General features: G+C 44.0%; 1 protein-coding gene across 3 annotated transcripts; it reads right to left on the bottom strand.

Moving 5' to 3' along the window:
- Positions 1–184761: 184761 nt before the first annotated feature.
- Positions 184762–518182, bottom strand: CACNA1E (calcium voltage-gated channel subunit alpha1 E). Of its 3 annotated transcripts, XM_068985905.1 has the most exons (48): positions 517917–518182; positions 490533–490638; positions 489542–489681; positions 416545–416648; positions 415272–415424; positions 413535–413716; positions 345250–345353; positions 278910–279025; positions 271868–271921; positions 271130–271219; positions 269961–270170; positions 269082–269194; positions 267158–267270; positions 266681–266812; positions 266143–266215; positions 265160–265277; positions 262607–262674; positions 260820–260917; positions 256499–256555; positions 254661–255320; positions 253964–254274; positions 251277–251436; positions 249988–250117; positions 249036–249095; positions 248179–248285; positions 236987–236998; positions 235177–235273; positions 232594–232754; positions 231722–231859; positions 230006–230207; positions 228789–228953; positions 227704–227814; positions 223679–223762; positions 222835–222960; positions 219275–219340; positions 213898–213989; positions 213216–213381; positions 208015–208142; positions 202747–202843; positions 200457–200562; positions 199449–199556; positions 198201–198301; positions 197820–197926; positions 192583–192694; positions 189638–189766; positions 188420–188600; positions 187066–187256; positions 184762–185292 (listed from the first exon to the last, which is right to left on the bottom strand). In XM_068985905.1, the coding sequence occupies exons 1-48, from the start codon at positions 518180–518182 to the stop codon at positions 184762–184764; spliced, it is 6936 nt and encodes a 2311-aa protein (XP_068842006.1). The 3 variants fall into 3 exon arrangements, with proteins under 3 accessions (XP_068842006.1, XP_068842007.1, XP_068842008.1); XM_068985906.1 differs by lacking the exon at positions 189638–189766; XM_068985907.1 differs by lacking the exons at positions 189638–189766; positions 256499–256555.
- Positions 518183–576716: the final 58534 nt, after the last annotated feature.

Genomic DNA, 576716 nt, shown 5'->3' with positions numbered 1-576716 from the left:
TGGCACGTGGGAATCTTCCCAGATCAGAGCTTGAACCCACGTCTTCTACATTAGCAGGCGGATTCTTTACCACTGAACACCCAGGGAAGCCCACCCTATTTTCTGAAGAAGTTCAGAGAAGGTTAAGAAATTACCTAAGATCAAAGCTAGTAGTGGGAAGACACAGGGTCTCAAAGCCCAGGGACTGCTGTGGCTAGAGCTGTGGGATGAGGCATTGACAGAAGCTCCAGAAGTGAATCTCTGAAGATCTGTGCATGGTTACACGATCCAAGTCCTGTAAGTGTTAGATGCGACAGAAAGAATGGAGAGGTAAGGATTTTTTCCTTCAAGTAGAGAGGCCGGAAAGACAAGGATTAGTGACATGATTGTGGGTAAGAGTTGGAGGCACTAGCCTGGGTACCAAGCGTGTGCAGTTTCAAATGTGTGGACACTGCATTTTGACAGAAGTTTGCACAGTAAAAGGTAGTGGTAATAACTTTTAAGAAAAAAAGATCGAAGCTAATGCATGGTAGAGCCAATACTCCCCCCAGGTCCCTCTGACTCCGAAGACTATGCCTTTCATCTTCAGTTTACACTCAGCACATCTTCCATATTCACATGCGTCACTAAATCCTTGCCTCTCATTTTCAAAATTGGCCAGATGTACTATTGTGAAGTATGCAGAACTCTCATCCAGGATCCTTGTATCTTCTGATCATTTGGCAAGCTTTAACAAGACCTTGCGCAATGCTTCTCTTTTCCTACACTCTTTAACACTGCAATGTCCCTTCTCCTACATGAGTCCTAGGCCTCCATTTGGGCTCTCGATCACGCTCCGTTCAGTCTCTTCCGGGATATTCCTCTCTCTCGGATCTCTAGCTTTCATCACTCCCTCCTCCTTTGCTGTATCCTCTCTGCTCACTAACATTCTCTCTTGTAAAACACCTATCCCTTATCCTCCTATCTACCCCTCAAGTCACCACCCAAAGGCCATCTTTCCACCTTTTTATTCCCAGCCATGGACAGGAAAGTGTAGTTTATGGTTGTTCACTCCATTTCCTGAAAGCACTGCAGTCAGACTTTGCCCCCGCCTTCCACTGAAACTGCTCTAAGATTACAAAAGCCTCTTCAATATCAGAGCCAGTGCATATGAGGTCATTATCCTACTCCATTTCTCTGCTGCTTGGACAGTTTTTGTCATACCATTATGCTAAAAACCCTCCCCTCCCTTGGTTTCTGAAATATGGCATTCGTTTACACTCCTTTCTGCCCCACTTATTCTGTCTTCTAACATGGCCCACTGCTTGTCTCTCATTTCATTCTGTCCTGAGAATTCCTCCTCTCTGAAAATTTCAACCAACGCTCTAATGCAGAACTATGCACCAGAACTCTATAGCTGAGCCTGTCCCCATCTGACCTCCTCTTCAATATTTTCAAAGGACTTATTTTCTCTTAAGATGAGTTTGGAAGAAAAAGTAGAAATTTGCTGTCAGACTCACAAAGTAGAGACAGAGTATTCCAGGGAGGCAGCTGCAAAACGATATGCAGAAAGAAGGAAGGGAAACGTTAGTACAGATTGAGAGGACCGTCATCAGTTCAGTCACGATGCAGTGTGCAGGGAACTGCTGGGGACAGGGTTGGGAGGAGAGAAGAGAGGAGGCCCGGTGGGTAGGCAGAGGTCAAACAAAAGGAAGGATCTTATATACCATGCACATTGTTTCAGATTTTGCCCCTGTGGATGGTGAACTGTTGTATTTGGAGCAGAAGAGTTCCATGATTGGCTCTGACTTCTAAAAAGCTCATTTTGTTAGGGGAGTGTAAACAGGATGAGACTAGAGGCAGGAGACCAAAGAAGCTGTGCTAATAATCCAATGAGGGAATATAATGGAGTGAACTAGGGCCACAGAAATATTTTTGAAGAGTTGGGACAATGGTCTTTTCTAAAGTGAAATCAAGAGAATTTAGTTATTAATTAATTAAAAGAGTACCTAGAAGGTAGACTATAGGATAGTGAGGTTTCTAGTTTAGATGAGAAAATATTTATCATGATGGATTATAGAAAGTAAAGTAGATTTATTGGACAGCACTCATGTACCAAACAGATTTATGTTTTCCCCATGCTAGGCACTGTGTGAAGCTCTAGATTGATGTCCATTTTGAATATTTTTGAGATACTTTGAAACATTCAGATTTGGAGTGTCTAGGAAACAGAGAGAAAGACATCTAAAACTCAGGAGGCAGATCTCCGTTGTGTTGCTATTATTAACAGTGTTGTGACATAAGTTCTTGTGGGTGGATTTTTGTCCCGATGCCTAATTAGCTTCTCCAATAGCTCAGTGGGTAAAGAATACACCTGCAGCGCAGGAAACACACGAGATGCAGGTTCAATCCCTGGGTTAGACAGATCCCCTGGGGAAGGAAATGTCAACCCACTCCAGAGTTCTTGCCTGGAAAATCCCATGGACAGAGCAGCCTGGTGAGCTACAGTCCAAAGGGTCACAAAGAGTCGGACATGACTGAGCAACTGAGCATGCATGCCTAATTAGCTATACAGTCTGAAGGATATTAGTGAAATGAGAATTAGTTGAAATCTACCATAATCCTATGCCATTTTATTCATATTACTTGAAAAATAATACCCTGTCAGTTTGCTGTCTTGTCTGTTTAACATAATTTTCCAAGAAACAACATATACAATTGCATAACTGAGCCATGTAGGACTGATTTCTGCCAAACTGATACAGAATCAAAGGTTAAAAACTCCTCTTCATAAGCATTTTTATCACGCTCAAAGAAATTGCTGTCTTCACCATATGTTAGTGGTGTCCTTTGACTTTACAAGAACATTTTATATATGATGACTACATTTATGTTGATGACAACCTTATGAATAAACACAATCCTTTTGGGAAATGGGAAAAATTTAAAAAGAGCTTAAATATATGCATATCTTTTAACCCAGTCATTCAACATTTGGAAAATTATAAGGAAATAGTCCAAGCAATAGAAAAAAGCTATATACATCATGATGTTTGTCACAGCTTTATTTATAATGTTTAAAGAAAAAGAAGCAACCTTGGTGTCCTTGGGAGTAAATTAGTGTTTATTTACATGTGACCATTAAAATTATGCTTAGAAACATGATAGACATTCAAAATGCATATAATAGAATGGTAAAAGGAAAAAAAATTGAGAGAAAAATTTTAAATAAACTATAATTGAAGTGAAGTGAAGTTGCTCAGTTGTGTCCGACTTTTTGCGACCCCATGGACTGTAGCCTACCAGGTTCCTCCCTCCATGGGATTCTCCAGGCAAGAGTACTGGAGTGGGTTGCCATTTCCTTCTCCAGGAGATCTTCCCGACCCAGGGATCGAATCCGGGTCTCCAGCATTCCAGGCAGATGCTTTAACCTTTGAGCCACCAGGGAATGTAAAAAAGACCCAGAAAAAATAATGGGAGTAAATTTGACAAAATACCAACAATAGTTATATTTGAATGAGGAAATTAGGGATTATTATTTCTATTTTACAATTTATCTGTGTATCAGAGATTGATCATTTTTGCTTTCCTAGTAACCACTTGCCCTTTTTCTGGTTCCATGTGCCCTGAATCTTCTCAGGGAATCATTTGTTCCTTCTGAGTTTAAGTGGTTTCAGTGAGATTTCAGTAAGGTTTCAGTGAGGTTTCAGTGAGGTTTCGGTAAGGTTTCAGTAAGGTTTCAATGAGGTTGACGCCACAGGAAAATAGCCCAAGCCAAGATCATCAGAAACAAATAGATTAAATTCTAGAAGGTTTTTTTTTTTTGTTTGTTTGTTTTTTTAAAAACCTTTTGAAAAAGACGCAGGCTCCTTCCATTGCGAATTGCTAAGAGGATAGGAAGTAAGTCTGGAGTTGTGGACAGCTATTTTGTTACCACGAAGTAGAAGAGATCCAGGGAAGGGGGTTCAAATTACCACCCACCTACATGGACTTCCCAGGTGGAGCTGGAGGTAAATAACCCGTTTGCCAATGCAGGAGACTTGAGAGACACGGGTTTGATACCTGGGTCAGGAAGATCCCCTGGAGGAGGACACAGCAACACACTCCAGTATTCCTGCCTGGAGAATCCCATGCACAGAGGAGCCTGGCTGCCTATAGTCCATAGGTTGCAAAGAATTGGACATGACTGATGAGACTTAGTATACACATGGCACAGAGAGGAGGAAGGAAAAAAACCACTAAGAAATGTTTCAGCTAATGACTTTGAACCCAACTTGATTAATAGTAACTTCTCTCTTCGGCAAGGGTAAAGAGCCAAAAAAAAGTAGAAGAAGAGAGACCAGGAGGGTAGACAATCGGCCAGAAGTTGCCTTTTCCCTAATCACATGTGCTGTTGAGCATTTGTAATATGGCTAGGACATCTAAGAAACTGAATTGTTAAATTTATTTAATTTTAATTAATTTAAAATTTAAAGCTATACTGTTTTTCCATGAAACACAGTTTTATTGTTTTGATAGGCTCATATTTCACTTTAAACACTGTGTTGTCTCATATATTATTGTATTTAGAGTGTATCAGGCATGTGCATCATTTAATATACCTAAGCACATCACTGATCTAGTTGGTACTGAACTATTGATTCAGTTTGATTTTTGTTTATGTAGTCGTGTAACATTATAATGCATTTATTTTAATATTTTTATGCAGCTTGACTTCTGGTAGTATATATGTAAATTATTATCATTAACTAAATAGAAATACATATTATTTTCATTATAATGTGACTAAATTATTTTTACAAGTTAAAAAATAAGCATGGGCCGATTTTTAAGTTAAAAATGAAGGCAGAATAGTAATGTAGAGGCAAATGGAAATGTAGAAGCTAAGACTGCATCCAGGATAGTAAGAAAAAATGCTGAAAGAAGGTGTGTTGCAAATTTTACAGTGAATTGCAATTTGCTGAACAAATTAAAAAAATATTTGTTATATAAAAAAATTAAGATAATAAAATGGATATTTTCACCAAGCATATAATAAATTTGATCAATAGTCAAAAGAGATTCAGTGAACTTACTTGCTTAAAATCAAAATTAAATGACCTATGAAAATGTTTTTAATGATTTTTAATAGGACTTGAGCTTGTAGTGTTGGTCAGCTATAAGATAACTTGGCACTACCTGCCCCCAACACACACCTAGATGGAGAGATGGCAGGTAAAGAAGTTATTATTTGTTATGGAAATTTTGTGAGAAAATTATTAATAAAAGAATAAAAAGTATTTTACAAAATAAAATATCTACAGTTAAGCCATCAACAATTTTCCATAAAATATAAAAACTTTCTAACAATATCAAAGATCAATTGATTCAAAGTTGGGAAAATTGCCAGAGAAAAACAGTTAATTGCTCTGTTCCTCTGTGTGATATATATTGAAAATATCTGTAGTTGGTTTTCAGAAGCAAACTATGTAAAGTATCATGAAAAATTAATGTTTTTCAATGTATATGAGCAAATGCTTATGTTTTATTGCTAATTTATGGAATGTTGAAAGAAACAGGAGATAATAAAGGTAATGATTTTTATGTTCTTTACATATTAGTTGAGTAACAGAGAGTTTTATAAAAATTTACGATACCATTGGGCTTCCCAGGTGGTGCAGTGGTAAAGAATCTTCCCGCCAATTCAGGATATGCAAGAGACTTGGTTTCGATGCCTGGGTTAGGAAGACCCTCTGGAATAGGAAATGGCAACACACTCCAGTATTCTTGCCTGGAAATTTCCATGGACAGAGGAGCCTGGTGGGCCACCATCCATGGCGTTGCAAAGAGTCAGACAAAACTGAGCAATGATGTGTGCATGCACATGTGCACACACATGTGCACGCGCAGACACACACACACACACACACACACACAACCATTACTCCAATTTTTCTGGAAACCAAAGGAATGCTTGACAAATCTTCAATAATCGAAGGTAAACATGGCAGTCCATTACTTACAGTTTCTCACATTATGCTTCTCATAGAAACATCTAAATCTGAAGCTCTAGGGAAAAGAGAAACACACATAAGTCCTAGATAGCCAGGTATTGAGGTTGAAATTTAAACTTTTCATAGCACAGATGGATAATAATGACTCTTTAGTCATGATTGGCAGTGTTGTATGTTAGCTACAAAAATTACTGGGAAAATTTGAATAATGGTTTGTTAATATTTATACATATATGCTGCTTTTCAATTTACTTAAAATTTCTTTGAATCTGATACTAATAATACAAGAATTAGTGAGTTTGCTTAACTTGGACAAACAGTTTTGAACCTGAAATACATTTGTTTCAAAGTCAAAGCAATTCTTCATAAAAGGATGAAAAAGTTTTAAAAATATGAATGAAGGTTTGAAAGGGATATGATGTTTTGATACTCGATTCAGTTAGTAGAAGACTTTAAAATATGTTCCAAACATTTTGAGTGTATAAATGGAGTTTCTCAACCATAAATTTTATGAAGTCTAACTATAAACCAAGGATTTGTGATGAAAATTTAGTGTGTGCAATGAGATGTGCTGTAAATGTAAAATGCACATCAGATTTCAAAGACTTCATATGATAAGAAGAATGAAAGATATTTCAATATTTTGAAATATTAATTATGTGTTGACATGGTTATTTGAAATATATTGGCCAAATAAAATATTATTAAAGTTAATTTATACATGTTTATTTCACTCATTTAATGTGACTACTAGAAAGTTTAAAGTTACATTAGTGGATTGCATTAAATTTCTGTTGGGCAGTGCTGGGCTGGAATGTCAGGTGTATGGATGTCTGTGTCTCCCATGGACCGATAGCTCTTTGAGGATGGATACTGCAGCTTGCTGATCCTTTGCTTGCTGCACATTATCTTCATGTAATGCTGTACTTTCATATAGTGAATAATCAGATAAACGTTTGCTAAATTAAATTTCATTTGGAACAAGACACTACATTTTGTTATGACACTACACTACTCTCGTCTTATGGATTTTTAGAACATTACTAGCAATGACTATTAAATTTAGGTTTTATTTTTTCAACCAGAGGGATCTAGCATATTTCACATTTTTCTCTCTTCCGTTATATGCCAGTTCTTTGAAGCATTTTTATTTGCTTCTGAGTTCACCCCAGTGCCAATTACTTGAGGATACCAGATAATTTTGCTCTTTCTATACTCATTACTTCTGTCATCATCAAGATAGACTTGCAAGCTAAAATATCAAGAAAAAACCCTGAGGGAAAAGAGAGGAAAGAAAGTGGGAGGAGAAGAGAGATCTTAAAAACAGAAATGGGGGAGATCTTTGAAAAAAATCTAGTTTATGAAGCGAGAAATGGGATTGAGAGTCTGGTTATAAATCCCAAGTAAGTACCTTGAGGAGAAGGACCTTGACAGAACAAGACAAATACAAAGAGCCAACTGTTAGACACTGTTCCAATCAGTGAACAAGAAATTGAGATTTGGAGGCTAAGATGTGGAATGACTGTGTCTGCTGGTTGTTCAGTCGTGTCCAACTCTTTGTGACCCCATGGACTGTAGCCTGCCAGGCTTCTCTGTCCATGGAATTTTCTAGGCAAGAATACTGGAGTGGGTTGCCATTCCCTTCTCCAGGGATCTTCCTTACTCAGGGATCGAACCTAAGTCTCCTGCATTGCAGCAGATTCTTTACCATCTGAGCCACCAGGGTGGATGTGGAATGATTAGTTCAAATCAATAGTCCAAAGCAGCAGTTATATGTACTTCTGAAGACCTGGGTCTGGAAGGCACCCAGGAAAATATTTTTATTTGTCTTGAGTGAGTTTGACATATGACCATCTTTATGACCTGTTAAGTTCTTTTGATTCTGCTCGATGGAAGGAGGTGCACCAGAGATGCTGCACGCCATCATGGTGCGTGCCATCACCACTCAAGGAAGAACAGGGAAGGGAAAAGAGTTCCCAGTGATGCACTCCTTCCCCTAACTGGTCCCGCATTTTTGACAGAAAGTGAAGAAGCAGGATGGGTTTCTGTGGCTCTTTCAAGATTGGAGGAATGTGTGAAGCATGCTCAGCTGCAGTGTGGGGCAATGAATGCCAACATTTAGAAGGCCACGAGTCAAATGCCACTGGAGAGATCATTGTATGCAAAGAGGCTCCTGAATGCCTGTGGAATATCTCCTTGGCTGGTGTGTGCAGTGCTGTGCTAAGTCGCTCCAGTTGAGTCCCACTCTTTGTAACCCCATGGACTGTAGCCCGCCAGGCTCCTCTGTCCATGGGATTTCCCAGGCAAGAATACTGCAGTGGGTTGCCATTTTCTTCCTCATATGTCTTGCCTTGCAATTAGATGTTAAATTCTCCCTGGACATTCAAGTCAGCTGTGCCTTTAATCTAAGTATGCAAGTGCCTTTTTATAAGGATGAGCTACTGATTCCAGCCTGAATTCAAGGAAATTGCCTGGGAATTCTCAGCCTTTGTGTTTTCCTGACCTTCTGGCACTCTAACCCTGCTCCAGCTCCCAGCTTAGTGGCCTGACCTTCTCTCTGGAGACCTCTCTGTACACATCCTACCAGATAATTGGGTCCCAGCTTGATGCTTTGGATTTCCTCTAGTTCATTCTTTGGCTCCCAAGGCACTGGCGACCCCAGGCTCAGTCCTAAGGAATCTAATCTGGCCACAGCCATTCAGCGGACTGCACTAGCCGTCAGGAGCTAGGGTGTGAAGGCCAGCGTTTTGTCTAAACATTGTGAGGGACTCTCCATGCTCCTCCATCAAAAATTAATTTACCCATTGGCATGTTCCACTTTCAGTTTATGGGAAATGGGATGTATGGGAAAACAGAGTCTTCCAGAAGCAACTGCCCACATCATTGGCTCAATTACCAGAAGTGATGAAGGACTGTGATCACTGCCTACAAGCCTTATGGATTTTACTCAGCCTGTCACTTTCTCTCCGGTGTTCTAAGTAAGCATGCTGCTTTGCGGGAAGTGTTTTTGGTCTGGGCAAGACAATGCTCACCACAAGACCTGAAAGAAATTGCAGATGTACACAGCAGAGCTACAGACTTCAGGACAAGAGCCTCTGTCCCCACCACAGCACACAGTACTTTGCCAAGTGTGGCTGCTGCCCTTCACAGTGCTATCACATGAACTTCCAGAAGGTTCACTTGACCCTCAACTTTCCCCTGGGTGGCGGGGGTGGCGGGGAAGGCATCTTCATCCTAAGAGTTAGGGGGACCATATATAAGTGACCAAGTCTCCTGTGCCAGAGTGTCTTCTTCAGTAATATGGAGACAATGACAGTGTCTACCTGAGAATTGTGAGAATTAAATGAGCGAATGCGTGTAAAGAACTCAGAAGGCAGCTGGCGCATAATAACCACTCAGTCTAACTTATCTCCTGCTGCTGCTCTGCTGCTTCAGGAATAAACAGTTAAAGCCTTTCACCTGTTAACACTTCTCAAGGGGATGATGGGAGACAGTCAGTTTCTGCTCCTGTATCCCCAAGTAGCTTCCTCCAGTGGTCTTAGAGCATGGTACATTTGGATTTTCTATTGCTGGCTTTTCTTTTTTTAAAAATTTTATTTATTTTTGGCTGTGCTTGTCTTCATTGCTGCATATGGGCTTTCTCTATTTGTGGAGAGCATGGGTTACTCTTCGTTGCTGTGCGGGCTTCTCATTGCAGTGGCTCCTCTTGTGCAGCACGGGCTCTAGGCCTGTAGGCTTCCGTAGGTGTAGTACATGGGCTCAGCAGTTGTGGCCCCCCAGCCCCAAGAACACAGGCTCAGTAGTTGTGGTCCGTGGGCTTATTTTCCCCGTGGCTTGTGGCATCTTCCCGGACCAGGGATTGAACCTGTGTCCCCTGCATTTCTTAATCACTGGACCACCAGGAAAGCCCTACTGATGACTTTCCTGTAAAGAAAGATACTGGTGTTCGGTGAAGTGATGTGTAAAGAGACCCCAAAGTGGCATTCCTCCCCTCACCCCACAAGGAAAGTGGATGTTTGTCTCCTTATCAATGGTGAACACTGCATGTTTCTAGGGAAGGGAGGCCGTCACATTTATAAAATCTTCTGAGTGGCTTGCCATGCCATCTTGTGGAAGAAAGGACCCTTCCAGTCAGATTTTAAACCTCATTCTAAAACCCGGAAATTATATTTTACCTTGGAAAAAATCACTGATATATCTATGCCCTTTTTTTTTATCACATGAAAATTGGGCATTAAAATGCATGAGCTTCAAAGTCCTTTCCAGGTCTAACATTCTAAAATTATGTAATTTGTGAATCACCATGGTTTAGAAAAAACTTAAGGAAATAGATCTCTACTTTATGGGGACACACACTCATAATTCCTGAACATTTTATTAAATATTGGATGGAAAAAAACCTAACAGGCCATTTGGCTATTTCAAGGCCCCATTAACAAAGTTTCATGAGACATTTTGATAGCTGACTCTTGTTATAATTCCATAGCTCTAAGTTCAAGAGTGTTTTTATACAGAACTGTGCAGCCCTGAAAAGATACCCCACACACAAGGTAAGAGAAACCCAAGTAAGATGGTAGGTGTTGCAAGAGGGCATCAGAAGGCAGACACACTGAAACCATACTCACAGAAAACTAGTCAATCTAATCACACTAGGACCACAACCTTGTCTAACTCAATGAAGCCAAGCCATGCCTGCAGGGAAACCCAAGACTGGCAGTTCATGGTGGAGAGGTCTGACAGAATGTGGTCCATTGGAGAAGGGAATGGCAAGCCACTTCAGTATTCTTGTCTTGAGAACCCCGTGAACAGTAGGAAAAGGCAAAATGATAGGATACCAAAAGAGGAACTCCCCAGGTCATTAGGTGCCCAATATGCTACTGGAGATCAGTGGAGAAATAACTCCAGAAAGAATGAAGGGATGGAACCAAAGCAAAAACAATACCCAGCTGTGGATGTGACTGGTGATAGAAGCAGGATCTGATGCTGTAAAGAGCAATATTGCATAGGAACCTGGAATGTCAGGTCCATGAATCAAGGCAAATTGGAAGTGGTCAAACAAGAGGTGGCAAGGGTGAACGTCGACATTCTAGGAATCAGCGAACTAAAATGGACTGGAATGGGTGAATTTGACTCAGATGACCGTTATATCTACTACTGTGGGCAGGAATCCCTCAGAAGAAATGGAGTACCCATCATGGTCAACAAAAGAGTCCGAAATGCAGTACTTGGATGCAATCTCAGAAACGAAAGAATGATCTCTGTTCGTCTCCAAGGCAAACCTTTCAATATCACAGTTATCCAAGTCTATGCCCCAACCAGTAACACTGAAGAAACTGAAGTTGAACGGTTTTATGAAGACCTACAAGACCTTTTAGAACTAACACCCAAAAAAGATGTCCTTCTCATTATAGGGGACTGGAATGCAAAAGTAGGAAGTCAAGAAACACCTGGAGTAACAGGCAAATTTGGCCTTGGAATGCGGAATGAAGCAGGGTAAGGACTAATAGAGTTTTGCCAAGAAAATGCACTGGTCATAGCAAACACCCTCTTCCAACATCACAAGAGAAGACTCTACACATGGACATCACCAGATGGTCAACACCGAAATCAAGTTGATTATATTCTTTGCAGCCAAAGATGAAGAAGCTCTATATAGTCAACAAAAACAAGACCTGGAGCTGACTGTGGCTCAGATCATGAACTCCTTATTACCAAATTCAGGCTCAAATTGAAGAAAGTAGGGAAAACCACTAGATCATTCAGGTATGACCTAAATCAAATCCCTTATGATTATAGAGTGGAAGTGAGAAATAGATTTAAGGGCCTAGATCTGATAGATAGAGTGCCTGATGAACATTGGAATGAGGTTCGTGACATTGTACAGGAGACAGAGATCAAGACCATCCCCATGGAAAAGAAATGCAGAAAAGCAAAATGGCTGTCTGGGGAGGCCTTACAAATAGCTGTGAAAAGAAGAGAGGCGAAAAGTGAAGGAGAAAAGGAAAGATATAAGCATCTGAATGCAGAGTTCCAAGGAATAGCAAGAAGAGATAAGAAAGCCTTCTACAGCGATCAATGCAAAGAAACAGAGGGAAACAACAGAATGGGAAAGACTAGAGATCTCTTCAAGAAAATTAGAGATACCAAGGGAACATTTCATGCAAAGATGGGCTCGATAAAGGACAGAAATGGTATGGACCTAAAAGAAGCAGAAGATATTAAGATGAGCTGGCAAGAATACACATAAGAACTGTACAAAAAAGATCTTCACGACCCAGATAATCATGACGATGTGATCACGAATCTAGAGCCAGACATCTTGGAATGTGAAGTCAAGTGGGCCGTAGAAAGCATCAGTACAAACAAAGCTAGTGGAGGTGATGGAATTCCAGTTGAGCTGTTTCAAATCCTGAAAGATGATGCTGTGAAAGTGCTACACTCAATATGCCAGCAAATTTGGAAAACTCAGCAGTGGCCACAGGACTGGAAAAGGTCAGTTTTCATTCCAATTTCAAAGAAAGGCAATCCCAAAATATGCTCAAACTACTGCATAATTGCACTCATCTCACAGGCTAGTAAAGTAATGCTCAAAATTCTCCAAGCCAGGCTTCAGCAATACGTGAACCGTGAACTCCCTGATGTTCAAGCTGGTTTTAGAAAAGGCAGAGGAACCAGAGATCAAATTGCCAACATCCACTGGATCATGGAAAAAGCAAGAGAGTTCCAGAAAAACATCTATTTCTGCTTTATTGACTATGCCAAAGCCTTTGACTGTGTGGATCACAATAAACTGTGGAAAATTCTGAAAGAGATGGGAATCCCAGACCACCTGACCTGCCTCTTGAGAAACCTGTATGCAGGTCAGGAAGCAACAGTTAGAACTGGACATGGAACAACAGACTGGTTCCAAATAGGAAAAGGAGTGCGTCAAGGCTGTATATTGTCACCCTGCTTATTTAACTTATATGCAGAGTACATCATGAGAAACGCTGGACTGGAAGAAACACAAGCTGGAATCAAGATTTTCAGGAGAAATATCAATCACCTCAGATATGCAGATGACACCACCCTTATGGCAGAAAGTAAAGAGGAGCTAAAAAGCCTCTTGATGAAAGTAAATGAGGACAGTGAAAAAGTTGGCTTAAAGCTCAACATTCAGAAAACTAAGATCATGGCATCCGGTCCCATCACTTCATGGGAAATAGATGGGGAAACAGTGGAAACAGTGTCAGACGTTATTTTTTTGGGCTCCAAAATCACTGCAGATGGTGACTGCAGCCATGAAATTAAAAGACACTTACTCCTTGGAAGAAAAGTTATGACCAACCTAGATAGTATATTCAAAAGCAGAGATATTACTTTGCCGACTAAGGTCCGTCTAGTCAAGGCTATGGTTTTTCCTGTGGTCATGTATGGATGTGAGAGTTGGACTATGAAGAAGGCTGAGCGCTGAAGAATTGATGCTTTTGAACTGTGGTGTTGGAGAAGACTCTTGAGAGTCCCTTGGACTGCAAGGAGATCCAACCAGTCCATTCTGAAGGAGATTAACCCTGGGATTTCTTTGGAAGGAATGATGCTAAAGCTGAAGCTCCAGGACTTTGGCCACCTCATGCAAAGAGTTGACTCATTGGAAAAGACTCTGATGGTGGGAGGGATTGGGGGCAGGAGGAGAAGGGGACAACAGAGGAAGAGATGGCTGGATGGCATCACTGACTCGATGGACGTGAGTCTGAGTGAACTCCGGGAGATGGTGATGGACAGGGAGGCCTGGCGTGCTGCGATTCATGGGGTCGCAAAGAGTCGGACATGACTGAGCAACTGAACTGAACTGAACTGTGCTAACCTTTGACAACGGGTGGCTAAGGGAGAAAATGAGTCTATGTCCACATGTCAGTATCTGGTAGAAAACCCTACAGCTACATCGTACATTGTCTAAGATTGAAAGGATGCATTCGACTCACATGAGGACCTTCTCAGCACATTTCCTTCTTGGCCATTAGAAACAACCCAAATGCCTATCAATGGGAAAACAAAAAATAACGGACTATTTATGTTCTATAGAGGAATGACAAGGAATGAAATACTGCCACATGCAACAACATGAATAAATATCACAAACATGAGAGTGATCAAAAGACATCACAAAAAAACACAAATGTGTGAGTCCACTTATCAGTTCATCTCAGTCGCTCAGTCGTGTCCGACTCTTTGTGACCCCATGGACTGCAGCATACCAGGCTTCCCTGTTCATCACCAACTCTGGGAGCTTACTCAAACTCATGTCCATTGAGTCAGTGATGCCATCCAACCATCTCATCCTCTGTTGTCCCCTTCTCCTCCCGTCTTCAATCTTTCCCAGTCTCAGGGTATTTTCCAATGAGTCAGTTCTTTGCATCAGGTGGCCAAAGTATTGGAATTTGATTCAGCATGAGTCCTTCCAGTGAATATTCAGGACTGATTTCCTTTAGGATGAGTCCACTTATATAAAGTTTAAAAAAAGGAGAAAGCTAATGCATGATATTAGATATCATGATAGCAGCTACCTTTGCAGAAGAGGGTGGAAATTATGAAAAGGCATTGTGGGCAGATAAAGTAGGGAGTTCCTGGAGGAAGAGAACCAGATATAACATTTTAAATACAGTTTTTAAAGGCTACAGTCCCTTTTCAGTTATTACAAATATTGGCTATAATCCCTGTGTTGTACAATACATTCTTGTAGCCTGTCTTACACCCAAGTGTTTGTACCTCCCACTCTCCCACCCCTATATTGCTCGCCCCGTCTCCCCCAGTGGCACCCACTAGTTAGTTTTCCATACCAGTGAGTCTACTTCTTGTTATATTAACTAGTTTATTGTATTTTTAAGATTCCACGTGTGACATCATAGATTATTTATCTTTCTCTAGGCATAACTTTCTTGACATAGAGAGGCCATTTTAGGCCTAAGCCAATTTGTGATCTCAAGCTGACCACAGTGCTTGCTCTTGACCAGGTCAGGGAAATGTATCAGTTGTAAAGACTCCCAGCTCTGTTTCAAAGGTAAAGATTAGCCTGAAGCACATTCCTGAGCTACTTTGCAAGATTTAAACCCTCTCAACCACCAGACTAACCAGAACCTAAGGAATGATGAGGCTGACATTTGCTGACCCTCATGACTTCAATCAAGCAGAGCCAAGACTCTGTCAACCTGTGCCCAATGCTATGCTAAATTCTTCTTGGCTCAAGCCCCTTCATGAATATGCATATACCATACCCAAGTCCCTTCTGCTATACGTGCACCCTGAGCTAAAACTTCCCCAATTTTGCTATTTGAGAAGATACTACTTCAGAAAATCTCCATATTGTTCTGCTAACTTGCTGAGAGTAATAAATCCTTCCTTCTTCAATTAGTTTCCTCAGGGTATATGCCCCATAGTGGGGTTGCTGGGTCATATGGTAGTTTTATTCCTAGTTTTTAAGTACTCTCCGTACTGTTCTCCATAGTGGTTGTTATCAATTTGTTTTCCCACCCACAGTGCAAGAGGGTGTCCTTTTCTCCACACCCTCTCCAGCATTTACTGTTTGTAGACTTTTTGATGATGGCCACTCTGACTGGTGTGAGATGATACCTCATTGTAGCTTTGATTTGCAGTTCTCTAATAATGAGCAATCTTATCATGTATTTATTAGCTATCTGTATGCCTTCTTTGGAGAAATATCTGTTTCGGTCTTCTGCTACTTTTTGTATGACTCAGGGAGCTCAAACTGGTGCTCTCTGAAAAAATCTAGATGGGTGGGATGGGGTGAGAGTTGCTAGGGAGGTTCAAGAAGGAGGGGGCAAATGTATACCTATGACTGATTCATGTTGATGTATGGCAGAAACCAACACAAAATTGTAAATCAATTATCCCTCAATCAAAAGTAAGTAAATTAAAAAAAAAACAATCCTTCCTTCTCCTGCTCTCTGGCTCAGTTGTATTTTGGCTAGACACCCACCAAGAGGCAAATCCAGTTTTCAGGTAACAGCTTGAGAGAGGCTACCTGGATATTTATAATATTCTATTTTTTGATCCAGGAGGTATTTACATGAGTGTGTGCACTTCATGAAAATCCATCAAGTTGTACACTTAAAATACATGGCTTGATAACATCAAGGAACATTTTTAAAATTCAAGTTTTAGCCACAACAAATGATAAGATACACTGAAGGAATGGAATACTCACAGTTTCCATAATTTACTGAAATTTGATTTGCATAGAATTTCCATACATTTTGAGACTAAAGTTATGGGTAAGATTTTGGCAAAATGAGGAGAGGCAAGGGATTTCCCTGGCCATCCAGTGGTTAAGATTCCACCTTCCAGTACGGTAGGCGCAGAGTCGATCCCTGGTTGGGGAACTAAGGCCCCATGTGCTGCAGGGTGTGGCCAAAAAGTAAAAAAAAAAAAAAGAAAAAATTGGGAGAGGCTGGTACAAGTAAACAGAGGGACATGAGAACAGCATAAAGGTAAACAAATACAGATGATGTTCAGTGACTAGTGAGAAGGGGGATATCATGGGAAAGGCGAATGGGAAGGGAATTGGGGACCATACTGTGGAAGATTTTGAATACAAGACAGGGTTTGTTCTTAATTTCATAGGCCATAGACAGCCAATAAGAGTTTTGAACCGGGAAAATTCTTTCCCCTAATTCTTTCTACTTTTAATAGAGTGAGGTAGAGAGAAGGTGGGCTTCCCTGGTGGCTCAGTGGTGAAGAATATACCTGCCAATGCAGGAGACATGGGTTCAATTCCCGGGTCAGGAAGATCCCCTGGAGAAGGAAATGGCAACCCACTCCAGTATTCTTGCCTGGGAAATTCTGTGGACAGAGGAACCTGGCTGGCTACAGCCCCATGGGGTTGCAGGGTTGGACATGATTTCGTGACTAAACAACAACAACCATAGGAAAGGTATCTGAATGTATTCAGAAATATTTTGTCCTAGGCTCGCACACACACACAATGTCCTTATGCATAAAATAAATATATCCCCCACAACAATCCAAAGGAAAGTGATTCCTAGAAAGGCTAAGTTGTCTAAGGAAGACAGAAGAGGCCTTCTGCCAGTACTAGAATTTGGAACGTGAGCTGAGGTAACAGAGCCCAGAGGGACACAACAGGGGATTTATTCATTGAGGGTAGGGGGTGGTGAGGAGGGAGAGGAAGCAAAGAAAACTTAAGTAACCTTCTGCAGAGGCCACCATCCAGGGCAAGTTTGGCTGGTATAGTTTCCATGGTGATGGAGGTAGCCACTCCTGTCACAAAACCTCATCCTCCTCTGGGCCAGAGAACCTGATTTGATAATTTCACCCCAGCTGTGGAATCAGAGCCATTCATCCTGTGTCAGCTCAGGGCACTGGCTCTAGAAAAATACTTTTTATTTTAGCAGGTCATTATTAATGATTCTCCTTTCTGGTCTTGGAATTGTTCTCCTGCTTCAGTGATATGCTGAGTGAATGAGTGTTTTCTGAAATTTTCCATCTCCTTTGTAGCTTTCAGATTTGGCTCATGTGAAAAAGAGTTGAAAGGGTGGAAAATTTCCTTTATACTGAAAATCTGCCTCACTGGTTGCTTCTGTATAGGTGAATCTATGATGGGCCATTTTCTCCTTAGTGTCCAATAGTAGTTTTGATGTCAGATGGTGGTTTTGGTTCAATTCCCAGACCTATCCCTTCCTAGTTCTGTGATTTGGGGAAAGTTAATAAACCTCCCAGAGTTTCCGTTTTCTTATCTATATTATTGTATAGGCGACTAGTACCTGTTTTATAATGAGAAAATGGACATAAAGTAAACCCACAGTCAAAAGCCAAGTAAATTATTAATTGCATATTTAGACTATTTTCTGGCTTTTCCACCACTTAATGGAGAATTTCTTAGTAATTTTTAACACTATTATCCTAAGGGCCTGGAAAATGTAGTATTTCAACTAATTTATTACGAGTTACTAAGTTGATATATATATACACACATATACAAACAAAAGTAACATATGAGATCAAGAATAGGGAATAAGAATCACAATTTTATTCAAGAGGCAGTATTACTGAAAGCACTAAAACTTAGGATTTGGATCTAATTGGCTCACTCCAGAATCTCCACTTTCTAAAGATATGATTCTAAATGAGTTCTGTGTGTATCCATTTTACAAGTACATAAGCTGAGGCATTTTGTTTTTATCTACAAATTTATTACACCCGAAAACATGATGCCTCATTTTATAATCATCAGAAAGTCACTTAAACTCTGAAGGTTCATTTTCCTTGAGAAAACGTATGGAGACAGTATTAACTCCTCCCTTTTGGAATTTTTGTGAAATTTAAATAAGACAGTCAGTAAAAAAGAATTTAACGTAAGGTGGCTAGTGGTAAAGGATCCGTTTGCCAATGCAGGAGACATGGGTTCTATTCCTCAGTCAGGAAGATCGCCTGAAGAAGGAAATGGACTCCTCCTCCTGTATTCTTGCTGGGAAATCCCACGGAGAGAGGAGCCTGGCGGGCTATAGTCCTTGGGGTCGCGAAGAGTCAGATAGGACTGGGTGACTGAGGTCTCACGCAGGTATATACCCATTAGATGTTCGTGTAATGGCTTCTCTTTTTTTCCTAGTGCCCCACCTGGATCCTGTTGACAGGCAGCACGCCCATCCTCGGGCTGCTGGTTCTAATGATTGATAACATTTCACAGCTGCCTGTTACCCCTGAAAATAGTCCTCAGCCAAACAGATGTCTCCTTGCCCAGGAGGCAGCGCCCACTCCCACCGGGCAGAGCTCAGCCAATGGAAGCCGACTTGGTGGTACAAAAGGTTGCCTCCCACACCGCCTCACCCTATCCCCCTTCACCTTTTTGTGGTGCAACCTGTTTTCAGCAAGTACCGCACTCCTATTTAAGCTTTCTACTCCCGTCCCACTCTGCTTTTTACCACTCCTCTTACTCTGAGAGCACTTTCTCAATCACTTTTGCTGCTGCTGCTGCTGCTGCTGCTAAGTCGCTTCAGTCGTGTCCGACTCTGTGCGACCCCATTGACGGCAGCCCACCAGACTCCTCCGGCCATGGGATTTTCCAGGCAAGAGTACTGGAGTGGGGTGCCATTGCCTTCTCCGTCTCAATCACTTTTACGAATCTTCATTTCAGCCCCCACTACTCAGGAACCTGATGTGAAGAGCTGACTCATTGGAAAAGACCCTGATGCTGGGGAAGACTGAGGGCAGGAAGAGAAGGGGACGACAGAGGATGAGGTGGCTGGATGGCATCACTGACTCGATGGACATGGATTTGGGTGGACTCCGGGAGTTGGTGATGGACAGGGAGGCCTGGTGTGTGTGGTTCCTGGGGTCGCAAAGAATCAGACACGACTGAGCGACTGAACTGACTGAACTCAGGAACCCACTTTAAGAGCACTGGCTTCAGAGGTGAACTTCAGAAACCCCCCGTGAGGCTGCGATTCTGGAGCTGGCTTGCTTGCCCTAAGGATGGCCGTGAGGTGAGTGGTGAATTGATAATTCCTGCTATGCTGCACAGTGTGACTGCTAAGATTTCCACGTGGAATAAGCTGCAGTGGAATTCAGGTGGAAGGCGATGTGCTAATTGGTGCAGTGAGTCAGCACTTGAGACTTATTTGTGGGAAATTAATGGCTGTAAGGTCTCTACAGTTGGATGAGTAGTTGGAGGGAGAAAATTACAGACTAGGATTTATTGGTCAAAATTTTATAGCAAAATATGAGAGTCAGAAGGCCTTACATCCTGAAGCTGGGGTGGGGGTGGGGCAGAAACAGCTGAAGATCAGGGCACAGGACATAATTGCAATAGTGGGAAGCTCTAAGAAGGCTGAGTTCTCATCCTCCACAAGCCGTTTCAGTCAAAGTTGGTGCCTTAATGGGCAAAGAGTGCGACTTTGAGATAAAGACATCTCTGTGTAGATGTACATTGAACTTTGATTCCCCTGAACTCTGATTCTGAAGAAGCCGTCTATTTCTCTACTGAGGATAGGGCCTCCTACCCCCATCTTTCCTGCAGACTATAAAGAGATTTCAAATAAGGCCTTGTGAAACAGTGCAGAGTTCTCCTCAAGATATGTTTCCATTTCTCCTCCTAGCCACCAGATTCATAACTAGCATCAGATCTAAGCAGAGTTCAATCAGAAAATGCTGGACCAGGCCCAGGGAGTTTCTATTATATACTGAAGGAGCCTCGGGATCTAGAGAGAGTTTATTGGCTGAACCTGGGAGAGTATGTCTGAGAGAGGCCCCTGAGAGTGCTTGACCAAGGAAGAAGAGAGTATAAAGTTTAAGGGTAGGTTTGTGGATATGGGAGCCTTCCTTCAAAGCCATGAGATAACACACTAGCAAAGGCCTAGCAGATGGCTCCAAGTTTTTGCTGGCATACCTCCCAGAAGATGGGAAAAAGCAGTGACCTACCCAGAATAAAGTAAAAATGCAAAATAGCTGTTGAGAATAGTGGAGGAAAGAATCAGGGAGCTCAGAGAAGTGACTTTACTGAATTGGATCTGCTGTATAACACCAGAAAACCCACCAGCTGACAAAATTTTCAGGAGGAACCCAAGGTCACTCTATTTAGCAAGGAAAACAAAATTGTACAAAGGTTCCCTTTTCTCCACATCCTCACCAACGGATTTCTTGTGTGTTGTTTTTTTTTTAATAATATTCATTCTGACAGGTGTGAGGTGATGTCTCATTGTGGTTTTGATTGCTTTAATGACTTAAGATATTGAGCATCTTTTCACATACCTGTTGTCCACCTGTATATCTTCTTTGGAAAATGTCTGTTTGGATCTTGTGACCATTTTTTAAATTGGATTTTTTGCTTCTTTGCTATTGAATTACATGAGTTCCTTGTGTGTTTTAGATATTAATCCCTTATCAGGTATGAGTTGTAAATATTTTCTCCCACTCTATAGATTGCCTTTTAATTTTCTTTTGCTCTGTAGAAGGTTTTTAAATTTTAGTTTCATTTGTTTATTCTTGCTTTCATTGCCAGACCCAAAAGATCATTACTAAGACCAAAATCAAGGAGCTTATCACCTCTATTTTCTACTGGTAGTTTTATAGTTCTTATATTCAAGTCTTTAATCTACCTTGGGTTAATTTTGGGATATGGTATAACATAGTGGGCCAGTTTCATTTTTATGCGTGTGACTGTCCAGTTTTCCCAGCACCAGTTACTGAAGAGACTCCCCTTTCCCCAATTGTATATATATTCTCGGCTTGTCATAAATTAATTGAACATATATGAATATGTTTATTATCTGGGAGCTCTAGTCTGTTCCATTGATCTATGTGTCTGTTTTTATGGCAATGTCATACTGTTTTGATTACTATCGATGTAATATAATTTGAAATCTGGGGCTGTGATGCTTCCAGTTGTACTCCTCTTAAGATTGCTTTGATTATTCAGGGTTTTTTAGGATTGCTTGTTCTAGTTTTGTGAAAAATGCCATTGGGATTTTTGACAGAATATATTTACGTATAAGAATTTGTGGCACAGGAAACATCAATGGGAAAAGAAAACATTCTGTGTAGTAGCAATGCTGGAACTGTCTAAGAATTTGTAAACTGGTGGAAGGCAGGGACTTCTGTTTATGTTGAACCTCCAGCGTGTAGAACATAAGCACACATTGGACTTATAAAAAATTAATCATAGTAAAACAATAAGAAATTAAGTGGTTATCAACTTTCTGCAGAAATATGTGCTTATAAATAATAGATCATCAAGGAAAGAATTAACAGATTTGTTTACATAAAGATTTTTAAATTTTCAGTATATTATTAAACTAAACACAAGTAACTGACAAAAGGTTAATAGAGAGAAGTCCTCTAAAGTAATAAGGAAAGCACTAAATAGATTAACAAACTTTATGGAGAGTTGATTTATTAAAATGAAATTATTATAAATAATTATACAGAAAAATACCTACAAGCCCATTTCCTCGTCCTAAGTTAGCAAAAAATTTTCAGTGAAAATGTACAGTGCTGGTGAGTGTGTGGATAAACATACATGCAGGTGTGCCTGGATGCGTCATGTACTGGTGTGACTGTGGAGGTCAGTTTTGTTTTAATTTCATTGTTTCGGCTGTTTGGCTGTGCGGGGTCTTCACTGCTGTGTGGACTGCTGTCTGGACTGCTGTCTAGCTGTGATGCTCAGGCTTCTCACTGCAGCGGCTTCCCTGGTTGCAGAGCACAGGCTCTAGGGCTCATGGGCTGCAGTACTCGTGGCTCCCGGAATCTCGAGCACAGGCCCAATAGCTGTAGCTCATAAGCTAAGTTACTCCTCGGCATGTGGGATCTTCCTGGATCAGAGATCGATCCAGTGTCTACAGCACTGGCAGGCAGATTCTTTACCATTGAGCCACTAGGGAAGCCTGGAAGTTGATTTTTTTTTTTTTAATCTACCAACAATCATGAAAATATAAATAAGGTTTGCTCTTGCCTTTACAATTTTGGAGATAATCCTAAAGAAATATCCATCCTAGGGAAATAATCCAAATTTAAATTGAAATTTAGACAACTAGATATCCACGACTATCTTATTTATAACAATAGAAGATTGGAAACATAAGTCTGATTGAAAATGTAAGTCTAAGTATAGTGGAAGGGTTAAGTAAAATATGGTATATCTGTTCCATAGGATATTTATAATCACTAAATGTAACAGCCATGAAAATAATACAGTGCCATAGAAATAAAGTTATTGCATAATGTTAAGTGATAAACACAAAACACAACACTGTTGTTGAACGGAGCAGACTCTGAGAGATGCTTGCCAGTTATACCGTTCCCTTTCGTCAAACTAAGTGGTGGCCTTGCTTCTGAGGGGTCTTATTTTACCCACAGTTTGTTGGGCCTTATAAGACTCCTGATCATAGTTTTCCAGCACAGGACTGTGAAGAAAGCTGAGCGCCGAAGAATTGATGCTTTTGAACTGTGGTGTTGGAGAAGACTCTTGAGAGTCCCTTGGACTGCAAGGAGATCCAACCAGTCTATTCTGAAGGAGATCAGCCCTGGGATTTCTTTGGAAGGAATGATGCTAAAGCTGAAACTCCAGGACTTTGGCCACCTCATGAGAAGAGTTGACTCATTGGAAAAGACTCTGATGCCGGGAGGGATTGGGGGCAGGAGAAGAAGGGGATGACAGAGGATGAGATGGCTGGATGGCATCACCGACTTGATGGACGTGAGTCTGAGTGAACTCCAGGAGTTGGTGATGGACAGGGAGGCCTGGTGTGCTGCGATTCATGGGGTCGCAAAGAGTCGGACACGACTGAGCGACTGAACTGAAGATGAATGCCTGTGTCAGTGGGATCTTCTAATCTGTACAGTTGTAGGTTATAGTCTGTGGGTAACTTCTGGTATTACTTCATAGAAAAATTCCTCCCTTTCTTTTTTCTCCATACTCTTGGTGGAGTTCTTAACAATTGGGTGGATTATAGATTTAATTTCTCTGTATGTTACAAAATTATTTCCTGATTTCCTCAACTTTATCCTCTAAATTTTCTGTGGATATACAAATTTTACTATCATATTAATTTTCAAGAGCTGTTTCTTACTCTGGTATTTCTCATTGCAGGGATATTAGACTCAACAAACATTCCGCATGCTTCTATTTCCCAACCTCAGTTAGATTTGGACTAGTTTTGGCCACTGGTCAGCGAGAAGGAGTGACAAACGCCATTCCTGGGCTGAATCCATTAAAATTAAAATCTGGGCCTCAGTCCATCAGTCTTTCTTCCTGCTGTGATATCCTTGTAAGCTACGTGCAAAGATGGTGACATCATGAAATAGTGGGAACCTGGATCTCAGAGTTCCAGATAAAAAAGAACAACTTTTAATTGATTTGGACTTGGCATAAATAAGAAATAAACTTTTGTTGCTCTAAGTCATTGAAAATTGAGTGTTTGTTACTATAGCAGAGCCTGTTATATTTTAACTAACAGTTCTTTTTCCATAGTGCTCTGACTTGTTTCATGAGTGCAATATTTTTCTCTCAGGATACTGTAATTATTCTTCTGTTCTTTGTATAATCTTTGTTTCTCCTCTTATTCATTTTCCCCATTTGTTGTCTATCTTTAATGTTTGAGGCTTTCTTAAAAAGTCTTAGGGCTTTTGAGTATTTAGTTTTAAAATAAGGTACTAAAATCTGATGTGAAACCTTGTATGCATGCACAAGTCTTATAAGTCATGGGATTTCACCATGACGTGGGGTTGGCCAAAAAATTTGTTCAGATATTTTGTAAAATGTTATAGAAAAACCTAAACAAACTTTTTGGTCAATGAAGGAGAGTCAAGGGTTAACTCTTCATTGGGGTACCCACGTATGTCAGTACATGAATGTCTTTCTCTGGGGTTATCTATTATAGTGGAAGAATCCTTCAATATCATGTCTGGGAAATTGGATGGCACATGTGCTTGACTATGTTCTGGGAGCAAGGCTGGGAAAGGAAATGAAAGGTTTTCTTGTTTAAGGTGCAGATTTTCACTAAATTCTCGTTTTCAGTGCCTGGTGTTTTCTCATCTGCAACCCTTTTTTTAATTCAGTTTCACTGGAGAATCAACTTCTGATCTTTTTCAGGGCCTTGTCATGTGGCTGTAATTTTATAAGGGGGATCTGAGAGGATTCAATTCTTTGTTATATAGATTCCAAACAAGCCCTTTATTTCCACTCTTCCACTTCACTTTCGTCTTTGGTACTGCCTCTTAGGCAAGTTCCCTTGGTCTCTGCAGGCATGTAAACTGGCGCTTACTCTGCTGTGCCTGTCTTCATCCAGTATTTTAAACTCGGTAGAAATGAGATCTTCCCAAACTGCTCAATCCTATCTATGGTTTCCTTCTGTGGTCTCCTGTTCCTTGTGCACTTACATACTTTTATTCTTTCCTTTTGCCTTTATTGCATTTATGCACAAAGAAGAAATTCTTTTGAAGCAAATGGTAAACCACCTCATTTGCCTGGAGATACATTGCTTTTGTGATGGAAAAATCTGGAAAAAAATAAAAAAGATAGGAAAATGCCAGCACAGCTAATAACAGAAGTCTGCAAAAGTACAGCAAGGTAACCAGCATGCGTGATTTATTTGACCTTTCTCTACTTTCCTCCATCTAACATCAGCAAAGTTTTCAGAGTTGCATAGGTCCTTGTGCAGTTTTGGAATATTAAAGTTTACTAATTCAATTTCACAAATATTTATTGATGAGGAAATCAGATCATTGGAACTTCTTTTCCCAAATTGTTTTCTTGCAAGTTGACATGAATGAGGCAAGCAGGAATTAATATTTTAGCTTTTTTTTTACCGTTTTGTTCTTTGGTTATTTCTCCGAGCAAAGCTGTAAACATAAAAAAAAATGACTTTTTTTGGAGAAGGGAAAATACAAACATTATCATTTGAATGGAATATATTGTAACATATAATTTCAGACATTTTCCAAATGCCGTTGATTTTCTTTATTGTACTTTAGTTCTATTAAAGTTCATAACTAAGTTCTATTAGTGTTTTATAACATTAATTTTCTTTCCTCTTATCCGACAGTGAATCAGAAGCTGTTTGTTCCTTGAACCATCCTCCATCCATTATAAGGTTATAGGGAACCATCCATTCCCTATAACCATCCATTATACTTCACTGGGGAAGTATAAATAAAGTTGGTCCCCATCATTATACATTTTGGGAATCCATTCTAAGATAAACCCCAAAATTAAAGGCATTAAGATATTCATGACACTCTTATTCATGATAGGAAGAAATGAGGGGGGAAAAACCTGCCATCCATCCCACAAACACACAATTTACCCACCTAATCAGGCATTAACTGCTCACGGGAGAAGATGGCTGGCTTTAGAGAGGTGTGTAAAAAAGCCCACCTTTTATAACAGGATGAAGGCTGTGTTTCTGGATGCAGATGGTTGGAGGTGGTAAATGACGTAGTGGGAGTTTGTGGAATTCTCTTTTGCTTCAATTTTGTGAGGAAAGTAAGAGGCAAGATTGTCAGCTAAGAGTGGTCATGGGGGCAGAGGTGTTGGACTTGGAGGAGAAAGAAGTTGTGAACTAATCATCTCAGAGTGGGAGGGCAAAGACTCTACGGGAATCTGATGTGGCCACTGGGTGGCATCAAGGACCCCCTTGAGGATTGGGGCAGAAAGTTAAAGCACATAAGTCAGCAGAGAGAGAGAGAATATGTGTGTGTGTGTGTGTGTGTGTGTTTCTAGTCACTTGGAGCTGTGTTGAGTTGGTAGGCCAACGTGGCTGGCAGAAAAGCTCAAGTTTGGAGTTTAGCCAAGTGAATACAATGAATCAAGGAATATGGAAAATGATATGCACGTAGAAGTTACTAAGGAATGACTATGGAATACAAGCTGACTAAGGAGGGGAAGGGGGCAGGGACAGTAAAAAGACAGAATCACTGGAATATAAATTCAGGTAAGGTCAGAATTTTTTGGATCTGGGGTGCTAGGGGGAGATAGCTGAAGTTTAGGGGAGAGGGCTCAAGGAGAGCCTACATGGGACTTATATCATAGTTGCAAAGGTTTGTTATGACAAAGTCTAGGACATAATGGCAACCCACTCCAGTGTTCTTGCCTGGAGAATCCCAGGGACGGGGGAGCTTGGTGGGCTGCCATCTATGGGGTCGCACAGAGTCGGACACGACTGAAGTGACTTAGCAGCAGCAGGACGTCACCATGGGGATAGAGAAAGGGTGGAGGGCAAGAGCATCAAGGTAGGCACATTTGTTGAGGTGAGTGGCTGGGATGTGTGATGTTTCACTTTCTTGTATGGTGGCTCAGGTGGTGAAGCATCTGCCTACCATGCAGGAGACCTGGGTTCGATCCCTGGGTCAGGAATATCCCCTGGAGAAGGAAATGGCAACCCACTCCAGTACTCTTGCCTGGAAAATCCCATGGACAGAGGAGCCTGGTAGGCTACGGTCCATGGGGTCGCAAAGAGTCGGATACGACTGAGCAACTTCACTTTCACTTTTCAAAATCACCAAAAATTAAGACAGAAGTGAAGCAAATGTCAGTAAGTTATATCCACAGTGAAGGGTAGTGAGTGGGCTAGTCTGATGACATATGACTCAAAGCTGGGGTGTTTTGGGAGGAGAAAAACAGCAGGGTCTGAAAGTGGCAAAGAAGAGCAAGGAGGACCTCATCCTCTTTCAAACCCAGAGTCAGTGCTGTGGGAGGAAACACAGCCCCTACTCTCCTGGAGGCAGTAACCTCTGGGGAGAGCCTCCTTAGAGCAAGAAAGTGAAAGGACTGTTCGGAGAAGAGATTGGGCCCTAGGGGATGTTTGCTAATGACAGACGTGGATTCCAGAGAGCGCAGTGGGTGGTTGGGGGAGCTTGGAAGGAATGGGATATTGAACAGAATTGGGGTTATATAGAGCCATAAGGGGGCTTCCCGGGTGGGTCAGATGGTAAAGAATCTGCCTGCTATACAGGAGACCTGGATTTGATCCCTGAGTGGGGAAGATCCCCTGGAGGTGGGCATGGGAGCCCACTCCGGTATTCTTGCCTGGAGAACTCCATGGACAGAGGAGCCTGGCAGGCTACAGTCTATGGGGTTGCAAAGAGTCAGACTCACTGAGCGACTAAGCGCGTGCACAGAGCCTTGAGGGATGAGAAGATAGACATGGGGGTTACCTGGGGGTTACCTGGGGGTCTGAGGCTTTGGTGGTGACTGATGGAAACCAGGATAAAAGCCATAATGGACTTTTATCCAAAAGTCCACCTTCAGTGGACTGAAGGCAGAGTTTTAATTTTTTTTAACAACTGTTTTGGAAAGCCTGTACATTAAAATTTTTTATTTTTGGTTGTGCTGGGCCACTGTTGCTGTGCTCGAGCTTCCTCTAATTGCAGGGACTGGGGGCTACTCTTGGCTGTGTTCACAGCTTCTCATTTCACTGGCTTCTCTTGTTGGAGAGCACAGGCTCTAGGTACCCGGGCTTAGTTGCCCCGAGGCATGTGGGATCTTCCCGGATCAAATGGGCATCCTCTGCATTGGCAGATGGACTCTCATCCACTGTACCATCAGGGAAGTTGTATACATGTTAAACATACAATATTAGTAAGTAAAATTTGATGCCTTTTCCAGTTTTATTGAGATACAATTGACCTATAATATTATCTAAGTTTAAGGTATACTATGTGCTGATTTGATCTCTGGTTCTCTGGTTCTTGAGATCAAATCGCTAACATCTGCTGGATCATTGAAAAAGCAAGAGAAGTCTAGAAAAAATCTACTTTTTGCTTTATTGACTACACCAAAGCCTTTGACTATGTGGATCACAACAAACTGTGGAAAATTCTTAAAAAGATGGGACTATCAGACCACCTGACCTGCCTCCTGAGAAATCTGTATACAGCTCAAGAAGCAACAGTTAGAACTGGACATGGAACAACAGACTTGTTCCAAATCAGGAAAGGAGTATGTCAAGGCTGTATATTGTCACCCTGCTTATTTAACTTTTATGCAGAGTACATCATGTGAAATGCTGGGCTGGATGAAACACAAGCTGGAATCAAGATTGCTGGGAGAAATATCAATAACCTCAGATATGCAGGTGACATCACCCTTATGGCAGAAAGCAAAGAAGAACTAAAGAGCCTCTTGATGAAAGTGAAAGAGGAGAATGAAAAAGTTGGCTTAAAACTCAACATTCAGGAAACGAAGATCATGGCATCTGGTCCCATCACTTCATGGCAAATAGATGAGGAAGCAATGGAAACAGTGACAGGCTTTTGGGGGCTCCCAAATCACTGCAGATGGTGACTGCAGCCATGAAATTAAAAGATGCTTGCTGCTTGGAAGAAAAGCTATGACCAACCTAGAGAGCATATTAAAAAGCAGAGCCATTACTTTACCAACAAAGGTCCATCTAGTCAAAGCTATGGTTTTTCCAGTAGACATGTATGGATGTGAGAGTTCGACCATAAAGAAAGCTGAGCACTGAAGAACTGATGCTTTTGAACTGTGGTGTTGAATACTCTTGAGAGTCCCTTGGACTGAAGGAGGTCCGAGTAGTCCATCCTAAAGGAAATCAGTTCTGAATATTCATTGGAAGGACTGATGCTGAAGCTGAAACTCCAGTACTTTGGCCACTTGATATGAAGAACTGACTCATTGGGAAAGACCCTGATGCTGGCAAAGATTGAAGATGGGAGGAGAAGGGGTCGAGAGAGGATGAGATGGTTGGATGGCATCACTGAAGCCATGGACATGAGTCCGAGTAGGCTCTGGGAGTTGGTGATGGACAGGGAGGCCTGGAGTGCTGCAGCCCATGGGGTCACAAAAAGTTGGTCATGACTGAGTGACTGAACTGAACTGATGTGTTGATTTGATATACTTGTTACTGCAAAATGACTGCCACCACAGTGTTAGCTAACACCTATCATGTCACATGATTGCCATGTTCTTTTGGTGAGAACATTTAAGATCTACCCTCTCAGCAACTTTCGAGTATGTAACACAGTATTGTTAACTATAGTCACTGAGCTGTACATTACATTCCCAGAACCTATTTGCCTATTACTGGACATTTGTAACCTTTAACCGACATCTCACTTCCCCACCCTTGCTGTTTTGATGTATGTATATTTAAAAAAGCATTGTGAGAAGATCACCGCAGTCAAGCTCAATAACTTAATCTATCACCTCTACATAGTTAGGGTGTGTTTGTGTGCCGAGATGATTTAAGGTCTATTCTTTTCACACATGTCAAGTATATAGTACAGTTTTGTTAGTTTTTATCACTAAGTTGTACATGGTGACCTCCAGAACTCATTCATCTTGCATAACTGAAACTTTATACTTACTGACTGACTTATCCTTGTTCTGTCTGGATCATTGAAAAAGCAAGTGTCAACCACTTTTCTACTTTCTGCTTCTGTAAGCTCAATTTTTTTAGATTTTGCATACAAGCGAGAGCATTCAGTGTTTCTGTGTCTGCTTTTTTTCACTTAGCATACTGCCCTCAAGTTCCATCAATGTTGTTGCAAATGGCAGCATTTCTCTCTTTCTCATGGCTGGATAATATGCGCTGTATGTATGTACCACACTTTTTAATCCATCCATCTGTCAATGGACATTTAGGTTATTTCTTTATCTGGCTATTATGAATAATACTGCAATAAACATGGGCGTGTACGTATCTCTTGGAGATCCAAATTTCATTTCCTTTGGTTATGTACCAAAAAATGAGCTTGCTGAATCATATAGTAGCTCTGTTTTTAATCTGAGAAATCTCTAAACTTTTCATAATGACTTTTCATAGTGATTGTTATCAATTTACATTCCCAGGAACAGTGCACAAGTATATGTTTTTCTCCACATTGTCATGAACGCTTGTTATATTTTCTTTTTGATAATAGACATCCTAGCAGGTGTGTGGTGATCTCAGTGGTTTTTGATTCACATTTCCCTGATGATTAGTGAGGTTGAGTACCTTTTCATGTACTGTTGGACATGTCTTCTTTTGAGGAATGTTTATTCAGATCCTTTGCCTTTTTCTAAAAATATTAGGTTACTTGGTTTTCTCTTATGAATTGTATACGTTCTCTCTATTTTGGATATTAATCCTTCAAGATAGATATTGATAGCAGGCTTTGAAAGCCAGGCCATAAGCATTTGGGGGTATGAATGTGTGGGTGTCTGGGACTTTCTTGGCACCTGTTGTTGGCAGTTAGGAGGTCTTAGTGCAGGTACTGAACTTAAACTCTCTCTTAGGGAAGGATGACCCTGCTTTGAAATCGTGGGGTTCCCTTTCTTACCCTTCTAATGGAGTTAGGAGTATCTGGGTGAGTTTGTACTTAATTCAAGCATGCAGGACCCTCTTGACATCCCAGGGAGGTGTGTTCCATTCCTGTTCATATCGCTGGTGAAAGTCCTGGCACATAGTAAGCACTCCAGTAAGTGCTTATTGACCTAAAGAGATAGGATTAAAAAAAAAAAAAAAGAATGTAGTGCTTAGGAGAGACCTCTTGCTCAGAGAAATAATTATTTTAAAGTCATTCACATGGGTGGTGGCTAAAGGGTTAGTGGTGAATAAAAATTTCCAGGATAATGTAGAGTATGAATTTTTAAAGGGCACAATGGAACTCTAGGTGGGAGAGGGGGTTACAACATTTAGAAGGCTGTGAAAAGAAACTAACAATGATATTCTATATAGTCTCCACCTCAAAACTATTAGAACTAATAAATAAACTCAGCAAATTTGTAGGATACAAGATTAACATACAGAAATCTGTTGCTTTTCTATACTTGTACACTAATAAAAACTATCAGAAAAAATTCTGTTTAAAATTGTATCAAAGTGAATAAAATACCTAGGACTTAACCAAAGAGGTGAAATACCTATATGCTGAAAACTATAAAGAATTGATCAAACTGAATATAATGCAAAGAAATGGAAAGATATCCCATGCTCTCAGCTCGGAAGAATTAACATTGTTAAAATGGCCATACTCCCCAAAGAAATACCTATCAAAATGTCCATGACATTTTTTCACAGTACTAGGAGAAATAATCCTAAAATTCATATGGAAACACAAAAGACAAAGCTGGAGGCAGTACCCTCCCAGACTTCAGGCTGAAAAGTGACAGTAATCAAAAGGGTGGTACTGTAATAGAAACAGACATGTATATCAATGGAACAGAATAGGGAGCCCAGAAATAAACCCACATGCATATGGTCAATCTGTGGTAAAGGAGGCAAGAATATATAATGGACCAAAGACAGTCTCTTCAAGTGATGCTGGGAAAACTGGGCCATTATATGTAAAATAATCAGAACACTCCTTCACACTATATACAAAAATAAACTCAAAATGATTACACACATGAATTTAAGGCATGAAACCATGAAACTCCTAGAAGAGAACATAGGTAGAAAACTTTGCTGTAAATTGTAGCAATCTGTTTTTTGGATTTGTCTCCTAAGGCAGAAGAAATGAAAGCAAAAATAAATGAAGGGGATCTAATTAAACTTAAGAGCTTTTGCACAGGAAAAGGAAACATTGGTAAAATAAAAAGAAAATCTATGAAATGGGAGAACATGCTTGCAAATGATATGACTGAAAATGGGCTTATACACAAACAGCTCATACAACTGTCAGAAAAACCAACCAAATGGGCAGAAGACCTGAAGAGACATTTTTCCCAAGAAGTTATACAGTTAATAGATACATGGAAAGATGTTTAACTTCACTACTCATCAAGAAAACAAAAATGAGACATCACCTCACACCTGTTAGAATGGTTATCATCAAAAGGAATATAAATAACAAATGTTGGCAAGGATGTGGAGAAAAGGGAACCCTTGTACACTGTTGGTGTGAATGTAAATTGGTGTAGCCACGATGGAAAACAGTATAGAGGTCACTCAGAAAACTAAAAATAGAACCACCATATGATCCAACAATTCCACTCCTGGGTATATACCCAGAAAAAATGCAAACACTAATCCAGAAAAATACACGCACTCAGATGTTCACAGCAGTACTACTTACAATAGCCAAGATATGAAAGCAACCCGAGTGCCCATCAACAGATGAATGACTGAAGATAACGTGGCATGGACACACAATGGAAGATTCCTCAGCCATAAGGAAGAATGGAATTCTGCCATTTGCAGCAACATGGATGCACTTCGTGAGTACTGGGCTTAGTGAAATGTCAAACAGTAAAAGACTCTGTATGACACTGTTTACATGTGGAACCTAAATGATATGGATGAATATACACATAAACAGACTCATGGATGCAGAGAACAAACTAGTGGTTACCAAAGGGGACAGAGAAGAGGGGAGAGGAAAATTAAGGGTATGAGATTAAGAGACACAAACTACTATGCGTGAAACCTATAAGCAACAGTAATATATGGCACAGTGAATTACAGCCATTATCTTGTAATAACTGTTAATGGGGTATATGCTGTAAAAATACTGAATCATTGTGCTGTACACCTAAAACCAGTATAACACTGTAAAATGAACTGTAAATCAATTTTAAAAAGACAGAGGAGGAACAAAATAGTGGCCTAGCAAGCTGAAGGTAGGAGTGGTCCACGTCTCAAAAGGAAGGGGGAGTGATCTTAGTGGCAAATGGCACTGCAGTCGAGTAAAAAGAGGCTGAATGGAATTCTCTGGGTCTGACCATTTTGAAGGTCAAACTAAGGGAAGTTTCATGAATTGGTGGGGCAGAGTCAGAGGGCAGTGAATTGGGGATGCAGGCACTGAGGAAGTAGATGTGACTGAGATGGTTATGTCATGAGTTTTTAGCTTGGAGAAGAGAAGCAGGGAAATAGAAACCACAAGTCTTATAAGAGCAGGGTTTTTTTTTTTTCTTTTTTGGGGGGCTATGCCGCACAAGGTATGTGGGATCTTAGTTCCCTAACCAGGGATCAAACCTGTGCCCCCTGCAGTGGAAGCACAGAGAAGTCCCAAGAGGAAGTTTTAAACATATGTATGTGAAGATACAAAGAGAATAAGAAAATAGAAAAATGATGAATGATTGATGGAACAACCTCAAAGAGAAGATGAAGGAATAGGATCAAGGTGGAAGTTAGGAGGAAGAACTGATATTTACTAAGTGCTTTCTGTGTGCCAAGGACTCTGCAGTTACTTTCATATACAGTCATTTCACATGACTTAGTGACTGAACAGCAGCTGTTTCTCAGTATCTGTGGGGGATTGGTTCCAGGACCTCTGACCCACAGATGCCAAAATCCACAAGTGCTTATGATATCCCTTTCTGTATATCGTATCACTTAAATATAACAACCCCAGAAGTGTTATATTCCTTCTGCTGCAGATGAGAAAGCTGTGACTCGGAGAGGTTGAGCAATTTGCTCAAAGCCACACAGCTAGTAAGGTTGGAGTCGAGATTAAAAAACCAAGTCTACTTGACACTGAGATGCTTCTTTCTCTACCACATCACACTTCTACCTCTTCCTTGAGATGAATGAAGCTGACATTACATAGTTGGAGATATGTTTGTAGAATGGGGGCCAAGTTGAAGACACTCGTGAAGATGCATTTGTTGTTGTTTAATCCAAATACTCATTCATGGGATCCTTTTTGCCCCTCTAAACTGATGTTGCCTAAATATCATTCCAGACCTTGTAAAAGTCTCCAGGCTTCCACAGATCTGTGCAGAGTTCCAGGGGCTGGCATCTCCCCAGGCTCCTCTGATCTCGATCACGGCTTCCCCTGAATTGGCTGAGAGAGCCTCTTGTATCCTCTGGGCACTCTGAGGTCTCTACCTCCAATTCTACAATGTGGCATTCTCACAAAGCACTTCTATTTGTGGTAGACTTTACAGAGGTTTTTTAATCTTTTTATTTGATATTGAAGTATAGCTGATTAGCAATGTTGTGATAGTTTCACATGGACAGCAAAGCGACTCAGCCATACATGTACCTGTATCCATTCTCCCCCAAACTCCCCTCCCATTCAGGCTGCCACATTACGTTGAGCCGAGTTCCCTGTGCTGTACAACAGGTCCTTGTTGGTTATTCTTTTTAAATATAGCAATGTCAAAACAGGGATATTTATCCTAGCAACACAAACAGTTTCCAACTGACCATAACTCAACTCTTGTTCTTAAAATCTTAGTTTTCGCCACTGGAGTTTTTCACTGGCTTCTTCACCAAAGGGTGTCAGTCTGCTTCAGCCATTCCTGTGTTAGCCTTCTTTTTCCTCTCCTTTTCTCTCTCTTCTTTGCCCCTGCTCTCCTGTGATAGCTTTGAGAATGCTAAAATTTTCTCATTCTATTATTCTGAGCAACTGTCCCCAGTCCCTACCCCCCTCTGCTGGTCTAAGCCTTCTCATGCAAATCCAAGTTCATCAAGGTACTCCTCTGATTAAGAGTTCCCATGGAACAAGATCCAGCTGCCTGTTTTTGATTTTTATATTGTCCTGTGTGCAGAGAGAAGCAAGGCCATCTGCTGTGGTGGGAAGCTGGGCGGGGAAGAGCAGGAGTAAGAAACGGTTTGAAAAGGGAGTGAAAATGTCAGGTAGCCACTGAGGGCAGAAAACGCCAGGGATGACAAATGACTCAGCTGAAGCAGAAATCTTTTGGACTTTTCTCTAGTAAATAGCCATCCAAGCAGGGAAAAAAAATGGTGAAAGATGGTTGTCGTTTCTCGGGGCTAGAAATCTGCAGAATGATCACAGGATAAAGACAAAGCACAAAGTTGTATAAAGTGATGGTGAGACAGTCACCGATGAGATAGGCTGTGACTCTGGTTGGGGGAGGGTGGTGTGGAAGTAGGATCAAGAGGAGGAGAAGAGAGAAGAGATAAAAATGAGTTCAACAAGATAGGCAAACAAGGGTTGTGAGAGGAAAGGCGAAACGGGGGAAGGCAGTGGTCAAAGGGGTTCTGAGGTTACATCTTAACAACTGGTTGGTCCTCCTGGCCCTCGGGGATCACCCAGTGTGCTGGGGCTGGCCCTGAGCAGCAGATCACTGCCTCCCGGCTCTCCCATCTTCTCCCTGAGAGGCAAGGCTGCAGTGGCATAAAGCAGCCCACCCCACCGGGCCCTGACATGAAATGAAAAGGGCTAATTGGGAAATCAGGAACCCCCTTTACCCCAGCTCCCTCCGAGTGTCTCCAAGCAGTCGTCCCGTCTAGAAAAAAGCACAGTGGCACAATAGCTGCTGTTTCTCTCTCCCACTCCTCTCCCTGACATCCCACTCTGTTTGTAGGGAACATTGTTCTCTTTTGTCTGCTGCTTCTCGTATAGGGAGGTGGAGGAAACGGGCATTTGGTTTCCCTAGAGTTGAAATTGAGCACATCTCTACTCCTGAAATTCTCTGCAATTTACGTCTGCTCCATTTCACCATCTTGCAGTCCCGTTGTTCATAAGTTGTCTTCCTCCCCTCCACAGCCTCCCACATCTTCATTTACTGTTTTTCCAATCACGTGGCGTTTCTGTTAACGCTGTATCAGAAGATGAGCGGAGATGGCCTGGCTTTGAGCAATTGTTAAAGGAGAGCTCTCATTTAGGAGGTGTTCCGGATGCCGTAGACGAGCCATCTGTCCTCTGTGTACCCTGAGACAGCCTCTTTCCTGCCAGTGTCTTCTCTCTGTACTTCTGCCCCAAGTCGTCTCACTAATAACTTGATATTCTGTACTATTGTGCCTATGGCACAGTCAGGGGCCATTTTAACGTGATAACAAATGTCGTTAGTCATGGAGCCATATGGAGACTCAGTGGGTGGTACCATTAGCTGTAAAGCTTGAGGCAGATTTGGAGTTGCCTTGTCCAGAAGAGAATCCTAAGTCCAAGAAATGTTTTAATAAAACGTACTGGAATAGATTTTAAGCTGCTCTACCATCAAACAGAAGTCTTCCTCTTAATTTAATTGTATTTCCCCCAAATAATTTCAGACGTGACAGGAATGGGCAGAAATTCCTGACTCTTTACATCATCCACAATAACCATTTTGTTATCCTATAATGGCCACACTTAAAGAGATGCAGATTCAATTCCTGTGTCAGGAAGATCCCCTAGAGAAGGGCATGGCAACCCACTCCAGTGTTCTTACCTGGAGAATCCCATGGACAGAGGAGCCTGGTGGGTACAGTCCACGGGATCACAAAGAGTCGAATATGACTGAGGCGTGAGCACACAATTACGGGTTTCCCCATAGCCAGGATGGAGTGCTCTTAGCTCATTGTTCAGGGGATTAGGTAGGAAGCTGGTGACGGTTTTCCATCAATATTTCACTATGAATCTACATCTTTCTAATGAACTGACAAGTAAGCAGCAGTGGACTTAGGGCAAGATCTTTATCAGCCAATGAATTATAAGTAACCTTTGACTTTTGATGGGGAAGGAAATGACAACCCATTCCAATATTCTTGTCTGGAAAATCCCACAGATAGAAGAGCCTGGTCTATGGGACCTGGTCCTGGTCCTGGTCTATGGTCCATGGGACCATAGCAGAGAGTCGGATGTGACTGAGTGACTTTTGCAGCAACATGCTCACCCTTCAAAGTGATGTCATCAGCTTTTCACCAAAAGCAACCTGCTTTTCAATCACATGGACCAAAATAGAGCATGACTGTAAGCAGCTCACAGGCAGGGCCCACGTCTCTCGTCAGTGCACCTAGAACATGTTAGGCAAGAAGTAGGTTCTCCTGGCAGAAATGAGCTGAATGTGGAGCCTACAAGGTCATCCACAAGATCATCTGTTTCAGGATTTCCAAAGATAGTTTCCTTAGAACATTAAGGCTCAATGGATGGAGGTTAAAAGGTTGGCGGGGGCAGAAGGGGTAGGATAAGAGAAGGCTGCCAGGACTGTTTCACAGCCAAGTTAGTTTGAAAACTGTGATTGACAGAATTTTCATTGTCTGTGGAGGTGGCGTGTGTTTATTACAGGACATACCTAGTCTTCAAAGTGCTTCTGAACCTTGTGAAAGACCAGGAAAGGGGTAAAATGGGATTGTATCTTTCCCACTAGAGTACTGTGTATCAGTTTGGGAAAGGATGATCCAGTCCGACTGTCTCATTTTATAGAAAAGAAAATGATGCTGAAAGAGGCAATGACATGCTCAGAAACATTTGACTTACTAGTCACACATCTGGAATTAGGATCTAGACCTCTCTTTACTGTGCATTTTCCACAGTGTGGGAATGATAAGGGGGGTCACCACACAGCCTTCTGCACCCAGGTAATAGGGAAATAAACAAATGAATGAACCAGTCACAGGAATCTGATGTCAAGTGCTTATTTTCAGCCTGACATTTCAAAGCTTGATGCCCTTCGACTGTCAAGAATTCCCCCAGACCTCCCTAGGCCCTTAGAGGAGGAATGCATTTTCCCTCAGGAACTGCACAGTCCCCAAATTTCTGATCTGCGTGAAGAGATGTCATGCCCTGCTTTATATTTTATTCATGTTGGCCCAAGTCATCACTTCACCAAAAAAAAGGGCAAAATGATCCTTACAAAAAGAATCTTATGGACAAATGCAACAAGGCCCTTTGATGAAACTAGATAAAAAAAAATAAAATGCCAAGAAGAACAGCTAAACGTGCATGGAACACTAGACAGAGGGGTGTGCATGTGATGAAGTGGGGGTGTCTTCTGAATCACTTCCCTAAATTTAGCAATGCAGTTAAAAAAAATAAGCCTTTAAGATCTGCTTCCCAGAAATCCTGTTATTTCTTTGCACATGTCTTACGTAAGTCTGTGCCACAGGCTTGCAGAATAATGCGATGGGAAGGGCACAGCCCTATTTTGCAAGAACCAACAAGAGAAATCCAAGGGAATCTGAGAGGATAGGAAACTCAGGAGAATCCACCCTTTGCCTTCTCTAGCCGTGCAGCTGTGAATGGTGCCATCTAAAGCAAGTGATGTCTGTTAAGTTCTTCCCACCTAGATGTTGTGGGGTGATTCAAAGATGCATTCATCTCCTCCAGAACAGAGCTGTCGTTGTTGTCATTCATCATTTCCAAAAGCCTTTGTTATTGTTCTTATTTAATCCCTAAAGGAACATCTCTGCCGCACGCCCTCACTGCCTCATCACATCACTCTGCTCAGCTGCTTTCCTTTCTCAAGTCTCCCGCTGTGAGTGGATCTGGAAAGTCAGGCCTCCAGAGCTCTTAGGAGTTCATTTTTTGGTTCCTCTTCCAGCTAACACCTAGTGGGTTCATATGCACTTTCTCTGAATCTCCTCTTTGCAAGTGGTACATTTGAAGAGAATCCTGAAGGCAGGATTGTGTGCTTCACAGATGATGTCATTGAAAGTCACATTTAAGTGGAAACAAATGCTCTACATGTTTTCCAGTTTCTGTCTGCCTGCCTTTGTAAATGTCACATTTGGGGTCAGCTTTGAGCTGGCAGGCTATAGTTCATGGGGCTGCAAAGAGTTGGTCACGACTGAGCACACACACTCACAGGGGGTGCTCTGAAACCCATGAGAGGTTTGAAATTTATGTAATTGCAATGGGATGCCAGTGAAGGGAGTGAAAGAGGTTACCATGGCAGACTCATCTCTTCTCCAGAAGCCTCCTCAGGTTTTCATCAAAAGCTTTACTTACCTGGACCCTCTTTCAAACCATGCCTCCCCTGTCCTGAGACTGCTTTCTCTGCCTTCCTTGATAAAACCTTTTCACCAATCTGCAATCCAATTTAATCCTCTTTTGTTTCCCCGCTGAGCTGTAAGAGAGTCATGAATCCCTGCTAGCTAGTGCTCTGGAAAGAGGCTGATAAACAAATTCACAATCACCTATAAGTTCACATTATTATTTGCCTAAGATACTTTACATTTTAACAGATGTATGCTTGTGAATTCATAAGGTTATTGGAATGCCTAGAACAAGGTGTAGGGATGAATTCAAGCAAGATTACTGCTTATGCTCAAGCGGGAGAGACAAACAATAAGTAAGTAAACAACCCAGTAAGATGATTTGGGGGGTGGGTAGCAATAAGTTCTATGAGGAAAATAAAGCAAGATAATGGGGAGCTGGAGTGAACAGGGTCTTCATTGAGGAATTGACATTTGAGTCTTCAACTGAATGAAGAAAAGCAGAGAAAGATCTCAGGCAGGATGTTTCAGGCAGGATGTTTCAGGCAAGGGAAAAGGCAGTGTAGAGTTCCTGATGTAGGAGCAACCTGAATGGGAACAGAGAAGGAGAGTGTGTATGTGTAGTGAGTAGGGGCAGAAAGGAGGGGATAGCTCTGAAGGGGTGAGCTGGCGTAGGTCATGGAGCACTTTGGTGGGAAAGACCCCCTGGAATAGTAAATGACACCCCACTCCAGAATTCTTGCCTGGAAAATTCCATGGACGGGATCCTGGAAGGCTATAGTCCATGGGGCTTCAAAGAGTTGGACATGACTGAGCACACACAAGTACACATGGAGAATCTTGAAACCCATACGAAGTTTGGAATTCATGCAATTGCAATGGGATGCCTCTGGAGGGTTTTAAGAAGGGAATTGGTATGATCTAATGTAAATCTTAATAGACCAGCCCCTAACTTAATAGAATCTCTGTATTTGTAAAGAACTTTCAAGCCAGTGGAGGAAGAACTAAAATATGGTAGGTTGAGAAGTGGATTCAGGAGGCATCAGTTGCAGTTCTAATTCTGCCCAAAACGACTGACCCAGCTACTGCACCTCATTGTCTTAGGCTTTCCAATAAGAGAAGATGAGGTTGGGCCAATGAATGTTCCTAGTGCTTTTCACATCAAAACACTCATAGACAATGATAGCTGTGCAGCACCCCTAGAAATAATAAGGCTAGATGATCTTGACGTTTCCTCTAGTTGTGCTGTCTTAAGATTTCATGGCATTTTCCTATGATGGCCCTCAATCCATATCACCCAATTATCTGTTTTAACTAAAGTAAAGACAATACTAATCTAGGTCATAATGACTAGTTTGGCCTGTTGTTTCACATTTGCCACATATCAAAATTGAAAGTGTTAGTTGCTCAGTCATGTCTGACTCTTTTTGACCCTAGAGACTATAGCCCACCAGGCTCCTCTGTCCGTGGGCTCTTCCAGGTAAGAATACTGGGGTGGGTTGCCATTCCCTTCTCCAGGGCATCTTTCCAAGCCAGGGACTGAACCCAGATCTCCTGCATTGCAGGCAGATTCTTTACCATCTGAGCCACCAAGGAAGCCTCCCCCAGTCCCACAAACATCACACTTCATCCTGTTAGGTAGTTAGAATAGGAAAAAGGAGTCTAAGATAGCAGTGGCTAAAAGACAAAGAAAGGAAAAAGCTGGCAAAAATGGAACAAAAGAAATATCCACGGACAGGGAGTAAGAACTTCAGGTGAAACAAACACGCCCCCTTCTTGACTAGCCCAATTTGCATAGGGCAGGCTCAAGGAGGGGAGGAGGAAAACGTATAAAAGGAGGAAGCCAAGACAGACTGGGGCCCCTCCTTTGGGGTCGACTCGCCCTCATGCCTTGAGGGTGTACTTTCTTTTGCTTGTGGAATAAAACTTAGCTGTAACAGAGATGTAACGCTGGTCCACCATTTTGAATTTTTGCTGCGGTGAGACACAACAGAGGAAGTTATACACTCCCCTGAGAATCTTGAATAATCAAGCATTGGCATCTGTGCTTTGTGCTGCCAACCATGCAAATGTCCCAGACACACTGGGTCTCAAGACCTCCTCCTTTGCCACTTGGGTGGTCAATTCCTCCCTGAAGCAATCTGCTCAGCTCAGAACTAGTGGTGTTTCAGAATGTTCTAGCATTCTGAAACAGCTCATCTGGATCTCATGCCAAGTGGCAAGACAGTCTATCACAATCACTTATTGAAGCAGAAATTTGTATTGTTTCCTTTCCTCTTTTCCATACTTCAAAAGAAATTTCTTAAAGCAGGGGTCCCCAGCCTATCGAATCTAATACCTGATGATCTGAGGTGGAGCTGATGTAATGATACTAGAAATAAAGTAAGCAATAAATGTAATGTGCTTGAATCATCCCCAAACCATCCCTCCCTCCACCTCCAGTCCATGGAAAAATTGTTTTCCACAAAACCAGTCCCTGGTGCCAAAAAGGTTGGGGTCCACTGTCTTATAGAATGAAAAAGCAATAGCTACAGTTGATGTAATAGATAAGACATGGAGACTGGAGGTATTTTGCATCAGGGGATCAGAAATCACTCTACTGCAATAAATGGCAAATGTGTAAAGATGGCAGAACTCAACCTCCACCTCAGGGCATGTTATCTGTCTCAGACGTTCAATAGTGCAGATGCACGGGGATATACCCATCTTCATTTTCCTGTATCCTTTGAGGCTTAGCCGAATATATACAAGCTGATTAAACTACACCACTCACATTTATTCCAACTCTATACTTCAGATCCCCTTTAACCTTAAAATTTTTTTAATGTTTTCTACATTTACCTTTGATCTGCACCTCCTCATGACCTCAGTTCTCTGACCACCCTAGTTCTATCAGCGCATCTTTCCTATCCCCAGCCTCACTTATCCCCCTACTCACTGTATACCACGTGTTCACCAGGATCCCTTGCGACCCTGACCTTCTACCTTATCGGTTCTCGAGCATCGTAACTCCCTGAATTCTTCAACATTGCCAGAATTACAGAACCCTGACAACTGGGCATTGATTGTGAAAGGGTCAACTGGGTTGCCTTCTCTGGTTAACGCTGGGCCCCACTTAGCTGGTCACAGGCTCCTCCAGAAGTATCCATGCCTTTGCAGAAGGCTTTCTTTTGTGTTTCATGGAAGCAGTTCCAATGGACTTGAGGAAATAAAAGTGGGCACCTCAAACTCTTATATAACTAACTAGTCTTTTCCTCACATTTCATTTTTCTCTTCTATTGGCTGGAGTCACCCTCTCATGTCCCTGACTTCAAGTAACAGCTAAATCTTTCTTCCTTTGTCCCATTACTGAACACATTCCTTTATGTTCACGTCTCCTCTATTTCTAGATAATGGGCTTCTTTCAACACTAAAAATATTGCACTCCACGCTTATCTCACGGCTTCTATAGAGAACTCCAATATAATACTTATCCGTCTTCCTCTATAAGTAGAATGTTCTCCCTCCTCACTTTTTACAAGACTTTGTCTTTGATTTTCTGTAGTTTGAATATAGTATACATAGGTACAGGTTTCTTAAATTTGTCCTGTTTCGTGTTCTCTAAGCTGCTTCAATCTGTGATTTGGTGTCTGTCATTAATTTTGGGACAGTCTCAGCCATTATTACTTCAACTATTTTATTTCTTTCTACTCTTTCTGGTATTCATGTTATACCTTTTATAATTGTTCCTCAGTTCTTAGAAATACTGTTCAGTTTTTCATTTTTTTCTCTTTGCTTTTCATTTTGAAAAGTTTTTATTTTTAAAATTTTCCCTTGCTGGCTGCATGCCATGCAGGATTTTAGTTCCCTGACCAGGAATCAAACCCATAACCCCTTCAGTAGAAGCACCGAGTCCTAACCACTGTACTGCCACGGTAGTCCACTGAGAAGTTTTTACTGACGTAATTTTAAACTCGCTCATTCTTTCCTTGGCATGTCTAGTTTACTGATGATCAACAGAGGTGTTTTTTATTTCTCATATAGTGCTTTTTATTCCTAGCATTTAAAAATTATTTTGCAGAGTTTTTCTCTCTCTGCTTACCTTACCAATCTGCTCTTGCATGAGGTTAGGGTTTTCCATTTTTTGACACTAATCATGGTTATTTTAAATTTCCAGTTTAATAATTCCAAAATCTCTGCTATATCTGAGTTTGGTTTTGATGGTTCCCTGATGGCTCAGATGCTAAAGAATCTGCCTTCAATGCAGGAGACCTGGGTTTGATCCCCAGGTCGGGAAGATCCCCTGGAGAAGGGAACAGCAACCCACTCCAGTATTCTTGCCTGGAGAATTCCATGGACAGAGGACCCTGGTGGGCTACAGGACTTGGACCAAAGAGTCTGAGGAGCCTGGTGGGGCAAAGAGTTGGACACGACTGAGTGACTAACACTTTCACTTTCACTTATTGCTTCATGCCAGAAGCATGGGAGAATTTTTCTTGAATATTCACCCTCAAACCTGGTGGGACTCCTGGAGGTAAAACTCATGAAAGTATGGGGACTCTCTCCCCTTAAAGCTAGGCTCCTAGGAGTTTTATCTTTCAAGTTAGTCTTAGTTCAGTTTCTAGCAATTAGTGATTTACTCTTAAATGTTCCTAACTGGTTCCTGCAGCAGCTTCTGTTCCAAGCAAGCTATGATTCTTTGTATTTACATGTCTTTTCAGGTGAAAAGGTTGGCAGTGTGCCCTGTGACATCTATTGTGTGATTGTTCTAAGAAGAGTGTTTGATACTCAGTTTTTTTTCCATTTTTTCTTATGAGGTAGGAGCCACCACTTCCGAGATCTTCCTATGTTCAGCTGGCAACTGTGGACTTCTTATTCATCTTTGAGGTCTGTTATAAAGATATGATACCTAGGAAAAACAGCAAATATCTAAATAGTTGCTAGGTCAGAGTTTAAAAGAACTAAAAAGGAGGAACCATCCCTCTAAAGATATAAGGCTTGTTTTTAGCTGTATTGTGAGAGAAGGCGCTTTACTCCTTGTTTTGTTCAGAATTAAGTGCTTGCCCAAACCCTCCAACCCATGATCAGATCCCAGTCCCCAGTTTACTCCTTACTCAGCCTATCTTTACTAGGTACCAGATTCGTGATTCTTACTGACCCTGCCTTATTCTCAGAGTTTCCTAAACCTCAACCTGGATAATCAAGACCTTGCGTTTTACTGTCATCTACTATGAGTGCCCTGAATTCCCTTCCCCCCAATTCTAACATTTATTCTTTTTTTTTTTTTAAGGAGGTAACATTTATTGAGCAGATTAGTTTTCAATTGCTTTTTGAAGATTATCTCATTGACTCCTCATAACAAATATGATGTGTAGTTTCTGTTTTTGGATAGTATGTGAAAGGTGACAAACTGCCTAATTCACATAGCTAGTAGGTGGCACAGTCAGGAGATTTTCAATCTTATCTCTTTGTCCAGTCTCAGTGTATCCATCCATCTATCCTGCAAGCAAATACTGAGCACCTACATGTCACAGGCACAGAACTAGGTGCTTAGCTGAAACAAAGATAAATTACATCTTGCCCTCAAGAGTTACAATACCCTACTTGGAGAAGGGATAGAAGAGGATGAAGAAGTGGCAAAAAGGGTAATAGAAAGGGGAAATGAGAGAGAACTCATTTTTCCATAGACATCTTTATAGCACCTCAATGCAAATAGCTTTTCTTTCTCCCCTTCAATAATAGACAAATCTGGGACTTAGCCCTTTAATTCTTGAGAATTTCAACCCAAGTTAGAATATCAGGAACATCTTTGAAAGATACTAATAAAAATATTTGTTGTTTAGTCAATAAGTCATGTCTGACTCTTTGCAACCCCGTGGACTGCAACATGTCAGGCTTCCTTGTCCTCCACTATATCCCAGAGTTTGCTCAAACTTACATGCATGGAGTCAGTGATGCCATGCAACCATCTCATCTTCTGTCACCCTTTTCTCTTCCTGCCCTCAATCTTCCCCAGCATCAGGGTCTTTTCCAGTGAGTTGGCTCTTGGCATCAGGTAGCCAAAATATTGTAACTTCAACTTCATCATCAGTCCTTCCAGTGAATTCTTACCCCTCAATGTGCCTCCCAAACTAGTCAAAAAACAGAAAGGCCAAAGCTGGAAGAGGATATCTTAGAGCTATAATGCTAATGTACCCCTTTCTACCAGTCTTATCCCCAGAAAGAGTCACCAGCCTATGATCAACTCTGTAAAAGTAACGCCTCAGTTCAGTTCAGTTCAGTTGCTCAGTTGTGTCCGACTCTTTGCGACCCCATGAATTGCAGCACGCCGGGCCTCCCTGTTCATCACCAACTCCCGGAGTTCACTCAGACTCACGTCCATCGAGTCAGTGATGCCATCCAGACATTTCATCCTCTGTTGTCCCCATGCTCCTGCCCCCAGTCCCTCCCAGCATCAGAGTCTTTTCCAATGAGTCAACTCTTCACATGAGGTGGCTAAAGTACCGGAGTTTCAGCTTTAGCATCATTCCTTCCAAAGAAATCCCAGAGTTGATCTCCTTCAGAATAGACTGGTTGATGCCATTTTTGCAGCCTGTGGACCTGCATTAAACTTGGGTTGGGGCAGACCAAGTAAGAGTCCTGCCTGTTTGTGCACTCAATCCAGAAATTGTTATATGCTCTGTCAGTTCTAATATAATATGTATTAGTACAATGCTCTGAAGTTCTACCTGATCTTAGCTTTTTAAAGCTTCACAGATGTCCAGTTCTGAGTTGTGCAGTGATTTTGGTGTGGGAACCATCTCCAGAGATGACTATAAAGGATAGAATAGGTAGATGGATCCAAGAGAACAAATGCAACACGGGAGAAGAAGGAATGATGTGACCTTGAGGCAGGAAGGAAACTTAGAGGTCATTTAGAATCGCAGCCCTCAGTGCTGAGGGGCTGACTGCACTAACAGTTCTCAAGCATTGTCAGGGCACTGGAGCCTTGTTCTGTTCTGCAAGTGTGATAATAAGTAGTGTGCTTATTATACTACTCTGAGAGTGGATGATAAGTGTGATAATAAATAGCAGCTGGCTTTCCGAGCTATTAATCCCTCTGACCAGATGAATCACATGTCCCCCAGGAACAGTTTCTGTCTTTCATTATCTTAAAAAACTGAGCAAATATGACACCTATCAGCTAGTTTTAAAAAAAGTTTCTGTATGAAAATACATCTCATGGAGTATTCTGATATGAGATTCATTTTGTAAGCCCATATATTTTCCTTTTACCTCCCATATACAACTTACTTCCTGTCTTCCTACTTGTAAACTTCTCTCTGCTTCTCTGGATGTCTTTCCCATTTCTTTACAGTCTATTTCCCTTTTCTCTGAAGACTTAGAGCAGACAGACCTTCTCTGATGCCCCTGAGATGTTTAGAATTGGACTTGTTACTTAACCTCTCTAAAACTCAGTGTTCTCCTTTGAAAAATGGGGATAATGGTGGTTATTTCATAGTTGCTGCAAGGTTAAATGAGATACGATAGATAAGGACTGTAGCTCAGGGTCCAGACTGTAATGAGAACATCACTATTGGTCGCTGTTCTCTTTAGCCATTGCTGCTCTTGTTCTCACTTTTTATTCATGTTTCCTCTTCTCCCTATTTCTTTTTTCCTACGTGAGAAAGTCATGTCTGGATTTTCTCAGATTTCCTATGTAAGGAGCTCCTTTAAAAAATCCAGAGGTTTGCTTATGCATCAAAGTGTTTTCAACCCAGCATTTAAATATCGATGATGAAGATATGACTGTCACGTTTAGTCTGGCTGGCAAGGCCTGGGGTTTCCTTTTCAACTTATCCTAGTATGAAATCTGTACACAGTAGCTTCCAGTGAAAAAATCGTGGCCTAAGGACTGAGAGGCATCTTATAGCCCTCTTCTATCCCAGACTCCATGGAAGTATCCTGATGGCTTCAGTTATACAGTGGACTCCAGTTATTACAAAGTTATTAGCTGACAGTGGCAATCCAGAATGGCAGTAGGCAGGCAGAGTCTCTCTCCCCCGCTGACTCATCTTCCCGCCCCCCTCCCTGCCCCATATAAATCTAACCTCTTCTTTCTTTCCTGGGACTCATTTCCCCCTGGTTTCCTGGGGCCACACCCAGAACAGGACCAGAGAACTGGGAAATCTTCCTGCCAAGCCAGGCTCTCAGATGGCCCTGAAGGTGCCTGCTGAAATATGTATAACCTTAGTCACTTAGAAATACATCTCATTAAATGAGATATTTTTTAAAGAATGGGAAATAATTTATAAAGATAAAAATAACTCAGCCTTGCCATGAGAGTGCAGAAATAAATTCTGTACCTTCTCTGCCTGATTTGGGGAGGGAGGGAAGAGAGCGGGGAGTGGGGAGAGAGAATATGAGAGAGAGCGAGCAAGAATATGGTGAGAGAGAATGCATTCTGGCTGAAGCTAAGTGAGAATAAAAGCTTCACCAACCAGCAGTGGTGCTCTGAGGCCCAGGGATCTTGGTCAGGATAGTGGAGTGGAATTGAATTTTTAAAAAATCTATTCCTTAGTTCAGAGCTCCTGAGTCTTTCCCAGCATGGTGCTTTGTTTTAGACAATGGCACACCCCAGGGGTATGCATCCATCCAGCCCCAGTTGTCTCCCTCCCCGACACCTTTTAATTGCAGGGCTCTGAAAGCAGAAACCAGGGAGTTCTCAGAAGGTCCTTTCTTTCAGTGTTTTTAAAATATACTGCTTGGCGTTTGCTTTGGCAGATTCTTTACCAACTGAGCCACCTGAAAAGCCCAACACATAGATCACCTGGAGACAAATTGACTCCTCAACAATGCTGACCATTCTAATTTGTGAATATGGTATATTCCCCTATTTATTTAGGTATTCTTTGATTTTTCTCAGCAATGTTTTGTATTTTTCAGTGCCAATATTTAAAGTGCTATACTTAATCCTCTGAACATCCCTAAGAGACAGGTACTATTATACCTATTCTTGCAGAAAAGAAAACTAAGGCTCATGGACATTAAATGTCTTCTGCAGGGTCATGTAGCTGGGGGAATGACTGTGTGGATAAAATAAAATTATGCAGGGACAAGATATTTATCAGTTGTTAAGTGCCACTCCAATGCCAGCTATGATTATGGCCGCATTCTTTGGAGCACATGGGCCTCATAGTGAGTGAAAGTCAGTCACTCAGTCACATCCTACTCTTTGCGACTCCATTGAATTCTCCAGGCCAGAATACTGGAGTGGGCAGCCTTTCCCTTCTCCAGGGGATCTTCACAACCCAGGGGTCGAACCCAGATCTCCTGCATTGCAGGTGGATTCTTTACCAACTGAGCTATCAGGGAAGCCCAAAGTCATGGTCTTTTGTTAACTCAGTGGCAACTAGGTTACAGAGTTATTACCCTGCAGGGAGTCCAAGAGCCCCAGTTCCTGTACCAGTCAGGCTGCCATGGGATTCTCCAGGCCAGAATACTGGAGTAGGTAGCCTTTCCCTTCTCCAGGGAAGCTTCCCAACCTACGGATTGAACCCAGGTCTCCTGCATTGCAGGCAGATTCTTTACCAGCTGAGCCACAAGAGAAACCCATGGGCCCCATTCTAGCATGCAGTTATTCAGAGCCTTGCTCCTTTGTGAACCCAGGGTCCTTAACATCTCGGCTTGGAGGGTTGTCTTCTAGACTTTAAATTTCCCCTTCTGACTAAAATTTGGTGTCCTGAGAAAAACCGTTGGTGCAAGAGCCATGTCTTTCTCATTCCTCTCACCCTGCATTGTCTGGCATGATGTTTGACACACAGCATGTGCAGTAGGTGTTTGCTGAAATGATGGTCTAGCCATGAGGGTGAATTTTGTTAGCGCTTATCATGCTTTCTCAAAATAATTCCTTGAGCAAAGATCACTGTGGCTCAGTAGAAATTTAGGGACCAGTGGCTGAAATTCAAGAGATAGCTAAGTTGTCTATTCCAGATTTTCAAGGGAAGTAAGAGCTGAGGATGTGGGCAAATGACTAAGCCTCTTCTTCTCTCACATATTTTTGAGTTGCTGCAATACTATATTTCTGCTTTAGTAGTTTAATTTAATCAGTAGAAATGCAACTTAGTAAACACTAGATCATAGATTAGAAGGTAAATCATTTCAAGTCTCTGAACTAAAGACTGTTTTCTATGTTAAAATATCCAAAACATGCAATTATGAGAGACAATTTGCTTCAGAAAATGAACCATAAGACTCAGAGCCAGTAGCTCACGGGGAGAGCTCTTTGTGTATGTTTTTAAGAGGGTAGAAGGGTCAGGGTTTGAAATGAAAAAGAAAAATTTCTACCTCATCTCCACTACTATAAACTGAAAATGCAAAGTGTGAGACACATGATCTTTTACTGTCCTGTCAAAGGCATATCATCTAAACAAGGAAAAGCTACAAAACAGTTGTCACAGTGAGTTTTTCATTATCACATATTCGTGGGTTGACCATATAGAACCTAAGGAAGAAATGTCTAAGATTTTTTAAGGGAAGAAGCCGTCTCAACAGTTCTGACCTTGCATGCAACCAGGGGATACCCCCAAAACATGAGTTATAATTACATCGTATGTTTCACAGGCAGTCTTGGGCTTTGCTGTTTGCCAAAATACAAAATAATATCTAATGATGGGACCAGCAGAGAATCAAATGCAGAAAAAAGTTTTTGTATGATTAGAAACAGCGAGGCACAAAATATAAACATAAAGAAATAACAAATCTCTAATTTAGAAATTTTATTCATAAGAAAATCATTTAAGTATCAAATATCAGCTGTTTTCTTTTTTTTTCTCATTCAAGGGAACAACAAGAAGTATAGGGAAAATGTATCTATTTTATGTTCAAGTGTACAGGTTATGTTCTGCATTAGTCCATATAGATTCTTCTCTGTGACTTTCTCTCATCGGTCCTCTGAAGTTAATAGACTATTGACCTAGAGAAGCACAGAAGAGAATAATAATTATAGTGAAAATTATAGCATTGATAATCCCCCTTGAAGTGAAACAAGGACTTCCTTATATTAAATGCAAGGCATCCCTTGTATCTTCACGTTAGTGCTCACATAAAATTTAGGCAACTTAGCTGAAACAATTAGTGTTTCTACGCTTGGGATTAGGTTCAAATAAATCAGTTATCTTTCATTACAGTATACATAGTTTCTCTGGATGAAATAGGTCGAATAATTCCCAAATCCCTCCTCAAACCTCTTTCAGTACCTTTTTAAAGTATTAATGGAGTATTAATTTGTCCATTAATACTTTTTTCCCCTTTTCCTCACTGACATTATATGAAATTAAGATACTTGTCCTTTCGTATTGCGTTCCCTTTATTATAACTGCAGGGAATTAATAAATGGTGAACAAGTAATAGAAACTAAAATGTGCTGCTGGCATTAAGGTAGTTTGAGTTACAAAAATTTAAAGAAGTAGAAATGCAGCTTTGAGGTCCATTTAACTATTGAAGATTTCAGAATATAATGTAATCACCCAATTTCATTCTTGTTTTATTAGATCCAGGTTTTCTAATGGTGACCCTAAGAGTTATTTGTAAATTTTGGGATGCAAGGTATTTCCTATTTATATACATTTAAAATGATTCCTCCAGTAGAAGTTACAGGTGTGCAAACTATGAATCTCTCTGAAGAAAAGTTATCTAATAGCATCTGGAAGACTCAAAGGATGAACATATATTTGAGGATGATCTATTGCAGGATTTAGATTATTTCAAGATTATCCACCAGCCTCAGAAAGTTAAGAGATATAAAGTCTATGAGTTAAGAGGAAAAAAATCACAAAGGAAGACTAAGCTGAGATGGAAATCATAAAATGAGATTAAAAATGGACATAAGAAAACTTGCAGGGAAATTGCAATACAAATATTACAAAATTTGCTGAATATTGAAAATATTGAATTATTTGAAAATCTAATATTGAATTTTGAATATTGAATATAGAAAATTTGTTGTAACAGACATAAAGAGCAGGCTAAAGATTGTAGAGAATTAAAACAGTGGGGAAAAAAATGGGAAGATATTCAGAATTCAGGCTGAAAGGATATATAGAGGAAAATGCTGATCAGGAAGATGATGTATATGGATGATAGAAGATGGAGAACCCAGTACATGAATATAATAGATATTCTTGGATGAAAGTTCAGAGTAAATGGAACCAACATAATTGTCCAAGAAATATGATAAAAGCATTTCCATTATCTGAAAAACAAAACAAAACCCTGTGTTTGCATTCAGGCTTTAGATAATAACTGTAAGAGGAAACCTATAGCTAGATAGCCTATCAAATATTTTAATTAAAAATCATCCTACAGACATAAAAAATAACCCAGAATTAACAGCAAATAAAAGATATATTTTTTAATCAAGCTGGGCTTACATTTCTAGCCATGGTAATCTGGATTACTTTCTTGATGAGAGTTAGAAAATCTAGAAAATTCATCTGTTTGAAAGCATTGGAGAGCTTTCAAAGCAGGGAGAATCTGTGGGGCTAAGATCTTAAGAATAAAAGAAAGCAAAGGAGAAAAGCCCAGCATTTCATGTACCTGCCAAGGCACTGTCAAGTTCAAAAGCAACTACTGAGAGAAGAAAATGCTGAGCAGAGCTGTAGACATAGAGGAATGGTCCAGGAGGAATGGCCCAGGTTTTCAGCTGGGGCTCGTGGAAGGTTATACCCTAGGAATAAGCATGAATCAAGAATAGATCTGCTCCCCGGGGACAGAAAGCTACCTTCACATCATCTAAATTTCTAGTGGCGTTAAGCAATCGGGTATGGCCAGTGCTCCTAGCCCCGTGGCCCAGGAGAAGAAAGCATAAACTGTCTCTGTAGGAAGAGACTATAATCTAGAGCCTCAACTCTCTGTACAGTTCTGCGTTTCACATCCAGCCCTCTGTCAAACACCCTCAGTCGTATGAAAATGTACGGTTTGACTGCAAACCAAGAAAAAGTTAAAACAGACAATAGAAACAGATTCATGGGAAACTCAGAGAAGAGAGTTAAAAGGAAAGTCATTATGGACTTTAAAATACTTATGATTACTACATTGAAGGAATTAAGCAAGCAGAAAAATTTGGGCAGAAAAGCTAGAAATTCTGAAATTGAGAGAGACAACTGTAATTAAAACTGAATAGGCTTTTAAATTTTTACTGGAGTATAGTTGCTTTACAATGTTGTGTTAATTTTTACTGTACAGCAAAGTGAATCAGCTGTACGTATACATAGATCCCCTTTTTTGGATTTCCTTCCCTTTCAGATCCCCACAGAGCACTGAGGAGAGCTCCCTGTTCTATACAGTAGGTTCTCATTGGTTATCTATTTTATACGTAGGATCAATAGTATATATTTGTCAACCCCAATCTCCCAATTCATCCCACCCTGAATAAGTTTAGATATAGCTGAAATGGAAGATAACATAAAGAAGAAAAGGTAAGAATCAATAAGGGAAGATGGTTAAATCAGAGACAAAACACTGAGATACGTGTTATGGTGAAAAGATCTAAAGTACTTGTGATTTTAAACTCAAGGAGAAGCTAGGGGAAGAGAGAACACACACAGCATTTGAAGATATAATGGCTGATAATTTTCTTAAACTGAGCAGATCTTGAGCCACACATTTAGGGAATACTATGAACTTCAAGCAAGCTAAATACAGGGAAAATTACACCCAGGATCTTTCACTTTTGCCAAAAGTTTACAATAAGAAAATCTTCAACCAGTGTGGGGGAAAATCAGACTGGATCATAGCAAAAAAAAAAAAAAAAGAATAAAGGAAGAAACCAATAGATTTTATTACATTAAAATTGAAAACTATATTATGATCAGAGTATATCAGAATGTCAATGGGAAATTGGAAATCTATTTTTTAACAGAGATGATATAGTATCAGTATCAATACACATTGGTACTTCACACGTACAATAATATTTCAACTCAGTAGAAAATAAAGAACTTATGAAAATGTTCAAACTTGCTAGATAGACATCAAAAATAAACTTTAAAACAATAAGATTTCATTTTTGCCCAGCAGATCTACCATGTAAAAATGATAAAACCAATTTTGGCAAGAACATAGGGGAATATACACTCTCATTTCTGGTCAGGAAAGTAAATTCAGACATTTTCTAGCCAGCAGTTTGACAATGCATATTGAAAGCTTTAAATGTTCCTTTCACTCATTGCTTAATGATCTTTTAGGACTTTTATTTGAAGGAGATGTTTAGACAAGTATAAAAAGGTATATACAAATCCTAATTGTAAGCTTTAAAAAAAAATGGCCAAAAGTCAACTGGTTGTTTATAATCTTTCTCCTGAATGTAATGACATTTTTCTCTTTTGAGATCAAATGCATGTGCAGTTGATATTAAAAGACAGTCTACAGTTGTCAGGTAGAACAATAGATTATGGTGTGGTCGTCAGTGTTTTTCCCAGGGTGAGCTGAACTGCAAAGTGTAATTTACAACTGAAAGGGCAATTCCATGTAGGTATTTGCATCAGTATAACACTATCCATCGCTAGTCCCTTGACCTTTTATCTTGTTTGAGATGCCTGTTTATGGTGACAGGTTTCAGGGCACAGAACCCCGCAATGTGCCATGTTGAGTATTTCAAGCTGAAGGAATTAGTGCAGATGTAGGAAGGATTTTCTCATCTCTGAAGCAGCTCGTAAGACCCCCGTGTGAGGGGTGGCCTCCCCATACCTGGAAGAAAGGACCTTCCGTATTTCCTCAGACAGGAATACAGAGAGGAACATGAACTAACAGGCAGGTCAGCCTGTTTCCCTCAGTTTACTATGCTTAGTTCATACCTTCTTTTTTTTCCTATCACATTTCCCCATGACTTTCTAGTCTTCATCAAACCTAAACATAAAAACACTCAGGATTAACCACTTCTTTGAGACCTCATTTCCTTATGAAGGCTTGTGTTTTCACATAAAACATATTAAATAAATATGTGTGCTTTTCTCTTGTTAATCTCACTTTTGTTACAGGCCAAGAGCTTAGATGGGTTGAGGAAAAGATTTTTTCCTTTTCTATAGTTGTGTAAAATGTCTTAAACAGATATCTAAATGATGACAGCGCTGAAATAAAAAGCTATCATATAAATGGAAGACTGGGTATCGTATACCAGGCAATACAATAAAAATAATACTATAGAATCCCTCCTACTAAATAAAATTTTCAAAACCAGAAGAGTAAGGTATGGGCAATTCATGTACTTGGAAGAACTAGTATCACTTAGGTCCTGTCAAATAATATAATTTTTAAAATGATAAAAATTTCCAAATAGGAAATGTAAACAGAATCCTGGCATTCCTTGACGTGCTTTTAAATTATGCGATCAATCTTAATGGTGCCAAAAAAGACCAATGTTATGAGCATAGGTTTAAAAAGTATAGTCACCATAATTTTATGATTGCTAATAGCTAAAATGTTTTATAACAATTTTTATACCTTAGGTGAGAGGACTTAGATGAAAGCTCTGATTTTAATATCAACATTAAAGTATTATATAATATTTAGGATATTAAAGCAACTTTCATATCCTTTCATATCTTTTCCCCCAAAACTGTTATTAAATTAATGATATATATCACCATCAATGTCACCTGAGAAATAAAAATATCATAGACATAAGAAAATGGTAATATCCAAAGCATTAGGCATGTTTATTGCTGGGTAGTATTTTCGTGTTATCTTATTTCACTTTGCCTTGTAAAACAGATTAATCATTGTGCTTTTTCTTTATAATCATAAATTCTAGAAAATGATGGAACACACCTAGAAAGTTCTGTAATCTGGAATTTTGTATACAGCCAAGCGTTCTTGTATTAATCAGCAAAATAAGAATAGTCTCAGATATTTAGACATTTAGAAAAGGTCCTACACATGTATATTTCTTTTAATAGCAAATTGGGTCTGCCTAAATGAATGACGGAGCAAAACTAAAGTTTAAGTTAGGGAAATCAGGACAGGAATGGAATAGCAATGGCTTCTTAGTCCACAGAACATAGAGCTGTTTAAATGTCTGTTCTACTTCTGATTGTAAAGTTTTACAGAAATGTATAATGATTATTTTTAAAAAACATATAAAATAGCATAACAGTACTATACAAAAAATGCCACAGTTACTGTAACAAAGATTTAGAAGTTGGTGCTGGTTGAAGGATGGGGTGGAGAAAAATAGAGTGAAGTGAGAGGACTTCAAAAATACTATTGAATTCTCTCTAATTTTAAAGAAATATATGTCAACAGAATGCTGTCAAAAAATTTCTTGAACACCAAAGATATAGTTAGGAACTGTTTATATAATTAGGAACTGCTTATATGCTTTAAAAACTGTCATAAATGCAAAGAAAATATATTTTATCAAAGGGCTGAAAACATTTTCTAAAAGTTCAGTTCAGTTCAGTCGCTCAGTCATGTCCGACTGTTTGCAACCCCATGAACTGCAGCATGCCAGGCATCCCTGTCCATCACCAACTCCCAGAGTTTACCCAAACTCATGTCCATTGAGTTGGGAATGCCATCCAACCATCTCATCCTCTGTCGTCCCCTTCTTCTCCTGCCAGGGTCCAGCCCCAGTGGATCCAGGGTAATTCGAAGTGGAGACGGAGTTGGTGTCCTAGGAAAAAGCTATTTAATTAGAAGTATAAAGAGAGATTAGAAAGGAATAGTGTAATAGGAAAATTAGTGGAGAAAAAGAGGCTGAATAACTTGGTTTACGTGGGATACCAATAAAGCTTTGAGACAAGAAGCTTGCACCACCTACGTAGGCCACCAGCACCCACTTGAATAGCAGAGGGTGCCCCTCCTTGGGCTCCCTCTTGCGTGGATCTTAAAAGCCAGGGCAAAATTAGCAGGCTTGGCGAGCACCCACGCTCCAGATGGGAATTCAGCCAGAAAAATGGAGAACAAGAAAGAACGACATGGGGAAATCAGTCTTTCCAGAAACTGATCTGTTTTCTTTATTTTCAGGTTTGCTTATATACCTCTTTTTACACATAGAGACAAATGGAAATTTTAAAGTCACACGGGGGTCAGCAGTCCTGACCTTTATCAAAATCAGATGCTTCATATAAATGTATACAAAAAGGTCTTAGGGGTTTTACATCATCTTCTGGCCAGGGGGCCTGCTAACATTTTATGATCCTTTCTTTCTGATAATGGTCAGTCAACCAAAAAACTTATTTTCCAGGGGTGATTTTTCTTAAACCAGGCACCGCCCTTTGAAGGTACCAGATAAAGTTGCATTCCTATAGGTTGAGGGTGCAGTGGGTTACAATTAAGAAAGGAATTTACTTAGTCTAAGATTTAACATGATTAATCTTAAAGGTTAATACTTATTTCTCCTATATGCTAGTTATATATTCATTAACATGTATAAGGGCAGGGGATTTAGCAGCAAACATTGGCCCAATAAGTGAAAAACCCTTCACCAACATGATTTTTATCTTTAGAAAAACCCAATGCTAACTAAGACTTTCAAAATACTCCAAACTCTCTGTGCTGCTTATGGTTGAGGGGTTGTAAACAATCATGTACGTAGTAGCAAGAGTATGGATAATCCTGTCACACAAGCTAGTCTGCCAGCAGAGAGATTTGACCTGAGACACCCTTGTCACACCCAGGAATTTTTATTAACTGGAGCTGTAGGTTAACTCCTCCTCCGAGAGAGGTGGGGGACAGCCCCCTGTAAAGTCAGAGGTGTAGGGAGAGCATAAAGCAATAAAGTAGGCAGACTCTGGTTTTGGGGGTAGATGCTCGGGAACAGGGAGTTTCCTGAGGCTCGATACCACCTTTGCATATGCTGAAGCCTCCTTCCTCATGACCTTTGCCACAGGCGGAGTTCCTCACGCTGGCTCCCGGCATCAGGGTCTTTTCCAATGAGTCAGCTCTTCACATCAGGTGGACAAAGAATTGGAGTTTCAGCTTCAACATCAGTCCCTCCAATGAACACCCAGGACTAATCTCCTTTAGGATGGACTGGTTGGATCTGCTTGCAGTCCAGGAGACTGTCAAGAGTCTTCTCCAGCACCACAGTTCGAAAGCATCAAGTTTTGTTTTAAATCAGACTGATTTGAAGCTAAGTGGCATTAAAATTTATAATAAGGTATGACAGTATTTTATACAAATGCAACTAACAGGAAGTAATATCAGTACTAGTGGTACTTGCATGCTGTGTGGACAGTGGGGGAACCTGTGCATGACGGGGGCACAGGCTGTGTGCAAACTACTCATATTTTCTGCTCAATTTTGCTGTGAATCTAAAAGTATTCTAAAATATAGTCTATTTGAAAAGCATAAAAGCCCATTACAGTATATTGATGATGAACATTATCAATATTAGTCAAAACTTATTTTTTTTGCAAATATTTTTACACAAAATTTTAGAACAATTTTATTGTCAAAGCTGGAACTGTCTCATAAACCTTTAAGTGGTAACATTACCTCAGTGTATTTAAGGGAAAGGTGAGAGGAGAAGAAGCAGAGATACAATAGCAGTAAAAGATTTTGATACATTTTGAGCCTTTAAAAAACTAATTAAGTAAATAATAAGTAAGGACAAAATTAAATATGTATATAAAAATATATAGTGTTCTCCAGAGAAAACAAACCAGCATGTCTTACAAAAGAACATAGAATTTTTTTTTTTTTTTGCCTCGTGTAATTCAAGGAACACTTTGTTGATCACGCATTAAAATGCAAAGAAAAATCACATTGTAAAATCTGGTCATAATTGCTCTGACCAAAGTGCAATGGCCTCAGCATCATTAGTCACTAGTGAAATGCTAACCAAAACCATGGTGATTCCCTTCATACCCTTCATACCCACTAGGATGACTAAAATTAAAAAAAAGAAAAAAGATGATAAATGTTGATAAAGATAGGAAGAAATGTTGGTGGGGTGGTAGAATTATGCAGCTACTTTAGAACAGACTTTGGCAATGTCTTAAGATGTTAAAAATAGAATTGCAGTATATCACAGCAACTCTACTCGTAATTTATATACCAAACAAAAATGTATTTAAAAATCTACACAAAAACTTATACACAAAGATTCATAGCAGGTTTATTAATAATAACCTCGAAGTGGAAACAACCCAAATGCCCACCAAATAATAGATAAATGTGATGTAGGCACACAGTGGGATATCATTCAGCCATAAGCAGGAATGAAATACTGATCTGTACTGCAACATGGATAAACCTTAGACATTATGCTAAGTGAAAGGAACCTGAGACAAAAGGCCGCCAATTGTATGACTGGTCACATACATGTCCAGTATATATAAGACCAATTGGACATGTATCATGTATGCATGACCAATCTATATGATTCCATTTGTATGAAGTGTCCTCAGTGAGAGACTATAGGGTTAGAAAGCAGGTTAAGGGTTGCTAGAGTTGGGCTGGGCAGGAATGTTGTGGTTTAGGGTGGTGAAATGATATAGTGATTCTTTTCTGGGTGATAAAAATGTTCTTCAATTAGATTGTTGTGATTATTATATAACTCTGAATATACTAAAAACCACTGAACTCTACACTTTAAAAGGGTGAATTTTATGGTATGTGAATTTTATCTCAGTAAAGCTATTCTAAGGGCTTCCCTGGTGGCTCAAACGGTCAAGAATCTGCCCTGGGTTTGATTCCTGGGTCAGGAAGATCCCCTGGAGAAGCAAATGGCTACCCACTCCAGTATTCTTGCCTGGAGATTTCCATGGACAGAGGAGCCTGGCAGGCTACAGTCCATGGGGTCGCAAGGAGTCAGACATAACTGAGCAACTAACACTTTCACTTTCAAAGCTATTATAAGGAACTAGACATTAATAATGAAGTATTTATTTTAAGAAAATAGGGAATTAAAGAGCCTCTCAAACAATTTTTAGATGAAAGAAAACTCCAGTCATAGATGATTTAGAGTTTTCCTAAAATTAAATCATCTTATATAAAAACAGGATATAGCCAAAGCTATGCTTAAAGGGAAAAGTAGTGTTAAATGATTTATTCTTAAAAACTAATAAAATGTTTAAAACAGTCAACCAAGGAAAGCAGTGAACTAGAAAACAGGAAAATAAAAGGCAATAATATTGATCAATAAATCCAGTAATCTAAACTTTGATTGAAAGGTCAATAGCATAGAGCAATGTTTGGAAAAGCATTTTAATTTCAGGCTTGTGTCCTATCGTTACCCCAGGATATACATTATATTTTTCTTATTAGTTAATTCCTTTTATGGACAAGACAAGGTATAAACCACATAAAAGATCATGAAAGATTGCTTCTTTAACTGGAAAGAAAAGGAAGATTTATCTGATTTCTCTATAGTTCCTAGATGGTTCTGAATGACCCTGTATCTACCTCTTCCTTCTTGAAATCACGAATAGATTTGGATGAGAACTCCAAGCCTAGGCTTAATGTCCACTTTCAAATGGTTCCTACCCTTTGTGGAGGCAGACTGTGTCAGATATCTTTGAAACCCAATGAAAGATAAATATCTCCTCCCCAGAAAAATATACCCAGATACGTCGTGCCCTACCATCAGTGAAGTCACGGGTCTCCCCGTGTACCATTCAGCCCAGCAATGGTGACAGTAACATCAGCGATTCTTAAAACTTTTTAGTTAGTGCCCCTCACATTCTTAAAATTATAGAGGACCCCCACAACTTTGGACTTCCCAGGTGGCACCAGCCGTAAAGAACCCGTTTGTCAATGCAGGAGAGTTAAGAGACACAGGTTTGATCCCTGGGTCAGGAAGATCCCATGGAGGAGAGCATGGCAACCCACTGCAGTATTCTTGCCTGGAGAATCCCATGAACAGAGGAAGCTGGATGTCTAAGTCCGTAGGGTTGCAAAGAGTTGGACATGACTGATGCAACTTAGCACATGCATCCAAAAGCTTTTGTTCCTGTGAATAGGTAAGATCTCTCAGTACTTAAACCATTTTCACAATTAAAACAGAAACTTAAAAAAATAATTTAAAATGACAGTAATAAACCCATTATATGTTCATATAAATAACATTTTTTTTAAAGAAAAATAACTTCCAAAACAAAAAAGTGAGATTGCTTTTGTAACTTTGTAACTTTGCAAGTCTCTTTAACGTCTGCCTTAATAACTCAGTTCTAGCTCAATACTCATATCTGCCTCTGCTTGTTGCAGGTCGTATAGCCAGCCCCTGGAAAAATGTATTGTACACACATGAAAGAATAAGAATAAAAAGGCCAAGAAAGTCTTAGTATTACAAAAGTTATCTTCACCTTGCAGAACTCCTAAAAGGCTCTTGAGAATCTATAGTGGTTCCTGGACCACACTTTGAGCTAATTTTTTTCTCCAAGAAATTCTATAAAATATTAATCCTTCAAAAGGTCAACAGATGTTAAACCAAGGGAGAGAAATGTCAGCATATCCAAATGATTTGGGGAAGACATGTTTCTATAATAAGCTGGAACAGGCAGGAGCTGCTGCATTCCACGAGATGGCCACTAGATGGCACTGCTGTCCCACTCAGAAGATGAGCATCTGCCTTAGGAAATGGCCCCTAGCTTTTGGAAGCCTAAAATCCCTGGAAAGCTGAGATTTACACAGTGCTTTCTGTTTTAACTTGTGGCTCAGCTGGTAAAGAATCCGCCTGTAATGTGGGAGACCTGGGTTCCATCTCTAGGTTGGGAAGATCACCTGGAAAAGGGAAAGGCTACCCACTCCAGTATTCTGGCCTAGAGAATTCCATGGACTATATAGTTCATGGGGTCAAAGAGAGTCAGACACGACTGAGCAACTTTGACTTTTCTCTTTTAAAAATTTTAAAAATAAAATAGGGATGAAAAGTTGCCATAAAGGGTCATATAATCTCATTTCTTCTCAGTGCGAAGTACATCTTTCATTTCACCCCAGACTGGAGTCTTCCAGTTTATCAAAATCAGCATGAGGTTTGGGAAGTTACTCCCAAGTTCATGACTGTGAGTGAAGAATCTGAGGGTCTGGGATGTGGAGATGACAGAGTCTCTGACCTCAGAGAGCTCATTTAGAATGTAAGGGAAATCAGGACAATCTTGGCCAATATCCCCATGTCTAGCCAGTGCTGATTTAGCTTTACAGTAGTCCAAAATTAAATGGACTAATTGGGTGTGTCTCCACTGAGAAGGGGTAGGGGCACACTGCAAAAGCTGTCCCGGAGGGCCGACCACTCCGTGGGGTGAGGGGCCCCTGACTGTGCCACTAGGCTCCTTGGGAAGCCGCTGAAGTGAAGGAAGATCCTGATGGTGGTTGAGGGGTGGCATAAGTCCTGGTCCACAGTGACGAACCCACAGAGAGAGCGAGCCTGACTCCACCCACCTTCGCTCTCCTCCAAGCTGCCTCGCGGTGCCTGTGGCCTGCTAGTTGGAGGGGACAAAATGGCCCAGAGCAAAGGTCTGGAGGAGGTCGTTGCCGAGATCTTTTGGCCACCAGAAGTTCCTTTTGCAGACTGGCGTGTAGGATCTGTGGAGGGGAGGGGAGAGGCTTGTGAGGTAGTAGGCAGCTTGGGAATCGGGGTGTTTTCCTGGGCGCCATGGAGCGCTAAGAAGGGTTTGAAGTAGGTGTCCGGCCATGTGCCCTATCCTGCCTGGAGTGCTGCAGTGCAGAGATGGAGATGACAGGGTGGCCGATGGCTGTTACGTAATTGACAGATGTATATAAAAACAGCTAATATTCACTGTGCTAGTCATTAATAGCAACTCACTTAATCCTCGTAACTGTCCTGTAAGGTAGGAACTATTACCACCATTTCTTGCTAGAGGGAAAAAGAGAGGCCCATAGAAGTTAAGGGATTTAGTCCGCAACACACAGCCCATGAGTAGTGGAACCAGCCTCCAGCCACTATTTAACGACCTCGTCATACGTCCTCACTCATGAAAGGGAACAACTGGTCCTAATGTGCTACCGCTACTCTGACAGACAGCGACTGGGTCCAGTGGGAGCCCATAGAGGGGATGCTAAACTCCACTGGGACTGAGAAAGAGAAGCTGGAGGGACTTCCCTGGGAGTCCAGCGGTTGAGACTCCTCACTTCCACTGCTGGGGATGCAGGTTTGATTCCTGGCCAGGGAACTAAGATCCTGCATGTTGTGTGGGGTGACCCATAAAATAAAAATAAGTTGTAGTAAGAAAGAAATGTATAGAGGACTCCAGCCAAATCTGAAGGTTGAGTTTGTGTGGAGTAAGCATGGAAGTGGGAAGGGAGAAGGGAAGGATATTTCAAATAGCAGAAGCAAGGCCAGTTTGCAAAGATACATGTCAAAATGGGAAATTGTTATCTTTGCCCAAGTCTAAGAAACTTGTGGCTACAAGTCAAACTGGGCAGGTAATGTGAATAAATACACCTTGTTCCTATTAAGCCTAGATTCTAAATTCAGTCCATTTTTCAAACATCTCAAGATCATTTAGGAGACTGCCCCTTCCACCCCCAACTATTAATCTACCTTCTCAGGTTATAACATGTAAGAACTTGATTTAAAAAAAAAAAAAAACCCATCCAATCCATAGTTGAAAACATTGGGACAAGAAATGTTTAGGACAAAGATAACTACTCACAGTTTTGACACAGGTCTCCTCTGTGTCTTTGCACTGGCCTTGATTATTCTGAATTCTTAAATGATATACACTCTTGTGTGTAATTAACCAGGCAGTTAAATAGTGACCCCACTGTACTGTCACCTGGCCCACAGGCCTTCTCCACAGGGACAGCAACAAGATCAATATTAATATTTAATTGAAATTAAGAGTCCCTGTGTGCATGGCTTTTTGTTGGTCTTCTCAATCTCGTAACCAGGCTGGATAAAGGTGAGAGATCATTCTGGCATGACTTCCTCAGGAACTCATGTTGATTTCTTATTGTTATTCTTTTCTTTCCGAAAACCGTCTATTTGAAAGTCCATTCTAGAATTTAACCAATGAGCCATTATTCTCTGGTGTCAAACTCCCCTTTTTGGAAATTAGACTCACATTTGTTTGTTTTATGACCCGGGCAGCTCTTCCATTATCCACCGTTCATCAGTCTGAGGCCACATTTCCTCCAGCCCCCTGGGAAGCGTTCTGTCTGGGTTCATGGCAGATAAGGCCCTTCGCGGCCTGGATTCTGCTTCCCTGTCCCACCTCCTAAGTCCCTTCTGCATTTCCGGGCGATTCTCAGTACATCCCACTGCACCACGTGTCTGTGTATTTTATGTAGTATTTCCTCAACCTGGAATATGGCTTCCTCCTCTCCACCCAGAGAACTCTCACTGACACTTTTTTTGTAATTGGAAGATAATTGCTTTACACTATTGTGTTGGCCCCTGCCATACTCACTTATACTTTTTTTTTTAAAAAAAAAGATTCATCTAAGTTATCCATATTTTAAAGTCAAATAGTTATAAACATGATTATAAAAAAACAGCAGTTTTCTGACCTTCCCCTTCTCCATCCTTCATTCCTGCTTCTCCAAGGTAACTGTTAGTGGTTGCTCTTTAGGTATTTACTTTCACATTGCTAAATAACACACTTCTGCTCCCAACCTCTTGATTTTCAATTTTAGGAATTACCTATTGAATTCTAACTCTGAAAGATGAAGATTTAGCTCCCTTTAGCACCTCCCTCACCCACCTCCACTGTTTTCCTCTCCTCGGCCTCCCAAGAGACTTATGTCATCGTTTTGAGTTAGATCAGTAGTCAGTGTTTACATAATTATGACTGTATTCACAGCATGCCCGTGTAGGAAAGCAAAATTGCATTTCCTTTCTTGTACAACTTTTAATTTTCCCTGGAGTTAATAATTGTCTTGTTCCTTCATTCACCTAGTTTTCTGTTCACCTACCACTAATTCCTAGCTAGATGTTCTCCCATTGATGTAAATTTCTCCTTAATATATTCACACAATCAACTGTTTCATCAGGTTCATCTTCTTGGATCTGTTTCTTCCCCAACTTGTACTACCTATACTTCAGGACTGATGAGCGGCGGTCTTCCTGATTCCTCTTCCTCTTCATCCTAGAAATGTTTTTTTCCCTCTCTCCTGTGCTGAGTCCCTTGTTTCATGGATCCCACATCGTCCTGTCTTAGTTTTTATTTTTAAAGATGTAACTTTATTCATTTCCTGGCTGAGCTGCCTCTTCCGTGCCACACGGGCTTCCCCTGTTGCAGAGCCCCGGCACGTGGGCTTGTCTGGGGCTGCCCCAGCTCGCGTTTGCCAGCCTGGTTGCCCTGTGGCTTGTGGGGCCTTAGTTCCCCCGCCAGGTGTGGCACCTGCACCACCTGTGTCGAAAGGTGGCCTCTCAGCCACTGGACCACCAGGAAAGTCTCTGTCTTATCTTAAGTACTCCTTCTCTTTGCCAGACCATTTCCTGAAGTAGCTTCCTAAGAAACCATGCATGGGACGTTAGTATTTTGAAAAGCACACCTGTCTGGAAATGTGTGTGTTCTCTCACATTTGCGCTACAGTTTGGCTGTGTATAGAATTCTGGGCTGGAAATGACTTTCCTTTATTGTTTTGAGGTCATTGCTTCATGTTTTCTAGCTTCCAGTGCTGTTGCGAGTGGATTATGGGTAAACACAAAGAAGAAAACGAGGCAAGTCTTATGCCATTCCGGTTCTTGATCCTTTGTATATGGCTTCCTAAGAACATTTGTGGTCTTCCATCCCTGGTGTTCTGACGTTTCACAATGATGTGCTTTTGGGTGAGTCTGTGTTCTTCCTTTGTGCCAGACAATGGGGTACTTTTATAATACAGACGTTAATGTCCTTCAGGGCTGAGAAATTTTCTTGGATTTATTTGATAATTGCTGTTTTTGTCATTTTCTCTCTTTGGAATTCCTTAGTATGTCTGCGCTATTTCTCTAATTTCATTCTTTTTATCTCGTATCTTTTTATATTTTTGTTCTGTTCTCATGGAGATTTCTTCAGCTTATCTTCCCAATGGTTTTGAGTCTTCATGCTCTTTTTTCTTGTTGTTCAGTTGCTCAGTCATGTCTAACTCTTTGCGATCCCATAGCCCGCAGCATGCCCGGCTTTCCTGTTCTTCACCAGAGCTTGCTCAAACTCATGTCCATTGAATCGGTGATGCCATCCAACCATCTTATCCTCTGTCCTTCCCTTCTCCTGCCTTCAATATTTTCCAGCATCAGGGTCTTTTCTAATGAGTCAGTTCTTCAAATCAGGTGGCCAAAGTATTGGGGCTTCAGCTTCAGTCCTTCCAGTGAATATTCAGGGTTGATTTCCTTTAGGATTGACTGGTTTGATTTCCTTGCAGTCCAAGAGAGTCTCAAGAGTCTTTTCTTGTCTAATACCACAGTTGGAAAGCATCAATTCTTTGGCGCTCAGCCTTCTTTATGGTCAAACTCTCACATCCATACACGACTACTGGAAAAACCATAGCTTTGACTAGATGGGCCTTTGCTGGCAAAGTAATGTCTCTGCTTTTTAATATGCTGTCTATGTTTGTCATAGCTTTTCTCCCAAGGAGCAAACATCTTTTAATTTTATGGCTGAAGTCACCATCCACAGTGATTTTGGAGCCCAAGAAAATAAAGTCTGTCACTGTTTTCTTTGTTTCCCCATCTGTTTGCCATGAAGTGATGGGACCAGATGCCATGATCTTAGTTTTTTGAATGTTGAATTTTAAGCCAGCTTTTAAGTGGGGTTTATTGACCAGAAACAGCTTCACAGTTGGGTGACCTGGCTGAGTTGTTCCACTGTGGAACATTTTCAGTCTTGTCTCTCAGACTAGTCAGTTTTCTTGTTTGTGTTTTCAGAATAAACAGAACACCCTTTCATTCTTTTCTTGGAGGGGAGGAGCCTGATGCTGATGTCCTGGTTGTATTAAGTAGAAGGCTCTCCCAGTTCTGTATGCACACTTCCCTTGAATGCTGCTGCCTTCAGAACAGCCCCTCTGCCTTTAGCTACACCTTGTGTCTCTGATCCAGCATCCCTCCAGCCCACCCTCTCCAGTATCCTGCCAATGGGAAAGGGTGGTGGTGGAAGGTATCTGGGGGTCTTACTGCTTCTTAAAGCAGCCTTCAACCTTTCTGCTGTCACCTCTTCCATCGTCTTCTTTGTTAGCGAGACAACTTTCATGGGTTCTACAGTACAGTTACTTACACTGCCAGCTAAGATTTCAGCCTTCCCATCTCTGTTGAGTCTGTTATCAAATGCCCCATCTGCTTTCCACTTTAAAATTATATGTTTGGTGTTCTTATTCTCTTTGTCCCTAAAGATTTATTCCTTTTAAAAAAATTCCTGTATTACCATTTTTAGTAGAGTTTCAGGAGGTAGTAGAGATAATCTGTGTTCACTCCACCGGTTGTAACAGGCAGCACACAAATATGTTCCCAGTCCTTGTGGTGTAGGACCTCCTGTTAAGATCTTCCCTGACAGCCCCCACACTTACAGAACCAATGCTTCCTTCTTTATAACACTTCTGTGTCTCAACCTTATACACACTTCTTGCATAGATAATATGATTATGTAAAAAGATTGGATCTTCCTACTATAAACTGCTTGAGTGAAAGAGTCCTGTTACCTATTTTTACATCCTCAAGATCTAGCACAGAACCAGGTACCTAGATGCTCAATGAATTTTCCTGAATCGAGTAGAAATTGGATTGCATTTTTTATAAATGAACTCAACTGAGGAGAAATGAATGGCCCAATTGTCCTGGCAACTGAAAGCCCCTAAATGAGGATATTTTTCTAAATCCTATTTCATCATTCCTGGGGATGGTGAGCAATGGAAATGCAGATTAATCTTTCTTAAGGAATTTCCTTCAAACCTGGGACATGCAGTGGGTTTGATTCCCTCCCTCAAGAACAGAGCATCAGGGTCTGGAACTAAGGATGGCCTTGGGATGGGGAATAAGTTGGATTGTTTTTGTCAGTGAGTCAAGGTAAGCATGGTGTCATGGTTCTGGAAGGATGGATGTTTATGACTACCATCTTTTTTTGGGGGGAAGAGATGTGATCAAGAATGAGTGTTGTATCCTCTCAAACCTCTTTCCTTGGCTCTAGAACACATTTTGGAGAAGGCAGTGGCAACCCACTCCAGTACTCTTGCCTGGAAAATCCCATGGATGGAGGAGCCTGGTAGGCTGCAGTCCATGGTGTTGCTAAGAGTCGAACATGACTGAGCGAATTCACTTTCACTTTTCACTTTCATGCACTGGAGAAGGAAATGGCAACCCATTCCAGTGTTCTTGCCTGGAGAATCGCAGGGACAGGGGAGCCTGGTGGGCTGGCATCTCTTGGGTCGCACAGAGTCAGACATGACTGAAATGACTTAGCAGCAGCAGCACATATTTACCTAGCTTGTTCTAATAGAAGCAGAGTCACCCAAAGCTGGGTGGATGGTGGGTCCTCCAGCAGGGCTTGTAGCATCTTCAGGAACATCGAGTTTTGATTCAGATGTCCTGGCTGGGAATCTAGCTAATAGTGATTGTGTAGAACACCCTCCATGTACTGAGTTGGTCAGTAAATCAACCTCTTCCCCACAAGACTGGAAATCAAGTACAACTCATACAGGTGACCAAGAAGCCACCCAGTAGCTGCCTTAATACATTGAAACTGTGATCTTTTTGTTAGAGAAGCTGGACTGTGGAAGGTCAGCCTAGGATAGCAGGCTAACCCACTGGAAGGTCCACTAATTGGAAGGGTCTTTGGAAGCAAAGGAAGGTGGGAGGGACATGAGTTCAGGCAGTGTGAACAGGTCACAGGGTCTGCAGTAGAGTAAAAAGAACAGGTACCAAAATCACCCCTGGGACCAATTATGTGCATCTATTCTGATAGGTGAGATGAGGATGGAATGATTTGGAGTTAAAGGAGCTGGTCTGGACCAAACACCTAGGCTTAGCAGTATTTCTCTCTGCTTGGCTGTTCTGGCTTCAGAAGGGTTGCTTCTTAACATCTCAGGCTCTTGTTAGCAGCTAGAGCCCCCAGCAGCATGATGCTTCACTGTGCATGACGGCTCACAGTGCACTGTGGTGCCAATATTTGGGCAGGACCTGTCCAGGGAAAGAGAGAGAACATACGAGAGAACAAGTGAGGAAAAATGATGCCATTTTCTTAGGAGTGGATGGGGATTATACATCCATCTGAGGCAAATAGACCTGTCAGGAACCTGTTGGCCTATTCGAGCACTGACATGATGTGGAATGCTGACACAGAAGCCAGGCAGCCTTGTGAGCCTGGGTGATTGACTGTTTTGACATCATCAGATATGCACATGTTGGATGGAGGGAACTAGACTCTCATAGCCCCCGAATGGCAACATTGGGATGGAAAAAAACTGCAGCCCTAGAATGAACAGACGCAAATCCTTTCCCTTTTTCTCTTCGGCCTTTGCTTATTTTGCTTCTTATAATAGATTTAAACAATAAGTGAAATTTGGGCATGGGTCTGAATGTCACCAAACTGCAAATACATAGGAACGTCCAAAGACCTTATAGAAAAGGCCAGGAATTTTCCAAGTGACCTGTGCAATGGCCTGAGCTTTTGTTCTCCTTTGGTGAATAAGATCCTTGAAGGTCTTGGAGGAAAACATGGGTGCAGAAGTCAGGCTCACTAGAGTCAAGTCCCAGTTCTGCCTGTTCTTAGTTGTGACCTGGGTGGGTGAATCAACCTCTTGAAGTTTTAGTTAATACACTTGAAATAGGAAAAATAGTCATTTCTCTCTCACAGGCTGGTTGTGAATGTTACTTAAGATCAGTTGACTAGCAAGGTTCACAGAGCCTGGCACTTGAGTGTCCAACACATGCTCCAAAGAGAGTGTTGGTTTTGTTAGCACTTTCGTGGCTATAGGTAGCAGTGGTCCACCTGGGTGGCAGTAAACCTCATAGGCAGACAGTGTTGGCCATTCTTTGGTCACTCCAAGGAGATTATCTAAATTTAGCTGAAGAAATAAGTCTTCCAAAGAGAGTTGATGTTATTGTTCAGTTGCCCAGTCATGTCCGACTCTGCAACCCTGTGGACTGTAGCACGCCAGGCTTCCTTGTCCTTCACTATCTCTTGGATTTTGCTCAAACTCATGTCCATTGAGTTAGTGATGCTATCCAGCCATCTCAGCCTCTGTCGTCCCCTTCTCCTCCTGCCTTCAATCTTTCCCAGTCTTTTCTAATGAGTCAGAGTCTGTTTTAATGAGTCAACTTTTTGCATCAGGTGGCCAAAGTATTGGAGCTTCAGCTTCAGCATCAGTCCTTCCAATGAATATTCAGGACTGATTTCCTTTAGAATTGACTGATTTGATCTCCTTGCAGCCAAAGGGACTCTCAAGGGTCTTCTCCAACACCACAGTTCAAAAGCATCAATTCTTTAATGTTCAGCCTTCTTTATGGTCCAACTCTCACATCCATACATGACTACTGGAAAAACCATAGCTTTGACTAGATGGGCCTTTGTTGACAAAGAAATGTCTCTGCTTTTTAATATGCTCCAAAGAGAGTAGGGAAATAGAAATCGAGTTGTAAGCATCCCAAGAGGTAGTAACTATGAAAGAATTCTATGCATGCTAATGTTAGTGATTAGTGATATTTTATGGGAAGCAAAGGTGTACAAGAACATAGACTTAAGACTCAGACAGATGTGGGCTACAATTCCAGGTCCACTTGATTTTGGATAAATTCTTTAATTCCCTGAAGCACAAGAAAGTCCCCATCTGTTAAAATGGTACTGTCAACATTTTCCTTGCAGGTTGTTACTAGGATTAAAGGAGGCAAAATATATCAAAATATCTTGCTTAATCCCTTATGCATAGAAGGCATTCCCCATTGGCTTCTTTCCTTCCCATGGTTCCTCTTCTATCGCTTCTAGAAGAATCTCTGATGCATAATTCAGAACCCAGATGTCAAAGAAGGAAAAAAAACATTGAGAGATGACAGAATCAAGATTAAATAACATTTCAATATGTTGGAGTATTGAGACTGGAAAAAATGGACAAAAATTATTAAGGATATGTGAAAACTGGCTCTTGTCTCAATATCTCACATGAATGACGGAGTTGGCTTTATGCACATGTGTGTGGGAGAGCACAGCCTACCTCTTGGGCTTCTGTGGTGGAACACCACATGCCAGTTACTGGAAGTGATGGTGGCATTGTGGCCAGCACTGGTCAGACCATTCCGAGAGCATTGTGCCACATCTGGGAGCCACAGGTTTTGAAAAGGAACCCTTATACACCATTACTTCTCTGGGGACATCACCAGTATGGTGAGTGCCCTGAAGCATGGCTTCAGATCGAGGAACTTTGGTGTGAAAAGTAGAAGACCAAGGTAAAGCATGATAGCGATTTAAGACCTTTTTCTTTTTTTAATGAAAGAGAGAATATGTGGGAAAAGTATTGCACAAGAAACATAAAGTTGGAAATTTCAAGAAAACTTTAACTCTTGAAACTTTTACTCACTCACACATTCATTCTCTCATCCAACAAACAATGATAAAGCGGAATGTATACTGGGTGTTAGATGTTTTTCCCCGTAGGCAATGGTATGCTGGTCAGTGTTTATTAATAACGAGCTGCTGCTGCTAAGTCGCTTCAGTCGTGTCCGACTCTGTGCGACCCCATAGACGGCAGCCCACCAGGCTCCGCCACCCCTGGGATTCTCCAGGCAAGAATACTGGAGTGGGTTGCCATTTCCTTCTCCAATGCATGAAAGTGAAATGTGAAAGTGAAGTTGCTCAGTCATGTCCGACTCTTCGCGACCCCATGGACAGGAGCCTACCAGGCTCCTCCGTCCCCCCAAAATCCTGACGTACAGCATGTGCTGCCACCGTGGCCAGTTACAAACAACCAATGTAAGTGTGGAAGTGGGAGGAGATGCACACAACTGACCCTCTCAAGCTGAAGCAAGTTGGCTCCAGCACACACCCCTGCTTGTAGGTTCTGAGGATGCCTAGAGTTTAGTGGAAGGACCCCCTCTGATTCAGCTGCAACTTAGAACTATGCTTGGTTCTGAGTGAGGACCTACACTTGATGAGGATGAGAGTACTTGGGGTTTGTCTAGGGTGAAAACCAGAGAGAAGCACATTCTGACAAAGGAGCCGCAGCTAAAGACCAGCAAGACTGGGAGGGGAGGTGGTTAGCATGGGGTTGTGCAGGTTGTGTGGCTTAACTGCAGTAGAGAGGATAAGATTTGCTCAAGAAGGCTGGCACTGGAGAAATGTAGTAGCTGGAACACAGTAATGAATTTGAGCTTAATTTCAAAGGCAATGAGGAATGGATCAAAAGTTGTTAAGAGGGGAGTGCTGTTGTGATGTTTGCATTTCAGAAAGTTTAATCTCAGGGAAGGATAGAAAAATGGATTGCCTTAGGTCAAGACTGGAAGTCGAGATATCAATTAGGTTTTTGATTCCTAGGTAATTGACAAAGTTTGAAGGTAGTGATATTGACAAATACAAAGCAGGAGATATGCATCTAAGTGATGTCAAAAACATGGAATAGATGGGACAAGATGACAAGGAGAAGGGGGAAACGGGCATGCTTACAACAGATCTGCAAGGTAAGAGGAAGGTTAGGGAGTTAGGGAGGCTGTGCAGGTTCATGGGCCAGTGGTAGTGATATTTATCTTGTTAGGAAATAGGTCTTATAAGAACTAACTTAGAGAACTTTGTAAAATGCTAATTTCTGGACACCATGCCTCCGTGTGTGCATGCTAAGTTGCTTCAGTCATGTCCAACTCTACGCGACCCTATAGACTGTAGCCTGCCAGGCTCCTTTGTCCATGGGATTCTTGAGGCAAAAATACTGGAGTGGGTTGCCATGCCCTCCTCCAGGGGATCTTCCTGACCCAGAGATTGAACCTGTGACTCTTATGTCTCCTGCATTGGCAGGTGGGTTCTTTACCACTTTGCCACCTGGAAAGCCTGGACACCACACCTAGAGATGCTGATTTAGTGGTGAAGCTGGGCCCATGCATCTGCCTTTTCAAGGCACCCCAGGGGACGTTCATTCATTTCCTCAACACATATTTACTATGTACTGGATGTTTTTCTAGGCACTGGAGATGCCTCAGTGAACGAGACCAACTCCCTGCCTTTGTAGAGCCTTTAGGTAGATGGGCTAGAGTGAGGGTAAACCAAAGATATATAATAAACAATGCCTAGGTAGCAATGCAGACGGTGAAGAAAAGTAAGATAAGCAGGTGGCATTTCATGGAAGGTGGCATAGGATTGCTGTTTTAGGTAAAGTAGTTGGAGAACCTTCTCTGAAAAGGTGACATATATGCCAGGATATAACAATAAATGTTAAATTGAGGGAAACACTGAGTTACAAAATACAGGGAAAGTTAAAGAATGTGAGGGAAAAATGGCAGAGATGAAGTGGTGAGTTCTGTCTTAAACCTGCATCAGTCTCTGTTGGCTTCCCAAGTGCCTCAGCGGTAAAGAATCCACCTGCAAAGTAGGAGACACGGGTTCAATCCTCAGGTCAGGAGGATCCCCTGGAGGAGGAAGTGGCAACCCACTCCAGTGTTCTTGCCTGGAAAATCCCATGGACAGAGGAGCCTGGTGGGTTATAACCCATGGAGTTGCAAAGAGTCAGCGACTTAGCAACTAAACAACAGCAAAATCTCTATTAGGCATCGGAGTGGAGATAGCCAATATACCAGATAGAAAAGAGTTTGTGGAGCAGATCTGAGCTCAGAATCCTGATTAGGGAGCCATCAGGACAGGGATAGTGGTTGAAACCATGAGAGTGAGTGGCGTAAGGGTGGAACCTAGGGAAAGAGTGCTCTTTTGAGGCTGATAAAGAGAGGACTTTGGGAAGGAAAATGAGAGGCAGGAGTCAAAGAGATGGGAAGAAAAGCAGTAGGCGCTGTGACTGGAGAAGAAAACAGTATCAAGGAAGGTGATCTGAACAGGTTTAAGAACTGCCCAGAGACCAGGTGAGGTAGGGAGAGAAATGTGTCAGTGGTACTGGGCAACAGAAAATACTTTTCTGTCTTGATGAGAGCAAGTTCAGAAAGATAGCGGTGGGAATGGGGAAGCTGGAATCTAACAAACAGGAGGTGAAAAGTGGAGACGGGTAAGGTAAACCCATTCATTCAAAAAGTTGGTGAAGAGCAGTCCTAGATGGTGAAAGGGCATAGGATTGAGGGAGAATTTTTAAGATGGAGAGACTTGGGCTTGAACAAGTGTTAATGGGAAACAGCCAATGAGGAAAAGAGGAGAGAGAAGAGTCATAGTGATAACTGCTCTCGGTGACTGAGGTCTCTTCCCCTGAGACCAGAAGGAAGGGTGGATGCTTGTGCAGATGCTTCTAGGTGGGTTTGGGAAAGAGAGGATGGCCAACTTCAGGACCTTAATTTTGCTGTAAAGTGGAAGCTAACAGCTTTTGCAAACAGTAGGGTGGCCACGTGGTCACGGTAGAGGTGGGGAAAATGGCAAGGGGGGTTGTAAAATCTGTCCTCGGGTGAGTTAGAAGCCCTGCCTTTGAGGACCACTGGTCTGCCCAGGTGTGTATGTGTTTATCCAGTAGCACTACAGAGTCCAGGGAGGAGCGAACTGGATAAATCTGGGGTTCTGCCTCGTGAGTTGAGAGAGAAGAGTTTAACGAGCTTAGCAACATTATCCAAGGAGGCTCTCAGTGCTGCTGGCGGGGAATCCTCTTGGCATGGGATGGCCATTTTGTCTTGCTCTCCCTCTAAGTGTTGGAGTGGGGTCTGCTTGTGTCAGCATCCCTGTAGAGTTTATAACATCTACAGTGAACTTTTGATGGGCGGCGTCTAGGGATTTGTATTTTCACAACCTTCCTGGATGATCTTAATTATACAGAAGTTTAAAACTCTCTCCTTTCTGAGGCTTAAAATCCCCACTAGCATCCTGATACATCTCTAGCCCCATCAGAATACATCCAAATGGAGCAAGAGGCTGGACCCAGATCATGCTGCCAAGGGGAAGCCTCCTTGCCTGTCTCCCGCCACCAGTGTAGATATGTTGTATCAGACACTCCACTCCACCTAGCAATGGAGAACAGCCTGCAGCGCGACTGTATTGATGATGATCAACAGCAAGAAGAGAAGCCTCAGCCTCTGGCATCCTTCCCCAGGCCTCCCCAGCACGGCAGCAGAAAAGTCAGCCACCCCCCAGCACATTCCCTTTAGGGCCGGGAGGGCTCCAGCTGCCCACCCCTCTCCTGGAGGAGCCCCTTGCTGGCTGCCTGGCCCTTTGCTGGCCCTGGAATGTTCACCTGGAGCTCCAGGCTCCCACACCCCCACCTTCATGGATGAGAGAGCAGGAATTTAAGAGCCAGAATTAATTAGACAAATGTCAGGCAGGCATGAGTCACAGCAGCCCTGAGTATTTTAGTCCATTACAAGCGCGAGCCCTCCCAGCATGGAGGAGCCTGGGGCACCATCCACTGCCCCCAGGGGTGCTGATGTAGGAGCTGCACTAAGGCGAGTCTTTCCTTGACCAGGCAGATTCCAGCCAGGCCTCTGCAAGCCTGTTTGTGTGGGTAGGGGGGTATGTGACCCTAACCCTCTAAGAGAATCCTGATCAGAGTCTGTTCAGTTAACTGGACACTGAATAAACATCCCAAGCCAAATTAAAGGCTGGTATAGGCTGTAAATTGGAGGCATTCTCACTTACAAGAAGGGGCAGAGTGGAAGAAAAAAAATTCTCAGGGGCTTTACGGGAACCAGCAAGCTGTCTGTTCTGAGTGTCCTTTTTTCCAGATCCAGTGGGCCAGTTGCTCGCTCTGTTATTCTCCAAACTGGGGCAACTTAAGGGACGTGGTTGCAGTTTCTTGCGGGATGCTCTGGTTTATAAGAAAAACCTTGGCTGAGTCCTTTTCCCCCATAAATTTGCCCTCTGCTCCTTCCCCTGCCACCAGCTTCATCCCCTAGGTCAGGCAGTGACTGTCCAATACATGTAAAAACTAGAAGTCTTCAAGATCCATTTTCCTCCTTCTTAACGTTTCCTTCATTCAGCAAAATTATTTAAAATGGTATCTTGCTTCATACTGTTGGTAAAAGCATTTACCATGAATCCCACTGCAGGTAGTTTTAATCTATGAGGGGATGTGCACCTCCTGAAATATAATAAAAAGTGGAGAGTGATGAAAAGACCATCACTCTTCCAAGACATCTTCCAAGACATCACTCACCAAGACATCTCTCTTCCCAGAGGAAGTACCACAAGAGGGTGGTGGGGAGATACTATGAAGAAGTGGGGATTAATCAAAAGGGGAGGTCAGGGAAAACTTCTGGGAGGAGGGGGCATTTGAAGCATTTAGGTTTGCAGGCAAGGCTGTCCAGGTAGAGAGGCTGGACCACTTCTGAGTTCGGATAGTCAGTGAGTGTCAGAGTAGAACCACGGGTCCAACTCTGTTCTGAATCTCACCCTGGTGATGTTTAGCCATTGGATGGTGGGTTTTCCCCCATCAGATAATTCATGCTAACATAGTTTATGAGGTGTTTATGACTTGCCCTACCAAGCTGCATCTAATGAGGTGTCTTTTCTTGAAAAAATAGTAACAATAAGCCAGCCAGACTCCTCAGACTTTAGTAGTAATGGCACCATCTTCCCAGCCATGGAAGCGAGGTCTTTGGAGTCCTGAATTCCTCCTTTCCTCCACGCTCCCCATATAGAATTGATCACCAATTCTTGTTGGTTCTGCCTCATTAAAAATTCAATCAATATGTATTTATTAGACATCTCTGTTAGGTTCTGGGAAACAAAGATGAATAAGGCAGTCTCAAGAAACCCATGATTAATGATGGAAACAGCCTTGTAAACCAAATATATGGTGTACTGTGATACATGAACAATATGTTATGCCAGCAGTGCTGTGGGAGTGAAAAAGAGGACAGGAACGCAGCCTGGGGGAGGAGGGTCGTCAGGGTGGGTAATAACCAGGCTTTCTAGTTCCTGCCTCTTGTTCCATCAAGCTCTAAGTGTTAACAACTGGACTCTTATAAAGCCTCTTAATGGTCTCCTTGTCTCCAAACTAGACCTTTACCCATGCATTTTCCATTCTCCTGCTGCTGGCTCTTTTGAAAATGCAAATCAGTTACATACACACTTGACCCCACTTAAAGCTCATCAATGGTTTCCCTCGGGGTGGAATAAAACCTAAACTCCAGGTCTAGCATATAAGGCTTGTAACAATATGGTACCTGCTTAACTTTTCAACCCTTTAACAGATCTTCCCCTTCCCCTAAACAGTCCTATTTACTAACTTATGATTAGCTTTGCACATGTTATTCTCTTGCTCTAGAATCCTTTCCCCATGTGTCTCCCTGAGGAACAACACATTTCTCTCCAGACTCTGTGAAAGCTTACTTCCTGGGCCCTGCCCTCTGATCCCTGGGCACAATGACTGTTCCTATCCTTGGCCTTTGTTTGGTAATTGGAATATCCCATTACCCTCACCTCTGTTCTGGACTGCAGTGGGTAGACACCTAACACCAGGCAGAAAACATCCTCCAGACAGAAAACATCCTGCAGACGGGGGCTATGTCTTATTTGTCTTTGCATCTGTGCTACCCAGAACAGTATCTGACACGTAATAGGCACTTGGTAAACACTGGTCACGTGAATATAAGTAAATAAGCTGAAAGTAGGTGCATTCTCAGAGACAGCAGGTTCAAAGAAACCACATACAACCACATACAAATTGAGAAGGAATTTCTGTTGAAAGCAGTGAGGCAGAGACATATGTAGAGGTGATTTGGTGTTGACATGTGTGCTCAGTGTGTCTAACTCTTGTGACCCCATGGACTGTAGCCCACCAGGCTCCTCCTTCCATGGGGATTCTCCAGGCACAAATACTGGACTGGGTTGCCATGTCCTCCTCCAAGGGATCTTCCTGACCGGGGTATCTAACCTGTGTCTCTGACGTTTCTTGCATTAGCTGGCAGATTCTCTACCACTGAGCCACCTCGGAAGCCCCTTGGTGTTGACGTTTCCTGTGGTTAAAGATGTTTCCTTTGTCTATAGCTAACAGTCAGCACCTAAGTTGGGATACCCCTTCTAGCCTGAGCAGGTAGCTGAGAGTCCTGATGCCTCAGAGCATCCCCAGAGATGTGGCTTGCCAAGTCCTTGCTCACTTCTAGCACTTTAACCACTAGCCCTGTGATTTGGATAATTTAACCTCATGGGACGTCTATGTAGTGAGAATAATATTAACTTGTAATGAGTTCAGTAATGGCCTCTAAAATATGTGTCTACTTGGAACCTCAGAATGTGACTTTATTTGAAGGGTCTTTGCAAATCTAGTAATTAAGGTAAGGATCTCAAGATGATTAGGTGGGCCCTAAATCCGGTGGTGGTTGCCCAATAAGAGATAGTAAAGGAGACATAGAAATAGAGAGGAACCCAGAGAGAAAGGCCGTGTTAAGACAGAAGTAGAGATTGCAACGATACGTGTATCAGCTGAGGAATGCGAAGAGTTGCCAGCAGCTACCAGGAGCTTGGAGAAAAGCATGGAGTAGATTTTCCCTGAGTTCAGATGGATTCAACTCTGCAAACATCTTGATTTCAGACTTCTGGACTCCAGAACTGTGAGAGAATACATTTCTATGAAGACACCCAGTTTGTGGTCATTCATTATGGCAAGCCCTAGGAAATGAATGTACAGCCTTACCACTGGGATTCTGAGAAGGTCAAATGGCACAGTGTCAAAGGAGGTGCTTTGTGAAGCTCTGTGAAAGCACAGGGCTGCAGAGCTGAGGCATGAAGGGGCCGAGCTCCTAGTCCAGCACTGTCAGACAGGCGGTTCACTCCCCGCATCTGAGGGCGTGAACCTGTTTTCAGTTCCAGGTGGACCCTCCTCTGCAGGTGCCACTGTGCAGCCTTGAGAGGTAACTGCTCCTTTCAAAGTACTTCAAAAGCCCCAGGCCACAAGTACCATGAAGACAGAGGTCTGCAGGCTCTAATCTATCAGGTTACTTCTTGAGGTTGTTTCTTTAAAAAAATTTTTTTTTTATTTTGAAATACAGTTGGTGTATGATATTATATGAATTACAGGTATACAATACAGTGATTCACAATTTTTAAAGGTTCTGTTCCATTTATAATTATTACAACGTACTGGCTATATTCCCCATGTCATACAATATATCCTTGTAGCTTATTTTATACGTAAGCTTACACCTCTTAGTCTGTGCTTAGTTGCTCAGTCGTGTCTGACTCTTTGCAACTTCATAGACTGTAGCCCACCAGACTCGTCTGTCCATGGGGATTCTTCTGGCAAGAATATTGGAGTGGGCTGCCATGCCTTCCTTCAGGGGATCTTCCCAATCCAGGGACTGAACCAGGTCTCCTGCATTGCAGGCGGATTCTTTACTCTCTGAGCCACCAGGGAAGCCCACAGCTCTTGGACCTCCGCCCCTATATTCCCTCTCCCCTCTGGGAACCACCTCTTTGTTCTCTGTACCTGTGAGTCTGCTTCTTTTCCTTACATTCACTAGTTTATTGTATTTATTTATTGTTGTATTTTTCAGATTCCACATTCACATGATTTCATACAGTATTTGTCTTTTTCTGACTTAATAAAATTAGTCTAATACCCTGTAACTGCGTCCATGTTGCTGAAAATGGCAACATTTCATTCTTTTTTATTAAGAGTGTTTCTTACATAGTCAATTTCTGGCCCTTGGATGTAGGTTGAATTTATTCACTATTTATCACTTTTTGCCTAGATGCTCATTTGTGCCCATCTGAACACTTTGGTCTGGGATGATAAGGAACCTGGCTGCCTCAATCCCTTGGGCTGATTGAGTTTTCACTGTTACACATAGCATCCCATACTCAGGGAGCAGACAGGCCCTCTATAAATCAGCACAGGTATTTTCTTTAAATTTTATCCGTTTGTTTTTGACTGTGCTGGGCCTTTGTTGATGGGTGGGCTTTTCTCTAGTTGTGAGCAGGGGGCTTCTCTCTATTTGCAGCTCACCAGTTTCTCATCGCGGTAGTGTCTCTCGTTGCAAAGCACAGGTTCGAGAGCTCACGGGCTTCAGTAGTTGCAGCTTCCGGGCTCTAGAGCTCAGGCTCAATAGTTGTGGTGCATGAGCTTAGCTGCTCCCTGGCATGCATGTGGGATCTTCCCAGACCAGGGACTGAACCTGTGTCTCCTGCAGTGGCAGGTGGATTCTTTACCACTGAGCCACCAGGGAAGCCCAGCAGCACAGGTGTTGTGTTGGCTCCCAAAGTCCTGCAAAAGCCTGCCCACCACCTCTGGGCCTGGCCTTGAGGGTCAAACTGGGGAGAACCATTTGCAGAGCCACCACTTCCAGCATCATCCTGTTGAGATGGTATGTCACTACCCTCCTCCAGTAGGGCTTGTAGAGCCTTCTGGCCCATTCACCCTCTGAAGCAGAGAGAGGGCCCATATCAGGAGCAAACCCGAGGATCTGCATTCAGATGAGTAAGGAAGACATACCCATTGCAAAGATCTGAATCCTACCTCTATGGTGCCCAACTTATATGGTTGCTTTGAAGGATTAAATGATGTAATAAATATGATGTGCTTAGTATCCCATGTAGTAAGCACTTTTAGTAAGTGCTCTAGAAAATGTTAGAAATGTTGCTCTTGGGACAGATGGTAGACAGGGCAGGAGCCTAGAGCAGATATCCTAATGAGTAAAGGGAGGCCTGATGAAGTCTAAGGAGGTCAGCTGGGACATTTATTTCTTAGTAACAGGATATGAGCTTCCCTGTGGACTTGGGTGCAGGTCTTGATTCCCCACGAGGGCCTGGCAAGGGGAGGCAGGGCCTGTTGCTCATAGGAGGGTCTGAGGGCGTAGGCAGCTTCCTGGAACAGGAATCTGGGTTGGGGCTGAAGCACTGTGCTATATATCTATTTTATATTTTCCATATGTTATGGTGCTTAGATGTCTTATGAACCTTTCTCCCAAGGCTAATCAATTCTTAGAAACAGCAAAGTGTTCAGCCGAGAGCAGGCCTTTGATTGTAAACTAACTACTCCAGAGCCACACTTGCTCTATCTGATCTGTCCAAGCCAGGGGGCAATATCCCTCTACCTCAATCATCCTAGGGCCAGGCACCAGGCAACTGAAGACCACCCCGATAGCCTCAAGCCTGCCAAAGTGGTTCAAACTAGCCCATCCTAAACTGTTTGCCATCTCTTGCCTTTCCTGCAAGAACTCCAATTCTTGCAGTCGAGAGTCTGGTCTAAGTTCCCTCCTGGCCCTGTCTACTGGCGATGACCCAGCCATGGTTGGCACGTGGCAACCTCCTCTCTAGGACCCGTGGGGATCACACACACTTTGCTTATCTGAGCCTCTCGTATGTTTCCTCTTGTGGCTACTTCTGACTGACAATCTCTTAAAAAAAACACAGAACAAGCATAACCCAGTCATCCAAACTGGGGCCTACAGTATATAGGTTGGGACAGGGATACAGTAGGTCTCGGGACCCCCGCTCTGCGATGGGGGACTGGCACAGAAGGAACAGCACACGGGCCCTGTGCTGAGCACTGACCCCACATCGTGGCTGCCGGAGGAGGGATCTGAAACCCAATGCAGAAGCCCAGAGGCTGCGGTCAGGGTGAGAGTGTTGTCGCCGAGGAGGACAGTTTCTAAGCCATACCAGATGGAGGTAAAACTGACAGTGCTTGAACAGTCAATTCAGCTGATAGTCTGTTATCCAAATGATGTTTTCCCTCAGCATGAATTGTCTAGGGAAAATGGAGAGCCTGCAGAGAGGATGCGGGGAGAACTGTTAGGAGGAAAAATGGCTCTAACTATGATGCTAGCAGTGAAATTGGGATAGAGAGTCATACTTGGGATATTCTTGGAGGGTAGGGGCTGTTGAGATTTGTCGGAGGATTGATTATGGAGCCTGAGAGTAAGAGGGAATGACTCCAAGGGTTTTGGCTTAAGCCCATGGGTGAATGTTGGCCTATTGATTGAGACAAGAGACACTGGGGTAGAGAAGGCAGGCCTGCAGGGAGAGAAGTCAAGAGTTTGGCTTTGTGCATGTTACATGTAAGTTACCTGTTAGACATCAAGGGCAAAGGAACAATAGGCATTATATATATGAGACTGTGTGAGAGAGGGTGAGGACTGACATAAAAACTGGGGAGCCCTTGGTAGACAGATGGGACTGGTGATATAATTTATGAAGTAAGGGTGGGTAGGGAGATCCCAGGACAAGAACTCTTCTACATTTAGAGATCTGGAAGGACAGAGGATCCAGGAAAACAGAGTTTTATGTTATACCTGGCTTTCCCCTTTTTATATCACTTGCCAGGCCCTTTATAGACATTTGGATGGTTAGCATTACCAGCTGTGGAGCCAGACTCATCCAAGTTAGAGTCCTCAGTTCAGTTCAGTCACTCAGTCATGTCCTACTCTTTGAAACCCCACGGACTGCAGCACACCAGGCTTCCCTGTCCATCACCAACTCCCGGAGCTTGCTCAAACTCATGTCCATTGAGTTGGTGATGCCATCCAGCCACCTCATTCTCTGTTATCCCCTTCTCCTCCTGCCTTGAATCTTTCCCAGCATCAGGGTCTTTTCCAATGAGTCAGTACTTTCCATCAGGTGGCCAAGTCCTAGCTTTACCATTTATCAGTGAGAAAAGTTTGCCAGGTTATTAACCTCTCTTCAATTAACTTCCTTTCTTTCCTGTCTTTTCTTTCTTTCTTTCCTCCATCTCTCTCCTGCTCTTTCTTTCCTTCTGTTTTTCCTCTCATTCTTCCTCCTGTCCTCTCTCCCTTTTGAAAGTAGGGATAGTAGCACCTACTTCCATAAGGTTTTGTGAAAATTAAAAGTGAAAATTCATGTAAATCGCTCAACACCAAGCACCTAATAAGCTCTCATTAAAGTTTAGCTGTCATCAACAATGCTATGAAAAAGATGTTTTATAAATCATGATATGTTGAGGGATTACTATTAGGACTATCATTATTTTACAGATCCTCAAGATCATATATACATATTCTAGAAGCATTGAGATCATTGCTCATATATTGCTGTTCTTTCACTAAGTCATGTCTGACTCTGTGACTCCATGAATGCAGCATACTAGGCTTCCCTGTCCTTCACTATCCCCCAGAGTTTGCTCAGACTCATGTCCATTGAGTTATTGATGCCATCCATCTCACCCTCTTTTGCCCCATTCTCCTCTTGCTCTCAATCTCTCTCAGCATCAGTCTTTTCCAGTGAGTTGGCTGTTTGCACCAAATGGTCAAAGTATTGGAGTTTCAGCTTCAGCATCATCCTTCTAATGAATATTCAGGGTGGTTTCCTTTAGGATTGACTGGTTTGATCTCCTTGCTGTCCAAGGGATTCTCAAGAGTCTTCTTCAACACCACAGTTCAAAAGTATCCATTCTTAGGCACTAAGCCACATGCTAGTAAAGTAATGCTCAAAATTCTCCAAGCCAGGCTTCAGCAATACGTGAACTGTGAACTTCCAGATGTTCAAGCTGGTTTTAGAAAAGGCAGAGGAACCAGAGATCAAATTGCCAACATCTTCTGGATCATGGAAAAAGCAAGAGAGTTCCAGAAAAACATTTATTTCTGCTTTATTGACTAGGTCAAAGCCTTTGACTGTGTGGATCACAATAAACTGTGGAAAATTCTGAAAGAGATGGGAATCCCAGACCACCTGACCTGCCTCTTGAGAAACCTGTATGCAGGTCAGGAAGCAACAGTTAGAAGTGGACATGGAACAACAGACTGGTTCCAAATAGGAAAAGGAGTACATCAAGGCTGTATATTGTCACCCTGCTTATTTAATCTTTTATAAAATGAAATGCTGGGCTGGAAGAAGCACAAGCTGGAATCACAATTGCCGGGAGAAATATCAATAACCTCAGATATGCAGATGATACCACCCTTATGGTAGAAAGTGAAGAGCAACTAAAAAGCGTCTTGTTGAAAGTGAAAGAGGAGAGAGAAAAAGTTGGCTTAAAGCTCAACATTCAGAAAACGAAGATCATGGCATCTGGTCCCATCACTTCATGGGAAATAGATGGGGAAACGGTGTCAGACTTTATCTTTTTGGGCTCCCAAATCACTGCAGATGGTGATTGCAGCCATGAAGTTAAAAGATGCTTACTCCTTGGAAGGAAAGTTATGATCAACCTAGATAGTATATTGAAAAGCAGAGATATTACTTTGCCAACAAAGGTCCATCTGGTCAAGGCTATGGTTTTTCCAGTGGTCATGTATGGATGTGAAAGTTGGACTTTGAAGAAAGCTGAGCACTGAAGAATTGATGCTTTTGAACTGTGGTATTGGAGAAGACTCTTGAGAGTTCCTTGGACTGCAAGGAGATCCAACCAGTCCATTCTAAATGAGAGCAGTCCTGGGTGTTCATTGGAAGGACTGAAGCTGAAGCTCCAATACTTTGGCCACCTCATGCGAAGAATTGACTCGTTGGAAAGGTCCCTGATGTTGGGAAGGATTGGAGGCAGGAAGAGAAGAGGACGACAGAGGATGAGATCGCTGGTTGTCATCACCGACTCGAAGGACATGAGTTTGAATGAACTCTGGGAGTTGGTGATGGACAGGGAGGCCTGGTGTGCTGTGATTCATGGGGTCGCAAAGAGTCGGACACGACTGAGTGACTGAACTGAACTGAACTGAAGCCTTCTTTATGGCCCATCTCTCACATCCATACATGACCACTGGAAAAACCATAGCTTTGACTAGGCAGATCTTTGTCGGCTGAATGATGTTTCTGCTTTTTAATATGCTGTCTGTGTTTGTCATAGCTTTTTTCCTAAGGAGCAAGCATCTTTTAATTTCGTGGCTTCAATCACTGTCCAAAGTAGTTTTGGAGCCCAAGAAAATGAAATCTGTCACTCTTTCCACTTTTTATCCTTCTATTTGTTATGAAGTGATGGATCCAAATGCCATGGTCTGAGTTTTTTGAATGTTGAATTTTAAGCCAGCTTTTTCACTCTCCTCTTTCAGTTTCATCAAGAGGGTCTTTAGTTCCTCTTCACTTTTTGCCATTAAGGTGGTATCATCTGCATATCTGAGGTTGTTAATATTTCTCCCAGAAATCTTGATTCCAGCTTGTGATTCATCCAGCCTGGCATTTTGCATGATATACTCTGCACAGAAGTTAAATAAACAGGGTGACAGTATACAGCCTTGATGTACCAGTCTGTTGTTGTGTGTCCAGTTCTAATTGTTGCTTCTTCTGCACACAGATTTCTCAGGAGACTGGTAAGGTGGTCTGGTATTCCGATATCTTAAAGAATTTTCCATAGTTTGGTGTGATCCACACAGTCAAAGGCTTTAGCATAGTCACTGAAGCAGAAGTGGATTTTTTTTTTTAATTCCCTTGCTTTTTCTATGATCCAGCAGATGTTGGCAATTTGATCTTTGGTTTTCTAAATCCAGCTTGTATATCTGGAAGTTTTCAGTTCATGTACTGCTGAGGCCTCACTTGAAGGATTTTTAGTATAATCTTGCTAGCATATGAAACAAGTGCATTGTATGATATTTTGAATATTCTTTGGCATTGCCTTTCTTCTGGATAGTAATGAAAGCTGACCGTTTCCAGTCCTGTGGCCACTGCTAAGTTTTCCAAATTTGCTGGCATACTGAGTGCAGCACTTTAACAGCATCATCTTTTAGGATTTGAAATTGCTCAGCAGGAATTCTATCACCTCTACTGACTTTATTCGTATTAATGCTTTCTAAGGTCGTGAAATTAAAAGATGCTTACTCCTTGGAAGAAAAGTTATGACCACCTAGATAGCATATTCAAAAGCAGAGACATTACTTTGCCGACTAAGGTCCGTCTAGTCAAGGCTATGGTTTTTCCAGTAGTCATGTATGGATGTGAGAGTTGGACTGTGAAGAAGGCTGAGCACCGAAGAATTGATGCTTTTGAACTGTGGTGTTGGAGAAGACTCTTGAGAGTCCCTTGGACTGCAAGGAGATCCAACCAGTCCATTTTGAAGGAGATCAGTCCTGGGATTTCTTTGGAAGGAATGATGCTAAAGCTGAAACCCCAGTTCTTTGGCCACCTCATGCGAAGAGGTGACTCATTGGAAAAGACTCTGATGCTGGGAGGGATTAGGGGCAGGAGGAGAAGGGGATGACAGCAGATGAGATGGCTGGATGGCATCACTGGCTCAATGGACGTGAGTCTGAGTGAACTCTGGGAGTTGGTGATGGACAGGGAGGCCTGGCGTGCTGCGATTCATGGGGTCGCAAAGAGTCGGACACGACTGAGGAACTGAACTGAACTGAACTGAAGGTCCACTTGACTTCACACTCCAGGATGTCTGTCTCTAGGTGAGTGACCACACCATTACGGTTATCTGGGTCATTAAGACCTTTTTTGTACAGATCTTCTGTGTATTCTTGCCACCTCTTTTGCTTCTGTTAGGTCCTTGCCATTTCTGTCCTTTATTGTGCCTGTCTTTGCATGACATGTTCCCTTGGTATCTCCAGTTTTCTTAAAGAGATCTCTAGTCTTCAAGATCTCTAGTCTTTCCCATTCTATTGTTTTCCTCTGTATCTTTGTGTTGTTCACTTAAGCCTTATCTCTCCTTGCTGTTGGCTGGAACTCTGCATTCAGTTGAGTTTATCTTTCCCTTTCTCCTTTACCTTTCACTTTTCTTTCCCCAGCTATTTGTAAGGCCTCCTCAGACAACCACTTTGCCTTCTTGAATTTCTTTTTCTTGGGGATGGTTTTGGTCACCACCTCCTGTACAGTGTTATAAACCTCTGTCCATAGTTCTTCAGGCACTCTATCAGATTTAAACCCTTGAATCTATTCATCACCTCCACTGTAGAGTCGTAAAGTATTTGATTTAGGTCATACCTGAATGGCCTAGTGGTTTTCCCTGCTTTCTTCAATCTGAGCCTGAATTTTGCAATAAGGAGTTCATGATCTGTGCCACAGTGAGCTCTCGATCTTGTTTTTGCTGACTGTATAGAGCTCTCCATCTTTGGCTGCAAAGAATATAATCAGTCGGATTTTGGTATTGACCATCTGGTTATGTCCAAGGGTAGAGTCATCTCTTGTTGGAAGAGTGTGTCTGCTATGACCATACTCATACATGACACCTTATATAAGAGAAGCTGAAGATGGCCTCTCAGTGACACTGAGAAAACCTATTTAGTTCATGCCTGGCTACTTCTGTTTCCTCAGTAAAATGAGTATTTCAGTTTCTTAATCAAGGCAAGAGAAAGCTGCAGTATTCAGAAGGGGGTTGGCATAATAAGTCTCTAAACATCCAGCCAAAATAAGGTTTCACACTGTTTTAATGATGGGATCTCTGAAACAGAAATTCTTAAAGAAAGGTTGGCTAAGACACCTTGACAACCAAGTATAGAGGCCCTTGGACACCATCCTCTCCCTCCCCAAGATTTTATGGAAACCACAAGGGTTCTTGAGGGACCTTCTCTTCTTGGTACTTAAAGAAACACAAACTGCTGCAGGACTGAGCTGGTTTGGGTAAATTGCTCTGCTACTGCTTCTCTCAAAAACTGGAGTACACAGAGCCTTGCCAGGGATGTGGGAAAACAGACATCAAAGGCATCCTGGGCTAAAGTCAGATGCTTCAGTCCCTTCTTGGCATTGCATTCAGACTCCATCAGTAGCTGAGACATGTCTCATGGCTGGAGGGTAGGTCTTCAGTTTCCTACCCAAATGGCAATGGGAAGTAAACACATGCCTCTCGGAATCTACTAGAGCCTCCAATGATCTTTTGTTTTCATAGGGTAAAGGGATAATAGGACCAGTGTTTCTTTCAGTCCAGTCTGGTTAGTCCAACGAGGTGGCACAAGGGGAAAGGTAGACAGAGTTTTTAGAAGCAGGAAAAAATGGATTCTGAGTGCCTGAGACCCATCTCTTTTAGGGCAAGACCTCCAAGTCACAAAATCAAGATGGTTCCAAATTAACCCCAAATTTTAATTTTATAGCATCCATTAGCAAACTATTCTAATGAGCCATTGTCCAGTTGTTTAATAATTCAGTTAGCTATAGAACAACTGGTTTTTCAATACTGGCTGAACATTAGAATCACATTGAGAATTTCTGATGAATATGGTTACCCAGGCTATACCTTCAAAGATTGGATTTAATTAATCTGCTGCAGGGCCCAAATATTGGTAGGTTTTAAAAACTCCCCTGGTGATACTAATTTGCAGCTTGGGCTGAGAGCTACTGTGAAGAATACCTGCCCTTCCCCTCGTTGTTGTAGCTATTGAGGGGACTGGTGTGGATTGGCTGCTGTTGTGTTTGACTGATTTATCAGTCATTGACCCACAATTAGTTGAACCAGTTGGCTATTCATAGCTGACCTTGGGATCCACCACTCCATTTTCAGTAGTTTAGAGAGACTTCCCAATCTTTCTTCGAAAGAGGAAGCTGTGTTTGATCCAGGGAAACCAGCCTCACATACGAAGATGTGTGAATTCCAAATCCACTGCTGAATTTGGATATTTTAATTTTTAGATGCAAATTACAGAAAATGGAGCGTTACCAGGATGAGTCAGAATACCTCTCAATGTGGTAAAAGCCACCTAAGGCAGGACCTTGGAGAGAGGTGACAGAGGAGAGTCTAGCAGCTCCCTTCTGTAAACAGCACATTCGCTAGTTCTGTGTTTCACGCTTTGACATCTTGGGGCCTTGCTGACCCTAGGAGGGACTGTCCTGCCCCAGGTTGTTGTTGTTCAACTGCTGAGTTGTGTCTACCTCTTTTCGACCCCACAGACTGCAGCACGCCAGACTTCCTTGTCCTTCACTATCTCCCAGAGCTTGCTCAGACTCATATCCATCAAGTTGGTGATGCCATCCAACTGTCTCATCCTGTGTCGCCCTCTTCTCTTCCTGCCTTCAATCTTTGCAGCGCCAGGGTCTTTTCCAATGAGTTGGCTCTTTACATCATTGGCTCTTTCCAGTACCGAAGTATTGGAACTTCATCGTCAGTCCTTCCAATGAATATTCAGGGCTAATTTCTTTTAGGATTGACTGGTTGATCTCCTTGCTGTCCAAGGGACTCTCAAGAGTCTTCTCCAGAACCAGTTAGAAAACATCAGTTCTTCAGTTCTCAGCCTTCTTTATGGTTCAACTCTCATATCTGTACATGACTATTGAAAAAAAAAAAAACATAGCTTTGACTATATGGACCTTTGTTTAACCCATATGGCCCCAGGTTAGCCAATTCCAAGAAATAGTAAAAGATTGGCCTATAAGCATGGCTTATATATGCAAATAAACCAATCTGGAGCCCTGACCTCCCAACCACCTCCTCAGTGGGCTCTCATCACTCCCAAACCAGGTACCAGGCAAATAGGTTTATGCTCCAGAACTTGCTGAAATTACTGAAAGTAGCCGATGCTAAACCTGCTTCCCCTGCCTCGCATGCTTATCTCCCTTTGGTTCCCTGTTCCCTCTGCCTTCTCACTTCCCCTGGTGCTTCTCCAAGTGCCCGCGCCCCCACCATGGTGTAGCACGCCCTCTTCTATTGTGGTCTCTGAGTATAACAAACTGCCTTTTCAATGGCAATCACTTTCTGGTCTGTTTGCCTTGATAATGATAAGTAAGTAATGATAAAACTTACCATTTTAAAATACCTTTCTGGGGCTGGGGAAAGAAGGAAAATAGGAGTCAAGTCAGAGGCAACTAAGAAGGAATTAACGTTCTTGTCTCTATTGGAGGAGGGGAGATGTTGAAAAATCCCTTGGGTGTACGTGAGTTTTAAACCCTGAAAACGATTCCAACAGTCAGAATTCGATTTGTGACTCTTTACCTAGCAGAATACTACTTTCTCTTGCAGAAGCTTCAGTGGTCCCTATAGATGGAAGTTAATGAGTCAGTGAGTCAAGAAACCTTTACTTAAACTAAAAGTAGTGTGCCCAGGACCAGGTAGAAAATGGCAACTCATTCCAGTATTCTTGCCCGAGAAATCCCATGGACAGAGGAGCCTGGCATGCTATAGTCCGTGAATGCACGCATGCACGCACGCACATGCACGCACACGTACACACGCGTGCGTGCGCGCGCACACACACACACACACACACCGCCCCCCCCCCCCAGGAAAGGATGTCCAATGAGTGCAAAACACCAGTCATATCAAAGCCCTCCTCAGGGGAATTTGTGGCACTTGGAGTAACTGCTCTTCGTTGATTTCAACGGCTATTAAGGGAAACTCTGAAGGTATGAAAAAGGCAGAAAGTTTCCAAAAGGATGACCACGTGGCGGGGTATATGTGGCAGGAGAGTGGGGTTACACTACCAGAGATTTTCTCCCATTCTCTTGAGAGTCAAGGGCAGCTAAGTGTAGCTATGTGTAAGTCAGATATGCTGCTGCTGCTGCTAAGTCACTTTAGTCGTGTCTGACTGTGCGACCCCATGGACAGCAGCTCACCAGGTTCCCCCATCCCTGGGATTCTCCAGGCAAGAAAACTGGAGTGGGTCGCCATCTCCTTCTCCAAAGCATGAAAGTGAAAAGTGAAAGTGAAGTCGCTCAGTCTTGTCCGACTCTTTGGACTGCAGCCTACCAGGCTCCTCCATCTATGGAATTTTCCCGGCAAGAATACTGGAGTGGGGTGCCACTGCCTTCTCCAAAGTCAGATATAATACCTTGTTTTTCTGGGTTGCTCCCTCTAAACTACTTGATACTTGCAATTAGGGAGTTTTATAGTCACAAGATTTGAAAAATGAGAGTCTTTGCCCAAACTTGGTGCATAACTCTGATTCAGATGATGTGCTGAGAGGTTCCTCATCATTTTTAGAGCTTCTTGTAGCTTAACATATCTGGTTCTGGGTCTTGAAAAGTGGGTCACCATATCTCAGTAAGTAGCTGTGTTCGTACAAGATCAACTGGACTTCTCTGTGCCTCATTCTCCTCATCTATCAAGTGGGGAAGATATCTTATTACCTAAACATGTAGAGGATGAGATGGTTGGATGGCATCACTGACTCAGTGAACATCAGTTTGAGCAAACTCCGGGAGATAGTGAAGGACAGGGGAGCCTGGCATGCTGCAGTTCATGGGGTCGCAAAGAGTCAGAACTTAGCAACTGAAAACAACAAATATATAGAATGAGTTTATATATGTAAAAATTAAGAACAATACTTAGGAAGCACTCAATGGGCTTCCCAGGTGCCGCTAGTGGTAAAGAACCCACCTGCCCGTGCAGGAGACCCGAAAGATGCTTGTCCCTGGGTTGGGAAGATCCCCTGGAGGAGGGCATGGCAATCTACTCCAGTATTCTTGCCTGGAGAACCCCATGGACAGAGGAGTCTCACGGGCTATAGTCACAAAGACTTGGACACTGCTGAAGCAGCTTAGCATGCACACAAGCACTCAGTAAATACTAGCTCTCATCAACCACTAAGAAAACCACCAGATGTTAAGAAGTCACTCATTTGCTTTCGTGAGGAGTAAATTACTCTTGACTCTTCCATGAAAGATAGACATGACTGAATTTCTTTGTCTTAGTTTCAGGGATGCTTAGGATCTGCCCCACAAGTCTCAGAAGCTAAGGAGTAACAATCATCTGCCAATTTAGGAGCGTGGTTAAAACGGGATCATCAGAGCTTCACCTACCTCCTAGAAGGCTGATCCTCCACCCAGACTGGAGCCATCCCCACTCCCTCAGAGACAGACAGGTTCTGGGACTTCAGGAGCCTCTGAGGCTGGGATCCTAGTAGCTGATGGAGCAGATAAAGACAAAGACTTGCCAATCAGAGCCAGGCTCAAATTCCATTCTGAGATGTAGTAGCATAGAACTCTGGAAAATGCTTTTCTTCTCTTTGCCTGGTTAATTTCTTTGCCCTTCAGAACCTGATTCAAGGTCGCTCCCTATGAGAAGCCTTCCACAACTGGTTTGGTCCAAATTCGCTGTTCCGTTGTTTAGTCTTATTTCTGTTGTAACACTGCACTGCCACTCAGATTGAATGAGACTAAAACAATGTTTGCAGAGCAGTATCTTGTAATTTTGCTGCTGATATGTTTGACCCCATGAATTGGGCTGCTTTGATCACGAGTTCCTCAAAACCAGGGACTGTGTCTCATTCATCTTTGTATCCCCAGGGGATGTCAGAGTGCTGACACATAGCAGCTGTTCAGTAAATTAGGGTAAGTGAATGAATTAAGAAAACTCCTTTGAGCATCAGTTTTGAAGTGGGGAGAAAGATGCCTACTTCCCAGTGTTGCACTGTGGATGAGATGACATGGTACCTGTAGCTTGTGCAGGATAATCACAGCTCAGGTTCCTCCCAGTGCTCATTGTCTGGCACAAGTTGGCCGTCAATCAAGTTTTATTTACTTCCTCCCCATAGTACTCCTCATGGAGGTGACTTTCCCATGAGTGTCTCCAAACCTTCCTTCCCAGGTTCCTTGGGAGGTCCACAGCCCAATGACCAAACGCCCAACTGGTCATCTTTCCTCAAGTCCTCCAAGTCTGCAGAGATTAGCCTTCTTTCACCCACGGCACCTTTCTTAGACTCTCCAGCCATTCTTCCCCTGGAATGATTATCTAGGAACTTCACATCCTGTGGTTTTTTGGCAGGGATTCTCTCAGAGTCTGCAAAGCTTATTCTTCCAAAAAGCCGAGTGCCCCTGCTACCTCCTCAAATTCAGTTAAATATTGTGGTGGAAACTTTCGGGATTAGGTGGAAATGTACCAGATATGGGGCCTTGTGAATAGCTCTTGGACTCCAAGACTACTTTCTGGACAGAAAAAGACTTCTTTGTTTCCACTGGAGAAGCTACACCATCACTATTGCAGTCAGTTAGAAATATGGGTCTTATTCCTTTTCCCTCTCCACAAACCCTCTTCCAAGCCGGTAATTTCCACGATATATGCATTCTGGTCACCTACAATCCAGGAAAACAGGTGATGATTCCCTGGCCGTGGGAAACTGTTACTCATTCAGACATCAGTTTTCCCCCCTAGGAGGGAAAATAGGCTCCTGTGAGGGATGGAGGTCTGAGAAACTATTCAGTACTCTGTAATGACCTATATGAAGGACGATTCTAAAAATGAGTGGATATGTGTGTGTGTATAACTGATTCACTTTGCTGTACACTTGAAACCAACACAGCATTGCTAATCAGCTATACTCCAATAAAAATTTAGAAAAAAATAGACAAATAGTGCCCCTGGGCATTTCCAGAGAATCAAGTACATTGCAGATGACACTGAAAACAGGATGCATTCTCCCTTTACGGACCGCCCCACAGCACGGACTACACTTGCCACAGCCTCTGAGGAAACCCCAGGCCGCAGTCACCCTGCAGGGAGACCTTACGTGGAGAGCATTCTGCCTGTAACTCTATGCTGGCTGCTGGCGGGCGGAGATGGTGTTGTTGATTGGCAGTGGCACTCCACCCAGGGCTCTGCACCTCACCACAAGATACTACAAGGCGCTGAGTATGCATTGAGCTTTCCTGTTTGCTTCCAGGGGAGGGTGGAGTGCTTGATTGTAACACGGCCAGGCGTCCCCTGTGCCTGCTAAACCTCTGGGTGCTCCGCAGTGGGGGGCACTGCTGATCGTCCTTGTCATCAGGAGTCTAGTGAAAACACCATCCATGATCCCATGGTGCAGGGGCAGCACACAGCTCCCGAGTTTTCGCTGCACTGGTCCAGTGTGTGCCCGTGGTAACCTGAGAGTTAACACCGTCTAACTCCCTTGATTCTATTAATACCCGGGAACCCCAGCAACAGAGCCTTTGTTCTGCTCCTCCAAGAAACGAATCTATCACACTGCCAACAATGCCCAGTGTGTTACTGAGATGGGCGTCTCAGGATCACTTAAAGTCATCAACACAGATTTCAGGTCAATCTTGGCTGAATGCTTTTAGGAATGCCAAAAAGGGACATGTTTTGGACATGAGTGTTCTGAATACAAGCTAACCTTTTGAATGTCTGTGTTGAGAAGAAAGCAGAGGAGAAAACTGGAAAAAGAAAACCTAAGCAAACAATAAAGCCAATTGGATGTGACAACACTAGCCAGAAATGCTGTTTGGAAACATTTTCATCTCTTCTAGAAAGTGCTTAAATAGCTGTGTGTGTGTGTCCCACAGAATAAAAGCTTTGTAATAATCTCTTTAGAACAAGGCTTGCTAGCTACAGCTGAATTGCTGGCTAATTTTAGTATATCCCTTTTCCTCCCTTATCTCCCACTTCTCTTTATTTTCCCCAGTTTCCTACTTTAAGTTACAGGTTTCTAAAGGTTCAAAATGTCTGGTGTCAAAAGCCTGACCCATAAAATAACAGTGAATTGGACTTCACTAAAATTTAAAAACTGCTCTTTAAAGGACTATTAAGGCCACAAGAAAAGCCATGCATTGAGGAAACGCATTTGCAAAGCACATATCTGAAAATGGACTTGTACTTAGGATATGTAAAGAATTCTGAAAATTCAATAAGAAAATAAATAGCCAAATCCTAAAGAGAAAAGTATTTGCCCAGACACTACCAAAATGTATATACACATGGCACTTAAGCACATGAAAAGATACTGCACATCGTTAATTAGGGAAATGTGAGTTAAAACCGAATAAAATGCCACTGCATAACTTTTCACAGTGGAAAAAATGAATAAGAGTGAGCATATACAGCACTGGTGAAGACATAGAGGAAGTAGAACTCTCAGACACTTCTGATGGCAGTGTAAAATGATATAATCACCCTGAAAAACAATGCAGTTTTTTCTGAAAAAGCCAAACATATACCTATCATATGATCCTACTATTCTGCTCCTGTTTGCCCCAAGAAATAAAAGCATATGTCCATACTGCAGCTTATTCACTGATCACATTTAATTAATTTTCCATAGCCCCAAACTGGGAACAACCCAAGTGTCCATCAGCAGATGAATGGATGAATAAACTGTGGCATATTCATACAATAGAATGCTACTCAGCAATTAAAAGGAGTCAACCATTAACATACATAGCAGCGTGGATGAATCTCAAAATAACTCTGCGGAGTGACAGAAGCCAGGAACAAAGGAGTACATACATACTGTTCGATTCCATTTGTATAAAATTGGAGATAAAGGTGGGGAGAAGGAAATGGAGAAGGGATTACAAAGAGGCAGGAGGAATCTCTGGGGAATGAAACACATGTTTGCTGTCTTGATTGTGGTGATAGCTTCACTTCTTTTCTCTGTTTTCGGTTTATATTGAAGTATAGTTGGTTTACAAAGTTAGGTTAGTATCTGGTATAGAGCAGAGTGATTCACTCATATATGTGTTATGATAAACATACATGATTCAGTTATATATATGAATCAGTTATATATATATGATTCAGTTATATTTATATATACACCTTTTCAGATTCTTTTCTCTTATAGACGATTGCAAGATGTTGAGTATAGCTTCCTGTGCTATATGGTAGGTTTTCATTGGTTATCTTTTGTATATAATAGTGTGTATATAAAAATCCCAAATTCCTAATTTATTCCTCCCTCCTCCCTTTCCTCTTTGGTAATCATAAGTTTGTTTTCTCTGTGAATCTATTTCTGTTTTGTAAATAAGTTTGTGTCATTTGCTTTTAGATTCTACATTTAAGCGATGTCATACTATATTTGTCTTTCTCTGTCTGGCTTACTTTGGTAGTATGATAATCTCTAGGTTCATCATGTTGCTGCAAATGACATTCTTTCATTCTTTTTTATGGCTGAGTAATATTTCATTGTATGTATATGTGTATATATATATGCGCCATATCTTCTTTATTTATTCATCTGTCAGGGGATATTCTTCTGTGTCTTGGCTATTGCAAATAGTGCTGCAGTGAAAATTGGGGTGCACTTATCCTTTTGAATTATGGTTTTCTCTGGATATATGCCAAGAAATGAGATCACTGGACCACGTGGTAAGTATTTTTTAGTTTTTTAAGGAACAGCTGTACCAGTTTACATTTCTTCTGACAGCATAGTAGAGTTCTTTTTTGTCCATACCCTCTTTAGCATTTAATATTTGTAGACTTTTTGGATGATGGTCACTCTGACCAGTGTGAGATGATACCTCATTATAGTTTTAATTTGCATTTCTGTAATAATTAGTGATGTTGAGCATCTTTTCATGTGCCTAATAGATATCTGTATGTCGTCTTTGGAGAAATGTTTATTTAGAGCTCCTGCCCATTTCTTGATTGGATTTTTTTTTTTTTAATATTGAGCTATATGAGCTGTTTGTATATTTTGGAAATTAATCTCTGTGGTCTTGTCATTTGCAGATATTTTCTCCCATTCTGTAGGTGGTCTTTTTGTTTTGTTTATGGTTTCCTTTGCTGTGCAAAACCTTTTAAGTTTAATTGGTTCCATTTGTTTACTTTTGTTTTTATTTCCATTACTCTAGGAGACAGATCCAAAAAAATATTGCTGTGATTTATGTCAAAGAGTGTTTTGCCTAAGTTTTCCTCTAGGAGTGTTAGAGTATCCAGCTTTGTATTTCATTCTTTAATTGAGTTTATTTGTGTTGATGGATTCACTTCTTGATTGTGGTGATGGCTTGTGTAGTGGTACTATTTAAATGTTAAAATATGAAACTATGCCCTGTAAATGTGTATAGTTTATGGTATGTTAATTATATCTCAATGAAACTGTTACAAATGCCTGAGACAGGCATCCCATGGGATACTTTTTCTGTGCACAGTTAGAAATGGTGATGGTCTGAATATTATCCCTGTACTTGAGTCCATGGGGTGATTCATGAACTAGATTCATGAGCTGGATTCATGGAACATCACATGGGGATATGTCCAGACATTCTGAACCTATAGTTTGGGATTGTCTCTGAAGTGAGGAAAACGTCTGTGAGATCATCTATTGACAGGCCCGGACACCTTGACACGTATGTATCTAGCCCTTTGCTCAGTGCTCATTGTTTAAAGTCAGGGATAGTCTAGTCCTTAGAGGAACTTATGAATCTAATGGGAAAAGCCAAGTCATCCTCAGCATATAGTGATTCAACATGAAAATTATATAGCAGGCTTAGGTCTTAGTTCTGTTCTAAAATTATTTCATCATTTATAAAACAGGATGCTAATACTTACCTTGTCCCTTTTGGAGGTGCTGCAAGCATTAAATAATTAAATAATTGTGGGAAATGATTTGATATCTGCTGGAATGTCAGATGTTATTAGATGCACACAAGCAGAGGTAGGAGGTGAAGACTGTATGATTAAGGATTGGTGGGCGTATCAGGCAGAAACTCCCAGAGCAAGAAAGGAACACAGGAAATTAAAGGGGTTCCAGAAGACACATTAGCTGGAGAATTATGCTAGTAATAGCTAAGAACAGAAAATCAGGGGCCAGCTTATCGATGTGGGACCTAATAATTGAGATCAAATAAGTGGTAGTTTTTTATCATTTTTTGACTATCCATAAACTACTCCATCTTCCTAAAAACTCTTGAGTTTTCTTTAGGGGCATCAGTTCTCCCCTACAGTAGATATTCTTGGTGGAAAGGAATCCAGTTGTCTTGAACCCATTTCTAAGGAGCTGAGATTGTTGACCATTGTGTCTGTCCACCAGCTTTTCCTTCTCAGGAGACCATCACATCTCCCCTTACTCTTGGAACTGTTTCTTCTCCAGGTGCTTGTGTGGCTATAAGGAACTTCCATGTGTTCACATCTTCCACATCCACTGTTTCTGGATGGTTGCTTGACAAGTGACTGTTGGCCCAAGCCAAGCCTATCAGGGTACTTTCCCGGTCCTCTTTGATCTACTCCCAAAATGAAAGATGTGGACCTCCTCTGGAAGTAAAACCTATGAAATATGAACCATAGCATCTACACTGTCATGTGGAGGAAATTAAACTGTAGTAAAACAACAGAAAAGGCAGGAGAAGAGAACCCTGATGGCATTTCAGGCTCTCCCTGCCTGATGCATTCTGGTTTGGTTATTCAATTCTTTTTTTGCTTGCATAATTTATTTTGTATTCTCATTAACGGGCTTCCTTGGTGCCTCAGCTGGTGAAGAATCCACCTGCAATGCGGGAGACCTAGTTTCCATCCCTGGGTTGGGAAGATTCCCTGGAGAAGGGAACCGCTACCCACTCCAGTATCCTGGCCTGGAGAATTCCATTGACTGTATAGTCCAACTCACCTTTTTGCCTTGCCATTTCAAATTGGGTTTATGTCACTTGCAACAAAATTTTCTACTTGATAGAAAGAGAGGAAGAGAATATGAATTTTGGAGATTTAGTTAACTGTTGAGCATGTACTATTTGCCTACTGATTTTCCATATCTCTAATGAGATCTTATTAGAATGGTGGAACTATTTTACTTTACAGGTGAGAAAAACTGAAACTAACGAAGATTAATAGAGCCAGTAACAGATAATAGAACTAATATTATAATAATCAGATTCAAGATGCTAATCAAATTTATAAATTCAAAAGGTATCCACACTCTTCCTACTATGCACATTACCTTCCTATAAACATGAGCTTTTATGGGACCAAGTCTTATCTTTGCTGGTATTAACATTTTCAGCACCTTGAACACTTGTTCATGTCCATTGAATAACTGTTAAGTTAAATTAAAATAGTCTGAATTCAAAGAACTAGAAGAATAGAATCAAGCAAGATTTGGTAGTCTCTGCAAATAAGGTGTTTTATATAATTGATGTATTACTCAAAAATGAGTCTAGAATTAAGCTTTCCTATACCTAGTAATATTTTAAATACAGAGAAGAACTTGTTCTCTAAGGAAAACTATGATGAGTCTTTTTAAAACAATAATTATGCTTTCTTTTTAACACCTGCTTAAATCTATATTTTCCCATAATAAGTTTATTTAAAGCAGGAGTTGTGGACCATATTTGGACTCTAGATAAGTTTTGCTTAGTTGGCACAGTGTTAAAAAATTGAAACAATTGCCAACATTTGTAAGCAAGAATTTTTACATAAAATTTGGAGGTTTGGGTTTCTTTTTTAAAATGGGATAATGTGATAACATAGAGCCTTTGTCAACATGTGGCCATAATCAGCTGAACAAAGAATGACTGCCCAATCTGATCAGAAGAAGGGTCCAGAATCCTCTTCTGATACCTTCACGCTACTTACCTTCCTGTGTGCATTCATGTTAGCAGAACTGGTTTAAGATGTTTTGTCTCTCTTTTTAAATTTTATATTGGAGTATAGTTGATATACAATGTGTTAGTTTCAGGTATACAGCAAAGTGATTCAGATATATATATATATGAATGAAAGTGTTAATCTCTCAGTCGTGTCCGACTCTTTGTGATCCGTGGACTGTAGCCCGCCAGGCTCCTCTGTCCATGGGATTCTCCAGGAAAGAATACTGGAGTGGATAACCATTCCAGGGAATGGAATTATACATAATATATGAAATGGAATAATATATGTATATTCTTTTTCAAATTCTTTCCTCATTTGATTATCACAGAAAATTAAGTAGAGTTCCCTGTGCTATATAGTAGGTCCATGTTGGTTATTTACTTTAAATATCAGTTCAGTTCAGTCACTCAGTCATGTCTGACTCTTTACGACCCCATGGACTGCAGCTCACCAGGCTTCCCTGTCCATCACCAGTTCCCAGAGCTTGCTCAAGCTCATGTCCATCAAGTCGGTGATGCCATTCAACCATCTCATCTTCTGTCAGCCCTTTCTCCTCCTGCCTTCAATCTTTCCCAGCATCAGGGTCTTTTCCAATGAGTCAGTTCTTCGCATCAGGTGGCTAAAGTATTGGAGCTTCAGCTTCAGCAGCAGTCCTTCCAGCGAATATTCAGGACTGATTTCCCTTATGATTGACTGGTTGGATCTCCTTGCAGTCCAAGGGACTCTCACGAGTCATCCAGTGCCACAGCTATAGTAGTTTGTATATCCTAACATAGTAGGATATATATATATATATACTATAGTAGCATAGTATGTATATTGTCTATATATATTAGTGTATAGTATATATATAGTAGTATAGTGTAGTATAGAGCATAGTATAGTATATATCCATAGTAGGATATATATATAGTAGTTTGTCAGTCCTAACCTCCTAATTTATCCCTATCCCCCCACCCCACCTTTTCCCTTTGATAACTGTAAGTTTATTTTCTAAGTCTGTGAGTCTGTTCCTGTTTTATAAATAAGTTAATTTGTATCACTTTTTAGGTTCCACCTGTAAGAGATATCATATATTTGTCTTTTGCTGACTTCTTCACTTAGTATGATAATCTCTGGGGGCATCCATGTTGCTGCAAGTGGCATTATTTCATTCTTTTTATGGCCAAGTAATAGTCCATCGTATATATATGGAGCATATCTTCTTTATCCATTCATTGGTCAATGAGCATTTAGGCTGCTTCCATGTCTTGGCTGTTGTAAATGGTGCTGCATGAACATTGGGGTGCATGTAGCTTTTTGAGTTATGGTTTTCTCTGGATATATGCCCGGGAGTGAGATTGCAGAGTTGTTTTTAAGGAACGTCGACACTGTTCTCCATATTGTAAGATTTCTTTTTCTCCACACTCTCTCCAGCATTTATTGTTGGTAGACTTTTTGATTATGGTCATTCTGATCAGTGTGAGGTGATACTTGAAGACTTTTACTCAATACAAACATCTTTGAAAAAAATGAAAAAGTGAGTCACTGAGGATAAAATGTTCAAAAATATAGCAAAAGACTTGTATTCAGAATAATAAAGAATTCCTACGAATGAAAAAAAGGATGCATTTTCTCTCTCTAGGTGAGATGGAGCACGGGAAGAGCACATACAGAGAATGGGGAGATTCTACTCCGTTCTCTTCCCAAAGAAGTCCAAAATTTGGGGGTTAACAGGCATATTTTTAAAGGCATGTGCTTCCCAACTACCTAGAAATCTCTGTCTGGTAAATGCCAATGCATCACTTCCTATACTGATTCCCTTGGTTAAGTAATAAACTTGGCTTTGTCACTGGCATATGTACCAGCAGTGGACTCATCCTCTAAATTATTTTCCAGTAATCTTCCCTAATGGCATTGAAGTGCAAATCAGAATGAATGCAAAACCAAGAGTTTGGAACTCTGGGCAATTAGCAAGCTCATTTGTTGACTTGGCAAAGGAGAAAATGCTGATGTAGACGAGAAAAATACTTTGTCACTTTTATGGTGTCTGGACTGTCTTTTTGCTTTGTTTCATTGCCTTGGTTTGGTTTCTCATGATATAACCCTGATGGAGTAAGCAAAAAAAGAGGGGAAGAATGAAGATTTACTTAAATTCTTCTTTATCCCATTTTTAATCACCTCCTTTAGACCATACAGTGCCTATAAATGATATACAGAAGGATACAGGTGTTCTGAACATGGGGCCAGAGCCAGAATAACCAGGTTCTTACATTACTAGAGCAGGGTCTTATTAGTAGTTATTTAACTCTTCTACTGTCTTACCCTTCTTAGAAAAAAGTTCATAAGTATGTAAACTCTAATATCATATGGCCTGGATTTTCATCCTGACTCTGTGACCTATGACCTGCTGTCTGGGTGTCCTTGGGCAAGTAATTAACTCCTCTGTGTCCCAGTTTCCTCAACTTGATATAGGGATAATGACTATAGCGAATCCTTCACAGGATCGCTAAGAGTACTTTTGTTGTTCAGAAGCTAAGTCACGTCCAACTCTTTGCAACCTCATGGATTTGAGCAGCACGCCAGGCTTCTCTGTCCTCCACTATCTCCTGGAGTTTGCCCAAATTCATGCGCATTGAGTTGGTGATGCTCTCTAACCATCTCACCCTCTGTTTCCCTCTTCTTTTGCCTCAGTCTTTCTTACCATCAGAGTCTTTTCCAGTGAGTCAGCTCTTCATATCAGATGGCCAAAGTATTAGAGCTTCAGCATCTGTCCTTCTGATGACTGTTCAGGGTTGATTTCCTTTAAGATTGACTGGTTTGATCTCCTTACAGTCTAAAGGACTCTCTTGTCAAAGTATAATGTCCAAAAGGTTAAAAACATTCATATATATATATATATATATATGGATTGTATCAAAGGTTTATTTGACATGGAACCAGGAGGATGACAAAACTGGTTTAAAGGAGGATAAATAAACAGATACATAATCATCGGGAGAGAGAATGCTACAATAAGATCACAATATTTGACACAAAACTGGTTAATATTCTATAAGCAAAACTATGGCTTTTGGGGTTATCTTTTCTATCAGACAAAAAAGATTTACAAAAATTTGTAATGTCAATTTCCTAATAGTTAAACACTACCTATGTAAGTAATGGACCTCAGCAGTAGTAAATGGTACGTTGGAGTTACCTCCTCTAGAAAATTATAAGATTTTTAGGCCAGTTGTTAGACACTACTGTGTAAAACTTTGAAAACTCATGATGGAGCCTTTTTGCCTTATTTCCAAGTTTTAGATCATTTTACTTAAAGGGCTTAAATAAAATAAGCCTCATAAAGCCCTTAGAATGGCTCCTACTAACTGTTCAGTAAACGTTATGTGTTTTCATCACTACTTGTGAAATGGGAGAAAGTAAGTTCTTTTTTACTCTATGTTGTTGTTACAATAATTAAGACTATATAAGCTCTTAGCACCACTCGTGCCTGGCACAGAGTAAGCCCTCAGCAAATACGAGCTGTTTTTATTGGTTGCTAGAATGTCAGATAGTATATAAACATATTTTATAACCATATTGAGAATCCACGACAGCATCTTTGCACACGATCACAAAGTCTGTGAATTTTAACATTATTAACGTTTAGAGAATGCAAAACATTCAAGAAGTTTCAATTCCAAATCTGTATATTCTTATCAAGTGGCATTAATTTGTTCTAAGGTATATGAGGAACATCTGAAACCCTTCAGGAGAAAGGCTCTTCTTAGGATAACCAGTTTGTCAATCAACCAGGCAGGTGTCTGTGGAATCACAGTGACCTATCTGGCCATGGAATGAATACATTTTCACAGGGAGCAAGTGTATTATCCACTTCCTTGTAAATAGTGTTGAGTGAGTGTGTCTGTGCCTTAGATGTGACAGATTGTGTGTGTGTGTGTGTGTGTGTGCTCAGTTGCTTCAGTTTTATCTGACCCTTTGCGACCCCGTGGACTATAGGCCACCAGGCTCCTCTGTCCATGGGATTCTCCGGGCAAGAATACTGGAGTGGGTTGTCATGCCCTCCTCCGGGGGATCTTCCCGACCCAGGGATGGAACCCACATCTTCTGCATTGCAGGTGGATTCTTTATCACTGAGCTACCAGGGAAGCCCAGATGTGACAGACTGCTTTTTCTCAACTGTTTCACAAATGAGATTAGCAGTAAAGCTAATGGATCCATTTATGGAGAAGGAAATGGCAACCCACTCCAATGTTCTTGCCTGGAGAATCCCAGGGACGGGGGAGCCTGGTGGGCTGCCGTCTATGGGGTCGCACAGAGTCAGACACGACTGAAGCAACTTAGCAGTAGCAGCTTTACTGCATTGGACTATGCCTACTCTTTGAGATCCTGTCTTCTCCAAAGAATACTCAAGACCTGCGAAGTGTTTTGTGTAAGAGAAGAGTGCCCAGATTAAGAAATGAGAACACATACTTTCTTTCATTGTTTGTATTGGTTTCACTAGCAATGTCTCTGCCTATTGAAAACTACCCAATATTTCGAGGTGGTTCCCAATAATGGTGGCTCAGATGGTAAAGCGTCTGCCTACAATGCAGGAGACCTGGGTTCGATCCCTGGGTCGGGAAGATCCTCTGGAGAAGGAAATGGCAACCCACTCCAGTACTCTTGCCTGGAGAATCCCATGGACAGAGAAGCTTTGTGGGCTACAGTCTGTGGGGTCGCGAAGAGTTGGACACGACTGAGTGACTTCACTTCCTTCCCAGTAATGGAGCCTAAACAAGATAGTCCTTTTCCATTCACCTGCATGCATGCTCAGTTGCTCAGTCACGTCCAACTCTTTGAGACCCCATGGACTGTAGCCCACCAGACTTCTCTGTCCATGGGATTTTCCAGGCAAGAATACAGGAGTGGGTTGCCATTTCCTTCTCCAGAGGATCTTCCCGACCCAGGGATGGAACCTGTACCCCCTGTGTCTCCTGTCTTTCTGCCTGGAAAGCCACTTTCTATTCACACTTGACTTTGGCCACCTGATGTGATGAGCGGACTTATTGGAAAAGACCCTGATGCTGGGAAAGACTGAGGGCAGGAGAAGAAGGGGACAACAGAGGATGAGATCGTTGGATAGCACCATTGACTTGATGGACATGTGTTTGAGCAAGCTCCAGGAGATAGTGAAGGACAGGGAAACCTGGCACACTGCAGTGCATAGGGTCACAAAGAGTCGGACACAAGTGAGTGACTGAACAACAGCAACTCAATGTAATATCGCACTACCTCTGTTATCTCATTTAATTTACCCTAAGGGCAGAAATCATGCTTTGGCTGAACTGTTTCAGACCTAGCACAGTTATAGGACTGAGAATACTGCCAGGATGGGAAATCCTTTCCTCTACCCTCTTAGGTTCAGGCATGTGAATTAAACCAGCAAAAGATAGATTAATAGAAGAAAAGGCACACAGTTTTTATTAATATTTATTTCCACAGGAGTTCACAAAAAATTGAAATTCAAAGAAGTGGTTAGACTCAGGGGCTGATATACCATTTCAACAAAGGAAAAGGGATTTGTTCTCCTAGGAATGATAAATAGTGAGGGAGGAACTAGGAAATATTGGTGGGAACTAATGGGAGAGAAGAGTTATTTTTGTAAGGTCTGCTCATGCAAACTCACTTCATTGTTAACTCTCCATCTTTGATAATAAGAGTACTCTTTTCCTTTGGGAGGTGATGGGGGGCAACTTCCTGAAAGGGAAATGTATGTCATGCTTTTAAGCCGATAAGGAGAGCAGAAAACTCTTTCTTTGCATCTGTTGATGTTCAGCTGCCTTCAGCTCAAAATAATCCTTGTGCCAGAGTGGCATATTTTGGGGCGGTATATTCTGGACCACTTCAATACCCACTGGACATGCAAATGTTGACTCTTAGAGGCATTCAGAAAACTTCACAATGAAAGGAAAGAAGAAATAGGCCATAGGAGCTACTTTGAACAGCTTTACGTAAGCTGGTTATAGCTATCAAGGACCATAAAGCTTGGATTCTCACACCTATTTAGACAGACTAGAAGGTAATTAAACACGCTTGCACGTAATCTACTTTTCCAAAGGAGAGTGGAAAAGCCAAATTGCTCAAACTGGAGAGTCCTCACTTTTCCACCATAGGACTCCAAGGCATTGAGAAAAATGGAAAATCACTATTTAATATATAAAATTATGCAATATTAACAGGAATGGAAAGACCATGTCTAAACTCTGTGACAGTGACAGGAATAAGAAAACCACTCAGTCTTTTTAATAAATAAGCCCCAATCAGTTGATAAAGTCCATAATTAATCAGCAAATATATTTGAGGCCTATTGCTTTTCATCACTCTCTTAGGCATCCCAATTTTAGATTAATAAACCTAACTGTCACAATTGTAGAAACTCTGGATTGGAAGAAATCATCTCTGTTCCAAAGCAGTATTCTTCTCTTCAGCCTTTGGTAGTTTGTTAATTCACATGTGTAGGGGAAGACTTTTCTCTGTCCTCTTAGTTTCTGTATCAGAGGCCTATAAATTAAACAGACAAAAAGATTAGCAGGAGAAAAAGGATACGAATTTTATTTGATGTTAATATTTTTATGTGGCACTGGGTGGGGGAGTCTTCATGGAAAGAAGTGAAAACCCTAAAGAAGCAATTAGATCCAGGGCTTTAGATACCATTTGAACAAAGAGTGATACATTGTGAAGCCCTGCTGCTGCTGCTGCTAAGTCGCTTCAGTCGTGTCCAACTCTGTACGACATGCTAAGACAAAGAAAAAGGTATTTGGGCTAGAGAGGTAGTATATTGTAGGAACATGACTAGAAATTAACTGGGAAATCTAATGGAAGTTAAATGTTATGTTAGTGAAATTGGTACAGACTCAGCTTGGTGTCAACTTCCTATCTCTGTTGACAAGAATATTCTTCTCTTCATGATACAAGAATGACATCTTTTTCATGGAAAATTTATGACTTGCTTTTAGATAGAAGGGGGAGGTCAGAGAACACTTTCTGCACCTGTTATTTCTCAGTTGCCTTCACCTGAAAATCAATTGCCTTCACCTGAAAATAATCAATAGGTCCATGAGGTCAAAAAGAGTCAGACATGACACACAAATGCAAATCAATATGCCAATATGCCACCCCAAAGTGTATTCGGAGTGGTATGTTCTGATGCCCTTTGATTTTGGACACACACAGCAGATGCATACGCAACAGTGAGCAGTAGCTTGAAGCAAGATCTTAACTCCCTGACCGGGGATCAAACCCTGGTCTTTGGTGGTGAGAACCACAAGTCCTAACCACTTGGCCAGTGGCTGGAGTTTGAGTCCTGGGTCCTTGTCTACCTTGAAAAGAAAAAAATCGTCATAAGGAGGTGGAAGGTAGAGAGGAAAGTAGAGCATTTGTTAGAAAAGCAGAGTATGTGTGGACAGAGGCTGGGGTGAACTCAGTGACAGAGCTACACCTTTGGGAAGTTTAAATGTTTTATAAGGGGGCAGTCTTCTGGCTCTTTGTTTTCCGTCTGTCCAATCATCTTGCTTTGACCCCACAGATGATTTGCCTCTGGACCCTCCCCTATGTGCATGCACACCCCTCAGCCAAGATGGATTTTAGCACAGTGGTCTCTGGGGGAGGCTTGACATGACTTATTATGGTCTGGTGTCCCCTTTGTACACCTGGGGAGGCCATCTGCACATGTGTAGTGTCTCCCTTGCTCCATGGATGAGAAATAATGTGACTTCTTGATCTTTTACTCAAACAGGGCTTGCTGACTCTCCGTCCCTGCCCTGTTATCTTAGAGTGTCCACAGAAAACAAAGTCCATCTGTTTACCCTGTTCCTGTTGTTGTTTCTATCTCAAAGTGCAGACTCTGGAGGCTGTTCATAAATATCTAGTCCGGAGCCCACTTACCTCCTGCCCCAAGAAATGTGAACAGGAGCCCAGTTGTAAATGTCTGACCTGTAGCTCATCTGTTTCCTGGCTCACCCTTCACTTGGTTTCAACTTTTAAAGATAAACTATAGGGAATATGATTGAAAGAGAGATGCTTTTCTATATTGGCCTACTTTTAAAATAATGTGTATTTTTAAAAATTGAGATATAATTGACTTATAACATTGTTATTAGTTTTAGGTCTTACAACATAATGATCAATATTTTTCTATTTTATGAAATGATCACTACAGTGTCTGAAAGTGAAAGTTGCTCAGTCTGACTCTTTGCTATCCCATGGACTATACAGTCCATGGAATTCTCCAGGCCAGAATACTGAAGTGGGCAGTCTTTCCCTTCTCCAGGGTATCTTCTCAACCTAGAAATGGAACCCAGGTCTCCCACATTGCAGGCAGATTCTTTACCAGCTGAGCTATCAGGGAAGCCTAGGTAACATTATTAATTTTCACCATACATATTTACCAACTTTTTCTCTTGTTATGAGAATTTGAAAAATTTACTCTTAGCAGTTTTCAAATAAGCAACATAGTTGTGTTAACTATAATCACCATATTCTAATTACATGCCCATGGCTTGTTTATTTTATAAGTGGAAGTTTATACCTTTTGACCCTTTATCCATGTTGCTCACTCCCTATCTCCTACCTCTGACAACCTCCAATCTGTTTGTATCTATGAATTTTGAATTGTTTTTTATTTCACATGTAAATGCGATGATACAGGGCTTCCCAGGTGGTGTTAGTGGTAAAGAACCCATCTGCCAATGCAGGAGACACAGATGTAGGTTCAGTCCCTGGGTTGGGAAGATCCCATGGAGGAGGGCATGGCAAGCCACTCCAGTATCCTTTCCTGGAGAATCCCAAGGGCAGGAGCCTGGCAGGCTATGGTCCATAGGGTCGCAAAGAGTTGGACACTACTGAAGCAATGTTGCACACACACCCACGTGAGATAACACCACATTTGTCTTTCTATGTCTGACTCATTTCACTAACACAGTGCCCTCAAGGTCTAGCCATGTTGCCACAAATGCAAAAAGTTTATGTTTTTAGTAACTGAATAATACTCCATTATATTTATATGCCACATTTTCTTACTGTGTTTATCCATAGGTGGACACTTAGGTTGTTTCCATGACTTGGTTATTATAACTAAAGCTGCAGGGAACATGGGGTTGCATATATTTTTTGAAGTTGATGTTTTCCCTTCTTTTTTTTTTTTGAATAAATACTCAGAAATAAGATTGCTGGATCACACAGCAGCTCTATTTTCAGTTTTTTGAGGAAACTGCTAACAGTTTTGTGTAGCGGTTGCACCGATTTACATTCCCACAAACAGTGTATGAAGTTTACCTTTTCTCCACATCCTCACTCAGTTCAGTTCAGTTCAGCCGCTCAGTCGTGTCTGACTCTTTGCAACCCCATGACTCACAGCATGCCAGGCCTCCCTGTCCATCACCAACTCCCAGAGTTCACCCGAACTCACATCCATCAAGTCAGTGATGCCATCCAGCCATCTCATCCTCTGTCGTCCCCTTCTCCTCCTGCCCCCAATCCCTCCCAGCATTAAAGTCTTTTCCAATGAGTCAACTCTTCGCATGAGGTAGCCAAACTATTGGAGTTTCAGCCTCAGCATCAGTCCTTCCAATGAACACCCAGAACTGGTCTCCTTTAGGATGGACTGGTTGGATCTCCTTGCAGTCCAAGGGACTCTCAAGAGTCTTCTCCAAAAGCATCAATTCTTTGGCTCTCAGCTTTTTCATACTCCAACTGTCACATCCATATATGACCATTGGAAAAACCATAGCCTTGACTAGGTGGACCTTAGTCGGCAAAGTAATGTCTCTGCTTTTGAATATGCTATCTAGGTTGGTCATAACTTTCCTTCCAAGGAGTAAGTGTCTTTTAATTTCATGGCTGCAGTCACCATCTGCAGTGATTTTGGAGCCCCCCCCACAAAAAGTCTGACACTGTTTCCACTGTTTCCCCATCTATTTGCCATGAAGTGATGGGACTGGATGCCATGATCTTCGTTTTCTGAATGTTCAGCTTTAGGCCAACTTTTTCACTCTCCTCTTTCACTTTCATCAAGAGGCTTTTTAGTTCCTCCTCACTTTCTGCCATAAGGGTGGTGTCATCTGCATATCTGAGGTTATTGATATTTCTCCCGACAATCGTGATTCCAGCTTGTGCTTCTTCCAGCCCAGCGTTTCTCATGATGTACTCTGCATATAAGTTAAATAAGCAGGGTGACAATATACAGCCTTGACGTACTCCTTTTCCTATTTGGAACCAGTCTGTTGTTCCATGTCCACTTCTAATTGTTGCTTCCTGACCTGCATACAGGTTTCTCAAGAGGCAGGTCAGGTGGTCTGGTATTCCCATCTCTTTCAGAATTTTCCAGTTTATTGTGATCTACACAGTCAAAGGCTTTGGCATAGTCAATAAAGCAGAAATAGATGTTTTTCTGGAACTCTCTTGCTTTTTCCATGATCCAGTGGATGTTGGCAATTTGATCTCTGGTTCCTCTGCCTTTTCTAAAACCAGCTTGAACATCCACACGTTTGTTATTTCTCGTCTTTTGGATACTAATCTTATAACAGGTGTTAGGTAGTATCCCCCTGTGGTTTCGGTTTTTGTTTTCTTGATGATTAGTGATATTGAGCATCTTTTCATGTACTCGTTTGCCATCTGTATGTCTTCTTTGGAAAAATGTGTATTCAGATCTTCTGCCCATTTTCAATTTGGATTGTTTGCTTTTTTTGCTACTGAGTTATACGAATTTTTAAAAATATATATATTTCAGATATTAATCCCTTACATATATGACTTGCAAATATTTTCTCCCATTCTATTGGTTGCTTTTTCATCCTTTGATGGTTTCCTTTGCTCTGCCAAAGGTTTTCAGTTTGATGTAGTCCCGCTTGTTTATTTTTGCTTTTTTTGCCTTTGCTTTTGATGTCAGATCCAAAAAACCATGGCCAAAAGGAAAGTCAAGGAGTTTACTGCTTATGTTTTCTTCTAGAAGTTTTAGAGTTTCAAGTCTTACATTCAAGTCTTTAATCAATTTTGAGTTAATTTTTGTATGGTATAGAGAGTGGTCTGGTTTTTTTCTTTTGCATATGACTGTCCAGTTTTCCCAACACTGTTTACTGAAGAAACTCTTCTTTTCATATTGTGTATTCTTGGCTCCTTTGTCATAAGTTAACTGACCATGTATACATAGGTTTATTTCTGGACACTATTCTGTGTGTGTGTGTGTATGTTTTTATGTTGATATCATACTGTTTTGATTACGATTACTTTGTAATATAATTTGAAGCCTGGGAATGTGATGCCTTTGTTACTCCAACTTTGTTATTCTTTCTCAAGATTGCTTTGACTCTTAGGGTCTCTGTGATTCCATAGAAATTTTAGAATTTCTTGTTCTATTTTTATGAAAAGTGCCATTGGAATTTTGATAGGGGTTGCCTTGAATCTATAGATTCCTTTGGGTAGCATAGACATTTTAAAAATAGTCTCTCAATCCATGAAAATAAATATCTTTTTGTCTTTAGTTTCTTTCATTGACGTCTTATAGTTTTCCGTGAAGTTTCATCTTTCTAGTTACTTCCTTACTGTCTCCTACTTGTCTTTATCACACCCCAAACCCAGTGTCCAGAAGTGATCACAAAGCTCCAGTTATGATATAATTTGAGTGTAGAAAAGCCATTGCTGCTGCTGCTGCTAAGCTGCCTCAGTCGTGTCCAACTGTGCGACTCCGTAGACGGCAGCCCACCAGGCTCCCCCATCCCTGGGATTCTCCAGGCAGGAACACTGGAGTGGGTTGCCATCTCCTTCTTCAACTCATGGAAGTGAAAAGTGACAGTGAAGTCGCTTAGTTGTGTCTGACTCTTAGCGACCCTATGGACTACAGCCCACCAGGTTCCTCCGTCCATGGGATTTTCCAGGCAAGAGTACTGGAATGGGGTGACATTGCCTTCTCCAAAAGCCATTGCTACCATCTTTCAAATACCATAGTTCATGTAAGTGCTGCCAAAGTTGAATCCGTTTTTTGGCTGCCACGGAGTATTGACTAATCCTTAGCCTTTCACTCACAATTCCTAATCTCTCTCACATGTGCTATTTATTGCTAAGCTCCTTCTCTTTTACCTGGTTTATGCAGATGCTTTTTTGGAATAAGAGCCAATCCTGGCATTTAGATGGGTATTCTTAGGAGTGGACTCTTTCTTAACTTGTTCATTCATCCAAACAATTTTTATGATCTCATGCTATTCTGCAGTCATTCTGGGACTATACATTGATGAATATAGTAGACACAGTCCTTGAATCTTTCAGTTCAATAAGGAATAGGAACGATTAGTCCAGTGAGTACGATTGGGTAAGATAAGCACTCTATCAGGAAGTACGGGATGCTATGACAGTGTCTCTAACTCAGGTTTGGGGAATTAAGAAGGATTTCATGGAGGAAGGGGTATTTTAGCTGAAGAGTGGCAGAGGTGTAGGTGTTGGTTGAGCAAAAAGAAAGGAAGAATAATCTCCTTCCCCAAACCAAACAGCTTAATCAAAGAAGACAGAAGCTGCATGGAGGCATTGAATCAGGTTAGCAGTATAGGATCAGGAAGCAGCAGTAGGGAACAAGGCTATAGAGGTAAGCCAAGTTGGAGTTTAAACATGATCCTAAAAGAAATAAAGAGCTGTTAATATAAATAGGGTAGTGGTGTCGTATCTTTACTTTATACATATCACTCTGGCCCCACAGTTAAGAATGGACTGAAGAGAGAAACGATGTTGAAGGCAGGGAGACCAATTAGGCTGTTGCAGTATTCCGGGTGAGCCATGGTGGTGGTCTGATCGACGTTAGCAGCAGTGGCAATGGAGAGAAGGTGAACGAGATATTTAGAGGTAGAAATATCAGAATCCCTTGAAAGATTAGAGGGGGTAAAGGATAAAGGTGGTAAAACAAAACGCGTGAGATTTTGACTCAAATACCTGGATGAATGACTGGCATATTCACTGAGAAAGAGAGTCTAGGTAGAGGAGCAGGTGTCTCCTTGGCTTTGTTGCTTGTTTAGTTAGGTGCAGGGTGAGTGATACGTTCTGTTTGCACATCATGAGCTTCAATTGACAAGGGAGATGTCAAGTAGGCTGCTGAATACAAGAATGTCAATCCGAATGACAGATTGAAGATCTAGTTAAAGATTTGGAAATCATCAGTGTAATAATGGGCTTCCCTGGTGGCTCAGGTGGTAAAGAATGACAGGAAGGAATTCACCTGCAAGGTGGGAAAGCTGGGTTAGGAAGATCCCCTGGAGAAGGGTGTGGCAACCCACTCCAGTATTCTTGCCTGGGCAATCCCGCAGACAGAGGAGCCTGGCAGACTACAGTCCACGGGGCCGCAGAGTCGGACACGACTGAAATGACCGAGTGCACACACACAAAGTGTACTGATAGGAAGTGAATACAAGGAGGAGTTGAGAGGTTCAGTGGCAAGAAGATGGTAAGAAGAGACAAGAATGTAGGGAACCCAACCATTTAAATTCTGGAAGAGGAAGAGGACTCCACAAAAGGGGAAGAAAGGGGATGCCCAGAGTTACAGATGGAAAACCAGCAAGGAACTCTCAAGGAGGAAGTAGTTATCCATTGTATCACATACTGCTGAGAGGTCATCCAATGTATTTTCATTTGTGTATTGCAGTTCTATTATCCAGTCTTCAAGTATGTCACTACATTCATGCATTAAAGCAGCATTTATTGAGCAATTGCTATATGCCAAGTATTGTTCTAGGCTCTAGAGCTATATAGTTAATAAAACAAAGACTGTATGTAAGGCAGACTAAAATGTTAAGCCAAATTAAGAAAAAGACACAGTCCTGTCTTACTTTCTGTAATTTGGAATCAGCATCCTTGTAGCTCAACTAACTTTACCATCTAATGACATCTAATTTATGTTTTGCTTTCTTCCCCAAAGGGATATCATGAGAGATATTGTCAAGTGGCATATCAAATACCATAATGAAATCCAAATATAGTATGTTTCATGCATTTTCCTGATCCCCTGGTATAGCAATGTGTGTGATTGATTTTTTTTTTTTACTTCCTTGGAAATAGACTTGTCAGAAAATCAAGTTTTGAAATTTGTTAGATGCATGGATTCCAACCAGCTAATTCAGCCCACAGGTTATTAAATATCTACTGAGTACCTGCCTCTGCCAGGCGCTGTTTTACCTGAATATCACAGTGGACAAAATAGACAAGGTCCCCAACTTCTCACAGAAGATGGGGTAGGGTAGTACTTAAAGCATGTGCTTGTTTAGAGCCCTTCTCTGCCACTTAATAGTAATCTTTCTTGCTCCAACTTCATCACTAACTAGGTCCCAGTTTCATCATCAGCAAAATAGGGATAATTACAGTAAACCTATCACCTAGTTGTTAAAAGATAAGCTTGTCAAAGGATTTATTAATAGATGCAAAACTAGTCAACATTAACAGGTTGACAATCAATTGCACTTTACTGAACATGAGAGGTGACATCTGAACCAGGTAGGGATGAACCAGATGATGGCAGGAGAGAGTACAAAGGGAAAAGAGAACTGCATGTAAGTCTGGGACATTTGGGGAATTGAATTTAGCCTAGTCTAATGGACTACAGTCACTAGGACTGCAGTTAAGGGAGAGAATGGTCAGAAAGAGGTTGAAGTGAAAGATCTTAAAACCCTTGAACACCATGCCTAGGAATTTGGATTTTAAGAAAAGGACGAAATGTTGAACAGTTTGGTACAGGGAACTGATAAGAATTGATTTGCATCGTAGTGGGGTCTTATGGCTGCAGTCAAAGTGCTGTGTGGAAAGCAACAAGACTGAAAGAAGGGAAATGAATTAGGCATTTTTATAATAATCCAGGCAAAAGATGGTGGCAGCCTCAACCAGAGAGAAACAGAATCAAAATTATTTATAGAGGACATCTGATTTACTGAATGATGGGTTGTAAAGGGTAAGACGAAGAAACGAAGGTTCAACTCAAGTTATAACTTGAGCTTCTGAAAAGATGGTTCCGTCATTCACTGGGATAGTGAACACAGACAGGAAATGAGTGTTTGAGGCATGCATGTCTAGTTTGAGCAGTCAGTGGGGCATTAAATGGAGACGTTCAAGGTAGTTAGATGTGAACCATAGGGGGTAGATGTGGAGTCATTGAATATAGGAAGGAACTGAAGCTTGGGTTAGGATAAGTCACCCAAGGAAAGTAAGGAGAGAAGACTTAAGAGCCCTGGGAACACCAACCCTTTCAGAATGGGCAGAGAAAGAGCAGCTACCAGGGAGACAAGAGGGAGAAATTAAGTAAGCAGATGGAAAACTGGAGAAGGGCAGAAAGGCAGAAAAGAGTTTCAGGAATATGAGAGGAGGAGGTCAAAAACAGTAACAGGAGACTTCCCTGGTGGTCCAGTGGTTAAGATTCTGTGCTCCCCATGCAGAGGACACAGGCTCGATCCCTGGCTGGGGAACTAAGATCTCGCCTGCCACGTAGCAAGGCCAAAAAGAAAAAAAAAAAAAAAAAAAGTAAGAGTGCTCACCATGTAATAGGCATTGTTCTAAGTGTTACATGTATACAGCTCATCACATCCTCTGAACTGTTCCATCTGGTGAATATTTTTATCCTCATAGATAAGGAAACTGTCAACTGAAAAAAATGTACAATCTAGAAATTGAGTTATGTTTTACTTAATCTGAGAAGTTAAGCCTGGGACATAGCATCTCAGTTCACTCTGAGAGACTGCTCCAAAGAGGCAGTGAAGGAGGAGGAGCAAGGATACATAGGAATTGTTACAACAAAGACTAAGTCGTCAGAATATCTAAAGATGACTGTTAATGAAAGCAAACCGCATTATCTCAAGTTAAGGAATTTAGCACTTTTCTTTATATTGAAAGATGCAAGAGTCTGTGCTCATTGAAATCATTCCTCTCATATGCATGACAGCTCTCAGAGGCCAGCATCCGGTGCTTTCTCATCCTGAGTCTCCTCAGGGTGCACTGGTGGGGGTGGCCACCGCAGTTGACCACTATATAGTGGGCATCCTGTTTCTATCCTGAGGTCCCTCAGGGAGCACTGTCAGCGTGGCTTTAATATGAAGCCTTGATAGCTATAGCATCCTTTGTTTACTGATATGGCAGGCAACATTGTTCACAAAGCCGAACCCAAGAAGTTAGATAACCTGCTCAAAGCTAGTATGAGAAAGAGTTACGATTCAGATTTAGACTCTCATGACCAAACAGTTCATGCTCTTCATCAGTCTACTTAACTGTGTTGTCACACACTACAGAGGTTTGGTCTGCAGAGTCTAAGAAGTGCTCATTAGATTTAACAAGGCAGTTATTAGCAACCTTGGTAAGAGGAGTTTTAGTTGTTGGTGTAGAAAGGCGTATTTGAGTTGAAGAGTGAATAAGAGACTGTTCTTTGAGCAGTTTAATTATGAAGGGGAGATGAGAGGATAGCAGCTTAATGAGAAGCGATAAAGGGAGAGTGTCTTATGTTTGTATGTTAAGATGGAAAAGATTTGGCTTCATTTAAATAAGAACAACAAGAAACTCAATAGAAACGAGTGGTTTAAGATACAGGGGAAGGAAGAAGTAACCAACAGGGGCAAATTTCTGAGAGGGAGGTGACATAGGACCCAGACAACCCTCCCATTGATTATAGCATGAGAAAGGCAGGAAAGGATGAAGAAAGTAGGTCCCCTTGCAAGTCTAGGGGTCAGAATTAAAGGGAGTTCCCATCTGATAGAGATAGACATTTATATATTGTTAGCGGGGTTGTAGGATTTGAAAAGGGCACTTGGGGTTCCAGTTATGGCTGGAGATTCAGATCAGAAGGTCCAGCCAATCCCCATTAGTACAGTCTGGGTGTGGCTGACCAGTCACTTGCCAGGCCTCTCTTTACAGTCTCCTTGGGCCTTCAGCTTCTTGCTCAAGAATTTCACAAAGCCTCAAATATGGTCTCTAGGTTTTCCCCAGTAGAGGCATTCCTGCGACCACTCATCACAGGCTCTTTAGTCACTCCTGAACACACTTCACAAAGATAGGACATTCCTCCTATAATCGTTTTTTGTGGACAACTTACTGGAGGACAAATATTAGTCTTAACTGCTTTGAAAGAAAAAAATGCCTACATCTCTACCATGAGGTGGTTCAACTGTCTTTCTCTTATTTCTACTGAAGAAACAAACAAACCATCTTCATTTCGCTGGAAAATGTGCATGAGGACTGGGAGGATGATGTCTCACCTACCTTATGGTCTTACAGGACTTCCCACAAAATTTTTTTGCAGTTTTGCAATTCTAAATGTGTTGTCATCTGTTCCAGTGGGTATGTTTAGAGGACAGATGATAGCCAGCTAGGTAGCTAAGCAACTGTTCTATGACAGACTAAAATTGGGGAGCTACAAGTGAGATCCTAAGCATGGAAACATTATGCTAAAAAATTACAAGACCAAACAGCATTGCCAGGGGTTCCAGGCAAGGGTATACAGCTAAGCATCAGAGCTGCATTGGAGACAGGACACTGCCAGGCTGCCATTGCAATGTGGCTGTCAAGGGAACTCAGGTCCACTCTCTTGGAGGATCATCATTTCTCCTTTTCCAGCCTTCCCATCTTAAGTTAGTAGTTCTCTCCTCTTGTTTATATAAAATTTAAATATATATCTATATGAATATATATATACACACTATGTTATATACCTGAAACTAATATCATAAATCAACTATAACTTAATATAAAAGAATAAAGTATGTATACCTGGACCTCCATCCCAGAGATTCTCTCTTTTAACAAAACAGTTACTGATACTTAGTTGACATACAGTGAGCTAAACCTACTTAAAATGTACTGTTTGGTAAGTTTTGTCATAAAACCATCACCGCAATAAAGAAAATGAACACATTCATCACCCCTAAGAATTTCCTCCTGCCTCTTGGCAATTCTCTCCCCTTCCACTGCTCTAACCCCTTTATCAGATAACTACAGATATGATTTCTGTCACAACATATTAATCATTTCCTGAAGTTTTGTGTAAATAATATCAGTATGTATTCTTTTTTGTCTTCTATCACTTGCATAATTTTTTGAGATTCAACCATGTTCTTTGATCAATGGTTTATTACTTTTTATCACTGAATAGTGTTTCATTGAATGAATATGCAGCAGTTGGTTTAACCATTCAGCTGTTGATGGACATTTGAGTTGTTTCAAGTTTGGGACAATTACAAATTAGACTTCTATGAAAATTCATGTGTAAGTCATGATATAGACATATGTTTTTCATTTCTCTTGGGTAAATATCCAGTGGTCATGTATGGATGTGAGAGTTGGACTATAAAGAAAGCTGAGTGTCGAAGAATTGATGCTTTTGAACTGTGGTGTTGGAGAAGACTCTTGAGAGTCCCTTGGACAGGAAGGAAATCCAACCAATCCATTCTAAAGGAAATCAGTTCTGAATATTCATGGAAAGACTGATGCTGAAACTGAAACTCGAATACTTTGGCCACCTGAATGCGAAGAACTGACTCATTTGAAAAGACCCTGATGCTGGGAAAGAGTGAAGACAGGAAGAGAAGGGGACAACAGAGAATGAGATGGTTGGATGGCATCACCGACTCAATGGACATGAGTTTGGGTGAACTCCAGGAGTTGGTGATGGACAGGGAGGCCTGGTGTGCTGCAGTCCATGGGGTCACAAGGAGTCAGACATCACTGAGTGACTGGACTGAACTGGGTAAATATCTAACAGTGGAATAGCTTGATCACGGGCTTCCCCTCCGGCTCAGCGGTAAAGAATCCACCTGCAATGCAGGAGACAAAGAAGATCCAGGTTTGATCCCTGGGTCAGGAAGATCCCCTGGAGGAGGGCATGGGAACCCACTCCAGTATTCTTGCCTGGAGAATCCCCATGGACAGAGAAGCCTGGTAGGCTTTGGTCTACAGGGTTGCAAAGAGTTGAACACGGCTGAAGTGACTTAGCATGTACACACATGGCTGTTATATTTTTAGCTTAAGAACCTGCCAAACTGTTTTCCAAAGTGGCTGCACCGTTTAACATTCCCACCAGCAGTCTGTAAGAGTTCCAGATCCTCTACGTCTTTGACTTTTACCTTACTTGCTATGGTAAATCCTTTTTTAAAGCCATTTTAAAAGGTATGTAATGATATCTCATTACAGATTTAGCTTGCGTTTCCCTAATCATTAATGATATGTGTATCTCTGACCTTACTATAATGGGTTGATCATCCAGAACAATGTTGAATACAAGCAATGACAGCAGATATCCTTATCTTGTTATTAATCTTAGGCATTAATATTCATTCATTTTCATCATTAGGAGTAGGTTTTTTGTAGATGCCCTTTATTAGCTTGAGAAAGAATTTCTTGTTTTCTAGTTGTTTTTGTAAGGAATGGATGATGGATTTTATTGATATTTTTGTTTGCATTTATTGAAATAATTATGTAGGTTTTCTTTATTAGTCTGTTAATATGGTGAATGGAGAAATGCACTAATTTTTAAAATAACTGTACTTATTTGTTTTTGGCCCTGCTGGGTCTTCGTTGCTCTGTGGACTTGTCTCTAGTTGCAGCGAGCAGGAGGTACTCTAGTTGCGGTGTGTGGGCTTCTCACTGCAGTAGCTTTTCTTGTGGAGCACAGGCTCGAGGGCACACAGGACTTCGTAGCTGAGAGTCACAGACTCTAGAGCGCAGGCTCAGTAGTTGTGGCACAGAGGTTTAGTTGCTCCCAGCATGTGAGATCTTCCCAGATCAAGGATCAAACCCACGTCTTCTGCACTGGCAGGTGGCTTTAGCACTGAGCCACTAGGGAGGCCCACTGACTAATTTTGAAATGTTAAAATACAACCTTGCATTCCTGGGACATGCCAATTGATCATGAGGTATTGTCTTTTTATGTATCATTGGATTTAATTTGCTAAAATTTTGTTTAGAATTTTTGCATTTGTGTTTATGAAAGATAATCAGTCTTAGTGTTCTTTTCTTGTATTTTCTTTATCTGGTTTTTATTAATATATCAATGGCCTTCTAGAATGAACTGGAAAATATCAGCCCCTCTTCAATTTTCTGGAAGAGTTAGTTTATCATAAGTATTATTTATTCCTTAAATGTTTGAAACAATTCACAAGTGAAGCCATTTGTATGCAGAGCTTTTTCTTCTGTAACTTTATTGAGATGTAGTCAACAGATAAACATAGTATATATTTGATTTGATATACATATACATTGTAAAATAATCATAAAAATCAAGCTAATTAACATATCCATCACCTCACATTGTTACCTTTTTTTTCCTTTTCTTTTCCTTTCTCTTTTTTGTTTCTAAGTGGTAAGAACACTTAAGATCTTCCCTGTTATTGAATCTCAAGTATACGATACAATCACAGTGTCCTAAAGTCATACTGTATACATTAGATCTTCAGAACTTGCTCATCTTACATAACTGAAACTTTGTACCCATTGACCAACATCTCATTTCCACCTCCCTTAGCTCTTGGAAGCCACATTCTGCTCTCTACTTCTATGAAGTTAGCCTATTTTAGATTCCCCATATAAGTGAGACCATGCCGTATTTGTCTTTCTGCGTTTGGCTTCATTCACCTAGTATAATGTCCTCCAGGTTCATTATGTTGTCACAGTGGCAAAATTCCCTTTTTAAGACTGAGTAATCTTCCTTTATGTGGGGGGTGTGTGTGTGTGTGTGTGTATGTTTGTGAACGTGTATGTGTGCGCCTGGACCTATATGTGTTTGATTGATTGATAGGTAGGTAAATGGATGGATGGATGGATGGATAGATAATCACATCTTCTTTATCAGTTCATCTATTGACTGACATTTAACTTGAACTGACATTTCCATATCTGAGTTATTGTAAGCAATGCTGATATGAGTATGTGGAGCACAGATATTTCTTCAGGACATATCTGATTTCATTCCCTTTGGATATATACCCAGAAGTAGTGGGATGACTGAATCATAAGATAGTTCTTATTTTTGGTTTTTAACTTTTTGAGGAACTTTCATACTTTTTTCCATAGTGGCTATACCAATTTACATTCTTCCCAGCAGTGTACAAGGGCTCTTTTTTCTCTACATCCTCATCAACTCTTGATGTCTTCTCTTATTTTTGTTAATAGCCAGGTGTGAGATAGCTCACAGTGGTTTTGATTTGCTGCTGCTGCTGCTGCTGCTAAGTCGCTTCAGTCGTGTCTGACTCTGTGTGACCCCATAGACGGCAGCTCACCAGGCTCCCCGTCCCTGGGATTCTCCAGGCAAGAACACTGGAGTGGGTTCATTTGCTTCTCCAATGCATGAAAGTGAAAAGTGAAAGAGAAGTCGCTTAGTCATGTCCGACTCTTAGCGACCCCCTGGACTGCAGCCTGCCAGGCTCCTCCGCCCATGTGATTTTCCAGGCATTTGCCTGATAATCAGTGAAGTTAAACACCTTTTCATGTACTTGTTGGCCATTTATATGTCTTCTTCTGAGACCTCTATCCAGGTCTTTTGCCCATTTTTTTCCTTTTGGTTATGTGTATTTTTCAGTGCTGTTCTTGCAGATCACCCCACCCTCTTTCTCTCACTGAGTCCAAAAGTCTGTTCTTTATGTCTGCGTCTCCTTTGTTGCCCTGCAGGTAGGATCGTCAGTGCCATCTTACGAGATTCCATATAAATACATTAATGCACAATATTTGTCTTTCTCTTTCTGACTTAACTTCACTCTGTATAATAAGCTCTAGGTTCATCCACCTCATTAGAACTGACTCAAATGTGTTCCTTTCTACAGCTAAGTAATATTCCATTGTGTGTATGTACCACAGCTTCCTTATCCGTTCATCTGCCGATGGACATCTAAGTTGCTTCCATGTTCTAGCTATTGTAAATACTGCTGCAGTGGACATTTGGGTACATGTGTCTTTTTCAGTTCTGGTTTCCTCAGGGTTTATGACTCATAGTGGGATTGCTGGGTCATATGGTTGTTTCACTCCTAGTTTTTTAAGGAATCTCCATACTGTTCTCCATAGTGGTTAGTTTGCATTCCCACCAACAGTATAAGAGCATTCCTGTTTCTCCACACCCTCTCCGGCATTTTTGAATTGAATTATTTGGGTTTGGCTATTGAGTTGTATGAATGCCTTATATATGTTTTGGATATTAACCGCTTATCAGATACAGGGTTGATGTATATTTTCTCCCATTCTATACGTTGCCTTTTGCTCTGTTGATTATTTACTTCACTTTACAGAAACTTTTTGATTTAATGAAGTGGCATCCCCACTTATTTATTTTTTATTTTGTTGCTTATCCTTTTAGTGCTAAATCTAAAATAACCATTGCCTAGACCAAAGTCAAGAAGATTTCCTCCTGTTTTCTTCTAGTAAATTTACAGTTTCCAGTCTTATGTAAGTCTTTACACTATTTTGATTTATTTTGATAAATGGTGTGACATGAGGGTCCTGTTTCATTCTGCATGTGGATATATACTTTTCCCAATACCATTAATTGAAAAACTGTACTTCACCACTGTGTGTTCTTAGCACACATGCCAAAAATCATTTGACTATATAAGAGCTGGTTCTTGGAAAAAGTAAACAAGATTGATAAGCCTTTAGCCAGACACATCAAAAAGAGAGAAAGAGTGCTCAAATTAATAAAATCAGAAATGAAAACAAGTTACAACCAAGGCCACAGGAATAAAAAGAAAAGAGAGATTGCGATGAACAAGTATATACCAATAAAATGGATAGCCTAGAAGAAATGGACAAATTATTAGAAATGTACAATCTCCCAAGACTCAACTAGGAAGAAATAGAAAATGTGAGCAGATCAATTACTACTATTCCCAAACTATTCCAGAAAAATTACAGAGGAAGGAATGTTTCCGCACTCATTCTATGAGTCCAGCAAAATATGTTTCCAAGACGAGACAAAGACATCACAAAAAAGAAAATTACAGGGCAGATTACTGATGAGTATGCAAAACTCCTAAAGAAAATATTAGCAAACTGAACCCAACAACGCATTAAAAAGATCATACACCATGATCAAATGGGATTTATCTTATGAGTGCCAGTGAGTTTAGTCGCTCAGTGGTGTCCAACTCTTTGAGACCCCATGGACTGCAGCACACCAGGCCTCCCTGTCCATCACCGACTCCTGGAGTTTACTTAAACTTGTGTCCGTTGAGTTGGTGATGCCATCCAACCGTTTCATCCTCTGTTGTCTCCTTCTCTTCCTGCCCTCAATCTTTCCCAGAATCAGGAAAGATTCTTCACATCAGGTGGCCAAAGTACTGGAGTCTCAGCTTCAGCATCAGTCTTTCCAATGAATATTCAGAACTGGTTTCCTTTAGGATTGACTGGTTGGATCTCCTTGCAGTCCAAGGGACACTCAAGAGTCTTCTCCAACACCACAGTTCAAAAGCATCGATTTTTTGGTGTTCAGTTTTCTTTATAGTCCAACTCTCACATCCATACATGACTACTGGAAAAACCATAGCTTTGACTAGATGGACCTTTGTTGGCAAAGTAAAGGTCTCTGTTTTTTAATATGCTGTCTAGGTTGGTCATAGCTTTTCTTCCAAGGAGCAAGTGTCATTTAATTTCATGGCTGCAGTCACCATCTCCAGTGATTTTGAAGCCCCCCAAAATAAAGTCTGTTACTGTTTTCATTGTTTCCTCATCTATTTGCAATGAAGTGATGGGACTGGATGCCAAGATCTTAGTTTTTTCAATGTTGAGTTTTAAGGCAGCTTTTTCACTCTCCTCTTTCACTTTCATCAAGAATATCTTTAGTTCCTCTTCACTTTCTGCCATAAGGGTGGTGTCATGTGTGTATCTGAGGTTATTGATATTTCTCCCAGCAATCTTGATTCCAGCTTCCGCTTCATCCAGCCGGGCATTTTGCAAGATGTACTCTTCATATAAATTAAATAAGCAGAGGGACAATATAAAGCCTTGATGTACTCCTTTCCCAATTTGGAACCAGTCTGTTATTCCTTGTCTGGTTCTAACTGTTGCTTGTGCATATGTGTGAGAAACCTGCATAAGATTTCTCAGGAAGCAGATCAGGTGATCTGGTATTCCTTCCCATCTCTTGAAGAATTTTCCACAGTTTATTGTGATCTATACAGTCAAAGGCTTTGGCATAATCAAGAAAGCAGAAGTATATGTTTTTCCAGAATTCTCTTGCTTTTTCTATGATCCAATGGGTGTTGGCAATTTGATCTCTGGTTCCTTTGCCTTTTCTAAATCCAGCTTGAACATCTGGAAGTTCATGGTTCATGTACTGTTGAAGCCTGGTTCGGAGGATTTTGAGCATTACTTTGCTAGCGTGTGAGATGAGTACAATTTTGTGGTAGTTTGAACATTCTTTCACATTGCCCGTTTTTGGGATTGGAATGAAAATTGACTTTTTCCAGTTCTGTGGCCACTGCTGAGTTTTTCAAATTTGCTGGGATATTGAGTGCAGCACTTTCATAGCATCATCTTTCAGGATTAGAAATAGCTCAACTGAAATTGCATCACCTCCACTAGCTTTGTTAGTAGTGATATTTCCTAAGGCCCTTTTGACTTTGCATTCCATGATGTCTGGCTCTAAGTGAGTGTTCACACCATCATGATTATCTGGGTCATGAAGATCTTTTTGGTATAGTTCTGTGTATTCTTGCCACCTCTTCTTAATATCTTCTGCTTCTATTAGGTCCTTACCATTTCTGTCCTTTATTGAGCCCATCTTTGCATGAAATGTTCCCTTGGTATCTTTAATTTTCTTGAAGAGATCTTTAGTCTTTCCCATTCTATCGTATTCCTCTATTTCTTTGCACTGATCACTGAGGAAGACTTTCCTATCTCTCCTTGCTATTCTTTGGAACTCTGCATTCAAATGGGTATATCTTTCCTTCTCTTCTTTGCCTTTAGCTTCTCTTCTTTTCTCAGCTATTTGTAAGGCCTCATCAGACAGCTATTTTGCCTTTTTGCATTTCTTTTTCTTGGGGATGACCTTGATCACTGCCTCCTGTACAATATCACGAACCTATATCCATAGTTCTTCAGGCACTCTATCAGATCTAATCCCTTGAATCTATTTGTCACTTCCACTGTATAGTTATAAGGGATTTGATTTAGGTCATAGCTGAATGGTCTAGTAGCTTTCCCTACTTTCTTCAATTTAAGTCTGAATTTGGCAATAAGGAGTTCATGATCTGAGCTACAGTCAGCTCCCAGTCTTGTTTTTGCTGACTATATAGAGCTTCTCCATCTTTGGCTGCAAAGAATATAATCAACCTGATTTAGGTATTGTCCATCTGGTGATGTCCATGTGTAGAGTTGTCTCTTCTGTTGTTGGAAGAGGGTGTTTGTTATGACCCATGTGTTCTCTTGGCAAAACTCTATTAGTCTTTGCCCTGCTTCATTTTGTACTCCAAGGCCAAATTTGCCTGTTACTCCAGGTATCCCTTGACTTTCTAGTTTTATGTTCCAGTCCCCTATAATGAAAAGGACATCTTTTTTTGGGTGTTAGTTCTAAAAAGTCTTGTAGGTCTTCATAGAACTGTTTGACTTCAGCTTCTTCAGCGTTATTGGTTGGGGCATAGATTTGGTTTACTCTGATATTGAATGGTTTGCCTTGGAAAAGAACAGAGATCATTCTGTCATTTTTGAGATTGCACCCAAGTACTGCAGTTTGGACTCTCTTGTTGACTCTGAGGACTCTTCCATTTCTTCTAAGGGATTCTTGCCCACAGTAGTATATAGAGTGGTCATCTGAATTAAATTAGTCCATTCCAGTCCATTTTAGTTCACTAATTCCTAAAATGTCGATGTCCATTCTTGCCATTTCCTGTTAGTGCCATCTCCACTTCTAATTTACCTTGATTCATGGACCTAACATTTCAGGTTCCTATGTAGTATTGCTCTTTACAGCATCGGACTTTACTTCCATCAACAGTCACATCCACAACTGGGCGTTGTTTTCACTTTGGCTCCATCTCTTCATTCTTTCTGGAGTTATTTCTCCACTCTTCTCTAGTAGCATATTGGGCACCTAACAACCTGGGGTGTTCATCTTTCCGTGTCATAGTTTTTTTGCCTTTTGATACTTTTCATGGGCTTCTCAAGGCAAGAATACTGAAGGGGTTTGCCATTCCCTTCTCCAGTGGACCACATTTTGTCAAAACTCTCCACCATGACCTGTCTGTTTTGGGTGGCCCTACATGGCATGGCTCATGGTTTCACTGAGTTAGACAAGGCTGTGGTCCATGTGATCAGTTTGGTTAGTTTTCTGTGCTTGTGGTTTTCAGTCTGTCTGCCCTCTGATGGAGAAGGATCCAAGGCTTATGGAAGCCTCCTGATGGGAGAGACTGACTGTGGGGGAAATTGCGTCTTGTACTGATAGATGGGACCATGCTCAGTAAATCTTTAATCCAGTTTTCTGTTGATGGGTGGGGCTATGTTCCCTCTCTGTTGTTTGACCTGAGACCAAACAATGGTGGAGGTAATGAATGGTGAACTCCTTCAAAGATCCTGTGCAAACACTGCTGTGCTCAGCATCCCCAACCAAAAATGATGGTCTAATATCTGCAGATCAATCACTCAAATATACTACATTAACAACTGCAAAATAAAAACCATATGATCATCACAATTGGTACAGAAAATGTTTTTGACAAAATTCAATATCAATTTATGATAAAAAGAACTCTGGAAAGTAGGGATAGAAGGAAGATACCTCAACATAATAAAGGCCATATATGACAGGCCCACAGCTAACATCATACTCAACATGAAAAGTTAAAAGCATTTCCTCCAAGATCAAGAACAAGATAAGGATGCTGACTTTAACCACTTTTATTCAACCTAGTATTGGAAGTCCTAGCCCAAGTAATTATTAGAAGAAAAGAAGTAAAAGGAATCTGGATTGGAAAGGAAGACATAAAACTGATGCTATTTGCAGATGACATAATGCTATGTGTAGAAAATCCTAATGATGCCACCAAAAATTACTAGAGCTCATCAGTGAAGTTGGTAAAGTTGCAGGATATAAAATTAACATACAGAAATCCATTGCATATCTATATGCTGACAAAGAACTATCAGAAAGAGAAATTAAATAAACAGTTCCATTTACCATCAGAGTAAAAGGAGTAAGATTATAATACCTGGAAATAAACTTATTGAAGGAGGTAAAAGACCTATACTCAGAAAACTATAAGACACTGATGAAAGATTACACAAATAGAAAGATATACCGTGTTCTTGGATTGGAAGAATTAATATTATTAAAATGGCCATATTAATACTATCCAAAGCAAGCTCAGTAGATTCAATGCAATCCCTATCAAAATACCAATGGAATTTTTCACACAACTAGAACAAGTAATTTTAAAATTTCTATGGGAACACCAAAGACATGAATAGCCAAATCAATCCTGGTTATGAAGAATAGAGCTGGAGGTGTTGGCACGCGCTGACTTTAGACTATACTACAAAGCTACAACAATCAAAACAGTACAGTGCTGGCACAAAAGCAGACACACACACATCAATATAACAGAAAGAAGGAAACCTATGCTCAATTAATCTATGACAAAGGAGTTAAGAATATACAATGGAGAAAAGAATGTCTTCAATAAGTGGTTCTGGGAAACCTGATATATAGAAGAATTAGTTTAGGACATTTTTATCATACCATATACAAAAATAAGCTCAAAGTGGTTGAAGACCATTTAATCATAAATGTAATATTAGAAATCATAAATTTCCCTGAAGAAAACAGGTAGAATACTCTGACATAAACTGAGCAATATTTTTTTGGATCTCCTTCCGAAAGCAAACAAAAGCGAACATAAACATATGGGACCTAATGAAATTTAAAAGCTTTTGGACAACAAAGGAAATCATAAACATAATTAAAGGGCAGTATACTGAATGGGAGAAAATATTTGCAAATGATACAGTTAAGCCTCACGTTTGTACACTCACACATTTTGCCTTTCAGTTGTCTTATTTTGACCATTCCATTTATTGTGATTATTGATATGACTGATTCTGTCTTGTTATTTGTTTAATATTTGTTCCCTGTGCTCTGCTTTTCCTCTTTTTCTGCTTTCTTTTGGGAATACTTGAATGGATTTTATGATTCTGCTTTATTGCTTTTATTAGCTTATTATTTATAACTCTGCTTTGCTATTTTAGTGTTTGCTTAAGAATATATAGTACACTACTTTAACTTATCAAACTCCATATTTGAGTGCTGTTTTACCACTTCATGTACACTAGAGCTGTACAATAGTATATTTCTGCTTACCTCAACTTTGTACTTTGTCAAATATTTTACCTTTACATATGTATAAAACCACAATATACTAAGCACCATATTGTTATCATTTGTGTTTAAAAAGATGATTGTCTTTTTAAGTGATTTAAAGCGTTGGAGAAAATCATAAATATTTATCCATATATTTTCCATTTCTACTGTTCTTCATACATTTTTATAGACCATATTTCCATCTGGTATCACTTTTCTTTTGCCTGAAGGACTTCCTTTAGCATTTATGATAGCATAGATTTGGGGAAAAAAAAAAAGTCTTTCTAGTTTCTTAGTCTGAAAAAGCATTTTGCTTCATTTTTAAAAGATATTTTCTCTGGGCCTAAAATTCTAGGTTGACAGTTGTTTTATTTTAGTCCTTTAAAGTGTGATTCCACTGTCTTCTTACTTGCATTGTTTCCAATGAGACATCTGTTTCATTCCTTATCTTTATTCTTCTGCAAATAATGTCTTTTATTTATTTGACTGCTCTTAAGATTTTCTCCTTATCACTGGTTTTGAAGTTTTATTTAATGTATCTTGATGTAATTTTATTAATGTTTCTGTGATAAGCATTTTATTGAAATCCTTGCATCTCTATTTTTATTGTATTCATCAAATTTGGGGACATCTTAGTCATTATTTCTTCAAATATTTTTTATGACATCCTCTTACACTTTGGATTCTCCAATTAAAAATATATCAGGCAGCTCGAAGGTATTCCACAGCTCATTAATTCTTTGATCATGTTTTAAAATTATCTTTGCATGTTTCATTTTGAATAGTTTGTATTGTTGTGTCTTCATAATTTGCTGATCTTTTATTTTATCATGTATAATCTGCTATTATTCCCAACTAGGGAGTTTTTATCTTAGACATTGTAGTTTTTTAAACTTTTTAAATTTTTTTGGAGGCCAATTACTTTACAGTATCATATTGGTTTTGTCATACATTGACATGAATCCACCCCAGGTATACATGACATTGTAGTTTTTATTTCTGTACATTTTCTTTAGCTCTTTTAAAATATCTTCTGTGTCTCTAATTTTCAAATTGTATAAAATCAGTGTATAAATGCAGTCCTTATCTACTAGTTCTAGTATTTGTGTCAGTTCTGGGTTGTTTTCAATTATTTGATTTATCTCATTATGGATTTCATTTTCTTCCTTCTCTTTATGCCTGGTAGCTTTTTTTTTTTTTTTAAATTAGATGCTTGAACATTTTGAATTTTACCCTTTTGAGTGCTGGATATTTCTGTATGCTTAGGCTTCTGGAACAAGATTAAGTTATCTGGAAACACTTTAATTCTTTCCGATTTGCTCTTAAAATTTGTTAGGCAGGACTGAAGCAGCTATCAGTTAGGGGCTAATTATTCCCTATGACTGAAAACTTCTGTTTAATCTACCCTTGAATCTTAAGGTTTTCCATTCTGGGTGTTGAAAATAGACACTATTCTTGGCCCTGTATGAGTGCTGGACACTGTCACCTTTAATCCTTTCAGATTTTTTTCACCCTAGTTTTAGGTAGTTTTTTTTATATATATGTGAGCGAGTGAGTGAAAGTTGCTCAGCCATGTCTGTCTCTTTGCGACCCCATGAACTATACAGTCCACTGAATTCTCCAGGCCAGAATACTGGAGTGGGTAGCCTTTTCCTTATCCAGGTGATCGTCCCAACCCAGGGATCAAACCCAGGTCTCCCACATTGCAGGCAGAGTATTTACCAGCTGAGCCACAAGGGAAGCGCTGATCAATATTAAGAGGAATACTCAAGGGGTACTCTGCAAATGGGCTTCCCAGGTGGCTTACTGGTAATGAATCTTCTTGCAGTGCAGAAGATGCAGGAGATTCAGGTTCAATCCCTGGGTGGGGAAGATCCCCTGGAGGAGGAAATGGCAACCCACTCCAGTATTCCTCCCTGGAGAATCCCCATAGACAGAGGAGCCTGGCAGGCTACAGTCCATGGGGTCACAAAGGGTCAGACACGACTGAAGCGACTTAGCACATGCACTCTGCAAATATTCAAGGCACACACACACTCTCTATTACATTTTTCTCTCTGATACTTTGTCCTGAGAATTCTACCAACTTAATTTCACCAAAATTTTGGCTTTCCCTCTTCAGTTCAAGCAGTCCACAGTGCTCCAACCTGTACTAGAAACTGGCAACAGCCTGGCTGCAAGCTGGGCTAATCAAAGACTTACTTGTTTCTTTCCTGGGACTCAGAGATCACTGTCCTTTGTCTGCTTATGTCCAAGGTCTTGGAAACTATTGCTTTATATGTTTTGGCCATGTTTTGGCTGTTTCCAGTGGAAGAATAAATATGATCCCTGTTAGTCTTAAGTGGAAGTCCTAGAGATTTTCTCTCAAGCAGTATTGAATTAGGCTTAACAGATGACTCTGAGAAGCAACCAAACTTAAGAGCTTCTGCTCTGGGCTAAAGAATACCATCAGGAAAAAGTAATATCTTTATTTTCCATAGTCAGATAAGTAATACAGTGTAGGAAATCTGTTTTTTCCTTCCTCCATAATCCAAAATTAGAAAGTATTTCTGGGACTTCCTTGGCATTCCAGTGGTTAAGACTTTGCTTTCCAATGCCAGGAGTGTGGGTTTGACCCCTGGTTGGGGAGCTGAGATCCCACATGCCTGTGGCCAAAAAGCCAAAACATAAAAGTTCAATAAAGCCTTTAAAACTGGTTCACGTAAATAATAAACAATAATAAAATGTTTTAAAAAATAAATAATAAGAAACCTTTAATAAAAAGAAGGTATTTCCTTCCCACTGTTATGGCCCTTTGTCTAACCTAGAGAATAGTTAATTTTATATCCTTCTCCTTCAATGTTAAGATTCCAGGAAGTACTTCCTGCAATTGCCCACTCTGTTCTCTGACTATGTTGTCCTCTCCCCTCCCTGATTACTGGTAAAGCTTACCATTAACCTTGGAAGATGATAGGTTGGTTAAATTGTATGTTGTTCTAGTTTGCAGACTGAACAGTTGAGGGCCAGTGAATGGTGTAAGGCACCAACTAACCAGAGGCAGATCTAACAAGGAAATCCCTGGATTTCCTGAGGCGTCCATAGATTTTAACAGAGAAATTAAGGCACCCCTTGGGGGAGGACCCAAGACTGCCAGTCTGCAGCCTGAGTCCTAGAGACTGATGTCCTTTGTAATTTTGCCCAGAAGGGTGCTTCTGCAAATGCTGTTCTTGTTATCAGGACTCTAATTTGGCATGAAAACACAGCAGCTTGTCTTACTATCTCAGTACTTTAGTTATCACTTTCCCATCTAGAATTCCAGTTAGAAACTTTTTCACCTTCACTGAACTTATGGGGAAAATGGATTACCCCTCCCCCCTTCTCCATGACTCCTCATTGCCTCATGGACCCAGATTCAGAAGAATCTACCAGAGAAAACTTCACTTACTCAGCCTCCCAAGGCAAGTAGAAATGATATATTATCCTTATTTTATAAGTGAGAGAGCTCGATCAATTATATGGGCATGGACAAATATAGAGACAAGTCTGGGTTAAGGAAAAATGAGTGAGTACGTAGAACCTTGAAAACACCAAACTTCAGCCGCTGGCTTCACAGTAGAATACAACACAGAGTGAAATAGACACACCTTCTCCTGGGCGTTTCAAGACTATCATGTAATGGCTGGAGTGGTTATCAATCTTTGCCCACTTGTGAAAGGCACTCATCGACTGCTGGTCAGGTCAACTGGAGTGCAGTAAGTTTAGCCAAGCTCAGCAGTGCTGAGGATAACAGCCAATCACAGAGTTGGTAGGTGGTGGTGCTAGTTGTTTTAAACCACCAGGACTTTGATAACAAAGTGAATCTAGTTTTTATTTTAACTTTTAAAAAAAGTTATATATATATATATAAAGTTATTTTTATATAATTCACTTTTTTATTAAGAAAAGTAGAGTATCTATAAGGTAAAGCTTAGTAAAACAACAAGCCTATGTTTATTCCCAAAATGTCTAAAAATAGAAAAAAATGTGACAAGAGCGGAAAATTTTATCTAGTTATACAAAAACTCAAAGAAGGAAAGAGATTCTTTAGAAGATGGTTTTGCGCCCCTGTATGACCTTTGCCTGGGATCATAGGTCACTGCTACTTCAAGTTGCCTCTAATCATGGGAATAGAAAATGTAGAGCCATAATTATCAGGGGGTTTGGCACTTAGCTGGGTGGCTGGCAAATGCGCAAAAGATTAATTAACAAGAGAAGAAATAAAACTCCTTGTCTGGCCTACTCGACTCCTCATGATCTGGCTTCCACCTGTCTCCCAGTCTCCTCACCTGCTATTCTTCTTGTTCTCTCCCCTCCAGTTTCCTTGACTTTCTTGTCCTTTCTGAAGCACAGCCTGCTCATTTTTGCCTTAAGGTCTTTGCGCAAGCTGTTTCCTTCAGCTAATCAGGCTTCTCCAGATCTCACCGTGGTGGACACTCTCTTATAGACATTTCCTGATTCCTGATCTAAAATGAAATAGCTCCTTGGTCATCACGTCACATCCTCCTCCTGACTTTCACCTTAGTGTGACTGCCACCTGTTTGGTGTATCTAATTTCTCTCTCTTCTTCACTAAAATGCGAGGTCTGTAATAAGCAGCATTTATACAGACCGTGTGCCTCGTACCATTCTAGGAGCTTTACCCATGTAATAATGTGTTTAATCGTCATAAGCGCCCTGTGACTTTAGTTTATTATTATTCCCCTTATTTTACAAGGGATGGCACTGAATCTAAGTCTGTAATGAAACTGAGGTGGGGGAGATGAAAGAACTTCCCAATAAGTGGTAAGACCAGTCTCTGACTCCAGAGGGCATGTTCCCTCTGCCCCTTCCTGCAGGGAGCTGGGGACTTTGTTAGTCAGGATTTTCCAAGAAGGAGACACCAAGATGGGATTAAAGAAATAGAGACACAGATGGAGAGAACAAACGTATGGATACCAAGTGGGAAGGAAGATGAACTGGGAGCCTGAGGTTGACACTATTGGTACTATGTATAAAATAGATGACTTTGAGAACCTATTGTATAGCACAGGGAACTCTACTTAATGCACTGTGGCAACCTGAATGGAACAGGAATCCAAAAAAAAAAAAAAAAAAAGAGAGTGGATATATGTATATAAATAGCTGATTTACTTCTCTATACAGCAGAAGCCAACACAACATTGTATATAAAGCAACTATAATCCAATAAAAATTAAAACAAAAACAAAATGGAATTCTCCAGACAAGAATACTGAAGTGTGGGTAGCCATTCTCTTCCTCAGGGGATCTTCCCCACCCAGGGAGTGAACCCGAGTCTGCCAAATTGCAGGCAGATTCTTTACCGTCTGAGCCAGCAGGGGAGCCCCAATAAAAATTATAAACAAAAACCTGAAAAAAACCCATAGGATCAGACATGCAAGAAATTTATTGGGGGATACCCCAGTCAGAGAATATGGGGAAAGAACCAGAGGAAAGTGGTAGAGAGGGGAGACCATGATGGAGTTCTGACCCTGGGGAAGGAGAGGGGGTGGAAGGCAGAAGGAAGGACCCCACAGTTTGCAGTATAACTTTAAGAATGTTTCAAGAAAAAAAATCAGTCAAAGATCATACACCAAAGGAATCGTGTCTTCCAGGACCTGGTCGGCCTTCTTACTTCTGCCAAGTTCAGTCGTTAACTGGGAGGAGTCTTTGGAAGTGTACCCTTAGCAGGAATATAGTGATAGATTTCAGAGCACAGAAGCTGGGGCTGTCAGTAAATGGCATTCCCTGAGATGTGCATTTTCACGGCAGCCACAAGGATGCTGTCTTGTTCCCTACTGAATCCCTGATACCTACAGTGCTGCTGCTAAGTCGCTTCAGTCCGACTCTGTGTGACCCCAGAGACGGCAGCCCACCAGGCTCCCCCGTCCCTGGGATTCTCCAGGCAAGAACACTGGAGTGGGTTGCCATTTCCTTCTCCAATGCATGAAAGTGAAAAGTGAAAGGGAAGTCGCTCAGTCATGTCCAACTCCTAGCGACCCCATGGACTGCAGCCTACCAGGCTCCTCCGCCCATGGGATCTTCCAGGCAAGAGTACTGGAGTAGGGTGCCATTGCCTTCTCCATGGCAGACACTTGATCAATCTTTGTCCACTAAGTACATTACCCCTCAGAACATATAAGGTACTTAATGGTTGACTGTTGAATATGAGCAGGTAAGTGAAAAAGTGAACACACACAGAAAATAAAAAGAAGTCTCATAACTCCTTTACCATTTGCCCTCAACTATTACTACTTTCAGGTGGTGCTAGTGATAAAGAATCTGCCTGCCAACAGATGAGGCATAAGAGACAGGGGTTCGATCCCTGGGCTGGGAAGATCGCCTGGAGAAGGGCATGGCAACTCACTCCGGTATTCTTGCCTGGAGAAAATCACGGACAGTGGAGCCTGGTAGGCAACAGTCCATAGGGTCATAAAGAGTCAGACGCAACTGAACAAGTAACACTGTCACTTTCATTGCTGTTTTGGTGAAAAGGAGAATTGGGAAGGTGGAGAAGGGAATGGCAACCTGCTCCAGTATTCTTGCCTGGGAGATCCCATGGACAGAGGAGCCTGGAGGGCTACAGTCCATGGGGTTGCAAAGAGTCAGACACGACTTGGTGAGTGAACAACGAGGAGAAGAGTAGGAGGAACGGCAAACAGGGTCACAGGATAAAGCGTCTGCTCACCCCTTCCTCTCAGTAATGCGGTGCTCAGGCAATGATTTACAAAGGTAAGTGTACTCCGCCAGGGAAAAGAATGCTACTTGGCTGTTGTTTGGGCAGATGTACTTCCAGACGCTTAAGACTTGCACATTTCCAGAACTTCATCCGCGTGAAGTAGTCATCATTTACTTTCCTGAATCGGTTCCAAGTGGACTAGATAAGGCACACTGTATTTTGTATCACAGACAGACTCTCTCAGGCTCACAGTTTGTTTTTTTCTTCTTTCTTTTCCTCTTTCTTCTCCCCTTTTCTTCTTTCCCTCCCTCCCTCTTCCTTCTGACCTTCCTCTTCCCTCCTCCCTTCCCCTCTCTCCCTCCTTTCCTCTCTTCTTACCTTTCCTTTAGACAACAAAGTTGTATTCTCTCACTGTTCTGAAAGCTAGACATCTGAAATCAAGGTGTGTCAGTAAGACAGAGTTCCCTCTTGGGGCTCTTGGGAGAGTCCTTCCTCGGCTTTTCTTAGCTTCTGGTGTCTCCTGGACACCCTTGGTTTATAGCTGCCTCACTTCAGTTTCTGCCTCTATCATTCTATGATGTCCACCCTGTGCCTCCTGTCTCTATATCTAAAATTCCCTCACCTTTATTTTCATTTTTAATTCTGACCAAATATGCATCTCTTGAAACTTATTTTTAACCATTTTTAAGTGTATAGTTCAGTGACATTCCTTGGTGGCTCAGCTGGTAGAGAATCCGCCCGCAATGCGGTAGACCTGGGTTCAATCCCTGATTGGGAAGATCCCCTGGAGAAGGGAGAGGCTACCCACTCCAGTATTCTGGCCTGCAGAATTCTATGGACTGTACAGTCCATGGGGTTGCAAGAGTTGGACACAACTGAGTGACTTTCACTGTGACATTAAGTACATTCATGTTGCTGCAAACCATCACAAAGAGGTCTCCAGAACTCTTTTCATCTTGTATTACTAAAACTCTGTACCCATTAAATACCAACTCCCCAGTCCCCTCTTTTCCCAGTCCCTGGCCCCCACCATTCTACTTCGTCTCTATAAATTTGACTATTCTAGGTACTTCATATAAGTGGACTCAGGCAGTATTTGCCCTTTTGTGATTGGCTTGTTTCATTTACCGTAGTGCCTTCAAGGTTCATCATGTTCTAGCATGTGGTCAAAATTTTCTCCCTTTTGAAGACTGAATGATACTTCATTGTTCACTGTATTAGTTTTCTAGGGCTGCCGTTATAAAATACTATAGACTAGGTGGCTGAAACAAAAGAAATCTATTTTCACAGAGCTCTGGAAGTGAAAATTCCAAGATCAAGGTGTCAGCAAGTTTAGGCTTTTCTTGAGTCCCCTCTCCTAGGCCTGCAGACAGCTGCTTTCTGACTGTGTCCTGACATAGTCATCTCTCTGCTGCAGTTTGCCAGTCTCCTCTTTCTATAAAGATATCAGTCGTGTGGGACCAGGGCCTACCCACAAGACCTTGTTTTACCTTAATCACCTCTTTAAAAGCCCTGCCTCCAAACTGTCACATTCTGAGATAATGGAGTGAGTACTTCAACACATGACTTTGGGGGGAAGGGCACAATTCAGCCCATAACACCCATGGTACAGTTATCAAAATCAGAAGATTAGCATTGATACCATTATATTATGTATTCTACAGACTTGGTTCAAATTTTGCCAGTTATTCCAGGAGTGTCATTTCTCTGAATGAGGATCTAGTCTAGGATCACACATTGCATCTTTCACCGTTGGTAAAGGTGGTATCTGCCAGGCTCCTTCACTGCATTATTTTTCCTTGTAATGAATAAGTGTCTTAAGGGGAGATACTTTGAGACCATGTAAATAGCTTGTTTCTCATACTTTTGTCTACGAATTTTGGCTTCCACTGATAAGTCTTGACTGAATATTTGTTACTCAGATGTTTACTAAGTGCTGATTTCCTAGTAACATTTCTACGTTATCAATTGGAGTCTAAGCCAAGGAGGATCTTTCCTTTTTCCACCATTTATGTATCTCTTCAATTATTTATATCTCTTTGGACTTACGGATTTTTACTTCACTCTATTTTGCTCAAATTGTTCTGGATTTGTTCGTTGTAGCTTATTCAGTTGGCTTCAATGTCTTTTTGATATGGCTTTATCGTTTTTCAAGCATTTCCTAATCTCTGTCCCCATAAAGTGTTCCGGTTCATCTTATATCCTCCCTGCCCAAACTTTGAACATCTTTACTGGTGGCTCAGACAGTGAAGAATCCGCCTGCCATGCGGGAGACCCAGATTTGATCCCTGGGTTGGGAAGATCCCCTGGAGAAGGGAAAGGCAACCCACTCCTATATTCTTGCCTGGAAATTTTCATGGACAGAGGAGTCTGGTGGGCTACAGTCCATGGGGTCACAGTGAGTCAGACATGACTGAGCGACTAACACACAAAAGCCTTGAGATATGTCCCTGCAAGGAGTCCTGGTTCCTTTTATTAAGAATGACATTTTATTGAAACAGTTACTTTTATTAGAGGATAGGATTCAGGTATGCTTACTAATGTAGAGATATGATTGACTGTAGTCCTCCTCAGTAGACGGAACTATAATGTGTGTGCACACTTGCGCACACACACACACCCCATAACTTTTTATTTCTATTTGTATATATTCTTAAGTACTTGAATTTATATTAATTCCTCCAATTTCAGTTCAGCTCCTCAAGGCTTATTCTAGCCTTCCCCTCCTCCTGATTTGCAACTTTTTTTCTCTGACAAAGAGCAACCTAGCTCTTATTATTCATAATATATATGCTGACTCATACACTATTCACAAAGTAATTTCAGAACTGCTAACCCATAACCCTGTAGAAAACAAACCTACCAACTAAAAGTACGATATTTGTATAGTTTTTTTTCTTTTCTAATTAGTCTTAGGTTATGTAGTCAAACCACTGTTTCTCAAAGTTACATTGGTCGGTTATCTACCACCACCACATCATCAGTGTGGTTTGTCATTGGTAAGAGAGTTTGGCTCATCCTTTTTCTGTTAATATTCCTTTTGGCATCTCCTTCCTCACCATTCATTTTAGTTAAATATCTGTATTTTGATTATGTGAGATATTGAATTGTTCTAAGTTACAAACTGTGTAATTTTTTTACTCAAGGAATGTTATCCCCCAATTCCCACCACATTGCTGTTTTTCATCCTGTTTCTACCCAATATCTGTGGGTAACCAAAATTGTTAGTTTTCAGTTCATCCTATTTTTTAAAATAAGTACCTTTATATATATTTTCTTACTTTTCCTGTCTTATACTCAAAGTAGCATACAGTAGACACTCTGGAATATATTGCTTCTATTCACCTAATATTATACCCTAAAAATTACTCTATATTAGTTCATAGATAATGTCCTCATTGTTTTTACAGACACATGGTAGTATTACATTGTGTGCATGTACTATAATTTATTCAATCACTTTGCTACATTTGTTTCCAATACTGTACTATTACAAACAATTCTGCAATTAATAATCTTGCATGTGTATATATTGATAAGGGTATGTCTTTAAGGTAAATTTCTACAACTACTTATAGCAATTGCTTTAACTCTTTGGCTGGGTCAATAGTATTACTGGACTGGACTTGGATCTGCTTGCCTTTGAGCAGTAAAATCAATCTGCTGACACCAGACTGTGGTGAAGGAAAGTGCAGCATTTATTAGTTGGTGCTGAGCAAGGAGAAAGAGTGGTTCATGTTCAAAAGACTCAACCACCCCCCAAAGGCTTTTGGGGAAATTTTTTTAAAGACAGAGTGGTGAGGGGCGGCGGGGGGCGCTGCAGGTGTGTGGTCAGCTCATGCACATTTCTCAGATGGGTTGGCATCAAAGTGAGGTCTCAAGTATCTCCAGTCTTCTGGTTTCAATCTGCTTGGTGTCTAAGTGCTTGTGGTCAACAGTTTTCATCTGTTTCCTGTAAAAACAACTTAGGAATGGATGTAAGATGTATCTACATCTTCAGGGAACTGGGAGCTCTGTGATTCTGCTATGCAACTGGTTTATAATTTAAATTGCTACCTGTTTCTCAGCCCAGTAAGTATTCTTTGTTTCAACCTCTTCACATTTTGTAATCATTAACTCTGAAGCCAACCTTCTGAAACTCAGGGGAGGCCTGGGAGTCTAAAGCAAACACCTTTTACTGCAAAGGAAAGGACACAGGGGCTTGTAGGCAGTTTCAATATACCCTTTTATTTGATATTTCTCAGTCTTGAGGGAAAGAGGTTCAGGACAAAAAAGGGAATAAAATTTTGAATAGAGAGGTTAATGATAAACTGAGCAGAGGAACTCTGTTTCAACAGGTAACTGCATATGTATTCTTTTAATTATGTAAACCCAAATTCTCCAGAAGACTGGCTCTAGTTTATATTCCCATCAGCAGTGTATGAGAGTGCCTCTTTCTACAGAGCAACACCAACAAAATATCTCTTTTGTTTTGTTTTGTTTTTTACTTTTACACTGGATGAGAGTGATATATTCAGTGTAATTTAATTTTCATTAACTTGTATTTCATAAAACCTAATTATGAGTGAGATTGAGCATCTTTTCGTTTACTTGAGGGTCATTATATATTTTTTGTCAATTGTTTATTCATATCTTGCCAATATTTTAATCAGAGTTTTGTGCCTCTCCTTAATTTGTATAAGTCACTTACACGTTATCAATAGAAATACTAGCTTTAATCTGTTATATATCTGATGTATTCCCTCTTGACTTTGGTTGTTGTGGCTTTTACCATGAAATTTCTGTTTTAAGTACTCAAATTTATCAGAAAGGTAGATGATTTCAAAAGTATGTCTTATAGGATAGTGGAAAGAGTTTCTGGAGAATAAAAGCTTGAGGAAGAACATAATCATTAACTTTCACTTATTTGGATTACTGTCATGAGAAACAGGGAATAGACTTATTCTGTTTCTCCAAGGGAAAGAATTACCTTAAATTACTTAAAGTTGCTGCTGCTGCTAAGTCGTTTCAGTCGTGTCCACCTCTGTGCGACCCCAGAGACGGCAGCCCACCAGGCTCCACCATCCCTGGGATTCTCCAGGCAAGAACACTGGAGAGGGTTGCCAAACTAAGGTTAAAAAAACCAAGGAAGTCAAGAACTATACAAAGCAAACCAGAATGGGTAACAGAAAATGGATCCGTTTTAGAAATGTGAGTTAATATCCTCTATGATTTTTATGAGTTTCTTCTGCATATTTATCAAGGTAAATTAGGTCAACATAAACTATATGAAGAGACATCTTGATAAATTTGCATTTTCAATAAATATTTATTGAGTTATGGCCCTGACACTGTCTAGGTGTTCTAAATATAGCAGAACAAAAAAGACATTTTTCTGATTTTGCAAGGCATGCACTCTTGGCAGTTGCTATTTGCCCTCTGTGAATCTGCTTACTAGAACTTTGTTCCAGGTCATATTATTTCACCTAACACATAAGAATATGAAGAAATATGATCTTGCTGAAATTTGGATGACTTACCTGGCAGGGCTGAACTGAACCAATTATATTGCCCATGCCTTTTATTCTGCATATATACTTAGAGCATCTTGTACATCTTAATCATGACTGTTCCAGGAGAGGGGCTTCCCCAGTGGCTCAGTGTAAAGAATCCACCTGCCAATGCAAGAGATGCGGGTTCGATCCCTGGGTCAGGAAGATCCCCTGGAGAAGGAAATGGCAACCCACTCCAGTATTCTTGCTTAGGAAATCCCATGGACATAGGTGCCTGGTGGACTAGAGTCCATGAGGTCACAAGAGAGTCAGATACAACTTAGCAACTAAACCACAACAATTCTAAGAGAAGCATTTTCAGTACACCCATGAGAGTTCAGAAGGATGAATGGAACTGATAAGGTGGAAATTAATACTCATCTGCACAAGTCAGCAACAGACCCAAAAGCAGGACTGATGACCTCATATTCCCAGGATCTCCACTTCATGACCAGACCACACAGCATGACAATTTGACGTCCTTGTCTTGTGTTGAGACATCCATAAAATTCATGGAATAGTGAAAAATTGCTTGAGACATCAGGCTATGTTTACCCTAAATAGCTGCATGTCTCTCAACCCTTGAATTTAAGCTAGTTAACTTCTGGGACATAGACCAATTAGTTATCACAGACCTTTCAACCTTTGAGCTGGAAGATTCTGTGCAGTCCCTCTCCTTTAACCTCCCATAGCGCAGTGGCCTGGAGAGGTGGAGAGGTCACAGAATCCCAGAGGTCCTGAGATCACAGCTGGTTAGTTACTTCAGTCTTCTACACTGTGGTTCCTAGGCACCTCATCTTCATCTCAGGCCATTTCCCCCTGTTCTCTGTACTCTGGCTGGTTACAGCCTCCCTTTTTTCCATCTACCTATGATGCTTTCCTTTGCCGCTAAGCCTTTGCATGTGCTTTCCCCACGACTTGGATTAATTCCTTGATGGCTCAGATGGTAAAGTGTCTGCCTACAATGTGGGAGACCCGGGTTCAATCCCTGGGTTGGGAAGATCTCCTGGAGAAGGCAAAGGCAACCCACTCCAGTATTCTTGCCTGGAAAATCCCATGGACGAAGGAGCCTGGTAGTCTACTACTGTCCATGGGGTTGCAAAGAGTCGTACACGACTGAGCGACTTCACTTTCACTTTCTTTGGATTAATTCTCCTTTATTTCCCTCTGGACAACTCTCACTTAATTTCCTGATCTCAGCTTATCCCTTAGACTTAGTAAAGTCTTCTCTTCTGTGTCCTCATAGTACCCTTTATATCCCCCTTGGAAATTCTTATCACACTTGGAATTGCGTGTTTAATGCTTATCTTTCCCCCCTTCCTGAGTTAGTAAGCCTTTTCTGTCTTATTCCCCACTATATCCCCAAATCCTAGCCCACCATTTTTGGATGTAGTGATTACTCAATAAATGTTTTTCATTGAATGGAAACTCAAAAGATTGAATAGAAACTTTCTGAATGAAACTCAGATTTAGTTTTCTTGGTTCCCAATGCGACACTATTTCCACATTATAGTCCTGTCTCCTGACTAAACATTCTTTTCCTTTGAAGGTATTAAGGGACACTGACAAGGATCAAGCATTTTCTCTGAGGTCATATGATCATTTGTGTTACTTAAAAAGAACCTGATGGAAGAAAGCTATTTGAGAGATTAGAGTGACTCAAAGTTAGATGGATGAAGCCTCACATGAGATAACAATGTCAGCAGGACAATTTTTCAATTTATAAGACAAAAATACACATTTGGTTTGGTCAAATTCTGTATTGCAGCAAATGTCATCCTAGATTATCCAGCCAGCAAGATCAGCCCATCAATCCTGACATTTACTCGTTTGAGAGTTTACCCTTATAGCCAAAGTTTCTGTGAATTCAAGAATACTTAGGTAAATTCAAAGAAACTTTAATTTGTTTATACAGATGAATAAATAAATAAGTCAGATATTCTTCCCTAAATCTCATAAATGTTTAAACTGGAAAATGAAATTTTAAGTACACTATTTCTTGATATATTTTTCTGTTTGGTTTTACTTTGCATTAAAGTCATAAGTAATGAGAGTTAAAAAGAATGGATCTTAGATATTATTCCATTCTTGAGTGCATTTTAGAGTAAAACAGGTCCTAAAAAATTAAGTGACAGTGCCTATGGTCACATAGATACTGGTAGAATCATGTTATTTGTCTTTCCCCTCAAAATGCTGCTGCTACTGGTGGGATATGTTTGTGTGTGCGTAGGAGCATGCTTGGATTTAGATGTACAGAAAGGCAAAATCTTAAAAAGGAAGGCATAGAATTTATTTATAGGTTCATATAGACTAAAATCACTGCAGATGGTGATTGCAGCCATGAAATTAAAAGATGCTTACTCCTTGGAAAGAAAGTTATGACCAACATAGATAGCATATTAAAAAGCAGAGACATTACTCTGCCAACAAAGGTCCATCTAGTCAAGGCTATGGTTTTTCCAGTGGTCATGTATGGATGTGAGAGTTGGACTGTGAAGAAGGCTGAGTGCCGAAGAATTGATGCTTTTGAAGTGTGGTGTTGGAGAAGACTCTTGAGAGTCCCTTGGACTGCAAGGAGATCCAACCAGTCCATTCTGAAGGAGATCAGTCCTGGGATTTCTTTGGAAGGAATGATGCTAAAGCTGAAACTCCAGTACTTTGGCCACCTCATGCGAAGAATTGATTCATTGGAAAAGAGTCTGATGCTGGGAGGGATTGGGTGCAGGAGGAGAAGAGGACGACAGAGGATGAGATGGCTGGATGGCATCACGGACTCGACGGACATGAGTCTGAGTGAACTCCGGGAGTTGGTGATGGACAGGGAGGCCTGGTGTGTTGCAATTCATGGGGTCTCAAAGAGTCGGACACGACTGAACAACTGAACTGAACTGATATACACATACTCATGAATGGAAAAATAAATAAATTAACAACACCTGTGGCTCCAGACTAACATGAGCCATTTGATCTTGTCAGAAGCATCAGAGAGAAAGCTAAGGTCATGAAGGATGCTTGTAACCCTAGTCTCTTTTGGTGAAATGTTCAGTAAACCGAATCAGGAAAGAGAGAAAACCGAAACATGTCATGTTGGAAATTATCCTATATTTTCTTTAGGAAAAAAATCCACTTCATTTTATTTTCACAAAGTGCTCTGTTAACTTGATTATATTGGGTGGAGGGGTGGGAAGAATTCTGATGGTTATTGTTCAGGCGCCAAGTCATGTCTCATTCTTTGTGACCCCATGAGGTGCAGCACGCCAGGCTTCTCTGTCCTTCACTATCTCATGGAGTTTCCTCAAACTCAAGTCCATAGAGTTGGTGATGCCATACAACCATCTCATCCTCTGCCGCCCCCTTCTCCTCCTGCCCCTAATCTTTCCCAGCATCAGGGACTTTTCCAGTGAGTCAGCTTTTCACATCAGGTGGCCAAAGTATTGGAGCTTCAGTTTCAGCATCAGTCCTTCCAATGAATATTCAGGGTTGACTTCCTTTAGGATTGACTGGTTGGATCTCCTTGCAGTCCAAGGGACTCTCAAGAGTCTTCTCCAGCACCACAATTTGAAAGCATTAATTCTCTGGCACTCAGCCTTCTTTATGGTCCAACTCTTACATCCATACGTGACTACTGAAAAAACCATAGCTTTGACTATTCGGACCTTTGTTGGTAAGATGATGTCTCTGCTTTTAGGCCTACACTGTCTAGGTTTGTCATGAGGAATCTTTCATACAAGCAGCCATTGGCCCTAATCATAATTTAGATAATATTCAATTTTCTAAAAGCACTTTTGCAGTCATCACAGGACTTTATTGATTTGGAATGTGTTTTAGCAAGCCCTGAGCTTTCCCTTTGATTTACAAACTCTTCCTTGGTAGAGAGCATAATTCAAGTGTGGTAATAAGATTTCTGAGGGGATAATCAGTCTAGAAGTCAGGATAATCTGTTGGCTTATTTACGTAGCACTTTGCAAATACGATAAGCAGATAAAGGATACGAACATCTTCAGTGTTGATAACATTGTTATTAAAGCAGCAAACATTATTCTCCTTGTCCCCAGTTATCTGCTGCAGGCATAAATAGGACTGTTTTTATCCACTGGTCACTTGTTTAACTAGAGGTACATTTTCATTCTAATTGAAACTTAAATCTATAAAATTTGTCCTTATCATTATCACCATTCTCCCCATTGTTTGGGCCTCCTGAGCCTTCATCTCATTTAGAAAATGACTGCCAAGGTCACTGCAGCAGGACCCGAGCAGCACTGCTGAATAGAACTTCTGTGATGAAGGAAACATTTGGTATCTGCACCCGCCGGTATGCTACACATCCCACTAGACATGTGGGACGAGCACTTGAAATGTATTGTTGCTGAGAAATTCAACTATTTATTTTATTTAAACTTAAATTTAGTGACCACTTTATTAGATGATACAGGGACTAAGTATGATCATTTCTATCCACATCCCACTGGCCAGAAGCCATTCTTGCTGTTCCAACCTAACTATAAAGTATACTGGGAAATGTAGTCTTTTGTGTCAAGAAGAGGGAAACAGGATTGGTGAGTACCTAGCAAGCCTCTGCCATAGGCTGCCAATCTGACCGTGGAAGTCTTTTTCACTCCTACTTTCACACACAGGACATGCACACCAAGAGGGCCACTCAAAGCCCCACCCAGTCCCTGCTCTCTGCTTAAAGCTCAGGAACCCAATTTTACGTATCCATTTCCATCAAGTCCACATGTTGGTTTTCTTAGCTTGGCAATTGATGAGATAAAGTTATATGCTTTTCCCCATTCCCTATCTCTCTGCACACAAACAGAACACACTGATGGGACTGGACTGGAATAACCACGATAAACAGCCCTTAAGAACCAACAAGGACCTATTGTACAGCACATGGAACTCTGCTCAGTGTTAGTAGCAGCCTGGATGGGAGGGGAGTTTGGGGGGGAGCATGGGCATGTGAATATGTATGGCTAGTCCTTTTGCTGCCTATCTGAAACAGCCACAACTTTGTTAATTGGCTATGAGTTCAGTTCAGCCTCTCAGTTGTGTCTGACTCTTTGCAACCCCATGGACTGAAGCATGCAGGCTTCCTTGTCCATCACCAACTCCTGGAGCTTACTCAAACTCATGTCCATCAAGTCGGTGATGCCATCCAACCATCTCATCCTCTGTTGTCCCCTTCTCCTTCTGCCTTCACTCCCCAATACAAAATTAAAAGTTTTTTTAAAAAGTGGTGGTTGGGGGGAGAGAGTGGAGCAATTCTGAGACATATTGGGTAGGTGTCATTAAGTCACCCGTCCTTGGGGTGGGGTGGTTCCTTTATTATATTGATTTTGGGAACAATTCTTTTATTCATTGTTCTCTGTGGCTCCTAATTCCTTGAGATGGCTCACTGGTCTGTAGTGTTTCTTAATATATAAAATGCTCTTTAGGGGAATTGTGTAGCTTATAAAGCATATTATGTATGTTTATGGAAGTCTTGAAGATTGTTTTTAAGTTTTGAAGAACAATCAAATACTTTTTAAATCCACATTCATGGTTTCTTGCTGCTACTGCTAAGTCGCTTCAGTTGTGTCCGACTCTGTGTGACCCCATAGACGGCAGTCCACCAGGCTCCGCCGTCCCTGGGATTCTCCAGGCAAGAACACTGGAGTGGATTGCCATTTCCTTCTCCAGTGCATGAAAGTGAAAAGTGAAAGCGAAGCCGCTCAGTCATGTCCGACTCTTAGCGACCCCATGGACTGCAGCCTACCAGGCTCCTCCGTCCATGGGATTTTCCAGGCAAGAGTACATGGTTTCTTAGGAAACATAATTCCCTCAAAAACATAGATAGTGGGCTTCTAATCTATTTCAAGTCCACCTCTTTTGTGAGTAAACATACCCAGGTTTCTCCTGAAATATAGTTCTCAGATATGGTTTTGAAAATCATTGTTTGTTTACCTCCATGCTTCTCTGTCTCAACTTAAATATGGATAAAATATGAGTATCATGAAACCACTTGGAACTTTTAATCTGATCTTTTCCCTATTCATCTTTATCAGTTGACAAGTTTTACACGGGTTTTGTCTTCAGAGGCTTCAAAAATCCCATCTCTAACAGTTCAGAGTTAGAAGCAACCAGATTTTACAATCCTGCAAAGCCCTGGATTTCTAGACTTACTATTCATTTTATTTCTGCTTGCAAACAAGCTGATTCTTTTATGAATTCATCCCTTTTTTTTTGGTAATACCTCATCAAAAGCAACCAAGAGTGTCCAATAAATACTGGTAGCATCCTGTTTTCCAAATTCTTCCCTAAAGCTAAGAGGTCGTTAGACACGTGATCTGACATCCAGGTTATAGCACTGTATTTCAAGTCCTAGTGTTTCATCAAGTGTATGACACTTGTTTAATATAATCTTTTTAGCCTCCAACAATGGTTTGCTTGTCACTCAATGCTGATTTTTTAGGGTCTGGCACAAATTCTGGGCTTTTGCTTTTAGTAGCATCCCAATCCAAGATACCAATTTCTGTGTTAGAGGAATTCATGCTATCTGCTCTAAGAACTACAAGATTGATTTCTTCCTTATCCCCTTATCTAATGAAGGTCAATTGGTAAACGAAGTTGGTGAAGAATCTGCCTGCATAGGAGACACAAGAGATGTGGGTTTGATCCCTGGGTCATGAAGATTCCCTGGAGGAGGAAGTGGCAACCCACTTCAGTATTCCTGCCTGGAAAATTCCACTGATAGAGGAGCCTGTGCTACAGTCCTTGGGGTCACAGAAAATCAGACACGACTGAGCACGCATACACCATGAAGATCAGGGGCTCTCTGCTTGGCAGTGACCATAGGGCTCAGGACCTTTGTGTCCCGCCAAACTGCTATTTAAACATGTTGCTTCCAAGAGCACCATAGAAAGAGAAAAGGGTGGGGCAGGCGGGTCACAGATTGTGTATGGACTTTTATAGCCAACATGGAAGGGATGTGCATCACTTATATCCATATCCTATTAACCAGAATCTGGTGCCCTCAGTCTATTTCAGAGGAGGCTGGGAAATGTAACATTTCTCTGTGCATAAAAAGTTGGATTGGTGAGCTCCCAGACTTCCAAACTAATCTGCCACACTAAGGATGTACCAGGTTCTTTATCACTGTTACCTTTTGGTTCTCACAACCACCTTATGTAGAAGGTATTATCCCCATTTTATAGGTAAGAACTAGAAAGAACTTACAATATTAGGCCTCCCACAAATTTGTTTCCTAGAATCAAGAGTTCCCATCACAAGATCAGGTAGCATCAGGGAAGACTAGCTAACTGGCTGCAATTTAACCAGGTGACCTCACCTCAGTCCAGATTTTGGTCATCAGTTTTGGCACCTGAAAATGGTTTGGGGTTTTTGAGAATGAGCTGAATACTCAGGAGTAGCTTTATATTAACTACATCTACAGGAATCACTGTGTACATCAGTATTTGTTAACTTATGAAAAGAAATACAATTGTCCCTTGAACACCATGGGGTTAAACTGCAAGGGTCCCCTTACACGTGGATTCTTTTCAGTAGTGAATAGTGCAGTACTTCACGATCCCTGGTTGGTTGAATCTGCAGATATGGAAGAACCATTGGTACGGAGGGACAACTGTAATTTATATGAATTTTCAACTGTGCAGAGAGTCAGCACCCCTAAATCCCACACTGTTTAGGAGTCAATTGTATAATTGTCACATGGGCTAGAATTTCATGTGGCTGTGATGTGCTCTTTCTTCTAAAGAATGAGTGATGGAGGGATGTCAGGATCATTTGGAGAGCACTTCAACATATATATATGGTTTCTTGCCTTCTCTCTTATTATGTTCCCATACTTCCTGCAAAGCTCCCTAGATGATTTTCAGACAACCTTCCTATTGTCTTTCTTTCTCCGCTTTGACCCCATCCACAATAAATAGGCAAATCTTTAGGAAAACGACATTCTCCATGATCAGGCAAACAGAACAAAGGTATGTATTTAGATGAGATTCTGCTCCCCAGATAGAAATAATAGGAAAATTGCAAAAATTATTTTAAGGCACCAAAGAAATGTGGAAGCAGTAGGGATTCAATAGTGTAAAATTCTGGAGGGAGAAAGACCTATATGAGCTGAGGTTGGCATCATTTTATTTCCTGGAGGCATTTGACACATCTGGAAAAGGACTAGATACCAGACTTGGCCCAGGCAGGCCTGGCTACTGGGGAAAACTGGAATTAGCAGTTCTTATTTTTGTCTTTGGTTTTCAACAGGCTAACTATATGTGCTTTGTTTGATTGGCTTTTTTTTGGTATTCATCCTCTTGGGAGATTGCTGAATATTTTTAATCGTTCAAAAGATTCTGATCCTTTATCTCTTCAGTTGTTAGGTCTACCCTAGTCTCTCTCTCCTCTCCTTCTGGGACTTATATCTATGATGTCTGTGTGTGTGTGTGCGTGCGTGCACGTGCACACACGCTCAGTCATGTCTGACTCTGCAGCTCCATGAACTGTAGCCCATCACTCTTCTTTGTCCATAATTTTCGAGGCAAGAATACCGGAGCAGGTTGCCATTTCCTCCTCCAGGGTATCTTCCTGACTCAGGGATCGAACCTCCGTCTCTTGTGTCTCTTGCATTGGCAGGCAGATTCTTTACCACTACACCACCTGGGAAGCATATCTATGATAGACTATTTATTTTTACTGAGTTCAATACATTATACTTCCCTGGTCGCTCAGATGGTAAAGCGCCTGCCTGCAATGCAGGAGACCTGGGATCGATCCCTGGGTCAGGAAGATCCCCTGGAGAAGGAAATGGCAACCCACTCCAGTACTCTTGCTGGAAAATCCCATGGACAGAGGAGCCTTGTAGGTTATAGTCCATGGGGTTGCAAAGAGTCGGACATGACTGAGTGACTTTACTTTAATGCATGTATTACTCTCTTCTTTTCTTTTTTTAAACTTTTCCATTCTCTTCTTTGATTTTTCAGTTTGAGTATTTTCTCACTATTCTACCTATTTCTCACTATTCCTGTGTCCATTCTGCTGTTGAAATAAAAAAACTCATTGGATAGTTTCAGTGAGGCTGAGGGGAAATCAGAGCGGTCTTTTACAGTTCGGTGGTAAAATACATAAAGTTTACTATGTTGACAATTTTTAAGTTTACACTTGGTGGCATTAAGTACATTCTTATTGTTGTACAACCGCTGATATTAATACTATCCATCTAGAACACTATTTACCTTACAAAACTTAAAGTCTATACCTATTAAACAAGAACTCTCCATTTTTCTTTCCCCCAGACTCTGGCAACCATCATTCTATACTTTCTGTAGCCTCATCTAGGTGAAATCATACAGTATTTCTGTACGTGACTGGCTTATTTCACTTAGGATAATATACTCAAGGTTCATTTATATTGAACTGTATATTAGAATTTCCTTAATTTTTAAGGCTGAATAATATTCTGTTACATGTATATATCCATTCATCTATCAATGGACATTTAGGTTGCTTCTACTTTCTAGCTATTGTGAATAATGTTGTTATAAACATAGTGCACAAATATCTCTTTGAGACTCTGCTTTTAATTCTTTTGAATGTAAACCCAGTGGTGGAATTGCTGAATCTTATGGTAAATCTATTTTTAACTCTTTGAGGTACCACCTTAGTGTTTCCCACAGTGACTGCACCATTTTACATTTCAACAAACAGTCCACAAGTGTTCTAATTCTTCCACGTGGTGTTTTTGTTGTTGCAAAGTCACTTCAGTCATGTCTGTCTCTGCGTGACCTTATGGACTAGCCCACTAGGCTGCTCTGTCTATGGGATTCTCCAGGCAAGAATATTGGAGGGGGTTGCCATGCCCTCCTGCAGGGGATCTTCCTAACCCAGGGGTCGAACCCACATCTCTTATGTCTCCTGCATTGGCAGGACGGTTCTTTATCACTGGTGCTACCTGGAAAGCTTCTGTTTACTATGCATGCCTTTCCTAAAGAGTCTGAGGTGCTATCACATTGTAGTTTTTATTTACATCACCCTTTTACATTATGGCACCCCACTGCAGTACTCCTGCCTGGAAAATCCCATGGACGGAGGAGCCTGGTAGGCTGCAGTCCATGGGGTCGCTAAGAGTAAGGCACGACTGAGCAACTTCACTTTCACTTTTCACTTTCATGCATTGGAGAAGGAAATGGCAACCCACTCCAGTATTCTTGCCTGGAGAATCCCAGGGACAGAGGAGCCTAGTGGGCTGCCGTCTCTGGGGTCGCACAGAGTCGGACACAACTGAAGCGACTTAGCCGCAGCATAGCATAGCTTAATGATTAGTGATGTTGCATATCTTTAATTGTGCTTATTGGTTGTTTATCTTCTTTGGATAAATGCATATTCAAGTAAGTACCTTACCTATTTTTAATTGTTTTTTTAGTTATTATTATTGAGTTTTAGGAATTCTCTATAAATTCTGGATACTGATCCCTTATCAGATATTTGATTCAAATATTTCCTTCCAATCTGTAGATTGCCTTTTTACCCTGTTGATAGTATTTTTTGATGTATAATTAAAAAAAAATTACAATATTGTTTTTTTCTTTTATTGTCTATGTCTTTGTTGTCATATGTTAGATCATTGCTAAATTAGTTTTTTAAGATTCTGTCCTATGTTTTCTTTCAAGAATTTTAGTTTAGGACCTGTGTTTTGTTCATGAATCCATTTTGAATTCATTTGAGTTTATGAAATTAGTTAAGGATTTAACTATATTCTGCATGTGGATATCCAGTTTTTCCAGAACCATTTGTTGAAAAGACTATATTTTCACCCATTGAATGGTCTTGACACCTTTGTTGAAACTCACTTGACCACATTACATATACCAGGATGTCTTTTTCTGGACTCTCTGTTCTATTCCATAAGTCTGTATGTCTGAATTTATGTCAGTACCACACCATATGGTTACTCTAGCTTTGTGATAAGTTGTGAAATCAGGAACTGTGAGTCACTATCTTCTTTGTTCTTCTTCAGGATTGTTTTGGCTCTTTGAGGGTCCCTTAAGTTTCCATATAAATTTTAGGATTTTCTGCAAAAAAGATAATTGGGATTTTAATAGGAATTCCATTAAATCTGTAGATCACTTTGGGTAGTAGTAACATCCCAATTTGGAGAAGGAAATGGCAACCCACTCCAGTATTCTTGCCTGGAGAATCCCAGGGACAGAGGAATCTGGTGGGCTGCCATCTTTAGGGTCACACAGAGTCAGACACGACTGAAGTGACTTAGCAGCAGCAACATCTTAACATTTAGTCTTCCAGTCAACAAACATGGAATGTCTTACCGTTTATTTATATCTTCTTTTAATTTATTTTAGAAATATTTTTCATTGTACACGCCTTTTGATTCCTTAGTTAATTTATATTTTTTGTACCATAGTTATAGTAAATGAAATTGTTTTCTTAATTTCCTTTTCAGATTGTTAGTGTATAGAAATGCAACCGATATTTGTATGTTGACTTTGTGTCCTGCTACTTTGCTGAATTTGTTTATTAGTTCTAAGAGGGTGTTTTTTTTTGGAGGGGAGAATCTGTAGGATTTTCTGTGTCTGAGACTATATTACCTGAACAGAAATTATTTCACTCCTTCCTTTCCAATTTGGATGCATTTTATTTCCTTTTCTCACCTCATTGCTCTGACAAAAACTTTGAGTATTATGTTGAATAGAGTGAAGAAAGTGGGAATCCTTGCCTGATTCCCGATCTTAGAAGAAAAGCTCTTGGTTTTACATCATTCAGTATGAAATTCACTGTGGATTTTTCATATATGCTTCTATTACGTTGAGCTAGGTTCCTTTGGTTCCTAATTTGTGTTTTTTTAAATCATGAAAAACAGTTTTGAATTTGCCAAATGCTTTTTCTACAGCAGTTGAGATGATCATGTAGTTTTTTTCCCTTGATTATGTTAATATGGTGTATTACACTGAGATTTTCTTCTGTTTGAACCATCTTTACATTCCAGAAATAAGTCCCACTTGGTCATGGTGTATAATACTTTTAATATACTGCTGAATTTGATTTGCCTAATAGTTTGTTAAGGAATTTTGCACAAATTTTCAAAAGGAATATTGGTCTATAGTTTTCTTTTTTTTAGTGTGTTTGTCTTGCATTGCTGTCAGGTTAATACTGGCCTTAGTAAAGAAGTCAGGGAGTATTTCTTCCTCTTTAATTTTTTTGGGAAAGCTTGAGAAGTATTGCTGTTAATGCTACCTTAAATATTTTGTGGAATTCATCATTGAAACCATTAGGTTCAGAGGTTGCTTGGTTGGAAAGTTTTGATTCCTGGTTCAGTCCCATTACTAGTGATGGGTATACTATACTAGGATATATACTATTTATATATATATATATGTTCTATATATATTTATTCTAATATATATTCTATTTATATATCTATTCTATTTCTTAGTGATTTATTCTGGATATAATTTGTGTTTCTAGGAATATTCCATTTCATGTATTTATTCAATTAGTTTGCATACAACTGCTCATAGTACTCTCTTATGATTATTTGTATTTCTATAGAATTGGTGGTAATATCCCCACTTGCATTCCAGATTTTAGTAATTTGACTCTTCTCTCTTTTTTTTTTTAATCCTCAGTACATCTAGCTAAAGTTTGTTAACTTTGTTGGTTTTTTTGAAGAGTCAACTTTTGGTTTCATTGATTTTTTTGTCTTTTATTTTTCTATTCTCAACTTAGTTAATCTCCTCTCTCAGTTTCATTATTTGATTCTACCACCTCTGGGTGGTTTTTCCTTCCTTTTCTACTCCCTTGGTTGGAAGGTTAGCTTGTTAGTTTGCGATGCTTCTTGTTTTCTAATGTAAACATTATAAGTATCCCTTTAGTACTGCGCTCATACATTCTGTACCCTTGGTTTGTTGTGCTTTTGTTTTTATTCAATTCTAAGTTCTAACTTCTCTTGTGATTTCTTCTTTCATATGTCGGTTATTTAAAAATGTGCTGTTTGATTTCTACAAGTTTGTGGAGTTTTTTCCTTTGTTATTGATTGCCAGCTTCATCCTGTTGTAGTCAGAAAAGATATTTTGTATGAGTCTATCTTTTCAAATCTATTGAGACTTAACCTGTGGCCTGACCTATGGTCTGTCCTGGAAAATATTCCATGTGCATTCGACAAGAATGTGTATTCTGTTCTTGGATAGAGATGTATATGTTAGATCTAATTGATTTATTGTGTTGTAAAGACCTCTATTTTCTTTCTTCTGTCTGGTTGCTGTATCCATTATTGAGAGTAGGGTGTTGAAGTCTCCAGCCATCATTTGTAGAACTGTCTATTTCTCCCTTTAATTCTGTCAGTTTTTGCATTATGTGTTTGATGACCTGTTATTTATGAACAAAGCTCGTGGAGGTGATGGAATTCCAGCTGAGCTATTTCAAATCCTGAAAGATGATGCTGTGAAAGTGCTGCACTCAATATGCCAGCAAATTTGGAAAACTCAGCAGTGGCCACAGGACTGGAAAAGGTCAGTTTTCATTCCAATCCCAAAGAAAGGCAATGCCAAAGAATGCTCAAACTACCACACAATTGAACTCATCTCACATGCTAGTAAAGTAATGCTCAAAATTCTCCAAGCCAGGCTTCAGCAATATGTGAACCGTGAACTCCCTGATGTTCAAGCTGGTTTTAGAAAAGGCAGAGGAACCAGAGATCAAATTGCCAACATCCGCTGGATCATGGAAAAAGCAAGAGGGTTCCAGAAAAACATCTATTTCTGCTTTATTGACTATGCCAAAGCCTTTGACTGTGTGGATCACAATAAACTGTGGAAAATTCTGAAAGAGATGGGAATCCCAGGCCACCTGAGCTGCCTCTTGAGAAACTTGTATGCAGGTCAGGAAGCAACAGTTAGAAGTGGACATGGAACAACAGACTGGTTCCAAATAGGAAAAGGAGTACGTCAAGGCTGTATATTGTCACCCTGCTGATTTAACTTCTATGCAGAGTGCATCATGAGAAACGCTGGACTGGAAGAAACACAAGCTGGAATCAAGATTGCCGGGAGAAATACCAATCACCTCAGATATGCAGATGACACCACCCTTATGGCAGAAAGTGAAGAGGAACTAAAAAGCCTCTTGATGAAAGTAAAAGTGGAGAGTGAAAAAGTTGGCTTAAAGCTCAACATTCATAAAACGAAGATCATGGCATCTGGTCCCACCACTTCATGGGAAATAGATGGGGGAACAGTGGAAACAGTGTCAGACTTTATCTTTTTGGGCTCCAAAATCATTGCAGATGGTGACTACAGCCATGAAATTAAAAGACGCTTACTCCTTGGAAGAAAAGTTATGACCAACCTAGATAATATATTGAAAAGCAGAGACATTACTTTTCCAACAAAGGTCCGTCTAGTCAAGGCTATGGTTTTTGCTGTGGTCATGTATGGATGTGAGAGTTGAATTGTGAAGACAGCTGAGCTTTCAGGTGCTTTTGAACTGTGGTGTTGGAGAAGACTCTTGAGAGTCCTTTGGACTGCAAGGAGATCCAACCAGTCCATTCTAAAGACCAGCCCTGGGTGTTCTTTGGAAGGATTGATGCTAAAGCTGAAACTTTAGTACTTTGGCCACCTCATGGGAAGAGTTGACTCATTGGAAAAGACTCTGATGCTGGGAGGGATTGGGGGCAGGAGGAGACGGGGACGACAGAGGATGAGATGGCTGGATAGCATCACCGACTCGATGGACGTGAGTTTGAGTGAACTCCGGGAGTTGGTGATGGACAGGGAGGCCTGGTGTGCTGCGATTCATGGGGTCGCAAAGAGTCGGACACGACTGAGTGGCTGAACTGAACTGATTTACTATATAAATGTTTATAATCATTATATGTTTGCTACATTGAAACTTTTATTAATGTATAGCATTCTTTGTCTCTTGTATACTTTTTCCCAAGAGTTATTTATTTGTTTATGGCTATGCTGGGTCTTTGTTGCTGCCCAGGCTTTTCTCTAGTTGCAGCAGGTGGGGGCTACCTCTAGCTGCATATGCGAGCGTCTCATTGCAGTGGCTTCCCTTGTTGTGGAGCGTGGGCTCTAAGGTATGCAGGCTTCAGTAGTTGCAGCCTGTGGGCTCAGTAGTTGCTGCTCACAAGCTCTTGAGTACTGGCTCAGTAGTTGTAGCTCACGGGTTTAGTTGCTGCTTGGAATGTGGAATCTTCCCAAACCAGGGACCAAACTAGTTGCAAGATTTTTAACCACTAAATGATCAGGGAAGCCCTTGTATACGTTTTTTGATTTAAAGTCTATTTTATCTGATATTATTATAACCACTCCTGCTTTCTTTTGACTATAATATTTGCACAGAATATTCTTTTCTAGCCTTTCAAACTATTTGTATCATTTATCTAAAGTAAGTCTATGCTTGGGGCATGTTTTTTATTCACTCTGCTAATCTATGTCTTTTGATAGAGTTTAGTCTATTTACATTTACAGTAATTACCCCTAATATTTTCTAATATGCCTTATAGCTTTTTTTGTCCCCAGTCGCCTGCTTTACTGTGTTCTTTTATTTAGTTGATTTTTTTTTGTAGTGAAACATTTAATTTACTTTTTCATTTTTTTCGTGGTATTGTCTTAGTATATTTTCATTTCAACCTGTAAGACTCCCTTTAACACCTTTTTTTTTTTTTTTTTTCCAGGAAAAAATATGGTGGTCATAAACTCGGTTTTTGTTCATCTGAATGTCTTTATTTCTCCTTCACTTTTGAAAAACAGTTTTGCCAGCTATAAGATTCTTGGTTGATACTTTTAGTGCTTTGACTATATCAGCCCACTGCCTTCTGGCCTCCAAATTTTCAGATGATAACTGTGCTGATAATATAATTGAGGATCCCTTGTATATAACAAGTTGTTCCTTTCCTCTTGCTGCTTTAAAAATTCTGCCTCTGGCTTTTGACAGTTTGATTATATCTTTGTATGGGTCTCTTAAAGTTCATCCTACTTAGAGTTTGTTTCTTGATGGATGTATTCATGTCTTTCATAAAATTTGGGGCCACTATTTCTTCAGATATTCTCTCTGCCCCTTTCTCTGTCTCTTCTCCTCCTGGAATTTCCCCAATGTATATGTTGGTTCATTTCATTTGATGGTGTCTCAAAGGTTTCTCAGGCTCTGTTCACTTTCCTTCTATCTCTTTTCTTTCTGTTCCTCAGATTCAGTAATTTTATAATCTTATAGTCAACTAAGGTTCATTCTTTCTCTAGTCTGCTCAAATCTGCCTTTGAATCCCTCTAGTAAATTTTTCATTTTGGTTATTGTACGTCTCAGTTCTAAGTTATTATTTTTTATTTTTGGGTTAGATTTCGTATCTCTTTATTGATCTTTCCACTTTGCTCATTATTTTATTGACTTTCTTGTCTTAATGTAGTTCTTTGAGTATTTTTAGAACAGTTTTAAAGTTTTTGTCTAGTAGATACAGGATCAGTTCCTTTTCAGAGACAATTCTGTTGGTTTACTTTTTAATTTGAGTGGATTATATTTCCTGTCTCTTTGTATACCTGTGATGTTATAGTTGGAAAGTGGACATTTGAATCTAATAATGCAGTATTTCTCAAAATGATTCTCTGCCTTCCCCATGGTTTGCTGTTTTTGTTGGTTTTGTTCTTTTATTGTTCTAGACTATTTTTGCATGACAAATCACCTTAGATATAAATGCAAGTCTTCTCAGGTCTTTTCTGAGCCTGTGCCCTCCCTGGGAATACACAGTGACTTTCTAATTTCCCCTTAAGTATTGTTGCTTCAATATCTGCCTCACAAAGGGTAAAACAAAGAGAAAGGAAGGAAAAATGGCACTGACTCTTTATAAATCCCACTGAGTTACTTTAGACAGAGAAGGAGGAGCTTGCAAAAATGGGGGGATATACAACAATTTAAGCTATCACTTCTTCATTTGCAAATCTCTGATCAGAATCTGCAGTCAAAAGGGCTACCTCACATTTAGAGGACTGGGTTCTTTTTGCCCACCCTGGCTCCTGCAAACTGTATGCAAGTGACTTCAGGGGAAAAAAAAAATGGCTGCCTGCCATGGGCTGCAGGAGTGGGGAATGGATAGCTGCTACTGTGTCAAGAACTGAAGTTGACTGAAACTAACTGTAATTTACCATCAAAGACTTTTCCTGTAAGTGGCAAGCCTTCAGTCTATACTTCAATGTTCCACAGTAGTTGCAACACACAGATTCTGCCAATGCTGTTGTTGTCTAGGTGAGGTTACAGATTTCTGATGCTTCCTACTCTGCCATCTTCCCAGAATCCTATACTCATTGATTTCTGCATGTTAAACCAACCTCGCATTCCTGGAACACCTCACTTGGCCATGATGTGTTATCTTTTTTTTTTACATATTGTATTTGATTTGTTAAAATTTTGCTTAGAACTTTTGCATCTATGTTTATGAGGGATATTGATAGGTAGTTCACTTCTTATAATTGTTTTGTTTTGGTTTACATTAAATGCTGAACTCATAGAATGACTTGAAGAGTATTCCCTTTTCTTCAATTTTCTGAAAGAATTTGTGTAGACTTTTTCACTCTTTATTTTATATCAGAGTATGGTTGATTAGCAATCAAGTGTGCAGCAAAGTGATTCAGCTATACATATACATGTATCTGTTCTTTTTCAAATTCTTTTCCCATTTAGATTGTTATATAATATTGAGCAGAGTTTCTTGTGCTATACAGCAGTTCCTTGTTGCTTACCCATTTTAAGTTAATCAGTGTATAAATGTCAATTCTAAGCTTCCTAACTATCCCTCCCTCCCATCCTTCTCCTATGGTAACCATAATTTTTTTTTTTTTTTCTCTAAGTTCAGTTCAGTTCAGTTCAGTCGCTCAGTCATGTCCGACTCTTTGCGACCCCATGAATCGCAGCACGCCAGGCCTCCCTGTCCATCACCATCTCCCAGAGTTCACTCAGACTCACGTCCATCGAGTCCATGATGCCATCCAGCCATCTCATCCTCTGTCGTCCCCTTCTCCTCCTGCCCCCAATCCCTCCCAGCATCAGAGTCTTTTCCAGTGAGTCAACTCTTCACATGAGGTGGCCTGTGAATTTTTTTCTGTTTTGTAAATAAGTTCATTTTATCATTAAAAAAGATTCTGTGTATAAGTGATACCATTCAATATTCCTCTTTGTCTAATTTACTTCGCTCAGGATGATAATCTCTGGGTCCATCCATGTGGCCGCAAATGGCCTGATCTCATTCTTTCTAATGGTTGAGTAATATTCCATTATGTAAGTACCAGATCTTCTTCATCCATTCCTCTGTTGATAGACATTAAGGTTGCTTCATATCTTGGCTATTGTAAACAGTACTCTAGTGAACATTGGGAAGCACATATCTTTTCAGACCATGTTTTTCTCTGGATGTGTGCCCAGGCATGGGATTGAATAATCATCTGGCAGCTCTATTTCTAGTTTTTAAAGGGACCTCCAAATTGTTCTCCACAGTGCCTGCACTAATTTACATCTTCATCAGCAGTGTAAGAAAGTTCCCTCTCTCCACACCCTCATCAGCATTTATTTTTTTGTAGATTTTTTGATGATGTCCTTTCTGACTGGTGTGAGGTAATATCTAATTGTAGTTTTGATTTGCATTTCTGTAATAACTGACAATGTTGAACATCTTTTCACGTGCCTCCTGGCCATCTGTATGACTTTGGAGAAATTTCTATTTAGGTCTTCTGTCCATTTTTTGATTGAGCTCTTTGTTTTGATAATATTGAATGTTTTCGTGCCACTACCATGCTATTTTGATGACTATGCTTTGTAGTATAGTCTGAAGTCAAGGAGCCTGATTCCTCTAGCTCCATTTTTCTTTCTTAAGATTGCTTTGGCTATTCAGGGCATTTTGTGTCTCCATACAAATTTTATCTTCTGTCTCACTTATTCTGCTATTGATTGCTTCTAGTATATTTTTCATTTCAGTTACTATGTTGTTCATTTCTTTGTTTGTTCTTTAGTTCTTCCAGACCTGGAAGCATATGCAAGCATATCTTGCATTTTCTTGATTGTTGTCTCCGTCCTTTTTCCAAGACCTTGGATTATCGTCACTGTCATAATTTTGAATTCTTTTTTTCTGATAGATTGACTGTCTCCACTTCACTTAGTTATTCTTCTGGGGTTTCATTTTGTTCCTTCATCTGGGACATATTTCTCTGCCATCTCATTTTTTCTGACTTTGTCGTTGTGATTTCCATTCTTCAGGATTGTAGTTCTTACCTCTGCTGTCTGCCCTCTGGCGTATGAGGTTGTCTATGAGGCTTGTGAAGGCGTTTTGATGGAAGAGGCTGGTTCCTACCCAGGGCTGGTTGGAGCTGGGTCTTGTCTCTCTAGTGGGCAGGGCCATACTCAGTTCAGTTCAGTTCATTTCAGTCACTCAGTCATGTCCGACTCTTTGCAACCCCATGAATCGTAGCATGCCAGGCCTCCCTGTCCATCACCAACTCCTGGAGTTCACTCAAACTCACGTCCATCGAGTTGGTGATGCTATCCAGCCATCTCATCCTCTGTCGTCCCCTTCTCCTCCTGCCCCCAATCCCTCCCAGCATCAGTCTTTTCCAATGAGTCAACACTTCGCATGAGGTGGCCAAAGTACTGGAGCTTCAGCTTTAGCATCATTCCTTCCAAAGAAATCCCAGGGTTGATCTTCTTCAGAATGGACTGGTTGGATCTCCTTGCAATCCAAGGGACTCTCAAGAGTCTTCTCCAACACCACAGTTCAAAAGCATCAATTCTTCAGCACTCAGCCTTCTTCACAGTCCAACTCGCACATCCATACATGGCCACAGGAAAAACCATAGCCTTGACTAGACGGACCTTAGTTGGCAAAGTAATGTCTCTGCTTTTGAATATGCTATCTAGGTTGGTCATAACTTTCCTTCCAAGGAGTAAGCGTCTTTTAATTTCATGGCTGCAATCACCATATGCAGTGATTTTGGAGCCCCCCAAAATAAAGTCTGACACTGTTTCCACTGTTTCCCTATCTATTTCCCATGAAGTGATGGGACCAGATGCCATGATCTTCGTTTTCTGAATGTTGAGCTTTAAGCCAACTTTTTCACTCTCCACTTTCACTTTCATCAAGAGGCTTTTTAGTTCCTCTTCACTTTCTGCATAAGGGTGGTGTCATCTGCATATCTGAGGTGATTGGTATTTCTCCCGGCAGTCTTGATTCCAGCTTGTGTTTCTTCCAGTCCAGCGTTTCTCATGATGTACTCTGCATAGAAGTTAAATCAGCAGGGTGACAATATACAGTCTTGACGTACTCCTTTTCCTATTTGGAACCAGTCTGTTCCATGTCCACTTCTAACTGTTGCTTCCTGACCTGCATACAAGTTTCTCAAGAGGCAGGTCAGGTGGCCTGGGATTCCCATCTCTTTCAGAATTTTCCACAGTTTATTGTGATCCACACAGTCAAAGGCTTTGGCATAGTCAATAAAGCAGAAATAGATGTGTTTCTGGAAGCCTCTTGCTTTTTCCATGATCCAGCAGATGTTGGCAATTTGATCTCTGGTTCCTCTGCCTTTTCTAAAACCAGCTTGAACATCAGGGAGTTCACGATTCACATATTGCTGAAGCCTGGCTTGGAGAATTTTGAGCATTACTTTACTAGCATGTGAGATGAGTTCAATTGTGTGGTAGTTTGAGCATTCTTTGGCATTGCCTTTCTTTGGGATTGGAATGAAAACTGACCTTTTCCAGTCCTGTGGCCACTGCTGAGTTTTCCAAATTTGCTGGCATATTGAGTGCAGCACTTTCACAGCATCATCTTTCAGGATTTGAAACAGCTCCACTGGAATTCCATCACCTCCACTAGCTTTGTTCGTAGTGATGCTTTCTAAGGCCCACCTGACTCCACATTCCAAGATGTCTGGCTCTAGATTAGTGATCACATCATCATGATTATCTGGGTCGTTAAGATCTTTTTTTACAGTTCTTTCATGTTCTACCGCCATACTCAGGGAGACTTTAAGCCACAAGTCTTAAAGGGTGCGGTTGCTGTGTTCCTGCCCTGTTGGTTGGTTGGCCTGAGGTGATCCAGCACTGGAGCCTACAGGCTGTTTGGTGGGACTATTGGCAGCCTCCTGGAGGGTGTAAACCAATGACTGCTTCCCAGAACTGCTGTTGCCAGTGTCTCTGTGCCTGCAGTGAGTGACAACCAACCCCCACCCCACCTGCATCAGAGTCCCTGTGCTACTAGCAGGTAAGTCTGGCCCAGTCTCTTCTGGGGTCACTGCTTTTTTTTCTCCTGAGTTCTGGTGTGCCTGAGACTTTGTGTGTACCCTCCAAGAATGGAGTTTCTGTTTCCCCCAGTAGTATGGAAGTCCTGCAATCAAACTCTGCTGGCTTCCAAAGCCAGGTTCTCTGGGGACTCCTCCTCCTGTTGCTACACTCCTAGACTGCAAAGCCTGATGTAGGGCTCAGCACTTTCACTCCTGTGGGATAACTTCTGGGGTATAATTTTTCTAGTTTGTGGGTTGCCCACCTGGTGGGTATGGGTTTTGACTTTATTGCAGGTGTGCCCCTCCTACTGTCTCATTGAGCTTCCCTGGTGGCTCAAATGGTGAAGAGTTGGTCTGCAATGTGGGAGACCAGGGTTTGAAACCTGGGTTGGGAAGATTCCCTGGAGAAGGAAGTAGAAACCCACTCCAGTATTCTTGCCTGGAAAATCCTATGGTTGGAGGAGCCTGGCAGACTACAGACCATGGGGTCACAAAGAGTTGAACACGACTGAGTGACATCACTTCACTCCTGTCTCATTGTGGCTTCTTTGTACTTGGATCTGGGGTATCTTTTTTTTCTTTGGTAGGTTTCAGTGGGGTTTTTTGGTGGAATTGAGAAGTTAGTTGTGATTTTGGTGTTTACATAAGAAAAGAGTTAGCTCATGTCCTTCTACTCTACCATCTTGAACTAATTTCTCTGCTTACATTTTAAAATTCTCATTTCTCTGTGTGTATGGTTTTTAAAAATTTTCTTTGATTGTATCTTGAAGTTTAATAATTTTCCTTCTAAGCTTAATCTGCTATTCATTTCATACAGTTTATTTTTTTTACCTATTTAATTTTTTGCCTATTTATTTCCACCTCTAGAAGCTCAGTTTTAGTCATTTATATATTTTACATGTCTCTTCTTAAGTTTTGAGCACTTGGTACCCAGGTACAATAATTGCTTTAATGTCCTGGTATGCTAATTCTATTATCTATATCAATTTAGAGTCAATTTCATTTGATTAATTTATTTCCTAACTATGGGTTGCATTTGTCCTGCTTCTTTGCATTCTGGCAATTTCTTACTAGATGTCAGATGTTTTGAATTTTACTTTGTGGGATGCTGGATATTTTTTATAGTCCCATAAACATTCTTGTTTCCCATAAACAAATTATGGGTTGTAGTTATGTTACATGAAAATTGTTTGATCTTTTCAAGTTTTGTTGTTAAGATTTGTAAGGAAAGACTGGAGCAGTTATCAACTCATGGCTAATTATTCCCTATTAATGATGCAAGAGACTTGTGTCTACAAAGCATCCTTAATTTTTGCTTTTTCAGTCTGGTCATTGTGAATAGACATTATTCCAAGCCCTGTCTGATCACCAGACACCTTGATCTCTAATTATTTCAAATAGGTTTTCCCAGCCTTGAGTAGCTTCCTCATATGCATGTGCTAATCAGTATTCAGCTAAATACTCAAGAATAAATCTTTGTGTGTCTCCCAAGTTCTCTCTCTGTGTAGCACTTTCCTTTCTGGTACTCTTTTTTTCACCAAGTTAGTTGCCATGGTTTCCTACAAACTCTCCTTGCCTTCTCCTCAATTCAGGGAGTTCATGATTGCCCTCACATCCCTCCACCCTGCACTATGGCCATCACCTCTCATAGGAATATGATGATTCCTATATGTCAAGGATCACTTTTCTTCATTGTCTGATATGTAGTGTCTTGCAAACCTTTGTTTCATATGTTTAGTTTTTTCTTAATTGTTTCAGATGTAAGGTTAGATATGGTCCCTATTATTCCATCTTACAGGGAAGCCAATGTCCCTATAGCTTCATTTTTCTTTTTTAAAGAGTAGAAACATTTTTGCATTGAAAGGAAGAAGAGGAATGGAATTCTAGAAGTCATACTACCTGTCCTAGAGGAGTTCACATTCCTCTAGCATGTCTCAGCATCAGAAATTAATTTGGTTTCTCTTTTTCTAGTATATTCTTTAGTATCCAGGCTGGATCAGCCATCTGCCTTTATGTAATGCTTCAGCTTTCTGGGACCATTCTTCCTGGGCGTATACTGTAGGTGGAGAGCAAAATGTACCTAATACTGATAACTGATGACATACCAACACAGTATTTCACTATGACATAACTCCCAGAGAAAATACTTAGAAAAATTATTTAGAAACATCTCTTTCTGATATTTCTGGACTACACAGGTCTGAATCATGAATGAAAGATCAGACTATTTTATGAGTGTTTTTTCAGTCCCCAGTCTTTGTTCCCTTCCAAATAATAGTTTATGCAATGATGATAGTATTTAAGATATATGATCAGAGAAATATATTAATCATTTATTTATCCACAGATAAATATTTGAGAACCTATTATGTGCCAGGCACCTTCACTCTCTTGGGTTGTATGTGTGTCACTCCGTAGCAGTTTATACCTTATTATTCTTTGCTTTCTGTTAGAATTACATACATTATGATGATCTCTCTTCTGACTTGTGAACTTACTTCATTCAAAGTCCATGCCTTATTTAGCATCTGTATATCCCTTATAGCACTTAACACAGTTTCCAGAATTTAGAAAAACTCAATAAAGGATTTCCATTTGGAATGAACTTTTAAATATGCATGTACATTTGAGTATTTGAGAATATAGACATATACTCTGTGTATTCCCTACTTACTGACTTGGCAGACTTTCAGACAGCAAACAATTTTGAATAGATAATATGATTCTTTCTAAAAGTCGTTCCTTCTCAGCAGTAACTGCTATGGCTCTGCAAGTTAGATCAAATCAAGGCACGAGTCCCCCAAGAGGCCCTGGTTATTAAATTTAGGAGAAAAAGCATTTTCTTTCTTATGAATACTTGTAAGAAGATTGTGCTTGGGAATGATGGTGCTAATCATTTACATCTGTGGGACATAATCATTCCTATGGATGAGCTACAGCTCCATCTGAGGGGTAGTAAGAGAAGTCCAGATATATATAGATATTACCTGTTTCTCCGAGTAGCTTTAGTTCAGACTAAATGATAACATATGAGGACTTTAAAGAAAATTTTCAGCAGAGGTTATTTTCAGCTTTATTTAGACACTATTGACTTATCTACTTAGTTATTTTATAAATCTTACCAGGGTTGTGAACTTTTGGTTTCTGTCTTTATATACTCTTTTGCACACATTCAGGGATGTATCAATGGATCTTTATTGTCCTGTCAGGCTCACAGGGAAGTCTGGTCTGTATTAAGGTAGAAAGGACTTTGGGAACACCAGGATGGGTTTACTTCTCATAACTAATTTTAAATATATGCAGTTTACAGGTCATATCAGAACCTCGCTCAAGGCACGTAACCCCTTTTGCTTACTAGGTTAGCATAATTATTTTTAGAATAGGTGCTATTTATCTATAGGTCAGTGAGACAAGACTCTTGCTAAAATATTTAATTTTTTATACTTTCAAAGCAGTACTAAAGATGAACAAAGATTTGGGGTAAAAGCTGAGGTGGATGTACAGTGCATAATTTCAGAAAAATGTGAGCAGGGAAAGAACTCCTGAAACCTAAAAAAGGATTCTCATGAGTCTTTGCTGAGCACAAGGTTGCATATTCCATACAAAGCCAGGTAAAGAATACCCAAGAGAATTGTAATCAGAATAATCCCCAGATCTTATACAGGTCAATGAAATGTTTAAGTTGTGATGATGTCTTCAAATTATGTCCGGTCAAATTGGAGAACCATTGGTGATCACACCAGGGTGTTCATGGTGGACCCCACACTTTAGCACTAGGGCTGTGCTATCATAGAGTGAAGACTACTCTAGGCCTGCTCTAGAAAACCTTAAAGACAGACCTTAAAGAGATCAAACTGATCTATAAATTACCTAACTGCCTGACCAACACTTAAGGAAAGACAGCACAATCCAGACACTCAACAACAAGTATTCACAAAGTTCGGCATTCCGTAAAAATTACTGAATGCTCCAAGAAACAGGAAAACAACTCACGATTAGAGAAAAATCAGTCAACAGGAACAGAAATGATAGCATTAGGGGGAAAAAAGATTGTAAAATAGTTGCTGGTAACCATCTTCTAATTTTTAAAGGAAATCAGTGAAGATACAAATCCGTGGAGCTTCAGATAAGAAAAGTAAAATATTTGCAACTAAAATCTCACTGACTGGGATTAACAGAAGATAATAGAGCCTCAGTGTCCTATGGAAAATAATTAGTAGTCTAACATATGTATAAATGGAGAAAGAGTATGTGAGAAGGAAAGATAGAAAAAATACTTGAAAAAATAGATGAATAATCATGTAAATAATTAAACAGCACCTATTCTAAATAATAATATAATTATTATTATACAATAATTATAATTATTGTATATTTGTATGTATACAAATATCTGAACTGAGACACAGAGATTGTCAGATTTGATTTTAAAAAACAAAGCAAGACCCAACTATATGCTTTTTACAAAATATTCAGTTTTAATAAAAAGACATGGATATGTTAAGGAAGAGATGTGAACTCGACACAAAACTTTTCAGAAGACAGTGAAGGCAGGCATGCTTCCTAATTCATTTGATGAGATTTGCGTTAATCTCATTCCAAAATACTACCAAAAGGGCGAGTTTAGGGAGGGTGTGGAAGCTCTATGCCCTTCTTCATACCTCGCCCTACACATCTCTTCCATGTGGCTGTTACTGAGTTAAATCCTTGTATGTGGTCTAGTAAATTAAAAAAAAATTTTTTTTTTAGTTCTGTGAGTCACTCTAGTGAATTAATCAAACCCAAGGAGGAGTTCATGTCCAACTCTTTGCAACACCATGACTACAGCATACCAGGCCTCCCTGTTCATCACCAACTCCCAGAGTCCACCCAAACTCATGTCCATTGAGTCGGTGATGCCATCCAACCATCTCATCCTCTGTCATCCACTTCTCCTCCTGCCCTCAATCTTTCCCAGCATCAGGGTCTTTCCCAATGAGTCAGCTCTTCGCATTACATGGCTAAAAATGTATTGGAGTTTCATCTTCAGCATCAGTCCTTCCAATGAACACCCAGGACTGATCTCCCTTAGAATGGACTGGTCAGATCTCCTCGCAGTCCAAGGGACTCTCAAGAGTCTTCTCCAACACCACAGTTCAAAAGCATCAATTCTTCTGTGCTCAGCTTTCTTTATAGTTCAACTCTCACATCCATACACGACCACTGGAAAAACCATAGCCTTGACTAGACAGACCTTAGTTGGCAAAGTAATGTCTCTGCTTTTGAATATGCTGTCTAGGTCAGTCATAACTTTTCTTCCAAGGAGTAAGCGTCTTTTAATTTCATGGCTGCAGTCACCATCTGCAGTGATTTTGGAGCCCAGAAAAATAAAGTCTGACACTGTGGGGTCTCAGAGTTGGACATGACTGAGTGACTGAACTGAACTGAGGGAGGAGGTCACAGGAATCTTTCATGTAAATTTCTTTGTGTTCAGGTCAGGAAGCAACAGTTAGAACTGGACATGGAACAACAGACTGGTTTCAAATAGGAAAAGAAGTACGTCAAGGCTGTATATTGTCACCCTGCTTATTTAACTTATATGCATCATGAGAAATGCTGGACTGGAAGAAACACAAGCTGGAATCAAGATTGCCGGGAGAAATATCAATAACCTCAGATATGCATATGACACCACCCTTATGGCAGAAAGTGAAGAGGAATTAAAAAGCCTTTTGATGAAAGTGAAAGAGGAGAGGGAAAAAGTTGGCTTCAAGCTCAACATTCAGAAAACGAAGATCATGGCATCTGGTCCCATCACTTCATGGGAAATAGATAGGGAAACAGTGGAAACAGTGTCAGACTTTATTTTTTGGGGCTCCAAAATCACTGCAGATGGTGATTGCAGCCATGAAATTAAAAGACACTTACTCCTTGGAAGGAAAGTTATGACCAACCTAGATAGCATATTCAAAAGCAGAGACATTACTTTGCCAACTAAGGTCCATCTAGTCAAGGCTATGGTTTTTCCTGTGGTCATGTATGAATGTGAGAGTTGGACTATGAAGAAAGCTGAGTGCCGAAGAATTGATGCTTTTGAACTGTGGTGTTGGAGAAGACTCTTGAGAGTCCCTTGGACTGCAAGGAGATCCAACCAGTCCATTCTGAAGGAGATCAGCCCTGGGATTTCTTTGGAAGGAATGATGCTGAAGCTGAAACTCCAGTACTTTGGCCACCTCATGCGAAGAGTTGACTCATTGGAAAAGACCCTGATGCTGGGAGGGATTGAGGGCAGGAGGAGAAGGGGACAACAGAGGATGAGATGGCTGGATGGCATCATGGACTCAATGGACATGGGTTTGAGTGAACTCCAGGAGTTGGTGATGGACAGGGAGGCCTGGCGTGCTGCGATTCATGGGGTCGTGAAAAGTCGAACACGACTGAGTGACTGAAATGAACTGAACTGATGCAGGATAGATTTTGTTCTTTAGAAATTTTTATATTATATTGAAATAAAGTTGATTAATAATGTGTTAGTTTCAGGTGTACAGCAAAGTGATTCAGTTCAGGATAGATTTCTTATCAGTAAAATGAGAGGCTAGAATTAAATTCCTGTTTCTCAAACATGGCCTCTTGGACCATTTTAATCAGAATCATCCAGGATGCTTATAAAATGGCAACATATGGAGCCCACCAAGACGTATTTTATCAGTATTTCTGGAGGTAGCACTCAGGAATCTGCATTTTCGGTAAACAGCCTAGGGGATTCTAATATACACTATGGTTTAGAATTACTAGATCAGATATTCACTAATATCCCTTTCATCTTGAACATTATTTCATACACTGTGTAGGACCTGGAATATCTTTCAAGTAGAGATTTGGCCCTGCATCTTACCCTTTCTGAAGAGCTCTAGACAGACCAATGATTGGTTTACCCAGGATGCAGACCTTTCAGGCAAGCTGAAACAAGTTGATCACCCCATGAGAACCCAACTGGAGTGATTATTTATTCCACTAGAGAGACATGCCAGTCTATCAGGATGCCAGGACCTTCTCTGTGCCAGTCACAAATACACAGCTAGCTGAGATATAATTCCTGGCATTCTGATAGCAGAGGATTAAGAAACTATTGTGCCCCCAGCATGAGGGTCAGTTCAGAAGCCATGGTTGCCCACCTGCAGTCTATTTTCATGGCTTGAAGTAGGGCTGGTGGGAGGGTGGGCTTCAGTCTTGGGGGAGTTGTTAGGGCAGCTTCCATCTGCCGCTCCCAGCCATCTGTGTCGCTTGTAGCAGCAGCGAACCTGAGTCATTTCTGCTGCATCACTGCAAACCACCCTTGGGGAGTTCGACCTCCGCCTATTTCTAGAGAGGCATTTAACGAAGACTGACCTAATTCAAGCAAAAATAGGTCTCGATTAGTATGTGACTAACCCGCTGATAGTTCTAATTACAAAAGAACCTTTTTGCCATGCTTGGTGGCATGGTGATGGTGATGCTTGGTATGGTAAAGTTGTATTTTGGTTGTGTTAATACTTCTTCCTTTTCCTTCCTCTCCTATCCCAGCTTTCTCTCTCCCTGTCTCAAGGGAAGTTAGCAGCTGGTGGCCAATCATGGTGCCTGAAAATCCTCTCCGAGTACCTCTATCTACCATTTTGTCGTGAAATGAATATGGAAGTTAGAAATGAAAAGTAAGCAAATTGGGACTTGTCTTTGAGACAAGAGCGGGAGAATTATTTAAAAATTATTGTTACTGTTGTTTAATCGCTTCAGTCATGTCTGACTCTTTTGAGACCCCATGGACTGTAGCCCACCAGACTCCTCTGTCCGTGGAATTTTCCAGGCAAGAAGACTGGAGTGGGTTGCCATTTCCTCCTCCAGGAGGTCTTCCTGATCCAGGGAACAAATCCATGTCTCCCGTGGGTGGATTGGCAGGCAGATTCTTTACCACTGAGCCACTAAGGAAGCCCTATTTAAAAATAGGTTTACAATAACCTGTAAGGACTGATGCAATTGCAACATTTCTTAGGAGTAAGGGGTTGCCTTCTGAGAGGAGAAGGTACTGTGATGCTCAGAGTGATACATTTTGAAGATGGAGGAGGGGTCCAGACACTAGAAGCAGAAAACGGCAGGCAAGGAATTCTCCCCTAGAGGCTTCAGAAAGAACCAGCCCTGCAAATGTCTTGATTTCAGTCCTGTAAAAGTGATCTTGGACTGTTGACCTCCAGATCTATAAGAGAATAAATTTGCATGGTTTCAGGCCACTCGTTTGCATAATTTGTTGCAGCAGCAACGAGAAACGGGCACATCACCTTAACTAACTTGCTGGCTCCCTCATTGGAAACTACAGACTCGTGCGTCCGTGTGCCACACCAACCAGTCCTCAGATCCTGCCTAATCCTCTCCTGAATGGACTCCTCAGTTCTGTCCACTTCTTTCCATCTCTGCTGTCATTATCCTCGTCCGGGATAGTGGATCTCTCCCCTTTGAACCCAGTTCGTCTCATTTCAGCTGAAGTGTTTTTGTTTTTACAGATCAGACTGTGTCTTTCCTCTGCTTCTAACCACCTCAGTGGCTGCTCACTGACTTCAGGATGAAGTCCTGGGGACAAACAGAGTCAAGGTTGGAGGATGTGTTACACCATGGCTCCCACAGTCTCCTGAGAAACGGGATCCTCTTGGGTTTCTCAGCACTAATCTCAGGGACTGATGAGGGCTGGACTGTGGTAGGCAGGGAGCAGGTAGGGCCCAGTGTGATAAATGGGAACTGCCCTCCAGCCTGGGTGTTCTGCCCTGTACAAGCCTTGCCATCACAGTGCGATTTCAAGACTGATGGGGTGCAGCAGCGGGAGGCATCTCTTGGCACTGCTCCAGATAACCTCCACCGAGGACAGCTTCGGTGTTGTGCTGGGGAATGGAAAACCTGGAGAAGATGGTGAAGCCTCCAAAGGGTTTGATGTGACCCTTGCTCACTCACATTATCGTCTTTAGCTGTGTATTCCCAGAACAGAATGTGGTGGCCAAAAGACTGTGTCTGTGCCTTCATTTCAGTTCAGTTACTCAGTCGTGTCCGACTCTTCGTGACCCCATGGACTGCAGCACACCAGGCTTCCCTGTCCTCACTGTCTTTTGGAATTTGCTCAAACTCATGTCCATTGAGTTAGTGATGCCATCCAGCCATCTCATCCTCTGTCACCCCCTTCTCCTCCTGCCCTCAATCTTTTCCAGCATCAGGGTATTTTTCAATGAGTCAGCTCTTTGCATCAGGAGGCCAAGGATTGGAGCTTCAGCTTCAGCATCAGTCCTTTCAATGAATATTCAGGGTTGATTTCCTTTAGGATTGACTGGTTTGATTTCTTTGCTGTCCAAGGGGCTCTCAAGAGTCTTCTCCAGCACCACAGTTTAAAAGCACCAATTCTTGGGCACTCAGCCTTCTTTATGGTCCAACTCTCACATCTGTACATGACTACTGGAAAAACCATAGCTTTGACTATACAGACATTTGTCGGCCAATTGATGTCTCTGCTTTCTAGGATGCTGTCTAGGTTTGTCTTAGCTTTTCTTTCAAGAAACAAGGGTCTTTTCATTTCATGGCTGCATTCACCATCCACAGTGATTTTGGAGCACAAGAAAGTAAAGTCTGTCACTGTTTCTGCTTTTTCCCCATCTATTTGCCATGAAATGATGGGACTGGATACCATAATCTTAGTTTTTTGAATGTTGAGTTCTAAGTCAGCTTTTTCTCTCCTCTTTCACCTTCATCAAGAAGCTCTTTAGCTCCTCTTCACTTTCTACCATTAGGGTGGTATCATCTGCGTATCTAAGGTTGTTGATATTTCTCCCAGCAATCTTGATTCCAGCTTGTGTTTCATCCAGCCTGGCATTTCACATGATACTCTGCATGTAAGTTAATAAGCAGGGTGAGCATAAGCAGCGCTGATGGACTCCTTTCCCAATTTTGAACCAGTCCATTGTTCCATGTCTGGCTCTAGCAGTTGCTTCTTGACCTTCTTACAATTTCTCTGGAGGCAGGTAAGGTGTTCTGATATTCCCATCTGTTAAAGAATTTTCCACCATTTTTTGTGATTCCCCACTGTCAAAGGCTTTAGTGTAGTTAGTGAAGGAGAAGTACGTATTTTTCTAGAATTCCCTTGCTTTTTCTGTGATCCAGGGGATGTTGGCAATTTGATCTCTGGTTCCTCTGCCTTTTCTAAATCGAACTTGTACATGTGGAAGTTGTCAGTTCATGTACTGTTGAAGCCTAACTTGAAGGATTTTCAGCATTACCTCACTAGGATGTGAAATGAGCACAATTGTACGGTAGTTTAACATTCTTTGGCATTGCCCTTCTTTGGAACTGGAATGAACACTGACCTTTTCCAGTCCTGTGGCCACTGCTGAGTTTTTCAAAGTTGCTGGCATATTGAGTGAAGCACTTTCACAGCATTATCTTTTAGGATTTTAAATAGTTCAGTTGGAATTCCTTCACCTCCACTAACTTTGCTCTTAGTAATGCTTCCTAAGGCCCACTTGGCTTCACACTCCAGGATGTCTGGCTCTAGGTGAGTGACCACACCATCGTGCTTTTATGGTTCATTAAGATCTTTTTTGTACAGTTCTGTGTGTTCTTGCCATGTCTTCTTAATATTTTCTGCTTCTGTTAGCTCCTTACTGTTTCTGTCCTTTCCTGTGCTCATCTTTACATGAAATGTTTCCTTGGTATCTCTCATTTTCTTGAGATCTCTAGTCTCTCCCGTTCTATTGTGTTCATCTATTTCTTTGCATTGTTCACTGAGGAAGGCTTTCTTATCTCTCCTTGCTATTCTTTGGAACTCTGTATTCAGGTGACTATATCTTTCCTTTTCTCTGTTGCCTTTCCTTTTCTCTGTTGCCTTTCCCTTCTCTTCTTTTCTCAGCTATTCATAACCTTTTTACACTGTTGCATTTGTTTTTCTTGAGGCTGGTTTTGGTCACCACCTCCTGTACAATGTTATGAACCTCCATTCGTAGTTTGTTAGGCACTCTGTCTATCATATCTAATCCCTTGAATCTATTTGTCACTTCCATTGCATAATCATTTGATTTAGGTCATACCTGAATGCCCTGGTAGTTTTCCCTATTTTCTTCAAATAGAGTCTGAATTTTGCAAACAGTAGCTCATAATCTGAGCCACAGTCAGCTCCTGATCTTGATTTAGCTGACTGTATAGAGCTTCTCCATCTTTGGCTGGAAAGAATATAATCAATCTGATTTCGGTATTGTCCATCTGGTGATGTTCACTTGCAGAGTCTTCTCTTATGTTGTTGAAGAGGGTGTTTACTATGACCAGTGCATTATCTTGGCAAAACTCTGTTAGCCTGTTCATTTTGTACACCAAGGCCAAATTTGCCTATTACTCCAAGTATCTCTTGACTTCCTACTTTTGCATTCCAGTCCCCTATGATGAAAAGGACATCTTTTTTTGGTGTTAGTTCTAGAAGTTCTTGTAGGTCTTCATATAACCATTCATCTTCTCCGGCATTAGTGGTTGTGGCATAGACTTGGATTACTGTGATGTTGAATGGTTTGCCTTGAAAATGAACTGAGATCATTGTGTCATTTTTCAGATTGCACTCAAGTACTGCATTTTGGACTGTTCTGTTGACTATGAGGACTATTCCATTTCTTCTAAGGGATTCTTGCCCATAGTAGTAGATATAATAGTCATCTGAATTGAATTCACCCATTCCTGTCCATTTTAATTTACTGGTTCCTAAAATGTTGGTGTGGGTCACTCTTGTCATCTCTTGTTTGACTGTTTCCGATTTACCTTGATTCATGGACCTGACATTCCAGGTTCCTATGCAATATTGTTCTTTACATCATCAGACTTTACTTTCACCACCAGACACATCCACAACTGGGTGTCATTTCTGGTTTGGCTCAGCCTCTTCATTCTTTCTGGAGCTATTTCTCTGCTCTTTTCCAGTAGCATATCGGACACCTACTGACTTGGAAGGAGGGGGTTCATCTTTCAGTGTGATATCAAGTATCATGGCTGCAGGGATTATTCGATGTATAACTGGAATTTGGGCCCAGATCTCTTGCTTTGTGTCAGTGTGTTTACTAAGCTGTGTTTACATAAGGCACCCCTTCCCCTCTCAAACCTTTCCCAGCCCACTGTACTCCCATCCACGTCAAGCCATCAGATCTCAGATTCTGAGGGTGAGAAAAGCAGTATTTCCAGTATGCCTGGGAACTGGGCCTGGATTCTATCCTCTATTTCTGGGTCCAAATAGTTGGATGTCACAGCTCTTCCTTTGAATTCCTTTGGCGTGTGTAGTTCTGTTTGTGCTTGGTCTTTCCCTAAGACCTCCTGGGACTGTTGCAGGGGAGTTAGAAACAGGCTCTGGGGTGGGGTTGAGGGATGTGAAGACTCAGGTTTTTTGTGCTTTTATCAAGGAAGATAGTCCATAGCTTCCATTAGATTATCAGAGGAGTCTTCTGGACATGTGAGCAAGAGGGCCTCCTTAGTATTTCTCTGCTGTTTTCTTCTTTTTTGAAAGTTGTGCTAGGGTGGCTGCAGCCTCGTGTGGTTTTCCAGATTCACAGGAGACCTCCTTAATCTCTGGAAAAACCCATGTTAGAGTTTTTCTAAATCTTAGGTTCCTCATGTATGAACTGGCTTGGGCCAGAATTAACACCTAAGCTCCTTCCCGCGTTAACATTCTGGTTCTATGATTTCCATGTGTTATAGAATCATTTAAATATCAGCAGCTTGAGGCTTTAGGTATTTTATGTATATATGTGGTCCAGCATGCAGAAGCAGTTGTTTAGTCTCCAAGTCCTGTCTGACACTCTGCGACCCCATGGATTGCAACATGCCAGGCTTCCCTGTCCTTCACTATCTCCCAGAGTTTGCTCAAACTCATGTCCATTGAGTTGATGATGCCATTTAACCATCTTGTCCTCTGTCACCCCCTTCTGTCTTAACCTTTCCCAGAATCAGGATCTGTTCAATGAGTTTGCTTTTTGATCAGGTGGCCAAAGTATTGGAGCTTCAGCTTCAGAATCAGTCCTTCCAGTGAATATTCAGGGTTGATTTCCTTTATGATAGATTGGTTTGATCTCCTTGCTGTCCATGGGGCTCTCAATAATCTTCTCTAGTATCACAGTTAGAAAACATCAGACCACAGATTTGGAAACAAGGCCCCAAGGCATGAGAATCTCCTTCCTGGATGGACTCAGTTGTTAACACATGTACCATTAATTTGTGAGTTGTTTCTTATTTCAAATTGCCTTGAATATTGCTACGTTTGTGTGTATGCAGTATTTTTAATGTTGCCATTTACTTTATTGCTGCTTTTATACTATTTCCCACTAATGTTTCTCCCATTTTGTTATTAAATGAAAATGGAAATAGAAGTGAAGAATAAGCAAATTAGGGCTTGTTTCTCAAGACTGGAGGCATTATTTAAAAATAGATATGTAATAATGATTTGCTTACTTTTTAAAGTTTAATTTATTCCCTTCTCATTAGAAAGCTGTCTATGGATCAGATAGTCCTCTGTGTTTCACTGACAGAAAGGGAATGCCCACCCAGCATATTCTTCTGCAGGACTTCCCTGGAGCTCAAACGATAAAGAATCTGCCTGCCATGCAGGAGACCAGGGTTCGATCCCTGAGTTGGGAAAATCCTCTGGAGAAGGAAACGGCAACCCACTCCAGTATTCTGGCCTGGAGAATTCCATGGGCAGAGAAGCCTGGAGGCTACAGTCCATGGGGTCGCAAAGAGTCAGACACCACTGAGCGACTAACACACACACTGAAGGGTTAAGTTTCTTGGGTTTAGGGGAGTTGGGGAGTGTACTTTTATGTGACAGTGATGACAGGGATCGTGTTCCCAGACTTTCTTCAAATGCCTATCATGGGGCAGGCCCTGGCTATTCTTTCTTTCCTTTTTTGGGCTGGGAGTGGACGTGAAGGTATGTGGGGTCTTAGTTCCCTGACTAGGGATTGGCCACACACCCTCTTTATTAGAAGCACGGTGTCTTAATGACTAGACTGCCTGGGAAGTCCTGGCTATTCTCTTTATATGCAACAACTAGTCTGGTCTATACCACCACCCTATGAGGTAGTTGTTATATTTTTCCATTTTGTTTTATTAAGAATATTTTTTTTTGATGTGGACCATTTTAAAAGTCTTTATTAAATGTGTTACAATATTGCTTCTGGTTTATGTTTTGGGTTTTTGGACAGAAGGCATGTAAGATTCTAGATCCCTGACCAGGGATCAAACTCGTACCCCCTACACTAGAAGGTGAAGTCTTAACCACTGGACCACTGGGGAGGTTCTTACTGTTCCATTTTAAAGATGAAGAAAGTGTTAGGTTAAGTGGCTTGCTCAAGGGCCCACAGGTCATGAATGGTGGTGCACATATTTGAACTCAGTTGGGTCTGACTCTAGCGCCTGCATTTATAGCCTCTCTTCTTTCTCTCTGTTGATTCATATACTTGAGGTGTTCTAGAGCTGTCTACACCTGTGACTCATCCCAATATTTTGTGTTTAAGGAACTGACATCTTGGTATTTGGTTTGGGAGTTTTCCTAGCTTATCAGCAAAGGAACTTGGTATACAAGTAAAGACACGTTTTTAATATTGTATAAAATTTAGGTTAAAGGTCATGTGTTAGGGTAACCAAGAGACGCTCAGAATCATAACACAGAAGCACCAGAGAGAAGTTCAGAATAGTGTCGTCTTTGTTTATATATGTTCCCTAGTGCCATTACCCTGTGAAATACTACGGACCTAAGGTCTAGATGAGAAGGGAACCAAACAAACCCTGTGGAAATTCCTTACAAACCACCCTTTGCCTGAACAAACCAACTGGTTATTCCATGAAAGAATGTTGGTAAGGAAGACTGTGGCTGACATTCACTCTCCCCAGCGCCCACGGTGATAGAAACCATGGGAAAGACATTGTGACCAGAAAACACACATTTGAGTTGGACAAGAATTTAGAGATTTCCAATCCAGCCTCCAAGGAACTAGGCCATTTTCTCACAGTCAAAACTATACAGAAATGTGGTGCAGTAGTGCTCACTTAACAAAATTATGTTTCTTAGGGCTTCAGAGTTTATTTTTGATGGAACAGCAAAAATGGGGGGCTTACCCTAGAATTCCAGGTTTTATTTAATTGACAAAAGAATTATGCTGATTAAAATAATAAACCCAATACTAGGAGTAAGAGATGATGATGGGGAGAATGAGACAAAAAGTTGTTCTCAGCATGGAAACTCAAAGGGCTCACTGAACCCACGGACTGATTCTTTTTATTAAAGGAGCCATGATGTTAGATGAGGAATGATATGCGTGGAAGGGAAGAATGGGCAGCATTTCCTGAAAATCTTGGAGTGTCTGCTCCCTCCTGAACTTGGCAGGGAGTTGGTATCCCATCATCTTCCCTTCCTTTAGGGGGGCAAGTTGATTATAGTTTTATTCATGAAGCCCTATGTTCCATAAAGAGATTCTCTGCCTTCTTTTAGAGAAGAGTGTGTGTGTGTGTGTGTATGTGTGTGTGTCTGTGTGTCTGTGTATGTCTGTGTCTGTGTGTGTGTGTTATAATTTTATTTGGCTGTGTTGGGTCTTCATTGCTGCACAGGCTTTTCTCTATGTTCATGTGTGTGTGGTGTCTGTGTGTATGTGTGTGTATATGTGTGTGTATATGTGTGTCTGTGTGTGTCTGTGTGTGTGTGTATGTGTGTGTTATAATTTTATTTGGCTGTGTTGGGTCTTCATTGCTGCACAGGCTTTTCTCTATTTTCATGTGTGTATGTGTGTGTATGTGTCTGTGCCTGTGTGTGTCTGTGTCTGTGTCTGTGTGTGTGTTATATAATTTTATTTGGCTGTGTTGGGTCTTCATTGCTGCACAGGCTTTTTCTCCAGTTGCGGTGAGCAGGGCTACTCTAGTTGCGGCACATGGGCTTCTCACTGCAGTGGCCTCTTTTCTGATCTTCTGATCCGTAGTTGGACGCGTTACTCATTGCGCCTCTGGCCCCGTGCAGTGGCTTCTCTTGTGACACACAGGCTCTAGAGTGTCCAGGCTTCTGTAGTCACGGCAGGTGGGCTCAGCTCTTGTGGTGCCCAGGTTCTAGAACACAGACTCAGTAGTTGTGGTGCATGGGCTTAGTTACGCCCATGGGCATTTGGGATCTTCCTGGACCAGGGATCAAACCTGTGTCTCCTGCACTGGCAGGTAAATTCTTTACCATTGACCCACCAGAGAAGCCCTCTGCCTGTTTTTCAATTCTTCCCCCAGAGATGGTATTTTTCTGATCAGAAAAATCTGCCCAACTTTTTCAGCTTCAGGGAACTAGTTTGTCTGGTTATTTATTTTTTTCTTTCCTGTAAGACAAACATTTATAATAGAAGAAAATCTTCTAGGACAGGATGTCCCAGAACTTCAGGAAACCCTGGAATTCCTCATAACCAGATGGGTTGAGAAGACATCCACGTCTGGAAGCTTTTGCCACGCCCATCCCCCGTTTCCCACTGAGCATCCCTGAGAGGAAAGTTTCACTCCCATGATCTTCTTTTTGAGTGGGAGCAGAGAAACACATGGTTTCCCTGGTGGCTTGGACGGTAAAGCGTCTGCCTGCAATGTGGGAGACCCTGGTTTGATCCCTGGGTCGGGAAGATCCCCTGGAGAAGGCAATGGCACCCCACTCCAGTACTCTTGCCTGGAAAATCCCATGGACAGAGAAGCCTGGTAGGTTACAGTCCATGGGGTCGCAAACAGTTGGAGATGACTGAGCGACTTCACTTTCAAAGAAACACATTGAATGCATGAAGGATATCAGGCTGATGAATTCTTTACAACAAGGTTTTATTTATTTTCTTGGACCACATCCCCCCCCAAAGAAACATGAAAGTTGTTCGTCTTTCTTTAATTTTTAATGGTTTTCCTTTTGGATCCAAACGAGCATCTATGTTACAGGATATCCACCTGGTCAACATGCAGTGCTGAACTCTGGCTTTGGGTGAGATGCACCGATACTGTGGGCGGGCCAGCACTGGCTGCCAGTCACACATGGTCACTGAAGGGATGTCAGGCTGGCACGCCACACCGCAATGGATGCTGCCTGTAAGGAAGCGTCTGGAGCGCCTTGACTCGCACGGGTTTTGTAACACAGGTGGCAGCGTTTTAACAGCCTAAGGCAGAGCACCCAGTTTGCCTTTCAATCCCATCTGAAGTGTGCATCCTCTAAGAGCAAACCAAGGGGTGGAATGTCCTGACCTTGGATACCAAAGGGCAGAGGGTATGACCTGGACACCCTGTTGTCCATTTCCTTGCAACATTATCCTCTGAGGCTGTTAGCAGAGTGCCGTGTGGAGTCTGAAATTTGTTCATGATAAAGCTCCTCTCCTATGCCACTTGCCGCCCCTCCCCCCTTTCCCCTCCCCTCCTCCCTCTCCCCTCCCATGACACTTGTGCCACTAGGAAGGTCAATGAAATCTGTCCACTGTTGGCACTACTTTATCGAAGCACAGCTAAAGTCACTGAGGTTGTTTTCAGGCTGCTTGAAAGCAAGAACCTCCTTTCTCTCCATCTCCCAAGTCTGGAAAATTTTTTCCAGGGCTCTATGAATCCTCTGAGGCCTTTAAATCCACTACCTAGGGTGGAAAGAGGCCGTCTCTAGTACCATGCTAACGAGTTGGTCCGTGATCTGGCATAAATGAGGATTTCAGGTCACATGCCTTCCTCTTTCTGGGACCAGCTGGTATTTCCCACCTTAACCTTGTCTTTGTTCTAGAGTTTGTTTTCCTCACCTCTACCCAACTCGTCCCAGCTATGAGATGCTCCGCATGCTAACTTTGTTAGATTTTTCTCCTCCGTTTGTTTTTATGTGTGAGTTCCAAATCATGGAGTCAGTTTGAGTGGAGCTGGCTGGACAGCTCTCTAATGCCACCAAGAGGGAGGTTCCTCTGCAATCAACAGCACTTAGGGTGGCTTTGTATAAATTTGGCTTGGTGACAAAACCCCAAGATAGAAAAACACTGATTGATGTTTGGCCTGCAGGCTAAGTATATATCTCCACTGGTAGCCATTGAAATACAATACCTATGTTTTTACTAAATCTGTTGGAATCTGCTTAACGGTATATAGCTCCATATCAAATGTAACTAAGACCAGACTACAGTAGACTTTAGTTGGCAGTTAGATTACATTGTTTAGCCCTCATTTCCTGTTACCTTTATTTTTTAAAGTTGATTAATGGCACTTTGAGTTTTGGAGTGTTTTTTCCTGCTCATCCCTTATCAAGGTATCTAATAGGCTTGTTTTGAGTGGTGGTTCTTGGTGTGATGCAGGCCATCGCTAGAAGAAATTAGAGTATTGGAAAGAAAACTGAGTCACCAGAGAAGGTCAAAGTTGAATTTGGTAGCTTTGACTTAGTCCCCTCGCAGGTTGGAGGGTCCTCCTCTGAGTGAACCAAGAAAGAAGTGGTACTGCCTGATATACATTCTAGAATCTGGTCCAGAACACGGAGAATAATCCATTCTTATCTCTGACAAACTGGCAGAACATACACATACACACACACGCAGAGAAAGCTCCTTCCAGATTTGCAGTGCTGAGCAGGAGAAGGTGTCTCAGGAGGATCCTACGTGTTGTGAGCATCTGACCTAAGACTGGCTCAGTGTCCACAAAGATGGCACTGGGAATCTCTGAGCATGAATACTCAGCTGCCTTCCTGGATTAAAAACAAGAAAGTCTAGATTTCTGTTGTCATTAAAAGGTAAGAAAAGGAGGAAGGGGAAGATGGGAAAAAATAGAGGGTGAAATTAAAGCAAAATCCTGGATTCAGGTTTCACTAAACATGAAGTTTCTTTAAAAAAAAAAATGCTTAGAGCAATGCCAAGACTAAATGGAATATAGGGAGTGAAGACTTTTCTAAGCTGATTTGTAGAGAATAAGTGCTTTATTAAAATGCTGAGTTATTAACTTACTTCCAAACACTTGACACACCCACGAACTAGCCAAGCATTAGTGCTTTAATTTTACCAATGAGGGAAACCTTACGCTGAAGGCATAAGTTACTACAGAAGGCTGTGGTAGCATTTATTATTTTTGATTCCCAATAATTTTCATTTCCCAAATTACTATGCCCTTAAAAGTTTTTTTAAAATCTTTCCATAAAGACATAAATTTTTTATTAAACATGTCCTATAAAAATCCCACATCCATTTTATTATTTCCTGGGCTTCCCTTATGTTTTCAGTTTTTCAGTATTCTAGATAACATATTAAGTCCCTAAGAGGAAAAGAAATAAGAGACAAAAGCTGACTTAGAAGGAAAAAGAAGATAAAAAGGAAACCAGAGAGAGAAGCTAGATTTGGTACTGTGTAACCTCAGATTTTTGACTTAAGTATCACATCATTAAACTGGACAGAAATTAATTCCTAAAGAGAAGTTAATTTAGAAACACTGCAGAGCACGTATTTATCCCTCCCTGCTGTTCCAGAGTAGGTCTTGTATCAAAAGATGCAACTAGCCAAACCAAACCAAAATCCAAACTAAACACAAATCCCCTTTTCTCTTTTTACCTGATTTACTCAACTCTTTCAAACCCCCAGAAATAAGAATTCAAACTCAGTAATTTACATAATAGCACAGCTTAATATAAAATCCATTCTTGCATTTAGAAGGTCAAGATACTAGCCATGTTTTTGGCATGGGGTGGGGAAGGAATAGAAGGAAACAAGACTATAAAAATAGAAAGGCAGTCTGGGGACACTCCAGCAAAGTGATGAGACTTTAATCTGAGTTCCATTCCTACTTCTTAACTGGTGTGAATTTTAAGGGCAGCGTTCCAGGCCCTTGGGGAGGATGGGAGAATCTATGAATCTGTTCTCTTTGGCTTGGAGTGATCTCTCTAAGATGCATAAGCTTCAGAGGCTCAAAGCAGAACGGAGTCAAGAGAAGAAAAAGACGGCCATCAGACACCAAGGATGGTTCTGTCTTTCCTAGTCTGTCCCCCTGCCCCACAAGAGGTGTGTCTGTGTTCACTGATAGGATGAATGGCAGCACATGGCAGCTGACAATCACCGGGACAGGCTGGAGGTGAGCCTGCCCCTGGAGTCAGCAGAAAACCCCTGGCTGCTGCTCTGTCGGGTTATTAGACCTGGCTACGATGTCCTGGGTGGTTGAGAGAGGAAAAAACAAAAACCAGAATGTCCACACGGCTGACAGGGGCAGTGTTAATTCATGTAGGCTCTCCTCTGATCGCCTCATGGAAAGGTTGGGTCGTAACTCCTGAGTTAATCTCGTTTGGCTTTTGTTAAAATAAGAGCTTCGGACACGACTGAAGCGACTTAGCAGCAGCAGTGTGGATATATAGTTTTCCAAATCTGGACCTGACTCCTCCTGGGTGGCTGGAGTTAAACCATCATGCCCCGACTGTCCGCTTGCAGGGGGCCCGTGCTGTCCTCCTTTCCGACAGCATAAAGTCCCCTCCTGAAACTCCAGAACAGTGCTCAGTGTTCTGGAATTTGGGAGAGAAATATGGACAGGAGAGACGAGAAGCAAGTGAAGAACAACCTACCCCAAGGCATGGACATGTCTCTCCTCACCCTGATTTTTTGCATACACTGGCATTGGGCCTTTAAGGATCACAAGACATTAACAGATGTGAAACTGGTAAGAATAGCAGTGAAAGTTCCTTAATCTTCTGGTCTCATAAAATCCCTGCAAAACAGGTAACTTTCTGCTTCCCTCCTGTGATACCTATGCCCTTTTCCAATACAACCTTATAAGATGAGGTAAGAAATTAAACAATTTCTCAATTTATCCCTGGCATGACCCACTAAAGAAATATTCTGTCCCAAAATGAGACATCCAGAGCAGGCTTTAGAAATAAGAATGTAGTGAAAAAAAAATTGTAAACTTTCTTAAAACAGCAGAATTATTCAATTTGTTTCATTATTCCAGGAGAGACCTCATTTCCCTGCAGTGGGCATTCATCGACTATGTGGACATTTTATACACACCAGCAGCAGTTCTACAGCTTATACTGTTTCGGATCTCATGAATAATCACCAGGTGAGTCCCTGACTGTATTTCATGAGATTCAAGCATGCCCGAAAGGGCAGAGAGCCCAGCAGATAAGCTTGGACTGGGTAAACTTAACATGATCCCCTGGAGAAGGGAATGGCTACCCACTCCAGTTTTCCTGCCTAGAGAATTCCATGGACAGAGGAACCTGGTGGGCTACAGTTCATGGGGTGGCAAAGAGTCTGACATGACCGAGCCAGCTAAGCACACACACAAAACCTTCTCGGGGGCTGCATCACTGCTAGTATGTGGCAAGATGAGGGCTCTGCTGGGAGGGCACCCAGGCTCATCACAAAGCCCACACCAAAGAGGATGGGTATGGAGGGTGCGTGCCGGCCAGGTGGTGGAACATGGGGTGTTCTCCTTGTGGTCCCTGTGTCAAGGGAAGGCAAAACCAGATCTGGAGTTCAGCTTCAGAGAACTGGTGGTATCAGGGATCTCAGAACCTCACAGGAACGCTGAATGGGGAGAAGCAAAACCCAGAATAGAAACAGATTCCTCAGCTAGAAGAGGACACAGCCTCACGTTGAGCATGGGGGACCCTCAAGGGTACCGTCCCTTCACAGTGCAGGTGATTCTATCCTGACCCCAGCTCACAGGACACCTTGGCCTAGAGCTCTACCTGCTTGTCTGAAGGTCTGCTGGCACTTGGCCCCTCACTGACTGAGACTGGCAGAGGGACAAGTAGATATATAGAGAGAATTTCCCACCAGAAGTATGTCTGGAGCCTTAAGTGAAGAGAGGAGTGCCTATATACAAAGCTAGTTAGAATCTCTCTCTGCCTTGGTTTCTTTTCCTTCTCTTTCCTTTTTTTCCCCTTCCTTTCCCCATTGCTTCCCTTCTTATTTTGAGGGGATCCTGAAGACTCATATTAGCAAAGGAAACTGGACATGTAGCCAAAGACTCTTCTGAGGGGACCTACAGTGCTAAGCTTGATCATGCTGTGTGCCTCAAGCAAGGTGGTGGTCCACCTGGAATTTTTCAAGATGCTGCCATACTTTTTAATGCAAAGAGAAGCAGAGGTTTTGTGATTCAGGAAAGAGGCAGAATCTGCTACCCAGGAATGGATCTCCTGGTTGGCTGTGACAGGCAAGGTTTGGGTTCATATTTATTCAGAGGTGGAAGGAAACCATTAGAAGATTATGCTAATGTGTTCTGTGACTTAACAGAAAATTGTGTTTTATTTTCTGGTCTTGATTGATAGAAGGGCAAATGCAGGCTAAAGGAGACGGAACCTGATTTCTCGGTCAGGGGAAGTGGAATAAAAGAGATGAGTTGGTAACTTCATGTGTACTTAAAAAAAAAGCCCAGGGGGCTGGCCAGGGACCTGTATCTACTGTGCATGATACCCCCCCCTCTCTGGGACCAGGTGCTCATGTGGATGTGAGTTGAAGTTCAGGTGTCCAGGAAGGAAGGCTTCCCAGCACAGCACACTGAGTGTCTGTAATGTCATGTGCAGGCAAATCCCACTTCTGCTAATTCTGCCAGCCTCCATGTCTCCTGTCTCCATGGCATAGGGGTCATTTCAACGCCCTTTCTCAAAACACAGAGCGACGGGCTCACTGGGAAAGCTGCATTGCCAAGGTGGAAGCAAGCAGTTTTGTGCAAAGCAGCCCAGAATAGCAGCACTTGGGCAGGAAATGACACTGAGCGGAGGAAACCTTTAAGACAGCACAAGGCCCCGCGTCTTGAGTCTCAGGCCACAACTCCGCCTCTTAGGGTCTGGGTGCTACACGGTCCCAATCCTAATGACCCCCGGGGCACACGGGTGTGCTGAGCCAGAGAGGAAAGGGAAAACAGTGCTTCAGAGCGGTGGCCTATATGTCTGCCTCACTGGTCTCCTGCGGGGAACTACTTTGGTTGGGGGCTGACTGCGGCCAGGAAGCGCCATCCCCATCTAGGGCAGAAGGCCGGGCCATCACAAATGATTTTGCAGCCACAGCGTTGAATCTGGCTTTTCAGAGCTGATACAATGATACCTTCTTCTATTTCAACAACAAAACAAAGCAAAAAAAAAAGCCCCAATTTCATAAGAAAAATAACAGCTGCCGACTGCTCCTACCTAAGAGGTGAAGTCTGCCAGGGCTGGAGAAGGATAAACAGTATTTATCCGCTATAATCTCAGCCCAGGAGCCCCTGAGTCTTCCCAGGGAGAGCCCCAGGAGGCAGGCTCATCCCCTCCTGGCTGGGGGAGGAGGGCCCTGCCTGGTACCCCGCCTCCAGGTAATCCTTCCACCTGATGGTGTGGTGCTGGGAACAGGAGAGGGGTGTAAAGGGATGGTCCCCGAATGGATAATTGACACTGTGAAAGGAGCACTGATCGGCCAAGAAAGGACTCTCTTTCTCAATGCTTCTGAGTTTGGCGGATTAGGAACAATGTCCTGAGGTGGTCTTCTGCTCAGCTCCTGCTCCGGGAAGGGGTCATGCCCAGGGGAGTATTCAGGACCACCGGGGCTCCAGGCCTATCAGTTTGTATTCTGAGGCCCCATGGGAGCCTGCTTTGCTAGAAGCAGCAGCCCAGGTCTAAGCTGAGGTATATTTACTCATCACCTTAAAGAATCCTGACAGACTGATCCTCAATCACAAACCAGCTGCAGAAGCTGCCCGTCCGAGGGCCCCTCCCTCACAGGAACGCCTCAGTAAACTCAGATTCTCTCATCAAAGCGTCTCTGGTTTCGGCCTTTCTCATCTCTATGGAAATCCCTAGCAGGTGAGGTGTAGCCCACCTTGTATAGGTGTGTGCGGCCCTCTTGGGGGATGGCCAGGCCCCTGGCACTGGGGCTCACTGGCCTTGGCACGGCATGGGCCTGGCTTGTGGACCAAAGTCTGGGCTGACACTCAGGCAGTATGTGCGAGACGGTGCCGCCCCACTCCACATACCGAATTACCTCTATACTGGTTGGAAAACGGACTCTTGCTGAGTCCCTGAAGTGCCCCCACCACACTTACCCAACCCCTCACAGGGCTCCCCTGTGCCCGGCATCTCCCAGGCTGAAGCCTGTTGTGGCATGGGGCACCAGCGCTAAGGCTGAACTCTGTTATCATCATCTGGTGTCCTGGCCACACTGATTGTTACATACTCTGCGAATATCACCCTCCCCAGAGTGCCTCAGGCACCTCCCTGGACTAGGGGGGCCTCTTAGCCTATACTAATGAACACAGCACCTCCTGAGCGGGTGACAGGCTCAGACAGGACTGTAGCGTCCAGCACCCCAGCTCTCCGCGTCTCCGCCCCTGCCTCTACAGTGAGGGCTGCCGGACTATGGCTTGGCTCATTCAGACCAGCCCTTGCTGCTGCCACCACGGCACCCCGACCCCTTCCTCTTCGCTGCTCTCCTCCCTCTCTGCCTCCCGCCCTCGACATCCGATGCTCCTGAACTTAGCCTGTGCTCCTTGCGGGGAAGCAAGCCACAGGGAAACGCGTGAGATGCTGTCGCGGAGGCTGTGGTGCTGGCTGAGGAGGAAGAGCTGGTGAGGGAGGCGATTCCTCTCCCGGGGTCTCCACGACTCCCCCGGTGAAGAGCCAGAACGTCTCCCAGGCTTCTCGGGGCAATGGGCACAGACACAGGCCGGCTCGATTCCCCCCAACGGCTGTAGAAACTGGGAAGCGGGCAGGGGAGGCAAAGCCATCCCGTGTCCCTCCTCCCCTGGGAATAACCCTCCGTCGTTCTCGTGTTTTCTTTCCCCAGCAAAGAGGCAGAACTACGGCAGTGCCCATCTTGCAAAGGGAAATACAGCGATTTGGTGGGTTTGAGTGGTTTGCCTTCTGTCCTTCCCTTCCCCTCCTGATAACTGCGCGGTGTCCTTCCAGCTCTTTCCTCCCTCTTCCTCCCCCCCGGGCCGCACTGGCTTCCCAATTCGGGTCTCGGTTTTTCTCCGTGTTGAGAGAAGAGCATGCATCGGAGGGGGGAGCAGCCTCTAGCACTTGTCGTCTTCTTCCGTGTCACTCAGGAGGTCGCTGACAGCTCCGCACGTCATGCCCGGTCCAGGCCCCCCGCGCCTCCGCCGCCGATAGTGCCCGTTGGGCATCTGCCAGCTGTGCCGCAGGGGCGGGGCCGAGCCAATGGTGTTGGACCGGCCCAGGCTGGTGGCCACGGCTGCTTCAAAGGTGAGCGTCTCCTCCTCGCCGCAGTCCGAGGCGTGGGAGTCTTCGTGCAGGGCCAGGTAGGGCTCGGAGATGTAGCGCTGTGGGGAGGGGTGGCCCGGCCGGGGGTTGGAAGACTCGGGCAGGCCGGCATCATTGCTCTCCAGAGCTTGGGAGGTCAGTGGGGAGCCACCCTCGCTCCCATCAGCTGGTGGGGAGATGCTCCCAGCGTGTCTCATCAGAGAGCTGTAGGAAAGGAGGGGCCGAGGCTTGGGAGGGACCGGTGGGAGCTGCCGCCGACTTCGTCGTGGGGTGCTGGAGTCGGAGATGGAGGGGATGGAGCTCTCACTCAGGGACCCCGTCCCCTGTGTGGCAGGAGAAACATGGCTTGTTAGCCTGGGTTTGGCATCCTCCCTACCTGGGACCTGGTTAAGCTTTCTAACCCCTCCTACCGAGAGCCACTGGAACCCCCTCTGTTATCGGGTTGGCCAAGAAGGTCGTCCAGGGTTTTCATTACGATGGAACAGAACACCCAAATGAACTTTTTGGCCGGCCCAATACCAATCACAGCCACTCAGGGATGCAGAGATGAAAGGAGATTGAGGAGCCAGTACTAACTGGGTGTGTCAACTTTCATTATGCTAATGCATCTCTGTGCTTCCCAGATGGTTCAGCAAGCAAAGAATCTGAGACACAGGTTTGATCCCTGGGTCAGGACGATCCCCTGGAGGAGGAAATGGCAACCCACTCCAGTATTCTTGCCTGGGAAATCCCATGGACAGAGGAGCCTGGAGGGCTACAGTCCCTGGGGTTGCAAAGAGTCAGGCACAATTGAGCAATAAGCACACACGCATCTCTGGCATCAGAAGGTCTGGCTGGGGCCTGAGCTCCTTCATTTCTACTAATAACAAGCTCTCAGATGTTTGTTCCATGGAATAAACACACTGAGTAGCAAAGATTCAGAAAGCTCTATCACGTGGCACACTAAAAGAAAGCCTTGAAGTTTTAGGAAAGACAACTCCATGGAAGGTGAATGAATGCCCTCGAGTTGCTCTGTCTGGGATAAGTTCTTGGGAATTGGGTCTCAAGACATGGCAAATACCTTCCCTCACCTTCTCCTTCTGTATCTGTGTTTTCATTGGTATGCTGATGTTAGCTCGGCTTGTACAACCAGCTACTCATCTGCTAGCTCAGGCCTGACTTGACCTGCTCACCTAGTCCCCAAGGTCTCTGAGATGGTAAATGGACCTCCAGGGAGGCATTTCTCAAGGTGTGTGTGACCTAAGAACCACCTGCTCGGGATTTTCTGGGAGATTCTTGGGTCCTTCCAAGTGCAGATTTCTGGGTTCTCCTTTCTGGTGGGTGTCACTGCTGAAGCAGGTCTCAGGAATATGCAGTTATAACAAAGCCCAGGTGATTCCATTCTGCACTGAAACTCGCCACCCCCGCTCTGGAAGCACCCTTCTCAACAGCCTCTAAAAGCTGTCTATGGAAGCCCTTCCTCTTTCCCATTGCCACTGAGTGGGTCTGCCATCTGGCCTCTGACAGCCTTGGAGCGAGGTAAGGCAGGGAGCCAGGGATGGCGGTGGGGAGGGAAACAGGGCCAGGGAATGTTTTCACACAGCTCTGGAACTATTTCTTAGACTGGGCTTTGTTTCAGGAACAGGGCAGAAGGAGAGATGGTCTTCCTCTTGGGATAGCTGGAAGCTAGATAAATTGGGTTGATCTTTCGTATCCTGTGTTGAGAGAGGAATCACCATTCCAACCAATACTAAGGATCATGCAATTAGTCAAAGACTTTTTTTTTTTCTGCCTTAAAAAACCTTCCTTTCCTCTGAAATCCGCCTGAGATATTTATGAACTTATTTGTTGTGACTTTGTAACTCTGATTTCAGAGGACCCAGTTGGACTGACCCCTAGACACCACTGTCTTTCTTGGGGTACGCTCTGATTTTCTGTGAATTTTTATCATTTCTGAATGCGTAAGCACTAAGTAGCTAACCTCTGTGCACAATGGATTCAGCTTCCTGTGAAGGTGAGGTCTGCGTGAGTGCCGGATGCACACATTTCGCATCCAGTGTTAAAAGCCCGCCCTTCCCTGTCTTCCTGCAGAGGCTTGGCTTCCTCTCCACGCTCACCTGTCTGTTGGGGGTCTGTGACCTGCCTTCACTGGGAGACCGGGACTGACGGCGCTCCGGGGACTCCCAGTCAGCCTGGGTCCCTCGCTCCTCGGAGTTGCAGCGGGAGACGTCAGGAGAGAGAAGATGCTTTCGCTCTTTCGATCGTCCCCGCTCTCTGCCCCCGGAGCGGTGGGTGTCAGACTTGTGGCCTATGAAAGATGAAAAAGCAGTGAATCATAACTCTGCCCATCCTGGCTGCTGAACAACTCTTACAGCCTGGGACCGAGCCTCTCAAGGACCCTGACTTCTGCAGGCATGTCAACAGGTGATCTGAAAGGGAGGCAGAAGAGAAAGGCTGGAAAATTAACCTTTTGTGAAGAGGTAAGTGTGCAGGTTGTCACTGGAAAGACTTACAAATCCAAGGATGCAACTGTTCTCTTATGCTTCTGTTTGTGCTAGATATGATTAAGGTGGAAGCTCTGCCAGCAGTGTGGCCCAAGAATCCTCTATGTCCTAAACATGTGTCCTAAAAAGTGTGTAACTTTTTAGGGGGAGAATGGCATTAGGGGAAGGGCATTAAGAAGCTGCTATGAATGAAATGATGGATATAGTTACTGTAATGTCCTGAGACTGAAGTCAAAGGATTTCACTTCTACTCAGGAAGATCCCTGGGAGGAGAAAATGGCAACCCCCTCCAGTATTCTTGCCTGAGAAATCCTATGGACAGAAGAGTCTGGCAGGTTACAGTCCATGGGGTCAAAAAGCTTGAGACACGACTGAGGGGCTGAGCACACACGCTCCTTCTCTGCCACTTACCTGCCCTATGATATGGGGCATGTTATTGGTTTTTTATCTTTCTTTCTTTGTTTGGTAAAATGAAAAAACAGCTTGAATAGTGATTTGGCTGAAGAACAGCTTGAACCAAACTAGTGATTTTCTGGTTTTATCAATATGACCCCTTCCCTTAAGACACAAAACAAAACTCAAATACATAAACTGATTCCAGGTAGCATCGTCTGGGTTGAGGTGGAGTTGGTGGGTGAAACCCAGAGCCTGCCGGGGGGGTGGTCTCTAATACATCCCTAAGGCGGAGGAGTGGTTTGTAGAAGGCCCTTGAGAAACCTCCACTTTCATGATTTCTATAGCCTGGTCTGGCAGAAAGAAATCTCATTAGCCTTTGTGATGACTAGGGAGTTTTGTTGCTGTGTTTCACAATGTGAGTCAGATAGGGAACCCCTTTTATTAAGGAGCGTTCTTCCTTCACTCCTCTAACCCTGTCTTTTGTCTGGATTCTGTTGCCATGATTTTTCAGTTCTTATCAGGATCAGCCCTTCAAGAGCAGGAGCACCGCAGAGAGTGAAGACCTTCTCACCTGAGTCAGAGTTCAGACGGTGGGCTGACAGCCTCAGGGAGGAGTGGTAACTCCGGCGCCGTGACTTGTAGGTGTTTTCGCTGCTTCGCTCCATGGAGAATTCCTCCAGCCACGAGGAATTTGAACGCTTATCACGAATGGTGGAAAATGAACGTCTCATGGAGCTGGGGTCTGTCACCACCTGGAAACGTGAGGCCCCGCCCCACCCAGGAACACAAGGTATGAATTAATTACTGAAATAGTCTAAAAGTAAGGAAGATAGAAGACTGAGATGGTTGAAGATGCCAACTGTCACCTCCCGCGACTCCCTCTCGTTCAGACCTTACGCTGGAGGAGGCTGTTCCAGAAAGCATCTTTACGTTAACATGGTCACTGGGCTGTTGCAGGGCTCCTTGTCATGCTCAGGGGAGCAGGGAGCTAAGTGTCCTCTGCAAGCTGCCCAGAGCCATCTACCCCAGGGACCCAGCCAGGACCTGCCGTGAACTTTGAGCTGCTTTGAAATAAGTGAAGGCTACTGTCAGAAAGTCTCCACGATACAAGAAGCGTGGTTTTGCCTTTTCGTATCTTACCCTCCTCAGAGAAGGCGCTGTTCTACAGCGCTAGAGCTTAGGAGAGCTGGTAACTGAATAGATACTGCAAGGCTCCTGAAAATGCATTGCTCTCTCCATCAGCCCCACCCCAGCTCCACATTAAACTTGGGTAGTTTGATTTGCCATAGATATTAAAACAGATCCACAAAAATTTCTTGTCTCTGTCAAAACCTTGATGTAAGACAGACAGACAGAAAAAAAGAAGCCAGGAAAACAGACAAAGGAATGAGGTATGGTCTGTGCTGGTTAGGACAGACAGTCCTGACACAGAGCTGTGTGTGTAAGTAACTGCATATGTGCTAGAAGAGCCAGGAACAGAGAAAAGGAAGGAAAAACCCATGGGGAACATCCTGGAGAGTATTTCTTGCCTAGCCAGTGGAGTCGTGAGGATGTGGAGCTCATCCAGAGGCCCCACCCTTTTGCTGGCTGGCCTGTTGTGGCTAGACTGTCATTGGAAACACAGTGTGGAGGAGCATGCTCCATAGAGAAGGCCCATAAGCCAGCTCTTAGAGAGGCGTGGCAGCAAGTCAGGGCTCACCTGAAGATGATGTCAGATGTGTTTTCATAACCCACCAGTTCAATACAGCCCAGGATGCTACTGAACACAGTAGTGGTGGTTGCCTTTTACCTGGGGATCCACAGTCAGGCGTGGCATAGAAGATGCCTTCCCAGAGCCCGCATGCTCCTGGGTGTCCGAAGGAAGGTAGATGCCATGGTTAGAGGGCTGCACGCTTTTTAATTCACTAACCTCTGGCTCCTAGAAATAAACACACAGCCAAGCTTGTGGGACTTGGTTCCATCCCATAGCTTCTCACTTTCAGTGGATGATTCTGCTTCCTCCATATGAACAATGGCTTTCAGAAGAGAGACATCCATCTCTAAGGTCTCAGTTGTAGGCATATATAGATTTGTGTTTCTGTGTGCACATATGTGGTATACCAGATGTCCCAAAACAGAAAGTTCTAAATAGAATTGAGGGGTAAAGATCACCTTTTCTAGTTAAGGACCATCTTAATTATTACTAAACAGATGCATCAGATCTTACCACTTTATGAAATTTACTTTCTGTAAGTTGCTAGTGGTGGGTTTATTCTTTTAATCTGAAGAATTTGTCAGTTAAATAGAAAGCAGTGTTTTAAGGAAAGCCACCAATTTCTGAAATCTTAAGACATGCTTTTAAGGGCTTTCTTGTGATTAAAACCAAAAAAGGGTGTGGGGAGCCATCTTTCAAGAATGCTCTAGGCTGGTGCAGTCCAATAGAAATATACTGCAAACCACTTGTGTAATTTAAAATTTCCTAGTAATTACATTTTAAAAAGCAAAAATAAATATGAAACAATAGATTTTGTTTAACCCAGTGTATACAGATATTCTCACGGCAACATATAATCAATACAAAAATAAGGCATTTTACATTTTTTGGCACGAAGCCTTTGACATGGGTGTGTATTTTACACTTATAATGTGATCAGTCCAAACTGAGATATGTAATAAGTGTTCTGTTTCCACATGTGGGCAGTAGCTATTGTACTGGTCTATGAGAGCATCTGAGAGCTTTAAGAAGTTGGATTGGAAATCTCTAGATTCCTGCCCAAATCATTTAATTTTCCTGGTTAAGGAATGTTAGTTTGGCAAATGCACATGCTCTATATAGACAGCTAGTATCGCTGCATAAAGAGTAGAGCTGCTTTAAAAATGTTTATCCTGGCTACCCAACAAAAAGAGCTAGGAATATTTTGGACGTCTGGAGATTATACCAGAAAAAGAGCATTTTATATTTAGGAAATGACACCCTAAGGCAATGGGTGTGTGACTAGGGTACTGTTAAAGGTAAGGGTGTCTAAGACACCCCCTTGCCCTCCATGACCATTTGGCTGAGGGGTCCCTGGTATGAATCGGAAGCACTGCCTTCATAGGACAGGATATGTGCGCTTGAAGTTACGGTGTTTGCAGTGTATGCTTTATATAGCACATGTGTCTGGCCTGAAATGTGATAATGCTGCAGTCTGTGTGGTAACAATACTGCACTCTATGGGTGTCAGAGGTGGTGCAAGACACACACAGATCACAGCCACGCCCCAGGACATGGAGCAGGAGTACACAGCGGTGAGTGTGTAGCACGGGCTGACACCTGAACTGGACTACAGACACTCGGACTGACAATGAGATGAACATAGATCCAGAAAGTCCTGGCACTACAGCTCAGCCCTGGGGAACCTGCAGGAAGGATGATGTAATAAAGCCTCCCTGTGAAAGAAAGAACACATGATTGAGGTTTTTCTTAGCAGACACAGCACCAGGCAAGCCATAAAATGATGAGAAGTCCCTTTAAACTGTCTGTACCAATTAGGCCAGGGCCTTGGTGCTAAGTTCCTCAGAAAGGAAGGCGGGGAATTACTCCAGGTATTTTTACCTACCTTATCAAGAACACTTTCAGGCTGCCACTCACACACTGAGGGGAGGGAGGCTCTGGTCTGGTGGTCTCCCCAGAACAGCCATGCACAATTCCAGGTCTCACAAAATGGAGATTCACGGAATGGAATCATTCATTTGTTGGTGCTACTGAAGTATCTCTTCCCTTCCGAAGGGTACCCATCCCATCAGACATGCCACCCACAAGCAGGCCATATGCACATTCCACCCACACATCCATTTGGGAAGCTCTGGGGTATGCAGAGGCATACCCTGGGAGGGGTCAGAAGAACACAGGGATGAGAGGGGGTGAGAAGAACACAGATGCATCAGAATCTAAGTGACATGGAACTCACTTAAAACAAACTGTCTATATAGACCGTTGCAGAGGTCAGGTTTCACCCCTTTTTCTCTCCAGACCAATCAACACCTGGGCTTTAATTCAAAGCTTGAGGGAACTTGACCTCATGGCTTCTGAACTAATAATAGTAAAGTCTGTCATCTCTGGGAATCCTATTTTAGCTTTGTATTAGTAAAATCCAAAATTCCATCTGCCCTCTTATCTCTAAGTTTAAACTCTATTCAATAGAGTTCTTAGAAATTTTGCCCATTTCTGCTCATGAAAATCTTTAGGTTCACAAGCGTGATCTTAGGGACCTCTTTGAATGTATTTGATCTTGTAGAATTGTGACCACAAGGGCCAATTTTCCTGAACCCACACAGAGCAGAGGCATGAGATTCTCCTGTATCTCCCAGCAGACAGCTAATAACTGCCTGGTTGGTGGCACTCATTCTTATGATGACTCATCCTAAGGCTCCCAATCAAAGGCAAGATTTCATTTGTTACTTCTGTTTCTCCATGTGAAGCCCAGGGACACAAACTAAGAGAGCTTGGCCTGAAGCACTGTAAGTTCCTACAGCAGGTAAGGGGCCTCTGGGGTTTTAAAACCTGAAGAGGGAGCATTTGTCAGAGAACATGAGAAACAGCCAGGAAAGTGGAGATGGCAGGAAACTCCCAGGGTAATTGGTTGGACTATCAGAAAGGTGTTTCTTTTTTTTTTTTTTTCTGATGGATCATGGTTATGGAATAGAACGTGGAAAAAAAAAAAAAAGAGTGGGAGGGATTAGGAAACCAAGGAAGTAATTTTTGAATTCATTCACCAGAGATTGTTGTTCCTGGAACTGTCCATCATCAGCTGGGTCCATACAGGCCAACTGGAATATTTCCTGTGGGGAGAGTGGACTCATCGAAGGGTATGCACTCCGGCCACTCCTGCAAAGCAATGCCACGTTCAGAGGTAAAGTGTGCATGAGAGAGACACAGTCATGACGTAACTGCCATTACTAACTCCCACCCAGACAAGACTTTTTTCCCAGCAAGGGCAATACCCTTTAGCCTTGGCTAGGTTGTAAGCCTGTCAACTTACAGGCGGCTAGCCTTGGGGGGCGGGGGCGGGGGCCGGAACACTGGAAAAGAGAAACCACTGTTTTCAACCTGCATTTGGAATGATTCATCATTTTGCTGGCGACTGGCATATCTGTGACAAATGACATCATTTGTCACACTCAGCCATATGGAAGACCAATGCTAGATTGTAAACCTGTTTCTGCTCAGCTTCTCCATTCGGCGGAAAAATGCCATAGTTTAAACAGTGAACAGTTTGTTTAAATATTAAGCAGTCACGGTCTTTTAAGAAATTTCCTCCACTCTCAGTAAGAGTATGGTTCTATTGTGCCAACATCCATGGCCAAATGAAACAACTGAATGCCCTGAACGTTTACTGAAGAACTGCTCTGTACCAGATACTGTGTCTGTTGGCTTATGGACTGGGTGGAATGATGTCGGAGGTGGTGTTGAAGAGGTGACAACATCCGGGTCGATGGCTATGTAGGAGGATGCTTCAGTGGTGATGAGGTAAAAGGACAGAGACAAAGCTGGCCAGGTGTTTAAGGGCCTCTGAATGAAAAGTGCAGAGACCTGTTGCCGTGTGCCTATGAGTAAACCACCGTTTGGTACCTGCAGACACTGTCAGCCAATAAGATCCACCCAGCTAGTTAGGGGGAAAAAAAAGAGGCAGCCAAGAACCTGTCCTGAGAATATGGCCCGCTGCTGTCACCATTCACTGCTACCCACCCCCTCTGCCCTAAGCAAACACACAGCCTGAGCTTCCTCATCTTGAGAAGGACATGGTCAGTGATGCGGCAGCAGCTTGCAGTGGGGTCAGGAGGGACAGATGAGATGGGAAGAGCTGCTGCAGAGTCTGTTGCTATATGACTCTCAAACCCACTGGAAAATCTGAGGCCTGAGCAAGGACTGCCAATTACTTAAAAGTAATTCATTAGACTGGGAGCACAGGGGAAGATTTGAAGAGCAGGTTTTTCACCTGACCTGTCCCCTTGCCGCCGGTGAGGGCTTCTGCAGAATTTTCACAACATCTAGAGAGCCATCTGCTATTGAAACAACTGCTGAAATGTCAATCCTCCTCCTCGGGCCTCGGCTTGAGAAACACAGGGCACAGATGAGCACAGCTCTACAGGAAATGGGCCCCTTTCTGTCCTACAGAAAACGAGTAACTGCAGGGTCCCTAATGGGTAGCTGCTACTGCTGCTGCTAAGTCACTTCAGTCATGTCCGACTCTGTGCGACCCCATAGACGGCAGCCCACCAGGCTCTACCGTCCCTGGGATTCTCCAGGCAAGAACACTGGAGTGGATTGCCATTTCCTTCTCCAATGCATGAAAGTGAAAGGTGAAAGTGAAGTCGCTTAGTCGTGTCTGACTCTTAGCGACCCCATGGACTGCAGCCTACCAAGCTCCTCCGCCCATGGGATTTTCCAGGCAAGAGTACTGGAGTGGGTTGCCATTGCCTTCTCCGAGAGAGGACCCTTAAAATCACTGAACAACATTCTAGACTTGGCTAATTTGAACGCTGAGTGACCTCTTACTTTGAAAACCCTGTCCAGCTCCTCAGTGTTGGGGAAGACTCTAGAGGCCTGACCATCCTCCTCCTGCATGGTTTAGTTGCTCAGTTGTGCAGCCTTGGCAGGCTTCTCCGTCCATGGGATTCTCCAGGCAAGAATACTGGAGTGGGTTGCCATTTCCTTCTCCAGGGGATCTTCCTGACCCAGGAACTGAACCCAGTCTCCTGTACTGCAGGAAGATTCTTTTTTTCCTTCTGTTGTGAATGTTTCCTTTTTATTTTAAAATTAATTTAATTGGAGGCTAATTACTTCACAATATTGTGGTGGTTTCTGCCATACATTGACATGAATCAGCCACGGGTTGTACATGTGTCCCCCATCCCACCTCTCTCCCCTCCCTCGGGGCTGTCCCAGCACACCGACTTTGAGTGCCCTGTTTCATGCACTGAACTTGGACTGGTGATCTGTTTCACATATGGTAATATACATGTTTCAATGGCAGGTAGATTCTTTACCAATTGAGCTACAAGGGAAGCCCCTCCTCTTGCATAACTTTCCCTTATTCCCTGAAGTCCAACATGCTGGGCTCTCTCAACCACATTTGGTTGAATGTGCCAGAATCCTTTCCTGCCTCAGGACTTTAAGAAGGCTGTTCCCAGCATATACAGCATGCTTCTCAAACACCTAGTCCCTTGCAAGCCGTTTTTTAACTTATCCTTCGAAATTTTTCTTAAAAGTCACTTCCTTGAGGAAATCTTATCTGATAAGCTGGTCAGAGCCCTCTCCCACATGCACTCAGATCATAATGCATTTTTTTCCGTCCTCGTACTTACTAGAATTGTGATTAAATCATCAGAAATGACACGTATTTTCTTTCTGATAATTGTTTCATGTCTTTTTCTACCAGGTGTAAACTCAATGAGAGAGGAGCTCAGGCATGTTCACCACGCTGCCCCCAGAGCAATCACTGCTTGAACCCTACAGGGCTCGAGAAGCACAGCTGGTCCCGAGGAACACGAGCACTGCTCCATGAATGTCTCCATTTCAGGAGATGGACCATCATCTACCTAAAGCCCAAACCCGAAACCCAAAGGTCATCCTTGATTCCTTCCCCTCTTGCATGCCATGTAGCTAATCAGCCACCAAATCTGATCCGTTCTGTGTATGAATTTCCTCTCCAGTCTGGCTCTCTCTCTCCATTTCCTATTAATCCAAGCCACAGTCTTTAATTATTCACACAACTGCAGCCATGTACTAGGTGATGTTCCATCTCTCAAACTGTCTCCCTCCAATCCACTGAGCCCACACCAGACTACAGAAGGACCTTTGGAAAAAGCAGAAACCTGATCACGTCACTCTGGTCATTGTGTCCCCCATTATCCTTGGATGAAAATGAACTTCTGTCTCCCAGCCCTGCCAGATCTGTCACCTGCCCTGACCTCTCTGTGCACCATCCATCAGGACACTTTTTAGGTTCCTTAAACTTAACCCGACTTTTATTTCATCTCTTGAAGTGCTTGCTTCTGAGTCTTACCCAAATGTTGCTTCCTCAGGGAGGCTTCCTCAAATCCTCACACCACGTGTGCTGGTTCCTTCACACAGCATCACAATAGCCGACACCCCCCCCCCCACCCAACCCCCCGCCACACGCACACATTTTTAACTGTTACCACTCTTGTAATTTCTATTTCAAGGACTGTGTCCATGGAAACTGTGATCATGTTGATTGAATCCCTAGTGACTAAACCAGTTTTTGGGTTCCATTGACTCTCAGTAAATATTGGTCGAATCAATGAATCAATAAACATATGGGAGAGAGGCTGGGATGGTCCAATGGTGGGAGTTATAGTTTGCACAGCAAATCGTTGTGGCAAAACAGATCTAGAGGAGGGATGGTTTCCTCTATTTCTAAGCCAAAGACCTTTGAAAAACACCATAAACTCTTCCAAGAAGATAGTACTAGTGCTCTAATCAGACCTCTTGGCCTTTCTGCACAGACTAAAGAGAAACATGAACTTGTTTTCTGTAGACAGGAGAATCCACACCTGCTACTTCAACACATCACATGTTCCTATAAAAATGACCGACGGCCCTGGTCATCTTCACTTTCAAACGTGGATTGTGACCTATGAAAACTGCTTTTCAAAAACAGATCTCCGACACCACAGGGAGAAGGAAATTCATGGTGTGAGAGGTTTCAAATGGTGTTCTGACACAGGTCTCATTCCCAAGCCTGGGATTTCACTCCTCTGATAATTACTGAAGATGTGATGATATTTAGTGATTTATTGGTTCCATATAAGCTAGACTGGAAAAAAAAATTCACTAATAACTCGCTTCAGTGTCCAACTCTGCGACCCTGTGGCGTGTAGCCTGCTAGGCTCCTCTGTCCATGGGATTCTCCGGGCAAGAATATTGGAGTGGGTTGCCATGCCCTCCTCCAGGGTATCTTCCCCACCCAGGGACTGAACCCATGTCTCTTATGTCTCCTGCACTGGCAAGTGGATTCTTTACCACTAGCACAACCAACTACAAAATGCCATTTACGGTGGGAAGATAGATAGACTCATGCCCTTTGAGTACTCACTACATGCTTGTGATGAGAGAGAGTGTTATAATGAGGTGTGTATATAATAATACATCCTTTATGACTCATGGCCACATTGGGGCTAAGGCTTATAACTCAGAAGAACTGGTACATTTCTTAATTAGAGTTTTGTTACTGCTTTCAATATAGAAAATTAAAAAAAAATGTTTTGCCTGATAAAAGGTTCTTTTCAGATAACACAGTGTAAAGGGAAGACTCTGGGCTTGGAAATAACGGACTTAAGGTCCAGTTCAGTGTCCTACCAGCCATGTGGCTTTGGATGACTTAATGAGTCTCTCTGAGCCACAAGTTTCTTCACTGTAAAGCGGCGATACTAATACAGCCCCTTCTTCCTTTGTCCGTGCACAGGGCTCCCTGTCTCTCGAGCTGGCCATGGCACCGATACTGCACTATCTGCTTTTCTGTTACTCCCTGCTGAATAGCCACTTTAAGATACAACACGCTGCACTTCCCTGCTGGTCCAGTGGTTAAGAACCCACCTGACAATGCATGAGTTCGATCCCTGGTCAGAGAAGATTTTGCATGTTGTGAGGCAACTAAGCCCACACTCCCTAGAGCCCATGCTCTGCAACAAGAGAAGGCACCTCAATGAGAAACCTGTGCGCTGCAACTAGAGAAAGCCTGACAACAGCAATGAACACCCAGCTCAACCAAAACTAAGTAAATAAATAAAAATTTTAAAGATATTAAAAGAGCTGCCATAAGAAGTTAAAAAAAAAAGATACAACATGTTGCCTTCTCAGTTTCAGAGAGGGGCGCATCCACTCGTCTCAGAGTTAGTATTATTTCTCGGGCACTTCTAGGTGATGAATCTGTGGGTCTGCCTGATGACACAGGCAGGGGAGCTGCGGGCTTTCTGGTTATACTCACAGGCCTGGCACGGGGTCCTGCTGGAGATAAGGCAGGGCTTTGGCATTAGCAATGATCTCCTGAGGCAGAGACGAGGGCTCCATGCGCTGGAACATGGGTGCATTTTTCTGGGTTAAGAGTGGAAAGGAGGAAAAAGGAACTCAAATGACTCTGGGGGAAATACCAGCGACTTGAGTAAAACAGGAATATGACTGATACTCTGTGTGACTACCTGAACCTCTGCCCACTGGGGTTCTAATCCCCCAATCCTAGGCAGTTCCTGGGCCCTGCAAGGCCTGGCCTCTGCTTCTGTGCACTTGCGGGCACGGTCCCCCAGGGATGCACTGGCCTGCCCCCTCAGGGGCCTGCCCACCCACCGCGCAGTCTGTCCTTGACCTTCACCTGTTCCTCCAGCTGCTGCCTCTGCTTCTTCACCTTGCTCTGTCTGTAGTAGTCCATGATCATCATTGCTGCATAGATTTTGCCCACAGTCAGGTCAGAGGCTGAGGACACCAGTGTGGCATGGAGGGAAACAGAAGACGGGGAGAGAGTGAGGATGCTGGGAAGCAGGTTTGCCCCTTCCACTGCCCCACCATCCAGCATCTATGGAGGGCTCTGTCTGCGCCAGGCACTGAGGACCCAGAGCAAACAGGCCCCCAGAGCTATCCTCAGGGGACTGCCACGGCCACCCAGGGAGGGCCATGTTACTAATGATAAGAAGCACATTCGTAAGCACCACCCCCCACCCCCTGGAATGGTCTTGATTTCCATCTCTTAGTAACAGCACCTTTTCCCCAACCGCTTGAAGGTCTGCGGAACTGTGTTATGTGGGAGGAGGGAGCTGTGCACCCAAGAAGTTTCACCCACAACCACAGTGACCTATCTCAAGAAACTATTTTCCAGGATGGAGCTTCCTCAGGAAACTGACAACAGAACTACCATATGATCCACAATCCCACTCCTGAGCATAAATCCAGACAAAACTATACTTCAAAACTAAAACACGCACCCTATGTTCATAACAGCACTATTCACAGTAGCCAAGACATGGAAATAGCCTAAATGTCCATCCATAGATGAATGGATAAAGAAGCTGTGGTACATTTACACAATGGAATATTACAGAGCCATAAAAAGAATGAAATTATGTCGTTTGCAGCAACATGGATACAACTAGAAATGATCACACTTAAGTCAGTCAGAAAACAAACGACAAATATCATATGATATCACTTTATATGGATTCTAAAAATGGCACAAGTAAACCTATCTATGAAAAAAAAGCAGTACAGACTTGTGGCTGCCAAAGGGGAGCAAAGGATTGGGAGTTTGGGGTTAGTATTGTCTATCTATACACGATAGATAAATAACAAGGTTAGTATAGCACAGGGGTGGAAAAGAATATAAAAAAATATGTATAACTGAATCACTTTTCTATATAGCAGAAATTAGCCATGTAAATCAACTATACTTCAATAAGCAAAAACAAACTGCTTTCAATTAATGACAATTGAGAAGTGAGGGATTTCTGTTTCCTAAGAATAAAAGAGCCCCCTTCCCTTAACTCCTTGATCACTCCATGCTCCCCCCAAAGATGTGGTCTTGGCATTCTGGGCCCACAGTGACAAGGAGAGCCAGGAGACCCCGCACCTTTGGGCATGGGCACGAGCAGATCCAGCATCTTCTGGGACAGGTGAGGCCAGATGGCCAGGGTCTCCTTCTGGAGCTCTGAGTCTAGCTGCTGCCTGTCTGCACCACCTGGGAGAAGATACATTTATTAACAACGAAAACAGAACAGACACAGAAATAACAAGGACGGAGGGAGGAGATGGGGCAGAGGCTGAGTCAGCATGGCGCCTCATACTCTTGGAGGAAATCTTGGCACTTAGTGACTGTGGATCTTGCAATCCGCTGGGTCTTTCTGCTGAAGAAGCGGAACAAATTCTGGCTCCTGTTTTCAGTGACTCAGGGATATCCCGCCACAGAGAGCTGAGGCCCTGGGGACCAAGATCAGCTTCCTCATTCATTTGCAGAGCCTCCCAGCTGCTCAGTGTATCAGAAGGGGAAATGCAGAGTGCCACAAGCCCACCTCCTCTGCCTCATTATACGTGTATCAGTTCTTCCAGTGATCTAACCCCAGAGTCTGAGTGAACCAATTTTAAAAAGGACTTGGATCAGGTAAGAGCAGGAAACCGGAGGCCCTGCTGGAGGTAGCAAAGCCTTCTTTCCTAAATCACTAAATGATAGCACCGGCCACAGAATCCTTCTAAGACGTTAAAAACCCCATGTAAGGAAAAAAAAAAAACAGAACTGAAATTCACTTGTTCATTCAACAAATATTACTTAAATGTCTACCATTAGACATTTTAGATAGTAGATGGTAGATAGTAGACATGTTAGATAGTGCAGACATCGAAGATCATACCCTCTTAAGCTCAAAGGAGCCTTAGTGAACATCAAGTCATTCATTTCTTTAAGAGGAAAGGGCAAAAGTTAAATAGTACAGTAACAGTTACTGTATCTCAGAGGTGAAAACTGGGAGGTGAAAACTACTTGATCTCCAGGTTACTTCATGGTCGGATGAAGTTCAAATATCTCTGTCCTGCATCACTCCAGGTGAGTTGTTCCAGAACCTTCTTCCTTCCTCAGGTTACTGACCTTTGGCGATTTTAATGTCCAGAGCTGTCCGGATTAGAGCCATCAGTGTGGAAGTGAAGTGGACAGTCATGTCCTCGGCCACTGGCATGTTCATCAAGACCAACCTCTGTGTGAAAAAGAGAAAAGAAACAGCAGGAGAAAACATATATCGAAAGAAACCGTGGCAACAAGGGAGGAAAAGTGCAGAGGTCAGATGCAGAGACAAAAAAGAAGGGCAAGGATTCCCCCGTCCCCTGTCCCAGTCCTGTTCTCGCCCTGCTTCTCACTGGAGGCTCATTGGCTGCTGTTTGTTCCCCCCCACCCCCCCCCCCCCCCCGGGGAATGATGCCAAATTCCAAGGGAAGAGGGACTCATCATTCTGTAGGACTCCTCCAGGGTCCTAAGAATGTCTTTAATCAGGATTCCTAAAAACAGTGTCTCAGGGAAAGGAGTCAGCTCAGGGAGGTGGCTCCATTCCCTGCTTCAGGGCTGTTCTACAATCCCACTTGTCCCATGAAGACCCCCAAAAACTCAGGTGAAAAGACAGTGATGGGGGGGTAGATTTTACTTTGCTTATCTGACTTGAAAGATGCATCCTGATGCCCCCTTTTTGAGTCTTTAAATTGCCAGCACATGGTTGAACATGCAGAAGTCCAGCTTATCCAAAGGATGAGGTGGAGCAGAATGGAAAAGTGAGAGAATGCAAACAGGGTCCAGGGGAAGAGGGCTGGGGAGAGCAGAGAAGACAGGAGAGAAGGGTGACTGAGGCAGGAGCAGAGTGGGCAGGCCTTGTCCCCCTCACCCGGAGGAAGGGGATCCAACGGAAATGGCCAAATCCACTTTCCAGAGAGTATCTTGCTTTTGGAATGAACTTTTCCTCTGATTCCCGCAACCCTTAGTGCCCCCGTCCCAAGCTTCACCCCAGAAATTCAAGGAACTCAGGGCCATATAGTCCAACATCTGTTAGATGTGGAATCATGAGCATAAAGGATGTTGGCTCCTAAGCTGCACAGGAGGAGCCATGTAGTGGGGTGGATGAGGGTCCCTAATAGATGCCCCCTGTTCCAATGAGATGCTCTCTGGAGCTTTAAACTTGGAGGGAGCAGCAGGAGAAGGTCCTCCAGCAGAACCACCAGCCTAGCAGGAAGTCAAGCATCTCTTTCCAAGGCAGAGTTTCTAACACTCCATCGAAACATCTCGCCTAATGTGATGCCACAAATATGGCATCTTAGAGTGTAAGGCCAGTTTCCGGTTTGTATCTGAGTTCCACCTCTCTCCCACTGCTTTAGGCTTCCAGAGAAGTGGTGCCATTGCCAGGGCACATTGCTAGGTGAATGAAAGAGCTCCAGAGTTCTGAGTCAGTCTAAATAGCAATGGGGGATTAACAGTAACTATTACTAAATGTGAAGTAGGAAATGGCAACCCGCTCCAGTATTCTTGCCTGGAAAATCCCACGGACAGAGGAGCTTGGCAGGCTATAGTTCATGGAGCTGCAAGAGTCGGACATGACTAAATGACTGAGTACACACATTACTGAATGTGGAGGAAACGTTCAGGCCTCAAGGTGCTGAGCACCCTGATGCCTGGTGACTCCTAATGTACAATGCTGCTCTAAGCAAACTGAGGGGAGTCCATCCATATCTTGGTCATGCCAAGAAGGCAGGCCTAATGCTGAATGCAACCTGTGCCCATCATCACCCTTTCCTTTGATACTGTCAGGAAAAATGGGTAGTTGGACTAATGGGGGAAGGGAGCTGCATTCGTCATCATGTATCAAGGGATGGAGGTCCGTGTTCCTCTTTTTTTTCTAATACCTAGAAGGAACCATACCACTGTTCCTTCCTATGTCATGGAGGAAGAAATTTGTTAAGAGTTTTCCTCTCTCCTAAAAATTTCTTCTTGAACCATGTTTAGTGGAATTTATGCATATTTCCTATTTCTCAGTTTATCTGATGGAAGATGTTTTTATAAGCTCTGACTGCTGTCCTTCTTGCCCAAATATGCTATTCTGCAGGCCACCACTCTGCTTCCTCTTAAAGGAAACATGCTACTTACTTCTTTTCTAGTAACCCACTCACAAGAAGTCACACACTTGTAGAAACAGAACAACACATTTAAAATCTTACAAACCACCTCGTGTATCATCCTTCTGTGAACCTTCCTGACCCTTGCTTCGCATCATTTCTCTTCTCCTTGGTTCCGTCCTCCCACCGTTCCCAGCCCAGCTTCCTCCCCCACGTTCTGACCTCCCCACAGCCGGATCCCATTTCCTGCTGGTCACTAGCCCAGAACAAAGGAAGGGGTGGTCTACCTTATATGCCACCTTGGAGGGACATCTCTTGCCGAGGCCTAGCGGCGGTGACATGAGAGTCAGCATTTCATACATCTCAGTGTAATGGATGCGGCCACTGCTCATGGCGGGGGTGGGGGATGGGGGGCAGGGGGCAGGGCAGGGAGGGTGGCAGGGAAGAATGCAGACAGGGAGGAGAGGAGAACAGGCATTCCCGGGGGGAGCCAAAACAAACAAAAGAGTACAGAAAACGGGAGAAGAGAAACGAAACAAAATGGACAAACAGGAAAAGAACAGGAAACCTGTTAATCAAGGCAAATCATACACGTGATCCATCCTGGTGCGGATTTATATCACGCCCCACACAGACCCGGGAACGTGGCGGCAACCTTAGGTCCCTCCGTGCGCTGTCCTAGGGACTGGTGTTCCCCTCCGGGAGGAGCGTCACCCCATCTCCCTGTTCACACCAGCCATGCCCCCTACAACATAAAGCTGGTCTTCACTTCCCAGGGCTGTGTGCGAGCGGTATAAACCAGATAGACGGTGCTCCAGCCCTGGGTTAGGGGTTTCTGGCCCCCTCTCCCTGGCCTGGAAGTCAGGCCCTTCTCCTGCTCTGAACCCGTAGGCGGGGGCATCGTGTATCCCGCTCTGCGGTGTGAGCGCTGCAGGAGGCGGCGGCTGGCGCTGAAAGTGGTGGGCCGCGGCTGGCGCTCAGTTGGCCCGTTGCTTCCACCTGGCTCTGTGGGTAAGAGTGCTCTTCGTGTGGCGGCATGCCCCGGAGCGGCGGCATGCTGGGGCCAGAAGGAACAAAACCAGGGGGAGGAGGAGCATCTCGCATGCCATGCTGCCCTCCCGGGCTCTCCCACATGCGGCCGCGATGGGTTCACCAGGGTGGAGTTTAAAGAGTCTCTGCAGAGGCAGCTGTTCGGCCTGCCCAAGCATAGGAATCACTTGCCGCCGTCCCTGGCCAGCTCCTCCCCCATCGCCCAGGCTGGCATCTTTCTGGGCCTAAGTCTTCTCCTAGCTGTTGCAATGCGCTGCGCCCCAGGGAGCCTGCGCATCCCTCCTGGCACGCCAGGAAAGGCTTCCTTTTCTCAGGGGGCTTGGCCTTGGCCCCGGGCTGGGTGGAGCCACTGTGTTAGCTGGAGAGGGAAGTCCTCTGTGTGCCCCTGAATCATGTTCCTGGTTTCACAAACAAGCAGTGACTGTGCAGTCACAACAGACCCCTCAAAGATACACAGCAGGACCCTCAGGCAAGAACTCTGCTCTGGAGCTCTCCGTGCTCTACGGAGATTTTCCCAGACCCTCTGAGCTATGAAATTCTCCCACGCCCCATGGACTGTATCCTCTTCACCTTCTTTACATATCCTCACCTCCTGCCCTCAGTTTTTTTTTTTTTTTTTAATTGTTTCTCACCTTTCTGTCCTAGCTTTCATTGGGTTGGCCAAATGTTTTGTTCAGGGTTTTCTGTTAGACCTTATGGAAAAAAATCCGAGCAAACTTTTTGGCTAACCGACCCAAAATAATTGCTTGGGACCAAACTGTCCAGAATAGGGCAGGAGTAAGTGTGGTTAGAATCACACTTTTCTACCTTCTCTATGGGAGGATGCCACTCACGTGTGAGAAGGAGGTGCTCTATCTCTAAGGGAAAGAAACCAGAACTCCTTGCTGAATTAAAAAGATTTCTGCCTTCTCTGGAGGAGGGACAGGTTCCTCTTAATTTAGGTTCCTCTAAATCCACAGAATAAGGCGGAATGAGAAAGAGAGAGAGGAGAATGTGTGTGTGTTCCACACGCACGAATGAGTGTGTGCGTGCGAAGAAAACAGAGGTCAAAGCAGCCTCTGTTATTAAGTCCTCAGCTCTTTTTTTTATCCACGTCCCTCCCCCACCCCCCAAGATGCCCTTCTTCCTTGTGTAACAGCTGCTGGTTCTGGAAGGGTTTGGACCTCTTTAAACTCAAAGGAAAGCAACATGAAGGTTCCCTCATGTGGCGTAGTGGTGGTGGAGCAAAACGGAGAGGTGGGGGTTGGAGGCTGCACCCCGCTGCCGGCCACGGTCATGGTCACGGTCACGGCTGGGGACCGGAGGCAAACCTTGCAAGCCACCCTGTAGGGGCAGTTCTCTCCCAGGCCCAGAGGCGGCGAGATCACCCGCACTAATTTGTACATATCCTTATACGGAATCCTGCCGCTGTAAAGGAAGCACAGGTGGGTTAATAGGACACTCAGAGAAGGGGAGGAGAGACACGACAGCCTAGCCATGAAAGGGCCGGCCGGAAGGGGACGAGTGGCTTCTTTCCTGGGCCCCGGCAAAGCCAGACCAGGAGAGACAGAGGACGGTTAGCATCAGAGAGCCAGCACCTTGCAAACGGTACGAACCATCACTCTGCAAACTACACTGCCTCTGATTTTCCAAGGAAATCAATGCCTAGTGACCATGAGCACCCCACGACGTGTCTGGCCTGTACCTGGCCAGCTGCGGCAAATGGAGTTTGGCTCCAGCTAGCCCTCTAAATACCAAGTCCACCAGTTCACAAATGCCTCCGACCTCCATCAGGAGCAGATGCCAGGCTGCTGTGAAGAGGACTGCAGAGCCCTTTGCTTTGCACAGACACTGCTTACAGGCAGCTACTCAGACCCGCGTGTCAGGTGGTGGGAAGTCAGCATCTTTCTCCGGACTGCGAGAGAGAAATTTCCCATTAGGCTAATTAGCAAGGTGCACAGTTGGCAGGAGGGAACCTGCGAAGGACTTTGCTTCTCTTTGTGGCAGATTTTCCCCCGAGTTCCGCTTGGGCAAACGCTTCTCAATGTGGTAGGAGCTTGCCGGGATGTGTGCCCAAAAGGCAGCCTGCGAGGGAGCCACAGGGCTCTCCCTCCAGTCCTGCCCCGGCCACCCCACCTGCAGACAGCCTGGTCAGATCCAGTCAGAATTCCAGGACCACTGGGGCCTGTCACATCAACCCCCTTTCACAGAGCCTGCTAGAGACTTCTGGCTTCCTGTGGAAAGAAGAGAATCGACAGTTGATTCATTTTCAGAGGCTAAAGCATTTGCTCCGTGAGGGGTCAGAACCAGTCAGCAACGGCCAGAGACCTGTGGGTCTGGACACACCCCGGTTTAGATCCAGGTTTCCACCGCAAACCATAAGCACACACCTCCACCTCCAAGCATCCAGTCCTCACCAGCCATGTCAAGATGACAACTTTGCCCCAGCTCTGCTCTTCCTAATCTTTTCTTGAGTTTGCTGTTGATTCTTTCTCTTCTTCCAAATAGCTCAGCAGTACTTCCAAGTCTCTTGACTCTTGAGAGGAGGTTCATTTCACCATGAGTTCTTTGGTTCCTTATGGTGGTTGAGGCGTGGGTGAATTGGTTCTGTTGTCTATAGGCTGATGTACTTTGCAACCTGTCTATCTCCTTTTTGAAGACACTGGCCCTCTTCACCTTGGTTAGTTTCCCTCTCATCTCCTAGAGAAGGCCAGTGAAACTAACCAGGACAAGTCATGCTGGGAATTTCAAAGCAGATGCAAAAGGTTTCCCTTGGTCTTTCACAGCTCGTGTGTCTGAATCTCACGATTAGTCCTCATGGAACTGGTCTTCCCAGCAGATGGAAGAACTGGGGAGCAGCATGTTTAATGCACAAGGGACTTGGGTCCCCAAATAATGTGGAACCACAGGAAGTTGAGGTTTTTGAGAGCCAAGGGCTCTCACCTGAGTGAGGCTAGGTAAGCAAAGAACACCTTTGCTGGCAAATAGTTTCTTCTCTTTCAGGTGAGGGCTAGAGGTCCCTTCTTGGTGTCCTGATCCTGTGGCCATCCAGCTTTACAGACACCAATGTTACATACTTTCTACTTCCTTTCCCATATGCTTATTAATGATAACAAAAGTTACATACATGATTTAATATAATCCTCACAACCAGCCTTCACAGAGGGAGGATCATTACCACTATTAATCATTACAACATATATGGGAGCTCAGAGTGGTTGAGTGACTTGTCCAAGGCCACACAGCTGACACGATGCAGGCCTGGCTCCCTTTGCCTGTAACACACTGCCCATGGCATTCTAATCATCCTATCCCACTAGAAAGTAGGCCCAGAAAGTAAACACCATTGCTCAGTTACTATAACAATAACAGATTCAGAGAACTCTGTGCTCTAAAGTGTTAATAATTATTGAGGGGATGAGGAATTCCTATGTGTTCTTCCAACCTAAAGAAGTGACCCAAGTGCAACAGGCTCACAGGAGGATAGGTTTGGGGAAGAGTCTCAGACTATGACATGGTTCCAGGTGGAAGCAACGTGGTCTGCTCCTATGAAGGATGGCATTTCTTATAGTATTTTCAGAGTAGGGCCAGAACGGATAGATTGGTGAGATAAGATCCTGAAACTAAAATAAGTTGGGACAAAGGGCCCATGGAATGAGTGCTCACAGCACTCTCACTTTGCCTTCCACTGTGAGGACTAAAAAGGTTGCCTTTGAACTTGAAGCAGGGATTTGCAAACTTTTCCAGTAAAGGGTCAGATAATAAATATATTTTTTAAAATTTGAGGGTAATACTGGCTTTATCACAATATGCAAAAATAGCCATAAATAATAGATAAATGGGCATAGCTGTGCTCCAATAATACTTTATTTCCAGATAAAGTGAGCCACATTGAGCCTATGGGTTATAGTTTTCCAGCCTCTGCTTTAAAGTCCAGAAGGCACAATTTCGCTTGGAAAGTGAAAAAGATCCGGGGAGGTCATCTCTGCAAATTCCTGCCATTTAACTCAGTTCCATGCAATAAAAACCCACATGTGTTTAAACCATCATTTCAAAGAAGAACTTGCTTGGTTGTCTATATAATTTCAGAGTTATATGAAACTGTACTTTTGAGAGGGATGAGAGAGAGAAAGGACTAAGGTGGCCAGATGTCCAGCTGACCCAGAGAACCCTTGTCAACCCCCCCTGTGACTCAGAGGAGTCCACTAACCATTCTGGAAGCTCCTCTGGGGATTGAACTCAAACACTCTGAGTTGCAGACTGTGTATTGAGATTGTCAGAGGAAAATGCCTGTTACAGAAGGAAAGAACAGGGAAAGGAAAACGCAGAAGCTAAGTGGTCCATAGTGTGTTTGATCCCAGAGCCAATCTGAGGATCTGGCCTCTTCCCCGGCCCACAGCCAGGAGGACTCTCCTCTCCTTCTGCAACAGGCAAGAATGGGGTGGCTCCCATCCCACCCTCCTCCTTGAGAACCCCAGAGGCCCTTGATAGGGGCCCCAGAGGGGGTGGCCAAGAGGCCTACACACCATGCTGCTCTGTCATACTCTGCCCAGACACGGACAAACTCGTCCAGGTGGTGAGGCCCCAGGATGGATGAGTCCCGAGTCAGGTACTCAAAGTTGTCCATGATGACAGCCACGAATAGGTTGAGCATCTGGAGGGCGAGAGGGAGAAGGGGAGTTAGGGGAGACCCAGAGCAGAAAAACAAAACTGGGAGGCAAGGAAAGAATTCACAGGTTTGTAAGGCTGAAAGTTCCTAAGCATAGCCCTGCTGATCCTGCTGGAGGCAGCGCATTTTCACAGCTGAGCCACACACCGCACTGTGCAAGTGCGGACTCCACTTTGCTATGCCGCTTTGTATTTGCGAAGCACGCCTCAGTCGCTTCTGCTATCTATTCAGTTTCTTTCTTACTGCAGCAGCAGAGGGAGCAGCAGTAGCAACACATTCTCAAAGGCCAGAGGAAGTCAAGGCCCAGCTCCAAGCCCCTCTTCCAGTCTCCCGTCCCTACGCGCGCTCACCACAGCTGCCTATCAGAGACCTGGTGGGAGGCCTTCCAGCGGATGCAGGGCTTACTGAGCAACAACCTGAAGCTGTTCACGGCTCTCAAGTGCTTCCGAGACCCTGCTCTCCTGCTTATTTGTTCAGCAACATTTATTGTGCACCTACTGTGTTCCAGACAGAGCTCCAGGTGCCAGGAGTGGGAGGTAAGAAAGTTCGGGTCTGAGATATATTTCCATGACTAGCACATTCCTTAAAGCACAGCAGGTGTTCACTAGATGCTGTTACTTGAATATTCTTAAAGACATTTAGTATTCCGCAGAGACTACTGGAAACATACAAATGTTACAGATTTTAAATACATATTTATATATATATCTGGCTGCATGGAGTCTTAGTTGCAGCATGCAGGCTCTCTTTGTTGCCACACTCCAGCTTCTCTCTAGTTATAGCAAGTGGGCTTAGTTGTCCTGTAGCATGCAGGGTTTCAGTTCCCCAACCAGGGATCAAACCCACATGCCCTGCACTGAAGGCAGATTCTTAACCACTGGACCCCAAGGGAAGTTCCTATAGACTGTTTTGAGAGCCATGAAAGAAACATGCACAACAGGTACAGAAAGTGTATGGGTTTGAATTTCATATAATTTTCATGTCAGGATTTATCATTCATCTTTTAAGTTTTTTCTGAACTACTGAACAAGGCAAAAATCATTGCTAGCTCACGGGCCATACAAAAACAGCTGGCAAACTGGATTTAGCCTGTGGTCCACGGCTCGCTGGGCTCTCGTCTAGATTATGCAGGAGGCAACAGGAACCACTAAAGAGGCTGAACTAGGAGAAAGAGAAGAGCTATGTGCATTCAGACAGCATTGGTAGCAGGGTGGACGGTGGCCGGCAGTCCAGGCAGAGAGTTGTGAGGTGCTCCTGAGCCAGGCCAGTGGCAGGACAGCAGCCTGGATACAGAGACCAGGGAGGTGGACTCAACAGGCCTTGGCCACAGCGAACAGCAGCGCCCAGCACTACTTCCACTTGCCCAGGGACACACCCCTTGCCTAGTCTCAGTTAATACAGTTTAGTGGGGCACTACCATGACCCAGGCCTCAACCAGCCATTGAATCCTGTCCCCTGGGCTACAGTGCTGGTGATCCAATTAAGGCCAAGAAAATGGCATTGAATCTTCTGAGCAAGAGGACTTGTTTTCCCTTACTGGCCTTGACTGTGTCAGGATTGAGGTCTAGAGCTGCTGCTCCTGTTGCCATCTTGGAACCACGGGCTGGGGTTGTTGGCGGAAAGAGCTTGTGTGGAGAAGCCTGGGGAAGAGATCCATCAACAGAGAAGGAAACCTGGTCCTGGGGATGATGTCATCTGAGCCCCAGAGCAAGCTCGCTTAAGCCTGTCCTGCTCAACTCTTCATTTATATAAGCCGATAAAATCCCTTTCTATTCATGTCGGATGCAGCTGGACTTTCTGTCACTTGCAAGGGAAAGAATCTTGCCTGACAGAAATGAATTGCCTGTGGGGGGGTGAGCAAATGGAGCCTCTGCTGCTGATTCCCAGGTGAAGCAGCTGGGTGGGTGAAAGTGCCCAGCAGATAGGATATGCAGACAGGATACTCAGGATCAAGAGAAAGTCTGCAGCCAGGGCCTGCTGGGAGTCTCCTCTGCAATACAGAGATGGCTGGTTGTATCCTAATAACCGGTCTCCTCCCTCCCCTCCTTCTCCATTCCACTGCCTAGAATGGAAGTGGATCTCTGGAATCTAGTTGTCTTCTTACCACAAAGCTGAGGGACACTCGGTGGAGGTGAGGAAGGAGAAACAGGAAAAGAGTCTGGGGTACCAGACACTCTGTGAAGTCACCATAACCAGCCTGCACTGCCTTCCTCCAGGCTTCACTGACATGCCAGGAAAATAAACAACATCCCACCCTGGTAAAACCACTGTTATTTGAGGAGTTCCGTTTCAAGCAGCTGAATCTAATCCTAACATGGACTTTTCTTTCTGTCACTGTGACTGGAGCCACAGTGAAATTTATTTAATCACTGTCCAGGTTATAGAGGGTTTTCCATATACAACTGGCTTCCCAGGTGGATCAGTGGCAAAGAATCCACCTGCCAATGCAGGAAATGGAGGAGACACAGGTTCTATCTCTGGGTCAGGAAGATCCCCTTGGAGGAGGAAATGGCAACTCCAGTATTCTTGCCTGGAAAATTCCATGGACAGAGGAGCCTGGTGGGCTATAGTCCATGGGGTTGTAAAAGAGTTGAATATGACTGAGTGACTGAGTACACAGCACCATTATCCCTTGGCATCTGCTGAGAATTAGTTCCAGGACCTTCCCGGATACCAAAATCTGTACATGCTCAAGTCCCTTATGTGAGATGGTAAAGTACAGGAATTCCCTTGTGGTCCAGTGGTTAGGACTTGATGCTTTCAGTGTGGGGCCCGGGTTTGATCCCTGGTCCAGAACTGAGATTCCACAAGCCATGCACAGTGTGGCCAAAAAAGAAAAAAAAAAAAACAACACAAGGTGTAGTATTTGCACATAACCTGTGCACAGCCTTCTGTAACACTTTAAATCATCTCTAAATTGCTTATGATTCCTAACACAATGTAAATGTAATGGATATTTGCTGGTATGTGGCAAATTCAACTTTTGGATTTTGGAACTTTCTGGATTTTTTTTTTTTTAAACATTTTCAGTCTGAGGTTGGTTGAACTCATGGAGGTGGAACCCGCAGATAGGGCCGACTATATCCACACATTTTCTTTACACTCCTTTCCAGATTCTATTATTAATGTTAGCAAAAACTATCTATTTGTATTATTATTGCCTTACGTTTGCACAGTCTTTTATAGCACGGTGTATACAGTCACACCTATCATACGCTTGAATGCTTCTTCTAACCTTTTGTGAGGCAGGTTTAATTACCATCAGCCCTTCAAGGACACAAGCACTTCCTATACACATTTGTATTCTTTAGCCCCAAGCACATAGCCGGGTACATGCCAGCGCATTGGTAAATCTTTCCAGAGTGGTTGGTTTGTCTTGAGGAAGCTGTGTGACTTGCCCAAGGTCATGGAGTCAGTGTAGGGCTGAGATTTGCAAGCCTATCATCTCATACTGAATATAGCCTCTTTAAAAATAACATTAAAGTGAATTATGCAGTAGCCTCTAACTCAAATTTCTAAAAGTACTTTATAGTCTCTCATTAATTTTCCAGTTATATCTTTGGTTTCTTTTAAAATATTTATTATTAAACACTTAAATGATGGAAGATAAAATGGAGATGTCTGCATGGCTTTCTCTGTGTTCCCCTCCCCCCATGATGGGCACTAATACTCCTGGATGACTGTCTCCTTTCAATTCTAGGTGACAGAGGGACTGAATGGCTTCACCCCAGTGCCTAGCTCAATGTGAACCTTTTAATGGCCACTCAGTAAAAATGAGCTGAATACAGGAATGAATAAACAAAAACTAATTTATATCATCATTCTAAATTTCCTTGCAGTTATTTTCATTATACTTTCCTATTTATAAATAATGGTTTTTGTTCTCTTTTTCATTAAAAAACGTTGCACATCCACACGTATCAGTTCACTGCACAGGTACCAGTTTTCTCACCAGGCACTTTTTCTTTCTATTTTACCGAAGCTACAAAAGGGAAGGTGTCTTGGCTAAAGCTAGAAAGCAACATGACCAATGTGGGCTCCCCAAGTCTCCGATTAGTTCATCCCCTGCTACTTCAACCTGCCTGACACCCTTACTAGTCTGTCTCTCGGCCACTTCACACCTGGACGTGTGCCAAGTCCCTTCTGGGTCACCTGAAAGAGGTAGAAACGCCTGGACACCAGACAAGTCACTTTGGGATGCCCAACCATGAAGCTGGCCACTTTTAAATGGCAGCGCTTTAGTTTGAGACATTTTTTTGTGCAGCTGGTGGCATTAGCAGGGGAGCTGAGCTGACATCAGGGTGGCCAGAAACACGGCACTAACCCTCTGAGTGACCTGGTAGCACCTTGCCCGTTATTCTATCACGACTTATCTGATGGTGCAGGGAAGAGATTTCTGGAAGCTGCTGTGCCAAGTCAGGCTTTCTCCCAAAAAAAGAATTCAGAAGGCACCTGGGGCTTCTCACCATTTCCTAGATGGGTGTGCTTCATACATTGCTCAATATTTACCAATGCTAGAGCAATCATATCCTTTCACATCTATCAAGTTGGCCAAGTGCCATCAAACGTAGCAACCTACGAAAGAACCACATCTATTCCATTGTACACTGTCATCATCCTGCTTGATTAATGCTATCCCCTTAGAGCTGCACGGTACATTTTCTCAAAGGGTCCAAAGGTCTCCAAAAGAGAGATGAGACTCTCAGCCCTGCTTGTAAGATAAAACACCAGAAATACAGAAGAGAGAGATTTACTCTGGGTCGCCACCAATTCAATGTGACATTTAATACCATGTTTGCTGAACCCCATCCACTCCCCTCATCACCTCTCCTCACGGAGTCCTACCCTAGAAGGAGCAGAGACGTTTCTCAGCCAACAAAAGCCACCCACCCAGGTGTCCGACAAGCACCCTGGCCTCCAAGAGCTCTCTTGAGGAGGACCTATTTCTCAGCACGGGCTGGAGCATGTGACTGAATGTACACAGGAGGAGACCTCTCATTTATTTATCAGATGGGTGGGCTGGACCCCCTCTTGAGCTGATAGCACACCGTTGCTCACCAGGAAGGAGCAGAAGAAGATGAAGGAGACGAAGTACACATAGGCCAGGTCGGTGCCACAGCGCTCACTCTCGCTCTGCCCCGACGGCGCAGTGGTGTCCGGCTCACAGCCCTTCTCCCCGAGACACGACAGCATTATCTCCTGCCAGGCCTCACCCGTGGCACTCCTGAACCCAAAGACAACTCGATTAGTAGTAGCAGGTCTGCACGGCCCATCCTCTCCCTGGCCATCTTCCCGGTTCCTGCATCCCTTCTTCCCTCCCTAGGTTCCTTTTGTGCCCAGTTAGCCTCTGTCTGTGCTCTCCATCCTGTGATGGAGAGTGCCAGGGAGGGCTGCTGGGGCTCTGCAGCCTCACACAACACTTCTCTGCCTTCTGTTGACAGTGGTAGACAGGGCTGTGGGACTCCAAGACTCCATGTAAACCTGGCCTTCTATGGTTTCGCCTTTAATGGACTCTGTCCTCAGCTTCCCCTTCTTTGAGCCCTAGAGGAGGTGCTGAAGTTGCCATTTGAGTCAAAGATGCGGAGGAAACTTCCTGAAGTCAGCAGGGTGGTTTTCTGGAGGCCCTGCCACCATCCCACCCTCATCTATCCTCACAGGAGCAGAGCAGGCAGAAAAGGTGGGTGACTGTCTCTCTCTCTCTCAGGAGCGCTCCAGCCACCGCAGGGACGGATCCAGGTACCTGAAGAGCAGCATGAGGGACCCAAAGAAACTCCGGAAGTTGTTGTGCCGGTTGATGTGACTCTCCTCATCTAACTTTATGTTTCCAAAGACCTGGATGAGAAAAACAGCAGAAAGCCCTGAGCATCAGTGAGCCGTGGGACCTGCAAGGTCATTGGCGTCATGGTAAAGAAGCCGTCTGCCAGTGCAGGAGACGCAAGAGACGTGGGTTCGATCCCTGGGTCAGGAACATTCTGTGCAGGAAAAAATGGCAAACCCACTCCAATATTCTTGCCTGGGAAATCCCATGGACAGAGGAGCCTGGCAGGTTACAGTCCATGGGGTTGCAAAGAGTCTGACCCAACCGAGCACATACTGGCAGGGGCGGTAGCTTCACCTACACGGCTCCTCCTGACGGCTTAACCCTGAAGCAGATAAGTCAAAACCCAGGAAGGCTGGCAGACCCCACGTTCTTGGCCTGATGTGTGTGAAGAGTTATATTCTCCTGGGAAGCAAAGAGGAGGAATGCTTGCAAGGACCATAGAAGGCAAGATCTCTGGAAATCATTCTGCTTAGATGTAGTTCCTCCCACACCTAATTTGGTCTTTTAATTTCTATGATACCTATTCACCATGGCATTCAAGCTATCTGTCAACAAGATTACCCCATGATAGGCGTGCAGGGAACGCGTTACCCACCTCTCTTCCTGTCTCAGCTGGTAATGATGAGAGCATATGTATTTGCAGAAGATGTGGTTTATTCTTTATAAAAAAGAAATAGGCAGATGCTGCCCTGAAATTCACAAGCAGTGTAAGTCAGAGAGGGGCACCCCTGTCTTCCTGGGATGTGCTCCCATCCAGAGAGTCACACCTTGGAAGTGTGATACATCTATAACCCAGGCCCATCAGATGAAGAAAGTCTGGAAAACTGGATACTTGGGAAAAGAAAACAGGTTTGGGCAAATCTGGTTACAGAGTGAGTTTTCTAATCTGCTGTTGCTTATTGGGCTTAGAATGCGGTTATTGTGCAAATTCATATGGAAATGAGAGGCACACACAAGACCTCTGGGCACAGAGAATAAGGATGAACTCCTAGGACACAGTGCTGCCTGGAGTCAAGGTGTATCCCACATCTCTTTAGATGGAAAGTGAAGTAATGTGAAAGTTGCTCAGTTGTGTCTGACTCTTTGCGACCCCATGGCCTATCCAGCCCATGAAATTCTCCAGGCCAGAATACTGGAATGGGTAGCCCTTCCCTTCTCCAGGGGATCTTTCCAACCCAGGGATTGTAGGCAGATTCTTTACCTGCTGAGCCACAAGGGAACCCCAATACTGGAGTGTGTAGCCTATGCCTTCTCCAGAGGATCTTCCTGATCCAGGAATCTAATTGGGGTCTCCTGCACTGCAGGCGGATTCTTTACCAACTGAACTAGCTATCAAGGAAGCCCTCTCTAGATGGGAAGGGCATCCTTATGCATGGACTGTCCTCTCCAGTCATGATTCAGATCTATCTCAGGATCGACTCTCACAAGGCAATGTTTGTGCAACTGAAGGCTTACAGGTCACTTTTCCAGCCTTTTGAGATAATTTTCAGCCTGTATTTAACATGCTTCAGCTTATCTAATATGTGCTAAATGGAACACACTTTCCTCCTAACAGTGTTTGGAATGTGCAGTTGAGGAACAGTCTCTGCTTTTTTGCTCAAATAACTCCCACTGACACCTGCTTGGGGAATTTGTTCTCATTGCTGATTTTCAAAACCTAAATATTACTTCTCTCTCAGGGAGAATGGAGGTGGCAAGCTAGGTGGCACTGGGGAAGGAGGGAAGAAGGGAGATAAGAAGGCTGAGGGCCCCCAATCAGACAAATAGTAGCACTGAAAAAAAAATCCCAGCCAAACAATCAAACCTAGTTCTGGACACTCCAGGAGGAAACTGTCACATATCCTTACCCATGTTCAGGCCTCCTCTGTCTTTCTTTTCATCCTCTTAAAATAAAATTCATGACTTATCCCTGATTTTCACACACACAACTTAGTGTTTTTTCTCCCTATGACTCTCCTGAAGACTTCCTTAGTTGTCCTCTCTACAATTTTCTCAAACACCTTACCAATCATGAACTGGCCAGAGGGTACACTGTTATTTTATAAAAGTTATGTGTGTAATAGTCAAGGAGCTATTGTTAAGCTGAAAGTGCATATTTATTACAAAGGTGGCCTTTAAACTTTTTCACCTTTTTTTTAAAACTTTTCATTTAGTCCTTGTCATTAACCCAAATCTCCTATATCAAAAGGAAAGGCTATGGAAGAGAAAGAAGGTTTGCTGAGACCCATCTGCACACTTAATGAAATTATAGGCTTAACTCTTGTTTTTATAGGCATTGGGGTTTCCCAGGTGGCACAATGATAAAGAATCCACCTGCCAACACAAGAGATACAGGAGACAAGGTTTCAATCCCTGGATCAGGAAGATGCCCTGGAGTAGGAAATGGAAACTCGCCCCAGTATTCTTGCCTGGAAGATTTCATGAATGAAGAAGCCTGATGGGCTACAGTCCATGGGGTCGCAAACAGTCAACCATGCCTGAGCAACTGAGCACAAACGTACAGAATTTTAGAACTAGAAGGGATCCATAAAGCTATCTATCCAACTCCTCTGCTGCACTGGTGATGATGTTAAGTCCAAGAGAGGTTCAGTGATCTAAGTTTGCACAGCTGGTCAGTGGTGGAGCTGAGGTCTAAAAGCCACACCTCCTAACTACCAGCAGCCCCAGAGTTCTTTCCCAAACCCAGCAACTTACTCCTTGTCATCCTCAGATTTGTCTGCAAAGCTGTCTTCTCCCAAGAAGCCCTTGAGAATTCAGAATAACAATACTTCTCAAAGATACATCCTGTTGCTATCTCCGTCTTTCCAATGCTTCTCTGCTTTTGCTTTTCGGTTGGTATGGATCCCCCTGCTTTGTTACAGCTATACAAGAAACAACCTTTCTAGTAACAAGCTAGGTGTCTGCTTTTTTTCTTTTTTTAGGAGTCTTCTTTATTCATGGTGTGGTGTCTCTATCCGGGGCCATGATGAAGACAGCCAGCTAGCTAAAGGTATGTCAAAATGGGGATGCCATTCCTGTCTCGGTAGAATAGGAACAGCGCTTTTATTTTTTGGAAATAAGTCTACGGGCAATAAATTATTACACATTATGGCTACTGTAAATATCACAATGTCACAACTGAAGAACTTTCCACCTACCACCGAAGAGTCAAAGAAATACTTATGTTTCCTTGTTGGTGGGAGGAGAGACAGCACAGAGAAGGTGCAGACATGGGCTGTGGAGCAGACAGAGCTGAGATTTAAACTCAGCTCTCCTGCTTACTATCTAAGATCTGGAGTGTGTTACAAGTTACTTACCACGCTAAGCAACAATGGAAACAATGAAAGCCACCTGTAAACATTTTCACATCATTACTGAATACATTAGTTATGTATCTTGTGTGTCCTGTATTTATGTGTCTGTGTATAACATACACATTTTAGAAGGGAGGGAGAGAGAGGAAGAGAGAGAGGAAGGAGTAGGTAAGAGCATACGTTTAGCACAGTGTCTAAAGCACTTAGGAATTCAAGTGATAGTAAACAGTATTCATCATTATCAGTAGTATCACTAACAGGTATTAGAGATGGTGTTTTTCTAGTTTATTCTGCTTGAAGATGAAAAGGGATAAGAACTATTTTGAAAGTGTTAGTTGCTCAGTCCTGTCCAGCTGTTTGCAACTCTATGGACTGGGGGCCTCCAGGCTCCTCTATCCATGGAATCCTCCAGGCAGGAATACCAGAGTGGGTTGCCATTCCCTTCTCCAGGGGATCTTCCCCATTAAGTGTGGACCAAAAAAACTAATTTAATCAAGTTTCATTTGGCTATTCAAGAACATTTAAATTCTAGAATCAAATGCTTCAGAGTTACAAAGGACTTAATAAAAGTCAGCAAGACAAGCTTCAGCTTCAGCTGGGATTCAGCTTGCAACACACCCCTGACATCATCATTAAAGCTCTATCGAAATATCCTTCATGAAGAACTCATTACTTTGCAACCAAGTCTCACATTTTCTGACACCTGACATTCTATTGTATTTTTGGAGAACAAAACTCTCCAGTAATGGGATTAAAAGATGAACAAAATTAGGAAGTGCAGGCAAGAGAGAGGAGCAAAAGATGACATTTCAGATAAGCTCTAGAAAGGGCTGCCGACATGGCAAGTCTGGGGGATGTGAGCAGTGGCTCCAGGTGGCAGCCACCACTGAGAAGGCAGCTGGCCGTCCAAAGGCAGCCAGACTGCCTGACTGCAGGAGACAGCCACGTGGCTGAGGTCTTACACCGGGGTGTAGCCTCCGTATCTCCAAGTCAGAAAGTTGGCCTCTCGGAGCCCAGCAGAGCCTGTGTACCCAACCAGACAGTGCTGGGATGTGCTGCAGGGTGTTTACGGCAGGTGTTCACCCACCACAAATTACCAACGCCTTTTGAAAGATCTTTGGGCCCCTTCTGCTCAGTGGGCCTCTGGCTACCTGCATGAGTACCCAGGGTGGGAACTGCATCCACGTCTCAATCTTGAAACCAGAAAGGACGTGCTAACCCAGAGAACCATCCGGCAGGCTGCATGGTCCTTTGAGAGGTATCAGCTGGAATGTGGCCCGTGGGTTTCCCAAGGACTGGGCACACTGCCAGGGATTCTGAGTGGTTCCCAATCTCAGCTGTTTGGGATGTAACTCAGATACATTTTGTGTCTATGTCTATAAGAGAGCAACCACCTGATCTTCTAGGTCTGGCTCAAATATGGAAGGCTCCTGTGATATGGACCATCAGGAGCCTCACCCTCTCCTTAGTTTCAGGGGGTGCCCTCTGGCCAAAAACAATGGCATTATCTTCAGTGGAGCCCAGCTGCTTGTGAGGAAGCACCAGGACCTGACAACCACAGACGAAGCCCCTGTATCAGACCACTCTGACCACCTGGGTAACCTGAGCAGGGAACTGCACGTGTGACTTCCCAAGGTCATACTGCAACAAGATATTAGAGTGAGCCTCTGGGTAAGAGGCTTCTCTGGTGGCTTAGTGGTAAAAGAAAGTGCCTGCAATGAAGGAGATCCAGGTTCAATCCCTGGGTCGGGAAGATCCCTTGGAGAAGGAAATGGCAACCTACTCCAGTATTCTTGTCTGGAGAATCCCATGGACAGAGCAGCCTGGAGGGCTACAGGCCATGGGGTTGCAAAGAGTCGGACACGACTGAGCTACTAACACTTCAACCTCTGGGTAAGAAAGGGTTCTTTAAAGCACCTTCAATCCTGCAAGCTCAGGCTGGAAAGTCAGAGACAACGTGGGCAACAGCTTTCTCCCATCAGGCTCCCAAGGCACCCACTCACCTGCATCCCAATGATGGCATAGATGAAGAAAAGCATGGCGATCAGAAGGCAGACATAGGGAAGGGCCTGGAAGGAAGCAGAGACACGACCGTGAATTTAAATGCAGGCAGCTCCGGGGTCAACAAACTGCACCCCAGGAAGTGCAAGTCTCAGGCTCGCCCTGATGCTGACTTAAACACAGGGCAGCGGCTCTCTGATCCCCTGGGATGTTCTATGTTGGAGTTCCGTGTTTTTGCAGATGTCCACATCGTCTGATAGGTATGCAAGCTGTTGGCCCCAGAGAGGTTCGTAATTTCCTTCCCCACCAAGAATATTCTCAGACCCAGAAAAGTGTGTGGCCGGGTCTCTGAGTGAGAGCTGGGAGAAATTCCTGGGTCTGGGCTTCATCCCACTCTGTATGCAGAATATTAATAACCTCGGCAATTATAATGCCAGTTACACAGGAAGGATTCACCTTTGACTCCCAAATCCCCATATTACCCTTCCCACTCCTTCACTCAACACGAGGCTGCTAATGGAGCATCTGGAAGCAGAATGAATCGGCTGGGGTCTCAGACATTGGTCAGTTTCTAGAAGGCGCCTTTAAGCCTGCTGACCTTTCAGTCTGTTTTGTGCAAAATTCCGAAAAGCCTTTCAAAGTGTGAGTGACCACAAAACCCTGCTGGGAAGCTACGTGGCACAACTTTCCATCTTGTGCAAGCTACCTGCCCTTCAGGGATGACAACACTTTAAAGGTGGAGGTGAAGGGGTGAGTGGAGGAAAAGGAAGGCAGGGAGCTACCCCTGGTGGCTGGAGGAGGGTGAAGACATAGGGCAGTTTGGTTTGGGGGTCAGGGTGGGCACTACAAGTCTAGGGGATCTTGGTGTTGACAATGGAAGCCTCCCTGGCAGTTCCTGCAACTCTGAGTCTTCATTCTCTCAAGTGTGTACACCACGACTCCCAGGAGGGCAATTGAAGGCTTTCAGACTGCACGAGCCAGGCAGAGCTTCTCAACGGTGCTAACTAAATGAAGAGTCCTGGGAGACTTTTTACAATTTGAACCAAGAATAAACATGAAAATGGAATTGAGAGTTGGTGGGAGAACCCCTTCTCCCATGGAGTGCTGATTCTCAAGGTCTGTGAGGAGTGGCTACGTTCCACAGGGGCATGTGGAGACACCTTCTGCTGAAAGGAGAGAGCAGGGAGGCAGGTTTCTGGCCTCTTCCCGTCACCTTCTGTGTTGTGCTTCCTGCCTTTACTCTGCCTTCCCTGTCCCATCATCTCTGGTCCCTGGTACCTCTCTCCCATCCTGATCTCCCTTCTTGTCAAGGTATACATTCCAACTCAAAATAAGGGAAAGAGGGGCTTCCTTGGTGATCCGGCAGTTAAGACTCCACGCTCCCATTGCAGGGGCGTGATTTTGATGCCTGGTCAGGAAACTAAGATCCCACATGTGCAGTGGCACAGCCAAAAATTTTTTTTCAAAAAGGATTGTAAAACACCTGGAGAAAGAAAAGACACAACACATTCACAGAACAAAGAATAACAACGTACTTCCGGTCAGAAAATATGCAAACCGGAAGACAGCCGAGTGTCATCGTTAAATTATGAAAGAAAAAAAATAAGAGAGAGAAGCACTGAGTAGGAGTCAGTGGTGGAAAATGAGGTGATGCTCCGGGGGAGGGAGGGGGAGGCAGAGACGGGGCAATGCTGTCTACACTGTGTGACTCTCTGTTGTGTGTGTGCAGAGGCAGCCTTTGTTAAACCAACTTCAAGAAAACAACTTCTACACTGTGTCCCAGAGTGGCTCCAAAAAGCAAACACCCATCCATCACAGTGTCACCTGGAGACAGATACAACTGTCTCCACTCTTCTCTATTCGCTGGAATAAGCCAACCATTTGGCCTTCAGTTTATGACATGCATTTCTGTGCCCTCAATAGTATACACTTTCACAGAGAATTGGTGATCTCGAGAATATGACAGGCTGACACATATTTCTTAAGACACTAACAACTGTAACTTGTTGGGCAGGCCCGTACAAAGAGGTTTTAAGAGCATCTTGTGTTTCAAATTCTAAATCCAGCTCCACTCAAGACTCAAACGGTTAAACTCTTGCTAAAGGTTTTTGATTTCTCCTCTGTCATTCAGTTTTGGAGAAACAGTTTTCACTGAGGGGAGGCCTCTGTGGGAATGATCACACCAAACAATTATGATGAATACAATAAAGATGTCAAGGTTGCTCATGGGAACCTGAACATCCTTACAACTGGTCTCACATTTCAGATGCACAGGAACTTGATGGAGAAGTAATTTAGTCATGGCGGTGTGGGGTGAAGTCCCTTTCAAATAATGAGAAACCATGAATTCACTGACAAGCTCTCTTCAGTTCAGTTTGGAATTAAAATGTACAAATAATTGGACTCCCTGGTGGTCCGGTGGTTAAGAATCCACTTACCAACACAGGGGACATGAGTTCGAGCCCTGGTCTAGGACGATTCCACGTGCCTTGGAGCAAGCAACCCCGCGCACCAGAATTACTAAGCCTGAGCTCCAGAGCCTGAGAGCATTAATTACTGAAGCCCAAGTGTCTATAGCCTGTGCTTGGCAACAAGAGAATCCACTGCAGTGAGAAGCCCAAGCACCGCAATGAAGAGTAGCCCCTTCTCTCCGCAACTAGAGAAAGCCCATATGCAGCAATGAAGACCCAGTACAGCCAAACATCAAATAATTAAAATGTACAAATAATTAAAGTAAAGAAGGCAATTACTGAATGATTTTTCATCTTTGAAAAACTCTATTTTAGGAAGAAAATAGTAAGTTTTTGAACAGCGTCAGTGCTCCCCAAACTTCAAAAACTAATTATATTTGCTACAGCATGCAAATATTTAAATATGGAAAATTTCTTTTATTGAAAGTCTCTGCCATTTACATGGGTCTCAGGTTTCAATTTTTAACTTCCTTATGACACATACACCACTGTACAACTCCATGAGGTCATTCAAAAGATGCTCACCATAGTAACCTTGCCCAGATGTCCTGTTCATTTGCAGGACGCAGAGGTGGCCATTAGCATGCCATATATTCAGTGGTTCAGGAATTACAAACTAATGATGACATATGTGGGAATGGTATGAATCAGCTTGTTATAAAACACAACTCAAGGAGTCCTTTGAAAAAACTGTTGGGTGAAATAAAGCCATGGACGAATCTCTGAAAATTCAGAGGATATGTGTGACTACAGGTGGCTGGCTCTGCCCCTGGATAGGATTGCTCCGGGCATTCTGGAATACTTGCAAGGGAACACACCTCATAAGACAAGCCCCCTGCCTCTGTGAACAGAGACGATAACTGAGTTTCAAAGTTGGGATGCTTTCTAGAATGAGATCCTAACCAATCAGTCATTAGCTAACCACCTCCTGGCCGAGTTGTATTGTAGCTGAGGACTGCAGTGTTTATCTGATGCTTCTGACAAATACCCATTCCCAGAGGCAAGGGGACCCGCGGAATAATGCTGTGCTCTGTCTGATGTGACAGAGGCCCCTCAGCCCTCAGAGAGGAGGAGCTGGTAAGGTCTTTTACCTTAAAGGACTGCACAAAGGTCCACAGTAAAATGCGGATGGTGTAGCCCTGACGCAGCAGCTTGATGAGGCGGGCCGCCCGGAAGAGCTTCAGAAAGCTCATGTTGAAGCCACTAGTGTTCACCAGCTGGTGGGCCAGAAGGAAACATATCATTAGTGACATTCGGGTCATTTAGAAAAGTTAAGCACTGGCATTTGTGCATTTATCCCTCATTCAGATCATAAAATAGAACACGAATGGTGTCTTTCATTTTTAACCCCGTCTCCAGCTGGTGGGCCAGAGGGGACCATCTCTTTCAGCCTCCCCAGGCCCACCCTCTATTCCCAGGCAGGAAGGTATAGAAATTCCCCAGATGGGTGCCCGGAACACAGTTGGCAAAACTGGCCTCCCCAGTCGTCTCTGGGTGGTCCTAACTCTGCACGTGGGTGTCAGAGAGCAGACCTCATAATCCCTCTAGAACATGGTGGTTTTGTGATAAGCTCTCCAAGTTTTGTTTGGGATGAACCATCTCAGGGAACCGCTTTAGGTCTAACACCTTTGAGGGCAAAGATTCTGTGCCTAGATTCTTGGTATCTTCTGAAGAATCTAGCAGAACACTGTGACATGGCCTCTCCTGGGCCCTCTGTCCCACTCACCTATTTGAGTCATGCAAATGGGACCACACCTTCCATGAAATCCAGTGCCATCCAATGGTCCCATTTTCTGGGGAAAGCTCAGGACTGAGGAAGTGAATAGGGGCCTGCACATTGGGTTTGAGGAGTTAAAAATGGACTGAATGTGCTGAGGATTGTTTTAATGCTACTCCAGGGCCGAGCTTAAAGAGAAAGATTGAAGAGCTATTTACCTTGCTGTCCGTCAGAATAATTTCTGTGATACTGCCAATCACAGTGATGAAGTCAAAGATATTCCAGGTGTCTCGGAAATAGTTCTGCCAAGTGAATTCAGCCATGAGCATTAGAGGGGAAAAAATAAAAGAAAACAAGGGGGGAAAATAAAGAAAAAATATCTTTCATGATATAACTCTTTCACTTGGAATTAAAGCTTTGCAATTCCAAGACAAGTTCATTTTAACTTTGGCTTTAGTTTCCTATTTCTAACCAAAAATGCAGTTTCTCCTTCACTAATTTGAGAATTTCTTATTTGGGAAGCAGTTTCATCACTATTTGAAAACCTTGTTTTTGAAGCTGTCACTAAAAAGCTATATAAAGAACACATAAGATTCTTTAATTTAATACTACATAAAAATATGCAAGAAAGTGATTTGTAGCCTAGAACATGTTGACCTCCAAGAAAAGAAAGATCATCATTGTCACCTACAAGACAATAAAATGATTTACATTATTAGTCTAAGGTTTTCTATAACTACAACTTTTAAATTATTTAAGTAGTGTCATGGAACCCTATAAAGACACCATTCTGACTTTCAACTAACAGTAAAAGTCACAGAGATGAACTAAGTGCCTAAAGATCAAAGATGTATCAAAAATCTCTTCCTAACTTCACTGAACCTTTTCAAGCCAACTTCTGATTGGCAATAGGATGAACGAAATCATCTTTCCCATCTTTCTCGGCTCTGTTACACCTTTCGAGGAGGTGTGAATAAATAAAATATAAGAAAGCAGTAATGAGATGAGAAGGTTAAAGGAGACGAAGGAGTAAAGGACCTGGAAAATGCACCAACCAGAAAACGTTCAGCTCTGGAACGTGAGAGCCAAGTGGGCTCTGCTCTCATCTCCAGGGCTCAGGTGAACACAGACCTTGGACTATATTCCTTAAAAGACAGAGAATGCCTGGGTCTCCAAAACATCACCCACTTGCCCATGGGTGGTCGCTCCTGTAAGTGACCCTTGAGACTGCACAACTATACCCTCTCCCACCCCCAGGGCTGGCATTCAAGCATCCTTACTATACGTGCTGGATTCTGTGCCAGACCCTTGCTCAGCATTCTTTCAGTTCATTTATCCCTCCCATGGATGCTCTTAGTAGGTAGTGATAAATACTTCACAAATTACTGAGTGGTAGGGCTGGCTTGAAGAGGGGGAGGGAAATGTGATAGAAATGGTGCGGGGAGAGAGAGGATACATTTATGAGCACCTACTCAGGACCAGACGTCTTACGTATATTCCCTGATTGTACACACACACACAGGATCTATGGCTGTACATGGCAGTTCTTGTTATCCTCCTTTAATGCACGAGAAAATTGAGGCTTGGAAAGGTCTGTCTGATTCAAAAGTCACAGGCACCTGCCAGGCATGTAGATAAACCAGACATCCAGCCTCACAAACTCACTGCTGTTAAGGGTGCCTACTCCTTCAGGACTGGGGCCAAGTTGAGTCTCTGAGTTCCTCACATCTCAGGGCTCTCCTATTTCCAACCTGGAGTGAGCTTCCTAATTCTTAGATGTGAGTGAGCAATAGTCGCTCAGTCACGTCCGATTCTTTGCAACACCAAAGACTGTAGCCTGCCAGGCTCCTCTGGCCATGGAATTCTCCAGGTAAGAATACTGGAATGGGTTGCCATTTCCTTCTCCAGGGGATCTTCCCGACTCAGGGATTGAACATGGGTCTCCTGCGCTGCATTCTTAGATAGTCCCCATATATGAGCTAGAATATAAATCTAAGTCTTGGGGGACAGAAGCCCCGGATTCCAGTAGAGGAGGCTTTACAATACAGCATGGTAAAGTGCAGAGGGGTATAGTATAGACTAGGAGATATGGAGGACAAAGCGTGGGCTTCCGAAGCCAGATAGACCAGGATCTGAACACAGGCTCTGCCTTTCAGTAAACTTATGTAAAGTACTGAATCTTGCTGAGTCCCAGCTCATCCATATAAGAAGAAAACCATAATGCCCAATCTAATAGAGTTCTTATGGAGGTAAAATTAATAATATATAAAGCTTTTTTCCCTGGTGGCTCAGATGGTAAAGAACCTGCTTGCAATGCAGGTGACCTGAGTTCAATCCCTGGGTCAGGAAGATTCTCTGGAGAAGGGAATGGCTATCTACTCTAGTTTTCTTGCTTGGAGAATCCCATGGACAGAGGAGCCTGGTGGGCTACAGTCCATGGGGTCACAAAAAGTCGAACATGAGTGAGCAAATAACTACTTTCACTTTTCTTTTTCCAGACAACCAATGCATTTTAATTCTCTTCCTTTCTTTCTTCTCCCTTCCTTCCTTTTTCATTCCCATTCCACGATCCAATTCGACTGCCTTTCAGTCTGTAACCTTCAAAAAGCAACATAATTTTTCTGAACTTCAACTTCTTCATTTAAAATAACAACGACAAGGATAGTTTCTGCCATGCCTATTTCAGAGTCACTGCGGAGTTCTGACAAACCAGTGTGTATTACGGAATTCTGAAAACCTACGGCACCATATCAATGGAAAGACTTATTTGGGGCTAGTGGTGCCTTTTATAGTGTTCAGAAGGCTTCTAGACCTTGAATGAAAATATGAGGGTGAGGGTGGGAAGGAGGCAGGCTTTGGGGCTGAATCACCTAGTTAAGCTTATAAGTAGGTATTCAGTATGCCCTATAATTTGACACATAATTGGGGACTTAAGCACAGACAGTATCAATCCAACATGCAAGTAAATCAAGATGTGGAGGAAAACTTTTCCTGTTGTTGTATAAGCTTCCCCCGCCCCTTGCTCCCCCTGCCCAGGGCTAGACTGTATTATAAAGGCATCTTTGTGGCTGGTAGTTTACTTTTTGATTTCTCTAAGACTCAAAAGGGAGTCCGACAACCAACAATACAGCCACCTGCCATGGGTTCCCTTCAACTCTCCTCCCTATACCATCAAATCAATGACTTTGCAAAGAACCACTGGGAAGCCAGAAGCAACCCCCACTGTCAACACTCACAACTACCACGTTGAGGTCAGAGTCCCTGCTCAAGCTGCCAGCAGTCAAACCCACATTCAGATAATAAGCGAAGTTTCTCTTCTTTCAGGGAAGGCCATATACACATATAATTTGAAATGGTAGCTCACACACAAAATAAGTGTGAAACAGCTGTCAGGTGGGTTTATCTGTATCCCACTGATCTTACTGTAAACACTGAGCCAAGGGTCGGGGGTGGGGTGGCAGAGAGAACTGTTTTGTTTATAGGACACTGAAGCAAAGGGCCAGGTTTGCTTAACACGCTTGATGGCAGATGTGAGAATCTGCCAAAACTATAATTAGCAGTTGAAAAAAAGTAAAAGAAGACTCATGCCAGAAAAACTCATCCTAGTGCTCCCCAAACCTATTCCAGAACGCCCACCTCTCTCTCTCTCTCACATACAGACACTTTAAAGGTCACTAGTCTTTGTAAGCTTTAGTACTAAACATTTATTTTTGTTGGCAAAAGTTACTCTTCACATAACTAAAGGGAGGAGGACAATTAGGTATTAATAAAATCTATTAGTTTCTATGTTGGGGGCTAAGAGGGACAGCTATCTTCCCATCTGAGTTCTAAGAGTTTAAACCTTCCATCAGTAAATAAGCACTCGGGTTTACTAGCCCAGTCCTTGCTTGGCTCCTCCTCAACAGGTAAATCTTACTAAGTTCCAGTAAGACCCAATATTGGTGGCCCCTTGAGCATGGATAGAATTTGAGAGAACAGAGCTGAGGTCATTATGAGGGCTCTGGTTCCCTTTGCCCTTTCTCCTAACTCCCTCCCCCCCCCCCCCACCACCACACACACACAGAGCACCTTGTCTCTATGACCGTTTATTGAGCAGTCCAAACAAATTTACAATTAGGTGGGTGGGTGTGTGAACCATTTCCGGAGTAGCAGTGACCACCCCTCCCTTCCAACAGAGGCTGGGAATGTGAACCCAAAGAGAAGGGAAGACAAGCATGAGGCCAGGATAAATCCCACGACATACCAAGAAGCCAAATGCAATGATCTTCAGGACACACTCCAAGGAAAACACCATGGTGAAGGCGATATTTAGGTACTTCAGGGCCAGCTCATAGGTACAGGGAGCAGAGTAGTACTGCCAGGAAGAGAAAACAGGAAAGGTGAGAGGCATATCCAGGTCACAGAGGCTGGCCATCTGGCATCCCTGCCCTAGGGGGACATTCTGGTGCCTGATGTAGAAGGAAAGACGGTCATCTAGGGCCAGAGAGGAGACGTACACATCCTATGCAGCAAAACAAAACAGAGAGGAACACAAATCTTATTAGCAAAATGGCCAGTCTTCCTAAAACTGAAGGCGAGGAGGACAGAAACATTTCCAAAAGTTAATCACTTTACCATTTAGTATTAAATAACATCATGCCTCTTCTGACTCTTAGCACTCCACAATCACCCACACCTGACATTTCCACCCTCATCTGCATCTGACTGCCATCACCAACCTTTGCTTTCAGAGTTCCATGACTGCTGCTATGTTATTTCACTGCATTTTACCCCAAGGACCTAGAGGCTGGGTTGCTGATGGAGACGAGCTCAAAGAGAGATTCCACGATGGAAAAGTAGGTAAGGAGGCAACAGACTGATAAGCCATTTTGGGGGGTTTTTTGGCCATGGCACACAGTTTGGAACTGTGGCATCCCAGTTCCCCGAGCAGGGACTGAACCTGTGCCCCCTGCAATAGAAGTGAGGTGTCCGAACCACTGGACTGCCAGAGAGTTTCCAATCTTGAATTTTTTAAAATGTTTTTTATTGTGGCAAAAGTCACATCATACAAAGCACACTACCTTAGCCATATTTACCTGTAAAGTTCAGAGGCACTAAGCACATTCACACTGTTGTACAAATCTCACCATTACCATCTTCCAAATTTTTCACCTTCCTAAACGGAAACTCTGTTCCCATTAAACACCAAGTTCCCATTCATCCTCCCTACCTCCCTCTCACCCTCCTGGAGGGTTTTCTCAGTGTCTTGGGCACAACACATGTGCCCTGTAAGGGGGCAGTCACCGAGGCTCGGCTTGCCCCAGCGCCTCCCAGCCACCACCCTCTCACCTTCATCATCAGCACGACGGTGTTCAGGGCAATCATGGCCATGATGGTGTACTCAAAGGATGGAGACACCACAAAGTGCCAGACGCGGTACTGGAAGGTGTGCCTGTTCTGGGGCATGTAGCGGGTGAGCGGTTTGGCACTGATGGCGAAGTCGATGCACGCCCTCTGCAGGAGGGTCACACTGGTTAGCCAGGCTCAGATCCCCCAAACCTCGCACCCTCACCCCGGGGGGCTCTCTGTTAGATGCTTAGGAGAAGAGGACAGTGTAGAAGAGGCTAGGACTGGACAAGCAGAGGTGAAAGTAGCAAAAGAAATTATCTGGACAAAGCTACAGGTGGGATGTCATACAGTAAGGACTTAATACTTGCTGTCATACAGTAAGTCCCATACTTAATGTTTTCAGTGATAATAGTGGTCTCTTACACAGCACATGGCTGAGATGACTAGGCAGGAAGCCGTACCTGGTGCCTGCAGTCAGAAGTAAAAATCTATCTCCCCGTGCATTCCCACAGGACTTTCTTTGCATTTGTCTTATAGACTCTTAACGATTTCTAGTGCAGTTCCAGGATAAAAACAATGAACTCGACAATGTGCCAGAACCACACTTGTTACTACAAAGAGCAGTAACAAGTAAGACTTGTTCTCTACCCTTCCAGCATATACACACCACTGAGGGACACTGCCAGGGAAGCAGATGTCTTAATGTTATAATGTTAGCACACGTCTTTCACCCCCAGCCTCTAGACTACGTGCTGCATAAAAGTAAGGACTGCATCTTAAACAGATCCCTTCCAGGTCACTGTGCCTCATGAAAGTGAAAGTGTTAGTCGCTCAGTCATGTCTCTCTGCAACCCCATGGACTACAGCCCGCCAGGCTCCACTGTCCATGGCATTCTCCAGGCAAGAATACTGGAGTGGGTTGCCATGCCCTCCTCCAGGGGGTCTTCCCAACTGAGGGATTGAACTCAGGTCTCCCCCATTACAGGCAGATTCTTTACCATCTAGCCACCAGGGAAGCCCACTCCTATGCTTTATTCTTAGGCTTTAAACACAGCAGATGCTCCAAAGATGTTCATTTGATGACCAACTAAAACATTTCCCCCCAATTCTCTAATTCATCAGAGAGTGGAGAACATTCTGTTTTCCTCCAGCGCTGCTGGTCTGACAGTCCTTTCTGGAGCCCCCGCTGCCTCGTGCTCCAGACCCCCTTGCTTCACCTCGTTCTTCTCCAGGCTGCACTCTTCCATCATCTTGTCCCCTTGCTCCTGGAAGGTGATGATGATGAGAGCCACAAAGATGTTGACAAAGAAGAAAGGGAAGACCACAAAGTAGACCACGTAAAAGATGGACATCTCCATCCGGTTGCTGCGGCTCGGGCCTCGGTCTTCCTCTGTCACATCGACCGAGTGCTGCAAGACTCTGGGGACAGAAAGAGGAGGCGGGCATGGTGGAGGTGGTCTTGGCAGCTGCTCTGACTCAAGGCTTCATTAGCTGATATGCCCCCTATTATATACACATATGATTTTTTTTTTTTTTGGATATGGACCATTTTTAAAGTCTTCATTGAATTCGTGACATACTGTAGAAGCAGTTTTATGTTTTGGTTTTTTGGCCACTACGCTTGCGGGTTCTTAATTCCCCAACCAGGGACTGAGCCCACTCATGCTGCATTGGAAGGAAAACGCTTAACCACTGGATCACCAGGGAAGGCCCCTGCATTTTCTTATTTGACTTTTTTTTTTTTAATTTTTATTTTACTTTACAATACTGTATTGGTCTTGCCATACATTGACATGAATCCGCCACGGGTGTACATGAGTTCCCAAACATGAACCCCCCTCCCACCTCCCACCCCATATCATCTCTCTGGATCATCCCCGTGCACCAGCCCCAAGCATCCTGTATCCTGCATCGAACATAAGACTGGCGATTCGTTTCTTACATGATAGTATACATGTTTCAATGCCATTCTCCCAAATCATCCTTTAAACTTCATGGATCTTCCATGAATTTGGGGCTCCGAAACCAAGTCGGTGGCGATCTGGTGACCCCCAAGCCACTGCTGTTTCTGGCCCCTGTGCCGTCCCGGATCCAACTCCTAAGCACCAGAGTGACATTATTTTATAGTTGAGGTTGTTATGAAATAGCAAGACTCCGCAATTCCCCTTTGGCATTTTGCTGCCAACAGAGTATGCTGCCACCAAAAAGTGGTGTCTTGGCTATTGCCAAGTCTCTCAAAAAAATCAGCCTGCAGCTGTCCTAAGTCACTTCAGTCATGTTTGACTCTTTGCAACCCTATGGACTGTAGCCTGCCAGGCTCCTCTGTCCACGGGATTCTCCAGGCAAGAATACTGGAGTGGGTTGCCATTTCCTCTCCAGGAGATCTTCCCAACCCAGAGATCGAACTAGCATCTCTTACATCTCCTGTATTGGCAGGTGGGTTCTTTACTACTAGCGCCATGAGCAGCATAAAAAAACTGCATTGTTACTTTTGCCATATTAGGTATGATCACAGAAAGTGTCCCTGGGTTCTGCCAGCTCATCCTTAACCCTCAGTCTCTCTCATGTCCAGCGTCAGCCTGGATGATAAATGTGTCTAAAACAGTCCTCAGGGACTCTCCTAAGGCGTGGAGAGCTGTTCAAAGTTCATTTGTTCTGTAAGAGTCAGATGGCTCCATTCAGCTCCTCGATAATCAGCTAAAACATGAAGTGCACCGGATATTCCCCTGACTTCATCAGATCCCGCCTGATTCCTGTCTGAGGGATTTTCATTCTTCCTCTCTCCTGCCTGTCTCACCTACTCAGAACCACTTACCTTCCTTGGTATAATACCCAAGGGTTAGCCTTGTTCATCTTAAATCAGCTTCTCAAAGCAAACACATGGTCCCAGCCCAGCTTACAGACAAGTACGCCAAGTCAAACCCATTACTCACTGAGGCCATCCTTCCCCTGTGGAGACAGTGAAGAGAGTCAGCAGAGCCCAGATGATGTTGTCATAATGGAATTCATGGCGCTTCCACTCTCGGCCTTTCACCTCCATCTTGTTTTTCTCATGATCTACATAGTTGCCTCTAAAACCAGAGCAGAAATGAACCAGAACCTTGTCACTATAGTTCACAGAAGAGCAAAGAAATTCTAGGGACTACAATAACGTACCCTAGTAATTATTGAATTATTGGCATTCAAATGCACTTGGCATTCAAGTGCATATTATCATGGCACAAAAATGAGATGTCGTGCCCAATAGACATGGAAGATTAAATCTTAATCCTTTCACTAGTAGCTGAGTGAAAGTGAAAGTGAAAGCTGCTCAGACATGTCTGACTCTTTGTGACCCCATGGACTATATAGTCCATGGAATTCTCCAGGTCAGAATACTAGAGTGGGTAGGCTTTCCCTTCTCCAGGGGATCTTCTCAATCCAGGGCTCGAACCCAGGTCTCCTGCATTGCAGGCAGATTCTTTACCAGTTAAGCCACAAGGGAAGCCCAGTTAGTTGCTGAGTAATCTTGAGCAACTTAAACTTTCTGTGCCTCAACTTCCACATCTATAATGTGCAAAGAAGACCCATCTCAGAAGGTCATGAGAAAGATTTAAAATTTAAACCTGATGTGAAATGTCCATGCCTGACACAAAAGAGGTACTCAATCAAAATGCAGCAACTTCATATTTTGACTTTTGTTTTCCCCCAAAGTGCAATGGATTTAAGTAAGAGAGAAAGAAATGACCTATCTATAAAGGGAGGAGTGGGCCTTATCGAAACACACTTCAGCAGACAGTGCGTGGTGCGTGCTGGAGGCACTCACATGCACTCCTTCTCTGTGTCCTTGGAACTGTCCGTGCAGTAGAAGAACTTGCCCTTGAAAAGCTGAACTGCGATGACAGCAAAGATGAACATGAAGAGTTTATAGACAATGAGTATGTTGAAGACGTTTTTCAAGGAGGTGACCACACAGTCGAAGACAGCCTGAGAACAGAAAAAAGAGAGCCCTGGTGTGTGAGTCCCTGGAATGGCCTGTGGGCATGCCCGCAGCTGAATGGGACCCACATAACCAGCAGCCGGCGCTCGGAGAAGCTGCCCCAGAAGATACCACCCTACTAAGAAGTGACACTCACAGGATTCAGGCCTGGCCTCTAACCTGGTCATGACTACAGAAACCTGCCACTCGGGAGGGGAACACATGCTCTGAATCTGAAAGGAAACCCGAAGCAGAAGAGACCAGATGGCAGCAGGCAGTGGAGGAAGTCCTCTGTGGAATTCCATTACGTGTACTTCACTTAGTGTGAAACAGAAATGTATTGCAGAAAAGGGATCCTCGAAATCATTTAGCCTGTTTTAGGCATTCAATAGGCTAAATGATTTCAAGGATCCCTTTTCTGCAATACATTAAATAGCTTATCTATAAACCTCATTTATTTGGGGCACATTCTTAGATTTCGTTTGTCTACTGAATACGTATTGCTTTCCCTTTGCTTTCTAAATGGGGTGGGGAGTGATAAACAATCATCTTTGTTCCTTTAAATGATATTCTGTAATAAGTTCATACATTTACCCCCAACTGCATGCCACATTTCAGATAAAGGTTCTCTAGTTTAAAAGCTAACTGTGCCGGGTTTGAAGATTCAACAGGTGATGTGGGAAGGGGTGAGAGAGGCCCTCTTAGAGACAGAAGGACTGAAGGACAGAACCAGAAACTTGCGCTTCAGTCCAAGGCACTGAATCTCCCTCTGGAGAATCCCTTCTAGGCCCTACGCCGTGAAGAGCTACATGGGAATTCAACGTATTTCAAACCATTTTGGGGTTGTTTTCTAGGTTTGTAGGTTTGGCGCACTGGCGAGTCTAGCCCCACAGTGGCCCTGCGTGTGAGCGGTTGCCTCTTCACGGTGCTGGGTGAACACTGCTGATTTAATTAGTTCAGCACCGCAGGGAATGGGAGCCACACGCAGACTCATGGAATTATCAGATCCACCTACATTTCCCTCAGGTTATGGAACTGCAGAGCGAGGCGCCAGCCCTTCCTAATTAATTGGAATTAGCCAAGGTTGGGGGCGCCTTCTCCAGCCTGGTGAGTAACACCATCCGCCCGTCTGAGCTCTTCTCTGGGCCACAGCATAGCTCAGAGATGAGACCAGTGGACCTGGGCTGCGGCTAACGACAGAGGTTGTTGGGCCCCAGGGCTCCTGGCCACATTTTGCTGGGGGTAAGACAGAAAGGAATGCTCACGGGTGCTGAGCCAGGCCAGGCCCTGTGTTGGGCCCATCACCATGAGAGGCGCCTCATCCAGGAGGGGAGGCCGGGCAGTGGAGGAGGGGAGCAGGCGGTGAGGACACTTCCTGTGAGGCATGAGCCTCTCTCCTCAGGAACCCATTCAAATAGCAAGGGCCCTGGGCTCTGAGAGGAAGCTGTGTCTCAGCCAGTTAGGGGTCTTTCAAAAGAGACCTTCCTGTGATCCTAAGCCTCTGATCAACCTGGTTGGCTTACCATCCCCCTGCAGAGCCAGAGGGCTGAAAGGGAAGCAGCTGGGGTGGTGCTGGTAGAGGATGGGTGGGGAATATTAGAGGTGATGTAAACTCAGTGGGACAGAGGGATGGGGAGCATGGGGGTCCCCAGTTCCCTGCCCAGTGGTGACTGGCTCTCATTCGCAGGAATACAGAGAGGAAGAACTTCTATCCCATGAGGCTTCAGCTTCCATAACAGCAGCAGATGTGTGTGGGAGAGGCAGGTTCCACAGGCCAGCAACCTGAGGGCAGGAAGCCTCAGGGAAGGAGTGCAGGATGGGCCATCAGGCCAGGAGGCAGGGGAAGCCAGACTTAGACCTATGCAGACACAGGTCTTGACAATAGGGAGAACTCAGCTGCGGGAGCTCACGTCCCCATTTCTTCTCTGCTGGTGCCAAAAATGACTGTCCTTGGGCAAGTTATTGACCTATTCATGCCACAGAAATATGAAGCATCAAGCCTAGAAGGTCCTTTGTTTCTCTAGAATCACAAGGAAAGAAACCATCCCAAGTTACTTTGTCTGACCAAGTATACAGACCATGACACCCAGAGCTCTTATTGCTTCCATTCTGGTATCTGACCCACCTTAACCACACGGGAGGTCCCAGGACAAAGCCACACAAGGTTCTTCCTATGACTTGTCAGAATGGGTAGAAAATACCTCCTAGATTTGGAGTCAAGGGCTGAAAGCCTCCTTGGAGAGTTCTTGGGATGTTGGTTATTTTCCTTTGAGACTAAGACCCTTAGTTTTAGCAGACAAAAAGAATCCTAGTCCTCATGTGAGCAACAGGAATATTTCCAGAAATAATTCTCCCAAAGCAGGCCAACGGTGGCTAGAGAGGAAAAAATGGACAAAGGGGAGCTGAAGGGAAGAAATTGGCAAACATCACCTTGAGCTTGGGCAGGCGCTTGATGGTCTTCAGCGGCCTCAGGACACGGAGAACCCTCAGGGACTTGATGGTCTTGATATCCCGGCCCTTGTTGGTTCTGCAGAGAAGCCCCAGGGAATCACAGGACAGGGGAGAATTAAAGAGATGGTCACACTACTGCATTAACAGAGCAGGGGGAAGGGGGAGAGAGGTGGTCAAGAGGCTAGAAACTGGGTCAGAGTAGACTCCTTCAGGGAGACCCCCAAGAAACATGCTCCGGGAAAACTTCCCAATCACCCCCCAGGGTGTACACACTCACATGCATGCGTGTACACTCATATACCCATGTATATGCATGCAGAGGGAGACACGGGACACCACAGAGGCACCCATGCACATATGTTTATCAACACTTCTCCCCCTCCCAACCACCAGAGCCACGCAGCTCGTGACCACACTGGCCAAATGGAAATGGGTGATACACGGACTAAGGAACAGGGCCACAGCCCACTGTGGATGGGCACCATGCCCAGCCTAGGGAGTCTTCAGCAGAAGGCTCTCTAACAATATTGGGTTGGCCAGAAAGTTCCTTTGGGTTTTTCCATGACATCTTAACAGAAACACACAAACTTTTTTGGCCAACCTAATATTTGTTGAATTGAATAGGGAGCCCCAGTTGAGAGCAAGTCTTATCCGAAGACTCAACCTAGTCCTTCCTTTTGGTTTATAGGTTGGTCACCTCTGCACAGTTCCAGGGAGAGCAGGGTGAGGAGGGCTGGCAGGGACAGGATGCCCTTGCCATGCCAGGCTGCCTGCTCCAGAGACAGCATGCCATGCAGGCTTCCAGCCAGGACCTTGGCTCACACCCCCATTATCTCTGTGCAGCTGGCTCTTCCTGCAGTCCTTCCCATTTCAAGCCCTCTGTGTCCAGCACAAACTGTGGACAGCCTACAGTTGGGGGAGGCCCAAACTGCAGCCCCCGCCCACCTTTATCCTTGCCTTACAGCTAATGACCCTCCCCCTTCAGCCTCTCAAAAATGTTTGCTCCTAGTAGACAAAATACATCTATTTTCAGGAAGGAAATGAATAAGTCAACCTGCATTTCTCTCTCCACCCCACTCATCCCCTGAGATCTTTGCATTCAAGTCAAACAAGTGCAATTTGTAAAACACACAGATGGTAGGAAATGAGACTCTAAATAGTGAGCTCAGGCTCCAATTCTTCCCTCACACTGGCCCAGATTACCACGATACCGACAATCAGAAGAAATGGGATCCATCTAGAACATGAGATGGAAACTCCAAGGCTTCTACCTGTTTTCCACCCTGCCTTCCCTGCCATACCCATCCTCCCGGACAGGAAGATCAAAGGCCATCTATTCTTTCATACAAGGCAAGGCAGGAAGACATTTAATGGAATACTGACTGGCTAGAATGTATATTTTCAGACCCTCTTAAATGGTTATAATCCATGACCTATAAGTCACTTTTACTCAACTGTAGATCTGAATGTAGATAACCCCAAAGTATCACATTGATATCAATGGCCTTTTGCATCCATGGGTTTTGTCTATTTGATAAAGGTTGGTCAATAGAACTATCTAAGAAGGCATCATAAAAGCCCAAATACACATCCAAACCAGTAAGAATGATCATTTTCCAAGAAAGCTTGGTGACTCCTAGTTTTGGTTTTCTTAGATGTCAATGAGAACACACCACTCACATAAACTCATCACTGCTTTCTCAGTGAGTCAGCTCCTTACCTCCCAATCACACATTCTCCCTCCTCCACCCCACTCCCTTCAAAGAAAACTGAAGAAAAAAATATTTACCCCAAAGCATTCCTATGGAGGATCCAAGCAGAAAGCAGTTAAAAAAAAAAAAAAAAAAAAAGAGGGGAGGGGAATGGAGAGAAGGGAGACAGTCAGTAAACTTCAGGGAGAAAGAATTTAGGGTGATGGGAAATTGGAGAAGTCCAGACCTGGGTGATCCCACTTACAGCCTTGGCACTTGCAGAGTCCACACACTTTGTGAAAGGAAGGGCCAGCTCACCATGGCTCCATACCCACCTCTCTACCCTGGAAAGGCCAAGGCCCTCTGCAGGCATTGGTGATGCTGCCTCTAACCTGATGGCATTCCCCAAGTTGTACATTATTTCATGGAGTCTTGCTGAACTGAAGTTTTCTAAATGCAGGCTTTCACGTCCTCTTCCTTAGTAGTCTTCAGTCAAACTCCGTTTCCAGTGAATGTATAAGATATCAGACTAGCGGAAAAATGCCTACTCTGGGCCAGAAACTATGTGTTGGGAAAGGTGTTTCAAAGCATCGTGGCATATTTATGTTGATGAAGGATTTCATTTGGAGAGGGACACGCAATGTCCAGGAGAGGGGTACTCTGACATCTCTCAAAAGCACAGAAGGGCCACATTACAAATCCAGCTTGAATTATAGGGGAAGGCACTGTCTATCAAGGTCCTGATGTCACACAAAGAGATGCCTTTTGATAAATTAAATGACCACCTCTCCTTTGTGAGCTATTTACTGTGCAGCTGGAAGACCAATCACCCCTGCTCTAGCGGTGGGGTTTAACAATGACACAAATAAAGATGGAGAGCATGAATATAAAACATATGAGATATGAGGACTAACTTTAATATTTATTCTTGGCCAGACTCAGTGTTAAGCACTTTTAGCTCAACTCTTTATTTGGACATCCTAGTCACTTTAGCACAAAGGTATTACCATCTCTGTTTCACAGATGAGATGCTGAGAGGTCGAGTGCTTGGCACTGGCAGGGTGAGCTGGGACTTGAACCCAAGTCTGCATGACGTTCAGAGCTCTCGCTCTGCACCACTAGCTTCTGCACCAGCAGGTTTCCGTTCCAGGCTCTGTCAAATGGCTCACCAAATTCTAGAGCTGGAAGAGATCCCTGAAATCCTCTTAACTGCAAACAAAACTGCAGCCTGGCAAAGATGTGCCTTGCATAAGATCTCAGTGAGTGAGCCCCAGTGCCATGGGTGAACAGGCCTGCTGCTATGGAGAAGTGCCTAGAATTCAGCCTTTGCTTCTTGGTTGACAGTCTGCTGTGAAGGGTGCTTTTTCTTCCTTTAATTTTTTTTATGTACCATAAACCTGTGTTACACCACCATGTGCCACAAGCAAAGACTTCTAGTGATGATTTTATTCAGGGAATGGCCCCATATTGGAAAGTATATTACTGTTCACTGTAAATGTCAAATGAATGGTTGTTTTAGAATTAAATCCCAAGGCCTTATAAACATTAAATCTCTCACGTGATAATCTCCAAATTCTCAGAAGACAGAGGTAATGTCTTCTCCTGAGTTGTAACAGTGTCTTCTCATGCATGAGACTGGACACGTGGTAGGTCAGCCAAATATACCTGCAATCCACTCATTCGACAGCACTGATGGAGTCTTTAATAAATGTCTGGCATTATCCTAAGTACTGGCTACATGGTTGTGAACAAAACAAATGAGGTCCCTACCCTCTTGGAGCTTACCTAATCTAGGAGAGAAAACAGGTTTCAAATAAGCAAGCAAGCAAATGAAGCTAGAGCTGCAAGCTAAATGCTGAGGGAAAAACAGAATCATTTGATTGACAATTCTACCAAAACAACTACTGGGTCACCATCTCTTTCCTAGGCCACATGCATCTTGAGGAGAAGCTAAAGGAGAATCTCCCATACCCTGAAGCGAGAGAAGAGTGGGATCAGTGGATGGGCAGGTGGTCTAGGCTTTCTTCTTCCTCTTAGCTCAGGACTTTAACCCCAAGAACTTGAGATCCAGTAGAGTCTAAATGAGTTCATTCTCACAGATACCCATCGCATGAAGGAAGGTTCAATAATTTTTGTTCCTCTCACACACTCAGATAAAGGGCAGAAATTTGCTGTCTACAATTAATACTATCCCAAGATCTTAGTAAAATATCGTGCTATGGAACAAAGGGGATCTCTGACCAGTGGGCTTGTGTGTCCCTTGTTTCGGGAAGTGGAATTCTTCGACGGTGCACTCTGATTTGAACAGCTGACTGACGGCCCAGGTCCTGGCTGGAGGGCTGTTTGTCCCATCTGACTCCCACAGAGTGGAGCCAGGGCTAGTAATTAGACACAGGCCAAAAGTAAAATGAAGATTAGTCATTGCTCTGCACATCTTTCACACAGGTCTCTCACGGCAGAGCAGCCACTGAAAAGCTATGCTCTTGAGTGGCTGTGAAAAAGCATGCTTGCATTCTCAGTTTTGTTAAGATACATTTCAGTACAGTTTGAAAATTTTCACTGAAATGAAAGGAATACTTGCCAATGAAGCCACAGAGTCAGAAAAAGTGTCAATCAACAATGTAGCCCCCATTAATTAAAATATATCATAAATTTACACAAGAGCCAGGCCAAACTGCCTCTCCCAAATCCTTGCATGGAAGACTCATTTAAGCCATTATCCAACTCAACAAGATTGCAAGGGAAGGCTTTATCAAACTAAGAGGACAACCTCTTCAAGTACTTCAACTGAGGCACATTGTTCTAGAAAAAAAATTCATGAGCTTTTTACAGATCATCTAAATATAATCATTTGATAACACTTTGCTAGTCGTTGCTACTAGATGTATAATCAGAATTTTTTTTTAACACTGCCTAGCTAATTAGTGGAATTTTCTCAGTTTTAAAAATTGACTCTAACGTGAGGATAATTTCATATGTGAGGATGTACTGGCTCCACGCTAATAGGGGCTCAGTTGGGCTCCCCATTTCCCCATTTACTATATTTCCTACTTATTTGTTAAGTTCCTGGCTGCTCTCCAGAAAATAACTGCCACGTTTCTCTTTTGTCTCCATCAGTAAAAGATGAGAATTTTCCAGCTCAACTGGAAAATCTGCCCTCCAGATTTTCCATGTGTAATCACTCATCATTCACCATAATCTTGCTTTCCAGCTTCACCGCCCCACCCCCCACCCCCTGCAACATACTTGCTCAAAAGACTTAAATTGATTTCTGCTAGGAACTGACTCTTCTTTCATAGGAGGGTGCTTGGGGGTGGGGGAGACAGCCAGGACACTGGGTTCTGAAAAGCCCCTCCGTCTTTTAAGTGGAATGGTCCTCTGCCCTCCCCTGAGCCCAGCAGGGAACAGTAATGGGATTTTAAGGAATCTCTTATGTCAGGGGAATGGACAGGGTACTGGAATGTAAGGGGGCAGTGGGGTTATGCTGTGAGAAACCCTGAACCTTCCTAAAGTGTCTGGACTATTATTAAGTAGTCAATAATAATGCCTAACTAATATAATACAAAGTATTTTGTGCTATACTGGACACAATATATTTTACCTTACTTAATTCTCACAAGACCAAAATAGTTATTTTTAATTTCTACTTATAGATGAGTAAGTAGAAGTTCAGAGAGCAAAGGTGGGTTAAAAATTAACAACGCTAAGTTTATTTAACACTTGACTCTGAAACCTAGGCCCTTATTTACGGTGTTATGATTTACGATGTTACAATGCCTTTTCACATAGGAACCAATGGAGGGTTTTAACCAAAGGAGGAAACAGCAAAAGAAACCAGCAGTTCATGAGCTCAAATACTGAGCCATCTATCCTAGTATCCTTCATCAGTCTAGGGCCTGTGAGGGTTCATGGGAAGAAAAAGATACAGATGAAACAGCAAGATGGACAAGGTCAGGAATGCTTTCTCCATCTGGTCCACCAGGTCTTGTCTGTTTCCAGGCAGAGAAAGAGGATCCGTGGGACAAGGAGAAATCCATACCAAGCCACCACTTTGACTTTACAGAGGTTAATGGCTTGGAACGAAGTAGAACTACTTAGAACTATCTTGTAAGAGGGAGAAGGGAGCTTAATGCAATGCAGAAAGCCCTGAACTCAAAATCAAAATTATCAGTTGTTTAAGAACTGATTTTGCTATTATTACTCAAATGAGTCAAACTAGTCAAACCTCAGGCAATCCATTTTTCAACTGTGAAACAGGACTGTAGAATGACAAATGAAATAAAAAGTGTGAAAGCACTTTAAAAATTCTAAAGCCCCATGGAAGTAAGGAAGAAGTTGCCCCTCTGCATTGGCCATGCCTGCCTCTGGAAACAGAACTCTCCAGTACTCAATGTCAAGGCTAGGTCCTCTATGTGAGGCATCTAAATCCAGCACTTTGACCTTGTCACTGACCAGCCGCTGCCATTTGGGGATTATTTTCCCTCTTGACCCATACCTCAGCATCTCTTGGGATCACCCAGGGCTCTAAATCCTTTGGGCCTCTGCCAGCTTTCTTTGTTCTGTGAGCAGAGCACTAGCTCTACGCTAAGTGGTTAGTGCATAACTCTTTTCTTCTGGCATATGGACCTCAGTGAGCTCCCTGTGCACACTGATTATTGCCTTTGCAAACTTTCTCCTTTGCAAAACACCAGCACTATACTCTCAACGGAAGGTATTTCTGTCTAAGCACTGAGACGCAGCAAGAGATAGCAAAGCATCTAACTGTGTGTGTATTAGGTCGTTTCAGACATGTCTGACTCTTGTGACCCCCATGGACTGTAGCCCACCAGACTCCTCTGTCCATGGGATTTTCCAGGCAAGATATTGGAGTGAGTTGCCATGCCCTCCTCCAGGGGATCTTCCCGACCCAGGGATTGACCCCACATCCCTGATGTCTCTTGTATTGGCAGGTGGGTTCCCAAAGGCTTGCCTCGTGATTTTGTTATTCATTCTGATGAACAGTGGCCTGATCTATCTTGCTTCTTAGTCTTCATAATCTGAACATACCCAAAGACCCCTCATCTGTTGATCTTTCTACAAAGGCACTTGTGCCAGCTAAAGTCCAGCCCATACACTCCCTCAGCTGGAGACTAATTCATAATGCTAGGCTGTGCCTCTATGGGTGTGGATGAAGCAGATGGCTGGCAGGTCACATGATCTGAGCTGATACTTTCCAAGTCTCATCATAAAATCTTCTGACTCAAATTACTCGGAAACCTACTTTTAAATATGGAGGGCACTGTGATGACTTTCCACTAATCCTGCAGAAGTGGGCTCATCCCATAGCTGTGAAGCCTCATTTTCTTGTGCTGGGTACTCTGGGACCAGAGTTTGGTTAGTACCATGTGGATTGGACCATTTCATTTTGCTTGGTTCTGTGACCACAAACTGAGATCTTATTCACAAACAACCAACTCTCCAATTTGTGCTTGCTAATAAAGAGAGATATTTAGGTGTTCATGCTCATTGTCTCCATATGATAAAAGTCCCTAAGCACACATTCTACAGAGGGTTCCCCAGCAGCACCAGTGGCATTTGTAACAGACAATGCATTTTCCGGTGTTCATTAAAAAACATGCATGCTGGGGCTTAAAGACAGCAGCAGGTAGACTGGGAACTTATCTCCTTCTTTCAGACACTTCCTCCATGTGCTACCACCATGACACTCCTTTCTCCCTCCCCAACCCAGTAGGCAAGGCGGCCAGGGCACAAAATAGAGCAGTGGGAACCCCAAGAGCCCGTGGTCATTAATCATCTTCAGAGTCCCTGCTGGGGCACAAAGTCAGATAAAGTCACTCTCGAGGTGACTCCTAAAGCTGGAGTCTCAAGCAACGACATCCTTCTATCTGTTCATGGCTGGAAATTTCCAATTCCAGCTCGGCTGACATCCTAAATCCACAGTTAATGGGCTACCTGATGGCTAAATTTAATTCTAATCCTTCATTCTCTTTCACAGAACGCTGGAACTGGATGAACTGTCTGGCTCAGTGGTAAATGGGTCTTCCTGGCATGGAGTAGGACTTTGTTCACCTTTCTCCCTCCTCCAAGATTAATGTGTAGTCATAGCTTCCTGTGGGAGACATCCCTTTCACGGTTATAAGAAGGAGGGCTGTCAAGAAGCAAGCCCAGAAAGCAAAGCTTGAGGTTGGAGAGGACTGCCTTAGACACAGCAGACTGCAAAGGACAGGAGGAAGGGTCAGGCAGGTGTGAGGTGAAATGTCAACTGTATTGTTACCAAGCTCTGCCAAGTGTGAGCACGTGCCAGCATTTCAGTTCTAAATAGTCACTCCTTTCTCATGTGTGCACATTCCCACCTTCACAAACGCAAAACCTCAAATGCAAAACCAGAGCCCGAGTGCCATTTCCAAGTCTAAAATGGTCTGTGCTTGTATATTTCATTGAAAGGATTCAGAATCAGCTCTGCTGCTGTGGCTGATTCTGAATGCATTCAAAAGACCTTATCCATCTGAGAGACTAGGGCAGAGGGTTAAGTGTCAGAAAGTGACATACTTCAGTGAAAAGAATGTAATAAAAGCTAATGTGGGAATTCCGTTCCTTCTGGCATCAAGAGGCAGATTGACTCATGTTTTACTTTCCTGGCTAAGCACTGAATAATGAAAGGCCAAGAGCGGCTGTGATCCAGAGCCTCTGCGTGCCAGGAAGTCCTGACCTTACCTCGTGCCCTGCTATGATGGAAAATGGTAATGGGAAGCCTTCAGCTTCTCAGGAACCTGCATGACTCTGACTGATGTATAGACCTGTATCCAGGAGCAGAATTCCGGTCATTTTTAAACTGTGTTGAGAAGCCATCATAAGCCTCAGACTTACTATTTAGAATCCAACCTGGGACAGCTCGCTTGGTGACTTGACTTGAGCTGGTCAAGCAACATGTTGTAGAGCAATAGCAATGAGGAGGGGGAGGTGCCCGGGCTGGCGTGCAGGATCACAGCCTTCCTGTCCTCCCCTGCGGTCACTCCTGAGAGGCGGCCATGCCCACCGCCTGCCCAGGAAGCCCTTCGCTGAACATGGACGACAGGAATCCTGGGGGCCAGACAGCAGTGCCATCCCTGGACAGGATCCCACAAGGCTCATGAACTCAACCCGCATAGTGGACACAAGACCCCCCTACAAGGAAGCTGACTTTGGGTGTGGTGCCCCAAAGTGAGGGGCCCAATGTGCAGATACCCAGAAATGCCAAGGCTGGAACCATCTCTGCTTTCCCACCCAGCAAGATGGGAAGCAGAAGGGATGGCAACAGGGTGTGAGAACACTGGGAAAAGCGGTTTCCGGTCTTTTGGTGGACAATAACCATCAAACAGGAACAACAACAACAAAACACCACCCTCTTTTTCAAATAGAAAAAGATAAAAAGAGAATGGTTTCAGAGACCTAGTCATTCACCAGACTTTTCTTGAAACCACAGGGAGGAAAAGACACAGTCAGGACATTTATAGGCGGCAAACACTGTCTTCACAGGGCCAAGAAGGCATGGTGCTCTGAGGGCAGTGGGATGAGGGCGCTACCCTCTGCCAGAAGCCCACCCGCCTGTACACAGGTTATCGGGCTTAGGGAGGGAGACCTGAGTGTTCTTAGAAATGCTTTATAATGTAAAAGTGGACGGGGAAGAACGGAAAAGGTGCTATCATAGGTATCTTTCCGTTTATTTTCTTGTCCTCTGCTATGCCCACATGCAGAAAATAAACCCCTGTACCCTCCTCCTCAAAAGTCAATAAAGTCCCCGTGTGGAATTTGTCGAGTTTACATTATAAAGAATCCCTTCACTTGATGTGCATGGCTACAGAGAAGACAGATTCCTTTCGGCCACTGCAGAAATAGCACATATGTTTCCAGAAAACATACATGGCGACAGGTGCAGACCTCTGCCGTGGAAGGGCTCAGCTCTCTCTGAGAATTCAGCTAGGGGCCATTCTCTCCCCTTGGTTTGGGGTGTTGCTCTTGGAACTTGGGCTGGGTTCTGAGAAGGCTCTGGCTGCCAGTGGAAGGGATATCAAGTCACTTCTGACTTCTGAGGAGCCATGGGAAGCTGTTGCCATGGCAATCACCATCGGTTCTGCTCAAATTGAGCCTTAGTATGGCGAGGTTCAATTTCAAGGTTGGGGGGAGAGAGGGCAGGAGTAATGTTATGTGAATGGTGGACATGACTAGGGGAAAAAATACGGGAAGTGACGATGAAAGCTGTATCCACAGGGAGGGAGGTCCTTGACAAGCCTATAGAAAGACTCATATGTTGTTCCTGCTGGCCTGAGTCCCTGACCCCGCCATGCAATGGGACACAGGACTTATTTTGATGTCAGCTTACCCCAGGTGAGGCCCTCACTCTGCTGGCAGGGGAAACTCTGGCTAGCCCTACTGAAATGATGAGATAGCTGAATTCTCTGGGCCCTTAATGAGTAAAGGGAGGGAACAGAATTAGCAAGAGCGAGCACGCAAGCAAGAGACAGCATTACCTGGATCCCAGCAAGCGTGATGAAGGTCAGAGGAGATGGGGAGTGTCCCATAAGCAGGAGGAAGGGGAGAGGAGCTATGCATGGCAAGCTTAGAAGGATGCTAACAAAAGAGAGAGTGTGAGCAAGTTCCATTTATACTTTGGAGAGAAATGAAAAAAAATTTGGGAAGTGACATCACTAAAAGCAAGTGATGGATCAAAACGCTCAATCCATCACATACGTGTGGATTCCAGAAGCAGAGGAATCCTGGGGTCCCCTGCACTGTACCTGGTCTGAGGACCAATAGAGAGGCTTCGGCTCCGGGGCTGTTAAGGCTTCCCCCTGCAGCCAGCACCAAAGCTACCACCACCACGTTTCAAAGAGGCAGAGAGAAAGAACAAGACAGATGACACCCTTCCAGCCCATCGTCACTGCTCTGGGTCAGAGGAGAGACTGCTGCACTGTGGAGACGAGGCTGGCAGGCAGAGAGCCTTCCTTTAACACACACCTCCTCCCCACTGGCACCAACACAGACCAGGTGTGTGTGGACGATAACCAAGTCTTGGAAACCGGACGGTGTTCATCTTCAACTATTTGCATCCATTCTGCATTAACGTATTTTGCTGCGTATTCACACTTGATGACATGAAGGAGAATGGAAGCACAAGGAAGGGAATTCACATTTACTGATCACTTTGGGCCAGGCCCTGGGCTAAGTACTTGAAACACATCTTTCTGTTTCCTTGTCAGAGATGAGAAACAAAAGTTAAACGGGTTAATACCTTGCTATGTTACTCTAGGCCATGAAGCTGGTCAGTGGAGGAGCTGGGCCTTCCTGACTCCACAGCCCACCCTCTTCCTCCCACTCTGCCCTGTGACCCCAGTGAGCTCTGCTCTTCAAGACGGGGTGGCCTCCTTTCTATATGCTTCTCTTTCTTTGTCCCTTAGTTCTTCAAAGCAAAAACTGATTTTTACTGAGATCAAAACAAGAGAGAACAATATGATGAATAATGTACACAAATGAATTGGTAAAATGAGATGGGAGCTTGATATTAAAAACTGAGGGGTAAGATTTATCTCTAACAAAAACAGCAGATCTCCTTAGGACAAAGGTAATCTTTGGTATTTTCTTCCATGAAGGAGAAGGAAGAGGAACTAGAAGTCCCCTTAGCAGAGCCAGAGTTGCCTTTATTTTTATCTTGCTCTGACAGTCCACACAGGGACCAGATTGTTGGGAGAATACTTTCGTGAAATCTCCTTGGGAACAGTTCAGTTCAGTTGCACAATCTTGTCCAACTCTTTGCAACTCCATGGACTGCAGCATGCCAGGCTTCCCTGTCCATCACCAACTCCTGGAGCTAGCTCAAACTCATGGCCATCAAGTTGGTGATGCCATCCAACCATCTCATCCTCTGTCGTCCCCTTTTCCTCCTGTCTTCAATCTTTTGCTTCCTTGTGAAGGGCATGAGTGACCCCACGTGACTCTAATGGGGTTAATACACTGGTGCACATAAGGACAAGGGGCACTGGAGTTGTCCTGATGGCCAGCCCACCTCAGGGTCACAAGTCACATTCAGCCTGGTTCTCCTTTGAAGGGTCCCCTCTGGCTGGGGCAGCAATGGACACAGTCTGCTTCCAGGTTCTGGGAGTTCTCAAATTCTTAGCACACCAGGGGACCTTTCATCTCCCCTACAGACAGAGTGCTCCCCAATTTCAGTCACTTGAGGAACATGCTTAACTCTTCTCCCATTTCTTTCTCTGCCAGAATGCATAGGGATGAAAGCTGGCAGTGTCTGGGGAGAAGGTAGGACAGATGATCCAAACTTGACCATTTGGACCAGGAAGGTCAAGTCTAGGGAGATGCCTTGTTCCTTCCCTTTTGCAGCTGCCATCAACAACAGCAGGCCCCACAGGCTTTTTTTGTGCCCCATCACACTGAGTAGCTCATCTTGCCTAAAAGACTTGGCTTTTTCTTGTACTCAGAGAGGCTGGAGGGAATTCCACTGCCCCCGTGGGAGAGGGTGAAGCTGTTCTGACAGTGGAACAGGTCCAGACAGAGCCCAGAAGGCTGTCATTCATCTTCTGGGGCCCTCTACCCACCAGCTGAGGGAAAAGGCGCTGACAATATGCCTACTTTCTAGCTATACCCTGGAGGGCTAGGAGAGTCCTTTCCTGAATCAGTGTTCAAAAAAAAAAAAAAAAAATCCCCTAATGTAATGAACATAGCTACCTGGATGGTTTAAGACTGTCTTCCTAAGTATGCTACCAAGGAAGGTTTGAAAAGTCTTTCCTTCAGGAGTTTCACATATTAACATGGTCCTTAAGTCCCTGGGATAGCTTTGGGGGACCCCTGCTCATGAGCAGAGAATCTCCTCACGCCCAGGATTTTGTGATCCCCAACTCTGTTCTACCTGCCTAATTTTTCTTTCAGGTGGACCCTTTAATGACAGAATTAAGAAACGCAAGGATACACCAGCTGTCCCTGGTCCCACCCTGAATCCATGGGGGAACACAGGTGACTGCTGTCCAGGCTCACTCATCTCAACGCAAAGGGAGGACCACCAGGGCCTTTGACTTCCCCTAGAGTCTTGCCTTGCTCTCCGTTTGCCAGCGCTCCTCATTCGGGCAGGTTAGCTGAAGCTGTAAGGCTCTCGGGAGCTCTGTCGAGGGGCACCTGGGAAGCAGACGCCCAGGGCAGTATTCGCTGGCACCCCTGAGTGAACCAGCCCTGGAGAAGCCCTTAGATCAGTCAGTCTCAGGAAAGAAGGAGGGAAGGAAAATGGACAGGAAAAAGAGTTCCTTACGCCAGAGCAAAGGCCACCAATGCACCAACCACCACCACGAAGTCCAGGATGTTCCACAGGTCTCGGAAGTAGGAGCCGTCCTGCAGAATCAAGCCCTGGTCTATCATCTGCAGAAGGATGGGAACGGCCACTGATGAGTCCCAAGGTGCTGGTCATTCGGGCCCTGAGCTCTGGGCTCTGCATGGCAGTGTCTCCGTTGCCACTGCCTCTAACACAACCCCAAACGAGGATCCAAAGAACAGGAGGACAGGCCCCCGGGCTCTCTCCACTGAACTGTGAGGCCCTTTTCAGAGTCACCAGGGTTTCCTTACACTCCTTGGCTCCCAGCACCCCACCAGCCCTCCCTTTCATTAGTGGCTCAGAGCACCAGGCATTACTGCATATGCACAGATGGGAACAATCCCAGATGGGTGAGGATGGGAACAAGAGATAAATGCAGGTTGTGAGGGTGGCAGGGAACAGAGTGGAGGGCAGTGAGTATGGCTGGGACTATACAAGGCCAGGAAGATTCATCTCTACCTAAGCCTTGGCCGGGACACTGGCTCAAGCCAGGAAGCGCGATGAGGAGGTGAGAACAGTCCCCAAGCCTGCGGGACTCCCACTGCCTGCCTGGGACGGACCTGACCCCCTCCCTGGGCCATGCCCACAGGTCTGTGCCAGTCTAAGGAGAGCCACGTGGTCACGTCCTCCCACAACAGACCTCGCCAGGATCTGAGGCCGGAGGAGGGGTCAGCAGAGGCCTCCTGAGGTTCTGTCATTGGCCAGGAGGTGACAGCCCTGGGGAAGGCACTGTCCTAGAGGCGCAGACGGGTGACCCCTCCAGCCCCAGAGTCCAGGGGCACTCTAGCTGCTCTTACCTTTATAACCATCTCAAAGGTGAACACGCCAGTGAACACGTAGTCAAAGTACCTCAGCACCTGCAGGACACAGAACACGGAGACCATCAGGCTACATACAGTCCTCAAACACAGGCTCTCCTGCATGCCCACCCTGAGGCCCACTCATTCAACCTCAGACCAGAAGCTTGGAGTTGTAACTGCTAACTGATGCAGGGAGGAGAGGAGCCATGGATGTTGCTGGGCCAGCATGATCTGGTGGCCAGTCCTCGGCCTTTCCCTCCCCGTGGTCAGAACTTAACATCTTGGGTCTGAACTGCCCCACAGATTTCTCCCCTGCTGGGATCCCTGTCAGTTCCAATCCTCCCCACCCCCTCATCCCTCCTGACATCCATCCTGGGCCTCCACAAGTTGTTTTAGCTCCCCATGTAGAGCTGCAGGGCCCCAGCTTCACCCATGCCCCTAGGTCAGACTCCACACCCAGCCCATGGATGGTGGCAGTTGTGGTTGAGTCAATCAGTCGTGCTCAACTCTTTGCAACCCCATGGAGTGTAGCCTGCCAGGCTCCTCCATTCATGGGATTTCCCAGGCAAGAATACTGGAGCAGACTGTCATCTCCTGATCCAGGGGATCTTCCTGACCCAGGGATTGAACCTGCATCTCCTGCACTGGTAGAATTCTTTACCACTGAGCAACCTTGGAAGCCCCTTTCAAAGCCCTGGCTGGCTCCCAGGGTAACGCTCCACTGATGAGCATAACGGTAAGCAGTATGGTTGGGGAGTTAGGGTTGGGGTGGGGGCTGGGCATGAAATGGTTCATACTCTGCCCCGAGGAACAGGACTGGGCAATTTCTTATGCCCTACCCATCCTCCAGGAAGCTTCCTTAGTCCACTCTAATGTTGGAATGGTAGGCTCTGGGAGAGGGGAGCACCAGGGTACCATGCAGGCTGGCAAACAGCCTCCGTGCACGCACTTTGTTGCGCTCCGAGTTGGTCAGGACGGGGTCCTCGGCCGCCAGGGCGATGCTGCTGGCCGCAATCACCAGCAGGATGCACATCTCGAAGTAGCGCAGGTTCACGATGTAGTGGCAGGCCCTGCGGATCCTGCGGGCAGCGGGCGAGCCCACTGAGCCAGCCCCGCCTCCCTCCCACCCCATCCTTCTGCCCCACCCCCATACACATCAGCCTCCTCCAGACAGCCAGGCGTTGGCCAGAGGAAGCCGTGGGGAGAGCAATTTAATTTCTCAGGCACCACCCTTGATTTAAAGCCCCAGTGGGGGAAAGTAATCAGATTGGTTAGAGGCTGCAGTATGCAAGCCAAGATACATTATCTGCGTGCGCATCTGAGCCACCTTGGGGAGCAGCAGCCAGCATCCAAAGACACACGCTTGGGTGGCTACACATTGCCTTCCACTGTGCTTCAGTGTCTACTCCCCCACTGTACAGAGCAAGAAAATCCTAAGAACCCTGAAACATAAAAACAGACCTTGATTCTAAGATTCCTGATGAAAGCACAACTGGTTTTCCCGAGCCACAGGTATTCCGATCAAAGTGACTATTCTATCGACTGACTGCATCCTGGCTTCAGTTGGCCTGACATCTCTTAGCCCAGGTTCCTTCCTTCCCAGGGCCATGCTGGAATATCGCCCACTTGGTCACTGAAAGCCTTCTCGTCTTCCAAGACCCTGAAGCTGGTCTACGTATACACCTTGCTCAGTTTCTGGACAGAAGGCAGCTTCTCTTTCAACATCCCATCTTTTCTGAATCTAACCTTCCAGATTCTTCCTTGCCCACCCCATCTCATGACCATGACACCGGTCTGAGGAACACACCCACTTCAAAACTGATTTGCAGGGCAGCCAGTGGATGATCCAGTTATCCTAGGCCTCCTATTCCCAGCTCTGTCCACCCCTGGAATATTTGGTGACACATCCCACGTAGATGTCCTCCCTTCCCAACTTCCCCCGCAACCTACTAACCAAAGACTAGATGAAGGGTCCTTTCCTCTGACATTGCCCATGTTGTTCTATCCTAAATGACCCTTTAGACTATGGGCACAGAGTTCAGAGGCTGCTCATTAATTCCATGACCCACCTTAACTAGTGAGCACCCTGGAGGCTTTCAGATATCTGGCCATATTCCACCAGGAAGGCTCAGGAGGAAGACTGGACCCTCATCCCTCCTTCCCATCACCCTGCCCTGGCTCAAATCTTGGCTCAAAACCTCCAGCACCAAAGGGAGGTGGCAGTGGAGGGTGTCTTACGGGTTGGTGGTGCTGAAGATGAACATCGAGCTGTGGGGCACCATGGCTTTGCCCGTCTCACGCTTCTCCTTCTTCTGCTGCTGCTTCTCTACCTCCTCTTCATCCTCTCTGATCTCTTCCTCTTTCAAGGGACTGGCTTCTCCATCAGTCTTGTTGCTGACTACAAGAAGAACGTGTGGAACTCTTCAGAAACCTTGCTACCTGCAGAATGGTGCCCTTCATTTTCAACTGGGTGGGAGAGGGAGCTAGGTAACTGCCCAGCAAGGTGCCTTTAAGGTCAGGGTGTCTGTTAAATTGCACTGAGTGAAGCCCAGGCTCTCTTCCTAGCCTTACCCCTGCCCTAATTTCAGGTGGTAGAGCCATTTGTGCCATATAAATAACAATCATGTTTTCCTAGGTAAGAGAGAATGGTTGTTTCTGTTGTAAAATTTACAAACTTCCCTCTATCTAAAATCTGGACTCTCTATATATTTACTTAGGGCATTTTTCACGTTGGTACACCTGAACGACATATATTATTATTCCCCTTCTACAGGTGGGAAAACTGAAGTTCAGGGAATTCAAGGACCTATCCTAAGCTCATACAGCTGGTGCTGTGCTTAATGGCTCAGCCGTGGAGGATTCTTTGTGACCCCATGGACTGTAGGCCACCAGGCTCCTTGTCCATGGGGATTTTCTAGGCAAAAATACTAGAGTGGGTTGCCATGCCCTCTTGCAGAGGATCTTCCTGACCCAGGGATTGAACCCAGGTCTCCTGCATTGCAGGTGGATTCTTTACCATCTGAACCACCAGGGAAGCCCAAGAATATCAGAGTGGGTAGCCTGTCCCTTCTACAGGGAATCTTTCTAACCCAGGAATCGAACCAGGGTCTCCCGCATTGTAGGCAGATTCTTAACCAGCTGAGCTAACAGAGAAGCCCCATACAGCTGGTATACATTCCCACTTCAAAATTCTATCTCCTTTCAATGAAACCACACTGCAGTGGAAGATTTTAAGAAGCCATGACTCTGTCTGGGGCTGCCCTTCTGGCTGTTCTTGTTCCAGTCCTGATTAATGTAGAAATGAGAATGCAATATTCATGGGTAGATGGGTCTATGACTTCTCCCAGGATTGAGAGGATGAAGCAGCAGAGACCAAGTGGGGCTGCTGAGCCTCTGCTCTCAGTTTCCACGTGGAAGGCCCAGTGTGGGGTGAGTGGCAGAGAGGATGAGGCCATCAGAGTGGGGCAGGGGCACCTCTCCCACATTCCCATTCAGTGAATGGTTCTGCCCTGGAGCTTTGTGTAAGAAGCAAACCTCCAAAGTCCTGACCCCTTCCAGGTCCTTCCAAAAGGTAAGTCATCCAAAGTGTCCAAACCCCTTCTAACATGCTCTAACCTATGACCAAGGTCAGGGACTAACCCCAGAATGAGAACAGAAGCGGGTCAAACTTTCTTAATGGTGTGTCTCATAAGAGTGTGTGTCAGTTGCTCAATTGTGTCTGACTCTTTGTGACCCTATGGACTGTAGCTAGCCTGCCAGGCTCCTCTGTCCATGGAATTCTGCAGGCAAGGATACTGGACTGGGCTGCCATCCCCTATCCCAGGGGATCTTCTCGACCCAGGGATGGAACCCAGGTCTCCTGTATTGCAGGCAGATTCTTCCCTGAGTCACCAGGGAAGCCCAACCTTCTTTTATGAGACATATACTACTATGATCCTCATAAAAGAGGGCCTAAAAACTCTTCCTTATTAGCGCACAAAATTAAACAAGACAGAAGGAGTTACTGGACATGTGAGATTAGAAAGTAGTACTGGCATTCTGAAGAATACTTTGAGACGTATTTCACTTTGAGAAGGTGAAGAAATGGAGACAGAGCAGCGAGAAAAAGAAAAGCAGGAGAGAGGACTGTTTCGTGAAAAGAAAAAATACGGGTGGAAAAAAGCAAGAGCGGAATCCTGTGGTCACAGTTCAGTGCCAAGGGGACAGACGGTGGTGCGGTTATGCAGAGATGGGTGTGGGGTTGGGGCAGGGATGGGGATGGGGTAAGTGCTTTTGGGTTGTGTTTCCCTTTAAGGTCTCACAGATGAATATCCGCCACCTCCGGGAACTGTGAGAGAAAGTGTGACTAAAAGCTCCTAGGAGAAAGAGAGTCAATAAGAGTAAAAGATGCAAGAAATGTTAGCACAGAGGAAGGTCTCAGAGGTCATCTGGTTCAATGCTCTCACTTCACAGATGATAAACTGAGGCCTCAAGAGAGACAGGGTTTTTGGAGGCCACGTGCTGAGTAGAACCAGGGCCAACATGGGCCCGCCTGCCAGCAGTGGTCCCCTAACTTACCAGGTGGCCAAGCACCTGGGGGAGGGGTGGCCCAGAGAATAAGCCATCAGATATCCACAAGATAAATTAAGTAGCTGAATAGACAAAGGGGTACAGAATCACATGTGATCTCTCTGAAGACTCAAGGGGGGCCACGGCCAAACAACATTTTATGGGTAAAACTTAAGATTGAGAAAATTCTAGCTTAGTTCTCTTGCAAGCAGGGCTAAAACTGCTGCTATTCTTTCATGTGTTGAAGAAGGATTCCATCCCACTGGTGGGGTTTTCCCTGCAGCTTTCCTGGGATGACTCCAGAACCATGCCTCCCCCAGCCCCGGGTTGGGGGGGGTTGGGGATGGGGGGGAGGGGGGCGGGCCCTGTGTTCTCACTGTGCACCATGGTTGAATCCACCAAGGGGCCCACGTCGGGGATGGTGACAGTGACGCTGGTGCTCTCGGTGGTGGCCTTGTCCGTGTTGGCCGTGACGCAGGAGAGGTCAGGTTCACTCTGGCTGACCCGGCCCATGTCCAGCTTCACGTCCCCCAGCAGAGCCTGCTCGCTGCTGCCCTCCGGCTCCTGCTCCGTCAGGGCTGCATCCTTCCCCACTTCCAGCTCTGGCTGGGGTGGGACAAGGGGCGTGTCAGCCTCATCCAGGGCTCCTGCCAGCCCGGAGCCTCTGGGCACCATCAGACTGTTGGTCCTGTGAGGACAGAGAAGACAGCTGCTGCTCACATCGGGAAGTGATTCTGAAACGGCTGCTGTGCCTGACGAGAGGGAAAGGTGAGGGGAGTCCGCGTGGCCCTGCTGGAGAGCTCGTGGCACCTGCTATCTCCCCCCTCACCAGGCAGAGGAACTGAGGTCCGCCAGAGCGGCATCCATTGGCTTACTCCTGCTCATCATGCCCTCCCCACTCCCAACAGGTTGTGGTTTCCAGGGGAACAGATCTCGCTGCTATTTTATTGACACATACTTCATAAAAGATGCATTATACAAAAGGAGAAACTGAGGTTCAGAAAGGCTTACACTGAAGAACCGCTAACGCGGGCCGCACTACCTGTCTCCAGGGCGCTCCTATGTCGCATTTACCTCCGTAAGTCCTGGCATCGCCCTCGCTCTTCCTCTTGGATCATGGGTTCTTTGCCCCCGTGGCCGGCCCTGGGCTCGCGGTCCCTCTCGCCCTCACTGGGCACAGTTTCGTCCAGACTCCGCTCCTGGCTGGCAGACCTGCTCCTGGAGGTGGAGGAGGGCTCCCTGCCCTCGGTCCTGATGCGGCGGTGCCGGCTGCGCCTCTGGCTCTGCCTGTGCCGGGCCCGGTCCCCGAAGGTCACCACCGTCTCCCCGCCGCCCACCTCCGGCTGGGTCGGGTCACAGTTCCCGTGACAGGGCCGGGCCAGCCAGGGTGGCTCCCGTTTGCCCAGGGCCAGGGGGCTCCTCTGGCTGTCCAGGGCGCTCGCCAAGTCCCCTCCGTCCCCCTTGAGGGACCCCCCGCGGCTGACACGCTCTTCCTCACACTTCTCCAGCCCCAGGCCCAGGGCCAGCCCCTCGATGGCCCGGGGCCTCCGGTAGAGGCTGGGGTGCGCGCTGAGCGGGTTGAGGGGGCTCAGCGGGTTGAGGGGGTTGAGGGGGTTCATGGGCGGGGCCTCCTCCTTGTTGAGGGCCTCCTGGCTGGACATTTGCATGTGCCTCCTCAGCTGGCTGGTTCGCTGCTCCCACACGGACATGTGGTGCCGGCGCCTCCGCTCCCTCCTGCCAAAGGGGAGAAGGCGAGGGCGAGGTCAGAACTGCCGACCAAGGGCCGGGGAGGGCGGCCACGGGGCCCCAGACCAGCCTGCAGCGGCCGGGGCACGGGGTCGGGGGGAAACACACGGTGGGGGAGCAAACGGGAGAGCCCAGGACCTGCAGACAGGAAGCACAGAAAAATGCGAGGGGCCGAGTGGGTGGTTGGACCAGTGCCCCCCAGTTTCATGGGGTCTCCCGCTCTGATCCCTGCCCTGAAGTAGCTGAGGAGGGGTGAGGGCAGCCCAGCACCGAGTCCCGGAGGCCAGGGCCTGCAGACAGTAGTACGAAGGTTGCCAGGTCTTCACTCCCCGCTCCCCTCTGCTTTCAGAGCATCAACCTGTACTCTCTCTGTGCACGCCAATGGCCCTTAGTTCAAGGTCAGAGGCCTTTCTTCCTCCTCCTCTCCCTCTCTTTCCCTCTCCCATGCCAGCCTGGGAGAGCTAAGGCTGAGAAGTACAAGGGCAGGTCCTATTAAAGGGACACTGACGACAGCAGGGAGCAGACCCATATTACAGAAAGTTTGGGCGTGACCCTTGCAGCGATGCGGTGGGATCTTTTCCACAACCACTGATAAAATCCAAGGGTCTCTATGTCCAGGGACCACGAGCAGCTCATACTCAAAACCACCGCTGAACAGTTCAGCTTAGAGGCCTAGCTGACCATTCACGTGGCGGCAGGAACACACAGACGTGACACAGGGTGGGCTTCCACGGGTGGTGGAGGGTGGACGCTTACACCTGCACCCCCATGCACCCATGGGTGCACCTCTAGAGCCCTTGCAGGGGGTGCTCACAGGTGCCCACGCGCATCCTCACTGGGGCCCACACGAGCTGTCCACAAGCGCCTGCATGAAAGGCACCCCACTGGCACAAACAACCCACGCCAACACATGTCCACTCACAGGCCACACGGAAGAGCAAACTGCACACGGGGTCACATACCTGAGACGCACACTGAGAAAGGCACACGGTGGAAGGTGCGGAAGGGCAGATCACAAACCATGTGCACGGAGCACACACGCACACGCCACGGCCCACACGGACATGTGCACACCCGTGCCACTCTGTCCCCGGCAAGGACAAAGACACGGTGTCCCCGCACCCACACGTAACCACTCACAAACACGCAGACCGGTACACACATACAGGTGGCTGCTGCGTGGCTCCCACATCGACATGTGGTGTCTTCTCCTTCTGTCTCTTCTGGGGAAGAAAAAGGGACAGGTTCAGTTCACCCCCACCTCTAGGACCCGCCAGCCCCACGGCCACCAGCCGATCTCCAGGGAGAGGCACAGAATCCCCTAGGTGCCTGCTGCCCTCTGTACACGCCCAACCATCAACGCTCAAAGGGACCGGCCTTGGTTCCTTGCTGTGTGCAAACATACTGATCTAATATATTGAAGCGAACAGGCAGGCACTCACAGGGTTTATCAGGTCATAGAAGCTTTGGACGCTCAGTCATCAAGCCCTGCTGGCACTCAGGTTTCACCTAAGTGTCCTTCAGAGACCTATTCTGGAAACCCTGTAAACTTGGATGAAGTTCATTTCCCCCTGATCATATCTAGGATATTCACAAAGGTATGACTCCCCCGCTCGTCCTTCCCATCTCACACAACATGCAGGGAACAAATGCTTTAGCGTGCACACCACTGGCCCACGGCCAAAGGCAGGGCCATCGCTCAATGGGCTGCCATCCGCATACCTCAGGATGTGAGTGGTGCCCCCTGCACGTGTGCACCGTGGTGGCCCTGGCCGAAGGCCTTGAACACTGTCTATTCAGCTGGGTAAAGCAAGTGTTACCCTTCCTAGCCTTGTGCAGGGAAAAATCTCATCTACACACACACACACACACACACACGTGCTATGTCCTTTCGACCACAAGGTCAATGGAAAGTCAATGGTAGGGTGAGGGCGTCACCCACAAAGGCAAACAGGAAAAATGAAGCTGTCAGCGCAGGCTCAGCACTCAGATGGAGAAAGACATGTCTGGGACAGCTGTGGAATGAGCCTGCCCCAGTCCCTGGGGTGACAAACCCAGTCTGGCCCAACGGACCCTGCCTGGACCTGGGAGATTGGCAAATGTGGCTCCTTCCCTGATGAAACTGACATCCACCCGTGGAAAATACACAGGGAAACTAGGGTCGCTCAGTCACCACGTCCACATCCGCAGAGGAGCCTGGTCCACAGTGGGCAGGGGGAACAGAGGCAGCTGATCTGAGCCTGGAGAGGCACAGGGCACAGGAGCACCCCTGGGCTGGATGTGGCCAATACTGTGGAGATGCCTGTGACTAGGTCCCCAGCATCCCTCAGCATTAGCGGCTGCCATGCACGTGGGGCAGCCGTGCCAAGGGGCGTGGCGGGAGAGAAAGAGAAACATACAGTCTAGACAGGCAGCATGCGTGCCCACCAGGAAAAGCACCTTCCACCAGCCGTGCAGTGATACCTACGCAGTGATAGCTCTACAGCTATGCAGGAGACCTGGGTTTGATCCCTGGGTCAGGAAGATGCCCTGGAGAAAGAAATGGCAACCCACTCCAGTCTTCTTGTCTGGAGAATTCCATGGACAGATGACCCTGGCAGGCTCCAGTCCATGGAGTCGCAAAGAGTCGGACACGACTGAGCAAGTAACACTTAAACAACAGCTATTTGCAAATTCTCAAGTCATCACACACTGATCCTCTAGAAGCACGTGTAGAAGAGGGAAAATATGTGGAAGAATTCTCTGCATGCCCACAAGTGTGCACACACACATACACACGCACACCGAGGCCAGGCCAAAGAGAAAACCAACCTCTCGTTTCCATACAAATCAGATCCACACTTCAAACTTCACTTCTCCACTTACACATACAAAGATCCAGATTCGCTTCCCATCACAACCATTAGTACATTTTCAACATTCCTACAATCACACAGAGAAGCGTCTCCCCAGTTCATACGCATGTGACCTCACACACACCCTGCAAGGACCATGTGGACCAGGACAGGTGGCTTGTTATTCTTCATGTCAAAGACGGAGAAACAGGGACTCTGAGATGCTGAGGTTCTCGCTCTAAGGCCACAGCACTGAGGGACAGAGCTAGGTCTAGCCCTCAGGTTTTTTGGTTTGTAATAATGCTCTAGCCGCCACATTTGCACTCAGTCATACTAGAGTCCGGAAGTCAGGGGTCTTGGCCACCATGTCCAAACACTGTTGTTCAGCCAGCAGCACACTCATCACACCCAAAGCCTGTATCTCTACTCACCTGGGATGGTTACAGCACTCCTCCCACCTCACTGTGCCCGGATACGCGCACAGCTCACTCCCTCCGGCCCTGTGCCTACCAGCATCTCATTCATTCTTTCATTCTATAAATAGTGAGTTTCCACACTGGGCCAAGCATGCTTCCCCCTCATATCTCCAAACCCACTCCTCCTCCAGGTTTCCTCATCTCAGGAAATAGAACCACCCACTCCTAAAGTGGCAGCCAGCTCCACCCACCAGCATGTTTGGATACCTGTGTGTATTTATTTTTAGCCCAAACTCATGAGTGCAGGGAAAGTGGGGTAGAAACTGCTCGAGGCTCAGAGAAGATTCTAGGGAGGAAGGAGTCGTTTTATCTTTATTGATCTTTAACGAATTTTGGAGCGAGTTTTTTTTCTCACTCACAGAGGAGGGGCCCAGAGGCCAGGCCTTCCTTCAGTTTTGAAAGGTGAGAACAAGAGGACAGCCATGCACGGGAGGACCCCCACACAACTCTGGAATGTCCCTACAAGGCGAAGCCGAGGACACTGCGAGCCTTCCACATGAGCTCTGGAGAGGAAAGGGCTCCTCGCTGATCAGTTTCAGGTTAACAGATGACAGGGTCGTCTGGCTCCAGCTGGACACAGGTCCAGCCGCCAGCTGCCTCAGACCCTCCCCAGCCATACCCCAGGGGCCCTCACACAGCCCTCATGTGGGCCCAGAAGCCCCAATAGGAATTCAGTGGTTCTGTGGTCACTTCTCAGCCTCTCCCCCAAAGCCCTGCCCCAGTGCCACGCAGAGGTGAGCCACCCAAAGGGCCCCACGGTCTGCTAATTCTGCCAGCAGCCACCAGGGCCAGGCTGGGTCCTCAAAGAGCGCCTACACTGGCTGCTATAATGTATTAGTCCCCGTTCTCTCTCTAATCCACTCCAACTGGATTTTGTTCCCACTGGGCCACTTAAACGGCTCTCGTGAAGTTCACTAACAGTGTTCATTTTTGCCAAATTCAATGCTCCCTTTTCTGTCCTCATCTCATGTGATCTTTCAGTAGTCCTGAGCTCCTTCGTCCACTTCTTCCTTCCAGAAGCGTGTTCTTCTCCATGTCCCCAGGACACCCTGCTCACCTGCTCTCCTCGTGGGTTTCTCCTTGAACACAGGGTGCTCTCTGGCCTCTGGCCTCAGCCTCTCAGCCCACCTCTCCCTGGGTCAGCTCTCCTGGGATGACTGCCTAAATGCCATCCAAATGCAAAACCCCTCCATCCTTATTTCTAACCCTGACTTCTGAGCTTCAAACTCACGTGGCCAACAGCCCATTCAACAGCTTCACTTGCTCGTCTTATGTGCATCTCAAATTTAATGGCATGAAAAGGAACATTGGATTTCCACCATCTTCAGGCGAGCCATAAATACCACCATCACCTCTCCAGTTACACAGGCATCAAACCATAAAACCTGGGAGAAATGTTTCTGTCTTTTGTTTTTCATCTCCACTTCTATCACATTTATTCCATCAGCTCATCCTATTGGTTCTCCCTCCAAATACAGACTGAATGAGATGAACTCTCATCTCCTCTGTTGCTACTATCATGGTCTAAACCACCACTAACCCTCACTGCTTTACTCGAAGAGCCAATCTCTGTCTTCCTGCCTCCAGTCTGGGCCCCTTCAGTCCATTCTCCATAGAGCAGAGTGACCCTTTCAAGTATAAGTCAAATCCTACCCATCCTTCCCCTCTAGACCCTCCTACAGTTGTAATCAGAACAAAAGCAAAGTCCTTCACTTGAGCCTTTAGGACCTTCCTGGCCATACCTCCTTCTCTTTCCCCTTGCTCCCTCCACACCAGCCACACCGGGGCCTTGCTGGGAATGTTCCATCTTCATAACATCACACAACCATCTCCTACACATTTAGGTCTCTGCTTAAACATCCTCTCTTCAGAGAACTCCTCCCAAATTGCCCAAAGGTACTGCACCCAATTCCTATTCCTCTGTCTTAGTACCCTGTTTTACTTATTTTATAGAAGTTCTACCTAAAATTGTCTCTGTGCATTTATCAGCTATCTTGCTCACTGAAATAAAATTTCGGTGAAAAAAGAGACCCTGACCCTGTCTTGCTCAGTACTGTGTTCACAGGATGCTTCCCGGCACAGAGCAGGCTCCCTCCAAGGGTCAACAGCTGTGGAGCTGAGCACTGGGCTGTCGACACAGGAGCCCAGGGGTCTGTGATGTGGGGACAGCGACTCACTCGATGGAAGGCATGTTGGGTGCAGACATCGGGCTGACCTCCTTGGCCTTCTGCAGGGCATGCTTCTGGTTGAAGGCCTCCTCTTCTTCTTGTTCATCCTAGACACAAAGCAGAGATGGCGTTGTCTGGGATCCCCATGAAGGAGAGTAGCTTCCTCGGCCCTGCCCAGAAGGGCTGAGGGAGCTTCTGGAGACCTGGAGAAGCGAGGAAAGCAGAGCAAGAGGTGAAACAGGCAGAGTGAGGTCAGGCTGGCTCACAGACCTCCAGCAACTAGCAGTCAGGCCTCCTGAGACAGCAGCCTCCACAGCCCTGGCACGGCCAGCTATTCTGGCCCCCCTCCTGCCCCACAGGCCCCCCATGTTTCCTCAGGAGAGACCTGAAGGTCTACCCCAAACCCCAGCCCTCGGTGGAGGTGGCCAGGGCTGTAGAGGTCAGAGGCCAGAACTGATACTTCTCGGATGCTCTGCAGCATCCGGAAGTGATGGAGAAGGACCTCCCAGGCAGAGCCCCTGAGATGAAGGCCACAATCCTCATCATACCCTCTTCCCTGCACAGCTAAGTGACCCCTACCCTGGTGCTCGGGCAGGGACCTCAGCCCCTCACCCATACTCCAACTTATAAATATCTTTCTATGTGATGACGCCATGGAAACCCGGTTCAGGTAAAATGACCAGAGCTACTAATACATATGTTTTCAAAGACTGCTCTCATTTTTACACACGTCCTTTTGCTTGATCCTTGCTGTCCTCCTGAGAGGTATGCAAGGCAGATATAGCATTCCCTTTTTTACAGATGAAGGAAGCAACACTAATAGAGACCAGGGGTCACATCTAAGCTAAAAGGGCCAGTAAGTGACAGATGTATAACTCACAGCTGGTTTTTACACACATCCTTTTGCTTGATCCTCGCTGTCCTCTTGAGAGGTATGCAAGGCAGATATAGCATTCCTTTTTTTACAGATGAAGGAAGCAACACTAATAGAGACCAGGGGTCACATCTAAGCTAAAAGGGCCAGTAAGTGACAGATGTGTGACTCAGCCACCTTTTCAGCTACTAGAGCTTACCCTGTCTGCAGGTAAGAAGATCCTTGAGAATGCAGAGAAGAGCAGGTAACCCTCAAGGAGTACATGGAAAAAGCTCATAAACATCACTAGGATGCTATGGATTTTGCCTTAAACCAAATTTGTATTATTTGGGGAGAAGGTTCACTCATGTCCCTAGACTATCCCACTGCAATTGTATTGCCTCTACCCCTGAAGACATGACTCAGAGGAAAGAAAGGAACTGTTCTTTGAGAAACATGGTGTCTGGCTTCTTTGAAACTCATGGAAACTTCCCCCAAGATGAAGTGAGCACTGGAATCCCCCAACAGCCACAGTCCTGGACCCTCTCACCCTCAAACCCAGAAGGGTGAAGGCACACGATTGAGGTCACACAGCCACAGGTCACAGAAGCAGAGGTGGAACTTAAATCCAAGACTCTGGTGTTTTCTCTATTTTCCAAGTCACAAGCCTGCAAAGGCTATCTTTGAGAGTCTGCAGTGGCTAAGTGATCATCTTCAATATCCACTGGGAGACCCCATCTGGTCCAAGGCTCGGCAAACTCAGTGAAAGTGAACCAGGCCCCCTTCATGGACACGTGTAGCTCTCCAGGTATCCATGAGCTCTCAGAAGGGGCCTTCCCTGCAGGCCTGAACCAGGCAGTGCAGGCTTCTGGAGGTAGCCCCAAAGCCTAGTGGGCACCCAATGGCCCAGAGAACCATTAAATCCCTGGAGAATAAGGCTCACCTTGGTCAGCTCCTGGGCGTTGGCCAGATTGTCCACAGCGATGGCCAAGAACACATTCAGCAGTGTGTCTGGGGACATGAGTTAAGGATGGGCAAGTAAGAAAAGCACAAGGAGCCCCAGCAAGGCTGAGAAGGCATCTCCATGCCTTTCCTGTCTGGAACACCAGCAGGGACAGAGTCAGCCCAGAGAGTCACTTAAGCAGGGACTGTGGCGGTGGTGGGGGGGGGGGAGAGATATTACGCAGCTCTGTTTGAAGGAGAATACGTCTTCTCTCCTTCCACATATCATCTCTTTGCACCAAACAAAGAAATATACCTGAATCAAACCCCCCAGGAAAGGGGGAGATGGAGGGAGGAGGCTTTTGCATAGCTACTGCCTCTAATTACAGCAACATTGAATACAGAACCACTGAACAACAAGACGGGTAGGGAACAAGAGTCTCCTTTCCAGGAGGCTGGAATTGAAGCCCACCTAGATCAGGCATGCTAGTCTGACCTTAAAGATGGAAAAAAAAAAAAAAGAGAGAGAGAGAGATTCTACAGACTCATTACTATCTCTCAGTAATGGTATGCTAACATTTCTCAGTCTTCTTGTCCTGGGAGGCTCGCATATTTCATTTAACAAAATGTCTCAGGGCACACAAGATCATTATGGAGCCCATTTCTATTCCACACTCTAACCTCAGAAGTCCCAATTTTCCAATTATCCTCGAGGCTCATGTGTTATGGAACATACATCTGTTTTAGCACAAAAGTCCAGGTCTGACTACCCTCAGAGTAACAGGAAAATTAAGGTGCCACTATTAAGGCAAACTGGCCTTCCATTTCTGTGACTCATTGCCTAGCTTTCTTTATATGGGTTTCTCGTGTTTGTTTATAGTCTGTTCTGGCCCTTAGAAGTTTTCAGAGCAGAAAACTTAAAGGAACATCTATGCTCCGTGAGACTATGGAAAAGGCAAAAAAATACATCTGCAACACATGGCTGTCTCCCTTTCACTCGAGTGATCTCAATTCAAGACAAGTCCCACTTGCCCAAAACATCATGTAGAAGTTTCTGGTCTGTGGAATATTCAAGTAAACTATCTCATTTTATTATTTACAACTAATGAAGGACATAGATGTTGTTTCCTCTTTTCAGATGTGAAAACTAGAAGCTCAGAGAGGTTAAGTGACTTTCCCAAGGCCACACAGCTGGTAAGCAAAGCTGCTGGGATTAAAACCTAAATCTTCCTTGTCGAGATCCCAAGACCAGTCATGGGTTTGGGAATTAAAGGCACTTATTTTCTAGTCTCCCATTATAATTTAGTAATTGACTTTGATCAACTTATTTCCTCTAAGATTTTTAAGGTAAGGATTAGATGAAATAGTGCTGAAAACCATTTAGTATGAGGTCTTATGAATAGCACAAGTATGATAAATGCTAGCTATGCTCAGCAGTATTAGCATTAATCACAATACTAATATTTTTAAGAACTTATTAGGTGGAAGGCTCTGTTCCCTGTTAACATAGAGAACTACCATATGATCCAGAAATCCCACTCCTGGACATATATCTGGAGAAAACCATAATTTGAAAAGATACATGCACCCTAATGTTCACTGCAGCACTATTTACAATAACCAAGACATGGAAGCAACCAAAACGTCCATCAACAGATGAATGGATAAAGAAGATATCGGACATTTACACAGTGGAATATTAGTCAGCCATAAAAAAATAATGAACTAATGACGTGCAGCAACGTGGATAGACCTACAGAATATCACCCTAAGTGAAGTGAGCCAGACAAAGGCAATGATATCACCTGTATGTGGAATCTTAAAAAAAATAATACCAGTGAAGTTATATACAGAATAAAAATAGACCCACGGACATAGAAAACAAACTTACAGTTACTATTATTAAAAGGGAGAGGGGAAGGGATAAATTAGGAGTTTGGGGATTAACATATACCCATTACTATAAATAAAACAGAAAGCCAACAAAGACCTACTGTTATAGCACCCGCAACTATACTTGATGTTTTGTAATAACCTATAAAGGAAGAGAGTCTGAAAAAGAATATATATATATATATGTATAATTGAAACATTTTTCTGTACACCTAAAATTAATACAACATTGTAAATCTACTATACTTAAAAATAAATGTTTAAGTAAAAGAAAACATAATTAATTCATTAATATTATAATCTGGTTATTACTATTTCAGCTGATAGTGATCTCTCTGCTCCCTTATTTTCCCCAGTTCATAGTCCCTCCAATCATTTACTGTGATACTCATATGATTTTATCTGTGATAATCTGATAACCTGGATGTTATGATATCTGATAACTGGGATGATACTCTATCTTATTTATACTCATCTTTTACCCAAATAGCAAATGTTCCTTAAGAGCGGGATCCTGGTTTCTCTTAGTACCCCTAACACTGTCTGCCCCACTGCTGCCTGCCCTCTCCCTATCACCAGCATCACCACCACCACGGCCACCTCCTCCTCCTCACATCCTGGTCTAGGCCGGCAGCACAGGGAAGCATTTTAAAAAGGATACAGTTTCCAAACAAGGTGAGCACAATGAAATAGATGGCAGACCACATGCCCGAGCTGACCCCACCCTGCGAGCGGATCCCATTGTACATCACCTCATTCCAGTCCTCACCCGTCAGGATCTACACAAAGCACACAACAGGCAGATTAGAGACCCGGGTTGGATGAGAAAATGGGGTCAATGGAAAGGGGAAAATTCTGAGTCTGGGTCTTTTCCATTTACCCTCTTGTCAAGGAGAAAAAAAAAAGTCACACCCATGAATAATCCTCAACTGCCTTCTGATACGTAAGAGAATTTTAGCCATTGAAAATGGAAGAAGAATATCAAAAGGAAAAGTTCTGTTCCTCAAAACGTAGAATCTCCAGTCTCCCATCCCACACCGCAGCTTTGCCAAGCCTACGGGAACCACACAGATCAGGTGGCTCAGGCACTGATGGACTATCTTCTGGAGCTGCCAAGATATAGCTACTGAGACAGCAGCACTGTTGGAAAGAGCCTCAAGGGCTCCAGTTCCAGAAAACTGAGTTCTGGTGCAGTCTCATATTCTGGCTAAATAGAGTTCTCCTTTAGCTCTTAAACAACACCAGATTTGAGTTTTCTCCCATGATTAAAAAAAAAGAAAAAAGGATTGGGTGGGGGTGGAAAAGGTTCTACATTAAATGGACATGTAAGTTAGAAGGTACTTCAAATTTCATAAAGCCAGAAATGTGATGTTACTGAATGTCTTTGACTTATCATCTCTTGCAAACTCACAAGTGTAGGGAGAAGGCCAATGAGGTCATCACAATAGAGCTCTTTTATTATTCGTGAGAAAAGAGCTATAGAAATCCTAGGAATTAACAGTGGTGATGACTACTTAATCAGCAAGAGTACTAAGTACTGCCTGAGAGGAGCCTGGAGAGGAAAGGGAGGATCCTTTTACAACATCATTACCTTGGAGGATGTGCACCAAGGGATCCCAAGCAACATTTTTAACATCCTCGTACCTGGAATACAGTCATGATGGCTGCAGGGAAGGTGTCGAAGTTTGCTGAAGGAGTCCCATCATTAAAGTTGAATCTGAAAAGGAGGTTCAGAGAGAACGAAATGAGAATCTCACACACCAAGTTTCCCTTCCTAAAATTATGCCATTTTCATCACTCCTTTCCCACTTCTTCACATCCCTGTCTCCCCTACTCTCCTTCCATTCCACTAACTTACAAAGATGGTTTCAGTGATTACTACCCGGAACTGTGCACTTGAAGGGCACTGGTGATGGGATCTGGACTTATCTTGACTTACAAGACCCCAAGCTGCACCTTTCAAGGGCAGCTCCAAAGGGAGACGTCCCCTCAATAAGAAGCCTGTATGGTGTGGAAGGATTAAAAACAGACATTTTTTCCACACATAAGGTGCATGGTTGATTTGGGCCATGGACACGAACAAACGCATGGTAACATCGTGAACAAACTGGTGACCCCAGAGCTCACAGGATGAAGATGAGGTTTTGAGGCTGCTTTGGCTGGAACCTTCATCGGTGCTTACCTGCCCCCAAACAGCTGCATTCCTAGCAGAGCAAAGACAACGATGAAGAGGAAAAGGAGGAAGAGTAAACTGATGATAGACTTCATGGAGCTCATCAAGGAGACCACCAAATTCCGGAGGGATGCCCAATACCTGCAAAAACCCAGACAGCGTTATGGCGGTGAACCAGGTACCAGATTGCCCCCAGGCCCAGCTGGGCATCTGCCGGGAGACCTATGAGGTAAGCTGCATCTGGATACTTGTAGGAAGGAGAGATGGAGCAGTAATGTGGCTCCCCTCGGGAAGGTGGCACAGGAGCTGGCACTCAGGCACTTTCACGGGTTTGGTCTTTGGAGATGGAAGAGAAGCTGAAGCGTGGAGTAGAAAGTGGGGTGAGGAAAGGGATCCTGTGGTGAGGATGTAGGGCAATATAATGTGGCAGAGAGGAGCTTCCACGCCCAGAGGTGGCTGGGAGGAGTCTAGATTCTGATCACTTACTTGGTTATTTTAAATATTCTTAGAAGCCGGAGAGCTCGCAGGACACTGATTCCGAAAGATGTACCAGGTCTGAAGATGGCCCAGACTACTTCAAAGATGCTGCCCACTGTGACCTAAAGAGCCAAAGCCAGCCACAGTAAGAAGAAGAAAAGGCCAAGGGGAGAGGAGGGGGAGGAGGGATCCCTCAATCAGCAGTTCTCATTGGGCTATTCTGAAGTTAATAAACCTTTCCCTCCCCACCCTGCCTGCCTCCAATCTTCTTCTTCTTCAAAAGTCACTCAGTCCTGTCTGACTCTTTGCGACCCTGTGAACTATACAGTCCACGGAATTTTCCAGGCCACAGTACTGGAGTGGGTAGCCGTGCCCTTCTCCAGGGGATCTTCCTAACCCAGGGACTGAGCCCAGGTCTCCCACACTGCAGGTGGATTCTTTACCAGCGGAGCCAGCAGGGAAGGCCACCCCCAGCAGGACCACCTATTTGTGAAGGCTGCCAAGGAAAAACGAGACTCTGCCCCTTCTCTCCCTACTGTTCCCCCCTCTCCTCGCTGAACTTCCTCCTTCATCCTGTAGCTTGTTTACCGACTGCTCTTTCCTGAAAACCACAAGTCATTCGCCACTTCTGCACAGATTTGACAGCTGTACTGTTCTTATTAAAACACCTGAACAGACAGACAAAAGAGCAGTCCTCAAATAAGAAAGCAAATTTAAATGAATACAGGTTGCTTTCCAATAGAAAAACTCCTAAGAAGGTCCACATTCTCTCGCTGGCCCAGAATTTAGTGCTAACATGAAATGGCTTTCAGTCACTCAGGCCCCACACACCTGGACGTGATGGTACTAATTAGTGGCATAGACTCTGACTGCTATAGGAAGCAGCAATGTCAAATCAGCCATTCAATTTGTTTTATGTTTTAATTTTATGTTTATTGAGGGTCTAATACATTCCCCACATTGAACTAGGAGAAATAACAGAAATTAATCCTCACAGCAATGCTGAAAAGTATGTACATAAGGGAACTAAGATAAAAATGGTCTTTCACTAGTTCTTATGCCTGAAAATTGCCTCTACCCAGAAGCATATGTTCCAAGTTAAAATGCAGGTTGGCAAGTGCTCAAAATCGTTAGCACCTAACTGGAGGTTTGGCAGAAAAAGAAGAGGGTTTGGCAGAAGGAGAGGTGGTTCAGGAACCCAAAGTTTTGCAGCCTAGTTCTGCTGCTAACTGGCTGTGTGAACTTGCACACGAGGTCCCCTGTTGACTCATGTGTAAACGGGTAGCCTAATTCCCAATACTTCACATCATGGGCAGGACTGAAAGTGGCAGAGGACAAAAATGTATGTGAAAGTACCTTGAAGAGCATTGATCATGCACACTTTTATGTATCATTATTATTTAGGAATGTGGACATTGGGTGAAGTCTATGCGGGGACTTGCTAATATAAGAGGGTGTGTGTGCATAGGAGTATGAATGTTTAAGGGTATATCTAGATAATTTTCTCAATTTTAAACTGAACTAAAAAAATAAATATATTTGTTTCTCAGTTTTGATGAAACCACTTTCCAGAATCAAGTCTTTTGTTCTTCTCTCCCAGGCTTCCTCCAAGGTAATAAGCGGTTCAAAATTCTGGCTATGGGGAGCTTTGTAAAATTTACTGAGCTATAGACAGTGAAGTGTTTACTCTCTGGTGTCCGTGTTACACATTTCAGTAAAAACATTAAAAATAAAAGAGCATTTCAAAAACCCAAACAAATCCTCGTATGGCAAGTATTCACTCATTCCTGACCTCCCTTCGGCTAATCCTATCTATCCTCCTTTAATAAATTCTGATTTCAAGGCTTCATGCTGAGCCCCGGAGCAAGGTGCTTATCTCAAACCACAGCATAGCAACCCCAGGCAGAAAAATGGGCGCCTCCAGAGCACTTACCCCAAAGTCAAAGCAGTTGAAGGAAGAGTGAAAATAAAGGCGAGGCCCCATGCCATACATCTTCAGGGACATCTCTAGAAGGAAGAGCCCCAGAAACAGAAACTCTGCATAGTCTGAAAGCATTAAAGGCAGAAGCATTGGTTCCATGGATGGCACGGGCTCCTGTCCTCCCCAACCCCAATCCCCACCACCTACGGAGGAGCCCTCAAGAGCAGCGGGACCCACACGGGCAGGACAGTCAGTGACCACGGACCAGGTCAGTGCCAGGCAAAACCTCTCCTTGTCTGAGCACGCTCAGGCCCAGACTGAGTCCCAGCACACTCCACAGGTCAGCTCTGCTCTCTTCTGACAGGTGGGTTTGTCACTACCATTTAAGTGGCAGATGGCTTTCAGGAGACAGAAAGGGCTTAAGCATGGCTTTGAAAGAGCTGGATTTACTCTCCATATACCCAGCTGGGAAGCCTCCAGGAGACACACCCTCACCCCAGGGCAGCCTTACCAAGGGCTGACCTATACAGGTTTCCTTTCTGGTCTGCTGAAGGTATCCATTTCTCTAAGAACTTGCCCCTAGGACTTGGGTGACCAAGACTCCCTAATCCCTGAGTCTCCTAAAGGCACGAAGTGAAGGCCTGGGATTATGCAAGGTGTAACACTATGTTGTTGACTCATCACTAAAGATTTATTTACCTGATTCAATAATGAATGACAGCTGAAAATGGATAATCCCGACCCCCTGGGGACAACTCTGGCCTCAGTGGCGGAGAGGCAGAACTCTGGGCGGGCAGAACCACTGCCAAGCCCATGTGACACCTTGCTCTCTTGACATTCACACACCAATCGAGTGGCAGCCGTGAGAGCCAGCAGTCACCGTTCACTCACAGAGGAGGTGGGTGAGCCACTGGGGCTGGTTGTGGTGGACGATGGCCACACAGGCGGTGTTGAGAGCCACAAGGCTCAGCACGATCCAGTAAAACACCTGGGACTTAACCATGTGGCGGATAGAGATACGCAAAAGTCGCTCCTTGTGCCGGAAATAGGAGGCCCCGTCCACCTTTGCGCTCTTGATGCTGGCTCGGGCAAGAGGTGTGCCTAGTTGGGGAGAAGGAAGGAGGAAGAATGAGGCTGCAAAAGAGATCACCCTCCATGACAAAAGGGCATTCAGAAGTCCAGGTGGGCAGCTTTGGTCCCAGAGCCAGGGGACTGCCACGTTGCAGACCCTGGGGCAGCCCCATGTTAGGAGCTAAGAGTTTCCACAGCACAGCAGGGAACTCTGCTTTTCCTCTGGGCACTCTTGGTGCTAGGAAATGGCAGGATTCCCCGGGGCAGGATAGCAGGCATCTAGCTGGTATCTTGAATCCTAATAGGATCCTGTTTATGTTTGTAACAGATTGAGCTTTTCTTTTTGAATATGCTTCAGGCACTGGAATCATATTGCTACATTTGTGATTTTTTTACCCCTGGCAACCTGAAGCAGTGATGAGCTCTGTACACCTCTTCTGCCTTTCAGGATGAAGTCAAGACCCTTCCCTGTTTTTCTGGAGAAGAAAAGTCTGCCGTCGGCCAGCCTCTCTAAGAGAACCTGGGATGGAACAGCAGGCAAGTTAAAGGGTTGTCAGTAGGAATCTGTTTAAGCATCGCATGGAAGCAGGTGATGCAAGTAGGTAGATGTTACTATGATTAAGCAAATGATCACAGTTTCTCATATGGTCCTCCTCAGTGAACAATATCCCAAAGTGGGTGCCCGTTAGCACATCCAGGAGAGACAGGATACACATGCTGAAGAGATACATCTGCCATGCTTGAAGAATCTGGGTTGGATTCTTGGCCCCAAACCCCATGTCTCACATAAACATTATCCCTTGGTCCATTTTTTTTTTCCTTTAAGTCACTGTTGATGAGATTAGATTCCAGTGTCTTTCCCTAATTACATCCCAAAGTTCTGGATTCTTTGGGCTCCCCTCCTCCTTGTGGCGTTTCTCCTGAGATAGGATGCTCCCTTTAACGGGAGGTTCAGAGCAGTGAAAGATGATCCAACAACCTCCACTCACCCACAGAGGAGATGTCCACGCAGTGCTCGTCGCTGGAGTCCCGTGCCATGGCCTCAGTCCGGCTCCTTTTGATGGTTGCCCTCCGAAGCACTACACCAGGGAAGCAAGGGGCAGAGAGAGGACATGAGAATCACTGATCAGGCTGGTCAAAACAGGACTGTAGCCTAGAGGCACCTGTGACACAGATGCCTGCCTTTAAATACCCGAATCAGGGTGAGAGAAGTAACAAACGTCTACAGAAACGTGGCTCCCCTGCTCAGCAGCGCCTCTGACACACGAGGCTCTTGAATCCCATGCAACAAGGCTCCTGACTCCTTGCGGGAGCTCTTTTAAACGCAGTAGGTAAACAGGCACCCTGTATCTATTTGTTCTGGCTCTTACATAAACAATGTCACTTCTTGCCAATGAAAGTGGTCCCAAGATGTCCCCCACAAATTGTCAAAGAAGATCCCTTTCTGAACCACTGGTTGTATGATGGCTTTTTCATTGCCCATTATCAATCACACGCCCTGGAACGAAACAACTCTTGGATTTCATTTTCATCACTTTAAAAAGCATTTAAACCCATGACTCAATTCCCTTCCTTTTAAAGCATGAGGGATTTTATGACAGAGAGACTCGCATTTCAAATCCCAAAGCACCCCTCTTTTCTTTCTTTCTCCTCTTGATCAAGAGACATAGCCGCCACAGATGAGGGGGCAGATGAGAGAGCAATGAGGCCTTGGAGCACTTCCTTACCTTCTAAGGCTGACGTTCCAGCATTTTTGTTTTCTTCAGCAAGCATGACTTCCTCTATATGGAAACAAATGGTTTAGTAAATTATCAGTAAATGCCAAATTATTTTGCGGAATGAAAATCCCTGAGGAACAGCTCTGGCTCCAGGGCAACATGGAGAGAGAGCGGAGTTCAGAGCTGGTTGCAAGCACCAGCATCAGAAAGACATCAAGGGTCACAGACGGAGCATCAGAACAGAAAGGAAGGTCTTTGGTGAAGGGGGCACCGGGGGTGATGGGTTAAGATTCAGCTCTTTGTCTGAAACACCAAAGAATAAACAGCTATTTAGGAGAATAAACAGCTCTGAGAGCGAGAGGTGATCTTTTTAACTAAAATCCTCCTAAATTGCTAAAAACAAAAAATTTCCATTTCTGTTTTCTTGTATCCAGTTTCCTTAAAGCTATCCTAGCAACAGGAGCTTCCTTAATTTTGCTTGCAGTAGCTCCCAGGTCATAACACCTCCCCCTCATTCAGAAGATGAGACCACGTTTATGGGGTCTAGCCTACTTCTTTCAGGAAGGGGCGTAGGAAGATGCTCACCGCCCCTCAAAGAGAGGAGCAGCCTTGTGGCCTTGCTTCTTCTCTCCCCACCATGTCCATCCTGCCTTGTTGAGCAGAGCCTGAGTTGAAGAGGCTTCAGCCCGTCACGAAATTGTCCCTGTGACTTAATAAAATATAAATATTTGGTTTTTGTTCACCATTTAGGCACAGAGCTTCCAAAGCCCGTGGGATGTACTGTCTTTTGTATGCTAATGGGATGACTCACTGAGGGAGAGGCCTACATAGTGTAAGGAGGGGGGACAGTCACTCAAAAAGCCCCACCACATGATTAGAAGGTTGTAGCTTTCAGTCTCATCCCCTTCCCACCTCTCAGGAGGGGAGAGGGGCTTGACACTATCAGTCACCAATGGCCGATGATCCAATCATTCCGGTCTGCATAAGGGAACCTCCATTTAAAACCCTACATGGGACTTCCCTGGTGGTACAGTGGGCAGGAATCTGCCCGCCAATGCAGGAGACACAGGTTCGATCCCTGGTCAGGGAAGATTCCACACATCATGGAGTCACTAAAGCCTGTGTAACACAACTACTGAAGCCCGAGAGACTAGAGCCTGCGCTTCACAGCAAGGGAAGCCCCTGTGGTGAGAAGCCCACACACCACCATGAGAGCAGCCCCCACTCGCCGCAACTAGAAAAGGCCGAACACAGGACCAAAGACCCCGCACAATCAAACACAAATAAATGAATCATTTTTTAAAATCAACCAAAAAATACCCCTACAGGTGGGGCCCAGCTTGCTGACAGGTTGGTGAGCCCATCAGGGTGCTAGGAGGGTGATGTGCCCGGATGTGCTTGTCAGCTCCGGGGTTCACCCATATCCCTACCCCCTATATCTTACCCTGTGTATCTCTTCAATTTGGCTGTTACTGACTTGCATTCTTCATAATAAACTGGTGGTAGTTTTTTCCTGAGTTCTGTAAGTCATTCTAATGAATTAGCAAATCTGGAACCCTTTGAATTTGTCCTCAGCCAGGAAGAAGTATAGGTCACCTGGGGACCCTACTGTGGCTGGTGTGTGAAGGAGAGATAGGCACATGGGGTGGAGCCCTTCGCTTGTGGGGTCTGCACTCACTTTGGGTGGTGTTCAGTGTCAGAACTGAATTGAATGGCTGGATATCCCACGGGTAATAGAGAGGGAAAGAGCTGGTTGGCGTTGGAGGGCATTATTTGGTTGCTGGCATTTGTAAAACCACGACTCAGTTCCCTGGACTCCCCTTGTGACTCCCCAGGAGCAGTCCTGTACTCCACAGAGGTGTCATCATGGGTGAGACACTATTTTCTGCCAAGACTTATTAGAATATGCCTCTCTAAAGAGAAGCAAAAGGCAAAGGAGAAAGGGAAAGATATCCAATTGAATGCAGAGTTCCAGAGAATAGCAAGGAAAGATAAGGAAGCCTTCCTAAGCAAACAATGAGAAGAAATAGAGGATAACAATAGAATGGGAAAGACTAGAAATCTCTTCAAGAAAACTGGAGATACCAAGGGAACATTTCTTGCAAAGACAGGCACAATAAGGACAAAAATTGCAAGGACCTAATAGAAGCAGAAGAGATTAAGAAGAGGTGGCAAGAATACACATAAAAGGTCTTAATGACCTGGATAACCACGATGGTATGGTCACTCATCTAGAGTCAAACATCCTAGAATGTGAAGTGCAGTGGAAGTGCAGGAAGCGTTACTATGAACAAAGCTAGTGGAGGTGATGGAATTCTGGCATGAGTTATTTCAAACCATAAAAGATGATGCTGTTAAAATACTGTACTCAATATGCCAGCAAATTTGGAAAACTCAATGGCAGCCACAAGACTGGAAAAGATCAGCTTTCATCCCAATACCAAAGAAAGGGAATGTCAAAGAATGTTCAAACTACCATACAATTACACTCATTTCACATGTTAGCAAGGTAGTGCTCAAAATCGTTCAAGCTAGGCTTTAGCAGTACTTGAACTGAGAACTTCCAGATGTACACGCTGAATTTAGAAAAGGTAGAGGAACCAGAGATCAGGTTGCCAACATTCATTGGATCACAGAAAAAGGAAGGGAATTCCAGAAAAACAGCTACCTCTGCTTCACTGAATACACTAAAACCTTTCACTGTGTGGATCACAATAAACTGTGGAAAATTTTTAAAGAGAAGGTAATACCAAACCACCTTACTGTCTCCTGAGAAACCTATAGGCAGGACAAAAAGCAACAGTTAAAACTGGACATGGAACAATGAACTGGTTCAAAATTGGGAAAGCAGTACATCAAAGCTGTGTACTGTCACCCTGCTTATTTAACTTATATGCAGAGCACATCATGTGAAATGCCAGGCTGAATAAAGCACAAGCTGAAATCAAGATTGCTAGTTCAGTTCAGTTCAGTCACTCAGTTGTGTCCGACTCTTTGCGACCCCATGAATAGCAGCACGCCAGGCCTCCCTGTCCATCACCAACTCCTGGAGTTCACTGACTCCCGTCCATCAAGTCAGTGATGCCATCCAGCCATCTCATCCTCTGTCGTCCCCTTCTCCTCCTGCCCTCAATCCCTTCCAGCATCAGAGTCTTTTCCAATGAGTCAACTGTTCGCATGAGGTGGCCAAAGTACTGGAGTTTCAGCTTCAGCATCATTCCCTCCAAAGAAAGATGGCTAGGAGAAATATCAATAACCTCAGATATGCAGATAACACCACTCTAATAGCAGAAAGCAAAGATAAACTAAAGAGCCTCTTGAAGAAGGTGAAAGAGGAGAGCAAAATAGCTGGCTTAAAACTCAACATTCAAAAAACTAAGATCACGGTAACTGGTCCCATCAGGATGAATAGATGGGGAAAAATTGGAAACAGTGACAGAATTTATTTTCTTGGGCTCCAAAATCACTGAAGATAGTGACTGCAGCCATGAAATTAAAAAACTCTTGTTCCTTGAAAGAAAAGCTGTGACAAACCTCGACAGTGTATTAAAAAGCAGAGACATCATTTTGCCAACAAAGGTCCACATAGTTAAAGCCATGGTTTTTCCAGTAGTCATGTATGGATGTGAGAGTTGGACCATAATGAAGGCTGAGTGCAGAAGAATTGATGCTTTTGAACTGTGATACTGGAGAAGACTCAAGAGTCCTTTGGATCGCAAGAAGACCAAACCAGTCAATCCTAAAGGAAATCAACCCTGAATATACATTGGAAGGACTAATGCTGAAGCTCCAACACTTTGGCCACCTGATGCAAAGAACTGACTCATTGGAAAAGACCCTCATGCTCGGAAAGATGGAAGGCAGGAGAAAGGGGAGATGAGATGGTTGGATGGTATCACTGACTCAATGGACATGAATTTGAGCAAACTCCGGGAAATAATGGAGGACAGCAAGGCCTGGTGTTCTGCAGTCCATGGGGTCGCAAAGAGTCGGGCAAGACTTAGCAACTGAACAACAACATCCCTCAAATGTATCAACAAAACAGACCTTCTGTCGCACATATAGTGGGATTCTGCACCCCCTATTGAGAGTGGTGTGGATGAGTTTTGATCCCCACTTCTGTCTCAGCCATAAGCGAGGGGACCTGGAAGTGCCAGCAATCATTCCCTAAGATCCCAGCTGCTGGGGATAAGCCTGCAGCAGTTCTATTAAGCAATGGTTTAATTTAAGCACTTCTAACAAGTACAAAGACAAGCATAAAAGGGTAAAGTTATTACCATAATTCCACCTGCATATAAAACTAAGAGTATGTAATGTATTTCCCAGGGAGGGGAACATGTTGAGGCTCGGAATGTACCACGCAGGATGGCCATTATAAAGTCATAACATTTAGTTTTCTTTTTAAAGTACAGCCCTCTGGCAAAACTAAGTTAACAGGCTAAGTGTTATTGGTGGGATGCTCCTTGATGTGCACATAGAAGGTTTGAAGGTCACTGACAGCACTGGCTTTTGGAGGTCATCCTTTTAAAATTAGGTACTTGTTAAATACCTCTTAGCCACATGAATGACCTCAGCCAGAGAGTCTTTTTCACTCTGCGCAGTGTCTGGGGCTTTGGGGTGGGCAGATTCGAGGACCCCTGAGGCAGGAGGAGGGTGGATGGTGCCGTTGAGTACCTCTGGGGAGCGCTCAAGGGCTCCTGATGGGCTGGCACCACCCCCTCCCCCAATGTCTTTTGCCAAGTTCCCTTTGGAACTTGCGAGTGTCTTTCCAGGGAAACGTAACCCATATGTCTCTGAATCACTCACACTCCATTTGTAAAGGGAAGGGCCAGGAAGCACAATTTGACGTCGCAGTGCGTCTTTTTTTCTTAGAAGGAGAAGAGAGCAGGCTTTGCCAACTGGAAGAAAGTAGGAGCCTTGGAATTCTGCATTATTTTGAAAAGCAGAGCCGCAAAGAGCAACATCCTGAGCCCCCTGACCCTGAAGGGGGCCGTGGGAAGGGCGTGGAGGGTTCTCTTTGGAGTTTGCTGCCAGCCTGCTCACTAGGGTGGTCTGTCAGATGGCTCCCTTGCCCAGGAAGCCAGGGGCAGTTGGGAGCTTTAAGCTGCCAGGCTGGCCTGGAGGCAAATCTGTTGAGTTGCTGTTCCAAGAAGAGGGAGGGAAGATTCAAGTCCATGTCCACACAAGAGTCTCAGAGGAGCAAGGATGAAATGGGAATACAATCACCACTCCATGGCTCTTGCTTCCAGAAGCAGCAAAGAAATGCAGATAGTCCCAGATGAGGAGTGGCTTTTACTTGGCTTTGGCATGGCACCTCGCATCATACCTGCTCTGTCACCAGCTAGATGATCAAATGTTGACTCCTGAGCTGAGACAGCCTGCATGTGTTGTGGTCAGAATAGGAGTCATAGCATCCATCATTCCAAAGCTTAGAGAAGAAGGGTCAGGCCACTAAGTACCCCATCCTATTCCAAATTCTTCCCCGAGAGATCTCTTTGTGCTCTGCTTTTCTACCAGGAGCAGAGCAAAGATGCTGACTGTCATGCTTTTATTTTTTATTAAAAAAAATGTACTGTTTGTTCAGTAAGAAAATGAAGACATATAACACCAGTGCAATGCAACCTTTAAAATAACAAGGAAAGCAAATGTATCTCTTCACTGACGGATATGGGGTGATCGACGCCCCTCATAAACAGCAGAGCCACCGTCACTCTTGAGTTTGGAGGCTCTCTGTGGGTTCGTAAAATCAGGATAAACCTGGACCTTTCCTCAGGGCTGGGCAACAATTATTCCCAAGGCTGAGCCATGAGTGAGGAGCTGATGACAGCAAGGAACAGGGAAAACCAGTTCTCAGCACCATCTCTTAGCAGGCCTACTGCAGTAGTCTCACTATCGGTCTCCCTGCTCAGGCCTGGGTCTTCCTACCGTCTGTTCTCAACGCAGCAACCAAGTGCTTCTTTAAATCTTAAACAGAGCATGTCCCTTCTCTGCTCATGACCCCCCGTGGTTCTCACTTGACTCGCAGGAAAGCCCTGAACTTTCTTTACAAGGGCCAGTAAAGGTTCTACAGGCTCTGCCGCCTGCTCCCACCACGAGAATGCCTTCACCCCAGCTCCCGCCCTCCCCTGCTCACTCCTCAGGCAGTTCCTGGCGCCCTCTGGATCTCCTCCCACCTTAGAGCCAGGACACTGGGGTATGCTTCCTTCAGAGCTCCCTGTGGCTCACCCTCTCACCTCCTTCACATCTCTCCCCAAATAGGTCTACCCTGACTCTCCAGCTAAAACTACAACTCACCCTAAACCCCTAACCCTACCTTGATCTGTTTTCATTGTACTTGAAAGTGGACACTTTTGTCACTCAGTGGTATCCAACTCTTGTGACCCCATGGACTGTATGTAGCTGCCAGGTTCCCCTATTCAGGGGATTTCCCAGTCAAGGAGCCTGGAGTGGGTAGCCATTTCCTTCTTCAGGGGATCTTCCCAGCTGAGGGACTGAACCCAGGTCTCCTGCATTGCTGGTGGATTCTTTACCATCTAAGCCACCAGGAAAGCACTTCGTTGTACTTACTACCCTATGAAAAATTACTCCTTATTTTGTTCATCACTGCCTTCCCAGCTATAGGGTAATTGAGCTCCACGAGAGTAGAGCTCTGGCTCACTGCTGTATCACAAATGCCTAGAACAGGACTTGGCACAAAGTACGCTCTCAATAAATATCTATGGATGGAACGGACTATTGTTAGTAGTAACGGTAGTAGTGTGAAATGGCATCAACCCAGACTTAGCTCTTGCACTTGGTTATGTGAACTTTTACTCAGTTCACCTTGCTAAAATGTCTGCCTCCTGAAAGATGTTTGGTAGAAGAACAGGGACAGATCCAAAGGGAGAAAATGGGACCAGTTGGGAACCCCCAAAGCCAACGAGTCATTTCCAGCTTCTCTCTGCTCTGGTCTAGACTGGCCCTTTGAGCAGAAGTACTGGGAATGGGTACTGGGTAGGTTCCAGATATCTGTGCAGCCCATCACCAACCTCCTCCAGCCCCCAGGTCTTACCTGCTTTGTCTATCCAGGCGCGGTACCCGTTCAGCTCACGCTCGATCTGCTGCTGGCGCCGCAGTTTCATGAAGGCTCTCCGGTTCTCCACTCTCTCTCTCTCTTTGGCAAATTCCCTGTGGACAGAGTGGGTAAGATTCACTAGGTTTGGGCAGTGCCATGGTCAAAAGAGAGAGTGAAGCAAGCAGGAGCGCAAGTGTTTGAGCAGGCACCGTGTAGACCCCATTCCCTTTGTCCCCGCCTGCAACTATGATCTTGAAATGTTGCACAGAAATGAACTTCGTTCAGCCTCTTGCAGGAAGTCTTCTTGGATCAGTTTCATTTCAGTCAGCACTAAAACTTTCTGCTTGCTCTGTTTTTTTCTTTTTTTCCCCCCCCAATATAAATTATCTTCTTGAAATAAAATGCAATAAAGCTAGAAATCAATAACAAAAAGACAGCTAGAAAACACTCATATACTTGGAAATGAATGAATACACCATTAAGAAATCCATCAAAGAAAAAAATTAAATAGAAATTAGAAAATAACAATCATACATATAAAACGTGTACTATGAGTATATCAGGTTCTTGGAAAGAAACTTATACTAGAATATTATTTTAAAAAGCTGAAATTAATAACATTTGTATTAATTTCCTTTTTTGTACTTATAAAGGCGAGATTTTTTTTCTTTAATTTTACTGGAGTATGGTTGCTTTACAATATTTTTGCTATATAGCAAAGTGCCTGATCTCATCTGCTTGCTCTGTTCTGAAAGCTACTGACTTAGTAATGGGACGAGCTAGGTTCCAGAATGCTATATATTACGTGGCTCTGGCTACAACAGAAACTCAACCCTCTGAGGGGTCAAACTATCCTTTATGCCTTTAATAACAACAGTGACTACTGTCTATTGATTGATGATTATGTGCCAGCCCTATATGAAGTTTTTCATATCCATTAATTCATTTGATCTTCACAATCACCCTATGATGTAAGCACTATTAAAACCCTATTTAACAGATAGGGAAACCAAGGCTTAGGGGAGGGCAGTCGCTTGTCACTTACTGGGATCTGAACTCTACCCATCAAGCTGGTGGCCTGACCCACTGAGCGTGGTGCTTGGTATGCGCTGCCACTGAAGACCACGACACTGATGCCCTGAAGGGTTGAAATGCTGTTTGAAGATGGTTGGTCAAGGTTGGATAAGAAAGGAAAGGACACAGGAAGGGCACACGGCTCCAGAAGAAAGTGGGAGGGTGGGGTGGGGTGGAGGGGAAAACAAGACAGGGGGATAAAACCAGCATGAGGGTCAGACGGAAGACACAGCCTGTAACAGGGCACAGAGCCACTGCGGCAAAAGACGATTAAAACAAAGCCACCCACTAAAGCCCCGTGGGAAAAGGAAGAGGGGAGAGGAATGAGGACTCCCTGGCAGAGAGGAAGATGGTGAGATTCGACGAGCGAGCAAATGGGGATCAAGAAATATTCACTGGCTAGTAGGCCCCTCCGGACATTTGCACCAATGCCCTTCTCATCATCAAACACCCTTCCAGCCAGAACACCTCTTGCTAGCACAGTGCCTCCCAGCCACGGCTCATGCATTCTCCTACTTCCCTGAAAGCTGTTCCACTTATTCTTGGGCTCTCCATCAACAAAGAGCAGTAACCTGAAGGTAACAGAGTCCAGCACCCACTGAGGGTCCTGCTATCTACTCCCTCATGTCCAGGGAGGAGGAGGGGAACCAGGGGCTAAGGGACATGCCCCATCCCCAGTGCAAGAGAGGGAGGGGTGCCAATCTACCATGAGGCAGGGGGATATCTGGCCCCTCCTTCCAAAACAGAGGGGATTCCTTGGGCACAGGCACCTTACAGAGGTCACAATCCGGGTAAAGGCACCAGGACAAGGCAAACTGGAAGAAATTCCCTTGGACTTGGTGTCAGGTTCAGTGGGTTCTACTAAGGGTGTCTTGGGGGAAGGAAGAGTTGACTAGGAACAGTGAGAGTCAGACTTCCCTGGTGGTTCAGACAGTAAAGCATCTGCCTACAATGCAGGAGACCTGGGTTTGATCCCTGGGTCGGGAAGATCCTCTGGAGGAGGAAATGGCAACCCACTCCAGTACTCTTGCCTGGAATATCCCATGGACGGAGGAGAGTGGTACACTATAGCCCATGGGGTCGCAAAGAGTAGGACATGACTGAGAGACTTCACTTTCTTTTACACTTTCAGTGAGAGTCAGGGTAACAGAATTTAAGCCCTGGAGCACCTCTTTTTTCCACCTCGTCTTCTGGATTTCAGCAGGTAAGAAAGTAACAAGGAGCTATCTTGGTTCATGGTGTTACCATCTACCAAAGCTCTTACCTTTGGTTCTTTGTCTTCCTATCCCTGTCATTGTTCTGTCGGTTCTGTCTTCAAAATGGCACTTGGATCCACCCTCCCTCTTCATTCTTACTGCCTCGGTCTAGGACCTCACCTTTTTCTGCCTGGACTACTGAAATAGCATGTACCTGGTCTCTTGGCCACCTGCCTCTTCTCGCTTCATTTCACCTATTTCACAGCAATTAGAATTATCTTTTTAAAATATGCACTCAATCTTACCATGTCCGAACCTAACATAACAACCACACTGAGTGACGCTGGTGGAGCACTTTCTAATTTCCAAGTTCCTTCATCCATTTTGTACATTTAATCTTTGCAACCAAAATGAGAAGGCAGCAAAACAGATATTTTCAGCCTCAACTTAAAAGTTAAACCACTCATTCAAGTTTAACTAAGAGATGGAGCCAGGTTTGGAACCCTAGGCCTCTCTGTTCTAAGAACCCAGCTTTCCCACATATCTGCCTAGCCCAGTGGCATATTTATAGGCAGCTTTCTACCTTTTCATACGTGTGTGCCTTCATTTTTCAACTATGCTCTAAGGGAATCCAGGAGGGTTTAGCAGGATGCAGTATTTTGAACAAGACCTTGAAACAGGAGAATTTAAGCACAAATTTTTCAACTATGCTCTAAGGGAATCCAGGAGGGTTTAGCAGGATGCAGTATTTTGAACAAGACCTTGAAACAGGAGAATTTAAGCACACTATGGGGCTTTCCAGGTGCCTCAGTGGTAAAGAGTCTGCCTGCAATGCAGGAGACATGGCTTCAGTCCCTGGGTCAGGAAGATCCCCTGGAAGAGGCAATGGCAACCCACTTCAGTATTCCTGCCTGGAGAATCCCATGGACCGAGGAGCCTGATGGGCTACAGTTCACGGGGTCACAAAGAGTCAGACACAACTGAGCACACACATACATAAGTGAGCTATGAGCAGAGAAACACGATAATCCTTTAGCATCTGCCTTATTACCAACATCTCCATTTTCCAGCTCAGAAAACTGAATCTAACGGGAGTTAAGTGGTCATTTGAAACGGCAAGTGTCCTAAGACACAGTGCCACTAAGAGGAACCATGACCCTCAGATCCTATAAATTCCCTCTTCTATCTTCTCTTCCTTCACCTCTCCTCCACCAGCTGCTAAATACCTAACAGACCTTTCAAAGTCCTTCATGGTTAGATCTGGACCTTTCTTTCAAACCTCACTTCCCATCAATCCAATCTACCTCGTGCCTACCTGCAGCCCCACTCTAGCCAAGCTCCAGCCACAGCCCACTTCCCACGGTTCCCGAAAGAGCAGTGAGGGATCTAAAGGTTTAATTATGCTGGCCTAGAACCCAGACTGACCTGCCTGAGTCTGTTAAAACCCTTCAAGGCCAGGTTGAAACGTCACCTCTAATGTTTAGCTCGCCGCTCTCCCTTGCCCCAAGTCTTCTGACCTCTGTTATACCTTCTCTTTGTCTCTTCAAAGCTCGTCTTACAGCCAGACGTCTATGGCAGTGAGCTATACGTGTGACTGTCTCTCTCCCTCTCTGTGAGCTTTTTGTGGAAACATTCTGTCTTACTCAACTTTGCATCCTCCAGGACTAGACTAGGCCTGGTGTGTGGTACTTATTTAATAGATTTTTTTTTTAATTACAATATCTAGGCTAACTTGAAAACCATACTGATAGATCTGCCCTGAATCCCAAAGGCTTAAATGAAGGGACGCAGCATCTCTGCATGGACCCAAGCAGAGCCTGGTGAACGAACAAGAACAGAGCAGTCGCCAGGTAACTCCTGGACACGGCCACCCCTATGTTTCTTTGTTTGGCTCCACTGAAATCTCCGTAGCATTAGTCTAGGCAGTGTGCAGCGTGTCACCTCTACCCAATCCCCAGAATGACCACGTGGCTTCATTTCTGGTAGGAGAGGCAAGTCATCCCGGCCTCATCTCTCTTTATCTTTGGAAGTTTCCTGGCTCCAGTCTCACCAGCTGGTTTCCCTGCTCTCCTCTGCCACTGCAGGCCCCCGTTTCCTCCCACCCTCCCACCTGGCATCCTACAGGCCCAGAGCCCAACAAATCTGGCTTGGACTTTTTAAGAAGCCTCTTGGCTAAAAGAAACAGAGTGTGCACCAACAGGGAAACTTTCTAAGCAGCTTTCTGCACGTCAGTGGAGGGGAAGAAGGGCTGTGTTTGGAGGCCTTCTGTATTATGTTGATCAATCGGCTTGTTTTGTGTTTCAGTTGGGAGCCCAGGGCACAAAGTGTGGCACCATATCGTTCATGACACTTCCCACCTCTCCCTTGCTGTCACAGTGTTTGTGCCAAGGCTTCTCTCTCTGACAGGTCTGAAGGTTCCATGAGGCCAAGTAGAGTCAGAGTCACACCACATTCCAACAAGGACCTGGGAAGTTTAACCCACAGCCAAATATTATAGCAGATACTACATATTACAAAAATAAAGTATTAAGGACAGCTAATGTTCATAAGCCACATTAGTAAAAGTCTCATTTTCTAAATCACTTTCATGTAAATTATTTCATGTAGATTTGCGGAAACCCTGGGAGAATCAGAAAGGTTACTCGCTCAAAATGACCAAGTTAGCAGGAGACAGAGCCGGAATTTAAACGAATGTCTTTTGATTCCAGATCAAGTGCTGTTTCTACAAGGCCTGAGCGGTCTTCCCTGTGTCTAGCAGTCACATTTAAAACCCACAAAAGGGATTTATTCTTCAGCCAGAGGTTGAGGAAAATAAAGACATAGAAACAAATTTTTGTTGTTTTTTGAAAAGGACTATCTTTTAAATTGAGAGAGCAGCATATAATCCATTGTTCTGTGTTGGGTTAATAAGGACCTATTATAAAACTTGTAGCATTAGTCAAGTTAGTGAGGTACTGCTTGAATTTGTGTACCCTACTCACCATTTATATGTATATTGCATTCTGGAGAAAGCAGGGACATACAGGCTTTAGCTCCATTACCTGCCCCAAATAAGTGATTATTCTAACCTTAGATACAACACGCTTGCCAATCTCATGAGCATATATGTAGCCAGACTGAGGAAAGGGACGTGTGTTCCTCCTTCTGGCCCCTCTCTTCCCCTGAGGACCTGAATACTCTCTCCTCTTCATAGAGGATTATCCTGGAGTTATTTCGATGACGATGCTTTTGCAAAGATAAAACATATGGCCGTTACCTTATTTAGCCATCCACTGCCAAACTTCTTAATGAAACGTGCCTCAAGGAATGGCCCTGTGAATATCTTATCCAGTTTCTTTGGATTAAGCCACAGGAAGTTCCAAAGGAGAAAATCTGACACGAGAAGAGTGTTCATGTCCCCTAAGTCCACCTAGCATTAACCTACGGCTCAAGGAAAGAGGATGGGTAATCCGCTCCTTTTCATTTGCTCCATCCAGTGTTTCTACACCCTAGATGTAGCAGAATTCAGACTGGGATGCATCTAGACTTCAGAATTTCAAACCAGGCAAACAAAAATAAACCCCCACGTGATGCAGCATAAATACAACCAAGTCTACTCTTGCAGAGAGGTGCTCCAGTAACCACTGGTGCTGAAAAAACTGAGTAGTAAAGCTCTCTGCCTCAGCTTCCTCTCCAGACAAGGCTGATGTTAGAAAACCACAAAATAAGCTCTGCTCATAACCAGAGTAGGAATGAATCTGTTTTAGTCTGAGAGTCCTGAATGGATTCTTGCAAGAGATTGTAAAATAATAAAAAGTCAATGAGATGGCAAGATACAGAATGAAAAGGCAACCTATGGAAACGAAGAAAACATGTGCAAACCATATATCTGATAAGGGGTTAATAGTCAAAATATATCAAGAACTTACGTAATTCAATAGCATAACAAAAACAAACCCATTCTAAAACACACAGAGGAACTAAATAGACATTTTTTTCCAAAGAAGACATACAAATGACCAACAGGTACATGAAAAAGTACTCAAATTACTAATCATTGGGGAAATGCAAATCAAAACTACACGTGATATAAAAGTTCTTACCAAAAACACGAGAGACAACTATTGGGGAGAATGTGGAGAAAATGGGACCCTTTTGCACTATTGGCCCGAATATAAATTCCTGCAGCCACTATGGAAAACAGCATGAAGGTTCCTCAAAATATTGAAAATAGAATTACCATATGGTTTAGCAATCCCACTTCTTGGTATATATATTCAAAGGAATTGAAATTACTATCTCAAAGAGATTCTGTAGCCCTATGTTCATTGCAGCATTATTTATAATAGCCAGAACAGGGAAACAATCTACATCTCCATCTATGTGCATGTACATACATAGACACACAACAGGGTATTATGCAGCCATAATAAAGAAGGAAATCCTGCCATTTGGGACAATATAGATAGACCTTGAAGGCGTTATGCTAAGTAAAATATGTCAGACAGAGAAAGCCAAGTACTGTAGGATCTCATTTATGTGTGTAACTTAAAAAAAACTGAACTCAGAAACAGAATATTTTGGTTGCCAGAGGTGGGGGTAGGGGCTGGGGGAAATGGGTGAAGGTGGTCAATAGGTACCCATTTCCAGTTACAAGATAAACAAGTTCTGAGGATGTGGCACACAGCATATAGACAATAGTTAACAGTATTGTGCACGTTTCAAAGTTGCTAAGAGAGTAAATCTTGAAAGTTCTCATCATAAGAGAAAAATGTAACCATGTGATGCGATGGACGTTAACTAAACCTATTGTGGTGATCATTTTACAGTACTCACAAATACTGAATCATTTTATATATCTTAAATAAATGCAGTGTTATATGTCAGTTATATCACAATAAAACCGGTGGGGGGGATAACCTATCACATTTCATTGGAATGCTTCTTAACCAATTCTGTTACTCATAATGTTTGGTTGTCTTTTTCCCCCTGGGAAGATAACCTACAGTTACCACACAGAAGGAGGATGATGTGAAGAGGAGCACAGATGAGCCTCTCTTCTGGTTGTCTCATGTGCTTGCAAGGTTTGGCTTTCTAAACTTCAGCTACTGGAACTAGGGAGGAGGCCGATCTCACCATACTGCATGGTTAAGTACACTTTTCTTCTTACATTCAAGTTAGTAACTTTACACTTGTGACTGCTTTTGTTTTTTAGCAGTTTATATGAGAGGCATAATTTGTACAAATAAACTATTCATACATAGCCAATTACATATTATTCCTGATTAAAGTGGAAGAATGATAAAGATAATCTCAGATGAGGTGTGTTTATCATATGTGACTAGGGGGTATGTGAAGTCATATTTAGGTTAATATTCAATTGATTTCTATTTGATGAACTTCTAGACTTACAGAGGAGCCCCAGATAATTCACACAGTGGCTCTTCTGCCTATTAATAAACTAAAGTGATTGGTATGGATCCACAGGGTGATGGGAGGGGCTTTGGCCTTTCACGTTGCTAGAATTCTCTGTGAGATGACTAACTGTTGGGGGTTGGAGTGAGCTTCACTGAAGAGTTGCTCCAACTGGAAATTCCTGCCCACGTTATGTCACCTCAGAGTCTCAGTGTATCTGAACAGGCACCTCTGTATTCACCTAATGGGGAAGATGTTCTGGTAGGTCTGTGTAACAACACTCTACTGGAGGACTACATGGCTCCCAGTTCTGGCTTCTAGCTCCAGACCTCTCCTCCGGGTTCAGTCCAAGCAGGAAGCTTTGTTTACTGATGCAGAGGCCCTTGCTGTTGTCATGGCAACCAAAAGGAAGATAAAGCCTGCCTGGAGGGGCTGGCCCCTGTGACTCAAAGATCTGTTTATCTTCACTTCTGTACACACTTGTACGCTTCATCACACACACACTGGCATGAACAGGCACATGCTCACGCTGGCATGCAGAAGCATATGTGGACGACGGACTCTGCCAAGCTCACATGTGGCCACGTCATATTCCTATTAATATTCAAAGCCCACATTTCTAAAGTGCTTCACTGCATGAGGGGAATCTTGCCAGTCCTCCTGTAACACGTTTGCTTTAGGAAACAGGACTTAGGTTAGACATTAAAAAAAAAAAATCTTTGACCCTACCTGTTTCGAAATTAACAAAGGAGGGGGGTTCAGGATTGGGAACACGTGTACACCTGTGGTGGATTCATGTTGATGTATGGCAAAACCAATACAATATTGTAAAGTAAAAATAAAATAAAATAAAATGATAAAAAAAAAGAAGTTGGGGAAGGTCATACAGGCAATTGTGTGTTGGCAGTATTTTCATTTCAATTTCACTGGAGAATGGCATGAGTGGGGGTTTGAGTGGCATGAGTTTCATGGCCCATAAAACAATTTTTCAGTGTGCTAGGAGCCTGGGGAACATTTTCTCCCATTTTTCAGAGGAGCAAACACAGCCCAGAGAAGGTAAATAGCTTCCTGAAGGTCACACGGTTCAGCTGTATTACAGTTATTTATACCTTATCCCTTGATTTGTTCCAGAAAGGATTTAAGGAGACTTAGGATGTCAATAAATAAAGGCCAAAACAGCAGCCGATCCTCTAAATGCCATCCAGTGTTGACTCTAATAAGCAGAATGGATGGGCATGCTGGAGGGTGAGGAATGCATGAACTGAGGCACTGCATCACACTACATCGCTTCTCCTTAGAGATCAGGGCCTTTCGAAGAGCTCCTCCAATGAGCAGAAGTCCTTCCCTAAATCAGAGAAGGCAAATAAATAGCCTTGCACACAGCACGATGGTCCACCCTGACTCTGCCATACTACTCCCACAGCGATGAAAGAAAGGCCATGAGTCTCACAGGCCAGAATAGCAAGTGGGAGGACCTGACGAATCACATTCCCGAGTCTTGCCTTTTACAGGCAAGGAACTTGAGGTGCAGAGAGGTCAGGGGGCTTGACCCAAGGCCGGCAGTGCATGTGGCTGCTGATCTAGAGCATCACTTTCATCTCCAGGTTCAAAGTCAGTGCCATTCACATCTTCATGATATTGCAATCATGAGACCCCAAGGAGGCAGATGATTTTAAGATGCTGGGGAAATTTTCATGGTCTTTTTTCTTTCCTGTTCTTCTTGACACTGAGATCTCATTTACTTATTTGAGATAAATAAATTTTAAATAAAAATAAAAAAGGCCTGGCAATTAGCATAAAGGAGATCACGAAGGAGCTATGTTTCCCTGTTTTGCTTTTTAACCTTGCAGTTGGTATAATCCAGACCATTATAGCACAATGATGAGAAGTTCTGAAACATGACTGAGCTGGGCTTGAATCGTGGTTCCATCAGGGTGGGACCTGTTCTGAAGCCTGAGTGTTTCCTCATTTGTAAAGTAGCAATAAACACCACACCTCTTTCAAACCATTCTGAGGATTAATTTAAATAAGAAATCCAAAGTGCAAAGTCTAGTGTCTAGCACAGAATCGGTATTGCAAGTGCCTATTTTAAGTATGTCTGACATTCCTAAGAATGTATCACAATTTACACAACCTACTATAAAGGCCCCTATCTATCTATCTATCTATCTGTCTATCTATCGATCTAGGTATGTACTCATTGTGCTTCCAAAATAAAATTTATTGAGTGCCTACTACCTGGTCAGCATTGCTTTAGCACATGGGGATACAGCAGCAAGCATAAAAGCAAAAACCCTTGGCCTCATGAAGCTTACATTCTAGTAAAGGAGACAGACAATAACCAGGATAATAAGCACAAATATAATGTTCAATACTGATAAGATGGAAAAACAAAGCATAGAAGGATAGTAAGTATGCGGAGAGGGTCTGGGGTTTGGGGGTCGAGTGGCTGGGAAAGGCCTCGCTGAGAAGACTTGAGAAGTGAGCCACACAGATGTCTGAGGAACAGTGTTCCAGAAGAGGCGGCCAGGGCAAGCTGTGGGCCAGGAACACCCTGGAGGAGCTTCCGCAGATAGATAGAAAGGAGCCCATATGGCTGGAGTGGATGGAATAAATGAAAAATCTAATAAGGTGAGCTCAGAGCGGGTAACAGGCCACGCGGAGGTAGGGGGCTAGACCATGTAAGACCATGGACAATAATCTGACTTTCATTTGGTGTCATCTGGAAACCATGGGGCGGGGTTTTGCAGCACAGGCGTCACATGATCTGATTCACGGTTTCACAGACTGTCTCTGACTGCCTGTTGAGAACAGACTGATGAAGGCTACAGGTGAAGGCAGGGAGACCTCCCAGGTTATTTCCAGATCATGGCGGCTGCCTCAGCCAGAGTGGCGGGAGTGGCGACATTGAGAAATCTTGGGATTCTGGGTATATTGCGATGTAGAGCTAGGAAAACTCGCTGACAGCTTAAACACAGACTATAAGAGAGACGTGAGTCAAAGAAGACCCACAAGGTTTTCTCCTTGAGCAACTAGAAGCATGGAGTTCAATAGAGTGAGATAGGAAAGATACCGTGAGGAGGTGTTTCTGGAGGGCAGACCAGGAGTTCAGCTGTGTATTAAGTCAGCTGGATATCCTGACACATTTACATTGAACAAAATTGGGCATCAATTCTCTGTTATCTACATGAAATGTGCCAGTCGCTTCAAACGTCATCTGCTGTGACTGAAACAGTCGCTGGAGACTATCTCCACACCCTTATTTCTCCTCCCCTGCCAGCAAGTGTTAGAAAGATGCTAACTAATTTTTCTGCAAGATGGAATCAAGAAATTGTTGCTATTGCTGCAAATACAATTCAAAACAAAACAAAACCCCACAAATACTCTTGAATGCTGCCCTACTTCACACTAATGAGCTTTATCATTTCCTTGTATTAGCAAAGATGACCATGGAACAGCAGGAACTATGAATCCTGGGAAAAGTTTTGAGTTCTCACAAGCTTGTCCTTTACAGACTTTCAGGAAGGGAATTAAGGGATCACCACTTTTTTTTTACCCCCACTTTGCAGATTGGGAAAATAAAGCCCTGAAGATGCAACCCTCTTAGGTATATATTATTCCTATCAATGTTTTCAGATGTGAACATAAACATATTGCCAGAATTTATTTTGAAGAATCTGTTCATTCTTTTTTTTTTTAATTTTATTTTTTTTTTAATTTTTAAAATCTTTAATTCTTACATGTGTTCCCAAACATGAACCCCCCTCCCCTCCCTCCCCATAACATCTCAGTGGGTCATCCCCATGCACCAACCCCAAGCATGCTGTATCCTGCGTCAGACATGGACTGGCGATTCAATTCTTACATGATAGTATACATGATAGAATGCCATTCTCCAAAATCATCCCACCCTCTCCCTCTCCCTCTGAGTCCAAAAGTTCGTTATACACAGCTGTGTCTTTTTTCCTGTCTTGCATACAGGGTCGTCATTGCCATATTTCTAAATTCCATATATATGTGTTAGTATACTGTATTGGTGTTTTTCTTTCTGGCTTACTTCACTCTGTATAATCGGCTCCAGTTTCATCCATCTCATCAGAACTGATTCAAATGAATTCTTTTTAATGGCTGAGTAATACTCCATTGTGTATATGTACCACAGCTTTCGTATCCATTCATCTGCTGATGGACATCTAGGTTGTTTCCATGTCCTGGCTATTATAAACAGTGCTGCGATGAACATTGGGGTACATGTGTCTCTTTCAATTCTGGTTTCCTCGGTGTGTATGCCCAGCAGTGGGATTGCTGGGTCATAAGGCAGTTCTATTTGTAATTTTTTAAGGAATCTCCACACTGTTCTCCATAGTGGCTGTACTAGTTTGCATTCCCACCAACAGTGTAGGAGGGTTCCCTTTTCTCCACACCCTCTCCAGCATTTATTGCTTGCAGATTTTTGGATCGCAGCCATTCTGACTGGTGTGAAGTGGTACCTCATTGTGGTCTTGATTTGCATTTCTCTGATAATGAGTGATGTTGAGCATCTTTTCATGTGTTTGTTAGCCATCTGTACGTCTTCTTTGGAGAAATGTCTATTTAGTTCTTTGGCCCATTTTTTGATTGGGTCATTTATTTTTCTGGAATTGAGCTGCATAAGTTGCTTGTATATTTTTGAGATTAGTTGTTTGTCAGTTGCTTCATTTGCTATTATTTTCTCCCATTCAGAAGGCTGTCTTTTCACCTTGCTTATAGTTTCCTTTGTTGTGCAGAAGCTTTTAATTTTAATTAGATCCCATTTGTTTATTTTTGCTTTTATTGCCAGAATTCTGGGATGTTCATTGTTCTTTAAAACTTAGGATGCAGGCTACATCAGTTCAGTGTGACTCTTGAAGTGACACAAGGTTACAAGGTGGAATTCTGATCTCCCTCCTCTGTCGAATTCTGCCCTGCCCCCACCCCAAGCTGCCCCTCCTCGCTTTAGCACACAGACACTTTGGAGGCACAAACGCAGGGACACACACGTTGCTTTCTCCCTCTCTGTGCACATAACAGTGTGTATTTCGGTCACAGTATTTCAGTGAGTTCAAAGCCCTGCAGTGCAGGAAGAAAAAGCCATGAGGGACGTCAGAGCATTTCATGTTCCTCCTCCTCCCCCATTTCCACCCCTCCACAGCACTCTAATTACAGTATGAAAGAGGCATCTTGACAAGGAACAAACGGCTGTGTTCTTTTCAGAGACACTTTCTGCACTCCTCTGAGAAGCTGCTGCAATCAGTACCCTCCCTGAAAGGTTTTGAGGTGTGTGAGGAGTGGGTGTGGTTGGGTTTGAGGGCATGACTGAGAGTTTATTACCAATTATACACAGAACACTGTGTGGGCACTTGGTTACTCTGTGTAAAAAGCCTTGAATTTCCCAGAATCCTTTGTTCCACTTTCCCAGATTATTTAAACATTAAAGGTTCCTCGTATTGGGTTGACCAAAATGTTTGAGGTTTTCTGTAACATCTTATGGAAAATCATGAATGAAGATTTTGGCCACCCATCTTCCTGGTTCAATATCAAAAGATTCTTCTCTGTTAAAACCGGCCCTTTCTTCTGCTTTGAGACAGACAAATAGAACCAAAGAGAAGGCCCAGGGCAGACAGAATAGGAACAGTGAAGGGTGAGGAGAAGAGCAGACATCTGAAGGAAAAACCAGAGACTTGCTGTAGGCTAACACACGGTGTGCTGATTCACCGCACAGAGACGCTGACCAGGCCTCCCCTCTCACTGACTTTTTAGATGTTCCATGAGGGGCTAGTAGGAGTTTTCATTGGCTCATCCATCCATCACATCCTCAGGGTACATCAGAGAGCCCCTCACACTTAATTCCATTGCCTCAGATGGGAAATTAGGCTTATAAGAGCAATTCTACTAGCTATGACAAACCCAGACAGCATATTAAAAAGCAGACACCTTACTTTGTCTACAAAGGTCCATCTAGTCAAGACTATGGTCTTTCCAGTGGTCATGCATGGATGTGAGAGTTGGGCCATAAAGAAAACTGAGTGCCAAAGAATTGATGCTTTTGAACGGTGTATTGGAGAAGACTCTTGAGAGTCCCTTGAACTGCAAGGAAATCCAACCAGTCCATCCTAAAGGAAATCAGTCCTGAATATTCACTGGAAGGACTGATGCTAAAGCTCCAATACTTTGGCCACCTGATGTGAAGAACTGACTCATCTGAAAAGATCCTGATGCTGGGAAAGATTGAAAGTGGGAGGAGAAGGGGAGGACAGAGGATGAGATGGTTGGATGACATCACCAACTCAAAGGACAAGAGTGTGAGTAAGCTCCGGAGTTGTTGATGGACAAGGAAGCCTGGCATGCTGTGCTCCATAGGGGTGGCAAAGACTTGGACACAACTGAGCGATTGAACTGAACTAAATATTTGGCTGGGTCACACAGTCTATACTAAAACAGCTATACCTCCACCATTTCTGGTCATTGTAATCGTCCACTTGCTGGTGACCCCGAGGGCAGGGACTGTGCCGAACCATTCTTGCTGAGCATTACACCCATGATCTCAGCGCAAATAAGCTGCTCAACAAACGTTTACTAAGTAAACGAAGGGTACCTCACAGGAGGGGCAACCATTGGACATGCAGCAGGCTCGGGTTCTAGAACAAGAGGTGAGACTGGGCCCAGTGGAGTGAGTGGGCCCTGGGCTGTGTCTCAGTCCTGGACCCTGTATGTGCAAGGCCAACAAGGGGCAGGGGGCACATGTGGGTGTGCAACACCAGCTTATTCTTTCAGGAGAAAGAAACTTCCTAGGTTTCTCTGCTTTGCTTCTTCTCTATCTCCTTGGTTCTCCTTAACATATGGGAGTGCTCCAGTGTCCAGGCCTAGGTCTTCTCCACTAGCCGTGTTCCCCTGAGATGATCCCACTGGGCCTACAGAGTCAACATCATCTCTATACCATCAAATCTATGACTCCAGCCCCAATTATCCAATGAGCTCCAAACCCATTTACACAACTGTCTGCTGTGTTCAGCAACCTGGGTGTCCGACAGGCATCTCAAACTCAACATGGCCAAAATTGAATTTCTTTCTCCCCCAAATCACTCCTCCTCTAGACTCTCCCACCTCAGTAAAGAATATCACCCACTCTAGGAGTCATTATCAGAGAAGACAATGGCACCCCACTCCAGTACTCTTGCCTGGAAAGTCCCATGGATGGAGGGGCCTGGTAGACTGCAGTCCATGGGGTCGTGAACAGTCGGACATGACTGAGCGACTTCACTTTCACTTTTCACTTTCATGCATTGGAGAAGGAAATGGCAACCCACTCCAGTGTTCTTTCCTGGAGAATCCCAGGGATGAGCGAGCCTGGTGGGCTGCCATCTCTGGGGTCGCACAGAGTTGGACAGAGTTGGTCGCACACAGTTCTTTCTTTTCTCTCGCTGCAGCCCTAGTCCAGTGAAACAGCAATTCCTGCCCGACTACTGTCTCCCTTAAACTTCTGGCCCCTGAGCCCAAGCAGCCCCAGTTTCTTACTGGACGTTCTCCACCTTCAGTGTCCTGCAGTAACCTCTCTAACTTACTTCCTGTTTCTACCCTTGCCCCAATCCCCCTATTTCCCTCACAAGAGAAAACTAAGGAGCAGCTTTTTAAATACAAGTTAGTCATGTTACCGTCCTGCTTCAGACTCTCCCCTGGCATCCCACAGTTGTCTACAAGACCCCACATGAGTCTGACTCTCTCCTCTGTCTCCTTGACTTCAGGGGACCTTTCCTGATTCAGAGAACTAAAATTAGTAACCCCACTACCTGTTTACACTCTATTACAACCATCTGTTTTGATAACAACATTTGTTGCTAAAAGATTACCTTGTTCAACTATTTGGTTTTCTGTCCTTCTATAAGATTCTCTGGTGGCTTAGACAGTAAAGAATCTGCCCACAACACAGGAGACCTGGGTTCAATCCCTGGGTCAGGAAGACCCATCGGAGAAGGGAATGGCAGCCCACTCCAGTATTCTTGCCTGGAGAATTCCACGAACACAGGAACCATGAGGTCGTAAAGTGTAGGACATGACTGAGTAACTCATATACACACACGCATAAGAATGAACAAGGAGGGGACTTCCCTGGTGGTCCACTGGCTAAGATTCTGAGCTCCTAATGTAGGGGGCCCAGGTTCAAGCCCTGGCCAGGGAACTAGATCCTACAGGCCGCAACTAAGAGTTTGCGTGCCACAACTAAAAAGATCCCACAGGCCGCAACTAAGACCCAGTGCAGTCAAATAAATAAACACACAAAAAAAGAAAGGAATGCAATTGATACTTGTTGAATGAATGAATAAAAGTAACCAAGCATGCAGAATTATATATATTTTTTTTTCTGGAGGTAAGTTACTGTTATGAGTCATGATCAATGCAGATCCTGTTTAACGGTAGTGTGATCAATCCCTTCACCTTCAAGGATTAATTCTCCATCCAATCTAAAAGTAAAATCTGCACTGTGTCTTAGAACATGAACTTTCAAAACCACTCCAAAGATGTAAAGCATTATCAGGGCAGGCAATTCTTTAGTGTATTCTACTTAAATACTTTCTATTGCACTTGAGACCTTATCCTTCTGCAGTCTCATTTATGTTTATGGTATCATCTTTTATTTAGAAATCTTTCTCAAGTTGTGCTGTGTTCTTAGTCTCTCAGTCATGTCCAACCCTCAGACCACATGGACTGAGGGCTGGACTCAGTTGGACTAGACTGTAGCCAGCCAGGTTCCTCTGTACATGGGATTTCCCAGGCAAAAAACCAGACTGGGTATCATTCCCTTTTCCAGGGGATCTTCCCTACCCAGAGATTGCAGGTGGATTCTTTACTGTCTGAGTCACCAGGAATATTTAATAAATCACTACATTTTTCAGCCTGTCTTACAGTTAACTGGAGTTCTTCATGAAAATGTAACTCACTATTACTTTATTGAAAATTTCAATGTCTATTAGAAACAAATGCAGGTGATGTACAAGCAAAGATGTTCTCCTGAAAGGCTGGAATGTGGTGGACATTACTATGTAGGACTACTGTTGGCTACTATACAATTTCCAGTGAGGACTCTGTAGTCAAACCTAACACACCCAAAGAAATAAGATGTTCTGAGAGATAATTAAACATGTACTATAGTATAAAAAACTATATTTGGATGCAGCACACCTAAGTTTGAATCATAGTCCATGGGAATATCATTCAACATTTCGGAGGCTTGATTTTCTAATAAACAGCATTGATAAAACTACAATCTCACTGAGCTGTTGTGTCAGTGAGCTCAAAAGATCAAAAGGGATCCATCGTGGTGCAGAGCATGGTACATCTTAAACATACACAAGCTGAATTTGAATCTGAAGCTCCACAGTAGCTAGTTCACTTAAATTATAAAGTACTGTGACTGGATGACTCTTGCTATTTTATCACCTTGGGATAGGAACTCAAAACAAGTATTTGGGTGAAGGATAATAGAAACCAACACGAGAAAAGAAGGAATATCAGTGAAGTTCAGAGAGGACAAAAGTATATCTTTTGACAAAGTCTATATTACCAAAATATTAGTAAACTATTTGGCTGTTTCTCAATTCTAACTGTTCAGCTCATAAATTTCTAGAGAACCAGTTCTCTTAAAGAAAATTAGAGATACCAAGGGAACACTTCATGCAAAGATGGGCACAATAAAGGACAGAAACAGTAAGGACCTAATAGAAGAAGAAGAGATTAAGAAGAGGTAGCAAGAATACTCAGAAGAACTGTACAAAAAAGGCTTTAATGACTCAGATAACCATGATGATATGGTCACTCACTTAGAGTCAGACATTCTGAAGTGTGAAGTCAAGTGGACCTTAGGAAGCATTACTATGATCAAAGCTAGTGGAGGTGAAGGAATTCCAGCTGAGTTATTCCAAATCCTAAAAGATGATGCTGTGAAAGTGGTGCACTCAACATGACAGCAAATGTGAAAAACTTAGTGGCCACTGGACTGGAAAATGTCAGTTTTCACTCCAACTCCAAAGAAGGGCAATGCTAAAGTATATTTAAACTACTGCACTATTGCACTCATTTCACATGCTAGCAAGGCAATGCTTAAAATCCTTCAAGCTAGGTTTCAACATTATGTGAACTGAGAACTTCTAGATGTACAAGTTGGATTTAGAAAGACAGAAGAACCAGAGATCAAATTGCCAACATCTGCTGGATCATAGAAAAAGCAAGAGAATTCCAGAAAAACAGCTACTTCTGCTTCATTGACTATGCTAAAGCCTTTGACTGTGTGGATCACAACAAACCATGGAAAATTCTTAAAGAGATGAGAGGCACCTTACCTGCCTCCTGAGAAATCTGTATGCAGGTCAAAAAGCAACATTTAGAACCAGACATGGAACAAGGGACTGGTTCCAAATTGGGAAAGGAGTACATCAAGGCTGTATATTGTCACCTTGCTTATGTAACTTATATGCAGAGTACATCATGCAAAATGCTAGGCTGGATGAAGCACAAGCTGGAATCAAGATTGCTGGGAGGAATATCAATAACCTCAGACATGCAGATGACACCATCCTAACAACAGAAAATGAAGAGGAACTGAAGAGCCTCTTGATGAAGGTGAAAGAGGAGAGTGAAAAAGATGGCTTAAAACTCATTCAGAAAACTAAGATCATGGCATCTGGTCCCATCACTTCATGGCAAATAGATGGGTAAAACATGGAAACAGTGATAGAATTTTCTTGGGCTCCAAAATCACTGTGGATGGTGACTGCAGCCATGGGGGTAAAAGACGCTTGCTCCTTGGAAGAAAAGCTATGACAAACCTAGACAGCATGTTAAAAAGCAGAGACATAACTTTGCTGACTAAGGTCCATATAGTCAAAGCTATGGTTTTTCCAGTAGTCATGTATGGATGTCATGTATGGACCATAAAGAAGGCTGAGGGCCAAAGAATTGATGCTTTTGAACTGTAGTGTTGGAGAAGACTCTTGAAAGTTCCTTGGACAGCAAGGAGATCCAACCAGTCAATCCTAAAGGAAATCAGTCCTGAATATTCATTGGAAGGACTGATGCTGAAGCTCCAATACTTTGGCCACCTGATGTGAAAAAACGACTCATTTGAAAAGACCCTGATGCTGGGAAAGATTGAAGGCAGGAGCAGAAAGGGATGACAGAATATGAGATGGCCGGATAGCATCACTGGCTCAATGGGCATGGGTCTGAGCAAATTCCAGGTGATAGTGAAGGACAGGGAAGCCTGGCATGCTGTAGTCCATACGGTTGCAAAGAGTTGTACACTACTTAGTGATTGGACAACAACAACAGGCCACCTGGAGAAGAAATCACTCTTGTATAGGACTTTTTGATGAGAATTTCTAGAGAAAACTTTTCCAGAGTTTGGAACAATGAGGGACATGTGTGCTAATGAATGTATTAGAGGGAATGCTGCCAGCTTAGGCCATAACCCCTCATGCCAACACAGACTTCTAAGAACTTCCAAGCCCTTCTCTTAGCAAAGTTTATCCTTAATGTATATAAAGCCATCATAGGTCTGCTCTTTGCAGAGCAGTGGTACTCAAAGTATATTCCATGGACCAATGCCCATCTGTGCACTGTACACAGCTACTATAACATGATACAATAAATTCAGAAATTAAAAGTGCTTAGGAAGTGGCAACCTACTCCAGTACTCTTGCCTGGAAAATCCCATGGACGGAGGAGCCTGGAAAGCTGAAGTCCATGGGGTCGCTGAGGGTCGGACACGACTGATCGACTTCACTTTCACTTTTCACTTTCATCCATTGGAGAAGGAAATGACATCCTACTCCAGTACTCTTGCCTGGAAAATCCCATGGATGGAGGAGCCTGGAAGGCTGAAGTCCATGGGGTCACTGAGGGTCAGACACGACTGAGCGACTTCACTGTCACTTTCAGTAACTTCTACAATAACTTGATAGATATTTAATGTCAATTTAAGTTTAGAATAAAAGTTGAATGCTTATATTTATGCCCCTGTATTTTCATTTCATTATTGTGGCAATCCATTTTTGTTACAATTGCATTTTACAAAACTGTCAACACACACTAGACTGGGAAGGTTAAAAAGTGATTTGTCACTATAGATAGTTGGAGAAGTATTGTCCAGAGCAGAACTCATTTGTGTGTGTGTGTGTCTAGAAGATGTGGTATGGAGATCATCATACTAATTACCATTTATTTTGTGTTTATGATGTCCCAGAAACTCTGTTAAGTGCTTTAAAAGCACTATATCATTTAGTTTTCATAAAGACACAAAATACATGCTATCATCTCATTTTTAAAGAGGCCAAAGGATGTTAAAAAAACCTGTTTGAAGTCCATAAGGTGAAGCAGTGACAGAACCAAGATTCTTTTGACCACAAATAGCTCTAGAGAGGCAGATTGGCAGCTAGGAGGTCAGTGTCACTTGATGCCCCTATGATTATATTGGTAGCATTCAGTCACATCTTTTCAATGTATCTTTTTCTTTTTTTTTTTTTTGGTGCTGTCCTCCTCTGCTTTTTTCCTTCTTTTTCGTTCTTTCTTCTCTGTCTTTCTGTCTGTCTCTTATCCCTGAGGTCACAAAACCTCCTGGACTCTACTACAGGATATCTTTGCCCTTCCCTGCTCTGTGAAGTTAAATGGTCGAAGCCATAAATAAGGAGACACCAAATTCACATTCTTAGCATGTACAGGGAGTAGTGAATTTACATTACTCTTTTATTATCAAATGATAGTTAAGAGAAATGAATTCTCATTAAAAGCACCAATTTTCAATGGCATAAATCACAGCCATATCCTTTGGTAAGTTAAATATACTCTGCTCATAAACACAAATCATTTGTTTTTTCACATATCTGGCATACAAATATTACCATGGCTTCTAAGTTTAAGTTAAAATATGACTTATTTTCAAATCTTCACTCTTATCTTTTCTGAAAACGTTATCTGTGCATAACTGTGGCTATATCCACAATCATAAAAAGGCACACATATATGATGGGTCGACACAAAACACATGTATAGACAGAGCCCTACTTAAAAGAAAGCTGACACATACGAGGCAGACCGTGTTTCCAGAGGTTAACCTACTGCTTTGCAGTCATGCTTCCTATCTGGGAAGCAGTAAGTACAGGCTTTATGTCTGAAGGGGTAGCCTAATAGGTTTTGACTCAACAATTTTGCAGAAGTGTGAAGTAAGATAGTCACTATCATGCTAGAACTGTATTTCCACCTAAAGCTGCTCAAAAACTGCTGTATCTCATAGGTATTCTGCAGAATCAAAAAACTGACTTCTACTTCAAGCAGAACCATGCACTAATGTTCTGAAATACCTTTTACACAAAATATCCAGATACTGGGTAAATTATAAGATGCATGCTAATTAATACATTCTTAAGCTAACAGGAAAGTAATAGAAATCGCTAAGGTTAAAAAGATAAAAACAGATACACATTATGCAAATATGGTGCCCAGTCTCATCTTTTGTCAGATTAATTCCTAGATGTTTGAATTTTTTTACATTAGAAAATTTTAATTTACTTACATTGAAATGGATCACTACCAGTATATTTAACCCAATTAAATTGTTGTATATGATCTATGTCCTATGATCTTGCTAAGTTTGCTTATTAGCTTAAGTAGTTTGTAGATTCGGAGAAGGCAATGGCACCCCACTCCAGTACAGTACACCCCACCCCACTCCAGCCTGGAAAATCCTATGGACGGAGGAGCCTGGTAGGCTGCAGTCCATGGGGTCGCTAAGAGTTGGGCACTACTGAGTGACTTCACTTTCCCTTTTCACTTTCATGCACTGGAGAAGGAAATGGCAACCCACTCCAGTGTTCTTGCCTGGAGAATCCCAGGGACAGGGGAGCCTGGTGGGCTGCCGTCTATGGGATTGCACAGAGTTGGACACGACTGAAGTGACTTAGCAGCAGCAGCAGCAGTTTGTAGATTCTATTGATAGATTTTCAAAATATGCAATCATACTGTCTGTGAAAAAAGTTAGTTTTACTTCTTCCTTTCTCATTTGTGTGCCCTTTATTTTTGTTTCCTATTGTTATTAAAATAGCTCAGATCTACGGGACAATGTTGAACAGAAAGGTGAAAGTTCTTGTCCATTTCCATATCACAGGGGAAAAAGGAATTAATATTTCACCTTGAACTATGATACCAGCTCAGCTGTAGGCTTCAAGATGCCGTTTAATCAGATTGAGAAAGTTCTGTGAGTTTTTAATCATAAAAGATTATTAGATTTTGTTATCTTTTTTCAGGCATCTATTGAGTTATTACATGTGTTTTTTTTTCCCTTTAATACTGTTAATGTGTTACACTGATTGATACTCAAATGCCAAGCCAACCTCGAGCTCATGGGTTAAATATCATTATCCTTTGTAGTCTGCCAAATTTGACTGATGACGTTTTGTTTAGGAATTTTCCACCTATGTTCATGATAAGTATTATTCTGCAATCTTCTTTTCTAATTGCATGTTTGTCAGATTTAAGGAAATCAACCTTGAATATTCACTGGAAGGACTGATGCTGAAGCTCCAATACTTTCGCCACCTGATGCTGACTCACTGGAAAAGATCCTGATGCTGGGAAAGAATGAGGGTTGGAGGATAAGGAGGAGACAGAGAATGAGATGGCATCACCAACTCAATGGACATGAGTTTGAGCAAACTCCAGGAGATAGTGAAGGACAGGGAAGTCTGGCAAGTTGCAGTCCATGGGACACAACTTAGCAACTGAACAACAATGGATTTATTTAATTTATATGTACAGTATACATGAGAAATGCCAGGCTGGATGAATCACAAGCTGGAATCAAGATGGCCAGGAGAAATATCAACAACCTCGGATATGCAGATGATACTACTTTAAAGGCAGAAAGTGAAGAAGAACTAAAGAGCCTGTTAATGAAGGTGAAAGAGGAGAGTGTAAAAACTGGCTTACAACTCAAGATTCAAAAAACTAAGATCATGGCATCTGATCCTATCACTTCATGGCAAATAGATGGGGAAAATGTGGAAACAGTGTCAGATTTCATTTTCTTTGGCTCCAAAATAATGCAAATGGTGACTGCAGCCACAAAATTATAAGAAGCTTGCTCTTTGGAAAAACAGCTATGTCAAACCTAGACAGTGTTTTAAAAAGCAGAAACACTACTTAGCCGACAAAGGTCCATATAGTCAAAGCCATGGTTTTTCCAGTAGTCATGTATGGATGTGAGAACTGGACCATAAAAATGGCTAAGCACTGAAGAACTGACCTTTTCAAACTGTGGTGTTGGAGAAGACTCTTGAGATCCCCTTGGACAGTAAGGCAATCAAACCAGTCAATCCTAAAGGAAATCAACCCTGAATATTCATTGGAAGGTCTAATTCTGAAGCTCCAACACTTAGGCCACCTGATACGAAGAGCCGACTCATTGGAAAAGACCCTGATGCTTGGAAAGATGGAAGGCAGAAGAAGGGGGCGATGAGACCGTTGGATGGTATCACTGACTCAGTGGACATGAGTTTGAAGAGACTTAGGGAGATAGTGATGGACAGAGAAGCTTGGCATGCTGCAGTTCATGGGGTCGCAAACAGTCAGACACAACTCAGTGACTGAACAACAACAATAACAATTTAAGTATTAGGGTAATGCTGTCCACATTAAATCAGCTGAGACGTTTTCTATCCTCTCTATAGTCTTAAGAGTTCATGAAGGTTTGGTATAATGTTTGACAGAATTTATTGAGGAAGCCATGTGTGCTGGAGTTTTCTTTGTGAGAAAATGTTAAATTCATTAACTTTGAGATACAGGTTTCATTAAAATTTCAATTTCTTGTATAAATTTTGACAAATTATGTTTTCAAGGAACTTACCATTTTCTCTAAGTTGCTGAATTTACTGGTGTAGATTTCCTCATGCTATATCCCTATTTTCTAATATATGTAGGATCTATAGTGATGATCTCATTTTCATTCCTAATGTTGATCATTTGTGTTTTTTCTTTCTTTGAAATTTAATTTCAAAGATAAGCTACACAGCAAAATAGACAGCACTGAAAAAAATATGTCAGTAAACAGTGAGATTTTTTTTTAATGCAGCCCAATAAAATAAAGAGATAGGAAAGACAAAAGGGAGGTTATATACAAATGTTAGATTTGGTAAAGATCTTAAATAGATCAAATCAGAGTTCCATAAAGAGAGGGGAGATGGAAGGAGAGGAAATATTTGAAAAGATACCCGAATTGTCTCTGAATTGATGAAACACTCAAATAAATATAGTAAGCACATCAAAAGTAGGATAAATAAAAAGAAACCCATAATTAGTGCCATTAGACTAAAACCATATAATACCAAAGGCAAAGTCTTTAATGAATCCTGCTGCTGCTGCTGCTGCTAAGTCGCTTCAGTCATGACTGACTCTGTGCGATCCCATAGACGGCAGCCCAGTAGGCTCCTCTGTCCCTGGGATTCTCCAGGCAAGAACACTGGAGTGGGTTGCCATTTCCTTCTCCAATGCATGAAAGTGAAAAGTGAAAGTGAAGTCGCTCAGTCGAGTCTGACTCTTAGCGACCCCATGGACTGCAGCCTACCAGGCTCCTCCGTCCATGGGAGTTTCCAGGCAAGAGTACTGAATCCTAAGAGATTTTTGAATATCATCATTTATTAAGGGATATCATTTAGATCTCATCAGTAATTTTGGAAGCCAAGATACAGGTATTATACCTTTAGAATGCTGAGACAAAATAATTGCCACCTTTGAATTATGAATCCTGACAAACTTTAAGAATGAGGTCAAAATGTAGTCTCAGATAAATAAAAACTGAAGGAACTGCACCAACAGATCTGTGCCAAAGAAAACTCTGAAGGATGTACTTTAGAAAGAAAGAAAACAATTTTTAAAAAAAGTTTCTTCCATTACAATGGAAGAAAGAATGGTAATCGAATAAAGTGGTAGGCATGTTAAGTATTATATACAATAAATATAACAAATATATTTAAAATTGTAATGTTTATTTCTAAATTATTGAGTTAAAAGATTAGAGGGAATTCCCTGGCAATCCAGGGCTCTGGACTCTGTGCTTTCACCTCTGAGGACCCAGGTTCAATCCCTGGTTGGGAAACTAGGATCCAGCAAACCACATGATGCCAGCCAGGAAAAAGAAAAAAAGCAAAACCCTAGAGTTTCACATTGACCAATAATAGCTTCGAAGCCCAAAATTAGGCAACGTAAGTAATTAAGTTTTTATATGACAAAGTAAGAACATTAAGGTATTGACATTACAAAAATTTCATTAATTTGAAATGCATGGAAAAAATTAAAATTAAGCCACTGAAAGAAAATAAACAATGCAAATTCATATCTGATAGAGGGCATAAGTAGACTAAGTGGAAAAAAATAATTAAAAAGCTAGGTGATCTTTGGATAAGACTATACACTGAAAACCTCAAAAAATCTATGTACAATTTAATAGAATTAAGAAAGTATAACAATATTAACAAACACAGATTGTCAATCTCCAAAATCAATGGAAACTGTAGATACCAGAGCAATTACAAAACGAATAATAAAAAGGTACCATTTGTAATAGTAACATGAATCATAAGGTACCTAGGAATAAATCTAATAAAAGATATGTAAGACATTTCTTGAGTTATGAAATTATATTGAAAGACATTAAAGAAGGCACCAACAATGGAGATATTTATATGTTCATGGATAGACTTATTGTAAATACCAGTTTCCCTAAATCATGCTAGAGGATGAGAAGCATTTCAATAAAAATCCTAACAGATATTTTCTTGGAACCTGATAAGGATGCTGAAATTCTTATGCAAAAGAAAAACACCAAGAAGAGTTAGTGGTTTTCCTTTAAGTGGTCCTGGGCAATTCACTGTCTATACGGAAAATAAATGAAAATAGGCCCCTTTTCCAAATCATTCACACACACACACACACAAATCCAAGTAGGTTAAAGACTTACATATAAAAAGCAAATTTTACAGAATTTTTAGAAGAGCATATAAGAATATCTTTATAACTTTGAAGTAGAGAGTGAAAGTTGCTCAGTCATGTCTGACTGTTTGCAACCCCATGGACTATACAGTTCACCAGGCCAGAATACTGGAGTGGGTAGCCGTTCCCTTCTCCAGGGGATCTTCCCAACCCAGGGATTGAACCCATGTCTCCCACATTGCAGGCGGATTCTTTACCAGCTGAGCCACCAGGGAAGCCCTGAAGTAGAGAAGGATTTTTCAAAACAAGATTTAAAAAAACATAAACAATAAAAATAAGATAAACATGAGTAAATTAAAACTTCAAATTTCTGCTCAGTTAGGACACCCTAGAACACAATAATGACATGCTTCTAACTGTGAAGAGTTACTGATAGTTCAAGACAAACACAAACAACAAAAGTAATGTTTACCTAGAGTATATAAAGTACTCAGAAAAAGACCAACAATCCAGAAGAAATAGAGACAAAAAGTAGAGACAAAAGGTAAAATACAAATGGGCAATGAACATTTGAAAGCACAGTCAACCTCATTAGGAATCTAGAAAATGCAAATCAAAACCTCTGAGATGCTGTTTATACACTTCAAATTCACATAAAATCAGAGGCCAAAAGGTTCGTGTTAACAAGGTTGCAGAACAACAGAATCAAATGGGGAACAACAGAATTTCTTATAAACTGCTGGTTAAATTACAAATTGGTACAATCACTTAAAAAAATAATTTGCATTATCTCTAGGAGTTCAATGTGCATATGCCTTATAACTCCAGAAAACTACTTCTAGAATTTTCATGGCAACATATTTGCATCAGCAAAAAAAGTAGAAGGATCCATTGAGGAGAATGGATAAGCAACTCGCAGCACATTTATACAACAGAATTCTACACAGCAATGACCCAAGGTGAATAAAAACATACACGTTATGTTCCAATTCCTATAACCAAACTGATTTATTTCATAAGGAAACAGACATAGGTATTCATAGTGAAACTAATGAAAAGCAAAGGATCAGTAAGTGCTGCCCCTTGAGGGGAGGTGGGAGCGGCAGTTGGAAAAAGGCCACTGGGCTCCACCAGTTCCAGTAATAATGCTCCCTCTCCAGCTTTATTGCGAATAACCAGAGACTCACGGCACTTGTGTTTATAGCACATATATGGTACAAACCTTATACACAATCACATACATATTTGTTCTTTTGTGTATACGAAATATTGCAGACAGAAGGGATTTTGTGAGTCAATGAAACATGAGTCATGAACACACATTGCTTCATGGTTATGAGGGTGTCAAGTTACTCTGAATAATAAGAAAGAAAGCACTAACTAGAAGCCGCAGAGCTGGCTTCAAGCCCTGACTCTGACATGGCCTAGCTATGTGACCCTGGCTAAGTCGCCAGTCAACCTCTATTTCTTACAGGATAGGAATAATAATTCCTCTTGAAGTTATGATGTGAATAAAGGAATAAAATATATATGCAAAGGTGTTCTGGAAAAGGTAATAAGCCATATGTGTGTGTGTGTGTGTGTATATATATATATGTTTATATAGAGAAAGAGACCCTAAAATATAAGCAGGAAATAATTTTTCTTCCAGTTCAAGAAACTGTGCCTGTCAGCTGCATTCTTCTGTAGTTGACCCAATGCCCCCTTTTACAAGAATTTATTAAACTCTCAGAAACCACTTTAATATTTACCCTCACCAAGTTCAGGGGTGAGCTTCTGGGCTCTCAGACTCAGCTGCCTGCGTTCATTTAAACAGACCCTCTGTCATGCCTTCCTCCCAAGCCTGCAGTTAACCACCTTCTCAAAGGGCCAAGCCTCAGGCAACTGAGGGGTGGACTTAACAAGCCAGAGGAGCTATGAGGTACCCCTAGGCCATTTAAGTTCCTAAGTAGCAAACCTGGCTTCTCAGTGTATCACCCTGAGTGACTTTTCAAAGCATATTGTCATTGAATCCAGAGATCATTAAAGGAACGCTAAAGATTAAGACAGAAAAGAAGAAAATCCCAAAAGAAGACTGTGAAGAGCAGTGCAAAAGTGCCATCTGTTCTCCCTGCCCTGGCACCTGCTGCCCTGATAACTCCAGGGTCTCCACTGCCATCTGGCTAGTGGGGCTTAGATGTTATACTTCTTCCTTCAAGAGGGCCCTTTTGTACCTCCAACAACTGCCTCTCTTGAAATCTGTAAATTAATTGGAGCTTGCTAAACCTTCCCCCGTCCCCATCTCATGTTCCCAGTCAAGCCAATCACATTTCCCTTGCCAAGTAAAGTGAGTGAAGTCACTCAGTCGTGTCCGACTCTTTGCGACCCCATGGACTGTAGCCTACCAGGCTTCTCTGTCCATGGGATTCTCCAGGCAAGAGTACTGGAGTGGGTTGCCATTTCCTTCTCCAGGGGATCTTCCCAACCTAGGGATTGAAACCAGGTCTCCCGCATTGCAGGCAGACGCTACCCAACTGTAGCACCAGCAGAGAGAGAGCGCGTGTGTGTTAGTCACTCAATCGAGTCAGACTCTTTGCGACCCCATGGACTGGAGCCTGCCAGGCTCCTCTGTCCATAGAATTCTCCAGGCAAAAAGACTGGAGTGGGTTGCTATTTCCCTTCAGAACAATAAAAATTAGCACTGCAAGGTGCCCAGGATCTCCATTCCTCTTTGAGAGGGGCCAGAGGGAAGTCCACTGGAGAGTCTTCTTAGAATTCTCTTTGTCCCTGTCCCACAAGCCTGCTTCCTAAACACCTCCACACAAGAGAACTTTCCACAGAAAAGCCCTGCTAGTATCCCCATATTGGCCTGTCCTCTGGACATGTCCTCCTTGGGTTCATTTCAGTTCAGCCGCTCAGTCGTGTCCGACTCTTTGCAACCCCATGAATCGCAGCATGCCAGGCCTCCCTGTCCATCACCAACTGCCAGAGTTCACTCAGACTCACGTCCATCGAGTCAGTGATGCCATCCAGCCATTTCATCCTCTGTCGTCCCCTTCTCCTCCTGCCCCTAATCCCTCCCAGCATCAGAGTCTTTTCCAATGAGTCAACTCTTTGCATGAGGTGGCCAAAGTACTGGAGTTTCAGCTTTAGCATCATTCCTTCCAAAGAAATCCCAGGGCTGATCTCCTTCAGAATAGATTATCATTCCTACTAGCTGTAATCCAAGCTGCAGTATCTGGGTAGCAATAAGGACTAAAAGAGGCTCATCAGCTTGGTATAAGCCATAGCACATCAGCCTGAAAGGTCATCACTCAGAGACCTGAAGCCACTGCCTGGAAATGCGAGGTTGTTATTGGCCTCCAAGACTCTGTAATGGATCTAATAAGGGGCAAAAACTGTGGTCCTCAGCACCAAGTCAAGAGCAAGGGATAACAAGGATAGAAGTGAAATAACAAAAAGCTCACTGACAAGGGTAGATAAACAATGAACACTGAATAGGAGTCAAGGGCCCTCGATTCCAGTCTAATACTGCCACCTGCCACCCTGAGGTCTTAGTCAAGACAATTTGCAGAGCAGAGGTGACTCTAGCTCAGCTGTGAAATATTTTCTAAGGCCCTTGCTAGCCTGAGAATTCTTATAACTCAAATGAAGCCCAATGTTAGTCACATCTGATGCACCCAGGAAGAGAAATTTATAGAACTAGGCTGCAAGGGTGAAGCATATGAAGAAATGGTCCATGCTGTACAAAAAGCAAAACAGGGTACAAAACTCTGGACACCAAGGCTAATAAGATGAGGAGATATAGGTGAATTATTCTAAACAGTCCTGGAGACAAAGTTTGAGAGGGTCTCTTAAAAGTAGATGTAGTCATGCTTTTCCCATAGAACTTAACATAGCACCTGGCTCCTAGCAGGAACTACATTTATATATTGAATGAATGAGACTAGGACAGAAAACACCTGCTGGAGAGGGCTTTGCTCATATGATCTTCACAACTGGAAACACCTACCCCTAACAGGGCTCTTTAGAACATAAGGAAAAGACTTGTGATCCTTCTGGAAGTCGGAAAAAAAAAACAAAAACAAAAACAAAAAAAGAGGTAGCCAAGAGACTCTGAGTCAATACGGATCAGGGGACTGACCCCCAAGGAGGAATATGGTGTGGCGGGTTGCTGTTGGTAGAAAGTAGACTGCTTTGATCCTTTATAGTTTGTCGTTTACAGGGTCCAGGTTGGTTCCCCTGGAGACTTGTAAAGGCCGTCAAAACACAGCACTGACTGAGTTGCAGGGTATTGTTTGTGGTTGCAAAACAGCTTGTCACGAGGACAACATGAAATAATAGATATAAAAACAATTTGAAAAGTTAAAAACGAGCTTTGTGCAACCCAGCTAGGTAAGGAAACATTTTCTTTGCAAACACACACTAGAGAAAAAAGGTCTTAGTTTGCTCATCGAATTCTCATTCAGCATCTATTATGTACCAGACATGCTGCTGGATGTTAAGTATAATACTTGTATCATAACACTATGATCCTTTATAGTTTGCAAAAAACCTTCAAGTATCTCAAGAGTAACTAATGTTGTATGGCAGAAACCAACAATATTGTAAAGCAATTAAAAGGGGGAAAAAAAAAGATTAACTCAGCCTTTGCAAAATATTAAACCCCCTAAACAATATAGAGTCGTTTAATTCAGGCTATCAAACTGCAAATTAGAATTAATGTTTATTTCCTGTAACATGATAATAAAATGGAAAAAAAAAAAACAAAAAAAACTCAAAATCTTTTGTTTAAGGAATATATCCATCTACAATGCAAAGCGGTATTATTACCAAATGAGGAACAAAGCAAATCAGCAAACCCTAATGAACAATAGAGGGAAAAAAATCTGACGAGAAACAGCCTCTTATACCCAAGAATAAGAGCATGGAACACAATTTTGTAAGTGACTGAAAAATTAAAGGCTGAATAAAATTCAGTGGAAAGTGGGAACAAGAATCAGGAGTCTTGGGTTTCAGTACCAGCTCTGCCTGTTTGTGTGGTTGAGGGAATTGTTTTTGTTTCCAATCACTCAGACATAGCATCTTATCCAGTAGCACTGGATAAAGTGCTGCCCGCTGGATTGGAAAATACAACAATGTGTGAGATACCATCCTGGTAGTCAAGTAAATCCAATCTTCCCAGACAAGTAAAACAATAAAAAATGGCATATGCTATAAACGAGACACGGATCAAACAGCGGAGATAGAGGCTCCAGTTCTAAGGGAGGAACAAGGGAAGGTGTCCAGGGAAGAAGACGACGTGTTTTGAAAGACAAGTGGAAAATAAATGGTAACGACAGCCACTGAGAAAACACGGGCTGCATGGTGGGATTTGCTGGCAGCGACAATGAGGGCTCAGGATGGACACGCTGAGACTAAGATGCTAGGGAGCTGGAGGTGGGGGGGGTCCTGCCCTTCCTGGTCCTTTGGTTTCCTCATCAGTGATGAGAAGCGACTCAAAGATAGTTCACATCCCTTCTAGTCAGAGCATCTTTGAGGGTTAGTGCTTACTGTAAAGTCCTTGACATACTTGAAACTATTGTGTCCGACCCTCCTTGGAAGAAAGCTAAGGAAAACCCAAGGTTGACCGACTAGTGATCTCAGTGTCAGACCTTGATCAGGTAAGGAGGTGACCCAGAGGGCGAAGGTCTGTGGTGACTGCTTTGGGGTAATGGAGCAGTCATTCATGCTGGTCACATAGTATCTTTGGCTCTCAGCCTTCTCAGCTCCTCAGGCTAGATATGGCCATACAGCCAGTTCTGGCAAATATGTTTGAGGACAAACACTTCACTGCTAGGATTAGAGCCTCCAGAACACTCTTCCCCCTTGTTGTGGTGTGAGTCAGTGGCTGAAATACAGTAGGCAATGGGGAAGGAGGAGGTCAGAGAGAGGCTACTCTATCAGCCCAGGTTCTAGAGGAAGCATAATAATTAGCCCCCAGTCAACTGGATGATGGACACGAACGCAAGGAAAAAAAACAACCCATGAGACAGGTATTATTTTCTTTTTATAGATTAGAAAGTTGAGAGTCAATGAGATTACATAGCTTACTCACAGCTAGTAGGCAGCAGACCAGGATTCAGGTTCTTGTCTGTCTCTGTTCAGATACTACCCCGTTCTCCCCAAGGGGTTGACGTGATTTACTTTATTCTGTGGGTTGGAGGAAATTCTCAAAGGTTTTTATATAAGGGAGCAACACGATTAGATCTATTTTTGAGAAAATTGCTATATTTTTGCCAAAGACTAAAAATGAAGAAGAAACAGTATTTGGTAGATTGCGGTGAGAATCTGGGCCTGGCATGATCAAGGGCATTGACAATGGAAAGGAGGATGAACAGACCAACAGACATCTCACAGAATAAAAAGGAGTTTACAGACCAGATAAGCCAGAAATTTCAAAGGTCCCCAAGATGGCTAAGCGTGTGTGTTAGGAGAGAAAGGAGGTAGTAGGGGATTTTGGTACCAGAAGCTCATTTGGTTTGCAGTATGATGAGCTTGAAGGATTGAAGGTGGGAGGAGAAGGGATGATGGAGGATGAGATGGTTGGATGGTATCACTGACTCAATGGACATGAGTTTGAGCAAACTCCGGGAGTTGGTGATGGACAGGGAGGCCTGGAGTGCTGCAGTCCATGGGGTTGTAAAGAGTCAGACATGACTAAGTGACTGAACTGAACTGATGATGAGCGTAAAGTAATTTATTCAGATCTATCACACAATTGGGGATATGGCTTTGCAGCAGAGGAGAGAAGCAAAAGTCGGGGATGGGGATTCAGAGTCAGAAGGACATGGAAGTCTTACAGCTGTAGGAGTAAATGAGACTTCCCAGGAAGGGCAGGGACATGTGGCTCAGAATGGCTCCCTGTGGGGAACCAGTGTTTCATGAGGACCCAGGGGAAGAGAGGCCAGCAAACAGAATGAGGGAGACATTACTGATAGTTCTCCTCGACTTCTGAGCACACGCAGGACTGCTCTTACCCAACTTTGACATTAGGCAAGGTTAATGACAGGTTCTGACCAATGAAATGTGAGAACTGCTATGTTAGGTGGCACTTCTGTACCAGAATATGGAACTGTCAGCCCTAGTCTCTAAGAGGTATCTATGATATGCAGTTCTGACCTTGCAGTGTGTGTTAAAAATAACATCTATTGCTCTGAGCTACTGAGATAGGGGGTTGTTGCAGTCACATAACTTAATCAACTTGTGCTGTGTGCTCAGTCATTTTGCAACCCCATGGACTGCAGCCCACCAGGCTCTTCTGTCCATGGGATTTCCAGGCAAGAATACTGGAGCAGGTTGCCATTTTCTACTACAGGGGATCTTCCTGCCCCAGGGTTCAGACAGGAGTCTCTTGCATCTCTTGCATTGGCAGGTGGGTTCTTTACCACTGAGCTACCTGGGAAGCCCCTTAATCAATCTACAGTACACAGATACTAAGAGGGAGTGACCAGAAATCAAGAAAGCAAAAAAGAGAAACCTAAGAGAGGAGGAAAGGTCTTCATGAAGTCATCAACATTTTCAAACACTGCAAAGATGTGGAAGAGTTTCAAGACTGAAGAGACTGTTGACTTGGCAACAGGGATTCCCGGGGGATAACTAGAGACAAGTACCAGGTGGGGTGAAGTTTGCCACTGAGTAGACCTATATCTGGAAAATTGTAGAACCCACTGTCAGGGGGTTTTCTTTCCTTTCCTTTTTTTTTTTTTTTTTTGACTCTTCATTGCTTGAGACAGAGAGCCTGAGAGGCAGGATGGCCTGGGCTGGTTTGCATGTGAATTAGAGAACACACAGTTCCTTGACTTGCCTTGGCCCTGCTGGTTGGCAGCCTACACGTTTCTCAGTGTGGCAGCTTTCATTCACTCAAGCCCATTGGGTTGACACATCTTTGGTGTGTGTCTTACATCCCTCCTCCCACACCCCGTCCCCTGCCCCTGGGGTTGGAGTTCCAGTTTTGTACATTACAGCACTTCTGACCTGTCTGCTTACAAAGTGCCCAGCCTGCTTTCACAAGAAGGACAGAGAAACCACACTAAAAGCCCACCTTCTGCCCAGGGATCCTTCCTGGGCCATCTCCCCATCCCATGTCTGTGTTGATTTTCCTTGCTCAATGACTCCTCCTACCCACTGGGTCCTCCAGCCTGTATCCCAATTCCTGTTCTCTCTGTAGCCCCTTAGATGGGGACCCACCTTTAGAACACCAGTCCTCACTCTGACATTGGTCCCCATCTGGGCATGGATGTTTGTCAATTCTATACACTGTTATGCTAAATAACCAATGGCCTGCCTATCCTAAGCTCCCCAGGCCACTGGCAGTCTGGCCTGCTCCTTGCCTAGCCTCTGAGAAGGGACAGATGTTGAGCAGCCCCAACCCTGTTGTGCTGTCCTGACGGGCACTGTGTCTGGGGAGTGTGGTCAGGGGTTCAGTCTGTCTCTCCCAGACCAAGCCAGCCCTAAAGAACAATGGCAGTTGTGAAAGTAGGTCATCCCTCCACTTTTCCCCCACTTCCCTGTTAACATGTGCACTTCTTTCCTATCTCTACCCTGGGCCCTTTGGCCTTACACCCTCAAGGCTCTCCCTGGCCCTCCTAGGGCCTTTGGCCCCCAGAGTTTGCCTTCCTCCAACAGGCATCATTGCTCTGTGCATTTCCCCAGGGCCAACAGAGTAGAGGACAAAACACACAGGCTTGGGATTAAGAGAGCCCTGAGTTCAAATCCTGATCCCTCCATTGATCAGCTGGGAGTCCTCAGGCAAATGATTTCGTCTCCTGTAGTCTCATTACCTCATTTGCAATATAATGAGAACAGCCTATCTTACTGAGTTGACATGAGAATGAAATAAATTATATATAAAACTTTCCTGTCATATTGTGATTACTCAACACGTCTGGTTTTGAACAAGATGTTTTGGCTTTTTCCAGACTCCTTTACCTTTTACAACTCCATTCCTTAGCTATTAACATGATTCTGTCCTGCCTGGGTACCACTCTTCTGAGGCTCTGTTATTCTAAGGTGCTAATAAATGAGTCATGCAAAGGTGTTAAAGGAGCCCGAGGGAGAAAACGTGTAACTCTCGCCATATTTTGCATTTTAGTTATTTAGAGGCTCTTATGAAGCCTCAACTCAAAGATACAGTAGATAATAGAAAAATTATGTTTCCACAGGAAGTTAGTTAAGAACGACCTTAATAATAATAGCTATAGGTTACTGAATATCCACTACGTGCCAGACACTGTGCAAAGTTCACTGCATTCGTTATCTCATTTAACTGACGTCAAGAATATTCTAGGAACTATTACCATTCCCACTTCAAAGAGTGGGGAAATGAAGCTCACTTAGGTTAGAAAATGTGTCTGTAATCATACTGTAGTAAAATGAAGAGTCAGGATTTAAACCTGAACTCTCCAATTCCAAAACCACTATGCTAGACTCTCTCCCACTTTCGGTAAGAGACTCTTCCACAATCTTCACATCTGAGGTTGCCTTTTTTTTGGTCTATATTTATCCCGAGCACTGTAAAATCCTAATGACGGCTTAGTATGTCCTTGTTAAAGACATGTGTTAGAGATGCCCAAACACAGTAAGAAAAGCCCTAACACTCAGCAAACACTTTATAAACAGAGGCTTTATTATTGCTATTGTTATGATGTACAGTCCCTTGCTACTGCTTCTAGATGAGAGTGTTTATAGGGGAATGGTGACTATTATTTCTGATTTTTCACATATCTGAAAAAAGGCCTTTCTTTTGAAACAATGTGCATTCTCATGCCTAACTTCAAACCTCACAGCCATGTTCCCGGTGGAATGAAAGCTCTGTCAGTCCTTTCAGAAGCAGCCTAGCCTACCTTCCATACCAGGCATGTCTGCCACAGTTCAGAGTGACAGAGGGACACAGCCATAGTCCTCATGTAGGGGTAGCTCAGAGCTCCCAGAAGATGAAAGAGTTGTGGAGGCGGCAAAGGAACCAGATAAGCAGGTGCCTTTGCCCACGGACAAGTCTGTGAGTCCACTGCCCTTCCATAACATTGTATGGAAAAACCAAAATGAACTTTTGGGCCAACCCAATAAAATACCATATCCTGCATGGTCATCCTGTATCCTCCATCCAGCAAGATGACTCACCCACCTGCAGGGTCCAGCCAAAGCTCACAAGGCTTCTTTTGTAATCCCTCCCATCATCTGGCCACACTCAATGAAGCCAGCCTTGGTTGTAACACTGTCAAATGCACTGTCCTCTCTATCCCACAAATAAATTAGGGCCTCAAAGGTGTTGTTCATCCTGTTCCTCCAGCCTGCAATGTTCCTCTCCCTTAATCCTATTCCAAGCCATTCCTGGCTTACCTACATCTTAGCCACCCTTCAAAGCCCAGCTCAAACCCTCCTTCTTTCCACAAAGCTGCTCTTCTGCTAGAAGCCACGGTTGATCCCCAGCCACAGAACATCTGTTGCAGTGATGGCCAATATGAAAGAACAGCAGGTTTATGCTTCCTAGGGAAGACACAAGCCCCAAGAGGAAGAACCAGCTCTCAGACTTCTCTTTCATTCTCCTATTTCTGGTGATCAGGTCATACATGAGTGTGGTATGCTATAAATGTAATTTCTGTTTTGTAACTATGCTTTCCTGATTGACCTTCAACATAAATATCTAAGGCATGCACACTAAAATTTCTAGATTCCTTGGATGTGACAGAAATCATACCTGAGATAGTACTGAGTCATTTTAAGTTGCACGTTTAAGGGAAAAAATGACTTTCTAATCAAGCCTAACAGTACTGTGGGGATCAATGTACTACTTTTCCTCCTCCTGATTATAGAACCAACTGAGATAAACAGAATATGCAGGAGTCTGATACAAGAAGACAAAAACATCAGCTTTATTTCTCATCCAGCCCAGTGGAGACCATGGCTCCTCTCCATCCCTTCACCCTATGACTTTTAAGACACCCAGTCATAGGTATGACTTATGAGTCCAGGCCATCACTATTACAGGGCACTCTCCCTAAGCTAAGAGCCAGGAGGTGAAGACCCCTACGCCTGGAGACAGGCCAGCTCTAAAAAGGAGAAAAGAGGCCGAGGGAACCACACTCAGTTCTTCTAAGCTTACCCGATATGAGTCAGGAGGAATGAATGAAGGGTAGGGAAAGAGACGGAGTATTTTCTAGAGGATGTTCCTCCACATGGACACATGAAGCCAGAGAAAAAGAAGCTGCCCTCACTAAAAACTGGGTCTAAAATATAGAAAGTGTAATGCAACACTAACAATGTAATTGCTTAATATCTGAAAGGGAGATTAGTAGATAAGTCTCTGCTGATCCAAAGAACTCACTCAATGATTTGCTAATTTCAGTGGCACTGCTATCCTCCTTAGGAGTATAGGGGCTCACTCATACATCATCTGTAGAGCTTGATGTAGGTTATGGCCAAACAGTCCTTTGTTAGAGTCTGGTCAGAGCACACATAATAAGAAGGGCCTGATGCTTGAACCGGAATCAAGCACTCATTCATTCATTCAACAAGCATGGATCAAGTAATTATTGTGTGCCAGCTACTGTGCTTGGCGGTTGAGATGTAACAGCGTACAGACTAATGGGTATCGATATCAAGCAAGCACAAGGTGGCAGCAGGATCCCCGATTTCACCCAGCTGCGAGAACATGCGTGTTAATTTGTGGATTTGTTCAAAATGCCGTAAGATAAAAGCTGATTGTATGAGGGAAGGATATGTATTGCAATGCTCACAGTTTATTCTGATGAGTAAAAAAATGAATGATCCTTGAAGAAGGACAAGACAGCACCGAGAGATTTCTTCATTAAATATACTTTTTTTTTAAATTGGAGGGTAATTGCTTTACAATAAACCTTTTTAAAGAGTAAACAATTCTAAGATGCTTCAGGTATGTTCCAAACTTGAGAATGGTAGACAGACAAACCATTATTTACAAGTCCTTCTCAGCCCTCACATTTTTGTTTCTCAGTGTTGCCTTCCTTTGTCTGAATCCCACACATTCTGGGGCACTGGGCTGAAGAAAAGAGCCATCTAGTTATGATGAGTGCCCGATGATAAGAGACCTTCTGCGCTGACCTGTCGTGGTGAGAGGGGTAAGCACACACTGCCGTTTGGGTACCAGAGTACCCACTGCAAGCAGGAACGCTGGGGAGGGGGTCGGGGAGGCGAGGAAGGGGCAGGAGAGGAGGAGAGCCTGGCTTTCAGAGGCTTCTCCCCCACAGCACGCTGCACACACAATGCAGTTTCCTTTGTCAGAATCTCTCAGTCTCGCATTGTCCACAGCCCAGGAGGTTGCGAGAAGCATTGTACACAACGCAGCAACCACGCACTCCCTGCCACGGTCAGACAGCAGGAAGCATCTTCCACGGCCCACGGCCCCAGAGAGTGGCGGGACATGCTAACAGCCTCTTCAGAGGTGTCCTTGCCCTCATGATAGCTGCTTTATTATTTGTATTATTTTAATTCTTTCCTTCTGGGCTCCCCTGCCTCCCCATGCAAAACTAGTGCAGAGATGCCACTTTGGGAGCTCATTATGTTGTCATGGCAACCAGAATTCTCAAAGTTTATTTCTCCTCCTCTTCTCCCTTCCGTGAACTCCCTCTCCCATCTCTCGCTACGTATATGTTTTGCACAAGAAACAAAACAGGGAAGAAAATACGATCAATATTTTGTAAATTTTCTCACACACTTTCTACTTAGCACAGCACGTCCCCAGTGGGTATTTGAAATCGCCCCTGTTCTCACAATATCCAATTAAGATTCTTAGGCTTCAAACCCCTGTGGTGGTTGGGAGTAAGGCCTCGGGTAACAGTTATCAGCTTGCCCCTCTCTCCTCTCCTCCTTCTCTCTTCCGGCAGAGAGAGGCTGATATATCCCTTCCTGCTTATATAAACCACGCACATGCTGTGTCTTATTTATCATTTGTTAGCCCTTGAAAACAGCATAAAAAAAAAAAAAAAAAGGCCACAACTACACATGAGGGAAAGCGAAAACACCTTGGATGTACTTCACAGGGGATCTCTGGAGATCAGAGGAGATCCAGTTGCCAAAAGGAAAGGCAGGGAAATCCTCAAAGAAAATTTGCTAAATTGATTGTTTAATTATAACATTAACCTTTGCTATCAAAAACCAGATGCAGACAGAGAGGGAAAAGAAACCAAAACAGAGGAAAGAGCCTGAACTGCCACACTGTGCACAAGCCATCGCGAGAGGCTGGCCCTGCTCCCACGCGCTTCATTCAATCGTTGGGGCAGGAAGCAATGAGCCCCAGAAGGCTGGGGCTTCTGTAGGTGAAATGGTTTTCTGGGCCCCACAGCTGCTAAAGGGGCTGACACCCTAACAATCTCAGCTCTGGTTCTGTGGGCTGGGATCCGAGAGACCCAAGAGAGAGGGTCAGGACAAGCATAACCCCTCCATCCATCCTCCTGACAGCCCCATGTCTCTGCTGGCCTCCCTGCTATGGGGAGGGAAGGTGACTGGGGCAGAGAACATAGGAGTTCTGGGCTGAGGGGGCTGTGGAACTGACAGATGGAGTCCGACCCAGATTACAGGACAGTGTCCTGAGGCTCTAAGACTGGATGACCCTCTGGCTACCGAGGCCCAATATTTTTAATTTACAGACCTACTGAGTTTGAGATTAGACTCTGTGACATCAACCACGATGGATGAGTATTTTGAGACTCTGCTTACTTATTATATCACTCATCATTGCTAACAGAAGGAGATCTCCAATTGCTGAAGTCATAAAAGCTCCAGAATCTAGCACTACTTGCTGCTGCTAAGTCGCTTCAGTTGCGTCCAACTCTGTGCGACCCCATAGACGGCAGCCCACCAGGCTCCCCTGGTCCCTGGGATTCTCCAGGCAAGAACACTGGAGTGGGTTGCCATTTTCTTCTAAACTGGCCCATAACAGGATTAGCTGTGAAGAAGAGGGAACTAAATAATGATAAAGGGAACACTGTACTTCACGGTGAGGGGAGGGTTAAAAGGGCAGGAAGGCTGAGCAGGACAAGTGCACACTGGGATTCTAAGCAGCTCACCTACCCCCGAGCACCTGCCTCCTGGCCCCACTGAAGGATGCTCACATTCTAGGCAGCGGACCAACCGCTCCTCCAGCCCACTCCATGGCTCAGGTTCTACTTCCACTCTGCTTCTTTTAACGAACCTGGGGACACAAATTCCTGGCACATGTAGGTACTCAACAAATCCTGGATGAGTGAAATATTTCTTAAATGGGCAGCAAGCAGTATAATGCGCTGGATGGCCCACCTCACACTCGTTCAGTCACCTCTGAGTTGTCCCGAAGCTGCAGTGGATGGAGCCTGTGCACTTTGACAAACGTGACAGCCCCCACATGTTTCTCTGCCTGAGAGACTTCTCCAGTCCCCTACAGGCTTGATCAGCTCACAAGCAGGGCAGCCCCAAAGTGTCATCACTCAAGGAGGGATGGGAATTAAAGGAGATTTTATGTAAATCTACATTGCCGTGGCTCAGTCCTCAGTGAAGCAATGCTGAAATATATCTTATATGGTTCCTTGGAAGGTTCCCAGTCGGTTAAGCTTCAGCAACCTATACTAGTAACTCTCTCAATTAATACATGTTATTTTGCTTTTCCCCTTCCGTCTCAATTTCCCCCATTCTCTCCCTTTTGCAGCTAGAGATCACTTCCCAAATGCACTACCTAGACCCAATCCCTTTCTTAGGATCTTCTTTCAGGGGAACCCAGTCCAAAACACTATCTGTGAACTAGTCAGTTAAATCGTTTTCCTCCCTGACAAAACGATGTAGGGAAATGGAAGGGGTGCCATTAAACTGGGGAGAGCAAAGGTATGTCATCTGAAGCATCAATGTCTACTTTTCAAATTTTGTGAGGACCAAATCTCGACCAGGATTAAAAAGCTATATTATGGACCAGAAATTCCTAGAAAGAAGGAATGGTTTTTGCTTGTCTGTAAAAATGACCAACCCAGAGACAGCTTTTTGTTACTGCTTCTGAGGACAGTGCTGAGAAAAGGGGCCAGAAACGAGTGACTAAATGAGTAGCATCCCTCCTTTCCAGGGGGCAGACAATCTGGGACACAACTTGGCCTTGACTGTTTTAGACTTTTTCTTTCCTATTCAGTGGTATATGCAGAGGGAATGAAGAGGTGGAGTTATCAATAAATGCATAGTCCTGAATGCCGGTTCATTATCTCTGAAAGGAATATTAAGTTGCTTGATCCCCTGGGGCATCTTTCACTGCTAGTTAACACAAGAGGCATCCTTTTTAACTCCACGAGTATAGAACAGGGGGTACCCCACACAGGTTAATTAACACATTCAAGATACTACTGTTTGGTCATTTTTGTAGCCCCACTGGTTGGGAAGTGACATTTTCAGAATAACAGACACTGTCCATCTAGGGCAAAACACAGATAGTTTTTCTAGTGAGGAGCCCTTGCTTCAGCTCAGGAAAGTACATCCAGAGACTTGACACCTAGCTAACCCATGTTGTTCTCTCCAGTCCGATGTTTTTCATCCTAAGGTGAGAGTTAGAGCTGCTATTTGAAGCCTGTTCATTTTCTTCATAGCAAGTACTATTAATATGGTGCTATCGGCCTGTTCCCTGTCCTAGCCATTAGACTACAGAGTGCAAATGGTACAGATGAACCTATGCAAAGCAGAAATAGAGACACAGACATAGAGAACAAATGTTTGGACATCAAGGCGGTTAAGGGGAGGTGGGATGAATTGGAAGGTTGTGACTGACATGACTACACTATTGATTTTGTTGTCATTGTTCAGTCGCTCAGTCGTGTTTGACTCTTTATGACTCCATGGACTGCAGCACACCAGGCTTCCTTGTCCTTCACTATCTCTCGGAGTTTGCTCAAATTCATGTCCATTGAGTTGGTGACGCTATCCAACCATCTCATTCTCTGCCACCCTCTTTTCCTTTTGCCTTCAATCTTTCCCAGCATCAGGGTCTTTTCAGTGAACACTATTGATACCACATATAAAACAGATAACTAAATGAGAGCCTACTGCATAGCATAGGGAACTCTACTCAATGCTCGTGGTGACCTAAATGGGAAGGAAATCCAAAAAGATGGGATACATGTATACATATGGCTGCTGCACTTTGCTGCACAAAAGAAAATAACACCACATTGTGAAGCGACTGTATTCCAACAAAAATTAGAAAAAAAACAAAAAAGATTATCTCCTTCCCTCAGTTCTGGATCTCAGACATCTACTGGCTGAGGCACTGATGTCCACTAGTGAGATCATTCCTCTCTTGTATGGTAACTGATTATTGGGTATTGATCTAAAGGAAGAGTAAGATGTGAAAAAGTAGGGGTGAGGCGATGGAGGAGGTACTTCTCTGTGCACAGCACACAAGGTTGGGGAGCGTGAAAGAACTGTGTCTTATTTTGCTGCCATTTCTGCCAACCCTGGTGAGGGTTAAGGGCTCTCCTCTCTCTGTTCTGATCAACTTGAGCTTAGGGATCTTTCAGCTGGCAAACAAATTGATTCTCAAGTTTGGTTTAATATGGGTTAGAGTAGTGTGGCCCCTTTAACAAGCTTTGGGGTCCCTCCTGCCCTCTCACTGCTCTCAATGGCTGTTCATTTCCCGGGTCCTCGGTGAAACACGCCATCTCTGTGTTCTCCCTGCATAACAGAGTTTGCTTCTTCACCAGGAAAGAATAATTTCAATATTTTTGCTAAATGAGGAATATTTTGGGATGTGATGATAATTAAGTGTTGAGAATGTAGTGATGCACTTGACACTGAGGGGAAAATAAAGAATTTTTAATTCAGCTACAACTCTAATGGCTTTGCAACCTAACAGCTAGACATGCCAAGCACCCAGTACATAACCAAGTTGTAAAGGCTGTGATTATCAACCGGGGAAATTGGGAGGTATTATTTCAGCCACCTCAGTGTGCACATGTCTGCAAGAGCACAGAAAACATGTCTAATTATAGGGGCTTGACTGTGGGCTATAAGCTCAGAATGAAGTGAGGCTCTGATACTATTATGAATTTCCACATGGCAAAATCAATTACTGTGAGATTCCACAGATCAGAAAAAGAGCCATAGGTTCAAGCAAAAAAAAAATATATATATATATTTCTAATCTTGAAAAGACTAAGATTTTGGCATAAAAGCCACAGTGAAATGAGCATATGGGATAAATTTTGTAAGCAAAAAAAATCCATTAAAACCCCCTCAAACAGCAGTGATTTGATACACTGGCTTATGTCCATCAATCTGATAATGACAAATGTTCCCTCCTTCTCCCTGCAATAGAGAAAGTCTAAGCACAATTTTTAGAGTTGTGCCTTGACGCCAGCAAAATAATGGAGTTCTGCTGTAGTCATCTGTGCTCTGCTCTTCAACTAATGTTAAACTTGGGTTTCAGGGGAATTATACCCATCGAAAACAGTGCCCACAATCTCAGGAAAATTTCTGAAGAATGTAGACATCCCATAAACAGGAAGATGGCCTTTGATTTGTTCACTGGAGGGCATCTACTGGGAGCCCACTGAGTGCCTGTTAAGTTTGCCACGTGCTGGAGAAAGAAGAACTCACTATGGTGCCTCCCATCACAATGCTATGAAAGGGGCAAAAAAGTGTTCATTGCTCAGTCGTGTCTAACTCTTTGTGACCCCATGGACTGTAGCCTGCCAGGCTCCTCTGTCCATGGGATTCTCCAAGCAGGAATACTACAGTAGGTGGCCATTCCCTTCTTCAGGGGGTCTTTCCGACCCAAGGATCGAACTTGGGTCTCCTCATTGCAGGCAGATTCTTTAATATCTAGCCATCAGGGAAGCCCATGAAAGGGGCAAAGGTCTCCACAAATAACTTCAAGACAAGGGCTCTAACAGAGGATTACCTGTAGTGCGAGAAGAGGAAACTTAAGGGGAATTTGACCTTCAAAGATGAGTCAGAGCTCACAAGTCAAACAAGTCAGATATGTGAAAGGGGATGTGGTGGTTCTTTCTAAGTAAAAGGAACAAAGGAATGAAGGTGTGTGTTCCTGGGGAATCCAGGAACAGTGAGTGTGTGGCAGGGCTAACAGAGAGGGAGCATAGCATTGAGGCTGGAAACGTAGGTTGAGCTAAGCTTTGAGAGGTCTTGCAAGACAAGAACCATTTCTCTGGACTTTTAAATAAATTGATGGTTAAAGAAGCTGTGTCTGTGATTGTGTTGTGCTTAGCTGCTCAGTCGTGTCTGACTCTTTGCAGCCCCATGAACTGCAGCCCGCCAGGCTCCTCTGTCCATGGGGATTCTCCAGGCAAGAATACAGGAGTGAGTTGCCATGCCCTCCTGCAGGAGATCTTCCCAATCCAGGGATCGAGCCCAGGTCTCCTGCACTGTGGGCAAATTCTTAACCATCTGAGCCAGTGTTTGTGATTATCCCCTCTTAAAGCCTTTAACTGTTAAAATGAAAAGTTATTAACTCCACATTCATCTTTCCAACCCACGCAGTGTTGGTTTTGTCTTTATCCTTTTTCTGAGAATTTACTAGTCAAAAATGTTTAAAAATGTGATCTACTTAATAATCACTGGTTTACATTATTTATATTACCTTAAAGCTTCCACATTAATTGTGATACTTTTTAGCATTGATTGTAAATTATTATTTAATTTTTAAAACAAGCTGATGAGAACAAGGAATAACGAGAACTCTCACTTTTGCTGGCAGGCACATAACTCTGGAAAGCAGATTGGCAGTTTCTTATGAAACTAATCATGCACTTACCCTATGACCCAGCAATTACACTCTTGGGCATTTATCTCAGAGAAAATAAAACTTATGTTCACACAAAAGCATGTACACAAATGTTCATAACAGCTTTATCTGTAATAGCTCAAAACTCAAAACAACTCAAATGTCTTCCCAAGGGGTGAATGAATAAACAAACTGCGGTACAGCCACACCATGAAAAGCTATTCAGAAACAAACAGGAATAAGTTATTAAATATGTGCAAAGATCTAGATGGATTTCAAGGAAATTATGCTGAGTGAAAAAAAAAAGGTCAATTTAAAAAAGTTATGTACTGTATGATTTCATTTCTATAACATTCTTAAAATGACAAAATTAGAGAGATGGAGAACAAACAACTGATTACCAGGGGATGAGGGGGTAATAGATGGGGAAACAGTGGAAACAGTGTCAGACTTTATCTTTTTGGGCTCCAAAATCACTGCAGATGGTGACTGCAGCCATGAGATTAAAAGACGCTTACTCCTTGGAAGGAAAGCTATGATCAACCTAGATAGCATATTCAAAAGCAGAGACATTACTTTGCCAACTAAGGTCTGTCTAGTCAAGGCTATGGTTTTTCAAGTAGTCACGTATGGATGTGAGAGTTGGACTGTGAAGGCTGAGCGCCAAAGATTTGATGCTTTTGAACTGTGGTGTTGGAGAAGACTCTTGAGAGTCCCTTGAACTGCAAGGAGATCCAACCAGTCCATTCTGAAGGAGATCAACCCTGGGATTTCTTTGGAAGGAATGATGCTAAAGCTGAAACTCCAGTACTTTGGCTACCTTATGCAAAGAGTTGACTCACTGGAAAAGACTCTGATGCTGGGAGGGATTGGGGGCAGGAGGAGAAGGGGACGACCGAGGATGAGATGGCTGGATGGCATCACTGACTTGATGGACGTGAATCTGAGTGAACTCCGGGAGATGGTGATGGACAGGGAGGCCTGGCGTGCTGCGATTCATGGGGTTGCAGAGTCAGACACGACTGCGCGACTGAACTGAACTGAGGGGGTAGTGGGTGGAGGACAGTGGATGTGATTATAAAGGGGTAGCATGAGGAAGTCTCATGGTAATGAAATAGTTCTGTGTCTTGATTACGGTGGTGGTTACGCAAATCTACACTTGATAAAACTGCATGGAAACAGACACATGGACACACACATAAGAATGCACATTAAAAAAACAGTTAAACCTGAATGAACTTTTTGGACTGCACCAAAGTCAGTTTCCTAGTTGTGGTATTACACTACAGTCATGCAAGATGTTATCAAACCAGGTATAGGGGATACAAGTCTTCTACTTTTTTCCCCAACTTTCTGTGACTCTATAATTGTCTCAAAATTTAAAAAAATATCAAACAAACAAAAAAAAACCTATTGAAAAAAGCTAGCCAGGTGCTCCACATTGACAACTTCAAGAGTTATTTTTTAGTCATCTCTGTATCGAGTCACTATGACACATTCAGCACCTGGGATTTTCTCATTCCTTTTAGAAATCCTATATTTCTTCGTCCTCTACAATGTGATGCTTTTGTGATACCCTTTCGACCGATCTTGATATTCTAATACATTAACAGTGTTACTAGAAAGCTCTGTCCTTGATTCTGTTTTCTCTTCTCTACACGCCATCCATGGATAACCTTATCTATTTGTGCCGTTTTCTCTATTATATTCTGATAGTGAGTTGTATCTGTTCTCTCTCTGTTCTTAAAACACAGATATTGGCCGATCCTATCTACCTGTTTGGCCCTCCTGAACCTCAAACACACTGTCTGGAATTGAATGCATCTTCCTGCCAGAACAGAGCTGTTTTTCTTCCTATATTACTCAAGTTAGTAAGTGGAAAACCAATGCTATCCAAGATATTTGCAAGTGAATCTTGGGATGTATGGGCTTCCCTGGGGTCTCAGTGGCAAAGAATCTGCCTGCAACGCACGAGCTGCAGAAGTCTTGGGTTCAATCCCCGAGTTGGGAAGGTCCCCTGGAGAAGGAAATGGCAACCCACTCCAGTATTCTTGCCTGGAGAATCCCAAGACAGAGGGGCCAGTGGGCTACAGCCCATAGGGTTGCAAAGAGTCGGACACGACTGAACTGACGGCACGCCTGGGATGGGCTAGACGATCTTCCCTCACCCATTACAGCCAATCATTCACCTTGTCCTGACTATGTTACCACCTAAATCCTTCACCTCTGTTTTCCCCTTACATTTCAGCCATCAGTGCCTGAGATTCTCACTTTCTATCTACAACCAGAGCTTTCTACAGAATTATTACTAACCGATCATTTTTTTAAACCCCCTTCCCTAATCCTCAACCCAAAATTCAAAAGTAACTCAAAACTAACTCAATCTAAAATTCAAAACTAACTCGTTTTGTTTCTTGATCTTATTAATGAATTGCGATAGTACATTTTAATTTTTACAAATTCAACTTATCAACTGTTTCCTTAATGGCTTACTGATTTGTATCACACTCAGAAAGGCTTTCCTCCTTAAAGATTTTTAGCTGTCCAGATCTTTTTGAATGTTTATAGCTTAATTTTCAAAACATAGATACTTGCTCCACCTGCAATTTATTTTGCTATAAATTATGAGAGATGGGGAGCCAATCAAGCCTTTTCTTTTCAAGTGACTGGCCAGTTATCAACACCATTCACTGAATCATTTCACTAATTTGAAATGTAAATTCATGTATACATATTTGAATCTCTTTTGATCCTCCTATTCCTACATCAGACCACACTGTTTCAATTACTTCAGCTTTAGAATACATTTTACTACTTGGAGAAAACTCCCTGCTCCTCACTATTTTAAGAAATGTCCTGGATATTCTTATATATTTAAGTTCTCATATACATTTCTATTCAGTAAAAATCTTATTTGCATTTATTAACATTCATGTTAATGATGAAATGAGGGGAAATAGACATCTTCGCAATCTGAAGAACTCCTTTACGTGAACAATGTTTGTATTCTCATTTACCTAAATGAGAAAAAAAACTCAGAATCTCCCCGTGTTGGAATTCAAACTTCACAACTGCAAGACTTTCTGTTTGTTTAGTTCTATGCTACATTCCCAGTTTCTAAAACACTTTTTAGCACAGGGGAAGCACAATACCTATTTGTTGAAAAACTGAATAAACATATATTCTATTATTTAGGAAATAGAAACCCACTATAAATAATCACACATAAATCATATAATTAGATGTCTAGCTCAGAAAGGCTGTTTCGATCACAGAGAGCTGGCTGGATTAAAGTAAGGAGAACATTTAAAGAAGCAATTGCTACAGTCCAGGATACAGCTCACTAAAACCTTCAAAGGTGGAATCAGTAGGTTTTGATGAGTAAGCAGATGCAGAGAATAGGTGAAAAGGACAGACCATGGTTAGCTAGTGTTACTACCTTGAAACAAAAGTGATAAAAGATAACAGAGGAAGAGTATGGAAGAGTAACGCGTGTGTTTAGTGTTGGGGTAGGGCAAGGAGGCAATGAAATGAATTTAGTTTAGAACATCCTAAATTTGAGACATGTAAGGGATCTCCCAAGTGAAAACATCTCTTTGGGGGCTTAGTAGCAGATTGGTCAGAGAAGGCAATGGCACCCCACTCCAGTACTCTTGCCTGGAAAATCCCATGGACAGAGGAGCCTGGTAGGCTGCAGTCCATGGGGTCACGAAGAGTCGGACATGACTGAGTGACTTCACTTTCACTTTTCACTGTCATGCATTGGAGAAGGAAATGGCAACCCACTCCAGTGTTCTTGCCTGGAGAATCCCAGGGAAGGGGGAGCCTGGTGGGCTGCCGTCTATGGGGTCGCACAGAGTCGGACATGACTGACGTGACTTAGCAGCAGCAGATTGGTAAATTAAATCTAGGTTGGCCTGGTAATAAAGCCAACTTCTTAAATATTATTTCGTATTATATTTTTACTAAACACAAATTAGCTTCTCCTCTGAAAAACATAACTAAAATGTGGTTTTAGGATGGAAACAAATCTTTAAGGAGGTTTGAATATAGTGTGCAAGAGTGCACACAGTGTACACTATATAAGGCAAATTCAGAGAGTGGTACAGTCACCTACTGGGTTAAGTCTCTCCCTTCATGGAGGGACAGAGACTGGAGTATAACATGTACACAGATTTTAAGCATGAATATAAGCATAATGTACTATGGAAATGTGTGTGTGTTGTGTATACAAATATGTGTGTATATATGTATATGAACAGATGTGGATGCTTGCTCCTTGGAAGGAATGCTATGACAAACCTAGACAGTGTATTAAAAAGCTGAGATGTCACTTTGCCGAGCATGGTCCCTCTAGTCAAAGCTATGGCTTTTCCAGTAGTCATGTACAGATGTGAGAGTTGGACCATAAAGAAGGCTGAACACTGAAGAACTGATGCTTTAAAACTGTGCTGCTGGAGAAGACTCTTGAGAGTCTCTTGGACTTCAAGGAGATCAAAGTAGTCAGTCCTAAAGGAAATCAACGCTGAATATTCATGGAAGGACTGATGCTGAAGCTGAAACTCCAATACCCTGGCCACCTGATGCAAAGAGCCGATTCACTGGAAAAGACTCTGATGCTGGGAAAGATTGAAGGCAAAAGAAGGGGGTAGCAGAGGATGAGATGGTTAGATAGCATCACCAATGCAATCGACATGAATTTGAACAAATTCTGGGAGACAGTGAAGGACAGAGGAGCCTGGTGTACTGCAGTCTATGGGGTCACAAAGAGTCGGACATGACTTAGTGACTGAACAACAACATCAGAGTATTACAGGGTGAATCTACAGTAAGTTATTTAGATTATGGCAGAGGGCATCAGAGGGCAGACAAACTGAAACCATACTCACAGAAAACTAGTCAGTCTGAACACATGGACCACAGCCTTGTCTAACTCAATGAAACTAAGCCATGCCATCTGGGGCCACCCAAGACGGGCGGGTCATGGTGGAGTGATTTGACAGAATGGTCCACTGGAGAAGGGAATGGCAAACCACTTCAGTATTCTTTCCCTGAGAACCCCATGAACAGTATAAGGGCAAAATGATAGGATACTGAAAGAGGAACTCCCCAGGTCAGTAGGTGCCCAATATGCTGCTGGAGATCAGTGGAGAAATAACTCCAGAAAGAATGAAGGGATGGAGTCAAAGCAAAAACAATACCCAGCTGTGGATGTGACTAGTGATAGAAGCAAGGTCCCATGCTGTAAAGAGCAATATTGCATAGGAACCTGGAATCTCAGGTCCATGAATCAAGGCAAATTGGAAGTGGTCAAAGAGGAGATGGTAAGAATGAATGCTGACATTCTAGGAATCAGTGAACTAAAATGGACTGGAATGGGTGAATTTAACTCAGATGACCATTATATCTACCACTGTGGGCAGGAATCCCTTAGAAGAAATGGAGTAGCAATCATGGTCAACAAAAGAGTCTGAAATGCAGTACTTGGATGCAGTACTTGGATGCAATCTCAAAAACAACAGAATGATCTCTGTTTGCTTCCAAGGCAAACCATTCACTATCACAGTAATCCAAGTCTATGCCCCAACCAGTAATGCTGAAGAAGCTGAAGTTGAACAGTTCTATGAAGACCTACAAGACCTTTTAGAACTAACATCCAAAAAAGATATTCTTTTCATTATAGGGGACTGGAATGCAAAAGTAGGAAGTCAAGAAACACCTGGAGTAACAGGCAAATTTGGCCTTGGAATACAGAAAGAAGCAGGGCAAAGGCTAACAGAGTTTTGCCAAGAGAACACACGGGTCATAGCAAACACCATCTTCCAACAACAGGAGAAGACTCTACACATGGACATCACCAGATGGTCAATGCCAAAATCAGATTGATTATATTCTTTGCAGCCAAAGATGGAGAAGCTCTATACAGTCAGCAAAATCAAGACTGGGAGCAGACTGTGATTCAGATCATGAACTCCTTATTGCTAAATTCAGACTCAAATTGAAGAAAGTAGGGAAAACCACTAGACCATTCAGGTATGACCTAAATCAAATCCCTTATGATTATACAGTGGAAGTGAGAAATAGATTTAAGGGACTATATCTGATATACAGAGTGCCTGATGAACTATGGACAGAGGTTCGTGACATTGTACAGGAGACAGGGATCAAGACCATCCCCATGGAAAAGAAATGCAAAAAAGCAAAATGGCTGTCTTGGGAAGCCTTACAAATAGCTGTGAAAAGAAGAGAAGCGAAAACCCAAGGAGAAAAGGAAAGATACAAGCATCTGAATGCAGAGTTCCAAAGAATAGCAAGGAGAGACAAGAAATCCTTCCTCAGAGATCAATGCAAAGAAATAGAGAAAACAACAGAATGGGAAAGACTAGAGATCTCTTCAAGAAAATTAGAGATACCAAGGAAAATTTCATGCAAAGATGGGCTCAATAAAGGACAGAAATGGTATGGACCTAACAGAAGCAGAAGATATTAAGAAGAGGTGGCAAGAACACACGGAAGAACTGTACAAAAAAGATCTTCATGACCAAGATAATCACGATGGTGTGATCACTCACCTAGAGCCAGACATCCTGGAATGTGAAGTCAAGTGGGCCTTAGAAAGCATCACTGCGAACAAAGCTAGTGGAGGTGATGGAATTCCAGTTGAGCTATTTCAAATCTGGAAGATGATGCTGTAAAAGTGCTGCACTCAATATGCCAGCAAATTTGGAAAACTCAGCAGTGGCCACAGGACTGGAAAAGGTCAGTTTTCATTCCAATCCCAAAGAAAGACAATGCCAAAGAATCCTCAAACTACTGCACAATTGCACTCATCTCACATGCTAGTAAAGTAATGCTCAGAATTCTCCAAGCCAGGCTTCAGCAATACGTGAACCATGAACTTCCAGATGTTCAAGCTGGTTTTAGAAAAGGCAGAGGAATCAGAGATTAAATTGCCAACATCCGCTGGATCATCGAAAAAGCAAGGGAGTTCCAGAAAAACATCTATTTCTGCTTTAGTGACTATGCCAAAGCTTTGACTGTGTGGATCACAACAAGCTGTGGAAAATTCTGAAAGAGATGGAAATAACAGACCACCGGAGCTGCCTCTTGAGAAACCTATATGTAGGTCAGGAAGCAACAGTTAGAACTGGACATGGAACAACAGACTGATTCCAAATAGGAAAAGGAGTATGTCAAGGCTGTATATTGTCACCCTGCTTATTTAACTTATATGCAGAGTACATCATGAGAAATGCTGGGCTGGAAGAAACACAAGCTGGAATCAAGATTGCCAGGAGAAATATCAATAACCTCAGATATGCAGGTGACACCACCCTCATGGCAGAAAGTGAAGAGGAACTAAAAAGCCTCTTGATGAAAGTGAAAGAGCAGAGTGAAAAAGTTGGCTTAAAGCTCAATATTCAGAAAATGAAGATCATGGCATCCGGTCCCATCACTTCATGGGAAATAGATGGGGAAACAGTGGAAACAGTGTCAGACTATTTTGGGGGGCTCCAAAATCACTGCAGATGGTGACTGCAGCCAAGAAATTAAAAGACGCTTATTCCTTGGAAGGAAAGTTATGACCAACCTAGACAGCATATTCAAAAGCAGAGACATTACTTTGCTAACAAAGGTCCGTCTAGTCAAGGCTATAGTTTTTCCAGTGGTCATGTATGGATGTGAGAGTTGGCCTGTGAAGAAAGCTGAGTGCCAAAGCATTGATGCTTTTGAACTGTGGTGTTGGAGAAGACTCTTGAGAGTCCCTTGCACTGCAAGGAGATCCAACCAGTCCATCCTAAAGGAGATCAGTCCTGGGTGTTCATTGGAAGGACTGATGCTAAAGCTGAAATTCCAATACTTTGGCCACCTCATGCGAAGAGTTGACTCATTGGAAAAGACTCTGATGCTGTGAGGGATTGGGGGCAGGAGGAGAAGGGGATGACCGAGGATGAGATGGCTAGATGGCATCACTGACTCGATGGACGTGAGTCTGAGTGAACTCCGGGAGTTGGTGATGGACAGGGAGGCCTGCTGTGCTGCGATTCATGGGGTCGCAAAGAGTCAGACACAACTGAGTGACTGAACTGACCGACTGACTGAGAGGAGGTAAGTTTTGTTTCATCAGCTAAGAATGTGGCCAACCAAGGATTTCATGCATGAAAAATCTTTCAACAGAGAGTGGAATCATTTTCACACTTAGCTGTAGTTTTTATCACCAAAAAGGTACGTAATGAATTCCCAGTCCAACTGTTCAAATTTCTCTATAAGGATGAGTCCATGTAAAAGTGCCTTGCTTTGATGATTTATCTTGCCTGTCCTCCTCACCGATTTCTCTATTTCTTTTCCCTTACCACTTTGACCTGCCTCTTGGAGCTGACCTTTTTAGATATGATTACTTGCTTCCACAAGATATGACTTCACCACTCTATCCTCACCACACATCTTCAGACAATGACCCTCCCATCTTGGCCCAGATCCCTAGAACTATCGATTCTAGTATATTCTCTGCTTGATCAGATAAATAACAGAGTGCATTAGAGCTTGATTTTTGAGATGGAACTGAATTTTAAACAATAAAAGAGACCTGGAGTCTTCTTTCCAAAGCATTACATCTCACAGTCACAATCTCAATCCACAAATTGATCGACAAAGGCAATTTCAGGGTATTAGTACCGATCATACTTCTTCCTTGTAGCTCAAATGGTAAAGAATATGTCTGCAACGCAAGAGACCAGGGTTCAATCCCCAAGTCGGGAAGATCTTCTGAAGAAAGCAGTGGTAATCCACTCTAGAAATCTCACCTAGAGAATCCCATGGATGGAGAAGCCTGGCGTGCTAAAGTTCTTGGGGTTGCAAAGAGTCAGACACAACTGAGCAACTAATACACACACACACACAAACACACACTTCTTCCTAACAGTACAACTTGGAATGGGGGGTAATATTCTAGAAAATAAAGATTACATGTGCAACATGGGAATACAAGCTCCATGAGGGGCAGGATTTTTCAATTCCATCTAGGACAGTGGTACAGGGTAAGGGCTCCGTAAATATTTGCTGCCCTAATAACTAAATTCAGAAGAGCATTTTGTTGTGTTAGAGTGTATACATAAATCGCATGTCTCTGCTCTGAATAGAAGCTGAGCAGCAAAGATTTCACTGCAAGCACCCAACTCCATATGGGAAACAGTGCTGTTTGAAACCAGGAACAGTGGACTAAGGGTCAGAACACCACTCCCTTAGGTTTATGACACAGAGCATGTTGCCTGTTCACCTTTGAGCTCCAAGCTCCTTATTTGTAATTTAACAACCCACTCCCTAGGATTGCTATGAGAACTAAACAAATGAATACACATGAAATGCTTTCCAAATGAAGTGCTCTACAGTAAAAAAAAAAAAAAAGAAAAGAAAAGAAAAAGAAAGAAAGAAAAAAAGAAAAAGAACAACTGCTTTAGTCTTTTGTGTATCCAACAGTTAGCTGCTCCCAATTCCCATTAGGATGACAGCTTTATCCTTAAGTGACTGTTCCCTAAATATTTGCCACATATGATATAAATGGATTATTTTCCTCTCTATACAAATAGACCTTTTACGTTCATTTGAAAAAATAAATATGGCTAGAGGAAAATGGGCAAAGGACATGAGAAAATAGCTAAAAGAAAAAAAATCAATCAAAAAGAAAAAATGTTCAACATGTGACAATTTCATGTCTGTAACACCTCTGCAAAGTAAACAGCTCTTTGGAGCTTCTGCAGGGATCTCCCGTGCAAGCGATTATGCTCCAGGGTTTTGAGATCCTACCAGTCTCTTCCTTAGTCCTCGCAATATTATTCTCCAGAAGGTCACAATGGGGTAAGGAATCCCCTAAGAGGGGCCTGGTGTTACTGGGTTTCCCTTCAATTCGGCAATTATGTACGGAGCACAAGAGCAGGGCACTGAGACGTTGAGAGGTCCAGCTATGTGGAAAGTCATCTCCAGCACTAGGAACAAAATCTGACAGGTGACAAGACATTCAGCACTCCAATACAAGGAGGACAGTGCACCCTGAGCAGGACACAGGAGGGCTCGGGCCCTTGTCAACTGTGCGGTCTTAGACAAGACTCTCAAACTCTCTCAGCCTCCCTTTCCTCATTTATTATAACATGGGACTAGCAACAGTGACTTATTCATGAGGCTGTTATAAAATCAGTCAAAATATTCAGCAGAATACCAAGAAGATAACAAACTTTCAATAAAAGTTAACTCTTTTCTTTAGCATTATTATTATTAAATGACATAACAAAATTGCATAACCTTATGATAAGTAATGCTTCCCTGGTGGTTCACTCGGTAAAGAATCCACCTGCAACGCGAGAGACCTGGGTTCAATTCCCTGGGTTGGGAAGATCCCCTGGAGGAGGGCATGGCAACCCACTCCAGTATTCTTGCCTGGAGAATCCCCATGGACAGAGGAGCCTGGCAGGCTACAGTCCGTGGGGTTGCAAAGAGTTGGACATGACTGAGCAACTAAGCACAGCACAGCACATAATGAGTAGCAGGTTCTAATGGACAGAAGCATAGTGTGACAGGAAAATATGGAAGAAAGATTTTAGTCCAAACTGCAGAATGGGAGTAGGGGTATGGATCTAGAAGGATCTCATGAAGGAAGTCAAAGCTGAAATAGGCCCTGAGGGAGGAGCAGGAATTTAACAAGAAAAGCTAACAGGGCAGGGCTCATTCCTGACCACAGGAGGAGAGGGCATGGCTAAGAAACTGCAAGAAGTATAGAGTTCAAGGCGACGGCCATGTACGGAGGCACAGGGGTGTAACACAGTGGTCTGTCATTACTGTTTCCTCTAGGGAACAGGCTGCGGTGGATGGTCAGGCCTACCAGTGACATCTGAAAACATCCAAGTTCATGCTCAATAGGGCAACCAGATAAGTAAAAATGACTCTTTCCCAGTCCCAGCTACTGAGGTATAAACCAAGATCTGGAGGGAAGAATTCTGCCACACAGAGCTAACACTGATTAAATAGTTACTAGCTCCCAGGTACTAAACACTTAGCATGAATGATCAGGTTTAGTTTCCCCAATAATCCAGTATGGTGGATTCTAAAGTCCTCGTTTGCAATTGGGTAACTGAGGGTATAAAAATGTGCAGCTACTTGCCTAAGGTCACGCAGATGACAAGTCATGGATGCGAGATTCAAACCCATGTACACCGTACAGAGTCTGCACGTTACTACTAAGCAATCCCCCTTGTGCAGAGGAGATAAGTACTCTGGACAGGGAGCCAGAGGACTAGGTTCTAGTCAACATCTCTCCCTAAATAGCTGCGTATGACTTGAGGAAGCTGCTTCACTCTCTGGTCTGGTTTTCCCAGTTATAATATGAACAGCAGGAATAAACTACACTTATAGTCCCTTTTGCCTCAAATAACTTTTATCACACTGAAAGATATGACTCTGACAATTGATACATAAAACAGCGTCTTGGGAAAATGCAGATTCTTTCCACAACCTCTAATACTTTATACTGTACCCAAAGTATACGCAGTATACTTTACACTGTGTATAAAGCACTAGTGTGCAACTCAGCAGAGGACACATAGTTCCCTGCACTATCCAGTAGGTCCCTGTTGAAAGTGAAAGTAGCTCAGTCATGTGCGACTCTTTGCGACCCCATGGACTATACAGTCCATGGAATTCTCCAGGCCAGAATACTGGAATGGGTAGCCTTTCCCTTCTCCAGGGGATCTTCCCAACCCAGAGACTGAACCCAGGTCTCTCACCTTACAGGCAGATTCTTTACCAGCTAAGCCACAACGGAAGCCCAAGAATATTGGAGTGGGTAGCCTATACCTTCTCCGGGGGATCTTCCCGAACCAGGATCTTCTGCATTGCAGGCAGATTCTTTACCAACTGTGCTATGAGGGAAGCCCCAGGTCCCTGTTGGTTATCTATTTTACACAGAGTAGTGTGTATATGTTTGGAGAAGGAAATGGCAACCCACTCCAGTATTCTTGCCTGGAGAATTTTATGGAAAGAGGAGCCTGGCGGGCTGCACTCCATGGGGTTGCAGAGTCGGACACGACTGAGCGACTAACACACACAGTGTATATATGCTAATTCTAGCCTCCTAATTTATCCCTTCCATAACCCCTATTTTCCCATTTTAACCTGAAGTTTATTTTCTGTTTACAAGTCTCTTTCGTTCTGAATTGAGCCACTAGGTGGCTAGGGAGAACATAGGAGGAAGAGGTTTGGGGGGAAAGAGTCAATATTATACAATAATATGTAAGGGAAAAAAATCCGGAAAAGTATGCGTATGTGTGTGTCCACATAACATAACTGAATCACTATGCTGTACATCTGAAACTACATGATACTGTAAATCAACTATACTTCAACAAAAAATTTAAAAAATGAAAAGAAAGAAATCTAGGGCCTTTCCTGGTGGCTCAGTGGTAAAGAATCGACCTACCAATGCAGGAAACACAGGTTCAGTTCCTGATCTGGGAACGTCCCACATGCCAAGGAACATCAAACCCAGGCACCGTAACTATTAAGCCTGTTCGCTAGAGCCTGGGAGCTGCAGCTACAGGGCCCACGTGGCACAACTATTGTGCTGGATTGTCCTAGAGCCTGTGCCCTGCAACAAGAGAGGCCATCACAGAGGCCATTGCGATGAGGAGCCCGCACACTGCAACCAGAGTAGCCCCAGCTCACCACAATGAGACAAAAGCCCACGCAGCAGCGAAGACCCAAGTACAACCAAAAAAAGAAGAAAGATACTAGCAGCAGTCCAAGAGACTTCCCTCTGATTTCCACCCCCAGTACACTCAGACACACTCATACAGTCACCAAGTCACACAGATCCCATCCCACCACCATCTCCTGGATCTGCTCCACGTCTCCATCACTACCCCACTGCACTCTCTGCTGCCTCACCGTTTCACTGCTTCTTTCAATTGTCACTCCAGAGATGCCTCTCTGTCTCCAATCTCACTCCTCCAGGGCACTCACCTTCAAATGCAAACTGGTTGTCCTCCTTGCCTAAAGCTTGAGAACCAACCCCGCATCATGAGCTCCAGGGGTCAGGTCGGAACTCAGGTTTAGCTTAGCCCATAGGAGGAGCCCTTCACAACGAGCCTCTCGGCTCTAGTTTCACCTCCTCTACATCCCCCTCGACGTGTTTCACTATAGAGTCTCAGAACAGCCTCTAACACGTTCCTGGCAGCCAACCTGATGGAAAGCTCTTCTCCCTTCTTCTGGCCGGCCGTTACTCAATCTTCAAAGAATGTGCCAGTCTCACCTTCTTCAAGGGGCCCTGCCTGATCCTGGCCCCCATCGAATATAAATATTCACCCTATGCTATCTCCCTACATAGACTACAAGCTCCTTGAGGACAGCAGCTCTCTGTCCCTCTCTGATCTCATTCCCAGCCCTGAGCAGCAAGAGACGTGGAGCAAGCACCCAGGAACTGCTTGCTGAGTTTCTCCCAGTGATTCCAGGGTCAGAATCCTGGAAGGAGAATTACCTTGTGGTTCATGCACAGGTGCATCTTAGCCAGTCTCCTTTGATGTCAGCTTGCCTCTGGACATGACACACAGGCCAAACTAATACCCACCAACTCCACAGATGAGCAGTTGTGTGCTCCTCTGGACCACTGAGCTGGACAAGAATAACTTCCTTCCTAAGACCACCAGCTATTCCTATCTCAAGTCAGGCCTGAGAAATATTTAGGTGCCAACTCCTAACATACAGAGGGAAGCAATGGCAGGTGACTCAGGAGATCCAAGGTTTAATACTGAAGATACATTCTTTAGACTCTTTCTTGTGGATAGGACCTAGGTCCTATTCACGTTTGTACACTCAACAATGCCTCGCAAGATAGTAGGTGCCCAAAATATATGACATATGAATCAAACTTTTGATAGGGCCAGAATTCTGGATCTAATGAATTTAGACACCATTACATGTAATTTTGAATGATTTCCTTAACTAATCTACAATCTTTTTATTTTATTCATCTTTGTAATCTCAGTGTCTGAGATTTCCTTCTGGAGAAGGAAATGGCAATGCACTCCAGTATTCTTGCCTGGAATATCCCATGAACCGAGGAGCCTGGTAGGCTATAGTCCATGGGATTGCAAAGACTCGGACGTGACTGAGCGACTTCACTTCACTTTAACCCTCAGTGTCTAGGACAGTGTCTTAAGCATAGTAGCCATACAATCAGCTTTTGTTTAATTGTCCTGAACTTGTCAAAGCTATCCAGCAAATGAGCTGGTGGCAAGACAAACTTCATCAGTTATCTAGTGACAGTTATCTCGCCAGAAACAAGAGCCACTCCACTCACTCAAGAGATGCAACCAGAAGAATCCCTCCTCTTATACAGAGCATCCACCACTTCCCACCAGACCTGAGGGTAAAAGAACCTGGACAGTGGGTCTTAGCATCTTCTGTCTTGTATGTCAGTCAGTTCAGTCTCTCAGCCATGTCCAACTCTTTGTGCAGCACACCAGGCTTCCCTGACTATCACCAACTACTGGAGCCTACTCAAACTCATGTCCATCGCACCAGTGATGTCATCCAACCATCTCATCCTCTGTCACCCTCTTCTCCTCCTGCCTTCAATCTTTCCCAGCATCGGAGTCTTTTTCAGTGAGTCAGTTCTTTGCATCAGGTGGCCAAAGTACTGGAGTTTCATCTTTAGCATCAGTTTTTCCAATGAATATTCAGGACCGATTTCCTTTAGGATTGATTGGTTGGATCTCCTTGCAGTCCAAGGGACTTTGTACATACAAGGGACTTTCTATGTACCAGGTCACATTGTGTGTGTGAAGACTAGTGTGTGTGAATAAGTATGTGCATCAATGTATGGACAGCTTAGAACTGGCACCAACATCTGTATGGTCAGGATGATATTCTAGGTTAACCATTGGCTGGCTTTCTCTAGTTATGCCATGTTGGGAGCCCATATTCCTGGATATGGGCCACATGGTGTAGGTGTATCAGAACAAGTCTCTAACTACAGGTGGGAAATTACAACCTCTGACCATACCTCTGCCAGTAACTAGTTGGGGCTCAGAAACTCTAAACCCTCTTCTTTCCATCTGTATATAAATAGAGTATCTATATACTGCACATAGCTGTTACAAGGAACAAATAAGAGCCCGGAAGCAAAGGTGCTCTGAAAACTATGCCATACTTTACACACACACTCTCTGTATATGTCTGTCAGCAGCTCCTGGCTTGGCTATCCCTGCCCTGGTTTGGAGACAGCACGATGCCTCCCCCAAGACTCTCTCCCTCTCTCCAGAAAGCCTGGGAGCAGAGGGTAGAGGTGATGGGATAAGGGTCACTTTCTGTTTGCATGAGCCTTCTGCCCTGTCACCCCTGACTGCACCTCAGGACATGCTTCTGCAGCTCTGGTTCGTTTCCATGGAGACAGGAAGCTCTGCTTCTCTTCAAGCCTAAGCTAATGGTTTTCATCAAATCCCATTTCCTCTGAGACAAGTAAAAATGCGACAAAGCTTCTATCCACAGTTCCTGTTTAAATACACTGAGACTCTCAAACATGCCTCTGAGCCCTCTACCCACCTAGGCCCGTACCTCTAGGATGGGTGCCACAGTTGCTTTCACACCTGGTGGGCCATGAGCACTCGTGTGGGCTACCTGCCCTCCTTTGCCAGGCTCTTATCATTTGCCCAACAGGGGCTCCTCCTTCCATAGCTCTATTTCTGCTTTAGGAAGCCCTGGGGCCTAACATTAAATTGCCTGCAGGTCATGGGGAACATATGCCCCAGAGATAAAACCTTCAGAGCTTCTCCCTGGTTTACACATGCAACTCCCAACCAACCCCTTACTCCAAGCAGAACACCTATATCCCCATTCAGGGGCAGGTGAGAACCAGACAAAGCAAGAGAGAGAACCCACACCCCCACCATCCTGTACATAGAACTAGCTGCTGCCGAACTATCTGCAGACACACCAGTGAAACCACATAGGTGTTGAGCAACAGAAGGAGAAAAAGAAACCAGGACAGAACTATTCCAGCTCCACCCCATAAGGCCCGTATTGTTAACACTCTTTTAAATGTCAGCATTTCTTCACACCAGCTGTTCCCAGCTGCTGCTGTCACTTCCTAACCTTCTCCAGAAGTGCTAAGGAGGCACGTGCCACGCTACTTCTGTTTCATCTCCCAACCTGAGGAGGCCGCCTTCCGGTCAGAGAGGAGCTCACAGTCTCACAGTGGGCTCGAGCCCAGTATCATAGGCTGCTACTTGGATGATAGCCACCTACACCTAAGAGTGAGAGAAAATGAGAATCAATATTATCCGAGGGTTAAGAGCTGACGGCTACTCCATGCCACACCTAGGCCTCGGCCTGGGAGAGGGATATTGCTATCCCATTTCATAGGGGAGGAAGCAGGCCCAGAGTAACTTGTCCAAATGCACAACACTAATAAGCAGCAGGGTTAGGATTTCACCCATGGAAGAAGAAACCATGACAAACCTAGACCACATATTTAAAAGCAGAGACATCACTTTGCCAACAAAGGTCCACAGAGTCAAAGCTATGATTTTTCCAGTAGCCATGTATGGATGTGAGAGTTGGACCATAAAGAAGGCTGAGCACGAAAGAACCAGTGCTTTCAAACTGCAGTGGTGGAGATGACTCTTGAGAATCCCTTGGACAGCAAGGGAGATCAAACCAGTCAACCCTAAAGGAAATCAACCCTGAATATTCATTGCAAGGACTGAGGCTGAAGCTCCAATACTTTGGCCACCTGATGCAAAGAGCTAACTCACTGGAAAAGACCTTGATGCTGGGAAAGATTGAGGGCAGGAGGAAAAGGAGATGACAGAGGATGAGATGGTTGGATAGCATCATCGACTCCATGGACATGAGTTTGAGCAAAGTCTGGGAGATGGTGAAGGACAGGGAAGTCTGGCGTGCCGCAGTCCATGGGGTTGCAGAGTTGGACACGACTTAGTAACTGAACAACATGACTGTCAGATGCCAAAGCTCGCACTTCTCCCAACCTACCATGCTTTCCCACCAGGATAAATATGTAGAACTCAAAGAGGCAATTCCAATCTAGAGCTAGTACATCAGAGCAGACACAGTCAGACACAGGATTGTCTTTCAGCGCCAGCGTCCTGTCCCTTTCCAGCTCTGTCAAGACACATTCTCAACCCATACTGGAACTTTACCTGGAACATCACTGACTTGTTATTCAGAAGTGAGAATCTGACTTGAATTTTTCCAACTGAAACAGGGACACACTTAGGAAAAAAGTAAGGACAAAATGTAGCAGATAAGATTATACAAATGGGAGATTATCCCCTCAGTAGAAATACAAGAAGAAAGAAGTCTGTGGTCAGACCCATCCTGGGCAGCCACTGAAATAGAGCAGCTGAGCTGCAGCTACAGCGTATGTGGAGACAATTACCTATTGAGCATAAAGGATGTCAATGAATGCTCACTGAATGAGCACCTACTTAAGAGATCCCGTTACATCTGTGACTCTCCACTCCAGACACACACTATTAAGAGCTCCTTCACACTGTCTCCTGTTTTTCCTTCATAACCATTTCACAAGTCACCCAAGGCTCTTAGTACTACAGAGGTGACTAATACATCAGAGTTTTCTCTTTATCTTCCTGCATCTGGTCTCTCCCCAGGCCAATCCTCTTCCTGGGGAAGAGAGATCGGTCTCTTTCTCAGGTCAATGTCTTATACACACCTTTTGTCCTATACTTCTTGTGTGTGCGCAATCATTTTAAAATTTAATTTCTATTTTTCTCAAAGTTATGCATGTTGGGCTTTAAGGTCAAATATTTTTTAAAGCTTACAGTGAAAAAACAGCAGCCCACAGCCTCACCCTTTCTCACCCCTGAATCTGACTCCCCATAGGCAACCACTTGTAATTCTTTTACCTGCTTCTTCTAGTACTGATTTCCAATTTTCTAAATATTATACTTATACAACTGCTATTTCTTAATCTTTCAGTTTTAGGTATTGCTTAAGCACTTTCCCACTGTGGAACTTAAGATTTTAGTTTCTGACATTCCCTTCTCCTCCCCCTACTTATTCTCTCCTATGCTCTCAAGGCACCATAGGGGCTGTCTCAAAATCCAGTGTGAACAATGCACATCTGACTGACAGTTGAGCTGTATGGAGTACCTACTTTGCTTGTATTCCTTTGGTGATAACACTTCTGTATTCTGTGGAATTCATTGCTTAGACTGATGTATATGTGTGCTAATACATACAAATATCTATATATTCACATATATATAGTTTTGGAAAAAAACATTAAACTCTTCTAACTATACTAATACACATTGGGAATTATTAATTCCATTTTTTCTTAAAGATATCATTTCTACAGCCTTCTGTCATTCTACTCAAGTCTGAACTTGGTGTTCCCTAGACTTTCAGACAGTTAGCATCCTAGACATCCCTTCCTCATCATCCTGGAAAACTGTCTTCCTCTCTAATTAATCTCTTTTTTCCATAAGTTGCATGTCCTTCTCCCTCCTCAATGAATTCCTTATTTTTAGTGACTTGCATTCTCCAGGAGTTTCTTCAGAAAGAGTGTCTCAAAATATTGCAATTTCACCCTCACAAATAGTTGCTAGTTTCACTAGGTATGGAATTCTATCTTGGAAATTTTTTTCCTTCAGAAAGTTTTAGGAGGTTTTCTATTGGTTCCTAACTTTCAATATCATTGAGAAGTCCAAAGCCATTCTAACTCCAGATTCTGTATAGATAAAATTCATGCCCTTAATAATCACCAGAAGCTTACAGAATATTATCTTACTCAGATGCTCTGAAATGTCATGATTTATCTTGGTGTGGTCTTTTCTCTTTCATTGTGTTGAGTTGCAGTGGGCATTTTTCTTATTAATTCATCTGTTCTCAGTTATCTCCATACCCACCTCCCATTTCCTTGCCATATAAATAACTGTTACTCTATATTCAGTGTATACATTTTAATGAATTTTTACAAACTGTGTACATTTTTTTATTTATGTGGATGATACTATACTGTTTCCATCTCGTTTTCACTAAACTCTGCTTTCAATGTGTACATGGTCTTTGTTGCTCCTAACTGCCACATAATATGTCATGGCCTACATCCAAGAGATAGCTAACTGCTCTGTTAGTTATGGGTACCCAGATTTTTGCTAAGTCTGCACTATAAAAACCTAATGTTATAAAGAATATCTTTGCACATGTATCAACAGATCTTTTAAAGTTGGCAATGTGAGTTTACTAGTTCTAAGAACATTTTTGGTATTTTTCTTTCTTAATTTTTTTCTATCCATTTCCTTGTTTTCTTCATGGAATTTTTATTAGTTCAATGTTGAAACAAATCTTTGATTTTCCTATTTTTGTTCTACTTTCTGTGTGATTTCAACTTTATAGTCCTACCATTTACTATTTATTATATTTTTATACTTTTTACATTAATTCATTGTACATTAATATAAATTTTACATTAATTATTTTACATTAATTTCCAAATGCTCTTAATTGCTAAGTGTTCTTTTTCATAGCAATCTACTATCTTGTGGATAATCTCTTCTATCTCTGCTGATATCAATTATGTTTTAAAAAAATTACCTTCTGCTCCCTTCATTATTCATATTCCCTCAAACTCCTTCTACCTATTTATTATTTTGATTTGTCTTTGTGTTGGACCTTTTCTTTGAATGCTGATGACCCCTAACTGTTCCTATTTAAGATCAAGGTACAAAAGGCTTGTTGGAAGCTCCTATGAATGGCTGGGGCTTATAGAATGGTTTGTGGTGGGGGGAGTGTAATGGTGACTGGTACTTGCCTTTCCCAAAGATGTCTCCACATCCTAATTCCTGGAATCTGTGAAAGCTCCCTTATTTGGAAAAAGGTAATGTAATTAAGGATCTTGAGATGAAGAGGTCATCCTGGATCATCCAGATGACACTAAATCCAATAACAAGTGTCCTCATAAGAGACAGACAGAAGGAGATTTTAGACAGAATAGGAGGCAATGCAGCCACAGAGGCAGAGACTGAAGTGATATAGTCACAAGCCTAGGAATGCCTGGGGCCAACAGAGGCTGGAAGAAGGAGGAAAGAAATTCTCCCCTAGATCCCTAGGAGGTAGCATCACCCTGCCAGATTTTGGCCCTCTAGCCTCCAGAACTATGAGACAATTTCTCACACTTTTAAACTGCCTGGTTTGTGATAATTGTTGGGGTGGCCAAAGGAAACTAGTAAGTGAACCTCACCAAAAGTGATGGGTCAGACCATTTTTCTGCTCACCGTCAAGTATCAGGATACAGAGGTCTTTTCTCTTCAGATGGATGGTTTTCCACAGAGGGCTGCTGTGAAACCCTCTCCCCCTCCTTCCCCAGACTGCTACAGTTCTGAAAGCCAAGAAGTAGAACTGGGATGGAAACATGACATCCAGTTTGTGGACTTTCATATAATACTCCTGTTTTCACTACAAGAGATCAACCCCATTCTAATATTAAACTCTGTTTAAACATGGTGGATTCAACCAAGTTGGTCATCTCCTGTGTGTCCACAAATCCAAGCTTTTCTGATTCATCCTTGACAGAGAGGAAATCGTCTAACTAGGGTGGCGTGGGGTTGGTTGGGGCAGGCACCTGTGAACATTGTGTGGTGGAGGGGAGGATGTATCTAAATGTTCCTTACAAGGATTTATGAAAAATCTTGTTTTAGCATCCCTCATAACCCAGCTTTACATGATGCTTCAATTTCTGACCCTTTCTTGGCTCTCATTTTTTTTTTATTGGCATTCCTCATTGTAGTAAATGGAGCCTCAGCTTTCATGCCACTAGATTAGTTATCATTTACTCTCCGTCTTCAAACATTTTGTTGGCAGCTCTCATTTGTTTTCATACCCTCTCCTATTCTCTGTCACTGTGTCCTTCTCAAAATTTATTTCCTGTGTTTGTGGATGTACAAGAGATAGCCAACTTGGTTCAATCCACCATGCTTAAATAGAAGCATCACTTTATATAAATCTCCATTTCAAGAATGTTTGCCATTCAGACAAGAAATTATGTTCGGTTTTGCTCAGAAAATAGAAGACCCTCTTTGACCCTGTTTTTGCCCTTCTATTTTCTCCTTTCTATTCCCAAAGTGAAATTTCCACTCAGGTTAAATTAGGTCACATCATAGTCTTCTCACTCTCCATAACAAATTCCATTTTTCCATGTTGGCTTATGGGGTGGTGCTCCCCTTTCTGGAATATTCACTCCCATGTATTCTATTTTAATCTATTACATATTTTGCATCCCAAGCGAAATCCCAATCCTTTATGAAACCATTCCTGATAACTTCAGACTATATAGATTTGTCCCTTCCCCAGACAAATGAACTATATCTTATATTAGCCAGTAAACAAAGTCCTGCTCCCTAACTGTTTCAAGTGTTGGTGTTGTCTTTTCAGCAAAACACAAGTTTTTTAAGGGCAAAAACTATGCCTTAAACTTTATGTGCTCCTTGTAATGCTTATCATGGCATTGAACACTGAATGTTTGTTAACTGATGTACAGTAATTCATGCCACAAATATGAAATTTGATGTCCAATACAAGATAGAGTAACAACCTTTTGAGGATAAAGCCTGCATCTTATTAAACATTATATGCCTAACAACCAGCACAGCATTTGACAAAAAGGGTCTCTCTTGAATGATGGAATGAAAGGATGGATAAATGGACTCTCACTACATATCAAGTTCAATGTTGTACCAATTTAAGATTTTTAATTCCTAAGAATACTGAAGATGATTAAAATGACTGTACTCCAAGCATCTGGGGCAGCTTTTGGCCCAAAGGGGCTACTCAGTAAATGAGGGTTGCATGAACGAATTTGCAAGAAGTCCAGAGCATTAGTTTATAGTCAGAAAGAAGAGAGAAACATCTGGCTTACCCGGAAAGCACTCCCAGGACGAGGTTGAGAACAAAAAAGGATCCAATGATGATGAGGGGGATGAAGTACAGCCAATTCCAGGTGGCTCCTAAGGCATCATTGGTCTGAAAGAAAGAAAAATGGTTCCTTAGTATTATACTTCATCAAAACCATCTGCCAGGTGAAGGACTCCATTCCTGCAGCTTCACATGTAGGGTTATGCAACAAGCACAGTGCAAAGCAGATAAACGTTGCATTGCTTCACTCCCGATTTGATGTGATTGTAGATTAACTCATTCTCCCATGTATCCTGTGCAGGGCACCATGTCACCCTGACACAACATGCATTTGAATGGTCTAATATCCTCACCCAATGGATAACAGTCCAGAAAGGTCAAATATTTTTCTAAGATCACACAAATAATCACTAGTGTTTAGTGTTTGGTGATGTGGGTTCTAAGCCTTTCTACTCTAAATTAGGCAAATTCTCAAAAGACAAAAGGTACATCCATCATTTTAGTCCAGGGATTCTGGTAAAGACCTTGACAGGTTGCTTGGGAGAGATGAGTGTTATCCATGTCCTGCTCAGCTCCTGACCCTGGGCTCTGGCTTCCTTTCTTCCATCACATCATGGTCCAACAGTACACAGTTAGACCAGGCCAGGCCCTGGGAAGGCTCTGGAAAAACAAGGAATAAATCTAGATTTGAAAAGGGATCCCTTGTTCTCTCTGTAATGCTAACACGTCATGAACTAAAACCCGCATGGAAATCTACATTCTGGATTCTAATAGCACAAGTGTGATGCCAGGCCTCTGAATGGTAGGGGTTGAGGGAGGATCATACCACGTGGCTCAGTCAACTCCCCCTCTCCCCAAAAAAAAAAAAAAAAAATCAACTCTTGGTAGGATTTCTCATTAAGCACCTTGAAAGTTTTGGAACATTTTGAAAGTCCCATCTAATGCTTGGATCTCTCAATTAAACTTTCTCTTGCCTCTCTCCCCATGATATCAACCCCAAATCTTCCTAATTGGTCCACCTGAACTACATTTTGCATACACAGGGCTTTGAAATCCCTCCCAATCCCATCCTACTCTCTCACACACAAACTTTTAATACTTGTTTGAAATTCAACAGTTTCTGGAAAGATATTTTATTCCCAATTCACTGGAGAAATAAGGCCAAGCCATCCAAATCAAATGCCATGCCCAAAATTCACACACTAAATTAGCAAAACGAAGAATTTCTATGGCAGTGTTTCTTGTTCCTGTTGTACCTTTTTCTCCCTCTCACTTTGCTAACATATTTTGATTCATCATCTTCCTGCTTCCCATGGACTACTATGACATTCTTCTTGTTTTTCCCCCAAATTATCTCATTTTCCTTCTGCTTCCCAATGAAATATGTCAGCCTATAAAATACAGCCTCCCACTGATCATGGCAACTATCACTGCACAATAGATTTTTCCATTAAAAAACAGCTTCTAAAGCAACCTCCTTCACCAAACTTGTCTCTTTGTCTTGCCCCTACACTATTGAGAGAGGTATGTTTGCAAATGAAGCAGAATAAGAGTTAAAAACAAATACTTTCTGAACTGAATGAACAAAAGCAGAGACCTGCCAATTTCAGTATATAAGAGCCAGTGTTTTGGTTCAACAGGTCTGGTGAGTCAAATGCAAACAAAGAAGATGAGGGCCAGACCTTAGAGGAAACCACTCCCGGTATCAGAAGGAAGATACAAAAGAACTAGATGCCAAGGGCTACAGGGGGTTTGAATGGACATCAGTTCAATTCAGTTACTCAGCTGTGTCCGACTCTTTGCAATCCCATGGACTGCAGCACGCCAGGCCTCCCTGTCCATCACCAACTCCCGGAGCTTATTCAAACTCATGTACATTGAGTCGGTGATGTCATCCAAACATCTCATCCCTTGCCGTCCCCTTCTCCTCCCACCTTTAATCTTTCCCAGCATCAGGGTCTTTTCAAATGAGTCAGCTCTTCGCATCAGGTGGCCAAAGTATTGGAGTTTCAGCTTCAGCATCAGTCCTTCCAATGAATATTCAGGACTGATTTCCTTTAGGATGGACTGGTAGGATCTCCTTGCAGTCCAAGGGACTCTCAAGAGTCTTCTTCAATACCATAGTTCAAAAGCATCGATTTTTCAGTGCTAAGCGTTCTTTACAGTACAACTCTCACATCCATACATGACTACTGAAAAAACCATAGCTTTGACTAGATGGTCCTTTGTTGGCAAAGTAATGTCTCTGCTTTTTAATATGCTGTCTAGGTTGGTCATAACTTTTCTTCCAAGGAGCAAGTGTCTTTTCAACAACTCTGTAGCTTAGACAGTCACCCCCACCCTTAGCACTCTTTGGCAGCAAGAGCTCAGTCTGCTCCCAGTACCCTAATCAGGGCTCAAGTGCCAATAAGCATTAGTTGGTGTCAGCAAGAGCAAGGATGAAATTGTGGCTTTTAAGCTCTCTTTGGTCCCAGGAGTGACTGTGCTATGTCTTGAGGATGGTGAGAGCAATTTCAGTTGGGTGACTATTTGCCAAAGACGCTGCAGAGTGAAGAATAATTTCCAAATTGTGGTCTTCTTATTGCTAGTGATCTGTAAGATGCTCACATGTTCTGAGGAAAATGAGATTCTGGAATCAAAGAAACTCAGGAAACACAGCAGATTTTAGTTTTGCATTATCCTGTGAGAAGACCCACCCCAAAGAAATAGTATTCAAGTTGCTTCCTCCATCATTTCATATGCATTCTTGATTACAAACCTCTTTTTCAACAGAAACCTATTAACATATAAGAAAACACAGCCCATGAAATACAGGGATAGAAGGACTCCCCTTCACAGGCCCAGAGTCTGGGATATGCTTTCTAATTCTTCTCTAAAATACTCAGTGTGTTGTGAGAATGTTTTGGTTTTGCTTTAACCTACATTAAGGCAAGAGCCTTCACTGTCCACTCATTTCTGTACCTGGCACCTGACAAAGTATTTGGCACAATAGGTGCTCAGCCAATCAGTAAATGACCACGATTTGAGTAAAATGATTCTCAGGTTTAAAATATGCCAAAAATAAATTTATTCTGATATTCTCCCCAAGTTTTATCTGAATTGCATTTGAAAAAGTCATCCACCATGGTATTGGAGCCTGTGGGATGAGAAGAGAAAGGAAAGAGAAGGAGAAAATGAATATCTGGGAGGACCCTGGCACCATGCCCTAGGGGGTTATTAAGGATGACTGACAGCTTAAAAGGTTCTTCTGGAGAAAGCAGCCTGACAGCTCCCCTAGATTATTCACAAACCTTTTAATAGACCCGCTGCACCCTAACTACAGCTTCCTCCTCTCCCTCCTGTTTCCTCTTAGCTCCTCCCCTCCCATCCTTCCTCTCCAGGTGGCCTCACAATCTCACCTCCTGTGCTTATCAGTGGATCAGTGACAGGTCCACTAGGGCAAGGGAACAAACCTCAGCAGGAAGTGGGCAAGCTTGGGACTTCACGCCTCCCTCCTCCAAAATGGCAAGGTTCTTTCTGATGCTAATTAGAGTTTCAATCTCTTTCTGATTCATCATTATTACAACCTTAAAATTGTCCAGTGTAGGAGAGACAACTACTGCAGTATCTTTTGAGATGGAAGAAGAGAAAAGCACTCGACAACTCTGAAGGCAGCAAGTGCCCTGACCCCATATGAGGGGGGAGTCAGGAGTGCCAAGCAGAAAGTCGCCAGTTCAGCTCCAGAGTGGTGACTGTGCTCCCTCTCGGGGTGGACGTGCCTATCTGTGGCACAGCAGGCGGTGGGAGAGCGGAGGGGCTGCCTAAGTGAGAGGAAGCATCTCCCCTTCCCTCTCTCCCTCCAATACCCACCTCCCCCACCCGCTCAGCTTCTGTGATCCCAAGCACCTTGGGTGTAGAAGCATCACTTCATTCTCCCTACCCATTCTTCCCTCAGGGACAGAAGAGTCACCCTAAGTACTCCATGCAAGATTGAGAGAAAGAAGACCTTTCCTAACATAGTCCATTGATTTCTGGTTCCAGGAGAGTCTCACGGTGGAAGCTTCCCTGCCCAGCCTAGTATTGTGGAGCAGCTAAAGTATAAACCAGCCCCTCCTTGCAAAGAAGGCTTGACAGTGCATTCCAGCCTCCTCCTTCCCCACCATTCATGGAACACCTACTCTGTGGCAAGCAGTACCGAAGAGAGCTTTTCTTTGGAGCAGTGTCCTCTTATTTAAGATGCTGAGTCTCCTCCCACTGTCCCAGTCAAGCCCCTAGACTCGACAGGCTGGCTGGCCTCCACCTCTCTCACCTCCCAATTCCCTGAGTGACACACACACGCACACGTGTGCAGGGCGGGGGTGATGACAGACAGAGAAAGCACTGGGGGTGGCGGCCCACCTGCACAGGGAGCACTCAGCGGGTAGCAGGCCCGACAGTGGGGATATGTTCCTCTGGGAACCTGCCTGACTGGGGGTGGCGAGCCCACCCACTCCCTGGGCAAACAGGCACACATGGCAATTATCACATTAATCTCCGGGGGATGGGGGAGATGGTGGAGGGCAGAGGTGGGAGGAGCCAGATTGGAGAGAAAGATGGGGATGGGATGGCAGGAGGCAGGGGGTCCTATGGTTTTCCTGGCGCAAGGCTGAAGGCAGTGCTAGCCTCTGTAGTTGGAAGCAGGTCTCTATCAGGGTTCCACAGGGCTCTGTGGAAAACAGGCAGAAGAGCCTCCTCTTGGATGGCCACGCCTTTCACAGAGCAGCTTCTACCAGGGAGGCTGAATGACATATGGCTGCAGAATTGGGAGGTTGATGAGTTGGGACTGGGAAAATATGAGGGTTTTTTCAGGGGAAAAAAGGGTCCTTCGGGAGGGGGAAAAAAAAAAAAAAGGTCTCTCGGATACACCTGCTTCCCAGGCTGGAGGTGCCAGCAGGCAAGCTCCCGCCTGGCCCCCATCAGGGTTTCTCGGCCAGTGCGTCACTAGTATCTTGGGCTGGATGATTCGAGGCTGGGTTGGGGAGGAGGAGGCTGTCCTGTTCACTGTATTTGCAGGATCCCTGGTTTCTACCTATTAGATGCCAACAGCATTTTTCCCAGTGTGACAACACAAAGTGGCTCCAGAACTGCCCAACATCCCGGTGAGGGTGGGGGGCAAAAACGGCTTGCTATTGAGAACTACTGGCTTAGAGACTCTGGTCTCAAAGACAACTTTTGGATTACCAACTGAACTCAAGTCAAGGAATGGCTGGAGCAGCGGTCCTGGGCTATCAAAGAAGCCAGGCCATTCATCTCAGGAAAAACATCTGTCCAAGGGGACTTTCCTGGTGGTCTAGTGGTGAAGACGCCACACTTCCAGTGCAGGGAGCACAAGTTCGATCCCTTGTCAGGGAACTAAGATCTTGCATGCCACATGGCGAGGCAAAAAAAAAAGTCCAAGGCCTCTGCTGACCACTCCAGGGAGAGAAAATTCAGAGAGGGCAAGAGTGGAGTAAAGGAAAGGGGCAGAGACCAAAGACAATTCCACAATTCCACCTTCCCTGATGGTATGATACCTGGGCACCCAGCACTGCCCAGCTTGCTGGCCTCTCCTGGGCCCGCACTTCATTTCAGCACCAAGTGAACACCTCCTTTTCATGCTAAGAGACTTGAAGTCCACGTCTCAGTGCCAGAAGTCATGTGTTGTATGACAAATGCGTGGACCATGTATTAATACTGGGGGACAGATATTCTCCTAGATACTGGGGATAAATGATGAACAGAACACTCCCAGGTCCTGCTCCACATGAAGTAGTATAATGGGGAGACCCCCATTAATTAAGTGAGCTCACACGGCCTGTTTGACTTTAAACTGAGGGGAGGGTGATGAAGGACCACTCACGGGAGCTGACCTGCAGGTGCATCTGATCTGGTTCAGGAAGTCAGCAAAGGATTTGCTGAAGCTTTCAGAGTAAAGCGTCCCATGAGTCTAAGAAACTACCTTGGCAATCGCAACGGAGGTTAGAAAGGCAGAGGAAAGGTTTATCATGGAGGGGAAAGGGAGAGGAGGAAAAGGTTTAAATTAAGAAGTGCTCACAGTCATAAAAAACAAGCTTATGCTTACCAAAGGGGAAAGGGGGATAGCGGGATAAATTAGAAGCTTGAGATTACCATATGTATGTTACTACATGCAAAATAATATACAAAATAGATAACTGACAGGGACCTACTATATAGCAAAGGGAACTCTATTCAATGTTTTGTGATAACCTGTAAGGAAAAAGAATCTGAAAAAGAATGGATAGATATGTGTGTGTGTGTGTGTGTGTGTGTGTGTGTGTGTGTAACTGAACTGCTGTGCACCTAAAGCTAACATGTTGTAAATCAGCTACACTTCAATTAAAAAAAAAAAAAAAAAAGATTAAGAAGTGCCACGAGGTAGGGGACACAAGAGAAGAAAAATGAGGGCAGGGAAGGAACGCTGACACCGAACTCCTGCCTCTTTGCAGGAGCAGCCCCCAGGCACCTGAGTGGATGTTGTACTGAAACATTCATAAATCATAAGGGCACCACCCTGAGTGGATTTTTTCAAAGTGTATATAACTGTGCAGCCAGCATCCAGATAAAACCAGGCTTCCCTCACATCCCTTCCTAGGAACCATCTCCTCCTCAAATGTAATGTTCTCCTGACTTCTATACCCATCAATTACGCTGGCCTAATTAAGAAATCACATCTCACATTTCACTCAACGTCCTGAGCCATCCACATTCCCTCACTGCTCAGGGACTTACACTCGGAAGAACCCTCTCCCTGCTGAGCTCTCACCAGCCTGGACGTGGCAGAGTCTGTGCTGTCCCCAGTGGTCTCCTTTAGAGCAGGTGGACCAGCACCCACAGCAGCTCTGAGTTTTGGCTGCTAATGGCTCATACCTGGATCCTCCTGAGAAGTTGGCCCCCGACTGACAGACCCTCCTCATCTGGGAGTTTATGCCTATCCATGGGGGCCGTGACCTGGAACCAACAGCTCACTGAGGTGGGGGTGTCACGAGCCCAGTCCTTCCCCTCTGCATGGGACAGCCTCCATGGTGCAGTTCACTCTGGAGCTGCCTTGGGGATCAGACTCAGGTTAAAATGTGTACAACCACATCTCTGTCTAGTATTTTCTCCTGACCTATTCACCTTTCCTCCTATCAGTTTGGGCTTCCCCCGCAAGCAGTCCATCAGTAAAATCATTGCCACAAAAATCTCTGTCCCAGAGACAGTTTATAGGGAATCTGATTTAAGGCATTAAATCGTTATCTCATCAGAGTTTGACCAACCTCACAAAGCAGTAACACTCTTCCCCTGAGCCACCCAGATGGATAGCAGATGATGTTTCTAAAGGCAGAGCCACTGCCCTTTGACCACAGTCACATTTTAGGGAAAGGAAGTATGATGTACAGCGTACCCTATGACCACTAAGCAAGGTAAGGCCTGTGGATCACATGTAGCAGGAATTCTAGCCACCATCTAAGTAGATTACAGGAACACACTACCCAATCCATCATTTGGTAGAGGAGGAAACTAACTAAGGTCTGGACAAGCAAAGTAACGGGGCCACAATCTAGAGCCACAGGGGGTCAACTTCTTGAGGACGCTTGACTGTCCATTATCTCACTTGGTCTCTTAATAGCAATCCTACCCACTCTATCACCACCTTCTAGGGCAGAGCCACAATAAAGAAGAAAGCCAATGCTAGGGTCTGGCAGCCAGAAGGTAAGAGCTATATCTCTCAGACCCCAGGCAAGAAAGCAGAGTCGGGGGAGCAGGTGGAAAGAATGAGGACAGAGAGCCTGAGTGAAATACAGCCACCTGCTGCCACCCAGCAAGGAGGCGGAAACTGTCAGTCCTGGAGGCAAAGCATTTCATTATGTCTCAGACCCCTGAGTGTATTTAATAAATGTGCTAAGTCTCCCCACACAGACAAGCTCCAAAGGCAGCATCTGGCTTAGCCAGGAGCCTGAGATAAGTAATCAAGGCTTTCCATGCATTCTGGTCCTTTTCAGACCCCCAGATTTGATGGCCAGTGGCCACTTTCTCCTCTTGCCTGGACTGCCAGCAACTGTCACTGAGGATTCGGCAGGACCTTAACCCATGTGCAGAAGTACCTCCAGGGGGACTTCCTATTGGGCATTTCACCACTTATTCTTCCTCTTCTCTGACCAGTGGCCCCAGGAGGAGAGCCAGAAAAATCCGCTCTCCCACCCGTGTTCACAGGCAGCAGCATGATGCCATCAAGGCCAGCCTCGGGAGCTCTGCTTAGTATCACCAACCAGCAAGCACTGCCCTACCCTGGACGTGGGTGGCGATCACCACTGGGGCTGGACAGACAGGTATGGATGTCTTTGTGAAAATCCATCCACACGCCTGGGAAGAGGACACAAGTAAATGTCAAAGTGAGGGCAGATGAGCAGTACTGCATCTGACCAGGAAGGCTGCCATGACCTTGTCCACGCAAGTGAGCGCCTTCACACCCACACAGCTCGGGGCCCGGCTGTGCTGAAGAACGCTTCGGTAAATCCTAACAATTCCAATACCATTGTTATGTGAGGTTTGTTGTCTCCTCCCTTTCTGATCACTGGCCCAAAAGCCCAAAATGGAGATAACAGATCTATTCAAGATCTTGTATTGTTGAAGCCGGGATTGGGTTCCACAGGGGCTCAATATTCTATTCTTTCTACTTGTGTGTATGCACAAATTTTTCTATAATAAAGAGTTTTTACATTTTCTCCAAATAAAACTATATAGGTTATTTATACGGTTCAGGGTCATATGTGGGTTTTTAGAGAACCTTTGTGGCAAAACACTGGAAAATGGTAACAGTGATGGTAACTGGGCAGGGGTAGAAATTACTGATTTAATTTTAAAATATTTTTATCCTTTTCTATACTTAACAGTTTTTTCTGCAGTAACTAGTGGGTTTTGCTTTGTTTTCATGGTCAGAGAAAACATAAAGAGTACTGTAGGGAAACAGCCAGAGAGAAGGGAAAGTCCTCCTGCCAGGCAACTGCAGCAGAGTGCTGGGGAGGTCAGCTTCCCTGGGGTCACTGGGAGCTGGACAGTTGGTTGAGATGCTGCTCACCTCTGGGAAAAGGTGAGTACGCTGTTCTGATGCTGCCATATGTACGTTGGCCAAGTTGGCCACTCAGAGAGAAAATGAACGAGGATACTTCTAGGACTTCCCTTGTGGTCCAGTGGTTAAGACTCTGAGCGTCCAGTGCAGGGGGTACAGGGATCGATCCCTGGTTGGGAAGCTACGATCCCACATGCTGCAGCACAGCCAAAAATAAATAAATGAATAAAGAGCTTGTTTCTTATGATGATCAGCTAACACACATCACCTTCTACCCAGTCTACACGGCTGGTTGGCCAGAGACTGAACATATTCTTGCAAGAAACTCAAGCACCAGAAAGAGCTCAGAGAATGAGGGTAGACATGAGTCTCGGCAGACCCTCCCTTTAAAGCCCAGGGACAAAGGGTGCATGAGGCTTGACAGACCCTATGCACTGTGAGAGTTTTGTGTAGCTTAGAAAGACTCATGACACAGGGCAACAGGTCTTCAACCAATCCCTGGCTGGTTCTGTAATCTATCCCACAGTCCTCAGAGGTCAATCCTACTGGTTACGACCATTTGCTGCATTTCCATGAGTCCCCTGTCCCCTCCAGTTAAACATCTCTATTTCCCATTCGTCTAACATGAATTCTGTACCTTTCATCATCTTGAAGTTTAGAAGGAAGAACAACATCTTGTACAAGCCCCTTACTTTATGAATGAAGAACCAAAGATCAAAAAGCTGATTTCTGAAAGATACTCCCTTGTTGATTTCAGAAGCACAGCTAGGACTTCTGACCCCCAGGCTACCTGGCACAGCCCTTCTATTCTCCCCCATATCATTTAGTATTGAGATTAAATATATGGTCCTACTCCCTCTGGTCATTTGTATGTAGTTAGTCTAGCCTCCTGCTCTCCCTTGGAAGCTCCCTGAAGTTGGACACTATGATGATGTTTTACTTCTGAAGGTTCAGATAATGGAGCTATGAACATGGCTATCAGATTTCATGAAGAAAGGAGTGAGGCTGGAGATGTCCTGGAAGGCATCCTGGGGCTGTGCCTTCACCTGGACTTGCAGTAGGGCAAGGATGTAGACTGGCCCATCAATGGAGGAAGACAGTCCAAGAGAGGAAACAAGTGGGAACGATGAGGCTGCAAAGAGTGGTCGTGGGGAGCAGTGAGTAAGGCAAGATGGACAGGAGCAGGTCCAGGCTTCCCTGGCAGACTAGTGGTTAAGAATCCATCTTGCAAAGCAGGGGACACAAGTTCAATGCCTGGTCCAGGAAGATCTCACATGCCACGGGGCAACGAAGCCTGTGCTCCACAACAAGAGAAGATGCCACAATGAGAAGCCTATACACCTCAGTGAGAGAGTAGCCCCCACTCATTGCAAATAGAGAAAAGCCCAGTGTAACAGTGAAGCCTCACCAGGGCCAAAAATAAGTAAATAATTTTTTTTTTTTTTTTTACAGAGGAGCAGGCCCTGGAAGACCCTGAATGGGGATGTAAATGTTTGGATTTGCTCATTACCCTAGAGCTCTTCCTTCCTTCTACCTTCTGTCTCTGCCAGGCCATGCGTTCCCTCATAGTAAGCCCGCTCAGTCTCCAGAAGGATTCCCTGAAGCACATCACTCGACTTTTCTCTAGAATTTCCCAGCACTTAGGTGCACCCCGTAGTAGCATGCATATTCATTCAACATTTTTGAGTGTGTACTCTGTACATGATGAATGAGAAAGGAAAACAGTCCTTGAGGGCCTTGGTATCCATAAGGAGGCTAAGTCATGAGTATAAATGCCTATAACTGAAAATAGAGCATTAAGTGCTGCACTTGGGTTTCATTTGTACTTGTTCACAGACGCTCTTTATATGTGTTCTGCTTCTCTCACATATTAGGCCTCCCTTTCCACTAGGGTTGACTGGTTCTTATCGACAGGACCACATCCTTTATCCACTCTACTAATGCCTACAAACAAAGAGATTCTCAGTAATGCTATTAAATGGCAGATTTTAACACTACTATCATTCTTCTGCCTCACAGGCCTATATGAGTTTCCTTTCTGGAAATAAATATATCACCAGTAAAATGGCATCTCTGTTGACACATAGCAAGTACACTTAGCTAACTCAAATATTCAGCACAGCACATAAGAGCAGACACTCAAGAGCTTCAAGCATAATCATTTTTTGTGGCTTTCATTCCCTCCATAATGCCTTCTGAGCAGGTAAATTAATTTATCATCCAACATCCATGTTTTAATTAACGACTGTGTGTCAAACACTATGTAAGGCTGGTAAGCCCAGCTGGTTCCCTGAAGAAGCCCCAGGCCAGTTAGTTTCATTTATTTTGTGGCCACAGGAACCACTCTTAGTCCTTGGTAAGAATGGCTTGAAAGCAAGGTATCATAGCTTTGATGTCTTTTTATCTTCTGACTTTAAGACATAGCTCTTAAAAACATGCTCCGTGGGTCTGCACTGGTGCTGGTAATGGGGATAATGAAATGTTCAGTCCCATGATTTATTTATCGTGGGATAAATATGCCTATTTATTACCCAGGGGTCTGAGAGTATCTAGGTGAGGTTCTTAAGTCTGATCTGTCCTGCTGGATCAGAGTTTCTCCAAGAATGGTGGGCTGCACATGGGCCCAAATCATCACTTCACTCACCTCCCATGGCCATTGGCAGAGCCTGGCTCAGCCTGAGTCCCCAGGGCTGGTCCCCTCCACTTGTGAGCAGCTTTGTCCACTCACCCCAGTGTTAGACAAATGTTATTTTCTATGTGTGCCATGATGAAAAAGAATAGGAATCACTGTGCCAGACACCATCTGTCAGGGACACTGAGGAGGGAATTCCTCACTTGAGTAGGTGCCTACATCAGACAACAGATGTGGGGTCCCTTCCCACTCAGACCCAGATTCCTCTCTGTGGTTCTCCTCTATCTCATGGACTTGAATTCTCTGGTCTTTTCCCTGAAACCTTCCCTTTTCTCATCTTTTGATTGCTGCTGCCCTCCTAGACACTCATCTTGGCGGTTCTTCTTCTTTCCCCAGAGATACACAGGGTGTATTCCAGCTGTGAGCATTCCTACTGGCTTAGGGGAGTAACAGGGTTGAAACAGAATACAGATAATAAAGCAATAATGTTCACTGCTCCCCTAGTCTGGTAACCACTGGGAAAAAAAAATCTCTTTTGGTCTTTACCATTCTTTGCCCAACTTTCATTGCTGTACATTAGAGTAGAATGTGCTGAAATCAACCATGTTGGGTGACTCATGCAAGACTGCATATGAGCTGTTGGATGGCAAATCTAACATGGGCCCAATGAAACCTATTTCTGGAGGTACTAAGTATACACCAAGAAGACCTGATTAAAACATTTTAATCTCCACATTCTCCTGTGACTTATACTCTAAGGCGCCAATGCAATTGAGAAGGAAAAGAATCAAGGCTTCCATTCATTAAGCATCTAGTCTACAATGAACACTGAGCCAGAGGCATACCAACCACGTGTAAGAGAGCTGCAACTGTAATTTCATGTTTTAGAAACAAAACAAAATCCAGGCTCATAAAACCTGAGGACTTGCCCAAGGCCCCATCGTCAGTATATTATAGAACCAAAATCCAAACCCATGTTTGACTTCCTCTTAAGACATGACATGGTGTTGCCTCTTGTATGGTGGGGGAGGGAGAGAGAAAGAGAGAAATAAAAAATTTTTAACATAGAACATATCAGAACAAAGCTATGAATGCAGGTATTTATAACAGCAGTGCCAGCAAAAAAAAAAAAAAAGTTTCTCATCAATTGCATATTGAAATCCTATCTGAATATTATATTGTTTCTACAACTTTGAGAAACACCTTAATGCAATGATTTCTTCTCTGCCCTAGCTGTATGATAAGGCTGGAAGACTGTCATAGAGAGTTCCCTGGCTAGTAGTGAAACAGCCACTCTGTTGCCAGGGTGACCTTGTTAAGTGGGACAAGTGACTTCCAGCCATGGCTGGCTTCAGTCTTCAGAGGAGGGCAAAGTTATCATTTCTAACCAACATCTCTCATCTGTCAACATCTCTCCAACCTGTCTCTCTTCTGCTTAAAACCTTCCAAAGCCTGCCCATGCCAAATCTCCTACCACGAGAGACCCCAGCCCAACCTCTCTGGCTCATCTCACAGCCCCCGGCTCCTTGTATAACCAGGTCACATGGCCACACCGAAATTCTTACAGTTATTCCATATGCCACTTTCTTTCACAGCTCTGTGCTTTTGGTCATATAGTTCCCACTGCCTAGGATACCTTCTCTGCCTTTTCCTCCTGGAAAGCCTCTGATTAAAGGTTACCTTCCCCCAGAAACCCTCCCAGAGTCAGTCATTCTCTTCACTCTCTGCACATAAGGCTACCCTGTCACTCAACTCTGTCCTATACTTATGGCTTGCTGGTATGCCTTTCTCAACAAGAGCTGACACTCCCCAAGAACAAGAAGGTCTTCTTTTTCTGTCTATCTGCCTCAGAACCGAAGTTGGTTCCCAGTGGGTACTTTATTCAGAGTGAATAAAAAATGAATAAGTTAATACGCTGAATGTGTCACGACTGAGCGACTAAGCGACAGCACAGCACGCGACTCTGATTAAATCTAAGACAAGCAAAAGAGAAAAGAAAAGGTGATGAGAAAGAGGATTTCTTAAAGAGTTAATTAAATGGGCAGAGGTTTCTTTTATCACTAAGAGGGCAGAGTCACAGGTTGCCTAGAGGGGGTTTATCAGGGATTATCACTTAATAAGCCCTTCCCAGGTATATCTGGCCACTGAAGGACTTCATCCTCCAATACTCTTCAGAAGAAGAAAGGCTCTATCAGTCTTATCTCTGATGAACTCAGGAAATAATTAAAAACAAACCCTGCAGATTCTGCCATCACACCCAGCTACAGTTTCAGCTGTAAAACTGGGTTTGAGGGAGGTGGAAAGTACAGACTTGAATGTGGACTGTGGATCCTCCAGGACCCCAGGCAGAGATTAGGGGAACTCTTCCTGATTGTGAAACTATTGGGTTAGCCAAAAAGTTTGTTTGGGTTTTCCGTAACACTTTGCGGAATAACCCAAAAGAACTTTTGGCCAACCTAATGGAAGAGAGAAACACATCTCTCAGTAGATGATGAGGGGGTTGAGGGGGAGGGAACTAAGAGGGGAGAGAGCAGCCTCTTTGGGAAAGCAGCAAAAAAACACAGTCTCTGCAGTGGCCAGAGGGTATGAAGGTGATAGGGAAGAGAGCATTTCTCAGGGAAGATGGCCCTGGTTCTCTCAATGTCAAAGCTAAGCTTGAAACTCTCTAGATCCCAGATGGGGAGTTGTGTTCTGTCCTCCTAAGCTTTATTGGATAGAGATGCCTTTTCAGCTGGAAATTCGTTTACTCCTCCACCTGAAACCGCCCCCCCCCACCCCATCTTCTCAAAGATGAAGAAATGCATTGTGAAAAGTTCTGGCCATCCTTCAAGGCCTTTCTCTTACCCTTTCTGGATGAACCAATACCCTGATCACCCAGAAAGGGCCCACCAGTGCCCCAGGGGCTTTTCCAGCTAGGCCTGAGATCCTCTAATTTACATATTAAGAGCTAGCCCCAAACCAACTGCTTGGCTTAAACCCTGGCCATAGTCTGAAGAGTATGCATTTCTTGAGACAGACTCTCTTGATATTCAACGTGAGGTCACACAACGTCAATAATAAGAGTCCACACTTTGGGGAGCAATTCCGATGTAACATTCTGCCCACAGGTGCACACTTAACTTTCTCAAGAATCCTTTGAAGCAGACACTAGCAGCATAGCCTTTTTCTCTGATAAGGAAACTGAGGCACAGAGCGGTTGACTAACCTGCCTGAGGCTGCACAGTTAAGTGACAGGCTGAGGACCACACCAGCTGTCTGATAACAGAAACACAGAAAACGCTCCACACTCGTTATGTATTAATGTTATTTAAATAGGTTAAGTTCAGTTCCCTTTAACCCTTGAAGATGGGGGGAGAAAGAATGAATGAATCACTATTATTTATATCTGTCTCATCTAAATATTTTACTTGCCTTGTACAAGGAGACTGGTGCCTACTTATAAGCCTTTTATCATTTGCAGGGGGTTGTAATATTTATCACACCACATAAGGATTATTTACTTGTCAGTCTTCTGTACAAATCTGTGAAATTCTGGAGGACAGGGTTTTGTGGTTCAATGTATAGCATACGTGCTACAGGACTCTGAATACTGCTCAATTCATATCTGTTGTATGAGTGGGTGAATGAGCTAATCAAATCTTTTAGAATAGAAATGTAAAGGAATATTCCAGCCACAACTAGCTCAAATTGGACAAACACAGTCTAGAACAGTGGTTCTCAAGGGTGGTCCCTGGTTCCCCCAACATCAGCAGCTTTGGGGGCCCTTGCTGGAAATGCATGTTCTTGGGTCCCAGGACACACCTTCAGATCAGAACCCTCCAAATGAAGCTCAGCACTCAGCCACTTGTATTTTAACAAGCTTTTCAGACTATGCCTCTAAAGTTTGAGAACTAATGGTCTAGAGAAAAAAATAGAAGAAGTCTGCCATGGGTAGCCTCAGTTGCTATGCTGCTGTATCCAGGAGTGGAAAAATAAAAAAGAGAGAGAGCTCTGAGGCAAGTCTGAGGTTGAGTGGGGAGGAGGCATGATGACAGAAGGGTGTGGGGAGAGATGAAGAGGGAGGAGAAAGAAGGTGGGTGAGAAGGAGAGACTGATTCATGCCAAAATCTGCTGGGAATGAAATGGGTTCATGATCACAGCCACATGTTGCCACAGCAACAGGTCCAGTACCTCCCCAACCCTCCCCTCCCCAGGATGACCAGGCAGCAGACACACCTACGCTGAGGCCTGAGCCCTGCAGAAGGATTTAAGCTTCAGCAAGCTGGAAAAACACAGTGAGGAGAAAGCTTATGGAAGTAGCTCCCCACATAGGCTCTGGCCTCAAGCTGGACTCCTGGAAAAGCTGGTTCTTCCTAAGGGCAGTGATCAGTCCAACAGGAGGTGAAGACACAACCGTGTGGGTTTGCTCCTCCACACCCTGGCTCACAGCGTCACACAGCCTGGCTAGGATGGCTCTGCCGCCCTGCGGGACTCACTGTGAAAAAGGACGAGTAGCTTAAGAGGAGAGGGAGAGAGCCCACCATGCTGCAGGCATGGAAGCAGTGGAGAGCATGAGGAAACAGGGCTCACAGACCAGGGAAGGATTACTCCAGAAGCCAGGGCAGGAGACCAAATGGGGAAGGAGACATGGAACAGAATTCACGTGAAGACACAAGGCCAGGGGTTCAGGAGGGAGAGCAAGGGGCTAGTAAGGAGCAGAGGCTCTCAGGAGCATCTCAGCACTTTGCTGGGAACGGCTGGAGCTGCCAGCGCACCCACAAGACAATCATACATCCAACTGACTTCGCTAATAAAGGCAAGACAGGGGCTGCAGGAGGACACTGAGACAGGCAAAGCGCACAACGCTCCATACGCTAGATGGAAATAACTCTGGGAGAGCGAGTTTACAGCCAATTAGACATTAAAAGTAAGATATAATTGCTGTTGCTATGTTTGTTTCCAAGAAGAACTGTGTTATGATTAGACTAACAGCTAGTGTTAGAATTCTGAGCAAATTGCATGGAAGACTTAGCCTCACTTTGTCTCTGCGTGAGAGAAAAAAGCAGGTGAGAAAATGCTGAATCAATAAACCACCACTATTGTTCAAGGTATCTGCCCTCTGAAAACCCCTGTGCAGCCCCTGAACCCTTTTTAGGACGGAGAGTAGGGAGAAATATGCTGAGATATTTCCCATCCAACTCCTTCTAACCCTCATAACGACCCAACTAAGGCATCACTACAACACCCATTTTTATGGATGAAAACATCGAGCCCAGAGAAATTGAGGGACATGCAGGTCATAAAGCACTGAGTTTTGAACTCACCTCTGCCTGACTTCAAAGATTATGCTCCTTTACCGACAACAAGAGGCACAAATCTGTCCACAAAAATGGAGAGGGGAGAACTGGTGGTCCATAAGTTACTCAAGGGCTGTGTACCTATTCCAGCCAGAACTGGGCATCTCTCACTGGACAGGTTAGCCCTGTGAGATGCTATAGCATAATGGGAAGACCCTAGCCTCAGCTCTTCTTAGTTCTGTAACACTGGGCAAATCATTTAAACTCCCAGTGCCTCAGCTTCTCAACCTGCATAATGGGGGTGATAACCCCTCTCATGAAGCAATGCTGGGAAGATTAAGTGAGAAGCATAGTCTGATAGGTAACACACACCCCACCAAGTATTAGCTGTGGGATCGTAGGCACGTTACTTAGCTTTCCTGCCCTTTGGCTGCCTCATATCTAAAATAGCTGGGTTAGAAGCCATGTGGCTAAGACACTCAGCTCAAGGGATGGCAGGCAGAAAGCATGTAAAACGCGGATGCCCTGTGGTCCAGACCAGGGCTAAGACACTAAGCTCAAGGGATGGCAGGCAGAAAGCATGTGAAATGTGGATGCCCTGTGGTCCAGACCAGGGGTCCTCAGACTCCAGAATCTAATGCTTGATGATCTGAGGTGGAGCTGATGTTATAAGAATAGAAATAAAGTACACAATAAATGTAATGGACTTGGATCATCCTGAAACCATCGCCCCAACCCTGGTCTGTGGAAATATTGTCTTCCATGAAATTGTCTTCCCTGGTGCCAAAAAGGTCAGGGACCTCTGTTCTAGCCAGCTCCCCTCCTCGGAGAGGACAAGTCCATCCCACAGCTGCCAGGATCACCCTCTCCTGAGAGCTCACAGCTGCATCCATCGCTGGGCACTGTCCTGCACCTCCGAAGGGGCACCTAGCTCAGCTGGTGTGGGCCAGCCTCTCCTCTGCCCGCCTTCAGACTCCTCCCTTTCTCAGCTGTTATCTCCCAAAAGCACACCCCGATCAACATTCTGCCTGCAATCCAGTGCAGAGTTGCCTTCCAGAAACCCCAGCCTGAGACAGGATCTCTATCGGAGTGCTCAGTAAGGAAGAACTGATAACAGCGTTTATGAAGTCTTCAAACTCAAAAGGCTATGAAATCATCCATGTGACTCCTGGAAGCTTTATAGAATTAGTGCATTCTTTCGGAAACGGGACTGTGACTTGAATGTCTTTGTTTCCTCCAAGCACCTTCAAGACAGAAGATCCTCTAGAGACATATTTGACTTGTACAGACTACATTTCTATTGAGCCCAAAATCAAATCCATCTGCCTGGGTCCAGGGGGTAGGAATGTCATTTCCACAATGTTGACATACATGGTTCATAACCAGAGCACACAGAGTCTCAGCAGTAAGGAACTTTAGAAAAAGAAATCCCTCTGACAGAATAGCTCTGTAAAAACGGGCCACACAAATCAAATTGGGGAAGTAGGTTATGTGAACTATTACTATTATTAGTTCTTTAAATATTAAACATTAAACAAAGCTCACATCTGTAAAGAGTTGCTGACCTGACCTTCCAGCCTCCCTGGGAGTGAGGCATGAGCTCCTGGGGGACAGCCGATCCCAGAAGGCTCCCTCCAGCCCATCTCCTACCAAGGTGACAGAGAGTCAGTGACAGTTGCTTGGAATAGAAACTAGCTCCCTTATTTCCAATCCTGAATCCTGAGTTTCACTATACCCACTATAATTGGCTCCTAGGTACAAGAGAAAGAAGAAATGCACAAATGTGCTCTTTCCATGACACGACACAGGTTAGCTCTGTGCTATTGATAGTCCTCAGTGACGTCCCTGTATTGGCTGCAGGGTAGAGAGAGGCTGGTTCTCTGGTGGAGAACGTGGAACTTCCAACACTCCATCAGCTCACTCAGTTCAAGGTGACTGGTTCAGTCTGAAGTCCGTGGGGCTACACGGAGATGAGCTCTTTCCTCAGGACTCCCAGACAGACATGCTGCTATTGACATCTGTCCGAGTTGCGGTGGGGTTCTGAGATCCACGGAGCAGTCTTCTATCACCGCATGAAGCCTGGGCTGAATCTCATCTCCCTGGGTTTTGTGGAGTCAGACAGGAGGCCCTAGGAAAGGCTGTGTGGATCGGGTGGCTCCCCCGAGGCCTGGCCAGAGTCACTCATCAGAAAAAGTGGTCAGACTCAGGGTTCCTCAACAATCCACATTCAGCTTGCAGCGAGAGACAATAAAAGGGCATTTTAACAGGTAAGCTCTCAACATGCTTGCTGGAGGCCGAGGAGCCAGCTTCTCCTTCTCTTCTTCCTCTGGGATGTGTGTGTGTTGCAGGGGGGGTAGAGGGGGGGAGGTGTTCCCCCTTCCCTTCAGCTACTCAGGGGTTCCCTTCACTCTGAGGGGCAGCATCCAGATGAGGGGCTGGCAGGAGGTCCTGTGATGAAAGGTCCCTCCCCACCGCCCTGCCGGCTGGGACAGGCCCTGGGAACACAGCTCCACATGCTCCCCGGAGGCCACACACGCTCCAGGCAACTCTGGGCTCACTGAGCACTGCCCAGGCCCAAAGCATGAGGCTGGGTGAGGAAACTGTTACAGGGGCACTCCTGGACCTCAGGCAGCTTACGATGCAGTCAGGGAGACTGGAAAGTACAAGGAATCAAGACAAAACAAATAATACACCAGAAGAAAAAAAAAAAAAACACTGAGAAGGGAGATAGCGTCTGAGGGTTTGAGTGGTCTATAGACATTCTCAAAGGAACCGTCATCCTGGGGCCTGAAACATGAGCGATCTCTGCAGAGGATATCCACTCTCAGCCAGAAGTCTGTCTCCGAGACAGCCCAGACTCACGAGCGCCCAGCTTGGGCCGTGGGACAGCCGCTAATCACCTAATTAACCGAGCGTCACGCACGTGGCTGGCAGCTCTGCCGCCCTGGGCACCGAGCCTGAGAAAGTGCCCCTGTGATGTGGTGTTGGGTGGGGTTTGTTCATTCTTGGACAGCAGGCCTCCAAGGAGCACAGCCCAGCTGAGGGTGACCAACTGGGCTCCTTCCAGTCAGGCCTTCTGGTTACCCGAGGACAATTGCAGAAGATGTGAGCCTGCCTGGCCTCAGAGGAATCAGGTGAGAACTGGAAAAAGCCACACGGACACTTGGAACATGAGCAGGGCTCAGAGCCAGTATAGGCGTAAAGTCTGACACAGAGCAGGCAATTGTGCGTGCGTGTGTGTGTCTCTAATGATAACTAAGAAATCATGAATGCGTGAATGAATGATAGGGCCTCGAAGTGGAGAGGCTAAAATAAAACAGATAGTGAGTAGCGTCAATACTGCTCTAGTCTAGGTCTGGTACTAAAGTCCCTGGGAGGAGGCAGGGCCTTCACCTCACTTGGCCTCATGGAACTGTTTTCTAGCTGGTTTGAACAGCAGTATGGCCAGACAGGAGGAGAAGTGCCCTCATCAGTTCTTCATCTTTAGTACTTGTGAAATTTGAAATTACAAAAGCAATGAGCATTAGGAATAAGTAACAGTCCAACAAGACAAAAAAGCATGAAGAAAGCGTTGCGTTTCCCCTCACCTCCACCCCCACCCCGCTGTGTTTACACAGAGTTCATGGCCTCATGTGTGTACCTGCCTGCCTCTCTCCATGCACTTGCAAACTCACATACAGCACTTTGCTAATTTTTTTTTTAATGGGATCACACTATACACATTACTCTATAGCTTGCTTATCTTATGTAAAAAATGGAATTTCCCCCCAGGACAAATACATAGATCAAATTCATTAAAACACACCATACACACAACCACATGGGCACAGGCTTATACAGAACCTCAACTATGCAACACTCCACAGATCTCCCTACTGCTGTTTTGCTTTTGTGCTGCAAAACAGGGCTGAATACTCTCTTGCATATGATATTCTTATTAACTGATTTTTTAATTTTAATAGGTGAGCATCTTAAAAATAGGCTTACAGAGACAAAAGGAATATATATTTTTGGTACTGATTCTCCTAAAGGTTGCGGCAATGCACTAACTCCTCCACTGAAATCTCATGAATGCCTCTTCTTCCACATTCTTACAGGTATTGGATGCTATGACCCTTAAAAGTTGGCCAATCTGATGGATGGAAAATGGGATTTAGGGCTTTATTTTGCATTTTTCTGGGTTATCAGCATCACTTCAGGTGTTGATTAGCATTTGGGTTATCTTTTCTTTGAAGTGCTTACTTATATCCTGTGTTCTTTTTTTTTTTTTTCCATGTGATTGTTTATCTTTCCCTTATAAATTTGTTGGAATTCTTTATATATCAGTTATACCAGAATTTGTTTTCTGTGTCATTTTTCTCAGTCTATCAATTGTCCTTTGAAGTGAAGTGTAGTGAAAATTACTCAGTCTTGTCCAACTCTTCTCCATCCCCAAGAGTTCATGGGATTCTCCAGGCCAGAATACTAGAATGGGTAGCCTTTCCCTTCTCTAGGGCATCTTCCCAACCCAGGGATTGAGCCCATGCCTCCCCCATTGCAGGCAGATTCTTTACCAGCTGAGCCACAAGGGAAGCACATCAACTGTCCTTTGACATTACATATAGTGTCCTTTTGGAGAAGGCAATGGCACCCCACTCCAGTTCTCTTGCCTGGAAAATCCCATGGATGGAGGAGCCTGGTAGGCTGCAGTCCATGGGGGTCAGGAAGTCGGACACGACTGAGCGACTTCACTTTCACTTTTCACTTTCATGCATTGGAGAAGGAAATGGCAACCCACTCCAGTGTTCTTGCCTGGAGAATCCCAGGGACGGGGGAGCCTGGTGGGCTGCCATCTATGGGGCCGCACAGAGTCGGACACGACTAAAGCGACTTAGCAGTAGCAGCAGCAGTATAGTGTCCTTTGCCATGGAAAATCTGTAATTTCTTAAGGTCAAGCAAGCTCCGGGAGTTGGTGATGGACAGGGAAGCCTGGCGTGCTGCAGTCCATGGGATGGCAAAGAGTTGGACATGACTGAGCAACTGAACTGAACTGAAAGTTGCTAGTCAAATATTAAGAGTTCCCACTGGAGATTAAAATAGTCATGTTCTTTTTCTCTGTTTTGTTTCAGGGTTCCCTGCTTCGTGAAAAATAAGGTTCCAGTCTTATAGACTGAACTTGAAATAAGGCAGTTCATCTAACAAACTCCACAAGTGTACTCACAGGAAATTTGAGAGAAAAACACATTCCTGATGATTAGGGAAACAAAGCTTTGTGAACTTTCCACCAATATTCACTCCATGTAGAAGGAAAGACCATCAGCTGACACTTGAACCATTCAACCCCAAAGTCCACCATGGCTCAGATTCTAGTTCTCTTAGGGAACCACGGCGTGGCGGGGCACGGCATGCATTACAGCAAGCTCTCCCTCACGTCTTCACCTCCTTGAGCACGCAGCTCGAGTAACATCTATGCCTTCCCCTCACCGCCGCAGACAGGGACACTCTGCTCCAATGAGCCTCCCCGCACTCCTTGGTATATCACACTTACCCCTTTCTTGGTAATTATTTACCTGCCATTCTTATTTACATTACCAACACCTATTATTACTGTGCCTAACTCACAGTTATTTGCTCCTTAAGTAGCTGGTGAAAGAAAGGGAGCAAAGAGAAAGCACGAAACTGAGGAAGAAGCATTAAAATCTGAGGCTGAATGTTCACAGTTAACTGCCAACTCAAGATCAATCAGGAGTGAATGTTAAACATTGCTGAAATTACAGGGTAAGTTAATGAAAAAAAAAAAAAAAAAGATTCCATTTACAAAAAGCTGACTGACACGCACAATTGCAAGAACATGCCTGGTTCATAAAGAAAGACCCGCCTACACTTCAGGATTGCTGAGCTGTCACTCCTCAGCTACCATGTTCCACTATGGGACAAATGGGTTTTGGTCAAGGATAAAGTCTAAACATTCATTTTTCAGACTCTTAATGAGTTTTTAGAATGATCACTATCATTCAGCCCTAACTGCAGCCAATTTTCTCTGAGTTAATCTTGACATCAATACCCCACCTAAAGACTTTTTTATGATAAAAAATGATTCATGTGTTCACCCAATCAAGAGCGCATTTTCCAGAAGCAACACATTTTTGAACTGACTATCAGACTACAAAGAAAGCCACCAGCAATGAACTCCTGGGAGAAAGGACTTCAACTTTTAATACAAGAAAGATAATCTTGTTATACAGATTCCTCCTTTAGCAGTAGAGTCCTGGTTTCCTCTCTGTAAGTGCTATGGACATTGACTTTCTGACTTGGCCTCACGTAAGCCCTGAGAGTGAGTGTTTCCAATCCTGGGGAATTCTAAAGAAGCTCAGAAAAGGGAAGACTCCTGAGACGCCCCCAGTGATCAGAAATGGACACATACATTTGCAATAAGACAATTGGGCTTTTCACCTAGGATGGGGTTTAAAGGTTACTGACTGGCCATTTAAAGCACACATAGCCCATCTCAACTCCTCATCATGCCATCTAGTTTCTTGGAGTTTTTTCTTCTTTAAAAATATGACTTAACCAGTCCCATGATACTCGCTTACAGCATTACAGAAAATTTCTAATGATCTCAAATGTGAGTTTCATAATACAGAAGTAATTTAGTTCACTTGAGAACTAAAATGAACATGAACTAAATGTCAATAACAGGGTAGAAAAAAGCTAGACAGAGAAAGCAGAGGTAGGTTAACAAGACAGCACATTAAAACAGTAAAATTATCATCTCACTCCAAAAAGCTTAGCAGCCTTTAGCCTCACCCACTGGACATACTGTGCTCAGTCATGTCTGACTCTTTGTGACCCTATGGACTGTAGCCCACCAGGCTCCTCTATCCATGGGGTCTAAGCAAGAATACCAGAGTGGGCTGTCATTTCCTCCTCCAGGCGGTCTTCCTAGCCCAGGGACTGAACCCTTGTCTTTCGTGTCTCTGGTGTTGGCAGGCAGATTCTTTACCACTCTGCCACCTGGGAAGTCCCATGTTAGTGACATAGCTTAAAACTTATTCTCCCTAAGACACCTGGGAAACAGCTTATTCTCCCTAACCTATAACAGTTAAGAAAAGTGGATGACATAAACACGTTACTACGTAATATAGATAACAATAAGAACTTGCTGTATAGCACAGGGAACTCTACTTAATACTCCGTAACGGCCTATATGGGAGAAGAATCTTAAAAAAAAAAGAGTGGATGTACAAAAATACACACACACACACACACACACACACACACACACACACACACACACACACACACACACACACACACACACACACACGGGCTTCCCTGGTGGCTCAGTGGTAAAAAATCTGCCTGCCAATGCAGGAGACACAGGTTCAATCCCTGGTCCAGGAAGAGCCCCTCAAGAAGGAAATGGCAACCGATTCCAGTATTCTTGCCTAGAATATTGTCCATAGGGGTATGGACAGAGGAGCCTGGTGGGCTACAGTCCATGTGGTTGCAGAGTTGGACGTGACTTAGCAACTGAACAACAACATGTGTATATGTCTAACTGATTCACCTGAAAATAACTGCATTGTAAACCTACTCCAAAAAAAAAAAAAAAAGAGAACAGTGGCGAGAAGTCTGGTGCTCACAGAAATTATCTACCATCTTGAAAGGCCTTTCTCAAAACCTAGGATCCCTAGACAACATTCTCTTATAGCTAAACTACTGTGCTAGCCTGATGAGTTTCTTCCAACCCAACCAGAAGCCAATACACTGCCTTATGACAGTCTTCTGCTCAGAACTCTGCACTGGCTACGCTCTGTTCACCAAATAGAGGCCATGAGCACAGCAAGCTGGGCCCAATCTGTCCATTGGAATCGTCTCCCTCCTCTCCCAGACAGAGCCCTCCCACTATCTAAACTTGACCTTCCATAGTTCCTTGATAACACACTATGTTTCCCAGATACAAGTACTGTTTGCTTTGACAGAAAGGTCTATTTCCCATATTCTATCAGTTGCTAACTCTATGAAGCCTAGTTCAATAGCCTTCTCTTCTGTGAAACATTCATCCTGTGAACAGATCGCCATCTTGAATCATCATTATTCATAACCCTCACAGTGCCTGTATTATAAAGGTTAAATAAATGTTTGTGGAATAATAGGGGTGTGTGTTGAAATGAACTGAATTTTGAAATTTTTCATTGTTCTTTCACCCTGCTAGGATTTTTTTTTTTTTATAAAATTTTGTTCTTCTCCTTATGAAAGCAATACATGAACATTTGAAAGGTACAAAAAAGCATAAACAGGAAAGGAAAACTTATCCATAATCATCACCTAGAGACAATCACTCTCATTACCCCCTTAATTGCACATTTTACATCAATGCAATTTAACAAATTTATGTATGGAAGTCCTACGCCCTGTGCATGTTTTCCTGAATTTAGATCAAGTCGCATACTATGTACTCACCCAGCATTTGGTTGACCAGAAGTCTCTGCCAGTGAGCACTCCTACATATCAACAGTACAATGCAAGCAAATGTTCTTGGTGATGACTATGGAGCCTTGCAAGTTTCTGAAGTGCTTTCTCCCAAATCACAAATTCAAAGAACTTTACTGTTCAGAGTGACCTCAGAAAACATCCCCATTAATATCACCTCTCCTCCCTCGTGTGCATTTGGTAGACATGACTAATTATTCCAGATACTCTCCAAAGATGGATGTGGACATGATCTCAGATTCCTCTAGGAAATCATATCCACTGGCTGAAAACTGCATGCAATGTGAAACCTAATTGTCATTGGAGACTCCATCCCCTCATTCTGCTGATGGCAAAAGATCCTGAGAGAGGCTGAGTAACTTCCCAAGGACCAAAAGCCCATGAGAGGCAGGGCAGGAAGCAGAACTCTGCCACCTGGCTCCAGTGTCCTTTATCTAAGAAAGATGAGATTTGATGTATAGTGTCTGAATTTAAAATGTATTTTATTGCAAGTTGATTTTTTTTTCAAAATCCTTAATCTGAAAATCTATAGTCTATTAGGTACTACATTTGATTAAACAGATATTTCTAAGTGGATGGACTTAAAGAAATACGTCTGCTTCACATGTCCCCTAATCATGTAATCATCCAGCAAAATCTGAGAACCTACTCTGTATCTTACTGTCTGCTAAACTCTGGCAGAAAACAATACAAGGAGTGATCCTTGTCCCGGAGGAACTTATCATGTGGGGTTTTTAAGCAACCACTTCAGATCCCACCCTTTTAATTTCTGGAAACAGCCCAAATGGACCCCCAGAAAAGGTCCTGCAGTAAGTGGAGACAACAGAAGGATGAAGGGTGAAGTAAAGAACTTTCCCATTTCTATGGACTGTACTGCGCCCTCCAAAATTCCTGTGCGGAACTCTGAAATTTTTAACTAACTCCAAGTAATGTGACTATACTTAGAGAGAGAGCCTTTAAAGGTGTGATTACCTTAAAATGAAACCATTAGGGTGGGCACTAATTAAATCTGATGGATGTCCTCCTAAGAGGAGGAAATACAGAAACATGCAGCTACACCAGGGATGCTCACATGGAGGAAAGCCTATGGCACAGCATGAAGGTGGCCATCTGTAAGCCAAGGAAGAAGCCTCAGGAGAAACCAAACTGCTGACACCTTGGTCTTGGGCTTCCAGATCTCAGAACTGTGGGAAAATAGATTTCTGTTCTTTGAACCACTCAGCCTATGGTATATTTTGGCTTCCCCAGCAAACTAATACACCCATCAACTACTCTAACATTGCCGTCCTAATCAGAGAAGGTTAAACAATGAAACTTGACTACTTGAAAGAGAGCAGCCCTCTACTAAACCACGAGCTGGTTTTCAGAAAGATCTGAGTGATTGTGGAAGAAGAAGGAAATAGAGGAGCTCGCCTTGGATATACTGAGGATAACCTGAGAAGCCTGACATGCTATACAGTCCATGGGGGTCAGATACGACCTAGAGACTGAACAGCAACTGAGAACAGAAATGGACCAGGGGCAGCTCTGATGGATCATTACCAAGGAGAAGTGGCCTAATCCTCATTGACCAAACTCATCCAGGAGAAAGGAGTAGGGACTCTGCTACTCAAGGACACTGCAATTAGGGCAGGGACATTCTGGGCAGTGAGAGAGGCTCTGTACTGGATGTCTTGGCTGGGGAGGGTCTTATATGCCCTTTAAGGAAGGGATACACTCATGGCGGGGCTGGACATGACCCCTATCTCAGCTGACTGATACTGTGAGTAGACAGTTCCTCACCTATGAATTGTAGGAACACTAAGTTTGATACAAGCAAAAGCTCTGGCCAGTAGTAGAGAAAGAGTAATGGAGAAAGTCCAGCTCCCCTCTTCACACACATACAATCCTACTACACTCTCTGCAGGGTCTTCCAGGCTGCAAAAGAGATGCACAAAATGCAACACAAGGCAATATGGGAGTAGAAAAAAACATTTCTGGGGTCAGCTGTCCAGAGCTTAAGACATGCTCTGCCACTGTCAGGCTGGGTGACACAACAGGTCACTCAGCCTCTCAGCATCCTGGTTTCCTTCCCATCAGATAGGGATGATAATACCAATCTCATAGGTTGTAGTGAGAGTCAGACGTGATAATATATGGTCATGTTTTAAGCCATTATGGAGCTCTATAAATGCCAGCTGAACAGACAATGATTCAATTTCCTTTCCATAGCTCTTTCTGCTTATCTAAGTTCTGTCCTCTTTTATTGGCAGGTTGACTTGCAATGTGGACATGCATTTTATATTCAGTTAGACTTTGAGCAACTGAGGGGGAGAGCCATATGTTCATTTTTTTTCCCCTGTGTCTCCTTTTCATGTATTAGAAAACTACAGACATAGTAGGTACTTACCATGCACCTATTTGGCTAATGTACAGTCAGCCCTGTAGCACATGCTTGGCCATGGTTCCATGCCTTTCTGTTAACCCTAATGGCATTGTTTTAACACTCTCAGTTCTTCTCCTAGCTGACTCTCTTCCTTCACTTCTCCACCACCAGGCATCTCACAACCTAAGCCTGCCTGTGTTCTGCTACTGAGATATCTGTCTAAAACACTATTTTTAAAACATTCTATCTCTTATCCAAAAACTTCTAGTCAGTAACTGCCAGTAGAGAGAAGTTCTAATTCCTTAGCTTGACTGTCAAGGCCTCACATAATGAGCACCAACCACATACGTATGTCACCACTTTGCTACATGAACCTGCCATGGTGATCATTGTGGCCTGTTCATGGATGCCAGGCAATAAATATCTACTCCCTAAGCAGATGGATTAGCATCAAACAAATGACCATATCATGGCTGATTCTACCTCCTTGTTTTTGCCCATGTTCTTTTCTCCTCCTGGAATGTCTGCTTTGGGACCACGACAGTGTGCATGATTAGGATAAATATGGTGCTGTATTAAGTCGCATAGGTATTTCCTGCAAAACCACAGAAAGGAGTTCCCCCTCCCACCTTTTTTTTTTTTTTAACTTAAATCCCTCCATTTCTCAAAGGCTGGTTCCAGCCCCAACTGCTGTGAGAATGAGCCTTTTCTGATTCCATGGACCCCAAGAGTCTCTCTCTTCTCTGCGTCCCTCATAACACATATTGCCTTCACATGTCTTGCCTTCCAGCACCCTCCACCTTGCATTATTATTTGAACTATATGATAGATGTAACTTTACCAGATAATAAGTCCCTTCAGGAAACTCTCCAATCTTCCACCTATTTGCACCCACCACACTGCTATGAACGTAGCACAATCCAATGGGGACTCTTAGGAAGAGGACGACAAGCTGGGAACAGATGTCTTCTCAGACTCACGGGCTGTCCAGTGCTGACCAGTCCTAAGCACACTGTGATCCATGTTATCTCTGGCCTGTTTGTCAACACTACCTCAAAGATGCACCCTGAGATGAATGAACCCTAAGAAAAAGCAGAAATGAATTCAACTGCACATGTCAGCCCATGACTCAACCTGTGGATGAGGGGTGTCAGCATGGTGAAATGACATTCTCCAGGTGACTTGCATCTGCACATCTGTCATAGAAATCAGGACGAGCTCCCCTTCACAGCAAGAATGCTGACATAGCTGACTCACCCCATGAGGCTGCTTTCCCAGTAGTGAAGCTGGCTGATGCTGATCTATCCCTCTTCTTCCCCCAGGCTCACTTGTACAATTGATGTGTACATGTGCTATAAACTAGCTTGGGTTAGTGGCTCTGAAACTAATCAAAGATCCCCCCGCCCCATCCCGCACCACCAATAGGAAGATCTATCTGGGCCATACACTAATGGAACATCAAACTTCAATTTCATCAAATTTTCATGGCCACCTATATGTTACAATAATAGTGCAATATAATACTAAATATAAAATATGCATAAATAAAAATAAAACAAAATAACAAAAAATAATAAAAACATTGTATTATATACTCCAACCCATAAATATATATGCTCACCACAAACCTCTCCTCTGAACGCCAGAGTCACATGTCCAGTTGCCTATTCCAGATACTTCATGGAGAGCCAATAGTCATCTCAAATTTCAGACGTCTAAACCTGAGTTCAATATGCCTCTCACAAGTTTGTTTCTCCCATAGTTTTCCCCATTTTTATTTAAGGATAATGCCATTCTACTAGCTGGCCCAAAGCTTCAAATTACCCTTAACGGCCCTCTCTCTCTCACATCCAACTTCTGGTCCATCATAAATCCATTAGCCTTTCCTTCAAAAAAAAGTGAAAAGTGAAAGTGAAGTCACTCAATCGTGTCCAACTCTTTGCAACCCCATGGACTGTAGCCTACCAGCCTTCTCCGTCCATGGGATTTTCCAGGCAAGGATAGTTCACTCCTTCTCCTTCCATTCTGTGACCACACTGGGTTAAGCCACCACCACGTCTTACTGGGATTATCGCCTCTTTCGATCTGTTCTTAACACAGCAGCCAGGGTGACCCTGTTAAAATGTAAGCTGAATCGTGGCATTGCCTTCTTCTAAGTTCTCCCTCTGAGCTCAGCCCAGGTAAAATTCAAAGCCCCATCATGCCCCACAAGGACCCTCCCATGGCCTGGCTCCCCAGATCACACCCCATTTCCTAGACGGCCCTCTTGTTGCTAAGCTCCATCCACACTGTCCTCTTCGCTCTTCCTCAACTTCTGCAGACCTTCTCCAACCTCATGGCTTTCACACGTACTATCCTTTTGCAGAGTGCTTGCTCCCCAGTTAGCCATGTGGCAGAATTTCTAGCTTTCTTCATGTCTTTATTCAAAAGGCAACTTCTCTGAGGCCTTTTCTAGTCTACATAAAATGACACCCACAAGCCCTCCTACCAAAACTGCCTGAGCCCCTTACTAATTTGACTAATATTATTTCTTTTCCTTTTTAAGCTGTTTAGAATCTAAGTTCCATGATGGTAGGGATTTGGAGTCTTTTGCTCCTTTTCATCCTCTCATTACAGGCTCTCCTGGTGGCTAGGCGGTAGAGAATCCAACTGCCAATGTCAGAGACTCGGGTTTGATCCCTGGGTTGGGAAGATCTCCTGGAGAAGGAAATGGCAACCCACTGCATCCTAGCTTGGGAAACCCCATGGACAAAGGAGCCTGGCCAGCTATAGTCCATGGGGTGGCAAAAGAATCGGATGCAACTTAGCGCGTAAACAACGACAACAATCCTCCCATTACCTAGAGCAGTGCCTGGTACATGACAGATGCTCAATAAAAATGTGCTATATAATTCTGCGAAAAGCGCCACCAGCAATTGCATTGAATATGTAAATTACTTTGGGTACTATAGTCATTTCCACAATATTGATTCTTCCAAACCAAGAACATGGTATCTCTCTCCATCAGTGTATGTTGTCTTTGATTTTTTCATCAGTATCTTATAGTTTTCTGAGTACAGGTCTTTTGTCTCCTTAGGTAGGCTTATTCTTAGATATTTTATTCTTTTTGCTGTGATGGTAAATGGGATTGTTTCCTTAATTTCTCTTTCTGATCTTTTGCTGTTAGTGTATAGGAATGCTGTATACCTGAAAATAATACAACTTTGTAAATCAACTATTAAAATTTTTAAAAAATCAAAGTGTAAAAAATGATATCTAATTTAATAAATCAAATTTAATAAACCAAAATCCATTTATTTTATCTGTTACTAATATGTATCTATGAATCAAAATATTTGATAATCTTTGAGGTAAGTACTTTAGGACCATATTAATCAGATACTCTGAAGAATATCTTAAAGAGTAGCCTTGAAGCAATTTTTACAAGCAGCAGCTATGTATTTAGTGTTCAGTCAACATTTACTGAGTACCTGCCACGTGCTAGGTATTGAAACAAGTACTAGAGATACAACAGTGATCAAGGCAAATATAGTCTTTGACCTTTGGAATTTATAATGTAACAGAATCAAATTTTAACTTCTTTACCAAGTCAGGAAACAACTCTGAATGTCAACTGTGTTGTCTATTAAAAATGGATGAGAATACTTCACCTATCCAAGGACAGAAGATTCGACCAGATGATTTTTGATGTCCCCTCCACTATTATGAATCCAATCTGCCACGCCCACTGTCATCCCTTCTCTGGCATCTTCCTATTCTTCCCAAGCATGTTACTCTCTGGTTCATCTACTTTCCTATCTCACATAACCACACAAATACAGACACACAGTCAATTCATAGTTGATTTATCTATAACATTCAAAACACCACCATAGGCAAATTAAATGTCATGCAGAGACTCACTGTCTATAACTTTGGGTCTCTGGAGCAAGGCAGGGGGGAAAGTTATATCAAATTTGGAGTCTTCATTTTTTTAAAAAAGGAGCTGCCATGCAGATCCAAGAAGCTTTTCTTCCCACACTGAAAATAAACTCCCTCAGTTCTGGGACTCTCCCAGCTAACTGTGGACAAAGCAGCAGTCACCCAGATGACATGAAAAGCCCTAATGGCACTTCCAACAGCGTCACTGTGCTAATACCACATCGCTCTGTCACTGTCACAACGTTGTGCCCCTTAAAATACCCAGCATCATCTGGGCTCTTTTGTAATGGAGAGAGGTGTGGGAGGCAATCGTTCCTTGGGAGAACGCTGAAAAGGAGGGACCGTGAGGAACGCTGGCAAAGAGCATGCAATATACTTAAGCCTGCAGCACCTCTCACTGCTTTGTTAGTGACGAGAGTGCAGGAGAAGGAAAGAAGAAGTCCTGGATAGGGGGACTGGTATGAAATGGATTAGCATGAAAACTGCCCAAATCAGAGAGGTAACTAAACAGATGAGAAAGGTACTGAAGGGAGTTACACTAATTCACTCATAGCTGGACAAACTCAGATTTCCAACTACCTCTGTCCCAGTCATCTGCTCTTAACTAAGGATAAGGGCTTATTCACTCATCTGTTCAACATTTTCTGGTGGAACATTTAGAACACGCCAGGTGCTTGCCAGGTACAACTGACTCTGGTGAACAAACAGACACTGAGGTCACCAATTGAAAGACAAAAACTGCTTATAAAAAGACACACCTTAGCACAGAAAGGTGGAAACAGAATAGCATAGTAAACCCCTCCCCAAATTAAAAATAATAATAACAGAATTGAAGCAAAAATAAAATGCATTTCTCTGATAATGAGTGATATTGAACATCTTTTCCTGTGTTTGTTAGCCATCTGTATGTCTTCTTTGGAGAAATGTCTGTCTAGTTCTTTGGCCCACTTTTTGATTAGGTCGTTTATTTTTCTGGTATTGAGCTGCATGAGCTGCTTGTATATTTTGGAGATTAATGCTTTGTCAGTTGTTTCATTTGCTACCATCTCATGCCAGTCAGAATGGCCATCAAAAAGTCTACAAATAATACATGCTGGAGAGGTTGTGGAGAAAAGGGAATGCTCTTACACTGTTGGTGGAAAGGCAAACTAGTATAGCCACTATGGAGAACAGTGTGGAGATTCCTTAAAAAAAATGGAAACAGAACTGCCATACAATCAAGCAATCCCACTGCTGAGCATACACTCCAAGGAAACTAGAATTGAAAGCGATACATGTACCCTAATGTTCATTAGGTCAGACTTTATTTTGGGGGTGCTCCAAAATCACTGCAGATGGTGACTGCAGCCATGGAATTAAAAGACGCTTACTCCTTGGAAGAAAAGTTATGACCAACCTAGACAGTATATTCAAAAGCAGAGACATTACTTTGCCGACTAAGGTCCGTCTAGTCAAGGCTATGGTTTTTCCTGTGGTCATGTATGGATGTGAGAGTTGGACTGTGAAGAAGGCTGAGTGCTGAAGAATTGATGCTTTTGAACTGTGGTGTTGGAGAAGACTCTTGAAGGTCCCTTGCACTGCAAGGAGATCCAACCAGTCCATTCTGAAGGAGATCAACCCTGGGATTTCTTTGGAAGGAATGATGCTAAAGCTGAAGCTCCAGTACTTTGGACACCTCATGAGAAGAGTTGAGTCATTGGAAAAGACTCTGATGCTGGGAGAGATTGGGGGCAGGAGGAGAAGGGGATGCCAGAGGATGAGATGGCTGGATCGCGTCATGGACTCGATGGACGTGAGTCTGAGTGAACTCCGGGAGATGGTGATGGACAGGGAGGCCTGGCGTGCTGTGATTCATGGGGTCGCAAAGAGTCGGACATGACTGAGCGACTGAATTGAACTGAATGTTCATTGCAGCACTGTTTATAATAGCTAGGATATGGAAGCAACCTAGATGTCCATTGGCAGACGAATGGATAAGGAAGTGTGATACATATAAACAATGGAATATTACTCAGCTATAAAAAGAATGCATTTGAGTCAATTCTAATGAGGTAGATGAAACTGGAGCCTATTATACAGAGTGAAATAAGTTAGAAAGAGAAATACCAAATACAGTATATTAATGCATATATATGGAATTTAGAAAGATGGTAATGATGACCCTATATGCAAGACAGCAAAAGGGACAAAGATGTAAAGAACAGACTTTTGGACTATGTGGGAGAAGGTGAGGGTAGGATGATTCAAGAGAATAGCATTGAAACACGTATATTACCATGTGTAAAACAGATGACCAGTGCAAGTTCGATGAATGAAGCAGGGCACTCAAAGCCAGTACTCTGGGACAACCTAGAGGGATGGGGTGGGGAGGGAGGTGGGAGAGGGGTTCAGGATCAGGGGACACATGTACACCCGTGGCTGATTCACGTCAATATATGGCAAAAACCACCACAAGATTATGAAGTAATTAGCCTCCAATTAAATTAATTAATTTAAAACATAAATAAAATGTAATACAGAAAATCAAAACAAGAATCGGATCTTTGAGAAGGTGAATAAAATTGATAGTGTGTGTCAGTCACTCAGTTGTGTTGGACTCTTTGCAACCTCATGGACTGTAGCCTGCCAGGCTCCTGTGTCCATGGAATTCTCCAGGAAAGAATACTGGAGTGGATTGCCATTCCCTTCTCCAGGGTTTTTCCAAACCAGGGATTGAACCTGAGTCTCCTGCTTTGCAGGTGGATTCTCTACCATCTAAGCCACCACAAAACTGATTAAAAAAAAAAAGTAAATCGAGAAAGCAGAGATTGTCTATATCAGGAATGAAAATAAAAGACATTACTACAGATCCTATGAACATCAAATAACATAATAATATATGATTAACAACTTCATGCAATGAAATTTTAAAATTAAGATGCAATGAATAAATTATTTTTAAAAGACAACTTAAAATAACTGATAAGAGAATAAGTAGGAAACCTTATAGTCTGATGTCTAGCAAAGAAATTAAATCTGTAATTTAAAGAATCACTAAACAAAATAAAACTTGAACTTTACTAAATTCTTTTTCTACACTGATTATGTTTGCACTGATGACAAGTTTTCTCCATCCTTTTAATAGAGTGAATTACACTGATTGATTTCTCCACTGTTAGAGCTTACAACTTGGATAAAGTCAAACTTACAACTTGGATAAAGCCAAAATAAAACCTAAAAAATCAAAAAAAGAAAAGAAAGAAAGAAAAAACCAAACTGCCAGGTCCAGATGACTTCATGAATAAATTCGAAGGAAAGAAATAACTTCAGTCCAATAACTGAATCTTACAATAACTCCAATCTTACAAATTCTGCCCAAAAATTTAAAAAGAGAATATATCTTGTTTCAAGAGGGAAACCTAACCTTGATATCAAAACCTAAGTAAGACATTTTAAGAAAAGGAAAATTACAAGCTAATCTGTATTGTGAAAATAGATAATAAAATCATAAACTAGAATATAGCAAATCAAATTCAGTGATATTAAATAAGCACACATAACAAAACTGGTGTTAACTTTCAGCCCTAGACTAACACTGGAAAATCGGTGTAATTACTATATTAAAAGAATATAGGAGAAAATTAATGTGATGACTGCTGTAAGTAGAAAATGAAGTTAAGGAAGTTCAACCTCTGTTCATGATAAAACAAGAGACAAAACAAAACATTAGCAATTTAGGAATAAAGCTTTCCTAGCTGAAAAGTGGTATATATGAAAAACCTACAGCAATCATCATACTTAATGAGGAAATATTGAAAGCTTTTCCTCTGAGATTGTGACTAAAAAAAAATACATTTTTATCATTTCTATTTGTACTATAGGTCCTAGTCAGTACAGTAAGATAAGAAACAAAAGGTAAAAGGATCAGAAAGGAAAAAAAATAAAACTATCATTATTTGCAGATGAAATGAGTTTATATGTAGAAAATCCAAAAGGATCTTCAGATACACTATTAAAGTGAAGTTTGCAAGACAGCTGGACATAACCTCAGTAAACAAAATTCATTTCTATGTTGATAGACTAGCAACAGAATATGAGAAAACAAACTATAAAAATAATACCAATTACAAACCAAACATCAAAAACATTACTTAATAAAAGTGCATCAGACACAACATACTATAAAACAATACTGAGAAAAATTAGATATAATATTAAGCTCATGAATGAGATAGCTCAGTATTATAAAGATATCAATCCTTCCCAGAAATCTACAGACTTAATTCAGTCTCAGTCAAAACCTTAGCAAAAAAAAAAAAAATTATGAAAATTGATAATTCTAAAAATATATGGAAATGCTAGAAGAAAAAAATAATAGCTAAGACAAGCCTAAAAAAAGAGAACAAATTTGAAGAAATTATATTACCACATACTGAAATTTATTATAAAGCAATAACTATTAAGAAACTAGTATTTTGACCAAAGAGACACTGTGGAACAGAATAGAGTCCAGAAACAAATGCATAGGTATATGGTCACTTGATTTATGATAAAAGTGACAAACAGTAACAAAGTAAGGATTGTTCAGTTGCTAAGTAGTGTCCGACTCTTTGTGATCCCAGGGCCTGTGGCACGCCAGGCTTCCCTGTCCTTTACTATCTCTCGGAGTTTGCTCAAGTTCATGTCCAGGAAGGACAGTCTTTTCAATAAATAGTGCTGGGTCAATTGTGTGTCCATAGGCAAAAAAATGAATCAACTCCCACTCACAACATACCCAAAATTCAATTCTGAATGAGATGAAAGCTAAATATGGAAAATAAACCACAAAAGCCTCCAGAAAATAAGACAGGAAAACATCAACATGACTTCAAGGTTGGAAAAGTTCCTCAGTCAATCTGGCAGTCTTGTGGATACTCAAGAAGTGAATGAGGATGTATCTTACTTGGCACTGTAGATTATAGTAACTATGGATCAAGAATTTTTCACTCTGTTGCAAAGAATGATTAAGAATATTTGGCATGCCAAACCTAAAAACCTTAGATGCATAATACTGTGCTCTGAGCCTGGCTCTCTTACAGAATGAGCAAGGTATCAAAAGAAAAGTGCTGTAGAAAAAGATAAGCTCTTGGGTATCTCCCAGCAACTCCTCACATACACTTTGCTGATTCCCCAATTATACAAAGACATGTTTGGAAGGAGACTTCTCAAGCTTATATGCTAAGGTTACTGATATACGATTTGGGATGGGATAAGAAGAATGGGCTTCCCTGGTGGCTCAGAGGTTAAAACCTCTGCCTGCAATGTGGGAGACCTGGGTTCGATCCCTGGGTCAGGAAGATCCCCTGGAGAAGGAAATGGCAACCCACTCCAGTATTTTTGCCTGGAGAATCCCATGGATGGAGGTGCTTGGTGGGCTACAGTCCAGGGGTCACAAAGAGTCAGACATGACTGAGCAACTTCACTTCACTTCAAGAAGAATGGATGGAGAAGTTTTCCAACTGGTTCTATGTGTGGGAACTCAAAGAGGACTAGCCTTCAGGAAGTCTGCTCAGGCCACAGACCCTCTCTGTAGTACTGGAGGCGAAAAGGTTTGCCCCCATTTTCTTGTACAACATGGGGAACAAACGACCATGGCTTTTAGACTAAGAGGATCCACTGTGGTTCAGGAAGGTGCCTGCTACACACCATATTGATGGGGCTTTACCCAGCCTTTCTTGGCCATCCCTCAAATGAACACTTGGTATGTCTGGGCCAGCTCCTAGCTCACGGGAGAGGGGTGGGCTAAGGGTGGAGTTGAGCTCTGTCCTGGCAATGCTTCCCTAACTCCATCCCCCTCACTTAAGAGTTCTTGCTAGGGACTCATGTCCAGGTGGAACAATCCCTCAACAATCGAGGTTTTTGCCCCCTTGAGTCTGAGATCCACCTGTGCTCTTAGCAGCTGTGTGATCTTAGGCAAGCTACTCACTCTCAGCCTTGTCATGTATAAACTGAAGCTAATAGTAGCTCTATCTCATAGAGCTGCTGTGAGAATTAAACAAGATTATGCATAAAGGAGCTAAATACAGTGCTTAATGACATGATGAATAAATGATGATGATGATTTGTATTGGCTCATTAGCAATTTTTCTTACACCTTGCACACAAGCAACCAGGCAAATCTCTCAGCGACTCCGCACCCTGACCCAGAGCTCCTCCCACCACACTGAGTTCTGGATTCCATAAACATGCACTAATATTCAGCCACACTTGGGGCTCCCATTCCTAAGGCTTGCTTCCCTACCACACCAGGCTGTTTACTGTTTAAAACCACCCCTCTAAGAATGCCCAGTTAACCTCCGTTCTCTTATCATTGACCAAACAAACCCAAATAAAGAAAAAAAATCACAAACATCTTTTAAATAAGAAGTTTTTAAAGGAAGGGAGAGTAGAAGAGGCAGGAAGACAACCAGAAAGCAAGCCAGTGCACCCCACGGCCATTCTCTCTCCTAGGACCCTCAGCTCCTGGGGTGACGCTTTATTTTCTTGTTTGTCTGATTTCAGGTCTAAGTTCAGGGGCACCGCCAGCATTTCATTTTGTTTCCATGTGGCTCTGATGCACCTTTTGTGCTTGGCAGATGTTAAATAAGAACTGGCATTATACACAGAAATGGCAGCAGATAAGACAGGAGGGGGCCCTGCTGGGTAAAGCACTCATTCATTCAAGTGCTAAGGAAAGAGCTGGGAAGGAAAACGTCCTCTCTCCATTTCTTCTTCCCAAGCTTAATGTCCTTTGCCAACCCTGGTCTCCAAGGAGGCTAAAGCTGACAGTGGCCCAGGCTGTAGCTGAAGGGTTGAAACACAGTTGGGGACACCACTGCCCGAGCCCTACAGGCTCAGAAACCTCGGTCTCTCATTCCTGAGTCTTACAGTAAGAACACACCACTGGGACTCAGGGATGTGGAAGAGGTCTTCAGAAACAAGCAAGTGGTCAACGGCAGCAGAGATTCCCCAAGGAAGAGAAGACCCCGGGCGTGGGAATAGATAGAGGGGAGGGAGGTTCCAGGGGAAGCAAAGGGATCCTGCCCAGAAATGGCAGGACTGGGGGCCTCTCTGGGCCCCGGGTCTCCAGCAGACATGCCTGGTGAATGACAACCTCCAGATTCAGGTCTCATCCAGTCCCAAGGGTCCTCATGTTCATCCAGCACTTTACATTCTCATTTGGTTGCCATTCAGTCCAGACCCCCTCTCCCTTTGCAGCAGCCTTTCAGTCACTCGCTGCTTCCTTCCAACCACATACCTCTGCCTAAAACATTTCTCCAAACGCAGGTTTCACAATGGGTCTTCTCTGCTGAAACATCTTCTATAACTTCCCTTGTTGGCAGGATAAAAACCCAACCTTCCAAGCCTAATAATCAACAGTGGTTTGGTCAATGCTATGGACCTCTTAAATATTTCCTGTTGATTCCTTCAGCTGATCCCTAAATATTTTCCAACCTATCTGCTTTTTCTTATACCATTACCTTCACCTGGACCTCTTGGCTGTTCCTCGTGCCGTCTTCTCAAATCACACACACCTGTGCTGGTTATTTTCTATTTGCCTGCCCTTCAAGGTCCGTCCAGTCAAAGCTACAGTTTTTCCAGTAGTCATGTACAGATGTGAGAGTTGGACCATAAAGAAAGCTGAGTGCAGAAGAATGGATGCCTTCGAACTGTGGTGTTGGAGAAGACTCTTGAGAGTCCCTTGGATGGCAAGGAGATCAAGCCAGTCAATCCTAAAGGAAATCAAGCCTGACTATTCACTGGAAGGACTGATGTGGAAGCTCCAATATTTTGGCCTCTTGATGCGAAGAGCCGACTCATTGGAAAAGACCCCGATGTTGGGAAAGACTGAAGGCAGGAGGAGAAGAGGATGACAGAGGACGAGATGGTTGGATGGCATCACCGACTCGAAGGACATGAGTATGAGCAAGCTCCAGGAGATAGTGAAGGACAGGGAAGCCTGGCGTGCTGCAGTCTACGGGGTGGCAGAGAGTCAGACACAACTTAGTGACTGAACAACCACCAGCACCCCGGTGTATCCCCTGCCCTTCTCTGTGCCCTGAGAGCTAGCCCCTCTGCACTTCATCACCTGGCTCCCTAGCTGTCTCACTTCTCCCAGGAGGCACCAGTAAGAGGAGAGAGCTGGTGGTCTATTTTTCTCAATTCCCTTGCACTTTGTTGTGGCAATTCTGGTTGGACCAGGTCCCTCCGTGATGGCAGCCCCTTTCCCTGCTCCCAGCTCTCACTGGGCTCCAATCACCCCCCATCCCCACCTTGCTCCTCTAGACCTGGCAGTGGACATGACCTTTCACTGAAGCTGTCCCCAGGGTCTAACTATCACCCATTGGCTCTGACCACATCTCTTAAATACTCCATTAAATCTCTTCCAACTCCAGCTGAAGGTACCTTCTGTTTCCTATCAGTATCCTGCCTGAAACACAATCTTTCCAGGCTCATTCTCAACCCCACCCGCTCCAAGAAAACTTCTTTTCCACTGCTATTAGGAGTGATGGCTCATCCCTCATCACTCCCCAACGCCCTTACTTAATTCCAACACTCTTAAGAAGTTGCATGCTTTTCAAAGTATTTGACATAAATGAACTCATCTTTGCCTCACAACAACCCTGAAAGATAGACAAGGTATTATTACCATTAATAATCTCATTCGCATTTTGCAGAGAGCTGAATCTTCTACAGAGTAAGAGCCATGGCTGAGAACACACAGCTATTAGGCTGTCTTACTGCAGGCGGCTTGTACCACAGGACACACTGGGAACCGAACCCAGGGGTACAGGCCAATGGGGAAGGAAGGAAGACACATCTAGGGAAACAACATTCAAGAAAATAAAACCCAGTGAATGTGTTTCCACTAAGTTTAAGGCACAGTCCTCAAGGAGTACATAACCTCTATTTGGAAATATGCACATGTGTCCAAGCAGATAACATAAAACAGATTAGGATCAAGTAGGAAGGGGTCTTAGGCCAAGGACACTTTGTAATATCGTTCTGAAGGTCCTGCCTCACCTCCAACTCCCCGTGCCTCTGCGAATGAATCAAAGCCCAAGACACAGAGGTATTCAGGGCAGATTCACTCACTGGTTCAGCCTCTCTAATGCGCCAGGCCAGCCGGGTGCCATATCCTGGACACACCACAGTGAGCAGGACAGATGGGGCCCTGTTCTTAGCGAACTTACACTTAGGAGGAAGAACTCATGCTCAGTCATCTGATTCTGTGCGACTCAGTGGACTATAACCCCCCAGGTTCCTCTGTCCGTAGGATTCTTCAGGCAAGAATATTGGAGTAGGTAGCCATTTCCTTCTCCAGGGGACCTTCCTGACCCAGTAATCGAACCCGCATCTCCAGTGGCTCCTTCACTGGCAGGCAGATTCTTTACCATTGAGCCACCTGGGAAGCCCCAGTAAGAGTAATGGCATTACTTAAAACACTACAAATGACTGTAATAGTACAATGCGGGTAAGGGCTCCGGAGAAAACAGAGAAAGCTCATGAGTGAGATTTCTGGAGAGAGCTGATTTTGTTTAGGGTTGTGCCGAGGGAACAGTTCCCTGAGAGTGTGTCCTTCAATGTAGACTGTTGTTGTTTAGTCACTAAGTCATATCCCACTCTTTTGTGAACCAATAGACTGTGGTCCACCAGGCTCTTCTGTCCATGGAATTTTCCAGGCAAGAATACTGGAGTGGGTTGCCATTTCCTTCTCCAGGGGATCTTCCCCACCCAGAGATCAAACCCAAGTCTCCTGCATTATAGCCAAATTCCTTACCACTGAACTACCAGGGAAGCCCTTAAAATGAGATCTAAAAGACAAGCACAGGCTGACCAGAAAGGGTAGGGGCTCCAAGGGAAGAAATTCCATTATGTGCAGAATGGCACGTCCAAAGATCCTGCGGTTGGTACACCTGGGGGCTGCGTGATTCTGACAAAGGCCAGCATGGCCCCAGTACAAAAGGTAAGGGCCACCAAGGCTAGAAAGCCTTGCAGGGGCCACATGCCTCACAGATCACATTAAAGGTTTTTGTCTTATTTCCAATGCAACAGGAACTAAATAAAAGGTGTGGAAAGGAAAGTGCTATGGGACATGCACGTTGTTTAAAAATCATTCTGGGACTTTGCTGGCAGTCCAGTGGTTAAGACTCCATGCTCCCAATGTAGGGGGCACGGGTTCAATCCCTGCTTGGGGAACCAGGATCCTGCATGTCATATGATGTGGCCAACACACACACACACACACACACACACCACACCATCCAGCTGCAGAGCAGAGAACAGACTGAAGAAACACAAGAGAAAAACCTGGGGAGACCGTCAGGAGGCGACAGGAGCAATGCAGGGAAAGAAGACAGCCGCTGGACCAGAGAAGCTGTCATGGAGATGGAGGATTGGGATTCATTCTGAGGGTAGTGACCATCTGACTTGAGTTTGATGGGAGACAGAAGGTGAAGAAATGGGAGGAAATGAGGGAGACAGGAGACTTTTGCACCTGCCACTAAACAAGTGGAAGGGCTCTGGTACTTGGATGGGGAGGCTGAGCCAAGAGGAGGGTGGGGGAACCACGTCTTCAGTTTAAGCCTTGTTAATCTAAGGCATTTCGGGATGGTGCTGGCAATAGGTAATTAGATATATATGCCTGGAGCGCAGAAGAGAGTTCTGAGCTAGAAATATAAATTTCAGTCATCAAGAATCATCCAAGGATTTTCAATGATATCCCCTAGGGAAAGAGTGTGTAAGAAGAAATGAGGGCCCAAAGGAAAAGAAGCAACCAGAAAGATGGAAAGAAACAGGATGGCGTGATGGCCTTAAAGTCATACAGAAGGAGCATCCTACAAACTGGGATATACTCGTCCATATCTGTGCACCGAAGGCAATATGACTGGGTTGTAAATGCTCAAATGACCTCACGTTTATACCTAGTATTCCAGGAGGAAAGTCTACACTAAAATCCCCATGTACACAAATAGCTCTTAGGTAAACCTGAAACCTCCCTCTCTACTCGAAGTTTCCCAAGACCACCATCTCTTCTCCCACCCATGACAGAGACCAGGGCAATGAGTCCCAGGCACTGTCTTCCAGGCTTGGGCACTAGCGGGTGCTGTTCCCAGGGGCCCTGAGAGGTGACAGAAATAGCTGCCTAGATAATAAGATCTGTGCCTGCTCCAAAACAGCTAAGAACACTGGGTGTTGATTAAATTTTCATACCTCCATGACAGATTTTCCTTCCCCTGTCTCTTTCCCCCCTTGTGTTTCTTTTTTGGTGGTTGTCCCTCTTTCTAAAATGTAAGAAAACACAATAAAAGGGGTTCTTTGCCTGCACATGTTTTGCTTGTGGTTTGAGCTCTGCCTGAGGCATCACTCGAGCTTCCGGGGCAAGTTATCAGCATCTGGGAAACAGGGTACAGGCTCCCCGCTCCCGGCCCCATCTGCCTTCTGCCTCGTTCCCCACTCCCTCCCTAACCTCCTCCTTCCACTGCCTCTTCAGTAGCCTCTTCACCCTCCTGTCCACATTATGCCTCCTTCTTTCTGTTTGTTCTAATTTCTGTTTCCCCTGCCAACTGCCTCCTAAGTTAAATCCACAAACATGACGCCTGCACACACACACTCAAATGAGGTCCTTTCCCTCCGTTTCCTTCCTCACTCGCTTCATCTATAGCCGGCTCTCCTTAGCTCTGTCCTCAGAGAAGGGCTGGATGAAAGAAGGCTCTCGCGGCTCTCTGACAGAAGACAGATAATTGCCTGTGCCTTTCTCCACGCTCAGAATGACAAACAGGGCCATTCTCATCTCTCCCACGCCAGGAGGGGTTCAGGATCACCATCCTCCCCTTGTTTGACAAATTGGACTTAGAAAAAGGGAAAGGCTTTGCTCTGACTCTGTTAAGAAACTCTGCGCTAGGTGAAGGGAGGTGGGCTGGGGCAAGCCCCACCCCAGAGTTGCCCTGGGAAGTCTCCTCGCCTCCCTCCAGCCAGGATGCCAGACCAGACCCAGCTGGAAGTTAAAGCAGGGCAGGGTGTGTAGTAAGCATAGTTCTGCCTCGTCCTGCAGGAATCATGACAGGCGACCCAATTTCATCTCCAGTGACTTGGCAGCAGCCTCGGGAGCAAGTGGCATCAAGAGCCTAACTATCTGAGCGTGAGGCCAGGGCTGTGCAGAGAGAAGCCACTGGTCTGATGTAGCGACTGCCTCTGGGGCCATGCCCACCGGTCCACCCCTTCCCCCTTTCCAGTCTTAGCCCAAGGAAAGGGTAGCCGCCCGACCTCGGCTCCTCTTCCCAACAATTCCATGGCTGCTCACTCAGCTAGAAGTGTTACTCAAGCCTGCCTGGAAGACGGGTGGGAAGTTCTGTCGTGTTGAAGGCAGCGGGGTTTTAGGGTCCTGATTACTCTCCCAAAAGGAAGACTGACCAAGGTGGGGTGGATGGGACCTGGGTCTGAGACAGGGTCAAGGTGGAACTCTGCGCCTGCTCAGGGCTCAGCAGACAATGAGACCTGAAGGCTGGACATCATAGGGTCCCACTCATGGGAGACACAAGGACCTTCCTTTCAAACCAGGATGAGTCCAGCAAACCCAAGAGGCACAGCCATCCTCTTAAAATCAGTGCTTCCAGAATAAAAATAGCTGGCTGGATCTGTCACCCACAGGGCAGGGCAAAGTTGGGGGCAGGGGGTGGGCAGCAATCCCCAAACTTCATACCCACCAAGTGTTGCTGGTCTTCTATCGCTGCTCTCTGCCTAAAGTGCCCTCGGACCCGCCCCCCCGGCCCTGGGCACCTGATGACGGAGCCAGCACACATCTGTCACAGGGATGGAGGCCAGGCAGGCAGAGGCAAAAGCAGGGGAGGACACGAAGCTAATGCCCCTAATCACCAGAGGATTCTCGCTGGGCAATCAGGAATTCCTTAGTACAGAGGGTCAGAGGGGAAAAATACTTACTAGCATCTGAATAGTCTTCAGGGGTCCCACACCCGCCAGAACTTTCATCAAAAGGACAGCCCTATTTTAACATTCTCTCTTATGAAAATCCAAAAACAAAAATGTGGCATAAGCAAAGTCTCCAGCTAGGCGCAGTGGTGAAATTTAAAAAAAAAAAAAAATCTGTTCTCTCTTGGAAATAGTAATTACAGTGTTCACACACGCATGCCTCACAAAAACGTCAGTTTTCACACATAGCTACTCCCCACAACAATATCACAAATCAAAACATAACATGTAAGCATATTAAACAATCTCTCTATTCTCCTAAACAGCCCACTAGCCACACTTATTTTGAGACAACTGTAATGTAATGGTTAAGGGCAGAGACTCTGGGAACAGATGGCCTTGATCTTCTCAACTGCAAAATGGGGGTGTAATTGTCATATCTGAAAGGCTTGTTGAGGATATCAAATGTATTTCTATCTATAAAGTACACAGAACAGTGCCTGACAAACAAGCTATACTATATAAATGTTGGCTGTGATGCCTCACACTGGCCTTTCACAACACTGAAGACTCCTAAGGATATAAGCAAGAGTTCTCCCAGTATTTTAGGCCAGTAGGTTTTCCTTCCCAGTTTTAAGGGTCACTGACCTTCACTTCATTCACAGAGTCAAACTCTATCTCAGTGGTGCTGGAGGCTTGCTGTGGCACCCCGATGAAGATGTCATGAGGACCCCCTCGGGAATTCTGATCTCTCTACCCGCCCCCACACTGCCGTCTCCCAGCCAGGGACCCCACAGTTATCTTCATGGATAAAAGCAGATCTTGTGAACCATCAAAAGAGGGACTTGCTTTTGTGACTATGCCCTCAATAAGCCCTTTTGTGGTTTTATCTAACCTTCAACATGGGGTGAGTGCTAACAATACAGAGGACACCTGGGCAAACGGCTCTCTCCCGTGGCAGCCAGTCTGCGATGGGAGTGCCCTTGCCCGGCCACAGACTCGGTCTCTCATGGCAGCCAGCCCTCACAACAGCACTCCACTCATCAGCAGAGGTTCTGGAAATGGCCAAAGAGGTAACAGTAACTGTAACAGATGCAGAGCACTGACCACACCCCCTTCCGTAATGGACTCCTGTCATTTATTCATTCAGCAATCGGAGCAGCAACTATTCCAAGCAGTGAGTAATACAAAATTCCCGCCTCGTGAGGCTTATTGTAATGGGGTAAGTTCGTCTTCGGACAAATAAATGGGAAAAATATATGCTGTGGTAAAAGATGAAGTTCTCTGGATAGAAAGAAAGCAGGAAGAGTAGGCAGAGACTACTGGGAAGAGAAAATTCAACCTTAAATAGGATGGTCATGAAAAGCCTCACTGGGTAAAGATCTGAGGAGGGGAGAGGGTGAGTGCACTCTGACCTCTGGGGAAGGACACCCCAGCAACACAGCACAATGGCCAGGCTCCGAGGCAGGTGTGTGCTCCATGCGTCTGCAGCAAGAAGACTGCTATGGCTGGAGGAGATGAGGGAGGGGAGAGGGGGAAGGGTGGAAGAGGAGAGGAGCAGACTGTATAGGGTCCTGTGGCTCCCTTGCAAGAGCTCTGGCTTCCACGCAGCGAGAGAGGAGCCCCTGGAGGGCTCCCCACGGGAGAGACTTCCCCTGATCTACCTGCGCCCGGGCAGTGATGCACTCAGGGAGACACTGCAGTAACTTCCATATGAGATGTGGGGGCTTGGGCCAGGGTGTGGTCAGGACTGGAGATCAGAATCTGGATAAACAGGGACTGCAGAGCCAACAGGGATTATCACTGAATTAAGTGTGAGGTGTAAGGAAAAAAGAAACGGAAGAATGCTTAAGAGATTTAGTAGCTACTATAACTAATAATCAGTGATGTAATGGGTATGAATAATGATGTACAGGTGAATAATGTAATGAGTGTAAACAAACTGAGGCCAACTGGGAAAGAGCAGATGCCTGGGGGCAGCAAAGAAACTGTCAGAGAAGCATTTGGAAAAGGGAGCATTCCAGCACCTGGCCCGTGTCTAACACACAGTGAAGTGACACACAGTAGGCCCTCAATAAAAGTCTGTTGGATGAAAAGGAGTTCAGCTACAGAAATAAAAACCCATCTTTACAAGCAACATCATCTTGATGGAAAACATACCTTTTACATGAAAAGAGGAGCACACAAAAGGAAAAAGAACCAAACCGAGGCAGACTTTAAGAGCTTTGTCTACACCGGGAACTGTCATCTGTCCTACACCCGCTCACTGGCTGGTCGTGGTAACTCCTGTTTGCCTTCCCCACAGTAAAGTAGTCCCTGCCATAATCAATAAACTGGCCCCAGAGCATGCTATTATCCTGGTAACTTCCTAGGAGAAGTAATAATATTACATTTGGGCTAAAATCCAAAAGAAATAGCTCCAAGAGAAAACCCTGATGTTCTTAAGGTCTCAGTAATAGGCCCACTACTGGGCTAATACGCGTTGAGCTATAGTTCCTCAGAGCTCAGTGCTTAATCCTCTTCTCTAGCTATACCTTCTCCCTGGGGGGCATTGGCCAATCAATCCCATAACTCTAAAACCATTAACAAGTCGATGCTTCTCAAGTGAGTATCTCCTGTTCTGCCCCTCTCCTCTCTGCTCTGGGCTTATGTATCTAACCACTCACTCATCATGACGTCACTAACTTGGATACCAAGGGTGCAGCAAACAGACATCTCCAATTTAACATACCCCCAGCTGAACTCTTGACACTGGGTCAATCATCCCACCCCTTCTCTAAGCCTCCCTGTCTCAGGAAACTGTATCACTGGTAATTCACTAATACAGCTGAGGAGTCATCACTGGTCCCTGCTTTTCTCTCTCACCTTACATTCAACTCATCAGCAAGGCCTGCCAGCTCTACCTTCAAAATCCATCCCCATCTGATAACCACCAGCTTGACCATCCAAGACTTCACACCATCGTTGTAACACCTCCACCTCTGCCCACCACAGCCGGTTCTCCACACAGCAGCCAGAGTGATCTTTCAGCATATATCAAATTGTCTCACCCATCGGCTCAAAATACTCCAAAGACCCTTCCCATCAAGTGTGAAATAAAACCCAGTGGGGCCCAGTGGGATCCAGTCCCAGTGACTCTCTGATCCCTTCTCCTTCCATGCCCTCTTGGAGTGCTCCAGCCTCCCCGCTATTCCTTGAACCCACCAAACAATCACTTTGCCAAGCAAGCCACTATGAGGTTTCTCTGCAAAACCTTTCTTGATGTCCTCAGACAGAGTATGACCATTGTCTATACACCCCCACAACACTCAGCTGACAGGACTGGAAGGAATGATAACACCTCATCAGGGCAACCACTGAACACAGGTTTGTCTTTTTCCTCAAAAGCAGGCACACTAGCTTCTACCATCCTGGCAATAAGGAGGCTGTCTAAAGCCTGTTGTGTAAATTAAGGTGAACTGAACGGTCCGATAACTGCAGATGGTGACTGCAGCCATGAAATTAAAAGACGCTTACTCCTTGGAAGAAAAGTTATGACCAACCTAGACAGCATATTCAAAAGCAGAGACTTTACTTTGCTGACTAAGGTCCATCTAGTCAAGGCTATGGTTTTTCCAGTGGTCATGTATGGATGTGAGAGTTGGACTGTGAAGAAAGCTGAGCACCAAAGAATTGATGCTTTTGAACTGTGGTGTTGGAGAAGACTCTTGAGAGTCCCTTGCACTGCAAGGAGATCCAACCAGTCCATTCTAAAGGAGATCAACCCTGGGATTTCTTTGGAGGGAATGATGCTGAAGCTGAAACTCCAGTACTTTGGCCACCTCATGCGAAGAGTTGACTCATTGGAAAAGACTCTGATGCTGGGAGGATTGGGGGCAAGAGGAGAAGGGGACGACCGAGGATGAGATGGCTGGATGGCGTCACTGACTCGATGGATGTGAGTCTGAGTGAACTCTGGGAGTTGGTGATGGACAGGGAGGCCTGGCGTGCTGTGATTCATGGGGTCGCAAAGAGTCGGACACGACTGAGCGACTGAACTGAACTGAACAGTCTGATCACCCACCACCTCCTCTGCCAGTCTGCTCTAACTGATGGTGTCAGGGAACAGTGGAGAGAGCGGGCTTTTCCAGTGATGTAACACTAGGTTCCAATCCAGGCTTTCTACCTGAATAGCTGGACAGCTCTGGGCAGGTCACTTAACCTCTCTGTGTCTCAGCTGCCTCATTTGTAAAACAAAGAATAATCAGTCAACTTCAAGGCTACTGTAAGAATTAGAGGCTATGTAGGTAAAGGGCCTGGCACACAGTAGGTATTTGATAAATGGTAGCTAGTATATATTTTTTAAATATTTATTCATTTATTTACATCTGGCTGTAGTGGATCTTAGATGTAGCACATGAGCTCAATATTTGCAAGCTTAGTAGCTGCAGTAGTTACCCTGTGGCAGGCATGGGGATCTTACCTCCCTGACCAGGGATCAAACCCATGCCTCCTGCTTTTAGATGGCAGATTCTTAACCACTGGACCATCAGCGAAGTCCCAGTAGCTAGTCATTTTATCTACATGTTTGTTTTTCATCTCTCTTTTCAGCATTACCGTGTGTCCAGTGGTAATTTAACTTGCTAAGTCGTGTCCCATTCCTGCGACCCCAAGGACTGTAGCCCACCAGGATCCTCTGCCATGGGATTCTCCAGGCAAGAATACTAGAGTGGGTAGCCATTCCCTTCTCCAGGAGATCTTCCCAACCCAGGAATCGAACCCAGGTCTTCTGCACTGCAGGCAGATTCTTTACCAACTGAGCTACAAGGGAAATTCACCAGAGGCTGATGGATGAGTATCCAGTGATTCCAACAAACTGTGTTTTGTCCTTCAAGAGTAAAAGTAAGGAATGAGGAACATGTCAAGACATATGGATGGGAGGAGAGGTTTCACTCCAGGTGGTGTAAGGGGATGTGGCACAGACTGTGGCCACAGGAAACACGATGACTGACAACAGCAAGATAACCCCCTTGTCTCAAGCCAACCTCTGCTCATCACTGAGCTGATCAAGACCACAAAAGCCCCAGAGGATCAAGTCCCCACAGAGGTCGCAGCTCCCAAGCGCTGGGGTGGGTCTCATGAAAGAGACTGGTTGCTACAGCAGAAAAGGATGTGCAAGCTCTTTCAAATTAGAACAGGAATTTAATTAAACCAGGAGAGGAATGAGAGATAGGGAGATGATTAAGGCCCCAGGATATCTCCTTCCTTAGAGGCAAGGGGAAGAGGCAGGGCAGGCTGGAATTCACCCCCACTCACAATCTGCCCCTTTCCTCCTTACCCCTCACCCACTTTCCTCCACACCCCCTCCTTCTGAGTCCTGGGCAGACTTCTTCCTCCATCTCGGAACCCCTGGGCCCCCACCCTAAACCTAGCTCTGTGCAACGCTTTCCTTCAAGACATATGTGCTGCTGACTCATTCTTCCAGCTTGTAACAAAGCTGAAAACTTTCAGTTCCCCAGTTATTATCTTTTCTCGCTCTTTCTACTTCATCTCGTTTCATGTTATGAATTATGTACAGTACTTCTGGTACTCAAGAAAGACCCTTTATCAAATCTCCGCAAAAGAGAATTCATGAGTGATTTTGATTGACCAAGAATCTCTGGAAATGACAAAGAACTCCCCGGGCCTGCAGGGAGTTGGGAGCTTGACAGGCGCACAGAGAGGCACGTGCTGGCGGGAGGGACACTGCTCTATGGAGATGAGACCCCCTGAGACCTCATTTAGATTCAGTGGCTATAATATGTTCTAAGGACATGTTCTCCCTTATGCATCTCCATTCTATGAGGCTGCTTAAGATCAGGGCACATAGGGAAGGGATGTGATCAGGTCAGGTAGGCGAAGAGGTGGGGTGCTATCTTTCCAGGTGGGGTAAGATCACAGCAGACTTTGTGCAAAGTGCAGGGAATGTCTTACATTTTTTATCCATAAATGGTAACTCAAGATATGTCCCCAGGAGGCTGCTTCCCAAATGCCTGAGACAGAGAAAGCGTTTCAAAGTCCTCTGGCAAAAGGGCACCCCACGGACAAAACACAGCACACCCATGCCTCACCCATCTGAAAAGTGGAGAAAGCCACGTCTGGCTGCTCTTGGCCCCTTTCTCTGAATCTCCTCTGCCCAGCCTTCCATCATTCTCCCTCCTCACCGCCCACTTCCCCACTTGCTGAAGACATCCAAGATCCAGCTTAAATAACCTACTTTGCAGTTTATTTAGCTCTAAATGGAAGTCGTAAGACAAATGCAATAAATAACTTGGGTACAAAAGAGAGGCGCGCACCCTCCCTTCTCGATCGGTCACACACATGCACACAGACCAAATACGGGAGATTACTCTCCGCGGTAACCTTTCCCAGGCTCCGCGGGCCGACAGTAACAGCTGCTTCTAGCAGCACGGAATGACAGACATGGTTCATGCTCCCTGGGAGACTGAGGCTTGAGGGCGGACCAAGACTGCCGGCCCGCTGAGACCGCGCGGTCAGGAGTCCCAACACTGGAGCCCCGATGCCCAGTTTGGTGATTCAGCTAGCCATGGGGGCCTCTCTGCTCTTCCCAACCCGCTCTGGTGGCATGCTCCCTGAGGGGTTGTGTCATGCCACTCTGAGGCCACCTGCTAAAGATGGGGGACTTGCCGCAGAAGAGAGGAGAGTGGGAGACCTTGGAAAGTGGGGGAGGTGAAGAGGGGAGCAAGTCCCCGATTGGAAGCCCGGTGAGAAAGAGAGACTAACAGCCAGCCTGGCTGAGGACCCCAGCCCCACCTGGGTTCGGGGGACATGTGCTGCCCAGAACTTGAATGTGATCACGACTGGTGGTGAGGGAGGCATGATCACCTGGATGCGCGAGTTCCTGCTGCCCTTTGAGTCCTGCCTTTCCTTCCAAACCAGGAAGGGCGGTCTGTCTGATTTCAGGGGCACAGCTGTAAGTAGCAGCACTTCCCCGGCCCCCCTTGGGCAGATGGAGGCACACCTCAGCCATTCAGATCAAAGTGGGATCCCTCAGGAAAGGACTCACGCTCCCACATTCCCTTTGTTTCCTGCTTTATCTAGAAATCTGCTCTTTTCATACAAATGACTCAGGGAACGGTGGCTCTGTTTTACATCATCAAGAAAACAGTCAGAAAAGGTCATGGTACCATGATGCTTTGTGCACAAAAGAGAAAGATTCTAACAATATTTTGAATATATATTCTGCCTTACTTCCAAGGGATCCCATTGACCATATCTGTCAAAACACATTTAAAAATGATATGTGAAAAATCTGCATTGTGAAGCTCAATAATAGAAATCTTCTAAACATCACTGTTCATAACCTTGAAGTATTTTAACAATACCTTAAATTTATAAAGCATATCTTGGTGCACAAAGCCCTTTCACACATACATTCTAATTTAATTCTTACAACTATAAAATGAACTGAGTGTTCCAATTTAACTGAAGAGGAAAAGGCGTCTCACTGACATCATGTGGCTTGCCTAAGATCATGATGTGGGGGAGGGCGAGAGTTGACAGAAAACAAAGCCACACTTCAACCCAGACCTTCTGAGTACAATCCAATGTTGAACACGACCGATTCCTTATGGCATTTGCTGTGTCGGTCTAATTGGGTTTCTAAAACATTCATTCTTTGATGACAAGTCACAAAAGCAACTACTAATTCCTATTAAGAGTAATGTAAAAAGCTCATTGTCACCAGAATGGAAAAAGAAAACTCACATGCCAAGCTGCTAATAGCAATATTGTACATTCACAAGTAAATTATTCATGTCAATGTAATTATATTAATAGATTAATCCATTATATAGATAACATCTATATTACCATAGTTTTTTGTCCGCTTTTACAGATCAGAGAATTTTCACAAAGCAAACAGAAAAGAATATGGGCTTGCTATAGGGTTAACTTTTTCTTCTGTCAAGAAAAGACATTAACTTTGAAAATTCACTTTTAAGTCAAACAAATTTAGTCTCCAAAAAACTATATTGCTATTATTTTCTCATTATGCCAGAGTGGTAATAAACTATCAAGGGCTCAGTCCCAGCCCATGTAGGAACACTGCTGGATATAAAAGTCAGGCCTGCCCTCACACGAAGTGCAGAAGGTCCTGAAGTAACTGTGTTTGAATTCAAGGGCAGCTTTAACGTCAGCATTTTGCCAGTTATCCAGAGGTAATTCAAGTTATTAAGAACTGGAATGAACTTAAGATGTGTTCGGAAGCCATTTTAGCATCAAATATATGTATGTTTTTCAACATGGAATAATATAAACGCTGTACTTTGAAACAAAAAGCAAAGGTCATGAGAGCTCCCAATACACAGAACTAATGAAAGCTAAGAAACAAGAAACACGGTGGGAAAATTTGCCTTGCATGCCTCTGGCAGCAACCAGATACTCTCTTTGAATGAGCAAAAAAAAAAAAAAAAAAGCTCACTTAGCAAAATCAAGTTTATATGTATACAAGTCTTATAAGCAAAAAGGCATTTTAAGAAAGCAAAGAATGAGGGTCTTTTTAAAAGCACTTTCCTATGTTTCATCTCATGTAATTACTACAAGACTCGAGGTTAGGGACAGCTGGTGGTAGGTATTAGCCGCATATTCCTAATAAAAAGACTAACACACATTTATTTATTCATCTAGCTGACATTACAAAGAGACACGAGTGTTCTGAGTGCAATCACAGGGCTCATGGCAGGAAGGGGTCCAGTGGCTGTCCCCCTATCCTCAGTGTAAGGATCAAACAAGCTGATGTTCACAAAAGTGAAAAACAGACCTTGTAACAAGTGGATTCAGCAGCAGAAAATGATCCCAGAAATGGTGCGTGCTTGCGTGTGTGTGTGTGTATGTGTGTATAGGGAGTCTTCAGTTTGGGGGCTGTTACTGGTCACATTTCATCACAGAAAACAGGGCATACTTTCTGTTCATTCTGTTCCCAAATCCTAACCACCTCTCTCTCAGATTGCCACATCTTAGGTCTGGATTTCTTTAAGAGCATTTCAGAGATAAGTTCCAAGCCAGGAAGGCCAACTGTGTCACAGAAATTAACTACTAATTACACACCAACCCTATGTAAACATTCCAATAAATTAGTGCAGTCCGCCTGCTTTTCACTCGTTGGTTTTTGTGTGTATCACTACCTGTCACAGGAGAAGGGAACAGGGCGCTGAGCTGGAGCCCAGCAGTGACAGCAGACTGCGGTAACCGTGGTGACAGCCCACTGCCCAGCATTAGTGGTGTCCCTCCGACAGCAGCTCCCTCATCTGAACACAGTCCTTATGCTGCATATGCTGACAGCTGGGTGGTCTGGAAGCCCATGCGCCCTGGCCGAGATCACAGGGCTTCCCTGTGAAATGAGCCTGTCGATGGGTATTTACTGAATTTCACTTCTGGGGAACTGTGGTTGTTGCCAGAAGACAGAATGGCCTTTCAAAAGGGAAAAGGGGCAGAGACACCTAAAAGACAACTTCTGATGCGGGAATCTTCGAAAAGCACCAAATGAATGCTACTGACATTCAGGTCAGGGGCTTAGAAAAAAGACCTCTTAACTTTTGAGTTTTCAGGGATAGTCAGAGAAGGCTCTGTGGGGGAGGTGGCCAACATTTTGGAGGAAAAACTAATTTCAAAGAATGTGAACATATTATTGGCAAAGAGGCACATGACAGATATTAACTAGCTAGACTAAAGACGGGAAGGGACCAGTCAGTGAGAAGCAGATCTGTAGAGCGGGTGGGCAGTGGAAGAAGATGCTCTGCTTGTCTTTCCCATATGAGTAGTTTGTCCAAAATGTTCTAAATGATTATTTAACACCGCTAGTGCTTCTTATGTGCTAGGCACATGCCAAGGGTTTTACCCAAGTTACCTCCTTTAATTCTTACTACAGTTCTATTAGGGGTGGATAACATAATTACCCTCACGTTACAGAGAAGGACAACAGAGATTAAGTTGCCCAGGTCCCACAGGTAGTAAAGGTGGGACCAGGATTCATAACCACTGTTAACGCCACCTCTATTAACAGACATTGCGTCAAATAAGATCTACATCAGAACATCAATGCAGAAAACGCAGAGAGAACACCTTTGGCATAAATATATTTTTGCAACTTAATATATATGTATTATAAACATATATGTAATGCCGAATCATTCTCTCAAAACATGAGGTGGTTTCGGGGAAGACGAGCCCTGAAGCTCGGGTGAGGATGACTGCTGCAGTCTCGAATCAGCTTTGGTATCCAGTTTATTTCCATATTTTGTTTCAGTTTCACAGGACTGAGAAAATCCTGAATCATACAGAAAAGGAATAGTGTGCTCACTTATATCCCTTTCTGTGAGCAAACAAGCTCAGACTTGAATTTTTTAAAAAGACAAACAGAACTACAAGCCTTCTAATCAACAGTGCATTTACACAAAGTTCAAACAAACAAGAGATGGCAAAAACAGCTTTCCTCCAGGGTCTGTACAAATAAGCCAGGTGTCCACAGGGAGTCTCCAAGAATGAAGATTTGGTCTCAAGCACATTGATTATGCTTTTTTAATCAATTTTGTGTTTGTGTGATTTTATACTTCCTCAATTTGAAGATACGCCTTTCTTCACAGACAAGGGTTTACAACTCAAAATATATGAACATGTAACATATAGAATGTAGTAGGGGTCCCCCCCTTTCAAAACTATTATTAAGTTTTTAGTATATCTTCTAATCTATAATATATATCTTAGATTCAAGGAAGTGACTTAAAATATATGTTTTAACTAAAAACAAAATGAAAGACCATCCATGGAATGGGAAAAAATATCTGCAAATGATACAATTGACAAGGGGTTAGTTTTTAAAGCACACAGCTTATACAGCTCAATATATAAAAAAAAAACTTAATCAAAAAATGGACAGAAGATATAGATAGACATTTCTCCAAAGACATACGGATGGTCAACAGGCACGTGAAAAGATGCTCAACATCACTAATTATTAGAGAAATGCCAATCAAAACTACAACGATTTGACCATCTCACGCTGGTCAGAATGGCCATCATCAAAAGTTTACAAATAACAAATGCTGGAGAAGGTGCAGAGAAAAAGGAACGCTCCCACACTGTTGGTGGGAATGCAAATTGGTGCAGCCAATATGGAGAACAGTATGGAGGCTCCTTAAACAACTAAAAATAGAATTACCATATGATCTAGCAATTCCACTTCCAGAAAAAACAAAAACTCTAATTCAAAAAAATACATGCACCTCAATATTCACAGCAGCACTATTTACAATAGCCAGGACATGGAAGCAAACTAAGTGTACTTCAACTGATGAGTGGATAAAGAAGATGTGGTATAGCACACACACACACACACATAATGGAATATGACTCGGCCATAACGAAGGATGAAATAGTGCCATAACGAAGGACTGAACTGAACCTCATTCAGTTCAGTCGCTCAGTCGTGAATGACTCTGAGACTCCATGGGCTGCAGCACGCCAGCACTCCCTGTCCATTACCAACTCCTGGGGTTCACTCAAACCCATGTCCATTGAGTCACTGATGCCATCCAACCATCTCATCCTCTGTCGTCCCCTTCTCCTCCTGCCTTCAATCTTTCCCACCATCAGGGTCTTTTCAAATGAGTCAGTTCTTCGCATCAGGTGGCCAAAGTATTGGAGTTTCAGCTTCAGCATCAGTCCTTCCAATGAATGTTCAGGACTGATTTCCTTTAGAACGGACTGGTTGGATCTCCTTGCTGTCCAAGGGACTCTCAAGAGTCTTCTCCAACACCACACTTCAAAAGCATCAATTCTTCAGCACTCAGCCTTCTTTATGGTCCAACTCTCACATCTATACATGACTACTGGAAAAACCATAGCTTCAACTATGTGGACCTTTGCTGGCAAAGTAATGTCTCTGCTTTTTAATATGCTGTCTAGGTTGGTCATAACTTTTCTTCCAAGGAGCAAGCATCTTTTCATTTCATAGCTGCAAATTGCCAACATCCGCTGGATCATCAAAAAAGCAAGAGAGTTCCAGAAAAATATCTACTTCTGCTTTATTGACTACGCCAAAGCTTTTGACTGTGTGGATCACAACAAACTGTGGAAAACTCTTCAAGAGATGGGAATACCAGACCACCTGACCTGCCTCTTGAGAAATCTGTATGCAGGTCAGGAAGCAACAGTTAGAACTGGACATAGAACAACAGACTGGTTCCAAATTGGGAAATGAGTATGTCAAGGCTGTATATTGTCACCCTGTTTATTTAACTTATATGTAGAGCATATCATGTGAAATGCTGGGATGGATGAAGCACAAGCTAGAATCAAGATTGCCGGGAGATAAATCAATAACCTCAGATATGTAAATGACACCATCCTTATGGCAGAAAGTGAGTAAGAACGAAAGAGCCTCTTGATGAAAGTGAAAGAGGAGAGTGAAAAAGTTGGCTTAAAACTCAACATTCAGAAAACGAAGATCATGGCATCTGGTCCCATCACTTCATGGCAAATAGATCGGGAAACAGCAGAAATAGAGAGAGACTTTATTTTGGATGAACCTAGAGATTACCACATTAAAAGATCATCATACTAAGTAAAGTCAGACTGAGAAAGACAAATATTATATGATACACCTATATGTGGAATATAAATAATTGATAAAAATGAACTTAAATGCAAAACAGACTCACAGAAAACAAACTTACAGTTACCAAAGGGGAAAGCAGGGGAGAGAGAAATTAGGAATCTGGGAATAAGAGATACATACTACTATATAAAAAACAAACAATAAGGACCTACTGGATAGCACAGGGAGCCATATCTTATAATTTAAAAGGATATATAATTGAATCACTTTGCTGTATACTGAGATACTGTAAATCAACTATACTTCAATTATTTTTTTAAAAATTTCAGATATTTTAAAACAAAATGAGACAATTCTGTGAAGCCACCAGAGTCCACCTACAGATCTCAGTTAACAAGGGCCTGATTCTGGGCCAAGGGCAGAGGCCTAGGGATGGGAGAGGGAGAAGAAGACCAGCAAGCAGGGGAGGAGGGCAGCCAGCAAAGTGCCCTCGCATGCATGTGCGCTCAGCTGCTAAGTGATGCTTGACTCTTTGTGATGGACTGTAGCCCATCAGGGCTCCTCTGTTCATGGGATTTTCCAGGCAAGAATACTGGAGTGGGTTGCCATTTCCTTCTGCAGGGGATCTTCCCTACTCAGTGACTGAACCTGAGTCTTCTGCTTGGCAGGCAGATTCTTTGCCACTGAGCCACCAGGGAAACTCTAAAGTGTCCTCAGTTCAGTTCAGTTGCTCAGTCATGTCCGACTCTTTGCGACCCCATGAATCACAGCATGCCAGGCCTCCTTGTCCATCACCAACTCCCGGAGTTCACTCAAACTCACGTCCATCGAGTTTGTGGTGCCATCCAGCCATCTCATCCTCGGTCGTCCCCTTTTCCTCCTGCCCCCAATCCCTCCCAGCATCAGGGTCTTTTCCAATGGGTCAACTCTTCGGATGAAGTGGCCAAAGTACTGGAGTTTCAGCTTTAGCATCATTCCTTCCAAAGAACACCAAGGGCTGATCTCCTTTAGAATAGACCGGTTGGATCTCCGTGCAGTGCAAGGGACTCTCAAGAGTCTTCTCCAACACCACAGTTCAAAAGCATCAATTCTTCAGCGCTCAGCTTTCTTCACAGTCCAACTCTCACATCCATACATGACCACAGGAAAAACCATCGCCTTGACTAGACAGACCTTTGTTGGCAAAGTAATGTCTCTGCTTTTGAATATGCTATCTAGGTTGGTCATAACTTTCCTTCCAAGGAGTAAGCGTCTTTTAATTTCATGGCTGCAGTCACCATCTGCAGTGATTTTGGAGCCCAAAAAATAGAGTCTGTTTCCACAGAGAGAACAGAAATGGCAGTGGTCCTTATCCTCCTTCCTGAGAGCCCACTGTGTGTCCGTTAGTTTGTATTAGACAAATATTGATTAATGTAGGACCTCAGGGAAATGCACATAGCAGGAGAGACAGGCTGAAGGCTTCTCTTCAGTAGGCCCCCACTATGCAGACCACCTCACACCCTCCCCGGGCTGAGTCATTACTGTCACACGGAACTGTCATTCTCAAACTTCACTGCAGCCTCAGAATCACAAGGTAGCATGTGAAAAATACATATTCCTTCCTCCTGCCTCTGCAGCTGCCGAGTCGTTAGATCCAGGCAGAGCCTAGGAATCTGTAATTATATTAATTGCCCCTCAGCCGATTCTAAGATGGACCACACTCTGAGGGACACTGAAAGAAAGTACTCAATAAATACTTTTCTAGAGAATGATAAATTGAGGGAAAAATGAAGACAGACCATTTTGGCTTGCCTAGCGCCAGAGGCTGGCACTGTGCCATCCCTGTCTAGCTGGAATTCCATTAAGGATTTGGCCTCCAAGGGGGATCCAGTGGAAAGTATCTGAAACAGCCACTGAGTCACCAAGGCACCACCCCAGTTAATTTCTGCCCCGTAGTCCTCAGGCATGGGGTTGCCTCAGAACAGAGAGATCATAGCCTAAGGCTGCATGACACACCAGGCACCTGAGGCCTCTGGCCAGGGATCAGAAATTAAACTGTGTATTAGAGTGGGCTAAAAGAAAGGCCAAGAGCCCTGAGCCAGCCTAATGGGTCCACATAGACAAAAGATCTGGAGACTGGCCTGGTGCGTGGTGTGAAATCCAGGCGCCCGATGAGGAGGCAAACGTAGCATATTTGGAATCAACCCCAAACAGAAGGACATCTCTGGCTTGACAAATTATTAAGAAATCAAAATGGATATGAAAGAGTGGGAATAATTTCAGGGTGGAAGCAGCTATGGATGGAAATATGTGTGAAGGAGAAAGAAAGAAAATCATAGGTTTTTCCCCCCGACAGAGGGAGCCAGGGACTGGAAATAGTGGACCCTGGACTCTGGCCCAGCGGGCAGGATGCAAGCGGAAGGCATTGGAGGGTTTAGAGAGAGGACAAGTGATTCAAACGAGAGCAGGCTGCCAAAGGCAGCAGCAGAAGCTACAAACATAAATGTATTTTTTTAAAAAGAGACACTCCGAGGAGGAAAACAAGATGACGGAGTACAATGCAAGCGAGGAAGGTGGGCGGGCCTGGTAGGTTTCAGTCCCTCAAAGTTCCCCCAGTCCACGCTCTGAATTGGGCTGAAGGCGCCCAGGAGTGAAGTCTGGGAGGGCCCGTGAGGTGAGCCACACCTTCTGATCACAGCTTACTCTGCACGTGTGTGTGCACACACACCCTTCCCTCCCCCACTCACTCACTCTCCCTCTATTGGGGGCAGTTCAAGCACCAAATTAGAAATCAGAACATTTGGCTTTAAAACTCACTTCCTACTTCCTCCACGCAATGAGGCAGGCTTCTCAACTCATTCCACACACTGAATTTATCCATCAGATGCCAGAGTAACATGTGAAAAAGGGCCTATAATACATTTACTCCCTTTTCATCGTCTCTCCCCCACCTCTTTCCTTTCTTTGTTTTTCAGTCACTCAGTCGTGTCGGATTCTTTGAGACCCCATGGACTGCAGCATGCTTGCCAGGCTTCTCTGTCCTCCACTATCTCCTGGAGCTTGCAAAAACTCATGTCCACCGAGTGGGTGACACCATCCAACCTCTCATCCTCTGTTGCCCCCTTCTCTTTCCTTCCTACCCAGGCCAAATTTCACTGCTCTGCTAAGGTCAGTCTCCTAATGCTCATTTCACTAGGCTCACCTGGCAAAACTACTCGGGTAAAAGTCAGCTCTGTACCTACTTCCTGCCTGAACCTCAGGGGCCAAAAGTGACCAGAGGAAAACACCGCACATTCACTGGTCTCACCCTCACCCCAGCAACACAAACCCCAAGTGGGTCCCAAATGCAGCCCAGCAGTTACATCCCCACTCCACTCATTTCTTCGTTCTCTGGAAAACTATCTCCACCTTCCCTCAAACTCAGTATTTCCCTTCTCCCACCCTCTGCTAAATGACCTGGCTTCCAATTTCACTGAGAAAATAGAAACAATAGAATTTCTACAAGCTCCCGCCACCCTACCCACATCATAGCCTCTGCAGCCTCCCTCCTAGGACTAACTATGAAGTTGGGCGCCAAGCATCCACCTGGGCTCTGCCGGGCTAGGAGCCCACCCCCTCTCACCTGCTTTAGAAGGCTGCTCCACCAACTGTCCTCTCTGTCCACCAGCAATGATTTTCGTCTTGAAAGATCATTCTCATAAGAAAGCAAATGGTATTTCATCTACCTTTCCCCTTTTCTCTGCTCCTCTTTCACCAAAACTCACCACAATGAATATGGCCATATTGCCAACCTTCTCTTAAACCTTCCCCGATCAGGCTTCTGCCCCTCCCACTGCCCTCTCCTGACCTCTGATGATTAATTCTTAGCACTTACTTAACCCATCCCTAGGCGTCACTGGACTCAGCTGATCACTGCTACCTCCTCCTTTCTGCAACAATTTCCTCCCTTGGCCTCCAGGACACCATCCCTCCCCGACCCCCTTCACTGCTCCTTCTCAGTCTTCTTGCCGATAACTCCTTAACTCACCCACATCTCAACACTGGAACTCAGTTCTGGAACCTCTTCCCTATGGTTAGATATTCCCTTCCTTGATGGTTTATCCAGTCTTCAGGCTTTAAATACCATCTATTCACGGAAAACTCCCAATTTATATCTCCAGTCTAGGCTTCTACCCTAAATTCGTTCATCCAACTCTCTCCTTACACCACCATTTAAGCATCGCAAATTCCTCGTTCATGTCCCACCTCAATTCTTCATCTTCTTCCCAATCTACTTCACCCCTCAGCCTGCATGGGACAGGCAAAGACTAACTTCCAGGATACACTTATCAATCCCTTTGTGTATTAGACAAGTCATATGTGAACAGACACGGATGTCAGATTCCAAGTGTCATCTGTATTGGGTCCCACATTCCTGCAAGGACACGGGAACAGGGTCATGCAGACAAGGATGCAGAAAGAAAAACAGCCTATTCCAGAGCATGACTTACTGGTTACAGAAATCCACAAATCTTACCTACTGGATAGCTTATCCTAAGTGAATTGGTACCCCTTATCACTCTGACACCAGAAGATGGTGGTAGGTTCCTGGCCCCTATTTGTCAAATGAGTTTTGAGTATATTCTGTTCCCAGGGCATGTGGAGGAGGTGGTGATGAAAACTAAAGCAGAGATGAGTAGACACATTCTCCAGTCACATGGAAGTCAGCACCAAACACATTCTCTGTAGATACCATAAAATCAGAGAAGCTTCAGGAAGCTGAAGATGGCAGTTTTCCACCAACCCTCGGATACGGTTTTATTCTTTCAACATGCTTATGCATAACACACATAAGCCAAATGCCAACGGGGTAAAAAGTGAGTAGCTGTTAACTATTCAGAAACTATAAACTATATGCAGGTGGGAGAAGGCAACTTAAAAGCGGGTCATAGGACCAAAGGACTTCTGAGAATGAGGGAGACTCTCCTCTTCTCACCAGAAGCCAGGAAAGAGTATTTCCTTTCCAGGAAAGGAATTTGTGATAGCTATATGGTGATGTAAGGAGAGAGTTGGATAAATGAATTCAGAGCAGAAGTTTAAGCTGGAGACATAAATTTGGAATTTTCAGGGTATAGATCGTATTTAAAGTCCTAAGACTGGATAACCCATCAAAAAAATCTCTCCCGTGGCAGCACAGAGTGCTGAAGCAGTCGTAACAGATAAAGCTGGCATGTACCTGCAAAGTCAGAGAAAGAGCATGCCTCCAAGAACTATGCACATCTGCCTGAGTTATAGATACCAAGTGAGAAGAAAAATAGCTCTGTGAAAAACACAGATGAAATACAGATCAAAATACTGGGCTTGGGACTTCCCTGGTGGTCCAGTGGCTAAAACTCTGCTCTCTTAACACAGGGGGCATTGGATTCAGTCCCTGACCAGGGAACTAGATTCCACATGCTACAACTAAAGATCCCACCTGCCCCAGCTAAGACCTGGTACAGCCAAATAAATACGTATTTCAAATAATTGGACTTGAAGAGCACATGTTGGAGTAATTGCAGACAGACTGGGAACCCTTGTAGTCTGCATATTAGTCCTGATAACCACAAACAGCAGAGAACACAAAACCAGAGGCACAACAAAGAAACCCAACTCAGACCAGAATCAGCAGAAAGCGGGATCTGAGAGCCACATCTCTCATTCAGGTGAAGAAGGTTAGAAGTTAATCCTGGAACCACAGTCATATTTGCAGAGTGAACTGCACTGAGCCAAGAGAGAAGAAGGCACTGTCCTGGAGAATGAACACCCATCCAGAGTCAGTTCAGATCAGTTGCTCAGTGGTGTCCGACTTTTTGCGACCCCATCGACTGCAGCATGCCAGGCCTTCCTGTCTATCACCAGCTCCCAAAGCTTGCTCAATCTCATGTCCATCGAGTTGGTGATGTCATCCAACCATCTTATCCTTTGTCGCCCCCTTCTCCTCCTGCCCTCAATCTTTCCCAGCGTTAAGGTCTTTTGTAATGAGTCAGTTCTTAGCATCAGGTGGCCGAAGTATTGGAGCTTCAGCTTCAACATCAGTCCTTCCAATGAATATTCAGGACTGATTTCCTTTAGGATGGACTGGTTTGATCTCCTTGCAGTCCAAGGGATTCTCAAGAGTCGTCTCCAGATTAGGAGACATGAAACAAATTAGACCAGTAAGAAGAGGGGAGAGTCTGCAAGTGGCGGAGACCTTTGCAGAGATAGTCAAAACAGGGAGAAGCAGCCAATGGAACCATAGACTGCTTTGCATCTTTCTACCACAAGAGGGAGGGAAGCCAAGAATACAGTTGGAGGGTGACCAAACCAACTTGAAATTCTGGGAGACTACATGGAGCTCAGCACGCAGGACTCCAGGTTGCCCCGACAATGGGAACTCTCCCCCACCCTTACAATCACGCAGGATAATGAGAAAGGCGACATGCAAATGAAGCTAACCAAAATCAATGGCGGAGCCACACAGGTCACAGGAAGTGTTTAGGAAGGGTTTGTGCAGCAGAAAAGGAATGCTAACACCAGGGAAGCATTTACAGTATACGGAGAAAGGTTAAACCGAGTCCACATGTTTGAGAGAGCTTCTGTATACAGTGCTAACCCGAAGGCTCTCCTAATGGTTCAAGCATAACTGGTGCCAATAAATCTTACATATTTGTTGTGACCATTAAATAGAGGAGACATTGGAATGGGGAAAAGGGACTCCCTTTTCTTTGTGGCCTTTGTGAGGAAATACGGCAGCTAGGTGAATTGGGCCTTTCCGGAATGAGTGGTAGAAAGGGAAATCAACCAGTTATATCTGCAACCTCTGAACAGTGGTGATAATAAAAGGCACCGTGGCTGATTTTCCTCTATGGTGAAACATACATACATACATGCATGTATTCAGAGTAGGGGCTTCCCAGGTAGCCCTAGTGGTAAAGAACCCACCTGCCAACGCAGGAGACATAAGAGAGCTGGGTTCCATCCCTGGGTTGGGAAGATTCCTTGGAGGAGGGCATGGAAACCCAATCTAGTATTCTTGCCTGGAGAATCCCATGGACAGAGGAGCCTGGCGGGCTACAGTCCATGGGACTGCAAAGAGGCAGACATGACTGAAGGGACTTAGCATTCACACAAGGCAACTTAATCATTCATAGTTAATCCAATAGTGTGTAACCAGTTCTAATACATATGTAAAACTTTTCATTTACAAAATCTTAAGTTAAAATTAAGAGAAGAAAATAAATACTCAGGTATTGTTGGCATGGGCTACCAGAATCTGCAATTTTTCAGCCAAGATCCTAGGTACCTCTGATCTCATACTCTTAATGGGCATGAACAGGAGAGGAGTGGTAGGTGAATTAGTCTCCACTGTTTAAATGTTCTTTTCCCCATATCCTAGATCCTTTTAAAAATTTATTCTTTAATTGTAGGAACATTGTTTTATAATGTTGTGTTAGTGTCTGCTGTACAACAAATCAGCCATAATTATATATCACCTCCCTCTTGAGCCTTCCTCCCCTCCCCCTATCCCACACATTGAGGTCATCACAGAGCACCAGGCTGGGATTCCAGTGTTATACAACAACTTCTCATCAGCTACCTGTTTCACTCATGGTGGTATATATATGTCAAAGTTATTTTCTCCATTCATCCCATTCTCTCCTTCCCCTATTGTTTCCACAAGTTCTGAATCCCCTTTCTGGTCCAAGCTGAATAGTTGAATTTGGGTAAATTAACAGTGTTAAAAAAACAAGACAATAGGTCTAAAACAGAGTCACTTGTACTAACCCCCATGTCACCAAATCAAAACTTTATTACAGTGTTAGTATTACAGTGTTAGTCTCTCCCACAAATGGGCTCTTAAACCAGGCAATCAGGAATCACCTGGTCAGTGTGAATGAGATCATCTGCCTGATAAAACCCTGCCATCCCCTCAAGCAGCGGTTCCCAACATTTTTGGCTCCAGAGACCAGTTTTGTGAAGACAATTTTTCCCCAGGCTGGGGCTGGCGGTGGAGTGGTTAGGGGGTGATTCAAGTACACTATATTTATTGTGCACTTTGTTTCTCTTATTATTACATAAGTTCCACCTGAGATCATCAGGCATTAGATCCTAGAGGCTGGGGACCCCTGCCTTAAAGGAAAGTGACCTTGCCACAACCAATCCACTTCTTACTAACTTCCTGGTCCAGTGCCCCTCTGCCTAAAAAAGCCTTTCATTTTGTATAGCTCCTCAGTGCTCCCTTCCAGATGTGAGATGGGATGCTGCCTCATTCATGAATGGTTGAATAATGTCAATAACACCTTTAAAATTCACTCTGTTGAATTTCTTTTTTAAACAAAAGTGTATGATGTGATTCCACCATGTATTGTAAGCCCCACGCCCACCAGTATGAAGACACCCGGCTCTGAACCTTCCTCCAGCAGAAGACAATCCTAACTCCAGGATGTGTGTCCAGTTCCTATAAGAGAGCTCCACCTGGGCCATGCTTCACACCCCAGTTCCCTGCTCAAGGGAAGCTGAACTTGGCTGACTTCCTCTCTTCCTAGGGAGCCAGACTTTGTCCTTGCTCTACTGGCTGAAAATGGGATGCCTTTCCCATCCAACTTCTCCTGAATCAAGGGGTGGTTATTAGCCTCACTATGGCCATCATCTCTGCCTGTGGGCTCTTGGCTCGATGCCCTCCCCCTAGATCCAAAGCTTTGGAAAGTGACATCATTTCAAAGGGGCATGAGTTCATTCTGCCCAATGAGCAGCCAGGCACTTTTTGGAAGCCATTCCTACAGCTCAACGAGTTCTCTCAAGCCTGGATCCAGCCCCAGGGGGAGCAGGAAGCCTTCAGTAAGCTGAAGTTCAATGACTGATGGCCTGGAAGTCAGAGGTACTGTGTGTCTGAGGTCCTGGGAGCCCACGCAATGAAAGGTTTCAGAGGATCTGCTGTCTGACCTCTTCTCCCTGCTTCCTTGGTAGAGCACACCTAGACAGGACAGCAAGTTCACTGTCTCTGTGTGACCTCCATACCTATGTTGGACAGACAACCAGAGAGAGGCTGGAATCTGAAGAGAGCACCAGGAGCACAGAGCTCATGGGCACTTTTTCTCCCTGTTTCCCCAGTGCCTAGCACAGTGCCTGACACATCACAGATGCTCACAAACACATGTTGAAAGAATTAATGAATGAATGAACAAAGGAACTAAACCAAGTAATGAGTGACTCCTGCTTATCTCAGTACCTTCTGAGTCTTGGCCCTGGAGGACCAATAGATCTCGCCTGTATCTTCAAATGCAACACTTCTGCTTTTGGGCTCTCAGTGCGTTTATCACATCACTTAGGTGAGTCTGCACATGTAATTGAAAGCTATCCTGCCCAAAGCCCCACAAATGATACCAGCCACTGCGGAGCCCAGTGCTGTCATTTCCAGAGGCGCCTGGTTAATCTGAGTGACATGGCCTCAAGACAACCTTCACATCTCAAATGAGGAGTGACTGGCCTCATCAACCTTGTCTCCCTTCTCTCCTCCCTGCCACCCCCACAACTGGTAAGAATCCCAGAGTGTTCTCAAGGTTTTTCTAGGTCACACACAACCCCTGGGCTTGCCAGGCATACGCTGATCCTTGGGGCTTCTTCATACCGCTCCCAGATGTTCGGCGTGAACAGCCTGCAGCTCTTTTCTGCAAAGCCACACCTGCCTTGCTCATGTGGCACAGGGATGGGTCCAAGTTAATGATGGACATTTACTAAGCACCTATTTGTATGGGCCTTATGCAGACCCTGGCTCTTTCTCCATGAGTCTCTCATGAGACAGCATTTCTTTTCTTTCCAGTACAGATAATGTCCTGAAGTCATTCTAAAGGGGGCTTTTTGTAAATGACCCCATGTCCCATCCATTACGTTTATGTGTATAGAAGAATCAGGTTAGAAGGAATCTGACGGTGCCTTAGGGTAAAGAAGCCTAGGGGAGGGCAAGTGAGATAATGATTGTTCCAATGATATGCCCTAGGGTGGGATGGCTGGGAGGCATAGGAGAGTACAGACCTTTATGAACATCTGTTTACAAAGACAATTTGCTCAAATTGCTTTGCCTCCCTAGGCTCCCCTAAGCATCAAACCACACAACTCCCTACTCCTTCATTTTAGAACTTAGACTCTGCACTATACCTTTCATAACTTATTAAGATCAGACTCTGGGAGGTAAAAGCGACTTCAGTAGTCACCCTAACTTCTGTCCTCATGCAAGGATCCCCAAACATCCCAAACAGGCAGCTAGACACCCTTGTCTTATGCATCAGCTTAGATCCTTCCCAATGTGGCTGATCATAGGAATCACCAGAAGTGTGTGTCAAACATATAGCTCAGCTCACCAATACCACATGAAATCAAATCTCCAAAGGGCCTGTGAATCAGAATTTTTAATAAGCATCCCTAGTGAATCTTACAACTAAGCGTGTTTCTTACATGCATGTAATGCAATGTTTCTTGAGAGTGACTACATATTAGAATCAGCTAGAAAGCCTCAAAAAAAAAAATCAATGACAGGTCTTTACCCCTAGCTATTCCTACTTAATTAGTCTGGAGTACAGCCCAGGCAGTGTAAATTTTTAAAGCTCCCTCCCAACTGATTCCAATGGGCAGCCAAGATTGAGATCTACTGGAATATCTTTCCAGACCAATGGTAAGTTCTTTAAAGACAGCAACCAAGAAGTCTGTAATTCTTGGTACCCCTTACTTACCTCAGAATCCTACCACCACGTCAAACCAGTAGCAAAACATACTCTATAATGGCTGAGCTGATCTGATTTAACTAGCATTGTTCACCCACCAAATATGGCATGCAATTTCCTAACTCTATTAAGAAGCCGTGTGCTTAGCAAGAGGCCAAAAACAGAGGCATAGAAACTTCTAAGCCTTATCATGGTTGAGTCCACACACACACATGCACACCCCCATACACATTTCCAATCTTCCCTTTCCCCCGGCTAACCAACCCCAACCAAGCCAGGAGCCTGATTCCATGATCCTTCCCTTCTGCTCGGGCCCCTCGCCAGCTCTACTCACATTGTACAGCACGGTGGTCCACCCTTCCATGGTGATGCACTGGAAGACAGTCAGCACAGCAAAAAGGATGTTATCAAACTGGGTGATCCCATCATTGGGGCCGATCCAGTCCCGGCATTCATAACCAGCTGGGCAGCCCTGCACGCCACATGGGTGAGGTGGGTCAAATCCTTCTAGAATACCTGCAGACACATTTGGAGGGTGGGGGATAAACCATGTGATGCTTCGCATGAGCTGAAAATAACCCCAGGAGACCACAAGCATGCATTTCTATCTCCCACAAGAGGGTTTATCCTCTTTGTCTCCAGCTCCTACCCATCTCTGGCATCGCTACACCTCACAGCTCACAAACTGTAGTGTGTTCAACCCAGTGTTTCCCAAGCTGCTCTGAAAATGAAGCCTCCTCCACATGTCCCCCCTGCCCCCACTTTCTGCAGGTCACATCTTCTACCATCTCCTGAGCCCCACAGGAATTTACAGGATTGGGTATCACCCAGAAAGGTCTGAGCTGAAGGCAAAATCTTAACTGAATTTCTATCTTTAGACTCCAGGATAGCCCCTCAGTTGTTTCTGGGTTCCCTGGGAACAATTATAAACTACAGTCCCTTTCGTGGGTCTTAACTCCTTGTTTTTTTTTTTTGGCCCAAATTCCTCATTTGGAATAAGACAAAAATTAAAGCAAATCCAACATGGACAGTGTCCTTTAAAGATTCTTTTCATAAAAACATCATGCCTAATTGGGCTCATTCAACCTCTCCCCATCATCCTTCCTCCTAAAGCACTCTACTCAACTTGAACAAACAAGATACAGAGACAAGAATGTAAGATCTCGTCAGTCAGTTTAGTCGCTCAGTCGTGTCCGACTCTTTGCGACCTCATGAATTGCAGCACGCCAGGCCTCCCTGTCCATCACCAGCTCCCGGAGTTCACCCAAACTCATGTCCATTGAGTCGGTGATGCCATCCAGCCATCTCATCCTCTGTCGTCCCCTTCTCCTCCTGCCCCCAATCCCTCCCAGGATCAGAGTCTTTTCCAACGAGTCAACTCTTCACATCAAGTGGCCAAAGTATTGGGGTTTCAGCTTTAGCATCAGTCCTTCCAATGAACACCCAGGACTGATCTCCTTTAGGATGGACCAGTTGGACCTCCTTGGAGTCCAAGGGACTCTCAAGAGTCTTCTCCAACACCACAGTTCAAAAGCATCAATTCTTCGGCAGTATACCTCACTCATTTAACCACTGCCAAGTCATCCTCAGAACTTCCTCAGTTCTTCCACACTATGCATGGATGACAGCAGAAGGGGGGAATGTCATGAGCTTGAGCATGGAGGAAAAACGTTCCCAAGATCTGAAGGTCCCCAGTTCTGACTTCACACTCCTGAGGTCTTTCTGGCTGTGGGCCAAAGGGTCCCCTGTACAAAGGGTAATTTTTCAGGCAAATGGTTTTTGACATGCCTTCTGATAGCCTTCTACCGAGGAATGGGGCAGCTGAGACCTTCTATTTGAAACAGACTATAAACCTAAGAGGTTATTTGCTTTGCAATATCAGTGTGCAATGGGGATCTTTAGGCTGGTTGTACCTCATAAAGCTGATGACTAGGAAGCCTCTGCTTCTAATTCTAGGGTTGGGATAGGACATACTTTGTTTTCCAATTAGTCTCCAAATGCCCTGAAATTACCCCCATGACCATAGGAGAGAGGAAGGGAAGAAGGAGAAGCCAGCAAATCGTGACCCTACCTGAATTATTCATGAAGCAGGCTCGGTGCAACTTTCCACTGTAGAACTCCAAGCCGATGATAGCAAACATCAGGATGGCAAAGAAGAGCAGAAGGCCAATCTGCAGGAGAGGCACCATGGCCTTCATGATGGACTTCAACACAATCTGTAGGCCTGGAAGGAAAGAAAGAGAATGATGAACAGAGCCCTCACTTAGCAGCCCCTGACAGGGCAGGCTGTGTACCCTCTCCTAGGAGAAAGGGCCAAGTCTTTGAGGGAAAAGGACCACCGGTCCTGAGATGAGAAAATGATTCACAAAGGGATAACCAAGACACATCAAGCCAAAGGCTGCCATCACATCCTCGCCTGAGGAATCAACCCCTTGCTCCTCTTCACTTATTCCCGGATCACTCACACGCCTATTACCCTTCCCTTATTCATTTCACTCACATTGTCTTCTGGATTCTTCTTACAGATGAAACCTACTAGAATGTGTTTCTTTCCCAAAGGGAATTAGGCCTTGTCTTACTAGGTTGTAAGTCTGGAAGAACGAGGACAAAGTTCGCCTTCCCCATGACTCTTATCTCAGACCCCGCTCTCCCATTCATTGTCCTAGAAGCACAATTAGTTCAACCACTATTCATAAAATACTGTATCCTTGGACCCGAAACTTGCACTTCTAGGATTCTAGTCTAAGAAAATAATCAGAGATCTGAATAATATTTAAGTCAAAAGACCTTGTTACCACGCTATTTCTATTTAGGAAAAAAAAGAAAGAAAGAAAAAAGCGGGAAATAACCTAAATGAATAGTAATGTAGAAAGGACTACCCAAGTCATGGATGGTATAAGAAAGAATATAAGACAGATTTCAAAGTCATATTTTTGAAGAATTATTAGTGTCCGGAAAATCAAATGTGCATGATAGGATCCAAAATCAAAAATACAGTATGATCCCACATACATTAAAATGCACAGGAAAAAAATGAATGAAAAAATATGCTAAAATGTTAACAAAATTGATTTCTGAGTGACAGCATAATGGGTACTCTTCATTTTCAATTTTGTATTGTTTCCTTTCCACATTTTATGTAAAGATCTTTCATTATCTTTTAAATGTGAAAAAATTTGCTAAATTTTAAAATGGAAGATAATGCCAGATTGCTGTAGGTCCTCTATTTATTAGTGCAGGGGCTTCCTCTCTGGGGAAATTACTTCTTGCTTATCCCTGGATCTGGTTGAGGACACAACAGTAAAGCTCTTAGCAGAAGAGGAAGAGGAAAGATGGGTGCTCACTAGGTATCCCCGACACGAGCTTCAGGGGCCTCAGGACACGCACGGCCCGGAGGGTCCTCAGGTCCACATGGGTGTTGAAGTGGGTTCCCGCAGTAGCCAGGATGCTGCAGATGGAGACACAGAGGGTCAAGGTTACCACAGTTTGGCTTTCTCCCCTAGCTCAATGGTGGGTGGGGGCGGGGGAAGCTGGGTTAGAGAAGGATCAGCCTGGAAAGCGCACAGAGCTGATGCCAGCTGCGTGTGGGCGCACCTGAGCTTGGGTGAATCACCAGTGATTCCAAGTGAGATTAAATTTAGTCGCATCAGGGTTTCACTTTGCAAAGGAGGAAAACTGATCATCACATTGGAATCTTAGTTTCAAGTCATTAGTAAAACATGAGGTCCCCAGCATCTGTCTCATTCTTGCCCCAAAACCATGTTCCCAACCCTCCTCTGACTCTTATCAATTACCTTCCCCTCTTTCCAGACCCAGATGCTGGGACAGATTGAAGGCAAAAGGAGAAGGGGGTGGCACAGGATGAGATGGTTAGATAGCATCACCGACTCAATGAACATGAATTTAAGCAAACTCTGGGAGATAGGGGAGGACAGAGGAGCCTGGCGTGCTGCAGTCCACGGGGCTGCAAAGAGTCGGACACAACTTAGCAACTGAATAACAGCAACTTTCCAATCTATCAAAGCCCTCACATTTTTTATTTAAAATTTTCTTAGATTTCTCTGTTTCCTATCTCCTTCAGGAAATTTTTCTGGATTAACTGCAGTAAAGAAGTAACTCATTCTTCTTTACCTTGACACTTAGAATTTTTACCAAACAAAATCAATCATACTGATGTTTATACTTAGGGAATAGCATCACTGGTCCCCATAGAGTATTTTTATAATTGCCCCCAAATCACTGCCTGAGCTGGATTTGGTTTGTTTCCACTTTTCTACTTCCACAGCCATATGCAGAAACAGACACACACAAAACAAAAATCCATAACAATTCTATTAGATTGTGTACACCAAGTACCTTGTCTTGAGGAGACAATTTATTTCATATAATCCCATGACACTGCAGGCACTTTGGGGAGACAAAGACACTTCAGTATTTATGACAGACACAGCAGAAGACTAAGAATCAGAAGAACTGGGATTCAGTCCTGACTCATGCACTTGAGAGCTGGGTGCCCTGAGGCCAGTCAATCTCTATGAGGCTCACTACCCTCATCTACAAACTGGGGGAGTACCATGGCCTACTTACAAAAATAAATGGCACTGAATATTATGAGTGTTCTCTAAACTAAGAATCTTCCCTGGTGGCTCAGACAGTAAAAGTGTCTGCCTACAATGCAGGAGACCTGGGTTCAATCCCTGGGTTGGGAAGATCCCCTGGAGAAGGAAATGGCACCCCACTCCAGTACTCTATCCTGGAAAATCCCATGGACGGAGAAGCCTGGTAGGCTACAATCCATGGGGTCACAAAGAGTCAGACACGACTGAGCAACTTCACTTTCACTTTTCACTTTCATGCATTGGAGAAGGAAATGGCAACCCACTCCAGTGTTCTTGCCTGGAGAGTCCCAGAGATGGGAGCCTGGTAGGCTGCCGTCTATGGGATCACACAGAGTCGGACACGACTGAAGTGACTTAGCAGCAGTAGTCAGTGTTTCTTGTATGCTGCTGCTGCTGCTAAGTTGCTTCAGTCGTGTCCGACTCTGTACGACCCCACAGATGGCAGCCCACCAGGCTCCCCTGTCCTTGGGACTCTCCAGGCAAGAACACTGGAGTGGGTTGCCATTTCCTTCTCCAATGCAAGAAAGTGAAAGGTGAAAGCGAAGTTGCTCAGTCGTGTCTGACTCTTCACAACCCCTTGGACTGCAGCCTCCTCCGTCCATGGGATTTTCCAGGCAAGAGTACTGGAGTGGGGTGCCATTGCCTTCTCCTTGTATAGGATAGTTCTTTTTCTTCCTTACAACTTCCAGGACAATTTCAGCTATATGGAACTACTGGGGAATGAGTCATTCAGAAAACTGACTTTTCTATACAGTAAAAGGGTGGCAAGAATGGTTTATTTCATTTAATTATTTTAGGTGGAATCTCTCCAAAATATTTCAAGGACTGAAGAAGATACCTTGAAGTTCCTTTAATATGTGAACAAAAGGCTTATGTTGTATTACCTTGAGAATGCACAAATGAGATCAACAGGCACAAATTACACAGATCCAGATTATAATCACGAGTAGTAACTTTGAAACAAGCAGTGCTAGCCAACAAGTGGGCTGCTTTATGTGGTAATGACATCCTAATATTAAAAGTATTCAAGGACAGAGCAGAAGAAGCCTCTTAATGAAGGAAAGAGGGTTCCAACATTGGGTTGAAGGTTATTTAAATAGCCAATAGAGATTTCTTTTAAGATTCTATAACTATGTTGATCCAATCTCAAAATAAGAACTAGAAAGAAAGCTTAGTCTCGAAAGCATCTTAGGAGCTAGGCAAGCTTCACACGTTTTCTCTGTCTTTTCCAACCCAAACTTCCATCAGCTTATCTGAAAATAAGGAGCTTTTGATTCTATCTTCCAAAGCAAAAGAGAGACACTAAGCAGGGGATTGATGCAATTTCTAATAAGTAGGGGAAAAAAAAAAAAAAAACTAGAGAGAGAACAAGGAGAAGGAGAAAAATGGAAAATAGAACTGAAAATCAGGACAGAAGTTTAAAAAAAAATGAAAGGAGAGAAAGAGAAGCTTCAGGGATAGGTATAGTTACAGAGAATCAGAACCCCATGAAAATGGGGTCAGTGCTCCCCTGATCCTGCTCACAGGGAAAGCCCACTGTACTATCAGTCTCTGGAGGGGCACACATGGAGGCTGCTTTCCCTCTGGTTTGCTGTCTTACAAACACAGTGAGTAATCTGCCCCATTCAGAAACCAGGATTCTGTTTCCTAGGATACCCAGATACACACGAGATGCCCTTTCACATCATAAGAAAGGCCGCTGAAAATAGCCTCCTCCCCAACTCTGAGACGAACAAGGGACATGTTGGAACATGGAGGTAGGAAGTCAAGGACACTCTTACAAGGCAAGAAGGCACAGGTATAGAAAGGAAGAAAAAGTGGCAGAGGGAAAGGAGAATGGGAGGATGGGGGCGGCGAGCAGTCAAGGAACACGTGGAGGTGAAAGCAAGAAAGGCGATGAGAAGAAATAAGCGCTGGTGGAGAAGCAGCCATCAGAGAAACAGGGATGATGACGTGGGAAAGGGGAGAAAAGTAAAGCTAACGTCAAAGGGAGAAGCAGCCGGCCATGAGACATGTCCAGGCCCTCTTTACCGAGTGCAGCCCTTGGCTGAACCAAGCTCTCCCCAGGCCTCCAAAACCCTTCATTCTTCAGGCAAGGTCGGTCACCTGTGGACCTGTGCCCCCCTGGCCCTTGAAACTTTCTTCTCTTTCATCCAGTGCAGGAGGGCTTTCAACTGAACCTCTGGCTGATGCACGTTTGCCACTGGCTTTCTCCCAGTATTCAAACCATCCTTGAGGGCAGGGAGCACAATCTGGCTCCCCCATCCATCTGTTAGAAACAACAGCAATGGGCTCCAGAAGATAACTAAGGAAAAGGGCCCTATTCTGAACTCCCACAAAATTCTGTCCCCACCACTGCCACTGCCCTTACCACATCCTAGAGGAAGCCTCTTTTTTCTCACCTGCCTCCCCTCTGAGATCCAGAATACCTCAGCTGGAGACACTGTCTTCCTCATCTCAACATGTCCAACACCCAGCCCAGGGTCTAGCAAGGAAAACGTGCTCAATAAATGCTCAAGGAATTGAACTGCACTGAGGAAATCAATAACCGTGTTAAAACTGAGATCAAATGAACAGAAATACCACAGAAACCCTAGAAGTTATCAATGCAGAGATCAGAGCCAGTTTGCTATGCAAACCCGTGCCTGTTTGAGCATACAGGAGAGCACTGGAAATCTGTCCTCAAGCATTTTAAAGTCTAATGACAAGCTTCCAATGTACTGCTAAGACGCCTTGCTCTCAAACAGACCCCACAGGACAGGATCGGCCCGGCCCTCAGTGGGAGAGTCAGAGATGGAGGACGCCAGGGAGGAAGACTCAAAATTCAAAGACCTGTCTTTTAGCAAAACCCAAGTTCTGAAGGTTACTCAGCTCAACTCTGAGCCTCATCCAGAGGAGGCCTACGCGAGAGGCTCCAGGAAATTTGAACCATAGGAAAAACGTCCTGGCCCTCAGTCTAGCGGAAGGAGACCCACAGAAATGTACTGACTATAATTCACCGCAGAGAGTGTCGTGACACAGGTGTTTACAAAGCGCCATGAGAACGGGTAACTGCGGTGACCAATACAGAGCTTACCATCTGTGAGCACTTTTCAATATGTTATCTCATTAAATCCTCCAAAATATCCTGATGTTACTATCCACTCCATTTCACAGGGGAGGCAACTGAGGCTCAAAGAAAATTAAATTGCTAATAAAAGGCAAGACCAGGCATTAAAGTCAGTTCTCTTGTGAGATCAAAGCCAATAGTTTTCCCTCTCTGCCATTATGCCGGCAGAATCTTCTGGGTCCCTGGCAGCTCCACTGTTCCGTAGTCCAGTGCTTTGCTAAAAATACCAAGGTCACAGAGTTTGGTCCCCAAACAAGCCAGAGAACTTGGCTTCTTTCATTCCAAGGCCACACACTGCTAACTCCCACAGGCTTGACTGCATCACTGTCAGGATCAGCAGGGTATGAGGCTCCTTGAGCCCTAGGTGGTAACTGCTGCAGCAGGTAAACAAACACACAGGACGGGACAGGTGCTTCACAAGGTCAGAGCAAGGGCCCTGAGGAGGAGGATTCCAGTTCCAAATTAATAAACGCTAAGCTCTCCGCCGTCCCAAGAGGCATAGGTGTGCGCTCTTCAGGAGCAGAGACTGTGTTCTTCACTTCTTTTGTCACCATCAGCACAGAACCTGGTGGGGAGCTCTGGACACAGAGGAGGTCTTAATCACTGCTTGATCTCCAAGGCTGAGGATAGTCAGTGAGCTGACAAGCCCCTGACAGCATCAGCACAGACACTGTGCTCGACAGGCTATGAATGTGCCAAAACTGTTTCCTGATGAATGTCAGGGCTCAGCCCTTCCTCGAACATTTTCACTTGTAGGCGTCAGCAGGTAAGAAGAGAGTGGAGGCTGATATGACCCTGAGGGTGTGGTCTGACCTTCACCCAGTGGCACAGCGCAGCAGATGATGGAATGATGCTCTGGACAATCACAACCAAAGGCCCCTTCCCAAGTCACCACCAGAAGATTTCTGCAACCCTGCCTTCCTTGTGGCCACGGGATCTGGGATCTGTCTCAGTCTCCTGGTCAATCCAAGTCCAGCATTCTCTTTGCACATGCGTATTTCACTGTACCCTCCCTGGTGGCTCAGAGGGTAAAGAGTCTGCCTGCAATGAGGGAGACATGGGTTCTGTCCCTGGGTAGAGAAAATCCCCTAGATAAGGGAATGGCAACCCACTCCGGTATTCTTGCCTGGAGAATCCCATGGACAAAGGAGCCTGGAGGGCTGGAGGGCTACAGTCCATAGGGTTACAAAGAGTCAGACACAACTGAGTGACTGATATTTTCACGTTCACTCTCCCATGGCCAAAAGTGCCCCAAGTGAAGTGAAAGTTGCTCAGTTGTGTCCAACTCTTTGTGACCCCATGGACTATACAGTCCCTGGAATTCTCCAGGCCAGAATACTGGAGTGGGTAGCCTCTCCCTTCTCCAGTGGATCTTCCTGACCCAGGTGAAAATGCCCCCAAAACACTGTGCACTAAAAATGACTCGCTGCTTCTCTGAAATTCAAATTTAGGTAGGCATCTCATGTACCTCTCTACTTCAGTGGTGGCGTGAAATGACCAAGTGTGGAGCCTCCTTCTCCAGGTTTGCCTCATCCCTAAACAAACATTCAAGCTCTCTTCTGAGAAGAAACACGAGTGCCAGAGTGTTAGCACCAGGCACAGAATTCCCTCCTGAGCTCCAGAAATTACTGATTTGGGCTCTGACCATATAAGTCACAAGGGAGAACCTCATTAGCATTTGAAAGCCAAGTTGTTCACATGTAGGTAAAAAGACTGATGAATAGTAGCAAAAGGGATTCGGTATTTATCCAGCCCGTATTAAGGGGAGACCAGGAGGAGGCCATTGGAGAAGGAAATGGCAACCCACTCCAGTGTTCTTGCCTGGAGAATCCCAGGGATGGGGGAGCCTGGTGGGCTGCCGTCTATGGGGTCGCACAGAGTCGGACACGACTGAAGCGACTTAGCAGCAGCACCACCACCAGGAGGAGGCCAGAAGGCACAGATTTCAAGTTGGATTCCAACCCAGAGTTGAGTCAGGATATCATTTCCTTGGGAACTCAATAGAAATGAGTTGCTTTGTTCACTTAAAAGTGTTCCCTGGGGGGTTGGCTCCTTCCTCTCTTTTTACTATTTTACCTCCAATGAGGCATCAAAGTCCACCCTACCCTTTCTCTTCTACATCTCTTGGATTTACCTTTTACTCTCCAGGCTCCCTCTTGCCTAGACTGACTTTCTCATGCCATCTCTCCCCTGCCGCAATAAGACCCAGACTTCAGGGCCCAGATGAAATCCTGCCCATCCTTGGAAAAGGCCCACCATCAAAAGAGACTTGAACTAGGATTCTGAGAAAGTTGAGCACATCCTCTCCAGTCATAATGGCTGGTTTTAAATAACAGTTCTCTCACTCACACCAGCTGTCTGGCCTTAAGCAATTGTATCTCTGAGCTTTGGCTTCCTTATCTGTAAAATGGGGCCAGTGCCTCTCTAAGAAGGTTGATCTTTAAAAGAGGTTGCTTGTAGTTCTTCACACAGTGCTGATTTACCACGTAGGGTTCCTGGTTGTAAGCAACAGAAACAAATGTTAGCTTTCTTAAGCAAACAAATCCCAAACAAGTAATACTGAGAAGATATCAGGACCTCACAGAATTGAAGGACTATTGGAAGATCAGGGTGGGAAAACAGAGAAGCAGAAATCTTTGTGTAGTTGGCTGAATAATGCTTCCCAAAGACAACCAGGTCTTGAGATCCAACCAGTCCATTCTGAAGGAGATCAACCCTGGGATTTCTTTGGAAGGAATGACGCTAAAGCTGAAACTCCAGTACTTTGGCCACCTCATGCGAAGAGTTGACTCATTGGAAAAGACTTTGATGCTGGGAGGGATTGGGGGCAGGAGAAGGGGACGACAGAGGATGAGATGGCTGGATGGCATCACTGACTCGGTGGACGTGAATCTGAGTGAACTCTGGGAGTTGGTGATGGACAGGGAGGCCTGGTGTGCTGCGATTCATGGGGTCGAAAAGAGTCAGACACGACTGAGCAACTGAACTGAACTGAATACCTGAAAGGTGTGAATGTTAATATTACCTGATATGACAAAATGGTTTTGCAGATGTGATTAAAGGATTTGAAGATGGGGAGATTATTCTGGATTATCTAAGTAGACCCTAAAAGCAATCATAAGTGCCCTTGAAAGGAGGGAGGCACAGGAAGACTTGACTAGAAAGAAGGCAATACGGAGTGAAGCCAGATGGAAAGAGGGCCTACCAGTCAAAGAGCACAGGAAGTGCAGTTCTAGAAGCTCAGAAAGACAAAGAAATGGATTTTCTCCAGCTTATGATGGGAGCACAGTCCTGCTGATACCATGATTTTGGCCCAGATGATGGGGCCAATCCATGATTTTGGATCTCTGACCTCTGGAACTAAGATCTCTGACCTCTGGAATAAGAAAATTAATGTTTTTTTAAGCCACTAACTTTGTAGTAATTTGTTACAGCAGCAATAGGAAACTAATGCACTGGGCAAAGATCGGAGAGTCCAGGACATCTGATTCCTAGGCCACTGTGGATATTCCTAGCAATACATTAATATCTGCCAGTGAAAAATAATGTCATAAAGTTGCTAGCTTAAAAGCCATGTGGAAAAAAGCAAGTGGTTGAGCTTAAGTCACATGTCCCCTTACACTTTATCTGGCTGCGCAGGGACAGTCCTCCACCACATTCAGGGTGAGAAAGAACCCTAGAAAGAGCACATACAGTAAAATATTCTCCCAAAAGGGAGATGAGGGACCATGGGGGAAGCTGGATATAGGATAACTAAAAAAATTATAATGTCTACTACAGCCTGCTCATAGAATGTATTTAATAGGTGGTACGGAGGAAGAAGAGAAGAAATCTGTTTTCTTACCTATAAAATGAGATGGTCAGATAGAAAACCCTCTTGGACCCTTCTTGCTCTAAAACTTTATGAGTCAAAGCCACCCGTAAGGTGATATACCCCTGCAGTTCACACCAATCTCCCCTTTCTCTGACCATCCAGAAGCCTGCACAACATTTAACACTTAACTGCATACCATTCTTGCATCTTAGAACAAAAGTCTGACCATGAATGATAATGAGCTGGATCCTTAAAATTCAATTCAAAGCCAGCTCCTTGATGGCAGGAACTGCCTTTCATGTTGCCATCTACTATCGTCCTTACCCTAACAATATACACGAGTGGTACCCAAGAAACACCCTAGACTCAGGGATGAAGTGAAAGTGAAAGTCACTCAGTTGTGGCCAACTCTTTGCGACCCCATGGACTCTACAGTCCATGGACTGTAGGCCAGAATACTGAAGTAGGTTGCCATTTCCTTCTCCAGGGGATCTTCCCAACCCAGGGATCGAACCCATCGCAGGTGGATTCTTTACCAGCTGAGCTACCAGGGAAGCCCAGACTCAAGGATAAATGATTCAGGGATGAATTTTTCTTTTTCTTTTTTTTTTAAATCATTTATCATAGTTTTTTGTTTTGTTTTTTTTTTTTTTTACTTAGGGATAAATGAGTACAAATACATCCCCATTGGGATAGATTGGCTGGACTTGCCCATGGAGCTGTGAATGAGTCCACAGGCACTCGTATGTGTAACTGGACATCCATTTAACCACGTGCACATAATGATGATTTATGAAAATCTACTGAATTATACCTGATGCTTGGCTCTCCATTACTTTTAAATAAATTACTGAAAGGTGTGATTTGATCTGGGAACCGATTTCTAAACATATTATTTTTTCAAAAACAAAAAGTCAATGTATATTAAATTACTCACATAGAGACAAGTCTCCCCTCTCCAAAATTCAACTTGATCAAAATATATTTGAGGGAGAAGAGTGAGGTTGGGAAAGAGAAAACAGGTGTCAGGCTTAGCCCAGTTCCCAGACACTGCAAGCTGTCTCTTCATCCTCCCCAGCCCTTATGCTAGGACCCCTTGATCCCATTTAGGCTTAGCTCCACCCCAGAGCCCAGAACCCATCTACAGTCTACTGACATGTATTGAGTGTATACTGGCATTACAAAGAAGGACAGGATAAAGATGGTGGTTGTCTTCGTGAAACTTAATGAAAGAGATAGGTACTAAATAAATCACAATTATGGGAAGGAAAGGAAAAAAGACTTTTCTGCAGAAATGGCATAAGAGCTCAGAGGTGAAGTATGAGTAGGTCAGAGGAAGCAATGGGGGGAGAACACCCAGATACAGGAAAAGGCACGTGCAGAAGGCCTAGGGGAAAAAGGAGATTGTTACACTTGAAAAGCCCAAACAAGGGCTGTTATGGCTGGAACCTAGAGGTCTGGGGAAGAATGGAGAGTGGAAAGGCTGCAGAGAAGGGAAAAAATATCAAATAAAGAAGATTTTATATGGGCTTCCCAGTGGCTCAGCGGCAAAGAATCCACCTACAATGCAGGAGATATGGGTTCAATCCCTGGGTTGGGAAGATCCCCTGGAAGATGAAATAGCAACCCACTCTAGTATTCTTGCCTGGGAAATCCCATGGACAGAGGAGCCTGGTGGGGTCCATGGGGTCACAAAGAGTCAGACACAACTTAGTGACTAAACCACCACCAAACAAGACTTTCTAGGCTATTAAATGTTTGGACCAAGCCTGTCAGTGCTCAAAAGTTCCAAGTTTACATTTGGTGATGGGACATCAGGTTACCCACACTGCTACTCTGAGCTCCAAAGAATTTGATTTAACTGCTGATTCCTCACCTTCTCCCCAGCCCCAGCTACTGTAATTGAGTGTCTACCTTGGTCTCTGTACCTGCATTAAAGCCACCTTCTAGCCCCAGAGGCTTTCCTGGTGGCTCAGATAGTAAAGAATCCATGCACAATGCAGGACACACAGGTTCTATCCCTGGGTCAGGAAGAAGCCCCAGAGGCCCTTCCCAGGCAACAGCTACTATGTGTCTCCCTTGTAATAATCTCCCCAGATAACAGAGATATCCTTAGATATCCTCTGTTCATGCCAACTGGAGAGGCCAGGCCCCTCTCCTGCCCTAGAGAGTATACAGAGATTAGTCCTAGTAAATTATCCACTGTCCTGAGTAGCAACTGGTTCAGGAATGGGTGCGGGAGGGAACTCAGGCCTTCAGTATAGGGAAAACATCCTGTGGGGCTTCATCTGACCCAAGTTCTTAGAACAGAAGTAAAAGCGTAAACAGCAATGAGTTTCAAATCTTTTTTGCCACAGCCTACAGTCGGAAATACATTTTACATCACAAGCCAGGAGGCATATACACTATATAATTGTATAATGCTTCATAAAATAATACTTACCCTTTTTATGTGTAATACACTCATATTTTCTCTTTCATTCTTCCTTTCTCCCTTTTGTTTAATGCTGATTACAATCAACTATCTTGCTTTCATGAAACGCTAAATAGGGTTTGGCCCACAGTTTGAAAAATCCAGATGTAGAGACCAGCCAATACACACGCTCCTTCTCTCTAAGGAGAGGACAAGGTGGACCAACGTGAACTGCCGCTTTAATGCCTTCATTCTTGGTGTTTTCCCAGAACAGTGAAACAGTGTGCCTTGAAAGGCTTAGTGCTTTCTAAGAACTGCAGACACAGCATTCTAGAAGAGACCTTGCTCCTTCCAATGGTCCCTGAAGTAGCACGAGCATCTTGCTGTCCCCAGGAATGGCACTCATAAAGAGGTCACATACATATGCTAACCATAAAATCATCTTGAGGCAGCCATTTTTTTTTTAATTTGGTTGGTCATTCTGGTTGTTTTTCACTTAGGTCAGAGTGGAGCATGGATTTTCTTCTAAGTCTGCAGATAATAAATCATACCCCAAAGCCCTAACATTTCTTAGGAGAATGGGAAGAAGAGCAAGGTCAAGTAGCTTCTTAGCAGTAGAGACGGAGGAACAAGTAGCTCCAGCAGGGAACAAGCAGTTCTGTATTTAATAAAAAGAAGACAACCCTTTCTGGATTTTAAAATAGGATTTCTAATTAAGTTTCATAAGAATCTTAGTAGATATGGAGGAGTCCGAAAATATGACTTCTGATGAACAATAAAATCATAGCCTAAAAATCCTCTTTCCTTTCCCACCAAATAAAGTTCAACGATCAAACCATGTCACACCAAGGAGATGATGGTGTACTGACATTTGAGATCAGATGTCTCAGGAAGTATGCTTTAGGATCAGGTCAGTTCAGCCACTCAGTCATGTCTGACTCTTTGCACTCCCAGGGACTGCAGCACGCTAGGCCTCCCTGTCCATCACCAGCTCCCAAAGCTTCCTCAAACTCATGTCCATCAAATTGGTGATGCCATCCAACCATCTCATCCTCTGTCATCCCCTTCTCTTCCTGCCTTCACTCTTTCCCAGCATCAGGGTCTTTTCTAATGAGTTAGTTCTTCACATCAGGTGGTCAAATACTGGAGCTTCAGCTTCAGCAACAGTCCTTCCAATGAACATTCAGGACTTATTTCCTTTAGGATTGACTGGTTGGATCTTCCTGCAGTTCAAGGGACTCTCAAAAGTCTTCTCCAACAGCACAATTCAAAAGCATCAATTCTTCAGTACTTAGCCTTATGACTACTGGAAAAACCACAGCTTTGACTATGTAGACCTCTGTCAGCAAAGCAATGTCTCTGCTTTTTAATATGCTGTCTAGGTTTGTCATAGCTTTTCTTCCAAGGAGCAAGTGACTTTTAATTTCATGGCTACAGTCACCATCTACAGTGATTTTGGAGCCCAAGAAAATAAAGTCTGTCACTGTTTCCATCTTTTCCCTATCTATTTGCCATGAAGTGATGGGACCAGATGCCATGATCTTTGTTTTCTGCATGTTGAGTTTTAAGCCAGCTTTTTCACTCATCTCTTTCACTTTCATCAAAAAGCTCTTTAGTTCCTCTTTGCTTTCTGCTATAAGGGTGGTATCATCTTCATATCTGAGGTTATTGATATTTTCCTGTCAATCTTGATTTCAGCTTGAGCTCCATCCAGCCCAGCATTTCACATGATGTACTCTGCATATAAGCTAAATAAGCAGGGTGACAATATACAGCCTTGACGTACTCCTTTTCCTATTTGGAACCAGTCTGTTGTTCCATGTCTGGTTTTAAATGTTGCTTCTTGACCTGCATATAGATTTCTCAGGAGGCAGGTAAGGTGGTCTGGGATTCCCATCTCTTTAAGAATTGTCCACAGTTCGCTGTGATCCACACAGTCAAAAGCACTGGTCATAGCAAATACCCTATTCCAACAATGCAAGAAATGACCCTCATGGTCATCATCAGATGGCCAATACCAAAATCAGACTGATTATATTCTTTGCAGCCAAAGATGGAGAAGCTCTATACAGTCAGCAAAAACAAAACTAGGCGCTCCTAGTCTATGGCTCAGATCATGAATTCCTTATTGCAAAATTCAGACTTAAATTGAAGAAAGTAGGGAAAAACACTAGGTTATTAAGGTATAACCTAAACAAAATCCTGTGTTATTATACAATGGAAGTGACAAATAGATTCAAGGGATTAGATCTGACAGAGAGAGTGCCTGAAGAACTACGGTCAGAGGTTCGTAATATTGTACAGGAGGTGGTGATCAAAATTCTCCCCAAGAAAAAGAAATTCAAAGAGGCAAAATGGTTGTCTGAGGAGGCCTTAAAAATAGCTTAGAAAAGAAGAGAAGCAAGAGGCAAAGGAGAAAAAGATATATCCATCTAAATGCAGTATTCCAAAGAAGAGCAAGGAGAGACAAGAAAGCCGTTCTAAGTGATCAATGCAAAGAAATAGAGGAAAACAATAGACTGGGAAAGACCAGAGATCCCTTCAAGGAAATTAGAGATACCAAGGGAACATTTCATGCAAAGATGGGCGCCATACAGGACAGAAACAGTATGGACCTAACAGAAGCAGAAGATATTAAGAAGAGGTGGCAAGAATACACAGAACTATACAAAAAAGATCTTAATGACCCAGACTACATTGTAGGATCCTGGGCAACATTCCTGGCCTCTACCCACTAGATGCTTGTAGCATCCCCTACTCTATCCCCTCTCCTCAAGTTATGACCATTACGAATGTCTCTAAACATCAGCAAATGTCTTCTGAAGGCACCCCTACCTCGGTAGGGTAGTTGAGAACCAGTATCATAAGAGAAACTCTCAGCTAAGCAATAGCCTGTCCAAAGACAATACATGTGCTTCACAACTAATCTCCATCCACTCTTGGAAAAGCACACACAGCCCCTCTCAGGCAGAAATGAACAGTCTTCCAGGATGACCTGTAGCCACTGTCATGATTTTGAGGGACCTCCAGCAGTGATGAAAATTCCCTTCTGCTTTCTTCTTAAAACATCTTCAGTGCTTAGTTGCTCAGTCATGTCTGACTCTTTGAAACCCCATGGACTGCAGCCCACCAGGCTCCTCTGTCCATGGGGATTCTCCAGGCAAGAATACTGGAGTGGGTTGCCATGCCCTCCTCCAGGAGATCTTCCCAACCAGGGATTAAACCCACGTCTCCCGCATTGCAGGTGGATACTTTACTGTCTGAGCCACCAGGGAAGCCCAAAAACATCTCTGAGGTGATGCATAAAACTTACCCCCTGTGGTGTCTCCAAAGGAAGCCTTAATCCAAAAGAGAAATTTCCCCAAATGATGCAAGATGAAGAACACAGTAATGTACAAAGGAGAGTTTTATTTCCTTAACCTTACAGTAGTGGAAACAAAGGTCAAGTTTCTACCAACGGTCCCAGGTTTCTTTCTTTTTTGTAAGAAAGTCCCTGATTTTAACTCAGACACAGCAAGGAGATATGCCAAGTGATAGGCAGCAACTCTATGATTGTCATTTAGGACTAGGTGATGACAATGATGATAAAAGAAAACTGCCTCAGTTCTGTTTCATAGCTTACACAGCCCTGCTCCATAGCAATACCATTATGTCCTATGTTATAAGTTTGAGAATTAAGGCTCACAGAGAGAAACTGGCTAGCCCAAGGTCACTAAGGTAGTATTGTGAATGGTCAAATTGAGACTCAAACCCAGAAATTTAGATTCCAAATTTGGAGAGCTTTCAGTAGCTACAAAAAATAAGGGCTAATCACTAGAAATAGATCCCAAAGGCACATATATTTGACAAATGTCTTCTCTTGGATGACCACAGAGCTGCCTCTCTGCAGAGCCTTATGGTGTCCTGTGATTGCACCATCATATGAATGTTATCAAAACTGTGCTTCAGAGAGCTGGCAAAGGAGGAGAATTGCTGGAGAGGGAAATCCCACATTATAAGAACTCACTAACATAAATACATGTTCTTTGAGTTGTTTGGCTAGTAGTGGTGAGGGATTTCTGTGGATATACCACCTACACACTTTCTCTCACCAGGTCTCCCGTAGGACCGGGAGTAAGCATCTGTGAGATGGTTAGCCAGAGAGAGAGCCCAGCCGAGGAACAGAACCGAGCTCATTATCCACACAGGGGCCAAGCCTCTAATGTTGGCCTCAGCAGAAGAATGCACTAGCAAACTCCAGTGCTGGGTTACAGACGCCAGCTGTAAAATCCAGCACTGTCCGTACAGAGTGGCTGCCTGTGGTCTTAATGCCTTTCCTTCAACACCATTGCTCTATACCTGTCATTCTTTTCAGAAACAACAATGTTCTTATGTGACATTGCTGGTCGGCTGACAGGGACAGGGAGGCTACTGAGATGTTTAAACTCAGGGCCAGAGTTTGGATGAACTCTTCTGAAGCAGCTATGAAATAAAATATAAGACACAGAACAAAAGGCTGTCCTCATCCGTGTTTGCTCCCACAGAACAAAGCTGGCTCCAGTGAGAGAGAAGAAAGTTGACTCCGCTGATGTAAGAGGAAGGAGGGAATTCTACTGGAGATGGCACCCTGTTCTTGCCGTTCCTGAGTCCCAGGTCTTCCTAATGGTTCTGCAGCGTGGTGGTCCTGTGAGATACTTTTTTTTGAAAAGTCTCTCCTTGCTTACAGCAGTCCAAGTTTGATTTCTGTCACTCACAATGACCCACCCACCTATTCTGTCCAGATTCATACCATCTGGATAAGAAACCAAAGTGAAGAACTTGATATAACTGGCATGGTGAGACAAGAGCCAAGCCATCTATATGAGAAACAAGGAAAAACTCAGAAACATATCCCTGGCATGAGGTTCCATATAGCAATTCGAGGGTGCACAGCTGCTTTCTTGAATGTCACCTTAGCAGGTGGCTTAATCCCTAAGATACCGAAACTCTGCTCTCTCCCCAGCTTTGAAAAGACTGAAAAATTATTCACATTCATGATCCTGGAAAGACTCAGAAGTCTCTTCTCAAGACATCAAACGCTGATGAGTACAGGTTAACCCCGGGTAGAGGGCTGGCTGAAGGATCCTTCAAAGTAGGAGGAAAAGTAAAGCCTAAGTAATAAAACTCTACTTTCTCACAGAGTGTTGGGGTAAGGAGCTTTTTTTTTGTTTTTTGGATGTCCGGGAAGTATTTGGCTGAAAGAATCTGAATTTATAAAATATTCTCAGATCAATGACTCTTTCAGACAAAGCATGGATCCATAAATTTTAGGAAGAAAATATATATTTGTCCATTGTTCCACTTTTCTACTTCTGCCTACAATGGGTAAGAGACGACTTTGTATGACAGGCACAGGCTTTCTGTCTTCTAGGATGACAGGTATTAAAAAAAAATACCTAGATAATTTCCTGTACTTGCATGGAAGACAAACCTACAATTATAGTGCATGATGAAGAGGCAGCCATGAAGTTACTCTAAAATATCAACTGTCGGTAGAGCACCAAATGAACTAAGCTATTTGTCAGAGGAAACAAAATGCTTTTTACTTTTTAGAGTCATTAAACCAAAATTCATTCCAGTACTTCTGAGTCATATCACATCCCATACCACCTATTTGGAATACAATAAAATACAAGCAATTTTAATAATTAAAAAGAAGTGTGCTTATATACAGGAACTCTTTTAATTGTTACCCAAATCTATTTGATAGGGTATGTAAGCACAAACAATATAAGTGGTTTTAATTGCACTTTCATTGTGAATAAACAAAAAGCTGAGTTGTTAGAGGAATCAAGAGGTTGCTCTCCTAGCTGAAGAACTAAGTGGCATGGGCATTTTCTCAGAAAGGAATTTAAAAGAGCACCTTTTTCTATTTATAAGGAACAGTGGAGTGTGTTCATTAATAATGGAGTCTAGACGAAGGAACTGCTGCCCCCTGTACAAGTGCTGACACCCAGGGTCCAAATTTAACTCAATGGCAATGCTCTTTCTTTTCAGCTCTGAAGTTATTTTTACCTTGCCAGCTATGCAAATTAGCTCATGGCCGCCAAGCATGAAAGAAACCAGGCTGAGATTGGTTAATATTTTATGAAAAATGAAAATACTGTAAATCACCATTCCTGGCACTGAGGTTCACACACTCTGTCACTGACCTTATGAAGACAGACCCATGAAAAATTTCTGTGCTACTCTAGCAACTAAAATGGCAAGGAGTGAGACAATTTACAGAAGAAGAAACAGGATGTTTAATGATTATAGGAAAAAGTTCCATGGCATTAGAGTCAAATTCCAATTAAAACAACATGATAGCCTGTTCCACCTATCAAACTGCCACCACTTTCAGAAAGACAGTAAATTGGCTCAACCACTTTGAAAAGCTCATGAAAGATGCATACAGAAGGACATCGACAATGTTCTCTCTTTGATCCAGTGGTTTTAGGAAATTATTTCAAGTACACGCTCCAAACTGAGGGCAAAATTTTACATATAATATTCATTGAAGCACTTTTTATGATAATAAAATATTTAAAAATCACCCACAATTAAATAAAAATTTTAAAAATTAATTAGAAAACTTAAAAATGGTCAAAAGAAGTGAACAGACACTTCACCAAATGGAGATGTGGATGGAAAATAAGCCCGAGAAAAGATGCACTAGGGAAATGCCAATTAAAACCACAATAGTTTTTGCTACACACCTATTAGAAGGCTAAAATAGAGCAGAACAAAACAATAAAAAGCCTGACAGTAGCAAAAGCTGGTAAGAATGTGGAGCAACTAGAACTCTTGTATACTGCTTTGGGACTATAGCTGTTCTGTAAAAAAGTTTGGCAACTGCTTCGAGATAAATATACACTTGCTATATAACCCAGCAATGAACAGTTACTTATCACAGTCAGATTCGTAACTGCCCAAACTGGAAACATTACAAATGTCCCTCAATTGGTAAATAAATAAATTGTGATATATTCATACAATTGAACAGTAGGCGAATAATAAAAAGGAATAAACTCTTAGCATATCCAACAACATGGATAAATCTCAAAAGTATTATGCTAAATACAAGAACCAAGAGTGAAAGGCAACATACTAAATGATTCCACTTATAATATATTTTGGAAAGGCAAAACTATAAGGACACAACAGAGCGGTAATTGTTATGAGCTGGGGATGGGGAGAGAGGATTGACTATAAACAGGCTTAAGGGAAATTTTGGAGAAAAACAAATATTCTATATCTTGATTGTGGTGGTGGTTAGCTGACCACATACATTTGTCAAAACACACAGAACTGTCCACCTAAAAAGGATGGATTTTACTATATGTAAATTATACCTCAGTAAACCTGACTTCAAAACATCTCAGATTCTTTAGTGGCTTTTTTTTTTAATTGTGGTAAAACATACCACAAAGCCTAAAAGATTATGTTAAAGTGCTGCATTTAATATACCAGAAAATTTAGAGATCTCAGCAGTGGCCACAGGACTGGAAAAGGTCAGTGTTCATTCCAATCTCAAAGAAGGGCAATGCCAAAGAATGTTCTAACTACTGTACAATTGCACTCATTTCACAAGCTAGCAAAGTAATGCTCAAAATCCTTCAAGCTACGCTTCAACAGCACATGAACCAAGAACTTCCAGATGTACAAGCTGGATTTAGAAAAGGCAGAGAAACCAGAGATTAAATTGCCAACATCCACTGGGTCATAGAAAAAGCAAGATAATTCCAGAAAAAACATCTACTTCTGCTTCACTGACTATGCTAAAGCCTTTGACTGTGTGGAACACAACAAACTGTGGAAAATTCTAAGAGACAGGAGTACCAGACCACCGTACCTGACTCCTGAGAAACCTGTATGCAGGACAAAAAGCAACAGCTAGAACCAAATATGGAATAATAGACTGGCTCCAAACTGGGAAAGGAGTACATTAAGGCAGTATATTGTCATCCTGCTTATTTAACTTACACGCAGAGTATATCATGTAAAATGCCAGGCTGGATGAAGCTCAAGCTGGAATCAAGATTGCCAGCAGAAATATCAATGACCTCAGAAATGCAGATGACACCACCCTTATAGCAGAAAGTGAAGAGGAATTAAAGAGCCTCTTGATGAAGGTAAAAGAGGAGACTGAAAAAGCGGACTTAAAACTCAAGATTCAAAATATAAAGATCATGGGATCTGTTCCCATCACTTCGTGGCAAATAGATGGGGAAAAGATGGAAGCAGTGACAGACTTTATTTTATTGGGCTTCAAAATTACTGCAGATGGTGACTGCAGCCATGAAATTAAAAGATGCTTGCTCCTGAGAAGAAATGCTATGACCAACCTAGACAGCAGAGACATTACTTTGCCAACAAAGGTCCATCTAGTCAAAGCTGTGTTTTTTCCAGTAGTCATGTACAACTGTGAGAGTTGGACCATAAAGAAGGCTGAGCACCAAAGAATTAATGCTTTTAAAATTGTGGTGCTAGAAAAGACTCTTGAGAGTCCCTTGGACAGCAAGGAGATCCAACCAGTCAATCCTAAAGGAAATCAACCCTGAATATTCACTGGAAAGACTGACACTGAAGCCCTAATACTTTGGCCACCTGATGTGAAGAACTGACTCATTAGAAAAGACCCTGACGCTGGGAAAGACTGAAGGACAACAGAGGACAAGATGGTTGGATGGCGTCACTGACTCAATGGACATGAGTTTGAGCAAACTCCAGGAGACAGTGAAGGATGGGGAAGCCTGGCATACAGCAGTCCACGTGGTCACTGAGAGTCGGACACAATGGAGTAAGTGAACAGCAAAACATACATAATGTGAAATTCACCATCTTAACCATTTTTAAGTGCACAATTCTGTGCCAACAAGTACATTCACACTGCTGTGCAACCATCAGCACCACCCACCCTCATAACTCTTTTCATAAACCTGAAACTGGGCCCATCAGACACCAAGTCTAGACACTACTCTAGATACCTCAAATAAGTGAAATCACAATTTGTCCTTTTGTGACTGGCTTATTTCATTCAGCACAATGTCTTCAAGGTTTGTCTGTTTTGTGGCATGTATTAGGATTTCCTTCCCTTTTAAGGCTGAATAATATTCCATTGTAGGTCTATGCCACATTTTGTTTATCCATTCATCTGTCAATGGACACCTGGATTGCTTCCACTGTTTGGCAATTATAAATAATGCTGCTATGAACACTGGGGTACAAATACCTGTTAAGTTCCTTCTTCCAGTTATTGTGGGTATATACCCATAAGTGGAACTGCTGAATAATAAAGTAATGTTATGCTTAGTTTTTGAGGAACCACCATACCATTTTCCATAGTTGAGTATAGTTCACTCAATGAAATAGCAGACTTTAAAATGCTATTTCTAACAGAAACAGACTCACAGAATTTGAGAACAAACTTAAGATTGCTGGAAGGAAAGAACAGTTAGGGAGTTTGAGATGGGGACATGTACATACTGATATATTTAAAATGGACAACCAATAAGGACCTACTGTACATCACAGGGAGCTCTGCTCAATGCTATGCGGCAGCCTGGATGGGAGGGGAGTTTGGGGGAGAACAGATACATGTATAAGAATGGTTGAGTCCCTTCACTGTTCACCTGAAACTGTCACCAACATTGTTAATCAGCTAAACCCTAATACAAAAATAAAAGTTTTTAAAAAGAACGGAGAAAACTCGTAGAGATATTATCCTCACATCGATTGACTGGTGGTGGTGTTCAGTAGCTAAGTCATGTCCCACACTTTGTAATCTCATGGTCTGTAGCCTACCAGGCTCCTCTGTCCACAGAATTTCCCAGGCAAGAATACTGGAGTGGGTTGCCATTTTCTTCTCCAGGGGATCTTCCTGGAGGATTGAATCCGGCAGGAGGATTCTTTACCACTGAGCCACCAGGGAAGCCCAAGAGATTCATTTCTGTTTCAAGGGCTTTGCTGGTCCTTTGGTTTGGGACTCTCTTCAGTCCGCAGTTCCATGTGACCGCTTTCTTTTCATCATTCAGGTGTCAACTCAAGGGTCACCTCTTTTGTCTTTCTCTAGATATTGCCTTCTACTGATTCCTGTAGCTTTGTCTCCATTAGTATCTTTCTTTCTCTCTATCCTCGCTGCCAATGTGCTCATCATTTCCCCCATCACGACACAGTGGTCTCTCTGCCATCCTGTCCCCTTCTCCCACAATGTTATCTCCAGACCACTGCTAGAATGATCTTTCTAAAACTCAAGTCTAATAGGCATCTTCCCCTTTTAAATCCTCCAATACCTCCACATGGACTTTCAAATATCACCATGATGTAAAGCTTAGCCTGCTCCCACACCTCCCCCATGCCATCCTCCAATCACCTGAACTAATTATGGTTTCTACAGGTGTTCAGGTGCTCACACGTCAGTGCCTCTGTGTGTACTTGGCCTTATCTGAATATAACCTGCTCCTCCAAAACATTTCCCTCAACACTTTGTTTAGCATGAACTTCCTTTAGGCCGTCTTCCCAAATCACCTTTTCCCCCATCTTCTCTCTAATAATTCATCATTCTTATCTGTCTTCCCTATTGGACTGAGTTCTAAGGGCAAGGCCTAAGGGAACATTGTTCCCACACAATACGGAATAAAGTATGTCAGTCTCTTTGGGCTGCTTTGACGTAATACCACAGACTGGGTGGCTCTAAGAACAGAAATTTATTTTTCTCAGTTCTGCAGGCTGGGAAGTCCAAGATCAAGGTGGCAGTTAATTTGGTATCCAGTGAAACATGCTTCCTCGTTTATAGACTGCCATCTTCTGTGCTGTGTCCCCACATGGAGGAAGGGGACAAGAAAGCTGTCTGGGGCCTCTTAATAGGATACTAATCCCATTAGCTAATCACCTCCAAAGGCCCACTTCCAAACATCATCACCTCTGAAATTAGGCTTCAGTATATGAATTGGGGGGTGGGGGGGGGGGGGATGAATGTTCAGTCTATGACACGGCACTTGGCATACAGTAAGTTCTCCACTGGGGCCTTCCCAGATGACTCAGTGGTAAAGAATCTGCGTGCCAGTGCAGGAGACACAGGAGATTCGGATCCCTGGGCCAGGAAGATCCCTTGGAGGAGGAAACTGCAACCCACTCCCGTATTCTTACCTGGAAAATTTCATGGACAGAGGAGCCTGGCGGGCGACAGCCCATGGAGTTGCAAAGAGTCAGACACGACTTAGCAACTGAGCACAAGTTCTCCATAAAGGTATGTCGTAGGGAATAGAATTAGATCAACCTCAGGCTGGAAAAGATCTTGGAAAACATCAAGCCCAATCTCTAAGCCACTATATATGTTCCTGGGCTAGGATCACCCCAGCCTCTCTTTGGACCCTGACAGAGAAGGGCAGCAATGATCTTCCAAGGCAGCCCATCCCTGTCCTTGAGCTTATGCAAAGGAACCCCCTCTTATTGGAGCTGCAAGACTGTCCTTCAAGTGTTCAAAGATAAGCACTCCTGGAATTAACCTCTTCTCCAAGCTAACACCCTTATTTCTTCTCTCATGTCCCTGTAACTTTTTTTGAAGAGCTAAACCCTAGTTATTCTGGACAATTTTACCAGAACCACTCCTTTTTTGCCACTTTAAAGGGAGTGCGCATTTCAAAAACCAGGGCTGAGGGTAAAAGTGGGACCAGTCTGAACCTTGTTTGGGACCTTAAATTCTGGTTACAGCAGGCCCTAGTTAGCTCCGCAGCCTCCTCTCCTGAGACTGGGGAGCCAAGGCTGGTTCTTGAATAGGGAGACCATGTGAGCAAAGCTAGTCTTTGGAAGGGTTGTGCAGCAGGACTTGAGAGAGCAGCCTGAGTGAGCAGGGATGCCTGGGCAGGGGAGCAAGGGGGAGCTCTACTTCCCTACCACGGGAGGCACAGAGGCTCTGACTTTGGTGACAGTAACCAGGGTGAAAAGGAAGTTCCTTATCTCCATCTTCCCAGAATACTCAGCGTGCCGACAAGATGCGTCTGTTCCACATAGTTGTCAGGAAAAGGACTGTTAAAATGCCCAGAACTGTCAAAAAGAATGGAGGCAGCCACTGCATGGCCAAGGGTGACCCCAGGAAGATTAGAGGTGCTGGTGTCACCTTCCAGAGGGGAAAACGAGGGCTCTACAGAAAAATCAGGAGGTGCTCTTGGGCCAAATACAGAGGCTCCCCGGCCATATCTCTCAACTGACCCCACCACACTTGCCATCCGCTCTCTCAACAACCACATCATTGGAGGAGCCTGTATGACATCATCAAAGAAAGCCCTGCTGAAGGCAGATGGGCTGGACTTCAGCAACCAGGGTCACAACCAGGGAGGAGAGTGGTGGGAATGCCAATCCCAATTCCCCGTGAGCTGACCCCACGCACCCCCCAGCCCTCACCAGAGCCCCGGCTCCCAGAGCTGAAGAGGGGGGCCCACAGCTCCCAACCTTATGTCATGCGAGGCTTTTACTTACTGATCTCACCATCTCTGAGATATTTAAAAGAACAGCCATGGGGGTGGGGGTGGCAGGACTGAAAACTGTGTGTGAACTGTGAGAAAGGCTGTGAATGAGCAAATTATCTCCGCTTCTCCCTCCAAACTCTCATTTTACACCTCTTGGTAGCAGCAGTGATGCTGCAGGCATTCTGGTCTCCATCCTAGCAATTAGAGACCTGAGCCTGTCTGGACTGGAAGCTTCAGCATCTTGTTTCCTCAATATGATGACCACAGAGCCTCCTCACCCCACCCCACCCTGACTTCTGCCCACCAGCTCCACAGTTTGGCCTGGGGTCATCAGGTCACCCTCCAAGCATATGTCTTATGGGAAATGGATCTGAACTTCAAGGTGACTCCTCTTTGCAGGAGAAGGTCCTGATACTATTATAAGAAGAAGTGCATTCAAAAGACCAGTGCCCACAGAGTTTCTCTGGGGATGAGCCATCCAAGGGAGACAAACCGTCCACTCCACCCACACTCACCCCTTCTCTGTCCCTTCTGGCAGTTCAAATCTGCTGTGATTGTGGAGAAAGCCTGACTTTTTTTTTTTTTTTTTGCCTCCTATTTATATTCCTGTTTCGAGGTGGCTATTACAGGGGCATGAGGAAACAAGAATCTCTTCCAGAGATATTGTGGAAAGAAAATGGAGAAGAATTCACCTGTCTTGGGAATTTAGTATTCAATGTAAACTGGGCATGAAGGTACACTACACCCCTTCTGCCCTAGACAGATGAGGGGTGTTGATGCCACCCTGCAAGACATCCAATAAGAAGATGCCCAGGAACACTCTAGTACATCCACATTTGAAGCAGAAAATCCATCCTGCACTTGACTCCGGCAGTGCCCTGCATTCATGACAGCAGCTGGAGGCTCAAGCACTCCTATGCCAGTTGCTCATCTAGGCCCATGTTTCCAACAATCTCAGAACATCTCCATCCTTTTTGACAAGATTTGAAGATAAGATGGTTGGAGCTTTTCTTTCTAATATTTATTTGTTTGACTGCATTAGATCTTCGTTGTGGCACTCAGGATCTTTGCGGCATCACACGGGGTCTTGCCTTGCGACATAAGGATTCTTTAGTTGTAGCACACAGGCTCTGGAGTTGCAACTCATGGGTTTAGTTGCTCATGGGATCTTGGTTCCCCAACCAGGGAAAGAATCTGTGTCCCCTACATTGGAAGCATTTTCTTAACCACTGGACCAAAAGGGGTTTCTGATGAACTCCTTTCTGGGATTCCTCATCACAAAGCTTAAGAAAAGTTGCATGTCACAGCAGGAGCCACAGATTCCAAGGAAAAGAATTCCCCCTTCATTCCTTTGTTCATTCCTTCCTGCATGAATGTGCACTGACATTTCATGTGTACCAAGTACCAGTGTGAGGAGCCAGGATGCAATGGCAAGCAAGATGCTCATGAGCTTAGAGCTTACAATCTAGGGAAGTGCATCTTCTAAAAGCTAAGACCAGGGATAGAACACAGCAGCTCCTGGCTCTGCTGAGATGTTGGCACCAGGTAAGCCCATTCGTTTGTGCCTCAGTTTTTCCAATGAGAAAAGTAGGCTGCTGATCCCATAGGGAAAAAGGCTGGATGCTTTCTCTATGCAGCCTTCCTTCTCATGAGAACACCAGAAGAAACTGCAAGGGGTAACCCTGGGGAGGGTGAAAGGAAAAAGAAAAATAAATGAAAATCTACACATACAGATTCTCCTTCCAGGATCAATGAGATTCGCTTCTTTGAGGACTTCTGCTGGTTAGGGACAGGCAGAACCTTTACTCTGGATGAGAGAATTCCTCAAGGATACCTTTTTTCCTCCTTGAGTCTGCAACCCCATTCCTTACACCTCAAGCCAAATTAGTGGGGAAGATGGCTTGCGGGTACCTCTTTCTGGGTCTGGTGACTAACATTCAACCATACTTCCATGAATCTTATAAGTATATAACTTAAAAAAGGATAGGACAAATTTTGTTAAGAGAAACGTGAAACTCAAATGGGAGATAATATAAGAGAGAAGCCCTAACCATTTTAAATAACAATAACTCCAATATGTCTGGAATTTTGAATTTTAAGAAGCATAAACATTCTCCAATACAAATATTACAAAATCCCTAGAAATATTCTGCCTAGGATTATCGTCCCCATTTTCAGGATGAGGAGCCCAAGCTCAAGAAGGCTGAGTGCTCTGCTGTTACAGCCATAGATAAAAAGCACTAGTGAGACTGAACTTGAACCCAGTCCCCAGCTCCCAGGTTCAATGTTCATTCAGACTCAGCACAGAAAGAACATCCAAACTGCTTGTGAGAAACTGAGGATAAAAACAGAGGCCTTAGAAACCCAAACAAATCTCTTGATTTCCAAAAAGAAGATTCTAGAATGGTAACAAGGAAGCTCATTGTCAACCCCAGAGGAATTCAGCATTATACTGGTAAATAGTTTGTGAGCAATGAGAAAGCAAGATGATCAACTACTGTATGGAAAGCTTAGCCCGGCTCCAGGCAGAAGTGAGCAGGGCTCGGTAAGTGTGAGAACTCTTCCTATCACTACGATCGTTGCTTCTCATTAATATAATTAGGAATTAGCATGGGATTGGAATACATTGAACTAAGCTAACCTTGTTTCTTTTTTTAATGGGTTGCTGGAGAAATAAATCAGGAAACTGCTGAAGATCTGGTATCCCTGTATACAAAATCTCTTATTACGCTATCAGAATAGTGGGGAATACCACTGGGCAAGTTGCTAATATTTAAAAAATCTTGCCTAAGTTATACTGATCAGTGAATAAAATATCGACTTTGCTATTTCAAGCCTATGAGACCTTAGGTAACTTATTTAACCTTTCTGCGGTTCCACATCCTCATCAGAAAAATATTATCATTAAACAATAGCAACCCACTCAGAAGACCAGCAAGGGTTGATGAGATGGACAGATAAGTAACAGATAGGCAGCAAACATTAGCTATTAATGCAATTATATTATTAACGTCAACCTATAGGGAGGTCTCTAGAGGTGTGCTACTATGTTCTAGCATCATTATTTCTGTCCATTTCGACATATTCATCAACAGCTTACATGTCAACAGCAAAAACAGTAGGAAACTAAAGGACAATGATGGATGTTCATATGTAAAAGATCTGAGAATGACACTCAGCCAACAGTGCGATAAGGGGGCTAAAAAGTAAACCCCTACTGTGCGCACTAACGTGTGGCACCATCTGCGAGTTGGCTACATGGGTCAGACCAGTGAAGTACAAAGTTCAGTTCTGGGTGTCATATTTTAAGGGCAATACTGGGAAACACAGGGGATGGGGGTAGCACAGGGGGTCGTGAAATGTCAGGTGAGATGTAGTTGAGAAAAGGGTGAATGTTCTGTTGGGTAGCAAGTGGCTATCACTTGGGTAAAGACTTATACTGTGCTTCTTCTTGGCCTAACTTGGGCCAATGGATCAAATTAGAAGGAGCCAGGTTTTAGCAAGACAGACAGACCGAAAGGAATGAAGAAAGACAGGGAAGGTGGATGAGGATGGGGTTGGGGGGGGGGGTACCGAGGAGCTGCCCAACAATAGAAAAGCATGCCCTGCCAGTAGTGAGCTCTTCATCATAGGGAGAGTCCAAGTAGGGGCTTAGTGACCAGAAATCAGGGATGTTAAGAGTCTGATGAACTAGATAATCTGAAAGGCCATTTTCAATTCTCAGAGGCTACAACCTCACCCCCTCTGCCCTGCTCAGAGCTCTCTTCCACACATCCCTTCCTCCATCAAAGTCACTCTGGAGGTCCTAATCCCAGGAACACCTGCCAAAATCTGGCCTGTGAGATGCACATTCAATAGTGACAGATTCAGCCAGCTGAACTGGCTGGCCTGTCTGGAGATTTTGACACTGCAGCAAGTGACCCTCTGGAATCCCAAATGAATTGTGGAGAGCATCAGAGCCTGGGCTTCAAGCAGGCTGTGCTGGGGACCTCAGCCACACAGGCCAAATACTGCAACACTACCTCCCTCCACCACCCACTGTCACTATAGCAACCACAGAGGCGGACTACCTCGCAAGGCATTTCAATTCAGGCAGAGTGAGGCCCAGTTTCTCCTGCAATTTCCCAAAGTAGTGAGCCCCAAGGGAACACAGGGAGGAGGACTGGAGAGGGACAGTTTCTCCCATCCTTCCCCAACAGGCTGCCCTGGGGGCCACCTGGAGACACAGCCCGCCATCCACAACTTGACCTTGGCATTCTCTTACTCTAACCAGAAAAACGGGAGAGAGAGCCACTGGGAATTTCCTTATTTTTAGCAGCACAATCACTTAGCAACCTAAACGTCCCATTCTTCCCCACCCCTCCAGAAGCCTGAAGAAATAAATACAGTATCGAGGACTCCAGCACTTGGCTCTGATACAGCATGAGGCTGTAATAATAATAATACTTTCTATTTATATAGAAATTAGCTTGCCCTCCAAGGAGCTCAGAGAGTCTTGATAAATTTAAGGCACTAATCTCTCACACCCAGCCCCCTCTGTCTCTCAGCACAAACTTCCCAAGGGTGACTGTTCTCTGCTCTTTCATGAAGCCTAGAACGAGAAGAGACTTTATATATGGACTCTAAGACATGGAATGATAACAATCCACTCCAGGGGGCAGGGGCCCTGTATATTACTGCCTGCTACCAAAAAAGAAAAAAAAAAAGGCATTTATCTCTAGCGAGGAAGCAGAGAAAGGTCAGTGTTTCTCCAGGAAATGCCAGCAGTGATTTCCTTCCTCGCATTTCACCTTGTTAACCATTTGCTTCTTCTGGAAACTCCTCCCTGCCATGATTCCCACTAATCTGTCTCCCACTGCCTGCCTGCTTCTCCTTTTGCCTTCCATCTTTCCCAGCATCAAGGTCTTCTCCAAAAGGAGAAGAGGGCGGCAGAGGTTAGATGGTTAGATAGCATCACCAACTCAATGGACATGAATCTGAGCAAACTCTGGGAGATAGTGGGGGACAGGAAAGCCTGGTGCACTGCAAAGAGTCAGACACGACTTAGCCACTGAACGAACAGCCCTGCCTGCTGCCTCTCAGCCTCCCTTCTGGGTCACCCATGTCTTCAGCACCTGTTTAATGCAGGGTCCGCTGGGGTCCATCCTCAGCCATCTTCTCTCTCTGCTGCTTTCCTAGGAAAATCTGACTCATTTCTATGGTTACAAACGTCGTCCACACACTGCTGAACTGCAGATGTCCATGCTGAGCCTGAGTTGACCTCCAGCCTTCCAACCAGAGTGCCACACCCAAGGGTCCAAAAGGCATATCCAACCCAACAAAGACAGAGTCACCCTCATCTCCCCACTCTGACTGCTCTGCATTCACGGTGTTACCTCTCAAGGAAGGAACCCCCACCCCCGCCTCCGCCAAACACGGGACTCATTTTTGCTTGTTCCCTCTCCCTCATAGCCCCAATTTAAAGATCTGTAAATGACACCTGTCCCCTTGTGGTCTCACTGACACAGTTCAGATCCATACTTTCATTTTGTTCTAGACAGTAACACACGTAAAGGATGGCTCTCTAACTGGTCCTCTGGGCTCGAGTCTTAGTATTCCTCCCTAACCATCACCACCCACTCGCATGCACCACGACAAGAATCTGAGCCTTGGAGAGTTGGAAGGTGTATCTACTCAGGAATTTTCTTTCTCTCTCTTGCTTTAAACCCTTTCATGACCCTCTCCTGCCTTCTTAATAAAATCCCAACGTGTTATCACAACACATAAGACCCTAATGTTCCCACCTGCCGGTAGGGCTACCTCAGGAACCAGCATGCTCACCCTGCCTATTGCCCAGCCCTTGGCCACCCCATAATCACTATTGTCCAAATACAGCAGGCTTGCTCCCACTTCCGTACCTTGGTTTGTGTTCCCTCTTTGGTTTTCTTCCCCTGCCCCACCATGCAGCTGAGGAGCCCCTTCTGAATAAATCTCCACTCAAACAACAGCTCCTCTCTGTGGCCTCTTCTCCTGACTCTTCCAAACACAGCTAGATGCAGCCTCCCTCTCGCTCCCCAAGCACCTTGTATGCCCCTCTCTTACAGACACACCACGTTTATTGTAATAGTTAGGTCCAGGTCTAATTACCCAAGATACCTGGACTCCTGCAGCAAGGGGCTGTGTCCCCTGAACTCACCACAGGGTTTGCCATTTACTAAACATTTAAAAACACCTGTCAGAAGGGTGCTCTGGTTTCCAGAGCTTCACACTCTTCCAGCAGGCTCCTCTGAGGGCATTCCAGACAGTTAGCATCTCTTACACAATATAAAATAAACAGTATATACCTTGAACACTATGTACCTTGAATTAATACATCATTATACACTATGATTATACACCAGAATATTAAAAAGCAAAGACATCACCTTGCTGACAAACGTCCACATACTCAAAGCTATGGTTCTTCCAGTAGTCATGTACGAATGTTGAGAGTTGGTGCATAAAAAAGGCTGACTGCTAAAGAATTGATGCTTTTGAACTGTGATGCTAGAGAAGACTGTTGAGAGGCCCTTGGACTGCAAGGGATCAAGCCAGTCAATCCTAAAGGAAATCAACCCTGAATATTCATTGGAGGGGCTGTTGTTGAAGTGAAAGTTCTAATACTTTGGCCACCTGATGCGAAGAGCTGATTCATTGGAAAAGATCTTGATGCTAGGAAATATTGAAGGCAAAAGGAGAAGGGGGTGGCAGAGGATGAAAAGGCTAGATAGCAACACCAGCTCAATGGACATGATTTCAACAAACTCCAGAAGATAGTGGAGGACAGGGGGAGCCTGGTGTGCTGCAGTTCATGGGGTGGCAAAGAAGTGGACTCAACTTAGTGACGGAACAACAACAATAAAGTATGTACCTTGAATGAAAGCATCATTTATGTGCACAGTGAATTCAAGAGAGCCTATTGCTGCCTTTCCTCTGGACCCTGTATTTCTACTAATGCAAAATCAGGTAACATTTGTTAAACCAAGAAACACCAGTCTTTTTCATGTGCACTGCTGGAAAGCCATAGCTCTGCTATCTGGTACTTAAGCTATTCAATTATGAAATCCAAATTCAGGACTTTACAATTCTCCCTTTCCATGTCATTTATGTAGGGCTTTGGAGCTACTTAATTCAGGATATTTGGAAATCTAATCATCGGTATCTACCCTTCGCCCACCAGAAGATACACATACAGTCTAGCCCCACGTGTCTCCACTCACCAACAGTTCCTTCTGCTGAGACCCCCTGCTCCAGCCAGAATGAGAGGAACCCAAGAGTCATTCCTCCTCTTCTCTCCTCCCTCTTGGGCAGATTCACTCCCCAGAAGTTTCTGGAAAGCTCTACAGTTGAGGCAATGTCATTATCAGGGAAAAAGATAGGTGAATGCAGAAGCAGCCTGGCGGTAAGCTGTTGGAATCTTGTCGAGACCTCCCACCCTGATGCTGGGCAGCTTGATCCTGCCTCTCATTCTCCTACGTGCTCCTCTTTCCAGAGGAGGGAAGTATCCTGAATCAGAAGCAAACACCGCTCGCTGCTCTCTCTTCAGCCCTTCTTCCTTCCCTTCTCCCCAGCCCCTCTGTGATCCCCTGCATGCCTATTCTAATCCATTCACTTCTACTCCCTCTTTACGCCCTCAAAGCACAAGACCATGCGGCGGTGTGCCATTTCTGCTAGCAACCCGATAGGGCTACGATGTCAGGGAAATGGATACCTGACCGCCAGGGCAGGGGTCCGAGAGTGCAAGCTCTCTCCTGCCCCCACCCCTGGGACTCTGGGCTGGTTCTGCTTCTCTGCACCTCCATCGAAGTGAAGTGAAGCCGCTCAGTCGTGTCCGACTCTTTGCGACCCCATGGACTGTAGCCTACCAGGCTCCTCTGTCCATGGGATTTTCCAGGCAATAGTACTGGAGTGGATTGCCATTTCCTTCTCCAGCGGATCTTCCCGACCCAGGGATCGAACCCAGGTCTCCCGCATTGTAGACAGACGCTTTACCATCTGAGCCACCAGGGAAGTCCATTACTTCATCTGTAAAGTGATGTTGGACTTTCCAGCCCTCGGGGCTGGAATCCTCTTTCTACCCTGCTTTCCCTTTCTGATTCCTCCAGACACACCTCTCCTTTCCAGACCATGTGGGTGCTTGGAGAACGCTGCCTGTGCCCTGTTACCTGGGAACGTGCTTTATCCTCGGTGCCACAGAGTAAACAATAAAAATGTCATCTCTTCATTATCTGGGCTGATGGAGGAAGAGACTTAGCCAACTCATCATGATGGATAAAACCAAAGTAATTTATTGTGTATTTGACTTTGAGAGGCAGTTAGAGACACGCTCAGAGACATACAACTACCTCTGCCCATCTGGAAATCAGCCCACACCTTCCCAGACTGGCCTGCATCCCAGTCTGGGGTTTGGCTGCGGTATGGGAAGAGGACCTGGGCTGTGCAGAAAGACCACAAGTGGATAAGATGGTGTTAATTGTGTCATTATTCATAATATTCACCAACCAGGTGTGGGGCATAACTTCCTAACGTCCCTGGACACACAGAATCCAGGAGAAGGTAGGGCTTTTTCATAATTATCCCCACGTTTTGAGCCGCAGTCAAGGCACTAATCAGATGCCAGGAGAACACAGGGCAGGGGGCTACCTGATTCTAACCAGGTGGTTCTGGGAAGCCTCAGATGAAGAGTTCAGGCAAAGCCAAAGGTGATATGGGGACCCCTCACAACTAACAGCCTCAATATGAACCTTCCCTGGAATTGTCCGTGAAACCCAGTGAATCCCCAAATAGAGAGTGAGTTCCGCTCCATGCATGGAACTGTGCGAGATGTTCAGGCGACAAAAGATATTTAAGGCAGTTTTGACTTCCAGGCATAAAGTAATTAGTGAATAAGGCAGCGTTATATTCTGATATAAAAAAGGGCTCAATGTGTGGAACTGACAATACGAAGGAGATCAGGCTATAATCAAGTGCTAATTGCATGGAAAAAGACAGTGAATAAGAAATCCTCCATAAACATTGTTATTTACTTCCCCTGCATCTCTATGGCTGTCGATAACAACATCCCAGCGAGCTGTGGGTGAGAACACTTCATCTCAATCTGTAGGCGGGCAGCGTGTGCTGGACCAGGAAGGGGAGGCCTGGTCCTGGAATAACCTGGTGTGCATCACAGGCAGCTTACTTCCCCTCTTGAGATCTCGGGAGAGGAGCAGGACTCAAGGCTCTCTGAAGTCCCTTCCAGTTTGAATGAAGTGTGATTTTGAATGCAGAGGAACCAGATGACGTCATGGTGGGAGATGCTGAGGAGAGACTGGAAGGATGCAGAGGAGATGAAGGAGGAGGGATGACAGAAGGGATTTCTGATGTGGGCAGATGCTGGGCAGGGCTGCGATGGTCAGCTCTGCTGAAGAGAACAGGTTTGAGCAGGTGGCGATGGTGCACAAGCAGGGGCGGGAACAGCACCACCAACTGAGAACAGCTTCATGGGTCATGCAGGAGAGGCCAGGTCAGACCTGGGATGACAAGGGCGTGCCTTGCCTTGGAAGGAGCTGCAGGGAGAATCTCATGGCGGTCAACAGACTGAAACTGGGGACAAAATGAAGGCAAGGAGCCAATCGAGGAGCAGTTAAATCACCCACGATATTGAGATGAGGAGGATGTGGGCTGCTGTCAGTGAGGATGACATTGAAGGGAGGAATAATCACATATTTTGAAAGGACAGATAAGATTTGGGAAACTTGGGTATGAAGGATATAGAAAAGGGATGAGTCCAGTACCAACCCCACCACCTTGGACCCCAGGTGAACATCTGACTCCAAATCCCCAGAGTTTGAAAGAGACGAACACCTAGGACCAGGGCATCTCACACCCTATAAGACGGACCATGGGGAGGAAGAGGCAGAATAGCAGTTGCGTGTGCACTGACCGGGCAGACTCTTTCCTCTGGTGAAGAAGCCCTGTTTCACTTCGCATCCCCCATGGCAGCTGGCACGGTGCTTGGCCAGGAACAACGATCAGCACTTGTCTGTTCACTGAGAGCCACTCCGAACCTTAAATAATCCCCCACGTAACCTTTGAAACCTCAAGAGGCATCAAACCCAGAGGAGCACAGATCTGGGAGGGGGCCATTTGAGATAGAAAACAGAGGGCACGGCTCTAGCAGAACTGATGTGGGCAGACCACGGGCAGCAGGGAATTGGGAGGGAGGGCAGAAGAGTGGTAGATGATAGGTTTTGCAGCAACTATCAAATAAATAAATAAATCAGCCATCTGATTTATTTTATTATCAATAAAATCAGCCATCTTCCAAATGCCCTGATTCTCATCACCCCCACGAGGTAGACGGAGAAGAGCTCTGCCTGCTTTCAGAGAAAAGGGCAGAGATTTGGGGAAAGAAGAAGGTGGCAAGAGCCCAAGTCTCTTCATTCTCGGGCCAGAACACTCTGCCAGACCTCTCTGCTCCTCGGGCATGGCACACGCTGGCAGGCTTCCTGACTGGCCCGAGACCGCTTTAAAACTTGATGACTTGGCAATCATCCCCTCGCAAACCAAACTCTGCGTCTGCTGGATGTAGCCTCTACATTAACCAAAGTGTCAAAGGCCAGCAGGCTGCCTCCCATCACTCGCATCCTTCCCCCAGAGCCCCAGCTCCCCTCTCCACGAGGCTGGCCATCCCAGCACCCCTACAGCCCCTCCCCAACCCCCTCCCACAGCTCAAGACAAAGGTTCAGAGCTCAGAGCCCTACTTTCCTGCAGGCGGCCAGCCTAGAGCCCTATCTGATGACCTCCTCTGCACCTCCCTGCCCAGCCAGGTAAAAGGGGGACCAGGGAAAAAATCCACTTGATGAAAACAGCAAAGAAAGAAATTAGATGTGGGTGGCGGGGGGTGGGGGTGTGTGTGCTGTGTGGCCTGAGGTAACCTTTAACAAAGAAACAAACATCCCTCCCTCCTAGAGACAGGGGGAAAGGCAGGGGTCTTAAAACCTAGGAGGGAAATGGAAAAATAAATAAATAAAAGTGACAACTATTGTGATCCAAATATGGCATCCTCCCAAACTCCCGGAACAGATGTCTCCTGGGACCAAGCTGGCAGGCTGCGGTTTCCTCATTCCTCCTGTTTCCTGCTCTGTCAGTAGAAATTCTATCCTGGGGCTTCTAGAGTTCCTGTGTCCTGCCCTGATGGAGACCCTGTGGAGCCAGGGGACCCTCCCTGAAGAGGGGGTGCTATGGGAGGAGATGAGACCTGCACGGCAGGGCACAGCCTCCATCAATCACCTATGGCCCCACAGGAAACACGGAGCCCAATCTAAAATTCCAAAGATGATAAAGTACTCTGGAATATTTCTTATTATGAGATATTTCAGATATTCAGAACATAAAACAATGTACTGTCGTACAAAGTCCCATATTTAACAGGGGTTACCATTTGCTGATATGTGCTTCAAATCATTATTTCTTAAATGAACATTTCAAATACAGACCAAACTCCATCCCACCCCGTTTTCTCCCCCACCTCCCTAGAGTAACCACTGTCTGAAACTGCACATCAGCAGTCACATGCAGATTTATATACTTTCCCAATATGTATAGTTTAGGTACTTATCTAACTCAAATGTTTTCAATGGGGGCCATGAACCACCTGCATCAGGGTTATCTGGGTGTCTCCTTCACATCCATAGCATGTGAAATGTGAATGCTAGCATTCTCCATTTGCTCAGGGTTAAGGCCAAAGTTCAGCTTTTTAAACAAGAGCCCCGGGTGATTTTAATGCACACCAAAGATCCAAGAGCCTCTCTTCTAGCTTAGAACTTTAAACTTTTCTAAGTGCAAAACAAATAACAACAATGACTGAAACCCCGCAAGAAGGGTAACCCCTCAAATTGTTGTTATTTACTGCCCCATGCTGAAGCTGAAACTCCAATACTTTGGCTACCTGATGTAAAGAATGGACTCATTGGAAAAGACCCTGATGCTGGGCAAGATTGAAGGCAGGAGAAGGGGACAACAGACGATGAGATGATTGGATGGCATCACCGACTCAATGGACATGAGTTTGTCAAGCTCTGGGAGTTGGTGATGAACAAGGAAGCCTGGCATGCTACAGTTCACGGGGCCGCAAAGAGTCAGACATGACTGAGTGACTGAACTATCTAACTACCTAACTACTGCCCCAAGCATTAGTTTTCTGAGAAAAGAAGAGAAGCGAAAGGCAAAGAAGAAAAGAAGAAAAAGGCAAAAGAGAAAAGGAAAGATAAACCCATGTGAATGCAGAGTTCCAAAGAATAGCAAGGCGAGATAAGAAAGCCTTCTTAAGTGGACAATGCAAAGAAAAAGAGGAAAACACACAAACAAAAGGAACAGCTAGAGATCTCTTCAAGAAAATTAGAGACATCAAGGGAACATTTCATGCAAAGATGGGCACAACAAAGGAAAGAAACAACATGGACCTAACAGAAGCAGAAGATATTAAGAAGAGGTGGCAAGAATACACAGAAAAGCTGTACAAAAAAGGTCTTTGGGTTGACCCGGACAACCACAATGGTATGCTCACTCACCTAGGGCCCAACATCCAGGAGTGGAGTGTGAAGTCAAGGCGGTCTTAGGAAGCATTACTACAAACAAAGCTAACGGATGTTATAGAATTCCAGCTGAGCTATTTCAAGTCCTAAAAGATGATGCTGCTAAAGTGCTGCATGCAATATGCCAGCAAATTTGGAAAACTTAGCAGTGGATACAGGACTGGAAAAGGTCAGTTTTCATTCTAATCCCAAAGACGGGCAATACCAAAGAATGTTCAAACCACTGCACAACTGTGCTCATTTCACATGCGAGCAAGGTGACGCTCAAAATCCTGCAAATTAGATTTCAACAGTACATGAACCAAGAAATTCCTGATGTACAAGCTAGATTTAGAAAAGGCAGAGGAACCAGAGATCAAATTGCCAACATCAGTTGGATCATCAAAAAAGCAAGAGAATTCCAGGAAAACATCTGTTTCATTGACTACACTAAAGTCTTTAACTGTATGGATCACAACAAACCATGGAAAATTCTTCAAGAGATGGGAATACCAGCCCACCTTACCTGCCTCCTGAGAAATCTGCATAATAAGAAACAACAGTTAGAACCAGACATGGAAAAACAGATTGGTTCCAAATTGAGAAGGGAGTTCGTCAAGGCTGTACATTGTCACCCTGCTTATTTAACTTATATGCAGAGTACATCATGAGAAATTCCAGACTGGATGAAGCACAAACTGGAATCAAGATTGCTGGGAGAAATATCAATAACCTCAGATATGCAGATGACATTACCCTTATGGCAGAAAGTGAAGAGGAACTAAACAGCCTTTTGATGAAGGTAAAAGAGGAGAGTGAAAAAGATGGCTTAAAACTCAACATTCAAAAAACTAAGATCATGGCATCTGGTCCCATCACTTCATGGCAAATAGATGGGGAAAAGATGGAAACAGTGACAGACTTTATTTTCCTGGGCTCCCAAATCACCGTGGATGGTGACTGTAGCCATGAAATTAAAAGACGCTTGCTCCTTGGAAGAAAAGCTATGACAAACCTAGACAGTGTGTTAAAGAGCAGAGACATCACTTTGCTGACTAAGGTCCATATAGTCAAAGCTATGGTTTTTCCAGTAGTCATATATGGATGTGAGAGTTGACCCATTAAGAAGGCTGCATGCTGAAGAATTTATACTTTCCAGCTGGGGTATTGGAGAAGACTCTTTAAAGTCCTTTGGACTGCAAGGAGATCCAGCCAGTCAATCCTAAAGGAAATCAACCCTGAATATACTTTGGAAGGACTGGTGCTGAAGCAGAAACTCCAGTACTTTGGCCTCCTGATGGGAAGAGCTGACTCATTGGAAAAGACCTGATGCTAGGAAAGACTGAAGGCAGGAGGAGAAGGGGACAACAGAGGATGAGATGGCTGGATGGCATCACCAGCTCGATGGACATGAGTTTGAGTAAGCTCTGGAAAATAATGAAAGACAGGGAAAGCCGGCATGCTGCAGTCCATGGGGTTGCCAAGAGTTGGACACGACTGAGTGACTGAACAGCAACACTGCCCCACGTGAAATTTCAAACTTTCTCCCTCTGTCTGGGGTCATCCTGCTGTTTCCCCATCACTTCCACATCTTACTCAGAGCCACAGTGAAACAACAGTAGCGCTTATTATCTTTAAGGGGGGAAGGAGGAAGAGTAGCGAGGTAAAGGGGCGTGCATATCTAACGTCCTCTCGATATCAGCCCACCACTGCCTCCATCTGTAGCCCCTTATAAATTGTGATAGACTTACAATATATGCCGTAATTGGATATCTGTATTTTTATTGGTATCTTAATTTAGAAGCTATGTACATTCCTTCTTACAGTTATAATTTGCAATCACAAGAGTCACCCATTTAAAGTGTACAAGTCAGTGGGTTTTTAGTGTCGTCACAGAGTCATCCAACTACCGTGTGTGCGCAATCACTCAGTCATGTCTGACTAATGTGTGTGCGCAATCGCTCAGTCATGTCTGACTTTCTGTGACCCCATTGACTGCAGTCTGCTAGGCTCCTCTGTCTGTGGAATTTTCCAGACAAGAATACTGGAGTGGGTTGCCATCCCCTTCTCCAGGGCATCTTCCCAAGCCAGGGATTGAACCTACGTCTCCTGCATTAGCAGGCCGATTCTTTATTACTAAGCCACCGTGGAAGCCAACCAATAGCACTATCTAATTCCAGGACATGTTCATCATTGGGAAAAAAAAAATTCCATACCTATTAGCAGCCTCTTCCCACCCTCCTCCCATCAACCTTTGGTAACCACTATTTTACTTTCTGTTCCTATGGACTTGCCTATTCTGAACTACTCATCTAACAATACATGGCCTTTTTGTGAAGGACTTCTTACACTTAGCATAATATTTTCAAGGCTCGGCCATGCTGTAGCATGACTCAGTACTTCATTCCTTTTCATAGTTCAATAGTATTCCACTGTGTAATAGATCACGTTTTGTTTACCCAGCTCTTGGACACTTGGGTGATGACCATTTTCGACTATGAATAATGCTGTTACAGGCATTCATGTACCTCTTCACGTATGGCACATGTCTTCATTTCTCTTAACTATATGTCTAGGGGTGACAAAGCTGGACCATATGGTAACTTTATTTTAAGGCACTGACATGTTGTTCTCCAAACCAGCTATACCATTTTACATTCTTACCAGCGATGTTTAAGGGCACTAATTTATCCATATTCCTGTCCAACACTAGTCACTGTCTTCTTTTTGGGTGTAAAGAGTATCTCATTGTGGTTTTGATTTCCATTTACTTAATGGCTAAGAAGAGGTGAAAGAATACACAGAAGAACTGTACAAAAAAGATCTTCATGGCCAAGATAATCATGACGGTGTGATCACTCACCTAGAGCCAGACATCCTGGAATGTGAAATCAAGTGGGCCTTAGAAAGCATCACTATGAACGAAGTGAGTGGAGGTGATGGAATTCCAGCTGAGCTATTTCAAATTCTGAAAGATGATGCTGTAAAAGTGCTGCACTCAATATACCAGCAAATTTGGAAAACTCAGCAGTGGCCACAGGACTGGAAAAGGTCAGTTTTCATTCCAATCCCACAGAAAGACAATGCCAAGGAATGCTCAAACTACTGCACAATTGCACTGATCTCACATGCTAGTAAAGTAATGCTCAAAATTCTCCAAGCCAGGCTTCAGCAACACATGAACCATTAACTTCCAGATGTTCAAGCTGGATTTGGAAAAGGCAGAGGAACCAGAGATCAAATTGCCAACATCTGCTGGGTCATGGAAAAAGCAAGAGAGTTTCAGAAAAACATATATTTCTGCTTTATTGACTATGCCAAAGCCTTTGACTGTGTGGATCACAATAAACTGTGGAAAATTCTGAAAGAGATGGAAATAACAGACCACCTGACCTGCCTCTTGAGAAAACCTATATGCAGGTCAGGAAGCAACAGTTAGAACTGGACATGAAACAACAGACTGGTTCCAAACAGGAAAAGGAGTACAACAAGGCTGTATATTGTCACCCTGCTTATCTAACTTATATGCAGAGTACATCATGAGAAACACTGGGCTGGAAGAAGCACAAGCTGGAATCAAGATTGCCAGGAGAAATATCAATAACCTCAGATATGCAGATGACACCACCCTTATGGCAGAAAATGAAAAGGAATTAAAAAGCCTCTTGATTAAAGTGAAAGAGAAGAGTGAAAAAGTTGGCTTAAAGCTCAACATTCAGAAAACGAAGATCATGGCATCTGATCCCATCACTTCATGGCAAATAGATGGGGAAACAGTGGAAACAGTGTCAGACTTTATTTTTGGGGGCTCCAAAATCACTGCAGATGGTGACTGCAGCCATGAAATTAAAAGACGCTTACTCCTTGGAAGGAAAGTTATGACCAACCTAGATAGCATATTCAAAAGCAGAGATATTATTTTGCTGACTAAGGTCCGTCTAGTCAAGGCTATGGTTTTTCCAGTAGTCATGTATGGATGTGAGAGTTGGCCTGTGAAGAAAGCTGAGCGCTGAAAAATTGACGCTTTTGAACTGTGGTGTTGGAGAAGACTCTTGAGAGTCCCTTGGGCTGCAAGGAGATCCAACCAGTTCATTCTAAAGAAGATCAGTACTAGGTTTTCATTGGAAGGATTGATGCTAAAGCTGAAGCTCCAGTACTTTGGCCACCTCATTCGAAGAGTTGACTCGTTGGAAAAGACTCTGATGCTGGGAGGGATTGGGGGCAAAAGGAGAAGGGGACGACAGAGAATGAGATGGCTGGATGGCATCACCAACTTGATGGACATGAGTTTGAGTGAACTCCAGTGTTGGTGATGGAGAGGGAGGCCTGGTGTGCTGCGATTCATGGGGTCGCAAAGAGTCAGACACGACTGAGTGACTGAACTGAATTGAACTGAATGGCTAATAAGAATGGTTGAACATTCTTTCCTGTGTTTACTGGCAATCTCCATACTCCTTCTTTAAGGCTTTTAGTAAGGAGCCTGGAATCCCTGTTTACAGTGGTTCTCAAAGTATGGTCTCTTCCCTCCTCTCTCTCTCTCTCTCTCTCTCTCTCTCACACACACATACACACACACACACACACACACACACACACCCAGCAGTATCACCATCACCAGAGATCTTATTAGAAAAGCAAATTCTCAGGCCCTATCCCAGGTCACCTGAATCAGAAATTCTAAAAGTAGGCCCAGAAATCTATGCTTCAACAAGCTCTCCAAGTGACTCCAAACTCTTAAGTTTTGGCGTTCATCTAAGAATCAATAGCATAGAATACTATTTCTTACAGGATGTTTTCACAGCATTCTACCAAGTAATATTTGATCAAGTAATTTCTTGGCAATACACATTTGAGAAACGTTGGGCTATACAAAAAAATTCTTTACTCAGAACTTCTCAGATCCTTTAATATATGAGCACTGTGAACAACCAAAAGGGATCCACGGTGCATAGCATTTCAAAAACTTATTTGAGTATCAAATCCCTTTTATATGGAACATATGGTAGGACTTAGTGTTCCACAGAAGTTACTGATACTTTGGCAAGTGTTACTTTTTAAGTATTCTATAAAAAGAAAGTAAAAGAATGGACCACTATTTTATCAAATCACATCTGTTGTTAACAACATCCTTTAAAGGAGTTCTTTACAATGCCTTTTGCTTCATTTGTCTCCTACTGCACAGCAAAACTAGGTGGCTTTCAACATCAACATGTATTATCTCACACAGTGGGTTGGGAATCTTGAGAGTGGCTGAGCTGCCTGGTTCTGGAGCAGGATCTCTCATGGTCTTGCAGTCAAGATGTCAGCAAGGACTGCAGCTACCTGAGGCTTGACTATTCTGGGTTTCCAAGATGGCTCATTCGCCAGACTTTGACCACATGACTTCCAGAGGGCTCATTGAGTGTCCTCAAAATATGGCAGCTGGCTGTCCCCAGAGCAAGTCATCCAAGACAGCAAGGCAGAAGTGGCAGCGTCTTTTATAACTGAACCTCAAAAGGTACACTCTCCCTTCTGCTGTGTTCTCTTGGTCACAAAGACCAACCCTGACACAATGTGGGAAATGACTATGCAAGGGGATGAGGACCAGGATGTGAGGCTTTCTCTGATAGTAACTGACTGGGCTGCAATTGACCCCAGGCAGTCCAGAGTCCAGGCTGCTGAGTCCTGCTGCCTCTGTTAATTTTACTAAACAAACATGCTCTCTGTTCTCTGATATTCCTTTAAGAATGGGTAACTCAAAAAGATCAGCCTTTGCAGGTCAGATCTCAGCATGGGCGCCTCTGCTTGGTGTTCATGTGTCCATACACTTTTGCAGCTGCTGCTAAGCACTGCAGCTTGCCCAGAGACTGAGCTTTTCAGAACACAGGACTGGAACTGTTCATTAGCTAATTAGCCTGTTCTTAACTAATCTGGGAGATGAGCATCAATTTACTTCTGTTTATGCTCTCAACAATCCTGCTACTACTAAACTACAAATCATGCTCCTCTCCCCCTTTCTTTTTCCCTTCACTCTCCACCTAACTAACTGGGAGATCATAGTTCCTCCAACCTCTAGCTTCTAAAATCCTATTCTTTAGAAATTCCCTCCATCTTTTTTTTTTTAGGGGTATCTTTAATTATTATTATGGCAATAGAAGATAAAGTATAAAACCTCAGCTCCTTTCAAAATGAAATGTATATTTTTGACAAACCATGTTAAATCTTAGGACCTTAAAAACATTCCTGAAATAGTTGCCTGCCTTCCTAAACTTTCCCCTTTTTCATATCTGCCACTCATTCATTAGCTTGTTCAATATTCATCAGATATTGCTGAATGACTTCTAAGTCCTACACACACAAGGGATTAAAATGATTCTATAAAAGATCATGTAACAGTGTGCCACAGAGTATGGAGACCACAGTGGTAAACAGGAAATCAGATGAGACTAGAGGAAACCCCTGAAGATGAAGCATCCAATCAAAGACCTCTGATGTTGATTGTGCGAATGTGCATGTGTGTGTATTAGCCGTGTCCAAATCTCTGCAACCCCATGGACTGTAGCCCAGCTCCTCTATCCATGGGATTCTCCAGGCAAGAATACTGGAGTGGACAGCCGTTCCCTTCTCCAGGGGATCTTCCTGACCCAAGGACTAAACCCAGTTCTCCCTCACTGCAGGCAGATTCTTAACCATCTGAGCCACCAGGGGAGACTGTTTATGTGCAGAATTATGACCAACTCCACAAGGCATATAGGAAACATATTTACATTAATGTGGGTTTCATGAAGGTCCTCCGTATCCCTCATCATAAACAGTCCCTAACTGCATATCGTGTCAGCAGCACACAACAGGACATCATAACCATACGGCAGGTACTCACTGAGTGTCTGCTGGTGATCGTCATGGAAAGGATAGAGGCCAGAGATTAAATAGACAACATTTATATGTGCTGTGAGACTGCGGATCTGAAATCAGAAGTCCTGGGTTCTACTTTCACCTCTGTCCTATTTTCACTTAGGACCCCTTGTCAAATAACACAGTTGCACCACATACCACTTCTTATATACGGCAACTAAGAGCAAAGTCTAAAGTCCCCATCTGTCTTCTATGGAGAAAAGGTAAATTTTAACAGGAGCTTTGTCCATTAAGTAATGTAATGGTTTTATGTCTAACATTCAGAGGTTATTGCCCTGAGGAAGGATTTCTATTAACTAAGAAGAAAGCTTATCATTTTTTTTTAGGCTGCTTCTAGGCTCAAGGAAAGCGTCAGTGGGACTCAGACACAATAGGACACATGAGACTGAGAGGCCCTTGCAGCATTAGTAACGTTCAAGGACCTTAGAGAAGAAGGATGAGATGGGGAATGATGTATTCTTCCTCGCATAAATGTAATCCTTGGACAAAGGTTGGATCAACTCAGCATTTCTTCATTGGGCCTGAAGAGCCTGCTTGAAACCTTTGCCTGTCTTCTTAAATGCTTCCCCATTTCCTTACCTGCCATTCAGTAATTTACTCATTAGCTTCTCCCATCATTCATTTGTTTTTCAGAGATACTTGCTGAATAACACTAAGTGCCAGGGACACAAGGAGTTCTGATACAGATAAGATATAACCCCCTGGTCTTTCCTGGTGGTCCAGTGGTTAAGAATCTGCCTGCCAAGGCAGGGGACACGGGTTTGATCCCTGGCTGGGGAAGACCCCACATGTCACACAGCAGCTAAGCCCGTGTGGCACACTTGTGAGACCACACGCACTGCAGCTCCTGATGCCTCCATGCCGAGAGCCCATGCTCCGCAACCAGAGAAGCCACTGCAGTGAGCAGCCCGTGCACTGCAATGGAGAGTGGCTCCTGATCGGCACAACTAGAGAAAGCCAATGGGCAACCAAAAGAAACCAATAAACATTTTTCAAAAGATATAATCCCTGCCCCCTGACATCCTCCACTTTCCTGGCTGTATACCCTTCCCCACGTTCTCTATGGCAACCCCTTATTCATCTTCAGCAACAACCTAAAACAAACATCACTTCCCAGTGATTTTCTTTCCCCCAAACACAGTCACCTTCTCTTTCCTCCATGCTCCTAGGATACTTTCTATATAGCATGACTGCACCGCTACAGCCCAGTTAACTTCTTACAAGTCTCTCTCTTCCTAGCCTCTGGGTCACATGAAGGCAGAGACTTACATTTAATTTACATATACTACAAGCTCATTTTCTCAGCAGCACTTGTTGAACACCTGGTCTGTGCCAAACACTGTTCTGGACACTGGTTTCATATAGTACTACTAAATGAGGGACATTTTCTCATGCAGCTTATGTAAATGTATATGTGGTATGTATCTATATGGAAACTAAACTGTAAGTTCCCTTAAAGCAAAATTTACTATCTTTTTCAGTACTCTAAACATGAGAAATTACGAACAACTGATTTAAAAAGAAAAACTTACTAACCAAATTATGTATTTGTGATTATACCCTATGACAAAGCAGAGAAGATTAAAATGGTCTTAAGCACCAAGAACTCAATATCTACAGATTTTAAATGTTGAGCTGGTCAAGTGGGAATCAAGTGGCCAATGACCAGAAACCTACAATTTTTTTTTTTAATTACAAAAGAAAACACTAGGACAGAGTTTTCTGTCCAATGACTTCTACATGACCTTCTGCAGACTAAGAAAAATATGATTTTTTGGTATCTTTCCATTCATTCACCATATACTTATTGCTGCCTGTTATCAGCCATTTCTGTTATTTTAGCCTTGAGAAAAATAATAATTTCCATTTTCCCATTTGTTATGGATTTAGATGAAGTACCATATTAAGTGCTTTATATGTATTAACTCAAAATTCCTCAAACTAGTCCTATGAAGTAGGCAGCCACTTGTTTGGGTAAATTACTTAACTTCCCTGCGCCTCAGTTTCTTCATCTATAAAATGGCAATAATAGCATGTATCACAGAGTTGCTGAGCAATTAGATGAGTTACATATGTAGAGTGTGAGCCTAGAATAATGCCTGACATATCCTATACTTTCAAATAGTAATTATCACCACCATCACCACCTGGTTGTACACATAAGAAAACTGAGACTCAGCGAGGCTAGAATAAGCTGCCCCAGCTGCTGCTTCTCAGACAGGCAGGCAGAGCACACACTGTGGTTTCTTCTTCCTTCCAATTCCTAGAAATCATTTTACACACACACATAATAACCACACTGGAAAGCAAGAAGGAAAACTGACCCTTGGTCGAACAGAAATTGTAACAAACACCCTTAGGACAGAAAATAGATGCAATTTGATTTTTAAAAGGAAACCACAGCTCCCAGCCCCCGGAGGAGGACGCCACTGCCATCAGTGCAGGCTGGCTCCCTGAGGGCTCATGTCTGCCGATGGTGGACACTGGAGTCTGGAGGGATCCAGGGGTGACTAACAGGGTGACCCGCAGAGTAGCAGTAAGATCAAGTAAGCATTTTACTCTCTCATCCTCAACCTATTTTCCCTTCCTTACTTCCTTGGACCAGGCAGCAGTAAAGGAATATCTGCCTATAAGCCAGGGCAATGGGCAGGGATGTTGGGTGAGAAAGTGGGGGACAGCCCTCCATGCCTTTCCAGCCCTGAAAAGAACAGGCGACTAGCCATCAAAGTGACCGACCCAGCAGCAGGTCACATCTCCCCCACTCTCAAAAGACTGTTAGTCTCATAGTCTAAAGTCCCTTCAAACAGTCTGCACAAATAAATATGTCAGGTGACATTACAATCAAGAACCACAGAATACTTGAGGAAATTCAATACCATAAAGCAAGGAAACAAACTCAACAATCAAAGAAAGTACACTCCATGAGAATAAATACATATAATTACTAGCTTAGGGGAAAGAGAGAGAATATTACAAACACTTTTTTTAATTGCTAGAGATAGGTCAAATGAAAATTTCAGTAACGGAAAAAAATTTTAAATGACTGAATAAACTGAATGGCAAGACAGACAGCTGAATTAGAGACCTGGAAAATAAAATTGAGCAATGCTTCCAGAAATCCACACAGAGCAATAGAAAGATGGAAAAAGCAAAGTTAAGAGATACAGAGGATATATAGAACAAGTCCCAGTGTTATATATAATGAATGCTAGAAATAAAGAACAGATAAACTATAGAGAAGATACTATTAAAAAGAGAAAAGGAAGGAGCACGTTGAAGGAACGCAAAACAATTCAAAAGTGCTTCCCGGAATTAATAAAGATATGAATCTCTGGATTGAAAGGATCCCCAAAACTGGCATGAATGATAAAAATAAGTGAAAACTACCACATAAAGCACATATCAGTAAAATATTACAATGCCAAAAATAAGAGGAAAATGCTAACAGTCTATAAAGAAATAATCAAGTTTATATTAGATCTGTCAAAGGATAAAAGACAGTGGTATGATAGCTTAAAATTTTAAAGGTAATCGTGTGTGTGTGTGTGTGTGTGTGTGTGTGTGTGTGTGTGTTGGGATGGATTTGAAGTCTTTTGTAAGGAAGAAATTTTGGTTGCATTTTGTTCAAAACCATCTGAAAATCACTTTAGTAGCTACCCTGAATATTTAACAGACATTTATGCTGATGACACATTAAGATGAAACTTTCACATTTTCTTAAATGATTTTCCTTTTGTCAGAATGGAACAGTCATCACTGTCCCCTTTATTGCTTTTTAAAAACTGTTATATTCTTTTCATTGAAGCTTTCTTTATTGACATTGCCTAGCAGATCTTTTACCAGTCTTTCTATTTTTAATTTCTAATATTTGTATTTAGCTAAGTCTTTTAAACATAAGGTTAAAATTTAATTACACACTCTATTAAGTCTAATCTATTTACATTTGTTCTGATTGCTATTAAGCTGGGACATATTTCTAGAGTCATTCATATTTTCTATTGGTCTTACTGATTATTTCATTTCCCTCCTTTCTCACTTTTTGATGTATTTTCTGGATTTTCTTTGCTACCTTTTTTTGTTACTGGTTCTATTTGCCTATAGCTTCTATTTCAACATAGAGAATACCAGACCTTGCTGGCTGTGACTAATAATTGTGCATACATCACAACTCCATGAATTTCCATTACATACGTTTCTGAATTTAGCAAAAGCTTCTTATACAATGGCACTATAGTACACCAAAATTGTATGCATATTTTCACTATAAAATAAATGCTTATTGTTACGCTAAATGTTTATAATTAATTTTCAATAGCGTTCACAATAATTTCAATGGTTAACCTTCAACAAAATGAACTTTCAAAATCTTTGAGTTTATATATTAAACAAAAATATTGAGCTTTAGGTAAAATTAATTTAACCATTACTCTTTACTTACTTTATAAAGGGTATCCACAATAACACTATAACAAATACCTGTCTTGATGGTGAAGCTTTAAAAAAATTACCTTTAATATCAGAAATAAGATATGAAAGTCTACTATCACTGCCATAATTCAACATTTTCCTTTAAGTTCTAGCTAGTTAATATAATATGATAAGAAAAAAATATATAGACTGAGTGAAATGGAAAGAAAAGTATATAATAAAACTTATTTGCAGTTGATACAATTTTCTACATAATCTAAAAGAGTGTACAAACAGCTTATTTCAATTAATGAAAAGATTTGACAAAATTGATAAATATGTGTGTGTGCTCAGTTGTGTCCAGCTTTTTGTGACCTCATGGACTGTAGCCCACCAAGCTCCTGTGTCCATGGAATTCTGCAGGCAAGAACTCTGGAGTGGGTTGCCATTTCCCACTCCAGGGGATCTTTTCTGACCCAAGAATCAAACTCGTGCCTCTTGCAATGGTGGGTGGATTCTTTACTACTGCGCCACCTGGGAAGCCCTCGGTGGATATAATAACAACAAAGAAAAATAGTAACATTCCTATACACTAGAAATATTTTATTAGAAATGCAAAAAAAATTAATTCATTCATAAGAAAAATAAAATAAGATAATACAAATAACTATAATAAGAGATGTACAAGTCCTAAATGGAGAACTCTCCAAAACTCTTATAAGACTTCAAATATATCCCAAATAAACAAAGACATATTGGTAAGACTCAATATTGTAAAAATATCAATTTTCCCCAACTTAGTCAGTCACTGCATTTCCAAACAAAACCTCGATATTTTTCACAAGTTACTTTAAATTTGTATGAAACTATAATGCCCAAGATTGGCTTATTTTAAAGGCCAGATGGAGAAGAGATGATTAGCACTATCAGTTATCAAAAAGCATTACAAATACATAATCATGAATAGGACATACAAAAATAACTGATGGGCTAGAACAGGGAGCCTGAAAGCAAAGAATGCATACACAGGAACCCAGCACATAAATAGAGGTGGCCTCAGAGCTCAGCGTGTGCATGCGCACTAAGACACTTCAGCTGTGTCCGACTCTGCAACACTATGGGCCACAACCTGCCGGGCTCCTATGTCCATGGGATTCTCCAGGCAAGAATACTGGAGTGGGTTCCTACGCTCTCCTCCAGGGGATCTTCCTGACCCAAGGATTGAACCCACATCTCTTAGGTCTCCTCCATTGGCAGGTAGGTTCTTTACCACTAGCACAACCTGGGAAGCCCAGGGCAAAAGATGTACTTTCACCAGATGAAGTTGGGAACCTATGGAAAAACATATAGGTATATTCATACTTCACATAGGGTTTCTCTGGTGGCTCAGACGGTAAAGAATCTGCCTGCAATGCAGGAGACCTGGGTTTGATACCTGGGTTGGGTATATGCCCTGGAGGAGGGCATAGCAACCCACTCCAGTATTCTTGCCTGGAGAATCCCCATGGACAGAGGAACCTGGCAGGCTTCAGTCCACGGGGTTGCAGAGTCAGATACGACTGAGCGACTAAGCACAGCACAGCACGTACTTCACAGAGTAACACAAAAATAAATTCAAGGATTAGAACATACATATGACAAGTATAATTTTAAAATAGTACTAGAAAATATAGGGGAATATCATTATGACTGGAATATCATTATGGGATATCACTGACTCAACAGACCTGAGTTTGAGCAAGCTCCAGGAGATGGTGAAGGACAGGGAAGCCTGGTGTGCTGCAGTCCACGGGGTCGCAAAGAATCAGACAGGACTAAGTGACTGAACCTCAACAAAATCATTATGACCTTCCTGAAGAAAGCCCAAGTGACCAATAAACTGCCATATCTTCATCACAATCTTGCATTTCACTTATACACTGCCTCTGTCTCAGCTCCCTACAGTATAATGGGGAGTCTGATCACCTAAGAAAAAAATGAACTCTGCGTAGGTAACAAAATTATTTTTTCTTAGCTGGTTTCCAAAGGTCAGGGCATATTCAGGAGTCCCATTTGTTCTCTATAAAATGACTAAAAAGAAGAGAGTTTGTAGATAAGGAATGTCACTCTTCTACAAGCTAGGCCATCAGTCCTGTTGTCTCATGTACACAAATATCCAATGACAGCTTTCAAAGATAAGGAAGAGCTATAAAATGAATGATAACCAGGGGTTCTCTGTCTCCAGCAAAGAAGATATGAGGAAACCAAATTAGTGTGGTAGGAGAGGGTATCTGTGGTAAAACTCCGGTTGAGAAAAAAATGTCCCTTGACTATGAAAACCTGAAACACTGTAATGCAAAGGGAGAAAGGCAACATATGACGCCCTTTTCTCAAGTGCTCTGAAAATCAAATTAACCATTCATCTTGGGAAGAGTGAATAGCTGGTGAATTTAAAGGGGATAAACTCCAGTTCACTAATAAGCCTGACCAAAACCAGAACCAAAGACCTAGAAGGATGAAATGCATATCCCATAGAGAACCTTGCTCTCCCGGGGGAAGCTCCAACCCTCTCACCTTTGATAGAACAGACAGAAGAACCAAATGCATATACTGCTCCAGTGTCCCAGCCCCTCCCTCCAGCCAGGGAGAAGCCTCTGACCTTTTGTATGAGCCGCTGGACACACACACTCACACACACACAAATACACATCCTGTTGCCTCACCATATGGGCCATGAATCATTCACAAAGCTTCAGAATCAATTATTCATACAAACCAAAGACCAAACACTTTGCTAATTGTCCAGGCAGGAGGGGTGAAGAGGGAAAGGAGACTGACTGAAGGGAAAGGAACCTGAGTCAGTCTGACAACTGGCAGTATTAACACTTCATTTATTTTCAGTGAAAACAAAAACCACCACCATAAAGAACCAAGAGAAAGAAAATCACTTTCTCTAAGTTAACTGGGTAACTAATATGGGATAGGGGCCGACAGAGAAGGGGAGGAACCTCTGCCCACCCCCAGAGTCCTAACCAAAGCCCTCCACTCCATGGCACCCTGTCCTCCGCCTGCTGCCCACCCTCAGCGGGACCGGGTGCTCAGTCCCACACACACCACTATGGGGCCTGAGGTTCAGTCATGTCTGCATTTTCATTCCTGCCATGTGGGCTCAGGGTGAGGAAACATACAAGGGCAGACTATGAAGCTGGAGTTCAAGGCTTAAGCTGGATCCATGGCTCCCATCCCTCCCTCCCCACTCAGCCCGGTGGGCAGATACTAACAGGCCCTTGCTTTTCACCTCCTTATTCACCTGTCCTTTGTTGGGCATCTATTAATGTTATGAGTCTGAGAAAATCTAAGTCACTCTAGAGAAGAAGGAAGAAACACATGCCCCCACCCTCAATCTCAACAGAGAGACAAGAGGGCCACAGGAATAACAAAAGAGGAGACAGGGTAGCATCTGCTGATAAAGGGAAAACGCAGCAAATTGTTCAGGGAGCCCAGAGAAGGGGGTCTATCCTCCTGAGGACTCAAGTGTTGAGCTGGTTCCCACAGAACATCATGGCACAGACTATTAAAAGGCAAATGGTACCCTACTCCAGTACTCTTGCCTGGAAAATCCCATGGGTGGAGGACCCTGGTGGGCGGCATGCCGTCCATGGAGTCGCGAAGAGTTGGACACGACTGAGCGACTTCACTTTCACTTCACTCTCATGCATTGGAGAAGGAAATGGCAACCCACTCCAGTGTTCTTGCCTGGAGAATCCCAGGGACGGGGGAGCCTGGTGGGCTGCCATCTATGGGGTCGCACCGAGTCGGACACGACTGAAGCGACTTAGCAGCAGGATATAAACAAAGCAGAGTGACAGCATGTGAAGGAATATAGGACGAAGCTCTGAAACGAGAAAGGTACCTCCAAGTCTGGCCCTACTGGGGTGAAAAAGCCCTCAGTGACAGTAATGACACAGAGGGGCAGTGGACGCAAGGCAGGAAAGAGATCAGGCTGATGGATGTCCAGGACGCGATGCTAAAAAGCTTCCTTTCCATATCGAAAAAGAAAGAAAAAGTTGTCCAAAGATTCTGATCAGGACAGAGGTATATATAAGGAAATGATTCAGCTGCATATGTGATGACAGAGGAGAGCTGGGGCAAACCTGTCATCAGGAGTCAAGTTACGATGCCCTTATAGTGAAGGCACCCATTGATGGCAACCCCAATGAGCAGAGAGGTGACAGAAACAGGCAGGAGGAAAATAAGATCTTGAGTTGATGAAGGCATCAAACATAACAGAAATACATACACGACAGGAAGGATAATAAATTCCCCCAAATTCTCAAGCGTGTAGGTTCCTTAGAGATCACTTAATAAAATGGTCCTAAATGTGGGTCACAGGTTCCTTTGATAAAAGCTATGGACCCTTTTCCCGGGGGGGAAATGCTCATATATACTAACTTACAATATGATTCTAGGTGATTTAAGACTCTCTAAAGCCCATCCATTCAATTCTTCTAGGCTGCAGCTGGGGTTGTCACAAGGAACCGGAGGTGCCTTGGAAAAGATGCTGGTATTCCTGACACACATCAAGATCATTTCCTTGTAATCACATTGATGTGGAAATGGTATCATTTTGTAGCAAAGAATTTAATCAAACAGAAAAATCAAGGAGGTAGTACCCTGCTGTGCTAAGTTGCTTCAATCATGTCTGACTTTGTGAGATTCCATGGACTGTAGCCCACCAGGATCCTCTGTCCATGGGATTCTCCAGGCAAGAATATTGGAGTGGGTAGCCATTCCCTTCTCCAGGGGATCTTCCCGACCCAGGGATCAAACCTGCATCTCTTAAGTCTCCTACATTGGCAGGCAGGTTCATCACCACTAGCACCACCTGGGAAGAAAAAAGTTACCCTTTCTGGAAAATCTCTGAACTCAGCTGAAAAAAACAAATCACCCTTTTCTCAAATCCCTTGATCTTTGTTTTTGTTTTTAATACACAATTAAATGTGGAGGAGATCTGCCCTTCAGATAATCACCAAGCAGGCTTTTCTTCCTCCCTTCTTTCACATACATAACGAGAAGATAATCTCATTGAGAAATGGGTCTGCCTCAAATAACACTGCGGAATCATGAGTGAAATAAGGGCTGAGTCGCTGTTCTTGTGACAAATTCATTGCCAAATGCCCAGGATCTGCATTCCAGAAATGATGACCTGGGGGAGTTCAATCCCAGAAAATTCCTAGGGTAAAGTCCTCCTGGCAAAGACAAGACCATATCAGTCAGGGTCAGGGGCTGGGAAAGCTACTCAGCTGTGGAGAAAGAAAGTTATCCCTTGGAGCAGTTTACAGAAAGGCAGGGGGATCCAGCCCTAGAATAATTCATAGAAACAAGCTATGGCAATGTTATAAATTAATGCTACATCAAGTTAAAATATTTTTAAAAAAAGGAAAGAAAGGCTTTAAAATCCTTTTAATGAAATCTCTGATAAAGCAAGCAAGCTGTTTCAAGAGCACAACTACCATGCTATTTACATTCAAGAGTTCTCCTTAGGATTATACATGCGATGGAGGATACAGATGAAAGTATAGGCGCAGATGTACTCTGTTGTAACCTCAGGCAAGAACATATATGGCACGTCGGCAGGCGCCCATATGGGCAGATCATAAACCATAAGCCTGTGCGTATCTTCTGAAAAGCTGCATAATTTCTTATTCTTTCTCTGCTCTTCCATCTCACCTCTCCAGCCCCGCAGTGCCCAGGAGCACCATCAAACTTTAATGGGCTCCCTCCTCCGCAGCACCACGGCCTGAATATAGATAAACTGCATAGGGGCCTCCAGGACTCCTCCTACTGATGCGCGGAAGGCATGGAGGAAGGTAGACAGGAAAAGGCAGCAACAGTTAGGAAGGTACCAGACACTCTCACATATGTCATTCCATTTAATCTCCTCAACATTTCTGCAAGACTAGTACTGCTCTCTTTGTAGAGCAGAAAATTTAGACTCAGGATGGTTACAAGCTAGCCCTGCCGTCATACTGGAAACAAGGACGAGTACCAGGCCTGGATCGATTTTGATCTGGATGGGCTTCTCACTACAACACACAATTTCTCACTGGCACTGACTGCGTTTGACTGTCAAACTGTCAGTGATACAGTAAGTCTTAAAAATTGACTGTGAGTTCAGCATCAAGTTTAGTGATACATGTGGATTCTTGCTCATAGCCTGCAAAAGTGGGGGAGGTGATAGGGAATAAAAGAAAAAAGATAAAATGTAGTATCTCCACTATAAGAACTTAGTTTGGTTGATAATTTTAAGAAACTGATTATAAGATTCTGATCAATACAGGGGAAAAAATAGGGAAAAGAGACGTGAAAAAGAATAAGGTCTAATGAATAGAAAATACTATATAAATGAAAGCAAATAAATAGTTTATTGTAATGTGAATGTTTGTGTTCTTTCAAAAGAGGAAGAGCAACCCAGAGGGGTGGGATGGGTAGTGGGGGCAGGAGGGAGGCTCATGAGGGAGCGGATATATACTTATGGTTGATTCTTGATGTTGTAAGGCAGAAAGCAACACAACTCTGTAAAGCAATTATGCTCCAATTAAAAATAACAAAATAAAATAAAAAAAACAAAAGAGGACAACTCAGATGTGTAATCAGAACACAACACACACACACAAGAACACAAAACTATCATGAGATTTTGATTGTGTAAATATGAAGGGAAGGGAAGAAAATAAGATATTATAGAGGAAATAAAATGGACTGATGTCATGGAGTAAATGTAAAACCAGAGCTGGAAAGAGAATTTTTAAAAAGAGAGCTAAGGAAAGAAAAAGAAGACCACATACATCAGGCAAGCATTGCTATTACTTGTAGCCAGCTGATACTATGCTGTATTAGGTACTATTAGGGGCAGACCAGCTTTACCATTATTAGATAAATACAGTTGTTCAACTATAATTTGAAGCCCCGTATCCTAGGTAAACAAGAGTTGTGGGTACAGACCAAATACAAAGTGATTCAGAACTCTGAAGTCCACCCAAGATTTATTACATTCTAGGAGCTAATATGACCCAGTACAAGTAACAACGGACAGAAGACACAGGACACTGACTTCATCCTGGCTATATCAAGAATTTCTGCAGGGCTCAAAGTAACTCAGTGGATGTACTTGTTAATTTTATGCTTCCCTTTCCTCATTAATAAAGTAGTAAATAGTAAGAGATGCTATTTATCAAAAATCTACTGAGTACAAAGCACTGTGCCAAGTGTTTGACATACATCGTATCATGAAAGCATGTTAGTCACTCAGCTGTGTCTAACTCTTTGTGACCCCATGGAATTCTCCAGGCCAGAATACTGGAATGGGTAGCCTTTCCCTTCTCCAGGGGATCTTCCTGACCCAGGGATTGAACCCAGGTCTCCCGCATTGCAGGCAGATTCTTTACCATCTGAGCCAACAGAGAAGCCCACCACATCATATCATGATGCTCATCAAATATTCATCAATATTCACAAATACCCTGATCCCTTAACTTCCCAATGAGGCAACTGAGGGTCAGTTCAGTTCAGTTCAGTCACACAGTCGTGTCTGACTTTTTGTGACCCCATGAATTGCAGCACGCCAGGACTCCCTGTCCATCACCAACACCGGAGTTCACTCAGACTCCTGTCCATGGAGTCAGTGATGCCATCCAGCCATCTCATTCTCTGTCATTCCCGTCTCTTCCTGCCCCCAATCCCTCCTAGCATCAGAGTCTTTTCCAATGAGTCAACTCTTCGCATAAGGTGGCCAAACTATTGGAGTTTCAGCTTTAGCATCAGTCCTTCCAAAGAACACCCAGGGCTGATCTCCTTTATGATGGACTGGTTGGATCTCCTTGCAGTCCAAGGGACTCTCAAGAGTCTTCTCCAACACCACAGTTGAGTTCAAACACATCAATTCTTCGGCACTCAGCTTTCTTCACAGGGCAACTCTCATATCCATATATGACCACAGCAAAAACCATAGCCTTGACTAGACGGACCTTTGTTGGCAAAGTAATGTCTCTGCTTTTTAATATGCTGTCTAGGTTGGTCATAACTTTCCTTCCAAGGAGTAAGTGTCTTTTAATTTCATGGCTGCAGTCACCATCTGCAGTGATTTTGGAGCCCAAAAATATAGAGTCTGACGCTGTTTCCACTGTTTCCCCATCTATTTGCCATGAAGTGATGGGACCAGATGCCACGATCTTAGTTTTCTGAATGTTGAGCTGGGTCATGGCAGAGAGGTCTGACAGAATGTGGCCCACTGGAGAAGGGAATGGCAAAACACTTCAGTATTCTTGCCTTGAGAACCCCATGAACAGTATGAAAAGGCAAAATGATAGGATACTGAAAGAGGAACTCCCCAGGTCGGTAGGTGCCCAATATGCTACTGGAGATGAGTAGAGAAATAACTCCAGAAAGAATGAAGGGATGGAGCCAAAGCAAAAACAATACCTAGTTGTGGATGTGACTAGTGATAGAAGCAAGGTCCAATGCTGTAAAGAGCAATATTGCATAGGAACCTGGAATGTCAGGTCCATGAATCAAGGCAAATTGGAAGTGGTCAACCAGGAGATGGCAAGAGTGAACGTCGACATTCTAGGAATCAGTGAACTAAAATGGACTGGAATGGGTGAATTTAACTCAGATGACCATTATATACACTACTGAGGGCAGGAACCCCTTAGAAGAAATGGAGTAGCCATCATGGTCAACAAGAGTCTGAAATGCAGTACTTGGATGCCATCTCAAAAACGACGGAATGATCTCTGTTCGTTTCCAAGGCAAACCATTCAATATCACAGTAATCCAAGCCTATGCCCCAATCAGTAACGCTGAAGAAGCTAAAGTTGAACGGCTCTATGAAGACCTACAAGGCCTTTTAGAACTAACACCCAAAAGTGATGACCTTTTCATTATAGGGGACTGGAATGCAAAAGTAGGAAGTCAAGAAAAGTGAGGGTAACAGGTTACAAAACTTGCTCAGGGTCACAGAGCCAGATTCAGACTTTACACACAAAACAATGTAATTCCATAGCCTTTGTTCTTTCCATCCTGCCAAGCTGTGTCCTGTATTATAACAGTAACTGACTTTAAAGGGCTAAATGGATAATATGTCTAAAACAATTTCAAGATTAAAGTGATAGAGAAAATCCAATAATCTATTGTTCTTTTAATCCTCTTCAATAAAAGACATCTTCCCAGTAACCAAAACCATATTCCAATGAATGGGTTTTGACCTATCACAGATAAATCCCTTTACTCTTGTCAGTTAAAGTGCATCAGGAGTAAAACAAAATCAGAGCAGACAGTCACTGTGATATATGCGCTAGGAAGGCAGTGCAGCATCATGGTTAAAAACCCAACTTCTGGACATAGAGACCAGACCTGAGGCTGCCAAGAGAGAGGTGGGGTGCGGGAAGGAAGTATTGGGAGTTTGGGATTAGCAGATGCAAAGTATATATAGGCTCGATAAACAACCAGATGCTACTGTATAACTCAGGGAACTATAGTCAATATCCTATGATCAACCATCATGGAACAGAAAATGAAAAGGAAAATGTATATGTAACTAAGTCACTTTGCTATAGAGCAGAAATTATTCAAATCATAATTTATTTTGAAATTTATTTTAAAATTCAAAAAAATTATTGAAATCAACTGTATTTCAAAAGAATTTTAAAAAATAAAACAAATTCAAAAAAGCATGAGTTCTGGGATTGGGCAATTTCATTTGAATCCCTGCTCCACTAACCACTAGCAGTGTGATTGGGGAAAATTCCTGAGCCAGCTAAGCCCTACTTTCCTCATCCAGTGGTGATAATAACAGTATCTACCTCATAGGGTTGTTGTGAAAATTAAAGGAGAAAACCCTTCAAAATGTTTAATGCAGTGCTTCACACTGACCATCAGCTGTTAACTAAGCCAGCACTCCTGAATCAGCAGGTAATTCCGATTCTCCATCCATCCTTCCCCTCCCTGCCTCCTGACCTGGCATTGCTATAACAAGGGCCAGTGGCTGAAATGAAGCAGCCCTTTTCCAGAGTTGGACATAGTGAGTATCAATAAATAAAGCTAAATAATTTGGGTAACTCCTTTCTGAAGCTCGTTTTATTAGGGTCTTGAACTTGAAGCCAAACTAGCCTCTTCCCTTCAGAAAGCTCTCCTAGATCTCATGACATAACCCCATACAGAAGGCACGTGAGAAGCTGCAGCACGGAGCAATGTAATTGACATCCCTAAGGACCATTCGAACACTCTGGCCGCAATAATAAATCCTTCTCCAAAGACCTACAACCATCATTTATTTGCTACTGACTCCAATTTACTTGTTGTAGTCACACACAGTTCACTAGTAAACATCTGACTTCTCAACCTTTTTTTTTGCCAACCTAGAATAGAAAAAACATTAGCAAAGGAAGAAGCTGGTTTTCCCTTTGACACTGGCTCCTGATCTTCTGTCCTCCTGGCCACAGAGTTTGCAGTTTGCCAAATGTTAACCAGCAGTGATATCCAGGCAAACACGAATATTTTATAAATAGCCTCAACTGGTTCCTTAAAGAGGAAAAAGCAACACAAAAGTAAAATGAAATGAAACAGCCTACTTGCTTCTCATTTTTACTTTCAAAGCCTGATCAAAATAGGGGGCAAAAGTGTTAAGGGCTGCTGATACCAGCTTCCAGTAGAGGTGTCAACAGTTGCATGATTTCCCAATGACCTTCCATCTCTTCCTCATTTAACTCTATCACTGTCCCTCTTGCTATTCACAACTAGACCTTGTACACAGAAAGCACTTAATAAAAAGTGGATAGATGGAAAGCTGAATGGACAGAACAGATTTATTTGCAAACTTTCCTCCTGATCAAATGGTTAAAATTATCTGTATACGGATGTTATCTCTATATCAGACCGAAAGCTCCTTGAGGGCAGATATCTTCCTATTTCTTTCCAATACTCAGTAAAGTGTTTTGTATATACATAGGAAATACTCCCTGAATCAATGGGTATTACTAATAATTAGAAGAAAGTATTTATTATATACCTACTATACATCCAACAATTTACATTTTTTTTAACCCTTATACAGACAATGATGAGGAAAAATGCACAATCAACCTCCAAAAAAGACTTAACTATCCAAGCTACCTTGGATCGACAGTGGAAGACAAAGAATCCGAAGGCTAAGTATGGATTACCTAACCTTGGATCGAGATCTGGGTGTCCCTGGCCTGGCTTACATCTTTCCCTCTTCTAACCACTACTAGAGACTGAACCAGCAACCAGAACAAAGCTGTGTCCTGATCACACTGTGCTGAGCTGTCTTATGGACAGATACACACATATATATTCTACTCCAACCAAACCATTCCGTTCATGAGTGCAAGTACTTAAGGTATTTTAGACTTAAAAAAAAAAAGGTTCCAACATTGACGACGGTCTAACAATGGTTAGACAATGATCTAACTTCCATGTCTACCTCACCTCCTGACCAAAATCGGGTGTTAGCTGCCAGCAAGTGACCCTCCACCCAGAGACAAGAGCACCAGAACTACACTAGAGTTCAAGTTCTCAAAGCCCTCTCTGGGCCTCAGCCCCTTCGTCTGTAATAATGGGTCACACTGAATCAGCCATTCTTACCCTCTCAAGTGCAAGGTTCCTTTTTTAATGTCAAAAATCCAAGGTTCACTTCCCCCTCCCAGAGGAGCTATTTCATTAACATAGCTCCACAGCAACTCCGGTAGGTATTACTATCCATCACCACCTCCCTTCTTTTTCACAGAGGTGAAGACACCGAGGCTCAAAGAAGCTGGATCGCTTGCCCACAACCACAGAGCTAGTAAACAGTAGAGCAGAATCAGGAACTCCAGTCTGCTTATCTACAGAGCCCAAACTGTTAACCACTCTGCTATACTAGCTAAAAGAGAAAAACACCACCACTATTTAGTCTAAGTGTATTTATATCTGATAAATTACAATGGCACCCACACACATTTTAGAAAAATGATACTGTGGTACATATTGTGAGAAACACTATTCAGGAAACAGCCGATGCTGGGTGCAGCCCTGAATCTGCATGGCCGCTGCAATTCCAGGGGTCTCTTAAGGTACACTCTTTTATCCTTTATTTAAAAACATATTTATTGAAGTATCATTTACATACTACAGAATTCACCCATTTTTTTTAAGTTGGAAGATAATTGCTTTGCAATGTTGTGTTGGTTTCTGCTGCACAAAAATGCAAATCAGTCATAATTTTATATACACACACACACACCCTCCCATCCCATCTCTCTAGGTGGTCACAGAGTGCCAGGGTGGGCTCCCTGTGTTATACAGCCAATTCCCTCTAGTTTTCTGTTTCATACATGAAAGTGTATGTGTATATATATATATATGTATATATGTATATGTTACTCTCTCAATTTGCCCCACCCTCTCCTTCCCCTGCTGTGTCCACAAGCCCGTTCTCTATCTGCATCCCCATTTCTCCCATAGGTTCATCAATACTATTTTTCTAAATTCCATATTTATGTGTTAACATACCATATTTGTTTTTCTCTTTCTGACTTACTTCACTCTGTCTAACGGGCTCTAGGTTCATCCACCTCCCTAACTGCCTAAAATCCATTGGTGTATTCTTAAAGTATATACGGGCTTTTACTTTCTATCTGTGGTCCTAAAATGTTAATTCCTGGGTGACTTCCTAGTGCTCAGCTTTAGTTTGTTTTCAGATCAGTCACAACTGGGGGGAGTTAAAGTAATCATGGAAGTCCTCCTTTGTTTGCAGTAGAAGCTGGTCAAACTTGGAGCGATCAGATTCCCAGGAGGGAGAACCCACCTCATACGTGGATCTGTTTGCTGGAGAAGAGGGGTTGAATGTCAAAGTCATTCTGTAGACAGAGCTCTAAGAAGGTGTCTGTCGGAACCAGCATCACATACATAAGCACATACACAAATACATCACTCTCCATGGCACCTGTCCCCAACTCACCTAGTCTTTTATTTTGAACTACAGTGAAAAATGGAAACAGAGAAAGGTTAGGGAGAGTAAGAGGAGAACAAAGCAAGAGCAAGGAGGAGGAAGGCAGAACATTAAAGAGCTGGCTGCACTCATGTGAAGAGAGGATGTGAATTTAAGTACTCAGTGGGGAAGCCTGGGGTAAGCAGTGAACACCTCCCACCTCGACATCATAGCCCAGCTGAGAAACCTCCATCTGGGTGACCTGTCTCTAGAAGAGAGAACACAATACTTACTCAGAAAGAGAGCTGAGTGGGGAGGCCTCTGTTTCCTTTCCCGACGTGAGAAGTGGGAAGGGGATGAATTACAGAGCATCTTAAGCTCCCCCCAGAAGGGGCCCCTAGATCACAAAATGGTATATTTATGGTGGCTATTAACCAGAGTTCAACTCAGATCCAGATTCAGCATCGTGATGTGTCACGGGCTTAGGGAGCAGGAGGAAGAGAAACATCTCATCAACAAGCATGTGGGTTGGCTTGATCTTTTGACTATTGTTCTATCAGAAAAATAAAAATCCTAATAATCATATAGCAATGTTCTCAGAAAAGCATTTTTAAAATAATTTCTCTGCTGAACATCAAAAATAAAAGCCCACACACTCATCAATTCTTACCCATTATTTGAATCAGTAGGAGACACTCAGAGTGTGAATCCAGAAGGCAGGACTATGTCTCTACTCCGGGCAGGGTTAACAGATCTTTAGCGTAGAACGGGTTAGATTATAAGGTCGAGAGACTGGGTTTTGGTACAGTTCCAATAGGTTAAACAAAATTATAGTTGAGGGCCACTGTTGGCTGGAGGAGGCAAGGGAGAGGGAGGGAGTCTTTGAAGACATTAATTTTATCTTAACACTGAGCAGACTTGGAATCATTCAGGGAAGTTCTATTTTCTCAGCGAACATCACCCATCCCCATTCATTTTCTGCAAATATGTCGACTTCCCTGCTTCCAACCAGCCGACGGCCTCCCACTGAACATCCCTGGTGGTGCCAAGCAGACCCTGAATGACGTGGCCCCTCCCCTTCTCCAACTCCCCTCAGGTTACCCTCACCTTAGTCACTACACGCTGGGCTCCACTGGCCTTCTTCTGTTCCCCAGGGCCACCCTCTCCCACCTCCAGCCCTTCACACCTGCCCCAACCTCCACCTAAACCCTCCTCATCCTTCCCTTCCCTCTTCTCTCTGTTCCTAGTAAAAGGTTACTCCATCTCTGGGTTTCAACGTCAACTTCTTGACCTTCTTCCCCTCGGATTAGGTCAGAGTCCCAGTGTGAAATCCTCCTAGCCCTGTGACACGTCTCCTCTGAAACCCTGATACACCTTTAAAGTTTAATTTAGTATCCGTCTCCTCTGCTAGACAGCTAGCTCCAAGACGAGAGAAACTAGAGCTCCACCCAGGACTGCGTCCCTCCTACTCAGCATGACATCTGGAACATAAGAGGCCCAAGATGAATAGTGGCTGCTTCTATCCTTCCCTCCCCCTGGTCTTCTCCTGGCCCTTCCTCCTCCTATGTCTTTCCCCATAACTCAAAGTGTCAGACATGGGCGCAAGGGTAACCCTGAGTGGGAGCCCCAGGAGATAAATCCTTCTGGTTTTCCCACCCATCACCCAGAGTTTTGATCAAGACTGCACAGCAAAGATACCCCACATCAGTTCTAGTTCAGCTTCAACTTCCCGTGGCCACGCCTGTGGTTCTGGACTAAGAATGACTCCGCCAGGACTAGTCCAGCCCTAGACGGTTGGTGGGGGAAGAGGTGAGATGCACAGAACCCCCACAGGGATGTTACCTGGGAGACTTCACCACATCTGAAGTGTGAGACAGTCACACCTGTCACTCTGCCTCCCAATCACTGTCCCCGAGCTGGAGGCCAGGGAGAAAAGCCACGACCTTGAGCCCCTCTCCTAACCATTCTGTCACCAAGGTCCAGGCTCCTGACAGAAGAGTGGCAGCCGAGACGGGAGGAGATGAAAGGCAAGGGGGGTGGATATCAGCCTTTCCTGTCAGCTCTCCTCAGAGAGAGAACTGGAATGGTCCTCCTGACTGGACCCTCCTCCCAGGCAGAAGGGGACTCTCCTCAGCCCTCCTTTCTAACGTCCAGAGCCCTCTGACTTGTGTATGTTTGTGTGATGCAGGGGGCCAGAAGACAAAGAGAATATTTTCTTAAAAAAAGAATCTGGAAAACAGTGTGGATGAGGTTAAAAATGAAGGCCTTTGTTTCCACTTTTACTTGGAATTTCTTTATTGTTGTTGATAATAACTGCGGGAGAATTTGACTAGTTCAGATAAAATAGATACTTCTAAGAAGAAATAAGATATACCTCACATCCATTTGGAGGAAACTTCTGTCTTTGAGCAAAATGACAACTAATGGGAAATTTTAAATCAGCCATAGTCATGGAATCTGCAACAGGTTGCGGTGAAACTTGTCTGTGTGGTTGTTAGTTTAATGGAGATAAATGGCGATTCTGAATGAGGCCTACAGAACTATGGTATTTGGAATGTTTTCAATTTTAAATATCTTTTTTAAAAGGTGCTCAAGGTGCTTTAGGTGTATTTTAACATTTATCTTCATAACATCACTGACCTGGGGGAAAGTATTTCTGCTCACCGATTTCGTATTTTGCTTCACTGTCTTTCAAAACACGCTGGCTGAGACAGCTGTGTTGTACAGGAGACACTGTGCGGGGTTTAGATGGCTAATAATATAATACAATGAAAATGCCGGCCCCTCCCCTTAGTAAGTGTTTGGCCTTGAGCTCATGACTTAGTCTCTGAGTTTCGGTTTCCTCATCCATAAAATGGAGATAATATCTGCCTTGCTTTGTGTTTCTATACATAAAATGATGTACGCAAATACTGAGATAGTATATGAGGGCTTCCACATTTGAGATAAGACATGCAAGCTATAGGTAAAATGTGAACCCACATCACCAGCAGCAGCAGCATCATTACTGAATTTTCTTGTTGTAAGACCTAGTGAGGTAGGCAGTGGAAGTCCTACCTTTATTTCATAAATGAGATTTCATAGAGGAGAGCTGAGATGGTTTAGGCGTCACCTAGTATCATACTGAAGGATCAGAGAAGGAATGTATACTAGGGAGAGGACCAGGACCCCAAACCCTGAATCATTCAGTCCACTATATTAAATTCTGTTTCCATATAAGTTGCACATATATTCCAGGCAAGTAATTTTTAAAAATCTGATTTATTTCTTAACACCCCAGTGGCCTGAATGTAATCTGGAAGTAACAGATTCTCACTGCCAGAGAGAGTGGAGTATAGCTTCAATTGAGCCTGAATCCAGAGTTGACCAACCAGGACCCAGCTCAGCACATTCCAGCTCTAAGACCATGGACATGTGGCTTACCTATGTGGGTGTCAGTTTTCTCTCCTGTTAAAAATAATAAACATGGAAAGTTGGACAGATTTATCGTTCCCCCAGGTCTCAAATTCGGTGGCTAAGTCTTAGCAACCTCAGACTTAACCTTCCTTGGTACGTTCTCCTGAAGCCCAGCACACCCTCTTGTTCCTTCCAGCATCTGCCCTGCTCCCCTTGGCGATCTCTCTTCACGCCTCGTATCTGTTACTTTCTGACTTCAGGGAAACACACTGAACAGGACTGTTACATCTCACACTTCACACAGAACTGTACACTACAATGACAGCAACAGACAGACGTTCCCAAGGGAGGAGACGCACATCACGCGCAGAACGGAAATGCAGACATGCCCTTTAATTCTCAAGTCGCTCTTGTAAATCTGGAAAATGAACATTAATGCCATGGCCACCTCTGCATTGCAGTCCTGCCTCAGACTTTTCACCCCTGCTGCCCTCTTTCACACACACTCATGCACCTGCCTAAGACTGGATGCATTTAACTGCCTTCAAATGGGAGCTCCAGACCCAGGGTGGTGGTCTAGCTTAGAGAGTACCCGGTGGTCGCGTCTTTCCCTCTGTTACCCTGAATGAATGTAAAGCCAGAAAAATGATCCCAAACCAAGCCACCCGAGCATTCTGAGCTTCCTCCACTTCCCTGGCTTTCCTTCCTCCTTGTTGACACCAAGACCAATTCAGGACCCCACAAGTTCTCTCCACTTTGAGCTTCTATCAATCTGTGGAGGTGACATGAAGCCACACTTCAGAAAAGAGAAACCAGCCCAAAGGCAATGTCATACACCAGAACATAGTAAGTAGGGACTCACATAGTAAATACCTAGTCTAATCATGCAATAGATATCTGTAGAACGAATCAATGATGAGTCTCAATAGAGAAAAGGGATCAAGGGTCTATGTGCTAAGAAATGATCTCCCACCCAAGGAGCAACTGCAGCTCAACTGCCTGTCAACTACTAGCTGGGACTCTCATCTGAAGTCTCCCCAAAAGAAAGTTTACCTCGTCAAAGAGCAAAGAAGAGATGTCCAAAAGCTCCACGTTTTGCCTTCTGCCCATCTCCTCCCTAAATCCAAATTCCATATCCTAACTATCTTTTCCATCATGAATCCATCTGGAGGGAAATGCAATTAAAACAGAGAACTAATGTTCTGACAAAAGGAGAAGCTGCAAGCAGCAGCTGTGTTCCCCCAAAGTGGAGCTAGAAACGAATGAGGAGTCGGTGAGGAGGTGGAGGTCTTTCAGACGAGCAGCCCAACTCCACTGGGAGAGAGAACTTGAGAAGCAGTCTAGCTTAGGGCCTGCAGAGCACCCCAACATCAGGATGAAAGCACCTGAGATCCCATCTGCTTCTACTGCCTCAGTTCCTTTGAGTAGCTCCTAGCCCCCCACGTTGCCTCACGTGGCCTCAGTTTCCCCATCTCTGAAACAACAAGCTCCAATGACTCCTCCCTGTACCCAGCCCTTCCCTGCTTCCCACCCCCCACTTGCTTCACCCACTTAGAGTGAAGAGAATGAGTAAAAGACAGGTCTGTAAAAGCTCGCCAGGCTCACTGGCACGGAGACGCTATATAAATCCCAAGTGCTATCATTCTAGTACCACAGAGATTTAAATTGGGCTGGGGGCCCTGGGACTGCGTTATCAACACCTCCCCCACATTCTCAGCACTGGGAGGACGGTGCTGGGGAAGGAAAACTGTGCTTTCCTCGATCTTTAACTGCTCGGGAAACGCGTGTATTAGGGCGGCCTCCTTACAGAAACCTCTAAAAATACCTATCGATGTATTTAGCTCCAGATAGCGTCCTCCTACCAACAGGCTCCAGGCTGAGCCACTCTGCCTGTGCCATGGTGAGAAGCTGGGGACCTCCAATGGCAGCTCCCAGCTCTTCTGCGGCATCTCCTCGGGCTCTTCTCCTCCCGCTTCCCTTTTCCCTTCATTCTTCTCTCTGCAGGGTGAGGCACCTCCTCCCAAACTGCAGCTCAGGGTATGGCAATGGTTCCCCCCTCTCTTTCCCACGCCCTTTACTCAAAGTGAATTCCAGGATGAAAAAGACCTGCACGGCATCGAGCACAGGGTTAGAACCAATCACTGCTCAAACCGGTCCCTGCTCCAAGCCTTCAGTGGGTCCCTCGGCCTCTGGCTCCACTACGAGCTCCTCCCAGCTGGCCTGAGCTGGCCCCGGCTGCCCTCTCTGGGAGCATTGCTCACTATTCCCCTGGCCAACTCCCTGGAAGCATCCTGTGTGCTCTCTCTCAGCTTTAAGGATTTGTACACAAAATTATCTTACCTAGAAAAGCTCTTCCACTTTTCCTTGTCTAAGTCCTATCAGCCTGCCCTCACATCCCAATTTCAATGCTCCTTCCTCCAGGAAGTCTTCCCCAGTTCCCAGAGCTAGCCAGGGTGCCCTTCCTCTGGGTTTTCATGACTTGTGGCCTGCTGCTGGGGACACTCAGCCCTGCGCCACCCACATGCAGCACAGTGCCTGGCACATTGTGGGTCCTCAAAGATATCTCCTGAAGGACTTGAAGGAAGACACAGGGGTGGGGACAGGTGGTCACCTGGGCCCTGGAATGATGGTCTTGGTGGAGGAAGGAGGCTCAGATACATCTGCCCACTCTTCAGAGTTAGTACTCATGTTTCTGCAGCTAACAGAATAGCCAAAAGAGGTCATTTTCCACAAAAAAAGCTAGACAAACTGATCATAAAGCATGTTCTGAGCAATAAAGATATAGATATAAATGTAATTTTTGCAATATGGGTCAATAGATGGCAGCTTTCATTACATGGCAAATGCTGGGTGAGGCAATAGAGCCCTTCTCTCCATATCCCTCCATCTGCCCATAGCACCTCTAGGAAGTTGGGTTGTCAATATTCAGCTCTGACCCCATCCCTTGCACTCATCACCCAGGGAGCAATCCCAAAGGTAACCCTGAGAGTCCAGTCAACAGGCCAAACAACAGGAAGTCCAATATTCCTTACTCACCTAGAGACTCAGTTCCCAGTTTTCGTTTCTCTAATGGAGTGATCAGGATTCGAGCAGCTGGGCTGGGTCATAGCTACCTGAGAGAGCTGTAGGGAAGGCTTGGCTTGGACCGACCAAGGGAAGGACTGGGAATAGCTGTCCCCTCCATACTGACAGTTTCAGGGTGGCCCTAGTACTCTCTTTCACATCTAATCAGTGACAAGAGAATCTGGCATGGACCAAGTGATTCCATTCTACTAGTATTTATTAAGTACCTAACCCTAATCATCCACAGACATGAACAGGGTTCAAAGACACAATCCTGGCCCTCACTTTCCTATTCCTACCCATGGGTTAGGAGTGCCTCTGAGTTCTCATCCTCCCCTATCTTCACCCATCTATTCTAGGGGCTGTGACCTGTTTTTAAGGCTAATATGTAATAATGACTTCAAATAATTTAGAATTATCCAGGTGGCCTAACAAATATTTAGAAATAGCATCTCTTGAATTATTATCGGTATGAGAGAGATCCCAAGTTATGTAAGGTAATAATTTGTTAAGAAAATGAAAGTGAAGTAAAAGTATTATTCGCTCAGTCATGTCCAACTCTTTGCAATGTCATGGACTATAAGCCCACCAGGCTCCTCTGTCCATGGAATTCTCTAGGCAAGAATACTAGAGGGGGTAGCCATTCCTTTCTCCAAGGGATCTCCCTGACCCAGGGATTAAAGCAGGGTCTCCTCCATTACAGGCAGATTCTTTACCATCTGAGCCACCATAATTTGTTAAAAGAATGGCAAATTCACTGTCTTTTAGAAGAAATGAGAATACATTAACCTTGGTGTTTCTCAGTCCCAGAATTTGAGTGTTCAACAACATATAGTTTGTTAAATAAGTGGGTGGATAGATGGATGAACAAGCCAACTTAGGAAACAAGGTAGGACTTCTGGTTCAGTTTTTACAGACGAAATCATGAGAGTTAAGTAACGTGCCTTCCTAACCACAGAGCAGGGAGCTGGCTGTATTCCAAGCCTATGGATAGCAGTCTTAGGATGGACACATGGGGTTCTAGTCCTCTTCAAGTCACATGTGAAGCTTAAGCTCTGGCTCCAGGACATCTGCCTGATTATACTGAGCCCATCCCACATGGCTTCAAGGGGACTGAAGAAACACCCAAGCACAGAGCTGCAGAGCCTGTGAGGTCACTGACAGCATAAGGAAATGACTGTTGACGAAGGAACTTGGAGCCAGAAAATGTGGGCTCAAGGCCAGCTCTAGCACCTCCTAGCATATCACGTGCTCTTTCTGAACCTTGGTTGCTTCATCTATAAAATGGGGATGACAAGATCCCATTTGGGGGATTATGAGGGTTTGATGCATAATGTACATAAATTATCTCTGAACCATAAATTGCCTCAGCTTACAGACCTAAGAATTCTGAAAGTTAGCAGGTCTGGGGTTCAGGCAAAAGGCAGTGGCCCAGGCCCTCCAAACCCCATCTCTGAACAAAGGACATTGATGGCAGGTCCTTGGTTGAGCCAGCTGTCTGGCACCTCAGCTCCCTCCCTACCTCCCATCACACACTGAGAGCTGAGAAGCTAGACAGTCTCAGCCCAAGGCGATGTCCCACTCCAGCAGTGTGGGACCCACTCCTCCTCTGCACAGGAGGCGGATGTAGGTGACACCTGGAGCTGAGAGGAGAAGTCAGAGCGGCCAGCATGGGCTGCTCATGGGACAGGTGTCAGGAAGCCTGGAGAAGAGGTTGCACCAGTAGGAGCGACACACCAGCCCTGGGTCAAAGGACACTTTCCAACTCTGGATCTGCTGTCAAGCTGCTGGTGGTCCTGGGCTGAGCACTTACCCCCTCTGACTACTGGATGACTCCGATCTCAAATCTGGGCTGGTATGACAACATACTCACTGTAGCTAAGACCCCAAGAGTTGTAGGTGCCCCGTGGTTTTACTCACCACCAAAAGAGACGAACGCTGTCAATTAAACTATATCATGCCATTATTGTAAGACGCAGGCTGTATATTTTAGACATGCACCAGCAGGAGAAAAATGCATTTTAGAAGCAAAGTGACATGGTAGATGAAAGCACTGTCTGAGCAGAAGACAAAATTTGATTATCCATTCCCATGGGATAGAATCACAACTCTGAGCTTGGATCTCAAGAGTGCCATGCCCCTTCCCTGGAAAGAAAGAACCAGTAGGTTCAGGAAGAACAGGGGCAAAGTCCTATCGGTTCAGATGGACGGCAATGGCCTTTCAGCAAAGTTTGAGGAGCTGCTAACAATGGCAGATATTGGGGCTGGTGGAAGAGAAAGCAGAGAGGACAAGTGGCTTGGCCAAGGGCTCAGCACCCATGCCCACTCGTGTGCACACCACACAAGGGGACACAGAGGGCCTTACTGGTTACACTGATGAAGGATTCTGTTGACCTCTACAAATCTGCCCCTTCAATCATGTGGCAACCCTCATTTGAAGGCCAAGCTTATGGCTCCCACCAGCTTCTCTTGGCCTTCAGTGCCAGTTCCTACATCTTCCCTCACACATCCTACTTCCTAGCCCCACCCCAGCAAGGCAGATTCTCTTCTAGAAGAACTTCAACCTGTCACAACGGCTCTTAAAATGTGACACCCAAAAGATGTACACTGGAGCATCTTTAATAATTATTCACAACAGCCAAATCCAGAAAGAAACTTAAGTCTCAGATAATTGTAAAAATGGATACAGAAGCTGAGTACATCTACTTCATAAACTGCTGATCAGTCTTTACCGCTTTTTACCAAAATATGGAGTAACATGTACTATGCCCATAATATACCAAGAAAATGCAGCAAAATTACAAGCATTGAAAAGAGAGCTTGCTAAGCATTAAAAAGGCCGGAAGGAAATACCATAAAATAATCAGGAATTTTTCTTAGTCAGTGATTTTCTTTCTTTTTTTCTGTATTTTCCAAATTTTCCTTATTGAACATAGAATAGTTTGAAATGAAAATAAATGGACTAGATAAGAAATTTCAAATGGACTCTGACACATATAAGACTTAGTGAGACTAAGAATTCACATAATTTTAACATTAACCCACACATTACAGTAGTCTTCTTTTAAACAGATCATATTTTTAAAATGACTCAGACTCACTTAAGGCCTTTTACTGTATAGATCTTCCATGACTCACAATGAGGTTACACCCCAATAAACCCACCATAAGCTGAAAACAACAATAAGCTGAAAACACATTTAATACACCAAACCTAATGAACAATGGAAACAGTGAGAGACTTTATTTTCTTGAGCTCCAAAATCACAGCAGACAGTGACCACAGCATGAAATTAAAAGAGGCTTGCTCCTTGGAAGAAAAGCTATAACCAACCTAGAGAGCATATTATAAAGCAGAGACATTACTTTGCCAACAAAGGTCCATCTAGTCAAAGCTATGGTTTTTCCAGTGGTCATGTATGGATGTGAGAGTTGGACTATAAAGAAAGCTGAGCACCAAAGAATTGATGCTTTTGAATTGTGGTGTTGAAGAAGACTCTTGAGAGTCCCTTGGACTGCAAGGAGATCAAACCAGTCAATCCCAAAGGAAATCAGTCCTGAATATTCATTGGAAGGACTGATGCTGAAGCTGAAACTCCAATACTTTGGCCACCTGACGTGAAGAACTGACTCTCTGGAAAAGACTCTAATGCTGAGAAAGATTGAAGGCAGGAGGAGAAGGGGATGACAGAGGATGAGATGGTTGGATGGCATCACTGACTCCATGGACATGAGTTTGAGCAAGCTCCGGGGGTTGGTGATGGACAGGGAGGCCTGGCGTGTTGCAGTCCATGGGGTCACAAAGAGTTGGACACGACTGGGCAACTGAACTGACTGACTGACTGAACCTAGTGAACATCATAGCTGAGCCTAGTTACCTAGTTAGCTGAGCCTCATCATAGCTGAGCCACATTACAGGTAACTTGCTTTAGACTACAGTTAACACTTGCATTAGACTACACTTCGGTAAAATCATGTAACACAAAGCTAATTTTTTAATTAAGTGTTGAATATCTCATGCAATTTATTGAATACTATACTGAAACTAAAAAACACAACAATAACCCTCATGATCTCAGGGCTGACTGGGAGCTGTATCTGCCACTGCCCAGCATCACAAGACAGTACCATACTGCCTACGGAAAACATCAAAATTCAAAGTTCAGTCGCTACTGGAAGAGTATTGCTTTTACATCATCAGAAAATAAAAAAAAAAAAGTAAGATAAACTATCATAAGTTGGGGACTATTTATATAGTATATATTATTTTATGGACATTTAAATCATCCCTAAGCTATTAATATCAGCAAAAAATCAAAAGATAACAACTGTTGGTGAGGATGTGGAGAAAAAAGAATTCTTGTGCCTTGTTGGTGGAAATGTAAATTGGCCCAGTCACTGTAGAAAACAGTACAGAAATTCCTCAGAAGAATTAAAAATAGAGCTACCATATAATCCAGTAATTTCACTTCTGGGTATTGTGTCCAAAGAAAATGAAATAGACATTTCATGTTCAAAGAAAATGAAATCATTACCTCAAACAGATGTCTACAGTCCCATGTGCATTGCAGTATTATTCACAATAGCCAGATATGGACACAACCTAAATTTCCACCAATGAATGAATGGATAAAGAAACTGTGATACAGATATACATGCACACACACACACATAAGAACATTATTCAGTCTCTAAAAAGGAAATCCTGCCATTTGCAACATGGATGAACCTAAAGGACACTATGGAAATAAAGACAAATGCTGTGCGATCTGTTTTATTGATTACACTAATTTCTTAGAAGTGGAAGTCACAGTAACAGTGGGAGGAAAGGTGGTTATGAGGGACTAGGGGTAGGGAAAGGGGAAGATATTGATCAAAGGGTAAAAACTTTCAGCTACAGACATACATTCTGCAGACCTAGCATTCACCATGGTAAATAATAATGCATATATTATTATATTATTACTATATTATCATATAGTAAATAATAATGTATAACATACTTGAAATTTGCTAAAAGTGTAGTTTTCAAGTGTTCTAGCCACCATAAATAAAACTACGTGAGGTGATGGATATGTTAATCAGTTTGATTGCAGTAATCATTTTACAATGTATCAAATCATCACATTGTATACCTTAAATATAGACAACTTTCATTTGTCAATCACAGTTTAATTAAGTGGGGATAAAACCCACAAGACATCACCCAGGTGTACTACAGTCTATACTATGTACTTCTGAAACACGGCGCAGAAGCTGTATCTTTACACACTAAATCACACTTTAAATGCAGTAGTAGCATTTTCTTTTAGAAAAATAACCTTCAGAAGATCCTTTTGTAAGGCAACAGATGTTTTTAAACATAGAGAGTCATCTCTACTACTTATCTGATCCCTATACTAAGGGGTTCAATGCTCACTAGTTTCTATTTATACATTCTAGTCTGTCTATTACACTTTCAACTTTTCCCCTTTCACTTAATCATAGTTGACATGAACGTTAAATGTACGACAATGATGTCTGTTGCAAAAGACAATGAAAAGATGCAAGTGTTTCTAAACTCTCACTCTTGCCAGATTTTACCTGCCCCAACTCCTCTGAAAAAAAAAAAGAAAAGAAAAAGGTCTTCTTTGCTCCCCTCTGCCTTTGGTCAAGAATAACGGTAGCTCATCTCTCCCCGCTCCTCACTTTTCCACCCAGCTCTTAACTTGTCCTCACAGGTTTCAATTTCTGGGCAGCGGGTAAAGGAATTTCCATGCTACACCTTTTGCTGCCACAGCCACAGAGGACCCACGGGCTGCCCCCTCGCCTGCAGGTACCAAGAGCAGCCTGATATAGAGACACATGAGAAGCCCCAAAAGCCTGAGCAGGCATGCTCACCATCGCCAGTCCCAAGGCCCACCACATATGCTCACAACAGCACCAGACTGGCCCCAGGAGAGGTATACTGTATTCATTTTCAAAAGCAGAATGATCAAATATTTAAATAAAAGTACTGCCATCACGTATACCACCTGTAACACAATGTAGTGTTACTATGTCAATTTCCAAAGGGACGTGTTATCAAACATTTTCACATGATTCAGTTTTACAGCTTCTCATATTATAAATATACATAAATCTATAAATAAATAAATCTGTAAATCATTTTTAAAAAATCCTCTGTTGTCAAGACACGAGTCCCAAGTATCATTTCAGAGAATATACTTAAAAAAGAGTCTTTCCCAACCCCCTAAAGAAAACTGCACCTGATAGCATCCTTTGGCCCATTACGGGGGTTTTCCCTCATGCCAGGGCAAGCTGCTTGCTTTAGTGAAAAGACTCATTTGGAAACACGTGTTCAGCACTAGCAGAGCATAGAATGGGAAACCAGAAGCAGCAGCAGCCAGACCTTGGGTCCACAGCCTCTGTCTAATGCCATGTGCATCTCCAGAACACTTGCACTCCCCTGCAGCTGGCTCAGCCATGGCTCAGTACCATGGGAATCTTCTCCTTGAACTTCCTCCTCCTCCTCGCCTCCACAGAATCGTCTCCCCCCAATTCCCAGGTTTCTCGCACCAGCCACTTCATGACCCCACAGGCGCCTCCACGTACAAAGAAGAGACAGGAAGAGGACTCACCCGCTGAGGACCACGATGAAGTCCATGACATTCCAGCCATTGCGGAGGTACGAGCCCTTATGGAAGATGAACCCCAGGGCCACGATTTTGATCCCAGCTTCAAAGCAAAAGATCCCAATGAAATAGGGTTCTGTCTTCTCCTGCAGGATAAAGAACAGAGGTGTTGGTAAGAGGAGGACTGCTTCAACCAAGGCACCCCCTGCCTAGCTACCCCTCTGCTCTGACTTTTCCTGTCTCCTACAGGACACCAGGATGCCTGTGCTGAGCAGCCCCGTGTACAGCTGGGAAGTGAGGGTGCTGCGAGACTTACAGAGTGCACAAGAGCAAGGGAAGCCAGCTGCAGAAGTGGGTGGGTGTGGGGCTCACACCCAGGACCAGCTGTCTTCCCAAGGCAAAGACTGATGGTGCTGGCTTGGCCTTGAAGGGGCTGGCATTCCCACAGATGGTCATCACTTACGCTGGAAGCTTAAGAGTCCTTTCTCATCCATGGGTAATCAGACTGGAGCCACTTACCCATTTGTTTGGATTTTAAGCATTTTGTTTGTTCTCTTTGGGGAGGGGGTACTTTAGACACGTGAATAATTTCTTTACAGAGAGTATGGACAAACATTTAGGAAGTTCAGAACCATGACGGCACACAGGCTTTGAGCATCCTTCATCCTCTCTCCTTTGCTCTCCCTTTTTCCTCTCATTCTCAAAGTCCCCCAGGAAGAAGAGAGAAGAAAGTGGACCCTGGGCCTTTCCTTTCGTCTTGCCTGGCTGCCATGTGCTGTAGACACAGAACTTCCTGGGAACAGGAATTTAAAAGGTCAGTCCTCTTTATGAACCCCAGTGGGACTTGTCACCAACCTGTTCCTCAGCAAAGAACAAATTTACAGAAGTGTAGTAGAGTAGGAAAATAGAGAAGGGGGGCAGGTGATAAAGCAAAGGAGAAGGAAACCAGGGAAGAAGAGGAACAGGGGGAAAGAAAGATGAGGAGAGAGGCACCTACCAGTCTGCGGGACATTGGGGTCTTGTCATCCTCAGGAAGATGTTGCTCCAGGGCCAAGACGATGCAATTGGCAATGATGGTGGCCAAGATCATGTACTCAAACGGCGTGGGAAAGGAGGAGTTAAGAAACAGAATCACCAAAGAGAGAAGGACAGCCTCCAAGATGGCTATGTACATCCATACACAAACTTCATCAACCCACAGCATGTCTGTGCAGTCAGCATGATTGACAGGAGCAGACAGGCAGGCAGAACAGTGGCTGGTCCTTAGCACACGGAACTAGAACTGTTTCTGATCAGACTCTGAAGACAAAGCATTTTCTCAAGGAAAGGAAGAATGCAGTCAGTAAATAATGTATTAGACATATGGTAGACATTCCAGATTCTTAGTGAATTCAGTGACATATCCGGGAATTAACCAGGACCGAAAAAGGAAGTGGGACAAAGAGAGGAAGAAACAATGATGCTGTTGCAGGCTCCATGTTCTTCTCTATCTTCAAACCACTGATGCTCCAGCAAGGATCCAGCTGCGGCTGTTTGTGGCTATCTCTGGGAATCACATCTAGAGTGCCCTTCTCTTGAAGCTCTGCTCAACTGAATAGAAGAAGGGCCCTTAGAAAAGGAGCCACTGTCTCCATGAGCTCCCTTTTAATATCCAGTTCAGGATAATATTTAATGGGTCCAGGAGAAACTAGCTTTGTCCCATTTTATCTTCTCCCAAGCGCCTACATCTAAAGAAATCAGAGATACATATCATGAGCTTGCAGCCAGGGCACCGAAGTCAGGGCCTCTAGGAATCAAACTACAAACGAGAGGATAATGAATTCAGGCTCTGTTTTCCGTTGCATTTTTCTGAAGAGAGGTGAGTGGGCTCCCTGTGACTTTTTGAAAACAGGACTGTGATTCTAGTGCCAGCATCCTGGCTCCCGCAGAAAGGTTGTGCTGTAAAACCAGGGGGAGGCAGGAATGGGGAACTTCTAGAAAAAAGGAGAGGGAATCCCCAGCTCCAGAGTCATTCTGCACACGGGATTTCATTCTGTAACTACTGTTGTGACAAACAGCAGTGAGTTGCTGCCGCTGGTCTTGCTGAGCAACCTGTGATCTGGCAGCATCTGGGATCCAGGTAGAAAGTGCGGTGACGTGGAGGAAGGGGAAGGGATGTTGTCTCCCCCACCCCCATTCAGGCTGGCTGTGCAGGACGTAGGGCCCAGAGCCCTCCCTAGGTGGCACAGGAGGGGGACAAACCATAAACACGTCCCCTGATGCCTCACCATCCCCACCAGGTTATATGTGGCCGTGAACATCAATGGTCAAAGGGCACTCGCACATCCCTGACGGAGGGGAGGGGGGTCCGTGCAGGATGCAACTCGCCCGCCTGCTGCTCTGGTCCTGAGGCTAGAATGGTAGGTTGCAGGGGGTGATGCTGGCTTGCATCTGAGCCTCTGGAACTTTTCATTTAGCAGCACCTCCTCCCTGCCCCCATCCATCCCTGAGTCACAGCCCCAGCAGCTGGCTGTCTTCCTTTCCCACACACCCAACACTCGCCCAGGACTCATACCCTCAGGACAGTTCTGCCGCCTCTGCTGTCCTGCAGGGCAAAGCAGCCAGATCTGAAAACGAGACAGGGCTCAGAGAACCTCAGAGCCAGCCTCCTGCCTCCACACCCGACTGTGCTCACTGAAACCCGCTCAGTCAGAGGGGAGCCTCACTGCACCACCCAGAAAGCCCCCCAGCCATCTCGCCATCCCTTCTGCTTCAGTCTCTCTGCGTACCAAGCTAGGCCCCTGAGAGCCAAACACTAGCAAACACACCTCAGAGATGCTCATCTCACTTAACGTGCGTACTTTCTTGTGACAAGTTCCCCCACACAGCTAGTCCACAGACAAACTGAATTCCCAGAGTTTCACCTTTACTTCTGCACCATAATTTCACCCCAGAGTGCCCCGGACATGGATTCATCCTGAGGTCGGGGTGCTCTACAAGGCCTAAAGGAACACCCCTCTCAAGGATGTATGTATTTGATATTTTCAAAATTTTAAGCCAAAGGATCACTGCTCTGAATGGGCCCTTAGACATCAGACTGTAGGCAGAGGGTTTGGGTTGGGAGGATGTGGAAACAGGGTCTTCTCAGAATCTATGAATTACCAAACTCTCACTTTTAGATTCTAGCCTCCTAGGCTTGGGTGGTGCCATTTATTGAGCCCTCATGAATTCTCAGCCATCCAGATACCTGGCCAGTCACAGGAAATCTGACTTGTCAGCCTCTCTCCTGCTGTGAGCGTCCTGTATGGTGATGGCCACACCTTGCCGAGGAGGCTAGCCCTGTGTCTACCACAAGGCTGATCTGTCTGCACCTGGACATTGTGGGCTAGGTGAGCTGAGTGGTCTTAACAGGGAGTTTTGGCTTCGGTCGTCTGGCCGGGACACAGAGGTGTGAAGTGGGTGTGAGGATGGGTGGCAGCGGGGATCCAGAACCCCAAGAGGACTAGGTGAAAGAAAGAAGGCGGCCAGGGAAATCTTAGGCGAGAAGAACAGGAGAGAGCACCCACTCCTACCCAGGCCCCAGCCACTCCCCCTTGTAGCTCTTCCCTTCAACCTCCCGTCTGCTTCTCTTTCTGAAGAAAGTACAAAGAATGGGCCCTTACATCTCAGTGCTTTTGCTTCCTCCTGCAACGGCCTTTCTCCTCTTTCCTTGGTCATATATCAAGATTAAGGTGAAACATCACCTGGCCTGTAAAGGTTTCTCCCTGTGCCCCCCAGCTCTCCGCAGGGTGCAATTTCACCTTCACATTGATCTCCCCAAAGAAACTCTACCTGGAAAGCAGGGGTGGGGTTTGTTCACGTCTCCACTGGCGGGGCTCAGCAGAGCTCCAGACACAGGGAAGAAGCTCACTCAGTGTTGAGCGCAGGCTGAATGAAAGGAAGGCGGCCCAGTCTGTGAGCTGCAGCTCCGCTGAGGAGCCATCATAGTGACCAGGCTGTAGTCACTCCGGCTGGCTTGGACCCCCATCTGGGAGCTGACTCAGGGGCACCGCTCCCAGTCTTCCTGAAACAGAACTTCAGGCCCTTAGCAAGGGCTCTGATGTACCTCCCAGGGGAAGAGCCTGGGCTGCAAGGAAGGGCACACAGGGTACAAGCCTGCACCTCACAGGCTAGACAAAGATGTGCTCAGAAAGGTCAAAGGCAACTCCGCATTGCCAAGGCCTCAAAGAGCAATGCCCATCATGAAACAGAACAGGATTCCCCGTCCTTTACCATCTCCCAGAGTTTGTTCAAACTTTTGTCCCTTGAGTCGATGATGCCATCCAACCACCTTATTCTCTGTCATTCCCTTCTCCTCCTGCCTTCAATCTTTCCCAGCATCAGGGTATTTTTCAATGAGTCAGCTCTTCACATCAGGTAGCCAAAGTATTAGAGATTCAGCATCAGTCCTTCCAATGAGTATTCAGGGTTGATTTCCTTTCAGATTGACTGGTTTGATTTCCTTGCTGTCAAAGGGACTTTCAAGAGTTTTCTCTAGCACCTCAGTTTGAAAGCATCAATTCTTCAGCATTCTCTATGGTCCAACTCTCACATCCGTACATGACTACTGGAAAAATCATAGTTTTGACTATACGGACCTTTGTCAGGCAAGTGATGTACACATATTAACTCTTCAAAACAAGAAACCAGCATGCATAGAAGATCCCTTTAATGAAAAAAAGATTTTATAAGAGCAAAGGAAAAAAATCTGTCTTGTTAGAAGGATAATGAGTTTTCTTGGGGTAGTAGGATTACTTCTTTGTTCCTTAATGCATTGTGTTATAATGAGCATGTATTCATATACAGCTGTGAAATCAATTAAAGCTAGATTTATTCTGAAACAAACAAGTAAACAAACCAACATTAAAAACCCATACCAACCTGAGGGTCATGGAAATTATTAGCTCAAGATTTCTGAGAGGATCAAATGCAAGAGAACAGAGACTGGACTAAATGAGGAAACGGCCAAGGAAGTTCTTTGAAACCTGCAAAGCTGCCTCCTCTGCATCTGTCTCGCTGTCTGCTTGCTAGGGGCCTCATTTTATAAACTTTCTTAGCAAGCTCCCCGAACACCCCTTCACTCCTTTCTCCCTCTGAGCCCGTTAATGAGGACCTGTGTCACTCCCAACTCTCCCTTCCCCGTCTCACAGCTTCAAGACAATCATTAGGGAAATGATAAAAATAGGTTTCCTTATTGATTTATCTCTGTTACCCAATGCTCCTTCCTTGGAATGGTTGACTTGTTTCCTTAGCAACACAGCTAATTCAAGCAGCACGACTTGGCCTGCACACCTGATATTTGTTCATCTCCTTTCCTGAAGCCCAGAGAGCCAGGGCAGGAGACGGGGGTACGGGGGCTGCCCTCCCAGTGAGCTGCTGGCTACCATGGTGGTGCTGGCTCTGCCTGTCCACAGAGCCCCAGGGGCCGGGCCTGGGAGCTGTCTTCCCTCTGCCCACCCCACAGGGACTGATGTGCAGGTACGGAACTGAGCAGTACTTAGGCCCCATACAGCAAACCTGGGTGCCCCCAGGGAGACAAGCATCTCTGTACCACCTGGGTGCTGATCCTAGGTCCCTTCTCCTCTCAGCAGCCTCATCTCAGAGCTGTGAGGCTGGAACTCCGAGGAGACTGAATGAGCTCAGAGGGGCCGAGGGCCCACCAGAGGCACAGGCAGGCAGATGAGATGCTGTGCTCTCATTCCAAGCCCAGGGCTGGTGGAGCACGTGCTTTTGTGGGGAGCAGCCTGTGGGTGCCTAGGCCATTGCTGTAAACTCCTGGGGGAGTCCAGAATAGCATAGTCTCAGGATAGCAGGCCTCAGAACCCATCTTCATCCCTCACCCCAGGACCAAAGCACACTCCCTATGGGCAAGTCTGTCTCCTTTCCTCCTGTCCACCCTCGACTCCTATTTGGGGATGCCCAATTCTAAGAGATGGAAGGAAGTCAAAAGACGGTCTGGGCATTATTATGCACAATCTCTGCTCACAGCTGCACAGACACATTCTAACAAGTGGAATGTTGACTCAAAGACAGTCTTGGGGTAGAGGGTGCTGCCAAGTCTGCGATTTCTTCAACACCAAAGGGATAGTTTAAAAATGAATGAGAGTGAAATCTAGCTATCCAAGACCTTCGGGCTGCCTTTTTAATATGAGAAGAATCAGAATCTCCCTCATGACCTGGAATGCGATGGAGAATATCTAGGTTGGCAATGGAAACCAGAGCCACAGTTCTCCACAAAAGTCACTCCAACATGGTACTCAAGTCAGGGAAAACCACCGCCACCCAATCCTCCAGAGCCAAAGAAGGACAACGTGAGGGTCAAAGTCTAAGATGACACATGAATATACACACACTACTATGCGTATAAAAGATGATCAATAAGGGCCTACTGTATATGTAGCATAGGAGGAGGCAATGGCACTCCACTCCAGTGCTCTTGCCTGGAAAATCCCATGGACGGAGGAGCCTGGTAGGCTGCAGTCCATGGGGTTGCTGAGGGTCGGACACGACTGAGCGACTTCACTTTGACTTTTCACTTTCATGCATTGGAGAAGGAAATGGGAACCCACTCCAGTGTTCTTGCCTGGAGAATCCCAGGGACAGGGAAGCCTGGTGGGCTGCCGTCTAGGGGGTCGCACAGAGTCGGACACGACTGAAGTGACTTAGCGGTTAGCGGTATATATAGCATAGCGAAGTCTGCTCAATACTCTGTAATGACTTATAATGGAAAAGAATCTAAAAAAGAACAGCTACATGTATATGCATAACTGAATCACTCTGTTGTATACCTGAAATGAACACAACATTGTACATCAACTATACTCCAATATGAAATAAATATTTTTTAAAAGAAACCTTTGAAAACCGTAAGGTGCTACACACATGGGCATTCGTTTTTATTCTCCTACTAAATCCATCTTTAAGCATCAGCTGTGGATTAAAGCTTTGGGGGAAGCATCTGTGAGTGGTCACAGCCGCTGGGAGTGGGCTGGCTGGCTGGCTGGCTGGCTGGCTGGCTGGCTGCAGCCAGGGGCTGACATTGAAGAGACCCACAGCAATAAAGGATTGAAAAGAAAATTATGGTAATGAGTCTCCGGGAAGAGAGCAAAGACATTTGGCCCAGAACCTCCTGGGAATATGGAAAGCACATCCAAACAGCAGTCCCCAGAGGAGGATTTATGAAGCTGATGGCTCTGATGCAATCTTTCCCAGTGATTAGAAGGGACATTCATCACACCCAAGGCCAGGGCTAAGAATGGGAGGGGTTGAACCATCATAGAGGTCCGGCTCTGGCTCCTACAGACCCTGATGGAAATGCAGTGAGATAATGCTGGTGAGATCATATCCCCTGCCTGGGCCATGGAGAACGATACATCTGGAGGGACCAGAAGTAGGGCAGAGACGGGACCTCATGCCTAAAACCCAGACATGGACAGGGCCACCACCATCATCTCCACAGACACTGTCTGCACCCCTCCCGAGAGGCCAGTATTCTCACAGGAATAGTTGTCTCCCAGCCTTTCCACACATGCCGTGTGTACAATTCTTCAATGCCTCCCAGACTGAAAAGAAAATCCAAACCAGCCCTGGTAGGCCTGGGGCCAACTCTCCTTCCTGGAAAGACGTTTCGCCTTCTTTCCAGATCATGGGATGAAGTAGGAGTGACTATGAGATAAAAAGATGATGAGCCAAGAGGGCTTTCTAACACTCTCAGCAAGCCTTTGCAGCTCTGCCTGACCTAGGTTCAGAGGTTAGAGGTCAGGTTCAGAGGTCAAAGGCCAGGTTCAGAGGTAAGTCATGGTCCAAGGGAGCCTAGGCCCAGAGGCTAACATGCTCCTGGATAGGCTCCTCCTGGACTTCTTTGAATCTGCTTCTGTGGCTGACCCAGCAGGACAGAGTATCCAAAGAAGTCTCATTCAGAAAAGGAAATAAAGAGAGCCATTGCTTTCTTTGGGGTTCTGAGGGGTTACTGATAAATTTTTCAGTTTCCTGAAAGACAGTGTTAAGCATCTGAATTTATCAATGTATGAACCACTCTCATATCTGGGGCAAGTCACGCCCTCAACTCCACCCCCAACTCTTTTCTCAGTCCTTATTTTTAGGTTCCCAGTCTCTGTCCCAAACTTATCGATGGGGTGGATGACACATAGTCACTGAATGGCAGGAGGGCTAAACCCCAGTGTTTGCTCCTGTGATAGAAGAATCAGTACACAATTTTGACTGCAATTCTGGAAATCCATCCTGGATCTGTCCTCCCTTTCCCATCCACATTACAGCAGAAACACACTGCTAACAAGCAGAAAAATGAGGTAGAAGGCTCTGCATACTTTGCATTGTCCCATTTCATTATCTCATCACTTCCTTATTGGAATTTTTCTCACCACCCAACTCGCCTTAAAAAAAAAAAAATCAGATTGAAAAACCAAACCCCTTTCTCTTTTTTTAAAAACAAAACAAAACAAAAATGTGTTATGTGACTTCCAGCCTTAACATCAGTTTTTTAACTTTGGTTTCCATGGTGGTGGGATGCAACCTACCATCACCATGACAACAGCTGCCTCTGTTCAAATTCACCATCTGACAGGCAGTCCTGAACACACCTCTCTCCCTCTCTCTGTCAAGAAGATGGAAATGCCATTACACCTACTCCTAAAGACTGAAATCCTAATGAATGAAAGACAAAGGAAGCAATGTTGAGAATATAGCAACGAGGCACAGAACCCCCCCAAAGGCTTTCTGTTTGCCCATACAGCCCACTGCTCTCTTAGAGAGGTCAATGGACTCAGTTACTCAAAACAAAAGATCCCCAGCACTAACCCTGCAATGTTGGCTGTGTAGCTGCATTGAACTTTTCATTGCTTTTAGACCAAACAACTCCCATCTCACTCCCATATCCCTGCCCTCTATATAAAATAAAGGAAGTTCACATCATTGCCAACACAGTTAACCAGTGCTCAGTCTCAGCTGAGCCCAGTTCCAAAAGGATGGGAAGTGGTGATTCTGTGAAACTCAGTCAGCACCAGCTTCCCTCTCTCTCTCCTCTCACTAACAGACAGCTGGATAAGCCCTAACAAATTCCCTTTTTGTGTGTCACACTGAATCCTGGACTCAAAACGCTGTCATTCGACAGAGTTTTGGTGATCAGGAGACAAATGATTGAATGCTACAGAAAAGGGAAGAAAGAAAGGGGAAGTACTAAAAGCCTCTGGACGGAAAACAAAACAGTGGTGGGAAAATTACCTGTTTCAGAAACCAGAATCTGTGTTTTGATGACACTCTGATGAATTCAAGCCCATCAAGCCTTTCTGGCAGCAACGTGTGTTTTAGGCAAAGAATGTGGGCTGCCATCAGCAACCACACCCAAGACTGTAGCCTACTCTACATCCCCACTGACTCTGTGGGGCTCAGGTGGTACTCTGAATGCAGAAAGAAAAGGAAAAGCCTTCTGTGAAAGAGTCCACAGATCATCTCTGGCAGAAGATTTTGTTTCCCTCAAAAAACCCTGCTATTGCACCCCAACATTCAAAGACACCTAAGAGCCTCCAAACCACATGAGAAAATGTTGACAGCACTAAGGATTCTCAGCTTATAAAAGGAAGACTGGAGAAAGACATCATAGATCTTATCAAATATCTGAAGGGCTAGCTTGTCAGAGGGGATGCTGAAATTGTCTAAGTTCTTCTGAAGGGCAAGGCTGAGACTACTGGATGAAGCAACCACCCAAAGGCAGATCTGGGGCAATTCAGAGAAGTTCCATAAGCAAATGGACTGTATTGTTAAGTAGTAAACTAAGTGTTACAAGAATAAATGTTTAAAAACCATTTAACCTAAAGAGAGAAAAACCCTGGTGCGTAGCAAGTGTCAATTTCTGGAGTGTAAACCTGTCTCCATGGCAATCTCAAGCTACCAACTTGACACCCATGCACACAGAGTTGGGAAGAGATACACACAATTGAAACCTACAAGCTGTGACCACCCAGTTCCACACACCACTCACTGCAAGTTCCACATCCCTAGGAAACCATCAAGGATACTAGAGATGCCTAAATTTGACAGCAGTTGAGCCGGACAACCCTCCTACACACGAGGAGTTAACAAACGGGAAGGAAGAATGTCAGTGAATCTTCAGTCACTTGCTCAAGGGCCTCCTGGGTCAGCAAGACTCACTCTGCCCCTTAGACTCAAGATGCTCCCCTAGTAGACCTGCCTTCTGGAAGTCTGAAGCATCACCCTTAGCACAGAAGGCTAGGGACCTGTGCAGCCAGATGTGTGCAAGAAGCAGCCACAGGTGCATCATCTACCAACACCATGAAACAGAAGAATCAATCACCCCATTCTTTCAGGTTGAATTCTGGGAGGCCCCTCCGCTATATCACTGTGGCTATAAGACAACTGAGAGGAAGCAACCCAGACACGTGATTAAAAGCATATTTCAAAGAAACAGATCAGGTAAAGGCTCTCCTCTTCTAGATCGTCAGTGGATCTCAGCCTGTCTACACAGCAGAATCATCTGGGAGGCTTTTAAAAATTAAAGATACAGGTATTCCATCTTTAGAAATTCTAATGTAATTCATTTCAGCTACTGTCTGGGCATCAGAATATCCAGAAGGACTCAGGCTGATTTTCATGTGCAGTCAGGGAGAAGAACGCTGCCTTCCGTGGTGAAGGCAGTGACAGCTAAAGGTGCCCTCAAGTCACGTGAGATAACAAATGAGGAAACTAGAATCCCGGGGGCACCTCGGTAAGAAACGAAAAGTGCCTTAGAGTTCTGTTAGCTAATCCCACACACTAACTTTATAGATGTAGATACTGAAATCACAGAAGGAATAAGATTTTTCCAGAGCCAGGACTAGAAACCTCTTTGGATTTCTGACAAGCTTAGGAACCTATTATCAGAGCAATCAAATAAAACTCCCTTGGCTTCCTGGCTTGAATGGAGGCTTCTAAAAGAAAGGGATCTTTTTATTGAGTTTACTTCTCCATCCCTACTTGACTGTTCTCAAGAGCATCTCTCTTAAGGTTAGGGTCTGGATGGTTTACTCTCTCAGGACCACTGAAGAGTCCAGAAAACACTGTGAGATAAGTACATGCTGGAGCATCCAATCTCCCGTCTACTGAGACGTGATCCTTGCGCTGGGTAGAAGCTCAGTGCCTGTAAACTACCACCATTTCATAACATTCTCAAGCAACATTTTGGGAGAAGGAAATATTAGCCATTGTTCTGAATCACTGCCTCCCATTCCCATAATCCATTCTCATGGATTGCCTCCCAATCCCATTCACGGATTCAACTGGATCCGTGCTGGTTGGCTTCTCTTGAATTTTCCTTCTCTGTTCCATTCCTCCTTTTTCTTAATTAAGTCCTTTCTTATTAATCATGATCCCTGCCTTCGATGCCTCAACCTAGAGAAGCACTAAAAATAGGAAATGGCAACCCACTCCAGTATTTTTGCCTAGAGAATTCCACGGACAGAGGAGCCTGGTGGGCTACAGTCCATGGGGTCACAAAAAGTCGGACACAACTGAGCGACTGATACTAACTAAAAACAGGAGGAAAACATCCCAGAAAGAGGACAAAGGGATAGAAGGATGATGAGTAGACAAAGACTGAGGAAAGCACAGAGGAAATGTGACGAACGAAGTCCTGAACCGAGAGTCAGGAGCACCGGATTCCAGCCCGGCCTCCGCCACTTACGGAGAGACCAGCGGCAAGTCACCTACCCTCTCTGACCCTCAGCTTTCTTACAGATAAATGAGGCTCGATGCAAGTTTCTCTTAGGTCCCTGTAACTTTAATATCCTATTAGTCTGTGGTGCTAATAGCTAACATGATGGGAAGGGAAGTGAGACAGAAAGGAGGCGCCTCCATTATTACAATGGAGAGAAGCCACCTTTGGAGAAGCTACGAACATCCAACAATAACAACCAAAGCAGAGTCCTGGCGCACCTAGGCAAGTGTCTACAGTGGAAACATTTCTAAACTTTCAATAACAGAAGCTCGGTGACAATTGGCTAGAAATACCTCCATGAGACAGTTAATGAAAAGTCAGAATCCTCAAAATGGGGGCCCGGGGGTGAACTTAAGGCTGCTTTTCCATAAACCTACCGGAAGCCTTTCCTACATTCTCTACTGAGATAGTAAAGTGGTTCCTGCAGCCCCTCTGTCCCCACAACCCCCATTTTCCTCAACTAGCCAACAAAGCCAGAAGCATTCAGTAAAAGATGAAATTCCAGAAAAAAAAAGTCATAAAAGTTGCTTCCTCCCACTATCACTCACACTATGGGTGCCCTGGAAAAGGGAGGGCTGAGAATAGACTTTTTGAGAGCTGGAAAACAGAAAATGGACTTTCTATGCTAATATTAAAAAGAAAAGGAGAATTGACACTTCCAAATCAAAAGTCCCTGCAGAATGATGAAGAGAGTCTGACAACGGAGCTTTTGGTGAAGACAGGAGACAAAAATAGCAAAGAGCCCCAATTCCAATTGACGTTTGCATTCCAATGACACAGGGCAAATTGTCACAGACCCATTTCGTGGTGCTGGGGAAGAGATCTTTGCTCTTTTCCCATCCACAGATTCCTTACTCCTCCATTGATTAAGCCTCATACCCAGCAGGTGCTACGGATGCAGGCAAGCAGTTCAGGGTCATCCTAAAAGGATGCTCTGTTAGAGAAGAGTTCTTGCTACTCTTCTGGTCTGATCCGAGGCAGTGTAGTACAGTGGAAAGAGAAGAGTCAATGGAGTTGGCCAGACCACGTCTTCCTGTGACCCTGGGCTAATCATCTGTCAGAAGAGACAATAACATCTATTTCCCTCAGGACTGGGTAAAGTGACGGATGTCTCTAACGCACACTGTAGAGCGCTGGCCATACAATAAGTATTTATTAAAGGTTAGTTTCCTCTGAGGGGTTTCCCCAGTGGCTCAGCAGTAAAGAATCCACCTGCAATGCAGGTGAACCCCAATGTGGGTTCAATCCCTGGGCTGGGAAGATCCCTTGGAGAAGGAAATGGCAACCCACTCTAGTATTCTTGCCTGGAAAATTCCATGGACAGAGGAGCCTGGTGGGCTACAGTTTATGGGGTCGCAAAGAGTCCAACATGATTTAGCAACTAAAATGATAAAATACTTTCCTCTCAACATTGCCAGGGATATAAACTGAGGCATGGAAAACTCTCCAGGCCCAGATCATGGTCCCCACAGTGTGCTGGTGAATGATACAAAAATAAGTACATGAAAATAAAAAGAAATGAAGGTTAAGAGAAGAGAAAGAGATGGTACACTTCACAACTGTCCTGAAGCCAGTCTCCTTCGTGGTGGATGTGTGGAGAGCTGTCGGACCATTCTCGTTTCCTAGAATCTGTTCCTTCGCTTGGCTCCTCTGAGCCTGCCTGCTGATGTTTGTGACATACGTGAGCTCAGTCTTTCTGAGCCTGTACATTCAGGAGTGGGAATTTGTTAGTTACTCTCTAATCATCACCAGGGAAAGAGGTTACCCAGAGAAGAAGGAACATCTTTATCCATAAAACTCTGAGGGAGGGAGGGCAGATGGCAACCTCAAAAATAAATAAATACATACATAACAATCTATGAGAAAGGAGAAATAGGTTGCCAAAATGCCCAGATCCTCTGAATTTACATGGGCCCATATTCCGCAGAACTGCCCCCTCCTGATGTTACCACATCCGCCTACTTGCCCCACCTCCAGACAAGCCCACGCCCTTCAACTGCTCTCGTATCAACAGACCAGGAGAACACATGCATCCTTGTACATCCATATGGCTCAGCTATCTCATAAACACAAACTCTCTTGCAAACACAATCCAAAGTTAGCAGAAAGAAGAGGCAGTTCCTTTCACTTTTTTTAAGCCCACTCCCTAATTTCCTTTGAGTCTTCTGCCTGGCTTCCAGACACCCTACATCCGAGTTCTCCATTCACGTTCACATCTGTACCCAGTTCCCGCAGGTAAAATGCCCTCTGGTATCCTGGCTGGATGACCTTCCCCAGGCTCATTAGGCAAACGGCCATGGGCTTCAAGGGATGTAGGTTCCCCCTCCCTGTCACATCCCTCTTGCCCTTTCAGAAGCTTCCTCCAGAGTTCATGGAATCCAATCCTGACTCCCTTTTCCAACAGAACAAAGATGGAGACCCTACATACTCAGAAGCCCGAAAAAAGATGAAGAGGAGGCAGCTAAAAGACCCAGAATCCCTGAGAAGAAAACCTGTCCAGAGGCCAAGCCGGGGACCTAGGACAGACCCTTCCACATGCCTTCAATCAGGCCACCTGAAACCTGCAACTACCATTTGTGTGCAAAAACAAAACAGAGTGCCTTGGTCTAAGGCTGATGGTTTTCATCAAAAGTTTGCTAGGAAAATTCTGCAATGTTATTGCTCCTAAAGATATTGTTCTCTGAGTTGTAAATCCAAACATGTCCTCCGAGATCATGTTGGTATAAAATTGGCATTACAGATGCATGAAAAAAGGCAGGTTTGGATGTAGGTGTTTTTTAATGCAACATTAAAAATGCAAACCCAATAACTCTGAGAAGAAAAACAAAAAGGGCTGGTGGGCAGACCACCTCATTGAGGTGGTTGAGAGCACAGACTCTGATCCAGGCCTCCAGCTCTTGCGTACTGTGTAATCTTGGGCAGATGAGTTAACCTCTCCATGTAATCCTCCCAACTGTGAAATGCAGAAAACAAGCATGCATATCTCTGTAGGACTATCACGGGGAATAAATGCAGTAATCCATGGGACACCCTTAGCACAAGAACCTGGTGCATAGTAAAGACTCAATAAAATGCTAGCAGCAGTCGCACTGTTAGCCGTTCAGTTGTGTCCGAGTCTTCGCGACCCCCTGGGCTATAGCCTGCCAGGCTCCTCTGTCCATGGGATTCTCCAGGCAAGAATAATGGAGTGGGTTGCCATTCATTCTCCAGAGGATCTTGCCGACACAGGGATTAAACCTGGGTCTCCTGCATTGCAGGCAGATTCTTTACGGTCCAAGCTACAGGCAAGTCCCTAATATCTAACATCTTTACAAAGACTTTGCCACATATTAGCTGATGTTAGCCTTACAACAGTCTTGAAAGGGAGTCAAAGCAGGGCAGGTGACCTATACCTCACACCTGAAGACACTGAGGCTCGGCGAGGTTACAAAACCAACATGAGGCCACGTAAACATCTGGCAGTGCTGTGGTTAGAGAGCTAACAAGTCAGTAGAAAGCAAATGGTCTCCTTAGAAGGGGAAAATTGATCTGCAGAAATTTAATGGTGATTCATCTGAAATTAACCAGACACTAACAACTAAGATGTATTCATGGCTTACTATGTGCCAGACATTATTCTTAAGTTTTACATGTGTTATCTCGTCTGATCGTCACAAAAATCCTATAAGATACAGACTGTGGGTAAAATTTCTATTATTTCCATTTTATGGTTGAGGATTCTAAGCATAGCAAGGTCAAGTAACTCCCCAAGGCACACAACTAGAAGTGGTGAAGGTGGCATCAAGACTTAAAGGCCATGTTTTTAACTGACACACTAACGCTTCCAGGCAGAGACTGGTAAATCCTAACCTCTAAGGTGAAGCTTTCCTCAACTGGGCAGTGGACTAGCTGATGTCTAATATCACTTCAACTCCTGTGATTCTAGACTTCAAACCTTCTACTGTCTAGTAAAGAAATAAAATGCTGTCTAAGTGAGTCTCTGAAAATAATACCCAGTATGGACCTCGGAGAAAGCAAGATGTTATTTCCTAGCCTAATACAGGTACGGTGATTTAGATGCTAAGTTGTGTCCGATTCTTTGTGACCCCATGGGCTGTAGCCCTCCAGGCGCCTCTGTCCATGGGATTTCCCCAGCAAGAATACTGGAGTGGGTTGCTATGTCCTTCTCCAGGGGATCTTTCCGACCCAGGGATTGAACCCAGAACTCCTGCATTACAGGCAGATTCTTTGCACAGGCATGAAATAGGTATAGAAGTGTGTATGGATTTCAGCAAAGCCTATGACAAGGATATCTTGCCCAGTATCCTTACAGATGAGATAGAGGGCTATTAGCTGGTTAAAGTTCAGAAAGTGTGAGAAAAGCTGAACAGTCGATGAACACTGACCAATGTACTGGTGGGAAGCAGAAGGGAGGGTCCCAATTCTAACCATATTTCCATCAATTACTTGAATGAAAGGATAAAGCACATGCCCATCCCGTCTGCAGTTGACATAGCGCTCACATTAAGAGTGCTCACTATCCTGAAAAGGGTCTAGAAACAATGTGTAATGAAAACCAGCTAAGCTTTGGATTCAGACCACCAGGGTTCAAGTTCACTGGTGATGATGTTGGGCAACTGACTTAATCTTCTTTAGCCTGTTTTCCTATACATAAAATGTGGATAATAACATGTATGGGGTGTGAAGTTCATGGATGCTCAAAGAATGTTAGTTCCCTGTCCCCACTTTAAAAGGATCTCTACAGGATGAACTGTTAGACCAAAAGCAAGGAGATAAAATGAAATAAATACAGAGTCCCGAATTTACATTCAAAAATTAAACTGAATGAGAACAGTGTGAGGGAAAATTAACTCTGCCATCAACTCATAGCAAAAGATCCAAGGTTTTCAGTTGACTACAACCTCAAATCATCAGAGTTAGAATGCAATTTCTTCACAAAAAGAAACCTTTAAAAATTATTTTAATTCAAATAAACATGTTTAATGCCAATGTTAATAAGCACTGTTCTATGTCCTGGTAATTTAAAACTTAAACGTAATGAGCTCTCACTTACAGGGATTTAAAACCAATACTGAAACTATGGGGTAAGTACTACAATAAAGTAATAAACCAGGTATCATCTGGGAGCCAGGAGGAGGGAGTTGGTCTTACTCTGCTGAGAGAAATCAAAGAAGGCTTCCTGGAGGAAATGACCTGAAGTACAGTCTTAAAGCCGAGCAGTCAGTGGGAGAGAGAGAAGACATTCTAGGCATAGAGAGCAGCAAGTGCATGAGCACAGAGGCCTGGGAAAGGATCCCTTCAGGCAGCCCGTTGACACAGAGGCAGAGAAGGGCATTATGGCAGCTGAGACAGCTTGGTGCCATGTGCAGAGTGGATCACAAGAAGGCCTTTGCACCAAGCTAGGGAAACCTTGTCCAGTTACAAAGCGAACAACAGACAGATCCCAGGTAGCCACTCAGCCTTTCTGACTCTATGTAGCCTTCCTACCTCTGCTGCCCCATACTGTGGCTACTAGCCACATGTGGCTATTTAAATTTGAATTAATTCAAATGAAATACAATTTAACACTTGGTCACGACAGCCACATGTCAAGTGCTCAGAAGCCACATGTGGCTAGCAGCTACAGCCTTAGACTGCACAGATAGAAACATAACCATCATCACAGAAAGTTCTAGCCAACAGCACTGCTCAGCGCTACAGTACTATGTTCACAGCACAAGTGAACAAGGAGATTTGGGTCCGTGTTGCTTTACAAAACAGAAAAAGAGGGGAAAATAACTAACAGGTGGAAACTATAAGGACAAGTATTTCGACTTGCTATCCTTTAAGTTTGCTAATAACGGGAGAGCACTCTGACACTGGAAGCCTGATGGTCATCTATCACGGAGATACAGCAGGAGCTCCTATACTACCCTAGTGCTCACTGGTTAGAATGCACACACTTCATCATGGCAGCGTGCTGATGTACTCGCACCAACATAGATCTGTAGTTCTTCCCTGTGGAGTTCCCATCATACTTGTATCTATAGGCTACGATGGCCCAGGATCCCAACATCCCAGAGTGTGGAAATTTTCTAGCATAGTCAGCATTTTTAAATTGTGATCCACAGACCATCCCCCCACTCCCAAATGAAATGTAAGCAAAACTGTATTACATTTTGGAAATAAGGGGCCACAGGGTCACTTAAAATGCAATAGGATTTGTGATTTCAAGATAGAAAGCAAGAAAACAGTGTACCAGAGGGATATAACTGTCCCCATACTCCAGGAACAATCATCTAGATGTCATCAAGACAGTCATTCTGGTCAATCTAAGTTCCAACTAAGTTCCAATCTAAGCTCCAACTCTAAAGTTCCATAGCCTTAAGCATCTAAAGACCATCACCCTGCAATAAATAGTTTCAGGCCAAACATCCTCTGATCTTGATCGAGCAGAAATGAGACAGGAGCATAACAGAGCACAGAACAGTCCAAGGTACAAAAGTTAGGTGAATCAGTCCACTTGGGAAAAGTATCACCTGCCAACTTCTTGTGCTGTGCTAAGTCGCTTCAGTCATGTCTGACTGTTTGCTGCACTATGGACTAGAGCCCACCAGGGTCCTCTGTCCTTAGGATTATCCTGGCAAGAACACTGAAATGGGTTGCCATGCCTTCCTCCAGGGAATATTCCTGACCCAGGGATTGATCCCTCATCTCTCAGGTCTCCTGCACTGGCAGGTGGGTTCTTTACCACTAGTGCCACCTCTTGCTGAGATGCTTATTAGAGACTCTCTTGGAAATTTGGGGGGTTCATTTTCAATGTAAGCCCACAGAACCAAGCACATCCAGTTAGATGCAATACCAGCTTGTCAGCTGGAAAACTCGCCCAGTAAATCTAAAGCCTGCTAAGACAACAATCCATTTAAAAAATAATGACTTTGTTCTAACTACCATCTGACATCACGACAATTGTACGAGGATTCATCTCTAGGTCCCACAGCATTGCTAGAATAAAAAGGACTCATTTTTAGAACAATGCCAAAATTCCTCTGTTATCCGGTATAACTGGAGAAGAAGGCTTTAATTTAATGGAAAAAAAAAAGTGACAATGAGCCACTTTATATAATCGATATGGATTATATATTTGCAAAAGCTCCGAATACAATAAAGTACACACACCATTCAAACCATGTTGAACATAATGTAATGAATGCTTTGTTGATCATATTCAGAAAGCACCACAGCATTTTGTGGTATCTAGGGACCATCAGTACAAATCTCAATTGTTATTAAACCATAGATCTCTGGGTGCCAATTAATAAAGAGTTCTGTACAAGCAAATGCCAGATAACAACAGACACAGTGTACTTTTCGCACAGCCTGTGGTGAATGTTTCAGAAATGAGAGCGACCCTGACCAACCTTCTGAATTAGGTAAAGCTACTTTTTACAACCTCCAACTTCCCATGTAATGACCTTCCAATCCCCTGCCAGCTATCCAGTGCCCTGACCACCTCCTACCAGCCTCCTCTCCCCCTACTCAGGCTACACCGGGTCACTAATAGGCACTTCAGTTATGCTTGTGTTTAATCAACAGTAACTGATGAATTCGATCATTCACCAACAGATTACTGAGTGCTCACTGAGTGCCAACATTGTGCTAGGTGCTGGAATTAAATGGGACATGTCCTTTGACTGTTCTCAGAAGAGACTGCTCTCAATCATAAGCCCAGAAAGAACTGACTAAGCTGATAATATCATATACTAGCTTACTATGTCCCTGCTCCCAAGATTATCTGCATTTTGGCAAAGAAAGTCTCAAAGACTCATGACCCAAACCCAAAAGAACCCGTTAACAAGTCTTCGCTGTTACATGAGACAGAGATTTTCGACGAGTGATTTGTAAGACTAGTCTTCTCTAAAAGCATCGCCAGGCATAGCAGTTGTTCTGAAAGTACGGTTCCAAAGCCAGCAGTATCAGTGTTACCTGAAAGCTTGCAACAAATGCAAATGTTTAGTTTCTGGAGGGAATCGGAAACTCCAGGACTGAGATCCAGTCATCTGTATTTTAACAAGCTCTTCAGGAAACTCTGAGACACAGTGAAGTTTGAAGACCAACGGTAGAGACGAAACTGACAGACTGCATACGTATGACTTCCACACAAAGAGGCTAAATGAGGAATTAGCCTTGATGCTGACAGGAATCACCTGCTGAAAAGAAACATCCCTGATGGAGCTGGAGTGAGACAGTTTCCAACAGCACACAGCTGGAAATGGCCAGGACGTCAATGACTGACTGCTGAAAATCCATTTCATGCTTTTTGACTCTGATCAGCCCCATGAGACAATGGTGTGGAAACTGACAAAGAGGCACAGAAAGTTTGAAACACTTCCAAACTAAAACTGAGCTGAAGGCTGGGAAAGCCTTGAGAGCAGGAACTTCCTCCTCTCGCTGGTTTGCAGAGGCTCTTCTCTGGGTCCCAGAGGCCACTAAGAGCCCCTTGTGTCTTGGCTACGGAAATGACACCTGAGTCTAATCACTGATAAACCTCATCAACCACAGCACTTCTCCCCTCTAACCTGTTACCTACTGTTTGGTCACATCTTTTTCATCTCCCCCCAAATGGGAGGAGAAAAAAAAAAAAAGTGACATCCCACCCCACTGCCACCGTCTGGCTTTATTGATATAAGCCTTCAGAAAGCCAGTGCATACATCTGAGACAGGCTTTCCAAATTCTCCAGCGATTTGGGGAAACAGATGCAGCAAAAATGCAGCAGGACCAAATGCAGCCAAAAAAAAGCCTCAAAATTATGCAGAGTTGCAACAGCAATTCAAATCAACTACCCACAGGCAAAAAAGACCACACTTGGCACAGGAGGGCCCCGCCCTGAAGCCACTCACTTCGTCTGGACCACAGGAGCCTAGAGCTGGAGCCTAGCCTGGAGTTACATCCTCAACCCCTGCCCACCTGCCTCTGGGATGAAATGCTTTATGAATGCATCCATTGGAGGCCTTTAAAAAAGTCCAAAAAGGCTGAGAGTGGAACTGTTCAGTCCAGCAAACTTAGAACTCAAAATTCCAACACACGAAGTCCCTAAGGCGTAAACTACTGCAGTGCCAGGGGCAGGGTCGAGGGTGGACTGGATACAGACACTTTCAAAGTCGTTTAGCGCTGTGCTCCTTAATCTGGCCCATTTCTGCCTCTTAAGGATATACCTTCTGGCTGCTCCTTGCTTTCCAGAGATGGGGACATAGGGGCTCATAAATAGGGTTAAGAGTCCGTAGCCGAATGTTGGTCAAAGATGTAGGGAATAGAAAATTCAGTAAACATTCTGTGTGTGTGTGTGTGTGTGTGTGTGTGTGTGTGCGTGCACACACTCAGTCACTCAGTTGTGTCTGACTCTTGTGACCCCATGCATTATAACCTGCCAGACTCCTCTGTCCATGGAATTTTCCAGGCAAGAATACTGGAGTGGGTTGCCTGCCATTTCCTACTTCAGGGACTCTTCCCAACCCAGGAATCAAACCAGTATCTCTTGCGCTTCCTGCTTCGGCAGGCAGCTTCTTTACCACTGCACCAACTGCGAAGCCCCAAACTTCTTTGGGTGCTCAGCACTCAAAAATGCACCATAGACAGCACTCTGAAGTAAGCTTAACACGTAAGAGACCACTCGGTTGGAGGAGCCTAAACACTTTGTGCTATACTTTCTGTCCTTAATTAAGGATGATGCTGACAACAAGGCTGATGACACCCCCACCCCCACCCTGCACTCCACCAGCCGTCTCTGTGTAGGTTTGGAATGTTTGCAAGGAGAAGCCTTGATAGAGGTCCCTGGCATTTTTATCCCTCTTCGAAAAAGATTGCTTTAGAAGCCATGTACTGACGGGAGCGGAGGGGAGCACGATACACTAATTTCAGTGTCTGCTCCCCACTCCAATCCTATATGAATCCACACCAGAATTTGAAAAGAAGCAGCTACAGAAGCTTGCTTCTTAGCTCAGTGGCTCAGCATTTATCAGTGTGAAGACCTAGGAGGATGAGAGGATTCAGAGTGACTAGTGCTTGGGGACATAAATATCTTCTCGTTAACCACATTCTCTGAATACAGGAGGGGAATGGCTGCATACTGATGGGGCACCCCAGTGAAACAGGACTGGAGAGGAGGCGATCATTACAAAAACTGCAAGAAAAAACCTATTTAAAGAGATATTCCCCCCAGTTACCTTTCTCACATGCCCCAGTCCCACTGCAAAAATACAGAAGACTTAGAGGGAAAAGCTGATTTATGAAGCTGGCCCTCTGGAAGGGATCTTGCTCATAACCAAGAGGAAGACAAATAACCTTCCTTTTCTAAAAAGCCTAGGAAAAACCCACACATATAATGAATTATTCACAAAGGCTGAACCTAAAAATGAGAGGGAGAAATATAGAAAGATGAAAAGGGCGGAGGACTGGGCAGAAAGAGAAAGTGAAGAAAAGGACCTGGTCTCTCTATCCTTGACTAAAAGGGTATTAATTACAGTCACGTGTGAGTTTGCCCTTTCATGTCTTCGTGGTCAGTGATAAACAAAATTAGATCAGCACAGTTGCCTCTGATGGGCTGGACCACATGGCTGGGCTTGAGGAGCTGCAGTTTCCCAGGCAGCCCTGCAGATGACAAGAGGGAGGCTCCTGATGAGCTGATGGAACACACAGAGCCAAAGAGTCTGCGAGAGTTCTGAGAGTTTAGCACATCTTGAGTGCATTTTATTTCAACCAAGAATATGAAGATGGAAAGAAACCAGATGTTCCTATAAAGAAAATAAAATGCAGTAGAGTTTGAGGGGAAAAGAAAAAAAACACCTACATTTTTTACAGCAGCAGCTAAAAAGAGATAAGCAATTTTGGCTCCAGCTACTAATCCCAGAGTCTGGATCTTTCAGAAGAAGATAAAAAAGAAGGCCTGTTCTCCTTTTTTCCTCCTCCTCCTCTAATTCATCGGGTGCACCGCACCCAGCACAGGGGAAGCAAGTGGAGGAAAGTGGGGAAATGACATGCAGAACAACAGACAAAACCATCACAGCCAGGATATTTCTGTCTCCATCTTCAAGTCATTTCATTTCTGTCAAACTCCTTCACTCCAGCTTGCTTTCCAGGCTACCTCCCAACTACAAATATTCCCCTCGACAAGTTCCATCCTAGTTTCCAGAGGAAGTATTTCTCACACCTTACTTCAAGGGCAAAGTCACGGGGCAATGTGGAGATGGTCCTCGGAGCTTCAGCAAATGAAGACCTTTATCCCGTAGCCTCAGTGCCAATTACAGTCGCTGTCTGTTTCACTGCCTCCTTGTCCAGGTACACAGAAGATGTGAAGGCTCTCTGCATTATCTGGTCATAGCCTACAATTACAGACTCTGTTCTTGTTAACTGCCAGCCTCTGCCCTAATCAAGGTGATCTGACTCATGAGCCACTGGAGTTACATCCAACTTGAAATTCTTGCCAGGATTACAGTCTACTATCTTTCAAGGCGCAATATATTTATGCGCAACAAAGCAGGAGAAAGGTATACGCCATAATGGGAGACTGGGGAACTAAAGCTCTCAGTAATCTTCACCAAAATCCTCCAAAAATAATGGACAACTGACAGTGGGAAATTCTCCATAATACAGCACATAATCTCAGACTCAAAGCCAGAGTCCTTTGGGGCTATAATGAAGTTCTCTACAATAAGAAATCATGAGTCAATATCTGCAGGTTATTACAATGAGCTTCATTAGCTCAGCGGCTAACAACACATTTGATCTTCCTACTTGAAACCATGTTCATTTCCACACGAAACATGTGCTCCCTGCTGAGATGACCCTCACCATCAGTGGGGGAGGAGTACCCCAGTGCTCCTCAATGACAAAGTTGACATGCCATTCCTTTCTTTCCTCTTCTAACCTAGAAAAGCGCCAATGTGTGGGGAGCATCTCACAAACCATGAGGGAGACCCTGTAGGTCTACAGGGCAACCGGCCCTGGCACAGAAGGGTTAGCGCCAATAAGCCCACAACACAGTAAATGCAGGGTGACATTCAGAGCAGCCAATTCCCTGAGAAAAAGAGAACCCTTTTGTTAGATCTATTAGATGAGCAAGAAAGAAAAGAAGAATCATGTAAAATGTAACACCACATTTTAAATCAGATTAACATTTTCAAAAAGGTTATGGTATCCACTGCAGAAGAGAGTGCCCCAAGAAAATAAAATTTTCTCCCCATGCAGATGTAGCTTCCAAGAAAAATGAAACATATTCAGAGTGGGCTGTTGACCTGCCACCATTTTTCATGCCAAATCTGGTTATCCTAGGCATTTTTTCTCACAAGTACAAGACCTTCCCTATTAATAACTGGATACGGTTACCACCCTCCATCCAAATCAGAGAATCCCCCAAGTAGAAGTTACATCATTCCTTACATTTAACTTTTCAGGCCAATGTGATTAAAGATCAGTAAAATGTAGTGGTCAGAAACCACTAACACAGCACACAGAATTATACATTATCCTCCTAGCTCTCCTCCCAGCAGGAGTAGAAGGGGACAACAAAGGATGAGATGGCTGGATGGCATCACCGATTCAACAGACATGAGTCTGAGCAAACTCCAGGAGATACTGAAGGACAGGGAAGCCTGGCATTCTATAGTCCATGGGGTCACAGAGTTGGACACGACTGAGCGACTGAACAACTCCTGGTTCTCCAGTGACTTTCTGCAGCCAAAAACAGATGTATTTATCTCAGAAGGTGCACTGCATGAATAATCAAAATCCTCAAGCATGTTGCATGTGAATATGACAGTTCAAAACAGGTCTTGACATGTGTCCTGAATCTTACATTCTGTGAAATTCTGGCCCTAAAGTAGAGCACAAAAGCATTTTCCAAACAAATGGGCATACTAATCACCTGAGAATCTTATTAAAATGCAAATTCTGATTCAGTAAATCTGTAGTGTGGCTTGAGATTCCAAACTGCTTTTAAGTGAAGGATAGCTGATTTACAATAATAGCTTCAGGTGTATAACAGAGCAATTTGATATCTTTATAGATAACATGCTGTACAAAGTTATTATAAAATATGTTGCTATTTAGTAGCTAAGTTGTGTCCAACTCTTCTGCAACGCTGTGGACTGTAGCCCACCAGGCTCCTTTGTCCATGGGATTTCCCAGGCAAGAATACTGGAGTGGGTTGCCATTTCCTTCTCCAGGACATCTTCCCCACCCAGGGATCTAACCCATGTCCCTGGCATTGGTAGACAGATTCTTTATCATTGAGCCACCAGGGAAGTCGTGTTATAAAATACAGACTATATTTTATATATTTCCCTGTGTTATACATTACACCCCTGTGTCTTATTTATAACCGATAGTTTGAACCTCTCAATCCCCTTCACCTGTTTTACCCCCCGCCCCGCCCCTCTTCCCTGTGATAACCACTGATTTCTTCTCTGCATCTGGAATTCTGAATTTTTAACAAGCCCCTAGGTGATGAGGATGATGCCCCTTGCTGTCTGTGGGAGGCAAAAATCTAGAAGACTTAGGTCACCAAGAACTAAGGTCCCTCCCTTCGGTATGCTAAAATTTCTTACTGCTACTGCTACTGCTAAGTCGCTTCAGTCGTGTCCGACTCTGTGCAACCCCATAGACAGCAGCCCACCAGGCTCCCCCATCCCTGGGATTCTCCAGGCAAGAACACTGGAGTGGGTTGCCATCTCCTTCTCCAATGCATGAAAGTGAAAAGTGAAAGTGAAGTCACTCAGTCATCTCCGACCCTCAGCAACCCCATGGACTGCAACCTTCCAGGCTCCTCCGTCCATGGGATTTTCCAGGCAAGAGTATTGGAGTGGGGTGCCATTGCCTTAAGGACTCTATTAATATTTATTGGGTAATTAGGCAGTGCTCTAGGAACCTGACATATATTAATTCATTTAATTCTCCCTGTAACTTATTATTATCACTGTCACTTCACAGATAAGGAAACTGAGTCACAGAGAAATAAAGTAACTTTTCAAGGTCACAGGGCTGGTAAAGGAACTGAGATTTGAACCCAGACAGTTGAGCTTTGCTGGAAAACCAGTGCTCAGACTCCCAGTAAGAAGAAGGAACACAATTCCGGAAAGGAATTAGAAAGGAAGAGGGGTGAGACCAGGAACTTAGATGCCCTATTAGAGCACACGCAGAACCCCCAAAAGTGCGATGTTTCCACATGGTCACCACCAGAGGGAATATATATTAGTCAATTACATGGTACAGCCAGGAATAAAAAGCAAACGTGGTGTATTTTAAATTTGCCAACAGGGCTCCTCTACACACCTTGGCAGATGTCCTCCGAACACTGTTACAAACAGCCTACATGCTGTAGAACCACAGCGAAACTTCCAACAATGGGATGGAAGGGACCACTGGGACGGGGCTCAGGGCCAAGGCACCGAGTAGGATGCTGAAATTAACTCCCTACCGTCTCTTTTGACTTTTTGGTGCATTTTGGCCGAAGACGTGGAAAGAGCGCAGTGAAACCCACAGTCACACCTTGCGCTGCTCGCAATGCCTGCTAGAAAGGCGCCGTCTTTGCAGCGGAAGAGAAAACGTGAAAAGCAACGACCTCGTGGTGTAGGCGACGGTCTTAATTTCCCCGCCCGGGAGCCTGGGCCGGGCCGGAAGTGCCCGAGGTGCTAAACCCGGAGGAACGGTGGAGCCCAGGCAGCGAGGGGAGTTACGGGGGTGCCGTCCGAGGTGCCAGCGCTGGCCACGGGCACACTCTGCCACCCGCGGGGCGGCTAGGCGGCTTTGTCTACCGCCTGGCAACTGGAGGGCGCCTGTCTGGGTAAACACGCCCCTAAGAGAGGCACGCTGTAAAGCAGCACAAGGTGGGTGGGAAATTTTGGAGAATTGTAGAAGATGGGCGGGCGGGGAACGGGGTGCCTGCTGGGAAAATCTGTAGGGACCTGGCTCGCAGAGTGTTCGCAGCCAACCGCAGCACGAAACACAATGAGAGCTGTCGCTTTGTGCAGCGGACCGGCCGGGCGGGACTGCAGGGGCAGGACCCTTCCCCCTTGCCCGTCCCCTCTCACCCCAGATAGGTTTAACTCTGGCACCGGCTGGCCCCAGGATCACTCTGTGGGGGTGGGAGGGAGAGGGGAGTGCAGGGAGAAGGGGGGGGAGGGGTGCGAGCTGCAGCAGGAAGAGTATCTGCTTAGAGATGCTCCCCCGTTTCTAATGAGGGGTGCTCCCTAGAAGCCCCACACGCCAGCCAATCGCGGTGCAGCTGAGGCAGAGAACTAGGGAGGAAGAAAGGGAAGGCCAGAGGCTGGGGTGGGGGTAGCAGCGAGATGCCTAGGCCCCAAGAGGGGCAAGCCACGAGCTTCCAGGATACTGGAAACCCAAGGTGGCTCCAGCTGCCTCCCTGATGCACACCTGGAGGTTGGGGGTGGGATGAGGCAGGCGAAGGAAGACAAGGAGTTGCCTCTTTTTGCAGGTGCATCCCTCCCAAGAAATCTCTCCACAAGCATCAAAGTCTTATGTCTCCAAGCCTACGCCCGTATATAAACCCCCCCCCCCGGCTTGCTCCCTACTCATTCCCTCACCATCCAGCAGCCCCTGATTCCTAAAGACCTTGCCAGATGCCCATATTCTTAGTGAAGAACGAGGCTGTGAGATGCCTCATCAGCAGCCTGCATTGGGTGCGCTTAACTAAACCTGCCAAGGAGCTCCTTTTCTGCTCGTTCACCCTAACACTGCCACCACCAGTTCTTTGTGGAGAGCAGTTCCTATGGAGCTAGAGAGAGACGGATTGCTTGCACACCTCTGGGCTCAGCTGATGCAGCCCTCCGCTGATGAATTCAGGCCCAGCAGGTCTGCCTGGATCCTGGGAATGGGGAAGGCACTCAGCTGGTCAAGCTCGAAAAGGCAGGAGAACCCAACCCGGACTAAGGAAAGGATGGGCCCTGAGGAGCTGCTCTGCCGTGACTGAGAAGAGCACCCGAACTCTGAGCTGTTGGGTTGTGTCATTAGAGACTGCCTCTTGGGACACACTCACTCCTCTTCCAGCAGAACTTAAACTCAATCCCCAGCAGTTAGCTGGGTCCCAGGCCAAACGCTTGTGTTATTTATCCATTTGTCAATGTGTCTACCGCGTTTGGGCTCGGAGCTCTTGAAGCTTCTGAGCTGATAAATCCTCTCACGGAGCTTCAACTTTCCTCCAGGCAGACAGTCTTCCCAGCTGGTGGGGACAGGGGCAAAGGGGATGGCTTCAAGGGACGGAAGGGGGGCTGAGTACGAAAGAAAATCCTGAGATTAGAGGCAACCCATTCTATGCAGCTTGTGAAGGGACCAGGGAGCCAAGAATCCAATCAAGCCCAGCCCCAAAAGAGGCAAACACCGCAACACCATGCACCCAGGGATGCTGGAGACTTTCACGGAGGAAAAACCAGAAACCAAGTCTTACCTTGAAAAACACTAGTGCACACATCGGTTTCTACGGCACCATGCTTGCCTCTTAGATGCACCAAAGTATAGAGTGCACTTCAGCAAAGGGGCAAATCGGCACCGGGAAAGGGATGGGGGGCAAATTCCATGCTAGCTTCCCCCCTTACCCGAAGAAATGCAAAGGGGAGAGGGGAGTAATGGTAGGCAAGAAAGGATATGGCCAATCGATGAGCTTCTTGGCGTATTTCCTGACAATGTTATCTTCTCCGAAGATGAACAGGGATCTGTTGACGGTGAAACAGTTCTGCCGGACAGGAATAGGGTTGTACAAAGCCATAGTCCGCGCCCTCTGCGCTTTCGACTGCTTGTAGGCGGCCGCCGGCCCGGAGGCCGGCACGGGGGTTCCTTGTCGGTTCCTGCTCTGGTCCGAGTCTCCATCGCCCGACCCCGGCCTGCCGACCACCGCCTCCCCGAAGCGAGCCATCCTGAAGTTTAAACAGACAGAAGACACACAAAGGTGATCGTGGCCGAACACCCGTACACAGCAACAAGCAGAAAGACACACGGAGTCTCAGAGCCGCATCCAGATGGGCACGGGGACCACCGCCTCCGGGGAGCCTCGCGAGCTCTTCGGAGAGGCGGCAGCAGCAACCCCGCCGCTGTGAACTGTTGAATCTAAATGCAACCTCTGCGAAGCTCCATTCCTCAAGGAGGAAAAAAAAGGGGGGAGCTTGGGGGTGCTCCGTTTCTGGAGACAATTTTTTTTTTTTTTTCAAAATGCCAGTGTGTGGTGGCGTTCAGGGACTGGAGAGAAGAGGGGTGGAGTAGGCTGCTCTTCAAACATAGCTCCTCTTCTGGCAGACGCACCACCTAGTTCTGGGAGAGAGGCAGGCACCGGCCCGCTAGGTAACAGTTTGGTAATTTATTGATGGGGGTGGGGGGGAGGGGAAAAATCAAAACAAAAGAACTTTTCAAAAAAAAAAAAAGACAAGGATGAGGTTACGGTGACATGCTTTATAACGCCGGCCCCTGCAAGTCCATCTAAGAAATTCCACAACCAAGACTTGGGTCTTTAAACCTGCCAGCACAGACGCATCCAAAGGTGGAGAAGGAGAGAGGGAGGGAGGGAGGAGAGCGGTATTGAGGTTCCTGCGTAAACCGCAACGCCCAAAATATCAAAATAAGAAGTCGATCCAACCGGAGAGGGACAAATGACTTCAAAGCTGCTGCGCTTGGGAGAGAAGTTGAAAAGCATCCAGAGAGCAGCGAAGCCCGAGTGCCAGCATCCTCCCGGAGCGCTCGCCGCCGCCGCCGCCGCCTCCCCGGATCAGCATGCAACAGCGATCCGCGGCTGCGCCGGGGAGAGGGCGGGCGCGAGCGGGCGGGCGGGCGAGCACTTGGGCGAGGGAGGAACAGGTTGCAGCCGAGCCCAGCGGTGGCCTGGCCCGCGAGTTGTCCAGGGACCGAGCTTGCTCACTGATGACTCGGTCTTCCTCTTCCACCCCGGCAGCTCTCCCCTCGATGGAGCAGAGAAGAAGATAGGGGACGGGGAGACCGGGAAAGGCGAGGAGGGGGAGAGCGAGCGGAGCGCAGAGGCGCAGCGAGGCGCGCACGGGAGCGCCCAGAGAAGCGGGGGCGGGGCCGGCGAGCGCGGGCTGGAGCCGGAAGGACCCCGGCCCACGTCGGCTGGAGGGCTCCGGGGATGCGGAGCTGGTGTGGCTCATTGATCGGTGTAGCCGGAGGAAAGGGGGCCTCCTCTGCCAAAGACCGGGCTAGAGGAGCCTCTCCCCAAGTCCTGCGGAGAGGAGACAGACCGGCGCAGCTGGCCGCGCGGCGGAGTCTCCACCGGAGAGCCGAGGCCCGGCGGAGGCGCACACGCACGCGCGCACGCTCTCGCGCCGTTAGGGCCCGCCTGGGCTGTGCCCCACGCAGTGCCCGGCGCGCGGCCGCCCGCACCTTTGCGCTCTGCGTGCCCTGCACCGGGGCCCGGTCTTCGCGTCTCCGCACCTCCCGGGCTCCGAGAGCACTGCCCTAGCATTCCCCGCGGAGAAGGCAGCACTCCTTTCTGCCCCTGTCCCCACTTAGCAGCCTGGAGGCCCGGTGAACGACGCTAGGACCTCCGGGGTCTCCGCACTCTCGGGTTGGAGCCAGCTCCGGTGGGAGCTTTTTGCATTTAGAGAGCCGCCCCCTCTCTAAACGCAATCTGGGATGGCCTCTTGGGTTTGGCTCTAGGAGAGCCCTGCATTTCTGGAAAGGTGGTCTAGACACCGGGTCCCCAGTAGTGAGTTCTACTCACTAAGATTTCAAAAAGACTAAACCACTGTTTTGAAATCTTAACAATCGGGGGATCCGCCCATCCCTACCTCTTACCCTCAAGTCAGCTCCACTGACTTCCTGGAACCCACTCCAGTAATGGAGAAAAAGTAGAATTCGTGTTTGAGCTGCAGACGAGGGAAAGGTAGATTTCAGGCCCCAGAGAAAGTTCCCCGGTTTGGCAACCACGCCCTTCCCCACGTGAGTCAGTGGTCTGATCTGAAGACAGGTATCAGCTGCCACTGCTTTGCCTGAATGCAGGGTTCCTTCCAAGTTGTTCCCACCTGAGCGGTGGAAGAGAAGGGGGTAGGGCAGAGCCCAAAGGTTGGAAATCCTGGGTGAGTGTTCCCTCGCAGGTGTGAAAGGCAGTGCCTGTGTGTGAGATGACTGGTGAGAAGGGAGACGACGTGATGTCTGAGTGAGAAGCTGTGTGTGTTCCTCCGTGGGGCAGCAAGGCCATGTGGACACTGCCGCAGGTCTGTTGTGTGAGAATGTCTCTGTGTGTGTCTTTGTGAAGGGAAAGTCTCTGGTGCGGGAAAACCCCCACCCGCGGCAGGCACTGCTCCCTTTGGGCATGGCAGGTTGACCTTTTGCTTCAGGGGAGCCCATTTTGGGTCCAATTATGATTTGAGGTGAGTCAGCTCTAATTAGCATTTTGCTTTCCTTACTGCCTTACTCTGTCTGTCTACCTACCTTAATTGGAGGGTCCTTTTCTGTCTGAACACCTAGTCAGAGTGAAAGGGAAGGTGGTACTATGAACCCAAAGCCCCATCAGCTGTCAGTTGTTTCCACCCAGTCACAAGTGACTCTCAATAGCTCTGTAAACTACAGAGGGTTAGAAAAGGCTCTCAGAGAAGACCAAATCCATGCTTTCAGAGGTAGGACCGTAACCCATAGCACAAAATTCATCCAAATCACTGGACAAATATTTTTAAGCCCAAGGCATTGTTTCAGGAACTGAGCACACACTCCTGAACACAATTGTGTTCGGTCTTGTTAAGCCGTGTCGGACTCTTTACAACCCCACAGACTGCAGCACACCAGGCTTCCCTGTCCTTCACTGTCTCCTTGAGTTTGCTTAAACTCATGTCCGTTGAGTTGGTGATGCCATCCAACCATCTCATCCTCTGTCGCCCCCTTCTCCTCCTGCCCTCAGTCTTTCCCAGGTTCAGAGTCTTTTCCAGTGAGTTGGCCCTTCCCATCAGGTGGCCAAAGTATTGGGCAAAATAGATGATGACAAAAATAAAGCATCTGCTTCTGTGATTAAACTGTGTAACCTTACTGGCTGGAATGCATGATGGATCTCATTCTCATGCTGCAGTACCACCCCCTTTGCTCCTTGTCCTGGCCTTTAAAGGCTGGAAGGTGGCATGCCTGATTGCTAATGCTCAGAGAAGCAAGGCTCACCAACATATTACTTCCAGGAAGAGGTTTTGGGAAGACTAGGAACCCTTGACTTGTGTCTTCAATGTCGCCCATACAGCAGAGATCCAAATTCCTTTGCTCTCTCTACAGTCTCCTCTGTGCTCTGTGGCTGTTATAATTGTTTAGGGACCTAGAATTCCCACTGCTGCTGCTGCTAAGTCGCTTCGGTTGTGTCCGACTCTGTGCGACCCCATCCCTGGGATTCTCCAGGCAAGAACACTGGAGTGGGTTGCCATTTCCTTCTCCAATGCATGAAAGTGAAAAGTGAAAGTGAAGTCGCCCAGTTGTGTCCAACTCTTAGCGACCCCATGGACTGCAGCCTATCAGGCTCCTCCGTCCATGAGATTTTCCAGGCAACAGTACTAGAGTGGGTTGCCATTGCCTTCTCCGAGAATTCCCACAGCAGGATATTATTCATAGAAATGTGAGGGGCTCCTGGAGTTGAGGCCTCCTTCCCACCTTCCACCATCAGAGGAGGCACGAATCACAAATGTATGGTTGGGGATGATATAAAGTCTGCTGGGGAGCAGGAGTGCCTCTGTAGAGGGGTTAAAACTGCGACTTCCTGGAGGGTGCAGCCCAGGAGCACAGAGGCGAATATGATGGCATGAATCGCTTTCAGAATGGACTTGGCCTAAGGACAGTAATGCTGGGAGGAAGGTACTCTCTCATATTCACCCCACCTGGCTTCACAGCTCTTGAGCCCTCTGAGATCTGTGGACTACTTTCATGCTCTCCCATGCCTCCATTCTCCCAGCCCTCAGATGGCTGAATAATAATTTATATGTCCTTGATAATTTTCCATTTATATAAACCGCACTCCAAACCTCTGAGAGCCTGGCAAACATGTATTATGACCCTGATTTGGTGGACACATCAGAGTTTCATAAACGTTAAGTAGTTTGTCCACATCTAATGAGAGGCAAAGCTGAGACTTATAACAGCTCTTCTGACTTTCACTTGATAGTTCTTTCTAATATTCAGGCTAATTTCTTCTGGGCAGTAATAATGTAATTCCAAACTGTCTACCATCAAGAGAAGAAACTATACAGTCACGCTAAGCCTATGGGAATACTGTGCTTACCATCCTCAAATTGAATGTGATCAGTGGCCAAATGCTCCTGGGACTATGCTGGGAAGATGCTTAACTGGGGACACATCTACTGCCCTCAAGATCTGGGAGGATCCTTAGGGGGAAAAAAAAAACACACACACCTGAGATTAGGTCACTGCCATAATGCTCTTTGTAAGGGAACTTGGTGGGCATTCTCCTTCCTGTGTCCCTAGTTCCACTGTCCTCTTAAAGAGACCACAAATGGAAATGTAAAAAATCAGCAATTGGTCATAACTCAGATTGGAAACTGGTTTCCTAAAATCCCTTTCCAGCTTCAGAGGGCTATTAGCCATATTTTTGTGTTGTTAGAGCACCATCTACCGGTCATATGTGAGCACATCGCTGTGATCTCAGATACTTGGCCACCTCACACCTCATACCTTAGGGCCAAGACACTCCTAAAGAGGTGACCTCTGCTCACCAGACCTCTATTCCCCTGTCGTACTTTCTTGAAGCCCAAGCCCGAAATTTTACCATCAATGCAACCAGGCATCTCTTGGTACTTGAAACGTGCAGTCCCCCACACTGGACATAGGGGTATGAGGTGAAAACACACACGCACGTGAGCTAAGACAGTGCAGCCAAAAGGTCTACATGTATTTTCTGCACAAAGTGACCTGCAAACTATAAACCCAAAAGGATCTAAGAAAGCAAGTGAAAACCTTTCCTAGCGTATAAATCCAATGCAGACAGTAACCCTAACCCCTCAGGCCCTCTGCTCCAATGCACCATTCAGAGTGCAGGCAGAAGAGGAGTTAACTGGTAGAGAGTCCCTCCAGCTTCCCTGGAAAGGAAGGCGACAAGGAGGCCGCACTCCTCCTGAACCAGGCAGGCCATGGGAGTTTGTACCAAGATGGAGAGACGCGAGTGGCAAGGATAGAAAAGCACTTAGCCTCTTTCCCTCATTCATAAAGCTCTTCCCGGATCCGTCAGGCCTTGGGCCATCTTCACGGGAGATTTCAGCCCATCACTGAGGAGTCTGCAAACCTTGCCTCATCCAAAAGGACTGGTCCCTCCCATCAGCCCCACCCTCGTCTCCACTCCCAGTTCTATCCAGATAGCTTATGCTTGCTTAAGGGATCAGAGCCCCTTTTGTTCTATTTTTCCCCTGCTGAGCCTTTCCAAGAAATAGACTCTTATGCAAAGCAGTGCTCTAAGGAACATAATGCAGAGAGGATTTGGGAGTGGGTTTTAAGAAAAAAGTTGGCAGGAGACCATGTGCAAATTCACAGCAGAGCATTATGGCAATGCAGACATCTTGGGAATCTGGTGGCTTCCACAATACCTTACAGCCCTGACTTGGGTAAAAACATAACTTCACATCCTTATGTAATGCCTGTGCCTAGAACCAGCATTTCTCAAACCTGTGCCCGAGAAACCCCACAGCACCAACACTCTATCAACTAACTATAGATGTGCAAATTTTGCTAAAATATGTTTTTTAAACCATTCATTTATGACAACTCAATATTTCCTGGGTGCCAACCGTGGTGATATTATCTCACTGCATCTTTGCTGCATGACTGTGAGACACTATTATCTGGGGCCCAGAGCTTCAGGGATGTGCCCAAGTGCACAGAGAGAAGAAACAGAGGTGCAGCTCCTGATAATAAGGTCAGAATTCCTTACAATGCACAACCACTCTTAACACACTGCATGTCAGGATAATGTTTTCCTTGCTTAAGAGACCAGTCATAGGTATGATCTTAGACTCTGGAGAAAAAGCCATGGCCTTGAGCCAGAGAGTCTCACTGACGGTTAAATTTCCAAGAATACCCATCGCCTGTCCCATAGGGATGTTACGAAGTTAGCTAAGCTCTTAGATCAGTACCTGGCACACAATAGGTGCTATATATGTATTTGTTAAATACACTTCAGCTATGGTAGCTGTGACCACCGTACACACAGCAAACACTGTACATCTGGCTGTTTTTTCTGCTTCTAAAAGCAGACTTCAGAAGCACAGCCCAGTGGTGTGTCTGTGGTGTGTGCAGAGTAGACAGAGGCACCAAGAAATGTGCCTGAAATTTGGTCAGAAAGACCATGAGGGAAAAAGAGAAAAGAAAGCAAAAGATTAGAAACCAGAGTCTAAAGAGCCCAAAGGCCTTGATACCTGGGGAAAGGTGCCTCCTTAATTCATAAGCCCATGGAACAAATAAGCATTAACCCCTTTTAATGTGCCAGGCATTATTCTCAGGGATTCTGAGGCTCAAGCGAAAATTAGACACATGCATGGCCTCTAAGAGCTTACAGTTTCAAAGAGGAAAAGGGGAAAACATCCTTATGAAGAACACTGAAAGCAGTCAGAATGTGGCGTGCACTCTAAGAGAGCACAGGTGGAGAAAGACCCAAGGAGGGAGACATTCCCTCAGGCTGGAGGCAGCTGGGGGGGTGGGGGGTGGGGGAGGGTGGGGGAAGAAGAATCATCAGGGCACTGGGGGCCCAGAAGCCTTGAGGAACAGGACGGCCTGAGCTGGGATGTGGTGATGAACAATAGGGAGTTCCTGAACCAGTCAACGCTTCATTCTCTTTCCATGCATCTAGGATCACAAAGAGTCTAGCATTACCACTTCAATCCTTTCATTTCCATAAGACGAGTCACTTTTCAGCCCAAACAAAAGTCAACCTTAAGAGAAATTAACCCCCTTGTGGCTCAGATGATAAGGAATTTGCCCTCAATATGGGAGACCCAGGTTCAATCCCTGGATTGGAAAGATCCCTTGGAGTAAGGAGTGGCTACCCACTCCAGTATTCTTGTCTGGAGAACTTCATGGACAGAGCAGCTTGGCAGGCTACAGTCATGGGGTCACAAAGAGTCGGATACTAAGCACTATCTCTTGGGTTTCTCCAATGGCTCAATGGGCAGGCAATCCACCTACAATGCAGGAGACACAGGAGATGCAGGTTCGATCCCTGGGTAGGGAAGATCCCTTGGAGAAGGACATGACAACATATTCCAGTAAGTATTCTTGCCTGGAGAATCCCATGGACTAAGGGGCCTGGGGGCTACAGTCCCAAGGGTCACAAAGAGTCGGACACAACTGACTAATCACGCACCACGCATGCACCATCTATTGGGAAAGTCAGTTTGGAGGTCCAGTGTCTAGCCCCAGACAACCAAGGATGCCTGCCTCATCACCTCAGCACCTGTCGTCAGTGTCTAGTCCGGCTGCCCAGTCAAGATAGAAGGCGGCAGGACCACTCCACAGAGCTCCAGCTCTGACTGATAGGAATGAGCCGAGGGTGCATCGCCGTTTTACATCATTGTTGTAAGAATGACAGACAGAAACACACCTATCCGTCCACGCCCTTGGCCTCTTGACTCAGAAAATAAAATACAGCCCACTCTCATTGCAGAGCTCACTAAGCCTGGTGGGCTCGGGCTGATTCATTCATTCAGCAAACAGAAAATGAGTGCCTTTCGCATGTCAGGTGTGGCGTTGGGCACTGGAGTCAAGGGGACAGTGAGGAGGCTGAGAGGGTGCCAGGCTGCATCCTGCATTGACCAGCCCGTCTTCACCCACTCACTCCCCACATTTCACTCTTGAAGACGATGTCCAACAAGCAAAGGGGCTCACAGCCCATGGATAGCCTAGGGGAGCTCTGACCGCCCAGAGAAGAGAACGCATGCCTATCCCACCCACCAGGCTTGCCTCTCACAGGACTCTGGGTTGGAATCATCACAGATTAAGCCACCACCTGTCCATCACCACACCCTTTCTCTCCCACTCTCTCCTCCGCTGAGCAGCTGCTTACACCCACCTGGTATAAAATAATCAGAGTGAATAAGGCATTCCCATATGATATGGACTTGAGGCCAGCTTTGAAACGTGCATCCAGGCAGACCAGGCTGGCTCTGTCCCCTTACAAGCCCCGGGAAACAGTACAAAGACCCCAATGACCTCGTGTGGTCCTTGTTCTCCCCTCCTTCTCCTTGACCACACTAGGGTCTGACACCACTGACCTCCTCTCGTCCCTCGCTTAGCATCTCAGTTTCCACTTGTCCCACCTATTCCTCTTCCTCCTCTCCCTTTTTCAGGGCAGCCCCTCATGGATCTGCCCTCAGCCTCCTGACCTCATCCCTCTGACTCCTCTCCCTTTGGGGTCACGTCCTTACCCACAGCTTCAGCTACCCCTCTATTTCCCCATCCAGCCTCTGTCCTATAACGTTCACCTCATTTCCATATGCAAATACACAATTAAGCAATGGGTATCTCCATGCGCACTGGGCTATCCATCGTCATCTCAATGCATTTAAAAGTGAATTCATTATAATTCCTTCGAAGCAAGTTCCCCCTCCAAAAATTACACCTTCTACCAGGTGACATGATTCTCCCTGTCAATCACTTGACTGCAGCGGTAGGTCCTCACTGTCTAAAACAGTGCCAAACTCCTGAGCCTGACAAGTCAAGACAATGTGAATCCATACCTTGCCAACACCATCTCCCATGTTCCAGAGTATTGACATAGTTTTAAAACTTTAAAACTCTTGCTCACAGCACCTGCTTCAGACTGACCCAAGGACAGTCTTCTTTTCTGCTTCTCTGACTCCTAGGTATCCTTCCAGGTGTGTGGTGGTGGTGGTGGTTTAGTCACTAAGTCGTGTCCAATTCTTGTGATCCATGGACTGTAGCCTGCCAGGCTCCTCTGTCCATGGGATTCTCCAGGCAAGAGTACTGGAGTGAGTTGCCATTTCCTTCTCCAGGTGTGTGGTTTAGTTCAATTCTGCCTTTTCCACGAAGCCTTCCATAACCTCTCCAACTCTAGGGAGCCTTCTGTCACCTCTCAAATTCAATCTATGATCTCTACCTCCTGCAAACTCATAAAACTTTTGTATCACTCATGGATAGTGACGTGTTTACTCACTGTCATTGTTGCCATGGACATCACCAGTACATTTCTATTTAATTTTACAGTTAGATATGCTGTGTCTCCTCCACTGTAGTATAAGCTTCTTAAACGCAGAAGACATATCTTCCCCTTCTTTATTACCTGGTGTGCCTGCATCATTCTCCATGCTTGTGTGCGTGCTAAGTCGATTGAGTCGTGTCTGCCTCTTTACAATCCTATGGACTGTAGCCCGCCAGACTCCTCTGTCCAAGAGATTCTCCAGGTAAGAATACTGGAGTGGGTTGCCATGCCCTCCTCCAGCGGATCTTCCCAATCCAGGGATCAAACCCACACCTCTTACATCTCCTGCATTGGCAGGCGGGTTCTTTACCACTAGCACCACCTGGGAAGCCTTTACTTTAGCAGGCCTTTACTAATACATAGTCAATGAATGAATGATTGAATCTCCTGCAACTCTTTTTGGTGAAAAGAGCTTTGGCATCAACCAGGTAGCTGGTCCCTGTCTGAGGGACTGCCCTTCTCCTAATACATTCTGCCACTGAGTCTGTTGTCAAGTATTTCCAATTGTTCCTTCTGGGTTGAGTGTTCATTCTCGCCTTAATAAGAAAGCATGGTTAGCACTCATGTAGGAGATCAGGTGATTCTAATTCAGGGGGAGCTTTTCTAGCACAATAACAACCTCACCCTCATTTTATCCATCATAAATTATAGGGTTCATTCCCCTATGAGGAACAGCTCCTGTTCTTTAAAAACATAATTGAATTAAGATTTGGGATATCAGTTATTTAAAAAGAGACATCCAGATCTCTACACAGAGAATATTTTCAGTTCCCTTTTCACAGAACATAAAACAAAGAATAAAATTCTGCTTTAAAAAAATTAACTACAGTCTTAATCGGTTCTATCTCTTCTCTCTACAAAAAGAGGCAAATGTCATCATCATACCTCTTTCCCTTATGAAGAACTAAACCAATACAGTATTGTAAAGTAAAATAAAGTAAAAATAAAAATTAAAAAAAAAAGAGATATACCACTTTTGATTGTATGCAGATACATGTACTAGCTTCTGATCTGATATCAAGTTCTGCCAGGCCGTGTCCAAACATACACAAGGGATCTTTCTATGCTGTTGAGAACTTTCAAACAGGCTTAACACAGTGCAATCAAAGATGAAGAATTATAAGCTTTTTTGAAGTTTTCTAAATACTCGTAATGTGTCACTTAAAAATGGGAAAGGTGGAAATGTAATTCTCAATCAAAACAGAGAATTTATGAAATACTTCTCTCTAATATCCTTAATAAGCCAGTCCTTTGGACACACACATAGACATACTACACAGCCCTTTCCATTAAAGACTTTTTGTGGGTTTTTTTTCTTCACATAATCCCCCATCATTCAGTCACATTCTTCAAAGAAACTGTGCCAGATGTAAAGTGGTCATGTATTAATATAATCACCCAAAGCTTCCTATCATGCATGCTGTTTTCCCTTTGTTAAAATAATCTATATTTTCCAATGTCATAATTGCATATTGCAGATTCCAGAACTATAAAAAAAAACAAAGAAAAAAATAGACATACATCAAGCAAACAAAGAATAATTACAAAGAAAAGTACTAATTAACGGGCTTCCGGTTCAAGATAGCAGAGTAGAAGGACATGAGCTCATCTCCTCCTGCAAGAGCATCAAAATCACAACTAGTTGTTGAACAACCATTGACAGGAGATGCTGGAACCCACCAATGTCCAAAGACAAAGCAGAAGCTACAGTGAGGCAGTAAGAGGGGCACAAACACAATCAAATCAAATCCCATAGCCATGGGAGAGAATAATAATACCACACACTGGAGAACAACACCACCAAAGAAATTCTTCTCTTGTTGTGAAGGTTCTGAGCCTCACATCAGGCTTCCGATCCTGGGGATATAGCAAAAGGACTAGGAATCCCCAGGAAACCTGACTGGGAAGGCCAGAGGGATTTGATTACAAGATTTCCACAAAACTGAGGGAAATCGATTCCACTGTTGGAAGGCACAAACAAAATTGTGCACGCACCAGGACCCAGGATAAAGGAGCAGTGACCCCACAGGAGACGGAACCATACCTACCTGCTAGTGTTGGGGTGTCATCTGTGTAGGTATGGGTTGACAGTGGCTCACCCCAGGGATGGGGGCACTGGCAACAGCAGTCCTGGACAGTCTCCTTGGCACAAGTCCCCCTGGAGGTCACCATTAACCCTACCTTAGAGCCCACTGACCCCAGGGCTGGGTCACCTCAGGCCAAGCAACTAGTGAGGAGGGAGTGCAACCCCACCCATCAGTACATAATTGGACTACAGCTTTACTGAGTAAGCCCTGTCCACCAGAGCAAGACCCAGTTTTTCCCACAGCCAATTCCCCCCATCAAGAAGCTTACACAAGCCTTCGCCTCATCCACCAAAAGGCAGACAGAAGTAAGAAGAACCACAATTTTGCAGCAGCTAAAATGAAAACCACATTACAGAAAGCTTATCAGAATGAGAAAGCAGAAAGTTATGTTCCAATGAAGGGACAAGATGAAACCCAAAAAAAACAACTAAATGAAGTGGAGATAGGCAACCTTCCAAAAAAAGAATTCAGAATAATGATAGTGAAGATGATCCAGGATCTCAGAAACAGAATGGAGAAGATGCAAGAAATGTTTTCTGAAGACCCAGAGGAACTAAAGAACAAACAGAGATGAACAACAGACTATAAGGAAAAAAATAGGAGAAGAATCGAGGCAGAAAAACAGATAAGTGACCTGGAGGGCAGAATGGTGGAAATCACTGCTGCAGAACAGAATATAGAAAAAAGGATTGGAAAACAAAAAAATGAGAGATGTTAAATGCACCAACATTCGCATTATAGGTGTCCCAGAAGGAGAAGAGAGAAAAGACCCAAGAAAACATTTGAAGACATAATAGCTGAAAATTTCCCTAACATGGGAAAGGAAATAGTCAACCAAGTTCAGGAAGCACAGAGAGTCACAGGCAGGGTAAACCAAGGAGGAACACATCAAGACACATAGTAATCAAAATGGCAAAAGTTAAAGACAAAGATAAAATATTAAAAGCAACAAGGGGAAAATGACAGATAATATACAAAGGAACTCCCATAAGGTTATCAGCTGATTTCTCAACAGAAACTCTACAAGTCAGAAGGGAAAAGCATGATATAGTTCAAGTGATGGAAGAACCTACAACCAAGAATACTCCACCCAGCAAGACTCTCATGCAGATTTGACAGAGAGTCAAGAGCTTCCCAGACAAGCAAAAGTTAAAAGAATTCAGCACCACCAAGCCAACTTTACAAAAAATGGTAAAGGAACTTCTCTAGGCAGGAAACACAAGAGAAGGAAAAGACCTACACAAATTAAACCCAAAACAATTAAGAAAATGGTAATAGGATCATACATATTAATAATTACCTTAAGTGTAAAATGGATTAAATGCAGCAACCAGAAGACATAGATTGGCTGGGCAGATGAAAACATGCACTTCCACTTGCCACATTACTCTACTTAACCCTCTAAATTATATGTAATTATTTTATATTGTTAAGTTAATCATGTTTCCATTATGGCTTGCAATTGTAATTATCATTTATTTTTGTCTACTGATTGTGAAAACTGATAAATATCTTTTACTATTGTGATTATGTAACTATTATTCACTTAAAGCCATTGTGTCACAATTAGCCAACAGAAAATAATAGAATTCTATATCACTAAAACTACCACTTAATAGAAAAACCTGTAATCACTTTTCAAAATCCAGATGCATATCAGAATTGTCTTGGAATTTTTTTGAAAAATACAAATGCCCAGGTAATGCTTTTTTTTCTCCAAACGCCAGAAGTGTTTCTAATGAGCAGTCATGTTTAAAAACAACTAGACTATACGATGCTGTTTTACTTTTATCGAGTTTATTTCACTTTCTATTTCATATTCAGTGCCCCCTTTTTATTTAGTTTATGTTTTCCAATTTCTCCATCTCTTTTTTTGTTGTTGTTCTTTCTCAAGCCTTTATCAAGCATAGAAGAAAGCTTTTGTATACATATATATATAATATGTATAATGTAACATATTTTAGAAAAATTATGAATTTTTGCCTAGGTAAAAAATTTATGACATTTTTATTCCTCTTGTTTGACTTAGTAGGAGTAGAATGCTAGATTGCTAGGTTTCTAATTTACATTCACTCAAAACTTCGATATAGTTCCATGTATTTTGGCATCTAGTACTACTGCTAAAAGTCTAGAAAATTTATTATCTTAGTGATTTTTTTGAAAAAATTTTGAAAGAGGCTTGAAACTTCTAATCCAGTTCTGAGAATATGAAGAAATACTATGTTGTAAAAAAAACAACAACAACACAGGAAATTAACATGGGATACAGAACTATTAACTACAGTACAGATTCTATTCAAATTTCACAAAATCTATGCGAGTGTCCATTATTTATTTTCATGCCTTTTTCAAGACTCCACATTGTATTCAACCACACTGAGCAGCTTCCCCTGCATGCAACAGGTTCTGGTAAATTCTCTTTTCATTTTTATTCTATTACAAATATTTTCTAACTTTCCTTGTTATGGCTTCTTAGATACAGCCACCATTTTAAAAGAATCATGAAAAAGATGTTTAATTACCAAATACATGGGATTTTTAAAGTATCTTCAGATATTAATTTCTCATTTTGATATTAATGTATCATTTAAATGCTCTCTTCTCTGCAATCACTCTCTGTGTTTTTTTCAGTCTTCTAACTATTGAGGCTTTCAATGGCTAAATCAAAGATCTGTCTTGGTAAATGTCACATTGCACTTGAAAATATGTGGGTTATTTTCAAATATCTTTTGATATTGATTTCTAACACAATTTCACAGTGATAAGAGAACAAACTGTGTGATTTCAATATTTTTAGGCCATGAAATTTTGCACTTTATGTCCCTGAATATGTTCCAGGGTCTCCCAGTTTATAGCCTATGGGAACTTGAATAGAATTTGTATCCTATTGTTGTGTGAAAATTGTACCATCTTAATTGTGTTGAATTGGTTCATGGTGCTCTTCAGGTCTATTATGTCCCTCTACTTCTCTGTATAGTCATTCTATTAATTTTTGAGAGTTTGATATTGAAACTCCAACTAAAAATCTTAATTTATCTACTTAAAAAATAATTCAATATAGATTGGAACTATACGTAACCTTGTTCTGTATTTTCCATTCCTCTTGCAAATCTATCCTTGCATAATTTAAATGTATACCTGCATAATTTTAAAAAATCTTTTAATTAAAGATTATTTAAAAAAGAAAAAATACTAGTTAGTAATAATACTAATTCTTATTATGTGCAAGGCACTGTCCCAAGTCCTTTACTTTCTTTATTTCTCAGAATAATTCTATGTGGTAGGTACTGGTATAATCTTCATTTTACACATAAGAAAAGCAAAACTGAAAGAGACGAAATAATTTCCCTTAAGATCAGATAGTTGGTGAATGACATCACAGAAAGTCAATCCTAGGTCTGTTTGACTCCAAAATCCAGTATCTTAACCACCACACTGCACAGCCTCTCATGATATCATTAATAGAAATGGGGTAGTCACTTACTTTCATGATGATCCTACAATTCTGAGAGGCAAGAAAATGTGCAGACACTACAGCAGGGGCTGAAGGGCCCCAGAATAAGCAAGTCATGTTTGTGTAAGACAAGACAGGCTTATCCCCAGTCCTGATTGGGCTTATTACCCCAGGTGCAGAAATGACAGCAATAGTACCTGCCCATATGAAAATAAGGAGACTATCAACAGACCAGCTGTGACAACAGATTGTCAAGTGCATTGTATTTCAAGCCATGCTGGTATTATTAGCCTGACCTGCCTCGGTTCTGCTTTGCTACATCTTCAGACATAAGCCATGCAAGAACTGAGCCCTCTTTCAAACACTGTTAAAATTCTTCCAAACATCTCAAAATCCAGAGTGTACATTACTGTACAGAGTTTACTCATGATGAACATGATTTTCCATCTACCCACTTATTATCTGATGAATGGCCAACTCTACCCCAAATGCCCCAGCCTCTGAGCTCCCTGGCAGGTCAGTCCAGGTAGCAATCTGGAAAAGTTGTCAGTCTAACTCTGGAAGGGTCACTAAGGGAGTGAGAAATGGAATATTTCCTACCATATGAGTAAACACAGGATGGCACAGACACCAGAAATTGCAGCCACCATGCGAGGTGAGCTGGTGAGCCCTGAGGGAACTCAAGAAGGAAAGAATACCTGCCATCTAGCAGCCACCAGACTGCAGCCACTCCCTACGGTGATCCCTGAGGAAAACTCAGGATGTAAAAATAGAATACTGGCCACAGACAGCTGAGGTGCGCATCAAAAGAATGACTGGAGGGAGCCCAGACTCTTGCATCTTCCCATACATAGAAAAGCACTAAACTCCTTAACGTGAGATATCTGGTTTTCCTTTAATTAATAATAATCTTTGGATGTTCAGACTACCTGCCCTTTGTTGCAAAACTTCTATATAACCTGGATCCCCTCACCTTGCCACTTGAGATGCTGTCTCCCACGCTTGAAGTCCTAAAAATTCCCACCAAATAAAACAAAACTCTCAACTTTTAAGTTATGAATACTCTTTAAGTCAATAGGAGGGAAGGGAGGAAGGAGAGGAGATGTTGTCCAGCCACAGAGAAGGGTCCGCTGCACTGCAGACACAAGTATTAGTCAGTGCTCTGCATTCAGGAAATTCAAGGGTAGTGCCATTCTAACCATTCAGGAATATCGATCCCAATCATTCAGTATGGCTTTAATTTTTTTTTCTATGAATACTTCTGCTGCCAACGCGTGCCACTGAAGGATTCAGCACATTTAAATCCTCATGCCTCTCAACTTGTTGTTTTCCTGCCTGCACTCCAGCAGGTAAGACACCCACAGACTCGCAGTGCTCTGGGCTGTAGAATTCACAGGAGTCTATAATGTTCAGGTTATTTTTAAACTTTCAGGCCACTTTCCCTCCCCATGAACAGCAGGCCTGCCATTTAGAACAGTGTTTAACCCACACCCCACCTGCTTGGAAACTTTAGCTTTTTGTGTTAAAAGAAAAGAAGCAATCCTTTGAGCTCACACACACACACAGACACATACACCCCTAAAAACTGAAGACAGTCACCTGCTCTCTGGTGTGAAAGACCCTGCTCCCAAAATGATGCTGAGTTTGTTGAGATGATGCATGTGAAAATGTTTTGTAAACTTAGAGTGTCACACTACAGTGAGTGGTAGTATTGTGATATTTGCAAGGACAGACATCAGGCATTATAAAGTGATGCCAAAAGACAGTTGCCTACTTCCAAAAGGGTATTATACCAGAACAATCAAAGCATTCAACACCCTTCATTTGCCTAGGGAGTCAGACAGGAGCTGGCTAAGGGGTGTTAGGTTATAATTTTCTTCAAATTAATTGCTTTTTTTAAGTGGCAAATATTGGAAGAGAGGGAAAGAAATTCTGAAAACAATTCAACAAAGAGAATGAAGCAGAAGAATGAAAGAAAAAGCTTCAAAGCAGTAACAATCCCTACCATTTGTGGAAGGTCTAACTAATAACCACTGTATATGTGTTACCACATTTGATCTGCATAAGACTCCTTGGGGGTTTCAACAATTTTTCAGATGAGATCAGAGACACAATGTCCCTTGAGAAATGGAATATTTCCTACCATATCAGTTGTCAACTTATAAAAAAAATAGTTACTGCCTTAAAGTTGAGAACTATGCTTCATTCGATGGAAATTTTTTGGACTTAAGCCTGGAAGGCATGATCTCAAGTAACCCTGAGAGAACTGCTCCCAGGGGGAAGAATCAGGATATATAGAAGTTTATAACAAAGGGCAAGTAGCCTGAATATCAAGAGATTATTGGGATTTAACGAAAACCAGGTATCTCAAGGAATTTAGTGCTTTCCTACGAATGGGAAAATGCAAGAGTTTGGGCTCACTGAAATCATTCCTTTCATATTCATCTCAGCTATCTGGGGCTAGTATCCTGTGATTGTTCACATCATGAGTTCTTCAGTTCTCCCCGTAGGGAGTGGCTACAGCCTGATGACTGCCAGATCATGCAGATACTCTCCTTCCTGACTGCCCTGGAGGGCTGGAATCACTGATGATGGTGACATCCCTGTTTACTGATACTGCAGGAAATACTGCATTTCTCAGAGTAAGCACAGTATGTCAAAGTCATCAGTGACTGTAGCTGGTGAGCCCTGAGGGAACTCAGGAAAGAAAGGATATTTGCCATCTCACAGCCATCAGACTGCAGCCACTCCCTACAGTGAGCCCTGAGGGAAACTCAGGATGTGAAAATGGAATACCAGCCCCAGATAGCTGAAGTGCGTATCAAAAGAATGATTGGAGGGAGCCCAGACTCTTGCATCTTCCCATACATAGACAAGCACTAAACTCCTTAACTTGAGATATCCGGTTTTCCTTTAATTAACAATAATCTTTGGGTGTTCAGACTACCTGCCCTTTGTTGCAAAACTTCTATATAACCTGGTTCCCCTCACCTCGGCTCCTCAGAGCAGTTCTCTCAGGGTTACTTGAGATGCTGCCTCCCAAGGCTTGAAGTCCAAAAAATATCTGCGGAATAAAACATAACTCTCAACTTTTAGGTTGTGAATATTGTTTAAGTTGACACCCTAAACTAAGATTGCACAGCGAGTATGCAATGGAGCCGGAATTGGAGCTGGACCTGCCTGATGCCAGAGGACACATCCCACCCCTTCCCCAACAGTGAAAGCCCCGTGGGAAGGAGCGAGTGTGTCCTGAATGGTGAGGCTGGGCAAAAATGGTTTCAGGGGCCTGTAGCGGAAGAGCTCAGGGTCACTGCCAAGTCAGTGAGGGTCAGGCAGTGAGCACAGAGCCTCCTCCACCAGAAATAAAAAGTCTCTTTTCCTCGAGGAAAAACATAGATCTTGCATGAGCTACAGAAACCCACATAGCCATGCAGGCCCTGGGGAACAGGCCTGGACAAAATCCCAAACGTCTTCCTGATGAGGGGATACCTCTCGGGCCAAAGGCTGTAGCTTCTGAAGTCCCATTGCTGCCACACTGGGACCTACCCCAAAACAAATCAAGCAGCTTTCCCTCGCAGCAAACGTCTTCCCCACAACTCCACACCCAGGGCGAATGACTCACTGGAGAGCCTCCTCCTCCCACTCTCCCCACTCCCCTTCTGGCTGAGGGCCCGAGAAGTGATAAAATGATCAGGTGGCTCAACACTTCTACTGCTAAATACATTCAGGGGGAGGGGGGATGGTTAGAATCAGAGTCTGTTTCCCTGGAGGCTACCAGGGTGTGTACATATTCTGCTGTATCCGGGGCTCAGTACAAACTGGCTTCCCCATTTCCCTGCTTCCCCCGCCTCTTGGGAGCATCTCCAATCTACTGTTCTCCTGCACTTCCCTTCCTTCCCCTTCATCTTCTTCACTTTTTATTCTTCCTCTCTTCTTCTAAAGGCATGCATCCCTCAGAGCCTGTTTCCCACCCTCTTCTCTATGTAGACCCTCTTTCTGGGTAATTTCATCCATCCAGAAGGCTTCAACCACAGTTAACATCTGGAAGACTCCCCCATCTTTTCCTCCAGTGTGTTCTTTTAAAAGGCTGATACCACATTCACAACTGTTCTAAGGCTCCTCCACCGGGATGGCCTGACAGGGCCGTCAATCCACTGGTTTAAAAACCCACTCAACAGTGTCTTTCCCTCCAAACCAGCTCCTCTCTGGGTCTGTCATTCTGATTGCAACACCACACTTGCCCTCTAACTCAGGCATGAAACTTTGGAATGAAAGATGATTCTTCCTCTTGCGCACATCCTTCACCAACCTTTCCCCAAATCCTGTCACTTTTTTTTTTTCCTGTTCCTCTTTCACAGGTTTCCTTTCTATTTGTACAACTATCTCTCAAGTTTAGACCTGTATGCCCCCTCCTTGGAAGCTGGGAATAGCTTCCCAACCCATCTTCCACTTCCAGATTTACAGCAAAATTCAAGAGTATGAACAATGCTGTACCCTCCCCATGCCAAGCAGCATGTCTGCTAAAAAAATCATTATATTTATTTATTGCATGAATAGATGAGTTTTCTAGTGCTTATCAAATAAAACTATGAAATCATGCTGCTGCTGCTGCTAAGTCGCTTCAATCGTGTCTGACTCTGTGCAACCCCATAGACGGCAGCCCACCAGGCTTCCCTGTCCCTGGGATTCTCCAGGCAAGAACTCTGGAGTGGATTGCCATTTCCTTCTCCAATGTATGAAAGTGAAAAGTGAAAGTGAAGTCACTCAGTCGTGTCTGACTCTTCATGACCCCATGGACTGCAGCCTCCCAGGCTCCTCCATCCATGGGATTTTCCAGGCAAGAGTACTGGAGTGGGGTGTCATCACCTTCTCTGATGAAATCATGAGATCCTATCATCTTAGGGTTGAAAGCAAACTTAAACATCACCCCAGGTAAGTCCTTGTTTCAAAGACCAGGACTGAGCATATGGCCCACCTTACTCCATCCATCCCAGCAATATCTCCTTTACCTGTGCTGCTCTCCCTGCCTGCTCCAGTGAAGCAGGACTCTCACCAGTCTCAGTCCAGTTCAGCTGCTCAGTCGTGTCCGACTCTTTGCAACCCCATGAATCGCAGGACCCCAGGCCTCCCTGTCCATTACCAACTCCCGGAGTTCACTCAGACTCACACCCATTGAGTCAGTGATGCCATCCAGCCATCTCATCTTGGGTCGTCCCCTTCTCCTCCTGCCCCCAATCCCTCCCAGCATCAAAGTCTTTTCCAATGAGTCAACTCTTCACATGAGGTGGCCAAAGTACTGGAGTTTCAGCTTTAGCATCATTCCTTCCATGAACACCCAGGACTGATCTCCTTTAGAACGGACTGGTTGGATCTCCTTGCAGTCCAAGGGACTCTCACCAGTCTACAAATATATAAATACACAACTTCCACAAATGCATATCCTCCTGCATATAATTTCCCACTTTCTTCCTCCCTTCTGTCCCCTTGCTCCTTTATCTTGCTGTCAAAAAACTAGACTTCAGAACTCAACTCCTACCATACCTCCTCTGTGTAGCATTTTGTGAACATGACACAAACATGATCTCTTTCTTCTCTGACAAAGAGGCACTTTGTCCTCCTACCTCACGTTCTGTGGTGTATGGATCTCTCCTCCCCCACTGCACTACAGGGGCTTCATTTATCCATCCTTTCATTACACAACAAATGCATGGCCGCTACACATGGAGGGTACTAAATACATGTTTACTGAGTGCATGAATGAATGGTCACTATACGCAAAGCTAAATGGATACAACCAGCTCATGGACTTCTCACAATCTGTGTCATGTTGGGAAGGGTGTTTGGGAATAGCTGGAAGTGATAAACCTCTTTTGGAGAAGACTGGTTCAGCTCAAAGAAGACAAGTCTTTGACTCTCACATCACAGGGACAAGGGCGACTTGCAAGCATAGCATGACAAGGCGAATGCTCATTGTGCAGAGGCACAGTGGTCACAGTGAGCTTGCCAAGCTCAGAGCATTCTGAGTCCACAACTGCATTCTTTGGTGAGAAAGGAGCAATGTTTTTAACCCATTTCATTTGATTCATGCTTCTATGGACGTGATGTGGGTAGAAGTGGTCTGAGTTAGATGAGTAAGTTGAACAGAGCTTCCCTAATCTAGCCACACATATATCAGCCTCCTCTTCCAGCCTCTCCTTTTTACAGAAGAGAAAAGACATGTAAGAGTGGGGTTTCTCAACCTCAGTACTAATGACATTTTTGAGTCAGATAATTCTTTGTCATGGTAGGTGGTTCTGTGCATTGTAGGATATTTAGTGGCATTGCTGGCTCCTTACCACTAGTGGCCCTATGCACCTCCTAGTTGTGACAAGCAAAAATGTTCCCAATTCCCAAATGTCCCTTGGTGGGGGTGGGGGGGTGACAAGACTGGTCGAGACCACGGGTGTAGAATAATTGAGGTTCTCGAGATCACGTGACTCCCCAGCACTGTAACTAGGAACACAATAGCGTGCTCTTGCCGCACCAACACTCTCTTCCACTTTTCTCCCTCATCTCTGACAAGGCACAGCCTTTGGGTGCTGGAGTGAACTCAGAGCTGCATGTCTGGTTTTCTAAAGGCCTCATAGCCCTATAGGGGTTCCACACCTCAATATGAAAGAGACATATTCCTAGCAGAGACTGAAGGGAGAACTCGGGGTGGAGCAAACAGTGATCACAATCCAATATCATCTGCTTAAGGCTTAGCAACCGGATCTCAGACAAGTGGCATTCCTCTTCATACTTTAGATGCTAAGAAATGCAGTTACCAGGCCCCGTGGAGAATAGGTTTTCCCCCACAAATTGGCTTTGTCTTCAGTGAAAACTCCTACACTCATGCTTTCAACTCAATCCTTTACACCCTCACCCCTGCTTCTCCTTCTGTTTGCTTCCTCTTCTAATGTTTAAATTTAGAGGAGAGCTTGAGTCCTTCAATCTCTCCTTTCACCAACACCTTCTGTGGGTCCCACTTTGCTTTTAGAATTTACCTTCAGTAGAACTGGAGAATCATCTCCTTGCTTCCAGACTCTGATCTTTTATTTCCTAAAAAGACTCAATCACTTCAGGCAAGATATTTTTAGATGCTGCTTACCAGGACTTATCAATGACTGCTTTTCTAAGTGAACTGCCATTAGCTAAGCACTCAGGTACCATCTATCCGAGGGGGCAGAAAGTAACTGTCCATTAAATGCATTGCTGTCCCTCCCCCACTTCCCTCCTCAAATCTTCTTCTATGCTCAGTCCAGCATTGAGTAACTTCTCCGTTAGGAACATCACACTTACAAGTCTTGGAGGATGCTGTGTATGCCCTCAGGAAATATCTTATGTTTTCCTATTTTAGAGAATTCTCTTTGTAAAAGTCATTCAAGGATTCAGTACTAGTGAGATAGCAGAATAAAAAAAGCCTCTTGCTAAAAATGTTTGGAAAACTCGATAAAGTACAGAAATACATTTTCAAATTTATTTTAAAACATATATTGCTGAACTTGCAAAATATAAAAGGAAATTCCTAGGGGGAAATGAAAAACCTAAGACTAAGCATATACACCAAGACTGCAGCTATCCCACAGACAGTGATTAGTCCTGGTAAACTAGAAGATTCAATAGGTGGGTTTTAATGCCCATTCAAGAGCAAGAGATAGAGTGTTAAGAGCACATGTGAATAGAAGTTGAAACTAAGATTCTGCATTAAGCTGGAACACTTGAAGGACTGCATTCTCAGTTAAACAACACACTGCATAAAAATCAGCTCTGCTGCAAAAGGAGATGATGCGGAAGCTTTTATCTCTGCGTGAGAAAAGCAAAACCTGAGAAATCAAAACCCAAGACTGTATATGGTACACGGATTTATAATGTAAATTCATACCGCATGTTCAGGAGGGTTCAGGAATCCTTAAATTAAAGTAAAAATTAGTCCCAATAACTTTCCTGGGCTAAACAAGAGAGCTAAACAAAACCATTCTATAAGACTCCTCTACAAATCTGACTCTCCTGCATTTGCATAGGGAAAACAAGCATCATTAGACATGAGCTTGCAATCAAAAATTTTAATCACACAAGGAAATAATCTACTATAAGGGAAAGTTAGTTGATATAATAAGAGAATTAGCACACTAGAGCTTGAAACAACAGAAAAGGTATATAGAGAAAGACAGTAATAGAATACAATGAAAAAAGTTTTAACTGGTAAATACAATGTCTTGTAATGAAAAACCTAATCTTTGAAATTAAATATAGTAGACAAGTTAACTATTAGGTTACACACAGTAAGAAAAGTATTAATGGACATGTATACAGCTAAGGAAACTCCTAGGTATACAGCACAGAGAGACAAACACATGGGAAATATGATTAAAGTTGACAAAAAGGGAGAACAGATGAAAAAGATCCAAAATATTTCTAATAGGAGTTCTAGAAAGAGATAATGGGGGAAAAACAGTATTTGAAGAGCTAAAGATTAAATTTTACAGTATTAGTGAAAGATATAAATCCTTTAAGTCAAGAATTTCAGTAAGTTCTAAGCAGAATGAGCAAAAATAAATCCAACCTTCTACACATTTTAGTGAAATATTAAAAGTTATAAAATTATGAAGAGAAAAATCTTAAAAGCATCCTGAGAGAAAAAACAGATTACCTAAATAAATAATATTATTAATAGGTTACAGATCTGTATAGTCAAGGCTATGGTTTTTCCAGTACTCATGTGCAGATGTGAAAGTTGAACCATTACGAAGGTGGAATGCCTAAGACTTGATGCTTTCTAACTAGTGCTGGAGAACTCTCTTGAGAGTCCATTGGACAGCAAGGAGATCAGACCAGTCAATCCTAAAGAAAATCAACCCTGAATATTCACTGGAAGGACTGATGCTAGAGCTCAAACTCCAATACTTTGGCCACCTGATGCAAAGAGCTGATCCATTGGAAAAGATCCTGATGCTGGGAAAGATTGAAGGCAGGGGGAGAAGAGGGTGCCAGAGGATGAGATGGCTGGATGGCATCACCAACTCAACGGACATGAGTCTGAGCAAACTCCAGGAGATAGTGAAGGACAGGGAAGCTTGCCATACTGCTGTTATGGGATCACAAAGAGTTGGACATGACTGAGCGATTGAACAACAACAACAACAATCAGCTATAATAGTAGGGGCTAGAAAATGATGGAATAATACCTTCAAGTTCAAAAAATACTCAGTGAATTGTTACTCAAAACTGAAATGTAAATAAAGTCTTTCTCAGAACAATGAAGAAGATTTTACCACTCAAGTTCAGGTGAAATAAGTACTACACGATATTCCTCAAGAAGGAAATTTAAATGGAAGAAAAGACTTCCATGCAAGAAAATGGCATGATAAGCAAAAGATAATGGTAAATATGAGGACAAATCTAAAGATAGATAGATGACAGATAAGGGAGAGGGTATAACTTGTGACCTCACAGACACAAGACAGAGCCATATCACTGGACAAGAGTGCTATGCAAGTTGGGAAGGGTGACCAGAGGTGAGATATTGTTCAGACTTGAAGGCGTACAGACTCGAAGTCAAGCCATATATTTGAAGTGAAGTATGTGACTAGGACACCCACTAAAAATATTTCTATTCATTGTTGTACTTAAAGTACTAGTCAGTGTAATAAGTAAAGAAAAAGAAAGAAACGGCATATGGATTTTAAAGGAAAAAACAAAGCTGTCATTATTCATAATTGATACCGCCTACATAAAGAATATGACTGCCTATGGTGGGGGGAAATCATTCAAAGGAATAAGAGAGTTCTGTGAGCATGCTGGATATGAAACAGGTACGCAAAAATACCAGTTCTGATAAAACTACAACAAAGAACCAGAAGATACAATAATAAAAAGGCATCATGCAATATCATCAAAACTGTTAAGTAACAGATGTGCAGTAAAAGACGTAAAAACCACTTTAAATCCTTTGAGGGACTTTAAGGAAGATCTAAGCATAGGAAGAAAGGTGTCATGTTCAGGGTTGGAAAAATAGCTTGAAGATTCCAACTGTCACTCAAATAAAACTATAAATTCAGTTTCAGTCAAAATCCCATTTTTAAAATGAAATACAACAATCTTATCCTAAAAGTTTTATTAATGAATAAAGATCAATATCCAAGGCAAAATTTGGCAGGGGTACGGGAAGGAACTTGGGCAAACTCCAGAAGATGGTGAAGGACAGCGAGGCCTGGTGCTGCCGTCCACGGGGTCACAAAGAGTCGGACACACCTGGGTAACTGAAGAACAACAACAACAAACTGGGAAGGATTTACCCTAAAATATCAAAACTACAAGCTCTAAAAACTAAATCAGTGAGACAGAGAGAAAATGGATATACCGTTAGGCATATCAGCAACAGTGGAAACAAATTAATTCGTCACTAAGTGTTCTTGCCTGGAGAATCCCAGGGACGAGGGAGCTTGGTGGGCTGCCGTCTATGGGGTCGCACAGAGTGGGACACGACTGAAGCGACTTAGCAGCAGCAGCAAATGGTGACTAATGGGACAAAGGACTAACCATGGGGCTAGGGGGAGGAATAAAAGATACAATTAGAACTTACCTCTATACATGAAAATTGACTCTAGCTGCAGTAAAAGGGCCAAATGTGATAAGCAAAAACTAAAAATTTTAGTTTAAAAAAAAATACAAATGACTTCTTTTTAACCTAAATATGTAGAAGGAATTTTTTAAATGACAAAATGAACAAAAATCACAAAGAAAAAAAGATATCTCTGACCACACTAATATTAACAACTCTGTGTGACAAAAAACACCATAAACAACATGAAAAAGACAAGCCATGTGATGGAGAAGATATTTATAACCCACAAATCATATCTATCTGTAAGAACTCTCACAAATCATAAGAAGAAAACACAAACTATGTGATAGAAATATGGGAAAAGGATATGAACCTACAATTCACCTAAGAAGAAACTCACATGGCTAATAAACATATATGAAAAGCTCAATTTCATTTGGGGGGGATGAAATTAATGCAATAATTCAATTTCATTTTACACCCAGATTCGTCAAATTTTAATAATTCTGATCATCTCAGGTGTTGTGGGCAACATACGGAAATGGGAACTCTGCATATGGTGGGAAAGTAAATGACACAGTCACTCTGGAAAGCAATGTGGTAACACCTAATAAAGTTGGACATCTGCATTCCAAACCTCAGTAATTCCACTGTTAGGCACCAATCCTAGAGAAAAATTTCACCTGTGCCCAAGGAGACATGGACAAGGTTGATCATTTTCACATTGCTTGTAATAGCAAAAGCATCGGAGCAACCTAACTCACCTCAGAAGGGGAGTAAATTAATCACCTGTGATTTATTTATACAGTGCAGTGGTAAGCAGAAAGTAAAAAAATGAACTAAGTGTGTGTGTAATAACACTAGTAAATCCTAAAAAGAAATGTTCACTTTGCTGCAAAAGGGCACATTCCATACATCATTTATATAAAACTTTAAAACTCACAGAAATTCACATGCATATTTTACGAATATACACACTAGCAGTGAAATTGCAAATGCACGTGGTAAGGAAATATCAATTCAGAAAATTGACTTCTGGAGTGAGGAATAAGGATAAGGGTACATACATGCATCTGTAACATTTTATTTCTTTAAAAATGGGAGAAAGAAGAAGTAAATGTGGCAAATATCATTATCTATTTAATCATCGTGTTAAATATATTTCTGTTGTTCAGTCACTAAGTTGTGTCTGACTCTTTGCAACCCCACAGTCTGCAGCAAGCCAGACTTTCCTGTCCTTCATTATTTCTCAGAGTTTCCTCAAACTCATGTTCATTGAGTTGGTGATGCCATCAAACCATCTCATCCTATGTCACCCCCTTCTCTTCCTGCCTCAATCTCCCAGCATCAAGGTCTTTTCCAATGAGTCAGCTCTTTGCACCAAGTGGCCAAAGTTTTGGAGTTTCAGCATCAGTCCTTCCAGTGAATCTTCAGAGTTGATTTTCTTTAGGATTGACTGATTAAATATATGGATGTTTCTTAACTGCTTTCTATACTAAATATTTGAAATGTAATTCAAATAAGTGTTTAAGAGAAATTCAGGAGATATTCTTAATTAAAATACAGACAGATGGCAAAGATCTGGGCAATCTTATGCACTACTGACAGGGGTATAATTAGTACAAACTCTCTTGGGGGAGACTGGACAATATTTCTCTAGCATCATAAATATATGCACTGCCACTCAATGGTTTGAGCAAACTGTGGGGGATGGTAAAGGACAGGGAAGGCTGGCGTGCTGCAGTCCATGGGGTCACGAAGTCAGACACGACTGAGCGACTGAACAAAAAAATGCCCCCAATAGCTGCAATTTTAAGAATTTATCTTTATGAGATCACTGAACTTGCATGAAAATAGGCATTTGTAAAATTGTCCATTGGATTGTTAATTTGAATATAAGAAACTACAACCTAAAATAAGGACAATAAGAAACTGGTTAACACATTACAATATAATCATATGATGAGGTATTTGACAATCATTAAAAACCATAGGCTAAAATAAATCATATGGTAAAATAATATATAATGACATAGGAAACTGCTCACAGTAAATTATTAGTCAGGAAAGCAGGTCATAAAAGCAATATGCATGCACTATAATCCCCACTGAGTATAATAAATTGTACATGATGAGATTATAGATAACTTAAATTTTCTTCTCTATGCTTTCCCATACTTTCTAAAATAAACATAAGGTCCTCTTGTAATTTCAAAAAAGCTACATTATTTTATCTAAGAAGGGTCTAATATTCACATAAGTTGTTCACATCAGCCACTGTTAGTGATGACTTATCCTTTAAGTGCCAGGGTTATTTTTGGTTGAACAAGGGAAGAAGAGAACACAGAGGGGTAAATGCCTTAGAGTCTGATTGCAAAGTGAGAAGCCACAACTGCCTGAAGGATTACAATCTTCCATCTATAAAATGGATTTGAACGACACTTGTCTCAAATTATCTCACAGGGCCACCATCACAGTAATTCATAGATGGATGCTGCCTGGTGCCTCTCAGAAGAAAGGGCTGCATTCTCACCTCCTGAATATCACTAAAGGAATGTTTTCTAAGGATCTATTACCTGCTTCCCCTGGGGCTTCCCTTGTGGCTCAGACAGTAAAGAATCTGCCTGCAATGCGGGAGAACCAGGTTCAATCCCTGGGTTGGGAAGATCTCCTGGAGAAGAGAATGACAACCCACTCCAGTATTCTTGCCTGGAGAATTCCATGGACAGAGGAGCCTGGCAGGCTACAGTCCATGGGATCATAGAGAGTCAGACATGGCTGAGTGACTAACACACACATATTACCTCCTTAATGACACAAACTGCAGAACCTCCAGACTAAACCCTGGAGAGAGATCTGCCAGATGAGGGCCAAGGCTGAACCCATCTCACCTTAACCCCACTGAACTGCACCCTCCACAGGACTGATTGATTATAAATGCAGAGAGCAGGTTATACACCAAAACCATTTAACCTTCACAACAAGTCCAGGCAGTTGGTGTTATTAATCTCCATATTGCAGGTAAGAAATTTAGACTGAGGACATATAACTAGGAACTGGTCAAGCTGGAATCAAGGCCTAGGGCTCTCAGAATCCAAGACTCAGTCTGGTCTTATTTTGCTAAATTACTACTCATCAATAGAAGTATTTCCTTACATTTTTTTAGCCATGGATCCCTTTCTGCAAAAGAAATAACCACTCGAAGCATAAATAAAAGAAACAAATGGAAGTGAAGGACTACTCTGATTCAAGAGTAGAAAACCCCAAGACCTTCCCCCTGAGTAAGGAGCACTTTGAATAATGCTATCCTTAGATGACTGTTAAAATTAAGAGACGCTTGCTCCTTGGAAGAAACGTTATGACCAACCTAGACAGCATATTAAAAAGCAGAGACATTACCTTGCCAACAAAGGTCTATCTAGTCAAAGCTATGCTTTTTCCAGTAGCCATGCATGGACGTGAGAGTTGGACTATAAAGAAAGCTGAGCACCGAAGAATTGATGCTTTACTGTGGTGTTGGAGGAGACTCTTGAGAGTCCCTTGGACTACAAGAAGATCCAACCAGTCCATCCTAAAGGAGATCAGTCCTGGATATTCATTGGAAGGACTGATGCTGAAGCTGAAACTCCAATACTTTGGCCACCTGATGTGAAGAACTGACTCATTTGAAAAGACTGATGCTGGAAAGACTGAAGGTGGGAGAAGGGGATAACAGAGGATGAGATGGTTGGATGGCATCACTGACTCAAAGGACATGAGTCCGAGTAAACTCCAGAAGTTGGTGATGGACAGGGAGGCCTGGCGTGCTGCAAGTCCATGGGGGTCACAAAGAGTTGGATATGACTGAGCGATTGAACTGAACTGAGGAAACTGTAAAGGTCTTCAGTTCTCCCGAGCAGTGTGCCCCAAGGGCGAACCTCGCTACACTCAACATAGATGCATGTCCGCAGGAGGATGTCATCTGTCATCGTGCTGAACCACATATGTGAATGCCAAGCATAAAGGCTGCTGTGTAGAGGTGAGTCCATTTCTGAGAGCAATCTGACCCACAACCCAGCACACATCTTAGTGCAGCCTTGCCTTATGATCACCCTTGTCACAGACACACACGCCCATGTCCTCCACAGCCCTCACTCTTGTTTGGGTCATCATCCATCTCTTATCTGAACCATGACAATAGCTTCCCCACTGTTCAGCTTGCTTCCACCCCTTCCCTCTTTCAATTGATTCTCCTAACTATATCAGAGTCATCTTTTTAATAAACCAGGTCATCATTACCCTGTTCAAAATTCTTTAACTACTTCTCCTGATTCTCAGAATGAAATACAACTCCTTACCATGTCCTGCAAAGCCCTCCATCAGCTAATGCCTGCCTGTCTGTCTCAGCTCAGTTTAGAAAGCAGAACCTGAGACAAGAGTTTACATGCAATCATATGAAGTTGGAGTGATGCAACAGGGAGGGAAGACACAGAAACAGGCAGTCAATATGAGGCTGTATTACCAAGCTAGTCGCTGCTAGTTCAGTTCAGTTCAGTCACTCAGTCGTGTTTGACTCTGCGACCCCATGAATCGCAGCACGCCAGGCCTCCCTGTTCATCATCATCTCCCGGAGTTCACTCAGACTCACGTCCATCGAGTCCATGATGCCATCCAGCCATCTCATTCTCGGTCGTCCTCTTCTCCTCCTGCCCCCAATCCCCCCCAGCATCAGAATCTTTTCCAATAAGTCAACTCTTCTCATGAGGTGGCCAAAATACTGGAGTTTCAGCTTTAGCATCATTCCTTCCAAAGAAATCCCAGGGTTGATCTCCTTCAGAATGGACTGGTTGGATCTCCTTGCAGTCCAAGGGACTCTCAAGAGTCTTCTCCAACACCACAGTTCAAAAGCATCAATTCTTCGGCGCTCAGCCTTCTTCATAGTCCAACTCTCACATCCATACATGGCCACAGGAAAAACCATAGCCTTGACTAAACAGACCTTAGTCGGCAAAGTAATGTCTCTGCTTTTGAATATGCTATCTAGGTTGGTCATAACTTTTCTTCCAAGGAGTAAGTGTCTTTTAATTTCATGGCTGCAGTCACCATCTGCAGTGATTTTGGAGCGCAAAAAAAAACAAAGTCTGACACTATTTCCACTGTTTCCCCATCTATTTCCCATGAAGTGATGGGACCAGATGCCATGATCTTCGTTTTCTGAATGTTGAGCTTTAAGCCAACTTTTTCACTCTCCTCTTTCACTTTCATCAAGAGGCTTTTTAGTTCCTCTTCACTTTCTGCCATAAGGGTGGTGTCATCTGCATATCTGAGGTTATTGATATTTCTCCCAGCAATCTTGATTCCAGCTTGTGTTTCTTCCAGTCCAGTGTTTGATGATGCTGTGAAAGTGCTGCACTCAATATGCCAGCAAATTTGGAAAACTCAGCAGTGGCCACAGGACTGGAAAAGGTCAGTTTTCATTCCAATCCCAAAGAAAGGAAATGCCAAAGAATGCTCAAACTACCGCATAATTGTACTCATCTCACATGCTAGTAAAGTAATGCTCAAAACTCTCCAAGCCAGGCTTCAGCAGTACATGAACCATGAACTCCCTGATGTTCAAGCTGGTTTTCGAAAAGGCAGAGGAACCAGAGATCAAATTGCCAACATCCGCTGGATCATGGAAAAAGCAAGAGCGTTCCAGAAAAACATCTATTTCTGCTTTATTGACTATGCCAAAGCCTTTGACTATGTGGATCACAATAAACTGTGGAAAATTCTGAAAGAGATGGGAATACCAGACCACCTGACCTGCCTCTTGAGAAATCTGTATGCAGGTCAGGAAGCAACAGTTAGAACTGGACATGGAACAACAGACTGGTTCCAAATAGTCACTGCTAAAAGCCCCAGAACTGCATGTTGGGAGAGTCCATCAGAGAAAAACTCATCTGCTGGGTACCCTACTGGTCAAAAGTTAATCATCCAGTGAGTTAATTTCTTTCTTCAACTTGAAGTTGCCCAAGAGAATCCTGAATATCTCACAGGTCAGCATCAACAGAGAAATTCCAGGGTAAGAAGTAGGAGGTACATAGCATGCGGTGAAGGGCGTCAAATTTTACATGCAGAGAGTCGGCCAACCACTGTAGAGGCATCTGGGGTAGAAAAAGCAGCCAAAGGTCCCAGAAATGGGTGAGGCCAAGAGGCTCTGATGTGGGCCCTGTAAGGTGTCTGAGATAACGACTTTCTGACCTGACCTTTCCTCATACCTCCCTCTCCCTCACTCATTCCATTCACAGTGGGGTTTCTCGATATTTCTAAGCACATGGGCTTGCACTGCTCCAGGGCATCTAAGCTAGTCATTCCATGCTGGCAATGCTCCTTCCTCAGTTTCCCATGGTGACTACTTCCTGGTGCTACAATCTCAGCTTACATGCTATCTTCTTAGAGCCCTTCTGGGACCATCCACCCAGAGATCCTCTATGACAGCACTCTATGTTAATCTTCCAGTTTTCACCATCTGCTATTTTCTTTTATTTGTTGTTGATCTGTATTAGAAGAATGTAAACGACGTGAGAACAGAAACTGTCAATCTTGTTTACTACTATATCCACATAGTTGAAACAGTACATACTTGCAACAGGTACTCAATAATTATTTCTCCCATATTTGTTGGAGAGATGGATGATCAGGTGGATAAATGCATAGATGGAGGAGTAAATAATGATTTTAAATGTACCTGTGTAAACCAGCCATGATGTGATAGGAAGTCCAAGTGAACGATGAAAAGGCTAACATGTGGTGATGCAATGCACCAAAAATAGAGGAACCTCAACAGGGAAGTCAAGAGCCTATATTAAAAACTTGCATATTCCTGGGCTCTGAGATTCCCAGCTAGAGGCCAAGAGCCCACAGCACATCAAATGATGCATGTTTCCTAGAAGTGGCTTTCCGCAGCTAAATTCTGGCTCCCTCTCTACTGCCTTCGTTTCTCTTCCTACTTGTGGATGGGACAATAGACGCATGTGTTTGGACATGTGTTTCCTTGGGGCTCTTCCCCTAAGCAGCTATCCCATCTCAGCTCTCCCATAGCTCTACCCTGAAAGAGACAGCCCATGCCTTGCCAGAACAAAAGAAAACTGCAACTACTGTTTCCTTCTCTTGCTTTTGCCTCGTGGCAAGGAAAGGTTGTGGGACCTGCAGGGAGATGGGGGCAGAGCAGACCCAAAGGGGGCTTCGTAGCATCAGGAGCTGCAGAAGTGCCATCCTAGGACCACCCGTGTCTTCTGCCTCCATGCCCTGCCAGCAAGACACCCTCAGCCACTGGAGACCCCTAGCCAGCTACCATGGCAACAAGATGACAAATTGGGGTGAGTGACATGACACAGCTCCAAAGAACAGATTGAAGAATAGAAACAGGCTTTCTGGTAAACGGCTAGAAAGGCAGGAAAAGGCAGCTAGAGGAGTTGAGAGGAGGAGGAGTGCTGACCCACTGCGGGGAGACACCCAGGTGGACCCACACCATGCCCAGAATCTACAGGGGTGACATCCCCACCCTCCCACTCCCACCTAAGAGAGTCCTCTTTTCATCCCTACTCCATCTCCCCTCCACGTCCCTTCCTCCAGCATCCCTGGGGAACCTCCTTTCCATGGCAGGAATGTATCACGGTCTTAGAACATCACCAGTTACTCATCTTCCTGTCATACACAAGCCATGTTGAGTTGAGACATTCCTCCTATTCCTGCTTTCAGACATTTGTTCCACGTACTATATATGTTCGAGTCCTGATAGGTGAGCAGGTGGAACACTCAGGCTGAGTCAGTACCTGGCAGAGACCCCAGGGGAAGGGAATAGTCCTGTACCTAGCCATGGGAAATCTGCTCAGACTCCTCATAAAGGTGGTCCACGTCAGCCAGCACCAATTGAGAGCATCACAGTAATGCCTCAGATTCTGTCACTAAGGCCCTGTAGTTCCCAACCCTGGAATACTGCACCTGTAAAATAAAATAAAATAAAATAAAATAAAATATTCATTGACTGCCAGCTACTCCCCTTCCCAAGCTGCCCAGCAGATGACCCAATCTTTAGGGCATCTTCCCTCCTTGCCTTTTGGTAGAGAAGCTAATACAAGACCCCTGACACTCCCCAACGATCTCTGAATTATCAGCCAGGCAGTCCTGAAGATTGCAATTACATTTTTTCCCCCTTTTCAAACCTCTAGGGAAAGACAGGTGGAGGAGGAAGAGAGGAAAAAAAGTCTTCTCCACCTCCAGCTGTCACATCCCACAGCCCCAGAGCTAATGTGGCAGGTAAATATTAGCTCTGGTTGGAGTCAAAGAACACCAGAGACAGAGAGAGAGACAGAGAGAGAGTGAAAGAGCTCGGGGGAGGGGGCATCTGAGTTTCTGCTGCTTAGCACCTTCCCGGGAGCGTGGGAAGCTGATGGAACAAGCAAAACATGGGTTCTCAACTCCAAGCACATAAATAAGCTCAAATAGATGCCCTGCTGAGCAGCCCAGGAGAGAGACCTAAAGAAGGACGGTCCCCTTAGCTGTACCCTACAGCCACTCAGTTCTTGGATGCAAGGCCCGCCTTCCCCTGAGGAGGAAAGGGAAAGGCGTGAAGACAGCAAGCAAAGGAGGTGGGGGCTTGTGTCAAGGGAATACCTCAGATCACACGGAGGCAAGCACGCCTCTCCCTCACCCTCAGGCTGCTCCCCTACAGTGAGAGATGATTTTCAGCCCTTGCCAAGGATGGAAAGGATGAGTCCTTGCCAAGACCCAGGTGTATGCTCTCTCAGTTAGTGGTGTCTCTTGTGTTGTTGCCTATGGGCTCCCCAGACCGCTACGGTCCACCCAGCCCTTCCTGCACTCTTTGCAGCCCTCACAGAAGGTTACACTCTTTCCAGTTCCTTCCTCCTCCGTGTTCTCCGGACCTGCAGCAGTGATGCCCTCTCCCTCCAGAAGCTCTCCATCATGAATCCTTCTTGGCTCCGAATGGACCTGGTCCCCCTCCTCCAGCCTCCCTTTATCTCCCTTCTCAGTCTTGGGCTCAGCGACTTTGGAACCAAATTCTTTTTCCTCCTCTCATCAGGCTCTCTTCCTATTTTAATCAGTGGTGAGTATCCCAGCCCCAGACCCCCAGGCTTCAGCCACTGGTTCCTCCCTCTTCACTTAGCCACAGGTCCTATTGAGATGTTTCCTGTTCTCTTAGTCTGCCCGACAATGCATCTTACATGCCCCTGCTCACTGGGCCCTCCTCAGGAGCTGGGGGCTAAACTCAGTAAGGGTGCTGCCCTCAAGGACACAGCCCAGGGTGTCTATCTCTGGACAAAGCCAGAATGAACAAGTTCAGTCCACCCCATGAGTCCAAACTGTGCTCAGGGATGGAAGCAAGAGGTCAGAACTGGAAATGAGTGACTGCTGGCCATATGTGAGTGTTAAGGCAAGGTGAAAGATCAGCATTCAAGAGGAAGGGCCAGAGCCAGAACACCACCGAGACTGGCTCATTGATTCGGTGACTGGTTAATTCAATAGAGTTACAGACCTATTGTCACTGTAGTAACAGCTGGGTAAACTTTTCGTGGGCACAGCAGGTAAATAGACAAGGCCTCCCAACTCCTTCCTACAACCCTAATGGAATTCTCCAATGTTATACCTAGAGTTCTTCTCACATTACTCCCTCAAGAGAAGATTGCCCACACGCTCCCAGTTTATCAAATCCTTTGTCAAACAAAATTGATATTTGTCCTTGTCCTGGGAGCTTTCCCTGAACACTCTAATACTCAGTAATTGTCCTCCCCTTGACTCTGGACATGTGTGCACACCAAAGATTCATTAGCTTTTGAATTTCAAGTATGAGCAATGTTTTAAAAAGAAACGTGCTAAGTAGCCAACTTTTTATTTTTCTAAGTATGGGCTTTCAAAAAAAAAAAAAAAACTACTGCTATTTATACTCCATCATTTTATAAAACAAAGAGCATTTTAACACTAAAATTTCAGAAGCATATAATCTCAGAAAAGCCTGTAAAACAAATACAGGTTTGCCTCAGAGATATCATGGGTTACATCATAAAAAATGATGCAAAAAAATACCTCCGTAGAGCAAGTCACCCAAATTTGTTGGTTTCCCAATGCAGATAGTAGTTACACTTACACTATACTCTAGTCTATAAAGTGCACAGTCGCATTATGTCTAAAAAAGCAATGTACACAGTTTAATTTTTAAAATACTTTATTTCTAAAAAATACAAACCATCACCTGAGCCTTAGCAAGTCATAATCTTTCTGTTTGTGTAAGGTTTGAAAGATGACAAGACTTTCTACCAAAGTGTGACCCAATGACACACAGTGAGAAAATGTTGTTGCAAAAAATGGTGCCCACAGACTTGCTCAATGCAAGATTGTCATAAACCTTCAACTCGTGAACAAAGCAGTACCTGCGAAGTGCAAAAGAGTGAAGTGCAATAATGTTATCTTATGTAAATTGAGCCTTATAAAATAATCACTGCTTGCCTTGTTTTCCTCATTTCACAGAAAGCTGATGAAATTGTTGTCATCAACAGGCACCAACCCATAAATTAGCATTGGAACCACAGAGATTTCTCACTTGACACTTAATCATACAGTGTGTTGCAGTTTTGCTTAGTTTTATTTTTTCTCACGTCATTTATCCAACTTTTCAACTGTTCATATTTTCTCTAAGACTCTCAAATGTTGTCTATATTTCTTTGTATCCCCCATAACACTCAGAAAGCCTTATTCATATGGGATACAGTAAAGCCCCCTACCTACGAACCTTCAAGTTGCAAACTTTTTAAGAAGCGAACGTGCATCTGGTTCCAGCAGGGAACCAGAACTTGTGCCATCAACATCAGGCATGAGTGAAACTGCAGCTTGCCCCCCGTCTGCTATTGCTGACGACCTTTCAGCTCGACCGTCTCCTACCTCCTCTCCCTCCTCCAGCCAGTAACTCTTCCTGCCTGTTCACTCGATGCCAGCCCCTGTACCCAGCTGTTGTGCTGTGCCATTGTACTTTTCAAGGTCCTGTAATGTAAGATTTTAAATGCTTTCTTTACTTTTTGTGTGTTTTTTTAATGTATTATTTGTGTGAAAAGTATTCTAAACCTATTACAGTGCAGTACTATAATATATAACCAATTTCGTTAGTTGGGTACCTAGGCTAATTTTGTTGAGCTTACAAATTGGACATATGAACGTGCTCTAAGAAGGGAACTTGTTGATATGTTGGGGACTTACTGCAAATATTGAGAGAGTAAATGTCAGGTCAGAGCAGGGAAACACTTCAGAAACCAAAAACAAAGAGGAAGCTAAACAGGAAAAGCAGACGGAAAGCCAGCACTTTTCCACGCCCACTTGATGCTGCCTTTATGGTACAAGTCCTTGAATGATGCTGACTAAAACAGCATTTGTCGATGATAAATCTGACATGTGTGGGTGGTCCAGCCAAAGGGATCATTAGTTCATGACGCATGAACTAACCTCCCAGCCCTCCAAGCTGTCACCAGCTTTTAAAGCAGCTATATAGAGGAGGAGCGCCCTATCGGAGGCAAGGGCTACCTTCTCAGCTTTGTCTTTGCGGGTGTCATTTCACCTCTTCCAGGCCTCAGCTGCCTCTCCTGTTCAATACCCTTATTTTAAGCTGTATTGAAAAATCCTCTCCAACTCTGAATGTGACTTTTTCACTCCCGCTTTCTCAGGGTATAAACAGGACTAACACAGAGAGAAGGTTTAGAGGCTCTGGGGAGGAGGCCGATCACTAGACCCTCCTTCCATCATGCATAGGTGAGACACTGATGAGAGGAGGTGAGACACCTGTGTAGGCCACCACACTCTGTGGCCTCCATCCCACTCTGAAACCGTTGGATCACAGTGATCTCTGCACCATCGTATGGACAAACCTGAGTGAACTTTCTGGCCAACCCACTACTGTTGATTTGAGGACCTACTATATATATACCAAGCACTTTCCCAGTGCTGTCCCCCGTCTTCCAACAAGCCAGCAAAGCAGGCATTATTTCTTTCTCCTTTGTACCATAAGGGAACTGAAGTCAAAATAAGTTAAGCAACCAACACGGCAGAACGGGAAAAGGGGGCAGGGACTTGAACCTGGGCCTCTGACTCCAGAGCCTGTGCTCTCTCAGAGGGAGATCTAGGGGCTGAGCTACTCCAAGGTCATGTCTCCAACGGTTCCAGTCTGGTCTAGGGCTAACAAGTCAAGAGCTACTCATGACCAATTTTTCAAAAACACAGAGCTGAAATATTTTGAGTTTTTCTCTGCATAAGCATTTCACCTGAGTCCAGAACTCCCCACCATCAACCACACCAGTTGGGAGTTGATTTATCAAGGTCAGTGCTCTTTCGCTAGACCTTTCCTGCCCTCGGACCCAGCAGAACTCTGCCATCAACCCCTCATGCTTCTGGAATGGGACATAGAAGGGCCACCTGTCAGAACATCAGTGTTCTCCCTTGGAATCTTGAAATCATCTGATTACTTCCATTTTTCAGATCACCCTCAATATTTATTTCATCCCTCCCTCCCTGCCTCTTCCTTGTATTATTTAAGTCCATGCTAGGACCAATAACTTCTTTGAAGGCAGAAATCATTTCTTAAAATCTTTGTATACACCACAGAATCTCGCACTAAGCTTTACATCCATACGATAGGTGCTCAATAAGTATCTGAGCAGAAGAAAAAGGCTTAGGCCTTTGTTTCACAAATTATGAGTCAGAAAGTTGCCACTAAATTCGAAGGCAGTTCTCAGAAATGGAAATCACAGAAATATTAATTCTTACGTTCACTGTATAATCAGGAACCAAAATGATTGTCTTTGCCTCTGAGCCTTTTCTCTTCAGCCTCTAACTCATACCTACTGGTGCGTCAAGACAAACTGCAGCCTTAAAAAAAAAAAAATCAACAGAAAATGATGGTCCGAATGCAGGTACAATTTCCAAGGACAAGGGAATTGGTAAATTGAAACGCATGAGATGCAGTGGTTTTAGGAAAACACTGCCACTAAGTGTCCAAACAAAAGCCCATCAAGATTTGAAGATACTAAAACTGCCCTGCTGACGGTCACGGAGTCAGGAACAATGCATGTCCGGGAAAGAATCCAAGCTGGTAAATTTTTATATTCACTCCTCCAGTGTCTGGAGTGCCATAAATCTACAGGAGGGGGTGGAGGGACAGAAAGCAAACAGACATCCTGATAAGAAGAACTGGAACTACAGAGGATAGGAGGATAGATCCTGAGGGGACAGACCAGAGCGAAGGCTGAAGGGATAAGGTCAGAACAAAGCCAGTGGCGTGCTAGGTCTTGTTTGGGGAAAAAAAGGACCATCACCAACTTTGGGCTTCCCAGGTGGTGCTAGTGGTAAAGAACCTGCCTACCAACGCAGATGTAAGAGACGCATGTTCAATCCCTGGATTGGGAAGATCCCCTGGAGGAGGGCCTGGCAACCCACTCCAGTATTCTTGCCTGGAGAATCCCACGGACAGAGAAGCCTTGTGGGCTACAGTCCACAAGGTGACAAAGAGTCGGACAAGACTGAAACGACTTGGCACACACACACACACACACACACACACACACACACATACACACCACCAACTTTAAGGATAACTGATAGACAGCCTTGAGAAGTCTTGAAGGTTCTCCCCACTGGGAAATGCTTCCTTGGGGGAAAACTTCCAAAGAAGCCTGATCTAAAAGGTTGACAATTGCCTGACAGCCTGGCTGAGATAGTCTGGGAATTGAGCACTGCTTCCTGGGTGCTTCCAAACACCCGCAACCCAACACAGTCCCTGCAGGGCTCCAAGAAACACAGTTTGCAAACCACTGGAGAAGTGTGAAAGAACCAGCCCTTGGATCTAAACACTCAGATTTAAGGTTGGCTCCATAATTTATTAACCTCAAATGTCTCTGACTCTCAGTTCCTGATCTCTGCAATATCCTCTAAATTACCTGATGAAATGATAAAATGAGGTAATATATGCAAACCCTTCTAACACCATTCCAAATAGAATAGCAACTGTCAAGGGCCACTATCAAGTCTCTTTGAAACCTCAAGAACTGAAAAATTACTGAAGACAAGAAGTTACAGATTCTCAGGAAAACTACATCCTGGAGAAGCACAGCCAGCCCAGTTTCAACTGAGGATCAGAATAAATATGACCTCACCCCCCTTTTTCTTGTACCTTGCCCTTTAAACTCAATAAAAAGTTTCAGACCTCAGTCCTTCAGGGCCAATACCACTCTAGGCCTCTGTTCCCTTTCCTCTCTTGGAAAGTGAATAAAAACTTTTTCCTTTCCTTTTTAATACTTCTGTGAGTTCTTTCACAACCCATATCAGCTCAGTTAACAATATAACTCAAAGGGTTTTGTAAACTGCAAAGTACATACAAAGGTTCTTATTCTCTTAAGAACTCTTTCCACTTATTCAAGAATCTAGGCTTTGAAAGGGAATTTAGAAATCATTTAGTTCTGAAGCACTATCTCTACTATTGAGGATTTCAACAAAGGCAAATGGACTGCCTAAGCACTCAGCTGACCTTAAGCATGAGGTGGAGGAGGGGCCTTCACACTAGGGGCTCCAGGATCTGTTGTGAGACAGAACTACCTACTGTGGGACGGGGCTGCTCACTTGCTACTTCATCATCACACATGGTGAGCCTCTTCCCTCTAAAGGGGCAGTCTTGATCTTCCCTACCCTGGCTAGAGCATAAGCTCCTTGATGAGTTTGCCAAAGAAGTCCTTGTCAGACTCCTTTGGCACTCTTCTTTGCCCTGGGGGTTACACTAGTTGGATCATGCCTCTACTTAAAAAACTTATTGGCTCCACACTTCCTGTAGGGTCAAGTCCAAATTCCTTAGCCCTAGGATGTCCCTCTTCTTACCCTGTACACTCTTCTTAAAGACTCATCCACTCCAATGCTTCAACCTTTAGACTGATGATCTCAAATGAGTAGAATCATCCCTCGGAATCTGAGAGGCATAGGTTCCAGGGCCTCCAGGGCTACCAAAAGCCATGGATGCTCAAGTGCCTTATATAAAATGGCAGAGTATTTGCAAATAACCTACACACATCCACCTGTATACTTTAACTCATTTCTAGACTACTTATAATATCTAATACCATGTAAATGGTATGTAAATACTTGTAAATACAATGTAAAGGTCATATAATAGCTGCCAGCAAGGCAAAGTCAAGTTTTGCTTTTTGGAACTTTCTGGAAAAAATTCTTTTGAATATTTTCAATCTGCAGTTGGTTGAATCCAAGAATGCAAAACCCACAGACATGGAGGGGTCAACTGTACTCCTGGCCATGACCTCTCTTTCCTCAAAAAGTTTATCTTTTACAACCAACTGCCTGAAAGACATTAGACATCTCCAAGGAGAGATGTTCAAAATATTGAACAGCCCCGGTGAGAGCACTAACCAGTCAGAACAGGAGACCTTCTGCCATGCTGCACATGATTCACATTATTGGTCTGTGGATTGACAGAAATCTATCGATAGAAATAGATAGACGGTCCAAGTGACTGGTCCAAGGTGGTGGAAGAACAGGGATGAGGGGCTGCTCAGGGTGGTGGCTCTTTATTGGCAGTACAGAAATATTTCATATTTCAATAACCAACCAGGTCTGGTGAGTTAACACCAACTGAAACTCCACCTTGGCCATCCTACAGCTCCTCACTTTCAACATGTCGGCGCTGTTCTCATCTCCACCCCAGTTCAGTTCAGTCGCTCAGTCGTGTCCGACTCTTTGCGACCCCATGAATCACAGCATGCCAGGCCTCCCTGTTCATCACCATCTCCTGGAGTTCACTCAGACTCAAGTCCATCGAGTCCGTGATGCATCCAGCCATCTCATCCTTGGTCGTCCCCTTCTCCTCCTGCCCCCAATCCCTCCCAACATCAGAGTCTTTTCCAATGAGTCAACTCTTCGCATGAGGTGGCCAAAATACTGGAATTTCAGCTTTAGCATCATTCCTTCCAAAGAAATCCCAGGGTTGATCTCCTTCAGAATGGACTGGTTGGATCTCCTTGCAGTCCAAGGGACTCTCAAGAGTCTTCTCCAACACCACAGTTCAAAAGCATCAATTCTTCGGCGCTCAGCCTTCTTCACAGTCCAACTCACACATCCATACATGACCACAGGAAATACCATAGCCTTTACTAGAAGGACCTTAGACGGCAAAGTAACGTCTCTGCTTTTGAATATACTATCTAGGTTGGTCATAACTTTTCTTCCAAGGCATAAGCGTCTTTTAATTTCATGGCTGCAGTCACCATCTGCAGTGATTTTGGAGCCCCAAAAAATAAAGTCTGACACTGTTTACACTGTTTCCCCATCTATTTCCCATGAAGTGATGGGACCAGATGCCATGATCTTCGTTTTCTGAATGTTGAGCTTTAAGCCAACTTTTTCACTCTCCTCTTTCACTTTCATCAAGAGGCTTTTTAGTTCCTCTTCACTTTCTGCCATAAGAGTGGTGTCATCTGCATATATGAGGTTATTGATGTTTCTCCCGGCAGTCTTGATTCCAGCTTGTGTTTCTTCCAGTCCAGTGTTTCTTATGATGTACTCTGCATAGAAGTTAAATAAGCAGGGTGACAATATACAGCCTTGACGTACTCCTTTTCCTATTTGGAACCAGTCTGTTGGTCCATGTCCAGTTCTAACTGTTGCTTCCTGACCTGCATACAGATTTCTCAAGAGGCAGGTTAGGTGGTCTGGGATTCCCATCTCTCTCAGAATTTTCCACAGTTTATTGTGATCCACACAGTCAAAGGCTTTGGCATAGTCAATAAAGCAGAAATAGATGTTTTTCTGGAACTCTCTTGCTTTTTCCATGACCCAGCAGATGTTGGCAATTTGATCTCTGGTTCCTCTGCCTTTTCTAAAACCAGCTTGAACATCAGGGAGTTCACGGTTCACGTATTACTGAAGCCTGGCTTGGAGAATTCTGAGCATTACTTTACTAGCATGTGAGATGAGTGCAATTGTGCGGTAGTTTGAGCATTCTTTGGCATTGCCTTTCTTTGGGATTGGAAAGAAAACTGACCTTTTCCAGTCCTGTGGCCACTGCTGAGTTTTCCAAATTTGCTGGCATATTGAGTGCAGCACTTTCACAGCATCATCTTTCAGGATTTGAAAGAGCCCAGCTGGAATTCCATCACCTCCATTAGCTTTGTTCTTAGTGATGCTTTCTAAGGCCCACTTGACTTCACTTTCCAAGATGTCTGGCTCTAGATGAGTGATCACATCATCATGATTATCTGGGTCGTGAAGATCTTTTTTGTACAGTTCTTCCGTGTATTCTTGCCACCTTTTCTTAGTATTTTCTGCTTCTGTTAGGTCCATACCATTTCTGTCCTTTATCGAGCCTATTTTTGCATGAAATATTCCCTTGGTATCTCTAATTTTCTTGAAGAGATCTCTAGTCTTTCCCATTCTGTTGTTTTCCTCTATTTCTTTGCATTGATCGCTGAAGAAGGCTTTCTTATCTCTTCTTGCTATTCTTTGGAACTCTGCATTCAGATGCTTATATCTTTCCTTTTCTCCTTTTCTTTTTGCCTCTCTTCTTTTCACAGCTATTTGTAAGGCCTCCTTTTCATTATAGGGGACTGGAATGCAAAAGTAGGAAGTCAAGAAACACCTGGGGTAACAGGCAAATTTGGCCTTGGAATGCCGAATGAAGCAGGGCAAAGACTAATAGAGTTTTGCCAAGAAAATGCACTGGTCATAGCAAACACCCTCTTCCAACAACACAAGAGAAGACTCTACACATGGACATCACCAGATGGTCAACACCGAAATGAAATTGATTATATTCTTTGCAGCCAAAGATGGAGAAGCTCTATACAGTCAACAAAAACAAGACCAGGAGCTGACTGTGTCTCAGATCATGAACTCCTTATTGGAAATTCAGACTTAAATTGAAGAAAGTATGGAAAACCACTAGACCATTCAGGTATGACCTAAATCAAATCCCTTATGATTATACAGTGGAAGTGAGAAATAGATTTATGGGTCTAGATCTGATAGATAGAGTGCCTGATGAACTATGGACCGAGGTTTGTGACATTGTACAGGAGACACGGATCAAGACCATCTGCACGGAAAAGAAAAAAAAAAAAAGAAATGCAAAATCTCCACCCCAGATGCACACATTTGCTCTGCCTTTCCAGTCCACCTAGCAGTGAATGGCTGTACTGTCCGTCCAGTTGCCTAAGACAGAAATCTGGGTAAATTCTTGTCGCCACTTCCTCTCCCTGCACCCAACTTAATCAATCATCGAGACCAAGTCCTAGCCTTTGCAATTCCTAAATATTTCTCAAATTCACCCACTTCCTCCATCCCAACATTTAAGTCAGACTACTGCTTTCTTCACTTAAAACTACTATAACGAGGCTCCTTGATTCTGATGCCGCTTCCTTCAAGCAACTCTCCACACTGCAGCCAAAATCGTCTTCTTTAAAGCTAAATTTGCTTAAAACTACTCTTCCTTAACAGTGCAGCAGCTCTCCATCTCCCTGAGGTTAAAACACAAATTTCTTTATTTGGGCTACAGATCATCATAGCTTTTCAGTTCCCCTAATCTAATCTCTCTCCACTTTCCATACATAATCTACCCTTGAATCCCACTCAACATCTCAGCTTCCAGTTCTCTCATTTGCCTAATTCTCTCTGGCCTCTGGACATTTATTCTGCCTAGAACTCTTCTTCACTTCTTTTGAACATCCTACCTACACACACACACACACACACACACTCCTCTGACCCTGAAGAAAGGAGCTCTGGCTTGCTTTTAGGTCTAGCTTGTCTGTCAACTCCTTAGGGGGGCCTGTCCTGCCCATCCACTGCCAAGACTGGGCTGGGCACTTTCCTATGCATCTCCGTAACACCCTATACTTCTCTGTGTCATATAGTGTCTTCTCTGTCTCTAAAGTGTTACAGATTTATAACACTCTATAGTATTTGCCTTTTTAACTGAGGGAGAGGTTTGTCACTGTCTTTGAATATCCAAAGTAGATGTACAGCCAGTATTTTCTAGAATGAAGCAAAGGAGCCCACAGCCCAGCACCTTCATATACAGGTGGTCTGTGGGAAGGAGTTGGTCATCAACAGAAAGAGGCCCAGGTGTCTCCTCCTCCCAGGCTCCTCCCACCCTCCTGGGTGGTGCAAACAGAAAGATGCCAACACTACTTCATCACAATACTCCAGACTCTGAATGCAGAAGCTAAGAGGGAGAAGACATTAGGATAGACATTAGAAATTCCTCACCAGTCAGAACTCAGAAGCAAGTTAGCAACTTGCAATCCTTATCTGTCAGAGTTGCTTTAATCAACGTGCAAAGACAGAATCATGGTGCCCTGCCAGTCTGTCAGAGAAGTACCAAAATTGGAAGAAAAAAACAGAATACTGAAGCAGGACATAAGCTGATCACATTATTTAAAGTGTGTACGTGAGTGTACATATGTGTGTGTATATGAGACTGAAAATAGCTTCAGCTTCCCCAAGTCGTTACTCTGGCAGGCATCTCAGGAATGGGACTGCGTGTCTCTGGGAATCTTTCTATCTGAGGCACAAACCAAGTGTCTCTGGCTTGAACTGTGAGCTTCCAAAGGCCACTGCATCAACAGTCAACCCAGATCCAAAGCAGCTGCATCCACAGGAAATTAATGATCACACTACCTGGGGTTTCACACCAAACCTGGCATGCCCTCCTGCCCCACCCTGTGTCTTGTCCCTGCAATTCCTACAGAGCTCCTCTAGTTCTGATGCAGGGGGCACAACCACTCTGAGCCCCTCAGTTTCAGTCAATTGGGAAGGCAGGCATTGCTTGCCCAAGACCAGCCTGCTGTAGGGCCCCAAGCATCTGAGACGAGCAGAACAGAGGAAGGACTTCAACCAGCTTCCCAACCCTCAGGGTAGGACACTACAGGGACAAAATTCCCGGTTCCACTTTAAGCCACCCTTTAAAGATTTTGAGCTTGGCCCAACCAAAGGCTTTGAGAGGGAGGTTCCTCACTTCCTCAGTCGTCTTTCTTGTCCCAGGCCCAAGTGAAATAAAATTGGCTCCTGCTGCTTATCAGAGACAGGAGTCAGGGAGAATGAGTAATCTACACTCTACCTCAAGCTCAGACCTCAACAGATTTTAATGGATCTAGAGGAAACATTTATATTTAAACAAGCCTAATTCTGAAGCTCTTGGTTGAGATCCCAGGAAAAGAACAGTATGGAATGATAGAAAGACTGCATTCAGACTTTGGAGTTTTACCTTTTGGGGCTCAAATCCTAGCTCTGTCATTGACTAGATTTTAGATCTTGGGCAAGTTGCATAATTTCCCCAAGTCTCAGTTAACTCATCCCCAAATGAGGATGTGTGCGTGCTAAGTCACTTCAGTTGTGTGCAACTCTTTGCAACCCCATGGACTGTAGCCCACCAGGCTCCTCTGTCCAAAGAATTCTCCAGGCGAGAATACTGGAATGAGTTGCCATTCCCTTCTCCAGGGGATCTTTCCAACCCAGGGACTGAACCCATGTCTCTTATGTCTCCTGTATTGGCAGGTGGGTTCTTTACCACTAGCACCACCTGGGAAGCCCCAAATGAGGATAGTACTTACCAGTTAATGCACAGAATGCATGTGCAGGTCAAGCGCGGTACTTGGCATATTGTAGGTGCTCAATAGATGTTAGTTCCCCTCCTCCTGGCTGCAATCTCTAGAACTGTATGCAAAATGGACTTTGTGAAGAAACTATATACGGGGTAAGCAGAATAGTGGGCTTCTCCGGTGGTGCTAGTGGTAAAGAACCCACCTGCCAATGGAGGAGATGTAAGAGACGCAGGTTTGACCCCTGGGTAGGGAAGATCCTCTGGAGGAGGGCATGGCAACCCACTCCAGTATTCTCGCCTGAAGAATCCCATGGACAGAGGAGCCTGGAGGGCTCTGGTCCATAGGGTTACAAAGAGTCAAACACAACTGAAGTGACTTATTATGCAAGCAGAAAAATACCCACCCCCCAAAGATGTCCACATCCTAATCCCCAGAACACGTAAGAGAATGAAGGCTGCAGATGGAATTAAGGTTGCTAGTCAGTTGACCCTAAAATGGAGAGATTAACCTAGATTATCATGGTCTCATTTAATTTAATTACACAATCTCTTAAAAGCAGAGGAAGGAAAAAAGAAAAAACATGGATCAGAGAAATGTGACATGAGAAAGATTCAGTCTGCTACTGCTGGCTTGGAAGATGGAGGAAGAAGGTCACAAACCAGAAAAGGCAGCAGCCTCAAGAAGGAGACAGCACTCAGGTTACAGATAGCAACAGACTGGAGCCTGAGACCCCGTAACTGCTAAGAAAAGACTCTTGCCACCAACCAGAATGAGCAGGAAACACACACTTCTCTAGAAACTCCAGAAGGCAACATTCTGCTGACACCCTGATTTTAGCCCAGATAGACCAACACTAGCCCTGTCCACACAGAACTGGAAGGTAATAAATCTGAGGGGTTTTTAAGCTGCTAAATTCATGGTAATTTGTTATGGCATCAGTAAAAAGACTAATACACTACACTAGGTATATACAGATTTAGCTTTTTAATAGAGCTCTGTTTTCATAGGAAAAAAACCTCCAAACTGGAATAGCAATCAAATGTTCTTTTACTCAGTTAATGACTCCTAAGAGAAGGTTGGATATTCCGGATATTTGAACCCTGAGGTGCTCTTCCAGGCCTTTTCTGCCTGGTGTCTGCTGGTAAAATGAGACATAACTTTGGGGAAGAACTTAAGTGCCTTGGGAGTAGAATCTAACCAGATCACCCTACGACACAGGATTACATCATAAGTCTAAAACACAATGGCCCAGATTCTTCTGGGAGTAAGAAAGACTCCAAGAAGTATGGATCTAAAGAACACTGTTAAGAATGGTATGTCTGGAGAGAAAAAGCAAACCAGATGCCATTTATGCCAAACGTGGTATCTGGAAATAACACAAGGTTCAAGGAGGAGCCGCAACCCCATTAGTGACACAATGATACATTTCATATCTCTCCCATCAGTTAGAATCCACTCTGCAATCACATGACGGGGGCAAGAGTCTCCGAGGGCACATACTGTAAAATAATGGGAGTGAGCAGAGAGAGTGTGGGGATCAAGACAGATTCTCAGTTTTCAGCCCCAAGTACTTCGAAATTTAGAGAGGCCAAGCCAAGAGGCTGTAAACATTAATTCAGCATGGCATTCAATCATCTTATTAAATGCTTCTGAATCTTCACAAAGTGCATTAGCCACCGAATGCCAGGAACAAGAAGCAGCTGATACCTGTAACTCCAAGCAATGAGTGCTAGGGGAGCCACAGCCCCTGTAATGAAACAGCGGTCTGTTGTATTAATAAGAGCATCTATGATAGCTTTATCCATTAGGCCCACCATATTCTGATGTGCGTAGAACGCAACACTTGGCACCAGGCATGCCTGCGCCCTTTGGCTGAGATTCATTTCATCCTCTATTATAGGCAGAGGCAAAATCTAAGCTGTGGCCAGGTTAGCACCTGTGTGGTGAACTCAGAGATGCTGAGAGACCCCAGACAGGCCCACAGACCAGCGGCCCTAGTCACATCCCTCTTCTAGTCTGGAAGTCCCTCCAAAGAACACCAGTTTAACAAGGTAAATAAGGTTGCCCCAGACTCTGAGGTCAGCCCTGTTAGTAAGCAAGGTAAGGAGACAGTCCAGAAAAATGATGCTATTTTACCTTGAGAACCAACTGCTGGGTGGGCTCCAAGATGACTTAGTGACCGTCATTTGCAGGAAGAAGACTCAGCTGCATCCTTAATGCTCTTGTCTTCCATGAATTTTGAGTGTGTCAGGCTCAGAGAGCAATCAGCTCCCCAGAGTAGGGTTGCTGCTGATTCTCTTTGAACCAAGTCAGGAGCCATATACAAAGGTGCAAAGATGCTTTCCCCACTGTGATGGCTGGCTTTTTGGAAGCTGAATGATCCTGGCAGCATGAACCACCAATTTAGCAAGTGAGGTAAGTCTGGGACCAGATTTGTCAAATGCTGCAGTTTTTAACTCTCTATCTTGGAATGTTCTCCAACTGCTGACTGTGTCTTAGGCTTATGTCCCTCTGCTTCTTGAGGGCATGGCTCCTGTGTGGTGCATCAGCTGTTACACATCACACCGCTGGTGTATGCCAAGCAGAGGGCAAGTAGGCAATACATACATGTGGGTGGGCTGGGAAAACCTCACCAACCACTCAGCCAGCGACACTAGGAACCTGCTCCAGCCCAGAGAACCACTGCCACGCCTCATACCCTCCACCCATCCTTCATTCCTGCTGCCATCCTTCATCTTCTCCATCCACCCTTTATCCCCACCATGCATCCTTCATCCTCTCTAGCCCTGAAGTCTAGAGTCTGGAGCAGGGGAAATAGTTTCAAGGCTTCAGGTCTTCTGCTGTGTTCATATTTTCCTCGTGTTTGATTAAATCCATGCTAAACACAGAAGAGGCAGGGAAAAAAATATTGAGCTGGAAGATGATGTGTTGTATTTTTATCTTTTAAGTTTACAAAAGAAGTAAACATACAGTTCCTCAAACATGAAGTTCCCCAGTGCATGTAAAGGAAGACTTGGTTAGCACTGAGAACAAAGAGATGAATAAGCCAGTTTTTCTGCTCTCGAGGAATTCAAAGTCAGAAGGGGAATGGGACACAAAAACATATAATTATCGGAGAACTGACCAAGAGAACAATCTAAGTACATGTCTCCTTTCCTTTCCCTCCATCTTGCTTTGTTTAAGAATATATCTATATAACTAGGACTGGAAATAGAGAAGGTGATGGCACCCCACTCCAGTACTCTTGCCTGGAAAATCCCGTGGACGGAGGAGCCTGGTAGGCTACAGTCCATGAGGTCGCAGAGTTGGACACGACTGAGTGACTTCACTTTCACTTTTCACTTTCCTGCATTGGAGAAGGAAATGGCAACCCACTCCAGTGTTCTTGCCTGGAGAATCCCAGGGATGGGGAGCCTGGTGGGCTGCCATCTATGGGGTTGCACAGAGTCGGACACGACTGAAGCGACTTAGGAGCAGCAGCAGGATGGGAAAACAAGACGTCATCAGTGAACCAGAGGGGTGAGAAAATTCTAAAAGATCAAAGGCCACGGGCACAAATTTACAGAAAGAGGACAGAGGAACAATGGCAAGAAAAAATGAAAGAGGAGACCCTAGAAAGTGAAAGTGGCTCAGTCGTGTCTGACTCTTTGTGACCTCATGGACTGTAGCCCACCAGGCTCCTCTGTCCATAGAATTCTCCAGGCAAGAGTACTGGAGTGGGTAGCCATTCCCATCTGCAGGGGATCTTCTGACCTAGGGATCAAACCTCGGTCTCAAGCATTGCAGGCAGATTCTTCACTGTCTAAGGCACCAGGGAAGTCTTAAAGGTGGGAGCAATTCCAGTGGAACCAAGCAGAGTGGACTTCAAGGTGGTGAACTGGGGAACTACCTTCCAGGCTCTGGGGCCCACTCCTCCCATCTCTCCCTCCAGAGCTGAGCGCTCCAGAAGATGACCCAAGGCTAAAGCAAGGACCACATTTGCTAGAACCAAACAGGTGGGGCCCTAGGAGACGGTGTCTCAAGAAGATAGCAAGGAAGCCCTATATTCAGGAAATATATTACCTTCCCTAAACTCTTCTCCCCCAACCCATCTCAAATCTGTTTCTCTTCCAGTCGTCTCCATCTCATTCTGCCCTGTTGCTGTAGCCAAAATCCTAAGTCAGTCTTTCCCTTTTCCTTCCCTGTCTGTCCAGGCAATCCCCAAGTCCTATAATTCCACCTTTCAGTGTCTCACTGCAATCTCCTCCTCTCTTTCCCCCCGGCCATCCCTCTCCAATTACTTTCTTAATTTATTTATTTTTGGCTTCGCTGGGTCTTCATTGCTGCAAGCAGGCTTTCTCTAGTTGCAGAGCAACCTGAGCTGCTCTACTAGTAGGTAGGGCTGCTCTCCGTTGCAGTATGCGGGCTTCTCATTGTGGTGGCTTCTCTTGTTGCAGAACACAGGCTCTGGGCACCTGGGCTTCAGGAGCTGCAGCTCAAGGGCTTTAGAGCAAAGGCTCAGCAGCTGCAAGGCACAGGCTTAGCTGCCCCATGGCTTGTGGGATCTTAGTTCCCCAACTAGAGAGTGAACCCATGTCCCCTGCATTATTAGCAGACAGATTCTTAATCACCGGACCACAAAGGAGATCCAAGCCTTCTCTTTTAACTTGCTCTCCCTCATGCTCTCTCATATGAAAAAAATAGAGAGGAAAATGCTAGTTTTAAAAGCATAGTCCTACCCTACCCTTGGAAGACACCAGCTCTGTTGGGTGAATACTCTGACAAGCCACTTGGGGACATGGGAGGAAACCACTGCAAACGCTCACTAGACTGTGATCAAAGCAAGTCAGCCCAACTCTGCAGAGAGACTGCTTGGCTGCCCTGTGCATGCTCGGTGGGCACCAAGCTACTTGGAACAATGGAGCGGGTACCCAGGGGCCAAAGGAAAAAGAGTGGGAGAAGACAGATGAGCCAACCCTGCCATGGAGCGAGGGAAAGGCATCAAGGAGAACAGAGATCCTAAAAAGAATTCGCGGGCTTCAAGAAAGTCTTCCAAAGCTGTGTGTGGTGTAAAATGTCTCCCTCAACCAGCCCCACAAAATCTTCAGTCAACACTCCCTCTCTCACCAATGCGCCATGAAGCCAGCTTTATTCCACTTGTCCAAGTGCTAAGTCCTGCTTAGTGCAGCGTAAGAGCTGCCTTGTCGAGATCACGCACATAGTCAAGCGCACGGTGCTGCAATGGGAAGAAGGTGGATCCTGGTGTTTGACAGACCTGAGATAGAATCTTGGCTTCACCACTTACCACTGCAGCGAGCTCTGTCTGCTCACAAAACCTCAGTTTTCTCACATCCACTGAAGGAGCAAGAATCTTGCCGGCACAGTAGTGACAGGATACCCCGTCTCAGAAGCTGCTGTCTTCATGAGCTTGTAGAGAGATGATAAGAGCAGTGGTCCTGCCTACAACAGGCTGTCTGCTTCCTTTTGAAACTGCAACACACCTTGTACTTACTTTTTCTCTGCAGTGAACTGTAGATGAAAGCACCAGGATTCAAAATGTGTCAAAGCCATTTTCATAGTTGTCTTCCACATCTTAGAAACAAGAGAAGCACATTTTCCCATCAACTGGGAAAATCCAGGGAGGAGACAAACTTTGAAGTATGAGGTCAAGGACCATGGGGACAAACACCAAGATGTAGTGATGATGGAACAGTTGAGAAGCCTGAGCCAGTCCAAGCCTGTCCAGTCTTTCATCTAGTATTTAATTTTTCACCAAAAGCTTTTGCACATTTTACATATTAGTTCTGTGAGAGAGAGAAAGTAGAGACATTTTGCAGCAAAAGCTGTCTTTTGTTTAAAAAGTTATTTATTTATCTTTGGAGCATCCTCTGTGGCTCAGAAGGTAAAGAATCTGCAATGTGGGAGACCTAGGTTCAACCCCTGGATTGGGAAGATCCCCTGGAGAAGGGAAAGGCTACCCACTCCAGTATTCTGGCCTGGAGAATTCCATGGACTGTATAGTCCCTGGGGATGCAAAGAGTCGGACACAACTGAGCAACTTTCACCTTCACTTGTTTATCTTTGGCTGCACTGGGCCTTTGTTGCTTGTGCTGGATTTCTCTACTGGGGCAGGTGGGGGCTACTCTCTATCTGCAACGTGCAGGCTTGTCACTGCAGCGGCTTCTCTTGTCGTTGAGCATGAGGGTACGCCAGCTTCAGGAGGTGCAGCACACAGGCTTAGTTGCCCCAAGACATGTGGAATCTGAGTTTCTGGACCAGGGATTGAACCCATGTCCCCTGCATTGGCAGGTAGATTCTTTACCATTGGCCCACCAGGGAAGTCCGTTAAAGCCTAGAAAGCAAAATGATTCACGTAGACTAAAACAGTTTGCTAAGCCAGATGCAGGACTCAAACGCAAGTCTGGTGTGCTTCCCGTCACATTAGGCTGCCCCTTGGCGTGTGGCCCTTTTGCACGTGGTGGTCTTTTCTGTGTTTTTCTCCTCCTTGGTTTATAAGTATCCTGCTTTGCCCACTCTGGGCTGAGGGAGAGAAGAAAGGTCACCCTGAACCAGGCGGGACAGGCTGAAGAGGGTGCTCCCAGGACAGAGCAGGTCTGTAGAAACGGCTGTTCTGCGGAGGGAGTGGCTGGTGGATGGGACAGCTGGGCACAGTGGGGCTGAGACACTTGCCCTCACGTGGCGGGAAACAATATTAACTGAACCCAGTACCCACCCCCCATTCACCCCATGCTGGGAATGGAAGAAGGCAAGGGAGTAGAAGGATGCTGAAGGACTGCGAATGAAGGGTGTTTAAGTCTATCTGAAGACTGAGAACTAGGACATAATCATGTCTTCAAACTCTTGCTAGGATCTTAGAGACACAGGACATTCGGAAGCTGGAAGAGGCCTCTAGGGGCCCTGCCATCTGGGTGATGAGCAGCCAGCCTACTCACAACAGAGGAAGTGGCAAGACAGACCACTGGGGAGCTCTTTTGAAGCAGCTGGGAAGAGAAGATAGGAGAGCAAAATTGTGGAGTAACACAGGCCTCTGCCCTTCACAACCTAATCCCCGCTCCCACGTCCCCCAGTCAAGTAGAAAGCTGAGCTGCTATTCTTACAGCCACTTACAGCACCTGCCAGAGTCCAAGGTCCACGGGGGCCTTAAAATGCTGTGAGTGCACTGACTACACAGCCTGGGAGGCATAGACGTGGCCACTCGAGTGTCCAAGCTGCCAGACGTGGGGCATAAGGGCTTCCCTAACTCTCCCCCAGCCTCCTCCTTCCATCACTTCTCCCAGGTTGCCTCACGTTCCCCACATGGAGGCGCCCCTGCTGCCAGCTACACTCTCTGGCCCCTTTCCTACTGTACTGCGTAGAATCGGGCTAAGAACACACAATAGTTTGCCTCCAGCCCAAACACACTCAACTGCAGCTGCCCACAAATCTCACGTCCCCGGCAAACCAGCAAGGCAGGGGAAGGAAGCAGAGGCGGCCCTCGACACATTCCTCTGAGGCCCTATCGTCAATGAGTTCCTCCCCAGCCTATATGACGCACTTGAATTTCCGAGCACACAGGCTGATCCATGTGTCTGTATTAACCAGATGCTACCATAGAGCAAGCCTGGCACTGCCAACTTGGGTAGTGCCATTGTGTTCTTAAACCAAGCAGCCACCCAAGTGTTGTTCTTAAAACAATACTTGCCTGGGATCAATAAACAAATACTAGAAGCACTGAATCACTTCACTTAGTCAACTGAAAACAATACTGGTAAACTGAGCCTTCACCACCCACTCTGCACTGCAGACTTGCATGCTCCCTGGGGGCTGGGAAGCCTGCTTTTCCAGGTTCTGGGAAGACCCAGGCATCTTACCAGCTGGGGCCCCAGTAAGAGCATCTTGGGTTCAGAGTGTGGAGTCACCCCAGTCATCCAACCAGTTACATCAACTTTTTCAGTACCACCACCTCCTTTTGCCTCTGCCAAGCCCGCAGGTGTGAAACACAGACCAATCACTCCCCCAAATTTGGGGGTTTCAGGTACCCATTGTTCTTTGGCTGATTGACAGCTTCTTTGACACACATACAACTCCCAGTCCACCTCCTCTGGTCCATTCTGAATAGAAGCATTGTGCTACACAGCATACATGTGTATTTTAAAAATTGAAGTGAGCGACAATTAACTCCTTTGAAGAATTTCAGGACAGCCCTGGGGAATGGATGAGCAGAGTTGGTTTCACGGCTAGGGACAGGAAAGTTTTCAGTCTTGGCTCCATCATCTCCTTCTGTGGAAGCACATGACAATCGTCCCTGTCCCCTGCACACTCACGCAACCCCCAAAGTAGGTAGCCCAGTGCTGGAGACCATTTTCCAAAGCAAACATCCACCTGATCACAAGGACTGCCTGAGACTATGGTCACCAAACCATGCTGAGATAATTGACAGGAAAATACTTTTGAAAGGTATAAAGCATTCTATAAATGTAAGTCCTTATTATTCCCTATTATTTCTATTACTGCATAAAGGATTGTAATCCATGTACCACGCTCTAGTTCCCACTCATTCTAGAGTGTGTTGGTCATCTCATTGGAATTGACCCCAAATCTTCAACCCCATTGCACTTAGTAGGCATCCAACATACATTTGTGAGATTGGGTGAACTTGAACAGAGCTCCACAAGGGTATTCTCTGAATAGAAAAGATGCTATCTCCTTGTGGGGATGGACTTGGCCATCATTTTGAGGATATATTTCTATGACCTGATGACATGCTGTTCTCTTGGGAGACAGACCATTTTGTCTCTATGGGTAAGACCTGCCTTTTTGGTAGAGAAATGCCTGCATAAGCCTCCTGCCAAGGCAAGCATATACACCAGAAAAGTTGGCAATGAAGTGATACAATTGAAAGTAGCTAGCAAGAAAATCCCACAGATGGAGGAACCTGGTGGGCTGCAGTCCATGGGGTCTCAAAGAGTCAGACACAACTGAGCGATTTCACTTTCACTTTTCACTTTCATGCATTGGAGAAGGAAATGGCAACCCACTCCAGTGTTCTTGCCTGGAGAATCCCAGGGACGGGGGAGCCTGGTGGGCTGCCGTCTATGGGGTTGCGCAGAGTCAGACACAACTGAAGCGACTTAGCAGTAGCAGCAGCAGCAAGTGCTGAGAGCTCGCTCCTTGCCCATCACTGCAGTGGGCGATGGGGACACCAGGCGAGGGTGTAGACCCACTGGGCGCTGGAGACACCAGGCACGGATGTAGACCCACTGGGCGCCAGGGACACAACGGGAGGCTGTAAATCCACTGGGCGCCAGGGACACCAGGCGGGGGTGTAGACCCACTGGGCGCCAGGGACACCAGGCGGGGGTGTAGACCCACTGGGCGCCAGGGACACCAGGCGGGGTGTAGACCCACTGGGTGCCAGGGACACCAGGCGGGGGTGTAGACCCACTGGGCGCCAGGGACACCAGGCGGGGGTGTAGACCCACTGGGTGCTGGGGACACCAGGTGGGGTGTAGACCCACTGGGCGATGGGGACACCAGGCAAGGGCGTAGACCCACTGGGCGATGGGGACACCAGGCAAGGGTGTAGACCCACTGGGTGCTGGAGACACTAGGCATGGGTGTAGACCCACTGGGCGCCGGGGACACCAGGGGAGGCTGTAGACCCACTGGGGGCCGGGGACACCAGGTGGGGTGTAGACCCACTGGGCGCCAGGGACACCAGGCGGGGGTGTAGACCCAGTCCACAAGGCTCACCCTCTAAACACAGAGGGACTGACTGTGCATAGTGGTTCACATCATCTGTAGCTGAGAACAATTTGGGGACAGAAAAGAGCAAAAGTCCACCCCTACCCTCCATCATCATCAAAGGCCTGGCCCACTCATGCTAGTCATGGACTTGGGTTTTAAAGGTGGTTCACACATACACACACAAATCAACAACAACAAAAAAACTACTTAGGAAATGTAAATCTACCTTCTGAAATTCATGGGAGAAATGTTTCAAATCTGAACTTTCTAATTTCCTGCATGCTGTCCTTCCCTCTCCCTGCAATGACTCAGGAGGCACCAGGGCTTTTACATTTTCATCCCTAACTCCCACCTTCAAACCCCTCCTCCAGCATAAATACCTCTTGGACACATTTAGCATATAATCTTAAGTATTTATCTTTACAAAATATGAGATATTGGGAGGGAGGGATGTTTTTAACTTACCTATGTAAGGAATTTCATTGTTTCTCATTTCCTCCCTCAATACTGTTCATAAACCTCATCTGTGTTGCCGTATACAGGCTCTTGCTTCCCTACTATGTAGCCGGAGCTGCTTCCACGGCACTCGACTTATCTAATTCCCTAAGTTGCCATTAATATCATAATAGTACAAGCGATATGACATGAGATCTTTGGACATGGTCTTTGGATCTATGCAAAGCACTTCTCTAGGATCTATGTAACTGAGTGGGACTTCTGGGTCATAGGTCATACACATGTCATTTCACTAGATTCTACCAAATTCCTCCCAGAATCATTGTACCATTATGCTTTCACCAGCAGTCCATGAACGTTCCCACTCCCCCTCATCAGTGCCAACATGGGTATTAGCCACTTTTCTGAATTTTGTCATTCTGCTGGGCATCAAGAAGTTTCTCATAATTATTTATATTTGTCTTTCTCTGGGAATTTCTAGCTTACAACCCCATCTGACTAACAGTCTTTGATTTAGACTTTCCCACTCTGCACCAAAATACCCATAATGATAAAGGGGAAATGTACAAAAACAAGTAACATTTAAAAAAAAAAACTGAGAATGGAATTAGAATAGAAAAAACCTACTAGCCTGAAAGAATTTCCACATCAATGCACCATCCCTCATCTGTAATTCCCGCTTCACATCACAGGGAGGCTGGAGCTCTAGTACCCACAAAGCCAGGAGGCCAACCTTCTCCTACACGGATATAACTTGTCAGCAGACAGAACACCATTGTCCACCGTGGCCTTCAGCACCTCTGCTTCTACGGTCATTATGAGACCAAAATTCCCAAGAAGGAACAAGAAGTGGGAGTGGAAAGGAAGGAGAGCGGCCTGTAGACACTGGGTTCTGGGACACGTACCACAAAACGAGGAGGGTCAGATGGGAGACAGGACAGAGGCCTGGTAGCAGTGCCCTCGGGGAACGTCGCTGTTACTCCCGCCACACGCCCTACACCATAGATGGCGGTGTCATTTGCGGAGCAGAGAAGACAGGGGGAGGAAGAGATGTGGAAAACAGGGTACGTGGAAAGCTCTGGTTTGGATCTGTGTAACTGAAGACGCCGCTCGACACCCGAGAGAAGACGCAAAGGACGCAGGTGGATTAAGCCTCAGCAGCTCAGAGGAGAGATGAAGGCTGGAAGTCACCCACATCTGGATTTCTGGAAGTCTGCAAGAACGGGCGAGATCCTGCTGCTGCTACGTCGCTTCAGTCGTGTCCGACTCTGCGCGACCCCATAGACGGCAGCCCACCAGGCTCCCCCGTCCCTGGGATTCTCCAGGCAAGAACACTGGAGTGGGTTGCCATTTCCTTCTCCAATGCATGAAAGTGAAAAGTGAAAGTGAAGTCCCTGAGTCATGTACAGCTCTCAGCGACCCCATGGACTACAGCCTACCAGGCTCCTCTGTCCATGGGATTTTCCAGGCAGGAGTACTGGAGTGGAGTGCCACTGCCTTCTCCTGGATGAGACCCTAACGGGTGAGTAAAGACAGCGAGGATAAAACGGTCAACACCCAGGTCTGAGGCACACCTACCTTAGGCATACAGCACAGAGGAAGAGCCAGTAACAGACAGTATACAGGACAATCACAGAGTAAGGCAGGAAACAAGAAGAGCAGGCTGTCACAAACTCCAAGAGAAGTCAGTGTTGCGATAGTGAGAGCCATCAGCTGAACCGAATACCCTGAGAAGTCAAAGTAAGAGAAAAGCAGAGAAGGAACCCTGGGACTCAGTGACAAGGATATCACTTTACAAGAGTGGCTTTAGCAGACAGAAGCCTATCAGAGTCAGCCACGGAGGGAAACAGATGAACAAGAGGAGACAACTTTTGACATCTCTTTCAAGCAGTTTTACTGTAAAGGAGAGCAGAGAAACAGGACAAAAGATAAAGGGGGCATGACATCCCAGAGAGTCGCTGTTTTTTTTCCCTTTTTTAATGGGAGATTCTACAACATGTATTTACACTGGTAGAAATGATCTGTTAGATGGAGAGTGCAGGAAGATGAAGAGATGGGACGGAGAGCAAATGCAGAATTTTTTTTAAAAGAGAATATTGAACTGTTGGACACACATCAGCCATGTGGTAAGAAGGAAAGCCTGGGGTAGTCTGAGCTCCACAGGCACAAAGTGATGGGGAAATCTGCTGGACTTTAGAACAACCAGTCAGAGACGCTGTCAGTAAGCACTCACGGAGGTCCTGACAGTCCCATTTGAATCATGCATCAGTGAGAGTTCTTAGTGGTTGATGTTTTAATGGGTAACAAATGTTTAGCTGCATTTTATTTC

This window comes from Capricornis sumatraensis, chromosome 14 (genome assembly GCF_032405125.1).
Source record: "Capricornis sumatraensis isolate serow.1 chromosome 14, serow.2, whole genome shotgun sequence".
Taxonomy (NCBI): Eukaryota; Metazoa; Chordata; class Mammalia; order Artiodactyla; family Bovidae; genus Capricornis; species Capricornis sumatraensis.
The sequence above is the reverse complement of the archived record's forward strand: the minus strand, read 5'-3'. Positions and strand labels throughout refer to the sequence as shown.

Coding starts and splice junctions, on each gene's coding strand:
- CACNA1E (XM_068985905.1), bottom strand. CDS start 518,182: ATGGCTCGCTTCGGGGAGGCGGTGGTCGGCAGGCCGGGGTCGGGCGAT. Junction 254,275..254,660: donor CGATGCCAGGACTTACGGAG/GTAAATGCGACA, acceptor CTGTCCTCACAG/GACCAACAGTCTGATGGTGC. Junction 213,382..213,897: donor TCCCTCATGCTGCTCTTCAG/GTACCTGGATCC, acceptor CTTTGGGTTCAG/GAGTGCCACGGGTGAGGCCT.